General features: G+C 41.2%; 21 protein-coding genes and 2 long non-coding RNA genes across 84 annotated transcripts; 14 read left to right on the top strand and 9 right to left on the bottom strand.

Annotated features, from left to right (window-relative positions):
- Positions 1–1,659: 1,659 nt before the first annotated feature.
- On the top strand, positions 1,660–6,777 carry LOC122877295 (complement C1q tumor necrosis factor-related protein 7). 2 transcript variants are annotated; one of them, XM_044198652.1, is made up of 3 exons: positions 1,660–2,092; positions 4,237–4,473; positions 5,913–6,777. In XM_044198652.1, exons 1-3 carry the CDS (start codon positions 2,071–2,073, stop codon positions 6,539–6,541), a joined length of 888 nt encoding a protein of 295 aa, XP_044054587.1. In that variant the 5' UTR covers positions 1,660–2,070; the 3' UTR covers positions 6,542–6,777. The 2 variants fall into 2 exon arrangements, with proteins under 2 accessions (XP_044054587.1, XP_044054588.1); XM_044198653.1 differs by lacking the exon at positions 1,660–2,092 and adding an exon at positions 3,274–3,482.
- A 1,756-nt stretch (positions 6,778–8,533) lies between these two features.
- cc2d2a (coiled-coil and C2 domain containing 2A) lies at positions 8,534–24,804 on the top strand. Of its 4 annotated transcripts, XM_044198636.1 has the most exons (40): positions 8,534–8,813; positions 8,976–9,057; positions 9,295–9,348; positions 9,560–9,640; positions 9,765–9,912; positions 10,271–10,362; positions 10,516–10,617; positions 10,720–10,800; positions 10,890–11,105; positions 11,235–11,394; positions 11,526–11,662; positions 11,771–11,902; positions 13,583–13,792; positions 13,945–14,051; positions 14,150–14,290; positions 14,759–14,915; positions 15,147–15,409; positions 15,688–15,865; positions 16,015–16,168; positions 16,368–16,515; positions 17,544–17,682; positions 17,801–18,004; positions 18,127–18,219; positions 18,296–18,387; positions 19,052–19,066; positions 19,982–20,149; positions 20,289–20,346; positions 20,452–20,561; positions 20,995–21,091; positions 21,201–21,299; positions 21,398–21,574; positions 22,001–22,015; positions 22,144–22,347; positions 22,468–22,557; positions 22,648–22,761; positions 23,054–23,188; positions 23,317–23,439; positions 23,523–23,581; positions 23,669–23,846; positions 24,413–24,804. In XM_044198636.1, exons 3-40 carry the CDS (start codon positions 9,343–9,345, stop codon positions 24,596–24,598), a joined length of 4,869 nt encoding a protein of 1,622 aa, XP_044054571.1. In that variant the 5' UTR covers positions 8,534–8,813; positions 8,976–9,057; positions 9,295–9,342; the 3' UTR covers positions 24,599–24,804. The 4 variants fall into 4 exon arrangements, with proteins under 4 accessions (XP_044054571.1, XP_044054573.1, XP_044054572.1 ...); XM_044198638.1 differs by lacking the exon at positions 19,052–19,066 and having other exon boundaries at positions 8,535–8,813; XM_044198637.1 differs by lacking the exon at positions 22,001–22,015 and having other exon boundaries at positions 8,535–8,813.
- Positions 24,805–25,226: 422 nt separating this feature from the next.
- On the bottom strand, positions 25,227–33,336 carry fbxl5 (F-box and leucine-rich repeat protein 5). 2 transcript variants are annotated; one of them, XM_044198650.1, is made up of 11 exons: positions 33,180–33,336; positions 32,220–32,435; positions 31,238–31,333; positions 30,833–31,028; positions 29,688–29,873; positions 29,419–29,544; positions 28,599–28,753; positions 28,416–28,498; positions 27,537–28,271; positions 26,801–26,949; positions 25,227–26,355 (listed from the first exon to the last, which is right to left on the bottom strand). In XM_044198650.1, the coding sequence occupies exons 1-11, from the start codon at positions 33,261–33,263 to the stop codon at positions 26,279–26,281; spliced, it is 2,103 nt and encodes a 700-aa protein (XP_044054585.1). In that variant the 5' UTR covers positions 33,264–33,336; the 3' UTR covers positions 25,227–26,278. The 2 variants fall into 2 exon arrangements, with proteins under 2 accessions (XP_044054585.1, XP_044054586.1); XM_044198651.1 differs by lacking the exon at positions 33,180–33,336 and adding an exon at positions 32,992–33,126.
- Positions 33,337–34,001: 665 nt separating this feature from the next.
- nek1 (NIMA-related kinase 1) lies at positions 34,002–51,725 on the top strand. Of its 8 annotated transcripts, none has more exons than XM_044198643.1 (36): positions 34,002–34,135; positions 34,559–34,707; positions 34,813–34,909; positions 35,045–35,141; positions 35,357–35,440; positions 35,533–35,600; positions 35,706–35,792; positions 36,282–36,336; positions 36,654–36,854; positions 36,949–37,021; positions 38,979–39,130; positions 39,323–39,388; positions 39,709–39,768; positions 39,851–39,898; positions 40,109–40,189; positions 40,345–40,517; positions 40,598–40,717; positions 40,839–40,941; positions 42,016–42,102; positions 42,698–42,781; positions 42,879–42,956; positions 43,613–43,708; positions 43,825–44,034; positions 44,122–44,175; positions 44,294–44,534; positions 44,934–45,059; positions 45,273–45,449; positions 45,874–46,077; positions 46,182–46,287; positions 46,547–46,623; positions 46,727–46,944; positions 47,675–47,832; positions 48,104–48,459; positions 48,775–48,908; positions 49,001–49,133; positions 50,858–51,725. In XM_044198643.1, exons 4-36 carry the CDS (start codon positions 35,067–35,069, stop codon positions 50,869–50,871), a joined length of 3,999 nt encoding a protein of 1,332 aa, XP_044054578.1. In that variant the 5' UTR covers positions 34,002–34,135; positions 34,559–34,707; positions 34,813–34,909; positions 35,045–35,066; the 3' UTR covers positions 50,872–51,725. The 8 variants fall into 8 exon arrangements, with proteins under 8 accessions (XP_044054578.1, XP_044054576.1, XP_044054583.1 ...); XM_044198641.1 differs by having other exon boundaries at positions 39,323–39,424; XM_044198648.1 differs by having other exon boundaries at positions 34,813–34,916.
- Positions 51,726–58,024: 6,299 nt separating this feature from the next.
- sh3rf1 (SH3 domain containing ring finger 1) lies at positions 58,025–92,696 on the top strand. The gene is made up of 12 exons (XM_044199445.1): positions 58,025–58,352; positions 59,266–59,771; positions 78,273–78,548; positions 79,087–79,182; positions 80,637–80,942; positions 83,392–83,502; positions 86,244–86,371; positions 87,141–87,311; positions 88,199–88,482; positions 88,568–88,887; positions 89,403–89,752; positions 89,905–92,696. Exons 2-12 carry the CDS (start codon positions 59,391–59,393, stop codon positions 90,071–90,073), a joined length of 2,592 nt encoding a protein of 863 aa, XP_044055380.1. The 5' UTR covers positions 58,025–58,352; positions 59,266–59,390; the 3' UTR covers positions 90,074–92,696.
- Positions 92,697–95,118: 2,422 nt separating this feature from the next.
- cbr4 (carbonyl reductase 4) lies at positions 95,119–99,198 on the top strand. 2 transcript variants are annotated; one of them, XM_044199784.1, is made up of 6 exons: positions 95,119–95,262; positions 95,808–95,956; positions 96,457–96,577; positions 96,665–96,801; positions 97,182–97,316; positions 97,460–99,198. In XM_044199784.1, exons 2-6 carry the CDS (start codon positions 95,812–95,814, stop codon positions 97,636–97,638), a joined length of 717 nt encoding a protein of 238 aa, XP_044055719.1. In that variant the 5' UTR covers positions 95,119–95,262; positions 95,808–95,811; the 3' UTR covers positions 97,639–99,198. The 2 variants fall into 2 exon arrangements, with proteins under 2 accessions (XP_044055719.1, XP_044055718.1); XM_044199783.1 differs by having other exon boundaries at positions 96,635–96,801.
- palld (palladin, cytoskeletal associated protein) lies at positions 98,693–156,289 on the bottom strand. Of its 7 annotated transcripts, none has more exons than XM_044199752.1 (24): positions 156,140–156,289; positions 154,328–154,594; positions 151,469–152,467; positions 131,677–131,852; positions 131,183–131,249; positions 130,329–130,446; positions 130,119–130,181; positions 127,024–127,165; positions 126,857–126,880; positions 126,138–126,257; positions 124,105–124,585; positions 122,288–122,323; positions 109,040–109,744; positions 108,025–108,169; positions 107,565–107,666; positions 106,429–106,467; positions 105,287–105,508; positions 104,616–104,765; positions 104,142–104,230; positions 102,907–103,039; positions 101,146–101,353; positions 100,866–101,031; positions 100,567–100,700; positions 98,693–100,461 (listed from the first exon to the last, which is right to left on the bottom strand). In XM_044199752.1, exons 3-24 carry the CDS (start codon positions 152,464–152,466, stop codon positions 100,301–100,303), a joined length of 4,479 nt encoding a protein of 1,492 aa, XP_044055687.1. In that variant the 5' UTR covers position 152,467; positions 154,328–154,594; positions 156,140–156,289; the 3' UTR covers positions 98,693–100,300. The 7 variants fall into 7 exon arrangements, with proteins under 7 accessions (XP_044055687.1, XP_044055688.1, XP_044055689.1 ...); XM_044199753.1 differs by having other exon boundaries at positions 124,105–124,582; XM_044199754.1 differs by lacking the exon at positions 122,288–122,323.
- A 1,081-nt stretch (positions 156,290–157,370) lies between these two features.
- On the top strand, positions 157,371–164,253 carry anapc4 (anaphase promoting complex subunit 4). Of its 2 annotated transcripts, none has more exons than XM_044199760.1 (28): positions 157,371–157,527; positions 158,127–158,242; positions 158,340–158,445; positions 158,530–158,662; positions 158,748–158,822; positions 158,914–158,940; positions 159,035–159,079; positions 159,194–159,278; positions 159,751–159,858; positions 159,984–160,154; positions 160,233–160,297; positions 160,482–160,524; positions 160,648–160,724; positions 160,813–160,913; positions 160,995–161,046; positions 161,190–161,245; positions 161,396–161,442; positions 161,531–161,587; positions 161,689–161,745; positions 161,839–161,932; positions 162,097–162,194; positions 162,511–162,572; positions 162,676–162,714; positions 162,806–162,907; positions 162,994–163,071; positions 163,189–163,356; positions 163,519–163,642; positions 163,875–164,253. In XM_044199760.1, exons 2-28 carry the CDS (start codon positions 158,135–158,137, stop codon positions 164,112–164,114), a joined length of 2,418 nt encoding a protein of 805 aa, XP_044055695.1. In that variant the 5' UTR covers positions 157,371–157,527; positions 158,127–158,134; the 3' UTR covers positions 164,115–164,253. The 2 variants fall into 2 exon arrangements, with proteins under 2 accessions (XP_044055695.1, XP_044055696.1); XM_044199761.1 differs by having other exon boundaries at positions 157,377–157,675.
- A 352-nt stretch (positions 164,254–164,605) lies between these two features.
- Positions 164,606–180,208, top strand: slain2 (SLAIN motif family, member 2). Of its 12 annotated transcripts, none has more exons than XM_044199763.1 (10): positions 164,606–165,322; positions 167,914–168,056; positions 172,178–172,366; positions 172,459–172,632; positions 172,736–173,083; positions 173,194–173,340; positions 174,565–174,648; positions 177,671–177,709; positions 178,189–178,396; positions 178,502–180,208. In XM_044199763.1, exons 1-10 carry the CDS (start codon positions 164,838–164,840, stop codon positions 178,683–178,685), a joined length of 2,001 nt encoding a protein of 666 aa, XP_044055698.1. In that variant the 5' UTR covers positions 164,606–164,837; the 3' UTR covers positions 178,686–180,208. The 12 variants fall into 12 exon arrangements, with proteins under 12 accessions (XP_044055698.1, XP_044055697.1, XP_044055701.1 ...); XM_044199762.1 differs by having other exon boundaries at positions 164,607–165,322; positions 174,562–174,648; XM_044199764.1 differs by having other exon boundaries at positions 164,614–165,322; positions 172,199–172,366; positions 174,562–174,648.
- A 113-nt stretch (positions 180,209–180,321) lies between these two features.
- On the top strand, positions 180,322–184,931 carry slc10a4 (solute carrier family 10 member 4). The gene is made up of 3 exons (XM_044199776.1): positions 180,322–182,797; positions 183,071–183,281; positions 183,870–184,931. Exons 1-3 carry the CDS (start codon positions 182,268–182,270, stop codon positions 184,392–184,394), a joined length of 1,266 nt encoding a protein of 421 aa, XP_044055711.1. The 5' UTR covers positions 180,322–182,267; the 3' UTR covers positions 184,395–184,931.
- Positions 184,911–187,157, top strand: zar1 (zygote arrest 1). The gene is made up of 4 exons (XM_044199777.1): positions 184,911–185,780; positions 186,389–186,481; positions 186,705–186,779; positions 186,848–187,157. The coding sequence occupies exons 1-4, from the start codon at positions 185,082–185,084 to the stop codon at positions 186,989–186,991; spliced, it is 1,011 nt and encodes a 336-aa protein (XP_044055712.1). The 5' UTR covers positions 184,911–185,081; the 3' UTR covers positions 186,992–187,157.
- A 449-nt stretch (positions 187,158–187,606) lies between these two features.
- fryl (furry homolog, like) lies at positions 187,607–257,409 on the bottom strand. 18 transcript variants are annotated; one of them, XM_044199744.1, is made up of 65 exons: positions 257,208–257,409; positions 252,177–252,246; positions 243,556–243,603; positions 229,753–229,961; positions 229,199–229,252; positions 227,871–228,010; positions 227,619–227,715; positions 226,774–226,853; positions 226,335–226,415; positions 226,009–226,177; positions 224,530–224,622; positions 224,337–224,435; positions 223,767–223,868; positions 221,646–221,690; positions 219,012–219,115; positions 218,740–218,848; positions 218,547–218,633; positions 218,287–218,458; positions 218,065–218,197; positions 217,860–217,967; positions 217,504–217,741; positions 217,171–217,347; positions 215,611–215,697; positions 215,252–215,520; positions 214,772–214,979; positions 214,404–214,528; positions 214,250–214,307; positions 214,054–214,145; positions 213,773–213,945; positions 213,506–213,666; positions 213,294–213,404; positions 212,281–212,435; positions 212,080–212,179; positions 211,785–211,953; positions 210,683–210,951; positions 210,422–210,562; positions 210,150–210,318; positions 209,957–210,041; positions 209,279–209,391; positions 209,040–209,190; positions 208,851–208,954; positions 208,400–208,582; positions 207,902–208,103; positions 207,395–207,516; positions 207,105–207,292; positions 206,703–206,797; positions 205,993–206,588; positions 205,453–205,721; positions 205,226–205,366; positions 204,160–204,360; positions 203,881–204,042; positions 203,413–203,523; positions 203,069–203,245; positions 202,813–202,821; positions 202,252–202,452; positions 200,677–200,868; positions 198,423–198,835; positions 196,529–196,736; positions 196,217–196,366; positions 195,881–195,979; positions 193,804–193,872; positions 192,091–192,108; positions 191,140–191,250; positions 190,314–190,507; positions 187,607–189,506 (listed from the first exon to the last, which is right to left on the bottom strand). In XM_044199744.1, exons 4-65 carry the CDS (start codon positions 229,870–229,872, stop codon positions 189,266–189,268), a joined length of 9,300 nt encoding a protein of 3,099 aa, XP_044055679.1. In that variant the 5' UTR covers positions 229,873–229,961; positions 243,556–243,603; positions 252,177–252,246; positions 257,208–257,409; the 3' UTR covers positions 187,607–189,265. The 18 variants fall into 18 exon arrangements, with proteins under 18 accessions (XP_044055679.1, XP_044055678.1, XP_044055664.1 ...); XM_044199743.1 differs by lacking the exon at positions 243,556–243,603; XM_044199729.1 differs by lacking the exons at positions 252,177–252,246; positions 257,208–257,409 and adding an exon at positions 246,075–246,680.
- A 3,627-nt stretch (positions 257,410–261,036) lies between these two features.
- On the bottom strand, positions 261,037–264,614 carry LOC122877769. Its single transcript, XR_006378324.1, has 4 exons — positions 263,005–264,614; positions 262,835–262,909; positions 261,497–261,550; positions 261,037–261,056 (listed from the first exon to the last, which is right to left on the bottom strand). It is a non-coding gene; the product is annotated as an uncharacterized LOC122877769 (long non-coding RNA).
- A 92-nt stretch (positions 264,615–264,706) lies between these two features.
- Positions 264,707–271,221, top strand: dcun1d4 (DCN1, defective in cullin neddylation 1, domain containing 4 (S. cerevisiae)). 4 transcript variants are annotated; one of them, XM_044199779.1, is made up of 11 exons: positions 264,707–264,841; positions 266,159–266,229; positions 266,354–266,393; positions 266,623–266,710; positions 266,942–267,030; positions 267,194–267,264; positions 267,702–267,793; positions 267,964–268,072; positions 268,577–268,681; positions 268,854–268,956; positions 269,055–271,221. In XM_044199779.1, the coding sequence occupies exons 1-11, from the start codon at positions 264,823–264,825 to the stop codon at positions 269,108–269,110; spliced, it is 843 nt and encodes a 280-aa protein (XP_044055714.1). In that variant the 5' UTR covers positions 264,707–264,822; the 3' UTR covers positions 269,111–271,221. The 4 variants fall into 4 exon arrangements, with proteins under 4 accessions (XP_044055714.1, XP_044055715.1, XP_044055716.1 ...); XM_044199781.1 differs by lacking the exon at positions 264,707–264,841 and adding an exon at positions 265,694–265,835; XM_044199780.1 differs by lacking the exon at positions 266,159–266,229 and having other exon boundaries at positions 264,768–264,841.
- LOC122877756 (carboxypeptidase N subunit 2) lies at positions 269,765–283,608 on the bottom strand. 3 transcript variants are annotated; one of them, XM_044199749.1, is made up of 5 exons: positions 283,482–283,606; positions 282,901–283,341; positions 280,568–280,737; positions 280,000–280,333; positions 269,765–279,901 (listed from the first exon to the last, which is right to left on the bottom strand). In XM_044199749.1, the coding sequence occupies exons 2-5, from the start codon at positions 283,328–283,330 to the stop codon at positions 271,710–271,712; spliced, it is 9,126 nt and encodes a 3,041-aa protein (XP_044055684.1). In that variant the 5' UTR covers positions 283,331–283,341; positions 283,482–283,606; the 3' UTR covers positions 269,765–271,709. The 3 variants fall into 3 exon arrangements, with proteins under 3 accessions (XP_044055684.1, XP_044055685.1, XP_044055686.1); XM_044199750.1 differs by having other exon boundaries at positions 282,901–283,336; positions 283,482–283,585; XM_044199751.1 differs by having other exon boundaries at positions 279,714–280,333; positions 283,482–283,608.
- On the top strand, positions 280,745–281,503 carry LOC122877770. The gene is made up of 2 exons (XR_006378325.1): positions 280,745–281,090; positions 281,178–281,503. It is a non-coding gene; the product is annotated as an uncharacterized LOC122877770 (long non-coding RNA).
- Positions 283,609–283,865: 257 nt separating the features above from the next.
- sgcb (sarcoglycan, beta (dystrophin-associated glycoprotein)) lies at positions 283,866–287,419 on the bottom strand. Its single transcript, XM_044199778.1, has 6 exons — positions 287,272–287,419; positions 286,319–286,528; positions 286,000–286,185; positions 285,702–285,893; positions 285,238–285,369; positions 283,866–285,062 (listed from the first exon to the last, which is right to left on the bottom strand). The coding sequence occupies exons 1-6, from the start codon at positions 287,284–287,286 to the stop codon at positions 284,862–284,864; spliced, it is 936 nt and encodes a 311-aa protein (XP_044055713.1). The 5' UTR covers positions 287,287–287,419; the 3' UTR covers positions 283,866–284,861.
- A 770-nt stretch (positions 287,420–288,189) lies between these two features.
- spata18 (spermatogenesis associated 18) lies at positions 288,190–293,945 on the top strand. The gene is made up of 12 exons (XM_044199775.1): positions 288,190–288,636; positions 289,639–289,744; positions 289,856–289,971; positions 290,179–290,297; positions 290,516–290,611; positions 290,692–290,826; positions 290,951–291,182; positions 291,383–291,541; positions 291,648–291,823; positions 292,168–292,291; positions 292,410–292,478; positions 292,775–293,945. Exons 1-12 carry the CDS (start codon positions 288,550–288,552, stop codon positions 292,829–292,831), a joined length of 1,476 nt encoding a protein of 491 aa, XP_044055710.1. The 5' UTR covers positions 288,190–288,549; the 3' UTR covers positions 292,832–293,945.
- A 13,594-nt stretch (positions 293,946–307,539) lies between these two features.
- Positions 307,540–318,756, bottom strand: usp46 (ubiquitin specific peptidase 46). The gene is made up of 9 exons (XM_044200148.1): positions 318,358–318,756; positions 315,618–315,698; positions 315,046–315,259; positions 311,959–312,197; positions 311,369–311,445; positions 311,168–311,251; positions 310,894–311,091; positions 310,447–310,525; positions 307,540–310,326 (listed from the first exon to the last, which is right to left on the bottom strand). Exons 1-9 carry the CDS (start codon positions 318,391–318,393, stop codon positions 310,225–310,227), a joined length of 1,110 nt encoding a protein of 369 aa, XP_044056083.1. The 5' UTR covers positions 318,394–318,756; the 3' UTR covers positions 307,540–310,224.
- Positions 318,757–333,947: 15,191 nt separating this feature from the next.
- rasl11b (RAS-like, family 11, member B) lies at positions 333,948–336,332 on the top strand. Its single transcript, XM_044200220.1, has 4 exons — positions 333,948–334,272; positions 334,395–334,451; positions 334,566–334,642; positions 335,176–336,332. Exons 1-4 carry the CDS (start codon positions 334,158–334,160, stop codon positions 335,671–335,673), a joined length of 747 nt encoding a protein of 248 aa, XP_044056155.1. The 5' UTR covers positions 333,948–334,157; the 3' UTR covers positions 335,674–336,332.
- A 957-nt stretch (positions 336,333–337,289) lies between these two features.
- On the bottom strand, positions 337,290–423,198 carry scfd2 (sec1 family domain containing 2). 2 transcript variants are annotated; one of them, XM_044199060.1, is made up of 10 exons: positions 423,074–423,174; positions 422,255–423,005; positions 421,836–422,004; positions 413,142–413,269; positions 407,346–407,521; positions 384,524–384,815; positions 350,292–350,437; positions 345,136–345,270; positions 340,901–341,020; positions 337,290–337,646 (listed from the first exon to the last, which is right to left on the bottom strand). In XM_044199060.1, the coding sequence occupies exons 2-10, from the start codon at positions 422,982–422,984 to the stop codon at positions 337,554–337,556; spliced, it is 1,989 nt and encodes a 662-aa protein (XP_044054995.1). In that variant the 5' UTR covers positions 422,985–423,005; positions 423,074–423,174; the 3' UTR covers positions 337,290–337,553. The 2 variants fall into 2 exon arrangements, with proteins under 2 accessions (XP_044054995.1, XP_044054994.1); XM_044199059.1 differs by having other exon boundaries at positions 422,255–423,198.
- A 77-nt stretch (positions 423,199–423,275) lies between these two features.
- fip1l1a (FIP1 like 1a (S. cerevisiae)) lies at positions 423,276–445,746 on the top strand. 4 transcript variants are annotated; one of them, XM_044199063.1, is made up of 14 exons: positions 423,276–423,798; positions 424,007–424,070; positions 424,858–424,905; positions 425,674–425,732; positions 426,273–426,371; positions 426,507–426,566; positions 426,860–426,884; positions 429,124–429,223; positions 429,327–429,429; positions 433,228–433,282; positions 436,299–436,339; positions 436,975–437,167; positions 445,349–445,492; positions 445,578–445,746. In XM_044199063.1, exons 1-14 carry the CDS (start codon positions 423,735–423,737, stop codon positions 445,738–445,740), a joined length of 1,218 nt encoding a protein of 405 aa, XP_044054998.1. In that variant the 5' UTR covers positions 423,276–423,734; the 3' UTR covers positions 445,741–445,746. The 4 variants fall into 4 exon arrangements, with proteins under 4 accessions (XP_044054998.1, XP_044054996.1, XP_044054997.1 ...); XM_044199061.1 differs by having other exon boundaries at positions 426,507–426,622; positions 426,799–426,884; XM_044199062.1 differs by lacking the exon at positions 424,858–424,905 and having other exon boundaries at positions 426,507–426,622; positions 426,799–426,884.
- A 201-nt stretch (positions 445,747–445,947) lies between these two features.
- On the bottom strand, positions 445,948–478,807 carry lnx1 (ligand of numb-protein X 1). Of its 5 annotated transcripts, none has more exons than XM_044199056.1 (11): positions 478,519–478,807; positions 473,965–474,484; positions 457,875–458,122; positions 456,116–456,271; positions 453,825–454,033; positions 453,322–453,744; positions 451,682–451,816; positions 449,444–449,621; positions 448,052–448,298; positions 447,199–447,357; positions 445,948–446,984 (listed from the first exon to the last, which is right to left on the bottom strand). In XM_044199056.1, exons 2-11 carry the CDS (start codon positions 474,420–474,422, stop codon positions 446,849–446,851), a joined length of 2,349 nt encoding a protein of 782 aa, XP_044054991.1. In that variant the 5' UTR covers positions 474,423–474,484; positions 478,519–478,807; the 3' UTR covers positions 445,948–446,848. The 5 variants fall into 5 exon arrangements, with proteins under 5 accessions (XP_044054991.1, XP_044054989.1, XP_044054990.1 ...); XM_044199054.1 differs by having other exon boundaries at positions 457,869–458,122; positions 478,519–478,800; XM_044199055.1 differs by lacking the exon at positions 478,519–478,807 and adding an exon at positions 477,459–477,477 and having other exon boundaries at positions 457,869–458,122.
- Positions 478,808–485,006: the final 6,199 nt, after the last annotated feature.

The raw sequence follows: 485,006 nt of genomic DNA, 5'->3' as shown, positions 1-485,006 counted from the left end.
TTTTGTATATACATAAATCCTAAGAGCGTGTTAAAATGAAAAGTATCTCATTATCTTCACAAAATTGAGCTCAAGATTACCATATTGCTCATACTTCCTCTTCATCATCATCATCTGATCGATCCATACTTTTCACAAAAAGCAGTAAATGGTCCCCAAACCTTTTCAAACATATCTTGTTTCCCTTTTCATAAATACAGTATACGTCACTCTTTCTAAGGGAAAATTAGTATTTGTTGAACCCAATGTGTAACATTTGGTCTGTTAGTCTTTTTAGAAAACATTGTGATCGATCTTTTGGTATGCAGGAGATGCATATTTATCATTATTTGTTCACTTTTGAACTCATACATGTGGTCTTTTGGGTACAGCCCTAAAATAAAATAAAAGCCCAGGGTCCATTGGAATATATGCTTTTTTAACCTCCTACCAAAAAGATGGGTTAGGGTTAGGGGGTCCTTACTGGGTTTATCTTACTGCATTGCCAGACACAATGAAATAGTGTTCCTTTCTCAGATTTGTGATTTTGCTATTATACTGATTTAATTTAACTGGAGTGATATATGTTCTCATTACCCATTTATACTGTAACTGTAAGTGTGAGCCTTAGTACATAACAGATTCATATTTTTACTCAAGCTTCCCCATACCAAGAGGAAGATGTGGTTAGATCTTTTAGCATTTTAATAAATCAGTAGTGGAATGTAATTAAGTACATTTACTCAAGTACTGTACTTAGGAAAAATCTTGAGGTACTTGTACTTAAAATGGGTATTTCCATGTTCTGCTACTTTATACTTCTACTACGTTTTTCTACATTATATGACAGCTGTAGTTACCAGTTACTTTGCAGATTAAGATTTTACATAGACATGCTTATTAAATACACTGCATTGTTAAAGATTACACCAGCGGCTCCCAGCCTGACTTGTGACCCCTCACAAAAAAGCAGTTTCTATTTGAGTTGTGAGCATTTCCACCAAACAAGACATTTCCCTTCTGAACTTCTCAGATGGTTTCTGTTAAATAACTGTCTGAGGGCCAAAGTGGTCACATTATCTATTATTTAACATAACACTAGAGAAAGTAGTGTTAAGTATTAACAATCTAATAATGTCATATATATCACTCAAAAGGGGCATTTACTGCAGAATGAGTACATTTCCTGAAATAAGCTTAGGAAGAATGCAGGACTTTTACTTGTGATGGAGTATTTTTACACTGTGGTACTGCTACTTTCACTTAAGTAAAAGCTCTAAATACTTCTTCCACCACTGGCACACATTTACATAATAATCAAGAAAAACACATTTTCTTGGAGCCATTCTAATTATTTAATACCTTATGATACACATGAGAATGTATATCTACGTACCTGTACATTTGCAACCACTGTACAAAATACCTCTTGTTGTGTTATATGAAAAGTGTAAAGGTAAATCAACACCTCAATTAGCTGAAATAATAACTTCATTAAAATAACTAATCATGTAAATACATCATTTTGATGTTGGAGACATACTTTTCAGTTGGTGTCTACACACACCTCCACACATCACTTCTGGCCCCATCTAGGGGCGAGTGTCAGAAATACAAGTGAGATCAACACTGAGGTCAACAAGGCACAAATGACTTCTGCCATTTATCAATCTGCCTCTTCACAGAACACTAGCCTAATTCTACAGGATCCAAGCCACTGACTTCAACACTGGGTGTCTCATATTTAACGAGTCTTCATCCATGACATAATGGAGTTGATTCTGTATGCACAGACCGTGCTTGCCTGGATGATAGCTGTTTGCCTTGGGAAGTTTATGAGGCAGAGAGAAGGGAGTGGATAAGGGGAGGGGGGAAGTGAGTGCAGGCTGCTGCTGCTGCTGCTGCTGCAGCTGCAGCACTACAAGACGCTGTCAGCAACGGAGCAGCTGAGGTCTGCACGCAGATGTCTGAGAGCACAGCAGGAAAAAGACCAATAACATGTTAACCAAGGGGTCAAATCATCACAAAGACCGGAATCTGAGCAGATAGGACGAAGACACTCAACACTAAGAATTTTGATCAGCTTTGGGGATGAACAGCTGCCAACTGTGGGGTAAGAACAAACTCACATAACTGTCTGCACTCTTGACTATCACAGAACATCTTTCATCTTTGAAAATATTAACAAAGATGATAGAAACACTGTTGTCTTTTAAGAGTTTCAATAGAACTTGCCGAGCGAATACCTTGAATAACTTTGCAAATACCTGTCTGTGTGTGTCACTGTTTGTGTACAGTTGTATCCTCGTGTATGCGTGCATGGCTTCTAAGTGTGTGTAATTACATTTGTCCAAATATATATGCTAAATGATCTCCCTGAAAGAAGTTAGATTTCTAAAAATGTCTTACTTGTTCTTTTGAAACTTTTTCAACATGATGACCTGGAATTATAAACCAGCTGCTGCCTAAGGAATCATTGATAAACTTTATGTCTGACATCAATTACAAACACTCAGAGGCCATCATAGAGGCTGCCATTGCTTAAAGTGGACACAGACATTTTCAGTGATGGATAGCTAAACATGATCTTTTAATTTTATCTGTACAATCTGCCTTGCTCCACCTGTTCACTGGGAAAAGAATACAATGAGAACCTAAATATGTAACAGTTTTTTAGAGGAAATCCTGATGGAAGACAAACTATTTTATGTTGTCATTATCAACATCAAAAACAACCAGAAATGGCTTTATTTTGAAATTAGCGTTGACTTATTTCCCCTTTTTAAAGGTGTAGCTTATAATGTAATGACTTGCATGTGCGTATATAAATTTTCGCATGCATTTATGTCATCGTGCACACGTGCACGTGCATGTGTGTGTAAAAAGAGGCCAATTTCTTTAATAATAGCTGTTTTACTCATGCTGACATCATTGCTGCACAGTGGAACTGGCGGGCGGGGTTTCTCTCTCACAGGACCTCACACTGGCTCTGTGACCAGTTCATTACCCTCAAAATCAAAAACATGCTACACTAACGGCATGGAGGGGCCGTGTGTGTTTCGCAGAGCCGGCTCAGCTTGTTCATGTCATGAGTGTGCCAAAGTGTCTGTGGGTCCTTCTTGTTTATCTCTTCGAGTTTATTGTCCCGTAATACACACATCATTTGTCTGATGTGCTGGCATCTTGTACTGACAGACAAACCAAGTGTGTAATGCCAAGGAAAAACGTGTTGCAATAAAAAGACACACTTATTTTGAAAGACAGACAAGGGGTGGGGGGTGGTCCTTCTCTATAAACCTGACGCACATGTTCCGACGCCCCCACTGACCAGAGACAGCCGGCCAAAGAGCAGATGCAAAACTCACATTCCCACACCCACATGGGCAAACATGCAAAAAAACAAGCATGTGTACTGATAAAATCCACAAATCTTACTGTTAAGCTTTTCTGTGCATTTGGTCAAACTCCCTAAAGATTTTCTTGTAGAAGAACACATCTTGTTGGTAAGCTTCCTTAGAAGGATAGATTATTATGGAACGTTTGATGTTCAGCATCTGAAAGGTTGCCAGAGTGGATTTAAGTGTGTAGTCCCTCATTCACCACTGCAGGAGCTTCATCGGTGTTATTACTTTTGAACTTGTGTTAGTGAGATACATTTATACACGATGAGGTCGTGTCTCTGTCTTTCTCTCCGTGTAATGTAAATGTATACTGTTTCTGTCTGCTCAAGTGGCATTGCTTCATGATTAGGTTCCCCTGACAGAAATTGTGCTGGATGTTATGTCATAACTTGGGAATGTTTTGGGGAGAAAAAAAAGAAGACTTGGAACCAAGACAAAGGTTTCATTTGAGGTCTTTCACATGCAATTCTGTGGTGGATGAGAACATCAACATGTGAGACAGAGTCAAATGGCAATTGCTTCTCATTACAAGAGTCACATCTGGCCTCATGCTGTACTTGATCACAAATTAGATTCACTGATATGCTTTTGTTCTGTCTGTGCCCATGACAACAACACTGTGTGTTTTATAGCATTGTGAAAACTGATAACAGGTTCCTGTTTCTAGTCAGAACCTGTTTAAGAGTCTGGCACCACAACACTCCCATTCTGTCTTATGTTCACTTTTTATCTTTCCCCTTTGCTGCTATATATTGACCACTGAGCTTTGATAAATTCTACTTAACACATAAGAGATGTCCTAAAAGCACATTAGATGTTAGTGAAGTTCTCTAAAAAATGTTGTTTGCTTTTACAGATTTGAAGATGTGGGCGTTGATGGGAGTAGTCTGTCTATGCCACTGTGTCTTTGGACAGCTGCTTGAGACTAAACTGAAAGGAGCGCCACGACTGATCTGCAGTGTCCCCGGGTCACCGGGACTGCCTGGCAAACCTGGTCCCAGCGGGCCCCCAGGAGCAGATGGGAATGTGGGTATCCCAGGAAGAGATGGCAGAGATGGCAGGAAGGGTGAAAAGGGAGAAAAGGGAGAAACAGGTATAATATAAAACCTAAACAGATGTAGCATCAGTTTATGTGTGAAGATAAATAAATTACCTACCACTAAACTACCACTCTACTACCACCAGGGAAAAGCTGGCACAGAAAAGTTTCCATACTTGACAGCTGGCATGAGCAGGAGCTGGCACGGTGAAGATGAACTGATGAGTTCCATAGAAAAACGCATTACCATTAATAGCATGGTTATGAAATGAAGTGTCAGACAAACTATGCAGGAGTTGTTTAAAATAGCACCCACTGCAGGCTTAAAGATAAACGACAAATCTAAGTAATCAGGCCTCCGACTCCTAAGAACATGATGATCATGGACAGTACAAAGCAAATGGGTGCTGTATATATTTTCCTAAGAAGCAACAGAAAACAACAAAAAACATTCTAAACTCAAGGTTCACTCACTAGCTTCTTTTCTGGAGACCTCTGTAAGTGGGATGCTGTGGCTAAGATGCTGATTATGAACCAGCTCGGGACCTTTGTTGCATGTCATTCCCCATCTTTTTCTCACTCATTTCTTGTCACGTCTCTACTGTCCCTATCTAATAAAGGCATAAAAGGCCCCAATTAGTTTTTTTAAAACCTAGTAAGTGAAACTTGAATTTAGAATATTTGATCATTTTAACACAGATATGTGTTCCCAAAGTCAAGATTGATTGTCCATGCTCAATAAAGTAAAACCAGGCCAAATCTAAGTTTATAATTCTCAGCATTTACATATTACAGAAACACAAGCTAACAGGTGTATGCCTTTGTCAGACCTTTCCGTTTAAACTCAGCACTGAGTAGTTGTTCGTACAATACAAACAACTTTTCATGGTTGCTCACAGCTTGGTAAAGATTTCTTTTCTTTATTTAGATTATTCAGAAGATAGAAAATTCATGTAGGTAAAGCTGCCGTAAAAATGCAAAACTATTTGGAAGGACTGCAGAGCCACAGTATGATACCAGTAACCCACTGATATCATCTCTGCAGTCTGAACCGCAATACTGTTGATCTGTCTGTGATAAATAGACGTCATTCACCTGTGTTTTCCGTTATGTGTGGAAACAGGAATTCAGTCACACACCTTCATCTGAACATGAAACTACATATTCCGAATAGCCCACTGTTCTTGCACAAACATACAGTATGTGATTCAGTGTTGCCTAGCTCCAGGGTATTTACTGTGCAAATGCAGTCAACTGGATATAAGATCGTTTGGATGAATCAAGCCAAAAATGTGTTGTTCAAATGTCAAGGTGGCTGTGTTCCAAGGGTGACTTAATACATGACATTGGGTGGGGTTTTGTGTTTCCATTGACTATTTCTTTAATAGTCAGGTTCAACAAGTGCAGGACAGAAAATGATTCCTATAAATAAAATATCAACCGATCAGTAAGTGTGCAGAATAGATGATCCCAACATGATTCTTCTGTTTCAGGGTTAAAGGGCAGAGTTGGCCCAACAGGTAAGATTGGAGGCCGAGGCGATCGTGGTCCTGCGGGGAAACGAGGCCCTAGAGGAGAGAACGGAGATGGGGGCCCACTTGGTCCTCCAGGCCGTGTCGGAGAGAAAGGGGACAAGGGCGAAAGAGGGCCACGTGGAACTGCAGGAATCTGCAAGTGTGGCAGCCTGCTGCCTAAATCGGCCTTCTCTGTGGGAATCACCAGCAGCTACCCTACAGAGAACATCCCCATCAAGTTCAACAAGGTCCTGTTTAATGAGGGCGGACACTACAACCCACAGACGGGCAAGTTCATCTGTGCATACCCAGGCATTTATTATTTCTCCTATGACATTACACTGGCCAACAAACACCTGGCCATTGCTCTGATGCAGAATGGTCAGTATCGCATCAAAACCTTCGATGCCAACACAGGGAACCATGACGTAGCATCTGGGTCCACTGTGATGTACCTGAACCCAGAAGATGAGGTGTGGATGGAGATCTTCTACCACGACCAGAATGGTTTATTTGCAGACCCAGGCTGGGCTGACAGCTTGTTCTCTGGCTTCCTTCTCTATGCAGACACAAACTATTTTGACGCACTGGCAGAGGACTATGCATAGAACCTGGAAAACACAAAACAGAAACTGCTAGTCACTGTTGTTTTGATTTACACATATGGTATTGTCAAACTATATTTTTATACACATGTGTGTACGGCTTGTTATATTATTACTATAGAGACCTATCTACTGATTTGAAATTATATTATTTGATAAAGCTTGAATAAGTTTCTGATATATTTGTTTTGAGTGGAAGTTGGATCAAGAATAACTTAAATAAACATTGTTGACATGTAGAGCTTGGTTGAGGGTTCTCCTTTACAAAATGTGACACCATTTTTTTTGCAAAATATAATATGAAAAGCCAAAAAAATAAAAATATTGGCAATAGTGCCAAAAACAACAGTTGGATAGGAAAATACAGGGTTGGTATTGCGCATGTGTGGCTTCTCGGACTCCGTAATGGGAGGATCCGTTCCGCCAAGTTGTTTGATTGACAGTCCGTCGGACGAATGGAAATCCAAAACAGCTGAAAAAGGTTTTGGATGCATCGGAGCTTACTTTCAAGGTAGGTCGAGAAGAATAGGTGGAAGGTTATATATTTGGATCATGGATTTTCTATCAAACAGAACATTTCAAGTTAAAGTAGGATCAGAAATCTCAGATAGTTTTGTTATTGCTCGTTGAATCCAGTGAACTGCCTCTGCATCTGAGGAGAACTCAGTTACCACTAACATACTGGATAAGAATCCAGGGAGGAGCAGATGGAAATTTAGCATAAATTGTTCTGCAGAATTGTTGGGAATACACAACATTTTCTGGTAAAGGCTTTGGCTGGGACATTAACAAGAAGGTGAAACAGTACAAATTAGATACTATACAACACAGTCCAGCAGTTATCCATAGCAGCATTTCCCCATGGAAATTATGGATATTTCCACAACCCAAAGTAAATCTGCAAATATTAGAAAAGAGGAGAGAGTGGACAGAGTCAGGAATAATAATACTGGGCGCATGGTTCAAGAGTATTTGAAGAAAAGTTATCATAATTAATATTTTTACAGATGGATCAAAACTCAAATAACAAACATATAGGGGTGGGTATATACATCCCAGAATTTAACAAAGGAATTATTAAGAGAATCTCAAATCAGTATACACAGCAGAACTGACATCATCAGTCTTCAGTGGGTAGAGGAGGTTAAACCGATTAAAGTGGTGATATGTTCTGATTCTGCTGCTGCAATACAAAGGAAAAAATACAAATACAGTCAGGAGAAACAGTCCAAGAGGATCTTTTAATTGAGGTTTATGTGAGCCTACTGAATCCGCAGCAACTAGGAATAGATGTTAATTTCTGTTGGATACCAGTGCACATTGGAATAGAGGGAAATGAGATTGCAGATAAAGTTACTAAAAATGCACTAAACAAACATGATAATGACATTTCAGAAATTTGTTTTGAGAGATCAGAAGCAAAATCACTAACCCATCAGGGAATAATGACATCATGGCAGGAAACGTGGAATAATGACAGTAAGGGTAGAGAATACTATAAAATCCAAAAATCTGTCAGAAATCAGAAATAGAGTCAGAAATAATCGAGGTAAATGTAGGAAAGAAGATGTTATCTTTTCTAGGCTAAGACTAGGACATACAGGACTCAATGCTACCTTGTATACCATGAAACAGTCAGTGTCAGATAAATGTGAGACTTGTAGCTGTAAGGAATCTGCTGAACACGTGCTGATGGGATGTAAGAGGTTCAGTGTAGAAAGAGAGAGACTGAAGGGCAGAGTGGTAGAGATGGGCAGGGAGCGGAGCATCAAAGGTCTGTTAGACACCGGGGATAAACAGTTACAGGTTCAAAGGGCTTTATTCAGATATTTAAAAGAAACAGGTATAATATCTAGAATATACAATCTATAAAGTGTTCATTATTTTGTTTTGTTTTTTTCCCCGTTTGTTAGTTTTGGTTAAAGTCATGATGTTACACACTCCGATACAGTAGGTGGCGACATGCACCTTTAACGTTGGTTTGTAGCCCGTGAGTAAATCAAAGAAGAAGAAGGTCGGTCGCGAAGTAGTTTATCTCGTTACTAGGCAGCGATAACGGCGCTCGTTTGCTAACGTTAAGTGTTGAGAGGAACATTTCTCGCTCGGAAAATGACAAACTTGGGCACGAGCGATACGAGCACAGGGACACACACATTGTTGTGAGTTAGGTTAGCTGGTATAATACAGACTAGACCACAACAGTGGTCATAGTCAGGTCGTTTTGCTGCACTAATTAGTGTAAAGAAAACATAATCGCCACCCTGGCCTCCTCAAGGTAAATAGCTGTTCCCTTATTGGTTCCTGCCATTAACCGCTTTAATGTATCAAGTTAGCTAGCTTATATGCTTACGTTACGTCTCTGAAGTGCCACTTTTAGCTTTCTAAGCTAAAGTTAGCTCTATTTGTTTTAAAAGGACTGCTTCTATTTCTGTTCTAGTGACATTCGAGAAAAACTGCGAAAGAAACGACGTGTCTTGCAAGACACGTTGGTAAAAAACAAAAATGAGGACGACATTCAGGTAAAGTTTTAAAAGCTATATCCTAAATGAATGTTATTACGTTACAGATACAGATCTATTGTTTCTGTGGACTGGCAGTAGCCGTATAACGTTCGTACGAGTTCATCATCCAGCACAAACTGAACAAGAGCCCTCCTTGACAAGACTCGACATGACTTGGAGGAGGTGCTCAGAAACACACAATAACACAGATAAAAGAGACGCTAACGCTTTAGTAAATCTAATTATACTCGACAGGCTCTGGTTCCATCTACCACATTGAGTAAGGGGAAACTACAAACTACAATGAAGGTTGGTGTGTGTTTTGTAGCTGAGCCTGTAGGCTGCAGTTGCCATCCTGTGTGTGCTGCTAGTTGCTCAACACCAATCTCCTACTCTCTTCCCTCTGCCAATGAACCCGTGCTGTGTAGCTGTGCTACATAGCAGTGTGGACAGAAGTACAGTTTGCATATGCAGTCTTGCTGTTGCTGTTTGTCTTAATTGTATGCCTGTGTTACACCAGGAACCTCAAAGCAGTGAGGAAGACCCAGGAGAGACACTGAAACGCACGTTAAGGGCTCAGAGACAGAGGCGGAAGAAAAGGGTACATCTTCCTCTTGCACCCTCAGTTTTCATTTTTTTTATTCCATTAATAACTGTTTTATAGTAACTTAAAAGCTGTAATAGTAAATGTATACATAATTGTTCCACCTCTTGGCATATATTAGCTTCTTGAACAGTCTTCAGCCCAAGAGTCCCATGATGATGATGTGGAGGAGATCTCCACCATTCAGCAGCACAGTGAAGATGAGGGATCAGCTGAAACGCCAACTGACCCTGTGGTTTTGTCAAGACCTCCGACTGGTTCTCTGAGAGGTTAGTGTCCATGTTCTCTCTAAACTTTCCTCTCTACCTTTATGCTTTTTGACTGTTCCAGTACCAAAACAGCACTGTATGATCCTTTATTTTGCAGCATATAAGGATGTTTTAGTACATAAAACATTTTTTATAAAAAGAAAAGCCAAACAACACTTTTAGCCAAGTTCAATAACTATGAAAATAACAAAATTATGATTTAAATCTGGAAATATCTTATCAAAGAATAAGTAAACAAAACTGAGAGGCTGACCAAGCACTCTTTTCCAACATTTGTTATGAGATTGTCGGTGTCAGTAACAATACAATACTGAGTAATACATGTAATTATTGTTTCATGATGTGCTTTGTGTTCTAGGTTTCTCCTCGAGAATTCAACATACTCCCGGCTCTCAGCATTTAGACAGCTTGGTGACAAAGCGCTTGGAAGAGAAACTGAGAGCAGCCAGAGTAAACTCAACTTCTTTTTTTGCACAAGCTAGCTTGTGTTTGAATAAGATTATGAAAGATATCCCATTCCAAATCCACCTGTTTTGCAAAAATATATATTTACAAATCCTGGATGAAAGTATTGACGTATAAGTATGGCCTCTTATGTTCCAGTCTAAAGGTGAGAGCCTTCAGGAGCAGGAGGCCTCTCTCGAGCCAGCCAGTCGCCTACAGAGCCTCAGAGACAGAGACACTGTTACAAGGTTTGACCGAGAGGTGAGCGTCTACCTCAGCTGTGGCCGCACAGGGTCCTCTAGCCATGATTGTACCCATGTAATCCAATCCAGCAGTGGAGGTTTAACTCCTAGTGTTTTACAGGTTGATCCAGACAGAGCTGGAAGACATGATGTCCCTCTGGCCCTCAGCACCAGGGTGAAGTTCCGAGAAGCAGCAAGACGAGTAAGACTGGAAACAAGATTGCAATCGTTGTAAGAACAAATGATTTGTGTTGTAGTATTTATTTATTTATTTATTCTTTGCAAATACAGGTAGAAAAAGGCCTACCAACTGCTGAGGAGGCTTTCAATTTCTTTACATTCGACTTTGAGCCAGATCCACAAGATGGGACTGAGAAGATTAGCAGGAAAAGACAAAAACAGAAAAAAATAGCAGAGGAGGACAGAGATGAAGAAGGAGGAGAAGAATTTGAAGAGCAGGAAGATGCTGAAGTAGATGAAGATGATCAAGATGAAAATGAAGTGCAGGTAAGACACCAAAAATAATATTGCAAGAAATTATCTGTGTGTATCATGATTAGTTCCACGTGCTCTGTAGCTGCAGTTGCATAAGACCGAGTAGATTCCAAATGCCTCATATTCTTTGTCCCGCCCTAGAGTGAAGAAGCTCCTCTTGTGCGAGATGAAGAGGAGGATTTATTCGTCATTGAACAATCGTCCCAGGACTTCCTGGAAGTGAAGAAAGCAGAGTATGTTGGGTACAGAAAACTTGTTCAGCGAGAAAGTGAGCTCCTTTTCACGCCAAGTTTTCGAACAGGTATTCTGTAATGTACAAAACCATCACATCCACAGCTTTCAGATACTGTAATGTCATTTAATATTCTGTTCAGGACATTAACTATCATTAAAATTGTTAACTTTAACTGCCTTTACCTATCATTGTCACAGTCCCAACCTCCATTAAACTACCTGAAAACATGAAGCCTCGTTATCTGGAGGACGAGGGTCTGTATGTAGGGGAGAGGCCTCCTGTATCCCTGACCAATGAGAACATTCTGGAGAACCGCGTTTTGAAAATGGAGGAGGTAATCTGAACCAACAGCCAGACAGCTCAGCAGTGTCACTCTGACTCTGAACCTTTATCCAGGAATTCTTTAAAATATATCTTTCTTTTTTTAAAATAATTTATTAAGGGAAAGAAGTGGTTTGGAGATGATGGCAGGATTATGGCTCTGCCTGACCCCATAAAGGAATCATCCACTAGACCCCCTCTCTTCCACATGGAGGAGGACCTGGACCCCACACTGCACACTGTGTACAGGAAGGTCAGACACACGCCCACTGTGACTCTTACTTCGATCATTCCATTCATTTGCCACATCTAAAGCACTGTGCACATTCATACACTGAAAGTGTTGTGGCACCCTCAGACTTGAGTGTTCTCTAACCCCTTTGCCATTTTGAAAAAAGCAAAAGGGCAGTTTGGCATTTGGTACAAAGGAACAGGGAGGGGGGAGGTGTTTGTTATCAGGGAATAGAGCAGAGGTAGAGGCTGACACATCTGTGATATCATCTCTACAGACAATATACAGCTACATCAAAACTCCAACTGGGCATTGTGGGCTAAGAAATACAAACTATGAAGTTACCTTTTGAAGAAGAGCTGGAATTGAAATAGAATTTTAGCTTTTATAGGTATTTCCTTTTATCTTTTTATTATAGTAGGCAAGTCAGAAAAATGCCAACACAGTGCACTAAACCCACACTTGATGTGCACTTTTCCTAATACAGCTACAAAGCAGTGGTCAGAGCTAAGTGTATCCCACAATTCGCCACGGCCTACTGCGCCACACCAGTCCAGTTAATGGCATTAATGCGCCTATAGGCAGATTTTAGGACTGATATTAATCAGCAGACATGAAGAAGTTGAAGTTTTTGACAAGTTGGATTCAGCATTAATATTATTATTCATGTCATATTCATTCAAGTCATGGCAGAACCTCAACAGATGGTTGTCACTTATTATTAACAATCTCTTCTTCTTGATGGGACTGATAAGAATAATATTGCATATCTGACACTGTTAAGGATGTCGTCATTGAATAAGTGTGTCCCAGTGAGCTCTGATAAACTTCCACACGCTCGCAGTCTTTAATGGGCACTTGGACACTCTGGCAGTTACCGGAAATATGTCACAGAAGTAGAAATATGTCACAAAAGTAGGCACATGACTACTCCCAAATACCAAGAGTGTGGGTATTGGGACAGACCGCTTAAGTACAATATCTTTGGAAAAGCCCGAATCACATTGTTGAGTGCTGTTTTTGGATTATATGTTTTGCGTAAATGTTGGATAATGCATGTAAAATGTTTTATCTGTGTAGTGTGTAAAAGGAACGTACCTCATAAATGATGGTTAGTTGGGTGTTACAGATCGATGACAAATTATGTGATTGCATGGTCCATCTGCATCCTTATTGGAAGCAGCTACTTTTAGACTTTATTCACACTTCTAAATTCATTAATCTCAAAGTTTGCAATGCAGTGACTGATCATGGAGGCAAAATATGGCAAATATGTACACCCTGAAAAAACTGACAACGCAGGTTACACAGATCCAAAACAGTATTCAGATGTGGTTCACTGGTTGAGAGTGTCTGAGTGGGAAGCAAGTGTGTATCCAACCAGTATCATCAAAGAACTCTTGTCTTCACATGTATTTTTTTTATTCTGGAGACAGGTGCAGCTGCCATATGTGATCATCTAGAAATCAGAGCATTCATTGTAGTTCGGTTGGGTGTTTATGGTACATTGTTGTCATACATGATTTTCATTACAGCTCTCCCCAATGGTGCTATCAATCTTGTCAACTATATCGTGCTTCCTTTAATCTTTCACACATACTTAGATACATGCAAAAGCAAAGCACAAGCACCGAGTATATTTCATTGTGATTATTATTTTCCAGAACATTGCATGATGGATGATGTTGTTCTATCCCCCAGGCGCTGAAGTCTAAATATGCAAATTTGTATATCGCTGGTGCAGCAGACCCTGAGGGAGACTATCAGCTTGATGTTGATGTCTCTGGGCTCATCTTCTCCCATCACCCACTCTTCAGTCGCGAACATGTCCTTGGGGCCCGTCTAGCTCAGCTGTATGATCAGTACCTCACCAGGCAGCACAATAATCTTACAGGACACCTTACTGACAAGGTAAACTTCATCAGCCGACTGTCTGTGTGTCTTAACGCTGTCACGACTCTGTGAAACTTCAATACATTCCTGAATACATTTAGAAATTTCTTGTATTATTCAAATAAGCCACATACATATCTGGTGTGTTTTGTGTTTCCCGTGTGCTGTAGTTGAATGGATTAAGGAGTGCACTGCGAAATATGCTTGAGGTCCATGGCGGGCAGAGCCTCACTAAAGCCATGCAGCAGAGGATATCTGAGTACAGTCTGGAGGTTCGGTGAGTTCCCAAGATTGTGTTCCATCCAAGTCCTGTTAAGTCTTTAGAACAGTGACAAGCAATATTCCTGCTGTATGTTTTTCCCCTGAATATCATAGGAACACTCGGCAGTTGCGAGACAGTGAGCAGGAGAAAGACAGGACTCTGCTGAAGAACATAGTTAAAGTGTGGAAGGAGATCAAGGCCCTGAGAGACTTTCAGAAGTTTACCAACACACCCTATAAGCTCTACCTCAGGAGGTAAATCAAGTTGTGTAGTTAGACAGTTGGCCCATGTCTGTGATATTACATTTGCTGGTGCTGCTCCCTAGAACGTTAATAAAATACTATGTGCAGAGATGTGCTTTCAGTAGAAACTTATTTACAAATCTGTCCGAGAGTACACGGGGCGCCCTGCTGGCTCACCTGGTAGAGCATATACCATTAAGGCTGAGTCCTTACCGCAGCGACCCGGGGCCCTTTGCTGCATGTCATCCCACCTCGCTCTCCTGCCTTTCCTGTCCCTCTCTGCAGCTGTCACTGTCCAATAAAGGCAAAAATGCCCGAAAAAAAAAATCTTTAAAAAAAAATAATAATAAAAAAAAGTACACATTCACTACTACCCTTAACAAATGCTTGCTGGGTAATTTGTGTATTTTCTCGTTATAGTGTTCTTGTACCCTTGTCATTAATGTGCTGTGGGGGTTTTTTTTTCCAACCTTGCTCCAGAGAGAATGTGGACCGGACATCAGATGAGCGAGAGTACGAAGATGAAATCTTGGCAGAGGTTGTGGAATTGGAGGCAGAGAGCGAGGAGGACTACCAGAGAAAGCTGGCCGAGTACAAGAAACAGCTGGAGGAGTGGAAGCTCTGGAGAAGGAAACAGGTACCTATCTATTAGAGTTAAACTGATAAATCAGGGGCACCCTGGTAGCTCACCTGGTAGAGTGCTCGCCCCATGTACAAAGCTGAGTCCTTATCGCAGTGGCCTTTGCTATCTATAATGCTGAATATTAAATAAATGAAGTTCAAATTCTGGTTTGAACATAGTCTTGTACCTTGTGTGAATATACATATATATATTAATACACATACATCCTATGTTCACTGTTTTCAGAAAGCCAAAAAGAAAAAGAGAAAAAAGAAGAAAGGTCAGGAACAGGATGACACAGAAGATGAAGACCAGGAGGTGAGCGAATCAGAAGGCCCCATTGAAGAAGGTCCCCCAAAACCAGTGCCTCCAGAGAGGCATGACTTTGACTCTATAGAGCAGCGGGTCAGGGAGAAAGCCTCCAGGATACGCAGGAAACCAGGAGAGTCCATCCTGATCCCCGAGCTGTCTGCATCTGGAAACATTACCGCCAGTGAACTCTGCCCCAGGTAAGAGCAGATACACAGATAGAGTCTGGGTTTCTTAAAAAAAAGTAAGAAATGGCAAGTAAGGGGAAGAGATTTGAACTTCAATTCAGTTTTACTTTCTTTCAAGACTTTTTAGTACACATGTTGAAATATGTTGAAATCCACTCATCTCACCCACTGGCAGGTTTTTATATGATATGATAACCCTAAATCGGAAATGAAAGGACTTGAAGATGGACTACACTGTTATTGTGGTACTGTGGCCATTTTTTATCATGTGCGTTTACTCCTCATTGTAGGGCTGAAATTGCTCGAAGAGAGGATGTTGCAAGGCGCTCTCTTTTCACCAAGATCCTATACAATGACAAAGAAGTTTCCAGAACGGACAGTCGCTCCCTGAACACTGATTTCAGAGTCCACTTTGGCCAGATTTTCAATCTCAAGATAGTTAACTGTCCCCAAAGCATCAATTTGCAGGTAAAGTACAGAAACATTTAGCGTGCTGACACTTTGTCTAATCCATACATCTGCTTGATAGACTACTACATGAACTTTATTCTTTTCTTATTTCTGCTTGTGTGTGTGTGTGTGTGTGTGTGTGTGTGTGTGTATACATATATGGGTAGGTGTTTGAGGAGATTGGCTCATCATGCTCCCTCCTGGCTCAAGTGTTTGTTCCAGTGCCAGAACCCTCGGTTGTGACAGGCAGCGTCCCTCTTGAAGAATTTGAGTTTAGCAGCAACCAGAGAATGATGTTCGACCACGAGGGCGTAGGAAGTGGTAAGTCCCTTCTTGTGACTCTAGCTCCTAGAGTCTAGAAGTGAAACACTGTCACCCTTGAAATATATTCCCACGCAGAGGATAACATCTATAATTGAATGTGATTTGTAGCCCTCATATTTGTTGGACAGAGACTTGTCATTTTAGTTATCTCAGTCCCTGTCTTCCTGTCTCTCATCTTCTCTGTATGCCTCGTCAGACGTGCCCCTTTCCTTTGAGGCTGACGGCAGTAACAAACAGACCCTGTTGACCTCTGGGAAGCTGTCATGCTGTGTTTCTTGGGGGATTGGGGAGAATGACGTACCACTCGCCCCTCCTGTGTCTCAACAACCTGGCGGCATACACAGGTAATGTCACTTAAAGGATTGTACTGGAGGTTTTGCATCTTTTAGCCCATGAATTACATATCCTGTATGATTAACATCACTGCTGACCATTTTCCAAAGCATAACACAGCAGCCAGTGGCTTCAGTTTATGTCAGCATGATATAAACTTGGCAACTTGCTCAGACTTGAAACTTGTTTAATATAGGTAATCAAGCATGTTAAACTTTATGCTCATGGGAAATGCTGAACAGCAACATTAATCTCATATTCAAATTGCCATGCCACAAACATTCACATGTTTGCTTATTGTTTGTATTTTCTGATAACATAGCTCATAAATGAATCTCAAGGCTCATAATTTCTTTATGCAAATTACAAAACATGGATGTCAGAGCTTCCAACAAGAACCTGAATGCATGTTTGAAGGAAGGTTCAAGTCTCTGCAAGTTAATGGTCCAGTGTGTAGGATTTAGTGGCATCTAGCAGTGAAATTGCAGTTTGCAACCATATGAATACTGCTCGCATCACCCTCCCCTTCCAAGCGTGTAGGAGAAACTACGGTGGCCACGAAACTCTGAAAAAATCTAGAGCCAGAGTTTGGTTTGTCCGTTCTGGGCTACTGTAGAAATATAATGGTGCAACATGGCGACCTCCGTGGAAGGAGACCTGCTCCCTCTGTAGATAAAAATGGCTTATTCTAAGGTAATGAAAACACAATGATTCTTGTTTTCAGGTGATTATGCACTAATGAAAACATACTTATAAATATTATATTCCATTTCTGCCAATAGCTCCTCCTAAATTCCACACTGGAACTTTAAGTGTCATATCACATTAAAATAAGCTGCAGCCAGTGGCTGAAATGAGTCTAAAAACTTATAGCATGCTTAGGAAAATAGTCCTTAGTAATGTATTGTGTATAAGTTTGTAGTTTATGGGCTAAAACATGGCAAAACACTTGTGTAGTCCCTAAACTTGTCTATGTAACAAACTATCCAATGGTAATTGTTTTTTAGTAGTATTAATCATTTTCTGTGTGTGTTTTTAGTGGCTTGGGCCGTCTTGATGCTGTCACATATATTGGGGCATCTGGACTATATGACATGAAAAAAATTGGAGAATGGGCCACACAGTCACGACTGGACCCCAACGATCCAAAAAATGCCTCCATCATGCAGCTGCTAAAAGTGGGTATCAGAATACAGTACTGTGCATAAGCAAGAGGTCCCGACAATCCGGAGATTTGCAGTTTCTGATTTTTGCAATGAAAACGTGGATTTTTTCTTTGTACCTGTGGCTCGCCAGGTGGCCAGTAGTGGAGAGGTAACAGCTCCAGAATACTTCCGTCTAGAACAGCTGCAGGAGGAGTTTAACTTTGTGACTGATGAAGAGTTGGAGAGGTCCAAAAGATTTCGCCTGCTCAGGCTCAGGAACCAGGAAGTTGCAGAGTTTCGAAATTACAAGTGTGTTCCTGCTCTGGAGAGCGAGGTCACTGACAGGGTGTTCCAGGTCAGCCTTCCAAATATACTATAACTATATTATACAATAGTATGGACATGGCAGAATGAGGATGCATTAGCTCTGTATGAAGCAAATTCTCTTTTTTCTCCTTTTGGTTAAAATGATTTCAGGAATATGAGAAGAGACTGAAAGAAGGAGAGATAATTGACACTAAAGAACATCTGGATCCACACCGAGCCTTAGTAGCCAAATATCTTCAGAAGGTGAGTAGCCCATCTGATATAAACATGTTTGTATTACATGTTTACAAGTGTTGTATAATCTTGGCATTTCCCACAGATCCGCGAATCGGTCATCAACAGATTTCTTCTTGCCAAGCATCACTACCTTCTGTCTGACTTGGTGATAGAAGAGGAGATACCAAGCATTGGGTAAACACTCCCCCAGGCATTATTAGACTAAATAGTCTAACGTTTAACTCCCATCTTTCACAACTGACATTCTTTCATGTTTGTGTTATGCATGTTACCATAAAATATTTATTTCTTAGTAGTAATAGTAATTCAGGCATGTATACAGAGTGCTACTTTCCGTATTGTTTCTGTATATCCCGTGCTTGTTCCTCTTGTCAAAAAAGAATTGAAAAATTACAAAGAGTGCCTGAACTCCCTGCTCAATTTGTAAAGGAAAGGTTAGATAACTTGGATTACTTTGAACTGTGGGATCAACAACCAAATTAACCTATCAGAAAGACTGACAGGGCCTATATAAATCACAGGCTGATGTAAGTATGTTTCTTGGCCTGGTGCTGGTTCAGTCTATTTGATCTTGAACTCAACTCTACATTCCCCTGGCTGAGTAATACTCTCCTCTGGAACCATTCAAGAGGATTCAATAATGCAGGTTTCACAACATGTGGACATGATAACAGAAAATCTGTCTTTGATAGCATTTGTGCAGATACATAATAATGGACGTCAACACCAATCACACTGTTGGGTGTTACCTTGCACATTTATTTCATTATTGAAAGTGAATGTTATAATCTTTTCTGTTCAATTTTTCTGTTATTCTTCTGCTATGCATTTTTAACAGTGGTGCAGGTCCAGGGTATGTGCTTAGAGTTTCTTCTTTTTTCCCACCCTCTGTGTCTCTGTTTCTCCATTTAGTTTGAACCCAGAGTACCAGTACAGTCGTGACGTTAGACCTTGTGTAGTAGTCAGTCCTTTCAGGATTTTGCAAAGATTTCACCAAAACAGATTTTATTTTCTCAATATTTTAAATTAATTTAAGTTTGTTTTTTCATTTTTATTTTTTACTGTAAAATGGCAAGAATTGGTAAGTGTGTAAGTGATTAAATCTAAAAATGTGTTTCTGACATATTTTGCTAACCAATATTTTAATACAGTTATTAGTAAAATGTATTAATCTAGCTTTGCTTGCTATAATACTGAAAGACAGCTTACTGCAAAGTATAACAGTAGAGTGGATCTATTCCTCATGAAATAACACTTTTCACACAGTGAGGTGCTTATCCTGATTTTACTAATTTCAACAACACATGCTTAAACACTGTGTAAGGCACCATGGCACCTGCACACTTTTGCCTATAATATGCTGGTATATTTCTTTTGTTCAAACAAGTGAAGCAATCCTCTTCCTGGTAGCTCTCTGTGCCACAATTTAATGCTGCATGTTTCCGGTAGTAGTACACAGTAGATACATAATAAGCAACACAGTATAAACCACTTTTGGCCTTGGGCCCAAGCTGTTTTCAACAGCTCTTACTATGCCATAAAAGGTCACAAAAACGAAAATGTTGAATTAGTATTGTGATCATAAAATTGCAAATACCTGGAAGGACTAAGTACTGTTGGTGGTAATAATCCTATCCCACACTTTGAAAATATAAAAATGTTTTTGATCTCATAAAATGATTTGCATTAAGTATATCAGTTTAAGTGAACAATTTGCAGTCCCTTGTAGGTTGATGAAATAATAAATGCTGTTTGTTGTGACAATCAGGATTCTGGGAATAAACCTTTTCAAGCTGGCTGAACCCAAGCGGCCGCTGAAACCTCAGAGGATAGAAAGAAAGAAGGTGACAGCTCAGAATCTGTCCGATGGAGACATTAAGCTGCTGATCAACATCATCCGGGCCTACGATGTCCCCATCCGCAGGCCCCAGAGCAAGTGAGTGTCGGGTGTGCCCAGTTAAATTCAGAATAGTTTAAAAAAAGAGTAAAAGTCCTCATTTGGTCTCAGAAATAAGAATTAAGCAGGCTTTTAAAAAAAGACCTCACAGAACTTTGTCAATGGGTTTTTGTTTCAGTAAACCAGGACAGTCGTCACAGAGTGCCATCCAGGGCAGTGATTGGCTCCTTAGCCAGGTATAATATACCTTTGTACTGCTGTACTTTACAGCGGATTGGCAGCCAGATCTTCACTGGCATGTGATCTATATTATGTATGTGTTTGTTATTGGTGTGATGTAGGTACAAGTGAGGCCCTTTGTGGAGGTTTCCTTCCAGCGCACAGTGCTTCAAACAACCACAGCTGATGGACCGAACCCCTGCTGGAACGAGGAGCTGCAGCTACCATTTAGGTGACAACTGTGTATTTCATGGCTTGACTTTTATCTTTTATGGTAAATGTTTACTTTGCATGTGTTTCTACCTACCTGAGACAGCTTTAATCCTAAATATTGAATGAAGTCGACTTGTGAAATAGCTCCCAGCTCTTAACTGTAACTGCATCACAATTGCGCTTTGGAGACAACATTGGGGAAGTGTAAGCATGCTGTAAAATACTGGAAATGGCTCCAGACAAAAATTATTCGAAGGCTCTCCAGGCTATTCCAAAATTGCTGTTGGTGTTTTATGGTCACTGGGTGCTACTTGTGGCCAATTCCAAATCTGCTTTATCTACTTACATACCTTCAAAACATACAGCTCTTTCCGGATACTGTAGCTAAGTGCACTTAACACAGTTACACTAACAAATTAGCTGAAATGTAAAACTGTTCTTCTTCTCTAAAGTGCCCCAAATGGTGACTACAGCACTGCTACCTTGCAATCAGTCAAAGACGAAGTCTTCATCAACATATTTGATGAGGTGGTTTATGAAACTGGAGTGGTGAGTAAAACACTGTTCATTTTCTCTCACCTCACACTAATTATATCAGAACGTGTTGAATTGCATTATTTGTTCTTTGCTTGATAATTTACCACTTTTTGCTCCTCAGAATGACAAAGACAAAGGGAAATCAATACACACCTGGGTAGAGAAGCACTGGCTGGGCTCTGTCAAGATTCCTTTCAGCACCATTTATTCTCAGTCCAGGGTGAGAGTCTTTGTCGTTGTGTATTTATTAACAGGCGTTGTGACCTTACTAACAGAAAAGCACACTGATTGCCTTTTTTTTTTTATTCCATTGGATAGATTGATGGAACATTCAAGGTGAATACACCAGCAGTGTTGCTGGGGTACAGTAAGGAGCGGAGCCATGGCACTAATGGTGGTTATGATACTCTGCGGAGCCTGAGTGAGGGAGCATTTATCACACTGTTCATCACCATTGAACCTCAGCTGATGCCTGGAGAGTCTATTAGGGAAAGGGTAAGTCATGTTTGAAGTGCCAAAATCAAGGATGAATCCCGTCTGCTATGTAGTGCCCAGCCTGCATCACTGTGTGCTAGTTTGTCTTAGTTCATGTGTGTGTTCACATTCAGTTCATTTCATAAATGTTTGTATTGCCATATTGTACCAAAACAAGGGACAGTTCACATGAGACTGGACAATATGGATCATGTCTAGTCACAGAGGACAACAGGGTACATAGAGTGGTTTAATTAAGTGGTAAATTATGGAGTTAGTCACTAGACTATTCTGATAAACAAAATTGAAAGTTTAAACCTACTTCTACTCACCCTCATTAGTTGTCCATGCTCTTAAAAGTAGGTGGTTATGCATCAGTGTATTAATTTGTTCATGTTGTCATCATTTTGTGTCACTTATTTGCTTTTGCTCTGCTGCATGTGCTAGATAAAGGAAGTGAAGGTAACACTCTTCCTTTTTTATTCACCTAATTCACCCTTTTATGACCGCATCATTCTTAAAGCGTATTGATTCATCCACCAAGTGCTGACCTGTTTTCCTCTGCTGTAACCTTTGACCTTTTCATGCAGTTTGACAGCCAAGAGGATGAGAGTTTACTGCAGGCTTCAGAGAGATTTGAGAGGGATGCGGCACAGGGCTACCCGGACCGACCCTGCATTACCACCATCATAGACCTCAATGGGAAGACGGTCTTCATCACGCGTTATATTCGACCACTCAACCCCCCACAGGAGTTACTGGATGCATTCCCCAATACCCCCCAGGAGGCAACGGTCAGTTGCTTGATTGAAATGAATGTAGACAGAAGCTGCTCAATTACTCCCATCGTCTTGCTTGTATTTCTTATTTGATTGGATTTACTGTAGTGACACACTTACTCTATCCTCACACAGGCCCTGGTTGCTCGATTTGTCTCGCTTATCCCCTCTCTGCCAGACAGAGTTTCATTTTCTGGTGCCTGTGACCTGTGGAGCACCTGTGATGTGAGTGAACCCTCTCTGAGGTATTGTGATTGTGAGAGGAGGGAAATGCCCATCTTACAGTACCTTGTGTTTCCTCTTCTTGTTTTTTAGCAATTCCTCACCCTCCTAGCAGGAGATGAAGAAGAACATGCCGTACTGTTGTGCAACTACTTCCTGTCTATGGGCAAGAAAGCCTGGCTTATAATTGGCACTGCTATACCAGAGGTGTGTAACAATCATTTGTAAACCTGAGGAGATTTCAGATATATGATGATCTGTCACAACAATGCCCCTACATGGAGTAGAGTTTTAAAAGATATATATGTAAATAAAAAAAAGCTCCTGATTATGTGTGTGTGTATATATATATATATGTGTGTGTGTGTGTGTGTGTGTATATATATATATATATATATATATATATATATATATATATATATATATATATATATAAAAATTAGGAGCTTTTGAGTCTTTCTGCATCAGCGCTAAGATTTTTGATCTCTTTATTTCTCAGGGACCCACAGCATATGTCTTGACTTATGAGCAGAGCCGCTACCTGATCTGGAATCCCAGCAGTGGTCAGTACTATGGACAGTATGACACCTTCTGCCCACTGCAAACAGTTGGTTGCCTGGTCAACGCTGACAATGTGAGTAAGGAGAGAGCAACTACATGACATCACATTACCAGTTCGTGATGTGGTATTTAATTCTTCATTTTTAATAATTTTCCTTAGCTTGCAGCAAATAATTTAATTTTCTCTGAATTTTTATTTAGGTGTGGTTCAACATTCAAGAATATACGTCACCAATGACAGTGAGTTTTGACATCACAAAAGCCAACTTGTGGAAGCCGTTTTTCTCTCGATCCTTCTCTCACCCTGGGCTGTCAAGTGTACAAGTGAGTGTTTGACATTTCTGTATATATCTTGTCGTATGTTCAGTGGTCTTTTTATATTTTCTTCTAAATCTAATTTTCTTTAGCCAGAGGAGCTGGTATATCGGCGCACAAACAAAGCAGCTGCAGCAGAGCTTCAAGACAGGCAAGTTACTTCTAACACTGTCATGTTGATTTGTTAGGCTACAATTCCACACTAGACAAAACACATTTACCATGTCACTCTCCATAGAATTGAGAAGATCCTGAAGGAGAAGATCATGGAGTGGCACCCTCGTCACCCAACCCGCTGGAACCGCTTCTGCACCACCACCCTGAAACAGTTCCTGCCCAAACTGGAGCTGAGCGGGGGGCGGGACGTGGCTGAGGGGCACCGCCACGAGCTGCAGAGCCTGCTGGGAGACAACAGGGTAAGTCTGAAATGGGAGTGCCTGGAGAAAAGTTACTACACTGAGTCACTGAATGATGTCATCAGTCATCTATCATTTCAGTGATATAATATTCTCTGCTCTGAAAAAGAAAGCACATCCATCCATCCATCCATTTTCTACCGCTTGGTCCCCGTTGGGGGTCGCGGGTGACTGGAGCCTATCCCAGTGACTTTGGGCCTTAGGCAGGGCACACCCTGGACAGTGGCCAACTCGTCGCAGGGCGAACACAGACACAGACAAGGACAGACAACCATTCACTCACACATTCATTCAATACGGGCAATTTAGAGTTATCAATTAACCTACACATGCATGTCTTTGGACGGTGGGAGGAAGCCGGAGAACCCGGAGAGAACCCACGGTAACACGGGGAGGACATGCAGACTCCACCCAGAGAGATTGTGTGATGCTGGTCCGGTCCGGGAATCGAACCCACGAACCCACGATCTCCTTATTGGGAGGCAGGAGCTAGAAAGCACATGGTGTCACATTAATAAATTCCTATAATAAATTACCACTAAAAGACTTTTTTTCTTTCATTTAAGATTTCAGGATTCCCCCTGCATCTGCCATTCTCTGAGATTCGGCCCATCATAGAGGCAGTGTACAGCACTGGAGTTCACAATGTTCAGGCATCAAATGTGGAGTTTGCCCTGGCTGTGTATGTGCACCCCTACCCTAATAATGTCCTGTCTGTGTGGGTGTACCTGGCCTCACTCGTACGCACATGATAAAGAGACATTCATCTCACTGTGTATCACAGTGTGCGCTTTAGCTTTATTGAAGCTGATGATTTTATGTACTGACATTACTCTGTTTCCACACTATTGTATATCTAATGTATATCAGGGAAATCTTGATAATAGGCAGTTATTAGTTTGATATTTGTACAGCAAATGCAATAAACCTGCATTAAATCCCACCTTTCTGAACCTTATAATGTTCAGTTGTTCTCGACTCTGTCAGAGAATAGCCATTTTAGCAGTGTTCTGTTGCTGTTGTATTGGACTGTATTCAAATGTGTTTCCAGTATTTTGTTCATCTGCGTTGACATATAAAAATGTATATTAACACCTTATAGGATCACCACTACTAGAAACAGCCTAAAACCTACCATACAGTTAATAAACTACACCAACAAAAACATGATTACAATCTTCACAAAAATAGGATTTATTGCAGGGCTGTTGTGTTGGACAAATGTATGTAATTAACCGATAGCTCAGAGTACCGGGCACTATATCTAAGTATGTTTCCTACTGTTTTTTTAATGCGTTGAGACACTAAAATGTCACATTTGCAAGCTTTTCAATTTCTACTTCAATTGTGTTCACAAAATAATTAAAATGACCATTAACAGAGCTTTTAACCCCAAGATACTTTTATTGTTCTGTTTATGAATTTAACATTTCCAATACAACTCCTTATGCAAGACTTTTGAACAAGCAAATAAATCCTGCTGCAGAATGATTAAAGATGAAGTACACAATAGACTTCTCCCAATCTGAGGGTTATTATTCTTAATCCCCTTTCAGCTTCTCTAAAAGCTCTTCAGTGTCAGACATTAAAATCCCTCTTATATGAACATTGCTGCATTTCCTTGCCCACAATATTGGAGTGCATAAAGTAAAATAAAAGCAAAAAGCTTGTTTCGGTGACTATGAACACCCGGTATCACAAAGTTGGCCAAAGTGGTTAAGACTATACTGCAACATCATGTACCAGTTCCTATGTCTGTACATCATTTACTGGTGTCCCAGTAACTTCATGGTGGCTGTGCCAGCATCAACAGTTAACTGAACATCAAGGTAAGATAACACAGGAGTCAAATCGTCCTCCATGTACAGCGGGACTATATGTAGATCATTCTGACCCGTAACTGTCAGCGACATGACAGTCAGCTTCAATCTAAGGAGAGGCAGCGATTCATTCACTCCTTTTTCATTTTCCATGTCACCCACCAATACATTACAAAGCATGTTTAAGGTAAAAAAGTAACATCACTTTGATGCTACTGTCAGTCAGTGCTAATTACAAATGGACCAACTAAAGACAGCACAGGGACAACAAGACTTATGTAAATCAGTATAGTTTTAGTGACAAAAGAAATAGTTTAACTACAGAAAACAAAGTACTTGGTGTTTACACTTGTCTAGTTTTTTAATTTTTCAAAATCAAAAAAGGAACCAGAATGGTACATTTTCAGACACTCCAAATCCATTATCACCCCTTTATGTTTTCCTTTCTAAAAGATTGTTTCCATTTAATATAGATGGAAATGGAAATAACAGGAGCAAAATTAAGTTCCATCCAGAAACATTTTTAAGTGACACAAAGTACAGCAACATGTACTCCCAGGATAAAGTGCAATAAAAAGGAGATGTGACATTTTAGGAGAGCGTTGACGGGATTTACTCTCCAGAGCGACAGCAGACCCTGAAACCACACTGCAGATTCTGGCAGCCGCTGGCCGTGTCGGCATGAGGACCTGGAGAGAAACACCACAGAGGTCATCTGCTGAACTGCATGCCACAGGTAAGGCAAAGCTTACACATACCCTTACATAGACAATCTACACCAATACAAACAAATTATTACATTTTAAACAAATAAATCTAATGAAAATGAAAAAAGTGAAATCAAGTGAAAACTGAAGGCATAGTGGCCACTGTAATGCCTACTTACCTTCCACCTCAGTAGCATCTGTCTTACACTAGGACACATGCTATGCAGGTGGGGTTAGTAATGTTTGTTACAGTTGCCACACATCCAATAGATCTGCTCACAAAATCTTATACATTCATTATGACATATTCACATGCAGTTTAACATAACACAGCCTATTTCCAAAGCACTGTACTAGACCATGAGCATGTACAATTTTGTGTTACAGAGGAAAAAGGACCCCGAACAATTTCAATTGGAAGTGTTACCGTTGATGTTGTCGCAGTAATAGAAGTGCTCATCATTGAGGGAAGGACAGGCTGACACCAGCTCCTGCAGCCCCTTCTCAGTGATGAAGAGGCAGCCGGACAAGTTAAGATGCTCCAGGAAAGGAAGCCCTCCACGCTGCGACAGAGCCCTGAAACACACACAGTGCAACCTCATTACAGGCAAACCAGTAGTGAGGAAGTCTACATGAAAGTGATTATACAGTCTTAACCTAATAAAGGCAATACTGTTGACTATGGCAAATGTAATGTACAATGCCTTTCTCTAATAATCAGTATTTAGGTTATAACTGATGGAAACATAACTTAATGGGCACACCTGTATTACTACTTTTCCATTTTATTTAGCCAGATGAGAGGTTGCAAGTTTACTTGTGTTGTGTGTTAACGTGTGACAGTATGACAGCACCCACATGTTATTATACCATCTTCTGTTTTCAGCTAGCACTGAAAATAATTACACTTGCCACTTACCACTAAATGTTGTTTTGAAACTGCATCAATGCAACCTGACACAATGTTGTGGTATTTTTCAGCTGATCAAAGATGACTCATTCATCTCACTGCAGCACATCAGTTTCTGAAGATACTAACCTCTCAAATAAATCCATGTAAACCCAGGTTTGTATGTGAAATCATGCTCTTTCAAGTATAAAAAGGCTGGGTTTTGTTTTGTTTTTTTGTTTTTAGGTGAAAAACAGCAATGCATAATCTTTACCTTAAACCCAAATCTGTGACTTGATAACATCCAGAGAGACTGAGAAATCTCAGCGAGCGTTTTGCCACTGACTGGTCAGTCCTGTTTTCATGCTCCAGACACTGCAGGCCCCCAAATGAGGAGCATTTAGTCCGAAACTCTGCAGTGCTACTTCTGGTGGTGCCTGAGTCGCACTGAGGCCTAGTAAAAGTCCTGAGGGCCATGTCACTAGTGCAGCAGGTGGAGTGACCACAAAACATTTCCCCAGACATGGCATACTGCTGATGCAAATAGGAGGCATTTGAACCAGTCCTTTGCCCCCGCCTCCTGCTCCTCCTGCAACAGCACGAGCCTCCCACAAGCTGTGTCTCTACAAAGCTTTCTGCTTCAGGAAGAGACATCCCACCACGACGGCTCCACTCTGCAGCATCTTCAATATCAGCAAGGTCTGAGGGGTCCAGGACCCACACTTGCGTAGGGGTGCAGGCAGCGCCCCAACGGCCAGTCCCCTTCTTGAAAATAATGGCCTGCCGCTTCCGCCCCGCTGGATGTAGGTTTCTCTCTTCCATGAGCGTGATGGGCACTGGGGAACTTTTAAGAAGCTTGGCTCGTCGGTCCGAGCGTTTGTCAAAGCAGGTGGAAGATGTAAGGTCACCCAGCCCAACAGACAGTTTCTTCAGTGTGTGATCGGTAATCTTCTCACACCCCGACAAATCCAGGTGCTCCAGAGAGACACAGGCTCCGAGAGATGACCAGCTGAAAGAGAGAGGATAGCAAAAACATAGTGATGAGTACTGAGTTTCCTGTACATAAAATAGATATGATGAAATGATACCCCATGACCACTGTGCATAATCAGAAATGACTTAATGATATTTTAGTAAAGACTTTAATATTTACCTGTCAAATGCAAAATCTGTAACACCAGTCTGGGTCAGGTCCAGGTGAGTAATATTGGGGCAGAGACTGAGGATCTGGCGCACCTGAAAAGAGGACAAAAGTATGTCAGTTCAGACATGACACGATCTTCATTATCAGGTATTGTCCAATACAGTGTCAAAATAAAGTTTTTGCGCTGAATACCATTTTACTAGAGACTGTAGAACTGTATGCCAGAACAATGGACTTGACAGATGAACCCACAGCTGGCAGAAGGTTCTGGATAATCCCATTCAGAAGCCTCTTCTCTCGCTGAGCAGTGCTAATTGCCAGGGAGCCGCGAGTATGGCCCGACACATCTAAAAAGACAATGAACAAGAACAAGGAAGACACAATTTACTCAATTCAGATATAGAACTCATTTTTATCATCGCCTTCAAAGAATGGACTGCTAGGTACAGCCTATGGCTACGCTGCAGGCTGTTTACTACCTTCATGCCAGAGTGCAGCCTGAGATCGAGAAGGAGCACCTTTCTGACTTCAGTGAAAAAGGTAAATAAAGGTAACTGGTTTCACCACAAGAGCATGTGAGCAAATGTGGAGTGCCCTGCCTGAGGATCTTGGCCAAACACATTTAGATTTTATCACGCTATACTTTCATTACCCTATATCAACCATTCAAACTATTGTGTACTTTTTTTTTTAACTCAACTACCAAAACCAAATATTAGAAATGTCAATGCAGCCCATAATGCCTAATCTGCTCTTTTACAGCTGACCAGTAAAAACAAATACATGACTGTGTTACACTGCAGAGCATTACAAACAGTGGTCATTGTGTTTTTAAGGGCACACACTGGCAAGTTTTGCCAAAAGCAGGTTGAAGGGGTTTGAAACTAGCAATAGCATGTTCCCGTTTATACTTACTTTTTGTTAACTTCATTCTGAAATGATATACATACTGCAAGAGCTACTGTTTTCGTCACTAACTGAGGTATGCACTTCGCTTAAGACAAAACCTCACCAGACTCATCAACATCAGCATCCTCATCCCATTCCTGATAGGCCCGGCCCTCATTCTGGCGACTCTTCACCCACTCATCATTTGGCTCCTGGTCCAGATCCCCAGGGGGGCCATGATAATAATCACCTACATTAAAGACACACAAACATTTATCAGCAGTGCACTACATACTTAAATTAATGCAATAAAGTATTTTTTTCGCAGGGAAAATTAAGCTAAGTAAACAATATTTTGTTCCTTAAGGTAATCACCAACTATCAGCGGCCTACCTCTGGCCCAGCGTACAGGGTAGAGGTGCCTCCACAGAGAGCCGGTCTTGGCCAGCTCTGACCAAGAGCTGCACACTTGACTGCAGTGACACAGATCTTCAGGGCCCAAATAGTGGAACAGCCTCAGCATGATTTCTGTAGGAAGCTGGGAGATGTGGGTTGAATAATTCCTGTTCTTTTCCAGTTCTGAGGAAGAGAACAAAACAGCTTTGCTTGTAAGTGATTCAAATACCGAAATTATGAAATGCACCTTTTACAAATGCCATCCACTTTCCAAGACAATTGATCCTTTCATGAAGCAGTTGCAGATGGCACTGCTTACACATAAGCCTTTTTCACTGAAGACATTTTGACACGTCACGGTAGGAAAACCACAGGTGTAAATAACAAAATTAATGATGGCTGAATTCCCTTTAGCTGCCTGGTTTCAAGGTCCTGTTATTGTACATGCTGGCGCTGGCACTGCCACGACTTACTGGGACACTCGAATAGGACGAAGCCATAGTTAATGTTATTATTAACACCTGTGCTTTTCTATGACAAGTCAAAATTCTGCTGTGAAAAAAAGCCTATTGTACTGCAAGTGCTAGACAATACTGTTGAGCTTCAAATATTTTATATTTTTAATTAAACTTTTTTAATTAGTTGTTTGTTTTGCCCATCACAAATTACCAGAGCACAAAGTGATGTGCTTCAATTGTTTATTTTGACTGACCTCACTCAAAAAATTCAACAGTATTAAGAAAAACGCTAACACATCTTCACATTTTAGAAGCTGGCTGGGTATTTTCACTTGTTAAATGACACAATTAAGTATCAAATTTGTCCTTCATTTTTAGTGCCACAATACTGTTTGCATTAGTGTGACAACCTTTTGTATGTACCTACATTTGAAAGTGTACAGACTAGTGGCTTTCTTCTTCAGGGTCTGCTGTACAGACATACTGGGAGAACTAGTCATTCATGTACCGGCTGTGACCCCTTCATTGAATACATGAACTCAACTTGACACAGCAGTCCTAATGAACACTGGTGATAGTGCTTCCCTCGAGGCTTGCATATGCAAGAACCCCGCTTCAGGTATGAGAAACATTTCGTCAAATTACTTAAAAATAGTTTTAACATTTTGGTATATAGTCACTAACCATAATCTGTCTTCTCGTGATCTGCATATTTAAAGGCTTTTTGCAGCTCCTCTGCCTGGCTCCACAAACTGAAGCCCTTCAGCACCTCAGCAGCACAGTCCCATTGCTGTTGGCTGCAGTGTTGCGCTATCACCTCTTTCTTGATGTCCTTGAGCTCCTCATAGGTGAAGTACTGCATAAGCATAGGCTGAAACACCTGCAACGAATCTCCTTAGTTTATAAACAGCTGGCAACAGTGCAATTCCCTGCGGTATGAACAAACGTTTTTAAACATGTTTTCTTGGGTTTATTGTTTTATGTTTCTGTTGTTTATGAACATAATTTGGTCTTACCCATTCTTTGGGGGAATCAATTTATTAAAAGATATTTATATCAACAATAAAAAGAAATTTGAACATATTATACCTCTTCTTCTTCCTTCATGTGGGGCAGAAAATCTTGTGTGAAAGCTTCTAGTCTCTCCTTCAGCTGCTGGGCATAGTTAAGCTGTTCATATTCACTCTAAAAACACATAACAATTATTAATTCATGGAATCCCTTAAAAACATGGCAGTTGAGACTTTTTTTTTTTACACCTATTTTTTTCAATAGCTAGATTTTTAAACATTTATATCCTTCTCAGACCTAATATTCTGCACAGTCTCAAAAACAACTGAGGAAAATTCAAAATAAGGTCCTCCAACAATAAAAAAAAATCTCAGCACAGTACTATTAATCTCAGGAGAAACATCTTTCCTCTAAGACAGAGTGCAGGACCTCAGTCCAAAGAAGCAGAACGTTCCTTAATGTTTTACAAACTGACTGGGGCAGAGCGGAAGTTATCATTCTGGAAAGCCCATTTGTTTGGTTTGCCCCTGGCTTGAGAGAGAACAATAACTCTTCTCTCTTGTTACGCAGATCACAAAAACAACCCTGCCCTTTTTATATAATTCAGCCCACTTCTTTCTGCATCTGGCCCTTTTCTTAATAGATAAATTCTCAAGTTGTAATGGATACAACACATACAATAGTGACAAAAACGTGGTTTAAACTAATTTTATGAAAATGGATGCTACAATTTGTCAAAGGACTTTAATATAAATTATGCTACATTTAAAAGAGAATAATTTCCCATCTTTACAATTAACATGTATACATGAAAAACAATAATTCTGATGTTGTTGGTACTGCAACCTTTGTGTGGCTAACATAATAGTTATTCTAATGACAGAGTGTTACCCCATCATTGAGCATCGAATATTAGCTGAGTGCTGCAGAACTGAATGTATATTTTCCCTTTAAGTAAAGGCTAGGTTTTTTTCTGCTGAGCCAAAATAAAAAATAATAGTGCAATTTAGGGCCATGGCATGACAATAAACTACTTTTTAAAACATCAATGCATATTTACCTTAACGCTGTGCAACCCTTTTTCAAAGAGGGACAACATCTCTGAGAGTTTGTTGTCAGAGTGCACATTGTACACAGTGCAGCAGCGCTGTTGCAACAGGCCGATTATGTACTCATTCTCAATTTGTTCATGCATTTTGAACTCCTTGAAGGTGGCGCACAGTGACTGAAGAAATGAGCGGAAATCATTGTTGTTGGAGAAGTTGGTTTTTGACAGCTGTGGAAAAACAGACAAACTCATTATTATTAAATGTTACGTCATTTGAGTTTATACTGAGATACATTTAATCATTAACACTTCTGCTGGTACCATTTAGATCACAATAATTGGTATTTCCTATACGTAACCCAACACTGGGTACGGCAGAGAATGTCAACTCAGACAGCTAGCATTACAGCAGTAACGTTATACTTTATACGTAGTTAGCTTACGTTAGCAGCATACCCGCCGTAACGTTACATTAGCTAATGTCACTAACTGAGCTGATCTGACACGTGGCGAAATTTTAAAAGACAGACTGAAAATCTCAAATATTATACACAGTTTGTAGATATTGCGTCGTGATACTTAAAGCATGTTGTATAATAAGCTATCTTGCAAGTTAACGTTAATTAAGCTAGCTAAACCAGTTAGCAAGCCTGAAGAGGATGGCTTAACGTATTTAAAGTTTTTTAAGAGCAACCCACTACATGCTTCAAAGTACTGGTTAAGTAAACACCTCTATGCAACGCTAACTTCGCGTGCATAAGTCGAACAATGGAGCTAACGTTACCAAACAGTCCTAAAGTGGTCGTAAGACAATCATCCGATAGTTCATGTGCTTCGACTGAGTCAATCCTGAGTGCTATAGATACAAGCTAGCTGGTGTGCTAGCTGGCGTTCACTCGTCCGTTGGCCACACACCGTCATATATTCCTTTGTAAAACTCCAAATTAACGACGGACAATTATTTATACTAACCTTTTCGCAGTATAAGCCCACCAGCTGCTTCATTCGCCAGTGTGGGCCAGTAAAAACATCCACCTCGTCCGGAAAGGGAGCCATCTTCACACACTAAACCTCAGTGCGTCATCTGCGTACTGTCGGCGATACAATCAAAAGAGGAGGCGTGTGCGAGCGAGTCATGTGACCACAAGTTATTAATGTAGGCAAATTGTCAGCCAAGATCCAACAGTACAAGCACTGATCTGGGATCAATGTTTGAAAAAAGGTTTTATAAATTTCACTGTAACTCGAGGGGACATACGCTCCCAGATCAGCAAAAGTGTTTTGAAACGCTTCATAAAACGTTAGCTTTACTTTTGCGTTGTAAAATATACACATATTAGGAGCTATCTAGATTAAATATAGAATATTGAAAATACTGATAAGGCGCTTTGTGTATAGCTACAAGGCCATCTGCAGAAGCACTGCACTGACGTAAATGTACTTTTTTGTTTGTCATTTACTATATATACAGTATATTTCAAGAGACGTTTAACACTGACTATTGTTTTCATAAGATCACATTTGCCTATTTTTAGCCATTGGTCTGATACTCATTCAAGTAAAGTAAAGCTATGTTTGGGCAAATTAGTACCACAGCGTTGGCAGAAGAAGGTGCAAACCGCTATAAATTACGAATAAAGTGTATTTGGTTGGCCAAAAACATGGTGCAAAGGCTTCCATGTACTCTACACTCCACTGTTGGCTTGTGGTTGCTATGGAAAATGTCCACAGCAACTGTCCCATTGGGGGTGGAGATTAGGAACGTCATTCACCGTGATGATGGACAGCTGTATAAACCAATTCACGATCGAGAAATATGAAGGTAGCCAATGAAAATGCAGCAAAAAGAGAGCTGTAGTTAGATAGAGAGCGCGAGGGTAGTAGTACGTAACAGAGCCTCTGTGAGACAGCAGCGAAAAAGACTAATGGTAAGCAAAGTATCAGCCACCTAACAGCGTTTACATACCGCTACCTAGTGAGCTACGTTAATTATATTACTCAGTGGTGCGTGCAGTCACGGGGCATATATTTTATGTAGGGTGGTCTTGGTCTTCCATCTTCGTCTAGCTACTATGTAACGGTAACGTTAGCTATCTTGCTACCAGCTGTCTTGTCTCAGCATCACATCCAGTCTGAAGTAAGAAATCTTTTTCTGTCTGACAACACTCCTTGATGGAGCTAACATTATTGTATATTTAAAGGATGACACACAATCGTGATTACTGAAGTCAACAACAGTGGACCAAAGTATTGCCTTTTGCAAAACCACCGTCAATAAACCCTTAGCTTTATGATCAAAGCCTAATCAGCTCGAGCACAGCTTTGTAATATGTTCCTTGATCTCTTTGCAGCCCCAGCATGAGGAGCCAGTCATTCCACTAACATGGACAAGTACGAAAAGGTGAAGAAAATTGGGGAAGGTTCATTTGGAAAGGCCGTCCTTGTGAAATCCAAAGAGGATGGACACCAATATGTCATCAAGGAGATTGGCATATCTAGAGTACGGTCCTATGTATTATATTCCACAAGCTTTACATTTCATTGTTAATGTGAGCTCTATTTTACTACCTTGCTCTTTCACATTCTCTGTTTCTTATTTTGACAGATGTCAAGTAAAGAGAGGCAGGAATCTCGAAAAGAGGTTGCCGTTCTTGCCAACATGAGTCATCCAAACATTGTCCAGTATAAGGAGTCTTTTGAAGGTACACAGTCCAAAGATCTAGCCATTAGTTGAAAGAACCACAGAGTTAATCTCTTGCAGTTACAGTATATCCCGATGGACACAGTATAAGGTGTTTATTATGACTTTTCTGAATGCCATATAAAATTCTTTTTAGAGGGGGCTGCCTGTATATTGTGATGGACTACTGTGAGGGTGGGGACCTCTTCAAGAAGATCAACTCTCAGAAAGGAGTACTGTTCTCAGAAGAGCAAGTAAGCCACTAACTCTTTGAGACAGTCTTGCAATTTTAGGACATGCATTACCTGTTGACAGAGTGAAACAGTGTACAACATGTGGATTGAATTGATCATATATCTTTTAATGTTTGTTTTTTTTCCTTGGGTTGTTCAGCCATTGGAATTACAAATTATGTAAATAGGCTGTTGATACTGTATAATGTGAGTTTACCATCTTCTCCTTTTCCTAGATCTTGGATTGGTTCGTGCAGATTTGCCTGGCACTGAAGCATGTACATGATCGAAAAATCCTCCACAGGGATATAAAATCGCAGGTATTGCTTCACGCACCACAAGATCTTCCCTCAGTGATAATAAGTTGTTTATTTGCCATGTAGTGACATTTCTTTTCATAATGTCTGCATAGAACATATTTTTGACAAAAGATGGGACTGTACAGCTTGGAGACTTTGGAATTGCCAGGGTGCTGAACAGGTATGTAAAATGTAACCCCAAAAGATCTGTAGATCTCTATAAAGCCAAGATTTGGGAATAGTAAAGCATTATACAATTTGCTTTCCATTCTCTTCTCATTTTCAGCACTGTAGAACTGGCAAGAACATGTATAGGAACACCATATTACCTGTCACCAGAGATTTGCGAAAATAAACCCTACAACAACAAAAGGTACTAACCTGATGTTCTTGAATACCGTGATTTTAGTGTTTGTCTCATTTGTGGTGTCAATTAATATTTAATCATAATCCAGGGGACAAGTTTGGTCCCGCCAAATTGTGAGTCATGCAGGATTAATTGGTGGCTTCTGGGTGATGTGAAGGTATCATGTCTCCTCTTTATTGAGTGAACCTGCTTGTCTATAGCTACAGCAGGAAGCTAGTATTGATTTCCTCTTTTATTATTTTAAGTATGCATGTAATCTAATCCACTTTAGTTACAACCAATGAAGTAAATTTGGCAGTATCTTAATGTTCCATATGGAGTTTTCTCAGCAATGAAGTCCCTTTCTCTCTCCAGTTAATGATAAAGAAAGGAAAGGCTTTGCAAGTGACTGCTGATACCTTATTGAGTGAATGTAAAGCTACCCCAGAACTTATCCCTGCCTGTCCATTTGTATGCTCTCTCCTCTCACTTTCCCTACTTTCCCTCCCTCTGCAGTGATATTTGGGCCCTAGGGTGTGTCCTATATGAAATGTGCACTCTTAAGCATGCAGTAAGTATTCTGTGTACATTAGCTGTTCACTAATGTAGATTTAATGTATCTTATGCAGCATTGTGATGCTCTTTCACATATTGATTTTGATCTCTTCCCTGTATGTACTGTATGTATAATGGTTGACAAACTTAATTTTCAAAGAATGAGTCATTTTTCCGGAGAGTCTCTTTAATCAAATCTGTAACTCTTCATAGTCTCAACCACTCCCTTAATAACCCCTTCTTTACTCCATCATTGCTTATGATCCAGTATGACTGCCCTCAGTAATTTCTCTGTTGTGGTTATAAACATGTTCTACATGTATTTCTCCTCAGTTTGAGGCTGGCAACATGAAGAACCTAGTTCTGAAGATCATCCGTGGCTCATACCCTCCTGTGTCTGTTCACTATTCCCAAGAACTGCGATCTCTCTTGGCACAGCTGTTTAAACGCAACCCTCGAGAGAGGCCCTCAGTCAGCAGCGTACTGGACAAACCTTACCTGGCCTCTAGGATAGAGAGGTTCCTCACACCACAGGTAGAGCACACAGCTAGTTGTCTTTGATACAGACAAAATTTACATAAACCAAACTGTGTTCAGTTAAAACACATTTATTCTCTACTGATTCCAGATCATTGCTCAGGAATTCCACCATACTTTTCTTCACAAGCAGCCTAAACTGGGTGTGGTGCGGGGTCCACCAGGTAAGCCAATAGGAGTTTTCCATAGTAGGGGAGGTAGTCACGCTGAGCCATGCTGTGAACAGCTGCGCAGCACAGTAAGGTAAAGTTGTTCACCTTGATGACGTGTTGGAGGTGTACTAGTCGCAAACCACAGTAAGAGCCTGTTGCTTGTGGCCCTTTTCAGCTCACTGTGGCTGTTTCTGTTTGTACTATCCTTCCCTGCAATATTTCAAACTTATCTGCTGACGAAATAGCGCAGAATAGGTCTATATCTGGTTGATTAGACCAGTTTTTATTGAAGATTAGCACGCTAATGTTGCTCGGCTAACTTGGTGACAAACACATTGCATTTCCCGTAAGTTCTTCACAATAAAAGCATCCTGCCTTTTTGCCAGCGGAAAGCTTTTAATGTGAAGCAGCAACAGCAGGAAAGCTGCTACCAAGCAGGACCACAGCAGCTCGGCTCGGCGTGGCTATCCCCAGCTGTGAGGCAGTAGTGGAAATGTATGTCATCACGGGCTGGCTTGGCTTGGCACGGCGCGGCTAAAGCTTTGTGCAGTGCTGTCCACCACAGTTTCCATTTTAGTTACTACCACTAGGAGTCACCAAATCCAACATTTTTTAATCTTACACACAGGGGGGCTTTAACCCTCCTATTATGTTGAAAGAAAATTACATCCATTATGTTTTTAAATACACTCAAAAACAGGCAAAGAATCAGTTCAAATTAGTAAAACTTGATTATTTGATACATACACTGTATTAAAGTCCCAGTTAAACAGCAGTTAGCGCATCTTTAGCTTTCGTAACATGACATATTTCTGTGTAAAATGTAATGTGTGTATAAATGAGAGGGATTTGTTGAAATCGTTCAGATTTGATTAGATGTCTTAACAGCTTAGGCGTAGCACATATGGAGCGCTACAGAGCTGTAGATTGATTCAGAGCTGTAGAGGACTGTTTCGCCTCCACCCACTCCTCCCCTCACCTGCATTGTTAGATCAGGAGGTGGAAGATGAGGGAGAAATGAAGGAACCAGACCTAAACCACACTCTTTTGGAAATGTACCCAAACTAATATCCAAACATACTCGTCCTCCTATGATATCAATCTCCTAGCTGCTACGACCCACAAGCTAACAGTGTGGTTTTATATGATGGGCAGGGTTAGCTACATGCCCCAAATCACATTTGATTGGATACAGAGTGCAAATTGAGTCATCAAAAATATTTGAAAGTTTTACAGGCTGAGAAAAGAGAGGGATTTTGATAAAATGATTATTATATTTTTAAACATATATTTGGAGAGATAAGTAGACAATTAACACAGGGACACAGGAATAGAAATTGGAAAAATTATTTTTTATTTCTGTGTACCACTCCATGACATAGGGGATTTACATTTACAGTAGTGGTAGTGTTACTAAGGCCTAAAAACTGCCTCATTTGCTTCAATTGGTGCTCCTCAGAATCAGAATCAGCTTTATTCCCAATAGTTTTACACATACAAGGAGTTTGCTTTGGTATTTTGGTGCGAAAACAGTAAATGTAGTATAAATATAAAGAAAGATGAAGCAAGTACTGCAGGTCAAGAAACATAAATATAAAATTGACAATAAGATATTAAAGAATATTAAAAAATATTTATGAAAATAAGGAAGAATATGTACAATATGGCTGTTATCTAAATTACAATTTGTGCAATGTGCAAAACTAATTTAATGCTTTGTTGGTGTAATGCAGGTCAGGTTTGAAACATTAAGTGCATTTCTGTTATAGTGTGAATATCATTACCATATTGCACTTTCATGATAAAATTCCTTCGCTTATTATACTGTGGAGACCAGTGAGTAGACCCGCTAGATTATTATTTTTTTTTTACGTCATGTTTATTTGTTTGCATTGCACATTTACACATTGTCTTTGCTGTGAATACTGACTTGGATAAATGTTTTTATATTTTTTACTTGTGTGACTAGCCAAGCGTTCTGCCCCTGGCTCCATACCACTTGCCCCAGCCCAGAAAATTACCAAACCTGCCAGCAAATACGGAGTGCCTTTAACTGTGAGGAAGGTATCAGATGCAGCCAAAAAACCTGCAGAGAGGAAACCAGCTGTAAAGCATAAACCGGTTAGTAGATTGTATAAGTTGCTATGATTTATTTTTTTTTAGCTCAAAAAAAAAAAAAAAAAAAAAGCTCTATTTGATGATGAGCTCCTAGTCTGGCATGTCAGAGGCCTTTCCCATCTGTGTGTGTGAGTGTGTGTTTTTACATTATAGTGTGTTGGCAACCTCTGAACCCCAGTGTCATATGTTGCTCAGGCCCCTCTCTCAGCAGCCCCCCAGAGAAGAGTGAGTCAAGTGGAGGAAGAGAGGAAAAAACATGAGGTACAGCTGAGAGCCCCACATAACTTGAATTTAATAGTAGGTTTCCCTCCCTTTTCTCTCCCCATTTACTCACACATGAAGGTCCCTTCCTACCAGCATTTTTAGTTTTCCTCCCCCTCATTACACTTGATCCCTATATTCACCCATTTCCACTCCCGGCCCATTCGGAGTGTTGTGCCTGACTTAGCTTTCTCTGTTAACTAACTTTTCACTCCACACCTACCTGCCCAGTGACAGAGCAGTCCTGCTGCCTCTTGCCTCAAAGCGGGTTTCTTTAAGATGTCTGTTTTTGATTGAGATGCTTTTGCCTCATGCTGCAGGACGGCATTAGAAAGAAAAGGATGGAGCTAATTGAGAAAGAAAGGAAGCAGAGAGAGCAGGTGGGTGCATTGTTTAGTCCCTCTGTAAAGTTTCTGATAGTTGTTACACTTTCAGTAGTTTCCTGATCTGTGTTGCCTTCAGATGTTCCTGTTGAAAGCGGACCAAATGAAGAGATATGAAAAGGAAAAGGTGGGTGTTAAATTTGTTCCTTTTGGGTATAGTTATTTCTCTTCTTTTATGTATCAAGTTTTGTAGTAAGTGGGAAAAGCGTTAAAGGGAAAGGGTCAATGTACTGTATGTTTCCGTCTAAAACTGAAAAACATGTAATCTAGAGCGCCTTCATAGCTGAATGGTTACACCCCCCAAAAAAATAAATAACAAACCTGTAATCTATAACAGATCAATCGTATAAACCAAGCCAGAGAACAAGGCTGGAAGCATGTCTTGAGTTCAAGTGGCGGTAGCAGCCCAGAGAGGAAGGTACTGGATGCCAATTTTGTTTTTTATGATACAAAGTGTTACTAAGTATTTCCACATTTTATGATTGCATTGTTATAACATGACAAATCAGCCGTACTCCTTTTCATACAGCTCCTCCTTCTAACTCACAACCACCTTTTGTCCTCTTAACTCAGTGTTTTCTAGGTGGTGGAAAGATGGCAGTCTTAAGCTCTGTTCAGGGTCCTACTCCAGCCCCTGTCCCAAGTAAAAGCTCATATGAACCCCACCACGCTGCCCTGGACCAAATGGCTAAACCACAAGTCGTCAACAGGGAGAGATCCTCAGCAGAACCGGGCAGTCCCATTCGGTAAGTTCAGATGTCTCTGTATTTTATGTGATTTTGGTGTGTTAATTAATTGTTTTAATGGCACTGCCTCTGTGTGTAAGTGTACCGGCTGCTGCTGGCCCAGTGCTGCCCAACGGCCCTGCCCGAGTCCTAAACTCTGATGCAATCAAGAGAGAACTGCAGAGGCTGCAGCACGTTTCTAAACAAGCCCATTTTAGTAGGTCAGTCAAGCAGCATCTCCCTAATCATCAAGTGACACTACACATCTGGACTGAAACTCTCCATCCTTGCTCTTTTCACAGTGTGAAAAGTAGAGTATTAATTACCATATTCTGTTTACAGGCAGCGTGGTCAGATGGCTGGTGAACGCGCCTATCAGGTTGAGGAGTTTTTACAACGGAAGAGAGAAGCCATGCTCAACAAAGTTCGTGCTGAGGGACAGTTGGTACGTAGTATGACTTATGCTGCCATTTTAAGGGTAACCTATTGAGTATTTAGTCCTGTTACTGAAATACTGAACCTCTTCCATCATAGTGATTACGACCCCTCACATATTGGGTATTTCTATGCACAAAGTGACACTGATGTCTTTCTAGCAAATGTTATGAATTTAACGTTCCATTAAGCATTTATGACACTGAATCAAATTGCTCCATGTATTATGAAAGGATTGCTAGTACTGCCAAAGCCACTAAGCATCAACCGGCATTCAGCTCATTGTTTTAGTTTGCTGATTTGTAAGGTTAAGACCCAACTGCTCTCACTGCCAACCCCATGTAAAACCATGAACAGCCTGCTCTCACCATGAGCTCACATATTGCCTATTGTAAGCTACCTGCTTAGCACAAATATCACTGAGCCAAAGTAATGGAGTGGCTGGTGAAGAAAGTTGAACATATGAGAGGCCAAAAAGACTCCCATATGAAAGAAATAGGTTTTCCTCATGAGTTGGTGGACCAAACCAGAGCTAAAACATTAGTAAATAGTCGATTAGCTAGAGAGATGCAAGACTCAAATTTGATGCCCATTTGCTTTGGTTCTGCTGGATGTGTAAGTACGCAATTGTTTACTAAGCACATAAATCCATCAGTTAAGTCAGATAGAATTATAGTATATCAAAGCTGTGTTGCTGAGTTTTTCTGACCACTAGTGGTAAAATTGATGATGATTGAATTCAACTTTAAAACAATGTAGCTTAACACTTAACACTGATTTTCAGCCACACTAGGGGCAGAAGAACCCCAGAAGTCCAGGCCTGCTTTGGTCTTTACCAACTGGAATCAAATAATTAAAATAGGCTAAAATACTGTGTAGAGCTGCAGAGTTGGGTGAAAATTATTGGTGGGTTCATTATTATGAATGGCTACTTTCAATTTACATATAGTCATTTGATTCAATGTTAATATAAAAATATTGATCAATACAACTTTACTTCCTGGGCCCCGCTCATGACTGTTGTGGCAGTTAGATCTCAGGGGCTGCGTCCTTCTAAAATGTGGTTAAATTGAACGGTAAACAGGGTACTCGGCAAAACCTGGCTGAAATCTATGGAAGCCGGGCTGGCTCGGTTCGGTGCAGGAGACCCAAAGCCAACAAAGAGGAGGAGGTAGGAGCCCAGGCCTGAATGCCCAGCCTTACACTCCACCTCACTCATAGCACGTCTGGCTTGGCTCGTCTTCCTTCATATGTCTGCACAAAACTCCCTTTGACACACCCATAATTCAACCCAGCAGCTCAAACCCATGCCCACTCCTTGCACAATGTGTGGTGTTCCACTGTCCAGTGTGAGCTGTTCTTTATTTTGCGTCCCAATAATGGCTGTTGTTATTCACAACAATAAATACCATTGTTTTTTGTTTCTTTATTGTGCATATTGTCCCATGTCAAATAATGGCACCACCACAGTTTTGAGTTGTGTATTACAGCTTTTTTGCTTTGAATGAAATACATAAATATATACATCTATATTGCGCTGTTAACTGCAAAATGTGATTTTTATTCTGGCTGAATGGCTGATGTGTTAATGTACAGATGCTAACATCATACTGTGTTGTGAGTAAAACTTTGTGCTGCCTATGTATGCAATTTTTGTTTTGTATCATTGTGACCACAGGTACCAATGCTGTATTCTACTTTGTCTGTGTGTGTCTGTGCAGGTGTGTCTAGCATACAGTATGTAACATTTCTGTATTTGTTCTCAGGAGTACTTGTCAAGACTGAGGCAGATCCGCTTGCAGAACTTCAATGAGCGTCAGCAGATCAAAGCCCGACTCAGAGGAGAGAAGGTACAGTCCTCCACTCTCAGATTCTGAGAGCGCCTTTTTTAATGAGCGTTTTCAGTTTTCTGACATTTCATCTCCTGGCTGTTGGCGTGTGTTTCAGTATGACAGTGATGGTTCTGACAGCCAGGAGTCCAGTGAGGAGGCAGAGCTCAGGAAAAAGAAGATAGAGGCTTTAAAAGTGAGTCTGCCTGGAAAATTTAAGTATTACATTTTACAAAATGCAACATTTAGATGATAACAAGAACAACGTCGACTAAGATCACCCAAACCACTGACACAATGATTAAATTGAACAGATAATAAAATGACAGCAAAAGAGAATGATGATGTCAATCTAAGCCTGGATTTTGTAATGACCAACAGCTTCCTTCCAGACTACCTCAGCCTGTGACTTGTTCTCTTGGTGGTTTTAATGAGGATTTGAAGGTCAGAGGTGTAGCTAGATGCTCGGCCGGCATGAGCTCTGTAGGCGAGCAGTACAATCCTATAATCAATTATGCAATTACCTGGCAACCAGTGTAGAGAAAATGAAACAAGGCTATTGACACACCTCTAAAAGTTCAAAGCCTCGCTGTGCATTCTGCTCTAACTGCAGACAAAGTGTGAATTCTGAGTGAGACAGGAATAAAAACAGTCGTTATTTTAATGAGATGACATAATAGGATCTCATTAAGACAACTGAGATGCTATCTGCTATCCTTTGCTGACCTTTTTAGATGTCAACAAACTGTAAAATAGACTGGAATTGGATGGAATTAGAATTGTTGATCACCCAAAAAATGTTTGGCCATGTCCTCATTCTTCTTCATTGGTATGTATGTATGTACCTGCCAGGCCCAAGCAAATGCCCGTGCTGCTGTGCTGAAAGAGCAACTAGAGAAGAAGAGGAAAGAAGCATACGAGAGAGAAAAGAGAGTTTGGGAGGACCATGTAAGCTCTATCATTCTTTGCTCCACCCGATCATTCCTCAGTCAATACCATTACTTGGCCTTACTGCTGCATTAGTTTAAGTGAAGTCTAATCTTGGGTATTGTGTATTGTGGAAGCTTGCAGCTCGGGGGGTGAAGGTTGGCATGGCAGCAGGAAGCGTAGCGGCGGCAGCAGCAGTAGTAGCAGTATCATCTACCTCTGACAGTCCTCTTCCACAGCCCAGTTCTTCTCAGCCAGACCCAGCTGCCAAAGCTCCAGTCCTGCCTGAATCCAAACCCTCCACCCCAGCTATATCCATGACTGCTGCCCTGAAGAATGTTGGAGCAGTCAGTATACATTTACAAAGTCTATCACACCCTCATAGTATTATTTGGGTACGTATTCCTGAGCTATATCAATTTTGCATTTTGCAGACTACTCCACTAAAAGAAAGCTTGCTTGAGCCAGAGACTGCTACGAGCATCCAGGTGAGCGAATGAGATATCAGTAATCATTAATTAAAGTAACAGTGTGCTAAAATGGCAGGAATTCTGAATCTTTCCTGATTCAATATTTAGAAAGATAATACCGCTTTTCTCGTAACAGAGTGAGAAAAGGCAGATTCTGCACAGACTTAACCAGAACCTAAAAGCCCAGAGCCCAGTGGAGGAGTTGGAGGAGCTGCTTCCACCCGCTACAGAACCAAGTCCTGCATCCCAACATAACCAGTCTGACACAGAGAAACGTCCCTCTTCCAACGGAGACCGTAAGAAGTGGGATGCAGCAGAACTGCCTGTACTTCCCGTTGCTCAGCAAACCTTAGAGGAAACCTGTGCCACAATAACCGGTAAGTCGAGCCCTCGCAGGACAAAACTCTGGCCTATGTCTATGTATTAACAGAAGTTAAATTTACAAGATTATATTGTTACTATGTTGTGTGCTATACACATGCTGGTACACTTACAGTATCTTTATAGTGTAGTCTTTTGTAGTGTTTGTTGATTTAGAATTGAAGGAGCCACTTCGCAAATGATCTAGCTTGCCTTTTATATAGTAAGTAATAATAATAATAATAATAATAATAATAATAATAATAGCACATGCAAGTAGTTGTGCTGTGGAAATTTTGTGATCGCCTTAAATTTGCTTTGCAAAAAATGTATACACATTAGTGCTTCTATTTAAAGGTTTTGGAAGAAATTTTGCTCAGTGGGATGATTTTTTTTCCTCAACATTGTCTCACCAGCTGCCTCAGTGTCTCCAGAAGATCGACCAACTTCTGGTGCAGACAGGAAGAAGTGGGAGGAAGGAGTTCCACTTGTCCTCTCTGTAGCCCGACAAACTCTAGAGCAGACATGCATCACGACCATTGGTGAGTTACCTTCTCCCTGAGTGAGAACACATATGCAGATTTCCTGAAAATCACAAATCTATCTCTCTCTCTCTCTCTCTCTCTCTCTCTCTCTCTCTCTCTCTCTCTCTCTCTCTCTCTCTCTCTCTCTCTCTCTCTCTCTCTCTCTCTCTCTCTCTCTCTCTCTCTCTCTCTCTCTCTCTCTCTCTCTCCATGTCTCTCTCTATGTCTCAGAGCAAACAGCGGGTGAAGTTATACAGATGGGTGGACTACAGGAAGAAGCTCCTAGGAAGGTGTGGGGAGTGAGTCCAGACTCTCAGGTGCTGAGAGTACTGCAGGAAGCAGAGCTTCAGCCTCTCACCCAGCAGCTGGAGAATGTCACCATCTGTGAGGAAGAGTTTTCTAGCCCTGGTTAGTCTTCATCTTCTTACCCTCCAAATGAGGCCAAGTACAAGCAGTACTCAGACGTACAAATAGTGTAAACCATAAAGCATTATTAAACTATTTTCAACCTGGTCTTTGTTTTAAAGTTTGACATTATAATTCTAAGTATTTTGAGTTTTGTCACTGTTTTGCCATTCTTCTCTGCATTTGATGGACGATACTGTCAAAGTCAAACAAAATGTGATTAAAACATACCACATGTTTTGTGTAGCCCAACTTAGTTCATCAGTTGGTCACATTGGCTATCTTGAAGACATACAGACCTATGCCGTTATGTGGACATGTTCAGTGGTTTCATTTTTACTCTTAGCGTGTTGTTTCAGAGAATACATGGATGCTAGAATGTACTAGGAGTATATTCACTTACTGATGATGTCATATGTATCCCCAGATAAGCCTGAACAGACGGCAGCAGCTGAGATTGTGAAGACACCTAAAGAAGTGTTGTCCTGTAAGCCAACGCCGTCTGCTGTTGTTCAGAGCCCAGAGGTTCAGAAGGAGAGCGCAGACGCCACAGAGGCCTCACGTCTGGAAATGTATGTGGCCAGTGCAGTAGAAGGAGTGAAACTGCCACCCAAACTTTCTGAGATTCAGGGTTAGTATGACACTCAACCTGATATATTGATTGGATATTTCAGCTCCTCATTTTAAAGTATTTTTTCAGTATAATGCAATCCTATCTGGTCTGAATTCTTCCAGATCCAGCAGACGTGGAGTCAGTGGTTTTGGAAGAGACACCTAAACAGGCCTCATGTCCTCCAGTTGGTGTGCAGCAGGCATGGGAGCAGGAAGCCCCACAACTAATGTGACTATTCATCTTTATAACTATTTCTATTTAGAAAAGAAATTGACCCTTCCCACTTAAATGAAGTGTCTTTGTTTACTCACCCCTATATGAGTTAAAACTTGATGTCCCAAATGTATTTAAGTTAACAAGACTATTGTGTTACACCTCCAATAGAAGCATAGCATTGATATTTTGTTTTTCATTTTTTTAATTTCTGGAGTGAACAATTTCTTTAATACATTTAAAGACATCATACATATGTGTATTTTTCTTGTAGGCCACCAGAGGGTATCCCAAGACCAGCAGGCACTAAGGAGGATGATAAGATTGTAGAGAAACCAAGTGAATCTTCTGGTGAGGTTAATGTTTAGTGAGTCAAAGCCAAAGCCCCCCTTTTTTTTTTCTTTTTTTTTTCAGCATAATTATTATCTTAATTAAATCTGCCCCCCCTTCGCAGGTTTAGCAAAGTGCGAGGAGCCCCTGTTTATGAAGTTGTGTTCCCCCGCCCACCGACGCACTGCTGCCCTTGCAATCCTCTCAGCCCAGTCTTCCATGGATGAATCATCCTCCTCTCTTGCCTCTCGCTCACGCTCTGTCTCACCTCTGCGCTCCAAACACCATGACTCCCTCCTCATTGGTCTCTCTACGGGCATGTTTGACGCCAACAACCCCAAGGTGATTACTGGCTGGGCTTGAATTTAAAAAACACACTTTTTGCACTGGAAATGACATAGCATTATGAGGAAATGTCTAATGATAATTATTCACATGACAGTATGGGATCTAAGGCATTATTTGATGTGATCAGGTGATCGGGTGAACGGCTGTAGCAGGGGTTGAGGAAATTCACATTTGTTCTTGTGCCTGGTGTGATGTGGAGGCCTGTGTGGTATTTTTAGGTCAGTCTTCTTTATTAATGAGGGGGTCTGGAATAGAGTCAGAGCAATTAATCACATAGTCGAACCTGCAGTGGGTCTGACAAAAAGAGCATCCATCAACCTATATCTTTTATAACCTTCATCAGGGACACTGGGATCTGCAGAACCTAGCTCAACATTTTGTACACACAAAGAGCTATACAGAAAATGAATGCGGTACATTTTGTCACTGTGCTTTTTTTAGGGTTTGGTTGTTCCTGGCTTTTTCTGAAAGTTACTTGCTATAAAGATTTACTGCTAGTTAAATGTTCTAAATTTCTTGTATACCAGAGCCCATTTCATTGGCCTCTCCATTGCCGATGTGAATTTTCAGCTATTGGTAGTCACAAGAATTTCTGGACACAGCTGTGATGTATTATTGACGGGGGGTTTTTCTTGCAATTAATCACTGTGTTGTCAGTCAAGACTTCCTGTCAGAGCGGCATCAAAATATTGTACATGTCGCTCTGTTTGCATTGTACTGTCAGATGCTGCGGACATGCTCTCTACCAGACCTCAGTCGTCTCTTCAGCCCTCAGCAGGACTCTGCAGTGACTAGGGATGCTAATGTTGCCCCAGACAATAACCTGGAAATCGAGGACCTGGATGAGGCAGCTAAAGATGCCGACCAGTCAGAGACTGAAGAGTAAGACAAACACAGATGAAATCTCACAAGCAAAGATGAAAATGCTTGGGCCACATTGTATGATTTTGGCAAATCATAAACTGCTGCAGTCTAAAGATGACTGGTAATTTTAACAGTGACCAATATCTTGCCTTACCCTGATTCTGTCAATCATTTTCTAGGCATGAGAGACAACATTAGAAAATGGTGCAGGTTTTATTTAGCTAAGAAAGTCTAAATATAGCCAGTTGATGTCCTACTGTATGTCATAGCAATATTCCCTGTTCCATAGTGCATATGAGGATGAAGACCTGCGGGACATCCGGGCCTCCATGGAGAGACTGCTGCAAGAAGAGGTTGGTGCAGGAGACTTTAATGGAAACCCTCCAGAGGGTGAAGACCAAGAGCTTTTCAACAGGATTGCAGCTGAGATCGATCGGGACAACAATCGAATGGCTGTAGATGATGACAACGATGATGATGATGATGATGATGATGATGAAGAGGAAGAAGGCGATGCGGAGGACGAGGAGGAGGAATGCTCCAATGGTAGTGCTGGTGATGAGGAAGCAGGGGAGCTGCTTACCAATGGTGTGGGAGAGGAGAACCACAGTAATAACAGCCAGCTCAATGAAGAGTGGCATTCAGGTACGAGGAATGTCACGAGTTTGTGAAGTAATGTTTAAACTTCTTAAACTATTTTAATTCAGTTAGCATACTTTTTTTTTAATGTAAGAACAAAGATTAATTTACCACTTTTGCTGACATCCCATGGTTGTTAGTCTTGCTACACGATAGAGTGGAGAAAGTTTGAATTAATATTTTATGTCAGATGATTCATGCCTTTTAATAAGTGGCCGTGTAATAAATACATTATTTTTTTGCAAACTAAGCACCTTGAGAATGATCAAGATCCAAAGTCTAACAGTATTATGAGAACTGATAAATCCTGCTGCACCGTAGATGGCAGTGGAGAGGACCAGGGCGGAGAGGCTGTGCATCATGACAGCATCTTCAGTCGTCTGGAAGAACTTCGCTTCGACCTGGAGCAGCAGATGGGCTTTGAGAAGTTCATTGAGGCCTACAATAAGATTAAGGTATGAAATATTTCGAATCTCAGTAAATGTTAAGTGCATAAGACTGACTGAACAGATTGATTAAACAGATGTTTTGTTTTTTGGCATTTAAGGCCATACATGAAGATGAAGATGAGAATATTGACCTGGGCTCCAGTTTGGTCTTCAGCACTTTAGGAACTGAGCACCAGCATCTTTATCCCAACATCCTTCATCTAGTGATGGCAGATGGTGCATACCAAGAAGGTTAGTGACAGTAGTTAGTTCTTAGTTGATTGTAGATATTTTTATCTTTTCATCATTTCCACTGTCTCTGAAAAGCATGGAGCTTTTCTATTTAATTCAATTCACACCATAACAACCTCCTTCCTTTTATTCTATTATTCTCCATTTTCCACAATACTCTTTCCTCCAGAGTTTTTAGGTCACTTGTGTAAACCACAGAAATAGATGCGTATCTCTTTTGATAGTGCCGCCCAAGATAGACAGGAAAGGGGGGAAGAGAGAGGGGATGACATGCAGCAAAGGTGTAGGCCCCATGTGTAATTCTTTTAATTCTGGTCAGCAACAGTGTTGAATTGTCCTCAGTGGTTTTCCCACAGCACAGAGCTGTGTCAGAGTTCAGTGAGTGTTTAATGTAATCTGTAAAATCCTATCCTCTTTCCTCACATTGCTTCCAAGTCGTGAAAGGACTAAGTAGATGTTGAAACAGAACCGTAACACTGTCTTTCTGCTTTTTCTTGCTCTGCACCAAGTCAGTTGTCAGACTGGGGCCACAGCAGAAAGAGGTGGGGGGAAGTATTTCTTTTGTTTGACAGAAGAAATTTGACAGGTTTCCCTCAGGATGGGAGCAGTCTTCAGATAAATTCTCTCACTGAACATCTCTATTTGACAATTCTTTTGTTTTCTATTTTTACTGTCTTCAGTAGAAGACAGAGGATGCAAATGTCAAATATCTCCCTCGAGGACCTATCTCAAGATTTGTGAAAGATTTATCTTATGGCTCCCATCCATACAGCAATAACACTGTTAGATGCCTCAAATATATTTCAAAATATACCCAGAGAATAAACCCATGTACTGCAATAATGCAGTATTGGCTACGGTCACAAACAAATGATCTATCACATCCGAGCCCCAAGTTTGAGAATAATTTGCTATGGGTTTTAGGTCAGTTCTGATGCCTGTTGTTCCCATTAAATGTCGGGTTGCATTTATGTTTTGGGAAAGAAGCATCAAGAAGTAAGCAAAGTCAACTGAACAGATATGAATCCCATTTGCAATATAGACGGAAGCACTGTCATTGGTTTGCCAAATCTTAAGTTAAGCTATCCATAAGTTTAATACGACTAAGAGTCTACAGCCATGTGACTCTGTGAGGCTGTAGTTAGGCACAGCGGTTCTTTGAGCTAAATGCTAACGTCAGCATAGTTTAGCTTTTTTAGAATGCTAACATTCTGCTGATTACCACTAAACACAAAGTACTGCTGAGGCTGTGGGAATGTCATTAGTTTTGCAGGAATTTAGTAATAAACCAAAGTATTGGAAAAATTAAACATTTTACAATTCGTCCTCAGGGGGACATGAATGTGACAATCCACCCAAAAGCTGTTGAGATATTTAATTTTTTTTTAAATGTACACCTGATGGTGGCGCTAGAGGGAAAGTCATAAGGATACATCATCTGGGAACCATGAATGTCTATCAATTTTTGTGCCAATCTAGCAATGTTAAAATTGTATGTTAAATGTGGTTAAGTTAAAGGTTTGGTGTGACTGACACTACAACAACAGTGGGATTAAACATCATGTGTGCTTTTTGCCTGTTGAAGTCATCTACTTCTCTTCTGTCATTTCTTATTAAGAGACAAGGTCTAACCAATGACATCTGCCTCTCTAATGAAGTATCTGTCCCAACATGATTCTCACTCTCTCGCTCTCTCTCTCTCTATCTCTCTCTCTCTCTCTCAGATAATGATGAATAATGTTTCATGCAACGGAGCTGCTGGCAGCTATGACAATCTGCTAGCTATCTGATGTCTTCCCATGACGCACATCATTGGCAGAAGGATCTATGCATGAAGTGTTGCAGCCACATCTAACAGTGTTTCAGGCACACTTGCATGATGAATAACTAGTACACTCTAGGCTGTATTTCATAATTTTGACTATCAGCACCTGACACTACTTTCTCACCAGTGTTCATTCAAAAGTGCATTATCAAATACATGTTCTTATTAACCAAAGTTCTGTCAAATGTTTCTGAAAGTCTATGTCTGTAAATGAGTGAAACACATGTATTGTCACGTTGATTAATAACATAAACCCTGTTGTGTTTCAGTTTGTTGTTGGTTCAGTTGGAATCCGCAGTGGCATTTCATTTTGGTGGGCAAAGATCTGGTCCTCTCAGGGGCTGTCTTTCTAATTGTCACATACTCAACCATAGTTTCAAAACATAAACCAGGTCACCCTCAAAACAAATGTACCATGACTTACTCAGAACCAGTTGAACCTCCTTTTCTTAAAACTCTTTTCACCAAACAAGAAGTTAAATATTATCTAATACATTTTCCACATTTCTTACTGTTTCAGTTAACCCAAATTAAATTTTAAAAAATTCTGTGTGACTGCTGTATGTTGCCAAGGTACTGTAGCAAGACTGTGGCATTAGAGTGGTGGGTGTGATGTACTGTAGTGGGCCAGGTCAGACTGATGTTCTGTGCAGAGAGTTGTACCGATGATGTAAGCAATGGCACAGATGTTAACAATAATTCCTATTTGATTATAAATTAAATATTGTACATTTTTATATTAAATAAACACTTTTTTAAGAACCTGAGGACTTTTATTTTCCATTTCTTTCTACCTCACCACCATGTAGACTGTAAGGTATGACTAAGTGTGGACACACCAATGCTTGCAAATTAGCTCTTACATTATAAAATGTGTTTTATTAAAAGTCTTAGATTGAAAATGTGATTCTAAAGGATTATAAGAAAATCATTCTGCTTTTCACGGGTCATCAGACTGTGGTGCCACTGGTGAGTGCACAGACTATTTTCTTCAACAGACCACTCACCCTTCTGTCAGCTAGCAAAATGTATTTGCAGTTGCAATCCCTGTGGAACAATATAACAAGAGCCTCCAGTGTTCTCGCACCATGTCTGATTTAGTGTGACAGGAGAAGAGGGTGTGTTTCTTCTGAGTTGGAGCATAGCCAAGTAATTGACTGTAGCATTCTTCCAATAAGAATAAACAAACCAATTTGATAATGGAGCTTTGCAGCCATTTTATGACTTGAATGCTGTAGTAATGCTGTAGAATTTTATAATTGTTTCCCTCTATTCTATGAAAGTTCTGAACTGAATAATTTAGTCCAATTGAAATAAATTTCACGTGTGGTCATCATGTATGACAAAAATAAAATTGAATCATCATTTTTGTTTTTATTTCCATGTTTGTCTTCACTTTAACCGTTACATCAAGTACAAACTAGTCAGCTCTTCAGTCATCTACAGCTGTACGTTTTCATTAGAAAGCAATAATTGGAACCTAGAAATTATAATAATTACAACTGTTAGATAGTAACAGTGGCATTGGAGGTAATAGACGCAGGTGGAAAAAATCTGGTCTCCAAGTACATTACAATATTATGAAGGAGTTATGGTTTCACTATAATAATACTGTTAAGGATGCAAGAACACACTAATTTCTGCCCATCAACATAACCCTAGATTTTTATTTAAGACTGTCGATCAGTTGGTAAATCCAGCCCCCCAGCTTAAAGTGATCCTGATTGTAAATTTTTTATATCTTATTTTACTGATAAAGTGGAGTGAATTAGAGCCTCTATTACCCCAAATGCCACTTACTCTGGTGTCCTTCACCCACAACAAGACAGTTTTAACCAGTTTTATCCCATTACCTCGTCTGAACTTAGAAACAGTATCACATATGAGAGTGTCTTCCAACCCTCTTGATGTAATACCAACACAGTTTTTACTCAAAGTAATGCAATCTGTCAGGTCCTGTTTGCTTTCTGTTTTTAACAGTCCCTTGTGTACTGGTTGTGTCCCTGATTATTTTAAAACTGCTCCTGGGCTGGATCCCTCTCTCCCTCAAAACTATAGACCAATTTCCAAGTTACCTTTTTATATAAAAATTTTAGAAAAAATTGTGTCAAAACAGGGGTGCACGGTGGCAGAGCGGCTACAGCTCCTGCCTCCCAATAAGGAGATCGTGGGTTCGTGGGTTCGATTCCCGGACCGGACCAACATCACACAATCTCTCTGGGTGGAGTCTGCATGTCCTCCCCGTGTTACCGTGGGTTCTCTCCGGGTTCTCCGGCTTCCTCCCACCGTCCAAAGACATGCATGTGTAGGTTAATTGATAACTCTAAATTGCCCGTATTGAATGAATGTGTGAGTGAATGGTTGTCTGTCCTTGTCTGTGTCTGTGTTCGCCCTGCGACGAGTTGGCCACTGTCCAGGGTGTGCCCTGCCTAAGGCCCGAAGTCACTGGGATAGGCTCCAGTCACCCGCGACCCCCTAACGGGGACCAAGCGGTAGAAAATGGATGGATGGATGTGTCAAAACAATTTCTCTCTGCACTGGAAAATACTATTTTCAATCTGGTGTCCAGAAGTATCACAGTATTGAGACTGCCCTGCTCAAGGTCACTAAAGACCTTTTAATGGCTGCCTATGATGGCATGTGCTCAGTCCTTGTACTGCTGGACCTTAGTGCTGCCTTTGACAAGATCGACCCCTATCCTGTCAGGCAGACTGAGGCACGGGGGTGGGGGATATCTGGTACAGCTTTAGAATGGTTTTCATCGTACCTGTCGAATAGGAGGTTCTGTCTCTGTGAACAACTATGTCTCTTCATTTTCCTCCGTTAAGTATGGTGTCCCTCAGGGGTCAGTTTTGGGACCAATTGTATTTTCTTTGTACATGCTTCTCCTTGGGCACATTGTTCAGACATGGTTTCTCTTTTCATTTGTATGCTGATGATACGCAGATGGCTACCTGGCTGTTAGATCCACAGACCCTGGGATGCTGAGGTCACAACGACTGCCACTGTGATGTCAAAAACTGGATGTCAGCTGAACTCAAAACAGAGATCCTTGTCATCGGTTCCCAGAACATTGCAAAACAAATTCTGCTGGATGCCTGTTGGATCGCTAGCCTGTTGCAAGGAATCTTGGCGTCTGGTTTGATAATTTTTTAACCTTTGAGCAGCACACCACAAAGCGTGTGCAATCGTGTTTTTTTTTTTCATCATCTTAGAAATATTTCAAAAATATGATCGATCTTAACTTTTAAAGACACAGAAACCATTTTACACGCCTTCATCTCATCACACCTGGATTACTGCAGCAGCCTTTTTACTTGCCTGAACCAAAAATCTATTGATCAACTGCAGACTGCAGAACTCAGCTGCCAGGCTTTTAACCAGAACCAAGAAACGTGATCACATCACTCCCGTTTCAGCCTCTTTACACTGCCTAACCGGTATGTTTTAGAATAGATTTTACTGATTACTTTTAAGGCACTTCATGGCCTCTCTCCCTGCTATATCTCTTACCTTTTAGCCGGCACGTACCTTGAGATCCTCGGCCAGAGGTCTTTTGTCTGTTCCAGAGACCCAGCTGAAAACTATGGACCTGCCATCATTGACATTAAACTGTCAATTGGAAGATGCCCTTTGTCATGTGTGCTAAAGTTATGGCATATTTAAATTCAAATGTAAACGCATTTTCAAACTGAGGTTGCAAGTTGTATGCCATATTCAATATGCAAATACAAAGTCAATTTCACATTATATTTCAGTTTAACATGCCGGGGTTGTGTATTGGATTACATTCTAAATATATGTAAAATTTAAAGTTTGGTAGGAATGGTACATTTTCAATGTGGAATTTAATTTGAATTCGGATTTTTCCAATAAACACATATATGAGTTCTGGCTGGTTCAGGCCTTCTATACTATCCACTCTAACTTTATTTAAGCTGTTAGTCAAAGCCCAGAGAGGAACAGCACTTAAAGCTGTTACATGTCTACACAACAGAGCAATTCATTCAATATTTATGCTGCATGTGGCGTTGTGTTTGTTTGTTGTTCCATTTCAGATTTAGTAATTCTGTTTTATGTCCTGCTATGCGACTTGTATTATGCATGGGTGGTAGTTTCATACCAATAGTGATTTGCATTTTACTTTCGAGGCATATACAGTACATGAAGGTAGGCAAGTGTCTGTTCAAATACCATGATAAGAGCAGGAGGGGTTCTAACAAAAATCCTTATGGGTTTCTTTGAAGTATTTAATAAGGAGAGGATATTGTAGGCTCAGATTGGAGCACCACTGCTGGTTTTGTTCATGTCTGTTTCATTAGAATGTCCACTTTTTCACTTTTTAAATGACTGAAAGATTTGTTTTTGATTTGCCATAATATGTCTTCTCGGTTCTTGGGCTTAATGGTTTACTAGTTAAACACAAAAGAAAAACATAAATAGCAGTGCACTTAATTTCATCTTTATAAACAGAATGTAACAGACCTCTTCATTTCTTTGTTCATGAATTCTGTCAGATATGATTGCACTAAAATTAGACTGTTACTGCTATGAGGGAAAACAAAAAGACGCATCAGAATATGACTTGGGTACAGTCTCATACACTCTGCTCTCTGTTTGACATTATACTTGCGATGAAATTAATTTCATTCTTGGTTTGAACTTCCATAAGGCCTGTGTTTGGCTAGATCCCTCTCAAAGGGAAACATCCTACAGAGAAATATATGCACTCAACCGATATTAGGCAGCACTCACTGACATTCAGCTAATCTAATTTGAAAGCAGGTTGCCTCAGGCTGAGTTAGTAAGTTTGAAAGCCTTATCAAAGTAATACAAATGGAGATTGCTGGACGTGACTCTCCTGATCTTAATAGCTTATTAAGCCTTAGATATTTTGGTCTGGTTTCAGATGTAAGACATAATTGGTTTAAAAAGTGAATTATGTAGTAGCATATAGTCAACTTGTGAACAACACTATAAACAATAGCTCTGTAATCTGCACTTTGCTTTTTAAAAATGGCCTTCTGCTTTGGTATTAACTGCATTTCAATACTTTGTATCTGTGAACATCTATTTACAGTAATGAAATGGACAAGAGAGGGCAATATTTCTGTCAAGGTTTATCCGTTCATGGAAATTGGGACATATGTCTTGTCATGTCCTCTCCTGCTTTCCTTGTCCCCATTTATAGGGAGTAACACAGCTGTCACCTCCATCATATGAGGGGGTGTGTGTCTGTGTGTGTGTGTGTGTGTGTGCACATTATCTTGTTTTTGCCCTCAGGTGCAGTCATTATAAAAGATTATTGCCTTTCAAAGTCTACCAATCATTCCTGATGCCTTTCTGAATAACATTAAGTAATGTTGGCTGAAGCCTTTTCACAAAACAATTCTGAATGTGTGCAGAGTGTGAGTGTGTGGTAATACACAGGGGTCGAGCAGAAAAGGAGGGCAGGGGCCATTGTCTCAGCCGAGGTAGAGGGGCGGTTTCGCTGCCTCTTCACAGTAAGGAAATATGACCTGAGGGCTCCTGCCAGCCCCCATGGGATCACATGTGACAGAAGAGAGCCACCGCCATATAAATCTCCTTCTTTATTGCTCTTTTCTTCCTCTCCTTCATCTCTCCCTCTTGCTCAACGTGCAGTGTCCTCAGAATGAGATAAAAATAAATCACATGTTTATTGTCTGGCTGTGTCTCACTCGCTCTCGCCCTCAAGTAGTTTTGTGCTTGTGCCTTTGCTGTGAAGGTTATTAGGAGTCAAAGGTCTATTCCAAATGAATTTTTTGAAATAAAAGCAGTGCCTTTGGAAAAATGCTCCCCCTCTCCCTGTGGGCCTTTTGTCTATTTTTATATCAGCCAATGACAGGTCCATCAGTTTGCATTTGCCTCAGGAAAAGATACAGCATAGTATAATCCAAAGCAGGGTACTTGTTTGTTACAACTTACATATTAGAATAATCTTTTTTTTTTTTGCAATGTAAAGATCCCATTAAATGAGATAGGGACAGATGTAATTTAATAAAACACAGTTTATGCATAGCTGCCACAATAACATGACATTTTGTCAAACAGGACTGAAACTACTATAGCATCAACATCCTGTGTGTGTAACTTAAGCATTCATTTCTTGGCCCAGGACTGAAACGTAGCTATATTGTTAATAAAGAGAAAGTGAGAGGTAAAAATACTGGGAAATGTGACCACCAGGTGTCCCTATTCCCTCTCCGATACTCATTTAGCTACAAAATTTTGAGGAAATGCCTATACCTTAGAAAGTATAACTAGACCACTTATTGGTCACCATAAGTATAAATATATATTATGTCCACACGACAGAGCAGTACGTCCGCACATCTCTTTACTGCATCTGAGGGTTAGGAAACTAAGTGAACAGCGTATGCTGCTAACATGCTACAGGAAAAAATCCATATTTTGGAACTAATTTAAGTAGCTATGTCATTTAACTAGAGTTCCGCGAGTGCTGACTTTCAGCTAAGCGCATAACATGTTAATAGGGGTGACCAAGTAATGAAATGAAAAACAAGTTATTTTCCACTCCGCCTGGGAAAAGATGCTGCTTTTTGACACACCATTACATATCATTACGATTCAGTTCACGCCCGTTTGACGACGCAGACCGTGCCTTCTAGTGGGCCTCGGAAATTCCTACTTTCCACTATGGTAGTCCTAGTACGATTTGGCTTTCAAGTACTTTTGGTGGGAAACATGTTAACAATGACATAAAGTAACTGTTTGTAGAAGTTGTTGGTTTCCATTATGACGAAATGATGGCGAGTGACAGAGATGTCCAGTCCTGCTGTGTCAGAACACGGAGGACATACGTGCCGGTTAGGTAATGTAGCGTTATTTGATGCTTTATTAACCTGTCAAAGTGTTTTAATGTAATCAGTTATTGTATCAGTCACTAACATTATGCTTTGTATTTGCAAACATTACAGCTCAGATAATCTGTTGGCTCGTTCGTGTGTACCTACTACTTACCCCCAATGATTAACCCCTTTCCCGACAGCACTTGAAGCCCACATACTCCCTCCCCCTCTCTGCTTGTTTCCAGCAACACAGTCCAGCGGAACAGAAGTAGCGTACTAGCATGGCGATCGGTGCAATTGGAGTTCCGTTGTCTCGCTTGTGTGCTTTTCATGATGTTAGGTTTTACTCAAGTATCTGACAGAAGTATGGTTTTACTATACGTTGTACGCCTCTAAAGAAATCTTATCTTGGAAGAACAGTAGTATTTGTCTGGCGAATACTCCAGATAAGTGGCTAACGTTAGTATATTCCAGGCAGCTTGCTAACTAGTAAGTTAACGTTAGCAAGAAAGCATAAATTGGGAGATACGGGGCAACAAGAGGAGGAGTCCTGTTTTGGAAGAGGTAAGCTGAATAGTAGGCGAATGATTTTAAAGTGTTATAGATACATTGTTTTCGTCCGAGAAGTTATAGAAAGCATTTTTTTAAAAGTACGAATGCTGTAAAAACTTCTAATTGTTAGTTATTTAAAAGGTGGTGACATTTAAGTAGCCCCCTCGCTAGCGAGTTACCTTGGCTAGCAAACGTTCTTTAATTTGCACATTGATAGTTTGCATTTCTCGTATTAACTTACCGAGAAAACATTACTGCGCCGAGAACATAAAAAGTCATAAAAAGTAGACATATCAGTAACGTTACACTTTTTTCGTACTGTTGAATGTTACGTAATATTGACATTTTTTCCGGAGTAACGTTAACGTTACACGTTAGATTTTTGTCATTGAAATGTCTTCTTGTGATGTCATAAAATATGTTATATCAGGCTGATTGTATATTTTTATCTATCTAATCACCAGACAAAGTGAGTTGATGACATCCTTGATAAATTTCTCTCCATGTTTTCGTTTATAAAAGACAAATCACAGTCTTTCACTCCTGCATCGTGCAGGTTTCTCTTTTTGTCGCGGTCATGGCGTGTTGGCCGTACACGTTCCAGGGATCCAAGATCACAGTTGCCAGGTGTTGTTATCCGTTGTTAAGTACATTAGATTAACTTGGCCTTCAATGCGTTAATTTAATGACATACAATAGGACAGTAGCTTTGTGTTTTACCAGTGTTGTCAGCTCATCACTTAGCTACAATATTATATGTGACGTGAATGTGTCAGTTTTTCAGTGTGGCAGCTGAAATGTAACATTTCCCATGCTCAACAAATGAAGCAACACTACACCGTTTCAGCCATATGTGATGTCTGTTGTATGTGTACCATGACCTATTTCAGTTGATTAATTAGCATGTCTTGACCTTGTTTTATAGCTAATGCAGATGCCATGGCCACAGCCGAGGTATGGGAGTGACGTGACAGTACTGCACCTGCTTCCAAACAAAAACCTTATCAGCGTCATGTTTTTCTGCTGAAGTAGTGGCAGAACACACAGAGAATGGACGAGTCAGTATTGTTGGATTTGCTTGAGTGCCCTGTTTGTCTGGAGCGACTGGATGCCTCGGCAAAGGTTCTTCCCTGTCAGCACACCTTCTGCCGCAGATGCCTCCAAAGCATCCTAGGCTCACGGGGAGAGTTGCGCTGCCCAGAGTGCCGGACGTTGGTGGAGTGTGCCGTGGATGAACTCCCCAGCAACATCCTTCTTGTGCGCCTGTTGGATGGCATCAAGCAGAGGCCTCGAAGGGCTGGTCCTGGGGCAGGAGTCTGCACAAATGGTACGTCTGGAGCCGTGGCCAGAGGACACAGCAGTGGAACCAGGGACCAGGGCACCCCAGGAGCACAACCCCAGCGAGCTCAGGCTAAAAGCACCCTTGTACGGGTTAGTATACTCGCTGTGACTGACCATGGATCAGTAAGCACGAATCTGTGTTTCCCATTGTTAGGGTCAAGTTGAAACAAAACAGAGAAAATCTGTGTGGATTAAAAGCAGCATGTTGCATTACTGGCTCTCTAATCTTTGCTTCGGATTAACTATTATCATGGTGATCTGAAAGCCAGCCAGTTGACTAGCAGCCCAACATTACTAATGGCAGTGATTGAGAGCAGTTAATAGTTGAGCCAACAAATGTTTCTGCTCTCTGTGCCGACTGCAGCCAGACTTTTCCAGTAAGAAGGGTTCTCAGTTCTTTCTTAGTTGCTGACAATGCCATATGCCAAAGTCTTTCTTGCACTCGAGATCCCTGCTGTAGTGTTGCATGTGAATGTACGTGAGAAATGCAGGGTGCGACTACAGGGTGGTTGTTTTATCTACAGTACTGAGAGGAGTTGTAAAGTATAGTTAAAGAAGCAGAAGAAAATTGTGAAATTCTGGAAGCCTGTGTTTCCGCAGTTTTATTTAAACAGATGCGAGAGAGAGAGAGATAATAAACGCTGGGAAACAGGAAAATAATACCATAGATTTCTCTTTCTATAAGCCTCTGTAAGCCCAAGAAAACATGGGTTGATTTTCAGGTATTTTTGTCCTAATGGTTATATGGAAACACTTAGAAGATGAAAGCAGGTGCTGAGGCCAATGAATGTCATGGCATGTCCAGCTTTAATTTCTTGAACGTTTATCTCTAACAAAAACTGCTTTTTTTCTTTATTATTTACACTCCTCTCTGGGAAAGTAAATACCCAGTATATTATTGCTGCTCTGTGTTAGTTATAAAAGTCAAAATCACACTTGTGTGTGAATGTGCTATATTCTCTGAGCTGCCCAGACTATTTGGTGTGGAATTATAATATGGACACACACCAGAAAATATAAAATGTTAACATTAGAAAAAATTCAAGTAAATAATATTGTCCTTACTCTTGAATTATCAAGATTCTTAACATTTCGTGCTGTAAATATACCCAAAACACACTATTGCTTTAACTTTACTGCACTGCACGTTGAAACCGGACTCGTTGAAAATGTGAGAGAGCAAAACAATTTGCAAAACTCGTGGGCCCCTATTTGAGCAGCTCTGGTCTCCACGCAGGGAGGATAGTTGAGATGAAAAGATGTCAAGGTCCTGTGTAGAATCATTGGAATGTCAAAGCGCTGATTATGTATCTGCCTAGCCATGCAGGTACGAAGATCAGAGACCTTGCTGTAAATTGCTACTGGGGGACCCGCCTCATTTGCCATAGTATCACTTCAGAGGATTTGTGCTAATTTCAAAGCTGTTTGTGCATTGTGGAATTTCCCTCGATTCTGAAAAGCCTGTGCGTTGGAGATAAAGAGGTGGACACTTGAAACTACCACATTATTTCACCCCTCTATGTTTTTAAGATTGACAGTTGATTATAATCCTTCAGTGTAGGCATGGAGGGTACAATCCTCCCCCATGCACACAGTGTATGAAAGCGTTTTGTCTGAGTGTGTATAATTGTTACGTGCATTCAACAGCTGTTTCCTATTTTCCTTGCATTTCCAACTATTTTGTAGAATGTCATGGTTTTGACTAATAGCATCTCTCTAGTCTATTCTGCCATCATAAGACATTCTGCTGATGACAGAGAACAAGAAAAGACATGGCTGTGCAGGTGTAACATTTTTAGAACACAAAAGGTGGAGAAAGATCTTGCTGATTGCCCATTTTGATCTCTGGCCAGTGGTCCATGAGGACTGAGCGCTTCACTTCCCCTGGGTGACCCCCTGAGTCCCACCTCTTTATTGTTTGTCGTCTGTCTCCCGATTTTTGGGGTATCTCAAGGCTTGAAGCAGTTCCCCTGGTGCCATTCCCCTGTTCAAGCAGAGCTCCACCTCCAATTCTTATATAGCCAGAGAATGGCTGGGAGGGGAGGGCGGTGGGGACTGCCTGACAGATGCACAACAGGGTTTTGTTTCGGGTCCCCTCTGATCTTACAGACTGACCGACACGTGTAGAGTGGCCAAGAGAGATTGTGTGTGTGTGTGTGTGTGTGTGTGTGTGTGTGTGTGTGTGTGTGTGTATGGAAGACTACTAGTAACAGAAGCTGATGAGTGTTAAGTGAAGGCGTCGGGACCAAAAGGGTCAAATGTTTAGTGAGTAACCTTGCACAGTCAGCTTTCTGCCCCTCCTCTTACCATCTCCAGGGTTGCAGCAGTTGTTTGACACTCTGCCCTGGCATTTCTTTGATGAGGGGAATCAAAAGGCTCGTCTTGAATGTAGAGCTGTGGTTGTCTGGCTCTTCACAGTCGGGTTGATGACTCACCTCCATGGTGCTCCGTTACATGGATGTTTTGTCTTCCTCTTGCCCCTGTTGACTCAAATAACGCAGTATTTTGTTCACACAGATTGAGAACAGATAGCTCAGTGGTATTTTTGCGTCAGAGCGAGTAAAGCCATCGGAGCTGTCTGGAAGTCAAAGGTCAGGGTTCAGGAGTCATGGCAGTCAGGGGTCGGAGCCAACGAGGGAGAGGGGAGAAGAATTAGAGATAGATTTCTGTGGATGTCTTCAGTTATTATTATGGTCCTCTGGAGAGTTGAGCCAGCACTGACACATACTCAAAATAGAGCTTCTTTTATGATAATTTCTGTCTTTGTCATAAAAGCTTTAGTGTTCGTTTTTATTCATTGTTGTGCATTAGCCATGGTTAAGAGTTTAGTTTACATTTAGAACTCTAATATGTGCAAAATACTTATGTAATAAGGCTTTAAGTAACAATAATAATTCCACTCAACTACCTATTGGATGTGAGTATATTGGTATGTGTGTCTGTCTTTGTGTGTTTAGTTGATGGGAAATGAGACACTATTCTTTCCTAGGCTCTTGGGGATGTAATTAGGTCATTGTCTCTTCTTTGGTAATGAGAGCTTTATACAAGGAACGTTATTTTTCCTTTTATAGGACTCTTACATTAGATGGCCCCCTCTGCCTGCCATTATTTCTCCTTATCTTCAAAAATCCACTGAATTGATTCTGAACAATCAGGAAGCAAAACATAGCCTTTTAATTTGGTATTATTTGCTGCTGATTGAAGGAAGTTGTGTAATTTCTTGTTACCCACAAGACATTGCAAAGTTTTTTGTTTCCCAGTTATTTTTATAGTAAAGTTGTGGTGTGTTTTGTCCTCTCTCTTTTGTAGTTGATTTATTTCTTCAGAAAAAAAGAATGTTGTTTATGGGTTCCTTATGTAGAGGTATCTCATTAAAATTCCTGTGCACCTCCCTCGTCTGAGGTCGATGAGTCACACTGGCCCTCTTTGATGACATCATATTGTTGTTGAAGCCTTTCCTCTTGGCCGGCTATCTGACCTCTGCCTGCACGACAGAACCCCGTCATTACACCCTCACACTGCCCACATACTGGCAAACACATACTTACTGCTTTCCACTGGGAATTTTTCAAGAGGGCTTTGGTCTGTTCAGTGCTGCTCTCTCAACATAATCACACTTTTCTCTTGCCTCCTCTGTATTTCCCACAGAGGTCTACAAGTAGCCGTGACCTTCTGGACAGTGCATGTCCGGGATTTTGGAGCCACCTGTAATTTTCTCTTATGAGACACTGACACAAGCTGTATTTTTTTCCCATACTTCTGCCGTGTACCTCCTCCCTCCTTGCTGTCTAAATCCAGACTGGAGCCTGTTAAAGGTCTAATGAGATTAGAGTTTACTAGACAGTGAGCCGGCACTGCTCCCCGTTCTCCTCTTACTGCTGACTGGTGACTCTCATTCTGAGGAAACAAAACACTTGTTACTGTGTGTCTGCGTCTCTGGTTGCCACTATGTATCTTACACACTTATCTAATACACCTTAAGTCAGTTTGTTTCTTGTTGTGCAGTTTTTCAGTGGCACTTGATTATAAATTATATTTTTAAATGAATGGTTTCTGACTATGTTGTTACCCAACTTGTAAGTGGAACATAACGATTTGGAACTCAGAAGGTTGCAAATCCATCCATCTATCTATTTCCTATACTGCCCATCTTGTACAAGCTCACAGTGGAGTGGAGCCTATCCCATCATGCATTGGGCATAAAGAGGGGTACCTGGACAGGCACCTTAACAGGTCAGCAGTCTATCACACTGCTAACATACATAGACGAACACATTCTTCATCACTTTCACATCTATTTGCAATTTTCACAGTCCTTACCATTCTTACCACGTTATGAAAACATACAGTGAATGATCAAGTGGCCAGTTATGCTGTGGGAAATTACTGTCCTCCATGTATGGGTTTACGTAATTCCCAAGGAGAACCTCAAAAGACCTAATCATGTGATTTAAGGTGTAGCCATGGCCTCCTCATTATAGTGCAACACTGGTCCCCTGTCGAAGGGTGTGTGCCTGTCTTTGTCTTTTTGGGCTTTCAAGATTTTCCAGACACACAGAGGGAAGAGGTGACTTGTTTTGCTCTTTTCCCCAGACTGAGTAGGATGTTTTGTGTGTGTGTCTCTGAGGAATGTCATGAGTAGTTGCAGGTCACTGTTTCTCCTCTAAACATTGGGCTTGTCTAGTCTCGTCCCACTTGCCAGCTCATGTTCACCTTCTTCAGTAAACCTTCTTTGAGTGTCAACACGTATTTATGTGTACTTTCTGACTGTTTTTTGCTGTTAGATATGCAATGCTGTTCTTTGACTCACAAGTAAATGTGGTGACTTGAAAGGATGGTAGTGTCTGTCATATGCTTAAACTCTGTAGTTCTGTTGATAATCATGCATGCAGTGATGTGCTTCTGCACCTGAAAGCCCCAGGGCAGACTCAGCTGTAGCAGTTGTATCTTGTTGCAAGACATCTTTTCATATTCTTCCAAAGTGCTAGCCATCTGGCCATCATTTTCTGTACAGTTTTGATTGTCTAGCTCCCCATGTGAACTGATTGTGTAGACTTTGTTAACAAAGATGTGTTAATGTTTGTTTTTATTTCCAGGAGTTTTAAGACTAAATTCTGGGTGGTCCACCAACCAAAAGTGCTACATTTGCCAATGGCCCACGGCCCCGTTTCTTCCGTCCATATCTCATCTCCTGCCAAGTCTGTCTGCATGACAATAGTAAGGGAAGCAGCCATGACTTTCTTTACCACCATCCTGTCGCACCTGTGGGGGCAAATGAAAGGCTTTCTTCAGCATTCGTTTTATATGTGTGGTCCAGTGGCCAAGGTTCCTTGGGAAAATGTTTTGTGGACCAGCTCTTATCAGTAGTTTGTTTTACAGACCACTTTGAGCATGCTTGCAGTCATATAATAATGCAGTTTATTCCAGTAATTTTATGCCAACTAGACTTGGGTGTTATGTGTTGACACCAAATTGTTTAACAAATGTATTCAGTGGAATTTATTCTTTTGACTGTTTTGTCAGCTGTTTAAAAAAAGGTGTCCCATTGTGTCCCTCCTTTATTCCCAAGGTGCCCCTAATACCTGCCTGGCCTAAACAGAGCAGTTTGACCTCTCACCTTGTGTTGTGATTGTTGGGCCAGGATTGGTCATTCATGGGCCGTTTGGCTGCTGGCATGTTAAGTGTTCAGTTCCCATCCCTAAGGCAGAATCATGATTTGCTGGGAGTTTCATTTTCAGTTGTTTGACCTCTGACCCAAGAGCTATTACTGGCTCTTGATACATCTTCAAGCAGCAGCGGCTGCCTCTGGCTCACCTTGCTGCAGCATGAGAAATGTGTGGCCCCAGACCTCCTTCTGAGAAAGGGAAAAGAATGATTCTGTCAAATATTTAAAATGTTTTCCTCAGCTCTCTGGCCTTTCTTCTGTGCGTTTGCTGTTCGGCTATGTGCTGAAAAGGCCCAGAGGTGCAGTTAATCTGCGTTTGTAGCCTGAGAGACATCTTTGTCCCAGCTGTGAGAAGGCACTGGATAACTGGTACTGAATCCAGAGGATGAAGTGTTGCGTACTTTAATTCGAAGCAATTATGTATTTTTTTGGATATCTGCTGTAATAAGGAAAGTTTTAGCGCCACTGCCCAGCCACATCCTGTGCACCACAGGTTGCCATAACACATTTATGTCCTCTCAGAACAGTAGTCACAATCAAAAGAGACTTGGAAACTATAGGCTGCTCCCAAAACCATAGTTGAGGTTGTTTGTCATAAGTGATGTGGATGTAAACATGTTGTGACTACACTGATATGGGAAACGGAATTGCAGGATTCCGTATGTTTTGATGAAAATCATTTTATCAAGATCCCTTGTCCCAAAATCTTGTCAAGATTTCTTATCATTCCAGCCCTAAAAGCAATATCGGCTTCTGACACATATTTTGAATATGGATTAATCTGCCAATTATTTTCCTGATTAATCGATTAGTAGTGTAATCTGTAAAATGTCAGCGAAAAAGAAAAATGCCTGTCACAATTTTCTAAAGCCACAGGTGGCATCTTCAGATCATGTCTTTTTTTTTCTCCGACCAACAGTCTAAAACCCAAAGAGATTACAATTGAGGAGCTGGAATCATAGAGTATGGTAGAATAAACAACTTAAACAATTATTAAATTATCGAAATAGTTGCGGATTAATTTTCTGTTGATCAATTAATCGATGCATTTTTTTTAGATGTATCTTTTCCCATACAGATGCAGTCATGTTGCTAGGTACGTGTCCTGCGTCTCTGACGCATTAAAATCCAAAAGGACGCAGTAAACTCACTATTGACACACCCTATTTGATCCCCCCTGTGTTGAAATCGTATAAATAAACTAAAGAAACCTCACTTTCATAAAAGTTGGTGTAATTTATTATCAGGCTGCAGCCTCTTACCTGCTCTCTGTGTCAGGGTTGAGCACATGCACACAAACTCACACACACACGGAGCGCAGTCAACTATGCTCATTACTGTAAGTGCAATAAAACCTTTGTGAGTAAAAAGCCAATAATAAACATAAGCATAAACATGTGAACATGTAGAAAGCGATATTTCAATTTAATCTGCTCTGTCCACAGTCTGAATCACAGCCAGTGAATCACATCAGCAGCAGAGGGAGAAGGACAGACAACAGGAGGAAGGATTGATACTGATTGATGTCTGTGTTCTTCATTCTTTCTAAACTTCACCCAGTATTTTGATGTCAGAATATGATTTATTTTATTGACATTTTAGATTTGTTTTCAGTGAAATATTACTGAGTTTATATAGTGACTTTGTTGTTGCTGCTCTCGAAACAACATTTAGTTATATTTAAAATATTAAATTATAATCCTTTTCAGATTTTTTTATTTTTTTTTTTAAAGATTTTTTTTTTAAATCAATTATTTAATAATGAAAATAATGAAAAAGAACCGATAAGAGTAGCGATAAGAGTAGTAGTATCGATCCAAAATCCTAATGATACCCATCCTGAAACTCAAGTTTAACACCACAATTTGTCAAAAAACCCAAATTTTATGAGGGACCCACACAATTTTCCTGGGACCCACTCAAGTGACCACCTGTGGATCCCGGGGACTCACTTCGTTGAAAACGCTTCAACATTACTTCAGATGGTTAGCAAACGAATACTCTGTATTTTATTTTGGAAGAAAATGGCACAAATCTTGAAAACTTAGCTACTGAAAGCCTGTGTTCTCAGTTACTCCACATGTGTGGGGTCTCTCTTGCTGACAGCGTGTGATTAATTAAGTGGAATTTAATATGTTAGCGTGCTGACAAAGACTTGGGTTTAGGGCTGTCATCCATAATATGCTTGCTGCACAGACATCCCACCACAAGCACTGACTAGAGAATTACATTCACACTCCATCATAACTGGACTGATTATAGGCAAATATACTTTGAGCCCAGTTGTTTTACTCAAACCCAAACCTATCCCTCTGTGAGTTTGGCCTGACCAAGCCAGGGCAATGTTTGTTTAAATGAGTCACAGACTGATTTTAGATCTGTGAGGGCCCTTATACAGTGCACACCCACAAAAACACAGGTGTGCAGTCAGTACACAAACAGATCTGTGACAACACTATGTTGAAATGTCAGCGCAGGTTTGAACCAACCAGCCTGTATTTCTGTTCTCCATGGTAGAAAGATGTGATCTTCATGCTGATCATGTCAAGGACAGGCCCATTAGCTCCCATGTATATGGACATCCTGATTAGTTTTAGAGGCACCATCATCTGTCTCTTCTTTCTCCCCAGTGCTTAATGGTATTACTGTGGGCTGAGTAACCACAGCAACCTGGGATTTTTGTAATGTGAATGTGTGCCAGCAGAATTGTCTGCTTGTCAAATGTCTCTAGTGTTATGAGCCCTAACCATGTGTTTGCCTTTATGACCAGTCAACACCAAGATTGGCATGAAAAGCATAGATTCCTTACTAATACTTTCTTTAATACTCACAGTGCTGAATTTGTGCTGCATTTCTTACTGCAAAGTAAAAACTAAACTGCACTTGCAAAGCACAAGCCTGATGCCTCCATCAGAACAGGACTGACACAAACTAGTTAAATGGAGTAACTGCTGTAATAGTGTAGTCATGTTAAGGACTAACCACTGAACAACCCTTTGCAGAAGAACAAGAAACTAGTGAGGGCCCCAAACTCTGAGCTCCTCAGATTAACTTCTTGACACTAGCTTAAGTACGTGATGCCTCACTTAGCTTTCAGTAGAGATAAAGGAAAGCTAGCAGCTACATGTTACATCTGGGTTGTGTCAAGGGTGGAATGGACAAACACACTTTCTTAAGAAAGTGAAAAATGCTAAGTGCTGTGCTGCTTCTTGAGTCGGAGAACAGATGCAGTGTTTGTGCCTTGGCCCTTTGCCATTACTGAGTCAATATCCTGGATTTGTTTGTCCATTGTAGAGGCGTACAAATACCAGCCAGTGCAAGCAGATGTTGCCCACCAGTCTGACATGCAACACTGGACAATTGAAAATATATGCAGGCAAATGAGAAACAGTCAGACATTTAAAAAAGATAACTAGGAGACAACATAGCAGTGGCTATTGCAGGTTTTATTTAAGATTCATCAACCTAGAGAGTAGGTAGCTGTCCAGTTCCTTGTCAGATTTCCCCTCGACTTGCAACTCCCTGCATAAATCGAAGTCAGCCTAAGCAAAGCAGAGCAGGTGGCTCACCCTGAATGACTAAGAGGAACAAAAGGCCACAGACACTGCACGCTTTCACCAGCACAGTGGAGAGTAATGTGAGGAAATGCTTAGTATTCAGCTCATATTGACTGGTACTCAATACACAGATACTGTGACATTTGTGAACTAATCTCTCTGTAGCTTGGATACAAGCTAACCTCCTATGTGCTGCTCCTCTCTTAGTGGTACTCCAGGTTATTATATACCTGACAAATCAAGGTACCTCTGATCTTATGAGCTCTTTGACAATTTAAATAATGCTTTTTACCCAAATACTACCACTGGTAGTGCATGAAAACGTTTTCATTGCAATTGTGGAAGGCAACATTAACTTCAGTCCTGCGTATTTAAATAGTTCTACGATATAGTCAGAGGTTGTGTAATTCAAAGAGTGTTACAGATAAAAATGAATATCAGGTGGACAATGTCCTCTAACAAAGTCAAAGTTGTGAACTTCAGTTGTTGCCTGTCTCAATTGTTCTTGCTTTACTAGATAAGTTAGGGCTACTGACTCAATGTCTGCATGTCTGTGTCACAGAACCATATTATAGGTTCAGGATGGCAAGCCTTGTTTCCTTTCTTTTCAGTCTCAAACTGTTTCTCTCCCCTTTTTTTTCTAGTTTGCATCTAGCTTCCTCGCTCTCTGTCTGCTCTGAAATGTGAGTGGGTTCCTGTGAGAGCAGTTGTTAAGCCCAGTGTATGAACTGGCAGAGAGTTAAAGAGTTCTGTTCTTTCAGTTTTTAGTCAGGCATGCAGACTGGGTGATCCCACGGCCACCCAGAACCAGCCTTTACCTTTCATCTGAGGCCAGCCAGGTAAAGAAACCAGGCCATACACACAAGGCCTACACAAAGAGATGTGCTGCCAGTCCATGTATAAGTGGTTTTGTGCAATTGTATTTTCACAGTAGTGTGTAGTAGAGCCTACACATACACCCAAACACACTTCATGAAAACCGCATGTGTGACAGCTCTACAGTGTTTGTATACGCTCTCCCATAAATCCATACTCCCTTCCTGCTAAAATGCTTTTTTTCTGATAACTAATCTATAGCTTACTAAGTGCACTCAGCTCAGAAATGTCTTGATTGTATGTCCATGTGTTGAATGTTTTTATAGACCCCACCACCATCACCACCACCTTATGAAACAGAAATCTCAATGTAGTTCCTGGTTTTGCACATGGCAGCCTTATGGGACCTGTATGATCAAAGCCATACTATTTGGAGATGGGATAGTCTAGCAACAAGATTCCCATGAGCCCCCAGGCTATACCTACAAGGTCAGGAACTGGCATTAAAACTGTAGGTTGCTGGGGTCAGTGTGTGGTTACCCCTGAGATGTGTTTTGTAACTGGCACAAAGGGGAGCAGAGGGTATTGTGTCTCATAGTATATAAGTATTAGGCTAACTGAGAGATGCTACCTTACTGACCTAGGAACATGGAAGAACATGAGGAGGAACAGGAGGAGAGATTCGAGGGCTTTTGAAAACGTCCTGTCCTTCTCACATGTGATCCAAGCTTCCATCTGGCATCCAGACTGCTCGGAGTGTTTTCGTGCCTGTAGACTAATGTGTGGGACCTCATTTGCTATGTAGTGAGGGAAACAAACAAGCAGAGTGAGTTGTAATAGGGCAAAGCTCTTGGAAAGCTTGAATGGTTTATTGCCTCTTACCCTCCTTACAAAATGCAGTCAAGTAGATAAATGATTCCCACTACACTAGGGCTGAGTGTCGCTTATATTTTATTGATTCTGATTTCTGCTTATTGATTGTGTTCAGTGAATTCTGGTGCTGGCATAGTGGAGAGTGGTCCAACAAATACCCTGGCTCAACATTTAACCAAATGGAAATGTCTATTTTTTGCCAGTGAAATCAATACCTGGCAAATTAAGGTAATTTATCACATTGGTGAAATCCTGTAAATCCAATATTGCCATAACACAACAATAATTTCATTCATTTACAAAATTTCCCGCAATGGCTTAAATACAACCAGATGATTATTGGAAAAGCAGCCTCAAGTTGAATGTTCGCTGCTTGACACTTGTTTTTAGTTGAATTTGACACTTTAGCATTAGCTGATTCTTGGTTATTATGGCTTCGCTTGGGGACATAAAAAAATTATACATTCTATGCTAGGGCTGCACAATTAATCAAAATATTATCGAAATCACAATATGGCCAAGTGCAATATCCAAATTGCAGAAGCAGCAATTTTTTGATAGAGCTCAAATGTGTGACAAAACAGCATTATAATGACGTACTGTAGAGCTGCAGAAATGCCTTGGCCTACAAATCTTGTTCTCCAGATTAAAGAAAACATGTTAGGTTGGTACAGACCCTCACATCATTATGATTTGTCATGGATTTTTCAATGAAAATTGTGATGCAACAATGATCTTCCCACTAATCGTGAATCATATCGCAATCGTAATATCTGTCCAAATAATTGCACTATGATTTTTTAAAAAAAAATTTTTTTACACCATATCATGCAGCCCTGTTCTATACTATGCTGCAGTAAAGGTTTAGAAGGACTTCCTCCTTTTCATAAAATATTTTGTAGTGAATAGTGAGCTTTAGAGGTGCTGGTAGACAGATTGTGTTACCTTTGGACAGAGCCAGGCTAGCTCTTTCCCTGTTTCTAGTCTTTATGCTAAGCTAAGCTAACCAGCTGTTGGCTGTAGTCTAATATTTAGCGCACAGACGTGAGAGTGGTATTGATTTTCTCATCTAACTCTTGGCAAGAAAGCGTATAAGCGTATTTCCCAAAATGTGAAACTGTTACTTTGAGGTGATAGCCTATTAACTTCACCACCGCCCTGGGCCCCATCACTGCACTCTCCCAGAACTGGACACTGGATGGATTCCAAATTACTCGCTTTCATAAGATTGACTGCACTGTCAAGAGACCCATAAATAGCCAAAAAAGTGCTCCTGTGTGGAGTTTCCATAGAAACCACAGAATGGAAGTTTTTCTTTTGTCTCAGAGTGAGAGGGAGACAACAGCTCCAGATGAGTAAGCTGTGTCATGAGGTTGCTGTGACAAGAGCTGCTCATCTGAAGGTCCCTGTGTGAGAGCATTATTAGAATGTCAGTGAGTAAAAGTTTGGCATATCATATATTTATAACTTTTTTTTTTTCCTTGATTGAATCATTTTTGTTGATCCTCATGTTTATGATTTACTGGATACACCATATTTAGTTCTGAGGGGATGCTTTCAAAATCTGATCCAGAGATCCAAGAGGAAAACAGATGTTCAGCTCTCATTCACCACCATTGTTTTGTCTAACACTAAGGAAATGCCACCTAAATACAGATATTTCTCAGCAGAAATCAAGACCCATGTGTTTCAAAGTGCAGCCAAAATATGCCATAAATACAGAAATTTGTAGTATTAGTAACAAACCTATTCTCAATACATTGAGACAACCATATATCAATTAGACCTTGAAAAAGACAAACAGTTAATAGAGAAACAGACTATATATGGAAAAAATACAAATATAGGAAATTTAAAAATTGTTAGAAGGAAAACTACATCAAAACACATTCCTAAAAATACAACTACATGTACAATTTCAGCCTCTGCTCTGATTTTGTGTACGTGATCACTCACCTAATTGTGTGCTTGGTTAGTTTTGTTGAAGATATCTAAAACTCTGTCTCTATCTGACTACTGGCTTTCATGAGCTCAATATCACCGCCTTTTGTCTGCCGCTCTTTGTCTGTAGGCTAGTTCCTGCATTTTACACCAAGAAACCCTCAGGTTTTTAGACAGTGTGGTGCAGGCAGTGAAAGAAGCCTGCTCTACAGCGGACATTAAAAAGGCCATTAGGAATCAGTTTAAGCTAATGCAGCTCTAATGGAATCAAGATGGCCCATGCCTTCAGAATTCCTCACTCCCATCATGTGTCAATGTTTATGCCACAATGTTGGTGGCAAGATCTTCAGTAAACAGTGACTTAGTAATGAACAGCAAATGTCCTGTGACCACCTGGTCATTGTGGCAGATGCTGCTTGTGCTCCCTCTGGTAGAATGTCTGACATGTCTTGGTCTGGAAATGTTTCTAGAAGGGCAAACCAGACAGATTACCCCCACCCCACACACACTGTTTTGGCAGTAGTATCCCTGCTCATTCTCCACCCCCTGCAGAGCTCTTGGAGGTGTCCATATGGGAGTGGAGTCATGTCTGGCACTAACACAGAGGGGGTAAAGGTTTCTGTCTACTGTGGTTACACACAAACGTTGAACTGCTGACAGAGCAAAAGTTACCTGTAACATGGACGTATTAGCTGTAATGACAAACTCTAGTACAAGTGTTATGTTTGATGCATTGCAGGTTCATAATTCTTGTGATTTTGTTGAGCTGGTTGATTGTCTGAACCATGTTTATAACAGTTCAACAGTGTGTTGAAACTGCATCTGTAACAGACCTACAAGACGCCTATTTCTTTGTCTTTTATAATGTCTTTTGCAAACATATGGTGTAAAGGAAAGCTGTTAGTGTAATTATCTCCATTTGACCTAGCCTTCCCTCCCTAGCACTACATGCATGCACGTATTGTGTTTTTATGCCTGTCTGCTCACTGGTTGTTGACATTTGGCTGTGCTGTAGAGCCGAGCACTTGGGTAATTCAGTTATAATCCAGTGCTGTGGAAGAGAACGCTATAACAGCCAAATCCCTTTAGCACACAGGTCTAATTGCATTATCTACAGTACAGGAGTAATTGCACACACCAGCTGATGCTCTGCACAATGGGCCTAATCTCTCTCTCTCTTTCTCTATCTTTGTCTGTCTATCTGTCTGTCTCTCACGCATTCACACATAGGTAAGATGACAGCATTAGCACTCTCTACTGCAGGTAAAAATGTAATAAAGTAAGTGGAGGGTCTAATGTTTGAATACTGATTTCCACCCAGTCATTGTCCTGAACATAACCTAGTCATCTAGCCCCTAAAGGAAAATGAGTGCTAAAACTTTCTGACTTGTGTTTTCAGAGAATCCAAGTGTGCAAACTTTGGCTTCTTGTGTTTTGCTGGGACTTTTCTGTCCCCATTGAAGTTACTTAATGCCATGTAAGAGGAGGCACTGTTTTCACACAGGCTTGTTATGGTCTTGTCTTAAAAAAAAAAAAAAAAAAAAAAAAGACTAAAAAATATTAAGATCTGGCCCCAACTCACCTGTCTGAAGTCACTATGGCAACGGCTGGGCATGTAGATGCAGTGCTCAGTAGATCCTTCAGACTTGGTTACATTTTTTGTTTTTAATCTGTTTTCTGTTTTGTTTTTTCAGCTTTATTGCTGAAACACTATTGAATGATGTCTGATTGGATTTGATTTAAAGGGCTAAGCCAAAATTGTTAAAAGCGACTGGATCAAAAGATTTTGACTATGGCACCAGCTGCACATGTAGCTCCTTCAAACTCCGCTAGCTACATTCTTGTTTTTTTTTTTCTATGTTTTTTTTTTTTTAAATTTCCATTTTTCGGCTTGAAACACGTATTACCTCTGACGGTAACACATCATCGTTGTCATCGGAAAAGGAAGCCGGGGTTTGAATTAGAGAGCAGTGGACCTTGAGCCAGATCAACCGGACCAGGCAGGCAGCTGTGGACTTAAGGCTGCTCCTGGCTAATGTCCGGTCTCGACGAAATGGGACTCAGGCTGGCCAAGCAAAGGGAATCAGATACTGTTGTGCCCACATCTTTAGAGAGACCTGCTCAAGCACTCAACAAGCGGACCATGTTCCGAGCTCAAGACTCTGGCAAGATAAAAGGAGGACTCTGTGTTTACATCGATGATGCTTGGTGCTCAAACACAGGCTAAGTGTTTATGTGAAGATGGAAACCATATATATCAAAATTATCTCTATCTGCTGTTTACATTCCACCAGACGCAAATTCCAAAAATGCTGTATGTGTGAAGGCTATGTATATATGTATATAAATAACTGTATATTGTTTTATTTTATTTATATGTTACCCTATTTTAATATTAATTAAATTATCTGTTATGTTCTATTTGTGTAGCATGAAGGGATTACAAACTTTCATTTCATTATGCAACCTTGTGTTGTAAAATGATAAATAAATTACCTTCTATCTTGTACTTCCCTCCTCAGTGGATGGTTGCACATTGGTGGACCAAAGTTTCAGTCTGTTCCCTGTCATAATGTAATGCTGCAGCTGCAAATAAAGCTGTAAAGATGCGTATCATCTTTGATACCCAGGTTGTTGTTGTTGTTAAAAGGCAACACAAGTTTTCTTTGGTTTTCAGTTAAAAACAAATGACTCTTAGGTTCTCTTTTGACAGTTGCACTCCTTACCACTATTAACAGCTCAAATAGTGGTGTGAGAAGGTTGTGAAAGCAGCTGCCAGGTATAGCCCTCTAAATGAACTGTTGTATCTCATTCTGTTTATCCAGCTGATACGGGGTAAAGCCACATTAAATCCTCAAAACATTCATTTTAACTGGTGATATGCCTTACTGATCAGCATATTTATCATGCCAAGCAGTATGTGAACCAAAATATTTGTGTCACCAAATCACTTATCACTTATCGTAGTTCAGAGTGCACATGCTTTGAGAGCAGCCCAAGTTTGAGAAAGTTGGGCTGCTGGATGGTGGTATTGTATTTTTGAATATTATTCTTACTATAGGGATGAGAATAAATAAAAGTGCAGTACACGATTTTTACATTTACATTAATTTGTTTATATAATTGTAATAAATATGAATTATAATTAGGCCATGTTGGGGGCTTCAAAATAAAGAACCACAAGCTTCTTGTGGCACGCAGACTGCCTTTTGGTTACCTAGGGTCTAAGTGGGGTGTTGCTGCTGTGGGTAATCATGTACTTTTTAAATCTTTAAAGAGGCTAGAAGTCAGAAGTTTTACAAGTCTGATACAGCAACCCAACAGTGGCTTGTGCTGCTGTATAATTACTTCCATAAACTTTCACTGCAGATGTTGTAAACAATTGGAGAGGTGGAGTGAAGAAAAAAACTTGCTTGCCCCTCCTTAGACCAGAAAAATTCTATCTGAAGTTGATGTCATTTATCGTGGCTTTTTGGTGTTGGAGCCTGAACTCAGGACATGGCTTTTTCTGTGGCAGAGACTCATGCAGAGATGTACCTTAATGCAGTCTCACCCTGCCCCTGGGGAGGGTTTAAAAGCAATTAAGGCAAGGAGAATGTGTATGTTTGTGTTGTGAGCAGCCTGAGATGAGTTTTTTATTTATTTATTTATTTTTTATTGCATTTATGTGGTAGCAACTCTTATATATACATTCCTGTTAGAAGCAGTCTCCTCTCTTCTCCAGAGGGGATGTTTGGTGCTCTTTTATGCAGGTCCACTGCAGACACAACAGTACTGTCTCCATGGACGCAAACCGGATATTAACCCCCCCAGCCATCTTCCATCCCCAGTTTATCTCTGTGTTGCACACCCACACCACCTCTTACATCCAGTGGCCCCCATATACAACCTCTCTTGATTTTCTCTTTCCCTCTAACTGTGTTAAGTCGAGTGAAACATGGAAATGTACCTCTGCTGACAACCCCTTTTTTATGAGGCCAGGATAGGGAGATCAAAAACCAGCTGAGAAGTAGGCAGTAAGAGTGTGGGACCAAAACATAATACCCTGTCAGGAGTGAGTTTGTTCTGTGTTGTCCAGTACAGAATTCCATCAGGTAAAACCATAATTGCTAACCTAATTCAGTAGAAATCAGTAGGGAGACCTTGAATTCCCACCAGTCTCACCTAGCCATTCTAGCTAGTAGAAAGGACATATTTTTCTAATACAGTGTTTTGTACATGCAAGACTTTATTTACTAACACCTTTTATGAGCATTTTTTACCATGGCAAAAGCGATTCCATAACAATGCTGATTTTGGACACTGTGCTAGGTTTTATTAAGTCTTGGCCTTGGTGTACAAACAAGTGCTTACAAACGTCACAGTTTCAAGGGGACAAGCATTTCATATTTACCATGTAATTAGATCCTTTTGGCTTTGTGTAGCTTGAACCTGATCTGTCATTTGCAACAGAAATGGCATTTGCATTTTCATCACGAAACTCCCTGCCAGGCCTGGGTGGGCTCAAAAGCCCTGTTTTCCCCTGAAAGGAGGCCCAGTTCCACTGCAGTGTGCAGGGGGCTGCAGTACCCCTCCTCCCACTTCTCTCTCTCCCCACAGGCTGGACCAGCAGAGCCAGAGACTGATTGGCTCTGTGCTTTAGGCTGTGTGATTCTCTGCAGCAGGGTAATGTCACCCTGGCTCACCATCACGGCTCATACTGTACTTTTATTCTCTTCTGAGCCTTTAAACGATTCATTAGCCTTTAACAAGACTGCAGAGCCTGCTCCAAGCTCTGCTTTAACCCCTCTCTCTCTGGCTCACTTTCTCACTCTGCCAGTATCTGCCATCTGAGTTCTAGCCATTTTTCTTATCACTGTCTATATTCCTTGTCGACTCCACAGTTTCAGTTCCAGAGTTGAGATCCAGTCAGTTAGTAGTGTTTGTGATTCTGATCACTGCAAAAGATGTCTAACAGCAGTGGGATAAATTGTGGGGGGTTGGTTTGGACTGAAGCCTTCCTCATGGACACCCACCCTGAATGGAGTACATTGATGCTTCTCTATCCTGCTACTCCCCCCAACTCGCTGTCCCTCTTTCCCTGGATTGTCAACCATTGAATGGGCCTTTCAGGACTCTAGGCTAGCAGGCTGAGATACAAAACCTTCCTCTACGAGATAAAGGGACAGAGCCTTGGGCCTTCTGAAGGCGTTAGTCACAACCAGCCAGGCTCATCACACTTAAACTGTGAACACACAACATAGACTTTTTCACTATCAGGGAACAAACAGGACAGTTAACTGTCTCTGTTGAAACACACACTCACAGATTTCTTTACACTTCTTGTTTGTAGTGTCCAAAAAAACATACTAATGTCATTTCCCATAGGGCCTGGTTTCTAGTTGATTCAGGAGTAACAAGACTGACTGAACACTTTTGAAATATGGTGGCTTTTATATGGACTGTTGTCAAGCTTGTTACAGAGCCCCTTCGGGCCTTAGCTTGAATTTTTCCATTTCACTGTTCTCTATAGTACCTTTCTGAAAAAGGTGCTTTCAATTGGTGATTCATTATTTATTTATTTAATTATTTTTGCGATGATCATTTATTTTATTATTTTTATTCATTCTTGCATTATTTTTTGGTTCGTTTTTTCCTGGAGCTGTCTTTCCACCACTGCAATTTGTCCTGATTTTTAAAAAGCTGTGAACAACTCCTTCTCAACCCTCGCCCCATCTTACTCTCAATCTCTGTTTGTAGGGTGTACCCCAGCTTCCTTGTGCCAAGGCGCTCTACAACTATGATGGCAAGGAACCAGGAGACCTCAAGTTCAGCAAGGGTGACATTATCATCCTGCGTCGACAAGTGGACGAGAACTGGTACCACGGGGAGATGGGTGGAGTCCATGGCTTCTTCCCCACCAACTTTGTCCAGGTTATCAAACCGCTGCCACAACCACCACCTCAGTGCAAAGCTCTCTACGACTTTGAGCTCAAAGACAAGGAGGCAGACAAGGACTGTCTGCCCTTCTCCAAGGTGAGACACAGTAGAACTGCTACACCCACAGTTCTGCCGCGTGGTCACTGTAGTAAAACAAAAATACCTCTCATTACAGTGACACTGTCTCCTAAGCATTCATTTTTTCAAGTTATGAGTGTGTTAGAATGTAAGGGCTGTTAACTGAAACGGTTTAAATTTTGAGCCAGACTTCTTGATGAACAACTGTAATTAGGCTGGATAGAATGAAAGCCATACAGAGCAAGGCACAGCTTAACTACAGTAATTGAGTGATTATGTCTGTCCAGCTGTTTGGGCCATACTTTGATGTTTTTGTATTCTGTCATCAGTTGTTTATATGCCACATGGGCAAAAACAGAAACAAGCTTAGTAAGTAGTTTTCCAAACAGAATGCCATGCCGTACACTCTTGAGCATGTCCCTTTTAATAAAACATTGTCTCTACCTCATTATTTCTGTTCAGTGTTTGTTCCTCGAGGATAAGAAACACTCTTAGTTAGCATTATCCTTAATTAGTTTCTTCCTCATGCAGTGCCCCTATCTGTCTTGAATTTCAGGATGATATCCTGACTGTGATCCGCAGAGTGGATGAAAACTGGGCAGAGGGAATGCTGGGAGATAAAATTGGAATTTTTCCCATCTCATACGTTGAGGTAAGAAATCTTTAATCCTTCCTTCTGAGGTAAGGATTCTTTAATGTCAAATTTTCACCAATAATTAGTGGAGTAAGTGCCCCATGAAGATCAGCAAAGCGCTAAGATCCTTTTAACGTAGTCTTCTTTCCTTATACATCTTGCAAAATGTGTACGATACTTCTCTTCCTTTTGAAATGCTTATATGTTTCATAGAATCACTAAGCGTGTCTTCAGCCTCTCCCTCTCTGAGCTCCACAGGTCTCACTTAAAAGCTTTAGGAATAATCCAGACAGAATGAAGTAAATCTTGATGATGATCTAGATGATTTCATTTTTCATTTAAAAGCTGTCAGTGCCAGTGTGCACTCTATTGTTATGAATATTCTAAACAAGCTGAAAAAATATCATGTGGAAAAAACCTGTTTGGCACAATAAAAGAATCTCAGAATGGTGTTTCAGTCTTAAATAAGATACTAGATTGAAGCATTGCACAAGAGTGTTGAGGTTAGTCTAAAGAAGGGCTGACAGTTTTCTTTATTCCTTTCACATGTATTCTATCCTTTTTATATTCATATTTTTATACACTGAGTGAGCGTTTTGCAGAAACAGAATACAGACTAAAGCTATACATTGTTTTGTTTTTACACAGAAGGAGCCACTGTAGCAGAATAGAATATTTTGTTGTTGTCCTCTGAATAGATTGTTTTCACTCATGTTCAGGTTTTAAAAACAAAAGCAAATGCAAATGCAGTAGCATCACAAACATATATATATATATATATATATATATATATATATATATATATATATATATATATATATGTTATTTTGGTTGTGCACAACCACTGAAAATCTAGGTCATTGTTTTTTCATTGCCTTAGGAGCTTTTGATGCCTTTTCAGTTTTATATACAATAATCTACAATTGCTGTCTTAAATTGATTGAAGTTCAGGTTCCTCACCTGGTATTTTGTTCTTAATTCTGCATGTCTAATTTACTGTGCTGACATGTCAGTGATGAACCTGCACAGGCGCTCTCCTGGATCGGAGTGAAATGCTTAGCTTTTATGTCCTAAGTAGAGGGAGCTGCTTGGGGCAACATGTGACAGCAAGTGAGAGCACCCTGTGATTAACTGAAACCTTTTTAGTGTTCCTCCTTTTGATTTTTACCTTACAGTTGCACATTAGAGTGCCTGAAAGGTTCATAAAGCCTGCACTTTCAGAGCCGGCTTAGAACCATCAACTCCCCCAGACTAATATGTCCAGTGTCAAAACCTGGTAGATCGTTCTTCTGCTCACAATCTCTACTGACTAGATAAAGATAGAGGTCTTCAATGACAATTAACTTTATCATAGAGAGTGACAGTTTTCATGATTGTTTTAATACTCTCAGCTCCATCACTCCTTCCCCTCTATCTGTTATGTCCACCTTACTACTCTCTCTTCATTGCCCCTTGCCTCTCTTCCTCCCTAGTTCAATTCTGCAGCTCGGCAGCTTATAGACTTGGACAAGCCGTCAGACTCCAATGGAGACTCTGGTGAGGGGGCCTCCTCGGGGCCTCAGAGCAATGGTGCTCAGCGGGCAGGAGAGAAGAAGAACAGCAAGAAGCGACATTCCTTCACCTCTCTCACCATGTCCCACAAACCCATGCTTGCTCCCCCCCCCCAGCGCCACTCCATGGAGATCAGCGGGCCCGTCCTCATCAGCTCCAGCAACCCCACAGCAGCTGCCCGAATTGGAGAGATCAGTGGGGGGCTTTCCTGCAGTGCACCTTCACAGGTAAGATACTCCACAGGAAGGGAGAGGGTGAAGGAGAGCGGCTGCTGCATTGCAGGTCCCTTCCTAGAAGTTCCACAATGTGTTGACTAAAAACAGAGAGCTCATTCGCAGAAGCGTGCAGTATAACAAATAGGCTCAATTTTAGCCCTTTTATGGGTTTTTTTCTCACAATTTACAGCAGTATACTGAAGGATAAACACAAAATGGAGAAATGTGCAACACTTACAACATTATTATGTACCCTCACTATGTTGCCTATTGACCGTTTAGCATGCACTTCGTGGCATTCCTCAACCCAATGTACTGGATAAGATGACTCTCTTAACCAGCTGATTTGTCAGTGTCCTGTTCAGTGGAGTCCAGCATAAGCTCTTTTTGTTTTCACAAGATGTTTGTTGCTTTTCAAAGGCTCTACTCTCCTTCTGTCAGCAATTAGGCTGACTTCCCTTTTCCCCATCATACCAAACAGGCCATTGCTCCATCCAAGCGTTTGAAATCATGGATGCGTGACTCCACTCGTCCGCAAAAATGACTCCAGCTCAGCCCTCAAGGTTTTCCACGCCAATCCCGACATGACAGAAACTCACAGCTGCTTTATAGTTGCCAGCCGCTGGAGATTGGCTTTGACTTGATGCTAGACAGTCAGAACATGTAGATTTACAAGAGAAGTGTCCTGCTACAAGAGAACTGCTGATTTATCTTAGTCTGAGGCACTGTGTGACTTAAACTAATTCAATTTTATTTATTTATATAGCGCCACCTCATAACAGAAGTTATCTCATTGCACTAAAATAATAATACAACAGTGTATGAAATTCATCAAATAATCGTTATCCATTATATGGTGATATAGAACTGTTATGTTGTTATGGATTCATCATTCACCATTTGTTAATGATTCTGTAAGTGTTACCAGAACCAGAACAGCGTAAAGTCAAATCAGGTGAAGGTGATCTATCTCAGGATTTCAAATGTATTATCTTGCTCTTATTATCTTTAACGTTGGCTGCTATGTTCACACAATAGCTGGCTTTTTTCTTTGTTATCTAAACAATATAAAGACAGAATTTTTTATGGGTTAGTGGTTTGACAATATTTGGAGACAGATTTCATATTGTATGCACCAACATCCGCATTGTTGTCCCGCTTCGAGGTTCTGGGAGCTTGTAGCGAACTATGTTTTTCTGTTATTGTATGCTTTTTTTGTTTATTTTTTCTCTCGAGACTACTTTGTGTGTTGTCTGGATACTGCAGACTCTCTGAAATGCTATGTTCCAAAACTGTCTATTAAGCTCAATCATTAATCTTTCATCTACTGTGTTATGTGCTTCTTTGTAAGAGCGAGAGGAGAGCACTTGTCTACAGTAAAGTGGCTCTTGAGGATCTTCTGTCCTTTTTTCAAACCAAAACCTTTCATGTATATATGATTTATGTATCATCAAAGACTTCTATCCATGAGGAAGGTGTAATCATGTTTTTAATGACTTCAGACTTTTCCCACAAATCATTATCAGGATACCTTTAGAATAAAAGGAACTTGTATTTGCGCCTGTAAACTGATCCTCCCCAGTGACAACAGGGCCAACAATACGTTTGATTTACAGATCACTGTGTTTAATAAAAACATAATAGATACTCTCCAGGCACTGTATGCACAGCTTCTTTTCTCTCCTTGCTCCCCCTTCACCTCTACTCATCTTCTCTCCTTCCAACACCCAGACATAAAACAACAAAGGTAAGCCCCAGCTGCCTAGGGGGCTGAGTATTCAGTCTTGGAAATCAACACGCCTCCCATCCACCAAAGTACTAGACAAGACGAGGAAGAAATCGGGCTGCTGTTGATGGCATACTTCCTAAATTCTAAAGGAAATGTGTTTATTTAAATTAGCATAACATGCCTGTCCTGTCCTTTTGTGTTAGTTATTTGTTTCCAGGCAGCCATTTCACTAACAGTGCCATCTTTAAGCGCACTGTTACATTTGGCTTTCCCTTGGCACACCCAGTGCACAAAAGATAAGGAAGCAGTGAAGATTGAATCTGAGGTTGGTCTGCTTTCTGAAAGGTTCACCTTAAGAGGCGGCTCTGTCTGGAGCAGTCATGCATGGAGAGAGACCACAGGCTACAAGGAGATATTGTGTGTCCAACAGTATGGCCTTGTTACCAGGACACCACTATGACTCACGTGAATGTGGAGCCACCTCTCTTTACATGCCCTGCTGGGTGGTCAGCTGGTTTCCAATGGCCAATCAGATCATCAGACCACCATTGTGGTTACGGCTAAGTCACCAGGATACAATCCCACATGTGTGCATCATTGTTCTGTGAGAGTCATTTACATACAATGTGACAGCAGAGTGGGAGAATATTTTAAGCACATTTTTATTCTTCATGAGTGACATTGGCTTCATTATCGAATATTTGATGGTCCACGTTTCCCTTTTGTTGACAGGTACACATTTGCACAACTGGACTAATCGTGACCCCACCCCCTAGTAGTCCTGTTACTACAGCAACAGTCTTCACATTTCCCTCGGAGACGAGCTACACATCCATCCCTGTGGTAGGTGGAATCACCTACAGGTCTTACAAATCTTACAAACACTATGGCAAAGCGACAAAACAACAACAAAACAGTTAAACATTATTGGAGCAATGGATTCCAAGTTAGTATGTTGCTATTTTTGGAATACTAAACAGATAAAACATATGGCTTGTTACTATTACTCTTATTTGCAATTCAAGTTTTTTTTCTACAAACAGTTAAGACAAGTTTCACATTATTTTGTTTAGACAGTTGACCTCCCATTCAATACACTTATTTTAATCCAGCACAAAATTGCATAAAAATATAATGGTGGAAATATAAGGTTTTAACATGTTTGTATAAAATGGTACAAAAGTATACAATATAAAATTATCTGTACATGGGCTTAAATGAACCAATGCACATAGTAACAGTGACAGGTGGTCATTTGAGTGGGTCCCCAATAAAATTTGTGTTGTGTTTTTTGTTTTTTGTTTTTTTGACAAATTGTAGTGTTAAACTCGTTTTTGATGTTATATGGTTATAATTACGGTTATTAATGTGTGTTGAAAATGTATATGAAAATTAAACAAATAAAATCCCAAATCTTTAAATGCACTGCAGAAACACAGCAGCTGACAGAAAGAGGAGGTCATATTATACAGAGTAATATTAGCTTTTTATTTGGTGAATAAATGTTAAAAAGGAAAGCTAAAGGGCAACGAGAATGCTGAGCTTTCAAGTTTCATCAGGAGTCATAACACCATCAAGCACATCATGTTTAATTAGGAAAGTAGTTTAAAAATACGCACACAAAGGGCAACCATTTACTGCATACTGCCGTTAGAAAGAGAGTACAGTTAGCTGATAATTAGATGATCGTCAGTAATCAAAACAAATACACATTATTAGACTGTAAACCATTAATCAAACCAATAACTAACCACAGTCAACATTAGACAACATTATCATACTTAAGCAATTACAAAATATAGACTACATACAGTATTAGCAGTTTGAATTAAACTGAAGCTCCCTGCGCACTCCGGGGAAATTATTACACCAAACTCCCTTTAAGAAATATGATAGAACAATTCCTTACGTGTCCGCAAAAATACATAACTCTAGAAACACAAGATAAAAGGTGTCCTATGTCAACAGTCTTCTTGTCAATTTGGCATCAACATAATCCATAAAGATAGATGTGCACAGACGTTAAGAAACAGGTTCTTTGACAGCCAGGTTTGTTTTGTTTATTTCTATGATTTCAACACAAATTTGTTGTTCACAATGTAACATTATCAGGGAAAAAATATGGTGCGTCCCCTGGACAGTGAGTTTACTGCATCCTTTCAGATTTTAACACGTCAGAGACACAGGACGCGTACCTAGCAACATACTGTAGTAATTTTACCTTCAAAACTTTCCCCTGAAAAGATGAGTTTGTTTAGATAAGAACACCTGCTTCATGGCACTTGCCATCTGCTGCCAACAAGCAACATAGTTACATCATGCTGTGCAGATGTGAAACTGTGTTAATCTGTTAATCTGGATTCTATGTAGAATAAGATACACAATTTGTCAACAAACTCCATAAAGATAGCAACATGGAGGAATCCTTTAAGGCCAATTGAACTTCTTAACATGTTTCTGACACGTTCCTGCTGAGGGGGGGAAAAAATCATTACAACTAAAAATGTCTTCAGCCCACACAAAACAGCAGGCATACTTCCTGTCCGTCTATGTTTATGCTCTGGCATGTGGAGTTTCTGAATGAGCAGGAATGTGTACACAAAAGGTTGAGCTCTCCGCTTCACTTGGGAACTCTACATGATGTTTTTGTACAGATGATTTCTCTAGCCTGCAGACAACCTAATTATCTCAGCTCAAGCGTCAGCAGTGAACCGAAACGCACATCAACACTCACACATACACACAGGCCTATGCACATTCCACAGGGCCGTCTGAGTGCCACTCTCCTCCACCATTGTGTCATGGAAGCTATCACTCTGCTGCTCAGTGTTGAGATTGGGAAGACTCTTGCTCCTACGTATAGGAGTTGTCTTCACCATCATTATAACACACTGCACTCATTTCAGCTTTTAGTTTTTCACAATTTCTAAATGTGTGTAGTGTTATGTTGTTTTCACGTGCTCTATGTTGACATAGCAGGTTGGTGACTTAATTCTAATCCTGTAATCTGGTAGCACGCAAAAGATACAAAGAAAATGTTAGGGTTCTCCTAAAAGCATGCGATCATTTGCCTCTAGTCAAAAGCTTGAGTCTCTTTTGACATTACAGCCAATCAACAAGGGAAAATAAGCGAGTCAAGATGAATCCACTCATGCTTGGTTTGAGGGTTGCTCTGTAGTGTCTACAGACATGTTTTTCATTTCATATGGTCCCAATTAAATACTGCAATGGATTTAACATCCAGCTATGTGGTCTCCTAGCAACAAACAAACATGCTGAATAGGAGATTCTCAGTTGTAAGGGGAAGTCAGGGACAAGGCTATAATGACTGCCAAACCAGACTCTCCCCTAGTGTCGGCAAACCGGAGGGAATATCCCAGATGACAGATGATCTCTCATTCTCTTTCCCTCGCTGTTGCTCATAAACAAACTGGTTTCTCCACTTACGCAACATATTTTTTTTAGGCTTGTGTTACTTATTTTTGTCTTTCTGCTTCATACTGAGAGGAAATAAATTGCTGTGAAATTGTCATTAAATGTTGATCCTATAACTACTAATATGATTTTCTATTCTTCTTATACAGGATGTTCTCCCACCGCCCCCACCTCCTCCTCCACAGTCCTCCGTTGATGGAGCAGCATATTCATTGGCTGCCGGACAGAGACCCTCCCCCAGCATAAGCGACCAAAGTGGGAGACAAAGACCCACAGTGTGAGTTATAAAAACAGTCCCACACAAAAATATGCAGTCTTCTTAAATGTGCAGTGAAATGTCAGAAGCGGTTTGCACACCAGTGGCCCTCAATGCAATTGCTCAGTTCAGAGGGGGAAGTCTTCGCCTGTCTGTGATCCTCTCAGTTGTCAGTATGTGGCTGCAAAGTGTGAGCATGTGTACAGGTGAAGGGGTCAAAACCTGTGGATGACATGTCTCCTGGGTCCCATTGGAGATCCTCTCTGTCACCCCTGACTTTTGACCTCCTCACCTTTACACTCATTACTCCTCCAAGACACCACTCACCTGATAAAAATTAGATCCACTCATGCCTGCTCTCTTGCAGTCATCTGTGTCTGCCTGTGCGTGCATGTCAGACTCTGAGGCATTTATGTTCCCTCCCCCTGACAACATTGAAACTGAAAACATCCCAGCTGAGACTCCTATCTTCTTGGCTGCCGCTCCAGTCCTCTTCTTGCACTGCTGTAGAGAGATGTCCTGCAAATAGTTTTGTCCCCCAGTGCTGATTTTCCCTGGGTCAGAGGGCACAGTTTCTGCTGGAGGGTCTCAGAAGAGATGGTGACAGATGTACAGCTAGGCAGGGGGATAAATCCAGAACAAATGGCATGCTGTACAAAATATTAAACTGCTTTTATTTCCATAAGGGTGAAAATCCTCCATGTTGGTGCATTTTAGCTCCATGGGATTTGTGTGGGTGTGTGTATTTGTTAAATTCCTTATCTTTGTTTACTGTTTGTTCTGGATCTAGCTATGTGGCTATGTTCCCCTATACTCCCCGTAAGGAGGATGAGCTGGAACTAAGGAAGGGAGAGATGTTTCTGGTGCTGGAACGCTGTCAGGATGGCTGGTTCAAGGGCACCTCCATGCACACTGGCAAGATTGGAGTCTTCCCTGGGAACTACATGAGCCCAGTCAGCAGGTCAGTCATTTATTGTTGTCAACATACTGTACACTCAGTCACACATACACATGCCTGGTTTCGCATCCATTTGTCTGTGATGCATAGCATAGTAATTAGTAATTCCACCTGTTTGTCATTTTTAAGATAACTTGTATAAAAATGTATGTTTATTATGATTGATAAAGCAGTATTTGCTTGTGTACTTTTATTATTTATTACCTATCACGATCTAAACGGTGAAGCCCCTTAGTACATTTCCATACAGTAACTCTCTCAGGTCAACTAACCAGTGTCTACTAGATGTTCCCAGAGCTTGACTTTAAATGAAGAGAGACTGAGCATTAGCTGTCTTTGCCCCTAAACTTTGGAATAGTTTACTTCTTACTATTAGATCACCCAATTGAACAAACATTTAATATATAGTTCCTCGCTTTTCTTATTATTATTTCTGTTTTGTAAATTGTACTTTTTTGTACCTGTCTGTTACTATCCTGGCTGTTAACTTTTGAAGCTATTTAACCAAAGAAACAAATAATTCCCATTAAACATAGCTGTTGATTGCCATGCAGATTTCTCATAGTAACGTGTAACTATGTAATTTCTTTTCTTGATTTCAAATTTCAGTGTCTTTCACTGGGTTATGTTTAATACATATGTGTAATCCCTCACTGCTTCAACTGTTGTCAACCCTGGAACCTTGTGCCACAGCAACAGTTTTGGTAGAAGAGCACAAAAACTATTATAATTAGAAACAATTATAATACACATTAGAAGAGTCCCCTCATGTTTGTTTTGCATGAAAACCTAATACATTTTATGAGGTATAAAATCATCCTGTTGGTCTAATGTTCTCCTGTTACCTCAGACTGCTAGGTCTTACCTGTCTTTATGTCCTCTCCCATCAGGACAGCGTCAGGGAGCACCCAGCCCAAAGTGCCCATGAGTCTGTGCACTCAGGCTGGCAGAGGGGTCACCATCGTCAGCCCCTCTTCTGCTCCCATTGGGGCCATTGTTTCAGGTCCTGATTTCAACAAACTCCTGACCGCGTGCTCTAGCGCTGTACCTGCTAACTCCCAACCTGCAGCTGTGGTAACCGCAGCTCAAACAGCCACGGGTCAACAGCCAAAAGTCCCTCTGCATGTCAGCTCCCAGATGACTGTGAATCAGGCTCGCAATGCAGTCAGGACAGGTAAATTTACTGGTAGGAAATGTATATGGATTGTTGTATGAAAGGAGTTTTAAATGTGTAATATTGTTTTATATCCCATTTGCAGCTGCATGTCACAGTCAGGACCGGCCCACAGCAGCAGTGACACCCATCCAGACTGCAACACCTGTGACCTATCTCCCACACCTTGCAGTGTGCACGCAGTCTTCCACCAGTGCTGCCCAAGGCTGTACCCGGGCTGGGGTGGCAATGGGCTGTGCCGCTGCCTCTCTGACACCACCCAATGTCAGCGCTGCATCCTTGGAGGGTGATGCTTTGAGACCTGTACCTGCCCTCACTGTGCCTGTCGGCCCTGTGAACAGCTCTGCTCTCAATCCCACATCTAACAGCACAGCTCTCGCTTGCCGACTGGACAAGGATGTCAAGGTTGGATATGTCTAAATATTTCCAGAGCTTAATGAACATTATTTCTATCTAATTATCCATTGCTGTTACCATTTTCACTAGATATGTGCATGTTTTTTCATGGTGGAGAATTTGTCTTCAGTTCTATCATATTTTATCAACTTGCCAGATGATTGAAATGCCTTTTAGTGGTTGGGAGTGTCTGAGATTCCTGATGACATATTAGGATGCTAATCACACTGATAGGATTCACCAATAGTAATCAACAAGAAGAGGATATTATTATGCACTGTTTGTTTCTGTCTTTCTGTTGTTTGTTCTGTCTTTCACAGCAGACAGTGGCCATGATTTTTCACATGTCTAGCCTACAGTTTAAAACCTGTCTGTGCTAAAAATAGAAATTTCTCCTACCACATTTGTGTGTCAGTGGTAAAGAAACAGCCAGTTCCAGGCACTAGAATAATGAAAATGATTGTGCCTCAATGCCTCAGGAGTTGTTGCCATTCTCTAAAAATATGCTGTTGCTGTTGTTGCAGAGAGAAAAGAAAAGTCTTCTGAAGCTGTTGTCATCCAATAAGAAGAAGTCTCGCCCTTCACCACCCTCCTCTCCTACCCTTGAGGCGGAACAGGCTGCTGCTGGAGAGGTGCTACATGGCGCTGTGGGCCCTGACACATCCCCTCCATCCGGCTCTGTCAGCTGCCTCGAGCCTGAACCTGCTGCTGCTGTCGCTTCTGCCTCTTCATCCTCCTCCTCCTCAGCCCCAGAGTCCTCCCATCGGAAGAGCAGTCCCCTTGATGGATGTGCACCTATTGCTCCTCCTCCTCGGCAGCCATGCTCCTCTCTCTTATCTCAACAACATGACGCACGGCCCATCATATGTGAGAGGTACATTGACTTCTGTTACATAGCGTTTGTGATTGTGCTGCTTATTTGTCCCGTTCATACAAAGCGTAACACTATATTACAGGTATCATGATTCATCAGTTGTCATTGTTGCAGTGTGTATCAGTCACTGTGCCTCTGACTGTCCTCCCCAGGTACAGGGTGGTGGTATCATATCCTCCCCAGAGCGAGGCTGAGCTGGAACTTAAGGAGGGCGACATTGTGTTTGTTCACAGGAAGAGGGAAGACGGCTGGTTCAAAGGCACACTGCAGAGGAACGGCAGGACCGGACTGTTCCCTGGCAGCTTTGTAGACAGCATCTGACATACACACTACAGTGAACCACAGTCACCACCACCATGACCTAGCTGACCGCTGCCAGCCTCGCTACAGTGTGTCACCGTGCAAACAAAACGGATCAGCACTCGCAAGGTTGCCGGGACAGGACCATCATATTGATACTTTAACTCCTTAGAGCCCAATGTGGCTCTGGTCACTGAAAAAGATTGGTAGTGGCACCTGAGAGAGCTGCAGAGAAGAACAGAACATGTTGTCATTTAAAGCACAGTGGACAGAGTTAGAGGAGAGCACACTACTCATGAACTTTTCCTTTTTGTTGGTTATTTATATCTTTGTAACAATTCAGCTGTTAAATGTGTGCCTTGTACTGTTCCTCACTTTATTGTACATAAGGACACAAAGATGATAGTCCTAAAACGACCAGTATGAGCTGTTGATATAGATATATTACACATTTTAACTTATTTCATAGATTGGCCTTTTTGTAGTGCAACACATTAAGGGATTAAGCTGGCACATGCCTTATCCCATGTATACTTATACGTTTCTCCCTCTGACTGCTGATAAAAGTTTTACCATTATTTCAAACTCTCAGCAGATATGAGATATGAGTAGGTATATCAGATGCAGCAGACTAGAACAAATGAGCAGTGTCATCATCACTTGTGCTGCATAGTAGGAAAAAGGATACCTCCGCAGCTCTAAAGGCATTACCTAAACCTGTGGATCATAAGAGAGATCTGCCGTGTTGCACATTCGAGTACTCTAGCTACAATTCACAGCCATGTGAACATTGCACATCACGAAATATTTCGCTGGGCCATTCACAGGCCTCCAGTTTTGTCTTCTGATGTGGCTGAGGCTGAAGTGCTAAGGAATGTTACCTGTAGGGATTGAATATTTGCATGCGCTTAACAAAGCCTTCTGCAGGAGACAAAGTGGTGATAGATGCGTCGCAGGACTGTTTGGTTATTTAATATGCAGAAAACACACTCCAAGATAGTTTTTGTGGTCAAATATTCTTACTTTGTACCTTGTTTGTATTTACTGACCAGAGTAGCTTCTCTCCTAACCCCTCGGCAATAGCCAAACCCAGACGTAGCTCTACATCACAAGAGCGACATAACATTTCAGTAACAGTGCACAACAGATTCTATTTCAGTGTATATTTATGTTTTTTACAAATTCCACAGAGGCTGACATCTGCTGCTCTTAGAGAGTCTCTCTCTATAACTAACCTGGACACACAGTAAGGCACTCACCCTTTGGCAGGCAGTTTTTATACACTATAACTCATTCCTAATGTGACTTGTGGCAATAAAAATACAGCTAGCTAAAGCACAGAATGTTTGCCTAAAGTAACATATCATTGTATCACTCCACAGGGAGAGATGTGTAGTGTTGTAATTCAGTTGAATCTTGAAAGATAAGGTTTTATTGAAATCAATCACTTTGACCCCCTTGATTTTTTTTTTTTTTTTTTTTGGTGTTTAGGTTTTGTTGTACATTACATCTATACAAAGTTTTTAATGTTAAGTGTTGTATTGACTTGAATTACTGTAAGATTTCTTTGTGATTGGAGGGGATATGGTCGTAGTTTTGGTACTTGTTAAACATAAAACAAAGAATGGGCAGTTTTAGAATGAATACTTTGGAGAATGAAAACCAGTTTCTGTCATCAGATCAAATATCTTAACATTCTTCTTTTCCTAATGTATTCTCTAAAATACATTGGATAAATGAATGAAATTCTCCAAAGTAAAGGTATTGTTAGGTAACATTATAGACTGACCCCTCCTGCTTCAGTGGACCCAATGTTTAATGTAATGTGACTTATTCCTCTGATCTTCAGCAAGTCCTATGAGGTCTGAGGGGGTATTTAAACACTTTAAAGTTGAGCCAATCACTGAATTGTGCCAAATTTGGCTTTTAGAATGAATTAACTTACTGACTTGGACCCAGAGTTTCAAGTGTGTTTTTTTTTTTTGTCTTTTGTTGTTAATTGAGGGGGACCACTGTGTAACTGACTGCTGGAATATGTTGTTGTTCGTTTGAAATTTGGAGAGTGTGTGGAAAAGGATGGTACAAATCACTGTTAGGGCCCTTTTTTGTCTTTCTGAATTGGTACTTATGTAGAATTAATCTGATATGTTGCATTGTTGTCTTGGCAATCACCACACCAACCTCAGGCTATATGCTAAACTGTTACTCTGAGTGTCTTTTCATTTCACTGGTAAGCCTTTAATATACACATCAGACTTACTCCTTCACAGATGTACACATTTATGCACTATCATAACATTTCTAATCATACTGACTTCTCTTACATATTGTTCATGCATAGGCTGCACAGTTCTCAAAACATGAAGCATTTCTTACAACAGTTAATAAACTATATTTTCATTTATTGGAACACATGGCAACTTAAGTTTGCTTGATTCAACTTAACAGATTTTCCTCATGCCAAGGTGACTTACTTGATTTTTGTTTTTGTTTTCTTTGTATTTAGTCTGTATGTCTGAAAATGGTGAAACTGAAATCAACCTATTTGGCACAAGTCTATGTGAAAAAAACATTCTGAAGTATTTGAGGGAATAGCACATTTTGTAAAAATCTCTATAACAATAAAATCTAATGGTTTCCATAATTTCCTCAGGCTCAGTCATTGTTTCATGACAGTGATGTAGTGACTTGTGTTATTTTGGCTACTTGCAGCCAGGGCAGAACTGTCTAACCAGGAGCATTATTTTATTTTTATTTATTTATATAGCACCAATTCATAACAGAAGTTATCTCATTGTACTTTTCCTATAGAGCAGGTCTAGACTGTACTCTTTATAATATTTATTATCAAAGACATAGACCGCTGTTAACAGGACTGAGTACTCCTTGCCCCTTTTTCTCTTCTCTCTCTCCTTCTCACAAAGCTTGGATGGCCTAAGACGCACAGGTTCAGAGTTTGACTGAAAGTATACAAATTAAGAGTAAAAAGACAGTTGTTCCTAATTAAATGTGTTTGGGTTAAGTCACGGTACATGTGGTCATTAATGTCTCCAGGAATAAAAGGCTCTCGCAGTAGAAGAGCTTCTCCCGTGACTTTACAGCAGTGCAGAGCGTTGCAAAGAGAGGTGAGCCCTTCCCAGTGTGTTCAGCTGGGAGACACTGACAGGAACTGACAAGCACCCAGAGAGGTCATTGTGCTGCACACAGTTCCCTGCAGAGGATAGGTTACCATGGAAATAAGTTATTCCAATGTATGAGCATAAGACTACACTGAGCAGGAACAATAAAAACGAGTACATTTATTTTGCAAAAGAATATGTTTAGTTAAATCATTCTGTCTGAATTGATAACATTTGCTTCATATTCTTTGTCCACTTGGCTTGTTTTACTTTGGTAGATGAGTTACAAATGCTGGATTGGATGAAAGATCATCACTGTCCAGCAGAACTGTGAGTTGCGTGTGAATTAATACGAGTGTGGAAGGTGGATATTTGAATGACATGCATGTGAGTAAATGTAAGAAAAGCTACGTGTCAACACATTAGGTAAACGTCAATATTCATAGCTACAAGGGCTGTCAACAGTTCAGGAGGCTCAAGGTCAAGAATTTCTTGACAATGTTTAAGCTTAGGGTGTGTCAGCCGTTTCAGGTCAACCCAGTGAAAGGAGTGTCAGTCAAGTTCTCCTTGAACCCTTTACTGTACTAGATAACAGACTGGCTTCCTTGAATAGAGTTCAGTATGCATTGGTATTTCAGAGATTTCACAATAACTAATACATGTTCAGGAAAATGTCCCCACTTCATTACTAGAACCAAATTCAAAGACTCCAGTTATTGGGATTTTAGATGGCTCAGTTATAGTAATAATGAGTAAAAAAGGTGTACCTTCATAAAATTATGTCATGCAGGTCTGAACCAAGGCTCAGTATTGAATAGTAATATCTTGCGTGTATATGTGCATACCTGTGCGCACATTCATGTGTTTGTGCATGAGTAGTGCAAAATACGGTTCTGTTGGCAAGTATCATTAGATCACTAAGGTGTGAAAGGGAAATAATGTCTTGGTGTTCAGAAAGGTGATCTGAATATAAATCAAGTTCTATTGCTCTCTCTGACACACAGAAACAGTTTGTTAATGAGCATTGTGGTAAGGACTAATAACATTTTAAGCAATTTATACTGTTTGTGGTTGTATTTTTCTGCTGCAGCATGGAAATGATTCATACTGTAAGGCTCAGTGTCTCAGGTCCACTCCGGCGCAGGTTGTGAATGTGATTTAACCCCAGCAAATCAATCCTGCAGAATGTCTTGGTCTGATGGACCGTCCAGGTGTAGGCCAAGTAAGGCCACCCACTCTCAACATCACTCACTTTTTTTTTTTGCACACCAGTGACAGATTTGCTTTCCTGGTGAAATATGTTTCCATGGGGAACAACGATACATTAAGCAAAAGGACAGGAGAATGAATGACTGCAATTAGCAATCAATGAGTTATGTCATTGTGCGGCATAGAGCACTCTGCACAACCATGTGTCAGTATAAATAGCTCATCTTCTAAAAATGAACCCAGATAGAACTGTGAATTATTCCTGTGAAAGAAGAGTATTCTTACACAAATATCGCAGCCTCCATATTGAAAAGACATTGTAGGAAAATTATGATACTAATAAAGTACAGTAAGGACACTAAAGACTTGGGCAATGCACTCACTTCCAACAGCAGTAATGTAAAAACACATGCCCTTGACCTTTGCAGTTCCAGTAATGTGTTAGCTAGACTGTGCTTCCTTTTCCAAATTGTCAATTGCAGACACATATTCAAGGAAATACTGTGTAAAAATTTTACTGGCCTTTTAAATTTACTGGACTATTTATATGACTAGTGAACTGGTAACTTTCACTGAGACAATGTCAGGTTGTTGTGGTGTTTGGAGTCCACGTAGACAAATATTAACGTGTAGCCTACTTTGGCTGCTTAGAGGCTTTCACAAAAACTACACAAACCTTGACGAAGACGGGAAAACAGTGACAGTCCGAACCGGTCCTGTACTCCGCTGTGTGCTGTGTGTCCACTGCGCCATCTATCGACCAATGACAAGCAACGCAACAACACCGAATAGAAACATGGCGACGTCCATGAGCCCCTGTTGTTCAGTCTTTTTTCACTCAATAAAAGTTTTGTCAGACGGAAAATAACAGTCGAAAATAAGGTAAGTGACAGCCAGCTCTATAAACTTTACTATGCAATCATAGTTATCTAGCTGAAAAACTGTTAACATTACCAGACAGCAAAATGACCCTAAAATGTAAGCAGCTACCATCAGGAGCCGAGACTGTCCTCACTGAGCCGCTTCTGTTGACAAGCCTGTTGTTAGGCCTAAACATTGTTACCCACAGAGTTCCTACAGTCTAATATAGACTTCAAGGTAACATTAGGGCGCCTTCATTGCATATTATCCGTGTTTTATAGCGTGGTAGTCAGTAGTGTCGTTGTACTTTATAGTATTTATGCCTTATAGTTCCTTCTACAGTATGTGTGGTATATACATTTTTTTTTTTACATTTAGGCGTGTGTTAGCTGCACGTATTAGCTACATGTTAGTTTTGTTGCAGTTTTTGTCAACACACATTCATTATAATTCGTTTTTGAGTTGCAGGCATTGTACAGTACAGAATCATCAGAGATGCACCATATGGTTGTTCTAGTTGTAAACCCACTGGTGCCGTCCTGTGGTGATGTGTGTCTCTCCTGCAGTGTCATGTCCAGGCTGGCAGTGGTGTGCGGGGGCTCCAGGGGCATTGGGAAGGCTGTGTCCCGCCTGCTGGCAGAGAGGGGCTGCAGGTTGGCTGTTGTCTCCAGGAACGAAGATGCTGCCCGCTCCACTGTGGCATCACTACGTGGAGGTGATAGAGCTGCATATGCACACAAACATGGGCACACAAACATGCATATATGTATGTTTCAGTAGGCAAGATGTAAACCTCATGCAGTGAGCCGATACTGATCAGAAAGCCCAGTCACTCTTTTACTCTCTCTCTTTCCAGTCATGGACTGTACAAGCACTGTTGGTGTTTTTTTTTCTTTCTTCAACAATGCAGGCACCATGAAATTTGAGATATTAAAGAAAATGTCACAGTTACATTACCCCCCAAGTTGATCCCGCTACAAATGATTTTCTTTTAGAAGCCAGGTAAAATTAAATAAATGGTAACATTTTGAATGCAGTTACTACAAAAAGAAATGTGATGCTGACATGGATGGTGCAAACACACAGTACCTGATCTTGTGCTTTTGTGCTATAAAATATAAGAAATGTAGACCTACAATACCTGCTGCTGTTATGAACAGACTGCAGTCTTGTAAGCATTAACATACTCTACTACCTTCTTTATCTGCTCTCTAGCTGACCACGTGGCTCTCAGCTGTGATGTCTCTAAAGAGCAGGAGGTGCAGAAAACCTTTGAGACGATCCAGAACACCTGTGGAAACATCTCTTATCTTGTGAACGCAGCTGGCATCAACAGGTGAGCAGGCACTTGAGCGGGTATATATATATATAAATGGATATAATGTTGTCATAGACCACTGTGTGTGTGTGTTTGTTTGTTCAGGGATGCTCTGTTACTGAGGACCAAGCCGGAGGACATGTTGGCTCTGCTTCACACCAACCTGCTGGGCACCATGCTGACCTGCAGGGCAGCACTGCGCAGCATGCTGCACACCCAGGGAGCAGCCATTGTTAATATAGGTACTGATAGCTCTGAATCCAGTGGCCCCCATGATTAGTGTTTTCAGTTTCATCACTAGGTGGCAGTGTACATCATTTCTTCTTTCGGGTATATTTTACATTTACATACATTTTTGCATGTTTTAGCCCATTTACTACAAATATCTTATATGATGAATGGTGACAGGTTTGAAGATTTTTTAAAAATCACAGTTAACATGCTATTGATTGCTATGCTTTTGATTGGGACTCAATTTGTATTAATGTCTTGGTCTGATGGACCGGGCTCTTATCATCCTTTAAGCATAATGGCCTCAAATAATTGCTTCCTACCAGTGTTTTATTTTGAAACATTTCTGTCAGACTAAGTAGTCTTAATGGATTCTGTTTGTTGTTTGAAGGCTCTGTTGTGGGCCTGAAAGGGAACGCCGGCCAGTGTGTCTACAGTGCCAGTAAAGCCGGTCTAGAGGGCTTCACCCGATCTTTGGCTAAAGAAGTCGCTTCACGCAATGTCAGAGTTAACCTGCTGGCTCCAGGTACAGTACAGCTCCATCTTTCTTCTTACTTCACCTTTTCTCTCAGTACCTGCTCTGGCTTCTTTTTTTTCTGTCTCAGTTTCTGTGATCTTATTTGTCCTTTTTATAGTCTTTCTCATGTCCCTGCCCTCTCTTGCTTCCAGGTTTCATCCGCACCGACATGACCGCAGGGCTGAAGGAGGAAGACGGGTTGCGCTCTATCCCACTGGGGAGATTTGGTGTGCCGGAGGAGGTCGCCCAGGCTGTCCTCTTCCTTTTGGAGTCTTCCTACATTACAGGACAGGTGCTGGTGGTGGATGGAGGACTGCAGCTGGTCATGTAGGGAATGGGGCCTTCCTCTGGAATTATCTCACCACTCAAAACAATGGCAGTGAGACAGGTGAAAGCCTCACCCTGCCTTTTCTTGAAAATTGTATGTCTTGTTTAAGGCATAGAAGTTGGAGACGTGAACATTTACACTTAACAAGGTTTCGTGGCTGAAATGGAATGTTGCTGAGTGGGAGATTGGTGTATATATAATATTTATTATCTGCTGTTTCCTTGTCAAAATTCTTGCTGCAAAACACAAAGAGTAAACAGAATCTTTGAACAAGTTGCGAAAAGGCTGTTACAAATCCACATCTTTCAGAGGACCACTGTCCTGCTGCTCTGTCTTTCTGCTGAGTCACTTTGTCTGGCCACAGTAGGCGTGGCCTGATGGGTGTCATGACTAACACTGCTGACTCCAGTGTGTCTGGCCCAGTCCAGACCTCTATGCCCTCAGGTCCTAAATTTGATCAGTAGATTGAACGCTGTTGGTCTTTTTCCATGACTGTAAAGCGCCCGCTCATGTTTTGTTCCCCCACCTCCCACGGGAGACCCCCTCACAGCCAGCACACGTTGCCCCTCCACCAGCGGCCCCCTAAGCCCACCTCTGGAGGGGCCTGTCGAGGGGCCAGATGATGTTGGGTTGCAGCTGGAGGAAATTAGAGGTAGTGGTGGAGGTGGGGGGGTATTTTTAGCTCTGGGAATGTTTTGAGTGTCTGGTTACAGCTCTGGACCTGTAGTGTGGATGGATGGGGTTGGAGGTTGACCGTCATGCCAAGTGATGAGATTTGAAATGCTGCGTTGCTTGTTCCTTTCATTGAAACATGCTGTTACCATCCATAAGTGTCATGACCGTGACTTTAAATGAGCTTCGATTGTGCTCTCTCTCTTTTATGTGCACTTGTATCCTAAATGTTGTGTTTTCTATTAAAGGATTGGGTTAGATTATACTCTGATTAGCATTCTTAGCAAGAATGGTATTTCCAATGTGACTGATAATGTGTTTGTTTTGGCATTCTCGTATTGTTTTAGGAAGAGCCTGCCAGTCTGTAAAAACATCTCACGCTGTCTCTGAAGAGTTTGATTTTTATTAACTTTCATAACCTAAAATAATATCAGGAGAACAATCCATATACAGGCATTGATTGGCATAGAAATGTGCAAACACAGTAACTGTCAGCTGATGCAAGCTCTGAACAGACACAGAAAAAGATGTCCACTTTGTATAGTATTACAGAGGTGACAAAAATAGTAGATATAAATATACCTTGCCTTTCACTTTTCACCAGCTTAGAGTGTTTTCTACCCATGAATACTGGGAAAAAAGTTGTGTTTTTATACATCCTGGAAAAAGTTGTTTGGCACTTTACAAGTGTCCAAAAGTAACATGCAAAGAAATTGTGTTTGCATTAGCCTAAATGTGATTTGAGGCTGTAAATATATTTATAAAACTTCATGATACAGAAAAGATTGTTTTATCAGTGAACAAAAGGCTGCTGATATAATTTATGTCAAGATTGTTGGGAAAGTAAAGTCTTTTTTTGTTTCATACAAAAATAAAATGGACAATCTGTGATGTGTGTGACAAATACACTGAAACATTTCACAGCACCCTCTCTTGAGTGAGAACATTTCAATTCACACTTTTAAAATAAACCATCAAAGAAAAAAAAAAAATCACAAAAATGCCATCACCAAAGATACAACTGTCATCTTCACCACTGCCACAGTCAATCACATCCTTCTATCGAGTGTCAACTTACCACATTAAAGTTGATGTCCATCAAAAAAACCTGCTTTTTCCTGTCGCTGTCCCTTCCTTTGTCTGTAAGAGCCAACTTTCCTCAAGTTCTGCTGCACCCACAAACTAACAAATCTCATCCACATGTGAGCGTTCTTTTTCCCAAACCTCATTTCTTTTTGCAAAAAAAAACAACACTTAACATACTGTTTATAAGGCCCGGCCTTTTCCAATATCTGTAAGCAAACTGTATGATACTCCAACTATAATCAGATACTGTAGATATCAGCACTGTGCTACACAAGCCCACTTAATAAAAGTTTGTGATCTCCTTCGTCAAAGCTACCATGCTTTGAGTCATTTAGTCTTTTTAAGTCTTCTTCGGCATGTCCCACTTCTACACAAAATTGGTGGAGTGCTACATATAGATATAGTATTAGTCTGTGTATTTCAAATGGCACCACTTGAACATGCATAGTAATTCTATGTTTCATTTCATTTTTAAACCTTTTTTTTTTTTTTATCTTTACAGACATGAGAGGCACTTAAAAAGACAACCCTTTGCAAGACAGAGTCAACCGCACAGTTCATGAAACATGAGAGCGCATATCTATGAACAGTCTTTCCTCGTGGTAAACACAAACATTTTCCAGGTCCAGTTGATAAAATGAAGCTTGGGGAAACAACTTGATGAATTCTGTAATATAATGGGCTGTGTCATACTATAAAAACATAAGAAAACCACGGCTGCACCAGCTTACTCTGCCCACCGACCCTTTAGTTCTGTATTAATGATAGAGTCCCTCAGGTGGACAAGGTTATATTCTGCCCCTCGTCGCCGTCATAAAGTATTTGTCTCAGGAGTGTTGGGAGCAAGGCCAGCTTTCTGGGCATTTTTTTTGGGTGACGTCGTAATCCTCGTGCCTGCCTGTGGTCTCTACAGGTCGTCACTTTCCACCAGGCCACCAGGCTGCAGCGGGCTGGAGTCGGGGAAGAAGGCTGCCTTCACGTCCAGCCCTCTCTCTGTCAGTGCGGCGTAGCGGCTGGTGGAGGGCCGCACCTTCTTGGGCTTGGGGAAGTTAGGCTGCTGCCACTGAGCTGAGGACGGAGCAGAGGGGGTTTAATGATGTGAGGAGAGGGGGGGACCACACAAGAAATGCTTGATTCAACGAGCAGCGTGTGTGCTTTAGAGTCAGAACTTACTGTGGACGTCGAGGCGTGCAGTGCTGGATACAATGCCAGCGTCATTCTTGGCTGACACAGTGTACCAGCCAGCATCTTCTTTCATGGCTGGCTGAATGATCATACACAGGTAGCCACAGTTGTCCTGATGCATACTGGGAAAGAAAATTGACACAAATTTAAGGGAAGTGATTATTTACATATTCTATTGTTCATTTTTTGGGGGAAATGCCCTTAATTTGGTACAAATGCAGGATGAAGCAAGCTTCAAAAGATATTTAAAGTGCTATTTTGTTTGCTATTTTACGCCTTTCATTTACCTGATTCTGTCTGTGTTGTGAGTGAATGACTCATTCTCCCTTTTCCAGAAGATTTGTGGGTAGGGAACCCCTGTGACACGACACTCCAGTCGCACCGGATGACCCTCAGCCACAACTGTGTTTTGCAGCTTCTCGACAAATGAAGGGGCCTTGTGCATCTCTTTGGCTGTGGAAAGAGCGTGTTACTGAGATGTTTTCTTGGTCCAAATCATGCCAACATCCATCGATCTATCCATCTTCTGCACACATGTCAGCTACTGTTTTGTATGTTTCTGTTTACCTGCAACAATGAGCTCCAGGTTAAAGGAGTTCTGCCCGGCTCGGTTGCTGGCGATGCAGGTGTAGATGCCCGCGTCGCGGCTAGTCACGGGCTCGATGACCAATGAGTGCACACCATTTTCCCTCACCAGCATCTTATGGGCGGAGTCAGGGCGGATGGTCTGTCCGTTCAGCTGCCAGATGAGGTCAGGAGTGGGCAGGCCACTCACCTACAGGTGGTTAAAGAACACAGCAAACATTCAAATTCACTGAATGTTGTGTGAATGCTTGTTTGTAGTGCAGTGGGTGGTTGTTTTTGTTGGAGAAAATGAGTATATTAGCTGCATGTGTTGTGTGGGGGCAGCGTGTGTTTATTGGGAGTAGGAAAACAGTGTTTGATTAATCTGTCTGTGTTTTATTTGTCTGGAGGAGCCTGGTCGCCTGCACGCTTTGTAATGGGAATAAACTGCACTGAGAAAAGACCTGTCTCTCTTTGCAGAGAAACCCAACACCTACTCCACCCTGCCCACCTGGAAAATGTGCCACTGTGGATATGCATATGTTTGGTATTACAATGTGCAAATGAACGACAGTATTCACAGATATCACAAAGGAGAGTAGACTAAGCAGTGATAAGTATTTATGGAAGCGGCCAAATACACTTTTAGAAGTTGTGACATTTTAAGCATGGAAAGTTTGCAAAGCCACAAATGATCTGGAAATAAATATTTGCTATAAATATCCTTGACATTAAGGGCTCCGAAGAAATGGAGACAGTTTATTTCTGACAAGCATAAAAAGGCAGTCTTTTTATAGAGAGTTAATTGTGGGTCTGTTTTATTTTATTACATGTACCAGTTTTCAAAGAGTTTCTGCAGGCTGGAGGGAGGCAAGGTGATGACGAAGAAGATAAAATGAGCACCAGTGGTGTAAGCGGAAATAATTGTGGAAAACCTGATCCCACTTAATCCCTGAAAAATGACACCTCTGTATTCTCCCTGTCTGCTTTGAGCCATTCATAATGCAAGGAAGTGATGAAACACCTCATCTCCACTAGTTTTTATTCTCTAAAGAAACTGGAATGCACGGAAAGAGAAATGTTTCTTTGGCAGCGCAGACACGGAGCCTCCCTGAAAGCAATACAGACACTGAATTAAAGGGCGGATCTGAAATGGCTTTCTCTATTACTATGATTAACATATTCTCTTTGGTGCGGGCATTTTCCTTTCCAGTCATTTCTCAGTTATTTTAAACCATCTCTGTCTTTCCTTTATCAAAGAAGAGCAGCATGGATTGGATACCGTGTTCACCTACAGGATAGAAGCACAGGAGCTTAAAGCAGAAGTTGGCTGTTAGCTAAACCATTCCACTATTTTAGATCCCATTGGATTAAACTTACTGTAAGTAAACATGGAGAGGGTTAGTAAAAGCAAAAATGGCAGATTCTGACATAACTTGCGGTCATATATAAAAAGGTCTTCTTCACATTAAAGTTCATAGCTTGACATGCCATACCAGACCAAAACACTTAGTGTATAATTTGTCTTTTCTCCTTTTAAGTTTTAAAAATGTCCTTCAGTAAGCAGCACCGGTCTCAAAACACACTCCAACGACTTCTTATATGAAGCTTCTACCAGTGGAAGCCACATTGTGATAAATATAGCTAATCTTTCTCTCTAATTCAGATGCCACAGGGCGACACGTCGACCTTCCTTCCTCCGGTTTATCACACTGTACACCCATGTTGGCACAGGTTGCACAGGAGTGAGAGGTATCTATTTACCTTGCAGTCCATTCGGCACAGTCGACCCTCCTGAACAATGAGGTCACCGGGCGCCTGCAGGAAGTGGGGGCGGAAGTGACGCTCTTGGATGTTATCATTCTCATCACCGCTGTCTCTAGACCTGGACCTGGGCCTGATAGAGAGAGGGAAACGTACAGTATTTGGGATTAAAAATCAACTTCTAGATTTTGTTTTTGAAGCATTTTTGCAACTTAATTCATTTCTATTTCACAAAAGGTGGGATTTTAACATAAACATGTCTTAATTTTGTCAAAAAAGACATTTTGTTAGGAAATATCAACAAATTTGAAGTATTTCATTGGCCCACAACCATTCGTGTTGAATGTAAAACTCCCTTTGGAGCATGAATCTTGAAGCTCTGTAGGGAAGCACATATAATTTGTATAATTTGTATATAATGAAGCTTGTTTGGATTTTAATATTCAAGTCACAGAGTGCAATACTCAATACTCAAATACAAATACTTCTTTCCACATTCTTGCTCACTCATATACATCCCCCCTTTCATAGACATAATATGATCTTTCTGGGCCTTCTTATTTCCTACTCTGGCATCCTTCCACTTGCTCTTTCTTGTTCTATGAGAACAACCCTCCCTCAACCCTGTACAGCAGGTCATGACCCATAGGTGTTCCTGTGATTCTGCCCTACAACAACGACATCACCACTCACACTGCCTGCATGTCAACCAGGGAGGGAAAAGAAAAGAGAGTAGGAGACACTGATTGTTATCTCGATCTCTCTTGTCACTCACAACATCTCTGAGCTCAGGGAGTGTTCATCCAGATAACAGATTACAGGTGGGGTTTTTTATGTGCTCTTCTGTGATCTTCTGTGCTTTTTTTCTCTATCTGGGCTTGGATGAATGCGTACTGTATATACAAGGTCATTAGAGCAACGAAAAACAGAACAGAGCAAACAGGTGTTCCCTCTCATTAACACTGAACTTTTCTTTACTGAACAGACAGTTCAACAAAGGAAAAACTGTGATTCAGCTCACAGCAAACATTTGTGTAAATAGCAGCTTCTTGGAACACTTTACGTCAGCACAACGCACTTTTAAATCTGCACGGAAGCATGAGTGAGTACAGACGTCGTGCAGATGGTGAACAGCCTGCCGCACATGTGCCAGCCAGTAGCTCGAGGTTGTGAATAAACCACCGAGGTATTCTGTTTGTCTTTGCTCCCGCTCCTGTCAGTCAGTGAGGCCTCACCTGCGCATGTGTCCAGGTGTGGAGCGTTGGCTACGGCCTCGCTGGTTCACAGCCTGGACCATCATCCTGCCGGTGCAGCTCACCCTGCCCTGCGAGGGGAAGAGAGACACGGAGAGAGGGAGCTTATGAGGTGTTGACACTCCACTGCACCACAAGCAGCAGTCAGACCGGGCGGAGGAAATAAAGTGTGAGTGTTAGAGCTGGAAAAGGCTGTTAGAAAGTCTGTAGCATATGAACTTTGGGCCCTCATGAGGGCTTTAGTGATTTCCTGTCTCATTTAACGCCCTCTTCCTCTTCAGGCTGGAGACATTATCTTGACACTCATTATTTTCTCGCTAATGGACACTGACATCTCCAACGGGCAGCCAAACAGACGTGTGTGCTTTGTTTTTTTTTAAGATACGGTGTGCAGAATTTTGTAGAATATTTTATGTTTTTTTTGTTTTTTCCAGAGCTCTGCACCCGTCTGCTCACCTCAGGGTTGCCTGCCATGATGGTGTAGTTGCCGTCATCATCCAGTGAGGCTGCAGCAGTGTGCAGAGAGCAGGTTCCATCAGCGTCACGGCTGATCCTGTAATGCTCGCTCCTCTTAGAGATTTGCTTGCCATCTTTGAACCAGTAGACCTGTGACACAAGATAAGAAAGAACAGACGACAGCTATCAGACAAGTTATGACTTAACAGACTGACCTTGATACCAAAATCAGTGGATAACAGAAGAAAATGCTTGCTTTTACTGCCTAAACTGTGAATGGAGAAGACGAAATTACACATTTTCAATTTTAAACAAAAATGTATTCTCATCTTTAAACTGTTTTAATGCAGTGCTTTATCCCTCTTTCACCTCTATCTCTGAAGCCTGTCATCACCATGCCATTATTGTGGACAGAGCCAGGCAGCCAGCCCAGGCCAGTGTGTGTTTTTGCAAAGGGCCTCCCCTTATCACAACACAGAGCATATGTATGATATCTACACCCTCCATCATCAACATCACACATCAGCAACTCCCAAGCAAGGAAGTCAAGCCATCATAAATGCTTCAAAATGACCAAATATTTAATAATCGCCACAGGATCATCAACAACTATGTCTAATCATTCAGGGTGATGACATTCTTTCAGTAACATGAACAGTACAACCTCCCACCTTTGGTTTGGGGTCTCCGTTGACCTTGCAGGAGAAGGTGACTGGCATGCCCTCAAAGACTTTGTAGTGTTTAAGCTTCTGGCCGAAGGATGGTGCCACCCCCTGGCTGGCAGAGTCTTCATCGTGCTGCACGTCGTCGTCTGATTCCTCCACCGGAGAACGCTCCAGACGGAATTCAATCTCACTGATCAGGCGCTGCTCGAAGCTGGACACTTTGTATTCCTACGTGCCAGAGAGAGAGAGAGAGCGAAAAAGAGAAAATATTTAGAGAAAGACTGAGAGAGAAATACTACACTAGGTTTGTGTGATCGTGTAGCAAACTTAAGTGCGTGCAGAAAGCCCTATTCCAAATTTTTTACACACCCATTAACCTGTCTTCATTGTCACCCAAACTACCAACTTTCTCCCAATTCTCTAATTCTCTCTGCCCAGATGAGCCACTCATCCTTCCCACCATCTTCATCAATCTCTCATCACTGTAGTTCCGCTGAGGCAGAGGGAACATCTGCAAAGCAGTAAGGTCTGATGACACATCACACAGATAATGACAGGCCTCGGGCACAGCTGCAGAACCAGCATTTAGCCTCCTGAACTCACTCATAACGACAGCAATCACAGAAGTGGCCCATCCTGATCTACCGAGGTATTATCCTGTAATAGTACCGAGGCAGCTGCTGCAGCATGTTCCTTTCTACACTCTTACAAAGTAATATTCAATTATCCGTCCTTTCTAAAGATATAATTTAATTGCTACTTAAATGTCAAAAGCAGAGCATTACAGCATGCACTGCAGACAGAACAAGCTTGAACATGCTTAGTTATCTGAATCAATTCAAACTACCCATACTGAGCAACAACAAACTGTAAAAGGTGCAGAGACCAAGCACACATGCTCAATTAGTTCTATTCTGTTGTGTTTACCAGACACAACTGCCTGTGAATGGACTACACAGTCAATATGGAACCACAAGCTGGCTTTTGTTCCCTTATCAGCTAATTCCCAGGCCTGATCCTGTTCTGGTCAAAGTGAACGCATCCTAGCTTTTAGCGTGACTTTGTGTGCACATTTACACACAGTGACATGTTACACAGAGTGAATGAAAACTAAGAAGGTGACAGAGAGAAACAAAGGTTTCAAAAACCTTTAGAGGGAAAGATTCTCTGTCAGATGACTTGTATTCCTGTTGAGAGAAAAAAGTTTTGTCTGCGTGCTGTACTGTCACTGTGCATCACACAGGGTGAGAAACACATTATTCTGTGTGTGTTTCAGTGTGTGTGCATGTTCAATCTTACCTGCTCTCAAAACAGAAAATTCTAATTCATATGCTTAAGTATCAGAATACGATATCTCACGACGCATTGGCACTGATGCATTCCCAGCCACATTCCCAGGCTTATAGCTGTGCTCAGAGCCATGCAGTGCTGTAGTGCCACAACCAATCAGATCGCTCCTCATGCCAACAGGCTACATCACACTGGGATTGTGTTAACTCGATTTCATCTGACAACTTGTGTTCAAGTGATGTTAATGATATCTGCATTGTGACTTCACTTTATCAGTGTGTGCTTTCTGTTAACGGAGGATACTGTGTCATTCAGAGCCAGTTTCACCTCTGTCCACTGTCATTCTGCTGTATGTACAGTGATTGGACAGCTTAAAAGAACTTTACTCAATAAAACTGAAAACTTAAAAAAATAAGGCTTCATCTTTACTACTGTGGTGGATTATGTGGCCCAATTTTAAATGACCAGTTCATCTGTAAATGAACAACTAACACTGTGTGGAGGTGCTACACTCTGACACCTCCACAGAACTTTTTGGTGGCTCACAGTCAGACAAATGGCTACACAAGCCTTCAAACAGTGTTACTCCGCAGCATGTTTGCAACAACACTGGTTTCTACCAGTTTGCATAAACAGAGCTTTTTATGGCGGGCTCTGGAGGACTTTACAGTGTTTATACCCTGCTTTCATAACTGGCTCTTCAACAGTGTTTACAGGGACTGGGGGTGAGGGTATGCTCTGATTCAACAGAATATAAAGGAAAGCCAGTAGTCATACGATAGGAATGACACCAGTAAAGTATCAGTGTGGCAACAGAAAACAGAAAGGTGCTTGTGTTGTATACATGCAACAGTGGGATTTGTGATAAAAAAAGGTAAACACTGCTGGTGTAGACACGTTGGTCAAACGTTTCCATGCCTGTATGATTTCAGGTGAGTGTGTGTGTGTGATTTTCCCCTCCAGGTGTGTGGATCCTAATAAAGAACCACCGTACCTGTGTGACTGGCTCCTCCTCTGTGTCCTGTGTGTTTAAGACTGTGGCAGCGTTGTCAGCCCCCAGCAGTCTGCGAGCCATCTTCTCCTCATAGGTTAACCTCTGGAAGCAGGGATTAATGGGGTCAGCGGGGGTTAGTGTGTGAGTTGCAGAACACACACTTATACACACCATCAGCTAGCTACTGTATCTAAGCCTTGTGTTAATTAGGGATGTAATCATGTATGGAGAAAAAATTATGAATTTATTTGAGGGTGCATGGCACAAAAGCTTGTTAAGATACACTTTCATGGGTAGTAAAACTGTTTTCTTTCATTCACAGTTGTATGACTCGTTGGGACACTTGTTAATCTGTGTTAATGACGTGTTACTGAACACGCTCATTCTCTAACTGCCTGCAAACACACAGTTGTTTCAGTAATGGAAAAAGGCTACAACACACACTAACACACACACACACCTGTTGACCATTGCTTATGCGCTCCTCTTTAAAGCGCAATTTTCTCTCCAAGTCCTGGATGACGGCGTCCTTGGATCCTTGGATGTCCGAGTCAGAGGCGATGCGAGGCGTCCTGGTGACAGACGACTTCCTGGGGAACGCTTTGCTGAAGGAAGGACAAAACGGAAACATTAGTCAACATTAAAGTCGTGGCACTCTGCTCTGTGACGCACACACGTTATCTCAACGCGCCGCAACTCCTCTTTCTCTCTAGCTCCATTTGCTCCCCCTCTGGCTTGCTCACATCCACCCTTATCAGGACATGTCCAGCTATAGCATTCCACAATGTGTCTTCTTATCTCTCCCAACTGCAGCAGGAATGCCAGGGTGAGAGGGGGAGTGCAGGAGTGAGTGAGGGGCTGATGAAAAATGACTGGCAAAGAGTTGAAGGTGGAATGTCCTTGATGGAGGATAAAGAACTGAATTTCTTGCTCCAGGACAGCCATCAGAAGAGGATTGTCTACACAACAAGATATTGTTATCAGCTAACACAATATGCAGAGCCCAAAATCAAAATCAAGCAACCCTGCAGTCCATATGAGCTGGACAAAGAACTCTGTGAAGTGATAGATCTTGACAGCCAGTACACCGTATATGCAAACTTTAATACTGAAATCTGAGTGTTTATTTGATTTTGACACACCTTTCACTCTGAGGTCCTTGTGTATATTTTCTCGCATTATGGGGGCTAAAGCTCTTGCACCTTGAGAACACTTTTCTGTCTACGTGTGTGGGTTTGTGTGTGTTTAAAAAGGCTCCTTAGTTAGCGTCTTCCTGTAAACATGCTGTGTAAAAATGTAAACATGTCATCTTCCATCTAGCAGACATCCTGCCTCCAGCTGCCAGCAGGTTTACCTGATGGGGAGCTCAACTCGCCTGAGAGACTCTGTGTGTAAAGAACTTACAAAACTTACGTAGCTTGACAGACACTGTAAAGAAAGCTCTATCTGTAAAAGTGCATGTGAGGGATACTTACACAGTCCCGTTGCCTTTGGGAAGGCCCAGGGCATTGACTGTAGGACTGCCGGGTGAGGAAGGTGTGGAGGGCAACACTGAGGACAGGAAGCTGGAGGCTGGAGATGGAGGGACGGAGGAGAACGGCGAGGACATATCTGAGTAGGCTGGAGACAAGGAGACGGGCAGAGGGGGAGGAGGCGGAGGGGGAGGGGGAGGGGGAGGGAAGTCTTGGGCGGGGCCTAATGGAGAGGACAGGTTACTGGAGCTGAGAAAGGGTGGAGGTGGAGGCGGGAAGGAAGGAGAGCTCGGGGACTCCACGCTGCCGGCCTTGGTGAAGGGGGGCAAAGTGACCCTGCTGAAGGGCTTGTGTGAGGTGGGAGGAGACAGGGGGGAGGACAGGCTGGACCCTGAGGAACCAGAGGACTGGGTGACATAGCCCGCCCCGCCAGGGCTCTGAGCAGCAATGAACTGCTTGGGCCGGGCGTAGTTGAAGGTGCTGGCCTGCATGGCTGTGTTGCTCTCCAACTCCTGGAAGGAGGGAGGAGGGGGGAGAGGTGGAGATGGTGGAGCAAGTGGAGGCACTTCCTGAGGTGGTTGCTGAGGTGGAGGCGGGACTTCCTGGTGCTGCTGCTCCTGCTGCTGCTGCTGCTGCTGCTGCCAATTGACTGCTTCCTGCTGCTCCAATAGAATCTGGTCCTGCAGCTGCTTCAGCTGGGATGCGTTCCTGCGAAGCAGAAGCATGGTCATCAGTGACAGTTAACAGAAACTAAAGTCATCTTATGTTTTCTTAAGGAATTTACATTCTTTATGGGGGAGGGGGTCTCTGTAACAAAGTAACAGATTGTAAAAATGTTACAAAATCATGCAGCTGTTTTCAATTTATGCATGACACCATCGCCTGGTCTCTATCCAACTGTAGTCAGAACGCAACAGGCAGAGATGTTAGATTGCCAATCAAAGTGTTGGGACAGCCGAGTAAGGCAGAAACACGTCGGATTGTAAACATGTTAATTATTTAAAATAATTGGCTAAGAAGTATTTTGAGGATGACATCAGCACGTGGTCGTGAGTCCAAAGGTTTTCAACAGGAATTGAAGTGAACTGTTTTTCCTCTGGTCTGAGGGTGATAGCAAATTGTGTGTGTGTTAGTGTGTGTTCTGGAAAGGAAACCACTGCACCAGCAGCACGGACTGATAGGTTATCAGCCTCCAGCCTTTAACAAAGACTTGTGAAAAAGCCAGCCTGTTGACAATACATCAAGTATGGTAAAAGAATCAGGAGATAAGTGTAGTAGTGAGAAAAAAAGCTCTGTTTAACAGTGCAGCGGTTTACCCTAATGGACTGTAAACTGGTCCGGTGCAGAGGCAGAGCTCAGATATGATGTTTTTCTATCTGAGAAATAGGAAAAGTAAACCACGTGGTTGAGGTGTGGCTTTGAATGGCATTGTGATGAAAGTAAAACAAAAATGTAATGTTGCAGTGTCATTTTGCCAGGGTCCTGATGATGAAGCATTGTGTTTTTTCACAGAGGTGTGGTCCAGTCTCTCCCCCAGCTTGGTTGATTCACTGTGTTGTCATGTCATTGTGGGAGAGTGGGAGGTCAAATTTTTGTGGCGTCATCAGCTCAAAATCTGAAGTTTTTATTTTCTCATAGCATCACTGAAACAAGCTGCTACATGCACCAGGAGGGTTTTTAAAAAGGACTAACTTTGAAAACCACAAGACAGAAGTGAACTCTTAGAAGCTCTCCTTGAGGATCAGGAGGATGACATGGGTCTTTGGGAAAGGTTGAAGTTATAAACCTTCAGAGTGTACAGCTATGTGTATGTGAGACTGATGAGTTCTTCATAGGAAGCCTGTTCAGAATATACTGTACATCCCAGTGGTGCATGTTGTCAGGAGTCCACCAGGACCAAGTTCATGTGCCCAAATCTTTTCCAGATGTTTAACAGTCAGTGGAGTCTTTTGACTATTTTTCATCTGTGAGAATGCAGTGAAACCCGTTAGCCTCCCCCCGTATACATTTGCAAACAAAACCAGTGAATATTTCACAAAACTGACAGATGTAGCATAGTGTAACAAATCCACCACACAATCCAACAGCAACATGACTGATTAGTCTGTCCTAGCCAGTTATTTTGGTCATATGCACCCCTCCAGAGGAGACTTCACATGCCCAAATAAATAGTTGTTAATTCGAAAGCGTCCATTGCGATCATTCCAGCTCGTCGCAACCTGGTGCTCTCCTCAAAGAATTCTCTGACCGCAAGAGCACACAATCGATTCAATGTGTTCTCCTCTCTATATACATTTTTTTCCTTTACATTCTCCAAAGCTCTCCTGTTCAGGCCTCTACCAAAAGAGTGCTTTTACAGGAATAGTTTGGCAGCTCGAGAGGCTTGCAGCGCACTGCAGCGGTTTGATTCCTTTTTTGGCTGTGTTCTCGGAGTGTCAGGCAGGAGCACCCTGGCCGTCTGCTCCAGCAGAGAGGAAACACACTTAATTTCCTCACAGCCTCATCCCTCTCAAACCGACACACCGCTTTACTGCCTCAGCATGAAAGACCTCAAAGACCTTTACAGCGTTTACCTATGTTTTTGACATAGGTAAACGTATGTAAATGTATGAGCAGGAGACAGAGTGGATGTTATCCAGCTGTAACTGACATCACCCCTTTGCCTTAAAAGGCACTCTTTACTTTACTGCAACTATGGCTAAACAAGCACCTTCATTCATTACAAAGCCAAGCTGCTGTGGAACCCTTTTGCATTGTATCATAACATACTCTCTCTCTTAGTATGGTCAAAATATCCCTATTTCAGGAAGTATTAACAAGTTTGTGTTGATACACAATCAAGTCATCCATCCGCATTACAAGGCACTGACATATGACTTATCTAAATACAATTCAACAGAATAATAATTTTTATCAGATTAGATTTGCCACTTGTTTAGACATTTGGCAGGCTTCATATTTGACAGTGCATGAAAAGGTCAGCTTGTATAATTTGCAGCTGCATGAATAGTTTTATGGCCCACTTAAGGATTTACATCAAGCAAAGGACAGGAGTCATCCAGACTCTGTGACCCTGCAGCCTCCAGCTCTGATCGCCCAGACCGCTTTGACCACAAAGTGCCGGACAAGGCCGCAGTACGTACACTATGTACCTTGTCATCCCAGCTGTACTCTAAAACAGCACGACCCCTTCTAAAACCCAACCTGCGCCTTGTGTAAACCATTATAAAGTATCTACAAATGGCTTGAGAAGCAGAACAGACCTCCATCACGCTCTCTTATTCTTTGTCTCTGTGGCGGAGCGGGGCTGAATTAGGAGGGAAGTGTTCCTCTGTCGCCATGCCAACGGCCCTGTGTTTTGCTGTTCTGGTCGGAGCCAACTGGCCCACAGAGCGCCGTGCTTCGCTGAGAGAAAACGCTCCAACTCCTCTGTCTGTCATTCTGTAACACAGCATTACTCTTATGTCTCTCTCTCCCTCATTGCCCCGACTTTTGGTGGTATAAATAGGCAAAGCAGTAATGTCTTCCCATTTTCATCCTGAAAAATATTTTCTTTAGGCTGGATTCTGTCTGTAAATTCTTTAATGGGGCAAAAAAGAAAGAATGTATCAGTCAGTTAAACACTGAGATGTGCCAGACACAGAGGGTCTCTACCAGCAGCATCTTGCTTTAATAAATGAAGACCTCAACATCTTAAATAGCCATGTTTACTCGGTGCTGCTTGTTTGTGCTTCCTGAACAATAACAACCTGGGGTGCGTGAGAAACTCATCCACTGTTCCACCGCCTATCGGAGCAAGCTGGGAGCCATCCGCAGGTTTATCTGCCGCCCATCTCGTTAGCTCCGCAGCTGGCTGAAAAGACGGAGCCGCTTTATTAGACTCAGCCAGCAGATGACAGGAAGCACGCAAGGGGGAGAACAGGAAGTAGTTGAGTGTACATAGCCAGTAATGAGGGGTTTCCTTCTGTAAACAACAACATGAGGGGAACTAAGGACGTGCCTGTTCTCTTTAAGATTCTGTAGGTGTTTATAAACAGAAAAAGTGAGATTAGAAGCATAGGCATCGTCTAGGCTGTGCAGCAAGTGGAACAAGGAAAGGCTTTAGTGGGTATTCTGGCTACTTTCAGGCTATAGGCCCATTACACCACTGTATGTTTGTTTCCGCAAACACCTGTGGCTAAGTAACAGCATGACCTTGCCATTTGTAAAACTGATATCCAAATAGTCAAATTGAGCTCTGGTATCACACCAACAACACAAACACGGCCTTGGAAACCCTGCCTGAGATCTTCACACAGTGCTTGCACTAAACCGTGACTCAGACCAGGTGTTCACGAGAAATGCAAGACTAAATCACCAAAGCTGGAAGACTTACGCACCTTTCTAGTCACCAAAAACGAGGTGTGTGTTGTTTTGCTGCTCCTGCACACACCTGGTTCATGGTTTCCTCATTTGTATTCAGCACCGAGAATTGCATCATCGCTACAGTGCGTCAATATGAACTTGTCTGATGCCCCCAAGCAAGAATAGAACGTCAGTCTCAGACTGACAGAATATGAGTAATACTGGCTGTCTGTTTAAACTGCTGGATTTAGTTACTTCTGACTTAGGCCTGATCGATATGAAGAAATGGTTTTTGTGTCATCTGACTGGAAATGTGTCATGTTGGGAATTTCTAAACATTTACTGAGAAGTGTGAGACTTTTGTTGCGTCAGATTTGAACTATAATAAAGGTTACATAGAAAAGCCATACAAAACCATTCAAATTGTACAAATATAAAATCCTCATGCACTCTGGGTCTTTATTTGCTCCTCACTCTCTCACACTCACACATCATTCTCCTGGCTCACTCCCTCCCACCTCCTTTCTATGTCTGCCTCCCTCTACTCTCACAAGAGAAAAGCAGACTAGCAAAGGAGCCACTCCAAGTTTCCAAGAACATTTCAGTATAATCTCACAAGCTGTCTGACCCCTAAAAACCAGACTGCTGCTGCTGGGAACACACAATATTCAGTATTTTACTAATACGAAAAACTGTTTTATTATTCTCCTTCTGCAGCTTCCATTCATTCACTTCTTCCCTGTCAGCTGACATGTTCTCTCTCAGCCTTTGTCCTTAACTTATTTTCAACCCCTCTCCTCCCTGGGTACCCCAGCCCCCTTCCCCTCCCCTCCTCCCTGTTCTCTTTGGCTCTAATTGCACACACACCACATAAAACAGAACCATACTGTTTTCCTTTCCCCCCTCTCTTTAAAACGTAGCACAGAGCGTTTTTCTTATTCCAGCCACACTAACAGCTCACGGCTGCTCCGTTCACCCACTTTCTCCCTGCCCTACTTTCTTTCTTCTTCTATTATTTCCCCTGTTGCTCTCTATCGGGGCTCGTATTTCATATCCAAGTGTAGATGAAGAGGGCTCTCTTCAATCAGCGAGACCTCCTTCTCTCTATATATCTCCATCCCTCCCTCCCTCTTCTCCTTACTCCTCCGCCTTTCGCTCTTTCTGTCCAAGTGAGACGGGGAGTGTTTTTTCTTTCTCTATAGCAAGACAGCTGAAGACATTCTTCTCTGGATTGGAGTGGGAAAGACATTGCCATCAAATGGGATTAGCAGCAGGAGTGGAGGGAGAGGAGGAGGACGGGGAAGGAAGAGCCAGAAGGAGAAAGAGAGGCAGAAAGTGAAGAGTGGCAGAGACGAAATCAGTCAGTGAAAGAGTCAGAGCCAAGTAAGACACAAGCTTTCTACCCTAACAGACTCTATTGTGTTAACTAATCCATCTGACTCCACTGAGGAGCTCTGCAAACAAATGAACCTCGCCACATAAACACAGTCGGTCTGCATTACAGATGCAACGCTAGAAAGAAAACTACTGACTTATCTTTATTAAAGTCACTCACAGTGATGCCACTCTTCTTCGCATTCTCTCTAAAGCAATGAACTCACTACCTTTCCAGAGCCTCCAGCAAATGAATGGGTATCACACTCAGTCTGTCTGTGCTGCCAGAAAACCACACACCCATTCTGAAAACATATGATTTAAACATTAACATGCCGAGCTGGTAGTCCAGGAAAACATGAAAAAAATAGCCCTCACTTTACCTCACGTCTTCTCTTTGTTCCTTTACTCCCTAATTCAAATTTAATAACAAAGTTTTTGGCTCCAGTGCCTTTTGAATTAAAATCAATCAACTCAATAAATCAATAAAATCAATAAATAACCCAAAGAACCCTAAAGGCAATAATAACATTTTCAAAAAGTTTCCTCTCTGAGAGCTAAAAGGTTAAAAGTTGAAGAAAAGCATCATTAAGTTTATCTTTTATCCATTTCCTCATCATTCTATTAGTCCCGCTGAAGTTTGCTTAATTTAAATGAGTTGTCAGTCTACACAAAAAGAAAGGTTTACCTTCAGTGTCTTGGTGTGTTGCAGCTCTGATATTTCCCTGCAGGAGAGTGAACTACACTTGCAGTGCTGCCCTGCCAGGTATGAGGAGCATATATAGAGCGCTGAGCAGCCAGACAGTGACAGACGCAGACGCAGACGCAGTCACTCTCTCTCGCTCTCTCTGCATGAGTCAGTCCCGTCTGTGAGCTCCTACTCTTCAAGATAAAAGCTCCCAGCCTGCCTGAGACCAACCCCTTTCAGAATAAAAGCTCATTTTGTACTGCGGGCTCCTGACTGAGGAACTTCCCTTTGGGAGCCAGGAAACAAAAATAACAACAGCTTTCGGAGTCATAGATAAAGAAAACGTCCATAAGAAAAGCGAGAAATGAGAGAGACACCTATATCTAATTGCTTTTACTCGCCTTTTTGTGTCCAAATTTATATTGTTTCCTAAATGACTAAAGACTAGAGAGACAGGATGATTTAGGAGAGAGAATGGAAGATAGATTTAAGAAATTAATCATCGGAACAATTCTCTCAGTTTCAGGTGACACAATTTAAATGTGTCCATTGTAAGGTAACATTTGAAACAACGCCCTTTCTGGAAATTAAATCCATATTCTGTGTTCTCTTTATAGCCACGTAGAAACATTATCTACCTTTCACATGTAGACAGAGCACAGTGACTATTATCTACATGCCGAGCATATGGAACATAATAGTTTCATGTAACACGTACTGAATTGGACCTTTGGAACAATTTGAGTAATGGAGACAACTGTGTGTGCAAACACTCCCGTCACAACCACATAGATCTGGTTTCATTCACTGAAATATGTTCCCAAATATTCAGTTTCACAATAAAAGAATTTTCTCCTTCATTTCTGTGGGATGAAACAAAACCTTTTTGGGAATGTATCATTTCTATTTTTGTGTGTAATGCCTCTAATTTTAGAGTCGGTGTGCGTTTTCCAGGCTGCTGATGAGTCACAGCGTGTTGATGGAAGGCGGGAGGTCAGGGATCTGGTCCAGTGGGCTGTTGTGTGTAATGGTTAGTGTGTATGTAATTGTGTCTGTATATTGGGGAAAGGTCAGAGAGCCATTGGGACAGGGTCTTCCTCTCTCTAGAGGTGCGAGTCATTCCCTGTGTGTTGACTCATTGACACTTAGAGGCGAGTCAGAGTGAATCTTCTGTGCACTCAAAGTCGGTTCTTGGTGACAGCAGTGTCATGAGATTTGAGTATGTATACATTGTTACACCCTCTAATCAACGTCCACAAGTGGAAGTGGTGTGTTGGTCTGACTGGAAGTGTGTCTAAAGGGAGATCAAGTCTATACCACACACGCAGCCCCACACACCGCTTGCACCAACAGCCAGGGTCAGGATCTAATCAGAGGTTGATTGACCTCATCCGGAAACAATGTGATTCTCTGAGTGTGTGTGTGTATGGTAATGTGTATTTATCTGAGTGTTTCTCAGTGTTTAACATACCAGGGTGTTCTTTCTTGGGAAACACAGCCTGCTTTCTATGAGGGGATCACTGAGGCCTGTTAGTTTCCATGCTGTCAACTCCCAAGCACACAGCCTGGTCTCTTGCTCCCCTCTGTGTGTCTTTTCATCGCTCCCTTTTCCCTCTGCTCACCCCTCTTTCTTCCAGCCCTGTGTCTGTGTTGTGGAAGGTCAGCTCCGACAACTCTCTTCCTTATTAGGAAAGTTTCTCCATTCCATGCAGGTCATTCTAGCCCAACTGACCAATCCAGTGGTTAGTTGGTCTGGTGTCTCAGCCAATCCTGTGTCTCCCATGTCCTTTTAAGGACTGCCCATCTCTGACTCTGAGGGTTGATGTGAAATTATTTGCTTTTCCTGCTCTCTTGTGTCTCTGTTGACTTCATTTTGCTTTTTATTCTGTTGCACAAGCTCTTTCTCTCCCTGATGACAACTAACTTTTTGTTTCTGCCTTTTTTCCATTTGCTGGTAATCAAAAACCTCTTTGGACTGCATTCACTGAAGCGAAGGTATCCATTAGGGAACTGATCCACAGTCAGTGTTTTACTTCCATTTTTAATTAGACGTTTGATGATGATGAACCACAAGCAAAGTTCTCAGTGTGTAGCCAGTACCATATGTGGTTCTTTAACATGCATGTTTCCCACTTTTCATGAAAACCACAAGCAACACCTCGACAAGAAAGTGATTGTTAATACTTCATTAGAGAGTTCATGACTTGCACCTCGTAAACACAAACACACTGCTGAGAGGAAGCTCTGAGTCACAGCGCAGATATGCGACAAATCCTGGCAGCCAGAGCTCCTTGCTCAGCAATGCAACACAGAAAGAATATAGATCCTGCTTTAAATTTAACACCACAAGCCTGAAAAATCCTACTACTAGTCTGATATTAAGACAGACAGCAACAACCAATCACCTGCTGCGGCTTCACACTGTAAGCACAAGTTCCTTGTGTGTGACAGTGGGAGACTGATGAGGGCTGTTGGCAAAGAGCAGTTTGTTGCCTTCAGTTTGCATGTTGTTCCCCTGACAACAGCCTCACTGGGGTTAAAGAGGTTTGGAGTTACTGCAGAAATCATTTAATCTCAGTGGTATGGCAATTATGTCAGCAGACAGGGATTGAAAGATATAAAGTCAAGCTGTATGCAATACAGGCCACATTAAAGTGGATTAGGCCATTCCTCATCTTTATCATTGTAGCATGTAAGTATGCAGAGACTGGAAACATTAAAGTTTTAAATGATACACATGGTGTCAGTACACACTGTTGTTCTAAGCTCCTGTGTGTTTGGGACTCTGTGTTTGTGTGAGTTAAGGCTGTGCAATAATATAATGTTACGGCATGTAGACTTTTGGTGGAATTGTGTGATGATATGATCATATCATCACACAATTCACAAAAAGTTGAATATCATGAATTAATAATCCCAAGCAAATTGTACTAAAAACATGATTTTCATCTGATCTAATATATAACAGTGGAACACAGTTAATTGCATTGAACATCAATTAGATCATTTCATATTATATACTATGATACATATATCAATATCAGAAAAATTATTCTTATTAGTATCATAATAATGATTACAGCAATAACTTCCGGCACTTGTGTGTGTGGCAACACACACACACAAGTGCCGGAGTACTGTGTGTTGGGTCATGCTAATAAGGTCTGACAATATTTTTGCATATGACAGTAACCTCTGATCTATAACACTAGAAAGCTAATTGTTGCACACTGTCTGCTGTACAATTTCCACCTCCTCCCTTGACACAAGCAGATGTAGGTAGACCTCCACTCTCCTTCCCCAGGCTACCTTTGCTTTAGCTGCACTTAAAATATCAGTTCAAAACTCTTTATAATAAAGTGTAGGCACTGCTTACTGTATGTACAGTAAGTCTTTGGTTTGTTTAAATTCACATACACAACTCTCTCTCTCTCTCTCTCTCCTTTTTCACCATCTGGCTTTACGCTACCAACCTACGTCGATTACCCAGTCAATCAGTATTTATTACGGCATCTCTTTAACAAATGAACAGCAAAAAACTTTGAATCATTCTAGAGCATTTGCAAAAACATGAAATCAGTGTAGTGAGAAAAGGTTAAATTGAGGTCCTGTTGAGTGCTGATGTGTGCCTGTTTTTTATCATCTGTAATCTTGGCATACTGAGTAAAAATGAACATACTGTGGAGCTGCATAAAAAAAATAATCTACAGACACGTTGCTAGTAAGTGTTCAACTGACACATAAAAAGCGCTTTGTGGAATGAAATCCGTGCAAGAGAGCAATTTGGACTGTCAGAGTTGATTCCTGGTCTTATGAAAGAGAGATTAAACTGTGGAATGGTTTGAGGATAATTGTTGCCTCTGCTACTTGTGCTTGGTGTGTGACGCCCACACAGACATTATCCCAACCTATAATATAATGCTTTGCCCCTATTATCACGGTCAATATCATGGTGGTCACACCTTCAACATGTTGCACTGGTTTGACACTTTTATCTGTCTCCTCCTTTGTCTTGTGGTCTTGTTTCTCAGTCCTAGTGAAGTGGTTTATTGAAAGGGCTGCTCACTATCATGCCTTGCTGCATCATATGTGGACTTATCCAACAACCTGAAGGTATATAGGTGACTTAGCAACACAAGGAAAGCATTTATTCAACAGCAAAGCTACCATACAAAAATCTGGATATAAAAAATGTGAAAACACACAACCACATGCACGTGTTTTCCTCTTGCACTAGCAAGGAAGAAACGCAAAACGTTTTTGTGAAATGTCACACTAGGCAAACATGTACCTTTATCGATATAGAAAAGCTGACACTGGTCACCAGCAGCACTTACACCTCATCCATCAACACACACTCACAAACATGTGCATGCATGTGCATGAGTGCACACACACACAGACACAGATTTACAAGCTCCAGGTGTTATCAGTCTATCATGAAGTGGCTTTACAGACGGTCACGTGTGTACAGTTGAACCCTGGAGAGCCCTGAACGGAGGGAAGTTGTGTTGTTGAATCAGGAGAGACCATAACTCTGGCCAACATGGCAATGACCTTATGTTGAGATGCATAGTCTCATACAGCTAAATTATGGCTTGTCTCATAGTATCCTCTCATAATATGTTTTATAGCTATACAGTAGCCTTAAATCCTTTCAGGTCTTTATTAAGACTCTTCTGCAGGAAGCCCACTTTATCTTCCAGACCTTCTCACGCAATCAATTTGCAAGATAACTTTTAGTTGCCTTACATAACACATACATGCTTAAAGCAACTGGTAATTTTAGCAAAATATTTTTGCTTTTTATGCTTAATCCTTGGAGCAGTTTATGAGAGGGCAACAAAAACATGCCTTGTTAATTATATCCTGCTTACAGTAGCCTGAAAATAACACCCCCATCAAATTCACCAACTAAAGCAAGTAACCAAATATTATTTGTGTAGAATTATTTTACAAAATGCTGCTAAAATAAGATGAATTCCAGAGGAGAAAGTGCTGCCAATTTGCAATCTATCTATTCTTCACCATGTGGTAAAACTCGGCTTTCTCTCCAAACCTGGGGGTTGGTTCAGATCCAACTGGCCAATCTGAGCCTCTGCCCTGAGAATTTCCTTTGATTCTTATCCTGACGTCTGACATCAACGCCGGGCATCAAACCTACCAACCCTGCTCTCTCTTCCTTCAACACAGAAAAAACAGCAGGTCTGTTTTCACAGCTCAGGTCTCCTGCAGTCCCTCCTGCCTAACAAGTCACACAACGACTTCCTCCATCTCATCAGCTCCGTGTTATTGAAGCAAAAATCATCCCTTACACAGGCTCCCAGTATGTTATTCCTATGATTTAGAACTATTTATTCTAGATTTGTGAACATGAACACATCTCTCCAACACTGGTGTTACAATTGTAATGTTATTTAATGCAGCTGTCCCTTTATCAATAATAACGCATGCTGTGAAAACCCAGAATAACTTTTAGGGATATCTGCATATGAGTAACATTTACTTGTGAGTAAAAGCTTAAATGTTCAGAAATCCAGACAACTTTAGACTTTAGAAATAATTCTCATTAAGTATAGTCTAGACACTCATGTCTTAAGCTAGGTGAACTGCACACTCAGATAATAAAACTCTATCCATACTGATCCCCACTGCCTTTATGTAAATGAAGTAAAACAATTAGGATATTTCATGATATTGCCTTATTTTAAAAATACACAACATAAGGCTCATAGTTTCCACTCTGTCTATTGAATTTATAGCATTTCAACAAAGTGGTTTGTTAGAAAGTCATGGTGCTTATTAAAAAGAACTCCTGTAAAATGTAAAAAAAAAAAAAGCAATTAAAGTAACAAACCAGGAACATTTTCAATGGCTGCAGGCTTTGCTGTGCTCTGCTGATGTTTCATAGCAGCATGTGGCTCACAGAGAAGAAACAATATATCAGTCTGTACGGGATGTGCCACACGACAAACAGGATACAATGAAGTCAATGATAAGGTCTGGGGTTTTAGGGTGAGAGTGGTCAGTGTCTGTTCCTATATGTTACCTAAGGAAACAGAGTGCAGTCTGGCAGAAACGTGACCTTTGGTTAATGGCAGGGCTGCTGTTTTTACTGTGTAATTACATAATTTAAAGGGGAGAGGGCAGGAGGGGGATGGCTTATGGTTTCTAGTTGCTTCACAGTTGGGAGCTGATTGTTTTTAGCAGCGTTTCCGTGTTGTTATTGTGGATAAACTCTGAGAGAAGCAGCTTTACTGCCTTATTCATCAAGTATAGAAGTCTGATCTAGAGACAAACGTCCATTTATTTTCCAGTACAGTATCGCTAAGATCAATCTCATTAACTATATTTTTGCATGCCACAAAAGAAAACTTATTTATCAAAAATTGGTCATATCTTCCCATATGTAAGATTTGAAATGTAATATTACACTATTATTGTGACATTTTCAGTAGTACAATAAATAAAAAGTAAAATAGCAAAACTAAAATCTCAAAGGCTAATTGGCTCTATATAAAAACTGGATGACAGGAAATTACATTTCATGTAGGCAGTTCCTCTGTAATCACACCAGATCTGATCATCCAGGGTATGCACCAACATGCAAAATTAATGTATAGTATGTCAATTATAAATGATCAGCTGATTGCTCTCAGTTCTTGTCCAACTGCTGCCTCTGATTTATCATCCTACAGTGTAAAATGATTCAGAAATGGGATGTGCCTTAAAATCATTTCTGCAGTTGTGTCTGTGTTTGCTTCCATGATAGCTTGATTAATGAGGCTACATGTGGCGCCACTCAAATCACATACAGAGCATCACCCTCACAACCAAATATTTACCTGTAATTTTCTGTCTCCTCCTCTATATTCTCAGCTCTGGAAGCACAGAATTAACAAGTCATGACATTTATGTCAACATATATCGTAGCATCCATAAGCAGGAATCAAATCCAGTACACATGCAGTGGAAATTGACTGTGCAATGCAAGAACAAAGCTTTACTGTACTGTAACCAAACTCTAGTCGAAATGCAGCCTGTCATAACCCACTGCAACACTGTTAACCGTCTGCTTTTGATGGGCTATACTGCGCACATTGTTCAATACTGTGACAGTCAACATATTATAATCTTAGAAACCTCTAGGGAAAAAAATCCCTATTTAAGTAAGTTTTGCCAAACGATAAGGGAAAATATTAAGAGTGCAAAATAAAAGAAGAGCAAAAACAAGACTAAGAGGCTAGTGGCTCTGTGAGGTTGTACTTAGGCACAGTGGTGCTTTGAGCTAAATGCTAACATCAGCAATGCTAGCATCTTGATATTTAGCAGGTATAATGTATACCATTTTAGCTTAGCAGGTTAGCATGCTAATATTTGCTAATTAGCACCAAACACAACGTAAAGCTGAGGCTGACAGGAATGTCTTTAGTTAAGCAGAACTACTGACCTGATGATGGTACTAGATGAAAGGTCAGGGGATCAAAGCTTTTACAATACCTAATCTGGGGACTATGAATGTCTGCACCACATTTTATTGCAATCATGAAAATTCAGGGGATCACCTAAGTCATTAGGATTCATCATCTGGGAACAATGAATGTTTGTACAAAGATTGGTGCCAATCAATCAGTCCAATTTCGACCTGCTTGTCGCACTAGAGAAAATGTCAGGGGATCACCATAGTTATTACACTTCATCCATGGCAAACCAACTGATATTTTTTTAAGGTATTTTGCTCTTACCCACAAATGTCAACTTCATGGTGGCGCTAGAGGAAAAGTCAGGGGATCACCAAAGTAAGTAGGATTCATCCTGTGGGAATTATGAATGTCTGTACAAAATTTAATGACCATCCATCTAATTAAAGATATTTCTGTCTGGACCAAAATGGTGGACAGACCAATCAACCGACATTGTCATCTCAGAAGAAAAGAAATATCTCCAACCAACCAATAGAGTGCAGGAACACACTACAATTGTGTGTGGTCTGCAGTCAATTATCATCAGAAATGCATCAGTGAGGAATATGCTAACCATGTAATCACAATGTCCCTGATTCAAGTCTTTCTTTCTCTCTCCTTATTTCTTGTCAGCGCTCTCTGTATGCTTTATATTAAGGCAAAAAATGCTTTAATGAAAAAGAACTGCATCAGCAAGTGAGATAAAAATCCATGCGCAAGAGGCTTGTCCACGGCAGATATCTCAAAACACAGGACCATTTAATATAAAGCCATTCAATGCCCAACTCTCTTCTAATAACACTGACATCCTACCTGATCCCTATAGACCTCACAGAAAGGTGCTCAGGAAAAAAACACAACGGCTCTGTCCTGGGCTGGGCATGCAGTCCGAGGTCAGACATAAACAATAGGAGCCATCCAGCAAAGCCACACAGATCTGTTTACAGCCACAGACAGGCAGCAGCTGGCGGACTCACCCTGGCAAACATGATGCCACATTGACACCGACATAAAGGCAGGGGAATGCTTTTGTTCGAAAAAGGCCTGGGATTCCCCTTTAACCCTTTCACAAAGCTGAGACACTATCATTGCCACCAGACCTCAGACAGGCCTCCCAGTCTGTCTCCCTCCCACCAGCCCTCCCTGGTGACTAGCCTGCCCCCAGGGTACAGACACATGGGGATACAACAGGTACTCACAGCTTTGGTTTAGGCTTGGTAGGCAATGGAGGACCGTCCTTCCCAGGGGTTGGAGACAGCTTGCCTGGGGATGGAGGTGAGTCTGGTGCCACCTGGGCTGGACTTTGGGCCATGAAAGGGACAACTGTCATAGGGTCTGACTGTGGCAAAGGTGGAGGTGGAGGTGGGGGTGGTGGTGTGGTCGCTTTAGGTGGGCTTGGTGGGGATGGTGGATTTGGGGGTCGGCCATTCTGTATAGACCCCTTTCCCTTATCTTTGTCCTCCACCTCTGAGCCCATTTGTACTGGAGGCAGGGATGACACACTGGGCCAGATCTCAAGCTCCTTGATATGGAAAGCCTCAGTGCAGGGCTGAGGCAGCGTCCTGGGTGGCAGCTGTAGGAGGCTGATTTCTGTGGGTGGGGGAGGAGGGGGGAAGGCTGCCGCATCCTCAAACCCTGAGCTATCACCAGACATGCCATTACTGGATGAGTCCTCAGCTGCTGAAAGAAACAAACAAGAGAAAAGTGGAAAATGTTGGACTTTAATGTTTAGTTTTTCTTCTGGCCACCACATACCTCAGTAGATGCAGATTACACACACACACACACACACACACACACACACACAAGACTGTACAGTCACAGCTGATCTGATCTAAAGTAGCAGCTGCGTCCAGTCAGGCTGATGCAATTCCTGTTTATTCAGCCTTTCCTTTAACTGTGCGATGAGTCCTGTACTGTACTGTCTCTGAGGATACACACAGAAATATTTGTGTCCTGCTGTACTCACAAAGAGCTGCTCATCAACTCACACCTCTCACTCCTCTCCATACAGACCACACAATAATAAACACAACAAAAGATGGTCATTTTGTTGAGACATACAATGTAGCTTTTATAACTGATCCCAAACCACACAACCTCCAGGGAATTAATGGACTATCAGTGTAACCAAGCCCTGATTCATTTGCCAGATTACATTTGTTCTGAAAAAAAGATTTTGCAAATGAGAAAATCTGCATTTCCTTTTTGCTTAATTTTACAATTTGATATCCACCTTTTGAAAACAAGATCTGCTCTTACATTGGAAGCAATTTAGACAATATTCAGTAAGAGAGTAACAATTTAGACAATATTCATAATCAGTTTTGCTTAAAAATGGTGGGGATTGAACTTGAGACTCACCCTTTGATGCTACTGTTTATATACATTATAAATGACCATAAAGGTATACAGTTAAAAGTAAGTGATTCTGTGTGGAATAATGTTATTCTTGTTTGATGAAAGATCCTTTGAGCAGGGCTGTTCTGTTAAATGCCCCTAAACTGTAGAAAAGCAATAATGTATAGTCTGGGGCATCACCAATAGGTTGCTGAGTTGGTTTATGCTTGACATCATCAACTGTTATTGAAGCTTGAAAATTCAAATATTAGTTAACATGCCCCCAAAAGTCTTAATATCCTCTGAATTGAACAATAGTTTTCAAAACTGCCACACGAACACATATTAGTGTGTGAAATTAATTAGTGAGACCCTGAGTTATTGTGAATATTGACTGGCTTAAACATGTTTTGTTTATTTGGTGGCTCTGGCAGCATGCTAGTTAGCTTAACGGGGTGTTGTGATGTAGAGTGTATGATTTGTTGCTGTCTAAGGCGAGGTAGCTGAGGATGATTGTTTGGTCATTGCTTAGTGGGTTGAGCAACATGTTGCCGGTGACAGCACCATGCTAGTTAGCTTTACATGTTGTTAGCTGGTTGTTGTTGGCTCGCATGCTGTTAGCTGTTTGTTGTTGGCTTGCATGCTGTTAGCTGGTGATGTTTTAGACAAAAGTGAATATAACTTGCTATGGAGGGCTGTGCTGAGCCTGTGGGTGCAGGTAAAGAGGGGGGCCCAACTTAACAAAACACCAGTTAGGATAGACAGGAAGTGCATCTTATGGCACTCCCACATTGGCTTCAACATTCAACTGTGGTTCCTGCTGTTTGTTGATGCCCAGACGCTGCCTGGTGACAACATGTTGACCATCTCTTTCTGTCTGTGTCAGACGCACCTGCAGTGACAGTGAGTTGGGCTGTGCTGTTAATGGAGCCATACGGGTTAGACGCGGTGCAGCAGAAAAGACCACCATCCTCTGGAAAGGCCTCAGCTATCACCAGGGTGCAGATCTCCTCTGAAAAAAAAAAAAAGGACATGGATATGTTATCTAGTCTGGTGAGTCACTATTCATAGTCAGACACACAGAGAGCAGTGGGGAAAGACAAACAAGCATGGATGTAACTATTCATGAAGAACAGACAGACACACATACATAAACAATGAAGTGCAGATGTTCAGGGACGTCTGAGTGACTCACAGCCTGAAAGTAACACCTGAAATGACCTGAGTCACACAGGTGGGAAACACCCTGACATAAATTAGTGTGCGTGTCATTGTTTATCTGTGTTTTTTTGTGTGTGTTTATCTGTTGGAGTTTGCAGGTGGTGGGGTCACCCAGACTTGCCCAGGGACTCCCTCTGACTGAAGTAGATGTGATGATGAGTGTCCTGTGAGACACAGACTTATTAACTTCTATTATTATTTGCTGTAGTCATAACCGAGTGAAAGCCTGCAGCTGATAATAAAGCCATCAAACTAAATTTGAGTCTCCAGACACAGCTAATAATCCATTACTAATTTTAACCACTGACTGCATTTGAGAACATGAAAGCAGTGTTGTAACTGACATAGAGTCATATTTCTATAGACCTGGGAGGAATTGAGGTAACATACCTGGCTCAGCTGCAGATCGAGGCTCTGATTATATTATAGGTAGAAAGGAAGAGAAGACAAACAGAAATATTTAGGTTATTAGCATGTATCAGTTGTCGATTTAGTGCTAAAAATTAAAAATCACTCAGCTACAATGGGCTTTATGACCACTAAGAAGAATGTCTCACTTTTCTGGAGAATACGAAAATCGGGGGAGTCCAGGATCTCCTCTCCCTGGCGGTACCATCTGACCTGGAGAGGAGGGCTTCCACGGACCCTGCACTCCAAAACCACCACCTGGCCCTCAGATGCCTGGGCGTCCTGCAGCAGCTGCACAGAGGAGGGATAAAGTAAGAGGGAGGTAATGAGAAAAAGGAGTGAGTGAGGAAATGAGAAGAGCCTGAAACGGACAATGATAAGGATAAATCTGCTTCAGGATTACAGCATGGGATAGATGGAAACAGAGATCGCTGAAGATGACGCACTGTCATGAAACACCATTTGAGGAACTGAGAGGCCAGTGGACACTAACGTTTATAAACACTCACTCTGTTTCACTACAGTACACCAGGATGCTGTCCCACCGGTTAAATTCAGACAAAGACAACTAGAGCCAAGTTCTGCCTCTTTAGGTACAAAATACCAGATCCTGCCAGTGCTAAGCCCCAGAATCTGTGAAGATTAGTTAACCTCTCTATTATGTGACAGGCACTCATATGGTAGATGGCCATTCAAAATATTAAAAAAGTATTCCTCTTTTTCTACTCATCTACTCAAACCATCTTCCAACTTGCTCCACAATGAGCCGTCCACTCAAGAATGCATTTGAAAACAAAATTACAGTCAGTCACTCACTTTTTAGGCAATTTCTTACAGTCTCTCTTCAGGGCAATCACTTTTTGTTGTTTTTCCTTTGGCTAACATGATTTTTAAAAACAGGTACAATCATTTGTTAGTATGCAAAAATGCTTTCCTCCAAGAACCTGACATCCACTGGCATTTTAATGGATCTCTCTGGTCCATTAGTTTTGGGCATCAAGTAATCCAAAAATAGTCATAAATTTGACTGTTCACTCTGTCCATTTGTTTCAACTTTAGCCTGAAATGCGCATCTGTTCTGGTCCAAATAGCTGTCACCAAACGCTGACAGTTAAAAAAAAAAGTTCAAGTTCACTTTCTCAAAATATTGTATTTCAAGATCAATATTTGGAAAATAATGAACTGAAAGTGCAAGTTATATTAGATTAGATTAGTTATATGAGATTTTTAAATTCTGTAAAAGTGTGTGTATAATTATTTACTTAGTAAATAATTAAGTTTAAGCTAGCAGTTAGCTTTTAGTATAAGTAGGAAACTATTTGCCATTCTGTTTAGATAACCAAGATTAGACTCTGATATATGCTGATTATTATCACTTACACTCATATCTATTATATTTACAGAAAATTCACCTACAAATGTGTAAAAATTGCCACCCACCCCCTGTGGGTGCACTCAACCTCAAAATTGCAGGGCCTCCTCACAAATGCCAATTTAACTCCTGTGCAATCCATCATATGGCAGCTTAGAGTGTTGCAGAACTTAAAAAAACATCAACATAGGGGCTGATGGAGAAGCCACTGTCAATACTGTGTTGTCTCTTGCTAGTTAACAGGCCCAGAGTGACACAGACTGGTATCCATCAACAAGAGGCACTCAGTGTCAGTGTTAATAAATGTGCCTGTGAGCCTGAGCCTCTTTCTCTCTGTGACTGTGTCTTTGGCATTGGTATATTTTTGGGAAGACTAGGGGTGGAATATACATCATGGGTCTGACAGTGTGTGTATGTGTGTGGGTGTGTTGTAAGGGTGACATCACGGTGCTGACTTCACTAGAGGCGAACATCCTCTCACTGAGATTAAAGCCTTCAGCAGTTTTTTAAGGAGGTGGGTGGGGGTGAAGAAAAACAAATGTCTTTTTGAAATGAAGTGGAAAATGATTTAGGGCCTGACTGGCTGAATGAGAGTGAAAAAGACCTGACCTTTGTGGGTTTGGCAGGGCTGTTTGAAGCTCTGCCTCAGCCCGCCTCAGTCCCGCCATCACAAGACCCACAGCCTGAGGAAGAGGGAGTTGGGGGCTGTTGGGGGAGTGTTGAAGAGTCTGAGCTGGAGGAGGAGCTCTCGTCAAAGCTTATGTTTTATCTGACCCCCACTGCTGAAAGCCACAGCACCGCATACTGCTATTATGGGAAGACAAGCAGACTCAGGTTCTGCGTATGTACTGTATGCGTGTATGTATTGTATGCATGATGTACCGTATGTAAGTGTGTATGTATCTGCGGCTGTTTTTCATGGTTTGGGCTAAGTCCCTTAGTTCCAATTAATGTTACGGTCGTGACAGTTTGTCTGCATTCCCTAAGTGTTTCCAGTCTCTGTGGGCATGGCTGCTCCTCCCGTCTACCTCCACTGGCTCTCGACTCCAATACTCCCCCTCACCTGACGCCCATCCTCCAGTCACTCCACTCAGCCAACACACCTGCCTCCAATCAGCGCATCCTCTGCAGTATATCTACCCCGGCTTCTCATCGCCATATTGTTGTTTCAACCCTCATGGTAGTTATTAGTTGGCCAGCCATGCTCCTCTCAGCCACTCCATCTCCACCGCCATAACCTCCACTTCCTCGTTGTCTGCTTACAAGCCATGCTTCCCTCAGCCACGCCATTTCCACCGCCATTACCTCCACTGCCATTCTGCCTGCTCCAGATCCCAAACCCCAGCTAACTCCCTCACCCTTTTTGCCTTTATTCAATAAATCCTTTAATTACTTTCAACCTCTGAGTCGTGCGTGTGAGTCCAGCCCTGTTTGTAACGTAACAATTAAGGGATATCTTCATGCTACAGCATACAAAATATTTTAGACAATGGTATGCTAACAACCCTGTGGCAACAGCTTGGAGGAGGTCCCTTCACTTTCATGCCAATGCCTCTGTGTGTCTGCCAAAACAAATCCATAAAGAAATGGTTTTCCAAGAATGGTGTGAAAGACATTGACTGTCCTGCACAGAGCCCTGACATCAACCCCATCAGACCTTTAGGATGAATTCAAACACCAGTTGCTAGTCAGGTCTTATCGTCCAACAGCAGTGCGCGACCTCATTAATGCTTTTGAGGCTAAATGGCAGCAAATCCCTTCAGCCAGGTTACAAAATCTTCCAAGAAGAGTGGAGCCTGTTAGCATATTAATGACCATGGCTTTGGAATTACATATCCAACCATGTATAGTATATTGTTTACGCAGACTTACCTTGGTGAATATAGGAGGACCTGACACCTCACCACCATACAGTGATGACACTGGGCTCTGCATCTAGAAGACAATAAAAACATACTTTCTGAACAGGTGGAGTCCATTCAGAAAGGTGTCTGCTCATGTCATTTAAGAGAATTTTCCACATTTATGTCCACATGTATGAGCTTGTGTGGCTCTATTGTCCTGTGTGCTGTAGGTGCTTACCCGCTGTGGGGGCTGAGACAGGGCTTGGACCAGCGTGGAGCGATGAGGAAGGACCTCAGCAGTTTTGGGCGACGATGAGCGTATCGTCAGGGACATTGAAGTAGTTTTCTTCTGAACTCTAAAATGAAGAAAACATAAATCAGCATGCACACAAAAAAGGAAAGTAAATTGTGTGCTTTTAGTTAAAATATGATACTCAAAGAAAACTGTCTCCCCAGCAATTAAGATGATATCAATGATCTTGGCTTGAGTGTGTAAACAGAAAGGGAATCAGGAAGTAGTCCAGATGGAGGCAGATTTATACAACAGATAATTATCAAAAACATTTAGAGAACTAGAAAGCACTCCGTGGGTACTGTTAGATGGAGTGCACATTCCTCCAAAAGCATTATTTTAATAACAGAAAATGTTTAGAAATGTTGAATATGCATCTTGATCTGGAGCTACATGAAAATAAACATATGTATGCCAGATTTTTGTCAGTCAAGTTAGTGCTTAGTTGAAAAAAATAAAATGTTTTCATATTTTTCCTATGAAGCAGGAGAAAAAGATTTGAGAGAAAAGGAAGAAAACAAAAGAAGGGAGTGAAAGCAGGAAAAGGGTAAAACGTTTAACATTTGGAAATAAGTACAGGGGACAATCCTGACAGGGTGATTTTTTACCATATTAACCCTCTGCACCTCTCATTATTTAGAGTGGGGCCTGAATACTGGGTCAGGGTTACGGCTCTTTAAGGGCCTTTTAAAGGCCTAGTTAAAGGCAGCAGACCTGATTAGCTGCTGCAGGGCTCAGTTAACCTGTTCAAGGTTCATTGGTTCATTGGGTCACAAAGGGTCATGCTGAAACACACGTACTGAGGCATGGTTCCTGATCTGGACTTTGACAAAGCTCCTTCTCCTTCTGAGTCTGATGACGAAGCTCCTGCAATGGGACAAAAACAAAAGCAGTGATGGTTATTCCTATATTATACAGCCCAGCACTTCAACAGTAAAAAAACAGATTCCTAGGAAAATTGTTCTGCTGTTTTTTAATGTGCTAAATGTATGCCAAAATTATGACTATATTTCTCATAAATCCTGTACAAAAAGGACATTGCTTCCTGTCCTTTTAGCACATCAAATCTCAACCGAGAGCTCAGTTGTGCTAAAAGAATAGCAGCCCTGTTTGTGCCATAAAGCAATATTCCCTTTGTGCAGCAAAACATTACAGCAGATTTAGCCACTACGAAAGCCCACACTGAAATGTAGAGATCAGCAGAGGCTGCCTGTCTTCTCATTAGTACAGTATAACTATATAAAGCCTCAAAAGTAAAAAATATAAAAAATTTCCTGATGTGAAAACATCTGACCTTCGATGTAAACCTCAGCAGAGGTATTGTCTGCTCCGAGACTGTTGGAAGCCACGCAGGTGTAACGTCCTGTGTCGTCCTCAAAGGCTTCAGCAATCACCAGTGTGTGCAGGTCACCATCCCTCCAGATCTGTATGTCAGGAGAGTTGTGCAGCTCACGGCCTTCACAGAACCACCTGGTAGAGGAGGTGAATCACAACTTTAGTTACTTTAACATGTTATGCCAAATAGAACAACTGTGACACATTTTTAACTCATTTTTTAATATATATATATAGTATATATATATATATATATATATATATATATATATATATATATATATATATATATATATCTACTGCCTGTAAATACATATCTTCATTTTCTGTTGCTGGGGTTATTTTTGGAACTGTCACTGTGGTCAACTATGCATTCAAGTCATTGTGACTTTTAGCAGGACATAGTGTAGACAGTGCTTCAAAGACTGTTGTGACTTTTTTCCAAGCTGGGTAGTTTGGCCATCAATCCTACCAGATATAACACTCACCAACTTCATTGTTGAGATCAGGCAGCAACACTGGTAGCCACAACTTTTAATTTTTTTTAACAGAGTATAGAATTTATTGTTAACTTGTGGAGATCCAGAGCTTTACAGAGAAAGGGGTCTGCAATTTGAGTCATATTATTTCACCATTGTCTTCTCTTGGCTGAGTATTTATTTTACTTATTGCCAAAAGAAATTAATATTCTAGGAAAGGCAAAAACTTACATTATAGACCACAGGCAATAGGAATCATTTCTGAAATGTATGTCTCCTTTCAAAAAAGTCTTATCAGACAAGCAAGGGCCATTACTTTTCTTGACAAATACTTGAATTTAAATATACCTTTGCAAAATATGAGGGAGACCTGCCAACCTAACAAACCTAAATAACTACTCATTCACACACTCACACACACCCTCTGGGCCTGTCTGAGTTTCCATATCTGCCAAACATCAGCCACCCTGAGGCACTTACAAGACGCCGTGTTACGGGAAGAGATACACCCTTTCCCTCCTTCCAGTCAGAGGTCTGTGTGTCTGGGCAGACGCCTGGGCCCTGAACCACCTCCCTGGGGTCTGCTAACACCGGCTTTGTTCCCTGATCTGGGACCCAGGTGGGATGAGAGAGTGTACAACACAACCAGCTTCATCTGTCTCATCTCTCTCAACAGAGTTATGATTAAAGCAGACCCCCCAGCACCGTGTTACCACATCAAATACAGGATCAAACAACATGGGGTCACATGACCCATCTCCTACAAACACACACACATAAGTGTTGGCCTCAAATGTCATGGTTTGTGGGAATCTGTTGCTTTTATCAGTACTAATGTCCTATCTTCTTTTTAAAGTGTATTATGACACATCAAATCAAGATACTCACACTCCACTGACACACTACACACTGTACAGCCTATCAGCAACCTATTAAAAAAAAAGGGCATATATGTCTTGTTCACCTTCCGACCTCTGCATTGACAGGGGGAGGGGCAGGAATTCCCAAAATGCCGGAAGAACAGCTGCTCTGTCCGCCCAGAGCCCTGACTTAAGGACATTCCAGCTATCTTGGAGAGCTGTATAAAAAATTCCCAACATCCTGCTGCATGGCCATTGCTTGATTGTATATGGTGTGTCAGTCAAACAGCAGGCTAACTCCTGTTCTAGAGAGCAATCCATCAGCCAAAATATTCAGACAACACTTCATACTCGAGGAGTCACACCTGACAGAGTGGGGGTGGGAGCAAAGAGTCAGGGGAAAGTGAATGTGTGAATTGTAAGTACAGGAACAAGAGGTGAATGAGCATGAGTCAGGCCGGGTCAGACAGGAAAAATTCTGCACTCTGTCATTGTTGAGACGGATCACACTGAGCAATTCATCAGTAGCAGTGACAGGTGGAACAGTGCAGAGCCTTGTCACTTCTGCTCTCTCTGCTGTTGTTTAACACCAAACCTCCTGTACAATAGACTCCTCAGGGAAGTTCCTCTGTCTTATCACTTGATGAAGTTAAACATCGGAAACTTGGCTGGCTCTATCATGCAGCCAGACACCGGTGTTTTAAATGATAGGAAACAGATCGTGACATTGGACTAATGAAGAGTTGTTCATGGCACGAGCAGGGAGACCTTATCCACTGGTGTGTCTGCCCTCGAGGCAACGGAGGCCAAGAGTCATCTGCCACGCTTCAAACACCCCAGCAGCTATCTGTGCATCAAACACATTATCCAGACAGAGAAAGGCTGGGACAACACAACTGTGTAACAAGACTTTGTTATATGAGACAGGCCAAATTCTTTGGTACAAAACTGACAGCAGCTGTTGATTGGGAGTAAAAAGTTGATTGTTTGAACAAACCAATATGTCTGTGTGGTTTTGAAATCCATTTTTGCGGATTACAGCCAGGCGGAGAATAGGGGAAACATCTCATCTGGGTGACTGCCATGTCTGCTGGGGATTTGCTTGGGAAACTCAGGTTTCTTTTGTTGGTTAAACCTCACTGCTTTCTTTTAAGTCACTCGTTGTATTAATCAAAATGGTTCACCATGGATCTTGCAGCCATATGCTCTAAGTTTGATGTAGACCACACAACAAAAATCCCCTTCAGTATAGGGAAATTGTTTGGACATTTTTTGAGCACTGTTAAATCAGACATGTACAGAAAGGGGCTCATAGTAACACATGACATCATTAAACTAATGACTATTGTTTTTGTGATGGCGGATGTTAAAGCTGTTGGAGGTACTGTAAGTGTGTGTTTTGTGTGTGTGTGTGTGTGTGTGTGTGTGTGTAACTGTATTGAACAGAGGCCAGCAAACAACAGGGGGATATGTTTTCCACAGGGTGGCCTGAATCTGTCCAGATCCCAAGAAAAGAAAATATGGCATTTCCATGCAGCAACATATGTGAACTAAAATGCAAAAACAGAGTTGTAATTCAGGCATTCATCAGCAGTCTTATGAGTTTTTTTTAATTAAATTTCCTCAGTAGTTTTCCATTCTGGTTATGGCACAAAGGTCTACAAGGCTCTCCAAGCTGAATTTAAAACACAGACCATCTGCTCAGTAGGAGTAAAGGAATGGAAATGGAAATTTGTTTGGGCACAATTTGACAAAACCCAGAGCAGAGCTCAGGACTCATCAGCTTGTGCTCCTCTGAGGGTTGACTGAGCATAAACTAGGAAGCACAAACCATTCCCAACAAGCACAACAATAAAACCCCTTATTAATCAACCTTAATGATCTACCATTATGCATAATTACTGAGTAAACTCATTTAGAGACAGACTGTAATGTTTATTTAATCACCTCTCTATTTCTGTGGAATGTGCTGAACATGGTGCTAGGCCTAAACAGCATAGAAAGTTTTCTCCAGTGGGGGGGTGGGGGCTTTGTTGAGTCACATACAGACGAGCAGGCAAAGAAGGAACTTTATCATCAATAGCCTCATTTGGAGGGGAAGCAGGGTGTGTTAGAATAGCAGTAACTCAGTGCTTTGAGAAAACTGAGTGAAGGTACAAATTTCTTGGCAGAATGTAGCTTTACCACCCATTTCCTCTTAACACAATACCATTATAAAACACAACTATTCAGAACATGCATACAAAATAGCTGAAAGTAAATAGGCTTCTGAGTAACGCCTCACCTCTTCATTCATTTCCCACCCTAAGGCACCCAGCCAAGATGGTGACTAAACCGCCCACCATCACAATTAACCAGCCTTTCACCAGCTCTCTGAAAAAAGATGGCATGTGAGAAAGCAATTATACACATCTCAGTTAAGATAATTGATGCCAGATGATGCCTCAGATATCAACGGAAGGATGATCTCAGTTTCACGGTGCTCCTGACGCTAACCTACTCACATAAAGAAGAAGAGAGCATTCTGTGGGACAGGCCAAACCAGAGCCTGTTGCCCTGGCCTCCATAGTGCGTGCTGAGGACCACGCTCTCCTCATCTGACCCTGTTGTTATTTGCTGCTGTTGATGGAAAATTTTATGAAGCGAGGCTCAGTTTCACCACAAACCCAAACGAGTGGAGGCCAGAGCGCAGAGCGAAGAGAAAAAGAAAGGAGGAAAGTTCAATTACAAAAACGACCTTGACAGGATGCAGGAGTGACAAACTGGCAAAAACACACCCACAAGTCAATCAACAATCAACATGGGATATGAGTAGACTAGATGTTTACTTCCTGAGATATGATTGTCTTTGTTTTTACTCCCAAGTTTGCTCAGTGTTGAGTTTCTAGACTATGGACCACAAAAGTCAACTAAAGTGCAACTGGACAAGAAGAGCGGCATCAAGGCTGTCTTTATCCATAATTACAAACTACAATAGAGGTCAACTGAAACTACCCAAACTCTATAGCAAGAAATGTTGGTTTATTATCCACGACAGAGAATCTCTTAATTCATGCAAACACAAGATGGAAAGCATATTGGGTTTCCTCTTTCCCACGCATGCTGACTGAAACCAGCAATGAATGCAGCTCCACAAGGCTCAGTGAAAGGTCTAAAAGCACAACCTCACTAAAGCTGCAAAATATTTATTCCCACCACAGCCCTCCTTATTAGAGTAATTTTCCATAATACCACATAATGCATCATTTACCTGTCCTCCAGGTATGCAATGGTACCAATATTGGTACCACTGAATGCATCATTTACCTGCCTAACAAAATATTCCCATTATTAAACCTGGAACAACTTAACATGCCACAAATGAATGCAAAACATATATTTTATGTTGCAGTTCCTCTAACGCCCACTAGATGCTCATAACATGGGTCTAGGGATAGCAATGTTGGTCTAACGGTCTGTTTGTCAGTTGGTCCAGACTAAAATATCTCAACAAATGAATTGTAATCACTTTGGAGATTCCCTGACTTTTCATTAAGTGCCATCATTATTTCAAAATTACAATTTGCCTAATACTTTGGTTTATGACTAAATACCAGCAGAACTACTGACATACCCATCAGCCTCAGCTGTACTTTGTGTTTAGTGCCAAGTCACAAATGTTAGCATGCTAACATGAAAACTAAGATTGTGAACATGGTACCATTATTTAGACTACATGGAAGGCATCCCAGTTTCCCACAGCTCTACGGAGCATTTTAGCGTCTTTCAGCTCACTGTTTTGATTTTATGGCCTACAACTCTCTCTCATCAGCATCTTAAGTGAATTTGCTCTTATAAACTCACTGTACTATACCTGCCCAGCACCTAATAGCAGACCGATAAAGTTAGTTAGCTGGGAACTAGCTGGTGAACATAGTGGCACATATAGCAAGCTAAAGACCCAGTTATACATTCATCAAACTGCCAGAACAACTCCAAATTAATGCAAATGTTGTTCCAAATGTGCTGAATGTGTCAATATGCAACTTTTAAATTAACTGTTAAATTAAGTCCATAATATGTCAAACATTTGTGTGATGCTGAAACTGATTGGTGCTGCTTCAGTATAATTTTATATTGCCTGGTAAACATTGACAGTAGTAGTGTATCAGAAAGTTGTTAAAAGTTTAATATTTAGTATTGATCAATTTAGTAAAATGCAGTTTTGATGCTATGAAAAGGTGTTGGTACATTACTGTTTTGAGCTCTGTGGGGCTACATAATTTAAAATGACAATGGCACTAATTTCTGTTCAGAATGTTTATGATCTAGACAAAGCTACAATAGATATACAAATTCTACTAAATTGCATCTATTAGTTTGAGTGTTGTCATCTTGAGAAATGGAAATATTAGCATCCCAGATTTGAGACTGACCTTAGTGTTCTGCTACGTGCTTATAAATGCATGCCACCACAAATGTCTTGATTAAAGATGATACATGCAGGATTCCAGCTTAATAAAGCAGCTGAAGCCATTTTGATGATGGAGTTCTGTTAATTGGGGCACAGGATCAGAGGTCAGAGTTCACTGGAATATTCCGGACAGCAGACAGCTGCAGATGACAGTCAAAGCTCTGACCGGAAGCAACAAAGGATACTTTTCTCCAAGGAATTTTAACCAAGGGGGAGGGTAGTCTCCTTCATGTTGTCCAGACAGACATTGTCCAATGATGCATTACAGGAGAGCAGACCTTAGTGTTGGTGTGCCAAGAAGGCAAATAGTTCAGACTGAATCATCACAGACATGTAATGATAATAATGTAAAATGTGAAATTCATATTGTGGTTAGTAGGAATTTCGTAATAACTATACTAAATACTATATCTACTAATACTGTATGTACAGTTCTTGCAGTTTGAATCAACAAACTTAACTGTATCTGTCAGTGCAGGAATGAAGTGTGTGTGTGTGAGAGAGAGAGAGGGACAGAGACTAAACTGAAATAGTGACAGACATATGCAGCAGCTGAGTTACAAATGCACACACCCCGGCACTCATGGGGATGCCCCCACATGCACGCACACACACACACACACACACACACACACACACACACACATACAGTCAACTTAATTTCAGTCAGTTTTGTCAGAGGGCCGAAAGAAATCAGTAGATCTAAACGAGGTGAAAGGCAAACAGGGTTTTCTGTTAACAAAGAACAACATAACCTTCATTTATTCATCCAAATATAAATTACACAGCTGTTGTTTAATAGAGCAACATCGCATTTTTCCTAAGTAAAAAATAAAAGATAGCAATGTTCTCCTATAAGACCTAAATCCTCAGCCAGGTTCAATGAGATGTCAACCACATGACTGTACTCTCATTCAGGGCAAGTCTGCTAATCTCCCTTATAACAATTAATGTATGGCTAGACTGTGAAGATCAAATAAAAAGATTGACCACGTAAGGGTAACTTACCTGAGATGTCGTGCTGCTCCCAGTTAGTAAAACCAAAGTCACTAATGATTTCCTTGATCTTAGGCTACACACAGAGCTTCTCCTCCTGACAGCATGACACACACTGAGCCACTGATACTCTCACACCAGGACTGCCACTCTGAGCCACACACAGTCAGACATACACACAATGCTCGGACTGAGCAGAGGGTTGAGAGGGAGGGAGCAGCCCTGAACTGCCAAATTCCACACAAGTCAGAAGGGCAGAAAAAATACATTTAAGACTAATTTAAAAGACAAAACTGTTTCTGCTTCCCACACTGAATGCATTCATATAATTCCAGTGGTTGTTTGAATTGTCTCCATGTTTCTCTCTTCCTTACAACAAGGATAAATCCTACTGATGCTAGTCAAGCTCACTGCAAATCTAAACCCCTCATAGCTGGAAACAGGTAAACGTCCTTTAATGTGATACATTTTGTGGGCTACAAACATTTAAACAAGCAGACTCAAGGTCATGGACTTTCTAGCTGTTTCTTTGTGGAATCTGTCTCCCAAACAAATAACAAAACTTGCTTTTTCTGCTCCTATACAAGTCCAGGCCACAGTCTGCTGACCATCAAAAGCACCACAGCAAACTTTGGGCTCTAACCCTGTCACCATGGAAACCTCTGGGGCTCTCATCTGTCACTGCAGGAAGGGGGAATCGTGAAAATAAAAGATGACAGTGCTACAGTACGTACTACAGTGTGACACAAAAAAAGAGGGCACTAAATATACTGGCCCTTATTTAATAAATCCCACATGCCAGAACTAAGTGACCACTTAAAAAGCCCAGTTAGGCCTAAACAAAAATAGCTTGGATAAGTCCGGATCTAAATAGACCACTCTGAGTTGGCAGCACCTGACAAGTACAAGACAAACGGCTGTGGCTACTGTGACTGGTCATGCTTTGTACACACACACATACACACAAACTGAGACCATATAATAATCCCAAACATTTCAAACGCCAAATTCACCTAGGTCAGCAAATATAAATCTGGTATTTGTGGTTTTTTTAGAGCCAGAGGGTTGATGCCTGATGCACAGTCCACAGCAGAATGAAAGGGTGTGGTGTTTCTCAGTCTCTGCAGGGGCTCCATTCAGGCTTTAACACACGCAGAGCGAGGGATATTTTGGTCGCTGTCAATGAAGAGCATGAGAGCCTACCACTGGGACGTAGCAGATGGGATTATTTGTGGTGCTCATTACTAGGTCTGCTCTCTGTGTGTCTGTGTGTGAGATTATACAACATAAAAATCTATGACGAGAAGAACACACACCTAACAACGTCCTGTCCCAGTGGCACACACTGTAATCATGTGGTTCTTTTATTCAAATTCTTCGGGTTTGCGAAAAAACTCACTCCCATTTGTAGCGATAACAACATGAAAAGCACCGTACTTCCCCTAAGTGACTATAAAACATGGGTTAATCAGAGGGAGGGCTTTTACAGTCTCTGGATGTTCCCATTAATTACTGAATGACAGACAGCGGCCTTCTCAGAACAACTGCTTTGTCTGACCAGTCTCCTCCTGGAGAGAGAAGACAGAATACATAAAAAATAAAAATAAAAAGATAAAGAAATGGAAGCAGCTTTCCAAAATATGAGTCAACAAGAATAAAGAGATTCCTCCCTCCAAGCAACATGCTGGGTTTATTAACATCCAAACATACACAGGTGCACATGGACTCAGTACACCATTTACACACACACATACACACACACACTACACTCCATCCATCCATCCATCCATTTTCTACCGCTTGGTCCCGTTAGGGGTCGCGGGTGACTGGAGCCCTTAGGCAGGGTACACCCTGGACAGTGGCCAACTCGTCGCAGGGCTAACACAGACACAGACAAGGACAGACAACCATTCACTCTCACATTCATTCAATACGGGCAATTTAGAGTTATCAATTAACCTACACATGCATGTCTTTGGACGGTGGGAGGAAGCCGGAGAACCCGGAGAGAACCCACGGTAACACGGGGAGGACATGCAGACTCCACCCAGAGAGATTGTGTGATGTTGGTCTGGTCCGGGAATCGATCCCACGAACCCACGATCTCCTTATTGGGAGGCAGGAGCTTTTAGCCGCTCTGCCACCGTGCACCCCCACACTACACTCACAAATGCAAAATTATTTCTCAGTCACACCACAAACATTCATGCATATTCAGTCAGACACCCACTTCCACATAATATTTCGTTGTTTAAAAAGGTCTTTCAAGGGTCAGTTGACATCACAAAAAAATCGGGGGCATGTTGTCAGGGCAACTTCTGCTTTCACTCCAAGGAGACCAAATGACACAATCAAAAACAGAGACTATGTCCTCTCATGATGTCATACTGTGAGGACAATATATCCTCCCAACTGTCAAATAAGTCCAGCATGAAGACCAACAAAAGCAACATCAAGAAGAGCCCAAAATTAAACATATCAGCCATATAAAATAAACAAGCCCACATATTGCCTGCTGACTGCTGGCCAACAAGATCAGATGTCTCATCGCTCCACTGCTGTAGAGACCAACAGTGAGGTTACTTATGTTTCTGGCATTTTGTGAACTATTTGTAGAACTACCTGTGGGTATGAATGAGTATAATTCTGACTGGTGTGGGATGGAGGAATTTATCTTTTCATTTTTATGGAGGCGCCATGGGCCTAGTTAAACCAAAAACTTTTCTCAAACATCCAAGTTGCAGTAGGTTTCCACATATGTACTCACACCTAAACTGGAAGAGGATGTTTACATCAGATGTTGTGCTTCAAATTTCATCAATTTACAAATTTCTAACTTCTTCCACAACCACAATCATCGATCTTCCTGCCACTGAGTAATTACAGCTGGAGACAAACCACATAACAGTCTGTGTCAGCACTAATTTTAGGTATGTATCATAACGTTCTGGGAACAACAATTAGATGGAGTTAATGCAATAGCGGAACCACACAGCACCACGTAGATCTGTGGTCATGTGTACGGTTATGCTCTGAGTCACCTACTGTACACCTATTTCTTTCAAAGAGTAACTATCATAACGATATTTACTCTCTGTCTTGTCATAGTTGACATCCTGTTTATTGCACAGACCAGGTGCAATTTCTGAGTTTTTATACAGAGGAAGCAGCATACCTCTGGCCATCTGTAGGCCCAGACAAGTAAATACACCGTAAAAAACAAATGTGCATGATCCCTCCTTCCACCAGCCACCCACAGACTTGCCACAAACATGCAAATACACAAGCATACAAAAATATCTGCTTCCATGACAGCCAGACCACCTCTCCTGGTGTTGCACCTCAACATCGGTATCCTTGAATATATTTTTAGTCCTAAAGCCAAATCTTAGCCAGTCCGAGAGAGTCTTTAAGGGTGGACATAGTGAGCAACACACTGATAAGATACTGGATGCACGTTAGTCAGTAATGAACTCAGTGCACCCTGTAATTCTGCTGTGTTAAACGATTGAAAAAGACAAGAAATTACTGAAAAACTACTATCAACAGAATACTACCAGAGGAGATAAATGGCAACAGGCTTAAGTTGCTGTAGTCAGGGATTGAACTCTGCAACCTCTCCTCCACACTCTGAATTTATGGACTTAGATCTGAGCTCTGATCAGACACACATGAGCCAGACATGGAGCATCTTCCTCTCTTCCTAGTCCCCTTTCCCCCCATATGAAACCGAATCCTGCAGATCCCCCACTCCAACTGTCTCTCCCCATGATATCAGGAGCCTCAGCACTGAACTGAAAGGCAGGGATATATTTTATTCAAGTTATATGCAAAAGACAAACAAGGAGAGACTGAGGAACAAAGATGCATATCTTGAGTTTCTATGTCAGACAGTTTAACATTCGTACAGCTGTTATCCTGTCACATGTACATGGGAAGGAAGACTTGAGCTTGTTTTTATGAGTCCCATTTGACCTCTCGTCTGCTCGTAAAACAAGTACCCCTGCACAGACTCTGATTTGCGCACTACACGCAGCCAAGTGCACAACACATGTACACACATTTTACAGGTTTAAGCACCAAGAAAGACTGCTGCTATTTCTATACAGACGAAAACACTCACAGCACACACTAAATTCCACCACTTCAATATTGTCAAAGATACATAATTGAATTGGGCTCAACATCAAACACAGCTCTTTGGCAGCCACACAGGAATCCAACGTCCAGGAAAAATAACAGCCTAAAATATCTCATCAAAAGGCAGATTACTGTAAGCTGAATCTAATAGCCATGCCTTATCAAGCATGATGAACAGCAGAGAGTCATTTAACAGGTGAACAGAGGAATGTAACCCGGTGCTTACTGTTCACAGCCCAGCTGTGGAACAGACCCCGAGGCCCGGATGACTCAAATCTACAAACCTTAACTGAGTGCAGAACAGAGACAGACAGGACTTGAGTGTCTCAGAGGAAAACTGGAGTCTAGTGCTACTGTCAACAACACCCCTGGCAGATCTATGATGCCCTGCCCACGCTTAAACATATGCGTACCTGGCCAAAGTTTTCCGTGCCCTGTACTCAAAATAGTGGAGCTTTTGGTCCCATATTTTTTGTGTCACTGATCATGCAAGGCTTGATGGAGTTGATTAATGGTGATGGTGAAGTGTGTGCATGTTTACTGATAAGGTCAAGCAGGCATGCTGACACTCAGTGTGGAGGAGAGGCTTTAGTACAGAGTAAAGATTTATTGAGTGTCCTCTGCCCATCCTCCTGTTGAACTTGTCTTAGATTACCATCCTTCTGCCGTGCATGACTGCTGCTTTTGTCCGCAACAGACATGCTTCATATTAAATCTGGTATTCCACTTCTTCAACTGTCACTGATCCACTTATATAACTCTCTACAAATCTCATTTAGTCATACACTACTCCCTTTCTTATTTAATTCTTTCTCCCTTGATTGTTTAGTTTAGTAGTGATTTATTGACCCTATCTAGGTTGGCCATATGCTACAGGCAGAATAAAAACATTCCTTCTTTTATTGGGTCACCTACATAGTAAGTCCAAGTGTGACAAATCCTTTTTCATGGTGTACAAGACTCACCCACTAAGCACTAAATGTGATTTCAACATGGTGCTGTCAGTGAGCCCAGAATCCCTTTGGCTGTGTGTATGGTCCATGCACAAAGCTAACATTATTAGAGGTTTATTATCTTGATAAACAGCTGTAAATATAATACATTTACACTAAAGTCCATTTAGTATGTACAAGGTAATGCTTAATTTCTGTCAAATGCTGTACCCTTGAAAATAAAGACATATTTTAATTTGACTTTTAATTTAAAACCCTGTATAGCCTTGTTTTACCCTATGTGTCTATAATGTCTTTAATTGACTAAAAGGATTTATAGATAGAAAAATTAAAGAACAAAAGTACACATCACAATTTAAGCTAAGTGGCTAGAGCGATCTTGTATAATGTATGTCCATGGTGGAAGCAAGCGTGTGTAAAATAGCTAGTTTTACAAATAGGAGGATTGGATTAGTGTGAATTTTGGTACTGTATGTGATAAGGGGCCATGGTCAGGAGGCTTCTAGACTACGAGGCCAGAAGAGGAGCAGGAAAAGTCTCACCTCGTTGGGTGAAACTTCACACTCTGTCTCCAGGCCAGTCGAGGGCCAGGGGCCACCGCTGAGGCTTAGACAGGACAGCTCCATTCGTCACAACTGCCATTAACGTACCACTGAGGAATAGCACTGACGTGTGTCCATCTGGATGTTTTACTGCTGATATCTTGAAGTGCTCGCGTGTATAAACTGCAGTAGGCCAGATTTGGCAGTGACTGTGCTAATAGTGCAAAGGTGTATAGTCTGTTCAGTGGTGATATAGATTACATGAAAGTTGCTTTGTCTATTTATGGTTACCTCACGAAATTCTTTGGCAGCCTGCAGTGAACAAGCTCAAATGTACTCACGCCTTGAACACATCTTTGTACACGTATAACACACACAGCCATGGACACAGTTCAGTTATCAGCATGGTGAGAACTAAATAATACGTCAAACTGAATACCTCACATCAACTTGCAAAATCTCCATACAGTATCCGTAGTTAAAGTTACACCCTCTCAAATGTTTTCATGTTTCAGGAATGTTAAGCTTCTGTCAAATAGTCCCCATATAGTATTCATTTGTAAGTATGAGTGCACCCCTACAGTCACTCCAGGCTCTCTTGTTATTTTGAGCTTAAATATGAAATGACATCATCCTTGCAAAATAAAATAAAAAAGCAGGTATAAAAATACCAGTGCCTTTTCCTTTCCCCTCCTCCTGCAGAGATCAAATGAGTGCATGAGGGAGAATTTAAAATTATGGCCTTCCTGAAACAGGCCAAACAGTCAGCATTACAGTCAGGCTACGTCATGAGTCAGCAGTGGGTCACCTGCTATGACCTCATACCAAATCTGTTTCACACAGTGTACGAGGAAGGGCTATTCTAGCTGTTAGCTGGTACAGTAACTACTTCTGCAGGCTGGTACTGTATGCCAAAGTTGCATCTTTCCCTGATCTGTGTGCAAAAGTGTAGGAAGTCAATGTAGGTCCAAAAAGAAAGTCTGCAAGAAAGAGAGCAAAAACTGTGAAACCAGACCCATAAGATACAATAATAATTTTTTTCTCATGTGTTTGTACTTCCTTAACATAAATATGTTCCACTGACATGCAATGGTTACTCTCATTTTATGTTTTTTACACTTCACATAACAAAAAAAAACAAACATCTACAGTCATAAAATGACATTGCATTGGGACCAGAAAAAATAAAACATAAGACAAGATTACTTATTTGATTCTCTTCTTGCTACTATCTTCATGGCCCTTGATGTGTCTGTCCACTAAGTAGGCAAAATGTTAAAACAGGGTCAACATCTGTCAGAAAATACTAGAACTGTGATTATAAGGTACAGGATAGTAAGTGGTATAAGGTATGAGGTATAAGCTACATGATCCACAGAGAGAGAACCACAATCATGAGTTCATATTATAAAACCAGGACAACTGATTTTATCACAGCAACCGTTGCTTGCATCTCCATAGTTTATTGTTTCTATTTTTTTTTTTCAGATTTTCTTTTTTTTTCCAGACTTTTTGACCAAAAATTGATGGTGTCGTACAATATCCCATCAACTTGTAAGAAACCAAAATAGTAAAATGATTTTGGTAGCAATGATGATATATCATTGATACCCAACATGACAGGTTAATTACAAGTAACCAATAGCAAGGACTTCAAAGACCAGGTTGTATTTCCCTTGCAGGACTCCTATGACCATAGACCAAATATAAAAAAGATATAGAACTAGAATACAAACTATGGGGTATTTTTTGAAAGCAAGCAAATAACAGTAGGCAACACAAGGTATTTCCCGAATCCTCAGATTACAGTGATTTGGCCCTTCGGCTGTAGAGGGATGAATGACTCCACAGTTTGATCAAATCGTTTGGTTTCCAGCACTGAACCATGTCTGTTAGAGGGAGAAGCCTTCTGTATCCGTGGATTTGATCAGAGCATTTACCCAGGGGAATAAAATGGGACAATTCAGGAAATATAAAGACAAAGACAATGTGCAAAACAAATACTTGGATTACATGTTTGGTGTGTGTGTGTGTGTCCTTTTATGTCTGTGTACTTGCTGCCATCTATGATCCTGTTGGTCAATATTAGCTCAAACAGGGTACCATGTTTCAATTTAAACAAGGATCATACTGTATATTTGACAACAAATTCCATCAGTAACCTATGGTATGTTGTCTCCTCCTGATGTTGGAGACACCGCATTGTGTAGATTTCATAGCAAAATTCATCGGCATCCAGTCATCTTTCAAAAGCTTCCCCTGTGGTTTTGTGTATTCGGTTGAAACCGAGAAGCCGAGGCTGCTCTCTACTGTAACTGCCCAACTCTCTTCATTCAACTCCAAGTCAAGTTTTGAAATGCCTTGTTTGCACAGCAGGCAGTTAGGGTAATGACATGGAAGAGCATCAGACAAAATGCCTAAAATAGCACGCTGAGCGTGCTGCAGTTGGAGATGGATTTTCTCTGTCTGCTTTGCAATGCATGGAAATAGTGAAAAATCTGTCATCAGGCACCCGCAGCGTGTTTGGTGTTCTGCACAACACTGACTGCATACATTCCCTATTCTCTCATGCCAACATCTAGTCTTAACCCAAAACTAGGCCCTTGAAGAAGTAAAGAAAGGCCAAAATGACCTCAGACTGAAAAAATGCACAAAGTGGTTCCCACAAGGATAAAACACACACGCATCCCAATACCTGAGATGCATCATTATAAACAGAGCATTGCATAAAACATTGTGTGTGAGGAGCATGAGGACATACTGAAGAATACCAGGCGCTCAGCACCATAAGACTCTCCGGCCGAGACAAATTGTGGTTGACCACGGAAGACCGCGCCCAGCACTCAACCACCAGGAATGTCTCTTTCACTGGCCGTGCAAAATGCTGGCATCAGCTCAGCACCGACTCATAAGTCTGAGTGAACGAGGAGGTGAGGAGGTTTGTCACCTGCTTGGACTGGCAACTGCATCAAAGGTGCTGCCCATTTGGACATCAGGCATTTGAATTCAACCGCTGTAAAATTTTCCTTTAAAAAAAATAAAATAGAGAAAACACCCACGCACACACATCTGCATGCTTGCACACACACACATACACATAACAGAATGCAAACTTTCAAGGATAGATTGTTAGAAATTAGAAAAAAAAAAGGTGAACAGAAGCTAAACATATGCATTTGAAAATAGGTTTAACCACCGAGATGTACAAGAAAGATGAAGATGAGACACACACATGCAGTGTGTGGGTACAGTGGGTCATGCCTAGCTGACATACTGCTTTATTTTGCTGCATGTTGGTATTTAAGCAAGCAACTGTGCAGGTAAGAAATTCAGACATATGAGTGTGAGATGTATCAGTTCAATTAGAAAAATATTAAGATGGTTTGGGCATTTGTATTATATAGATGCAGATGATAAACCCTTTTTGCAACTGTACTTGTTAATATGTCACTCTGTGGATATCTTTTACACTTACAGAACAAGTTGTTTCCAGAAGATGCTCAGTTTTTGTTTTGAATAATATCATTTGCTGCCATCTAGTGTCCACAATCAATAGCCAACACAGGAAGTGAGGCCCTTTTTTTAATAGCGAACAGACAATAGCTGACACTGCAAACTGCCAAACACACAATCCATCAAACAACACAAATGGCTGCACAAGTCTGCACTCAGTTCAAAAATCCTTCAGTCTCATTCTGTAACAACAGCTGGATTCACTTTCAACAGCATAAAGGTCATAAACTTTTTTGAGACACTTGTAAACTATAAACACATTATGAAATTATCGAGGGAAAAGGCAAAGTACTTTATTTTTACTTTTCCACTTCACTTCTCTTAGCTTTCCATTAATTTTCTCTGTTATATAGCGTCAGTGTGGCCACAGTGTCTGGGCTCTCCTGTTTCCCCGTGGTTAAACATGCTACACACTACCTTCATATTCCCCAAGAAGGTGTGGGGAGATGAGGAGCCTGGTGACTGAAAACGCCTTACCATTGCATAGTCTGCATTCCTGTGCCTGGCTCCTGTTGGCCCAAAGACTATTTATACAGCCAGAGGCCCCTTGTAGCCTACTGGGGAGCTACACGTCCTGGGCCGCTGACTTTATAACTTCTGAATACACAAACACCTAAAAACACATCGCCTGCTCAAAACTTCATGAAAGTGAACATCTTTAAATCTATCGGACCCTTTGGAGGGTCCATTATTGTAACCTTAGACAAGACAAGGACTGGTTAATCCACATTAGTTAAAATTCTAGTTAAGATCACAAGGTCTCAAAAGATACCAAACATGTCACACTGAAGTATAGTGAAATGTGTATAAATTGATGGACAAGACATCCAAACTTTTCAATTGTATGTAATAGTGCAGTCTTTAATGGTATATTGATTTCTAATAATATAATGATTCAATGAAGTTCTGCAACAAGTAGATGCAAAATTTATATAAATTTATTCAGAGCAGAAATTCGAAGGAGCTATTCTGAATATTTAATCGTTTAAAAGTGATCAATACGGACAGTATGGTCCAGGATCACTGAAAGTCAGACAGAAAAGCTCAACTATCAGGAGGAACAGACACACACTGCCGAAGGACCATCCTTACAGCCCTGAACTCTCACATTAAAATAGATTGCAACTTTAATTAGTACAGGTATGTCTCTATAGTAAACAGCAAGCATGTTGACTGAGCTGTGAGGTTGACACATCTAGAAACAAGAGAGGAGTGTATTTTTAGTTTGAACTGGTGCAAATAACCAGGGGCAGTGGGTGCTGTCCTCTCAAATGGAATAACAGTTCATCCAGGCATAATTAGACAGTGTCCTTGCTTTAACTGGCACAGGTACCAACGGACAAATGTGCTTACACAGAGTGGAAGTCCCCCCCAAACCCGAAACCAGGTGCTCTGCTTGTCAACACATGGGTAACTCTCACCTCTTGGCCGCCTCCCATCTCGCTCACCTTATCTCTAATGGACAGGCCAGTGAGGCTGAATCCTGACGCTGTGCTACAAAGGTATGTTCATATACTGTAGGTCAGTGCATTCTTGGGTCATGCTCATTCAATATCTTGAAACTCTGAATGTTAGCACAGTCCACTAATGTTACCTGACATGTGTAGGACTTTATTTCAGCAGGTTACATTTTTAACTTCTTCCTAAAAAAACAACAAAGGCTAACTTCACTTAAATTACAAAAAGAACCCTAGAGGTATTTAGCCATGCAGGCGGTTTAGGTTTTATTTGCCCAGGTTTTGAGATATCCATCTCTGAGATCTCTACCTCCACCTGAATACAATGCAGGTGAATGGAATTTCGTCTGTGGCGCTTACAGCACTGAAAAATAAAAAATAATTAATTAATAAAAAATTCAGGAGCAACATGTCTTTCCAAAAACAATGTCTCGGTTACTCTGGATAATACACAAAGTTCACTGTCAACAGTTTTCATTGGAACTACTTACAACCGAAGAAATAGTCCCAATGAAAATGATTGTTCTGTGGATTATACCGTATAATCACAGTAACAGAAGTGCTGTTTCTGGAAAGATATGTTGCTGTACATTTATCATAATGCTGTGAGCAACACAAATTAAGTTCCAGTCACCTCCACTGTATTGGGGAGAGACAGATATCTCAAAGCCTTAGACAAATACAACCTAAACAATCTGCTTGGCTAGATACCACTATGAGTGAGTGAGAATTTTTTTGTTTTGGTAATTTGGGTGGACTGTCCCTTTAATACTGCTGCGCAATGTACTCTTTTCCGTTTAAAATTCCCTATTTATTGATATTTATTCATACTTCTATTACTGCTGTGCAATATCCACCGTCTCATAATCATCTTAATAAGCTACACTTAACTTGACAGTTCATGCACTATTACTTATTACTTATATTATTACATTGTATTATTATACCGTACGTACTTATCATCAACCGGTAAATCCACTTTGTACTTTACACTTATTTTAATTTTATACTTATATCCACTTGGTACTTAATTTATCTTGCCTGTATTATAGTGCATTATATTTTGATTTGCTTAGTACTTCTACTCCTGTGTGCACTGACGGGATAGTGAGCAGCTGTAACAAAAGAGTTTCCCCTCGGGGATCAATAAAGTATTTCTGATTCTGATTAATCAAGATTTGAGAATTACGTGGCTTACCAATGTCAAAACCAACTTCTTTATAGTGGTCAACTTAAATAGTGTTTATGCTTTTCAGTACCAGAGAGGACTCACATCACAGATTTACTTCTGGACAATACAGCTACTTTTCTCAACAGTGGCATCAAGCCTATAAATAAATGGTGTTCACCGTTAAACTGAAAACAAGATAAGGCTAAGGGAATATGTAGACAATTCTCTTGTATACTCATTGTGCTCTATAACGAGAAATCTCTCAATCATTAATCAGCAAATGGGGGATATATGGGGGTTGAGTTGGCCACTCAGTAAAAGTAATTACTTAATGAATCAATGGTTTGATAAGTCAATTGAAAAGTCAGTAATCATTTAATGAATCAACTGAGAAATATGCAAAGTGATGGATGAAGAGATAAAAGAGGTAACAACAGAGGTAGATCATCAAAAAATAACAAATAAATAAAACAAAATAGATGAATCAATTAGGAGAAGAATACCAGCAAATTAAACAAATGATGACTAAAATAATCAAATTTAACTATATGTTTCAGTAAAGTAATTGATAATTATATTTTTGATTTGTTACTCTCTTTCACTATTTTCATTTGTATTTTCCATTTCCCCCACTGTCAATAATTTTTCCTGACCCAGATAATTCTTCATACATTTGATGGATACGCACGCTGAAACTCTAAATGTCTGAATTAGGTAAGGAAAGCATTACCCATAGTAACGGTAAAAAGTTCCTTTTATTTTATTTCTTTCATAGTTTATGGAATAAGAAGGAACAGAATAATAAAAACAATAATATCACAGTGTAATATTCATAATATTGGGATATTTTAAAATCTGTTTGGTCTGCATCACAGAATATGAAATGTGTCATATGAATTAAATCTCCACAAAAACCCAGTATGTTATAATATCAAAACAGCAGCTACATGTCAAATCCAACCCCCACAATAAAGCCATATGTTTCAGGTCAAACCTTAAACCTTTAAGCCAACATGGACAAGAAGTCCTTAAAGTGCTCAGGAAAATGGAAATTTAACATCTTCAGTTCCATGACAACTTGGCAAACACCATCTGCTGAGGAAGCTCGTGTGATACCATGGAAAGCTCCAGAACAGCTACATGGATGTTGTGGTGAGATTGTTACCTAAACCAAGATCAAACCTTACCTGACAAGCGGCAGGGGGTTTCCTCTGACTCTGCATTCCAGACGAATGGGGCGTCCTTCTGCCACCTCCTGACTCTTCAGCTTCTGGAGGAAGCAAGGAGGAGACAGCGGTCCATGTGTGGTTGGAGCTCCAGAGTGTTGGTACCTCGCAGAAGCTGTCACTCCCGTCGAGCCTCCACGCTGAGGCTCCAGGCTCATGGCTGGCAGGCTGTACTGTGTCTGCTCTTGCTGACCGGGAGGCAGAGAGGGAACAGAGACTGAGCCCTGAGGGACTGGTCGCTGACTCCTTGGAGTCAGATAGCCACTATCAGGGGAGGAGGAGTCCTCCTCCACCTGCTGCTCCAAATGAGCAGAACCTTTAAAGATGGATGACAGCTCCTCGATGAATGTGGCAGCTCGGCTACAGAACTCTGTGGCTGAAGCTGCCCGATCATTCAGCTCCAGGCCTTCATGAACCAGCCTGGGTTTATCCTGCTTATAAACTGGCTGAATGGGTTTGTGGCGGACTACCTTCTCAGCAGGGGACGGGGCCTCACTGAACACCTGTACGGGTTTGATGAGGGGGGCGTTCTGGCTGGAAGAGACTTCAACTGTTGCATTGTCATCTGGGCAGGGGGCTTTGGTCTGGTGCTGCAGGTTTGGGCTTGTGGTGAGGTTTTCAGTAGTCTGGGGGGGCACAGGAAGGGAGGGTACACGTTGGAGAGCCTGCTCCTGGGATGTAGGATCAGAGAGGCCTGGATCTCCAGATTCAAATGTGTCACCAAAGGCCTCCCGGGCCAGGTCCAGGCTAAGATTAATCTCTTCTGCACTCAAGAAGGCAGTGAGATCTGCAAAGTCCCCATCTCCAGAATCCAGCTCTGTCACTGAGTCCAGGTAGAGTTCCCCATCAGAGGATGCCTCAGAAAACACACCGCCATCGCCCTCCAAAGTCCTGCCTCCTGCCGGGTCCTTCAGCAGCACAGAGATGGGGAGTGGTTGATTCCAACTCCCTTCCTGCATCCTGAAATAGACATCAACTGTCATTAACCAGCAAATTACACACATTGACACTGTAGACAGCACAGTTTGTACTGTACATGACTATCAGTAGCAAAGGAAATGACAAACAAGAGGAGTCAAGCTTAAAATACAGACTTTACAATACTGGATCATTTGGTCTTGCAGCCATAGCTGGCAGGATGACTCAGGCCAGTGTTGTTTGGACACAGTTGGTGGGTATTAGCAAAGGCCTTTACTGAGGTCATAGTGAACATGACAGGCATTTCTTACTCACTCTGTTTCTGTCAGGACATTTTACCCCATCACTCTGCTCTTTGTTGTACTTACCTCACATGTGTTTTTATTAATGGACAGTTACGGCTGACAATAACAATTATTTTAATTAGTGATTGATCCAATGGTTGTTGTTTTTGTTTTTTTTGAGTAATCAATTAATCATTTTGTCTATAAAATGGCAAAACAATTGATAAAATGAATGCCCATGGTATAAGTTCTTATTTTGTCTGACCAACAGTTAGAAAATCTAAAGGTTATTTCTTTTAGAATGATATGTGGAGGAAAGCTGAAATTAAATGAAAATGTTTGACATGTTTGGCTTTTTTCCCCATATAATTAATCATCTATCAAAACAGTCACTGATTAATTTTCTGTCAATCGATGAATCAGTTAATTGACTGATCCTTTCAGCTTGGATGTAAATACTGATACTGTAGGTAGAGTCGGGCTACAGTTGCATCAACCAAGGGATGTTATCGCAAAAGGCCATACCCAACAATACAGAGAATATATAACTATATATTTTAAGTATAAAACCACCTATAAATTCTGAATGTCCATATGTTCATACCATAAATGTATAACATTTTCCCAAACTGAGGCTGTGACATTTTGTGAACAAGTGATGGAGAGTCTTTGTACAGAGGCCAAGGGCATCTTAAACCATAATACAAAATAAATGTGCACAAGACCACGCACTGTATGTACTGTACATTTATGTCATGTGATGCCTCCTTACATGCAAGTTTACACATAATGTACTAGTCTCACTTTTTGACTCGGATGTAAAATAAGGTCACATGCAGTTTAAAATGGGCGTGTTTCTTCAGCTCTGATCTCTCGAGACGTTGACTCTAGACGTATAGTATGTTGTGAAGCTGTTGGTGCAGATACATGCATGACACAGTGTGACACTCGGTGCCTCATGGCATCCTGAAGACCAGCTGTTGTTATTTTTAATCTCCTGGGCTATGTTTCACGGCAGCAGCAGCACAAACTCATCCACCCTGAGCTTAGGAGAGAGGTCCTTGAAACTTGGTCGCTACCTTTAAACACACACAGGTACAACTGGACACTGACAGTCGCTGGGTTAAAGCATGAAACGGACAAGCCAAGACTATGTCTCTCAAGCGTTCTGTTCTTTGAAGAGCACAATAACAACAGTGCAGTGCTTATTAAATATTAATGTGGAAAATATTAAACAGTGAGACTGACAGAATGTTAATAACTGTCAGTGCTGTCAAAGTTTCCACTAACTCTTATTCTTTCCAGGATTTCTTAAGTCTTACTTATTAAGTTAAGTTAAATATTTACTGTATCTTATGTATGTATTTTCACTGTATTTGTTTTTAATACAAATAAATAGTTTAAAATGAGAAGGAATGTCCTTAAAAGAACATGACAGAGAAAGTACTGTATATGCTGTATATGTTTGAATTTGATTGACACTGTACTGATACAGCCACTACATTTAAAACAGCTACACTGTTACATTAAATAATTTAAGTCATACTCTAGACAAACAATTAACAACCAAACCACAAACTGCTGTTGAGAGTATCAGCAAAAACAGAGCTAAACTTACCTTAAAGTGGGCTATTTGTCCAAACGCTTTCTCCTGGTTTTGTGGTTCCAGGTTTGTCTTGTTTATTAAGTAAGAATGAGCCAAAAAGAGGCTTCTCTTTCCAGAAGAGCAGCCTTATTGGTCAGACAGTCGGCAGGCTCTCTCAGGTTCAGGGTCCAATTGCGTGCTGCCTCTGCAGTGGCCTGCTGTCCCATCTGTCCCGGTCTCTAACTGCTCACTGTGTGGGGGCTATATTTGGTCCCTGGCTCAGGTTTCACAGCCAGAAAACTGGGAGGAAGAGAGAGTGATATGGTAGTCCAGGGGAACAGAAGGTAGTGGTGACATTTTTACAGAACCAGCATTTGTTAATCAAACACAGTAGTGTTGTTAATCAACAGTGCAGCATGTTGGAATATCTGACACCACACACCCACAATATGCCCTAATAAGCCAGTGAAATTGGGTTCATGCAACATTCAGAAGCTCTCAGTGTGCATTGGACACTGTTAAAACCACAGGTTTAGATAATGAAGATATAATACATTAATGTTATTGGCTGGGTTATGGTTTGTCTAGTGAAGAGGTCTAACGTGACACAGTGAAGTGACAGCAGCTTGTCAGTGTTGCCACTGTGTCCAGCTGAGTTGATCCCATGCCCCCAGACCACCCACTTATCTGTCTTACCTATGGGTACGTTGTGTTAAAATGGGCCTGGGTGGATTTAGCAAAGACTAGTACTGAGATAAAGGATCAGCACTGGGTTTGGTCAAGGTCAATGCTGCTGAAGATTCAAATAAGGCACAGATCTGTAGCATTGTAAACTATCTGCCCAGCCAACAAATGAAAGACAGAATTGTCTTATTGGGTACACCAGAGAAAGATGGCTCAGACTAATGACAAAACAGTGGGTTAGAAGGATATCAGACAGTCGAGGACCATGCAGCCTCACTCGGTCTATTTCTAGGCCACTATCACATTTGGTGCTCTCAGAGCTATTCTGGTTCTTCATCAATCTACTGATTACAGTTAAGTGCCAGTGATAAGTTTGGAAGGAATTTCCACTGTAATAACTATCTACTGTGCGCCCACGCGCACACACAGACACACACACACACCTGCTAATCAGTAATCTTCTAAAATTCCACTTGCTCGTCACCATACCCCAATTACTAATAATTGATACTAAGGTATCATTTAAAAATAACTGCATTATTTAGTGGTGACTTCTATAACCTACAGACTTGTATCTGTGCTGTGAGCTATGTAAGAATAGTACTGGAACGCTTCCAGTACTCTTTTATACTGTATGTGCCCACCACAGCACTATTTCTTGCATCACAGATTATGTTTACATGTCGCCTACAGTGTTGGGTGCCTCAGAGACTTTCTTCTCATTTTAGGCCTTTGTTGCTAGCATGGTCAGGCATAAGCATCGTCTTCTTGACACACATAAAATACTTCATACCAATAAGCCTTTGCTGTACTTTCAAGAAATGTTATTATCATTGTGTTTTACCCAGTGTCTGTTTTTAGCCTTGACACAAGAATATGTTAGTATGTCATGTCAAAGAGTCATTACTGTTATGTACAAGGTTTTGGATTAAAAGACTTACTGCACAAAAAGACAAATGTCACAAAAGACAAACAAAAAATAACAAACACACTTGCAAACACACTACTCACAAAAAACTCATTACCTATTAGGCATAACTGCTAGCAATATTTTTAAAGTTAGCTAAATAAATAAAGCTAGTCTCCAACTATGTATTGTAGACTTTACAAAACTCTAAAAGTACCAAGAACTAGATGTGGCACCACAAACTGATATCTTACCCCATGTTACGACTACTCAACATAGACATTTCAAAGAATAAAATATGGCGACAAGATGTATTCTTCTTCTTCTGCTTCTGTTGAGTTTTATGGCGGTTGGCATCCATAACTGTGCATTGCAGCAAGATGTATCAATGTCTTGCTATGTTTTAAAGTTTTATTCTGAATGTCTCCACCGGAAGCATTAGTATGCGTTTATGTCTGTCTTGATCTTGATGCTCGTCGATTTAATGACTATCAAGAGTGTGTAAACATGAATGTTCATTTCCCTCACAGTGGTCACAGTGCGTAACTACATCACTGTCTATCAGGTATAGAATAACATAAACAAGTGACTAATGACAATGTTATTCTGAAGGTTTGGGAAATTAGCCCAATTACTTCAGTCATAAAATATTTTGATTTCACGTTGATGCCTTATTGATACCAGTAAATAACGTTAATAATCAGCATACAAATATCGGCATTGTTCCCGCTTCAAAATATGATCATTTTATCATAATTCCTGTTTGTGCCAGTTTTACCATTTTATTTTGTAAATATTTAGCGGAAAAGACAGTATGCTGCAATCATCGCAGGCTTGATACATTTATGTGCTGCACTTACCCACTGTGACCACTGGAGGGCAGTGAGCACGTACGATTTTAAACACACTCAGGTCAACTGTCATCGCCATCAAGCCTTTAGCACAAGAAAAATTAAACGAAATATGAATACAGAAAACTAAAAGGACTTCTCCAATAATTTTGTTTAAAAATAACGTTTAAGAAACACTGTTGGCAGAAGAGTCGCGGCATGCATGAGAATGAATTACATTATAACATATCTGAATATATTTCTCGCGTTTTCCCTGATGGTCTTAATGAATCGCCAAGTTGGGAGCACTGACCGGAAGTACGCTGTCATGTCTGTATTTACGTTAGCGTTAACGAATTGACGTGTTGTAGTTCCTCACTTTGACCACTAGAGGGCAGTGATCATCCAAGTTCACAGTCATCTCCAGCACCAAATCAAGATTACTATTTAGCCTATAAGCTAACTCCACTAGCATCAATGAATGCAGACAGATGCAGACACAATACCATTGTGATCTGTGATACTTCTATCAACATTTAAAAAATAATACGTTTAGAAGTGTAGTTAGACGTTATAGACACATGCAATGACAGACGCTCTCAAATAGACGGTTGAAGTGTAATCAGCCATTTACGAATTGCGTTTTTCATATGAACCAATTTGCCTCATCACGGCTTCCGTTGCGCCACAATGATTGGTCATAGGGAAAATATGGCGCTGTCCGCGTAATTGTGAAAACATCATGAAGAAAACTTAAATGTAGTGTTTCGCAGGGCAGAGCAGAGAGTTCGATACTTTCATATTTCATAACGGTATGTTGCAGTTATTATGTTGTAATGTCAAGCACGGTGAAATTAGCCATGGGGTTTTCTCTACATTAGCTTCGTCGGCTTGCTAACAAACCTGCTAGCATAATATGCAACGTTGGAACAGGAGGTTCTGATCTTACAAATCTTAACGGTACGGGTCCGGTGTTAACTTTGTCAGTTTAGCTCTCTGACACTGTGCTGTTTAGGTCGTGGCTAGCGCTAGCGTTACCCACATGCTGCACACGTTTTTCCATTTACACGTCAGTTGCATTTCCCAGGTCTTCAAATGTCTTGTTTTGTACAACGCAGACCAAAACCCAAAAATAGTCAATTTACAATCATACAAAACAAAGAAAACCAGAAAATGTATGTCATTTTAGCTTGAAAATTGCTCAAACGATTAATAAATTGTTAAAATTGTTGCTGATTAATTTTCTACACAAGCACAAATATACACGTAACAACAAAGGCTCATCTGTCTTGTCTTCCTCAAGCACCAATAACAGGATTTCGTTATCAGGTTAGATAGTTTCCCAAATGTTTTAAGCTGTCCAAATTGATGTCTGTTATTTAATATTTTTCAAACGTTTAACATTTTCCAGCCCCCAACATGCCTGCCTTCAGGCAAGTGGGAGAGAAGCAGCTCCCTAACCCTGTACTGTGTATGGCATGGTCTCCCAAAAGGGATCTTATTGCTCTGGCCAACACAACTGGAGAGGTAGGCTTAAAAATCTTTTTTTTGTTGTTGTTGTTCCTGAAACATGTCTTGGTATATTTTATGGTTTTGTAATTTTATGGTTCACGTTTGTCCATAGTTGCTGCTACATCGCTTGGCTAGTTTCCAGCGTGTTTGGAGCTTACCACCCAGTGAGTATACTGGGAAGGAGATCACTGCACTTGCCTGGCGACCTGATGGCAAAAGTAAGGAATGACATGTGTACATCTTTCTGCTTATAGTCGTCTGCTTGTTGATGGAAACATGAAGCTGTTACTCTGTCTCCCCAGTACTGGCCTTCAGCCTCGGAGACACCAAGCAGGTGGTTCTGTGTGGTGTTGAGAAAGCAGAGATCCTCCACGTGTTTCTAATGCAGAACCCTGTGACCTGCATGCACTGGATGGAGGTGATGGAGGAGAGCAGGTAGGCATGAGGCGCAGGGATCGAACAAGTGGCACAAAGGACGTCTGCTTTTGTAGAATAATGTGAATGTTTTGATGTGTTTCAGTGCCCTCAGCTCCTTCTACAACTCAGAGGATGAATCCAAACTTTTTCTTCCCAAATTACCAACACTCCCCAAGAGGTAACACTAGCTTTCATTACATATCCTATTATTAGGAAGCAGCCACTGGGTTGATTGAATAACATTTGTCCAAACTTTTGTTTTCCCCCAGCTATAGCACAACTTCAAAGATCTTCAGGTGGGACAGTATTTTAATACATAACTCATTTGTCCGATATAAGTTTGTTTTGCTTGTGATAGCAGTCATATGTATTTATCCATCTGTGTTACAGTGAGGAAAAGTCTGATGAGATAATGAATCTCCTGGGAGAAGTCAGGTAAATTAAGCCTGACGTTTAAGAAACACACAGTAAAACAATGTCTGAGTCTTTTTAATGCCATGTTCTTTTGGACTGGAAATTATTTCATTACCCCGTTTTGTTTCCATGCAGGCTGAACGTACTTGTTCTCGGAGGAGACTCTGGCTTTGTGGAGCTTTTTGCCTACGGGATGTACAAGATTGCCACTCTAGCAGGGGTAAGGCTCTTTCGTTCATTCGTAAAGGGTTGTCTGTTACATCCAAAATAATTCATTGATCAAGTTTACATTGACAAACTGGTCTCTGATAAAATATTAGCCTGGGGGAACTTTGATCTGAAGTGCAGAATTGTCATTAAAACAGCAAAACCAAAAGTCTAACTTAAGTTGGAATGCACTGTAAAAACATCTAACAATAAAATGCACTTCAACAGCCTCAACAATTACTGTAGAGTTGAACCATCACTTCTCTAACAAAGTCTCAACAAAATTTAAACAAAACAAAATTGCATGCTTTTAGACAATTCTGAAGTAAACACCAAAAGTTGTACCTACGGCACAAACATGATAACATTTGAAGATCTTGAATATTGACAAAAATAATCCAATATTAAACATCTAAAACTGATATCTGAAGAATACAACAATACATTTAGTGATTTAACTCTTTTAATTTAATGACACTCTACAGGTGTCAGGAACCTGTCGCAGCCTGAGTCTGTCCAGTGATCTCAAATCTTTGTCTGTCATCTCAGAAGTCAGGTCTGCTGACAACAACCCAGAGATCTGCTACATTCAGGTGAGGTGGATGATTTGGTTTCCTTTTCCAGTTCTTCTAAACATGCTTTTTCCTCATGTCCTTCCTCACTCTGCTCTAACTTGCATTTTTATGTGCTTATTTCAACGGTTATCTTTGTCTTCCAGCTTGACACAGGGTTGTTGTCAGACTGTCTGCCTGAGATGACCAGGATGGCACGCAAGTTCACCCACATCTCTACCCTGCTGCAGTACCTGCACCTCTCACTTACATGTATGTGTGAAGCCTGGGAGGACATCCTCATGCAGATGGACCTTCGACTCACTAAGTTTGTTCAGGTCAGTAGTCGTGGTTTGTAGTCTAAATTGGCCAAAATGAGAGAACACAACAAATGTCTTATTTCCCCCTCTTTGTAGGAAAAGAACACAAGCACTCAGGTTCAAGATGAGTTTCTGGAGCTTTTGCTGTGGGGACAATCAAGGTGAGAAAAGAGGCCATTTTTATTGTTAGTATTTGCTGATTATCATGTTGCAATGTTTGGAGTGTCCTGTAGATGGTGGCAAAACATCTTGGGCTAACTAATCTGCTTTTTATTTTGTGGAAGCATGTGTGATCGCAGGGATGATTTTAATTGTTTTTACCATTGGCTCTCTGCTTTCATGTAGCCCTGAACTACAGGCTCTTCTCATGAACCAGCTGACCGTCAAGGTGAGAGTAAGAGGTGGTGCAAATGCTCCTCTTACTGTTCAAACTTGAATTTATATGCAGGTCAGATAAGATTTCCTGTAACTGGACGACACATCTTGTTTGTGTATTCTATTTTCATCATAGGGCCTGAAGAAACTCGGCCAGTCCATTGAGTCCTCTTACTCCAGCATCCAGAAGCTGGTGATCAGCCACCTGCAGAGGTATTTTCAGCCTTTCACTTCTGCTCGATGCTGCCTGCTACCTGAGATTTCTTAGTTAAAATCTCTCCCTCCTTTTTGCTCGCCGCAGCGGCTCTGAGGCTCTGTTGTATCACCTCAGTGAGGTGAAGGGCATGTCCCTGTGGAAGCAGAAGTTCGAGCCCCTCGGTCTGGATTCAGCAGCTATTGAAGGTACCGTGTCCCTAACCTGCATGATTAGTAGAAATTCAGCTTTTTAATCATTAACAACCACGTGTGTTTTTATGTTTTCAGGCGCTATCACAGCTGTGGGCTCATTTTCTCTGAAAGCCAACGAACTTCTGCAGTGAGTTGAATTATTTTTGAATCAATTAGCCTCTTGTACCATTAGAAATGCTCGCATTATTTTTTGTGAAAATTGCATATCTGCTGCTGTTTTCCATATGTCACTGCTCTGCATAGAATCACTGCTTTTATTTTGTCATTTAGGGTGATTGACAAGAGTATGAAGAACTTTAAAGCCTTTTTTCGGTGGTTGTATGTAGGTAAGAATAACATTTACAAATTACATCCATGCAATTTGTACAGTAGCTGACAAGGGCAAACACACTGCAACTTAAGAAAACACATGCAAATAGACAAAACACAAGCAAATTTTAAAAAACATTGTTTTTGTCTGTTTTGTTTCCCCACAGCTATGCTAAGAATGTGTGAGGAGCATGTGCCACCAGAACTCAACAAGGTGAGTTATCAAAGCTGCTGAGAGAGAGATTTGTGAATTGTGTTCCTGAAGTGTTTTTATAATTTTAACATGTTGGTTAATCCCTTAGATGACTCAGAAGGACATTGCCTTTGTTGCTGACTTCCTGTCTGAGCACTTCAGTGAGGTGAGATCAGCATAATGACACTGTAATGACTGTTAAATACATTTGTTCAACATATTTATAGCTTTTTACAAACTGAGTTTAATTGCTCTCTGGTATAACAGAATGAGGAACTCTTTGATCGTAAAGGGAAGTACTTCAACGTAGAACGAGTCGGTCAGGTAAGTGGTGTTGTGTCGCATAGCTTCAAGTGTTTTTGAATTGAGCTGCTGTCTTACAACATTCTGGTTTCTCTTTCACATGGACATTTCCAGTACCTGAAGGATGAGGATGAGGACCTCGTGTCTCCGCCCAACACAAAGGGAAACCAGTGGCTGACGTTTTTACAGGAGAGCTCACACCTGAAGGGTGAACTATGATCTTGACTTTAGAAATGCAGAAAATGTGTTATTAATAATTGCTAGTTTAATAACGAATTTGTCTGTTTTGGAATGTGGTTAAATAGTTTCTCAGTTTTACTTAAACTACCATAATGCCATAACTAAGATAAAATCTTTGACTGGTTTATCTAGAGAGCCCTTTGCTGTTTCCTTCATATCCCCAAAAGTCTTTGCACTTCGTCAAGAGGATGATGGAGAATGTGATTGAGCAGTGTCTACAGAAGCCTGCTGTGAGTTTTGTGTGCCGTCCATCTTCCTCTTTTTCACCAGTACGATTAACCATTTAATAACAAATGTCACACGGAGTCTGGAATTAAACACTCAAGATAGGCCTTAGACAATATTGCCCATTCTGTGTGTAGATCAAAAGCCTTCCTCCAGCATTTTACACATACAGTAGCCACTATACAGCCTTATGGTGAAGGCAAATATAATAAAAGATAACTGAACATGCTTTTTAAACTTTTTAACTTCAGATGTATTTCAAAGAAATTCATTTTTTCATTTTACATGTTGCTCATTTATTTTTTGTTTGTTTGGCTGCAGGAAGTGATTGGGAAGTCTGTAAAACAGGCCCTATTTTTGCCCCTGTATACCGTGCCAGAGAGGTATGATCTTATGTTTCTGTTAATAATCTCTATTATTTGAAATATGACTAAATTCATGTGATTTGAAGTTGTATATGTCTGTCCATGTCCATTGTCTTTCCAGCTCTGAAAACACTCCACGGCTCTTTGAACTTCCATCTTTGTACGTAAAACACAAACATCCTAGAATTTCCTAATGGTCTGTGCAGTCAGATGGGGGTTTGTATTAATGATATTTCTTGGTTGTCCCACAGATGGAATGACAAGAAAGCCAAAATGCACTATGTGTTGTTCTGCATGCCAGAGATTTCACCCTGCAAGCTTTACCTATTACGCAAAGGAACAGACCCAAACAGGTACATTTGTGTGATTGTGGGTGGTTGTGTGAGTTTCTTTGTGTATTTAATCTATGTTTATAACCATATTTGTTTTTCTCGCACAGACATATCCCCAACAGTGTCATGTCCATCGACCTCAGCCACCATCTTGACAATGCCGATGATGATGATGCTGCAGCTCAGTTAGTGCCTCTCATGTCATTCCTACCTATTAGTGTGTTAAACAGACATAGATGCAAAGTAATTCCTCAGCGAGCGAAGGTGTTGCTACCATGACTTACCACGATTTTCTTTTTCAGGCCTAATTATGTATACAGCTGCCTGGATGCTCGTTTCTACGACGATGAAATGCTAACTGTGGTCTTGCAAGGATCAGAAGAAGAGAACAGAAGGCGTGTCCTGGCTCAGCTTCCTCTTGCTTCCACCCTGAGCTGTGATACTGAATTCAAGTGGGACCCTAACCTGAGGTGTGTGCGTGTGCATGTGTGTGCACATTATTAGGAATATCTCGCTTTCATAACAAAAATTCTCACCAGTCTGAACTTGCAGTTAGTTTCACAATCAGGATAAAGAAGCTAAATGTTAGAATTGAGTGAGTTTAAAATTCTTTAAAAATGTCGTATTGTCAGGTTGGACCAGCAGAGCAGAGCCATCCCGTGCCAAGGTCTGGTGTTGGGGAACCAGTGGCGTGAACTGGAGAGCATGAAGGCTCAGTTTGTAGCTGTCAATGGAATCCGCAAAGTGGCCTGTGTGGTATGTTAACTTTATATCTAGGACTTCCCATTATATTTAGTGTATGGGGATTTTAGTTTGGGATATTGTGTGTATGAATGAACTGTACTGCAATATTTCTATATTTGTTCCAGGTATCAGTAAGGTCAGATGATCCGTTTTCTGCGTTCTCACATTTCTCTGCCAGCGGGAGCATGCCAGTGAATGAATGGAATGGACTGTTTCCTAACATTTACTTTTTCTTTCCTGGCAGCTAAGTGCCAATCTGAGGCACATTCGTGTTTTTGAGATGGATGTGGAAGATGAAGATGATGAGGGAGCCGAGTCGCAGAACGCCAGCGCTGACCAGGATGGACTGGAAACTACTATGACCAGCCAGGGGCAGGGAGAGGAGAGTGTGGAGGCTGAAAATGAAGCTGGAGAGCGAGGAGGAGGTGTGGTTCAAAAACCTGAGGAGCATCTGGAGTCAGAGGAAGCCCTGGAACTCTCTTAAGACTGAGACACAGAAACAAGCTACACAAATATAAGACTTGGCTCCATCTTTTGCTTGTTGTGAAAGATTTTTTTTTTTTTTTTTTACATTCTGAAATGTGTAATGTTTGTATATGAAAATAAACAGGCTTGTGCCCATATTTGTTTAGTTGTTTATTTATTTTTTGTTGTGTAAATTTTGAGTGATTGATCATTTATGTCACCATGCCATTCACTTTATATTTTCCTGTAGAGACGAACTGGACCAGCAGTGTATTCCTGTGGGTTAATAAATAAATTGATAATTGGAAAAATAAATAGATGAACAGTCAGGTAAATTAATAGATAATAAAATAATTCGTTGATACATTGATGCATGTGTAAATACGACCTCTCTGCAGCAAAATAAACGCGTTTGTACAAGAGAAGTTATCTGTGCACGTGCAAATAGGTGTTGGTTACGCGCTCGCTCCCGATGCTGAACGCAGTGACGTGTGTTTTCCGCCGCCTGTTGGTCTTTCACAGTTGGTGACGAGTATTATGAAAATGGCCTCGACCCTGCCCGTGAGCACGGTTAACTGGAGAAGATGACGATGTTGAGCTTTTTAAGTCAGTTGCACACCGAGGTGTCCTCTTTGAACACGTAGATAGTAGTGAAGTAAACAAAAACAAAGAGACTGTCAGCAGAGAAGCGACTAAAAATATCACAGACCACTGCATATTTTCGTAGGACTGAGGAGCCACTATGGAGGATATCAACTCAAATATCAACGCGGACTTGGAGGTGCGGAAGCTCCAGGACTTGGTTAAGAAACTCGAACAGCAAAATGAACAGCTTCGGAGTCGGTCTACGATGTTGTCCTCGTCCGGAGCGATGTCAGGGAACCACAGACCCCTCAGCGAAGGATACGACTCGTCGTCCCTGTCAGCGGGGATGGCAGCCGGTCTGGCCGGCTTCCCTGGGGTGGGGTTCGTCGGAACGGGCGGCTACGGTGGGCTGTTGGAGAATAACCGCTGTTTGAGCCCCAGACTGTCTTATGACGGAATCAGTTTCAGGAGGGCGTATGAATATGAGGGGGCATCGGGTGCCGCCTCTGTGTCGAGTATGAACTCACTTTATTCAGACACCACTGGGGCTTTTACAGATGAAGGAGAAACATCAATCCTAGACGAAGTGGAAATCTTAGATCTCGAAGACATGGATTGTCTACACGAAGACGAGGACAGCTGGTGAGTGTCTTGGGAGGGATCTTGCTTTACAGCCGCTGTGTCTTCAGTGCTGGGCGACAGCTTTAATTGCCTGGGCACTGCTGCTCTACACATTAGCTAACGTTACCACGACAAACGTCTGGCATAAACAATCTTAGTCATCCGTGCTGTAGGAGTCTCGTTGTGGATCACTGACTGACGGTTGTTTGGCAAGTCATGTGGGCGATGCCAAGCCCCTTCTCGGACTGTATGATCCTAATAGACATACTTTGTCACAAAATCAGTGCCGAATCACTATCCATTATCTAATACCTTGCCCACAGTTTGCGCATTTGTTCCCGAGACTGACCAGTAGGCCTCTGAGGCTCGGGCTCTCAGCTGTCAGGACCCTGAAGTCCCCGATCATCTGTTGAACCGTTTTGGTGTTGTGATGTGGCAGATTGCTTGGCTTGTCGTGGCAGTGGTGGCAGGAGATCAGTGTGTGCAGTAAAAATGAAAGTTGTTTTCCTGCCCAACGGCCATGTGGGAGAGGTAGCCATGGTTATATCCCTCCTCTGAATTCCCTTTAGCACACCAGTTGGCAAACAGCCACAAGTTGCTCCGCAGCACCAAGTGAGAAAGGCAAGAGATGTGAAATAGGACTGTCTAGTCATGTAGGAATAAATGCTATGTCGAAAAACGCTGATCACAAGCATTGCTGTTTACAGGGATTACAAACAATGGCTATCAATAACATAAAAGGGTCATGTGGACAAGGATGACCATTTGGCATCATGTTGGTCTGCTTGTTGTTAGAATTATCCTGACAGCCCACATGTTCATCCATACTGTCCTTAATCCTCACCCACAACACATTGTGTTTGTATTATGTCCTCCAGCCCTAAGCATTTATGGTTTTTATGGTTAAGTGGCTTTGCATAGATGAAACTCCAGAGTATGATTGTTGCTATCTAAATCTTGCCTCTCATCCCAACTCATGGAGATCCCTTGAAGAGGCAGAGTTAAACACAGAGATGATGTCAGACATGTAGACTTGGTAGGTGGGTTTACAGACTGTCTGTTAGGATAGAAATCAGCTACTGACTAGACATGAATGTAATGAGGGGCCATCCTCAGGAGATGGTCCTTGTTATCTGTCCTGTTAGGAAGGGTTTGTTTGATTGGCGTCTTCTATGATAATGACACAATAATAAGCAACATTAAGGCGTAGCTCCTGATGCGACTTAATGACTGATACTAAAAGTACTACAAAGGGAGCTCATATTTGGTTGAAAGCCAGCTCACAGCAGAGTCTTCCCTCTGTTGCTTGCAGCAGTGAGCCTGTGCCAGCCACTGAGCCTTTGACATCAGACTACTTTCAGACATTGCTCACTCATGCTCAACAGACCAAGTCTCATTGTGCCCTGGCTGTTTGTCTGCCCTCTGGATCAGATTGATATCTGGGATTACCATGTAGTGCCATCTCCTGTCATAGACTCCTGTAATCCTTGAATTAGCATCAAACTGGATTTAAAATGCTGCGTTCCTCCTGCTCTGCCTATCAGTCGATGCTTGTCACACTCCTGCTACTGCATGTGGACATGACGCATATCATTGTTTCAGTGCTGGGAGTTCATGTATGAAGTGTTAGCGGTAGATTTACTATGTGCTGTAGGAAATGTGAATGACGGTCATTGTGTTGATAAACATTGAAAATGTGCAGTCTCAGAATTCAGGCTTGTATTTCTCTGCATTAGCTCGCCTCTGCCTGTAATGTTTCTGCTTTCATCATGAAAAGCTTTCTCTATGGCTGCAACAGAGCTGACAGCTGCTGCTGACTCAGATTTCTCTTCTGAGTGGAAACTCTCCTCTCCTCCTCTTGTCTCTTCTCATAGGTTAAGGATATACACACATTTGTATTATTTGTGTAACTGACAAACATAAAGTAGTAGCCAATTCAGTTAGTTTGTAGCCTTATTTTATACCTTTATGTGTTCCCATCAGTATTAAGAAGGTTTGACAGTTCAATCAATACAGCCGACTAAGCACTGAACCCAAGGACTTTTTCAAACGATTTGGACAAGTGACAGTGGTTCATTCTTAATGTTCGCTGCATCTGGAGCTGAAAGTTGCATTGTCCTCATTGCTAAGGGACACCCCAGAGACAGAGAAAACTGGTTTGTGCTAAACGAACATGTGAACTGTAAGAGTCAAGATTATGTTGATACGTCTAAAAGATATCTGAAAGTCACCTCTACCAAAGTTTTCAACTGGTTGTTTTTTTTAGGAATGTCTTGATTAATTAATGAACCCCAAGATTTCCAGATATTTAAGTATGAAATACATCTGAATTAAAACAAATAGTAATTTTCAGTGTCAACGAACACAGTCACATAAATGCCTTTTTTGCCATTGCAGCATTCTGTGATAAAACACTGTGCAAACACTTGTTATCCCCCTTAACCTCGTTTCCTCTGAGAGCTGTTGGGTCACATCACATATGAGGTGTGAGCTGTCATAGTCTGTCACCATTAGAGAGATGACACTTTATGTTTGTGTAATGATTGCTTGTATCGCTTTTATGAACATGCAATATACCATGGTAACTGTGTATGCTGTTCATGTTTGTGCAGGTTATATGAGGCGAAACTGAACAGTCCCCTGCAGAAAACCTTGAGTCCTATTGTGTGGTGCCGCAAAGCTCTTGACAACCCCAGTCCTGAGATGGAATCAGCCAAGCGCTCCCTCATTCACAGACTGGACCTCACCCTGTCAGGTAAACAACGCCAGTGAACATGAAACCTGTAGTCTCAACTTAGCATCAGCAGTAGTAGTAGAACATCTATAACAACATCAAAGATGCACTTAATTAATCCCTCTTTTGGTATGTTAGAGGTTAGCTACAAAATAGTACCACTGGAGTTAGGAGGGATTCACTGTCTTGCTAATGACACGTAAGCAGGACAAAATCATCACTGAGGCAAAGACTTTTGAAGTTTTGTTCTCCCTGCGTCTGTCCGTCTCTTGCTGTCAGTTTGTATATCTATCCATTTTTCTAAATCCATAACATTAGTCACTTGTCTACTTGTAGTTAGATAAGAGTCTGACTACAATTAAACAATGTAGTTCTTAATCCTGACTAGCACAAAGTGTTAAGTGTAGAACAGTGTACATGTACTTGTGCAGTCTCTTCTTCGGATATGGTATGGAATGTGCGCAAATGATTGTCATACACTCAAAGCTAAACATCACCAGCTTTTGGAGTGTTGTTACTTCTTCGCAGCAATGTGTGAAAAATAATGCTTAATTTATACTTCACCATGGGGTATGCAAAATATTTATTGTTTTGTGCCATTCGATTGCAGGTGCTTAGAGCATGTACAGTATTTATTTATTAATGTATACATCTGTCAAACATTTTACTCTTTCTAGTGCATCACTTTCTCCTCAAAAATCCAAGGTACATTTATCTGAATGGCAGACCCACTCAGTAGAGGAGCTGTGTCATGCTGCCGTTCAAGTTTAAAATAGTGTTACCAGATTTTAATTCATTTTCTTTGTCCTTTCTTTACACTCTACACTAAGAATTCAAAATGGTTTGAAATTTATTACAGTATAAATCATACCTAAACATTATTATAGTTAGTCATGTACAGTATATCACCCAGGTCTACCTTATTTGTAGTCCTTTATGCTTGGTCTATGTCTGTTATCTGAGCCTTTGACTGCCACTAATTATAGTTAGTCCCTTAGTGCGGAGGACCGGCCTCAAATCCGCGCAGCTAAACTGAGAGGGGTCGTTTCCATTTTGACAGTGGTATGCACATGTGATAGTTAGATCATGTTGAGCAATAGGCCGCTGAGGGTTGTTCACTGGGGTAGATGTGATCTTCTCAGCTCTGTTGTGCAAGAAGCTGGACAGCACCTGGACACACAGCCAGTTCGTCATCCAAGGATTTGTTAATAGTGGCTGCTAAATTTAATGACTGCAGGCAGCCCTTTTGTGAATCCAAATGGCACAGCTTTTTTTTCCCTCACACGTTTCAGATGCATCAGATATGCTTATGAGCATGTAAACGGGAAAAGCACGTGGATTCTGGTATGAGAGTTGTTTTGGGCTACCTTCTTAACTGATGATAAATGTCATTGAAATCAGGAATCTGTGGATATGTCTGAGGCAAATAATAATAATAAAAACTCAAAATTTAACCAAGATCTGTGTGTAAATGTAGCCTTAGAGGACCCTTAGTGAACAAAGCACGCTATCTATCTAGCAGATGACTAATACTACAAATAATTAGCCTCTTGAGTGGGGTTTATGGAAGTGTGATAGTGGTGATATCATCACTGTAGGTGTGCAAGGAGGATAACGTCATTCCGAACAGAACAACAAAGATTTTCTGTGCAGTCTTGTGATTCACTGGACGTGGTTAAAACATTTAAATCCAATAAATTAAACATCAAAGTCGGGGCATTACTAAAGATATTTGCAAAAAATGAGATCCTTTTTCTGCACACAAAAAGACTTCAGCAGATCTTAAGCACCACATTCTGAGAACCTATGTGTCGGTGAGTGAAAAAGAGACTCACCACAGACACACCCTCATGGCTCCTGGCTACTCTCCTTCACACCCGTTCTCTAACAGGAGCATGGAAACCCTGTTGCCATGGTGTTGTTTGAGTTTGTGTCAAAGGAATTACAAAGAAAAAACAGTCTTAACTTCACTTGCGATAACATCCTTATTTCTCAAAACGTTTGTATCTGTCTAAATATTACGTCTGTGCCAGCTTATGCAGCAAGTTCACACTCATACAAGGCATTTGCATATTGTAAACATGAACTTAAGTTTTAGTGTGTCAATAGTGACCAAACTTTTTGTCTGTGCACACCCTGTTAAAATCATATCCCCAGATGAAGCGCCTCGGTTATATAACTAACAACAGGGAGGAGACGGCTGTGAGTTGACTGTACTAGTCAGGCAGCACTACTTTATTCATGTCAGACAATCCTGATAAACAGTCACAACATGTGTTGTTTTTCCATAGTGCTGCTTCGACAGCTGTCCTGCACTGTTGATTCAGTGCACATACAAGCCCCTAGAGGTCCCAACCACAGTCACATAGCTGACCTGCCCTACTCCAGCTCATAAAAGCTTTAACTTTTCTTAAACCTCATGATGTACAGTTAGTTCACCTCCTTCTTGTGTGTCTCATGCCAGTTTTATCCCTTTTCTCCTCCGTTGTGGTATTCATCTCTCTCATTTACAAAAGCTTCTCTGTTTGCTCTTCTCTTGTGATATGCTCGAAGCTCCGTTTTAAACCATTCCTTTTTTTCTTTTGGGGGGGGGGGGGGGTTGCCTGTGGAAACTGCCCTGAAGTTTCCACAGCTGAAAAGCCAACACAGAAAATCCTCTTGTACAATTTCATATCACAGTGAATCAAAATGGCACCATTGACAGTGGGTAGAAACAGCAGTTATTCTCTCTTCTTCTCTGACTTCTTTTCTTGTCGTAGGACACAAGGATTTTAGGACACTCTATTTTGGTTGGTCCCTGTGCTGCAGATCCCTTTAGATTGGTCTGGGTTTCTTTCTAGTGACAATGTGCTGCTAGTTGCTGTAATAGGGCACGCTGTCATCTAACCACCTCCAAATTGTTTAACACAGAACCCCTAGCTGGGTTCATATGGGCTGCAGCCCCCCTCACAACTTTATAGCTTAGACCCAGCCAGTATAGAGTATTTTATGTTTCCTAATCATAGCTAGTGTATCATAGATCATAGATTCCTCTGCCTCATAGTACACAAGAGATGATTCATGTTTGTCTGCACTCTCAGAAATGTCATTGTGTTTGTCAGTGGCGTGTCGATGTATATTTTTTAGCAACAAGTTAAAGTTAGTGGAGCTGGACAGATACAGTATGTATCTGACTACTTTGTTTTCAATTTAATCTTGATTCTGATGTTGGAGGTTAGTTTCACCAGGTGAACAGTTTTTAATCTGTTGATTTGACTCTTCTTAAATGGAAAACAAAGCATCTATTGTTTTAAAAGTACACAGCGTTACAGACCTACACGTTGCAGTGTTGTTGACATTCCTCAGTAGCTGATCCGTGCGGATGGCAGCAGAGTGGACAGAGTGGATGGTATTTCCTAAATAATGCAGGAGGACAGAGCGCAGAGCACGAGAAGAGGGGGAAAGTGAAAGGAGGAGGTAGCTGATCTTAAAAGGCTCCTTTCCAGTCACCACCCAGCTGTGTAAACACATCCCGTTAGAGAGGGAAAGAAAGAAACCGAGGCATGGGTAAACGAGTGGACTCTGAGACATTAACCATCCAAACCACCAAACTATCCCAGTGACCAGCAGCCTGTCCAGAGTCTGATCTCATGCCTGAGACAAGGGACTCTGTGGACCAGAGCCTTTGACTGCTACTTCGCTGGGTTTCACACAGGATGGCATTGTGCTCTGTGCGTATGGACTGAATGGCATGTATTGTTAAGTGTTTCTCCCAGCTGATGATGTAGGAACTCTCTATCAGGCCCACACTCAGCATACGGTTTAAGAGACTCGACCAGACTGCCAGCACACTGTAGAGCTTTCAGTAAGGCTATGAGCAGACTTACTTACTTACTTAGCTTGTATTAGTCGTCTTTTAACTCTCTTTGTACAAAAGTGTGGTTGTGGATCATCAGACTATATAACGGTCTTTTGTATATTCTATTGCAGAATAATGTCAAAGAGTGATTAAGAATTTGCATTGCAGGCCCCAAAACTGTAAAATAACCTGCCTGAGAACAAGAACTTTGCTCTCTTTTAAGGCGTAAAAAACTTGCTTTTATTACCACATCTGTAGTGCTTTTGATCTTTCCTAATATAGTGTGGACTGACTGATATTTTAGTTCTGTTCTGTGATTCTACAGCCAACAAGCGCAGGAGCCTGTATGGAAGCCCCTACAACCAGCAGGCTTATGGAAGTCCGTATAGCACAAACGCAGCCAACAGTCCTTACAGCAGTGGCTTCAACTCCCCCTCCTCAACCCCCAGCAGAGTGCCCATTGTCAGACAGCAACTAATGCCTGGGAATGCAGGTATGGGTCTCTATAGTTCACTAACAATTACAAAATATCTGTTGTTATTGAATATGTGTCACTAAAGTGATCACAAATTATTTCCTTGCCAGTTCACCAGCGAAACGCAGCAGCAGAGAGGAATCCTCCAGCAGTGAGCCCACAGTCATCAGTGGACAGCGAGCTGAGCACCTCAGAGATGGATGAGGACTCAGTGGGCTCCTCAACTACCTACAAACTCAATGATGTCACTGATGTCCAGATACTGGCACGCATGCAGGAAGAGAGTATGTACCTGTACCAGTCATCTCCAGTAGTATAGTTCAGTGTTCTGTGACCACAGCTTTTTTTATAGTGTGTTGTAACTGTGAGTGTGTCCATGTTTGTCAGGTTTGAGACAAGATTATGCTGCAACAGCATCCAGGCGGAGCTCAGGTTCGTCCTGCCACTCATTGCGGCGCAGCACCTTCAGCGACCAGGAGTTAGATGCACACAGTCTGGAGGACGAAGAGGAGGCGCTGCACCCGGCCTTCCACCTGCCCTCCAACCGCTTCAGCCCCTCCCCTCGGCACTCTCCCCGCGCCTCCCCCAGGAATTCGCCCCGCTCTCGCTCCCCTGCCCGCTCTATTGACTACAGCCGCGGCTCGCCTCAGCCCGTCATCAGCCGCCTGCAACAGCCTCGCCACTCGCTGCAGGGCCACGGGCACGACCTGCAGACCAACGTGGTGAAGAACGAAGGTAAACAGAGCTAGCAGTGATTGAGGACATGTTGGAAATCAGTGGTTTATCGTGTGGTTCTGGACACTGTCATTTTGCCTGAGCTAACTCTACTATTGTTGTTGTTGTAGAAAAGCTGCGTCGTAGTCTTCCCAACCTCACACGCTCTTCGGCGGCGGCGGCCCAGGGCCCAGAGCCCGTCAAGAACAGCCGCAGCTGCGAGTCCAACCTGCAAGTGCCAAATGGTGGCTCTCCTCGACATCAGAACCAGTCTGCTAGTGAGTATTGTGACAGACCCATACACAAACATGTCATATTTTATTTTAATCCATTTTACTGCAAAACACACAAACCCTCCAAAGTTGTAAATGAATCTTTACACTGCAGTAGCTACCAGACTCAGATTGTCAGATTCATTATTGAAATCACTGTGTTGTCAGCTGACATTATATTAATATTTGTTTTGCTTTCCAAGTATACTCAACATTCAGAAACACGACAGGCTTTGTAATCTCTTGTTAGTCATTGTGCGAGTGGGAATACTGTTAATCCTTCTGGCTGCACCTTCAGCACAAGGACTGTGCTGCTTTGTAGTGCTATGGCTTTGGTGTTTGGGGATCCTCTTTGTCTTTGATCATTTTCAGTTGTAATATCTTTTATTCACACGCATCCTTCCTCTTATCGCCTTGGTTTAACTTGCACTTCAAAGAAACACACTCATCCTGCAGAATTAGAGCATGGCACCAGCAACACTAAGAATCCAGAGTGACTCCTGGAATCAGTGACGCTAACATTGTTTTACGTTTTTTGTCCAAGGGTTTTATGTTCTTTAAGTTTAGAATCCCATCTCTGTGGGTTAAGAGTTTCCATTTGATGTAATCCTGTAATGGGAGTTAAAGGTAATGGTGTTGTCCTTAATCCAGAAACATTAATCTCTCTCTGGTAGTAGAGGCAGAGAGGACAGGGATGAAAGGGCGGGTTTCAGTTGGTTAAACGTGTACTGAATGCCTTTACCCTGTCATAACCAGCCCTCTGAGGGGCAGGCTGTTCATGTGGCCTGAGCCTTTGGACCTTTTATACATTACAGCAGATATTTGCTATTTTTTGCGGAATCGTTATAGATTTTTTTAGGTTTACTCTCCTGATAGTTGTATGTGTTTTTCTATCTGAGTTTTGGCTGAGACACCTACATTTCTGCCTCTCTCACTGACTTCACTTCACTGAAAAGCATGTGTAACCAAAACCAGCCTCCATTTCTCTGCCTGTACTGAGGCTGGTATATTGGCTCTTAAACCTGGCCGTGGCACTGACACTTTTCCTGCACCTGAAAGAAGCTGCCTATGGATGTTTGGCTGTAGAGCCCCCTAGTGGCTTCAAACTGCACTTCAGGCTTCTATGGCCTGCATTGCCTTCAACAGCCCCATTTCTTCTCCGGTAATGCTGTGAAACTCGGGCAGAATGAAGTCTGACTCCCATGCTGCAATGTCCCTGTTTTCCAGCAGCAGCTCAGCTCCCGAGATACTCGACCCCTTCTCGCTCCTCCCCGAAACCCAAACAGCACCTCCAAAGTCCAACTGCGCTGCGAGGTAACAGCCTGCTCCTAAACCAGCTGGAGGCTGTGAGATTGATCTCACACACAGACATATGCACAGTTTATGACTCACTAAAGCCAGCTGCCTGTGCACTGAAGGTATAGAATACTGATGCACATAGAGTGTAAATTATGAAATGGCTATATTGTATGGATCTGAGGAAGGTGCACTAATGCACTAGTTGCCAGCTTATCACCTCAAACTCTTGAGACTGTGAGGTAACTCCGAGTGCAGTTTTAGCCTGTTTTTGTTGCTTTCTTTGTGAGAAAAAAAGGACAGAAAGAGGTGGAGCAGGGTGGTTGTTGGCAGAGATGAGCTTGAGTTTATAACTCCCACAGGTATGCTACCATACTGAAAGGATTTAACGTTCACAATTTAAAGGGAGAGCTGATTCACATGAGGATTGTGTCAAACTGTTTCTGTAAAAGTATAAAATCAGAAAGCTCAGATGTCAAAACAGTGATAATTGTGGTGTTGCTGGTCCATGGTTGACAATCAGAATCACATGCACTCAGATCTGTCTGGCTACATAAAAACAAAAGTGTCATTCATCTGTTCATCCCTGACAGCCATCTTAACTTGGATTCAGTGACAGTTTTTTATTCTTCCTAGGTTCCATTAGAAAATAGCATACCCTTATACGTTCATATTGTCTTCATTACATATCTGTGTACATTAGTACAAATTCAGCTCTTCCTTGTCTTTGTACATGTTATTTCTAGCCAACTGAGAATTTTCATTATGTTTTCACAGAAATGAGCATTAAGTTGAGATTCTTCAAACGTGGAAACTGCTTTGCATTGTCAGTCATTTGGTCAGCCATGTCACGTAGTGATATGAGGCGCCTATTTGCCTGGCAAGGAAAGAAGCTGGCAACCTTTATCAACAACATTTTCCTCTAAACAATCTGTAATCTTAGGCAAATGAATTAGTTCAGTGTGACAGTCCTAGCATTCACACTGCAGAGGAGTCAGCACAGTTAACATTATATACTGTAGGGGCAGCATATATGAAATATTTAATTCTAAAATTAGATGTCCCTCATTTGAAAAAAGAAACAGCATTTCAAAAAGTGATTGACATAATTTTTTTTCATTAATATTTTTGTTGTGCCCCATTTTTTGTCTATATAAAAATATATAAAAAGTTCATATTATATACACTCAGGGGCGAATTCACAAAAGGATTGCGTGGCTTTTGCGGCTGCTAAACCTGCATAATTACGACAAAAAGAAACCACGTAATTCTCAAAGCACTCGCAAAGGGTGAACTGCACCCCTAACTCCGCTGCCAAGCAAATAGCGTCTCGGTGCGCCGGTGCTATTTGCAGGTATGTAAATAAGGTAATATGTATACATTTGGCGCAAAATTGGCCCCTTTCTATGCAAATGAGTCTCATTGCAAAAAAATTCAAATTCACAAACACCAGCACTAATAGCCTAACATGCAGTTAAAGTGAAATTATTAGCTTCTTCAGAGAGTTGGTGGTAACTGAAGTACATTTACAAAGGGTGTCACGCCCAGACTTTCCAGTGATCATTGCAGCGGTGATTATAGCCAGGTGAAGCAAAACCGCATCACAGTACGTCACAGGCGCACAGGTGGCACAGAGACAGTACAATACCTGATATTCACCATGAGGGAATGAAACTCTAAAACAACAAAAAAAACCTGCTGCTGTGAGAAACAGAGACGGTGGTTACGCACTGTAACAGTCCAGCAGAGAGCGGAGTAGGAGAAAAAAACGCTCAGTTAAAGCACCCCTAATAACAATCACTCCAAACAGAGTGAGTCATAGAAAAATAAGAGACATCCCGCAGATAGAAACGAATGAAAGAGCAGGGGGAGTTTTTAGATCATTAGAATAGTTATAGTGTAGTTATTAGAGTTAGAATAAGTTCTCTTTCAAATCAAACATCTCTTTCCAGGAGTGGAAAGTAGGCTATTGTTCTTGCAACTGCATTTATAACATTTTTTTTTACTCAAAGGTTGCTTAACCATGTTATGTGATCTGCTACTTCAGTACACCATAGGAACAAATATTCATGGGACCACTACAGAGAATTGCAGATGAACATTTAACAGACAATGGCAAATTGCATTCAGCTGCAAAACTTTATAGGCATGTTTGTGCTGTAATGTCATTAGCGCAATCTTTTGTGAATCGGACCTTGAGACGGCACAGATAGCGGTTGCAAATGATACTCAATTCATGGTGCTATCGGCGGCAGCAATTTGTTCTTTGTGAATTCGCCCCTCAGTTGCAAGTTTATTAGGTACCCAGATAACTAATGCAGTCTAATACAACAGTTATAATGTTCAGTTTTTGTTGAAACTGTTTTAAAGAGCTGTTGATTTAACTTCATGATCATTTTGGAGGATGTCGTTTGTGCTGTCCAATTGTATTGTGTTATACTCACAGGCGTTTCTATTATTTTGTCCAACCTATTTTTATCAATGAGGGTAGGCTAAATAACACAAACCCCTCTCTGTATACTGCAATACAGTTCAACAGCACCACAAACTACACAATCAACACCTCTAAAACAGCTTAAAACAAAAATAATTGCAGGACTGTTGTATTAGTTGCATTAGAGTATATTTATATATAAGAATATGGGTTTTGAAATGGTGCCTGATGAATTCCAGGTAGCAGCACAAAATTGGTTGCAGTGACACCCTTTATACCTTGTGTGATTTAGCAGTACCTCTGCTGTCTAATGTGCTAAACCTGTAGAAGTGTCACAGAGTTACAAAAGGCTACATTACATTTGTAACACTGTTGAGTCGCTTGCTGTCCCATCACTATCCACTGCTACACTTGCAGGGCTCTACACACAACCTCAAGAGGTCACTTGCCGCATGGCAAGTAGGATTGTTGCTCTTATTGCTCAAGGGCCATGTAACATCACAGTTTGTTAAGTAAACAAACAGGCAGTAGGAGGCACCCCATCCTCAGCACCTTCCTCCCAGCTCTGAATTAAGGCCTGTCTCTGTTGTCTTCGTCTTTGTCTAGTCCCACTCTCCTGTTGCTTTGGAGAAGAAAGTGATTTCAGTGAGTATTCACTGAGGGTTTCCATCTTTTTGAATATTGTGATTGTGGTTCCACGCCGTGGTTGTATTGATGTCGTGCTATGAGATGTGCTTCTGGTTTTCACTAGTATATGCCGTATGTGTGTGTGTCACCTCATTCTGTCAACACATCAAGAATCATAGTAGGCAGCTGAGTTAATTAGCCTTTTCCTGTTCATTTTTTAATAAAGTTTATTTTGTAGTGTTTAAACTTGCATCATAACAGGTTTGACTTCATTTGTGATGGATGTGATTAAGAAAGACCTACATGTTTCCATTTTGATAGATGTTTTGTGTTAGACAGTATGTGAATTGTGAATCTATCTGACCATTGTGCTCTTGATCATTACTTCATTGTTTACTTATGACAGACTGAAACCTATGAAAGCAAATTATCTGTCTAAAAGCTGTCTAACATAATGCAGTTATACCTGACTGTTTTCCTGCTCTGCCTGTCTTCAGTCCCCTCTCCCAGTAAGCTGCGAACTCCAGCCACCCCGTCCCCACTGGCCTTGAGGCAGCCGGTAAAGGCCACATCCAACCCCAGTTCTGCCACCTCCACGCCCACCCGCTCCCTGGCTCCTCCACGCAGCGGTCTGCCCCGCCCCAGTGCTTCTTCAGGAGGGGGGATCCCTCTGCCTCGCAGCAAACTGGCTCAACCTGTGCGCAGGTATGTACACCACAGACACAATGGCCTTATCTTGCACTTCTGTAAGCGATTAACAGGTCGATATTGCTGTAGACAAAATTTAACCGCCATTTAACCCTGAATTAGTTTTGTCCTCATCTTCTTCTCAGATCTCTTCCTGCTCCTCGGACCTACAGCGGCGCAGGTGACAACTGGAGGGAAGGTTGTTACTGAAATGGGTCAGCAGGGGGCTCTCCAATCAAACTATCAACACAAGGAGGCAGACATTACAACAATGGCACTTTATCTACCTAGATACCTTTTACAGTGAAGAGAGAGAAAGAGACTATGTCCCAAAAATATATAGAATTTAAAAGGAGAGGATAGTGTCCACATCGCATCAAAGAGGACCTCCCATCATGTTTCTCTGTGGGGTCTGGCTCTGGAGGGGTCAGGCATGTAGTGCAGACAGCCCGGAAAATGCCAAAGAAACCAGCCCGACTCCAGCTCCGCCAACAGAGGACACATCACCTGCCTTGGTTTGACTGCAGTCATCTGTCAGACAGTCCATCACTTCATTGCCCAGCTTTCCTCCCACTCCTCTCCCCTGTTCTTTTTTCACCTCCCTCAGGTTGAAATGTTTCCACACATTTCTCTCTTTATGCTCTGTGTTTAACAGATGTTGGTGAGCGATCTCTATGATGATGCTGTGCAGGTGAAATGTCCCGTAATGTTAGAGAATTGTCTTGCAACAGTGGAAGCACCTCTGTGTGGGTATGACATTTAAGAATCTTTCCTCTTGTAAAATCAGCCAGAATGTATGCACAAGTTTGTTTTGGAAATTATTTATTCAAATTATTTAAGAAATGTATGTCCAAACATCCATATCAGTATTTTGTTTTTAAGATTTCAATAGTTTAAAATGTACATTTTGAACCTCAACTGCAAGCTAACTCTCCAAAGCCTTTTTTTGTTTGTGTCAAATCAGGACTTGTGAGAAACCCGGGTGATTAATGACCCCTCGGCCAAAGCCTCAGTTCTGATTTGTACTACAGTTTGCCAAGATTATACTTTTCCATTTAAGTGCTGAGATTGGACAGTTTAAGAACAGCTTGACATTAGGTTTGAGTTATATCTGATGTCTGAAACAAACTATCTATTAAGAAAGAAACTCCCAAAGCTCAAAACCAGATTTTGTCCCCATTCAGCCAATGAAACCAAGAAAACATTGCTGTGGTTCATTTAATTCCCATAACTTCTGTCAGTGTATATCATTCATGCCATGAAAAAAAATGGAAAAATGTCTTGAATATGATGACAAGACGTATAAGTTTTGCTGGCTTTTACCTCTTGTGCTATGAAAATGAACTGAAAGGTGTGCCAGTGTTAGGGAAGCTGTTCTGGTAATTGGTGTGGTGGGTGTTATGAAACTAGTGCCTATAATTTAAAGTTTCACTTGAGTTTGAACATCATGTTTTGTTTGTTCGTTTATCATTTTGTGCCAATTCTGGTTTTGCCAATATCATTTGCAATTTTGCATCTCTGCTTGCTTGATTTGCTTGCCTGTTTTTTTTTGTAATTAAATCAAATACATTTATAATTGCTTTTAAAAACATGTTTAAAATGCGCCTTCATATTTATAACTAATTACTCCTTCTGTAAATGAAACTATTTATTAAAGAGAGAGGTGCCTCTGTTAAAGCTGATTCAGTGGGAAGCTAGAACAATGTTGCAAAAAGACATGCCACACCTTTTGTGTGAAAGTTTTTGTTAATGAACTTTTTTTTATATCCACAAACATGACATTCAGTTTCCCTGTGTAAATTCACATTTCAAATAAAAGCTGAAAACATGTTCTCTGTTTTTGCACGTTTTGGATCATTTGCATAAGGTTTGGATTACTTTCAGACAACGAAAGCCATCAGAACATACCACAGAACATAAAACAAAAAATGTGAGTGACTGCAAAGTAAATTCAAGCTGCAATCATTCTGCAGGTCAAGATTTTTGTGCAAATTGTGTGTGCAAAATCCTGATTTCATGTACACGGGGCTCAAACTATGTCATAAGTTTTTTCTTGGCAGAATCTAAGCACTTGAAAACATGAAAAGGGCACACCCAAATGTTAGGGTCAATTATTTTTCAGTTATATCTGTGGATAAATGACAACGCAAGGAAACAACCAGGCGCTAGTTAAAAGCCGATGACACTTTACTTCTAGGCCAAATCCAAAGTATTTTACTCTTTCAGTTGGAGTTGCATGCAAAGGATACAAACTGCCAAAATTGAGAGTGCACAACATCGAAGACCGCAGAGGAAGCTCTGGTCACTCATACGTGACATCATTTGTGTTGTGGAGTTAGACTCACGATTCTACCCTTTCAACACTTGTTCTGAAGGCTCTCTAAAATTCACTTTCAGGATTGCTTTGCGCTCACTCAATAACTTGTTTTTAATGGAGACAGGGTCAGAGTCCCATATGTGGGCCGAATGGCTTCAGACTGAAGCAGATACTTTGTACGCATGATATACACATGAAAGGACAATATGTATTTTTCGTGCTGGGACCTTCAAGCTGTTATTTTTTATTTTAGTAATGAAGTGCATGTTAAACAGAATTACCAACTACAGTTTATTTAAAGTGCAGCATCACCCAAAAGGTGATGCTGAAACACTTCACAGCTTTTTAAGCGGAAGTTGACACATTATGTATTCTGTACACAGACAGCTATTGCATTAAGTACCTGGAGTCACCCGGTGGTAAATGGGGGACACTGTGTGTCTCCGGGAAGGGGAGGAGACAGATGAAAGCCTGAGTCACGGAATGGTGCAAACCGTCCCGTCCCACTCCACCGTCAGTGCCCTGAAGACGTGACATCTCTGGAAGCTCTGCTGCCTCTGTGTGTGGCACCACGGCTTGATGTTCTGTGGGCTGAAGATACACAGACACAGTAGATATGGTCAAGTCAAACCCCAAACAACAAGGTTCCTTAAAGCAGCCGAGGTGATGCTGTGCTGAATCTGATGCATTATTGTGGGGAGCCAACTGTCACAGCAACAGACCACAATATTTTACAAATATGTTGCCTGACCTCCACAGGGTAGAATCACAGGATATTTATAGTGGGATGTTGTGTTAATTAACGGATGGACTGACTCAGCAAGTTTAAAACAGATTGTTAAATAGAAACTGTAACAATATAAAGCATCAATAATATAAGAGCTATAATACCTCACATTGATAACCATCTATTAAAATCAATCATAAAGTCTGAGATGAGGGCTTGCGTAATGCGCACACTTCATGAAAGAAACGGCAGCGCCAAACAAAAGAAACCGGCAGGCAGATTTTCACAGTTTGCTGCACTAATATAAAGATCAGCACCATTTTCATTCATGTAGGCTGTGCTTACTCAACCTCGACAAACAGCTGTCTTCACTACAGCTTAATTTTCCATATGTCTAAATGATGGCCTTTATAATTCTACAGAAAATATGAGACAGGATAGCCTCTGTTGGCCTGGGTGTAATTTCCCACATGGAAAACTGTCAATATGTAATAATAATAATTAGATTGATATTTTGGGGACCGTTCTCCTCATACGGAGCGGAGCGCGGTATAAAAGGGCAGCCTGGGCGTTATTGATTGGCCCATCCACTCTCGCTGAAGCTTAAGATCGTGTGCAGACTCCCCTCCAGCTATGTGCGTCTATCGGGGAGCCAATCCGTGGCACCAGTGTGACTCAGTGAGTCGCTTCAAGACTATCAATGCCACGGCACCATCTCATCCTCCGACCACTGGATCCTGCGCAGTTTCTTATTAGTGACAGTGCGCCACTAGGGGAATCATTTTACGCACGAGCTCCGACAGGCACAAACCGACTGTGCCGAGCCTCTGTCCTCCTGTTGCGCCATGGAGAACTCCAGCCTGTTGGGTGGCGATGCACAAAATGCTGGCTTGATAGACTTTCTTATATCGGACACTTTGAAGCAAGTTGTGGATTTTCCAGAGGACACTGCCATGGCTGGATTGGTGGTCAGTAGTGCCGTCTTCCTTGAAGGCAGCCCTTTCAGGATTGCCGATGGAGCTGAGTTTATGGCCACTCCGCCGACGGAATCCCCTCACCTGATGCCTGCCTTTTGGGACTCCCCGCTCAATCACGGTATCAATGTATTTGTGGGACTGGTTCTTTGCTTTACTATGCTGGGACTGGGATGCACGGTGGAGGTTAGCCAGCTTGGAGAACATATCCGCAGACCCATCGGGGTGCTGCTGGCACTGGTGTGTCAGTTTGTTATCATGCCCTTGGTGGCCTTTCTGTTGGCTTTAGCCTTCTCTCTGGAGGATGTGGCAGCGATGGCTGTTCTCCTCTGTGGCTGCTGCCCGGGAGGAAACTTATCAAATATCATGTCTCTGCTGGTGCACGGGGAGATGAATCTAAGGTAAAAAAAAATACTGTACTCACCTAGAAAAACAGCATGTAGTGAGTTATCAAGTGAACCTGTTAAAAGATTTCAAAGTTTAACTATGTTTTGCGTATTATTCGACAAATTACGCACTGAAATAATGGGGGCTTTGGTAAGCTTTACGCATAACTCTAAAGTTCTAAATGCTTCACTAAAGTCAATGAGACATTTTTGTCAAACTTAACTAAAATGATCCAACACTGTGACCAACGAACGGCATTCATAACGGTGCGTCTCTCCTCTCCCCAGCATCATCATGACCATATCTTCCACTCTGCTGGCGCTCGTGCTGATGCCGCTGTGTCTGTGGATCTACAGCCGGGCCTGGATCAACACACCTGTGGTCAACCTCATGCCCTTCGGGGCCATCATCCTGACCCTGTGCAGCACTCTCATCCCCATTGGCTTAGGAGTTATGTTGAGGTACCGCTACACGCGTGTAGCCGACATTGTTTTAAAGGTAATTTAAGAGCAATTTCTCAAAGTTACTTTTCCACTTAATGTTGTGTCAAGTTAAGTTGAATCAGTCAAATAATTCAATTTTGTGTCATTTAGACCCTGAGTACTTTAGGTTAAGGAGCGCCTTTGCGCAAAAGCGCACTGCGTAATTTTCCTTGCCTGCCCTAAGTAGAGGGGGATGCTGACCGCAGGAACAGTGACATCAGAGGGACTTTGTCAGGAAGAGCTCCTCCCTCCCATTTATGGTAACAGCCACAGAGGGAGGGCAACATCAGTCACAATAGACAGTAAAGTGAGGCAGCAGAGATGCCTTGATGCAGATTCCAGCCCTGTGTTTAAAAAGTCCATTTTAATTATAGCTCAAAATACCTAGTTTTCCTCAGAAAGTGCAGTCTTGACAACATATGACACCCTTTATTCTTATAGACCCTCAGTTCACATGAGGAAAACGAAACACAAAACCCCTTTAACAGGAGGAGAAGGATTCCTCTTCCAGGATGGCAGACATGCAAAAAGTGCCCTACAGTAGAAAAAAAGCTGCCATATGTACAGAACGTCGCCCTCATCCTGATATATTGTGTCTTTCCAGGCATCTCTGTGGTCTCTGCTGGTCACCCTTGTGATGCTGTTCATCCTCACTGGAACGATGCTGGGGCCGGAGCTCCTGTCCACCATCCCACCCTCTGTCTACGCGGTGGCTGTCCTGATGCCCCTGTGTGGCTACGCTGCAGGTTACGGCCTGGCCATGCTCTTTGACCTGCCGCCCAACTGTCGCAGGTCAGTCTCTCTGGAGACAGGATGCCAGAACGTGCAGCTGTGCACTGCCATCCTGAAGCTGGCCTTCCCCCCTAAGCTGATGGGAGGGATGTACATGTTCCCTCTGCTGTACGCCCTGTTCCAAGCAGCCGAGGCTGGCGTTTTCATCCTGGCCTACAGGATGTACAGGAAGAAGGTCCTGCACAAAGCAGACCCCATGGGGGACAGCGAGGACACGGATATAACTTATCAACGATTTCAGGACGAGGATATTGATTCATCTTATGGTGCCATGACAGTGAGTGACCCAAACACCATCATGTTGGACCCCTGTCCTCCTGATCCAACTCCTGTTTAATGTGCAAAATTTTAAAATCAGTTCCCCACTACAGATGTAGGAGAGCAGAATAAGACCTGCAAGTGGATTCATCATTTATAAAGGAAACCCTGGGAAACAGGGAGACTATGCAGGGAAATCCAAATGTTTATCACTGACCTGGCTGCTGAAAAAAGGTGTTTAATGTCATAAGCTTCATTCAAATTGACAATGCCCATTTCATGTCTAATATGGGATGAAAAAACACGTTTTAAAACATTGCTGTGTAACCTGTAAAGCAATTTTCATCATCAAAGCTTAACTTCAATCTGGGAAAGTGACATTAATCAGTAAATCACACCATCAAAGCAAGACAGCATTTAATTTCACAAGTGAAGTGTTTTTAAACTCTGTGTGTGTGTGTGTGTGTGTGTGTGTGTGTGTGTGTGCATGTAAGAGAGGGAAACGAAAAAGACACGAGACAAACATATCAGTTATTAATTACAGTGCCATTCCAGTGTCTGTGTATATTATAAACAACTGTATCAAGAAAATAAAATGTGTATAGAAACAAAACTACAACTTGTATACCTTCATCACGTGTCTGCTGTTTTTGGGGAGAGAAAGGAAACCAGTCCCACACCTGACCATAATTAGGCCTAATGGAGAGCTCGTGTTGGCCAATCTATTTAAATAGCTACACCTACCAGCCGTGCTTGGTTGAACAAAATGGCAACATATGGTGACGACGAGCCAGTCGACAGCTATTTCTATTCATACAACCCTTACATGGGCAGATACCCCAGGCCTAAAGACGCAGGGTGGAAATATAAAAGTTACCTGTCCCACTATGGCGACACTTCGGATGCTTTCAACAACCACCAGCGAGCCCAGCTGAAGTCCATCTTATCGCAAATCAATCCGAAGCTCACCCCGAGGCTCAGGAAGGCAAACACTAAAGATGTGGCGGTGCAGGTCAACCCGAAGAGAGACGCCTCGGTGCAGTGCTCCATCGGCCCGCGGACCCTCCTGGCCATGAAGCGGGACTTCAGGCGCAAAAGGCGGCAGGAGCCTACGACGCCCGGCAGCAGTGGCAGCCCCAAGGCAGCGGGCGGTGTGCGTTACCCCCGCACCCTCGCGGTGTATTCACCTATAGCCTACAGAAGCGTCACCTCCTTTCTGGTCGATGACAACAACAACAATAAGGAAGCCTCCTGTGGTGAGGTGCAGAGCAGAGAGCCGCCTGGTGACCCGCCCGAGTACGCGGGGAAAAGCGACGAGAAGAGCGAAGATAACAAAGCTGGTGAGGATGGGAAGACCGCAAAGCTCCCAGACCAGCGCTCAAAACCCAAATCCAAACAAGTGAAGAGTGAGGATGCGCAGCCTGCTGCGGAGGGGGCAAACAGCAGGGCGCGTGTGCGGTTCCAGGTGAGATGAATCACGCGCTCACGGGGGTCGTTTACTTCAAGCTGGAGGAACCCCTTTGCTGCTGATTTACACACCCTATTTATTTGTCATTAGTTTTAATCAGTTATATTTGCGTTAAGTTAAAAGAATAAATAAGCTAAATAAAAAGAATTAAACAAGTCTCAAGATAAAACGAAAGCAAAAAAATACATATAAATGAAGTCTCCCAGAAAGTAAGCTACTCAGATGGGTTATTTTCAACTATTAAGTAACTTCCTGTTTCAAAACTTATGTTCTAACAGTAATAAGCAAATCATGTAGGGTAAAAATTCAAAAGTATACTTTATCCTAAAATTGAGTTAATGTTGTTCCTACAGTATTGTATGGTAATTTAGAAGTCAGGATAACAAAGCTAGGCTACATCTCATGATAATGTTGACCATCAGCCAAATGGCCAACTTCTAGCTATTATTGCAAGCTGACAGTAAAGAGAAACCAAGCTGAAATGTATAAATGAAGACAGTAAATATGAACTGCGCTTAATTGTGTAACAGATTAGTCCACTAATATTGAGGGGTTAGGCTGCGGAGGGAGTGAACACACTCACTGACTTGCCTTTTGTCCATCAGTTTCTGGAACAGAAGTATGGATATTATCACTGCAGAGAATGCAGTCTGCGATGGGAGAGTGCCTATGTTTGGTGTGTTCAGGGCACCAACAAGGTGAGCACTTTATTTTCTCATGAAAGGTAACAAAATTCAGCCTAGTAATTTGTCAATAGTTGCAATATGAAGAGTAACTTCCGATTTCGTCTGAAACCTGGAGTGCATTTTACAGCAATGAGTCTTCATCTTTAGAGGAAACTAGTGTCCTCTTTTGTACTTAATCATCTTTTCAGATGGGGTCCTGCTGTAAAATTACCTTTAACTTTTTTTTTTTTTCCAGGTTTACTTCAAACAGTACTGTAGGAAATGCCAAAAGGAGTTCAACCCATACCGTGTTGAGGACATCACATGCCACGTGAGCCCTTCTCTTTGCTCTGTAAATTTAAATATCCCATGTGCAATAACTAAATCCAACCCCCCCAGACTTGCAACAAAGCGCGCTGCTCCTGTGCAATAACACAACGCCACGTTGACCCCAAACGGCCCCACAGACAGGACTTGTGTGGCAGATGCAAAGGCAAGCGGCTCTCCTGTGACAGCACTTTCAGCTTCAAATACATCATCTAGGAAGCATCTCAACTGAACTTTGCATCTCTGCATCAATTTGGCATCTTGGTTGCAAAACATATTTGATGTTTCAAAACTTAATTTCAGGCTATTTTGTGTTGATGAAATTAATGGGTAAGCACCTAACACTTTACAATGTAATAAATTAGCTACTGTGCACACTGTACTGAAGAGTTCTTTTTACTCAAACCACTGTCTGAGGCCTCGTCACTAGTGGAAATGGAGGAAAGGCAACTACAATGTTAGTGCTTTAAGTCTACATCAACCTGTGTAAGATGTTACCTCAAGTTAGGCTTAATGTAGCCCCGTGAACCTCTGCCTCATGCAACAAATAGCAGATGAAAAAGCTCAAATATAAGATTACTGGGGGCCAAGTGGATCACGGAGATTAACAGAATTCATGTTTCTACTGGGCTAAACACTAGCACTCAATTATCTAGACTTTGAATTTAAGTCATTTTATTGGAATTCCATTAGATACTTTCCTCTGGGGGGGCATGAGCCAGCTCCAGGTTAGTATGCATCAGGAAGTCTAGCAGTCATAATACTATTTTACTCTAAACTTTAGGAAAGTCATGTTTCCACTAGTTTAATAACTTAAGACCAAGCTTGTACTGAATGATTAGGTTTTTATTTATCCATTGAGAAGGCTGGTATGTGAGTGAACAAGAAAAATGTATAATGCACCTCTACATTAAAACATTTCCAGGTAAATATTCATTAAGAACAGCATTCAAATGTACCAGACAAGCAGGGGGGAAAAGCTGAGGAATGAGTACAGTGACTATTACAATGTGCCATGACAAGATTTCCAGAAAGCATTCAGATAATGTCCTGCAGTCACAGCAGCAAGAAGGGCCATTCTGAAGGCATAGCGCAGCTTCAAAAATAAAGCCATTTTCCCTTGGAAAATGGGATCAAAACGTAGCGGCGGATGAGCGCTGCTTTGCGACATGATCAACCTACATAGACAAACGAACCTTAGTCTCCCCTTCATGAGGCTTACAGCAGAGCCTGGGGCGACACGCTAACAAAGATCACAGTGGAGAGAAGGAATGCATATGACTTAGCTGGATCAGCGTGGTCCAATAGGCGATGGAGGCTACATTAGATCTCCCATGCCATCACCATCACAAAGGCAGACAGGTGGCTAGTCCCAAATGAGCCCTGACCCCCTTTGCAAGACCACAACCAACAACCAAGGCAGCCTTTGGGAAAAATTGTAATTGGATGACAAAGGTAGAGCGGATCATTAATGACTCAAATCTGGTCTTGGCTTTCTCTCATCACATTAGCTTTATACATACATCCCTTTCGGATGAACAGTGCATTACACAAAAGTACAAGGGAAAAATACTGGTTTTACACTATACATTTTCTAAAATATATACAGAGTAAAATAAGTTATGTTTCCATAATGAGTTGTAGCCAGTCTGCACTTGTGTGCAAGTATATGCATTTGTGTGTGAGCGTATACCAGAATATCCAATATATATCACACAGTCAAGAGTCTCTAAAGGCAGCTACTTATTTGGTTAAAGAGTGAGTTTTGCGTGAAGACCTGTTGAAGGGGACTCTCCTCTCAGAGCAGATCAATAAACAGATATATTTCTCTTTTTACACTCCCTGAAGGCAAACATTTCCCACAGGGTTACAATTACATGTTAAATATCCTAACATTTACAACCTAGGATGTTAGCTCTAATAAAAAATACATTTCTCAAAAAAATATTCTTGCAGTGCTCTTCTCTTTCAAGCATGCTTTTGAAAACTTTTTTTTTTAAACAAGATTTTTCAGTTTGCTTATGAATCTTGACAGTGTGTCCTCACACATACGACACCTCCTCTGGACTGTCTTACATGCTTCAATACCATCTTCCAGCCCAGGCACCGAGGAGCCCACCGGTAGGTACGATAGGCCCATCAGGTCAGACCCAGCAAAAAGAAAAAAATAAAGGAAAACAACAAAAGAGAAAAAAGTTATCATCCCACTGCGTCCTCTCTTATTCTCTCCCAGGCACACCACCACATGACTTATTGCAACTGAATTTTGCAAGTTGGCTTAGTCTGGGAAAAGGTGTTAGCTTTAAGCATTCATACATGTAATAATATATATTAAGAGTCACAGTTATTCCCACACATCCTTTAGCCCTTTATAGGTGGAGTCTCTGAAGCCCCTCTCTGTCTACCCTCTCTCTACAGCTGAGGTGAGGTCTGAGTAGAGCAGGGGGGGTATTTTTGTCCAGTCTAGTCCAGGCCTGCAGCACCACAGGTTCACAGTCCAGTGCTGACCATGGTGGTGTGGGGCTGGCAGGCCTGCGCCTGACTCAGAGCCTCACGGATCTGCAGGTTGAGCTCCATGAGGCGGGTGCTAGCCTGAGACAAGTCCCTGCTGGGACCCACCACCGCCAAGCAGCCCGTCTGGCCCAACGTCTGGTGACGGAAGTAGATGTGCAGAAGGGTCTGGACTGCATTGTCTGTCTCGTTACCAAAGATGTCGTTAGGCCACAGAGACCTGTAGATGAAAGAGGGTGGGGGTGAGTACATGCAGAGAAGATTTTGAACAGAAGTTGTAATCATACAGAACACGTTTCAAGCAGTCGGATGAACATTTTTCTAATTGTTTTCATTGTGTTTGATGTATTTTTGTTCTGTTTGTGCACACCAGGTGCCTTGTTTTATATAGTTTTTGGTGAATACCCCATTTTAAACATGTTCAGGTCTGAGCAGAAATACACCTACTTCATTTCCGCTTTTAGATCTCAAGGAAAACTGAGGAAAAAAGTTGGTGGTGGTTGTACCTTTCCAGTGAATTTTACCAATCAATAAACTGCATCAGACTTAAGAGTATTGTGACTGAAATGGATAGGTTTCTGTTTTTCTGTTCTTTAGTTACGCTAGCTATAGTAGGTGATTGACAGCAGCTGATGATGATGGAGTTGCCTAGTGAAATCAAAAGGATGCTGCCAGCTCTTCTGCTTGTGAAGACTTCACTAACACTGTTTTCAACTCTACAAGGCAAAACATAGCACTGCATTTTATTGTTGCAACTAATGATTATTTTCATGATCAATAAGTCTAACATTTAATTGTTTAAGATATTAAAAACCCAAACATATTCAAATTGCAATGAGAACAAACATTTAAAAAAAAGTTGTAAACAGCAACTTTCTAGAGCCATGACTTGAAACATGATTACTCCTTATTTATTAAATTGTCTTTGATTAAGTTTTTTTGGTCAGTTGGCTCAATCAATTTGTCGACCTGTCGTATTTGCACAAAAAGTTGTGTCTGTGCTCTGGAATTATAATGTTCATCTTACCTAAAGACTTTGACCTGTGTGATGGCAGAGTTGAAGTCTCTGGCTCTGAGAGTTTCAATCAGTGACTGGATGGCCGTCTCTGTGTTGTTCTGAGCAGTGTCTGACATACACACATCCTCCTGACTATCATTTCCTGTTTCTGCCTCCTTCAAACAGCTCTCTAGGATAGTGAGCTCTTCAGACATGTTGGTCACCTTAGAAACAGAGACATAAAAACATTAATATCATATCACAGCATATATGTGCAAAATTAACCTCTTGACTAAACATTAACTGGAATAGCTGACCCCATCACTCCGTATGAGAATTTTTAAAATTTCATTACTTAAATCTAATTAAAGCTCCAGCAAGATGCAGCACAGACAGGGATCGACTGCAGTCCACATTCAGCAATGATTGCTTTAGCTATTCTGTAGTTAAAAGAACCACCAATGCCCTGTATTTTACAATAGAACGTACTGATAATTTATGTACAGTATAATTTTAATTTAAAATAAAATTTAAAGAAATAAACTAAATAAACAAAACATTTTATGACAAACAACTACAGAAAAAGAGACAGCAATCTGTGGAACAGTGCTCTTACAATATGATGTAATATAATGCAATTTGTCTGTTCTTGATTCTCTGACAAAGGAGATGGGAAAGATGTAACCTTCCACAGTGTCTTTCTGAGGGAAAGATAAACTCCAACTAAATGTAAAATGCATTTCAGGCATGTTTTATCATTTCAATGTATGTCGGAGACCTAAACAACAATGTATCCATGCAAAGTCATCTTATTCTGAAGCAGTCAACAACAAATCCAGGATGGTTTTAGTCTCACCTCTGCCTCTCTCTTGATGGTGTCCACCCTGCTGATGAGCTTACAGTAGGCCTGGAAGAGCAGCAGCAACTGAAAGTGCAACTTATAAAGCCTGCGACATAACTCCAGCTCCTACAGAGACAGAAACATTAACAGAGTCACGTGCCTGCATAATGGTCTAACCTGCACTGAAATTACTCTGATGATCATATGATTAGACAGATGGGTATCCTGGGTTAGAGACGTGGGAGTAGATGAAAGGGTTAACATGGCCGAGAGCAGAGTGCCATCCGGTTTGGGCCATGGAGCAAGAGGTAAGTCTACCACTAGTAGAATTAGTCATGAGATTTCAATTAGAAAACTATCTATCACCACCTCCTGTGATGCTCCCTATGGGCCACTGTGACCAGTATGGCCGACTAGATGAATAAAACAAAAAAAGTGGGTAATTATTAAAAGTTAAGACCCTAATCCAGGAAAACATGGAGGGAGAAAAAAATGGCAATTTGAACAGATATAGAAATGGAACAATACACATGCAAAATGAAAGTAATCTTATCCTGACAACAATATGATCGCTCCACCCGTCCTCTACCAACACAGGCACCCCTCTGAAATCATCAGTAACTCTACAATGAATACATGTTTAGACATCTTCATCTATCTGCAGACAGAATCAGTATGCAGTACAAAACGGTTAAGACACTGATTATCCAGGCTGGATGTAACGACAGAAAAAAGAAGAAGCATATATTGCAATACAGGATAACTTATGATTGGGTAGATGGGAGAGTTGAGCTGGGTTACATGACCGATCAAGGCAGAGACAGATATACAGAGGTGGGTTAGGGTGGTGGCAGAGAACAGTCTGTGGTTGTCAACAGCACCAGTATGTACAGAGAGGGATGAGATGATCAGTGTTTTGTTCAGATGTCATGATTATTAAGAGTCCATAATATGAGAACCACTTACTGCTAGATTTTCCATTTGCTAAGCAAGAAGGTGAGCAGGTCACACAAAAAAACCAACAACAAACAAAACAGAAGGAGAGAAAGACCAAGAATTAGTGAGCTTTAACATGGCAGATGAGACACAGTGACCTGATGGGCAAGGAGCGGTGGTTTATCATCTTCCCTTGACACAGGTCAAGGAGGGCTCAGTGACAAAACACATATGAGCTCACTTCAGCAGACAGAAACCTTTATTCTGAGAGGCTGAATAACAGCATGTATGATGAGGGAGAGGAAAGATATGGTAGAGGCTACAGAAGGAAGGAGAGTGGAGTAAAGGACCTCTGAATAGGTCACCGTTGTGACTGAAAACAGCACATCAGTTTTAACCTAAGACAGCATTTAGCTGTGAGCATGAAGTCCACAGATCTGTGCAAGACACTCAAGCTACGTCAAAATGTCAACAATTCTAGGATGTGAAGTGAGAGACCATGCAAAGACGCAAGTGAGGACAATTGAGTTAAAAATTGAAAACCTGTATGTCTGTCTTAAAATTCTCATCTTTCTTCATTCTTTAACTTAATTATCTCCTAATATATACAAACACACACAGTATATACATATTATGCTAATTAATATGGTATGAATGAAACAAATGAGTTGTATAAGACTCGCTGTATAAGAAAGACAAAAAAAATACTATCACATTTAAAAAAATAATCATATTTAGTCAAAGTAATGTCAACGTGTTTTTAAAATTTATTGTTAATATTTTTTCATTATCAAAAAGAAAGAAAAAACGGGTCTTTGGGAAAATATCAGAAAAACTAATGTTCCTGTCAGTGGCTGGAGGGGAATGTTGGGATCTGTGTTTGTTTGACAGCAGCTGGCAGGCTGAGCCCCGGCAGGGGAGAGTAAGCTAACCTGTGCTGTAGCCTACATGTCATGGGCCTGTTAGTGGTAGTGAAGAGTAAGGACCACACCAGCATCTAACTGGACCGAAGTGACATTTGCAGGTACGTTTACATGCTGTTAAATGTGCTGCAGCTGAGCAGCTAATTAGCTATGTAAAATTATGTTAGCAGTGCACTTTTCCACTGTGAATGTTTGTTTGGTCGCTTGTTCAACAAGCTAAGGTGCAGGACAGGACTTGTGTTCATGTTTGTAAGTTAGATAGGAGGAGACTATCAGGAAAGCTAATGTGGGTTGTTGTTCAAAGTCTGTGTCTCTTGTGTTGTGTAACATTAGCAGGCAGCTGTCTGGCTCAGTGTGACCTTCTGCCTATGACAGAACGCTGACATTACTGCTTTATGCAAATACGGTTTAAAATGAAGCCATTTGGCTGTATAGAAACAAGTTCTCCATCTACGTAGACGGAGAACTAACGGTATTCTGACGAACAAATGCAAAACTAGGGGGCGTCATCAGAAAAAAAAAAAAATTAAATACAAATTTTTCCCTTTCAGTTTCTGATATTTCTCAAAGGAGAATGCAGGACGTGATTTACACAGCAGTTACTGTATGTATGCTGTAGCAGACAAAAAACATGCCTTAATTTCAGCTGTACCTTAAGCCTTAATGAAGAGAGAGAGAGACCTCACTGGTTACAAAATTCATCCATTCGTCATTTAGTTGCAGTCTAACAATTTTCCTACCAGATCCTAAAAGTCATACTGATCAACATAAATTACAAATAACATTCCCAGCCATCAAACAAGTAAGTGTTCATTCCTACCTGTGCATGAGTATTGGGTCGTTGGCTGCTGTCTTTATCCCCAAATGTTTTCCTGCAGTTCTCCAGCCACTACAGGGTTGGGAGGACAGGAATAGGTGAGAATCAAGACAGGAGAAAAAACAACAACAACAACAACAAGGATTAGGGGAGGGATTGGAAGATTGGTAACAGAGGCAATACAAGAGCTTTTTTCCTCCCTTGGACGTCTGCATCTACATTTGTGTGCGTATATAATAAAAGGTTGGTCAGGGAGGAGATTTAATAAGTGTGCTGTACTTAGCGAATTAAAGAAGGCCTGTTCCAGAGCACGAGATAGTATCTAGCCCTCCAGGGACCATTGACGTCTCATTCAATTAGCGCCCCTGCATCCCAGAACCCTCTGCAATCTCATCTCTTCTTTTCGTTCCCCTCCCCCTTCGTTCCTCCTCCCACCACTCACAGCTTCTCCTGCCTGGCCTTCTATAACTGATTTAGGAGCACTGAGGGTTATTTTTATCCCCTCAGCAGGGGATGTCACTAGTGATGCAGAAACTAACGGCAGCTAAATTACTCATACCACACACTGATTCAGTGTCTGCCAGATGAGACAGACTGGAACTTATCTTGTGCAGCACTAGCTATTTGTCTCAGGCTCATTTTAAAACGAAAACGATCTCCGTACACATGAGCGTTTAGCACCGTTTCAGAAATAATCTCGGTCCATACTAACATGTATATTCACATACACTGGGTATGCATGCGCCAGTGTAAACAGGAAGCAGATTGTCTACTACTGTCTATACTTAAGAACTAAGATCTACCTGTATCTTTCTCACACACACACTCAGGCGAATTTAATGGGGTGAAAAAAACTAATTTTTCAAACACAGTTACAAAAAAGTGGTTTTATTTATAGTAGCCACCAACTAAGATACTCCAATACTACTAGGCTGCTACTAGGTTACTATAGCCTATATACTACATACATTACGGGGTCAAGAAATTTGGTCAGCACACGTTTCCCCTCGGTCACATTAATAGCTCTGCTGGGTGGCTTTTAGTCCCTGTCGTACTGGAGAGCAGCATTTATGCTTAGTTTGTTTAGTTTCTTTGAACTTCACAATAGTTGTGCAGAACAAAACAAGCACAGACAACAAAAGGAAGGTCCTCCATGTTTATGTCCATCGCCCTCCTCAAAGCAAACTGTGCCTTCAAATGTCCAAATGAACCCCAAAGTGATAGCCCATAGTTCTGCTCCTGTAGGTTCAGGGGATAAGCTGGATCATCCAGAAGAAACACAGCGACAGCATCTTCACCCTCCACCAATTCTTTAGGGCAGGAGGGAATTGTCCCATCTTTAAGGTCGAATAATAGCTTGCCTCCTGCGCATGTAGGCAGCAGTAGCATTATAAAATGCAGAATTTAACTGCACAACAGCTGCTAGCATAGACAACAAGGCCAGCAATGCCTGTAATTCGTTATCCATGTTGGTAGTCATGCTGGTAGTCAAGGCTGATGTTTGTTTTCTTCCGGAAAAGGGTCATGTGATAGGGTCATGACGAATCAGGGAAGGACACATTGTGACGAATCAGGAAGCGAACATGGGTGTCTGCGTCATCGTTTTCAAAAGTCTCCAATTTCCGCCCGTCCAGCTTAAAATGCAATCCTGGAGTTTTCAAACTAAAACGGGGTCAGCAGCGTTTTCAAAAGTCTCTGTGTTAAGGGTTTGAAAACGCCGGAGTAGTGTGGACCTAGGCGTAAACGTAGCAAAAGTTATGAGTTTTAAAATGGAAACGTATTAGGTGTGGATGTAGCCTCAATGTCCTCTTGGCCTTCCATGGTGCAATGGCAAAGGGATAAAGGGCAATATACACATGCTTCCTAAGACCATCTCTGTTGAGATGAGAGGCTATTATGAGACAGTTCCTTAGAGTCACACACACACAGACACACACATATCCTAACACAGCAACTTAAACTGCAGTTGTGGCAGTCTTAAGAATCACAGAGGATGTGAGGCAACGTGTCCTGAGGGAAAAAGGTTAAAAGAGAATGGGAAAGCACATATGGTGAGTGTGGAAGATACGTGGTGACTTACAAGTTCTGCTGCTTCTCTCTTGGCGTTGTAGGTGTCCAGGTGTTCCTGTAACTCCAGCACACTAAACTTCAGAGTCTCCAACAGTCCACAAGAGACCAGCTACAACAGCAAGACAGGACAACACATACATTAACCCACAACACCACCCAATACATACACAGTACATGACACAAAAATATCTACAGCAGGACACATGTACACATTAAGGAATGTGCATAACATGCAGCACTATTTTTGCAAAATAATAGGGAACATGTTTGTGCAACCACATTATTTTATTTTAGCCCTATCAGTTTTTTTAAAATTATTGCAGACAACCATGCAGAACAGCCTCACCGTCTCTGCATCCAGCAGCACAGTGGGGCATTGTGAGCGAGATGTCATGACTTCCAGGGAACTGAGGAACTGATTACCCATTCGCTGGAGCCTTTCCCCGAGAAAGCGAACAGATGAATGTGTAATGGAGCCAAATTTCCTCTGAATGCTCTGTATTAAACAAGGATGTGGAATAAAAAAGGAAAGAAAAAAATCTTGAGAATGCTCACTAGTAAAGATTGTAGATGCAACAGATGCAGTGTAGTACTGCCACCCAAAAAACCCCGCAAAAATAACCCCCCCCCCAAAAAATAACATTTAGAAGGCATTTACCTGAAAGAGTCGGGAGAACACGTGGAACGTGTAAACAGCAGAGGAACCATCTGTATCTGACAACATCTGGTTGACATGGCAACGCCAAGCATCTTCCTCATTGTCATAGGCAACAGGCTGGAATGCTGCCAGGATGGCAGAGAGGAACGGCGAAGGGGGCGGAGAGGCCTGAATCTCTGGGAAGCAGTCTGCGTCACCTTCATCTTGACTGAAACACACACGGGGGCCAATAAGCTACAATCCGACACTCCCCTCAGTCTTTACTGAAGGACAAATGTAAACACACACACATGCTCATCCTTGCTCGCTGCAAGTAAACAACCTCACATTGCTGTATCTCTGCCTCCCCCACTGCAGATTTTGCTGCAGTATATTGAGCGCTCTAATCTACTGCAGTGCTCTAGCATAATAACAACATGTGAGTTATTAGCATTTTAGCATCATGCAAACTCTCTCTCCCCCACACACGCACACGTACAGATACTCACAGGCCTGTAGGACCAAACAGCCTGAAGAAGCAGACTGAATATAAGTATCTAAAGCCTGCGCTGCCAAGCGCTGTAGCGGACACAGTCTCTGTCCTCATCCTCACCCCAACTATCGCTTCCTTTTTCTCTTTCCCTTACTCTCTCCCCTTGTCTGCAGCTCGACTGTGCTGCAACTGCTAACAGCACTAGCGCACTGCACTCCCATCCCACACAGGACTGCAGAGAGCTCTGTACGAGCTGGGCATCTACACACACACACACACACACTTCTGCAAAACAGAGCTAGCTCCCATCCTCAGACGTACAACATTGCCGAGTTGTTTTTATCTTGCTCTCTCCCACTCACATAAATCCTCATACACAGAAAAACACTAAACTGGTTAGTGACCCACTATTTTCAGACAATCACTCAGAGTACACCCCACTCACACACTTGCCTATCAATCATACATGGCTTAGCTAAGTGAAAGACCTTGAGTACAGTGATGCATGCAAGTACAAGGCTAAGTGAGTGACTGTGTGTGTGTCTTCATGTTTGTTCAACTTTGCTTCTTCATATTGCTTCAGTGTAGTTTAAAACTGTGACTTAACAACTGTCCTCCAGCCAGAATTGGCCCACCTTGAAGAGGGAATGTTTAAATGTGGATTGGAGCCAGCCTACCCTGGCCCGCCTTCATAGTTTTGGCCCACATGGGAGCCATGCCAGAGAAGAAATTACCCATCATACCATCGTAAAAACATTGGAAATTATCATGTCACTTGTAGTTTCAACAAAAAATTAACAAATGTAAGCTGTAGAGTGAGTGTAGAGTGAGCTGAGTGTAGACATTGCTTTCTTAAATGGACAGTTCCAATCAGGGTTTCACCCAGAAAATTGGTTAGCAGAGGGGGTAAAGAAAGTGTTGCCTTGTAAAAGTTGCAACGTGCTGCTCTGATTAATAACTACAAAGCAAACATACAATGTGATCAATCACAATCAATTAAGAACTTGCTGAGCTGAACTAACAGATCTTGATGTATCTCATCGTGCTTCCAAGTTAGTAGATGGCAGTTAAAACAACAGCCTCACTCATTAACTATTTGGCCTTTGCTGTGTGATTTAGCAGTCCTGCTTGTTTTTCCTGATTCTTAATAAGCCTAATATTATATTTCATAAAAATGGAACATTCTTCTGATGTTAGTGAAGTCATTAGTGTGATAAGACGTCTCATTTTCAGCATTCCGTTTTACATCACTGTACATGTTTTCTAGTATCTGTAGTATGTTCTGAGATCTTTTCCCCCGCATCTGAATTGTTTACAAAGTAAATCTTTTGAAATTAACATTAACGGTGGTGCATATATCTAGCTTTTCAGATTCTCTGTAAAACTTTGTGTAGTGGTCTTGATCCAAAACAATCCACTTACCTGGACATGCTAGAAAAGTCCGCTTCCTCCTCCTCACAACGCTCATCCAGCTCCTTCAGGGCCTGTGTCACATCTTCCTCCCACACAGAGCCACAGGTGCTGTCTGGGTCTGGATCTAGATTCGTCTCTGGTGGCATGGGCAGGGGCAGAGATAGAGGCAGCTCTGTTTGGGATTCCTCCTCACAGAGGGACCCCGGTGGGGTGTCTATGGCCGGCGGGGGAGGGGGGGCTGGATCCAGGTCTTCCTGAGGATCCTGGGTCTCCTGGGGTTCCTGAGCATCCTGAGGGTCCTGCGAGTCTGGGAGGTCACACAGCTCCTGTGGATCAGACGGCAGAGGGGGGGCACTGCAAAACCCTGTGTCTTCACTCACACTGCTACTCAGCTCGTCTGCTGCTGTCATGCTTACAGCATCCTGTAACACAAGTCAGAAGGGGGCGCTCAGGTGCAGTTTGGCAGCAGAGGATACCACATAAAAACACATTGTACATTAAAGTTATCTTTTATTCAACAGTTCGATTGCCTGGTTGTCATGATAACGGCGGTTCTTAATATCAATTAGAGAACACAGATTCACTGCTGAACCTCTATTATAGGTTGAATTAAGACTGCCATAGCCTATACTTAAGAATACATATTAGTTTCAATTATGCAAGAGTAACTTTTAAGTCAGAGTTGTTGTTTTTTTACAATGTTCACTTCCTTGGATATTGCTCTTTATGTTGCTCTGTACGCTAACGTCACTCATGAGAAATTAAAGAAAGTCTATCACTGAAATGTCATTAAACACTCATCGCTAATAAAACTGTAGCATTATGGTGAAACGACAGGGAGCAAGAGGTAACAGGACAGCAGATGAATGAGTACTGTATATGCTCTGACGCGTGTTACATCTGGATGGACTGATTTATGACCTGCACTCCATAACTACACATAAACAATGGAGTGTATTAGTGACATAACAAATTTACCAAACGGCAGTAATCAACAGTGGGCACACGCTAAGTGAGGCTACAGTTTTATAAACCACAACTAAATATATTTATATCTAATTAAATTAGCACAAGAGACACAGTTACATTGTCTGAGTCGGACACAGGAAAGTCCACATAAATTCCATATGTAAAGTAACCATGTTGATGTAAAGCACGTACATGGAGGGGGGATATGTTGGGAGATGGCACAGGGAAGGGGTTCTAATTAAGAGCACTTGGTTTTTTCTAGTCTAATGCATTGGGAAGCCTGAGTGTGGCAGGCAGCCAGTACATCACAGAGACAGCAGCTATATTACAGAAAGCTTTTAGAAGTGGTCATGGCCATCCTGGAGGGAATGAGTAAGAGTATTGATGGTTTTATCTAGGGCTCATTACACTAAGAGCTGGGGCTGTGATAGGGAAGAAGTCCTTGGGATGACATTGAGACCATTGGCTAGATCGAGTTCCTACAAAGTTACATTCAGTTCTGTGTATAGAGCACCGTCACTAGGGGGTAAGAACACCTACTTAAAATAAATATGTATGAGCTAAGACTATTTCTATATGCCTATATTTGAAGGTAAAAGATTGGGCCATCTGACTTAAATTCTGCAAAATTCCCACACTGTATGTACAAATGCAAATAACATAATGTACTCAGCATTGTTAGTATAAGTGATAAATGTCAGTAGCAGTAGAGGGCAAAGCTGTTCATCACAAGAAAGGCTATGGCTCATTTTTAAAGTGAACACACCACTTGTAATGGACTTATACTCACACATGCTTCTGCTGAAGATAAAGGAGCTGGTGTCCATTTCACAAGTGTTTAATGGAGGATTTAGTTGGAATGGTCAGTTGCTGTGTTATTGGAGGTGAGCAGTAACAGCTAACCTGAGGTGAGCTTTTGTTTTCATCTCTCCCCAAATCACACAAGCAAGCAAGCCCCCACCACATAACTATTAACCACATATACCATTAAAAAGGAGCAAGGGCGAGCCTTCAGCGCCCACACCCAGAGCAAAGCAACAAAGCAAGCGCTGGTAGAGGGAGTCAGAAGAAGCAAAAGCAGCACACAATGTCTTCACCCGACAGCAGGCAGACACAGCTATAGAACCAGCACTTTCATCCCATCCAAAACTCCCTGAAGGTAGCTGATCCTCTGTCTCAATGACAGACAAGCCAAGAAGTACAGCGAAAGCAGATAAAGGCTGAACAGAAAGAAAAAGGCAAGCTAGAAAGCACCCGAGCACCACAGTTTATTGCTGCTCCCGATTGATCGCACCTCAGGCAGCTGGCTGCTGGTGCTGTCTGAGTGGGCCATCTCTGAAATGGGGCTATCCAGTCGAGGAAGGGAGGGTAGAGAGGGAAGGACAGATGCCTCCTCTGTCAGGGCACTGCTGGACGATTCTTGAGACTGCTGCAAAGAGTCCACATGGTTGGATGCTGTATCGTCGGTAGCAGAGTCACTGTTAAGCTGATGAAGAAAAACATAAGGACTGGTTAGCTTCTCTGTTGAGACACCATCTGGTTTGATCCGAACCTTTATTAAAAATACATTAAAGGGCTAAGGCTGTTACTATGTCAACACAGAGACTGAACAAAACTTACTTAAGAATTTTTTTTAAATTGTTGATATGGAATTTTTTTTAAAGCATTCTGCTGCCATTCCAAATAGATCCTTTACTAAACCTTAATGCACTGATACATATTGCTGACACTCCATGTGACCTTACTGTGGGGTACAACATACTTTGATGATGTGCTGGGTTTGATATGTTAATATTCAATGAGCTCTTATTAACTATACTAGAGTTGATGATTAATTTAGAATCAATTTGCCACTTGTTCATTATATGCTTGTTATCTTGCAGAGTTACTGTAATATTGCATTCAATTTTACATCACTAAGTTTTACACTATTTACAGGTTCAAAGGGTTTTAACAGTAACAATTTGTGTTGCTTATTATTTACAGCTGAACAAAACATTACACATGTTTTTGTATCAAGCAGAGCATGTTTAGTCATTTTAGTCCTCCATTCAATTGATTCAGCACTTTAAAATTGCTTCAGGAAAAAGTAAGATCATGCCAACATCAATAATATTAATTATATTACACTAAACTCAAAATTCTGTTTAAAAACACAAGTGCTGCATGCTCATTTTTCTAGTGGCACAGAGTAATACTGGATAACTAAAAGAATTTGGGGGCAAATATCCACTACAGGCAAAAGCTCATTCTCTCACCGTGCACTACCAAGATCAAGAAGAGCAGAAGAAGAGAGAAAGAAAACATCCACCATTAGACTGAGGTAAAGCATTTATATTAATGGCATTATTTTTGGCAGAGTTGGCTAGGACCTTGCTTGCAAAGCAAAACAAAGCAAATAAGAGTTAGAGACAAGCAGCCAAACTGTTAAAAAATGCAAAGGAACATGCTGTTATTCTGAATTCTAACACTTGTCATATTTTATACATGAATTACATTCAAAGAATTTTATTAAATTGTAAATTTTCTCTTCTCCTTTTGTTATACAACTATTAATTATCAATGATTTACCTTGAGGCAATGTGAATTGAACCAATTTTCCTAAACTGTACTTAGCTATCGAAAAAATAAAAACAAATATGAGAAAGGACAACAGCATTAATCTAGCAGTCAGAGGAAGAGCGACTGGGCTGAGGCTTGAAGGGGGCATCTACCACCAGCGAAGAAGCAAGCATCTAGCCCCTGTCCACACTGGCAGCAGGTCCAGCTCAGTACGCACACACACAGATGCACACACCATGCCAGCGGGCTGGAGGGAAGCATGGTGGGTTGGAGGGGGCGGGGGGACCCTGATTAGAGTGAGACTTACAAGGCCAGAGCGGGTGAGAATCTGGCTAGCGCTCAGTACCTCCTCCTCAGACGATTCATCTGTGTCCTCGTGGTTGGTGAGGTTAAGGCTCGGCGTGCTGCCTGCATACTGGCACTCCTGCAAAGACGGTGTGTCCCCTTTGTCCATGCTCTCCAGGGAGCGACGACGTACCCCCCAGTTGAAGTTGTCCATGCTCTCCCCCTGCAGGACAACCAAGACAACAGCAGTGAGACACAGTGCACATAATAGAAGGGTCTGGGGCAGATTTTACAAAACAAGGAAACAAAGCACAAGACAAACACATAATGTATATTATTCATTCCACAACTTAGAAAAAAACCCCAAAAACAAATAATACATGAATGAGTGGGTGAGATGATTTTTCTCAGCTTGGGATGGTAAATGGTGCAATGTTCTAAAACTATAAAAGTAAAGGGTTCACAACCACAGTAGCCACAATTTCAAACCAAAGATGGCACTGTATTTGGTGACAACACATAGAGACACCAGGTCACTGCATAGAATGGCATCTCTAAAAATCTTTCTGGCCCACAGACTTACCTGCAACTCCTTGTGGCAAGAGAAGAGAAGGAATAAGTATGTTAGTAGACTTAAGACAGTTACAAAACACAGAAGTGTTTCTACTACAGCAGTCAGGACAAATAAGACGCAAGTTGGACAAACAAGACATTAATGTTGTTAATTAAACTAATACAGTATGGTCAAAAGTAGTGATGAAAAGTAACTGAATTTCAAATTCACATTTTAATTAAAATTTAAATTAAAAAAAAAATTCAAAATTACTGTAATTTCTCACCTCGGCATCCTCCAACTCTACATCTAAGAAGTCAAAGTCCTTGAAGACACCAAACTGCTGCTCACTGCCCGTATCATCTCCCTGCACCTCCTCTTCTCTGACCACCTCCTCCACTGTGGGTATAAGACTGGTCTGCTGGTCTGTAGAGTCCAGATCCTCAGTGGATGAGAATACCACCTACATAGAAAGGAAGGAATAAGACTCTTTGTTGTCAAATAGTAAAATACAATTGTTGTGTGTCCATAAAAAACTATTCAACAAAAATAAAATCAATCAACATTAACGACGACAAAAATACAATATAGTAACAACCGCAGTATTCCTAACAGTGAATTTACAGAGACCTTGTCTGAGGCTTTAGAGTAGGAGAGGAGTCTTACAGATGGATTTTTGGGAATGCCAGACTCTGGGCCACATAAAGACAGGACATTCATCAGCCTCTCCCTGGTTCTTCTCTGTAACAAGAATACATAAACGTGATGAAAAATCCTGAGTGTTTTACTATCTGTACAACATATGACACCCAAAGAGCGAAATAAAGACAATTATTTATTATTACTTAACCATTTGGTGCATTTATGGTTTTTGTTTACACCCTGGACTAAATAAATTGTAAATGTCACTTAAACAATTGCCAATTACAGAGTACAATCCAAGATATTCTAGATGGAAGTAGCAAACATTTTGATTTATATTCCTGTTAGTGTGATGCGTTTCAAAAAATTTGGTTAAACATCTGGATGGAAACTCGGCTACTGCTACCTGGTTTGAATTAGTACAAGGTGTTTTCATGTGTCTGTTTGAGTGGGTACCTGAGAGAGCTGAGGCCTCTTCCAGCTTACTGGAACCAAACCATTGGAGTTGGAGCCAGATGATGTGGAGGAGGTACTCCTAGTTACAGCAATCACCTGCGGCTTTCCATTCCGGCCTGCTGCAGTACGCTGGTCACCATATTTATGCCCTATGATTGGTGTCTATAGAGTCAAATAATGGCAGTTAGCAATAAAATACTATAGAGCATATGCTTAAAGTGAAAACGCTGAAATATGTATGCTGAGGAAAAACTGGAGTTTCTGGGGAAGGACACTGACCTCTGAGATGTCAAAATGGAAGTCTAGAGTTTTGCCAGGCAGCTCCTTCGAAGAGTTGTTGAATATGCGTGTAAAGGCAATTTCTGGAGAGCCGCATGATTCTGTGCTATAAGAGCGCTGCACATCATCTGGAACAACAAGGCTGGCTGAGCGAGACACCACCAACTTCAGAATGTTTTGGGCCTCCTTCCAATGTGGGCTCTGTAAAAAACAAACAGAAATATAAGGGCTCCATTGTGAGACATCAGGCTGTGTAGGTGTTTCTGGAGAATGCATGAATGTGAAGGGACACATTCTCCCTCAGAAGGCCAAACCATCCCTTACCCACAGCAGCTATAGACTCAATCTCTGAAGCCATTTGTATTTTGTACCATTTTCTACAGTATATGGCCTGTGTTAATGTCAGGGAACCTTAAAAGGATGCCAAACAAATATAACTCATAGTGCACACCAGTGCACACGCAGGCGGATACTGTATACGCACAAACTCAATGCATTCTACAAAAGGCAACACTGGTAGAAACCCAGTACAAAATCGGCCTAAGGCAATAATGTTATAACAGCTGTCAGATGCAATTGTGAGTGAGAAGGATATATTGCCCTGGGTCAGGGCTGGTAAAAGGCTTCCATAAAGAGCTGTAGCTGCATCAAAAAGATAAGATATTCACTCTTATTCTCAATTGTGCTACTATTTATAGACCCGATCATCCCAGTATTCACATACACGAGGCTGTATGTAAAAATAGGCGGTGCCCAATGAAAACATACAACTATTATTAAACATATGGCAAACTGCACCCATGTGGTGCATGGGTCAAGTTCTCACCCACCACTGCAGAGACAGAGGATTCGTTTCCTGGCACTGCTACTTGCAGAAAGTAATGTAATAAGTAATGTAAGAAGAAATATGTTTGTATTTTTGTATGTTTGTTAATACGTTTTCTTTGCCTATTAAGTCACTGAGTAATTAAGTAATAAGAATTACTGATAACATAAAACGAATAACTTGCACAGCAATGATTGTGATATTTGATAAAACCTACACCGAAGTGTGGTGAAAGCTCACCTGAACATATTTGCCAATGATCTTCATGATCTCCAGGTTGAACTGTTTGACGGGGGCTGCTGAGAGGTCAATATGACTCAGCAGGCTGTAGATGATCTGCAGCAAGGACTGCTGCATGCTGGGAAGGCCCTTCTCCAGCAACTGAGAGAGACACAGATGGACACATTACTGGTTTAATCCTACCATATGTGACTAAAAGCAACAAGTTTGATCTTCATCTTGCGTACCTCAGCCAAGTAAGTGACCAGGTTCAAAGTTATCTCAGCAAAGGCATCGTGGAGATAGCGACAGACCACGTTAATCCAGTTGGCGCAGTCGCGGGAATAGCTGTGTGTGCTGTACAGGCTCATCATGTGAGCCAGGTTGGAGAGTGTGGCCGACTTCTCATCTGCGCACACCTTGGCTATCTTATCAGCCGTCTCCTTACAGAAAGGAGTGGGGCTGTCAAAGTGCTGGATGAGATGTGGTAGGAGGCACAGGATATTCAAAGGAAAACCTGCAGACGTGTCCCAGGAAGACAGTGAACATCAAGAGTCACATAATTAGCAAAGACTTCTATAGCAATTACTGACATCAATACAACTGAAATATTAGCATTGAACTGAGCCTTTTCAGCCAACAAATTACAATAAACAAAACTACTTATCAGCACTTGAAGTTTTTGTTAGTAAACATGTTTCAAATTATGGAAACAAATCTATTAAAAACAACCCAAAAAAAAAATCTAATCCATGATCAAGCAACAGTAGGCATATTCTCGGGCCTACCTGCCACTTGTGAAGGGTCTACCAGTGTATGTCTGGAGACACTGATGAGCTTGCTAAGCAGATGGATGGTGAGCTCCTGAGTAGAAGCAGAGGTGAAGCCCTTCAGGAAGAGCTGCAGCAGGCCAGGGAAGCTGTACCACTTCAGCTTGGCCTGGACCTTCTCCAGACGTTCTCTGCTGTCTGTACGATCCAGGGGCAGCTGGCCCAGCAGCTTGTTAAGTAGCCGCAGAGCCAGCAGATACTCAAACTCATAGTCCGACTCGAGCAACGAGGCGGCGATCCAGAACACAGTGGCCATCAGATTCGAAGGGTCCACGGGGGGTATGGCGTCCCCTCCTGGACCCCCTCCCCCACCTAGTGATGATAAGCTCCGTGTGCGTGCCAGGTTTCCATGACTACCACCAAGTCGGTCAGCAATGTCTAGGGTGTTACTCCTACGTCTGTCAAGTTTTTGCTCACCCATCAGGCTGGCACGAAGAGAGTTGCTGCGAGTATGGGCATAATGGAACGGACCACCACTGTTCAGGTTCAGTTGGCCTGTGCTTTTCCTTTTGGCAGCAAACTTAGGCCCCAGTGAGGGATCTCTGGTAGAGGTTCTGTAAATAAAATGTTATAAAATAACCTTTGTAATACGTAAGTCACGCAGTATGTGACTGAAAGTAAGGATGAGTCAGACATAGTGAAATAAAGAGGTTATCAGTAGGACTTACTGTGCTAAGGCAGTAAGGAGGTCATAATTTTTGACTGTGTCTGCTAGCGTGTCAATGCCTGACTCCAGTGTCAAGAGTAGTTCAATGACAAAGCCCTAAGGAGAAAAAACATGATTAAATCTCCAAAGCAACCAACCACCAATAAATGTATCTGTCAGAAAATATCTAGCTATCTAATAAAGCTCTAAATACATTTGTTACTAATTTTTCAACAGGTTGAGCAATACTGAAGGGATTAAAGTAGAAAAAAATGAAATGAATGAACTTTCAGTCTTTGTTCAAAAGTCATCCCTAGCTAAATCAATGTTGAGAACATTCAGCATTTCAGTGACCAATAGTGTTGTGTTATTAGACCAGTGCAGAGCAGGACCACGTAACTTTATGTAATGTTTATGTTCTGACCTGAGCTTCCTCTCCTGGGTCTCCTACAGTCTCTACCAGCCGGGAGAGAATGTCAGACAGTAAGGCAGGAGTCAGTGGTTGCTTGAGTGCCCTGAAAATCTGGAATGAGCGACCAGCGTAGTGGCGAGAAGAGCAAGACAGAGCTGTTTGTAGGGCTACTTCACTCAGCAATGAGTCGAGCTGGAAACCTGAAGGGATGCACATACAGATAAATATGATAAATCTATCCAAACCACACCTGTATCCCAAGCTGAAATCAGTAACATTAGGCAGTTATGAACCATACAGACCTGACTGAGAATGTTTGAAGACAGTCACAACATGTCTGACAAAAACACTCAGCTGGTCAGCGCTCTTAATGTTGGGGTTCTTGGGCGACACATCCTCATGGTTCCAGAGCGGGCCCCGCTTTCTACAAGGCAACAGCAAACACACATCAGGCAATGTGACTTGTTAAAGCTATGAAATTACACCACAACTCAAAACATCAGTTGATGTTATCACACCAGGCAAAAGGAGCCAATATGACTCCAACCCCAAAATCAAACCCATGCAATGTAAAAATACCCAGTCCTTTCAGACACCGCTGGAAGCATGAAAGCAAATGGTTGAACAGAATGAGTAACATGGTGCAAGTGTGTTGATACATCATATGAGTCAAACTGATACATACTACGCATGTGAGATTATACATTAGGCCAAGTTAGTTAGTCAGAAGTAGTACAAGTAGCGGCTGGAAAGAATGGAAATGTATTCTTCTGGGAAATACTTATGTTAATGAAACAGGGTCTTCTCACCTTGAGGTGATGAACTCAATGAGAGCTTTGACCTTCTCGTCCTGTTCAGCAGTGACATCTACCTCACTAAGGAGCGTGGGGGAGAGGTGGGACAGAGCAGTTCCCCCTGCCCCAAGACTTATACTGGATGACGTGGAGCTGGAGCTAAGGCCGGAGTCTGTCATAGGTGATGGCTGACAATCTGGCAAAAACTCCTGCACTCCTATAGGAACAATTGACATACACATTGTACACATTGAGCTGCATGGCGTGCTTTGAAGTCATCTCAAGGAACACTCCTTCATAATATTTTGATTGTTGCTGCCACCCAGTGATCTGCTGTGGCAATACAAATGAGTATGTGCAATACTTCTGTTACTTTCGCTTCATTTACAATAACAAAGATTTAATCTTACAGCTGGTATGAGGATCAGTTCAAATTCCTTCAGGTAAATGATAGTTCTCCTACTCTTTATTGTCCTTTTCTCTTCTAATCCTGAGCTCCACAGCAGAACTGACCTGTGAGGTTGAACTCTGGAGTTACTGGCTTCACAGTCAGGACTCTCGGATCATTGTAGTCTCTGTTGCGTAAAAGCACCATAGCCACAGATTGAATGCTGCTATTTGCTCCCTGGACAACGAGCAGGTGAAGCAGCAGACGTTTGCAGTGCTCATAGACCTCTGGGTGCTGGTGATCAAACCCTGGAAGAAGACACAGAAGAGGGAGAGATATTAGATCACGTGACTTTAGCAAGTAGAGGTGTAATGAAGTATTGGGGGTCAGTTAAACTTACTCCTCCACTAGGTACTTTTCTATGTACTTTTTAAACACTGTACTTTTGAATTTTCTTATTTGCAACGAGATATCAGGTTATTCGGGCACAGGACCTGAGAGGCTGCAAAAGAAGACAACTTCTTGTTCTTGGCAGATAAAGGCATCCAAAATATTAACAATTAGGAAGTGAGTTACCTATAAAAATTGCATGTAGCAAGAGGTGCAGGTAGGCACTCCACTCCACTTTGACCCCATGATCCACAATGAGGTCTGTTAGTAGGATGATTGCAATGTTACATCTGAAAAATGGAACATATGGGTTGACTTAGGCAAAGAACACAATAGTATAAGATAGAGGGAAAATAAAGGTGATGTATGGTGTACCTGTGGAGTGGTACACCAGGGGCATTTGTCTCTGGCAGGTAGTCCACAAGAGGAGACCAACAGCCTCCTGTAGGAGGAAAGGGGAGAGGCTCTGGCCGGTTGTGATCCATCACTTTCAAACGCCAGTTAGCATAAAGTGGCATTGAGTCACCTGGAGAAGGGAGAAGATTACCAGAAATGTTGGTGGGAAAGAATTCTGAGTAGTGTTTAGTTTAGTGGTGCAAAGAGTTTGCTCATACTCTTCTCTTCTTCATAGGAGCCTCCAGAGCTACTGCTGTAACGAGATTCCAGACGGTGATGCTGACGGTTCAGGTTACTGTTCAGACCACTGTAGATATCCAGGTGGGTGTAACTGCAGAACAGACACACTTGATTTAAAAGGATAGTGCTAGCATTTCACTTTTTTCCCCACCCATGGCCAACAACTTTAATCTAATACATTGCATCAGCAAAAAAACTCAATTAAAAGTATCTCACTTCATAGCTTGCAGTGTCTCTAAAATGTTTCTAAAATTAACTTGAGTGTTTCATCTGAATTAATTCAATTAAATAATCAAATAGCCATTCGAATTTTTACTTTTTCCACAAGAGGAGTTATATCACACATACAAACAGGAGATTTGAGTCTTAGACTTTTTTAACTGTTTTCCAGAACAAGATAGCCAATAAGCAAGACCACATGAATTTCCACTACAATAAGCACATTTATGTGTCTCTAGTGTGAAATATAACTCTTGAGATCAGATGTTTTTTGTTTTTTTTAATCAATTGTAGTCTTCTGTAATTCTAGTAAACCTGACAGAGATCTGTCAGTGATATTGCAGTTCTTATTGGTGGCCACATACTGTACATTGTTCAGGTACATATGCCCTGCTCCTCCCATTACACACATCACAGTGCTGTATTTCATCTTGTACCTGTCCTCCATGTTAGAGTCTTTGATCTTGCTGTCATGATGACCATCGTTTCCTGGCACCATGGTATTGCTGCTGGAGGTTGTTCCTGAGAGAGCAAACATGAAACATTGACCATCTAGCATTGACAACACATTATTTAGCATTGGAAACATGGCCTAAGCTCTGAACTAGTGCATGCACACTGCTCATTAACCTGAGGTGACTGAGGGGATCTTGTAACTGGAGGTGATGCGGTAATAGGGGGGGTTGTCCATGTGAGTGACCGCTGAGCTAACAGGGTCTGTCAACTCAAGCTCACACATCAACTCCTCCAGCAGCTGCATAGTCTTATCTCTGCCCAAGTAAACCACGACTCGTTTCACCTGAGGACACACATGTAACAGTCAGACACGAGGAGTAAGTGGTGTACACTGCACATGGGGATACGACAGATACAGTGCATAATGTAAATATCCTGTGACTTACATAGGGCAAGAGGCTGGGGTCACTGTTGACTCCTGACATACTGATGAGGAAGTGTAGAATGATTTTGAGGTTCTTTGGCCAGCTGTCTGCTAATGTGGTCCATACATTCTCTATCTCTGACCAAGCAAACTCATCCCCATACTGTAAAAATACAATCATTTCATCAATTAATTCTTCTTAATCAACATTTTGTAAATCTCACATTAATCATCACGTAAGTCTGAATATGACGGAGTGCAGACGATCCATTAGCTGTCTCACCTTAGCGGTCATGAACATGAGATTGTTTAGCACCATGGTTGTTGCACGAGGGGAGCCCCAGCCCTCTCCACGGAGCCATCGTCGGCTGTTGACCATCATGATCTCCCGCTCGTGCACATCCTCGTCATCCTCACCACTGCCACAATCTTCTGGTCGCCGTGCAGTTGGTTTGAAATCCACCAGCTCTACATTGTTCATCCAAGGCAGGAGGTAGTGCAACATGACTTGACGACCACCAGGATGTGCTGTCTGGATACGCTGGCTCACCTCTGGAGCGAGGACAGTAAGAGGGTAGTTGTAAGTTGAAGCCGATTCCTAGAATGCTTTGCCACTTTTTAACCAAATTTCCATATTTTAGTCACAACAGTATCATAACAGCCACAAGTCCATGTTCTCTGTATTGCTATAGCAAGGTGAAATAACCTAGTTCGTTAAGTCCTTTAGAAAGTAAGTGACACAGCGATCCCACAGTAATACCCCCCAGAATATTACTGTACAAGATGCCTCTTTTTCATCCTGTCTCTATAACGGTTAGTCATTCATAACATGCGGCCAATTTGTATTTCTTCGTGACTTCTTTGTAACACCAGAGAACATAAATACACACATTAGAAGCATTAATGTGCAGCATGACCTGCTGTTAGTCAGTGGAATTTGATTTCTCCACGAGGGTCCTGACGATGCAGGATGACAGTTACCTGTCAGTTGGTATGACTTCATGTTTACTTCTCTTGGTTCGTTGGTAAAGGTGTGAACATGAACTGGAGCAAAACTAAAATTAATAATTTACTAATTTTTTCCTTGGTCTGGACAAAAACCAGACCAAACTATGTCTGAAAATTTCTCAACATTATAAAAGGTTGTTTATGAAATTCATTGATTTCATGGACCACAAACAAAAAGGCTGCTGTGAGGCTGAAAATCCATGTGATCATGGCCAGCTAGGCTTACATGTGCTATATTGGGCCTTAGGTGTTTTGCTCACACAGACAAAGGGCAGATCCCTGCTGTCTTAGGCAAATAAAACTTAATGGCATAATTCCACACATTACAACACCCTGCTACCCCAACAGCAGCTGTAACAAATTGTAATGTAGCAAACCTGAGAAGATGGGCAGAGTGAGCTCTGGGTAAGTCCTTGCAAGCTCCTCAGACAGCTGGTAGTAAGACACAGAGTAGAGGTGCGGCAGCGGTGAGGGATGGGTCAAGATACCATCTGTTCGCAGGATCTCCAATTTGTGGGCGTAACGGAAGAGCTTGGGTTCGAGGATCTATTAGTTTCACACATACAAACAATCACAATAAACTGTATTTAATTAATGATAAAAGTAAAATATAGCAGTGTTATGATTAGATGTGTAAAAGTGAACTTTTTGAAGAAAAAGAAAAATTCTGACCTGTAACAGCTGCATGGCCACCTCATAGATGTTCCTGGAAGAATCAGCCGCCTTGAACAGAATCAGGTTCAGCAGCACCACAGTGTCAAATTGGTAATCCCTAAGAGAAAATATAAAACCCAAGCAGTATTTACGTCGCAATTCGCTGGCTCCAGAAAAACCACAAAATGTGTTCAAGTTGAAGCTGGGAATGTGTAGTACCTGTTGTGAAAGACATTTGCGATGGCCCTGAAGCAACCGGCAGCCATGCGACGAGAGCCGGTGTAGCAGCGGTCCACAGCCCAAAACATGAGGTTGCTTTGGTCTGGATTCAGCTCCAGCAGCAGCATCACAGCCTCACAACCCAGCTGGTGAACCTAGAGGAGACCACACAGCAACTGTTAGAAACATGGGTTAACTTCTTCCAATAGTCACTATGTAATCCTGCTCATTTTAACCCATTGATTTCTCAATATTCAATATTAGTATTCACTATTAACATTAGCACAAAAATATGCTGTAAAGCTGTATATTTTAAAACACAAGCCTGTCATAAGCACTACTAATATGGACGATGCAATGACAAAAACATTTTGCAGATGCTAAATATGGATCACCACATATAGAATCTTACATGTTGTTTAAAGAATCACTCAAAACAAGGGAGTAATATCTTCAAAAAAACTGAAAAAGTTGCCTGTATTTGAATGAAACAGTTCGACCTCTTGCAGTACTTCTGAACACCTCTGTGTGGTGCTAGTGTCATGGTATGTGAACCTGTACTGCATAGCTTTGACCTCATGAAGTCAGTACAGTACAGCCAGACCAAACCAATCACTGTTGATGTTTAGTCTAGTTATATCACTAGATACATTATAATTATATACTTGTCTTGTGCTGATTGCCACTGTTATATTCATCCCTTGAGATTACCTGGTATGGGATATATGTCATGACCTTGTAACAGGTTTTATATGATTTGATTAGGACTGACGGGTTGAAACATGGAAGAGTTGCCTTTGCGTGTAAGCGAATATATCCCAGTGAAAAGTGAGTACTTTGTCATTTCGGTTTTAACTTTGGACATGCTACCTTCCTCTTCTGCACTCTGAATATTTGGTGTTCAAGACTTTTCTTTGGCGATGCACACTCCTACCTCAACCTAATATCCAGTACTCATCCACATGCCCTGGCCCGAATATTAAAGTAGGCTGAAATGGTAACATTTCTCTTACCTTCTTGTCCTGAGAATCCAGGATGTTGTCTAGCCACTTGTAGAGGTAGCCATCAGAGGAAAGGCCAACATTGTCAGCTACAGGTCCACAACACAACACTGCAGACATGGCCTGGAACATTAAAAAAGCTGTTAGTTATCAGTGAGTATGGATTATATTGTATGCAGACAACAGATTTCAACATTCATATCTTTATGTGTGTTTGGGTGTACCTTCAGTGCACAGTACTGATGGCGATTGATCTGCATATTTCTGTCACTGTAGCGGTCCAGAGGAGTGAACATGATGCTGAAGGGTCCAGCCCAGTGACTGAACAGCATGAACAGACTGTGTCTCAGCGACTGCTGGGGGAAGATGGTCCTTCTCTGGTGTACTGAACACAAGTAACAAAATTAAGACACTAACTTTAGACAGGCATTCAGTTCAAATAATCTGTTTTTAACTGACGGAATCAGTGAGCAAGTGAGCAAGAGATATACCTGGGACATTCTGAATGATATTGGCCACAAGTGCACTGAAGTGACAGCGAATGTCCTTCAGTGTGTCGGAGTCCTTGTCATTTTCAGCCTCAAGCAACTGCCTGGTCAGATCAACATACTCAAGCAGCGTACTGTTCAGAGAGTGGCTCTCTCCATCTAACCCTCCACTGGCTCTGTAAAAAGAAAAGTAACAAAGAAAAGATTATTATTCAGAAACCAGATATATCAAAGTGCAAATTCATTCCTAATCATATTGTCCAAATTTGTTGTGTTTTACATACATCTGACTGATGACACCAGCATCAGCCAACAGCTCAAATATCCGGACCAGCTGGACCCTGAGGATGTCACGACGCCTGCGTCGCTTCATGTTCTGCAGAGCAAACACAGTGTGGCATTTTAACTCAGTAAATTGTCTTTTGCTAAACACAGAACTGTGACACAAGGGTTTCAGAGTTATCAACTAACTGCACTTACTTCAGGTCTTCTCTCTAGAGCTTCTTTTATGATAGGATTTAGCTCCTCTATCAACTCTCTGAAGGATAGGAAAGTTACATGTAAATAAACAAAAAAAGTATAGAAAAAGGTATACCAAGGTTTATATATATGGAACGTGTTGAGTGTTGTGTACCTGAAGGCCACGGGGTTGGTCCTGCCAAGCCCCAACACAAGAGACTCTGTGATGTCCATGCTCTCAGAGCGCATCATTGGAACAATGTGTTTGAACAGGGAGGAGGGGGACGGAGTGCCAACAATCTATTAACAGACACAGAAAGAGCAATGTCATGGCTGAAATGTTAAAATAAATCAAGTATTCTAACTAGTCATCATTAGTTGCTTATTTACTATGTTATGGTCCAATATCTTATTGCAGTTTTCCTCGCTTTCTGCACTACTTCCAAACATTTTGAGACCTGGAAATCAGCAAAACATTTTTTGTATATTCACGGCCTTGTAAATGTGTGTGCATAGAGTGTTGTCTGTGCAGGTGCTCCTGACCTTTGAATCATAACTGTAGCCGCTGTCCGGCGTGGACGCCAGCGTCTCAGGCGGGGAGCAGCGGACGGAGCCAGAGGTGGAGGATGAGGAACACATGGAGGGGGAGGAGGAGGCGGAGCTGCAGCAGAGAATCAGGTAGTTCCTCCAAAGACCAATGTAGGAGTCACTGCTGTTCAGACTGTTCACTTTCTTGGCATTGATGGGGCTACTGCAAGTGGACACACAGGAAAGGTCAGAGAATAATGACATAACATCAAAAGGGCGAAACAACACTGAACTGTGGGCCCAGAGAATGAAGTAGCTGCCTTCTGCCCTTCAATCCTAGCACATGATGTCACCAAGACATCATCACCTGGCCCTCTCAAAGTCAGTCTATAATAAAAACACCCACAATGACAGAAAAACACACCCAATTACATACATTACATTGATGTACAAACAGACAGAATAAAAAAAACAGAGAGGCTTGAGGGAACATACTTGATGTCAACTTGTGGAGACAGCAGCTGCAGGCGGGTGTAGGCAAACATCCAGGCATAGTTGAGGGCAGTGGGGCAATGTTTGGGCAGGTGCTCTTGCCGCAGGTAGCTGGAGAAGCTGATGACCCAGGGGTCCTGGCCCTGAGTAACGTGGGCAAACACCCAGATGTGCGAGGGGCTTACCACATCAAATTGGTGGCTGATGGGAGATGAGCTCCACTCTGCTAGCGTCTGAAGATCAATCCCACTGGGACAGTACAACAAGTTGGTCTACAGAGAAAAACAGAGGGAGACGAGTTTGAGTCTCAGAGTATTTGTACTAAGTTTTATGATTCTGTAAATAAGAAAAGGCATTTATACCTGGTCAGCTCCTGTGAGATGAATGAAGCTCTCCAACACTGATGCACTTAATCTATCCATTACATCAATGGCCAATTCCTCATCCCCCTGAAAGATTGAGGGAGATAGAACAAATGTCAGAAAACAGTACTTGTAACAAAAAATGTCTTTGCAGACTCATACACATTTGACCAGTGGTGGGTGGAGTACTGAAAATCTTTACTCAAGTAAAAGTACAATTACTCCCATAAAAATTGCTAAAGTAAGTAAAAATTACCATTTGACAAACTAAGTAAACTACTTTTAAGTATAAAAGTAGTCAAAGTACAAGTTACTTTGTGTTTTAATACTTTTAAGTGTGTGCAGGCCCGAGATCTTCATGAGTCATTTTATGCAAGTCCAAGTCTTTGGTCAAGAGTCTGAGTCAAGTCTCTTTTTGGAATAATAAGCGTTACATCCGCTATGCATGAGGTTAGAAACAGCTGCAACATGGTTATTTCTAGGGAATGCACAATCTCTAATTTAGCTATTTCTGTTCTGTACAATTATTTTACTTTTCTCTTTTTTGTGTTTTTACCTACATGAAGGTATCGGTGAGATCACTTTAAAATATTATGCTCTATCATGCTCACTTGCTTTAATATAAAGGGTGCTGCATATGATTCACCTTCTCCAATAGCACAGGCACCCAAATACAATATGATTATTTCTAAAGCATCTATGAACATAATCTTTACAACGTAAAGAATTATTGTAGCAATAACACGGGAAACAGCCCATTGTAGAATAAAGTAGGGTAGGTATTGAGGGAGACCTGTGCGTCACGCATAAGGCCAAACAGGACTGTTTTATCCACCCATACTTGCTCTCTCCCTATGCTTCTCAAAAATGATGTTTCCTGAATAAATAACTGGTAGCCTACTGAGTGAAAGCCAAGATCAGTTTCACTGGCGATATTCTATTTAATGAATTCACCATCGGCCATCGCTATAAAACAAATAGTAACCAATGCAAATTAGAGAAAAAAAAACAACAAAAACCCTGCTTATTTCCATCAAAAGAAAGCAATGCTCTGCGAGGATTCTGTAAATATATCAGAATCAATTCAGTGATCATCTGACTTATATGTTTATACAGTGTGTAGCCTACATTTCTTCTGCATAGACTAAATACGCTTTTAATACACAATTAATGGAAAGTGGCTTGTGAAAGGGCGATGCAGGCTGCTTTCCAACACGGCCACCAGCGGCATAGTGTGCAGTTACTGGATTTGAGTTACATTAGTAGAACTACCAAACTTTATATTAAAAGGGTATTTGCCTGATTTTCAAAATATTTGCATTTGCTCAGCTCATTAATATCTGGCACAAGTGCATGTCTATTTGTACCGCAAGAGAAACCAGTTAAAGCTCAGTGCAATTTTAAAAACAAACGTGAAAACGTTACCGTTCCTATAAAAAACAAAAAAACTTTTTTTTTTAAAACTCATTTGTGTTGTTTGTAACGAGTTACTACCCACCCCGGCATTTGACTGTTATTTTTCAGTCACAACAAAATGCACTGTGAGTCTTAAGTAACTACCTTGCCAATGCCCAGTGCAGTGTGCAGCGCACGGACCTCCTTGAGGACATTAACAGCCAACCTGCGTGTGGCAGGGCGGCAGCTACACAGCACCACCAGCGCTAAACCCTCCACCACATGCAGCACACCTAATGGAGGAGTACGTTCCAGGGACAGAGAATGGCCGCTGCTTGAGCCCTGTTTAAAAGAACATGTAATTAAAATCACTCTGAACTTTTGATGCACATTTGTCACTTAACAAATCATAAGCCATGAACACCAAGTACACTAATGCACATAACACACAAAAATCACTGGAATTCACTGAATACGGCGGAGACTTCCTTGACCAACCTGTGCATCATGGCTCTTATTGCTGCTCTGCACTGCTTGCCTCCATTGGATGATGAGCTGTAGTAGCATCTTGACAGCATTGTCCAACAGTGTGGGGTGCACATCAGTCACCTCTCTGACAATGAAGTAGACAAAGCCTGAGAGAACATCCTCCCGCCACTCTGGGAAATCCACCATTAGGGCCTGAAGGGTAGTGAAGGCAAGGCCACGTAGCTCCTCATCCATGTGGATGGTCAGTCTAGAAGAAGAGGGAGCCAACAGGGAGAAAGTCATTAAAAGAATTATGGAAGGCCTCCTGCACGACAGTAGATTGTGTAATGATGCGTCTGCAGTAGGGTTAGAGGAGGGTGAATTACTTGGCTAGAAGCTCTATTAGGTCTTGTCTGCTCATTCCATCTGGTATCAGTCTTGGGATGGCAGCCACACACGTGCGGAACAGATCAATCTTTGGCTTCCTCTCTCCCCTGTGGCACAAACAGATTATGAGAACCTGCTACTGGTCAGAAGTATACGGACAGTAGCACAAAAGTAAATGTGGGAATGCAGGTTGTGGTTACATACGTAATCATGTCCTCAGGCTCCTTGTTGGACATCTGTACATTGGTCATGCTCATGGAGCGTCCCACTTCCTTGTCCAGGTGTCGCAGGATGTTATCTAAGGCCTTTCTTACTTGTGGGTAGTACAGTGACATGCCTGGAAACACCCAGCAGAGTCATTACACAGTTCCTAAAAATCTCCTCTTGACATTTTTCCAAAAGTAAAGTTTCAAGAATCCAACCTACCTATGACCTTGGCTTCTTCATCAGTGAGGGTGGTGTTGAGGAAGATCTTTTTGACACGCAGGGTGTTGCCAGAGGGCATGATGATCCCCGTCGTAGGCATAGGAGGCTCCCCATCCTTCTGCTGTAGGCTGTCAGCAATCACCAAGAAGGCTCGCAAACCGATATTCATCCTCTGGTAGAGCGGACAGAGGGAGAGGATGAGAGGTATGAAATGGAAGAGAGAATCCACCAACAACAAGAACTTGAATTCTCTACTTTACCTCTGGATTGATGGCAAAGGTTTTGTGAGATTTGCCCACACACAGGAGGTCATAGATAATCTCCTTCATAGCAAAGTCCAGTCTTTCCTGTAACAACCAACAGACCAGCAATCACTTACATGCAGCTACTAAATGGTGTATCCCTAGGTTTAGCTGTGAAATCCTTGTATTTCAATTCATGCTCCAAGCTTACCTGAGCTATGAACTGAATGATCTTGACAAAGATGTTGAGGGGCGTGTCCCTAGGCACCACACTCCGGGAACCTTTGGGAAAAAGTGCTGAAACGATGCCGAGTAGTCGACTAGTGGGGAAAATGGGGGATATTTTAAGCTCAATTAGTGCTTTTACTTAATAACCGTCGATTGCAAAGGGGTTGATTGTGTGTGTGTGTGTGTGTGTGTGTGTGTGTGTGTGTGTGTGTGTGTGTGTGTGAGGGTCAACTTGCAGGTGGCCCTGGAACTGACCTCTGTGTGACAGTATTACTCTCACACTTGATCCTGATAATGTAGACCCATAGCAGTCTGTAGAGCGACTCCAGCGCCACACGGGACATTTTTGGATCTTTGTTCTGTGAATGTAAAAAGAATAATATGAGTCACTCAATCTTAATTATGGCAATATAATTTACCCACCTGTGAAACTTGTGAGATCAGGTTGTTGTTCAGATCAGAAACTCAGATCACACACAAAACTGGGCAACCGTATGTAGAAACTAATGATATTGTCGTTTTTCAGTCCCTGTACATAATTTCTAATGAGTCACTGACTGACGTCCGAACAGTTAAAAGTCCACATGGTCTGATGATCGCTGAGCTTCAGGCTTACAGAATTTGGAACATGCAGTCATCAGTAAAACTAGTAAAATACAAAGCTATTTTATGGGCTTTAGAAAGAAGTATGGGTATGGAGACAGTCATTGTAAACCAGAGGAAAACGTCCACCAAGTCATTGCAACCATTTTAACGCTAAATTTAATTAATCAACAATTGGAACAGAAAACATCCAGTCGATATTTCAGTATTTTGTTTTGGACTGACAAACCAAGTTACCTGTTATGAGGAATACCCATATTGTTGAGATGCATGCACAGGGCCATACGGTTAGCAACCATGCTCAGAGCATGTGATGCGGTGCAAGGATTGCCAAAGAACAGCTTTACCTTATTGGCATGATGGAGGTTTGTTGTCACTGTTGCTGCTTCTCCTTTTACCATTCCTCTATGTTAATATTTAAAACAGATTAAACCAACAAAACCATATTTTGATGTGGAACAAATTTGAAAATCAACAAGCAGTTTTAAAAACCGCACTGTCAATCTGATTGTTCACGGTGGAGACACAGCTTAAAGACAGCGATCATCACAGCCTGGCCCTGGCCCCAGATTAGCACAGATATCCCTTACTGTGAGGGCACAGTGGAAATGTTTATGAGTACAGCACGCCATGGCTTGGCTTAGGCATGCTATACAGTAAAACAGATGGCAGGTGGCAGATATGTCAGAGGCAGGTCTCTCGAAACTGGGAAAAATAAAACCAAATTAAATGTTTTTTGTGATTTGGGTAAATTGACATTTTAAGATAAAGTGCTATGTTGGATTGCAAACCACAGTCCAGCTGTCGCTTTTGTACCGCAACCATATGTCTAATGTTTCTGTCTGCAATTCAACATATCACAGTCGCACAGAACAACAGATCACTGAGCACAAACAAAAGTAGCATCCAATGTCAGCTAGGGCTGCTCGAGGTCAGCACCCTTTACATCATAATTTTGTTTTAAATCACATACATTATCGTGATGTAAGATTTAATAATCTGAGAATGGCTTGGTAAATAAGAAGGTAAATTAATAATTGAAAACAGGTCTATAACTTTCTCAATTTATGTTAATTCATAATATAATGGGATTATTTTTTTCCATCCACGACTAAGCCTTACATGCGGTGCTGAACAACAAATCATGATGACACAAGGATTGTGTTTTCATGCATTTATTTAACCTGATTAGTTTGGTCTGTAGTAATCTAAATTCTCAAACATCATGTAAATGTGTTAATTGCAGTAGGGGATTGAGAGACCACACTGCATAACAGAGCTAGATTTTTGCTGAAAAACCTGGGGGGTGGGGATCCACCTCCCACCTCAGTGCTGTGCACATTAAGGATGTCTGTCACAGTCGATTAACAATTTAATAAAAACAATACTCAGCCCTAATGTCAACAGCAAATGTGGCAGGCACTGCATTGTGCAACAAGAAAACTGAGAGCACAGTGTGGCTGCTGCCAGCCAGCCAGCCTATTACCAACTCCAACAGAAAACAAAATGTAGCACTGACAGAAGACAGTGCAAAAACACCTAATTCCACGATAGCCAAATTAATTTAACTTTTCATGCTTCAATGACCTTCTCTGACCCTTTGGTAATAAAAACTAGGGATGCACAATATTGAATTTTTTAATAAATACTGCATTGATAGTTATTATTTATTTTTGGCCAATAACATTTTGCATTTCATTACAATACCATCACATGTCTAGTTTTGCTGTTACTGTTTTGCTTCATGTAGATGCAGGTGACTAAAAATAGACCCCTTTTAGACATCCAATCTGTGACATTGCAGGGTTCATGTAGTAACGCTCTTGTAATAACAGCTGACTCATCTGTATCAAATATGCCTGAAATCACGGAGATCATTTTGCCATCAGTCCTCATACAGATAAACAACATATTTTAAAGCAATTATTGCCCAATACCAATAAGTTGACTAATGTATCATGCATCCCTATTAACATAAACATGTATCTACAGTAAACATCTAAATATGTAACTGGAAATCAGACAAAAGTCACCACCACTGCCCAAAAACACAAACCAGCTCAACAACAAAGCCTAAGGCAACATCACAAGTTACAAGTAGCTCACATGTTCCTCTTCTGTACTTTAATAGAGTAACACTTCAGTGTCACTGTCACTACAGAGAACGACTCACTACCCCATTAGCCAAGCAGGCAGCAGAACTGTACTACCCTACATCCTGGTCAGGACCTGGATCGTTAAAAGGAATGGGAGCACCAGGCAGGTCACTGACGCCAGATAACTCACCTGCAGCGTCTCAATCTGCTTTCGGATGCTGTTGTTAGACGGCATCTGGAGCAAGTCAATATGAAAAAAGATCAAATGACAGGAGACAAAGAATGTAGGATTTGGGGAGGGACACATGCACGTTATAGGCAAAAACAAAAACATAACCTAAACAAATATGACAAGAGCAGTCCAAAGTATCTTTACTCTTGTCAGTGTGACATTACATAAATCGACACAAATTTACTGAAATCAAACACAATGAACTGTTTAACATGCCACTAGTGGAATTATTAGCGGCATGCTAGATATAAAAAGTAACAGTCCATTTGTATTTGATGTGGTATTACATATTTCAACACAGAGTGAGCAAAATCTTAATTTAAAAGTGCAAAACAAAGCAAAATAACGTGTGCTGTGGCCTGGCAATCAGACAGAGGGACAGTGAAAATACACACACAGTAAATAGAGTAGATATAAGGGGAACACAGAAGGATGAGGAAAAGGACATTTAAAGAAGTGAATGGAAAATGGTTAAAAAAAAAAAAAAGCCAACAAATCCGACAAGCAGGGACACCCAAGTCAGCAGTCCATTCAAATCCATGTCAAGCACACTAAAAATGCAAACTGTTGTATTTTAACCCTGTGGGAATCATACTTTAAAGTAGGGCTGCCCAATTATGGCATAAATTATATTCTCCATTAGTTGGTAAAATACTGTTATCACCAATACTGATCAGGTTTCAGGAAACACAATTATTATGTGCATTTTTCACTCTTCACAGTGCAATATTCCTAAAAGTAGTGATCTATTTGTCCCTCATCCTACTGTAGTTCATGTTTAAGTCAAATAAATAAATAAATATAAACAATGTATCTGAGAACATACATGCATGACATATTGCATGCAAATAGCATTAAGTGTCACAAAAGACTTTATAACAGCTAGTTTAAGTAATTTATTGGTCATCGACCATTTTTAAGAGCAGCCACAGGGTTGAAATCACTGGTTGGACAAGAAGCCCTAAATCACTGAAATCATCACTACACTCGAGCCATCACACAAACCCGTAGACATGATCTCAAATCAAAGAATCGGGATCACCACTCAGAAGACTGACTGAGTACGATTTTCAAATCAAGGAAATCTAATGACAATTACAATGGTGAAAGAGAATGCTGGAATGAAATCACTGAGAAGAAAGACGGCCATTCAAAACCATCGGAAATCACCATCACAAAGACGCAAACAGAAGTCTATCCACCACAAGATCATACAATCTCCACAGAGGGCAATCAGTGTAGGATGGAAAAGTCATAGAATCAGTCCGTCAGTCAGTAATTTCTTCAATGAGCTTCTGGGTTGAATTGGCTCCATGATAGTCAGGGACAGGAGGAAAGTAGGTTTGATCTGTTTGTAATTGGTTTACAGGGAGTCATTAACAGACCTGAGATAAAACAGCACTTGAGATAAATATAATATGCAAGGTGCATTAGCCAACATGTAGGTCATTTTGGAAGGTGAGTTTAAAGATGCTACACATTTAATTCACACTGTGAAATTAGTTGTGGTTACACTAGTAATTATTAGTGACACCTAATAATCTCTTATTTCATGTTTGTATTTTGTCCATTTTGAGCATACTTCTAAAACAAACTTTATTATTACCATATCAAATCAAGTGCTATTCCTGTACAGATCTGGATGTTGATAATGGAGGGGAAAGTACATTATGATCTTTAGAGAGAACCACAGAGCACACCCTTCATAACCATTAATATGACAACTTCTACAAATCGGTGGTATTACAGCATGTACATTGCAGAAATAGAGTATCATAATACCAATAATTAATTTCCTTTTAGCTCTAATAAATGTTGACGCCTTCACATTATAATCAATATCATGAAAAAAGCGGACTAATGTCACTTTATACAGCCACCAAGAACAAAATTTTTATTTTAGGTTTCATAACGCGAGTCATAAGACCTCTGAGGTTTAAGCTGAATTAGGCATTTTCAAGCCAAGTATGGTGCCCTAAAAATACTCTCTGAAGAATACAGTCATTGTACTACTCTTTACAGCACAAGAGTACAAACTTTCTGAAATGGATTGGGGGTAAAGGCTCAGGCTGGCAGTACCTTCAGGTGCGAGAGGCAGTTCTGGAGGAAGATGTGCCAGTTGTTGAGGAAGAACTGCTTCTGACTAACACACAGCAAGCATGTCACCAGGGGATACAGAGCCTGGGGAGATAGATAGAACAGTGTCAGCATAAAAAAGCAAAGGGATAAGTAGTTTGATGCGCACACGAGCCTTGCACACAACAGACAGGCCAAGAGCAACAACAGTCTCTCAAGCTCAGACCGGAGCAGCACAATTGCAAGATCTCTTTCATGACATCAGGATCCCAGCTATATTACTAAAAATGCTGGAAGCATACAAAAAGAACTCAATAGATTAGAAAAAACTGTTCTGAAGACAATTTTGGAGTTGGTCAGTAAACATAATGGACTAACAGTGAGGTTGTGTTTATTTTCAAAGTTAAACATTTCTGGATGATAATAGCAGAATGGGTGTGCTGGAGCCAATAGAAATTTTGACAAAATACAGGAAGAGTGAAACACAATAGGAGAAGGAAGTAGTAAAGATGCAGAGAGTGATAGGGTTGGGGAGGAAGAGAGAAAAAAAAAATAGGATGGTATAATTATTACCAAAGAGTGCTTCTTTCTGGAACTAAAGTCAAATGTCGTCTGGTACAGCATCTCCACAAAGTTCTTCAGGCATGGCACATTGACTTCATTTTTCACCGCCTGAAGGTCATTACCATGGACAATTGACAAAATTACATCCAGAGATTCATTAATGTAGAGTAAAACAGTGAAAATTGTTTTCAATGTTACTCACAGCTGCGACAGGGATGAGGATCTCGACAAAAAGGCCTGCTAGAGCATGCTTTATGTCCTTATCCTTGACTTCCAGGAAATACTGGGCACACTCCTAGGAAAGGACACCCAAGGCATACATGTATGAAGAATACACAGAGGATACATACATAGAGACAAACTGGCAGGAGATGGTACAGTTCGACAAACTTACAAAAATTAAGACAATAATATTGTCAACCCTAACCCAGGTTTAAGTTATGAACTCCAACTGGGATTTGTATCTCCATTCCTGTATATCTCTTTTGGCACTGTTCTCTTCAGAATCAAAAATACTTTATTGATCCCCGAGGGGAAACTCTTTTGTTCCAGCTGCTCACTATCACGTCAGTGCACACAGGAATAGAAGTACTAAGCAAAAAATATAATACACTATAATACAGGTAAGGTAAATTAAGTACCAAGTGGATATAAGTATAAAATTAAAATAAGTGTGAAGTACAAGTGGGTTTACCGGTTGATGACAATAATACGGTATAAAGTAATAGTGCATGAACTGCCAAGTTAAGTGTAGCTATTAAGATCATAATGAGACGGAGGATATTGCACAGCAGTAATAGAGGTATGAATAAATATCAATATCAAGTGGGAGACACTGTCCAAGATGGCATGTAGTTTGGCCAGCATCCTCGTCTCTGTCACCACCGCCAGAGAGTCCAGCTCCACCCCCACAATGTCACTGGCCTTACGGATCAGTTTGTTGAGCCTGTTAGCGTCCGCTACCCTCAACCTGTGGCCCCAGCATGCAACAGCATACAGGATAGCACTGGCCACCACAGACTCATAAAACATCTTCAGCATCTTCTTTGCATAATCTGCGAAGCACTTTGTAACTGTACTGTTTTTATAAATGTACTGCAGAAAACAAACCATGCCTATGTTTCTGAACCAGCCAAATATCTGTAAAAGCTAGCATCTTAACACTAACTTTTTTGACACTAACTGATGCAGAACCAACCTGCTCACAAGACAAGAAAACCATATTTTAATTATATTATGGAGAAAAACTTTATTGTAATGGATTTAGTTTATTAAATAACAATAGAAAATGTAACTATCCTATATTGACCAGCCTCTAAAAGATATGGGTAGAAACCACGATATGTACTGAAACAGAATAGTGTACATAAACCATGGTATGTTCCATTAACACATTAGGCAATCATGGTAATGTTAAGAGAGACAGAGATACAGAGATTAATGAAAAGGCTACTGCTCCATTCACAGCTCTTAAAGTCTGAAACACACATACACTCATTTCTTGGCAAACCTCACCTTTGATCGTTACTCATCTAGCTTTATTGCTACGGAGAGCTGCTGAGTTTGAACAAAGGGGCAGCAGTAAAAAAAAATGTCTGGTGCAATTTAACAAACACACATATCAACCGCACTTACTGTAGGTACACTGGCAAATATACATAAATAAACAACTATAATTTACCTGCATGAACTGAAAAGAAGCCTCAAAATCCTCCACAGGATACATTTTAACCCGGAAGAACTTCATGCCCATGATGAGACTGATGATGCTCTGGACTACATAGGGACTCTGCTCTTTTTGCCTGAGCTCCTTCAGTTCTGTGATGAACTTCTTCCTCACTGCCTGAAACCTGAGCGCGCGCGCGCACACACACACACAAAGATATATATACACTTACAAAAAAAATTCCCAAAGAGATGAGAGAAGTAAGGGGTGACTGAGAATGTGATAAGTTGTAAACAATTTAGCCGGTATTCAGCTAACTAAGCAGAATTAAGCTTGCTTACTTTGACTGTGTAAGGACTCCAATGACCTCAGCATACAGGTCTGCAATGATGTGAACATTGCCAGTATTGGGGCCACAGTACCTGTCAATTGAAGCATATGTGTAAGTCTCAAACAAATAGACATCTTTTTGTGGAAGACATTGTGCTGTATGACTGACATCAAAACAACAATGCATAACAGAAGTACTTTGCAAGTGTGCTTACTTGAGGCTGACTCAAGTTGCTCAAGGAGAGCTGATTGTGTCATTAATGATGCAGACAGTTTATAAAGTGACACAATGACTGTAGAGTCAGTCTATTCAAACAGATATAAATAAATAACTATGGCAAAGCTGCTCAAACCCAAAAGTGAGAGAACGACAGTAAAATGTGTATCAGGACTTTTTATTTATGTGTTATTCATCTGTGTCACTGGTTTATCATGTTGATGCTTACTCACCCCTCTTTGTGTTTAAAGTGCTTGAATGCCAAGTTTAGAACTTCATGTACTAAAACATCTGGCACTGGATGAAGAGGAATCTGTGACGTAAACATGGAATCATTGGTCTTATTAGAAGCATTGATAGTCTTCATTCTTTCTCTTTGCTACCATTCATTGCCCTCCCTACAGGAGCAAAGCCAAGGACAACTTAGCTCTGGCTCTGGTCTCCGGGGATCGGCTTTTAGTTCAGAATGTTGCTTAGATTTGGACAGTCTGCTTTAGAAACACACTCAGTTGAGAGTTGGTCTGTTGCCATTGTGTTTATTTACTGTGTTCTCCTGTGGGGAAAAACCTACCTAAAAACATTGCAGTTCATTTCTGTACCACAGAAGTAAATAAAGTACAAACCTATGAAACAATACTTTTATCCTTCTTAGTCTGCAAATCACTACTGAGACAATCCAAAAAAGCTAAGTAATGCCAACTCTCTTATCAGTGGTGAATGCTGCACTGGCAGTTAACTGGGTTTCTGATCATTTGAATGATTAGTAGCAAATAATAACAGATATCACATCAGCAGTAACACAGACCCAGAACTCCAATTCTGTCTAGAGGAAGGTGCAGTAGAAATATAAGACATATATAGTATATATACACAGTAATACCATAGCAGAATTAATCACACTCAAAACCACTTGCTAGGTGCTTGGATAAGATAATGTCAATGTCAGGTCAAACAGGTATGATGCTTTTCTCCTATATATAAACATCCGGTAGTCACATGACCCCAGCAACCCAATTGGCAAATACTTTTTATAGGCGCTGTAAATCAGTATACAAAAGCAGTGTGTCAGAAAGCTCACCTGTTTTAGAACTTCCACTGAAACTAAACAAAAAATGAAATCTATGGCTAAGTCCCTCCGTTCCAGAAGGTAATCTTTGTCCCGGTGCTGTTCATCTCTACAAAGAGGGAGAGAGGGAAATAATTGTAAATAAGGAGGTTTTGAGCAAAGTACATCTTAAAACTGACAAAAATTGTTATCACTTATAAATGATTTGTTCATTAGGGAGAAGAAGACAGGTGAGTATGAAGAAAACGAAGATGAGCATCTCACCCTTTAGACTTAGTACTAGAGCGAGGCCTGTACTCATAAGACTCGTCTTCAGTGCCACTCTGCCGCCGGTACCAGTCGAACAGTGTGCGCAGTAGAGAGGGCAAACAGTGTTCTGCTATTGAGCTCATAGAGCTTATTAACTGGAAAACGATAACATACAAACATTAGATTCACTCATTATTACTAGTTAACCTTGCCTCCATATACATATTTTGCATTTTTTAATGCGCATATTAAATACTTATACCTGTTAAATGCTAATAAAATGATTACATTGTGTAGCAAATGCTGTCCCACAAGCAATGATTAAAAGTATTTAATTCAATATTCAATAACTGAGTAGCACATAGGGTGAGTATAGACCAGAAGTTTTCTCAACTAGTGGGTGACATACTTTAGCTATTGCAATATGCTATATGCAATTGGGAGTGTGGTGTTGGATGACGTGTTGAGCACATCACTGTGCTGCTACACTATTGAGCAGCTCCACTGTATATATGGCTCTGTGGTGCTCATATGCAAGACCACAGAAATAATAAGCTGTCCTCCAAACACCTCATCAGCACTTTAAATGCATCAATAATGACACCACTGCATTAAGAGGCTTGACAAATCCACTGTTAGAGATGATCTAAAATGATTTGTATGTTGCTGTATAGTAACAGCAGTATTCTAATGAGAAAGCAGTAAATCTTCTTACTAAAGAGTAAATACAGAAAACAAGATCAGCACTTTAGCAACTCAAGATTATAGTGAATATTTACAGACAATACATAAAACATGAGATGAGGTGGTCAGTATGCATAAACTATTCAAGTGTATGTGTGTGTGTGTGTGTGTGTGTGTGTGTGAGAATGTGTATGTGTATTTAAGGCCTGATTCAGCGTGATGACGGAGGTGGATGATGGATGCTAGACACGAGAGTTATGCAACTGCTCCCTCTGCCCTTATGGCACCGGGCAGATACACTCCAGCACCCAATACTGATTTAGTGCTGAGGATGACACAGCGATTCTACACTCTCACTTTTGCACTCTCTATACCCATTTTCTCTCCCTCACTCACAATGGGGACAGCTGGATCTATAGCACCATATCCTCGTTGGCTTTGTGTTGTGCTGAACAAAGCATTCTGCAGCAGGCAGGCCCATTGTATAGAGTTCTGCACCAGCTACAGATGAGGGACAAACGGACCATTGAGTGGGTGGAGCTGCGCACATATACAGAGGTAGGAGAGGACTGTTGTTGGTCCTGGGAAATGAGAATGTCATATTCATACACCCACATGTGATACAGTTTTTACCTCCTTCTCATAACGGCTGTACTGACCTGGTCAAATTGTGCATCTTCCCCTCTCTGGAGGGATCGGGACAGGGGTTTCTCCTGTGAGAAAGAAAGAGATTAAGAACAAATGTGTTACTAACCCAGCAGAGGCATTGTTGATTCTTGCACAATAGCAGATTGCTGTCAGTCAAGCAGCAGGCCTGATGAGTAACCAAGTGAGAGACAAGACCACTGACATTTTACTGTGGTGCATAAGCTGAATGAGAGTGACGTAAGATTTCTATCAGCCTGAGGTTATTAGCCTGGCAGGACACCCCATGCAAAGGAAAGGAACTGAGCTAAATGAATGGAAGAACAGGCCGGTCAGTTAAGTCTGTTAATAAAAAACTATTTTATCATTCATGTAGCTCATGTACATAAAGATTATATGCCTCTCCTGCCATTTTCCTCACACATCTTTCTGTTTTTCCTGAGGCTAAAGGCATGACAGTTAGTTGCAAAAGAGAAGAATCTCAGCAGTGTGTGCCACATCATGTGTTGTGTATTGAATTTCATTTCCTGCGTTTCTTGACACCGGCTCTCACCCCATATGGACTCACCAGTGGTTCAGCCATCACCATCTCGATCTTCTTCTCAGCCAGCACAGCAAACTCAGCAAATAGACTCTTGATGACAAACTCCCCGGGCTTGAGCTCGGGGTCGATGGTGATGCTCGACATGGCGGCAATGTTGTGTTTCTCCCACGAGAGGGGAGTTACAGAGGTGGGGGCACGGCGTCTACTCACGCTGCTGCTGACTGGTGCAGAAGCTGCAAAAATGGACAGAGGGTAAAGGTCAGGAAATAATACAGTGGGACTCGAAGCAGCACGGTCAAACTAAGAACAACACTCTGGTAAAGTATGCAATGTCATGCTCTAGTTCTAATCCAAACAGGAGCACAGACATTTCCTAAAGAGGCAAATTGACTGAATTGATGAGAGCAAGAGAGATATTCCGGTGCTGACTAGAGCTAACAACTTCCATTTGATTCCAAGCACCCTAATTATAAAATAATTTTCTAAACTCATATTGCCCATAATAGGCTCAAATCACCTTAAAAACAAATGTAAGGATAATCATAACTCCTATTAGAGCTATGTCATTAGTTATCAAAATCTTTCTTAAAAATCATAATATTTGTGTTTATGTCTAAATCTAGATTAAGTAAATATTACAACCAGCTCTTTCAACAATGTTGGTTTGAAAGAACTATACTGTTTTTCTTGCAACTCAAGCAGACACAATAGTTTAAGGAATAGTTTGACATTTTCTGTATGCTAAATATGAAGTTAGCAGCTGGTTAGCTTAGTTAGCATAAAGACTGGAAACAGCGGGAAACAGCTAGCCTGGCTCTGTCCAACAGTAACAAAATCAGCACCTCTAATTAACCTGTTATATCTCATTTGCTTTATCTAAACAAAAACCTAAGTATAAAAACAATACTCTGTCTGGGGGGTTATGTGCCAGACTATTTCTTATAGCTTTGGACAAAGACAGATATTGAAACAATTACAGCAAACGCTGAAAAAACAATTGATCACTTACAGCTAATAACATGAAGTTGTTTCTTATTCTTGATGTAAATCTCTAAGATACTTCAATACAAAAGACAATTCTAATATGCATGATGGTGTTGAAAATTGTTGTAAAATGGCCATTTCAGGTATGGCTTCCTTTATCAAAAAAAAAAAAAAATCCAGAAAGGCCTTTCTGATTTTAACTGTCATCTTAGGTGATCAAACTTCTGGTGAGCCCTTACTGAGAATGCAGAAGCTCACAATCTGGACAGGGTGTTAAAAATGTTGCAGGTTTTTTTTTTTTGCATTACTTCTGCATTGAGAGATCAACCTAGTTGTGCCAGATGTTGTGTTTTTTCCTTTTTAGTCTTCAGGCCTATCAGCAATTTTTTTTTATCTGGTATTAAATAAATTGAATAAAAAACACTTTTTTGAAGCTTTGTTATTGTTTATACTTGTTTTTAATCTGTCAGAAAAAAAGCCGGGTACTATATTGAACTGTCATTATACATTACTGAGCTGTAAGTAACCAACAAAGTAAAAAACCCAGTGCTTAATGTGTGTTACAGATTGTTATATTCCTACTGCATTTATATTTCATATTAGCACATTTGCAAGATTAAGCATCAAGCAGAACATTAAAACTAACTTTTACAACTCTCAGGAAATTAGGGGCAGCAGTCATCTACATATTAACTGATAGTAAAGAAACATTTTATTACAAAAACTCACAACACTCAAAAGTATGAATCTATATTACTTGGGACAATTAAGGGATATTAAGGGATATTATAGTGACCAATGAAATATCACAATATAAACATGTCCTTGGTTCAACTCTTATGCAAACAAAAAGTCAATCAAGGTTTAATACGGCCAGCTGTTAAGTATCATGGTGTTTAAAAGATGACTTTGTTGTTTATCTGGATTTCTCAGCCTTTTACACTTTTACACACGCAAAAAGGACTGAAGGAAGTTCACGGGGGAGGAAAGTAAAACACTGTAAAACTGAATGACCACAGAGCTCCTTCAGCAGTATTTAGACTTGCTTCCTGAAACAAGTCATCTAGAGTCACTAAGAGAACCCAGATCTTTCTCTACATTTGCATGTGGCACAGATCATTTGGTCATCCTAACCAAATAATATAAGCAAATCTTCTAAGGTCTAAGTTAAGGTGTTCAGGTAGATGGCAGAGAAGCTAGAGCCCACAGCTTTGGAAATAGATGTTAAACAATCACATATGGGAGTAATCTTCAGGTGTCTTCCTATTTTGCTTGGGTAGATATATACCTTTGACCATGAAGAGTATATACTAAATACAATCCTAATGTACAAGGCTAGAAATTAAATAAACATAAAACTCAAATTGCCATTAATCGTTAATAATCTCACAGCAGCACAGGTTTGCTTTTCTTAACCTAATAAAAATATATAGATACAACTTGTAATACAGGTGGGAAAAAAAAGTATCTACAGTGTCTAAAGATAACTGAAGTTTATTATACGTCATTCACTCACACTCACTCTTAACTGTTTAATCATCTGGGTTTCTAATAGGAGAGTCAGGTAAGCGCACACGCACAAACAATAAATTACCTTGAAAAGCACTTACGTACCAGCTCCGTATGAGTTGCTATTTACCAATAAAATGTAATGAAATGCATAAAAACTGCATTACCATCATGAAATGCATGTCTAGGTACATACTTAGACAGCCAGGTTGCTATCTAATGCACAAGACTTCATAATATTCAATAGTGCTCTCGAAATTTATGCTACAGCTGGGACACAACTTCCAGTCTAGTCCACAATGGTTCTAGTCCAGCCAAGTGGACAGCCAATAGTAAACTGACCCTTTACCTCATTCCCTCCCAGGAAAAGCCTTGTTCTGTTTCTTCCTGGTTGTCACAGAAACACTCATGCATTCTTAATAGTCTGAATAGCACTGAGGAGCAGAAGTGCTAAGGAAAAAACATTCATACCTCGCATATGAAGCTTTAGTGTATGACAAAAAGTTGTGACATACTATGTGCACTGATCAAGAAGCTAAGCCTCTATAGGCTGGCTCACTAGGAAAAATACAGATTGTCTGGTATTAAGACTACTCAGATTCTCCAAACCAACTCTGGTAACCAAAACATCAGAGATAAGGTTTCGGTTATCAAGCAATGTGATGTAGTACACTGTTGCATTAAACAGACTAACTGTAGTAACATTTACATTCAACAAGACCTGCAAGTGTTTGGAAACAAATGTTTTGTTGGTCAGTTTACCAGTGAATACACTTGATCTGATACACCACAACAGGTACTCCATACAGTATACCGTAAATGTCAATAATATATGCATTTGTTATTATAAATAAGTAATTGTGTAAACCTACCTGGGCTGCAATTAGCATTTACATTTTTAATCATATTATAATCATTATTTCTTCAATTAAACTGACCAAGAATTATAAATCTATAAAATGTTGAAATATAATGATCAATGCGCATCACAAGTTATCATAGGACAAATCAGCATTTGAAATTACTTATACAAATGGAAAAAGCAAACTATCGACCATTTTTATTACTTTTACTTAAATAAAATGTAGAATAAGTTATTAAAATAAAATGTAAAACAATTTAAATAATATATGTCCCATTACAAATTCAAGACCATATCTAAAGCATGCCTTAGGCCACCATTTGTTCCAACATCTCAACAAAAATGACCCTTCCTCCCCCACCCAACTACCCCCCTACAAAAAGAAAACAAAATAAAGCAAAACAACATGGAAAAATAAAGCTTACTGTAATTTAATTGTTATGATGAAATTAATTATAAATGCTATTTTTTTTTTATAGCAAATGAAAGTGGGGAGGAGGCAGGGGCAGCGTAGTAGCAAGAGTTAGTAGTGCTGTGGTCATGTTGTCCAGCAGCACAGAGAGCCTTTCAAGCATTCCCCTCTTTGTTTACTGTGCTTCACTAACACCCCCAATGATGTCACATAGCCAGCTCCTAATATCCAATCAGTGTTGGGTGCTCTACCCCCTCCGTCCTTCTTTTTCTCTCCCACCCTGGGCCAGCCGGATTGTTGACTGGTTCACACAAATGAATACCCAAACACTGTACTTTTCCAGTTAATGACACAACGAGGGGAAAAAAGGCATCCTTTTCTGGGCTAAGTCTTGCATTGCCTCTCCCTCGCTCTCTTTCTCCCCAAGACATGCAAGTCATTTGTGGCATGCCAAACTATGATTCCGTTCCATGCTGACCCCATTGCACAAATCTTTGTAAATGTTAAAAAAAAACAAAAAAAAAACTGCAGGGTGGATTACAAACTTCTCACTGTTTTAAGCCAGGAACTGTATTGAAACTCTAGTGACTCACTTATGACCCTAAGGTCGTGTTCCTTTTCCCATTCAAATCTAAATGCAAAAGTTCAAACATGCTTTGCTAATAATATGTAAAAAAGAAAGTTTGCCCCATGGGTTGTATTTCAAATAAATGTTATTTTGTGGCTGAATCTACTGTCGGATGTTTTCAGTGCTGTATTCACAATATTCAAAATGAAAACCGTGTTTAAATAACTGAAACATACCTTTGGCTGAGAGACAATTAACCTTTAACTGGTTTCTGATTTACCAATTGTTCAGCATTGTGTTTGCATATATGCATATATCTCCCAAAATATAGTTTCTGTGGTCTGTCTTTGCCTGGAAAATTTGAGATCTGCTGCACAAGAGAACACTGGTATCTAGGGAAATAACAACATCTTACCCTAAAAGATGGACAGTACTGCAACTACAGTTCTGACAGGAAGAACTGACAAGCTGCTACTAAAGTGATGTATAAGAAAATGCTAATGTTTTGTTATGAGAGGCCTATAAGCCCCACGCTGCCAGAGTTCCACGGTTGTGCTTGAGCACCCCTCAGGATTGCACAACTATCAGAGCAGTGACTCCACCTTGTCACAGTTAGAATAGAGCCCTCCCAAATGCCTGCTCACTTCCCCTGTCAGGACAACCAGAAACAACAGCACAAACATGCACGTACAGTTGGAATGTAGGGACGTGAGTGCGTCCATTTTTTTGAGAGAGAGACAAAGGAATCACTGCCAATGTTTATGTGGTGTGGCGGTTCCAATTCTGCTATTGTGTCTCAACATGCTCAGGCTCCAACGAGTTACTACTAGTTTACTCTTCATCAATACTACTTCCAAATAAAAAAGAATCTAAAAGATACAGGGCAAAATTAATTTGTTACCAGAAGCTGACAAGACATCAATATATCACAGGGACAGATTGAGAAACCAATATGCATGCTCCATCACAAATCAAAAACTGATTTAACAGTAAAGGGCTAAACTGTGACCATATGTATTAATTGTTGAAACTGGGTGTACTAACCAAATGTGTCTAACATCTCTGTACCTTAGAACAAAGTAAACAACAAAGTGGATGGAAGTTGTAGCAGGACAGGGGAGAGAGGGGTGAGGAGGGGTGGTAATTAGAAAGAGGGGCAAATGGAAGAAAGCAGTTTACTTAACAGGTGGATGATTTACTGCTAAGCTAACCAAAAACTATGTAAAGATATGTGCTCCCACTTATTTAAAACGTATACAAATATTTTTATCAATTTCTATTCTATTTAAGTTATTTATTACCTTGAGGGAGAGAAACTTCTTACAATATGTTCAAGAATGCCTGCTGTTCCTCCATGATTTCTTATTTGGGGTATGTCTTTTTACAAGTATCATAATTATCATATCATAATTAAATCACAGTAACAGCATCTTTTATATACACTATATAGTCTGTTCATGGTCATGGGGGTTAGAGCCTATTCCAGCACACACTAGGCGAGAAGCAGGGTAAATCCTAGCTAAGTCACCAGTCTATCATAGGGCAAAATATAGAAAAATATGTTGTAACTCACATTCATGCCTATGGGCAATTAAGAGGTTCTTATTTGCATAACTGCATATCTTTGGACTGTGTGAGGAAACCAGAGCAGCTGGAGCAAACGGGCGCAGAGACAAGGAGAACATGCAAACTCTACACAGAAAAGCTCCTGTTTGATGTGTGGTGACAGTCCTAGCCACTGAGCTATTTTTCTGCTCTACTGTGTCCATAGTACACTACTTTTTGATAAACAGCCCACACTGCAATGCTTTACATTTGATATGTGTTAATGAGAGTTATGCAACATTGTACCTATAAGTGGCACAAAATGATGAGGATTCATCTGTGTCTCAAAATCTTAATTTTCTGCTCACTATAGAGTAAACTACTGAGCGTTTATAATGTAGAGAATTTCAGCCCCATCACATCACTGAGACTGCTCTAAGGTTTTATTCTATACATTTAAATGTTGACATTGGCATAATTTCAGCTACTAGACCTGAGTGCTGCATTCAACACTGATGACCACAGTCCACTACTAAACATTACACAACTGGGTTAACTTTCTTTTACAGTCCTGAATTGGTTCAATTCTTACTAACAAGGTTGAGACTATTCTTGTGATCACAACAAACAAAAATAAAGTGGAGGTCCCAAAGATCAGTCCAAACACTATATGCTCCCATTAGATCAAATTATGCAAAACAACACAATTTCATGTTATGCTGATGGCACTTTAATTTCTCTCCTATTAGTGATGGTCCAAACAGTCTACTCACTCCTTAAATATATGGCCTATATAGTGCCTCTGCTGGTTTCCCCTGCCGCTTAATATATTTCATAGAAGTGTAACAATGTCATCTGACCCCAGTGGAAACGCTTTTCTTCATTTTAGGCAGCCTCCCTCTGCTATAATATACTGCGGGAAACCAACAAATCTATCGTGTTATTATATATGTTGTTGTAAGTTGTAGGAACCAATTATTTGGGCAATAACAGATTTCGTTGCGTATGAAAAACAACATTTAGAAAAACTATGTATATAAATCAATAAATGGTTTAGGACCAGGCTAAATCTCTGATCTAATCTTCTCTGATCAGCTTTGGTCTGACGACCATTCCGAGATTAAAATCCAAACAAGTCACTTTTAGTTACCATGCCGCATATATCTAGAACAAACTTCCATATCTAGAACAAACTTGTACGACACGTTCCCAATCGCTATCAGCATGTGTGTGTGAGAGAGCAAGAGCCAGAGAAACAGAAGGAAAGCTGACGTGAAGCTCTCCATAAACATTTATAATACAAAAGAAGTCTTGATCAGCCAGTCTGATTTGTACTCAACCTTTCCCTTGCTTGGCCCTAGAGTTGATGATATCACTTTCATATCTCTGGGTGTATTAAGCCATTGTGAGTAATGCTATAAGTGCTGTTAGCATCAATGTGATGAAGTATCTTGATTTGTCGGGTATTTAATTTGACAAAAGTCAGGTTCAGTTCAGTTTCTCAATTGATTTTCCAGAAAATTCACGGTATTATGATATATATCGATATTGCGACAGAAAATTATATACACACCATGATAGAGGATTGTGTGCAATCGGGAGACAGGGATTAATGCTTTCTAGTCGGCAATCGTGAAAAATGATCTCTCCAATATGGCGACCGAGCAGACACAGAGCCGACAAACAGCAGGCTCCTTCCAATCAAGATGGCGGCGAAGCTAACGAAAATGGCGAATTATTCATCTTGTATCGTTTCTAACTTTAGTGGATCATAACATATCGAATATGAAATTAATCTGCAGATGCTCCAGTTCAAGTTGAGAACCATACGTTTCTATGGATGTCAGTTTTTCAGCCACAAGAAAGGCCAAAATGTGGTCTACAATAGACTAGGTAACGTAAACCATGTTTTTAGCCAAGCAGTTGTTGATCGCTTGCAGCCAGTTGGGAGGAGTGAGGAGTCAGTAGTTGGTATAAAACAGAGAAGTCAAAAGCCATTCGTAATAACAGATCAATTTCCAGCCATGCTGGAATTAAATCTACAATTCCCTGGCATATTTAGTGTTTGGTAACAGGCTCATCAAGGCAAGGAAGAAAGGAGAGGGAGAGCCGGTGACGAGTCAGAATAAAAAAAGAAAAAACTGAGCGATTTCTGAATCTGAGCAATTTGACTTAATGAACAAAACATTGGTCAAACTATAAGACAGTGTTATGTGGTTCATTTGAATTTCAAGGACATTTAAGCACTGTGTTAAAAAATAGGCTATTTTCAAAGTATTTCAGTACTTTTTTTTTTCCTTTTTTTTTAAAATATAAATACTGCTATACCAAAAAACGATCGATATCAGCCGTGTATCGGCCAATATGGCTCAAAGACAATTGGCAATCTGTGGCAAAAAACACGATTGGGGCATCCCTAAAAGGAACAAATCCCCAATATAAATTTTCTTTTTAATTCTAATATAAGTAGACCATACATTCCTTTTTCGGACAGGAGGAATGTTTGGTCAAAGTTTGTCTGGCTCTGGTTCTGCAATCACAGCAAAGCTATGTGTTGTAGGCTATGTGCTGTTCACTGTGTGCTCAAACAGTTGTGTGGAGAGCTAGGTTTATCAAATTAAGCACAAGCATAGCCTCACTACTGAAAACAGCAACTGAAAACCATTTCAAATGTCAGCCATTATTTTTCAGGCAAAAGTGCGTAATTTCAAGTTGGAGGTAAAACTGGAATGATGAATCAGCACCAGCAGACAGCTGTTTGCCGTCCACATTTGTACATCACTACATTTCAATAAGACTGAAGAGGCGGCACCTTTTTTATGGGAAGCTAATAATAGGAGAGAACCAGAAAAAAGATCAATAGTAGGGAAACATTAGCTGCCCCAAAGGGAAGAAAGAGAGGGTTATAAAAGTAGGAGGGAAAAAAAGAGGGATCAAGATTGTGTTGAGTGCTGCTAGACTAAGAGTCTAAGACTAAGAGAGACTAAAAAGAGATTTAAATGTTAAAATTTAAAAACATTTACAAAAATGGAAAGAGTAAGGGTAAGGTGGGAGCAGCCAGTGCCATCAGAGGACTTAAAGTCCACCTGTGTTTTGTATCAGCAGATGCTCATCAATAGAAACATTATCTATGGGACAATCATGAGCCAGTAGAATGATGATGAGCAAGGGGAAGAGGGTAGACTCTGCTGAAGGAAGAGGTTAATTGCTGCAACCTGCATACACATCAAACAAGCCTGGCTAAACCTGGACTAAACATAATCAGTCATCCTGACAAATCCATTAATAACCACTTTTCTTATACAGGGAGGAGATAGGAAATCTCAAAGCATGGATTGGATTGCATGCAAGCACAGTGCTGCACAGTGTCTGCTGGCTGTATGTGGTAGATAAGTCTGGTGGCCAAGTGAGGTATGTAAACATGAGTGCAAGCTTGGCAAGGTACTCACAGCTGCTACTCCAAGACTTGAGCAGAGATTTGATGCTGATCTCAAAGAAGACAGAATCCTGCAGGCTCAGCATCGCGGCTCTCAAAAGTTAGGCTTCGTCCGAAGGCACAAATTTTACAAGGCTCCTGTCACTTTCATTACACAAAACCCAAACATTCCACTCTTCTCGAAAATACACACCTCTCATACGCCTTCAAAAACCTCTCACATTTGCTCCTCTCCCCTGACTGGAGCTGAATACTACCCTCCACAGGTGCTAGTTAAAGGCATCATCCTGAATGACAGCGTGAGCAGCTGCTAACGAAAGAGACCCAAGAAGTGCTACCAGTTTGTTTCCTCTGCCACCTAGGTCACTGAAGAGTGAAACGGCGCTGGGAGAAGAGGAGAGAGAGCATAGCCTGGCTAGTTAGAGAAGTATTCCACCCCAGTGCCTGCTGCCCTCTTGCCAATCCACATAGTCCCTCATCCCCATTGCAGCACAGAAAAATCCAGAAAGGCGAAGGACAAAACTGCGTGAGAACTTTTGCTTTTGATAGGAGAGAAACAGCAGAACAGTACACGATAGAAGTCTTAACAATGCACGGCAATATTCCCTCTCCTCTTCTCTTCCTCTGTGTGAGTGTGTGCCAGTCCTAGCCCACTAGCACTGTCAGCCACCCTCCGCCTCCCCCAGAAGCTCTCTCCCTCTCCATTCGCTCCCGAGCAGCCCCTCCTCTTCTGAGCTAGCTCTTGTTCTTTTACTGATGCCTGCTCTTTCTCTCCAAGTGAGAGAGAGCTTGTTTCAACAGCAAACACAGGGAGGCGGGAGCAGAGTGTGGGTGATGTCATCAAAATGCTGCGAGTGTTCCCTGGCTGTGGTTCAGCAATGCATACGCATGTCAGAGCTGCTACTGTGCTGCCTCTCCACTGGCCTATCAAAACGGCACTTCCTGTAAGCTCCACAGCAATACTGATGCGTCATCCCTGACTGCAGTAGCAGGAGGGAAAGGAAAGAATGGGAGGATGGAAGAGAAAGAAAAAAAAAGGGAGGATAAATTAAACATGGGGGTGTACACACCATAACTAGTAGTCCTACTCCTATTCAGATCTCTGCCCTAAAATATATCCCCATCTTCAAAACAAAGTAAACTGTACTCAAGATATATTTCACCAGACCAAACCATGGGACTTGGGTATCATAGCATGATAGTGATCACAGCTAATCCATTTGTTAAACTAACTGTTCACACCCAGTGGAGTCATAGGCATTACATCATTGCTCTGTCCAAAATCTACCAGGCATAGTAATAGTAACACACAGAATGATACACAAACTACACCTCTGCATTAGTGAGAAAACAGGCCATTGTGTTTTTGTGAATGTGAGAGAGATACAGACACACAGACGCACACCTGATTCAGTTTATCCTGCTCGCAGAGACTTAAAAACAGATCCACATGATATCAAGCAATTTGTAGTTAAGCGCAGGATTAAGTTTGTTAACAAAATATTCTGATGGAACAACACTGGGAAGGCTGCAAAAGACAAATGCTCTTTGTCTTCTTTTAGTTTAGTCTTCATTTCTCTCTCACCCTCAAGTCTCTCCCTCTGTCACATGTCCTCCACTACACAAGTTATGCAAAATGAGGCAGAGCTCATTGCAAACAAACAACACAAGCAGATGCTTTGTCAAGCCCTTGCTGGTGCTACCCTGATGCATGCTTCCACTGCGAAACTCGGCCTTGTAATAAACAAGCACAGATTCTTTAGAGTCCCATTACACATTTGCAGCTTTGCGTTATTTCATTTGATGTCATCATCAAGTGCAGTGGGTCATGACAAAGCGGCCGGATAGTTGAATACAACTTTAGGTTTGGGTCAGGTTTGGTTATTTTCAAATGTAACTAACTTGGTCTGGAATGATGTGAGATTAGAAACTGGTAGAAAGAACCAGTACAACAATGTCAGGTACCCAAGTCCCATGGTTTGGTCTGGTGAAATATCTTAACATACCTCATATTCTTTCTGAGCGCACCTCGAGTACAGTTTACTTTGTTTTGAAGATGCGGATATATGGCACATATAATTTAGGAACATATTATTATTATTTCCCCTATATCAAGTCTTCTTCAATACAGCATAATGTCCATTTTGTAAATTAAAGGTCCAATTTAGAATAAAATAGACGATAAAGCAGGGTGTGCTTTAGAGCGTGGCTACTTTGTGATTGACAAGTCGCTACCGCGGCAACCCTGTAGAGGCGATGTGTATCCACTGCACATGTGTACATTTAACTAGCCGTAATTTGTTTTTGGGTGCTGACTATCGGTGTTTTCATCTAAGAACTTTGACGCTTTCAGAGTGTATTTTCAGTTCATGAAAGTTAATTGTAACATTTTGGTCATCTTCAGTGTTCGGTCGTACTAAAAGAAACTCTAAGCAGTCAGCTGTTTATTTTTTCCGGTAAGTACATTTTGTTTTAAGCCTGTTTTTCGCTATCCAAAATTAGCACCCCAATTAATATCACAGTTAACGTGAATTACGGACACACCTTGCTAACCAAGATAGCTAGCTCCACCCTCTCGTCCAAATATGGTAACTTCTGGCTGCAAAAAACCAAGATGGCAATGGCCAAAATGCCAAACTCAAGGCTTCAAAACAGTAGTCCACAAACCAATGGGTGACGTCACGGTGGCTATGTCCACTTCTTTTATGGAGTCTATGCTTATACAGTCTCATGGAGTACTCTGCAACTGGCTCTAGCTTAAGGCTTCAGTATACCTAAAACAAGCTAAAAAACAAGCTTTTAGGTACACTGAAGCCTTTAGCTCACGCTCCGGGGCAGTGAGAGAAAGGCAATAATTTGGCAGAAGCCTAATGTGTACACATTATGTTTAAAAACAGAATCAGAGTTCATATTATCATCCTTATCAGCAAACCAGATAATATACAAACATGCAGAGACATCTGCAGGCACTGTTTTCTGTAAACCAGCTTTATTGTTTAAGGAATGCAGTGGAATAACCGACAACATCATCTCTCTGGGAACATTAGAGCTAAGAGCTACTGTCCACCAGAGCTGACGTAAGTTGAGGACTTAAAATAATCATCGTAACTGACTTCCTGGAAAGAAGAGCTCACTGATTAAATGATCTCAACTAAATGCACAACCAAGACAAGTTATAGTAGCTCCATTCACAAAGTGGGAGCACTGATTGACAGCTAGCCATCCTGACTGCAGACAGTATAGGGGAGCTGTTCCTCCCAGGAGCCCACAGGGTGGAGGATGCATTTCCTGTCCTGGTCTCTCTGAAGGTCAGTAGTGGGAACAATAATCGATGGGAGCTGTAATTCAATACCTGACCTCCGCAGCGGTGCCTGGGCTGCAGAGGACACGCCATTTAGATCCATCACACCAGTCTGGGTATGCAGCACAAATCTGCAACTTCTAGCTCCTCATTTCCACACTCTCCCCTGAGTCAGGAACCAGCTATTTCATACTTCCTAATGATTATCAAGACACAAACTGCACATTTACACTAAGTTTCAAACCTTTTTATACACATACTGATTAGGTCAACTTCCACGGTATAATGCTCTGTAGCTGTATGACTGAATAATCAAAAACATCTTTATAAATAGCTTCTTGCACAAACCATAGACACACTCAAACCCACTGACAGAACCGTTCTCCTCTGCTCAAGCTGAGAATGAACAAACTAATTTCTCAGATTTGCCAAGCAAATTAAGAGAGGCAACTCATTTCAGCAAAGAGTCATTCTTAGGTCAGAAGCATATCATCTCTATGGAATGACAGAGTAGAACACCAGGCAAATCTGATTAAAACTCTTCTTAACACTGGTACAAAAAGGTCAGCTCATTACTTATGAGCTGTCTTCAAGTTGTTCGCTATGGAGGAGCATTTAATGGGAGAGCTGGTTTGAGAAAGAGCACTAACAATGATTCATGGCATTTGTCTTCCCAGCTATGACACCATATTCCCACTAAGTGCAGACTCTGCACTGAGCTGCACCATTATGGGGGTTTGTTGCACTGCAGTTTGCTAATAACTATTCAAGAAACTCTATGAATATGTTTGTCAGGGCTGTCTGGATACACACCCTATGGACTGATTAGAATTAGAGAAGTACAACCCACCAGTGAACACTCATGTTCAGTCACATGCTCCAAACACTCCCAAATAAACAGGAAACCTGCTGCACCCATTAACCAAATACTGCCCCAAACAAACCCTTCCCAAAAACTTAGCTGTGCATCAAGCAACTGGGTGATGTCACTGTGTGTGAAGAAAGACAAATGACAAAAAGAAAAGAGTAGCACCACCTTAAAAGCCAACTCAGGCTATGCCAGTTCTGCAACAAGGGAGTGGCACTCAGCTCTGATTTAAACACAGGGCAAATTATCCTGAGGTATGAATACACCAGACTACCATCTCTAGATATCCCCTTACCTCAACTACTGTAGTAATCACAGCACTTCTTTTATTATATAACTCACCATCGTGACCCCTGCCACCACCAGCAAGATGAAAAAAGGAGATTTTTCCTAGTGAAAAAAAAAAGGAAAGATTTGAAAACAATTTGCCCAATTCAGTCTGTAAAAAAGTCATCCAAGTGTCTTTTAATATGAATATCAATATATTACCAGCAGTCTGAGCTGAACACAAACACATTTACCTGAGTCAAGCTATAAAAAACAACAACTTTACTTGCTCCAAACCAAAGTGTGGACAAATAAAACTCAGCTTATCATTGTTATTATGGGTTAGTTTAGATAGCTGTCTTGTCTTGTCCTATTCTTAGAGGGTAAGAGGCTAGGTGAGTAGAGCAGAAGGGAGAGCTCAGTTGTGCTTTAGCCATGAGCAAACCGGGAGCAAGCGTGCTCCGACAGGTAGCACAGCAAAAAAGCCATACTGAGAGAGACTGATGACAAGTCACCACCCTACTGCTGATGCAAACTGGCTGGCCTGCACGCACACATAATTCGTATGTGTACACACATCTACTAAACCTTTAACTACTGTATCCATAGACACAATAGTAGACCTACTTCAGAGGATTAACATTGTCAACACAACTCACACTTTAGCACCTCAACTCTCAAACCTTAGCTACGAACTCTATAGTAGGCAGGTCCCAATACTAGTCCTCTAATACTACATTTTAATTCTATTTTCTTTATTTTTTCCTACTTAATGCAGCTGTACAGGGCATTTAGACAGTGGAATAGCTCAGAATTATATAACCTGCATGGCAGCTTTCCATTGATGGTTTCCCATGATGCTTTATATCGCAACATCACTAACCCAATAGCAACAAGTATAGTCTCATCGGCCAGCATGACGCAAGACCACATCAATTCAACAGTGCAGAGATGCACACTGTAGTCATGACAGTGGTCTTCCAATGTTACAGGGCATGTATGTCATGTTTGTATTAAAAAAAAACAAAACAGCAAAACATCACTGGTTGCTATTCGTTAATATTACAAGAATCACAAGCCTCTTTATATTTCGGATGATTATATAAAAAAAAAAAAAAAAACTTTTAAAAAACAGACCAGAACTGCCAACAGGTTTCTTGATGCTGAGTTAAAGGTGCATACATTTATTTTTTTAGCTACTTGAGGCAGACAGACTCCAAAAAACAAACTAACAGGCAAACACACAGCCCTGACATTGTCACCATATAAAGTTATTAACGTGTTAGCAAACAATTGCCTATTCACAGCAACCTAACACCTGTAAATCCAAAATTCAGTGTCATTTTAACTGTCTTTAGTCTTTAGTTTGCTAGCTGTTCGCTAACTTTGTCTGCTGTTTGTTGCTGAGCAGGTGGCGTAAAGTAAGTTTAGCAGAGCTTGTTTGCTGAAAATGGCTGCCTGCTGTTGCTGGCAACTGGAATCATACAGTAAAATTGAGGGCTGTGAAACCAAAGCAATGCTCTAAAAGAGCTGGAGAGCTACAGATTGTGGTAATAAGTCTTTGTGGGTTCATCAATGCAAGCAATGCCATTCACACCACAGGTAGTCGTTGTTAGTCAATGGTTCAAATTAAAAATATAGATTAGTGTGTGTTAGTGTTGTGCCAACTGACGATCATATCAACTATTGACAAAAAAAAAGATAACCGTTCATTTCTGATGCCCCTGCCGTTTTAAATACTTTTTGTATTTAAAGATTTTTTTGTTTTAACAGTCTGTGGTAATCCATTTAAGTCTCGAACAAAAATTCAATGAGGCTATAATGTAGCCTAAACTCTGCTTCCTCCAGCCAGTGCAGTGTGTCGGGACTTTCACACATCTGACAGATGCGCACCAGCTGCCACTCAGTTCTGTCTGGTTGCTACTGTTAAAATACTGCTGTGAGGTCACATTTTGCGGAGGGGGGTTGGCTAACTAGCCTGAAAAACATAATAAACACGATGTGTGTCCATGTGAGCCAATCCACTATATGAACTGATACAAACAGACTTTGTTCTTTCTCCTGACAAAAGCAACACTGCACTGTAAGGGAAGTTAATGCTCAAAATATTAATCATCTACTGTAGATAAAGTAACTCTTAAATTAGACTCTGCATCAGTTTAGTCCAACTGACACTGTTCTGCAGGCTGCATTATAGTCATTCTCCACTGCTCTGCATCTTATCCATTCATGTACTTGCATTTATGAGCATAGCGCAGCACAGATGTGTCTCTCTGACATATTGACACTTGAGCTTTGGTAGTGCGTAGGTTAGCCCCCCTACTACCCAATGTAAAAATATAGGCGATTGCCCAACCTTAGCATATACAGTATACTGTATCTTTACAGTGTATGGATTTGGATGTTAACACGTGTGCAGGTGGATGGAGGTGGGGGGCAACTTTTAGTAACATGTTAACATAGCTTAAAATACACTGAACCAAGAATGTAAATTAGAATAAGCACCTATGAAGTGACCTAGTTAAATTAGCAGAGATGAACATAAAATCAATTCAGATAACTACTGCATCAACTTGCAGTTGAGTTAGTTGTACCTTTGAGGCGGGTTCGGTTCACGCGGGCCGTCCTGGAAGAGACAATCGCCGGATCTACCTCAATCATCTGATCTACCGGATCCTCCTCAATGGTCTGTCCCATGACTAGCAGGCCCAGTCGTTTCATGCGAAGAAGCCGTGGCCCTGTCTCCCTGGGCAAGGCTCCCCCATGTTCAATGGGCCCCTCTCCTGAGATGACAGCCGGAACCAAGCTCTTCAGAAACTCCATGTTCGACAAGACTTTTTCTGTCTTTCACTCTGGTGCGTAGTCCAATAGCCTGTGCCATGCCATTCTCCCATTCAAACTACCTGTCTGCCTCATCTGCCCCATTTACAGACAAGCAATTAGACAGAGTACGGTCCCCGTCTCCAGCTGCTACCTACATGCAGCAGCTACACATTCACTCACTGTCAAGGCCTGAATGTGTGGGCCCTGAGATCTGCCCTTTCAGAACAGAAGAGAAACTACCTGTCAGGCTTTCTTAAGTTGTTTGTCTGGACTAACTAGTAGAGGAGAAGCTGTTCACTGTAGCTAGCCAACATGAGAGAAACTTCTTTCGCTGCAACATTACCTGTCTGCTCACAGTGAACAGTGAAAGCAAACAGACATGGCACTTTTCATGGGTCGTGATGTAATTATGAGTGGGCAGGGCTATGTTTGAGTGCCAGGCACTATCTGGGGTGGGACTAGAACATGTTCCAAAGGAGATAACAAGCCTGGGCCACCAGCCAATCACAACAGAGACGACACAAGCCACACCCTGCTGGTCTGTGTTGTTCACCAGTGAAAGAGCCCAAGAGAGGAGGAAGAAGATTGACAGACACTATAAGAAGTAGGAAAGCTCCATGGAGTTGGCTACACTCGCCTGCCTGCATTTACTGATAGCCCTTATCATTGTCGGAATGGTTTTACTTGTTAGCATTTATACACAAACTTGTTTGCTTTCTTGCTAACTTACTCAAATAACAAGAGTAACCCCACCCCTTGCTTTCACTTCTGCTTGACTGTGCTGAGCCATTATGAAGAGAAGCAGAAGAGCAAAGTGATGGGGTATGTGAAACAGGGTGATGACAGACTGCTGGGCTCTGCTTGGCTGCACAGCTTGTACCTGCGGCAAACTCAAACCCTTCCAAATATCCCTAGCTGAGGAGCGAGAGGGACTATACTGTGCTGACTCTTATAAAAGCTTGCTGCCTTAAGAAATCATCAATTTGCTGTTCTCTGGCATGGAGTGCAAAATTAATAAGCCATCTAGCACCAACAAAGCAACAATCCTGAATAGCAATACAGAGCTGTAACACTCCACAAAAATTAAAGATGCCCGTAGCACCAGTGAGCAGCAAACTGTTAGAACACCTTTAAGATAAGCCTTTTCTGCCAATTCATCATTAACTATGCACCACAATAAAGCAATTGGGCAATACAAAACAGCACAATATGTATTTTATCTTCCTCTAATTAAGACTCCATTAAGCATTTTGTTAATATTGAATTAAGCAACTCAGCCCAAAGGGAATTCAAACTCAGCTTTGAGGCTTTTAACACTCTTTAATTTCATCATTTTTGGTTCTGTGGCCACACATAGACCCTATTGTTGGGTTTCACCAACCCACTTCCATACGACACTAGCCGTTCGCTTCCTGCAGGACAAGGTGGGTGTACGCTACCTGTATTGCACAAAACAGCAGTGAGCCAAAGTAAACAGTCTCTAGCAAATTTAAAAGTACTACATAGCCACAGGGGGAGGTGGACAAAATCTGAGGTAAATAATAAATACATGGACTTACATTTTTCAGGTGGCAAGAACTGGATGCCAGTGTGTCTGGATGTCTAAGTAGGCGATTGTTTTGGTTAGCCATTACAACATGAGAATCAAATAGTTTCATGACTGCGTTTCTATTGGTTGGTTGTTTTTGGACTCTTTTTGCTGCACATGGTCAAAAATAATAATGCACGCAGTCAACACATTGCCTAGAAGCGGCGTGTGAACACTGCAGTGAGATGATGTAATTGTTACAAACTATATCAAGAGCCTGAGAGGGGAAGTAAAAAAATAAAAAAATAAATAAAAGTTTATTCATTTCAACTATGCTTTTTTATTACATGTATCCAGCATCAATCTTGCCTGCAGAGTAAGCACAAAGTGGAAGAATGCAATGATAAATGCAGTGCAGCAGTTTTGCAAAACCTCTGCCCTCTAGCGGCCAGCTGGCAGAAAGCACACCAAGCAGTACAAACTAATTGTTGAAATCTACTGACAAGCCCCAAATGCTGGGAAAACAAGAAAACGCTCAGCAAGATTTGATGGCAAACCACCAGAAAGCTTTTTAGAGCTGGACTCTGGCTCATCAAAAAAAACCTCCAAAGCTATCCAAATTTTGATGAATGGAATGCTTTTTCTCCTCATAAAATTACATTTATTTATTGTTAAATTAATTTTAAACCTTCACAATCCACAGAGAATGTAGTGTAATACATAGGAAATAACATTTTAGGCCTACTTATAAAAGCACAGGGCTCTAAGGATGGCAGTCTCAGTTTAATAGCAAACTATTTCTGTCCCATTGGGTATAGTGAGCAGGAGAACTCTTCAGTCGCTGCTGGAGAACATAGATGCCTATACAATAGGAACTGATTTGTGGTTCAGTGTTGGATTTATCCTTTTGAATATCTAAGCATTTCAATAACTGTACTGCAAATGGATGTGTTGTCCATTAACATTATGTACACCAAATCACTCAGAACTTGTGATTGTCTGACTCATGTTATTGCCTAACTGTTCTGGACAAAAAAAATAATCTAATGTATAAGGCACTAGAGAAAAAGCTAAAATTTGGTTCAAGTTGCATGGACGGACATTTGTTGGGATAGTGCAAGACTGAGGTCTACATAAAGATGTAGAGAGGCTGTGGCAGCAGATTCTGGTAAGAATCTCAGACAGAGACAGAGAGAGGGATGACTGATGAGTCAAAGATAGCCATCACTCGGCCTGAGCACCACAATGGTCAGTGGAGGCAGCTGTGGTTTGCTGGGGCCAGGTCTGCGGTGCTGTTGAGTTAGAACAATACTCCTGCACAGGAGGCCCAGATCCCAATCAGCCCAGGAATGTGGAAGAGGAAGCTCTGGGAACAATGTGCAGCGTTCCTATGCCATTCTGGGTCCCACCCGCCTCTGCCTTGTTCTGCTTTCAAGCCGGAGAAAACAGGAAAACTAGTGGGCTGGGGCCCAGAAGTCAGAGTCCGTTTTGCAGTCAGCTGGAGGGAGGCTGGTCAGTACACTGTCAGCGCAACCCTACTACAGTCATGTTGTTCGCGCCGGGTATTCATATATCTGAACTGCTACGCCACCACTTTATGTCAGTAAACAGTCCATGTCAGGTAAGCTGAATATCAAAACAATGTTGCACTGCCCTCTAATGGTGCAAACAGCCACCACATAATCGAGGCTACAATCCTCACCTTGCTGTGCAGGGCTCTCAAGTGTAACCTGAAATTATGAAGCCATAAAATTTAATTTTTGCTCGTGAGTATGTCACTGCCTTGGTGCAACATTTTATGAATAATGTAGAGTTAACATGGGAATACCAACTTAATTTTGTCTACTTTAAATAACATTTTAAGATTCAATTCAATTCCCTTACTCTCCTAAGTTACAGTGTTGTGTATAAACTATAGCTATTCAGTTGATAATACCTACTGTATATATTCCATTATGGAAAGCCAAATGAAAATGTTTCCAAACAGTGTGCATGTGTGTACACCAGTATGTACTACAACAAACACATCACTTGAAAGATATGCATGCATCTGTCCAGTATTCAACATGGAAACAGTGCCACTCCGACTGTTGCACTATGCTACTAACAGTTCTCTACAGTTAGAGTAATGTATCCTGTCAGTTTCAGAGATTTGTTTGCTTGCTTACATATACATCATTGTTGACATCAATAAGGTTTAGGTCAGATCAAAATGGGCTGTCAAGGAACAAAATCTCACTCTCTAACAACTACAGTCAGTGTTCAGTCATGGTTCATTCAGAGCCCCGCTGTATGAGGACCCATTTTTCCTTTCTGTTCTCGCTACAATATACCTTCTGTTTCTCCCAGCCTCAGTTTGATTACTGCTCATTGCTACTTTGTCCATCTAATTTTCAGGTCTGGAAACCTACAAGTTAATTTTTGTAGGCAGAATCTTTCATCTGCAAACAGGAACAAGAAATGCAATGTTCAACATTCAGACACTTAAAGATAAAGAGATCAAGCTGGTTCTGCCCAGTCCTGATTGACAGTTGTGAGGAAACCCAGAGAACTTGGTTGTCACTGCTGAAGAATGTGACCCTGCATCAAAAGTATCCTCTTTTCTGTCCTGACCAATTACCAGGTGACGCTTGTCTCCCAGAAGCCGCAATAATATGCAAAAACAGTATTTAGAGGAACACCCCAGTGCAGTTCAACCTCACAACCTTTACAGTTCCTTGCTCAAGCAACATGACTTAACCAAACTTTTTACCCTTTTTGTTTTGAGGATGTTGACCAGCACTAGAGCTGCAACTAAGGGTTACATTCATAGCAGAATAACAGATTGGTTATTTTCTGATTAATGATTATTTTACTGATTTCTTAGTCTAAAAATGATACTGCCAAAATTGAAACATACAAACAGGTTAACAGTATAGTAAGCACAATGCTACACAGTACAAAATATTCCATCTGTCCGCTTGTACGTATTGCATCAACCAATGCAGTATGTTACTGGATGCCGCTGTCGTAAAACCTGACAGCGAAGCAGAAGTGCTTAACTCACTTATGTCTGTTGAAAGTTTGAAATTCACCTGAAGAGCAATAAGGGCCCAATTCACCTTAGGTGGCCCCAACTTATCAGTTATCTATATAGTACTTGATGAGATGACTTGCACACCCAAAACAAGTGTATGACATAAGACATTGAACTTGGGCTCACCCTGTGTTGGACCATTCAACCAGACTACTGTTGTGCTATCATGTTCAGGCCGCAGTGGTAATCCACTAATCATTTCTTAATATTGTATTTTACATTTAGAACTAAACTATAATATAAAATAGTATAATAATAAGCTCTACTCCGTCTATGTATAATCTGTACGTCAATACATACGCTGATTTGACAGGTTACCCAAGCACGTTGCTACTTTTACATTTTGAATTTTACAGTGAAGAAGGACAGCTAACTAGCTGACTAACTCCCTCATTCGTCCAGGAGTGTTCCATCGTAGAAAAGGTTTCAGTCGTAGTCATCTGGACACTGTTTTCACTGTTTGAGTCATTCTCAATTGACTCATTTGAGAATGACTTCCGGATGGGAGCCGAAACGTCTTGATTCTGAAAACAGTGTCCAGATGACGACGACTGAAACCTTTTCTACGATTATAATGTGATGTTAATAAACATGAAGCATTCTGCTATTTGACCTGATATAAACAAACCATTTCTTCCTTCTGACAAAAGCTTTGCTCTGTGCACTGTGATGAAGTTAACTACAAATCGTTGGTGCATCGGATGTTAATTTTATCATCTGATTTTCACACAGAATTTTTGGATTAATGGTTTTCTTATTCATTTGTTTGTTTAATATAATAATGAGTCATAATGTTGACCCATTCACATGATGCAAACACGTGTGTACAAATACGGTTGTTACTTTGCTGTGACAAGGGTATGAGCCGAACCAGCAGCCTCTGCCTACCCATGTTAACAATCTATGCCATATTGTAGGTCTGATAAATATACATTATGCACACAAGTAGTACCGGTACATGGAAACATTTTTTAAAACTGTTGGCCTATACAGATACTGTATAACTGCAGACATAATAGAATGAAGCATTCTTCACCTAATGACTGCAGCATGGACAACGTTTATTGACAGAATACAGTTATTCAAGCAGAGGGAGAAAACTAAATGCCATCTAGAAAAGACTGAAAATTCTACTATGCCACATTCAGAATTCAGCAAAACAGATTAATCCAACACCCTATTCATTCCCAAGCTACTAGCTTGCCATTTCTGCAAAACCTAAACCGCACCACACAGTGAAACACTACCCACTTAACCCATGTGACGTACCTTAAGGCCATAGAGCAGGGGCTAGAACTGGAAAGAGAAAGGAGGGTCCACAAGTCCACTGCACAAGAATCTGAAACAGAGAGCAGAGAAATCACATCTTTAAAAACAAAGCAGCACACTGACAAGAAAACAGACACAAACCAACTCGATCATTCACTGCTAAGTACAAAATATCCACTTTTAACCAGAAATTTAAGGTAGATTCAATTAACCTTTGACTGGTCACAAAACATTAACACATTAACATTAATATAATCAGCAGCCATAACAGTACATCTTTGAATACTTGTGTCTTGGAACTGTTGACATAGGAAATAATGTTTTTGAATAGCAGTCTGTGTGTCATACTTCAGTCACCTCAACATTCCAGAGATTTGATTCTACATCATTTAAATTTTGTTCAGTAATGGTTTGCTATGATACAGAACAACATCCTGTATAACGATAGGCCTGTACAGGCGAGTGCTATTGGATAGTCCAGTCTTGGTCACAGCAAAGTGAAAGGTCAAGCTAATGTTGACTTCAGCCTGGTTTGCTCTGTGCTGGGACAGGATTAAAACCTCCTCCTGAGCAGAGTAATAATCTGAAGATTACACACCACATCCAAGAGGTAGTTACATAAGCGATCAGAGCCTCCAAAACTGTACCTTCCATCCAGTTTATCATCATAGTGGCTGAAAAGGGCTCCTTTTATAGTCAGGTAATCTCATATGCAGTCATACAATCATTGTTACTGTCTGTTTCAGTACAATGTAGCATATTCACAACTTTTTTTTTTTTTTTAAAGTAAAAAAGGGTAGGTTACAATGGAAACATAATCCAGTGACATTAGACTGACATAAATAAAAACAGTAAGTACATGAGGCTAGAAACTTAAACCATTATCAAACAAAGGAAGGAAGAACGAGTCACTGAGTCACAGCAGCCAGACAGAGAAGTTGAGGTGTGAGAACTTCCACTCTAGCACTGTGGACAGATGTGAGAACAGGTCAGTGTAGATATCAAGTCAAAACGAAATAAAACCCTTGATTACCCAAAAGTCATGCCACAACGACATAGCATCGCACATACCTTATCCCACCCACCACAAACACAGCAAAAAAAAAAAAAAAAAAAAAAAAAAAAAAAATTCTCAAGACGCAATCACTCACTTCTCACGGTGACAGACCTGTGAATAACACATCTGACTTCCTGTTCCAACTCAGCGACTCCAAAAAACAAAAAAGTGTGACCACAGAAAAAGGGTAAGCCAAACCCTGAGCACATCTTGAATGCTGTTGCAAATACAGCCACAGACTAAGCTCCTGCTCTATATTTAAGCTCTCAAACACACGTATTTCTCTGGTAGTGCCAAAACATATCTCATATCTCAACATAGCTTCTAATTCTTGTAACAAATAAGTGCATTTACAGATCTGTGTAAAGTTAAGGAGTTTAAACATTGTACATTTTGGTGTTACTGCAACTTGTGGGCTACAGGTCAGCGGACCAGAACTGATCCGATCAATGGTTAACTTGACTTCATGTAATATTGACCGGCAATGTTCTGAGTGCAGCACACAGTAAAGATGCTGCAAATAGGAGGCTGATAGTCCATCCAGGAAATAAAAGGTAACCCTGACCAAGGCAAGATTGTCCCATCTCATTTCATAGTGTTCCCTTCAGCTTTCTGCCACATATCAACTTCCAGCAGAATGGAACAGTTCTGTGGTTTCCTTCAAGTTCACCTTATAAGTGAACCACAGCTGCATAACCACCATCAAATTTTAGAAAATAAACTCATGAATGTCTAATGCGATGTATTTGCTGTGCTTGTCTTGAAGAATTTGGGCTAGCTCATATTCAGAAACAGGCAGTGTGCTATAGTAAACTGGACAAATGACTAGCCTAAATCTGGCTCCTTACAACACTAAATGACAGGCCTGTCCCTGTCGTAATCACTACCTCTTGAGCTGAAACATTACTGGCTTCTTCCGACTGGGAAGAGAAGTGCATAAACGAACACCTTTTTGCATGTTTCAACAGATATTCTACTTATCTTTATCTGGCTCTGGATGACATGTATAGACAGAAAATATGAAGCACTCATTTACCGTCAGTGGATCTAAACAAAGCAGAAACACTGGCAACTCAGCTGAGGCCGTCTTGAGGGCAAAGACAGGGTGGTTTCTTTGGCGAAGGCAGACCCAAACATCAATTATGCTCCAAACCCTCTCTCCCAAAGCCAAGGATAATCTTCCTCAGCAGGGCTCAATTATAGGTTATTTCTAGCTAGACTCAGTCCTTATTGTGTGCTACATTACGCCAAGTCTTTCAATGCCATCAATGAAAAGAATGCCTAACCCATGTAAATCAGCGTAAGTAATGTTGTGCTCTAAAGTACAATGCAAGAGGAAAAGGGGGAGACTTTTGAAAGTTAGCTTTATGAAGGTGAGAGAGATGGTGACCGACTACTGATTTCCAAAACACTACAGAACCATCATTCATTACCTATAAACACAGAAACACAAATATCAGTGTGAAAACAAATCAGTTTGTTAACCTGACTTATGTAGGCTACTATGCATTACAAAGCAACACAATAAAAAAAAATGTTTTATCAACCATGTTGGAACATCACCACTTTCAATCATTTACCAACTCATGAATATTCTTATCTTCACTGTTTCACAGGAAGCCTTCATTGTAGTGTGTGAATTTCCCACAAACAGAATGAAAGGGCAGAGCGACGCCGTTCAATCTTAAGTGCTCTAGAGATACAGTTTGCGTTGGGTTCAATGCTCAGTGCAGGGCAATGTGACCATAAAGATGGGTGCTAGCATACAGAGGAATTGGTTGGGGACAATATTTAATTGAATAGCAAGGTTTCCAGCCAAATGTATGTGCAATTGTGTGTGCAAGTATTATTTGTTCAGTTGTCCAGTTAATAATTTAGCCATGTGCACATACACACACACACACACCTGGATCAAACTGGTCAGTCTAGGTTTAGATAAGAGGTCATCTACTTCAATCTGGCCAAATAAGTGAAAGCTGCTATTATATAACAGAGACCTCAAACAGTTTTGGAGAAGGCCAATCAGGATTTCCAATAGAAGCTGTCTAAATAGAACCAGGTTAAGAGGTCAGGGGGCATAGAAGCAGGTGCTGAACAATCCATTGGCAAGTTTCAAGCCCATTTAAAAGAAGGACACTATGTTTGCTTTCTCCAGATGACGACATGGAAGTCAGTAGAACCAAGGTATAGGTTAGGTAAAATCAAATGACAAAATAAGTTGGAGGGGAAAAAAGCTAGTATGCAAACCGCTGGTATGACAAAACAACCAACTTTTTTGATTAGCAGGATTGTTAGATGAAAAATGCAAATTAAGACATTGAGTTACATAATATTTTTGTAGTCGCCACTGAAATGCTGAGTTAAACAGTTAATCCTTGCAGGGGTCAGCTTAGTGAGGGGCCACTGTGGGGATGTTACAGAGCTTGGTTTTTCATCCCCATACTCTTCAATGCCATTAATGTCTTACCAGATTAAACCAAACACACTAATTCACTGGAATTATGTCCCAGATAATCACAGATAGATGGCTATCTGCAATCTAGGGGGATTCCCTCTAGTTTGTGCTTGTCCAAGAGGATACACTACACATCTGTACTGCCATCAGAAGCTTATCCTGGCATGGACGAAGGTGGCTCAGCCAGTTGCGAAGACCAATGATCTAGTAGGCCGAGGCTAGCACAACATTGCAAAGTCTTGTGTGTAAAATGCTTAAACTATGTAGGCCACTTCAAAGCAGCGCCACTGCAGTAGCTATCTGACGTGGTACACTACAGCAAAGTCAAACAGATTAACAAAAATTTAATTTTGTTTCGCCGCCTTCTGATAACCTAGCTTTTAAATGCAAATATGCACAACAAAGTTCTCATTACATTGAGCACAGTCTACCCACATGTGGGCCCATGAGTGAACACAAAATGACTCTTCTTCTGTCACTGTGCCTTCACTCTGAAATAGTTTGGCCATCTCCACTTTCAGTCATACACAGCAGATTGACCAGATTCTTCTCTGTCTGTATCCAAGTACCACTGCTTGGGTCTCCACAGAAAATGAACAAATGCTTCATTGTATGTCTGATGCACTCTGGACAAGAAGAATGAAGTCCTCAGAGGAATGTTAGATGCAAAGCTGACAGTTCTCTCACTGTTGTGCCAATGCATAAGAACCATCATGCTTGGGCATGTTAAGGCTTAAAGCTAGTCCCTTCAAACACACCATCTTTTAAAGTGTGACCTCACACAAATAAAAGTGTTCTTTTAGATATAAGCAATATAACGCAGCAATATTTAAGTGTTTTGTGTCCCAGATAAATCTAGTGCATTAAAAAACACTAGCTTCACTGAGTGGACTGTGTGTGCGTGGTTATTTAGATACTGCGGATAAACATACCAAACAATTTCGTTGATGGTTTTGTTGTCTGACACAAATAGTTTTTACAGCCAAGACAAAACTATGACTAAAAAGAGAATTAGCACAGCTACGTTAAAATTGGCTACCGTATAGTAAGGTAACGCTCATAGTAGCTTTCAGTTAGCAACTAGCCTGATGTTGATACTGTATTGAGCAAACTGCTAATGTTGAGCAGGAGGCTAGCTAGCAGCAGCAGCAACTTGATTTAGCTGACCAGCCAGTTGTCATCTATAAGTTAACGTTCAGCATGCTAGTATGATAACAATGTTAACAGCCCAGCTAGCTATTTGGCAGCAATAAAACTAACGACAACAGGAATTGTGAACGGTGCTTACGATTAAACTTGTAATGTAGCTAATTAGGCGATTAACTCAGACTAGCAGAGGAGCCAAACTCCTTCTTTAGCATGCTACGACAGCCAATTTTGGTTCCACAGTTGGAAAGCTAACGATAACCTCAACGGCAAAGTTAATCACGGAACTTGACGTAAGCCAACGTTAACTACATTAGATAGCAACCGCTGTGTCCTCAATTGCTTCAATATTCGTTAAACTAACGTTACTCACAACTTTTGTTTCCTCTCCCTTTAGTTGAGCTAGGTAGCTAGCTTGCAGACGTCCTTCTCATTTGCCGAACAAGCTTCAACGTCCTGGCCCTCCTCCATTGGAAGGATTTGCGTAGTGGTGTGATTTTTTTTTTTTTTCAGTCTGTTTCGGTGTTGGGAGAGCTCCACTGTCAGAACAGTCGGTAGCCTGTTTGTCCCGCCTTCTTGATCAGGATTGGCTGTGATCGTGTACGCCTACATAAAATACAGCTTTCTATTTAACCAAATACGTGGCAGTCCTGAGAAAACGACCTGTTGATTGGATGACGTCTTGAGGGTGACGTTCACATGGGTCAATTTTGTATTTCAATCGGCGTACACCGAAACTTGCACGGGTAGGCGGGCACGAGTTGAGCTGCAGTCAGTGACAGGTATGGGCCAAAGCTACGTTTGGAGGAAGGTACACCAATATGTTTTTTGGGTACACGACACATGGCTCAAATAAGGACTTCTATTTAAGTAAAAACTATGAGCGCCACTTACAAACACTAAATTGTTAAAAATGCTAAAATGTGGTGAAAAACAAAACTCTTGAGTTAGAAAGAATTCACATCTACAATTTAGAACTTGTGGCAACACTTTTTATCCCCCTATTTATAAGTAGTAAATAAGAATAAATAAATGGCCTATAAAGCACTATAATGTAGTTTTTAGGTTTATTTATGTATTTGTTATGACCTAAATATGATTACAGCTATGTTATACTGCATTATCAATCATTTACTAACGGTTTATACACAGTTATGGATGCTTCATAGAAGTTATAATTGTTGACAAATACATTAATAAACACTGTAAAATGACCATATGGCTGCATACAACCCCATTGTAGTGTGTTAAAAACAGTATATTAAGTGATTTTATATTTCTTATACATGCTAAATATTGGGGTTTAAAGTAGCAGTTATTTTTGTCATCACTGACACAATGCATGTGTCTTATTCACCACTGTAGGCAAGCTGAACTCTCCCTTGCTTCATTTTAACTTAATTCAGAAGATTAGACAATTAAAATAGTTCACAATGACATTCTTTCATTACTTTAACTATGGAACCCTGCAGAGAACTTATATCTAAAATAATCAAACTGCCTACAAGATATTATAAGATTTTATATAATTTTAATTGCATTGGCATCAGATTTACTGCAGATAGTCAACAGGTCTAGTCTATCAGGTGAATTTAAAAACTGCAGTTATTAAGTCTCTTTTTAAAAACAGCAATCTAGATGCCTTAGTAATTAACAATTATTTTTACAAACCAATACAAACCTACTGTTTTTAAGTGTAATTATTTAAAAACTGTTTTCTAACAACTCAGTTCTCTGCTGGCATCAAATAGCAGTTCTGATAGTGTGTGGTCTCAATTTTAACCAGACTGCAGCACTGAAACTGCTCTTGTCAAGATTTTAAAATACAGTGATTTAAATATAGACTTTGGCAGAATCTGAGGTGCAGTGTTATTTGTTGTTTCTGCTGCCTTCAACACAGTCACCTATATTATATTACTAAACAGGCTGGTAAACTGGGTTGGATTTTCTGCCACAGTCCGAAATTTGCCCAGTCCTATTAACAAGATATTGATAATAACATATTTGAGAGAGTTCCCCGACCTCTGTTCAATCTTTACACACCCCCAGTAGCTGAAAATATACAAAGCAACATCTCTTACCATAGTTATGTGGATGACACACAGCTGTATGAGAATGACTATGGTCCCATGGGATTGCTAAGCAAGTACATTGAGCAAATGAATAATGAGCCATAATTTGCAAAAATGCTTTTGCCAAATAAAGATTGAAGGTCAGTGCTTACTAAAAAACAAGTTAGAAATCTTAGAGTAGAACTACATTTAAAACAACTATCTTATTATAAACTATCACATATTATTTTCACCTTCAAATACATTGGAATGAAGGGATTTAGACCTAGAAAACCCTGTCACCCGCTACTGTAATGGCGTCTCTACGGGACTCTCCAAAAAAATAAGTCAAGACAGCTGCAGCCCATTCAGAGCGCTGCTGCTTGAGTTCTTACTGAGACAAAAAAGTTGAGCACATAACTCCAGTTCTCTAATCACAGCCCTGGTTACCTGTTTGTCAAAGGACTGATTTTAGTTAATAGTAAGACATTCTATATATATAACGTCTTACTATTATCATTACTTGTACTTACACCTGCACTTTACAGTATATTTTATACTTATACCTGCACTGCCTACTGTAGCTACTGCACATGTTCATACTGTATATATTTTAGCATATTCATTACACACTATTCATACTGTATTTATTTTAGTGTATTCATATCTATCCCTTACTTCTTTTTTATATACAGTATATACGTCTATACATATGTACATTACTTTGTATTCCACTGCTTTTTGCACCTCTGCTTAGATGCTAAACTGCATTTCATTGTATCAGTACCTGTACTCACCTGTGTGCAATGACAATAAAGTCAAATCTAATCCAATGTAATCTAATTACACTTACTTTTACCTGTTATAAAGCGCAAAGGGCCAAAATACATCTCTGATCTGCTTCTGTGCTATGAACTCTCCAAACTGTCACTAGCTTACTGTTCAAAAAGTGTAAACAAAAACATGGTGAACCAGCTTTTAGTGTCTTTATGTCTTATCTGTATGTATATCTTGACGTTTGTCCTAGATATGTCGTACATACAGTATCTGAAGTAACATGTGGTATTGTAAATAGCTTATACAGTATGGCAATGTAAACTAATTGCCTGTCCATCCCACATTAAAAGATATCACTAGGAAGGCCACAGAAGACTACCATAACCAAGTATATAGTATTTAAAGAAACGTGTTTAGATATTTCTCTGTTGTGTCATTATTTAGGGCTAATGAAGATTCTTAATTTTTGTTAGTTGGATGAAAAATGAGATTTGTGTCAAATATGCTGTTGATTTTATTCTTTAGTCAAGATAAGTAAATATGACGATACGTGGAACTGTTGTTAATTTTTTTTCAATTTTATTGAGTGTCTGTTTGCTGATTCCGTAAAATGGCCTGAATTTCTAATTGTAACATTTTAAGTAATACAGATTATTTGTTTCATATTTTAGGCAATATTTTTATCTGTTTTGTTGTTTTGCAAAAGTATATAGCAGCTGATAATTAAACCAAATGTCTTGTGCTTTATCCTTTTGTTGCACTCCCTAAGAGAGGTTGTACTACTCCTGGAGGGAAGGATCTATGACTGAAAGGATAGTAGCTCCCCCTAGTGGCAATTCTGTACATGGTTTCTCCTGAATGAATATGAGGTACAGTAAAACAGATCAAAAGATACTTTAGACAAATTATACGCAGCATTTGTGACATTTAAGAAACAGAAAAGCTGCAACTGATAGATCCACGCTGACAGTCAATCCTTCAGTGTTTCCGATGAGGCTGAAAAATATATGGAATACATAAACAGCGCATTCAGGTTATTTTAACATGAGTGTATCAATGTACAAAGCTCTACAATAGCTGGAAATAGGGACCAGCACTCATAAATGTACCACAAATTTTTGTTATTGGGCAGATTTGCAATTTCTTTATGATTTGCTATTTTACATGTTTGTGAGTACTTGTGAGTAGTAGTAGTAGTTTTTATTAGTTACCACCTAGCTAACTTATCTAGACTGTGCACTAATCTGTTTTTTAATAGCTTCAGAGTTCTGCGCACTATATATGTTTCTAGTAGCTCTGTCAACATGTGATCCATTTACCTCTAGCTTGTCACTTGTTCTGCCGGTACAGCTGGGGCTTTTTTCTTACATTCTTCACACACATGGTGGCAGGATCTGTTGGGATAACAGATTATTTAAGCAGAAGTGTTGCAGCACAAAGATGGCAGATTATACTGTTTGAATGGCTTGTGGTGTAATACTGGTGGTCAGTAAAAGGTACAGTAGGGAAAAATGTTTTTGGTTTTAATTAAAAGCCATTTATCTTGTCAAATGTCAACAAAAAAAGGAAGATGTACAAAGAATGTTATGTTAAAGTCATATCTTCAGATTACCCCCCCCCCGCTCCGCACAGAATTTGTGCACATTAGTAACTCTTATTACTTTAACAAAGCATCACATGTCTAGAAGATGAGCTTCTGCGATGACAAAATGATAATAAGAAGCAGGATTTTCTAAGGATCTTGATCCCGAACACAAAACGAGACTCCCAAATAGGATGATTACAAAAATGATTGCTTTACATGTGTCATTATGGTGGCTTATTATGGCTTTACCATTGTAGATGAGACCCCCAGTGACAGCCATGCTACCCAGAGAGAAGGGAAGAGCTAAATAAAGAAATAAAACAAAGTCAAATAAGACAATGGTCTGGAGCTGATCAAAGTAAGAGACATTTAGAGATATACTGTAGAAGAATCAGAATAAAGTTTGAATTATTACATAATATATGCAACTTTCCCTGCAAACCTAGAGGTGGACACACAAAGGTAATTAAAAACGTTTATTTTTGACTAATTAAACACTACAATTTGCTCCCCGGGCAAGACTCATTCACTTCCTGTCATGGACTAATCCCGCCTTGCTTGGCATGAGTTTAATCTGAGTGAACTTTGTCCTGTGAACGAGTAACACTGAGCAATTTGTCCACCTAATTTGAGAGAAAGGACGGGACTGACTTTCAGGAAGTACTGACTGTTGCATGATTTCATTATATATCTGCATGGTGAGAAAACACAAGCAGCAGCTGCATGGCTGGCAGTGAGTGGAGGGACGGGGATCGAGGCTAAAGACAATACAGTGTTGACACATAAAACATGGATCATTTTCAGTTTGTGTAATCTTAATCGTAGCTAGTCAGCCAAGCTAGCGCCAGCAGCTTATGCTTACAACCCTGGCCATGATATTTTCTGGCCTGTGTGCTGTTCACTGCAGTGTGTGAGTAACTTTTACCTTGCTACAGTAATTCTGGTCTGACAGTGGCATTAGAGCTGTGTTGGTGTGCATAACAAGCAGGTCTCTTTTTTTTAAAGATTCAGTTAGATATATAGATTTGAGTGACCTCAGGACACTCCCTGCCTAGCTCCACCCAACCTTAACTTGAAACAAGGTCTAATCTGGCCTTTAATTTAGAGTAATGTTATAGCCTTAGTTTTTAACTTGTAATCATAGGTTTTCACATTACTTTTATCCCTGGTGTTTATTTTATTTGTATTTATTGACTTTTATTTATTGATTTTTAATATTTGATTGTTTTATTGTTGTAATTTTTAGTCTCGCAAAATTATATTTATTGCTGTTTATTTTATTTATTTATTTTTGTCTGTGTTGTTTTAATTTTACTATGTGAAGTACTTTGGGCTCACTGAATTCACTACAAAACAAACACAGAAAATAAGTAAATAAACATACTATAAGCATTAACTATAATTATAGTGGTGTAATTGTATCATGGCAATAGGAATATAGGAAGAGGAAGAATATTCCCAAGCCAGCCATGCAGTGTGGTCTAACACCTTGAGTCATTTGACAGATTTGTTTGCTTCTCTGTTTGCTACAATGATAGAATTAGTAAGAAGTATGTGTGTGTCAAGTGAATGTCAAGAAGAGATTACCTCTATACCAGATGCTTTCCTCTTGGCACTCTTTCCTAACCTTTCTCACATCATGTCTATGGATATGACGGGGCACTGTAAGACACACGGACAGGTGAGGTATCATATCTGGCCCACGATGGCCCATGACAGCCCACATCGTCCAGTACGAATCATTTGGTGCCTCTCACCTTCCACTTCCCTTTCACTGCAGCTGGACCAGTAGCAGCAGCTGCTGCTTCCTCTGTCTTCACTGTTATAGTTTGTCCAGTTGTTTCAGAACTCATGATGCAGGAGCTTCCAGCAATCTTTTTTGGACCCGTACTGCATATCTTTCTCGGGCTAGTATACTTCCCCTCTCTCAGTGCCTCATATCTAACTGGTTGTAATTGCTCCTATGACTATGTTTATAACTCCTCCCCACTTGAAAAAAACATACTAGAGGCCCTGTCCATTAAAGGCTGTTAGCTCAAAACGAAACAAATAAGGCATTGGCTTAAAACAACTTTTAAGATATAGAATTGTGCAGGAAAAATAAAACCAGATGTTTTTTTTAAAGAATAGTCAAAAACTGTTTCATACAAAACTGTTTTTCCATTCCACACACATTATGTTCCAGTTTAGGCTCACCTCTGTACACCTATCTGGACCTTCAAGTAAGATACACCTTTATTTAGATTGTAGTCGTTGTTTCTTTTATGCCATTGTTTAGCAGAAACAAGTATGGGTAGAGGTAAACTGTTATTACCCATTTACATGTGCCAATGAACATGTTGGTCTATCAGTCGGAAAACGTTAACATTAGGCTGACATTGAATAGAAGCAATCAGTCTTTCTGGTAGAAATGGTTTCATAATAACCCTCTAGTAGTCATGGTTTGTGCAGGTTTTGTGAAATATGTCTTATAATGTACGACACACAGGCCGTGTATATACATGTAAGGTTACTCTAAAATCCAGTCATGGGGGGTGACTGCACTCTGTAATCCTACCAAGTTAACATACCATTTACCAGGAGTGACTCAAACCCAAGACAGTTTTTCTACTAACACATATTTCCTTACTTTAACATTAATCTTAAAACATAACATAAAACGTTGACAGACACGGCTGTGGTCTGAACAGCCAATGAAGTGGTCTACCCAGCAGGCAGCTTGCGCAGCTCCACCTAGGGTAATGTGAATTTACTGAAAATGGTGGCATTCAGGGGGCTGGTCAACTTATGTTACCTATCCTGAGTCAAATATTCATTACAGTTTACTAGCTAACTAGTTGACCAATTATACAGAGTCATATAATTCATCTCAATGTTACTGATATTACAAAACAAATTGGGGGCCAACAACGTAGCTGTAGCTTTGAATGCATCCGTTCGTTTTGATTGATAACTAGGATGACCGGTCACCTGGTTGACAAGCAGTGCTCACGACTGCTAAACTTTGATCAGTAACTGAAGTATTCTTTGGGACAGGACCGCTGTTCACATGCCCGACTTCTGCCGACCTCTAACAACCGATGACAACGCGGGGATAGAGAAGCTAAGCTCTGCCGGATTCGGTATTCCCATCATAAAATGAGACATAACTCACATTACCAAACGTACCGCCATCAACCTCCGCCCGGCTGAGCTGACAGTAAACGAACCCAAACCGCGGCTTTACTGGGAGGTCAACTTATGACTAAATTGACCAATCAGATTCCATCGTGGGCTGGGTTCAGCTTGCACGAGGAAAATCTGGTGATTGACGTGCTCCTAAAAATCGCTAGACCAATGAATCACAGAGATAGCGCAGCCTGTTTGGGAACTCTAACCAATCACATTTGTGCATGGGAGGGGTCTATTTCCTTTTCCGCCTTCTCGTGACATAACACATTAAATAGCCAATCGACAGCGAACGTAGGCGGAGACCAAACAGGCTCAGAGTCAATCAGCGTCCACGGGCGTGGTTTACGTTGACAAGGCCCGCCTATTGGCCGGTCTGCGGACAGACAGTTGTATGTTTCATAAAAATGCACTCTGATGCGGCAAGTAAGTAGTAATGTTATAGAGGCTTTTCTGCATCAAATTACGACTCTTCACGGATGCTGCAGAGTTTGCTGTAGAGAAGCAAATAGACGTTTTGTGTTTCATCATCTACGTTTAGCCCGTGGTTCTGTAGGGTTTGATGAGAACGAATGAATTCCGTGCTATTTGCTGGTCTCTTTGTATTTGCCAGTGCTGTCTTGGGCGACAACAAAGGAAGGATAGCTAATGTAATTTCAGTTCTTTTGGACATGCAGGAGGTCACATTTGACACGGCAGTTTTCCTGAAGTTAATTTTTTGTGTAGCGTTAGCAGTGCTCAGCTGAATGCAGCCGACGTTAGTTAAATTCAGAAGCTTTTCGGTGGTAATCGGTGCGTTGTGATCTTTATATTCATCATTACGGAGGATGCCCTATGCGTTTCAACTCAAACTTGGGATCAACGTAATGCCATTGTAAATAGGTCAATTTTATGGTCAACTGCGGACTATTACAGAGAATGAAAATTGTGACGCAGTTGTGTAAAACATCTTTCATTGACTGCTGCAGCAGCGCTGTCTGGCTTTGCGGCACGTACATCAGCTGCTGCAAAACGTCTGCGCAATGCTTATGTGCCAATAAGCAAACGATGTTAGATTTTTTTTTAAACAATCTAAAATGCATTCAATCAGTTGGGGTAAATGTTGGGGGGCAGAGGGGTTTGAAAGAAATAGTTGTTTTGTTAAGGCTTGGGAATTGTAGTTTAGAATCCCAACCAGAGCTGAAGTTCCAATGGACTCTTTGAAGGAAATGGACTACAAGACCCATGCGCCCAACTCTCTAGATACTTTGTAAACTCTGTGCAAGTTGCGCGTCTGCACTGCTATTTTAGGTATGCAGCTAGTGCTATCTGTTCGGCAGTGTGTTTTTTGTCTGCTTTTGGCCTCTAGAAATAAAGTAAAAGCATCGGTAGTTGATAACAGCTTTTGAACGGCAATGCATAGATGACATTTGACGACAAGGTAGAATGCACGCTCAAATATTTTCGAGTTTTCATGTCTTTCGAGGAATGCAGAGAGTCACTCCCTCATTCGTGTGAGATGTCTGTCGTTTTCTGAAACGTAAACCATTTAAGTAGAAATCAGACGAAAGTAATTTGAGCACTGTAGAGTCTGTATTCATTACTGACAAAAAAATAAAATCATAGGTTCTTGGTGCTATGATGATGTCACCTTCTCGTACCCTTGTATTTGCACCAAGCTTTTAAGTTTGCTTAAGAGGAGAGGGTTGTGTGTTATGCTTTAGGTTGAATTTTTGATGTTATGTTTATTTTTTGTGGAAATAGATTTTCAGCTGAATTCCCACTTGACTACACTGGCCAGCATCCATAAGATCCACCACACCTTGCACAGGCTGGTAAATACATATTGGCAGCTTGTGTATTTTATATATGTTAGTTGTGTGTGTGTGTGTGTGTGTGCAGTGTTTATGTGTGTCCTGCTCAGAAGCATGTGGCATTTTTATGTATCTGTTTTGATAGAACCTGACAGAAGACGTTGGACAGGATAGCCACCCCTCAGGTAATAATTCAGCTGGTCCTTATGTGTTTCGTAGTCAACGTAAAATGCTGTCACCACTGTCATTACTAAAACATTCAGACATTAAACTATTGCCAAAACGGTGTGTCCTTCTGAATTGGACTGCCTGCTCTTTGAGAGTACATGCATGTTTAGCAAGAGAAAATATGCATCATCTATGTACTGCTTATAAGCAGCCCCCTTTCATTCTGTCTTCCACTTCCTTCCCTAGCTTGTTGCTCTAGAGCCATGCCTCCTAGGAAAAAGAGGAGACCCTCTACTGGAGATGACATGTCAGCCAAGAAAAGTCGCCAGGACAGGTGTGACATCCCTTTTGTTAAAGATTAAAAAAGTAGTAGCATGGCTATAACTCCGTGTCTGTCTCAGTTATGCAGGAGCCCTTGATTATTGTGGAATACGTGCATAAAGTCTGTATTTTGTAATTAGGAAATAATAGGAAAAGCCTTTTTAAATCACATTGACTGCTATTCTGCACTTTGGTTGCAGTATTGCCGCTGAGCTTGTGACTAAAACTTTCTTATCATCTGAAGCGTTTTCAGAAAACACGAAACAACACAAATCCGTGAGGAGGAGACATTTTCCAGTAAAAGATGCTTGGAGTGGTTCTATGAATATGCAGGTGAAGTATTATATTTTAAAGTACTGCACCAGCAATCACTCCACTCACATCATCATATGTTCTTGATTTAATCACATTTAACCACTGGTCAGTGCTGTAGGTTTTTAGCTCCACATGTGAAACTGATACTATATGAGGCATCACACTTGTCTGTCTAAAATAGGTTGTGATGATGTGGTGGGTCCAGAGGGCATGGAGAAGTTCTGTGAGGACATTGGAGTGGAGCCAGAGAATGTAAGCAGATTTTTTGCTTTTTGGTTATTTAGACAAGTCTTGCAGTTTGGTTTCACCTGTATGGTCTCAGTTTGCTCGCTTTTTGCTGTTTTTCTCTCTCTGGCTGCCAGTCAAATTAAGCAAGTAACTTTGACACCCTTTTGGCTGTGGTAACATGTATTGTATAAGCATTTCTGATGTTTTATAAAAATCTACAGTTGGCATAATCAAAACATCAACAATTAGTTATTCACAAAAATGTGCAGGCCTGGTTTCACTTCAAGGTTGCTACTTATTTACACTCATTCTCTGTTTCAAGGGTTATTGAGGTCAGTTATTTTCTGTGTTTGACATGTAATAGACTTGTCATTTCAGTTGATCGATTGATTGATAATATGGATTGACATATCTTCTATTTGAGGATATCTGTAGCTATAAAGGTTCTTGTTTGTGCCCAGGTGGTGATGCTGGTTCTTGCTTGGAAGCTGGATGCCCAGAGTATGGGATATTTCACTCTCCAGGAGTGGCTGAGAGGCATGGGCTCACTGCAGTATGTCAGTTACCTACTTTTTGTCTTTTTGCATGCTGTTTTCAAGACTGTTTGTTGCCTTGCTGTGTTTTCTCTGTCTTCAGTCATGTCTTTCTAGAGTGCCCATGGTACTTAGTAGAGCAGGTGTTGAAGTGTAGATTTTGTCTAAGGCATTTTTCTGCTGTTGTTAGGTGTGACTCCACAGAGAGGCTGAGGAACTCGCTGGATTACCTGAGATCTGTCCTAAATGACAGCACCAGTTTTAAGCTCATTTATAGATATGCCTTTGATTTTGCTCGGGTGAGTCAAGCAAAGTCTTTTCTGCAAAGATGCTCACATACACAAATTTAATTCAGTTCATTTAAATAGTAAAATCCCTAAGTGCTAAATTCCCCTGACTGAAATTCTTGTAAGGTCTTATCCAATGTTCAGGCCTCATCTTGATGTTTTGAGTGGGTCAAGATAATTTTCCAGTGTGACTTGGAGTGGGAAAGCACTTATCAAGTGTGTTGCCTATTTACATAGCCCAACTTTCCATCATGGAGACACTGAACCATGATTTAAAGAAAGCAACTCACTCTGATATAGTGAATGAAAATACAAATAGTGAATGAAAACATGACACAGTGACTGTTATAAAAGTATTACATTTTTCTTTAAATGTAACAGCAACGGGTCAGTGGATTTGTTTTGTGTATTGTGCTAATGTTGATGATAATGATGTTACGAGACTGCCCGCCTGTTTAAAATGTGGTTGACATTTTGCATGGATTTCATGAAGCTTTGGGTGTTTCAATTGGACAGGAAAAGGATCAGAGGAGTTTGGACTTGAACACGGCCAAGTGTATGCTGGGGCTTCTTCTGGGAAAGACGTGGCCTCTGTTTCCTGTGTTTAATCAGTTTCTAGAGGTATGTGTCATATTCACAAATTTCCTCTACAACATTTTACCAAATCAAAGATGTTCCATACAGTAATTGTATATGAGATTGTTTGAATTTCTGTTTGACCTTGATTGGGATTGTTGAAACTAAAATGTTTTTGTGCTGTATTAATGTAAGGCATTTATTTACTATTCCTCAGCAATCCAAGTACAAAGTCATCAACAAAGACCAATGGTGCAATGTTTTAGAGTTCAGCAGGACAATCAACCTGGACCTCAGTAACTATGATGAGGATGGTGCCTGTGAGTGTACAAACATCTACACATAAATGTGACAACAGAGCTTCATGTGAGTGTTGTACAAATCTAATCTCTTAAACTCTGTCTTATCCTTTTATCAGGGCCAGTTTTGTTGGACGAGTTTGTGGAATGGTACAAGGAAAGACAGATGTCATAGGTGCAGAGCAAAAATGGAAAATGGAAAAAATACAACTGTGACAACGACGACTATGAGAATCAACAACCAATAAGTAAATAATACAAAAATGGTAAAGCAGTGAAAGTGGGTGCTTCCTGGTAGAGGAGGGATTCGGGCTGTGGGTGGGCTAGGGTGGGGGCACTGGGTTTGCAGCCTGGGTGCATGCTGCCCAGAGCGCCGAGGTGGAGGGCTGCCATTGTGGAGTAATGTTCCCTACCGAAGTTGCATAGTGGGCAAGCTTAAAGCAATCCTCAGTGGCATTGCTCTCTCTCACTGTGATATGTCATATTGCTGTCTGTGTTAGGATAACATGGTATCATATGTGGATGATGGAAGCAAAATGGTATTGTGTGGGAGGACCACTCCTCACCCCTTGTCTTCAGCACAGAGAAACCAACAGAAGTGAACATTCATGCATTGTGTCTGAGTCTTAAACAGGGTCACTTTGACCTGGGCACATTTAAATATATATCTGTGCAATGAACTTGAACTTGAGCTTTTCTGGACAGATGGCACTAACTATTGTTTGTCATATTTTGAGTTAGATAGGAGTTCGTCAAGAAGCACACTGTGTCAAATGGTTGATCGCAGGTCTCTGATGCCTGTGCTGTTTACTATTGATTTGTGCCAGTGATTTTCTTTTTTTCCCCTCCAGTTTTTGTTCCCTCCTGCTGTTTTGCTCCAGCTAATGCTAACAGTTTGCTAACTCCCCCCCTGCAAAGGCTTCAGACCTCATAACACCAAACAAATCAGCATTGCTGCTTACTAACTCTTATTACAGTACAGCGGTGAGCCACTAGTGCTCTGATCAGCATTAATTGGTCTGAAGACCAATTTATGTATCTACGTTGTGTAGATAAGAGTATTATTGTGCCTCAAAACATGGAAGTCACTTTGTGTGTCCCACAGACATACCAACAAACCCAAATGTATATACACGTGTGAGAACACATAAAACAGACACATACACATGTTCATGCACACACAGACACACTGAGTGGTCAGGGATTATTTCAGGATGAATTCAGACTGTTTGGGCTGTGTTATAAGTTGACATAGAGCTGGTTGGTGTCCATTTTGTCTTGATATGTGGCATCTGTTTTGTCCTCCTTAGTCCACTGATAGTTTCAGGTCTCCTCTTACTAGTAGCATCTCTCCCAACACTGACAGTGTTAATATAACTACAGTGGAAGACCAGTGACCCTCTCAGGACGAGGTCCTTAAGGCTTGAATAAAAAGGTAGGTTTGCTGAAAGCATTGCTTCGTACCACCTGTAGGATCTAATCAAATCAATGGACACTGACAGTTTGGAACTGTGTGATGATGCTATGCTGTTCTTTTCGCCTAGTATAATGTTCTTGTAACACATGTATAAATTTTTGTCTTTGGCTGTGGTGTGATGCTGAATCGTCAGATTTAATATTTGCATGCATGCTCCTACAGAGCCTTTGTGAATGGATGAGATTTTTTGAAAACATTTTCCAAATGCGTTTTTGTTTTGTACAGGAATTTGTGCAAGTGTTTTGTGCTTAATTTGATATTCACGATCATGTTATCTTAATTCTGATGAACAACATGATTGTGTCTATTAAGACCTGGAACACACCTGTAACCTCATGGTGGAACAGGAGTTCCCTCCTGCATTTACTCCATCTGACACATTCTTACACATGCTGCAAAGCTCTAGGTAGCTGCAGCCAGTATACAGGATCTAATTTTATTTATTGAAAGTGCATAACTTGTTTTGCAACTTTTGGATCACACTGTCATGATACACATAAAATACACATTGGAATTTGTTGTGAAGGTAATCAGCTCTTGTGTCATTGAAATCCACTGCAGCTGAAACTATATGAAAGCATCTATTGTCGTTACAATGCATCAACATAACATCTAAGATTGAAGTAGTTGTTGGATTGCTTACCAAATACTGTGTAGAGATCAATGTTTTAGTATTCTCCCATCCAATGCAGGAGGATGAACACCCTTGTCCCAACTGTATATATGTATGTAAACTATGTAAGTGTCTATATGTCAGTTTTCACTATAACCTATGACTATATACATAAATAAAAGGGTTTATTAACTTACTGGCTTATATTTGGTCTCTTTAGTTAATAGTTTGTTCATAACAAAAAACATTAAGTACTGTCAGTAATACTGTCGTCATTATTTAGATGTACTTATTGCTACAAATGAAAGCTCTGCATTATATAATTCAGAGATATGGTTTTATTAATATCTCTTAATAAGTATACTAATAATGCATGACCATTAAGATGATATGGATTCTTGTAAAATCCATTACAGGAAGACATCTTTGTGATGGGTGATTTTTTAAAAATGATTTACAGAAATATGGCAAATCTGAAAGATAAACATGGTATCCTCTACTACACTCTACAACAGTTCCACACAATACATTATTAGTATTTACATTTAATTTCAAGCTTAATACTTAATTAGATAAAATAGAATATAATTCACAATAGTTGTCATTCACTGGCCAATTTAAGATCAAACATTGCCATTGCTCATTTGCTTGTTTTGTCAGTGTTTAGGAAAAGTGACTTCTTTATCAAACATCACTAATGTTCATGTTTGAGGAGTCAAAATAGACTGCCAAGTTTTGTGACGTAAGTGAAGAAGGGTCAGATTCCTCTGTGTTTCTGCTCTGTTGCAGATAGGATCTGGTGCCTTCCAATGCTTGTTTCTTATTGCTCTGTGGAGACCTCCATGTAAGCCCTACTGCCTCATCTGGTGGTGGTGTTGCTGGAATAGGAGGTGGAGCCTCCTGCAGTGGTTCAATATGTTCAATGTCATGCATCCTGTAGCGGGGAATGTCATACAACAAATCTGTAGCTCTTATCTCATCTGCTGAAGTATACGAAAGAAATTTTGTTAGTGGTTGTTTGGCCAGGGACTTGATGTACTCCTCAGACCTGCAATAGTTAAAACTGGTGTCACCTTGTGAACCATGGTCATCAAATAGAGGAGATGCACCCTTATCTAAATTTTCATCTTCTGTGTCCCACTTTCGTCTCTCTGATGACATGACTTTTAGGGCACTGAGGCCTTTCCTTTCCATCTTGTCCTCAGATACAGCCCTCAAAATCTCATTTGTGCTGCTGGGTGAGTTGTCAAACTTTTCAAGAGCTCTGCTGGATGCAAGAGAAACACTATTGGTGCTAAGAGATGAGTATTTATGCACTAGTGTCACATCGGCTTTCCCTCTGTCTTGTTTTATTTTATCATCACTTTTACTACTGGAGGAGTTGAAGGAGTCAGGTGGGGGAAGTTCTGGCTCTGCAGGTGGAGCCTGCTGTGGAGACGATAAGCCTACATCCTGATGTCTCCTCTGACTGGAGATAGAAAGGTCAGACAGCGGAAGACCAACACCAGTCCACCTTATCTTGGGTGGCAGATCCGCATTTGTGGTGATGTTCATACTGGGAACTCTCCTTGGGACAAGAGATGCATTTCTGTCTCCCACACTATGGGATGGACCTTGTGCAACAGTTACTGTTTCAGCCCTTGTATGTCTTTGGTTTGTTTGGTGTATAGTTTGGCCACTGGGGGAGGAAGAATTACTCGGTGGTGATAAAGTTTTGATAATTAAACGCTTATAAGTGATTAGAGAGTCATTATCTGACATATTTGCCACCTCATTTTCGCTCTCGCTGCAGGAAGATGGGGAATTACTTGATTCTGGTAATGGTGCCTTGACATTCAGACACCTCTTAACATGTGGGACACCAAGATTCAGGTCAGGAACACTATGGTCTATCGTCTCATTCTCACTGTTGCTGCTGGAGGATGCTTCCCTTTGTAACGGTGCTCTGATATCCAAAGCCCTTCTGATATGGGGGATAGTGGTGAGTCTCAGATGAGGCTGCACTGAGTCAGACTCCTCTCCGACTTTTGTTTGGCTTTTGCGCTCGCCCCCAGCCTTCCTCTCCACCTCCTCAGTCTGACTCTGGGACTGATCCAGTTTGATATTGACAGCTTGGCCCACATACAGAGAGGTATGATTCTGGGATGCTTCCTTGTCAGTGACAACAGGCAGCTGAGATCTTCCCCTCCATCCTTTACCTGCATGGTGTGTTGATACATCTTTATTCTCACTACTGGAGGTGGAACGTAATGGTGGTGTAGCAGGAGCCTTTTCACTGACCTTGATATCCAGGTACCTCCTAAAATGTGGAGTACCAAAACCAGTCAGCATAGTATCTGGGTTTGACTTTTCTTCAGTTGTGGGGAGGCTATAGTCTTTTCTTAATCTCTCTTTGACCTCTACTGAGTTGCCAGAGTTGTCATCTTGACCCTTCAAACTGAGAGCATTCACTGGTTTGTTTGTTTGTTTTAGAGATGATTCTGTGTGTATGATTCCTGGCATTCCAACTCCCCTTCTCTTTCGTCTTGTTCTGCTGCTTTTACTCCCAGTCTCATTGCTGGAAGAGGAGGGGGAGTCAGGTGGCGGTGATGAGGGCAGATTTGGTGGTTCATGTGTATGCGATGTGATTTCAAGACGCTTTCTGAAGCGGGAGATACCAAGATTCATCGTGGCCCACCTTGACTCAAGTTCTGGGTTTATCTCTGGTGTTGTGCCGATGTTGTCTCTTGTTTTGTCCCCCACATCTGTAATAACTGTATACTTTTCTAATTTGATATTGTGGTCTGTCTTTGGACTGCGAGAAATGTTTATCACTCGGGTCTTTGGAGACCTAATGTGGTTTGTTGTTTCATCCTCACTGTCACTACTAGAAAATGAATCAGAGTCAGCTGATGGTGCTTTGATATCCAAATGCCTCTTGATGCGCGTAGTATGCTGAAGATCTAGGGCAGGCCACAGTGTTTCTGGATCATGACTTCCTGCATGAGATTCTTGAAATGGAAGTCTTGAAACATGTACCTCCCCTTGTTCACGTTTCTTTATTTGGGCAATTTTTTCTTCCACTATCTCACTATTCGAAGCTGAATCAGGAGGTGGTGATGGTGCTTTGATATCAAGACGTCTTTTAATGCGAGGAATATGCTCAAGGTCGAGGGCAGGCCACTGTGTTTGTGGGTCATGACTTACAGTTTGAGATGCTTTAATTGGAAGCCTTGCCATGTGTGTCTGCCCTTTCTCCTGTTTCTTTATGGGATTTGTTGTTTCATCCTCATTGTCACTACTTGAAGATGAATCAGGAGGTGGTGATGGTGCTTTGATGTCTAGACGCCTCTTGATGCGAGGAATATGCTCAAGATCAAGGGCAGGCCACCTTGTGTCTGGATCATGACTTTCTGTTTGAGATTCTTGAAATGGAAGTCCTGCAATGTCCACCTTCCCTGGCCTCTGCTTCTCTATGTGGCCTGTTGTTTCATCCTCACTGTCACTACTAGAAAATGAATCAGAGTCAGCTGATGGTGCTTTGATATCCAAACGCCTCTTGATGCGCATAGTATGGTGAAGATCTAGGGCAGGCCACCGTGTTTCTGGATCATGACTTCCTGCTTGAGATTCTTGAAATGGAAGTCTTGAAACATGTACCTCCCCTTGTTCACGTTTCTTTATTTGGGCAATTTTTTCTTCCACTATCTCACTATTCGAAGCTGAATCAGGAGGTGGTGATGGTGCTTTGATATCAAGACGTCTTTTAATGCGAGGAATATGCTCAAGGTCGAGGGCAGGCCACTGTGTTTGTGGGTCATGACTTACAGTTTGAGATGCTTTAATTGGAAGCCTTGCCATGTGTGTCTGCCCTTTCTCCTGTTTCTTTATGGGATTTGTTGTTTCATCCTCATTGTCACTACTTGAAGATGAATCAGGAGGTGGTGATGGTGCTTTGATGTCTAGACGCCTCTTGATGCGAGGAATATGCTCAAGATCAAGGGCAGGCCACCTTGTACCTGGATCATGACTTTCTGTTTGAGATTCTTGAAATGGAAGTCCTGCAATGTCCACCTTCCCTGGCCTCTGCTTCTCTATGTGGCCTGTTGTTTCATCCTCACTGTCACTACTAGAAAATGAATCAGAGTCAGCTGATGGTGCTTTGATATCCAAACGCCTCTTGATGCGCATAGTATGGTGAAGATCTAGGGCAGGCCACCGTGTTTCTGGATCATGACTTCCTGCTTGAGATTCTTGAAATGGAAGTCTTGAAACATGTACCTCCCCTTGTTCACGTTTCTTTATTTGGGCAATTTTTTCTTCCACTATCTCACTATTCGAAGCTGAATCAGAAGGTGGTGATGGTGCTTTGATATCAAGACGTCTTTTAATGTGAGGAATATGCTCAAGGTCGAGGGCAGGCCACTGTGTTTGTGGGTCATGACTTACAGTTTGAGATGCTTTAATTGGAAGCCTTGCCATGTGTGTCTGCCCTTTCTCCTGTTTCTTTATGGGATTTGTTGTTTCATCCTCATTGTCACTACTTGAAGATGAATCAGGAGGTGGTGATGGTGCTTTGATGTCTAGACGCCTCTTGATGCGAGGAATATGCTCAAGATCAAGGGCAGGCCACCTTGTGTCTGGATCATGACTTTCTGTTTGAGATTCTTGAAATGGAAGTCCTGCAATGTCCACCTTCCCTGGCCTCTGCTTCTCTATGTGGCCTGTTGTTTCATCCTCACTGTCACTACTAGAAAATGAATCAGAGTCAGCTGATGGTGCTTTGATATCCAAACGCCTCTTGATGCGCATAGTATGGTGAAGATCTAGGGCAGGCCACCGTGTTTCTGGTTCATGACTTCCTGCTTGAGATTCTTGAAATGGAAGTCTTGAAACATGTACCTCCCCTTGTTCACGTTTCTTTATTTGGGCAATTTGTTCTTCCACTATCTCACTATTCGAAGCTGAATCAGAAGGTGGTGATGGTGCTTTGATATCAAGACGTCTTTTAATGCGAGGAATATGCTCAAGGTCGAGGGCAGGCCACTGTGTTTGTGGGTCATGACTTACAGTTTGAGATGCTTTAATTGGAAGCCTTGCCATGTGTGTCTGCCCTTTCTCCTGTTTCTTTATGGGATTTGTTGTTTCATCCTCATTGTCACTACTTGAAGATGAATCAGGAGGTGGTGATGGTGCTTTGATGTCTAGACGCCTCTTGATGCGAGGAATATGCTCAAGATCAAGGGCAGGCCACCTTGTACCTGGATCATGACTTTCTGTTTGAGATTCTTGAAATGGAAGTCCTGCAATGTCCACCTTCCCTGGCCTCTGCTTCTCTATGTGGCCTGTTGTTTCATCCTCACTGTCACTACTAGAAAATGAATCAGAGTCAGCTGATGGTGCTTTGATATCCAAACGCCTCTTGATGCGCATAGTATGGTGAAGATCTAGGGCAGGCCACCGTGTTTCTGGATCATGACTTCCTGCTTGAGATTCTTGAAATGGAAGTCTTGAAACATGTACCTCCCCTTGTTCACGTTTCTTTATTTGGGCAATTTTTTCTTCCACTATCTCACTATTCGAAGCTGAATCAGGAGGTGGTGATGGTGCTTTGATATCGAGACGTCTTTTAATGTGAGGAATATGCTCAAGGTCGAGGGCAGGCCACTGTGTTTGTGGGTCATGACTTACAGTTTGAGATTTTTGAAATGCAAGCTCTACAATGTCCACCTTACCTGGCCTCTCTGTGTGGTTTGTTGTTTCATCCTCACTATCACTACTAGAAGATGAATCAGACTCAGGTGGTGGTGCTTTGATATCTAGACGCCTCTTGATACGTGTAGTATGCTCAAGATAAAGGGCAGGCCGCTGTGTTTTTGGGTCATGACTTACAGTTTGAGAAACTTTAATTGGAAGCCTTGCAATGTGTGTCTGCCCTTTCTTCTGTTTCTTTATGTGGCTTGTTGTTTCATCCTCACTGTCACTACTAGAAAATGAATCAGAGTCAGCTGATGGTGCTTTGATATCCAAACGCCTCTTGATGCGCATAGTATGGTGAAGATCTAGGGCAGGCCACCGTGTTTCTGGATCATGACTTCCTGCTTGAGATTCTTGAAATGGAAGTCTTGAAACATGTACCTCCCCTTGTTCACGTTTCTTTATTTGGGCAATTTTTTCTTCCACTATCTCACTATTCGAAGCTGAATCAGGAGGTGGTGATGGTGCTTTGATATCGAGACGTCTTTTAATGTGAGGAATATGCTCAAGGTCGAGGGCAGGCCACTGTGTTTGTGGGTCATGACTTACAGTTTGAGATTTTTGAAATGCAAGCTCTACAATGTCCACCTTACCTGGCCTCTCTGTGTGGTTTGTTGTTTCATCCTCACTATCACTACTAGAAGATGAATCAGACTCAGGTGGTGGTGCTTTGATATCTAGACGCCTCTTGATACGTGTAGTATGCTCAAGATAAAGGGCAGGCCACTGTGTTTTTGGGTCATGACTTACAGTTTGAGAAACTTTAATTGGAAGCCTTGCAATGTGTGTCTGCCCTTTCTTCTGTTTCTTTATGTGGCTTGTTGTTTCATCCTCACTGTCACTACTAGAAAATAAATCAGGAGGTGGTGATGGTGCTTTGATATCCAAACGCCTCTTGATGCGAGGAATATGCTCAAGATCTAGGGAAGGCCACCGTGTTTCGGGATCATGACTTCCTGCTTGAGATTCTTGAAATGGAAGTCTTGAAACATGTACCTCCCCTTGTTCATGTTTCTTTATTTGGGCTATTTTTTCTTCCACTATCTCACTAGTTGAAGATGAATCAGAGTCAGCTGATGGTGCTTTGATATCCAAACGCCTCTTGATACGCATAGTATGCTGAAGATCTAGAGCAGGCCACTGTGTGTCTGAATCATGATTTACTGTTTGAGATTCTTGAAACTGAAGCCTTGTCACATGCATCTCTCCTTGCTTCTCTATGTGGTCCATTGTTTCATCTGCACTCTCACCACTAGAAGATGAATCAGTAGGTGGTGATGGGGCTCTGATATCCAAACGCCTCTTGATTTGGGGGATACATTGGCGATTTAGGTCAGTTGACAGTGTTTCTGGCTCATTGATTTTGATCCCCTCATTCACTCTACCTGTATTGTGTTCCACTTTTAGGTCTGTGATTTCTGCTTCACTTTCACTGCTTGAAGAGGATGAATAAGCTGCAGGTGGCGAAGGTGCTCCGGTATCCAGACTTTTACTGTGACTGGTAACACCCAAACTGGTTACACGCCACTTTGTCCGTGGCATGGGTTTAACTTTCTCCCTGGTATCCCACTCTCCTGTAACTATCCTACTGCTTGGCTTTTCAGATACACAAATGGACTTGTCCTTCCCATCTCCTTTATGTGGTTCTTGTTTGATTGTGTAGTCCTCCCCATCACTGTCACTGGAATGAGAGGAAAAGGACTGCTCTGGTCTCACTGCAGGCCTTGGTGTGTCATATCTGTACTCACCCTTATTAAATCCCACTAAAGGCCTGACAGAGTCTACACCATGAATATGCTGTTCAATACTAGCATCCTGTTTAAGGCACGCATTAGTGACCTCAGGTTTATTGTGGTTCCTTTCTATATCCTCCTCCTCCTCTTGGTCTGAATTCACAGTGTATTGTGTAGGCTCATCCCCACTGACATATGAGCTGGAGCTGGACATATCCTCCCTCTTCTGTTTATCTGAAGTGGGTGCCACGATCAGTTTTGAATCATTAAAAGAACCAGAAACACTGCTGGACCTTGCAGACGTGCTTCGAACAGAATCGCTAAATTCAAATTGTTCTCCATTCTCCTGCCACAGATCAGGGTCTTCTAGGTTGGTGTCATTTATATGTGGTGACCAATCTGCAAAGGGCTCAGAAGAAACTACAGGAATTCCACTACTGCCCTCTATGGAAATTTGTGGCACCTCTACTTTTCTAACTGTCGAGAAATCCGCTCTCTGCTGAACAGAGTCGTCTGCCAGCTGTGGAGACTTGGGTGTTGTGCAGTCTCGCTGGGTCATTTGATCCTCATTAAATACTTTGTCCGATAATAAAGAATCTGAGCATGAAGACAAGCTTCTCCTCTCCTCCAGCTCAACAGGGTCTGTGATGTGTTCAAACTCTATGTTGTGTGTGCGGCCTGCATCACTGACGCCTGAGAGGTCTCTGCCATCTTTCTGGTTATCCTCTGGACTACTCTGTTGTAAGCTGTTTTCACTTCCCGAATCTCCAGCTGTATGTGTATCGCTCTCAGCCTCAGCTGCTTCACATTCAATCACTGCATCATTATTAATGCTTTCCTGATCGCCACTGGCTACGGTATCATAATATTGTACATTGCTGTCTTCTCTATAGTCTACAGTGCTAAATGTGACTCTCCTTTCCCTGTGAGTTCCTATCTCTGGTTCCTCACCATTGGAGTAGGCCTCATTGTCATATTGTCTTTGTTCTACAGATGAGACAGAGTTGGTTGCAGAGGAACTTTTCCTGTTGGTGACCCTTCTCCAAAGATCATCTATACAAGGTCTTGCTAGGACTCCTAGGATAAAGGCTATCAGAAACGTGATTAAAACAGACAGACACACAGCCAGAGTCAAGTTAGACTGGGTAGCTCTCTGATTCCTTTCTTGACCTATCCTATTTGGGGTGCCTTGTGGGATTATTTGTCGGCTGGTTCTGGGTAAACTTCTAGTTTTTCTTCTTGCACCTCCTATTTTACTGATTTGGAGGTTAAAAACAGACACAACTTCGTGTTCTTCAGACATACACACATATAGTCCTGTGTCTCTCTCTGTGATGTCACTGATGAGCAGACCAGCCTGAGGTTGGCTCACAGATGCTTGACCACTGGGTGTCCACCACATTGAATCTACAAAAAAAAGACCACATGGCATGCAGTTGGACTGACCTACATTGTTATATACAGTATGTATTAAGTTACATTTGACACTTTTTTGACTGTGTTACCTTGTGTAGAGCAAGACAGCAGTATCTGAGAGCCACTATAGACCGTCACATCTTGGTGGAGCTCTGGCCTGTTTTCAGTACTAAAACAGTTAAGGTCATCCTCCCCCAACTGTAGCAGGTCTCTGCCTGAGAGGATGGAGGGGGAAGCACACACCACGCTCCAGGCCTTCAGGCCTCTGCTGCTGTCATAGGCCATCCGCCTTCTTAGACTGCGCATACTGCAATTGCACTGCCACCTGTTCCCACTCAGCCTAACATCCACCCCAATGTTACGCAGAGAAAGGTACATCAAAGGATGGAGGCTGGTCAGCATGTTGAAACTCAGATCAAGGACCTTTCAGGTGGACACAATATGGACATACAACAGATGTGTATGAGACATGTAATTTGATTTCAAAAATAATGTAATTCAATATTCTCTAATTAAAAGCTTTTTAAAATGATCTTTTAATTAGAGAGCACTTTTCTGAAAATGAACAATGAATGTGTGGCATCACTGAGTTTATTGTTAGAATACTGGATATTCTGTGCATGCTTTCAATAAGTTTTATTAAAAAATCAGTGTTACCCGAAGCTGGGCTAAATCCTGGAACATCTGTGGATGGAGACTTGTGATGAGGTTATGTTGTAAGTGTAGCTCTTTTAGCTGTCGAAGGTGGCTAAGGTCTCCTGGTTGTAGAGTTGAGATCTTGTTGAAGGAGAGCTGCAGAACCTGTAAGGACTCACTACCTTCCAGCCCTAGATGACAGAAAAGAGCTGTAGTTAGAATTCAACAATAACCATGATGGAGTGGTTCCTAAAGGGAGCAAGGAATGTACTTCATGTTACAGGTTTTCAATGATAATAACAGAGGTCAGTCTCTTGTCTTCTCAGAGCTGTACTGCTTTACCTTCTTCACTGTGATTTGCAAGGTGAAAAACCGTTTATTTTCAGTTATGAAGTTGATTGTTTGCAGTACTGCAATGTTTTCAATGCTGAGATTAAATAATAAATAAACTACAGGCCTCTCTCTCTCTCTCTCTCTCGCTCTCTCTCTGGAATATGAATCCAAATTCTTCTGGCATTCACTGTGAACACCCACACAATAATGAGTGAGTACTCATACAATATGACTAATTAGGGGCTAAGAATTTTTCTGTGGTGCTCATTCTGCCCTGCTGTCTCCCCCTTTTCACTAGCCAGAGACAATCTCCCTGAGACTGCTGGGCTTAAGTAAGGTACTGTGGGCCTGTGCTTCATTAATGAGGCACTGAGGGTTCTGTGAGCTGAATACCAAACAGGAAAGAAGTCTATGACTGTCAACACAGCTCTTGCTAAGTAAATGGGCTGTCCACACATGCCTTATAAAAGAACCATGGTGAATGCATTTCTTTGAAACACACATGTTCAACCAAGCAGAAGCAATTCTATGAAATAATATGATGCGGGGGAAAATGTAAAAGTTGTACTGCATGTTTACACCTTTCTTTGAGCCACTGGAATGTCAATAAAAACTGTGACTGGCTGAAGGGTGTACAGTGTCATTATCTTGGGAGGTTTAATCATTTCCGAGTAGAGCAAAGTACTAAAGATAAAGAATATCACTGAGAGGGTTTGTTTATATGTGAGAGTCAAATGAAAGGTCAGTAAGAGCAATGCACACTCATGCATGCTCATTGATTCACCTCAGACCACCTTTTTAGGCAGAATGTGGCAAACAATATGCCTATGAGGCGGACCAATCTTTCAGGTCTGACTCATGGACATTTCTCAACAACACTCCAGAGGGCAATTAAAGGTGTGCATTGTGTAGACTGCGCAACTTCGCTATCAGATGCATAATCTTTAGTCACCCACCCACCCACACACAGAAAGAAAGAAATTAAATAAAAGGGACCTTCATGTGTAATTTATGTGATCAAATTGTCTAGGCCAGTGATTCCCAACCTGAGAGTTCAGACAAATCTAGTGGGTCACAAGATAAATCAGAGGGGACAGGAACACCACAAAATTAAAGTCATCATCTTATTCCTAATCTTTGCTTTGTTCGTGAAACACTGGATAGTTTTACTTGTCAGGTCTGGAACTTTTGTTGACACAATCTGAAAAGTTTAGAGGCAAAAAACTTTTACCCATAGAATTCTGACATCTGTGACAAGGGGTCACAAGTAGACAATGCTTTATTTGAAGGGGTCAAAAGCCAAAAAGGTTGGGAGCCATTGGTATAGTGAAAAAGAGAAAAACAAGGATAGCAGCACACAGTAGTGACATACAGTATGTAAAGAAGAGATCCTAAAACCAGTCACATTGCACTTAACATAACACAACACTTCTTAAAATGCACACACAGAGAACATTCTCCAATCATTTTTGCAGTGATGGTTCAGCTCCATCAAGGTTGAAATTAATTAAGTGTGTATGTCATTGTGTCTACCTGTTTATACACCTTAGAGATATTACAGTATAGGTATATTGTGTTATCCAATAATATAGCACTAACAGAGGCAATTCTGCCTATTTTGAAGGTGAGACCTTTACTTGTAATGAAGTATTTTTATACTGTGTTCTAGCTGCTTTAACTTAATCTGAATGGTACAGTATATAAGAGCAGCCCAAGTTTGATCTAATGAAAATTCATCATAGATCAAAATGCTTCAATAAAAGATGATTATTGAGTTTAGGAATAGATGGTCTACTTTCATGCACTGAAAAGACAACAACAGCTGATATGGAAGTGTTTGAGAGTGCTATGTCCTTTTATGTGACCGTGTGAAAATACTACAATACCAGATTGTGCACCTTTGCAAGACATCTATCCCACCTTGCAACAGTGGCACGAGAGTAAATACATTTAATACACACTTTTCGTGTGCTGTGACAGTGTTTTATATATGGGTTTATGAGCATATTACACTGACTCACCCTCTGGGAGTTGCTCTAGCTGATTCCACTCAACAGATAGCAGGTGCAGGGTGGGGGCCCAAGATACGCATCCCTGTCTGCCCCAAGGTCTCAAGCGATGTCTACCTCTGACATAATGGTTTCCCAGGTTTCTCTCTATGCAGAGAGACAAGTGTGTGATACTGTTGTTTCCCAGCCATACATTCCTGAGGTTTTGATGTGGTCGGTTGAGTTTTACAGAGTCAAGGAGGTTATGAGACAAGTCTAGCTCAGTGACAGAGTCTTGGATGTGTTGCGGCACCAAGGAAAGGCCAGAGGAGGAACAGTTCAACAGGGGAGCTCCCTGACAGGTGCAGGACTCTGGACAGGCAGGTAGGGGAGAGGAGCAATGGAGCCCCAAGGAGACAAGAAGCAGCACAGCAGCCAAGAATGGCCCATGTGCCACTGCCATCACAACCTGTCCTGAGGGTACAGATAGATCATGAACGACAGCTAGGAGACTCACTCGAAAAGAAAAAATAAGATCTATTTTTAGTAATTCATGAAAGGAAATCCATTAAAAATATTACAAACAGCAAATTAATTAAAAACATCAAACTCACCTGTGTATCCACTCTTTGCTGACAGGAAAACTTGTGACTGTCTTTACACACCCAGAGTGCCTCCAGTGTGTTAAGTGTCTCCTGCAGTTCTGATCAAAGTCTGAAGAGTATTTTGCTGTGTCTAGCTTAACATGCACCTACCCAAAGATGCCATTCTGCAATTCATTAAATCATTTACATGTCTAGTTAATGTCTTACTGTCATCGTTTTCCTCTTTATGTATGATAGATAACTACGATCCTGAAAGTTTATGGCAAGGAGAACCATGCCCCTGCTGCACATTCTATTGGATAATAAAACAACATAAGGAGGCACAGTCATCTTTTATGATTTTAAATGACCATGTAAACACTTGAGATATTTACTGAAACCAATGATAAGAAGTTTCACATAGGAACATGTTTCTTTATTGAAACAAACATAGCAATGAGATGTTGGACAACTTTTCAAATAAGGCTGATTGCCCTTTTTCCTGTTTTTTCATTTAGTTGATCAAAAACACTCAGCTCTCTCGCAACATGCTTCATGATACTTCAAATCTTTTATACTATATTGCACAAAATTCAGACCACTCAATATAGGCTTCAAACCAAGCTACTGATGATTTAAACTTTCCTGACATTCATGAACATCAACATTTAACGAGATTTGGATTAATCTGTAGCATAATCTTAGTGCACACACTCTCGTTCTGTTTTTCAATATTGTATTATTTCGATGTAAAAAAGGTTTTGCAACAAAATTAGAATATTACATATATATTCTACATCATCCCTTGTAAATCCATTGGCACGTGCATGATAGACAGTCCAAGATGTGCAGAAAGAGACCTACTCTGCTTTAGCATTACCGGATGGCTTAAAATGTATCTTGTGTTTTACAGTTCATCCCAAATTTAATATTACATAAATCATTATAATTATATAGTGTCTCACACTTGTCAGTGAATATAATAAAGAAAATATTATACACAGCTGCCAGAAACAATGAACAGCAAATAAAATCTTATACAACCCCTCTGCATGGTTTGTATATTAGTAATACTGGACGGTAAGGCAAAAAGGAAATACTGTACCTTCTAATTGTTATCAATGGACAGTAAACCACAGTGTAATGTTAAATATGGGAGTGTTATGCACAGATATGGCATTATACATTTTAAATAAAGTTGGCAAACCTGCAGAACAATAAAAATACTTCAGCGCTTACAAGTATGTTAATATCTTTGGCCAAGTGGCAATGATCTGTAACACAATTCCTGTTTGGCAAACAAAATGAGGAATACAGAATTTGTTAGGTGAACTGCAGAGGTATTATGTGCAAATCATGATGAATGTTCTATATATACGCAAATTTGTAATCTGACTTCAGTCACGTCTCCTAGTGAGCTTTTCTACATGGGTTATCTGAAGTCTGGCAGCCCATGTTGGGATATTTCACCTGCACACGGAACAGAGTCCCATCTGCACACATGCAGAGCTTGTACCTCTCCAGACCTTCATCGAAATACACATCTCCTGCGGAGTTAGGGATGCGTGTAGCATTGAACATGACTGATCCATTGAGGACAATGCTGTTCTCCTGCAAAGAGAAAATCCATAATACATCAATCCACACATATTCATCTGTATCAGCTTTAAACTGTATTCATGTAAGAGTTTGCAAAACCTTTATTTTAAAAGACAAAATTTGGGGGATTTTGTACCAAAGTGGGAAAACATGCACTCCTCAAACCCCATGTCACTCCAATACTTACAGCCCTGAGCTCGATGCCTCCGCCCATTTTGAACTCTACAGTCCGGCCCATGATGTTGACGCCCTCGTTTCCACGAATGATGGCCTTGCTGTCCCCCTTAATGTTCAGGTCAGATGCTGCACTACTGGTGATCTAAAATCAAAGAGACAAAACACAAGATTTGTGAACAATATAAACAGGCTTTGGAAAGTATTTAGACTTTATTATCTTTTCCACGTGTGTGTTATAAACGTAATATAAAACTATATTTTTGCCATCAATTTGCCATCACACAGAATACAACATAATTAAGGCGTGAAAGCAAGTTTTGAAAATTACTTTTCCACATTTAGTAAAGATGCAAAGCTAAAACATGTTATCTATATTCATATTCAGGCCTTTATTTTGTACCATTGTAAAAACAACTATGTTAGCAAATACAGCTTTGAGTTTTTTGAATCAGATGTCATTAGCATTATACACACCCTTTCTGTGGAAGCCTTTTTAACACTGAGAACTTTGACTCCTTTAGGTAAATGGAACTCATGGTTTTCAAAGTCTGTGCTGAAGAACGTGGTCTGTGTGCGAGGGTCTGTGAAGGATATGCCAACATCACTGACGACTGAGGTCTTGTCCTTCTCTACACTCAGCTTAGTAGTGCCTTGCTGGAACACAACCTGGAACAACATACATAAAATAAAAGAGAAGTGTGCACACAATGTGTCATTTTCTATGTTTTTAAAATGTTCAGTGTTCACTGTAAATGTACTCTGTGTTTCTCACCGGATTATTGTTGCCGACAAGGACTAAGTCCTGGTCCTTACGGCCTCCTACTGTGCTCTTGTGCAGTGGGTGAACGATGCCCATGTCCGCCTTCTGTTTGAAGCGCAGCAGGCCAGTCTCATGGAACTCCATACTGTCGCACCCATTCGGACCAATGCGGATCACTGTCCAAATTACCAGAGTTATCTGAGGGACAGCAGAGTTGTTTAAGATTTTAAAATCAATGCAACAACACATAATGTGTCACCATCATTTTTGGGAAAGTGTAATTAAGAGAATCCATTAGAAGGAGAAGTTAATTTAGGCTTGTAGTACTCACAATGAGGTTAATTAAGGCGAGGAGGAAGAGGAGGACAACAATGCAAACAGCCATGTTTCCCTTGCGTCCTCTCAGCCCTGTCTTATGAAGACGTTCTTCTTCTATGGGTACATAGCCTGCTTTGAAGTTACTGTTGTGTTCCTTGTTAATCGTACGTCTTTCTATAGCCTTCTCTCGCATGGACTTCTTCACAGGCCCATTGGAACTCTCCTGGAAGGCAAAACAGTCTCTGAGGCATGACTTATGGAGTACTTTAAGAAATCAGTAATTCATTTCAAGTCATGATATTACACATCAAAAATAACTATTTCCCGATATATTCAGTTTTATAGGAAAATAACATCCTCTAGACAGACTGGAGTTGACCTTTTAAAGTCAAATTTCCCCTCCATACTTAAGATACTCTCTTTCATGCTTTTCTCGCTCAGATTCGTAAAACATGGCTTTCTCTGTGTATGAAATTCTCCACAAATCTACATTTACTGTCCATAGCCCTATCAAACTTCAGGTTTTAGTTCCTACTTATTTTCAGCGTCTCTTGTGCTCTGCGTTGGAATGCATCTCAGTTAAATGCCCCGCGACTGCCCGTCTGTGGCCATAACTAAAAATAAACTGCACTCATTTTAGCAGCAAAATAGAAATATTGTATACTCGATTGTCTCATTATCAAACAGCTTCTACGCTCTTTATATTAGCAAAATGATTTTGCTGTCAAACAGCAGATCTGCTACAATAATAACATTTTGATTTCCAAATAACGCTACCTATAATAACGAAGCGGCGGACAGTATTTATTACACTGATATTATCGTAGGACCGACCACAAAGCCCAGTACAGTTATATTTATTACACCAGGTTACTCGGGATTATATATCATTATCCTCTTAGCAAGCACCTGAGCAAAAAACTGAGTAAAATGCGAGAATAACAACAAATATCGAACATAACGGACCTGTTCAGACGCCATGTTGACCCTCCCTCTCCTGCTTGCCGAGTGACGCGGGGCATACCACTTTTCACAGTCGAAGGCGAAAAACCTGGTTACGTTGTAAGTTATTGACTGGACGCTACTTATTTATGAATAAAAATGCCGTGGTAATACGGACGAGAGCAAACCTAGGGCATTTTTTTTTTGCACTGAGCGTGATAAAAAAGGGACGTTTTCATGATAAGAAAAGATGGTCCATTCCAAGTTCAACCAGCCAATGACAGAAGGATCCTAAAATAGAAAAATATGTCCATTCATACTTTCCATAGGTAAACTGCCAAGCGGGCCATAACACTCTCATAATCTAAGCATTATTTGGTAAAAAAGTAAAAAACACAGTATTGAACAGGAATGGTTTCAGAGTTAGCTCAAAGTGTAGACAGAACATCTGTCTCTTGACTTTATTAAAGCACTCTGCTGCAAAGCCAAAGGTGTTTTATTAGAAACTAATGTCTAACAAAAGGCAATGAGTTCAGTGTTACTGTTTAACACCAAAACGTGTGTGAAATTCTCAGTGATAAAGCACACACAGATAGCAGATCAGAACTGGACAGTTGCTTAACTTTTCAAGCCTATTATGATTTGGGTCTTATCCTTTGTAAAATGTAAAATATTATTATATATGATAATTCATGCTCACTAATGATTAATCATTATTGTGTTGTTGTACCTATATTAAATATAAATATATAGGGAAATGGGCATCAGCAGGCCTATTGTATAGCTATAATAGGCTACTACATAGTCTTGTTATGTTACACTACTTGTTATGGTTTTAAATGTGCGAATGATCTGACAACACTCCCTGCACATGTAATTCAATTTAGTATGGCCTAATGTATTATAATCGGATTTGATCCAACACAGCCACTTGGGCGGAAACATCAGCATATCTGTGTTACTGAGCCACAGGGTTTAGTCGCCTACTCTGCGGGCCTTTGGTGTCGTTTGACAGTATGACATTACAATCGTATTTACATCACGGGAGAACAGAACCTGCACAGGACTGAATGGGAGAGCTCGTAGTTTATCCGTCACGATTTATTTAAAACACTGTGTGGTTTGGTTGTCGGCTCGTCTCCTCACTTGGTTGCCACAACTCTGAGGCGGTGCTTGGAATCTGCGTCGTAGGTGGAGAAAGCTGCTAGGACAGGATTTTTTTTTTGACTGCACTCCCCATAGAGATTACTACACCCCCGGCTGTTGTCTTAAACCTCCGAGTATTAGTTATTGTTTACGGACATGGCCGACACTTTAAGGAGACTGACCAATACATCTTCCTTCAGCGTCTTACAGGACAAGCTTGAGAGCTGGCACAAAGAATACCATGTAAGTTCATCAATAAGAAATGACCGACCTAAATCTGACCAAAGCACTTCCTCGGTGCCCTCGGCCAGCCTAGCTCTCTGTTCCACGATGGTTGAGCATGGACTATATTAGTGGCTAAAAGTTACATTTGCCTACAGTAGAGATTAAGTTTTAGTCAAAGACAAGATAACATGTGCCTCCTCCTCTAGAAATGATAAATTGCCTTTCTACCGTAACATAGAGATTTTATTTTTATTATTTTTCTACCCATTATTACTTTACTGTGGCTAATTGAAGCACAGTGGTTTGAAAATGCATGGAATAATTTAAAACATTACAGTAAAGGAATGCACTTGTTTAGATTACATTGATTTCCCGGTAGAGTTTGGTTGCTATGGACGCCAGTCGCCATGGCTACGGTTGGACTATTCCAAAGATGTTTTACTTCACTGTTAAGATGGTTCACGTCCAATCACTTCCTGTAGAAATCCGCTGGGTGGCTACACCGGAACAGCGTTTAGCACAGGGACCGGAAGTGATTTGTCTAAACTTAAAATATAGTTGTTACTTGCAGGTTACACTATAAATGCACATAACAGTCAATGTATGGCATTGAACATTTTGTAGTGTCTTGGTAGCTAGCAACAGGGACGCCTGCTAGGGTCTATGTGTGGGAAATCTGCCCTGAACTGTCTGTTAAAAACAAGTCTTTCTTAGTCTGTCTTCTCTAAAACAAGTTTAAAAAATAAATTATTTTTAACAATCATAATAAACAATTCCACTATAACAACATTATATATTTAGCTATAAGAGAAAATATATAGAGAGCACAATAGAAAAGAGCAAGCCTGTAGGATACAGCCTGTAACATTTTACGATTTCAAATTCTTGAATGCTTGACTGACTGAGTGATTACAGTCATATCCCTGTCACCTTATGTCTGGAATTAACTTGGCTTTGGCTGCACACAGCAAATGTTTGTCTTGTTCATCAGCCTATCTTTTGTCATATTTACCCTCCCAGGTTATTTCCTGTGACCAGAATCTAAATAGATGTTGTGAGCTGATTGAACTAACCGCCAAGATCCAGGGTCAACTGTTCGCCATCCTCAACCTCGCAGCTGCTGAAGGTAAGCTTTACATTTGCAGTAAAGGACTTTGTTTACATTTACAAAGCATTAACCAGGTTACAATCACTCATGAACTATTCGACACACACTCCCTGTTTTCACATGAACCAGGTGGACACTATGCTGGAGTGGACACTCTCAAAACGCGCCTGCTGCCGTGGCTTGGAACCTGTTTCTCAATGGCGAGGCCCTCGGTCACTGATGACACCAGTCTACAGCTCATCCAGGTGACATCATCTGTTGCTAGGCTTCATAACACACAATGTCTCATTTATAAATACATCAAAATGGATTTCATCCATTGTAACGCTACGGCATAGACAGAAAATACATCAAAAAGTTCAACCAATTCGAATCATTTTCCATTATTGTGGCCATCTGGCATTGTGGTTACTGTGTATCATTTGTACAGTATCATCATTTGTTGTCATCAGGATTCAGTGGAAAAGGACAGGAGGATCAGGGAACTCTCTGTATCCCATGATAGTGACATGCAGAAGATGGAGACTCAGCTGTGCTCGACTCGCCTGCAGTTGGACTCCGTCAGAGAAGAGTGAGTCTAAGAGATATAAGACAGCAGAAGTAGAGCAACGGACTCTAGACTTCGGGTTTCCTATCACAACTTGCATGGGCCGTGTTTAGATGTACTTTGGATAACTGAAAAGTCCATGGACAAGGGGATGTATATAAATGCTTGCACATTTTACTTCCATTTATACCCTCTCACATTCTCAACATACTATTACATTTTCTGATTTTTTGTTTTAACAGACTGATCGATGCTCAGAAGGAACTGGATGAGACAAAGAGCAAATCAGCAACCACTCTGCTTGCCACTGAAGATGAAATATTACAACTGAAAGCAGAGTGGGTGATAAAATCAAATACTGTAAATGCAATATACAGTATGTACTCCTCTGTTGACGTTAAGTGTGTCTGTGTTTCAGTTTGCGATCTGCACATGAGCAGGTGGAGATTTATAAGAGGAAGCTGGATTCTCTTGATGACTATGAGCGGCAGATTCGCTTGCTGAGAGATGAAGTGTCCTACCTGAGCACAGAGAAGGCCATGCTGCAGGAGAGGTACACCTGCACCCAGCACACACATGCAAATACTGCTTATACACAGATAGACATCATTACTACACAGAACAATGTCTCAAATGTTGATGCAGTTTTTACGTGTTTCTCTTGCCGTCTGTCTCAGGTTGGTGAGAAGTCGTTCTCCGAGCCCCTTGCCTAGGCTCAGTCGCTCTTCCAGCCCCATGAGGAGTGAATCGCCCACCAGAGCTCAGCTCACTAACTCCTCCCGCCACGCACGCCTCGTATCGCGCCTCAGTGACCTGTATGCTGTGGAGCGTCTGGAGGCCCAGACCCTGCTTCGACGCTACATTGCTGACTTAGAGATGGTCCAGAAAATCATCTTCATTGCTGTCGTGGTATGACTGTAATTATTGTAGAGCCACTTGTAAAGATGGGCAGATCAGAAGTGTATGTAGAGAAAATGAGTGCCAAATCTGTTTACTTGGACTACCTAGTTGCTTGATTTAAGCAGGGTTGTATATGATTGGCTGGTATATGGAGCAAGTGACTTTAAAATGTCTGTTATACTTTTTTTCCCTTCATGTTATCATGTCAGGAATCCTTTAAGACAGCAAAACTGGCTTACCGTCAGTTCAAGCTGCGCGTGAGAAAGACGTTGTCCCCATCCCACTTTGGGCCAGAAAGTCTAGAGGATGCAGCTGTGGACTACATCGTCAGAAACCTGGACCTCTATGATGTTCAGGCCAGCGTCAATGTAGGACTAAATACTTTCTCTCATGTGTTCTCTGCAGCATTTATGAACAAATGAATGTAGTGTGATACTTAGGCAGTGTATCTGACTGTGTATTTCATCTTCCCAGGATGTGATCAATGCCATGAATGTGAACCCTCGGATCTCTTTCCCGCCAGAGGTGGACTTTGTCCTCATTAGCACCTTGATCAGGGAGACATGCAGGGTGGCCTTTGCCATGCAGACACTGGACCCCCCGCTTGACTTGGCCTTTGCCAGTGATGGAGAACTTTACAATGACAGCAAGTCAGTGCTTTGTGTCAAAATTCTGTATCAGGGCTGCCCAAAGTTTGTTATTTTACAGGAATTTGGCTCTCATGAGAGGTTTCAGAGAGTAAAGCTGTGGTGTTTATTTGGTCAATTTAAACGCATTGTAATTAAAGAGAGTTTAAATTAATGTATCATGCTACATTTCCAGACAATCATTGTAAAACATGATCCTATGAACTGCAGCCTATCACTTATCACTACCACTGTTATTTGCTGTCTCTACCAGTAGATGTCACCCTTAACACTTAGATGGCACTCACACATTCAGTAAATACTCACAGCTCTCCCTCACTATTTTCCCCCACCTCTCTGTCTGACAGGTATCGCCGTAGCTATGACTCCGAGTTCACTGCTCCTCTGGTGATGTACCATGTGTGGCCAGCCTTGGTAGAAGGAGATGCTGTGGTAGTGAAGGGCGAGGCTGTGACTAGAAGGGGTGCTCTGGTACTGACTGTACAATACTTCAAAAATATTCAAATTAATTGCTCTAGAGAATAATGTAAGAGCATGAGAGTACATGGAAAGGCTCATGTGTTTCCTGGTGATGTGTCTGTTTTTGCAGTGGAGTAGAAGCCGGAGCAGGAGTGCCAGCCCCGTGCGCTCTCGCTCTCTCAGCCCAACTCGCAGTCTTGTAAGTCTCTATAATATTTGACAGTGCAGCCAAACACACAAAAAGAGAGGCACCATTTGGCTAATGTTTGTGAGTGTATTGTGTCCTTTTGTTGGGTTTAACATTGCTTAGCTACTCATAAAATTCTGATAAACTTCAAACTCAGATGTATGACTCTTTCCACTTAACAACATGCATGCACACCCATGGCTCTAAGGGTATGTACTTCATAATCTAAGCTTTATTTCTTTGGATTAGTTTTATTAAAATTTTACTCCAAAGTTGTAAATATAATCAACATCATTACCTGTTTTTAGGCATTTAACAGCAAAAGAAGCCTGTCTCCTGAACGTCTCACAGCTAGCCGCCTGTGAACTCCGGCCTCTGTCAAGGCGACACCTGTACTTCACGTCAGTGAAATAAAGTTTGAGGTATTTTCAATTCTGATTTCATCTTTATGGTTACACTTATGCTTCCACCAAATAAAGCAATGAAATCCTTAGATACTGTTCCACCCAAAGGCTGCTCAGAGTTTACATTGTTGGAGGGCAGTTTAATGGGACATTGATTGAGTAACTAGAGGTCAGTACATTATAGATGAAGCAAAATAGTCTGGCAGCTAACTGGACAGTTGTCTTAGTTCACTATATTTACTCTGTAAATATAGTTTTTATGTATATATAATATATGTTTTTGATAGATAATACTAACAGTATTTTAGTGATCATCAGAAACTTAAAGGTACATTTTTCAGGGGAAAACTCGACCTGCACAGTAGCTCTTTCTTAGACAGTTAACTAAAGGAAACATATTCAACTACTCTTTACTTTTTACCAAAACTCAACTATGTATCAGATTTCTTTGGGTGTGTTGTAGGACATACAGTGTGGTGCTAATGATCAGTGCTAACTCCTCCAGTACTTGAGTGACTGATATTGGTCATTGTGATTTTTAGTGTTAGTGGTTGCTGTGTTTTTTTTTTTTTTAAATGTCTTATTTTTATTTTTTGGTGCTGTTATTTTGTATTCTGAAAACTACTTTGAGATAAAGTAAGACATAGTGAGGTTTAAGAAAATTTAAAGTAATGGAACATGATATGTTAATGGAATGTATAACTGGAGATAGTTTTACTTTTGAAGTCTAAAAAATATTTTTTTAAATCAGACTTTTCCAAATAATAGTGTTAGTTATTGTGTACAAGAATAGGACCAGTAGTTATTTTGCAGAAATGTCTCTATGCATTCAGTGTGACAATTCTATTTATTTTTTTCTCATTTACAACTTGTGTACTGTATATCACCACTTCATATCCAATACTACTGTACTTAATTTGCCCGTGAATGGCTTGAATTTCCAAAATATGGTCAATACTGTAGGATGCTGATTTCACTCTGATTTGATTTGTGTTGTGTGATGAATATATTCTTTGACTGTGCCTTTTATGATTGCTTTTTTAAAGAATAAATGACAAACTTTAGTTTCCTGCAACTCCAAGTTGTTTTCAATTTAATAGCAAACCCTTTTAAATATAATGAATGCTGTTCTCTCCTGTATTTTGGGCTCTCAAAGGATTCCACTGTAGTTATTTTTGCACAACAGGCTCAATAATTCCCCCAATTTACATTTTATGACATCACAGTATTACTACTACTCTGCTTTAACAATAGATGGTGCTGCTACTCCATCATTAAAGTGAGTCCAAGAGTTAAACACACTGAAGTGGTACCAGGACAAAGTCTCTGCAACTTAAGTTTCTGAAAAGTTAGTTTTTATTTCACAGTCATATCAAACATTTGGCCCATCCTACATGATATTACAAGATGCCGCTACCTATGAAACATCAAAAATATAACAAGACATTTTACAGTAATACATGTCCAAAAACAAAAGAAAAGCATCTGTTATAACACTATGTACTTCTGTACACTTTCAAATAACATATATTTATGTTTTAAATAAATCATACCCTGAAAACGATTTTACAAGCCTAAAATTTATCTCGATAGATAACTTTTTTCAATATGTGAAGAGCCGTCCTAGTCATTGTGCATCATCCGTGTGTGCGAGTGCACCAGTATGTTTACATTTGAATGAAATCCTTGAGGGAATCTCAGCAGCAACACCCCAGTTGTGATGCCTTCATAAATTGTTTTAGTGTTCTCAGCCATCTAATTCGGTCTCCCTATCTCCAGGGCTCGCCCAGTCCTGCACCCGTCTGCCTCACCAGGCAAACCAATTATTCTGCTGGCTCTTCAAACCATATCTAACATCTAAAACCGGTCATTTGCTCTGCAGAGCAGAAACTGAGCTCTAGCAGGCCTCCATGACCTCTGAGTCCTTAAGAACAGTCTTAACAGGTTCACTCACTGACCACTTCTGTAGTCTGTAAATGAGGTATGGTGGTGTTTCTTGTTAATTTACTGCTATCCAGGATTATTGAGTAGAAAAGAAGTTAATTTGTTTAGTGGATTAGATGAAATCTACTAGTGTGAATGCTCAGTTGAACAGTATTTGTCTGTGCTGATAGTGATTAAAGATTACATGGTGGGTTTGTAGTTGCAGTGATTAGCATCCCACATCAGAGAATGCGGCATGGACGGTGATTCTGTGTCAAGAACAAAATATCATGAATACTAAGAATGACACAGCTAACATAATATCATTTTATGCTTTTACCCACAGAGTGGGCAAACATATGTGTTGAGATTTCAGTGTCATTCCAGTGTAAACATAAACCCCACACTAACATATATGCCATTTCTCCAGAGGCAGACATCCAAATTCAAGTGTATCCTCAAAAATCCTTTGTTTTCCCTTGCATTAGCAATACTGAGAGACTTGGAGAATATATTCGGAAAAGAGACGTGTAGAATATGCAGAAACCCATGTCATGGAAACTTCCGCCATGCCTCCTCATCACATTCCCACACAATGAGCTTCTTGTCTGATCTGCAGAGGTTCAAAGAGGTCCTGGCTCCTGGGACACAGGCCAGGTCCTTCTACCATGATATAACTGGGAGGGAGCCTGTAGACTCTGTCTCAGCTCAGTTGTCCATGTGAGCCTGGTGGGGGGGTTATTTACTTAGGTGTGCTATGGTCAACTGTAATCATGGTGAGCACAGCCTGTGGATGGATGGAGATGAGAGAGAAGATGGGATATGGGACAGTAATGCAATAAAGCACAAGTCCTGCTGGACTCACCACAGACAAAGCATTTTCATTTGACAGAGAGAGAGCATTAAGCTTCTACATCCAGATTTAGTTGTCTTCTGGTAGCAAAATGATGAAACCACCATTTCCTCTGTGACCAGAATGACAAGGTTTCAGCAGATGCTTGAAGTGAAATCTTAATCCCTGGCCCAAACCGGAGGGACAGTAGTAGCTGGAGCTCACCCTAAACAGACTCAGAGCTGCAAATCCAGCTAAAGTTTCCAGTTTGGTGGAAGAAGCCTGACTCGAAGCTGCTGGACCGTGTGATGTTTCCTCTGGACGTCCTTAATGTGCTCAATACTGGCAAGAGTTGAGATTCTGGAGCTTGAGCGTGATGAGTACCCGCCCTGATCCCACAGCCGGACCAGAGGGGGAATATTAATGGGGCTGTATATCACAGCACATGAAGACACGGTTATGGGTGACCAGACTGCAGTGCGTAAATCAACAGTAATATAAAAATAGAGAGTAGAGGGAATGTAGAAAGTCAAGGCAGAGGACACAAAAACACAGATGGGGGCAAGTGAGAATGTACAAAACAACAACTAAACGTGAATACTTGTTACTGGTCATCCTATCGTGGAGCTTGTCTTTGATGGAATCTCCCTTCAACAGAGGAGTCAATGAGCCACTGCAGGTCAACAAGGCATCTGTATCTGCAAGAGAGGCAGTGCTGTCTGTGGCCCAGACAGGCCGTTAAACACATCTGGAACGGAGCTGGATGCAAGTTGTGCACAGGAGGACCTCACAATTTATGACAGGAGGGACAAAACAGTGGTAGAGAGAAAGACTCGTGACTGTGGCTTCGTACTGTACATCAGTGCAATGTTGTGTGTGAATAATTGCAAGTGCACCACATGGACAACCCCAACCCCACCCTCTTTATTCCCATTCTCAGCTGTGCTGGAACACCCAAGGGCAATTTCCTTGGCACTAATGAGTATGTGAGGTCACAGCGAGGGCTGGCTGCAGGCATCGGCCCAATGGGTGCTGAGGAGCAAACAGGCGTGACTGCTGATCTTCTTCTCAGTTCCAGTGAGATCAGACATCAAGTGACCAAATCCTCTGCCAGAGATACCACGGATAAATACTTCCTTCCTTTCTCTATGACGACTATCATATCAAATAAAGAAAAACGACTTTGAATTTGGACTCTCTTTTTCCCAATGCAGACATTTGTCCAGGCTGTTTCCTCTTCCTGCTCTGTCATCCGTTGCACATCTGGGCTATCACAAGCAACGGTCGATTAAGATTATTTGTAAGTCAAATGATTTGATGCGCTCTCTTCAGATTACTCATTTTCTTACAAAGGTTGGCGCCTGTGTTAATGAACTTTTGATGTCCTGACAGCAGCAGGCTTTGGGGGCAGATTAAATGTCTCAATGATCAGTTAAAGTGCACAAAACATCTAGCTCTGTTCAAACTAATATTTTCCTCATGGAATCAGCATAGATGGTTTCTAACGAGCAGTCCAGACCTGGCCTGGTAATCATGTGCCCTGCCTTTCATGAACTTGAAAGAGCAGCGACACAAAAGCAGAGCTGCAGAGTGAGGTGATTTGGTTCATGATTTTCCACAGAATTGTTTTTAATGCGTCATAAAAGCCTCAGAAGCTGTCATGACCTTTTCTCTTTCTCAAGGAAGGGGGAGATCAACTAGATGTCCATTGGTTTTTTAAGGGTTTGCACTGCTTGGCAAAGAGAAACCTATTTTCATTTCAGATGGACAAATCTCTCAGCTGCGAAGTAGAGATATCAATCTGTGCTGTGATTACATGGTTTGCTTTGTCAGGAGGTGCACTGTGGTGAACTTAACCAGCCTCCTGTCCTCAAAAGGGACTGGATGCTGGAACGCTCCATGTAAAAACACATCTGGATGATGTGATTAATGTGAATAACAGCCGTCCATTTACATTACAGAGGAGCACTGGCAGGGTAGAGTGCCGTGATGCAGGTGTGAGTTTCGAAGGTTACTGCACCGCTGGGCATTATTACACTTAGCTTAGATTTGATACTCTCACGGAAACAGGCGATCAAACCAGGCGCCAATCTCGTGTCTGACTGGCGTGAGCACCCCCGCCCTCAACAGGGATGGAGGAAAGGAACATTAGAGGGAGAGAGAAAGAAAAAAGAAAGAAAAAAGAAAGAAATAAAGAAAGTTCTGCTGGATTTGAGAGCTAGAATAACAACGGCCTCACAGAGAACATGCACAACTATTAAATATATGGAAACTTTCTTGTGGCTGTGGTTTGACCTCAGGGGGCGCTGAGTGGTTACAGCTTCACTTACACTGACTGAACATACTGCCATGTCTTTGGATGTGTCTGTCTTTTGTTTATTTCTGTCTCTCATGAACAGTGAGGAGGTGAAACTGTCACTGGGGGAAAGCAGAGAGAAATGAAAACTGTTTTCAAAGAGATTTAAAATGTGACAGAACAATTAGAACATTACAATGAGACGTCAATAAGACAACATTGTGATTGATTAATAATTTTATTTGTTTGTTTTTGATCAAATGTGAGAAGGAATTTGGTTTGGATCTGACTTTTCAACCTCAGGACTTGCAGAAATGTGTCTAGTAACACAACTGTTCTTATCAACTGTAATGTAATTTCACCACTAGATGGCAGTTCAACACTTCAATTTACTTCAGTGTATCCCAGTTTCTTACACAGCAAAATGCACAGTGGTGGAAGAAATGACCCCTTTCAGAGTGATATGATATCATATATCATACATATTACTGGATTAATCTTATGGATCATGCATTAACATGATGTAACCATGTAGGCATTTTAATGGTGAGCTGATTTTAAATACTTTATGTAATGTAACTACTATAAATGTAGTGCAGTAAAAAGTACAATATCTGCATCTGAGATGTAATGGAGTCGACGTAGAGTAAAACTGAAATAGTCAGTCAGTATAAATGCCTTAAAATTATTCTTAAGCACAGTACTTGAGTAAATGGACTTCCCACCACTGGAAATACTGTGCTAATAGTGAGCACCACTCCATGAATTAGCATGCCTTCTTACGTATGGTGAACCTCTCAGTTAACATGAACTTGCTAATTGTACTAGTGGGACAAATATTTTCCAGCTGATCTCCTGTGATATATGCATGCCTGTCTGCCCAGGGCCCCTGAACCAACACAGGGCTGTGTGGGGACGTTCACTACTTCTTTCCTACCAGATGCGCCTCTGTGCTGCCCAACAGTCAATCCCCAAAAAGGGGTAGAAAGATAAATATTTTTTTTCTAGGTCAGAGATGTAAAAAATAGAGGCGATGGGGAGAGTATTTTTGTAGGAGGGCTGTGGTAGCTCATCCTGAACAAAACAAAGGTCATCGTCACTGATGACTCTGGTCATCAGCAGTCTCTGACTAAGAGCCAAAGCTGATTTGGTGGTGTAGAAAAAGTAATAGGAAATGTCCTAAGGAAGATAATGTGGTTAGAAATGCTTGAGGGAAATCCACTCTTCCTGTGTGCAATGAAGAAAATAAACATAGTAAAGTATTACTTTTAAGAGGAGGCAATAAAAGGTCAGTTGATTCCCATGTATTGTCTTTATGTCTAAAAGGCAAGTGCTTGAGAAGTAAGAGAATATTCCAGGATCAGGGAAACTGATTTGCTTAGCTGCAAACATAATCTTCTCTCTGTGTACCAGTCTGTTGCCAACATTTGCTGGTCTTAGTTTTCAGCTGTAAAACATGTTTTCAGACATTATGACCATACATAATGTCATTTTTGGCAGATTTTTTAAGGACCATAAATGGGCAGTGGTGGCCTAAAGGTTAGAGAAGTAAGCTTGTGACCAGAAGGTCGTCAGTTCAATCCATTTCATATCTGGGCACTGACACATGTCAGTACAAAACACATTATGCCAATCAGACAAAATGCAACAATAAATGGCATCAGGTCAATTACACAACTCTATTGTAATATATTAGTAAAATAAAACAGATTTTCTGCAAAATATTCTCTTGGTCTTGGTGATATTTCTCTACTTATTATTTTTATTAAAAGCCTTTTCCTGAGCAGTAACCTTTCCGGTCTGAGATATAACTCTTTCAATGCCTCAGCTTGTCAGCAGTTGGTCTTAGAGATGTAAGGTTCAGATCATTCAATACCTTCAATATGGCTACAGCTTGTATGATTTGAATACATCTGTAAAACCTTAGCATAAAAGGAGATTTTAGATGATGGTTTCACCCCTTAACAGACTAAGTAGCTGTCAGCTCTGGAAAATATAACTTTATCTAACCAGGGGAAGTGCCTTACTGAGATTAAAATCTCTTTTACAGGGGTGTCCTAGCCAAAACAGCAGCAGCACATAGAACATAGAGGTTGCAAAAAACATAGGCCACAAACTAATATTAAAATAGATTAAATATGAAGAGAATAACCAAACAGATATGATCAGAAGGGTAATGTAAAACTGATAAAATAACAGCGGTCAATACACCATTTCAAGGGCTATAGACTCAGATATGCAATAGATTAAAATTCCTAAAAATAAATAGAAGATGGATAGTAACATCATAAAACAAATAACACTGATGATCACATTTAAACATTTTTTGACTAAATACAATAGACTAGAAACACTCAGCTAGATCGACTTGTCTCCATATCAGAGAGAATAGTTTTAAGCGTACACAGAGATAGGTTCCTGAAGTTTAAGGTCCGACTAAAGCATGTTGCAGTGTGAGGGAGCAGCAAACCTGAAAGCCCTTGTTCTTTGCTCAGTGTGCAACTTAGGCACCAAAAGAAGATACAGATTCCAAGGAACAGTAGTTCCCAGTATTATTTGGAACAACACAATTGCATAAATAAGGAGGCAAAATATCAAGAATTACTTTATATAATATGTAAGATGAGTTCTGAGAGTTCTGAAAGAAAAGCCTTAGAAACTTGTTTGCCTTAACTTTTTTCCACCAATTGTGTGATATGAGGTTTGAAAAAAGAGAGCTATCGATTACAAATCCCAGATATTTGCACTCAGAAACAGACTCTGTCTCTGCACCCTGAAAGGTGGTAACAGTTGGAACATCAGTCTTTTTCTTAGAATTTGTGAACAACATTAATCTAGTTTTTTGCAGCATTTAGGACCAGTTTCAGATCATTCAGTCTTGTGTTGAATAACATTTAAAATCAGACTGTAAATGGTGCAAGGCTTCTTCCTGAGATGGTGCAGAGCAGTAAATAACAGTGCATAGAGGAACATCTAGACCAAGACTGTTGTTATGAATAGTACAAAGAAGTGGTCCCAGAACTGAACCCAGGGGGACACCCTTGTTAACATTTACAGATTTAAGCCCTGTAACTGAGGGAGTGTGAACACAATGTCTTTAGAGAGAAGACGCAGCACAAACCATGAGTTGAACTGGCTGGCTGGCTCACATTTACTCACAATATGGACACATGAAGAAACAGAAGCTCACCTGCAAGGCAGCTGGGTCCCAGCATGATACAGTGACCACTCATTCATTCAGTCATTCATTCATTGTACTTGAAGTTTAATGGAATTCAACCTTCTAGTCTATAACTTACTCATATTGACACAGCTACAGTAAAGAATAAAAGTACTAATGTTGCTGTTCTAAAAATCAACAAATACTAAATGCTAAATACTAAATAATAAAGTTACTGTAAGACCATATTTCCCACAAGACCATGTTACTTTTGGCCTGCAAAAAGTCAAGAGCTATTTCTGCCAAACAGCGTCCCTTGATTACATTACCTGCAAGTCTGACTCATTGGCATAACATACTGTGAAACAAGAGAGAGTCAGAGTTTTCAGGAAGGCCTTGCATGTTTACAGCCTTTTTGGTTTTTTACAATTCTCTAATTATTGTATAAAGTATGATTATCAAATGATTTATTGATGATTGTTCAGCTCTTAACGCTGTGGATTCTCTTTGATGGAAACTCAGATTTCGTAAACGAACCTTGTGCATTGCTCTGAGTGATTCGAGTATGTATGTTGAGGCAGAGTTGCTTGAATAAAAAGAGAACATTTGTCCCTGACACTTTGTGTAACATATTCTTCTTATCCAACTCAGTTCACATTTTCTCTGGGGAAACAGAGAAAAGGAGACAGGTTGATTGTCAATCTGCGGCATGGCACACTTACACAAGGAGGTATCAGTTAGAATACTAGATCAAGGAACAACAGAGACAAGTGTTTATTAGTGAACGACTAGGTGGGGAGGGCATCTGGCACTTATCGCAGGCTTGTGTAAATGCCCCAGTTTGGACTGCATGAAGTCAGATATCTGCAGTTCACAACTTAAACTGTAATAAAGATATTAGTTTTATTATTAAACATTTGATGCACATTGAAGTTTTGTGGTGATGTTTGTCTGAAACTAAAGACTGAGTCTGTTATTGCTAGTCACTCTGCTTGGTTTAACGTGAGTACTAATGTCATGAAATGTCTTTTGTGAGGTTTCCAAGAGACTGTGGACAGAAAAGGGGCTCACAGTGACACCAGTACAAGCTGGTTGTCTACTTGGCAGATGGAAGTCCAGAGGGACTTACTGGAAGTTACTGGGCCCTCCTCTCTCTGGGGAGGAATTTACATCATCATCTTTTTTTAGAGCACTGCTCCAATAATTAGTGAGAAACAGTGGATTTATTTTGGTCTTTTCCAAAGCTAACCATGACTTACGACTCCAGATAGTGTTGCAGGGTTTTAAATGGTATAACATGATGACAGCAGAATGTTTTGTATATGCTCTTCATTTCCTTAGAACTGAGGTATAAATAAGGGGTGATACTCTAATCTATTTAAACTGAATATCCTCGTTCTTCTTCAGAACACTTCTTGTCCTCTAGGAAAGCACAATGATAAAGAGGCTGCACTGATTTGAAAGTCTGCTTGTTACTTTGTTTTCCAGAAATGACCTTGTACACAAACAGAACTGATGCTTTACAAAATAACACATTGTCTCAGTTCTGATGGATTTCTGTTCTGCTTCACATCACTGACACATATCACACGCCTTAGTTTCTGGGAAGAAGCTGAAGGTCTCCCAAAATGTGCTGATAACCAGGACACTGTCATTGTTTTGCTACAAATTGTGTGTGTGTGTGTGTGTGTGTTGATCCTTCTGTACAGCTCTCTGTAGGAGAGGAAGTGTTTCTGAGAAGTGCCTGGGATCTTTTCATAGAAACACAATGAGAGGTCAGTATCATGTCCAAGACCACCTGGTTTTCACTGTGGCTTCATTTCTAAATCTTGTAACAAATTACCGGAAAGGACAAACGCCCTCAGTCACCTCTCGCCTTGTTGTGCCTCAAATCACCGGAAAAACCCTGTGATCAACACAGTCCCACTCAAGCCACAGGTGTCTTCATTGTTTTTAATACTGAATTATGATTGCCACTGAAGCCACACAGGCAAGATCTGGGAGGCGTAAATATACTTTACCCCTAGTATCAATGTACAGCAGCAGCCTATATTATCATTATCTTAAAATCATTTACATTGATATACTTAACTTCTCCCACTAATACACAGCATCCCAAATGTGCATTTAAGGGCATATGGTGTTGAATTCACATTTTAGAAAACAATTAGGAATACATCTAAAAAATGAATCCCTGGGATCACAATTACTCTTCAACAAAATTACATTCATATGAATATGTTTAGGGTTTTTTGGATACTCTCAAACTTACAAACTCACCCCTTGGCTCTCTGAATTCTGGCAGAATTTCTTTTCAGGAAGTTTTTTCAAGTAAAGTAGGCATGTGCCACATGCACTGCTGTGCCTCTCTTTGTCCTCCATTCACTGAAATCTGCACCTTTGCTCTTTGTCATGTGTTTTGTTTTGAGTGAGTAGGTGTGCATTAATGGGCAAAACTGCCCAAGGCCATTAGCTAGTTGTTTGTCTGTATGAGTGGGTTAGTCTTAGAGACATAAAACTGGCAGAAGGGTTTGGTAAGTCTTTGCTAATGGACTTCAGTCAAGGTGACCTGTGGTTGGAGATGTTCAAAGCTGGATCCATGGCATCCATGCGTAAAATTACGCACAAAACAGCTGGAGACTGCAGATGACACGCACACATTCCTGTTACTGATGGCAACAGGTGTTTAACTGAAGAACTTTATACATTCTTACAACAGGTGTGAGTGTTGTATTGTTGTATTATAGGCCTACCAATGTGATTGTGGCAAAAAGGGTGTTTCTTTCGACTTTGGAGAGGCTTAGGGGTTAGGGACTATGTACCTCAGCCAACAAGTTATGGAAATTTCTTCCAAGGTAGTAAGAGCAAACGAAAGCACTGGTGAACATAATCTACTGACAACATGAAGGGCACGTTTGCCTCCACAATTATAATGTATTACTACGTCGAGCCACTTTAGCCACTATATGTCCCTGCTAGCGTTGTATAATGAGGGCGTTGGAGACATGGCTGTGCGCATTACTGACCCACAGGCAAAATCTTATCAGGCTTCACATTATTTATTATAGATGAGCAGTTCATGTAATTTATCAGTTAATCTAACATGCTGTAGGCTTTTACCCAGTCAGCATACCGGTAGACATGAGTGTTCCGTTGATGTGGGTGAGCTAATGATGCAGATGATTATTTTAATTATGCGTAATTAAAATAATTTGTGATTCAAAGGTGTCCTTTGAAGCTCTGCAAAGTAGAGATGATGACGTACATACAACATGGTGAGAACAATAGCTGAGGCATGGTTTCCTTTGCATGGTGTTACCTTGGGCAAGATGAAGCAGTACTGATGCGCTCCAGCGGGTGTTAACTACAGAGTATAAACTACATGGAATGCAGGACTGTGTGGATGAGTACAGACAAGCTTGATTAACACCTTCTGACTCCCTGTTTTGTTAATTCTGTTATGGTGGTACAAACGCTAATCTTTATGAACTATACTCCCAGGACAACTCCCCCCAACTCCAACGGAGAAGAAATCTGTTTAAACTGAAGCTTCTGAGGGAAAGAGACTACAGGGATTTTGTTCCAGACAACACAGTTTTAAACCTTAAACCACAGCTATACTAATGATAAAGCAACAGCCACTTTTTCCTGATAGGACGAACCACTAAAGCACATTATGAACTTCAATGATAAAAGCCTTATAAGGCGACAGCAGGATTATTACCTAATGTTGAGCTCCTGTCTTAATAATATTCTTTTATTACAGACTAGTTAATACACCATTCAGATCTTTTTGGTGCTTTATGTGCTTTACAGAGGTGAACAACCATGTTCCTCAAACACACTGTGGCCTCTCTCCTACCAGTCCATTTAAAGGGTCAGTTCACCCAAATTACTTTAAAAAAGTATTTTCTCTCTTACCTCTGGTGGTATCTATCCATGCAGAAAGTTTGGTTTTATTTATCCTTTGAACGAGTAAAAACAACGTACGTGTGTGATATGGGATATCAGTGTGTGATATGTGATATATGATATATTCATTCCTCCATCAAGGCACATAGAAAGATATATTTGTCAGTTAATTGCAAGTTGCATCAAGGTGTGTGGTTTATGACTCCACACGTCAATGCTCAAATTGTCTCCTGTGTTTCCTCAATGGATGCAGCCTCAGTGAGAGCAGGCAGAGAGCTGAAGAAGAAAACAAGGGGAAAGAGGAGGGAAAAGGTGGAAGTATCAATACAGAGTAAAGACTGTGCCAGGCTCCTGGAAGCTGCTGTATTTTTTCTCCTGGGGGATTAGCTGAGGTTTCAGGGTGACTGAGAGGACACTAAGCTGATAGCTTTGAAGATGGACATGTTGTCTAATTTTCAGTGAAAACCAAAGCAAACAGGAAATTTCTTTTAGACTAAGATATGTTTCGGACAGACTTGGATGGTGTAGAAATGACAGGAATGTTTTTCTCTCTTCTTTCTGAGAAAACTGTGCTAAAACATTATGAGGATGTTCTCCAGGGAACATCTTTGTTTTTCAAAGAAGTTTTCAGGATGCTCTCATTCAGGATGAACACATAGTGACAAGACTAAAACTGTCCCAATTCCATACAAAATACTACTTCTTAGGAGGCTTTGAGTATAGTGTGTTCACTCTGACAAAATAAAGTATAGTCAAAAAAGTCAGTATACATTCTAAAAAACACTTCATTTTTGAGTGTGCTGTTGATGGACATATTCTCCCACAATGCAAAGCACAATGGAAAAGGAGGTGGAAAAATTAAAACTAATTGTGGATGGTTGATGATGGTCTGATGATCATCAGAGGAAAAAAAAAACTACTAAATCTCAAAAACATTTTGATGTCTGTTTGTGAAGTTTAATTGTCAGCAGTGGTGGATGAAGTCTTGAGATATTTTACTTAAGTAAAAGTATCAGTATTCAGTATTCACTCTCCTCCTTTAGTTGTGTTTTATTGTCTCTACCAACTCCTGAGGGAAATATCTGGCTCTTAAGCCTCTAAATGCTCCACTATGTTCACCAGCTAGTCGCTAACTATGTCTGTCTGCTGTTTGGTGCTGAGCAGGTAGTGTACAGTGGGTTTTTAGCTGCCTGCTGAAATGACACTATGAGAGCGGTGAGATTGAACGAAAACAGTAATTTTACAGACCGGTCAGATAAACAATGAGATGAAACTCACTATAAAGCTCTTTAAAGCTGAGTAGAGCTGCAGATTCAGGTGATGATTTTCTGTGGTTTCATCACTATGAGTAACCTCTTTCACATTGTAACATTGTTTTCATTGTCATTTGATACATTGTTAGTGTAAAATATTGGTTATAGCAGCTTTAAGTAGAATTAATGCATCCCAACTTTTTGAATGAATGAAATGAATTGTTGTCATATGTTTGGAATGTAAAATCTTGATCTGCAACGTAACTAGTAACTAAAGCTTAATGAGTCAAAAGTACAATATTTGCCTCTGAACTGTGGTGGAGTAGAAGTAGAAAGTAGGATCAAATTGAAAAATTCAAGCTACCTTAAAGTTGTACTTAAGTACAGTACTCCAGTAAATATACTTTGTTACATTCCACCACTGTTTTCCAGCGATCCTCCAAAGTTGCAATTTCATTGCTATGCATTAGTGCAGGTATTGTATAATTTCCTGTTAGTATATAAAGGTTAAGCATGTTGTTTTCTGTATACTAAAAAACAAGCATATATAACACAATTAGAATTGTACTGTCCCAAATCCATACTACATACTAATTCTATAGCCTACTACATAATAGTAGTTTTAGCAGTTAGTCCACAAAAATATCAACATACATTTTATACTACCAAGAAATTCTACCATAAGTGTAACGTAGGCTGTCAATTGAAGTGTGACTTTGGAATGTCACTGCCAATTAAACTTAATAAACATCAAAATGTTTTTCCTATATGATTTTATTCTTTTTTGTTTTCAAAGATTTGTTGGAGCTGTTTTACCATCACCCACAATTTATTTAAATTTTTTCCATCTGTGAGCAGCTCCTCAATGTACTTTGTGCATTGCATTGGGGGAGAATAGTGTGCATCAACAGCACACAAACATTTACCGAATTTAGTCTGCATTCTGCCTGCTTTGAGTACACTTGATTATGTCACTTTTCTATCGCGATCACACTACATACTAAAAACCTGCCTAGAATCAGTATGTAGTATGGAATCAGGACACATTGCTAGCAGCTCTGTGAGGCTGTACTTAGGCACAGCAGTGCTTTGAGCTAAATGCTGAAGTCAGCATGCTAACATGCTAATGCTAATCAGGTAAAATGTTTACCATCCTCACCATCTTAGTTTAGCATGCTATCATTTGCTAACTAGCACCTAACACAAAGTACAGCTGAGGCTGATGGGAATGCCATTAGTTTTGCAGGTATAACAGGAAGCAGCAGGGGGAATAAACACAAAGACTCCAGCAAGTTAAGTTGATAGTCATTTTATTGAACAGAAGAAAAGAAAACTCAAAATGAGTGTGTTAAACGGTGGTTCTTCATGTGAAAGCATTGAAGCTCATCACTAATAAAGTGCACTTTCAGTTTACAGCCAAATGGAGACTCCCTCCCACAAGCTCAATCAGATCCCACCTGGTGCAGGACTCTCTGCACCTGAGCTCACCCTATCACAGTAAGACATATAAGACCAAGTGCAACGACTGAGCATCTCAGTGAGGGCGAGTGCATAAGTGTTAATGGAAGATCGGCGTTAAAAGTCTCTTTCCTGTTACCCGGGTCTAAAATGCCTCAGACCATTCCTGCTACTGTTTTCTATCCTGGCTCAGTTCAACCCAGTAGAAGCAATAAAATGACAGCTGGTGACTTCTGCACAAATATGATTGATTATGTAACTGAGTGATTGTAAAATAACAGTATTTCTTAACAGGGTTTCATTAATGGTCAGTGTTAAGCTAAAATCTTTGCCACAAGTGTTTACATTTTAAGATTTCACTTTAAAAAAATATTTTCCTATTTCCAGAAGTGTTTTCTACATAATATATATGTACAGTTGTATCTTTACAAAGAAAAATAATGTTCTGTTAAAGACTGCCGCAAGGTCAGTATCGACTCCAGTTTGGCACGTATTCCTCATGACTTCACCCAGTAACAGACTTAATGGAAGAGACAGCAGAAAAAAAAGTGCATTCAAAACCCAGAGTTTCACTGTTTTCACTTTGAATTCTGCCTCTCCTGGATAGACACAGACACTAAGCTAAAGATGATGACATTTGGAGATGGTAATTCCTCTGATGTGCAGCAAATAGGAATGGCATTCACATGAAAACAAGTTTTCTGATGTTGCACTATTCTACAGGTAATGGCCACAAACCCTGGGGAATGGGCCAAAGAGAAAAACATCTACTGTACCAGGGAGATGAATTAACATTGAAGCTTGAATTTTAAGCCTATGGGATTTGGGATTCCAATGTGCTACACATGACACACACAATTTACGTCATCAAAGTCAGAGACAAAGAAAGAGAAAACTACTAAGCTGTACTTCAGCTTGGGAATGAAAAAAAGAGACAATATCATGTTAGGTTACAAAAAAGATGGATGAAAGAACATTGTAGCTAACTTCCCAGCAGGTAGTGTGCATTGCATGTGGTGAGGGGGGCATTTACTTTGATATCACAAGCACACAAACACACAGCACTGGGAAAAGATCAGCTGCTAAGAAACACATCTACTACTAACATTTAAATATACTTTATATTAGTCTCACTGGGAAATTCCACATTGGATAACTACACCTCTTATTGCACCATTTTCACCTTTTCATGTCAATGAAAAGATTAGGCAGTTCTGGGTTGTGTCTCACTTGCATCATGTTATTCTATCTTATCTTTTATTTAACATGCAAACTACAAAATGAAACTGATAAAACCAATATTGTTTTAACTGTTGTATCAAGTTGTGTATTACATACACCATGTCCTCCCCACTGAGAGATTAGACAAGGGTTTTAACGTACAAAGCTCTCAAAAGAGCCATAGACCTTCATTATCTACAAGTGCATTACAAATAACAGTAATAAATATGTTAAGTTCAATAAATAAGGGGCTTTCTATCAGAATAACAAATTATAAAGATTCAGCTGATTTGAATGGAGATCCATCTGAGAGAAAACAGCAGGATTTCCTTTCATGTGTAGTGTTAGAGCATATGGCTCAGTTGGATTAAGTGTTAAAGTATTCATCATATCTGGTTAGACTAACATGAGTTGTCACAGCAGACAGACAGCAGATCACAGAGTGTTTCTCTATGGGACAAAATAACCTCTATACTCTCAACAGTTACAGTTTAAGTTTAGGTAGTTTTCAGTTTCTGAGTTCTCTCTAATTAATGCTCAGATATTGCTTCAAAACCACTGGAAATGCATGAAATCTCTCTATGTGTATTATACAGTGTTTGTCTCCAACTTCATTCACTTCTCATGCATCCACCAGGGACATGAACATATTAAAGGACTGGACAGTGACAGGGACAATAGCCCTAATGAAAGGAATTATGAGAGGGTGACACATCACGGAAGTAGACCATATATACATATAAGTGATATAGTACAGTTTCTGACAACAGTGTGTATGTGCACCAGACCCTTCACCCCATCATGTTCCTGGAAGAGAATCACCTCTACAGGCTACTCAGACTAGTCTACACCAAGCGTGTGGGGCTCGATGTGAATGTAGACTCCTTTTTGTTTCTGTCAGGCTGTTTTGAGCATTTTTGCTTTTGTTTTAAAGTGCAGACCAGATGCAGGTGACTAAAACAGCAAGAACCAAATTACAGAGAGAGAGAGAGAGAGAGAGAGAGAGAGAGAGAGAGAGAGAGAGAGAGAGAGAGAGAGAGAGAGAGAGAGAGAGAGAGAGAGAGAGAGAGAGAGAGAGAGAGAGAGAGAGAGAGAGAGAGAGAGAGAGATGAAGCATGGGTAAACCAGTGGTTGGGATTGGAACAGAGGATTGGCACATATGTCAGAGAGATCTGACTTGGAGAATGGGAGCAGGATGGGATGGAGATGGCAGGAGTCTAGGTCTGTTAGGCTGAAGGTAAAAAAAAATACAGGTCTCATCCTATTCAGTCTTCTCCTGTGTCACTGATCCACCTCCAATCACTCCCTGGACTGGTAGAAGAGAATGTATCCCGACTCAGAGTTCTTCGAGATGTCTGAGGTAAGCCCATAAAACTCCTCGATGGCCTGGGCGTCAATTTTCTGCACAACACAAGTAAGATGCTGTTTACTCACTTGTCAACAAACAATAGCAACTGGACAAACAAGTTAGTCAAGGAACATCGAGCAGAGCAGAAAAGGCTGAGACTCAGAGTGACACACCTCCACAATGTCATCATCAAACAGCAGCCAGAAGCCATGACTCTTCACTATGGTGATGTAATGACCTCGATTTGGGCCACTGAGGAAACAGAGACAAACAGTGACTCTCTATTGTACAGACATTGCAATCTCAAAACTCCCACATTGTACTACATCTGTCTTAGCTTCCTGTAGGAGCTGCTGAAGTCATCCGTACAACACAGATGCAGAGCACAGTTTGCCACACAAATATTCACTGTCATTATGTTAGGATTTCAAAATCAGAGCTCAACAAATGTAAAGTCTGATCAGCCTGCAGAAGCTTGAGGGAATGAGCTTTGTCGTGTTTTAGTGTCTTGAAACCTGACACTACGATATATCTTTACATGTCTAGTTGGTATCAAGTGTGACTGCACCCTAGCTCATATTGAGGTCTTTTAGTCAGGGCTGGTAATCAGTATACTGTACCTGCCACAGTGAACCACCACAGCCACTAGATCGTACATGCGATCCAGGTTAACTGCATCCCCAGATGTGTTGAACAGACGGAGTTCAAGCGGAAAAACCACTCGATAAGAGAGCTTGGTGTAGCGGTGCAGCTGCTCCATGTACTTAAACCTCTTCAGGTGCAGTGCCAGGATCATGGGAAGCTTCTTTACACGCATCCTGCAGAGAAGCATACATTATCAGAGAAGTGTGTTTGTGCACATCACAGCGGTATTAAGCTCTGTGCTTTACTGACCGCTTCTGTGCTTCCTGCTTGCTGCAGCATGTCTCGCAGTAGTATTTGTATTCACTGCACAAAGTCTCTGTGTTACTGAAGTCCCTGGAGGGGAGAGCATGCCACAGGAGGATTGGTTATTCAATCTCGCTCAGACCAAAGGGAATATGGTCCACTGTCAGCCTTTTAGCTGTGACTGAATGTATAATAAATCCATACTACCTGAGACAGTGTGTTATTGATGTGTTCTGCTCCACATCCACAGAAAGATCCAGAAAATCTTCATCTTTGCTGCTCACCTGTCAAAAAGAGACAGAGGTAACCAAACTCTCATTTTCTTTGACTGAGTCAGTGAGGATACGCCTGCTGTGCTGTGACAGAACACCCGCCCGCCCACACCTACACACACACACACACACACACACACACACACACACACACACACACACAGCCAGTCTTTGAAATGCTTATTATACTGAGTAGCTTTTGTCTCTGCACGGTGAAGCGCCTTGGTGTTTGCAGGGGTTGTGCAGGGCAACACGTTCCACTCCGCGCCTTCAAAATTATGAGGACAAAGCCTCTGCCAGCCCTGACGTAAAGTGGGTGGCCGGAGCCCACCGGGTGTGCTCACTGAATCTTTTTTTTTTTTTTTGCATCTCTCAGCATCTCTGCAAAAGGCTAATCCCTTTTTCAGACTTATTCAGGAGAGATCTCTTATTCAGGGTGACACAGGGACAGGCAGAGCCGTGGACACATAAAATATACTACCCCTCTGATAGAACTCAATAGGCAAATAAAGCAGAGCCACACACCGTTTCACAATTGAGGCAGCGTGTCTCATTGGTCAGTGTGCCTTGGAAGATATCGTGAACCCATGTTGGCTCAGTCTTGTTCTCCGTCTCGGTCTCAGTGGTCACGGCGGTGCCGTTGTTCTTGAGGCGTCCGTTCTGCTTTTCCTGCTTCTTCTCCTCTTGCAGGATGTCGGCCACTGTGTTCAGCAGGTAGTTGAGGAATTCGTGGGCATCCTGTTGCATGTAGTTGTCGAACAGATCTGGAAGGAGATGCAAAGATAAAGTAAAGGGTGATAATTCATAGAGGGGAAATGATGGGATGTTCCAGTCAAGTTTTTTGGCCATTGATCTTGATTCCAGCCATTTAATATCTGCCCATACTGAATACAATATTTATATTTTGTACATAATAATTCTGCACCAAGCACACTTAGCCTAAGCAGGCCTATATTAAAATCAGTACAGAAATGTATTCATGTTAGACAGCTGAACAGCTTCGTGTTCAAAATATATGGCCTGAATCACGGCTTTCCATTAAAGAGAAAGTTCGGCATTTTGGGAAATGCACTTATTCGCTTTCTGGCGGAGAGTTAGAAGTTAGACGAGTCAGAAGATCGACACCACTCTCATAGCATAAAAACTAGAAACAGGAGGAAACAGCTAGCTTGTCTCTGTCAAAAGGTAACAGAATCCACGTACCAGCACCTCTAAAACTCACTAATTAACACGTTAGATCTCTCTGGGATCGGTAGCATCTTGCAGTCTCCGCTGGTCGCCTAGCAACTACTTGCAGTCTGGCACGTTTTTACACATTGGTTATTGTACAGGTTCAACAAACCAGATACAATGTGTTAATTATTGCGCTTTAGAGGTGCTGGTAGGCAGATTTTGTTCAGACAGAGCTAGGCTAGCTTTCCCCCGCTGGCTATATAGCACATATGATACAAACTGATATACTGATATATATATATATATATATATATATATATATATATATATATATATATATATATATATATATATATATATATATATATATATATATATATATATATATATATATATATATATATATATATATATATCACACCAGACAAGACCCAAGGTGTAGGCTGTGCAAAGAGGCCCCTGAGACAATCCAGCACATAACTGCAGGGTGTAAGATGCTGGCAGGAAAAGCATACATGGAGCGCCATAACCAAGTAGCTGGCATAGTGTACAGGAACATCTGCACCGAGTATGGACTGGAAACCCCGAGGTCAAAGTGGGAAACACCTCCAAAGGTGGTAGAGAATGACCGAGCCAAGATCCTGTGGGACTTCCAGATCCAGACTGACAGAATGGTAATGGCGAACCAGCCTGACATCGTGGTGGTGGACAAACAGCAGAGGAAAGCTGTTGTGGTTGACGTGGCAATACCAAGTGATGGCAACATCAGGAAAAAGGAACATGAGAAACTAGAGAAATACCAAGGGCTCAGAGAAGAGCTGGAGAAGGCCTGGAAGGTGAAGGCAACAGTGGTACCCGTGGTCATCGGAGCACTCGGGGCAGTGACCCCCAAACTGGAGGAGTGGCTACAGCAGATCCCTGGAAGAACACCAGACATCTCAGTCCAGAAGAGTGCAGTACTAGGAACAGCAAAGATACTGCGCAGAACCCTCAAGCTCCCAGGCCTCTGGTAGAGGACCCGAGCTCGAAGGACGAGACCACCCGCGGAGGGTGAAGGACAAAGTTTTATATATATATATATATATATATATATATATATATATATATATATAGATAGATATACACACACACATACATACAGGCATCATTACTGTGATTAGTTACACCTGTGCTTTTCCTGCTATGAGAAATTTCTACTGAGAAATTCTGTCTTGAGAAATGTCTACTGTACATCATGTAAATAAAATCAATAGGCTACACCGATAACACCAACATCCATACACACTTCTGTTTTGACAGATCTGTATGTGAAAGGTGAAATCTGAGAAGTGGGGAATAGAGGGGACGAGAAAGAGAGAGCAGAGGGGGGAAAAAAAAAGTCCAGAGAGGAGGCAGCTGACCAAAGCTGGGTCTCAACAGAGACTGCATTGTTCATTCACATAAAGAGCTTCCTCAATATGGACAGCAGAGAACAGTCAGGCTCTCTGTCAGTTCTACTGAATGACCTTACCTCCAACATGCACCTGCCCTTCACCTCTAATATTCAGACTACATTAAAGCAAACACTGCTACAGACAAACAACACAAAAGCACAAATCTCCACTCTCTTAATTGTTTATGAACATGTATGTAGAGAAGAGCACTCAATGGCTTTGGCAAAAAGAATACAAAATAGAAACGGCTACTATAGAAAACATGTAGTGTTCACGGACATTTTGATTTGAGCCCCTCTTCAGCATGCTCAGTGTCAGAGTACACACAGGGGGACAGCAGTGTCTAGACCTTTTTCGTGGGATACAATTTAAGTTGTAATAGCAAGAAAAGCAGAGGTGTAACTAATAATTAATTAACAATGACTCTGTTCCATTCACGTCAATCTAAATGGAATGCACACATCGTTACTGTTTTTTAATTACACCTGTGCTTCTCCTGCTATGACATGTCAAAATGTCTGCTGTGAAAACTGTCCATTGTAGTGATTTAGTGAGCGTTATATCAAGTGATATCCTCTTTTAAATCCCTCCTTTAAACAAAATTTTATCTTATGGCTTTATCTTAACTGATGGTAATTTGTTGGAATTATCATTTTATCTTTTACATTATACTGTTACTATCTAAATAGTTTTATGTTATATGTTATCACGCATGTTTTAAATTTTGGTGATACTGTTAACTTTTTCATAATGTTGTTGCTGTGTGCTGCACCAGGTGTATCTTTTAAATGAATTAATCTAATGCTTATTTATTGCTGCCACCTGAGTGCAGGTTGGTGTCGCTGAAAAGGCTTGGCCCAAAACATCTATCCACATTTAAAGTTTTCCATACAAAGTCAAGGTGTACAGACTTTTCAGTTGTTCTGATAAACAAAGTATTTTATCTTAAGACAAGATTTACTATTAATCTATTCCGGCTTTTACTGCATCAGGTATGGGCTCTCACCGTTCTCTTTCCGTAGCCGGGAGATGAACTTCTTGGGCGGGATGACGCCCACTTTCTTCTTCTGTGTGGCAATGGAGTGGAAGAGGTCAGCCAGGCATGTGAGCAGGTTCTCCTTCTTCTTCTGCTGGGCTTTGTAAGCCAGCACGTTCTCCCGGAAAGGCCGGCAGAAGTAGAGAGCCTGGAGCACTGAGTTACAGTAACATGTGTTTCCAAACTGAGGAAGGAAGGGACAGGGGCACACAAACAAAGATGAGGACAAAAAGGGGTTTCAGTCCATTTTTCTTTTAAGATTTTCTGTTGAATTAGCTGGTGGAAAAATACAGATGTGCTCTATTGTTTTTATCCATTTGGATGGACACTGCATCTAGGGTGTTTAGAAACTGGGGTGTTTATGTAAATGCCATATTATGGAAACAGAACATCCCTATATTGGCCAACAGACTCACAAACAACACTGTCACCTTCAATACTAACTGTCCAGTAGAGGACATGACAGTTTGTTTTGAAAAATGACACCAGTGTTTTTTGGCAATGACCTTTGTTAATGTATGAGAGGATTTAGTGATACTCACGTTAACCAATCCAAAGTAGTGTTCATTGATTGGGAATTGCTCCGGGCCGATGTCTTTCTCCAGAGCAGAGGCATTGGTGCCCTGAAAGATCAGAGACAAAACATGAAAATGTTTACTCAGTGTACTCACATTCATTATGGACAATCACAATGCTAAAATGAAAGCCTAATTTGTTTAGTCTAGTCTATGTATGTATAGCCAAATTAATATGGAAACGCTGTATAGTCAAGCGGCACCAACATGCTACTGAGGGTTTAAGAGATAAACCTAAATTAGAGGCCTCTCTTTCATACACTGTAATTGATAAAAATGTATCCTTTCTGCCAATTTTCAATGTATCAGTTTCCCACAGAATGTTGTAGGTCGTCTCTATGCTTTTTCTTGCCAGAAAAAACCCCCCAAACTTCCTGTCAAAAGTAGAAAAAGGATATGGTCTAAATAGGTAGACCCATGTCAAAAGTCAGGGTTATTTTGTGCCTGATTGCTGAGAGAGACCACTTATCTCTTGTCAGAGCTCAAAGCTTTTCCAAATGAACGACAGCTTTGTTGAGCGAACAGAGAAGACAATCTAGTTTGGGGAAGGCTTTGGCTTTTAATGACTGTCATTTCTCTGTCAAAGCAGACAGTGAATACCTCTTTGTCTGATTTACCGCTTCCAGTCTGAGATGCAGCAGCACATACGCCGGCACAAGTCCATGTACTGTACACATACAAACTCAGCTTTCCTTGACGGATATCTTATAATGCAAATATTTGGCCTTTATTCTACAAAACCGGAGAGAGAATATTGGGCAAATTCAGTGATGTAATGTACCACTAGTGGACCTGAAAGTCCATTAAAATCTACACAAAACATTTGTGTGAGAAAGTTGGAACATCCACGCAACCCCTACTGACACCTGATGGCACATTTTGACATTTGAGCCCCTCATTATAAACAGCAGGCAGTGGCATAATTTATTTAGAAGGAGGAAAAAAGACTTTATCCTTGATTGTCTCAAAGAAAGCAATGTATGTTAGGAGAACCTGAACTGTGTCGTCACTTGCTTTCTTTTATTATTACAGTCTGCCGTTTTTGTATAAAGTTTATTTATTATCTATGTGCTTTTAAATGTCCTTGATCAACATATTGCAAATAACAAATGCTACCTTAGTATCCATTCAATAACAACTTGCTAGTTTTTACTTGAGATATATCTCGTACAATTCGGGGAAATCAATGTAACGTTGAAACTTTCCTCAGTCTAAACTCGGGCTTAATTTGTCTGCAAGCACAACCTTTGAGCTTAACTACCTTTAAGGTCATGCAGTGTATTAAAGCATTTATCTAATTTATTCTTTGCTCCTGACAACATGCATGTATCAGTTTTTGGGCCTGAATTTCAACTGAAAGCTAACAAAATCAGTTTGATTATATTTCTAATGTCATTTTGCATTCATTTGCCATATTGTGATATGTCGATTTTGGAAACAGATAGATTTGAAACGATTAATCGATTAGTTGATTTTAATAAATGATTGATCATTATCATTTTTTAAAACACAAAATTCACTGGTTCCAGCTTAAATGTGAATATTTAGTGTTTTTTTCTGTTTTCTAAGATAGTAAGCTGAATATCTTTGGGTTTTGCACTGTTGGTTGGGCAAAACAATCCTTTTGAAGATGTCATCTTGGGCTCGGGGAAGCTGTAATAAGCATTTTCTGAGCAAAAAAAGCCAAACATTTGCTGGTTGCAGCTTCTCAAATCTCAAGATTTGATGCTTTTCTTTGTCATATATGATAGTAAACTGAATATAAATAAAATAATAACTAAACAAGCTATCTAAATACATCACAAATTATAACAGGCATTTTTTTCACTATTTCCTGACATTTTATAAACAATGCAATTGATCGTTTAATCAAGAAAGAATCGGCAGATTAACCAAAAAATAATTGTAAGGTACAGCCCTAATTGGAAAAATATTCATATCAACGTTGTGATTCCGGAGAAGCTTACTGATTGTAAAACAAGACACTGGCTGTCACAGGGGATAAAAGCTGTGTCCTTCCTGTTACAGGCCTGCTTATATTAACTGTTAAAGACACCCTACCACCTAATGACAACTAATGTCCACCCAAGCTGAGTGCATTCGAACTTGTCTTTAGCAGTGCTGTAACTCTTGTTTAGGAGATCAACCTTCACCAGTATGTCTGTAAAACTCACAATATACACATATATAACGTGTTCTGCATGGGATACAGTGTAATAATAACTCAGTGTCATTACTGCAGGCCAGCAGCACTCAGAGGAGACTGCAGGCTTTTGACATTAGTATCCAGTCTAAATAAAGGGAAGACCAATGGCTCTCTGCTACCAGGATGCAACCAGCCCTCTGCAGCAGCACCACATTATGCGATCACAACAAGCTGTCACAGGCAGCGCGCTGCTTCATTCACCTGTCAATCATCGGTGACAGCTATACAAATTGCACATTGTGTCGTCTCGCCAGGCTGCAACACACAACATGAACGCTACTAATAAGATGCAGTGTGTAAATGCAGGCCTGACTGACACCTGATAAAGTGGATATCCTATAAGTAGTGACCACCGCTACGTTCACTGTGCATCCTTGTTATAAAGAGCCTTCCCCCTGCACAGTGTGTGTGGGTGCACCCGTGTACATCATTACACACCAGGTCCAACACAGTGCCTGCAGGCAAATCGATAGCAACACACATAACCAGCACGATACTCACCATATTACAAATGGAGGCGATGTTTCTGACAGTCATTTAGTTCACAGTGTCCCCCTCACCGCCATCTTTATAAAATAAACATGATTTCAGAGCAAGGCGACGCTGAGAAATGAGTTAATTCGCAGCCGCGGCTGGAGGCCAGACTGCAAAACCCCAAGCGTCAGAAAGCAGGCAGAGAAACACGGAGCACCATGCAGCCAGCACGGAGCTGAGAGTCAAACTGCACTCAGCGTCGACACGGCTTCATCCTCGCGCACATCTCAAAAACACTACAGCTGGAAACCGTCATGCATGAGTGAACTGGGGACAGACGAAGTTGCAGGCAAGCAAGTTGTTAGCAACGACCAGGAAACAAGCGTGATGTGTGAGGAAGCACAGTGGCTCCACCCACATGAGATGAACTCCAGAGCCGATTGGTTCAAAATTACTTTGTTTGATTGACAGGATTGCGAAGCCAAATACAGACCTGGATGATGAAGCTTAGGTGAGCTGCAACAGCAAGTGTTTGACACAATGGCGTGAGGGAGTTGTAGTTCATATTTGGCATCCCATGACTTTGTGGGCTCGATGTAAAGCTATGTTGTAATGCAAGATTCACCAAAGATGCGCCGTATAGCTATAAATTAATTGAAAATAACATTATTTTTTATTAATTGATGAATTTAGTCTATACAATTGATTAGCCTATAAATTAACTGAATAATTTAGTCTATAAAACGTAAGAAAAAGTCCACTCTTTTGTGGTTTGAGCACAAAGTGTGGTCTTCAAATCCAACCAAATGTCCAAAATCCAAATATATTCAATTCACAATGATACAATAAAACAGCAGATCCTACTATTTGGAACCAGCAGCATTTTTACTTGATGAATAGCTTAAATGATTAATCAGCAATTAAAGTTGTCGACAATTAACCTGTTTTTCTGTCTGTTGTCAGCAGTAATGCACAGCTAAAACAACTAATAGTCAATTAACTGATTTGCTCATAAGAAAACAATTAATTTGTTCAATTAATGGGGCACTTCAGCAATTTAGTATTGCAATTGTATAAAGATAGGGGATTCAAGTTTTTAAAAAGAATGAGCTAAATTGATGCAGCAGAGGCAGAAATATCCAGACTTTTAATGCCTATTATGGGTCAAGCTCTAAAAAGCACTGGATCCTACACACCCATAATGCAACTCTGTAGCATCTTTCATCAAATAAAAATAATAAAGTAGTTCTTCTTCTTCTTCTTCTTCTTCTTCTTCTTCTTCTTCTTCTTCAATAGACCTTCCCTGCCTGATTAACACTCATGTCTTTTAAACTCCATGTTACCAGTTCGCAATTCAGGTTTTCTGTCTGTCTCCAAGCCCAAACTGAGATACTGAGTATAGTGTTGGGCACTTGTCATCATTCTTGACATTTTGTAGACTAAATAACTAATCATTTAATTTACAGGCATTTTGCACTCAAACCACCAATTAGCGGACCATAAGGAAGAGAGGGAGGGCATTAAAAGGTAAATGTCCTCTCTGTAGGGCTCTGCAGGAGTCCCGGGCCCTCAGGACACTCTCATTCACCACCGGCTTTGTTTGTGCTTTCACAACAAAATCCCGGCAATTATCTCCTTAGCAATTTACATGTGAACAAAAAGAAAGGAAAACAACAAATAATTATGATTGTTCTTGACTTCAAATGGAATAGGAAAGGAGAGAGGAATAAAAGTATTCGCAGAAAACAAAAACAGAATAACAGGGTTGCCAGTTTGAGCTGTAGAGGATGGGAGAGTTTCATTGTTGATCAGACGTTTGGTATGCACCACGAGTTTATTGAGAAATGTGTTTATTGTTCTCATAGATTTATTTATGAATACTTGTGATTGACAGGGGAAACAATTTCATGTGGTGGTAGCTTGTGGGCTCTCGATACAAAATGTTCCCAGACTCACTTTCTATTTCAGTCCAGTCTGTATTAGGATTGAGAGGCACTGTGGGTGCAGCTGCCCTTTTTCTGACTCATGCTGCTTTTATTGTCATTATTGCTGGTCTTCGTGTGCTTACTGATGGATATGGATAATGTAAAAAAAAAACATTGCATACACATTTATTGACATGTACATCTGATGATCTATTCCCAGCCTTGTTGACGAGATAAAATCTGTTTTATCTTTCTTTTCAGGCTGTGCAGGTCAGCTTATGTGTTGACACAAGGCTTTAGTCTTTCTTTGGCATTTTAATCTCTCTCATCCAGTATGTGGTTGCCTCCTCATGTTTGGATGGAGCTGACAAGACTTTTGTATCGACAAAAAGTTTTTTCACCAGCCAGCAGGTGAACCTCAGAGGACCTTCTCTGCTCGCCTCGGTTGAGATCAGAAGCGGGGCTGAATGTTGGGATTTTCATGCGGGTGCACGTGCACTACACATAGACAGACACACAGAGAAAAAAAAAAACCCTCAGAAAATATTTCCAGTAAATGAGGCTGACTGCACTACTAAAGCACTGATAACCTTCCTGTCGTTCAGCTGCTACAAAAAGAAGCAAAATGAATAATGCATCATTTCCGTACCGCCAAGAAAATAATGCTCCAGTTTAGAATCTGTGAGTCACTGCAGCCTGCTGACATTTGGCTCAGGCGTCTGAAACATCAAGGTTAGGAACAGTCTATTAAGATTGTTTTATAGAGCTTTTCTTTTTCTACTGTATCAGAGCTGGTATGTATTCCAGGGAATCTGTGTATTGTGATGGCTGCAAATACAAAATGAGTCACAGCCTAAATCTTAACAAGTTTGACCTTTTTTAATGATTAAGCATTCAGTCTCTTTTTTAAGTTGCATTATTTGAAGTGAAAAATTACTGCTCCATTTATTCACTTTTGTTTAATCTCATTTTCAAAACTGTATAATACAAAAGTCATATGCTTTTCACTTAAAACTATGTTCTTGTGTGGGTACAGAAATAACATAGTGACAGTACCAGTAGCAGCCCATAGCTGCTGCACTGACAGATGCTGATGGTTAAACTGGTAATCTGATACTTTTGCCAGCGGTTCAGTTGATTTGACACAGGCTTTACCACATAATCCACTGTGAGTACTTTATGTTTTTTCAGTTATTGGTTGCTTTTATAAAAATGAAGCAAAGCAGTGCCTTTTTTTTCTGCAGGGCATTTCAAAGGGAGAGGCAGGTTTGTGTGTGTGTGTGTACCTGATTCATGAATTGCACATCTTGTATCAATAGCATGAAGAAGCCTTTGTCTAATTTATTATCTAGTGAGGTTTCTTAGCACAAAGGTGCCATAGCTGGCAAACAGGAAGAGGATGTATTGGGTGAGCTGAAACATTGTCAAAGTCTTATGGTAGAAATATAATAACACTCTGGGGAAAATGATATTGTATTAAAAAAACATGCACGTAGTCATTAAAGCAGATTTGTTGAATGTAGAACACTTTCTCTTTCAAGAGACGGTGTAGTCCCTCATTCGTCCAGGAGTGTTCTATCGTAGAAAAGGTTTCAGTTGTAGTCATCTGGACACTGTTTTTAGAATCAAGACGTCTTTCAAGAGCTTTCAGTCTGTTCATGAATGCTCTACATAATTAAACTTTATAGGTATCTTGACCTCCACTCATGATTAACTTGTCCAATCATATGAGACCTCATGTTAGAGTTACTATCCTGGTCAAGTTACATTCCTCATACTGCACTCAATGGGGCTTCCCGAACACTAAAACCTAACAGAATAAACATTGCCTGTGTTATATATCAAGGGAAGTGAAAGACAATAAGAACTTGGCATGAACAGAGTGAACAGCAAAGATAAGCGGGAGAGTGAATTATTAGTTGCACACACATATGCTTATTGACTTCTGGTACACACTGTTCCAAACAGACTCATCTGAACTCTAGCTTACACGTACGGTACTGCTTCTGTAAACAGAGGAACAGGGTATGTTGGGTACTGGCACTCAGTGCTCTGTGGATGCACAACAGGCTCACTGCTGTGTTGACACATTGGCATGCTGGACGTCTGTTTTCTGTCATGAGCACGGAACACAGAGAATTAATACAAGGAAAGGCATCTAATGTCCTAAATGACACAAGTAAAGACACAGAAACTAATACTAATAATTATTATTGATTATTCTGTAATTTTTCAGATTAGTCGATTAATTGTTTGGTGTGTAAAAAGGTCAGAAAATATAGAGCCTATAAAAAGTATTCACCCCCCCTTGGAAGTTTTCATGTTTTATTGTCTTACAACATTCAGTCAAAGTAGATTTAACGTGACTTTTTGACACAGACCAGCAGGAAAATACCCTTTAATGTCAAAGTGAAAATGGATCCCTAGAAAGTGATCTATTTTAATTACAAATGTAAAATACAAACTACTTGTTGGCAGTAGTAGTAGTAAAAGTATTCACCCCCTTCAAGTCAGTATTTAGTAGATGTACCTTTGGCAGCAGTTACAGCCTTGTCAGCTTTGCACATCTGGACACTACAATTCTTCCCCCATTCTTCTTTGCAAACCTGTTCAAGCTGCATGGGGATTGTGCAACCTGACACAGTCTTTAAATTTATTTTGATCCAATGTTATAAAACATGAAAACTTCTAAAATGCATATTATTTATAGGCACTGTAGTGAAAAATGCAAAGTACAATTTCCTAGAGCCCAAACTGATGTTTTTAAAGTTCTTGTTTTGTCCAACCACCTGTCAAAAACCATAAGGTTTTTAGTTTACAATGATATAAACCATAAGGTTTTTAGTTTACAATGATATAAAACAGAGAAAAACAGAAAATCCTCACCTAACAAGTTGGAACCAGTTAATGTTTGACATTTTGGCTTGATAAATGACTTAATCAATTATCAAAATTGTTGATTAAATCACATACTCTACTCAAGATGGCACAGTAGATGGCTGCATCTGCAAATGTAATGTTGCAGACTGTACACTGGACAAAGACATGTTCTTTCTTGCATTGAAGATGTGATCTGACTGCATATACTGTACACAATCCACTGTATGCACATAAAGTAATTATTATTATTATTACAGTACCCATACAATATTCATTCCAGAACTACAACATTACACTATACCATACCATTGCACTACTATCACCCCATATACACAGTTTACAGTGACAGCTTGACGTGTATATATAATTTTTGTATTTTTTTTGTCACCTACTTGCCTGCCCTTAATAGATATAGGTTTATGTCTGCTTATCTCTGTTAGCTTGCTGTCCTTCTTTTAGCTGTATGTGTATCTTCCTGTACATTTGTATGTAAATACACTGAGAGTCACAGAGAACCAGTCAAAATCCTTGTGTCTAAACATACTTGGCAAATAAAGCTGATTGTGATTCATGTCAGAAGAGAAACTCAAGCTAAAACATTTTTCAATGAGAAAATCCTAAAAATGCACATATCTAAAAGTGTTCATTCAGGTGACGACCCCATCCACAGCCTCCTCCATGGTCCGCCTCAACCACCCCAAAATACACCTGTGCTGATCCACAACCACTTTCAGTCGGTGAGACAGCGACAACGACACAATAGCCGCGTTGTTCTCATTACACAAAGCAGGGAGTAGTAGAGTTCGCTGTGACCATCCAATACAGGCAGCCCTGGAAACTGTTTCTGTATGTGTGCTTGTATAGATGTGTGCATTTGAGTGAGTGCACATTATCATGTGGCGGACTCATAATGCAATCAAATTGATGTATAGCAACCAATTGGAAAGGGTCACAAATGATGTTTATGTACCATTCACTCAGTTTATTTAAATTTAATTTATGAAAGGAGGTCAGTGGTTAATAGTGGCCGGCTATATAAAGCACTGGTCTATGGAATTTCACACAATTCACACAAAGACAGTGACATTGGGATTGTAAAATACCATATAGAAAAAGCACCTATGGGCAGTCAGCCTTTTCCTATCGAGCAGCACATACCTGAAACACTATACCCACAGAACTAAGGAACATCACAACTCTCAACCCCTTCTCCAAATATATGAAACAAATATATATGGTTACTGTACAATCAAACATGCAGCCGTAATCTGGGGTAGTGGTTATGTCATTGTTTTATTATTTGTCTGTGCTCATGTGCTTTTGTATGTTTTCTTTTAATGTTTTTTATATGCCATCAATCTGCCAGGGACTACAGATGAAAATTAGCCCGTATGGCTAAATCTGGCACATTTACATGATGAACCCAAGTGCTCATGATAATTAATGTGCATTGTCCCTTCTTAATTAAAATAAACGGAAACAGATTTTGTTTTGCTATCAGGTCATAGGTGATTCTGGGTGCCCAAAGAATATCTGTAACTGTTTTTCATTTGGATTTGGATGTCTCTCTAAATGGCCTAAAATAGGTAGTTGTATATCAGAAATCTGCATGTCATTTGGAAGACAACCCCCAACCAACCACACACACAGACATACACACACACACACACATAGTCACACACACATACGTATGCACACATGCTCATATACCATATCCCCTGCATATTTTTCTCATCTCTATGGCAGCTCCAGATTCCTGGGCTGCCCTTCTTCGCCTCTACAGGCTCAGCAGCATCTTGTCCTGATTACGGTCAATAACAATAGATCTGTTTGTATAACTGGATGTCTACAGTGAGCTGAGATTGCTGCGGAAAGCACTGGAGCTTGGCCCAATTTCCAGTCCTGTGAACCGTATTAACTCACTCTGCCAGGTGCTTGGGAGACTGGAGGTCTGCTAAGTGAACGTATTTAAGCCCTTATCTGCCTTTACACAGCACAGGCTTAAACTTGAGATTTTGATGTAACAAGGTAAACCTTGACACAGTTTTAGAGTTTCAATGGATACAGTAGGCCTACTTCCTGATTTTGTTACAGCACCCAACAACAGTTTTAGTCAAATTACATGAAAAAATGTAATCAATTACTCATTACATATTACTCATAGAAAATAAATTACATTACTAATTACTCAAAAGCAAAAGTAATCACTTTACTCTTCACTTGACTTTCATTACTTAGCCCAACTCTGTCAAATGTGCCTTTAAACAACTCTAAATCCACACTCTATGTCATCTGAATTCATGTAGAAATAGAAAACGAGACACTAGAGCATTCCATCCAACTGTTTCTATGCAGATTTTCAATTTATGCATAAAAAATCTTGGTGGAAACGCAGAAAAGTCGAAATATTACAAAAACGTTTTCAATAAAAGCAAAATGTGACAAAGTGCAGGCAGACTTAGTAGAATGAAGAATGTGACTTAAATAACATTTAGGAGGAGCTATTGGCAGAAATGGAATATAATATTTATAAGTATGTTTTCATTAGTGTATAATCGCCAGAAAATAAGAATTGTTGTGTTCTCGTTACCTTAGAATGAGCAGTTTTTATCTACAGAGGGAGCGGGTCTCCTTCCACAGAGGTCGCCATGTTGCACTGCCACGTTTCTACAGTAGCCCAGAACGGACAAACCAATCACTGGCTCTTGACTGGGCTGTTCGCGTTTTCCGTGAGTTTTGCCACCATAGTTTCTCTTACACGCTTAGAAGGGGAGGGTGATGTGAGTGGTATTCATATGGTTGCAAACTGCAATTTCACTGCTAGATGCCACTAAATCTGGACACATTGGACCTTTAAACCACCACTGAAGCTGAAATCACAGCAGATGAAAACATCAGATCTGTGTGGACTGATGAGGAGAATGTAACGTTCCTCAAATGAATACATGAAACAAACAGAAATGCCATGTTTTCCACATCGTTTTCGTTCTTTTGAGGTTTGACTGGCACTCTTTCAATTATGTGATGTTGTTGCGCCCTCTTCTTCGGCAATGATTTAATGGCACCCGACTGGACAATGTGTGCCACCAACTGTTTATTTCAACTCCTAATATTTGCAAAACACTAGTGGATGGAAACACACATTAATTTCCATTTTGTTTTGCCAATTTTCTGGAAATTTGGTTAAAAATAAATTAAATTTGGATGGAAACTTGACTATTGTAGTTATATATATATAGATATTTACTGACCATCAACAGCTAGCTTAACGTTACAGCTAGCATAAGGAGGGTGTTTGGATGGGGTCCACCTCTGAACAAAGCCAGTTGATTTCTGAATGTAGGCTCACCAGTGAGTAACATTAGCAAGCTGGCTAAGAACACTCAACTTATAAATACGACAACTTTGGAGTTAATGGGAGTTGCATTTCTCCTCTTTTGGTAGAGGCTAGCCGCCTCCCCACACCTCCAGCCCTTGCGCCAAGCTAACACATACAGGAGTCTGTCATCTGAATGCAGAAAGACCAAACTGGTATCAACTCTCTCACTTCTGATACGATAGCAAACAAGGCCCCAAATTGTCAAAGTAGTGTTACTGGAAGTAATTATGCTGAATTACAAATTGTAATCCCTTATAGTACGTTACTGAAAAAAACATAACTGTAGGGCATTGCTAAGTAATGCAGAAACTCACCTAGGAATTATGAAGTTTAACATCAGTGAGCCAGGAGGAAATTTGGGCATTTGGGGGCGCTTTAATATATCTGGGAGTGTATCTTTAAACATATACATACATTGTAGTGAACACATTCCTTCTCTGACGTCTGCAGTGACCAAAACATTTTTTAAATGTACTGATACAATATATTTTTTTAATGCAAAATTATTGCGCATGGAATCATCTTTTCTACAAGATGTTGAGTTCTGCTGCATAGAAAATATTATGTGCAAGTGTTTTTTTTCTTCTATCTGCTAGAAGTGAAAACATTCCTCAGAAAATAATCACCACACTCACCTTAACTTTCTGTTGTGCATCAAACCAATGGAATATCTACCACAAAGAAGAAGACTAGCTGCACTGAAAATATCTATGCAGGCAATATATCCTTCAGGCTATTCAACATATAAAGTGCATGCAAGAATTCTCAAGTTTTCTCAGTTTTTGTCCCAGTCTGTGTTGTGTAAAGCATTAGGAAGTGACAGCTCTTTCTGTATGTCTCCAGTGGTTTAATGAAGGGGGGTCAAGTGGCACATGATGCTGTAGTACTCCCTCCTTCAGGACGTATGACGCATGTCTTTTTCGTTTTTCATTGTACTCGGTGCCAATTTTCACATCAAGTACAGTGTGTACCCTTCAAGAACACTGACACGTATCCTCCATTATTGCCCGGAGCAGTTTGGCCTGTTTTCTTTTTCTCACTCTGTGGAAACCTAATGGTCCAGCTACACTACAACTCGTCACTGCAGCAGACATAATGTGTTTCTGAAACCAAGGCTGGGGGGGGGGGGGGCTTAACCAGCATCCATCTGTGGTGGGACTGAAGAGAAGCAGAGGCATGAACCCTCAAGGTTAGCTGCAGTCAGCTCTTTGCAGAGTCGACTGTGTGTGCTTCAACACACCACTTAAATATGCAGGATTACTTACAATATGAATGTCAACAGTGTCTGCATAATCATGAAAACACTCAAGTACTGTACTTAAGTACAAATGTGAGGTACTTGTAGTAGAGTCTTTTCTTTTCATGCCACTTTCTACTTCTATTCCATTACATTTCAGAGGGAAAGGTACTTTTTAATCCACTACAGCTTTAGTTACTAGTTACTTTACAAATTAAGATTTAGAGCTTGTAAAAAATGATGTTTTGTTATGAATTAAACTACCCAAAAGTATACACAAGTACAGCTGAAACGATTAGTCGAAAATTTATTGGCAACTATTTTGATAATCGTTTGTTATTTTTCATGCAAAAACATTTCATGGTTCCAGCTTCACAAATGTGAGAATTGGCTGCTTTTCCTTTTAGTTATAATAGATCTGATAGTTATTTTAATTTTAATTTTAATTTATTTGTAATGATGTTGAGATTTGGACTATTGGTTGGACGAAACAAGCATTGTGAAGGTGACACTTTGGGCTCTGTGTAATTGTGATGGCTTTTCTCACTATTTTCTGAATTTTTACAAATCAATCTATTAATGAATCGAGAACACAATCGGTAGATTAACCCATAATGAATATAATCATTCGTTGCAGTCCTGTAAAAAATAGTTCAAAATTTGCTCCACCTCAACCAGCTACAACAGTATCTATTCTAATCTAATGATATACTAAATAATAGTTTAACAGTCACAGGGGACATTTTTCTGCATTGGGTACTTTTAATAACTTAACTTTAACTTTTAATACTTTAACTACATTTCCCTGATTATACTTACATACTTTTACTTAAGTAACATTTTCAAGGCAGGACATTTACTTGTAACAGAGTATTTTTACAGTATGCTTTGGAACTTTTACTTAAGTAAAAATCTGAATACTTCCTCCACCACTGGTTTTCAGTTACGTCTTTCAGCTTAGCAATTTACTGTATACAGCTGAGTTGACAAAATGTGGCGAGATTTTCATTTTCTACTTCCAGCTACCATTACACTTTGCACTTCTGAAAACGCACACACCTGGCATCTGTTTTGTCTGTCTCACATACTCTCTTCCTGTTAAGTGCCGTCATAAAGGACCGACGCTGTAGAGAGAGGGGTGACCTTGAGAATCTAGAGGGAGCTTCGTCTCAGTCTGCCTCTGATTCAGGTCTACACATATTCATGCGGAAACGTTTAAATTCTTTGTGCAATGTCTATGAGCGTGCTGCATAATTACTGAGATTACGCCAAAGCATGGGAGTCTGTGTGGGTGTGTTTGTGCATATGAATGAATGTGGGGCACATAAGAATGAGTGTATATTGTCATAATGAACGTGTTGGAGGATCTCTTTGCAACAGTCCACTGTTCCTGAGTCTGTCTGCATATGTGGGGACCGAAGAGTTTGGAGGACAATTCTAGTAGTTTTAATAGGAAGGAAAGAAGAATAACTCATGGTAAACTATCCTGTATATTTTTACCATGAACAAACACCATGATCTGAGTGCAGATGTCATGCCTACATTAAAACAAAAACAAACTTTGGTCATTGAGTGACTGACTACGTAGAACAGCGTCAGTGATTGAGTGTGAATCTCAGGAACAAGGTGAAGACACTGTGTGTTTTCTATTTGTTTAGGCGTGCCTATTTATGCCATCAGATTTGTGTTCACAGGTGCCTAATGCACCTGCATTGAGGTTCATTCTTCCTGTGAGAGGTAGTGACAGGACTGAGCCTGTCTGTCAGTTTGCACACAAAACCTCGAGGATGACAAAAGATGACAGATACATGGGTAAACTGTGAAAATAACAATGTCATCAAGGGTATCGACGTAAGAGCAACAGCAGCATCTTTATCCCTATTCATCACTGGGTTCTTGTTACTTGTGAGCTGACGAGCTGAACAGGTCACTGTGTACCGCTGAGTTATGTGAAGAGGCCAGAGAAGAATTGTTAACAGTCACATCAGAGCTGGCATAGAGCCAGAATTATATCTGAATCACACATTTCATTTTCCCCTTTGTTGCACACAAAGACCAAAGATTCCACTCCATACTCACGGTACACACAATACTACTATGTATAAACCTTTACATACTGGCAGTTTGTATAACTGCCAGTATGTGAAGCAGGGCTTGGCAGTGGCTTAATTTTGGCCACTCAGTAACCACTTCCATAGATCAGAGCTCCAGCCCTGGCCCAGAATCAGCCCCCAAGGAGATTGTCTGTCTATATTAATCCACCAGAGAGGCCCTACTCTGAACCTCGCTCTGCCTCCAGCATGGGCTCCAGCTCCGTTCAGTCTGGGCAGTAAAGCAGGTTAGATGGACAGACAGGCCCCGGGGGGTGGGGTGGGGTGAAAGTCTGAATTACTGACAGGGGCCCAAAACCATAAATCTCAACCACTGAACCCTGTGTCCTAACACGATCTGTCCAGAGCAAATTGTTCCTGTCCGTCTGTGTGCCTCTGTCATTCTGATGATGACTTAATCTCATTACAACCCGGCTCCCAAGGTTTTTTGTGTGTGCGTTGGTTTCTATGGATGCCTGAACAATAATGATTCATAAAAAATGAGACTGAAGCTGAAATGGTTAGTCTCAAAGATATCTGGAGATCCATCTATCCATTTCTCCTTTAAAAATCAAACAGTCATGTTTTAATACAAATTGATAACTTTCTATTCTCTAGCTCAATACTGTGTTCCCCCACCCCCTTTTTTTGGTGTCTAATGGGTGTACCACAGGGGTCAATCCTGGGCTCATTACCGTTTCGCCTACAAATGTGGGCTGATGGCACCATTATTTACTGTATACACATGGAAGAGGTGCAGAGGGTGTTGCAACAATATTAATAACTGTTATGGAGAAGGCAGCAGCCTGGGTTAATTATCTCTGACTTCTCCATCAGACATCAGCATTACCACCATTGCAGAAACATCTCTAAATATAATTTGGTATAAGATTATTCCTCCATCAAAACAACAAAAATGCCCTTCTTCCCCTTTCACAAACAAACACATATGCACTGATCAAGTGTAGTTTTACAAGTTTTTCACTTAGAGGTTTTGCACATGAGAAGAAAACAACAACTTTTCAGTTTTCAGTGAAAACAGGATAATCCCAGAGTTTAAAGTCTTACCTTAAATACATGTTTCTGGTCACATGTACGCCAGACGAAAACATCCCTATCCTCTGTTATTGCTGCAACACCTAGTGCTTTTCGTCTGTCTGTCTCTTGTACATGCACACATTTGCGCAGCCATACGTGTTGGCACACACAGTTTGGAGACTGACACGTGCACGTCAATCCCCAGAAATTAGAGTGGAAAGCAATTATCCAATGTTACGCCAGATATCAGCTGTGGAATGTAAACAGGAGAAGGGGCAAATGAATGAGAGATGGAGAATCAAGACTTAAATATTTTCCATCATGATTCTTAAGAAGTTGGCTATGACCAACTTGCTTTCTATGAGTGGTAGGAGGAGGTGGTGTGTGTGTGTGGCGGGGGGGGGGGGGACTATTGTCATTCAGTGCTACACACAACCCCTAAAACCACCATTGCTATGCCCTTACTACTGTTGACATTCAGTATGCAAATGGTTGAACATGTTGGGAGGTTTACATTTCAATAAGAAAAAACAACCCCTCTTCCTTTATGTGGGTGAAGAGTTGCGTGTGCCGGCAGGCCAATACAATTTCCATTGGTCATTGGAAATGCAAATGTCGCTGTAGGTATAAACAAATAAGTGAAGAGATCTATGAAAAGATGTGTGAATAGATGCTGCTTTTCAGAGTTACCCTTGTTTTTGTGCATTTGCAGAAAAGTCCTGCAGAAAAGTAGAAAACGTGAACAACAACTGTCCATTGCATTAAATTATTTCTGAAATTATGAAACCCCTACTTGTCTGTTGGTAGAGTCCAAATTTGGAGTATTAAGCACGTTTTTTTAGCTACAAGATTATTAAATCTAAGACCAGGACTCAGTGTGAAATAATTGGCTCCTAATAATCACTTTTGCAGACAATGATTAAAGGCAATGACAATGATAAGCATCTAAAGTGGTACTGATAATCATATGACCGTGATTCATGAGGTTTAGCCCCCAGGGCAGCTCCAAACTGCCCCAATTTCTCTGATATCCCAAATGACAGCCCTTTGTGGGATCAGGCCTGGGGGCAAGTGACGGCCGAATGCCTCATCTCAGCTGCACTGTAAAGGCGAGGCCACCTCGGGAAATCAGTCCTCACTTATGTGTCAACAAGGACATCCTTCTGAGAACGCCTCCTCCTCCTGATTTCACCTGCCCCTAGTACCCTCCGCCAGCCCCCAATTAACTCGACATTCCTCTGCAGTGAATACCCCGAATTCTCCCTGACAATTGTCCACACCCCGGCTAAAAGATTACCCCACATTTTACCCTCTCTAACCATCTATTGTCACCTCCATGTGAGTGACACTCTGATCCCCAAGTCAGGCCTTATTGTGCTCTGTTGTTGTCTACCTTGACTCAAAGGTATTTTAATTTACCTCCAGCACTCCTTCGGGGAAAGTGAAGGCAACATCGGCCTATAGGCACGACTACAAAAATAGTGGCGTGGAGTTTAGTGGAGTTACTGCACTGCAGCGTGAAATGTATTATTACCATATGAGCATTATTTTTCACATATAAAACAAATGATGTTGCACTCCATCTGACATAATCAGTTTAAAGTCACTATGTTGACACTGCTACTTGGACTTTTGGTGTGAGTCACTCACCATTTCTGGGTCTCTTGTGTATCAAATGAGTGAATCCCAGCCCTTCATCAGGATAACAAGCTAAAAACACCTCCACAGCATTCTCCCATTATTTGTCATCATTAGCCTTCTTGCCTGGTTGCTAGAGGAGGAAACAACCGTGATGCCTTTTATCTTTCTGTGCCACAAATGTGCTGCATTGTGGGCTTAGATTACAAAATCATTAATTTAAAAAAGGCAGGAGCTTATTTTGTACCCAGACACTCAGAGAATCCAGTTCACATTAAATGCAAGTATGTACAGTATTTACTCACTATTAGCAAGAAAACAGGCTCACCCTTCCCATAATGCTGCTGGGGTGGAGTTCACTGTGCCAGCTGTGATGTGGTTAGAGGGATAGTTCTGTGTGTGCATGTGTACACACCTAGCAACCATGTCTGCTCACGAATCCTGGGCACTAATTTCATATTTCAGCGCAGCCGCCTGTCATCAGCACTCTTATCAAAAATACATACCAGACCATAATCACAGAAGGACTGGATGCCAAAATACCTCAGAGCACATGAGCACAAATGAAAGATGGGAGAGGGAGGCCTGTGGGGGATGTGACAGAGAAGGCAGAAGAAAATGGGACAAAGAGGTACAGGTTAAGTCAGAGCAGAGAGCAGCCGCTGAAATATCAACAAATGTTTTATTATGTTGCAGTACTCTCCTAAAAATACCTATTTTACTGCTGTGTAGCCATTCTTTGATAACTGGCTGAAATATTGTGTCATTACTGGATGTTGAGAGCCGGTAGCATTCACATCCACGGCATGAATGCTTGCATGAGTTCTTGTAAGGTATGTGTCTGCGCATGTGTGTGTGTGTGTGTGTGTGTGTGCGTGTGTTTGTGTGTGTGTGTGGGGTGTATTTGTACAACATCAGCAGCCATTAACCCCCTGTGTGGATGATTCACAAGTGTAGGGGCATGTCTGAACTGGTTAAGGGGTACAACACAATACTGGGAGGTTGAGCAGGATCCTTTAGCATCCTATAATTCTGCACAAAACTGTGCTGTTATAGCTGAGACACAAAACATGCATAACAAAAAAAAAAAAGAAGTTGACTAAGTTGGATGTGACTAATTCTCAAATAAACAAACTATTTGTAGTTTACTTATGGGGAAACTATCATTTTGATGTTTCACTATAAAATAAGATTCTTATTTGTGACATTTCTAATAATATATCATTCTATGACAACAGTCAAGTCTTTCTAAATGAAAGGGTGTTTTGTCAGGACACCCAGCTAGAGGTCCCACCTGTTGCAGGCGGTTTTCTTGCTTGTGTATAGCCTGCATATCCACGTGTAGGCGGGGGCGCACGAGGGAGTGGGGATCAGCAGCGCCCAATCAGATGTGACCGCCACTCGTGGGCTATAAAAGCCGCGTGCGCTTCTCCCCAGCAGCATTCACTCGGTGCATTGCTTCGTCTTTGTCCGTCCCCCACTAGTGTTGCCTTTACTTCTACTGAACCACTTCGGGAATGATATAGGATTAATTCCATCCATTTTATCTGAAGTCTTTGACCAGCGTTGAAAGAGTTTGGACAAGAAAATAGTTTTGTCGCCATTTTGATTTCTCGGACGGAACTGATAAACGGAAGAAAATGCGTCTTATCCATAACATGACGACCATTGCGGAGTGTCCAGCAGCTGAATACTCGGCCCCCAACCGGGTCATTAAAATGGCTGTGATAGGAGGCAGCGGAGTTGGGAAAACAGGTAAGAAAATTAATCAAATCCTTGCGCTGTACTCTACTCATAGCGTGGTCGTAGAGTAATTTTATTTAGTCTCGCATTGTGTCATGTAATTGTCTAACACATATCGCTTTTCTTTATTTCAGCGCTCGTGGTGAGATTCCTAACGAGGCGCTTCATCGGAGACTATGAGAGAAATGCTGGTGAGTAACTGAGCAGTATAATTACTGAGGATGAAATGGGCTAAATTGGCTCCCTAGGATGGTAAAACTATTGGTGTTAAAATTCGTTTTGTTTTCTTCTGTGTGTGTGTTCAGGTAATCTCTACTCCAGAGAAGTTCAGGTGGATGGAGAGCAAGTGACCATCCAGGTTCAAGACACTCCTGGTGTGGAGGTAAGACCCCCAGCTCTCCTCTCCTCAGACAGATTAGTTTATTTTCCCTGCCTGACTGCAAGGTAAATGGGCTGACAGGGTTCAACACATGAAAATTGGTTTGAGTTGAGGATAATCCAATCCAAAAGTAGGCCTAATGTAATCTAATTCACTGTCTGGCTCTTAAAATCATCTAAGCCTCTCTTGACTGGGCACTAGTCCAAAACCAAAGATGCGTGTGTATGTATATTTTGTCCTGAAATAGAGCCCTTCAGTCTGGCTGTCTAATCTCCCATTTTAAACTAATGGATGTCTGAGGCCAGAGTAAATGATACCCTGATCCAGACTCCTCCAATCACCCACACCTCACTGCTATGGAGGAGTAACCCTATAGCTCTCTGCCTCAGTCAGCATTCCAGTCATGACTAAAGATCAGTTACATAAAGTCAAAGAGCATTTAATCTGGTCTGAAGTCCGTTTCATTTAGTCAAGTACAGAAAATGTTTCTAAGTATGCTGGGTTGTGTTTTTAATCCCTTTTCCTTCCCTTCCCAGCTGACTGATAATGGCATCAGTCTACCCGACCATGTGACCTGCTCCATCCAGTGGGCTGATGCAGTGGTGCTGGTGTACTCTGTGACAGACCGCCGCAGCTTTGATTTGATTGATCAGTTGCACCAGCTGGTTGTTCGTGCTGGCGGCGCCAATATGCCTCCCGTAATTCTTCTGGCCAATAAGGCGGACCTGCTGCACCTGAGGCGGGTCGACTCCCAGCAGGGCCCTTTGCTAGCGGGAACACTGGGCTGCTCTTTCTACGAAGTATCTGCCAGCGAGGACTACAGCCAGGTGCACAAGGCTTTCCACAGGCTGTGCTGCCAGCTAGCCAAGCAGCCGCCTCCTGCCTCCAACTCGTCACACAACTCTGCCAGCGCTGCCACGGAGAAGAGGCGCTCGCCCCTCATCCCCAGACCAAAGTCTCCCAATATGCAAGACCTGAAGAGGCGCTTCAAGCAAGCCCTGTCTGCAAAAGTCAGGACTGTCACCTCTGTGTGAGGGCACACAAAGAAAGGAACCATTGAGAAATGAGGACAGAAGATTTGTGCTTCTCCACTGAAGTCCTGTACCAGTCTGTCTGAAGAAGACAAGTGTGAAATGAACAGTGGTAGGTTCTAAATAGCTGGAGGCTGAATCTTTAACAGAGGTAATGACCTCTGTAAAAGTGGGCAGGTGTCTGTCCTGTCAGACACATGTGTGAGGAGAAGCAGTGAGGAGGTTCATCTCTTCAGGAGAAGAAATGACACCTCAGGACACAGAAGCAGCCGTGTGAGGCTGTCTGAACCACAGACTGCATATAAAATTAAACTGTAAATCAAGCTCTCCTGGCAACAGCAGCTCTGAAGGACTCGACAGCATATTTTTAGCTGTGCTACCTATTGTGGCGGTTGTTCATTCAGACTATCACTACATGGCACACTTTGTGCAGCTGTGTGTGTGTACTCAGTCTCTTGTATGTCAATACCTGCAGCATCCAGAACCATCATTGTGCATGACAGAATGATGATGTGGAGGTTGGGTGGGGCAGCAGACAGTGTGTGGCATGTGGCGGTTATTATCACTGATGCACTTTATAAAAAGGAATAATCCAAAGGGCCGTTGTTATTTATTTGTTACAAACTCACATTTTGCTCACAATAAAATGATGATGAATTTGACTCTGTGGTTTTTCATTTATCAGTTTGCATATGTGCATTTGACAGCAAAAACAAGAACATATCCAGTTGGTACACATCAAAACTTTCATTTTGAGTCTGTGACGTCGTTGGCTCCATGAGAAATGTCTGCTGCTGGGAAGAGGATTGACTCTCACAGAAACAGGTAGTCTAACGTATCAATTGACACTTTGATAACTGCATTAATGAATAGCACTGAAGATGACAGAAGCATGACTGCACAGCTGTATAGCAGCAGCTCTCGATCTATCTACAGCTTAAAAATCCAGTGTGGCCCCCTGACCCCAGGAAAACAAATTAAACAAAAAAGCTGTTGAAATATCCTGAGCTGACAGCGCAGGAAGAGTTTGTGTTTTTATTAGGAACTCTTCTGAGAATTGCAAGCTCCCAGAAGACAAGGAGAAAATGATACCAAGCACTTATCCAATAAAACCTGAGTGTGTGTTATGTTCAGCGATCTGTTTATTTACAATCCAGAACCTAATTAGTTAATCCTGAATATCTTGTTCCAATCTGTCAGAGCCTCAAAACACAGGATTTGCTGGATTACTACATTCCCTGTCTCCCTGTTTGACAAAACGTGGGAGACTCTTTTATTCACAATTGATTCAGGTGTGTAGGTGGCTGAAATTTCTGAGCTCCAGCTGAGGTGATTCATGTTGAGAGAATAAAGAGAAGGGGGGGGGAGGCAGGAAGGTGTAGGCGAGCTCTAGAGGTGAGCAAATTATCAGCTTCAGAAGACAGTGTGAAATGACTTGTTAATTATCCCGCTCTTACTTGACACCATATGATGTGGTGAACAGAGTGTGTATTCTCTCCATCACAACAGCACGCCTTCCTCGAGTTCACACACACATGGCCTGCTTTTAACGCAGCCTGGTCAAAACGGCTAACAACTGAGCCACATGTATACGAAAACAAAAGACAGCATCACATGACTGTGTTTGGAAAATAACTGATTTTATTGTATTAACATTCGATGCAAGCACAGAGTACAGAAGAGCGATACTGACACACAGAAATGTACATTTTCTTTACTGTCTCCAAGAAAAATAAACCCAATACCTACTTTTATATCACTTGCAGCTTTTAACAGTGAATATCATTAACTCAAGCTCGACTCACACCTGACGAGGTGTTGAGACAGTGGCGGCGCATGTGTCCGTCCACGTGTGCATGCGTGCGTTTCCACGTGACAGCCTTTTAGACACCGATATCAGGCAGCAGCCTTTGGGTGGTGAAGAGCAGCTCGGCGATATCCGTTGGCCTCAGTAATCTGGTGGACAAAACCAGCACCTGGAGCAGAGCACAACACACTCATTAAGGTTAAAACAGGTCACAGTGTGTAACTCGACACTTATAAATGAAGCAGACATTAATGTCAGGGTGAGTAATGTGCATTGGTAATCAACAAGGTGCATGAATCAGGTGCCACACATCACTTCCGCCAAGTAGGTTATGCTGTGGGCCCTGTTTGTTTTCATTGCTTGACTGCTTTTTAGGTGGCATGTTATCTCAAAGAATACTTTTTGGTAGGTGAATGATACTCCAACCACAATCTATTTGTCTATCGAGTGGGAAGCTTGTGGTCATGTGTCAAGAATGAGGAAGAAGTTGTGTATTTACCCAATTTTGCGGACTGTTTTAAACAACTGTGAGAAACTGGCCGCTCTTAATTGCTTTTCAAACATGGAATAAAAGTTCATGGGTACTTATATTGAAAACAAACAATAAAACAACGAGAAAGTGACTTGGGTGGTTATTCAGACATGAGACCAACATGTAAGATTGCCATTACATTTACCTAATGAGGTGTATGTCTGAAAAGGGCTTTAGAATACATTTGTAACCTCTGGGAATTCAAGCTGTGAAGTCTTTTTTTTCTATGCAAACTACCAGCACAGACTTTCACCTGTCAAGTCTGCAGGGGGTGAGGTTTTGGCACTGAAAAAAGATAGATTTTAGGTAACTTGAAAAATCTCAATGAAAATAGGTGGGAAGTTCTGAAATGGTCCAAGGAATGAGTGATTGAATTTGGTGTGGATCCAGGATTTTTTTTAAATAAACAATGCAACATTGAACAATTTTTCTGATTAACTACTGCACTTGAATGAATAAACTCTATATACTGTACATATATAGCCCATGATTTTCTATCATTATGTATATTTTGATGCAGATGAAAAAACTTTTAGTTTAGTTGAAGTTTGCCCTCTTTGAGTGCTTTCTAGTTCGAATGAGAACCCCAGTCCTCTTGTGTTGTATAACAGAGAAGCTCTGTTTCTCTGCAGCACTGTTGCTTTAACTCTGGGTCAGCACCTAAAATTGGCAATGGGCCTGTTTGTAGTGGCAGTCAGTATGTATTAGAGGAACTTTGTCCAAGTGCAAGACCAAGTTTGCAGTTTGTTTTTTGTGTAACTATTCATCAACGTCTGGTCCACAGACATCCGCAATCATGCGTACACACACTTGTATGCAGTATGATGCGCATGTATGTGCTAGCGCGTGTGTGTGTGTGTGTGCTGAGGTCAGTATGTGTGTGGGCCAGCAGGTTATTGTATAAGCTCGTCTTTATTCAGTTTTCCTGATTACAGATAGAAGGCTTTGATCCTCGCCAGGCCTTTAATTGCCTCTGGCCTCCTTCTCAAAGCCTTTTATTAAGACAAACCCACATTACCCAGCCTGATCTCCCTCTCCTCCTTCCTCGCACTCCTCTCACACAAGAGAAAACGCATTCATCTGCATGTTTTGCATGTCAGTGAAGACTGAACATGTAATCAGCACCCAAACACACACGCAGACCAACACAACATGTCATGGATGCAATTACGCTCTTAATACGCGTGACGATCAGATGACACTCTCACCTCTACACCTGATCGGAGCCACCTGTGTATGTAGGTCAGTGTTTATGTTTGTTCACGCTGTCAGATTCTTTGCCAGGGGCGGTGTGAAATCTGTCTGAAGGTGGTCAGTTTGTAAACCTGCCCTCTGTGGGCCACCTAAAGAGTCTCTCCTCATCTTTATCACTCCTTATTTCAATTCAATGTCAGTTAAATTCAGTAGACTCCATTTTCATTTATCTTATTTTGAAGTTGTATTTCAATGATTACTTTACAGGGTTTAGCTTTTAACAGTTTTGCATTTCTAAAGGAACATGAGTGCTTTTGGAGTAACGTTTAATGAGTCATCAGCAACAACATATATCTTCCTACACACTGCTCGTGATAGAATAACAAAGGTTTATGAAGTGGATATTGATGATTCATCCACGCATAATCTGTATCTGCAATGTTTTCAATTGATAGATCAATAATATATCCATCTGCAAGGTAATTTATCATAGAACAGAGATGCCTGTTTGGGTTGCCCCTCTACTGGTTGACTGAACCAAAACTCTATCAGCGACATGTTTCACAGTATATTTGTATTTTCATTTGTCTGAATTTTTAAATCACTGGAATCAAAGCCTAAAGCACATTTTCAAAGTTCTGCAATGGCTGTTTCTAATAAACAACAATAAATAACTTCTAAGCATAGAAAAACATAAAAGTATAGAATTATAACTATCATCAGCAAAATGTACTCAAACTATTAAAAGTAAAAGTACTAATTATGCAGGCAGAATGCCCCCTCTCAGTTATATAATACTGTATTATTATTACTGCTTCATTAACATACATGCAGCATTTTAATGTTGTAGCTGGTCAAGGTGGTGCTGATATTAACCATTTTTCATACTTTATTTGATCATATGTTGATCATATGTTGTATGTATGTATATGTACGTAAAATCTAAATCTATAAATGAACTATAGCTGTCAAATAAATGTAGTGGAGTAGAAGTAGCATACAATGGAATACAAATACTGATAAAGTACAAGTACCTCAAAATCGTGATTAAATACAGTACTGGGATAAATGCACTTAGTTACATTCCACCACTGCCTTTCGCTTAAACTCAACACATGCAGGGCTAAGCAATATCAAAGTTTCAGTTTATATCTTAACGCACTAAGCAGCATTACAACTTAATGTAAAAGAAAGTAACATTTCACATATAAGTTGTATCAAGATTACTTCGTATTTATATATTTTCAGCATTATTTTAATATATGATTCTGTTAAAAAGACAACAGCAATACTACTTTTAGTGCTCATCTCTGAGCTGAGTACATGCTATTGTCTTGTTTATGTGGAGTTTAATCCTTAATGATCCATTAACTGCTTTCAGAGGGACCTAAAACATGAAAGCAGTTAAGTCTTAAACAGATTCAGTAAAATTGTTCCTGGTTTCTTCCATTACATCAACCCCACAGGTTTTTAACTACGTGCAGTTAGCATTATCCATGAAGAGATCTGATAGACTTCACGTCACAGTGTTTTTACTTTTATTTACTTGTATTGGAGGAGTGAGAGAATATACAAAGGAAACTTAAACAGAGCTGAAAAGAAAAAAAGAAGTGAATAGGACTCAAACTTTCAAAGTAACAAAGTAGGAAACACCGCCATGATTATGCAGAAATGTACATGTACTCTTGCCTACTCACCTGGGTCCCTGGTTTATGTGTGGTAACAATCTCTTTGATGAGACGAAGCTCTGAGGGCGTGACTCCACCAACCAGGAAGAGGAAGAGCAGAGGGTTGTCGCTGGGATGTGGACGACTCACCTGGAGTTAAGATGAGACATTGTGATTGGTCAGTGTATTTTTAGGCCATCTGAGGTGTTGATTCTGTTCCCTTTTATAGAGCAGTCTATGATAAACAACCCTCTTTGCCCAAGGAACACTTAATCATTTCCTCTTCATATTATCATGTGTGGTTCTCTCTGTGTCTTGATGCTGAGTCACTGCTCAGCTGGACACTTGTGATATTGTGGTGATGCTGATCTGAGTGGACTCTAGCGGGACACCGGTCGCTACAACTCCAAACACAGCTCAGTTCTCACCCTGGCTGACACGTGGACATGTAAGCAGGCGTACACACACACACACACACACACACACACACACACACACACACACACACACACACTCTCTCTCTCTCTCTCTCTCTCTCTCATACAACACATGCAGACACACAAACAACATGTCCAACATCACCAGTGTCAGGAAGCTCTCACAGACTCAAACATTTGCTGGTACAGCAAAAAGCTGTATTAACTGCCACTAAAAGATTTTAACAGCAGGGTAAAGTGTTTCTGCTGAGCATGATTGGCTGTTGGGTAATAATGGCTTTGTGCTATTGGCTGTCGAGCTGCAGTCAGGACACGTCTGCCGCCTGTGAATGCTAACCAAGCAACCAGAGCTGCAGGGGGGCGGACCCGAGGCGAGAGTGGCTGTACACGTGAAGCACCAGCAGGCTGGTGTGAAGCGTGTCGAGGATGATTCATGTGTTTTGTGAAAAGATGTGAAAACAAATGTTTTTCAGTGCATTCTGCTCATGTTATATGTTGTCTTTCGAGATGAATTCCGTGGCTCTTGCATGCACACATGCATGTTTGCTGAATCCAAAGACACACGGCTGCTTCATGTGTCTGAACCATGTGTACTGCCATGCGATGGATAGGGAGGAAGGGGCTTATGGAAGTGTGTAGAGATGAGGCGTGAAAGTGGAAGTGAGGTGAAGAAAACGTTATTCTATTTCCTGATGATAAAATACAACCACGGGCTCACACAGTTTTCTTGATGTAAATTCTTTAATATATCAAGCTGCTGGCTGTGAGCTGCCTTAGTCTTAGGTGAGACATCCACTATATAAGTGGTTCTTAACTGGTGTAGCCTCAGGGTCCAGATTTTCTCTTAGACATCAGGTCACACTGCACACATAGATCATCTTAAAATTTTCCCTTCCAAACATTCTGCCTGTCAGTGGATTCAAAGCCAGGTCCTTCTTGCCATGAGGAGTCAACAAACAAATAAAACCCACTTTGAAATATAGTGAATTTCCGGAGTACTGTTTCCCACCTCCAGGTGAGTATCAGTGCTACAACATGCAACTTTACAGTACAAGTGACAGGTAGCCTATTGACCCGGGCTATGTCGGTCATGTGACCCTCGCCTTGTTCGTCCGCTGACTGTAGAAGCTTTCGAAGCACAATAAAATATGAAGCATTGCAGCAAGAGAATGCAATTGGGGCTTAAAACCAACATTTTAAAAAACATTAATGCAACTGAATAAACCTGAATTAGTTGTAACTGCTTATAGTTACATAGATAGGCTACTACTACTGTTAAGCTATGTGTTGTAGCACCGCTACTCACTAGGAGGTGGTACATTTCAAAGTAATTTTTTTATTTTTTGGACCCACATGCTCGCAACCAAGAGCAGATTGGTGGGTCAAATAGCAAATTGTGCTCCATAAATGTGAGATATCCTGTCACCTTAGGACTAAACACTTAAAACTGGTTGCTAGTGTTAGTCAGACGGAGCAGGAACCAGATCTTCTGGACCAGACTCACACATACACCATTTGGTTACAGACCAATACAGTTTAAGATGACAGTTTAAGCAACAGTGCACAAGCTCTTACTGTCACAATCCAGACTGCAGGGTCCAGTGTGTTTAATGATACAGACTGCAGAACACACAGTAGGCTCTATGGTTAAAAATAGAAGTTTTACTGGGTTGTTTTATGGCATAGAGGGTGTGCAATGCACTCCTATAGAATGCTCCAACTTCAGGTTTATAGGTTTAGTCTGTCTGAGTTGGTGGTTCGTGGACCAAGTTTCTTAATTTGTGTAAAACCAGGCCACGGTTATGCAACCAGTCTAATTCCTCCCCCCGGGTAATCATCAGTTTAAGCAGGCCCAGATGTGGCATAATCAGACCCTGGATAGTCATCTGCTCTGCGGTAGATATACATTACCCACAAGCCCAAAACTACGTGTCTGTTGGAGAAAAACATTTGGCCAAAATATTAACATAACCCAAACATTCAGGTCTTTGTGTCTCCCTCTGATGCTTTTAAAACTTAGAAAAACAAAGCTGTAAAAGAATGAATGAATAACTAAATAAGTCAATTGATAATCAGTCAAGCAGCCTATTAACAACAAATTGTGTGTAATTACTGACAACAATTTTCCATTCTGCATTGTTTTAAAAAGGTGACATTTGGGTTAAAATGGATTAATAAGGAATTATGGTGTTTCTTGTTGTTAATATACTGTTACACTGACAGTATGTGTTTCTCCTCCAGTGTTCCTGTTCCTGTTCAGCTTGTGCTCCTCTGGTGTCATCTGAGGATTACATTTTACCTTAAAAATAAATGTGACTCTTTGAAGCAGTGACCTGGTGATATTTAAATGCATTTGATTATTGTTAAGCATTGTTAAATGCATTTGATTATTGTTAAGCAATTGATTATTGGTTTATGCATTTGATTATTGTTAAGCAAATCAGTGCGATTACAATTTGTATAGCGATTACACTTTTGTGAGTGCTGATCCCTGTTTTTGAAAACATTCTGACCCCACACCCAGGCTCAAGCTTGAGGCTATTGCTGCTTCACAGTTTCAGATTAACTAATGATCTATAAGTTTAGTTGTTGCACTGAAGGTGCAAAAGCACATCTATTGGCAAGTAGCCACTGTTACAAAACATCCATAAAATATATAGGCCACAGCCATTTGGTCCTGGGAAATAATGTCCTCCATTTTGAATAAAAAACAAACACCCTTTTTACTCCGTATCCTACATATTTCATCCAATCCTCACCAAATTTGGTACACATCATATTTCGAAAATCATTGCATGAATTTGTTTTTCAATATAATCGGTTACCGAAGTCCTGGAGTAATGGCCCATTGATAAACTTAGCCTTATCTATGAAACGCAACATGCGATTGCAACAACATTTGGCGGACATGTGCAGATATGGACCCCGAACAAGTCTGTAAAATATCATGGCATTTCACCCATAGGTGGCGCTATAATAAAAAGCTTCATACTTGGTACAGAGGTATCCCCTGGGCATCTGCGCGACATATTGAAACAGCGCCACCATATGGCCATTTATAAAACACATTTTTGCTGGTAACTTATGAACCATGAGTTGCAGAAGGAAAATTATTTTTTCTCTGGATTCGTCGGGTCAAGACGAGCCTCTTCAAACAAGTCACATTTTTGCCACTGCTCTATAGGCTCCCACTAGTTGGTTGGCATGAAGCGCAAAGTGTGGGGAGTGGGGGTGTTGGCCATTTAGTGAAGCAAACTGTGCTTTGTAAATGTGAAATGAAAAGAAGCAGCTGGTAACTCCATGTGGAGACACGAGGCTGTTTGACCTATAAAGTGTGATCCAGGGTCCAAATGGTCCCTGTTTTGTGTTTTCTCTTTCAGCTCCTGACTGCAGAATCAGTAACTGTATTACTCGCCAATTTTTGCAATTATGTGTGCAGTGATGATTATAAAACCGACCGACAGAAATGTTAAGGCTTTTGATCTGTTATCTCATATTACTGTAAGAAGTGCTGTACACCAAAATCAAACATCTCTGTGTGTGTAAGGGTAGAATTGTGGTTAAGGAGAATTAAAAGTGGTGGGTAAATACAAGTTACATAGTGCTGCTATTGATGGTTTAACTGGCCTGTATGGTAGACACTGTAAACTGTATGTGCAGACATGAGAAGCTTACTCAGCAAACTGACAAATCAGGTCAGGTTCAAGCAGTTGGAAGAAGGCACTTTATTGTCCATAGCGTATAGTTGGTAAAGGTAGGTTTAAGAGGATTTGACAGCGCTGACCCCATTACATACAAACACGTGTGTGATTGCGAGCAATGTCTGACCTTCATGAACATGCTGAAGCCGGTCTTGAGCAGGTCTGTGAGGCCTCCAGACATGTGCTCGATGTCGGGACATTCAAGTCTGTCAGGGTGGAAGACTTCCTCCAGGATCTGCCGCAGGAAAGGACGATAGGTCGCCTGCAAAACACAAACAACACACTTGAACACGATAGTTAACACCCAAAAATACCTGCACTGACAACACTTTTATTTTTATATATAGATGTATCAAGTGTGATATTCTGCAGTAAACAATCTGTGTATGAATGTGATTGAAGAGCTGTTGGTGTGTTTTCCAGAGTGCCCTTCTTTCAGCCTCCGCATGTTTGGGTGAATGGCCGTGTGTGTGAGAAACAGTGGAGTTATAAACAACTCTGGTCGATCAAACAGGCCACTGACTTATGAGTCACTTCAGGAAGAGGAGCTTGATCACTGCTGCAATCAGGACGAAAAAATCCTGCACTGTTGGATGTGGCTAAAAACAGCACTTTGGTCTATTGTGAGCGAGTCTTAAAGGGGATAAATTAAATCAAGAATCAACACCTGCCAGTCCTGTCAGAAATTCTGAAAACATCTTTCTCTCAATGGTACCAACAAAACTATCCAAGCTACCATTATGTTATAATTGTGATAGTACATGATACCCAGAAATTCAAATATAATTCTAGACAATGTCAATACAAAAAATTAAAAAAAACTTTTCATCAACTTGTATTCATTGTTTTTAGCCATGCTAGTGGCATGGCTCTAGGGACAGCAATGTCTGTCGATTGGTCGCTCAGTCAGTCTGGACTCTTTCTTCAGTACAAAGTAGTTCCAATGAAAAAAAGTTAAAAGGACATTGGATCATCATCATCTGGAAAGAGATGTTGCTGGTGAATATTTAGCCATGCTAGCGCCGTGGATCTAGGGATGGCAATGTCGATCAGTCGGTCCACCACTTAGGTCCAAACTGAAATATCTCTTCAACTATTAGATGAATTCCCATGACAGTTTGTACAAATATCCATGGTTCCATGATAATGTATCCTTCTGACTTTTCCCCTAGCGTCCATGCTTTATCTGTGTTTTTATTTGCACACTAAGCTACGAGTAAATGCTGCACACCCCTTATGTGTATAGTCTTGAATGACAATAAAGTTTACCTTATAACTGTACTGTGTACTTGTTTTGTGCTAATTAGCAAATGTCAGCATGCTAACACGCTAAACTGAAGTGGTGAACATGGCAACCATTATACCTGCTAAACATAAGCATGTTAGCATGTTGATGTTAGTATTTAGCTCAGTACACAGAGCAACTAGCATGGCTGTAGATTCTTGTTTTCTTAGCAATAGAAGACAGTAAGACCGTATTAACATTTGGGAAAAACACATTTGACTGCTGAAGGTCAGCCATATTTGAGATTAGTTTTGATTAAGCTGAGTGTGTATATGTTGCTGAAAAACATTGTTTTCCTATTAACATAAACATATTCACATCATCATGTGACATAACCTGCTTCTCCAAAACTGTCAACAGCACCTGGCTCACTTTTCCACAGTTATGAGCAGTCTAGCTTTCACAAGCACAATATTTCATTACTATTCTTGGTCGTTTTGACAGTGAAAAGCAGGAATTTGAAAAATGTTGATGTCCTTGAAGGAGCTCAACCTCAACTAAAGCCTCATAAATGCCTTCTAATATTCTTAAAAGGTGGCGCATGAAAAACAAAACAAAACTAAACTGTTTAACAGTAACAGGGACTCAGCTTTTTCTGCCCAGCTACCCAGGACATAATGTACCATTTATAGACCTCAAAGCTTGCGGATCAAGAGTTCAAGACAGATTTTTTTTTTCATGGGAGTGAAGTTTGCTGTCTCAGAGAACAATAAAGACCCAGATAAGGTTTGGCAGAGCTTTATATGAGTACTCTGAATAGCAGAAGTCTTAAAATAGGCAGGCTGAATATCTTCCAGTACTGGAACACTGGATAACTTTCCTCATTTTACGTGAGGCCAGAGTTAGTGACACATTATGGCTTTATGCCAAAATGTGAGCGAAGTAAGGAGCATAACTTTTCCTCTGGATGTTGTCAAAGGAACATCTGAACACTCAGCAAAGACTCCATCTACCAAACTGTTGATTCAAGTATTAAATACACACACACACACACACACACACACATACACACAAGGTTGTCCAAATGCTAATGCATCCAGGTGTTTCTGCCCACAGGCATCGTATCACGTCAATATGGAGTATCATTCTTAACTGACACTTTAAAGCCTCCCACTCCTCTAGTCCCTGAGGAGCAGCCAAATTAGGCCTGGGGAAATCCTGCTGTCCAGGTTGTATAAATCATGATTTATATAAACGAACATTTATCTCTACCAACATGACTTTGCTGCATGGGTCAGCCTGCACAAACTAAGCTGGGAGTAAACACATTAGTGATTCACCTCCGGCTAAATAACACGCTCGCGCACGCAGATACACAACCAACAGCATTGCGGGCATAAACAACAAATCCAACCCTCAGTCACGCACGCATTTTCATCTGCTGTCCAAAAATCTAAAAGCAATCCCATTAAATCACCACCACAAACACCTACATGATGAAAACAATACTAGAATTAGTCATATGATAATGTCAGTGCTTTAATATTCGTCTGTACATACAAACATGTGCGCACGCGTACAAAAACACACACACACACACACCCACGCACACACACACCCACATGTGAGTATCAGTTTCCCCACAGGTTTTCTTGGCACACGTAGCGAGCAGAGAACAGAACAGACCAGAATATCTTAGGAATAATGTGCGCAAAATTCTAATGAAGATGTACTATGCATCTCATTTACAACACAGTGCTAAATTTTAATCAGCACTTGCACTGTACTGTGCTCTTTTCAAAAAGAGTAAAGCATGTTCTCTAAATCTCACAAATTGGTTCTGGTTTGTTCAATCCGTACAAAGACCGAAGTGTATAAACGACAAATTGTGGATTGACGGGAGGTTATGGGCTGGACAATTTCTTGGCATGGCACGGTGACTTCCTGAAGTCTCCGCTGGTTGTCTGGCATCCTCACAGTGACGACACGGCTCCAGGGAAGTCACCAGCTCAGAAAAAAATGTTGAATTTTTCCTTTAAAAGGACTGAAAGAAACTGCACTGTACAACTTGTTCTTTGTAATTTGTGTGAACTGACCCTTTAGTTTTGCTTCACAGTATCTGCAGTTCAGCTGAGTTGGTAATGGTCGCTGCCAGAAGCCATGTTGATGTATTATATGTATGAAATTATCACAGCAATAAAATTGCCATCATTAAGTGCTTCTCAGACAAGCAAGAACTCAAGCCCCTCCCCTCTGGTGAGGTCAAAAGATAGCATTAGACTCCAGCTGTTACAGTCTCAGTCACTCAGACTTCATTGATGTATTTTTCACAGGAAATTCTACAGCGTTCAGTTACTCAGAGCATAACATGTGCTCAGGATTGCTGCTGTCTGATTAATTATAACTTGAATAAACAGAGCGTGATTGGAGCCATCTGAGAAACTGTGATCATTTATATTACTAAATCCATTTGCTATTGTCACTATAATCCTCCACTTAAATGAACACAATGAAAGTATTTTTTACTGAAGCTAACAGCAATCAGTGCTCAGTGGTACTCATACAAACACACTGGGATGAAACCCTTTGAACTCACTGCAGTGTTCCTCCAGACTTTGCGAGAAATAAAATCAGAAACTTACACGACTTACACAGAAAAGGCGGCAAGAGCGAGAGGTTCTGACCCATGTCAAAACCTCACTTATGTGTGAACCCCGGGGAGGAGGAAGACATCTTGACAGACAGGTACTGGCTTCACTGGTGGAGGGGATGTGTGCTGAGAGAGTCTGAAGGGTTTCCGATGTTTCTTAAGAGTAGCCAGTAGCTGTCAGATGTCATGCTGTTCTCCTTTTAAATGAAATCCTTTTTATATCAGCAGGAACGGGGACAGACAGTTCTGTCCTAACATAAAACACAGTGCTGCTCACATGCATGCACACACACCCATACAGTCCAAGACAAAGATAGACACATTTTGACAAAGATGCACTCAGATGGGGTAGGTAAATTCAGCATTGAAACCTTTTCAGGATTAGAGAAATACCCCTCAGGTTTGGCTTTTGCGTCTAAGGCTGAACAGGAAATAATTTAACTCAAACTTAAAAAAGCTAATAAACCTATTTCCCAAAATGTCAAACCTTTCCTTTCCTAAAATATTTGAAAAAGCATAAAACTGGATGAAATACTCCTACAACTTAATACATTTCAAACATTTTTAGTTTTACTATCCTGCTGAACACAAGAGAACCAACTCCTCCAGTGATAATAAGGCTTTGTACCTCATGGCTTTATGTTTGGATGAATGACTTATGTAAGAATTGGAAAAATAAAAGCCTCAATCAACACATTTTAAAGGAGATTCAAGAGACACAAGCAATAAAAGGCAAAAAGAGAAGGACATAAAAGTCCCTGCTGTTGTAAAGCTTTTGTTCAAGTTCAACCTACTTCCAAGAATATTTTTTTCACTCTACTGTCCATGTCCATGTATTTGGCTACGAAAATACTTACGACCTCTAAAGAAAAAAAACAGTGTCTTGAACTTTCATCGACTAACCTTTATGCTCCTGACCTATAATTCTCTGAAAAAGCTACCCAATCAGAGTGAAGATGCACTGTTGACTGTCCATAAGAAAAGGTAAGAGCCTGTCATGAGGACAGAGCTTTCAGATGCACGCAGAGGCCCTTCTGAATTGCATAAGCTCCAAGAAACAGACAGTTTATGAAGAGGCTCTCACAGTGAACTCCTTCTCTGTGCTGTAATGCCTGTGTGACGCAAGCTGGAGAGGGACAAAAGCAATGAAGGCCAGAGGGTCCGCTGCTAAATCTGTGCCTGTCTTACTGCCACAGCAAAGAGTACAAAAAATAGGTAAATAAAGCATGAAGGAAACCAGCTGTGTGTAATGAACAATTTTAACTAAATATTCTGCCTTTCTTAGGTGTGCCGGGGAATATAGATATGTTGTTGGAGCAGTGATGGTGGATTGGTTGAAGAATAGACATGTTGGATTTGTCCACTAAAAGGGAATGATGTTGACAATCTGCGTTTGTGTGTCTTAGACCTGGTGAACTCCATCGCTGGCAGTGTAGACGGAGCGCAGCTGCTTCAGGTGGTCTCTGCTGCGGCTCAAACCTCGGAGGGTCTCGAACATCTCCTCCACAGCAGAATGGGCTCGCTCTGTGGTCAGGTCCTTGGGGTTTGCACAACCTAACGGCACAAAGACATACACACACACTCTTACTAAAGTTATAGAATCATATATAAATGCCAAGAGTGTGACATAACAGAGGAAAATTTATAAGCAATTGTTAGCATTTGTGAAAATGCATCACTGTAGTGTGACAGTTTGTACACCAGATTCACATAAAATCAGAAACACCCCACGTTCTGTCAAAACTGAGAAGAAAGCTAAATGTGCAAGAAAACATTTGCATCTCCAAAAAAAAAAAAAAATAAAGGCCCGTAAGATGTAACATGTTGCTTTTCATTAATTTTCTCAGCTGGATGTGCACTGAAACCAATTATCAAGGTAAACGCATGGCAGCGAGAGGACAAGAGCTCCTTTATTCGAGCAGAAAACACTGCTGTCTAATCAAAAGCTAACGTTCCCCCCTTTCTAAAGAAGTGCGTAGGGAAGCAGAGCAAAAGATAAAAGGAGAGAAACAGAGAGGCTGTGACAGAAAGAGAGTGGGGGGTTGCAGGAAAAAGAGCATAAGAATGTGAAAGCGAAGTAAACAGACAGAAAGTGAGAGGACGGAGAGACCGTGAAGGAAGTTAGAGGATGGTAGCCAAGCAGGCAGTTCACAGCGCTGTTGGTAAAGTAGGTCGACTGGCACCTGCACTTCCCCCTCGCACTGCTCAGGAATGTAGCTGCCCTCTGTTAACAAGAAGGCCAGCTGTGTAATAAAAGATATAAAAGCAAACCTGAAAACTGTATCAGCACAGCTAACTCTGAGAGGCTCATAACGAACAAGAACATTGATGACTCCACCATCAGTGCTGCAAATCAGCAAATTTACATAAGATGGTGTTTTTTTATACATTAATGTAGCAGACATGTATTTAAAAAAGAAAATCCACATTCTCAGCCTATGACAGACTTTCATTGACTAGAACTTTAAGCTCCCACTTCCTCCCAGTCAGAAGCTGCGAACTGGGTGCGGGGATAATAAGATTAAACTACAGCAGCCACTTCATGTCTTCTTCCACTCAGGGCTCTGTTGGTCCACTCTGTGATATAACAAGTATATAATACCTCATATGTTTATATATTTGTAAGGGACGGTGCACAATATTAAACATGAATGCTACATTTGATGAATTGTATCAGAATTATCTGAGAGGAAATTCTCATCTGCAGTTCCCTGGAAAGCCACATAAAAGGACGTAAAACAATAAAACATGATATAGGTCATGCACAATATCAAACAACTTACAGTATAACATATAAACATGATAATAAAGCCTAAGAGTCTACAGCCTTGCTAGCCGTTCTTGTCCTGACGCTTTACTTAGGCACAGCACTGCTTTGAGTTAAATGCTAATGTCAGCAAGCTAACATCCTCACAATGACAATGCTGATGTTTGTCAGGTATCATTTTTACAATGTTACCCATTAATTTTGCATGTTAGCATGCTAACATATGCTAATTAGCACTAAAACGCAAAGTACAGCTGAGGTTGAAATGTTAGTATATGTATATTAGTTTTGCAGGTATTTGGTTATAAACCAAAGTATTAGACAAACTTTTGACCTGATGGTGCTGTATGGAAAGTTATGTTCTCACTTAAAGATATTACAATTCATCCTGAGGGGGGACATTAATCTCTGTACCAAATTTCACAGCAATCCATCCAATAGTTGTTGAGACATTTCATTCTGACCGAGCAACAGACTGACATTGCCATCCCTACAGCTCCTAGCATGGCTAAAAACAGCAATAGTGCAAAAACATTGTAAAAGGCAGACTCGTTAATTATAGAGCTCAGTTGCCTTCCATCCATTTTCAAAAAAATAGCTTTAAAGCAAAATGATAAAAAACAAAATGCAGGAATACATTGGAATATATTGTGGAACATAGAATATACTAACAAACTGGGACATCTCCGTCGCTCAGTAACACAGAATACTGTATGCCTTGCTCTCAGTAAAAAAGGTAGCTACAATTGCCAGGCACTCCAACTTTGATTTGACTAATTAAGCCAGACTCAAAAGGTTATGCATGACTTCTGCCATGCAGGGTTATCATCAAACACAGGGAGCTCATTTAAAGCGCTTACCTCAAGATTATATAACAATGTATGAGCTCATATATTATACAGCCCTACTTTGGAATAAAAGCAAAGACAGACACACATGTGTGAGTAATATGTGAGTGTTGAAGATAAGATCTAACATTCACAGGACATGTAAAAATCTCCCTTTATGAACACTGATACATGGACTGTTACTGCCTGTAACATGCTGTAGATTGATGTAAGTGAAGCTATGTCACTCCTAACTCCTCCCCCACTGACAATATATAACTTTCTCAAGGCTGAAAATTGACCTGCATAAATACTTTGCTTCATTTTACTTGGCACATTATATATGTTGAGGGATACATCTATGTCACAGTTACATAATGTACACTGAACAGCTTCACTTTGTCAGGCTTTAATCTCTGTTAGTTCCCCTTTCTTCCCATATAGACAATATCAAATTTAGCACGGCGAGTCTTTGTTTTGAGTTGCTGTCTTGAGGAATGTAAATTGTCTGGGCCGGCGGTTTGCTCTTCTGCGCTGCCCTTGCAGAGAGGTAAACTCTTAGGGAAAACAGCAGGGCTATTTGACGGAGCTGAGCGTGAAGACTTAGATGAGGGTCTTATCTCTCCAGACACCCGCAGAAGGAGAAAGGCCTCCAACAAAACAAACTATGATGTTTGTCTGTGAGCATTTATACAGTAAAAGAACCCTGCGATACAAGAAAATGGTAAAATACAACATGCAAATATGCATGTTACATGATCTGACAGTAACTATCTGTTGAAACCTACTGCTTAGGCTGTGTGCATATTTCATGTGTTTGTGGCAGGAGGGCACTGGATACATTATAAGGGCTAGGTAGAAGGATGTGTGTAAATCTGTTCGAGTGCTTGCGTGTCTGCCGTGAGAGCGCTGGTTGACTTGTTGCCAAAGCATACAGTGCAGGCCCAGGGCTAGGTCTGGGGCTGTGGTTTAGATGTTGATCGTGGCACCGCAGATCCTGAGCAGGAGCAGGACCAGGTGCTGATCCGGGAACATCCAGCTTGGCTGTGAGGCCGAACACCTGTGTCTGAATTCATCTCACGCGACGCCGCCACGCTACCCACCTTAACGGCACCACATTCACAACACCACACACGTAAGATGTCTCTCACGCAAATATGTGAGCTGAATTCCAGTTTGTTCAAATCAAGTGCATAATAGATGCTTATTTAACAGCCACCTGACTGTCCTCTAGTATCATTTCTTATTTTTATATGATTATACCTTTTGTAAAACTGATTCGAAATGACGAGTAAGCACGTCATTTGAAAAGCTCTGCATACGTCTGAGTCAAAATGCCACTTACATCTATACACATTTACTTCCCGAAATGACTCTAACAGTCAACAACTTCTTTATAAAATTACAAAGTTATTTCTAAGCCTGACTCATCACTGCACCGCTAAGAGAGAGATCAGGGACAGAGAGAAAGCGGAGAGAGAATGTAGTTTGGTCTTGATACGGACACCAATATGAGTCCTGGCCGGAAATGGTTGATTGAGGGTTTTCTTAATTAGATCTAAAAGAGCCGGAGGTGAGCAATGGTTACTAAGTGGGGTGTGAGTGTAAGCTGTGATGCTCAAAAGGTGTAACCTACAGCCAGAGAAGCACAGAGGAATGGATCACTAATGAAAGGAGCTGGATGGGGATTAAAATAAATAACAAAATAAAGAACCACAGAGAGAGAAGTGATGCAATCAAAGACAAAGCTGAAGACTTAATGTTGTCATTTAATAACCTGTGACAGTAACAACCTACATGTTCATCCTTGAAGTAATATTACTGTCAGACTGACATCACTGGTGTCAGTGATTTGCCATAAAAAAAAGGTCCAGCTTGCTTCTGCTCTCACTTTTGACCCATGAAACAAGCCTTTACGGTGTGTGTGGGACTGACTGAAAATACACTGCAGAGCTAACGCTCGCGGTAAAGAAGGAACATGTCACTCAGTGCAATGTGCAATGATGTGGCTCACTGAAGTGTCTTTAATAGGTACACTAGTAACAGTGAAGCTATATGCTATATCAGGCTTTGGCAACACAGGAAATACTTGTAAGTTTGTTCAATTCATTAATTATTTTGGTATTTTTGTGAGATTTGTTGATATTAAGAAAAATACAGAATGTTGCCACCAGTATCTTTTAATGCTAAAACTGAGGTCAGTTTTTTTTCACTTTAGCACATGTAATCAGGTGAAAAAATAAATCAAAGAAATGTGGAAGTAAGAAGGCATTTGTGTCCATTACCAGTGCCACACTGTTCTGCTTACAGGAAATATGGCCTCTGCTAAAGAACATAGGGGACATTAAATTAGAAAAACACAGTCTGTTTCCTCAACAACCCTCAAAACACTGCAACAACTCACCATCTATGCCTGACACCACAATCAAAACTAATCGCTCTGTACTTATCGGTGGAATGTAGACAATGAGACTACTTATAAATATCCCAGCTTATTTTGAAACCTGGTCAAAAATTCTATTCTGGTCTGAGAAAAGAATGAGAGTACGTGATTTTGAGAGGGAGAGAGATAGAGAGACAGAGAGAGCACTGATTTTTACAAAGAGTTTCTATCAGATGTGGTGATCCTGTGTGGAATGCTGGGAAGGAAAATCTCTTTGCTACTGTATCTCAGGATGAAAGAAGAGAGACAGATGTGGTGGATTTTCAGAGCTACATGCTTGTCATTCCCCTTTTCCCTTACATGATGCTAGCTGTCACCATGGCAACCATGTTATTTCTAGGTCAGGAGGAAGTCACTTCAGCGTGGTGCTATCATGACACTGACAGTAAGTAAAGCACAGCTGTACTGAGGAAATATGTACATATAGGGTCATAAGAAGCTACAGTGCATAAGAAGCTGACATTTTTTGGGAATCCTGTGGGATTATTTTTTAACTGGGATGGGACAGGAGTGAAAATCCACTCCCGTGTCACCCTCTACAATGCATTTACTTTTAGGTATTCTACTTTACCTTGAGAGCCAAATCAAACAAGGAATAGGAAAAATTAAAAACAAACATATGTGTTGCAATGTCAGACTTTAGCCTCAGATGGATTTGGAAAATAATGCAGGAAAATCAACCATAGTAGGGCTCCAGACTAACGGTCTTCACTGGTAGCTAAAGGTTTTTCTGTGCCGTGTGCATCTGACAAACAGAAAAACATTCTGTAGTGGATGGACGTCAGGAAGCTTCACAATCTCTTCATAGCAGATTTGAATTTGCTGTTTTAACTTGTTTAAAGCACCGACTTTCAACATGTTCCATTGACCAAAAAGCCACGGATAAGGGCCAAATAGTGTGAAAAGTGCCGGACACTCACTACAGGCAAACGGCAGCCAACGGTTAGCTCAAGTTGGGTCCACAGTTGTCTTAATTCCGGTGTTAAGCGTTAATCCTCTCCAGAGCGGCCTGCTTGAGAGAAAACACAAGACCTGTTAATCTGGGCTGCTTCACAAACTCTTTGGGAAGTGCAGAACAATGCCCCTCATACTGATTTACACGCTCTCTCTCACACACACATACGTTTGTTTCACTATCCCAGTGGGGGACAGTCATTGACATAATGCTTTCCCTAGCCCCTTCCCCTAACCTTAACCATCACAACTAAATGCCTAACCTTAACCCTTAGCCTAACCTAATTGTAACCCTTTATCCTAAAACTAAGTCTTAACCCTCAAAAAGCAGTCTCTACCCATGAGGTCCTCAGTTTTTGTCCCCATGGGTTAGTGTGCATTCAGGTTAAAGTCCCTACTGGGATATAAGAACATGAAAGACACACACACACACATACACCTAATAGTCACATTAAAATCAAACCTCCTTCACTGAGCATTGCAGTGAACACAATGGGGCTGAGTGTGGATGTGTGTTTCATCAGAGAATGAAGACAGAAGCGAGAAGTGCACACACAGTAGTCACAGCATGCCAGCATCCCAAGCTTTCCCTGCTGCAGGAAGCATGTGTATTCACAGTGGATGTGATTAATCATATGCTGATGAGGGTGCGGTCACAGCCCCACCACTTTTCATGGTTAGAGCAGGCCACAGGCAGGGTGACTGTGGAGAACAGAGGGATCTGCATGTAAAACACTGTTTCCTGAGTGCTTTCATGTCAGCTGGGTGGTTATGTTAGTGGATGGGCATGTGGGCAGCACAGTGGCTTGGCAACAAGGCCCTCAGATGCTGTGCTGTCTGCTAACAGGCGTGAGGAGATCAAACAGCAGGCATGTAGGACTCACCCACTGAGGGGGGGGGGGACACCTCGTCGCCGCCAAAGGGTGTTTCTGCCTGTGTGCGTGGGTATAATAAATGACAAGAATGAGGGTACACATATGTATTCCTATAAGTGGATCAGAGAGTTCTACATGTGTTTCAACGTGTGTATGTGTGTGTGTGTATAAGAGAGATGAGGGTGGGGACAGTGGCTTAAATCACAGGGTAATGATCTGCTCAATTAGAGTGGCAGCTGCTAATTTCCCCCATCTGACTTAAAGTCTTTTAAGCAGATTAGGTGGTGGGCTCACACACACACACACGCACACACACACACACACACACACTCATTTGAGTGAACAAAGCTGCACATAAACAAAATCAAAGTCTTAGCAAATCTTGACACTTCTGCACACTAGAGACAAACTAACCTTAATCTACTTTACCATGGCAACAATGCTCTCACATACTTTGTAAAAGGCATAATATGGCTTCTCATATTAAAGTTATTACTCACTAAGGACTCACATTTTTTCCCTTTTTCATTTCAAATACCTAGATTCTCCCAGACAACGGCTGATTCATGGCCGCAGTATTAACGGCAGAAATGAAAACTTCCCCGCTTTGATATTGTTCCTCATGATTTGTGTTTCACCTCGCTGTCGTCTACTATTAGCCGGACTATCAGACTCCCCGAATTTCACTTTGATCCTCTGTAATTACAGTGCTGTGTGTGTGAATGAGGGAGTGTATCATAATCACGGTGGTTACAGTGTTTCAAGCATGGTTTCGAGGTAAATCAGTGAAATCTGGCAAGGCGAAGAGAATGCCACCGACTCCAGACAGACAAAATTACAACTCTGCACGCAACGCAACACGAGTCCCCTCCTTCACATGGAGATGACAAGAGGGAGCAGGAGAGAGGAGTGTGTGTGTGTGTGTGTGTGTGTGTGTGTGTTTGTAACAGTGTGTATACATGGTGGGATGTTAAACAAACCCCTTTTCCACATCAGTCCTACTGTGGCTGTCTGGCTGACTGGATATACAGTATGTTAGTTCTCCTGTCTCATAAATTTCCCAGCAGTTATATAACTACATCTCCGTGGAACACCAGGTGCTTATCCACATGTCTACTGCAAAATGTTCTTCCGCGAATGGACTGGATACACAAACACAAGGCATGCATACTAATGTCGTATTAGTACTGTGTGTGTGCATATTAACAAATGTGATGGTCTGAATGTCATCACCGTGGAGATGCTTGGGCTAGTTATGTGAGTAAAAGCACGGCTCTTCTCAGAGTCCCTGTGTGTGATGGTGCTATCAATGAAAAACAAGACTGAGTCTACAGCCACGCTAGCGGCTCGGTGAGGCTGTACTTAGGTAAACATCTGCGCTTTGAGCTAAATGCTAAACGTCAGCATGCTAACCACATTCATCATGCTACCATGCTCACAAGGACAATGCTAACATGCTGATTCTATGCAGCTACAATCTATAAAATGATCACCATCTTAGTTCAGCGTGTTAGCATGCGCCAACATATTTTGTATAGTGTATATTAAACCTGCAGTGAGGAACTTTTGTCTCCCCCTTCTGGCAGTGCGAGTAATTACACAAACACTGTCGACGCGTGCTTATGAGATATAGGCTCCGCAATACTCCTAGTTGCTGTAGCCTACTCCGTCACTACGGTTGCTCCACCATTCAGCTCTGGCAAACCAATCATTGCTGGTCGACTTAAAATGAATCATTACTGGTGCTCCAGTGCGGGAATGTCGCCACAGACACCAAATTTAAAACTCTGGGATACTGCGAACATAGTCATTTACCTGGCGGTGATAGGTTTAATCAGCATTGTGTGAACTCATTTGGCAAGGGCTCGAATGTAACAGACATTCATTTAGATGTAAAAGTCCCACACTCCAGCTTTAAAATTACATTACATCCTCCATTCAGCATTGTATTTTAGAAGCAGAATCGTGGTGCTAGAGGATTATGATGGTGCAGCCCTATTGCTTCATGCTTTGAACCTGCATTAATTGATTTTTTGGCCACATGGGGGCAGTGGAAACAAGCTGTAAACACAACACTGACATATCACCTTATAAAGATGTTATGGCAAATGTGTTAGCAAACACTTGCCTATTTATACATCTAGCAGATATGGAACAACATTAACATTCTTTTGGAGTAGTGTCTCTGTCCACCTGGCGTATGGTAAGTCCTGCTTTCACTGTCCTTTTAGTTCCGTTTTTGGTCGACAGTAACTCTTAAGGGAAATATCTGGCTCTTGAAAGCTGAAAACAGCTGCCTAATGAGGCCCAAAACGACTCTATGAAAGCGGTGCAACTGAACCAAACCAGTAAAGTTGCTGAAAGATGCTGTAAAGCTCTGTAGAGCTGAGACAAAAAGCAAAGCTGGGTGATAATTCTCTGAGGGTTCGTCACCAAGAGTGACAATTTTAACGTTACAGTCATTTCATCCACTGTTAATATAAAAATATCGATTTAAAGCAGCTATAAAGGATGCTACTATTGGTTTTTCATGTTATAGCCCATTCACTACAAATTGCATATACCTATCCTCAACACATCATAGGTAACCATTTTGCAAACCATACTGTTTTATTTTAGAAATGTTTCTGTTTTTTCATTAACTTCTGTACAGTGTAAAAATATGATTTTGTCAAAGCTACTAAATGCAGCAACTAAAATGTAATGTAAATAATCTAATGGTAGGAAAGACTCTGCACTGAAACAGAAACTGTACAGCATGCACTCCATCATGCTCATCAAAGTGTATAGAACACGTTTTGTTAGTTAAGGAGCTAAAACACATTGATAAAGTCCTTTAAGCAAAGCTCTGAAAAGTATATATGCTCTTGTGTACTTAAGGTGTCTGAGTTCATATAGTGTGTCACAAGGTGCTTATCAGGCCAGTCTGCAGGATTTATGTTTCTGTGGGTGAGAGCGTAGTTGACATGGCAACCCAATACCTTCACACAGGCTGAAAAAGCTGCTTGCACTGAATAAGCACAGCATAGCTCATAAAATCTCAGGGTTTCTCTCTTTGTGTGTCTGTGTGCATTAAAATATGTCAGTATGTGGGGTACTTGCGCATGTGTGTATGAGCATCTGTTGTGCATTACCAGCAGTGGCTATTCCTGCTATGTGAAATAAGAAAGCTTTAATTAACAGTGGACATTCAGGGAGATTTGATTACATTTTAGGAGCCAAAGGCATTTTATCATGCAATTGGCTGGTGATGAAAATGTTATGTAACGAAGAAAAAAAACAACCCAAAAATCTAACACCTCTTTATACAGCAACTCTTACATAAGTATGAAAGAATTAGGTGACGCCACTGAATGTGGCCTTGTCTGCAAAAAGTGAAAATTCAGATTCTAGAGATTTTTAAGAATATGTTAGACCTCCACCTACTTTTTTTCCCCACTTGAGAAATGTATTGTATAAGTGCAAAAGTGTCAGTTCCTTGACCTATAACATTACAGCCACAAAGCCACAGCGTTGTGAGCACGTCAGAGAAAACTGCCAGAGACAAAAGCTTTTTCAGTATACTTATTCATTTTATTCTACAGATAACCGCAAATAATATAACTCATTCTTGTATTCATACATGTTGTAAATATCCACCAACCATGCAAATAACCTTGCATTCAGCTAAAACCTCTCTCTCCAATAGGTCAGCTGCTGAACCCAGCCGCAGAGCGTTGCTCCCCAATCATACCTGTGTGTATGTGAAAGAATGTCATTAGCACTGTGATGACTGAATGTGTGTATGTGCCAAGCCAGGACAGAGAGTGTTTTTTAATTTGGTAAAATATGCTGAGGTTGTGTGCACACACATGATTAAGCTATGTGCACACTCCAACACAAGTGTGAATTTGTGTGTGTGTGTGTGTGTGTGTGTGTGTGTGTGTCTGTGTGCGTCCTAACTGGTAAGGGACAGTTTTCATCACTCCTCAATTCAAGATCATTCCTGAGGCCCGGGCATTAGCGGCTGCAGACATCAGGCCATTCCACAGAAACAGTGCTCACAGTGAGATAATCATGCTGAGCTGACCAGCTCCCTCTGCTTCTCAAAGACACATGGTGGGCCATTCAAACTTAGGTAGAGACACACTATGAGCCAAAGTAGGGTTATTCTGCCCCCTGAAGGACAACAGTGACAGTGCAGAACTATCTGCAGCATACTTAGGATATATTAAATGGCAGCTTGTTTTGCAGCCAGAATACAGTTGAATGAATAGTGTGTAGTATAGCTGCAGTTCCTTCAACAGTCTAAACAGTATAAAACTTTATTACAGTGTAGATGTTATAGGCAAACCTTTATTAGGGTTTCGGGTATTCCTATGAGACTAGTCAATTTTTTTTTTCCATTGACAGAGAGCCCTCTGTTGGTCAAAGCTAGACCAGCACATAGCAAAGGCTCTGTCTAATGGACAATTTAATGTGTGTGTCGGGCAACTGCAGCTCAGGTTGAAGAGCTGCAGAGCTATTATTCCTAAAGTTAGTGGTTTGATCCACAGCTTCTTCTGTCCACGTCGGCCTGTCCTTGAGCAAGAAACCCAGAGTGCTGGGGAAAAAAGTAAGCTTTGGACAAAAGCATGTGCCAAACTAATGTAGTGTGGTGTTGATGTAATGAGGACTTTTCAAGTAAGTTCCTCATGAGTTGGTACAGTGACTCACATTCACCCAGAGTTTAAATCAGTGTAAATCAATGTATGCTGACAGAATCAACAGCACAAGAAGCAACATCATTTTAATTATCTGTCACTGTTGGTGAAAGCAACGACATGCAGAAAGTTACAGATTCCATCTTTAACAATCAGTAACATTTTAATACTACCATTGCACGATGAGACCAAATGCTAGTTTGAGAGAAAATGAGCAGAACTTATTTGTGTGAGTGATATAATTATTTTACTGCACATTTATGAAAATACTCTAGTTAGTCACATAGCTTTTAGCTATATTTAGCAAAATACTTTTAAGGTCTCTTATATTTAACATGATTTTCATGTGAATACACATCTATTCTTTATCCTACATTATGTAATCATTAAAAAAAAAGGTGCTGAAACACCTGCGTCGATATCATAATGCTGTGTTTCTCTACTGAAAATGTTATTCTTGGTTTTCTTTTCCGACGTCATCTTGAGGTATGAACATGTAGTCATTTATTACAAATATGCCAGTAACTGTTTTTCCAATGTTTCGATCTGTATCAGCGTGTATATGATATCAAAATCAACATAGTGGTAACTGGTTGATTGTCTCAACAGTGTCTGAACCAATGCGACTTCAATAGCAAAATGTCTATGGGGTCAAAAAACCTACAAAAAAGGGAGGTCAGAAACAAGGTTAAATATGAGTAAACAAGGACTTCCTCCCTGAGGGTAAAATCTGCACCTGGACTTCTCATTACTGCTGCGCTCTGAGCCTGCTCAGCACTAAAGAGCACATGTGGCCCAGAGGAAACAAGCTCATAGCACTGCTAGTCTCCAACATCGCATCAAACACACACACACAAACACATATACACAGACAGAGAGTTCTGGGAAAATGTCAATAGGGGTTCAATGTACCACTTCCCCAGTTTTCATGAATTACCATAGTGGCATTCTGTTAAAGTATTGAGGGTGCTAACAAAAATCCACACACACACACACACACACACACACACACACACACACACACACACACACACACACACACACACACACACACACACACACACACACACACTTAGAGTTGTATGGTGTGTTCCTGATGCTCACAGAGCTGTCTTACAGTGCTGTTAGAAACAGTGTAATATAATATCCACTCCATCTATCCACAGCGAGGGACCAGGATTTATTTATGACTCACTGACACTTTGATCCTCTTCCATTTCACAGCTCAAACTGCTTGTTTGCTTCCCCTCTGCTCTGACTCTGTCACATTCATCCCCTACTAATTGGCACAGATACAAATGACTTGTCTTTTCTGTGGCAATGTGCTTTCATTTCATGTCTTATGTTCATATCGCGCTTTTATGTGCAAGACTGATGCATGTGTCAAGTTAAAATAACCCATGTTATCATCATTATAAAGCCAAAAGACAAATGTTTGACCTATAACATGCAAAAAAAGAAAATGGGCAAGCACTCTTTCTTCATGTGTTTCTCTTCTCTTCCTCCATTCCTGTCTCCCTAAGGTCTTCACCTGGGGCCCTGCAAGGCCCTGTGGAGCTCTGTCATACACTGTGGGGAGCAAGACATTATTCAAAGGTGGAGCAGAAGGAGGAGGGCAGGAGGAGGAGAGGGTGGCGGGGGGTCCTGCTCTCCTACCATATTTTCTCCAATTCCTCCCTCCCTTTTCAGGATTTTAAATCTCTCACAGTCTTGAGGAATCATCACCCTCAGAGCCCCGCCCCTGTGCATAATGGATGGCCCAGACGCATGTACAAACATACATAAAAACAGAATATGGACGAAACTCACACGTAAACCTAATATATCCAAATGCAGGTAAAACAAACATCCTGCAAAACATTTTTAAGAGAGCGCAAGTAGTGATCTGCCTGTGAATAAGAGAGTCACTGTTGGAGGAGAGGTCCAAAGGGGGCAGCTCTTATTTTGACAGTCCCTCTGTCCTGGAGAAAATGCCCTCTGTTCTGTTTGTTTTCCCAAAAAGAAACATCTGAACATCTGCGCTGTTCCTCGGAGCAACACGCTGGGCTAGAGTTACAAGCTGCACCGGTGCACAAGAACGCATAAACACATGTGCAGAGTAATAAAGATGCACACACACACACACATAAGGGGGGAAACATATACAAATTTCAGGACAATGTTAATCTGAAGATGATGTACTGTATCTCTGCTGAATCATAATAATTGCTATTATTCTTAAGTAATGTAAAATCCGTATGTTTTATTATCAGATGACATGGAAATACCACAAAACTTCAAAGGCAGCCTGAGGAATGTCGCCTGATGCTGGGCCCGCTGGGGCCACTGTGAACGTGTATGTAAATATGTATGGCAGATATGAGGTGGTCTCCAGTCTACAGCAATAAATGGATGGACAACTTCATTGTCTTCTGGCTGTGACTGCAGTTTGTGTTGTATTACTACGTATTGAACCAAGAAATCCAAGGCTCAAAAACAACTCTTAAGCAAATATTGTGTAAGCGCTAACATATTTCACTTGGCAAGAACATCTGGCCTTTGTCACAGGCCTCCTTTTTCAATAAAATAAAAGTAGGCTTGAGGCCCTTTTTGCTATGAGAAGTGATAACAGCAATGATGGCGCTCCAAGAACGTCACCACAGCCATGGAGGCAAATGTGTTCTCAGAGAAATACTTTGATCACAGACAGGAGATCTGAGCTCATCTGCAGTCTATTCAGTTTCACACAACCTCCGCTGATGCACTGCTTAACATGGTCACTAGGGTGCACTGTTACACTGCTCACTGAACTCTAGCACACACACAGGTACAGACACACACACACACACACACCCATCCATCCATCAGCCCCACTCCTAAACACACTGCTGCCAGGACTGAGCTGTTTTCTCTTGTTCTCCTGAGGGAGATCAGCGTCTTTTTATTTTTTTTATTTTTTTTTTTACTGTGTCCAACTTCTCCATCTCAGATAATACAGCGAGGTTGTGGCCCAGATGTGAGGCGCTAAAAAAACACAGTCACTTTCCATCCTCCTCTGATCGGACTGTGTTTTCGTGTCCATTTTTAACTTCTACTACTTCTCCTGACTGTTTGGTGCAGTTTAAAAAAAATGCCGTCCCCCCCCACACACACATTATGCATATAAGTATAAAAAACTGTGATATAAGTTGAAATGGAGAAAACAAATAACAGTCAAGCTGAAGCAACAATCATATCATTTCAGTGTTTGTTTTGTTCAGTAACAGAAGATGGCCAGAAAGTATTTCAGTTTAAGTTTGAGAGCAGTGACACTGCCCCAAAATGTGGGCAATGATGGCTTCAACCTCCTGAATCTTCTCTTTTATTATATCAGACTTTTGCATATTCTCTTTCAAAACCACTACTTGAGGGACAATTTACACTGGTCCAGTACTTGGGTGTGACATGTAGGATCTTTTAAAGTACAGCATTTTTCAAACCACATCTGGGAGGTGCTATGTCTTACACAGAAATTGTGACCTGTAAACTGGCAATGATGGCTGAAAATAGAGGCTTGTTCTGCTTTTCAATAGTATATACAATACTAATGGACTATCATACTGTACACAGGTTGACATTTTAGAGGCATAACAGTGGACCCAGCCCTTTGAAATAAAGACAAGGTAAAGGAATTCTGAGAAAACATAACATGTAGGATCAAAGCCAAATGCCACGCTGTTATACAGATTCAAAATGTGAATCTAAATGTTTCAACTTATTGGATGTTTTATAGTTTGTTTCCACTAAGAGACTGAGATTAATCAAATTTAAACAGCTACAGTAACAACAGATTTTCTGTCCACATTTTAGCAAAATACTGCTGCTTGCCAACAACTCTCCAATGGTCATCAAAATTAGTGAATTAAATATGTCAAGTTATCAGTATCAGTATACATATCCATGCAGACAGTGAGCATGCTGTCTGATATCTCTATGTGACAGCGCTGTCAAGCAATGTTTTTATGAGTGAGTCCCTGTATGGTTTGTGTTGTGCATGGGCTAGATGAGAAGATTAATAACACTCTTTGTGGATGTCTGTACCATAAATATGTAGCTAAAGCCTGCAGCCAATTAGTTTAACTTAGCATGAAGGCTGGAAACAGAGGTAAATAACTAGCCTTGGCTGCCAGTCTCCAGGCAACCAGCTGAGAAAGTTATTTGTCCCAGCCAAGAAATAGTCCTCTGCAAAACAACAAATTGCCGTTTTTACATTTTGGTTCTTGTACGAATTAAAGAAACAAGATATAAGGTGCTAATTAGTGGAGGCCGGCTGCTTTTGTTGCCTTTGGACAGAGCCAGTCTAGCTGTTTAACTCTGTTAACAGCTTTGTGTTTGTGCTAAGCTAAGCTAACTGGATGCTAGCTAGAGCTTCAGATTTACCGTATAGACCTGAGAGTGGAATTAATCTTCTCATCTCATTCTCGGCAAGAAACCGAATAAGCATATTTCCTAAAATGTTGAACTTCTTTAAGCATCTTCCGTGTTTGGAAATGGCAAAATCAACTCCAAGTCTCGGTAAGTGTCCTCCAAATCTGCACGATGATCCACCCCTATTTAATCACACATGTACTATCAAGAGAGATAATTAAAACATTGCTGCAAAATCTACTAATCAAACATATGGCTGAGCTGCAGGAGCTGTTGGTAGGTTACAGAAAGCACACATCATTTTAAATAGAGAAAATGAGCAGCCATCCACAGGGAGTAGGATTGGTAGCCTCCTCTGGGAGGATTAAATGGGGGAAAATAGAATTACTAGGTTCTATATATAGTTTCTTAGATATAGTATATATAGTTTATTAGAATTGAGTTAGTTACATACATATACTCTATAAGGGTCTATTAATGTCTGTTTGGTGTCATTTTTTAAAGAAATATTTGTGACAGTTACTAAAAGAAGCAACCCTTCACCATTTAACTCACTGGATTCTGAACACTTACAAAGTCAGTATTCTGTAAGATATATAAAATAAAACTTGTACACAGTAAACTAACCGACCCATTGTGGCCAACTGACAAGGTCTGACCCTACAGTATATATTTTACTCTACAACATACTGTTTGCTGTTGTTCTTAGCTGTTTGCTTGATAAATCTGTCATTTTAAACACTGCAAATACTCCAGTGAATTGGGGAAACTGTTTGAACGTCCAACCAGACATACCATAACACATCCAACATACCTGACTCAAACAGATTTATATACATGCTGTTTGATTTACGAAACACTGCGATCATGTAGGTTCCAAAGTCACCAAAAGCACTACAAGTTTGTGTCAGATCAGTGGGTGAAAGTGCTTAGAAGCCTGATGGCAAATGTTCAATCCCACACACTAGGAAGCATGATAATGCGATAATGTGCATGGCAGCCCAGACTGCCCTGAGTGTAGCTGGCTGCTCCAAGCCCACACCACCATGCTAACGAAAAGAGCTGGAGGAGAGGCACGGCTCCAGGCCAACCTCACCGCCGGGTTTATCATTAATGAACTACGGAGCAGGGGTGTTTTGAAATATGGCAGAATATAATGTCCTCTGCCAAGGCTGCTTGATAACCTCCATGCAACAGATGACTGCGGATGTAAGTCCTTGTGGTTTGTGTCTGACATATGAAACAGACAATCAGTCAAGTATAATAATATCTGAGCACAAGATGCCAATGATAACAAAAATAAGAAAGAGTGAAGCAAATCTGGGATAATCAAGTTAATAAATTAATCGCTAAGCTCAAATTCAATTTTTAATACATTAAAATAAAATCTTGATAATTGTAAAACACTCTTGATAAATTCATACATAGCGAGAATGAAATTGTTAATATGCTTGCATATTCTCAACTCCTTCCCAAATAATGCATTATTTATTTTGTATTTGTTTTACAGGCACGCTGCCTGAAGGGCTGATCTGGAGACTCGCTCACAGAGGAATATTTCTAAATATTAACTCATGAATTGAGATAATTATGATGTTTGAAAATTATTGTCATGAGAGATGTGCAGAAAGGCAACGCACGAGCAAAAATCAAGAATGCCTGACTCATATTCACACCGTGATTTAAGAACAGGAGGAGTTTTCAAGGGTCACTGGTCAGGCTGCAGGATAACATCATTTTCAACAAGAGAAAACCACGTCTTTTACTGTCACATACTTAAAGCATATGGGGCTTGAATATCAGACATTGGTTTTGAACGCTGCAGTTCTTCACAGCCATTTTGTGCCTCTGACCTATTTCAAAAATCTCCATTTGAGAGTGCAGAAGAGGGTTTTCTGTAAATGTACACCTCCAGAATGAATAAGCACTTCCTGCTTCAGTCAGGGTTGGGGTTCACGCAGGGGGGTTAGACTCTGAAATGTCCCATTCTCTCCCTTGCTCTCTTTCTCAACTCTAAGAAAAAAAAAAACTACTCAAACAGTCAAGAGCAGGATTTTCAGTTCACTTGCAGACTCTTAAACATGCAGCTAAAATCTCACATACTTATCAAATTATAGAAAGGCTCTATTACACAGACTTTATTGGAGCGTATATCAAATTAATAGGCAATTTTACAACGACAACAGAAACACTTGGTTCCCATTAAACCAGCTAATGTAAACAGAGAAATTTAGTTTTGTAGGAAAAACAACAACCAGGAGATTGAGACAGAGAGAGAGAAGAAAACAATGGAAAAGGAGGACAGGACTGTTTATTTACCGTGTGCAAGCATAAAAGCGCTTCCAAAGTGTCCACTAGTGAGGACAGAAATGCTGCCACAACCGCAGACAAACGTCTACTCGCACACACGACCTCACACTCACACACACACATAAACACGACCATTAGACAGGAGGAGGACAGATAGAGGAGAGGGTGGTGCAACTGATGAAAAGACATGATTAACCTTTGATCTTCACTCCGTATCGTGTGTGCGTGTGTGTGTGCGTGCACGCAGACAGGCATGTCTTGGAGAATATGAGCAAGTGTGTGTGAAGAGAGAAGAAAGGGAGAGAATGTGTGTGTGTGTCTGCTGAATGATAACTGTGCTATGTGCTCGGCTGCTCCCATGGGAGACAGAGATAGATAATGTTGACGCTGTTCAGATCCTTTGATAATGGCTGCAGGGATGAAGCGGGGAGGAGGAGGTTGGTTGTGGCGGTGTATGTTTGCGTAAGTGTGTGTGCGCGTGTATGCGTTTGATGGCCGGGTGACATGTTGGTTGGGGTGGTTGTGTAGCCTCTACCCTCTGGTGGTCCCTGGGTGCTGCTGGTCTGAATTACGCGCTTAGGGGACAGGAGAATTTGTGTTTGACCTCTGAAAGCAAGCTGACCTGGGACAAAGCATGGGAACGCAGTAGCCTTGTACATGTACGTATGTAGTGTGTACGTCAAAGGTGTGAGAGCGAGAGAAAAAGTGGGCAGTGATGGGGAAAAAACGTGAGTGTGTGTCTGTGGGAAGGCAGAAAAGAGAGATTAGTTTCTATACGTGCTGGACAATGAGTTGTGTATTTGTGTGAACAAGTTCATGCATGACTGTTTATTGACTCTTCAAAGCCATTACTGCTCGGTCAGACTGAGGAAATACACATGTGATTGTGAGAGAGAGTTGCGGGTTTCACTTGATACCTGAAAGCCAAATAAACAACTCAGGGCTGCCAGATCTGAACCCAGAGCAATAAACTCCACTGATATCTGAGACGCTGGGTCTGTTTACTGGCTCATCAGTCAACACACCACAAGGGCATACACACACGGACACATCTTAACCTGGATGCTCTTACAGTAATCTTACCTATAGAACCACTGTTGCATAAGATCTGATTCTTTTGCTGTAGAGATATTTAGAGCCAAGACGGTCTCAAAAAAAAGCGAGGGCAAATTCGCAAATGTAAAATCCAGTTTGAAATGACTTGTTTTCTACCACGAAGACGTCTTCAATGGTCACAAGTCTCTGTGAAGGGTAAAAGAGGGGTGGGACGCAACAGAAAACAGAGATTGAAGCCACATGTTGAGGCGCAGCACACACAGATTGATTGATTAATATGGAATGTTTTTTCTTTTCCCTCTAAAAGCACAAATTTCCACAGCAAAGCCAGAGCAGATGACAATGTACTGCTCATATACTGTAGCACATTTAATCTCTTTCTTTCTTGTACACTCATACAACTTTACTGTGACTCACACTCATAGTGTGTGTCTACTCAATCAGACACACACTATTATGCTGTGGGATGACTCACATCTTCTCCACACAGGAGAGTGATGAGGTGTTGTGCTCACAAACAGAGTCTTCATCTCTAAGTCTAACTTCTACAAGAGCACTGTAGTGTGCCACACAGAAAATCGCATGATCTCAAAACTTACAGCTGCTTTTAAAAGTGGAACAACTTTCTGATGTTTCTCTATAGGGACCGTAGAGCATAGCAGGAGGGACGGGTTGTAACAGTGTGTAATCCCATAGTGAGGAGGAGGATGAGGCTGCAGAGGGATGAGTCGAGTTTTACTGAGAAGCAAAGGGGCAAAGTGAAAGATCTTACAGGTTGTGAGGGGCATCATGGGAACTAAAAACACAGCGGCATACCAAGTTACACTTGCGAAAACATAAAAACTACCACAGCATACACTGTGAACAGTTTTTATAGTTCCTATTTCTTTGGCAGAATGAAGTTCCAGTTAAAACACTGAAACACAGAAAGGTTTGTGGATTTTCCAGAGTAACTAGGACATTGATTCTGGAAAGAGAGGGCCTTTCACTTCTCATTTCACTTCATCTTTTCAAACATATCACAGGTCATAAGGGGCATCATGGGATCTAAAAACAGGGAAGTAAAAACACTATGGCAAACTCAGCTGCGCTTGTGAAAATATAAAAACTGCCACAAAAAACACTGAGAACAGGGACACTGTCCTCAGTAAAATGTAGTTCCAATGAAAAATATTCTGTGGTTTTTCCAGAGCAATGGGGAGCTACAGTCAGCTTTCTGCAGTTCCCAATTTCTTAAACATTATGGATACTAAAGCACAAACTATACAATACAAAGTTTCTGGGGTAGGGGATTAGAGGAATCTGACTTATGCCGCAAGATTTCTCCTGGAGAAAGCGGATTTCTTGGCCATGAATATGTGTAACCAGGTTTCTAATAGGCTTTTTACTGTACATGTATTCATGTGCAGGGCAAAGACTTCAGACCAATAAGGTATTGCAGTGACAGCAGAGTGGCAGGAGGAAATTACAGATCAGCCTCAAAAACAAAATAATTCAGACGCAAAGTTAACACAAAGCAGTGTCTAGAAGTCTAAAGAAAGTCAGTTTCCACAGCTAAACATTTGAGTATTTGTAAAATTCAGACACACTCGCAGCGTATTGTATCACTACTTATAATAATTAATGCTTCCAAAATAAGGTTGGGGGTGGGGTAGAAATCTGATTACTGAGTTGTCCCGTATTTTTGAACTGCTAAAAGTTTGCAATCACTCTCCACATCTTTATTGTCTGCACTCGTCAATGTAGAACTTTTTATCAGATTTCTGTGGTGTACCTCCTCTAGCAGCAGCATCATTTCTTCCCTGCTTGTAGTGTGGTTTTCATTTTGTTTCGATTTTCTAATATTTTCTTTTTATATATCATAATATATTAGCAAGTTGTTGACTTCACAACAATCTAATAGAGATATTAAGGATTTCACACAAATAAAATTTACTTGTAAATTTTTTGTAATAAATTAGATATGTTTTTGCAGAATAAAATAAATATCATGGAGAAAGAATGAACATTATGGCAGACCTAGGGTAAATCATTTTCTTTGACTGGCTATTCCAGCTTAGAGCAAACGTGATTAATCATGTGATCCCTTGAGAGCTGCTCTTAAAGGTTGCTTTATAAATGTGTTATTCTTCACACACAGTGAAGACCTTTTCACTCCTGGGTTGACTCTTAAGAGCATTATTTAGCATTTTTAAAGGTCAGTGTTCAATGTTGTGAGCACCACAAACTAAAAAAAAAAAAATTCTCAATTTTTCTCCAAAAATTCTCCATTGTAATTGGAGGTGGACTGAGAAAAAAATTGAGAATTTTTTTTTTTGTAATTCATGTGAAATGACCCTTTAACCTGGAAATACATATGACAGCATAAACAGCTGGTATGTCTGGGCAACAGCAAATGAGAGAGGCGCGGACTGGAAGAGAAGGTAGTCATTGCCAGATAGAGAGAGAGGGTGAGATAAGGTGTTGAGTCCCACAGACACAGAGGAAGCCTCCTATCACAGGAAGCTCCTCTTGCAAATGTCAGATCCTCCTAATCGCAGCTCTACTTCCTGTTTCAGTCCCCCGAGCTGGACATCACACGAGCACTCACAACCGAACGGGATCGTACATATACTTACCCATCCAGGCAGACATCCTACACAAACTTCACATCCTGGAAGGGTTGAGGTCCACATCAAAGTGGATTATAGGGTGGATGAAGCCGGCGCTGCAGTGACCGCTAGCAGACATACCACTTATTATTTCTGACCTTGATATGTTGACGCCACCCATGGCTAAGGGAATGTCTCAAAACTGTCCACACACACAAATACGTGATCTATTAAATGGTTGAATCACAACTTTCCACTGTCTTAATAATGTTGACATGGCTTTTAATTTATGAATGTGTGTTTGTGTGTGTGTGTGTGTGTGTGTGTGTGTGTGTGTGTGTGTGTGCGCACATCATATTCCTGCTTACAAAAATGGGATAGCATAACACAAATAACACACTGCACGCCTAATAACACACACTCTTCACATACACTGGCCCTATAGAAACACACAAACTTCATAGTCCTGTCATTCAAAATACACAACAGGCTAATCCGCTCCCACACATCGCAACAGAGGGCTGTCACGAATGGGTCAGGAACCGCAGCACAGTGTATCACAACTGAAAACATTTGGACTACAAAGCTTGCTGGTTTTAGAAGTTCAAGTGAAAGTGTGAGGCATGTGTGTGCGTGTGTGCGTGCTCAGCCTCTTGACTGGTGCAGTGATGCAAGGAGGCCTACCAGAGGGCGGCTGCTCCCACCTGAGAGACAGATGTTAGTGTTATGTGTGCATGTGTGTGTGTGAGTCTGTGTGTCTACACAGGCAGACAGTAGAGGGCTAGACCTGCCACAGCAATATAGCTATAAAATGTACATTTGTGTGTCTAATAGCACTTCAGTAAGAAATAACACTCTATAGGCACTCATATATTCAGATTATACGATTATTTAAAAAGAATCCACAATTCATCAGGTTACTTAATTCTAAGTATGTGTAACACACTGTATGATCCATTTCCAAGATGTGAATCAGACATCACAGCACTAACATCATTTTGTCAACACTTGGTGATAAATAAGTGAGTGTTTCATTAAAGGAGAGAGGCTGTGTATAACTGTGAAACTCCGAAGCAATGTTACTAAGGAACTGTGAACACTTCCAGCGGCAATATGTGAGGAGAGTCTAAAAGGGGACGGGAGGCGTGGAGGAGAGAACAGGAAAAGGAGAAAATTAAAACCATACATCCCATCCTGGAAATAACACATCCCCTACAGTGGATTTTCTTAGGATTTGCTATAGCTACAGTACAGAGGGGGAAATTAAAGCATGGCCAAAAATAGTGAGTGTTTTCAATGTGGAGACTTTAGTTTGTGTGTTCAGGGTCAGGGACGATAGAGAAGAAGCTGGTATACTGGGGGAGTATACAATAAGGGGGGGTGCCCTGGCCTTAGGGCAAGGGGCGACAGTTGTGCATATGTGTGTGTTCTAATGTGTTTATTTTCAGGGGGGCTGAGTTTACACTGGCCTCACTGCAGCAATCCTCGCTGCAGACAGTCATTATCACGGTATATACACCCACGTTGTGTGGATGGCAGTGATAATGGCTGCTGACGGCCCTCTTTGCCAAAATGTGTCTCACCATCTGCGAGACTGCAGAGGAAATGTTACAACAGCCAGTTCATTCATCCCTCCATCTCTGCCCATCAGAGAGAGCCATTTACCTGGACTGAGAGTGGGCTGAGTCGGATGTGATAGTGCTGAGCTCACAGACACAGTGCAGACGGCAAGCAGCTGTCAGCATCAAAGAACAGTCCAGTGTGTGTGTGTGAATGAGAGAGAGTGTGTGAGAGGCAGCCTGAGAGGACCAAGAAGCAGACAGAACTAAGAGAAGATAAGATGATAGAGAGGCACAAAATGTTATGGAGTTTCTATTGATAGTAGGATTTCAATGATAGTGACCATCTTCCCCAACAGTCTGTGCTTTATCAGACTGAGTCAGCTCAGCACAGCTAGAACACTCATCTACCAGGGGGTGGACAGGAACACTTTACATTTAGGGCTGGGTATCCAACCTCAATACTTTCCTCAGTGTTTTTAAATTTTCTTTTAACCAAAACTCTTATTGGCACTGGCATCGACAAATGCTTGTCCTAAATCTGACAATGGTCCATACAAGTATGACAGGACGATCGTTAGCTTTACGACAGTTAGTGGAACAGATGACATCTATTGAAACATTGTTTTTAAAAACAAATACATTTTGTGGCTTGGAGTCCGTGTGCACTCATTACTTTTTTCATAGGAGGTTTGCATTGACATTTTCAGAATTGATTACCTAGAAATGAGAGATTACAGACTTAAAATTCCGTCTTTTTAAATAATAATAATGTTTGTCCATTGTGAATGATGAGAAATACAAAAACCCAGACATATGGATTGCTTATCAGTGTGTTTATAGAAAGCCCCCAGGAATGGCGCTTGCTGTAAAGTGATTTTGGAGTATGGCTGCACTGAATATTGCAACTTCCAGGATCATCACGCGACAAACACTGGCCCAAAAGCTTTTTTCCCCATACACAATCATTGGAAAAGGAGCGGTTGTAAAATACTGAATAACAATATATTAACCAGCTCAGCTGGAGGAGGACTCTAGTGCGCCTGCTCTATGGGTCAGAAAACGCAGAAGTATGCTTTTTCGGCGTATGTGCCCAGTGAGAAACTTTTACAGGAATAAAGGGGGCGCCATTTTTGAATGCATGAATAATGCGTTCCAAGATGACCGGTGAGATCAATTTTGTCTCCAGAGCAATGACACCTGAGGCCTGAAATCATGGGTGCTGAGAAGGTGCTAGCAGTGCTTTCCCTGCTGCTTGCTTGCTCATCGCTTCTGAGTTCTGTTGTTTTTCTGCTGTTTCAATAATGAAAACTGGCACTTTTATTGGCAGATTTATTTGGCTAAAAGGTTTATTTGAAGAATTAACCATTAGGTTCTGGTAGAACCATTGTTTCTTAGGGTTGTGACCTCTATTAGAGGAGAAAGAAATGTTCTCTAAAAACAGCAATAGTTTGAAAATGAAATCACAAATCTGATAATACAGCAACAGTGAAATCCAAAAACTGATGGAATATTGTGTTTTCATGCCAAGTATGAGTCCGAGTCTCATAATTGGAGTGTTTTTCACACTTTGCTTAACTGAATTTTCTCTAACTAAATTAGGTTTTTATGCATCAACCCACAACTAGGATACATGAGCTACATACGCACTTCAAAACCTCCCAGCATGTAAATGACCCCACAGAAAAACCACAGCTGGGGCAACGTTTCACCATTGAACACTGGAGATGAGGCACGTAGACCATTAAGTGACTAAGAAAGACATAGCAGGAGAACTCGGGCCAAACATTCCCTCTGACTGCCCCCCTCAGTTTGTATGCCTATGTCTGGTCAGTGTGGAGGTCAGCTGAGTAGGAGGAGCAAGGAGATAAGCCTATCTCCGACCATGTCCATCACACTACAGGAGACATTAACACACAACAGAAAGTGACCAGACACCAGAACGCAAGTAAAGAAAGATTCCTTTCTCCTCATTCCTTACTATCTCCTTCTATCTATTGGCTGGACCTGCAGTTCTCCATAGGGACACTTTGATAACACAGACTATTACCTCCTCATGATTTACGACCACCTAAAGACACTCAGAGTGGAGTATGACATGTACTAAACAAAGCAGGGATATGGTATGGAAGACAAAAGACCAGAAACTAAAGGGGGAAATGGGGGAGGAGAGAAAAACATGTATTTCTTAGCCTCTCTGCTAGATGAGGGGGTGTAAGAAGAGAGGGGTTGTAAAAAAAAAAAAAAAAAAAAAGGGGAGGAGGAGGTAGGGGGAGTGGGGGGCGTTCCCGCTGGCTCAGGCCTTGATTAACACCAGGCCTCCTGACAGGAAATGACCCGGCCAGCTCATAGCGCCAGGAGAGCTTCCATCTGGTGTCGAGGCCGTGGTGGAATTCTCCACCCAGGAGGACTCAAAACTGAGCAGAAGAACTTCGAACTGAATGAACACGTTTCATTTCCAGGAGTGCTAGATTAGTCCCACTGCTTGTACGGGACACTAACACAGAAAGCATCCTTCTTTTCCTGTTGTTGTTTGAGGGCGTAGTCGCCGAAAGCAGTGCTGAGCTGCAGCCTTTTACTCTAGGCCTAAAAAATCATGACCACATCACAAGATTTTATTGACAGATGATACCGCCAAGTTTATTCCATTGAGTATGAGGTGAAAGTAGGTTATAGAGTTCCTCAGATTCAGAAAATGGAGGAAGTTGCACGGGTTGGGGGTGGGAGGGGCTGGAGAGAGAGCGAGGGGACAGTTTGGGGTGGAAAGCGGGTAAATTAGGACAGGTCATCTTTCACTGCTGACTGGAATCCTAAACGTAAACAAGTTCTTCCGCACCAACAGATAAAGCGCAGATATACTGTAAAACGGTGGCTCTGGTAAAAAACAGATTCACATGCACATACATTCGACCAAACTCATACACTTATTTATGAATGTTGTTCGAGCCAAGATATTTGTTTCTATGGCCATCAGACTAGAAAAAGCACACACAGCGACCCATACATACACAAACATTCACAAAGACCTTCTTCAAATTCTTTGTCTCCCAGTCTAAGTGCTGCACAGAAAGTGAGGCAGAAACTTATGTATGAAGATAAAAAGGGATGTCTTCCCAGAGGAGCCAAGAAGGGTCCCTGAAGAAGATGAGAGAGACGAGTGGGTAGAGCGTGTTGGCTGGACTCCTCCACTGACCCTCTGACAGAGGGTCACAGACTGACCCCAGCCTGCACTGACGCGTGTGCAGGGGCCAGGGGCCGCTGTCTCAGTTAGAGTCCCTCTGGAGCCTGCCTGTAGTTGTGTCTGGTATGTATTTTTGCCTTTGCTTTGTTGAGCGAGTGCGTGCGTATCTATTTGCAAGTCTGTGTGGGATCGTGATAGTGTCCTTTTTCATTCTACAAGCCCAATTCCCAGCAGAGATATAAGTGCTTACAAGTCTTTTATGATGTGCATTTCCTGTCATAAATAAGAAGCAGAGGAATTCTCCGCTGAGCGCTAACACACTCCATAAAACAAACAGAGGTGTAAACTACACTCTGGGCCAGCTCTGTGAAATCTACCCAACAAACTATGGCTACTACTCACTGCACTACATCGACAGTTGAAGGCTTCCTTCTGAGTGATAATACTACAGGTATCATTTTTTGTCACTGCACTGCATACACTACATTGTACAACAGTCTCAGGACAAACATGTCTTTAAAACTATGAAAGCAAATGTATCCCTTAAAGGCTCCTTTGTCTGATACTATTTCACTGACAAGTCAAAATGAAATGATCCACTGGACTGAAGTTGTAGAGTTGATGTTTGATTGCTTGAGAGATGACTTCTGTTTCAGTTTTATTTGACTTGACATTGTACTCCCTGGATGAAAAAGATGAACCCACACAGTTTTTGAGTGAGTTTGATAACTGTCCTACACTTGGTGATTTATGGGAGTTTTAAGATGTGGGTGATAAACATGTAGTGGTTTCTGATCGCTGTAAAACATTATCTAGGGATTTAGTGGAATCAACTAATCTTTCATCATTAACGTCATGTAAATAAATACTGTAAGTTTTATTAATTTCAAGTTAAGTCAACTTAAAATTTTGAGTTGAATAAATGTACTACTGAGAGTTCACTCAACTCATTAAATTAAGTTTCTAAAGAACATGATCAGCATGTTAGCAGACTTCCCAGCATGCATTGTTTGAGGGTAAAAACTCTTTAGTCTCATCTTTCTTGTAGTTTGAAGAAAACAAACATGATGGGAACTTGCTGTGTGTCTTCAATATATATAAATATAAGTTGCGGTTGTTTCCTCTGATTGGCAATATCAGACTTTCAAAGCTCACCAATTGCTTTTAAAAGAAAAGAATTGTTTGCACAATACAAATACTTTCTCAGTCAGAGATTGCAGAAAATAACAGCCAATGATCCTTGACAGGAATTTTATACTGCTTCAACTCTATTAAGACACATACTACCATGATTACAGGAGGGGTAGAATACATCCACTTGCATGCAATTCTTATGTAGCATAAATTCAAGGTACATAGATGTGGGATAAGAAGTTTTAAGATGTGCTTCCCATAGAAAAAAGCATATTCTACTTGTTAATGACATCTTTAAAAATGTTCCCTTTTTTTATGCTAAGCAGTGAAATAGTCTTCAGTCTCCAAGCCAATTATAACATAAAACAAAAGAAAAATCATGCTTTAGTTAAAGTATTCATCACTCTTCAGTGAGCACATCTGTGATGGAAGGTCCCAATTACAGTAGGTGTCTCTTAATTTTAAGGGGTGACAAGCCAAAAAAGGTTAAGAACAACTGGAGCAGTTGAAAGCTGGTTGTTATTGGGCAAATTTTCCAACACCTGTCTGTCATATTGAGTCCTGCACAGTCTCCCTTTGCCCTCATCAGAAGGCACTTTTCCAAATGCAATTGCCAGTTCATCTATATTGCCATTTTGCTATTCTACTTTAGAGTTGGATCCCTTTGTTTCCTTGCATCCCTGTTACCTGCGACAAAACTGTCACACCGTCCCCTTTGGGTCTAATTCAGTATAACCCAGAGGAGAAGAAAGAAGAACGTAGGATGGATACAAGAAAACAAGAGACCCAGTATGGAGACTCACAGTGCTGACTTGGGAGCAGACTTAGTGGGGTGTGAGTCTGGGGGTCTGATTGTGACTTTGTGTGTGGCCCTGCCTGTGAACCAGGCCTGTCTGGCCCGGCAGTGAGGAGCTGATGAGCCTCTGTTAATTAAAGCCTGAGCTCCATGTCATCAGCTTATCTGATGAAGTGAGCTAGAGAGAACAACGCCACTGGCTGCTTTGTTCACCCTGGGGTCTACGGTTTTCACCTCATACATGTATGTGTGTGTTTGTGTGTTTGTGTAACAGAGAAGGAAGTAAAGAAAGACCACCAATTAAAAATAATTGGAGCTAATTTCATAAACACAGCGCAACAGGGGAAATATATTTAATCAGGCGCGATCATTAGACTAACTTATGCTCCACTTCCCCCTGCAACCAGCCTGGTGCTTTAGGGCCTCACAGAGAGGGAGGGAGGAAGAAAAAAGCAAGAAAGCGGGAGAAAGCGAGAGAAATGGAAAAGGACATAAAAAAAATAAAGAGAAGAAAAGTTTAAGAGGTAGGCAGACGGAGAGTTGGTGGCCAGAGTTATGTGTGATCCCTTTCATGTCCCTTGACTGGCCCGTGTTGCCGTGCCAACCCAAACAGCGGCGTTGGGGAGGTCCAACTCTCCCACTGCTCCCCTCTTTCTTGCCCCGTGCACACCCCACTGACAGGATGAATAACAAACCCAATGTGTGTCTGAGGCAGAGAGAGAGAGGAACATGATATGAAACCACCACATTTTCAGTTAAAATTCACGTCTTGCTCTAAAAGTTATTTTGCAACCTTCTTCCCTTCTTCTGTCACTGCTGCCAGTAAATCACTATCATCACCATCTGGGGACTGGGATTTCACATTCTCACTACTGGAACTGTACACCCACACACTGACATAAATGCAGACAAACTATGATCCATCATCCTGAGCTAGCTAGATGTCCTAATGTGAAGAATTAGGGACATTTGGGTTGCTCTCTTTCTTGGCCCATGCACTGCAATGCTGAGAGAAGAGAAGAAAAAATTCGAAAGGAGAAGGAGGAGGTTTGATTCTGCACCAAAGAAAAACAAGATTCACCAAGGCTGACAGGAAACAAATCCATAAAGAAGTCTGAGGAAGACTCATTTTCGCTCTCTTACCAGCATCAATGTAATTTTTGCCACAACTGAACGGGGGATTAACAGTAACTGCTTGGAGCTATTTACAACCTGCACACATCACACACACCACCCATGTACACCACAGACTGTCTGGCAGCAGCCAATCAGACTCCAGGTTTCAGGAGATGCAGTTGGTTCCTTATCCAATCACAGTTTTTGTTCTCCATTTGCGGCTTTACACATGACCAATCCAGCTCTTTCCACATGTGGTGCTGTGCAGCGTTAGGTTTAAGAGCTCATTTCCCAGGCTGCAATAAGTGGAAGCATTTTCTTGGATAAATACTGTTCAACTCTTTAATCAAAGCCATACCCTATGACAACAATGCAGAAATGCTGTACTGTACTGTATAGTATGAATGTTCATTTCACATGCACATACACGTACAGCGATGAGAAATACACAATTGCAAACATACCGACATAGCAAAACTTCTTGAAAACCCCAAACTTGCGTTAACACTTCATATTAGGGCATTTCGAGGAGTCTGCTCTACTGTCCTCCCTCTGGTGTGAGGCTGCAAGACGAAGCACTGTGGTGAGATGCATTATTTAAAGGGTAAATCTGTGATATTCTATATTTTTCTTATTGTCAACAAATCCCATGAAAACATCGAAACAAACAATGAATTGATCATACTAACAAGTATTGCCTGTATAGCCAAAGCCTGATTTAGCCATTCCACATAGCTCCATTGTTGTCCAAAAACTATACTTCTTTCCTTTCAGCTCTTCCCTTTCAGGGGTTGCCACAGTGAATCATGTGCAAAAACTATACATTAAACAATTTAATAAGCCACACTGTTGTATAGAGTAACATGTTCCACGAGCATGGGCACTGTAGTTTATTTTGAGTCAATCCCATATACACCGTCCTGCTGCCCTAAATCTTCACTAGTGCAATGAAAATAGTCCCCAACAAGTACACTATTTACTACTGTTTGAGTAGTTTTTGCTAAAAACTACAGTGCCCAGCTGTTTCAAAAAATTATTTTTATTTTTTAAAATAAATGTATACATTTGTGACCCGTTTTTCAAGATTGACTTTTTCAGTAGGAACCAATCGGCTTTGAGCTCAGTGTCAGAGACAAGGTAGAGAAATCAGAGACAGACTAACACATTATTGGTTTGGGTATTTCATGGGATTTGTTGAGAATAACAAAAATATAGAATATCACTGGGCATACCAGAAAGTGGCAGTGAAATTAATCTGCACAACTTTGCAAAATATTTGTTTCAAGAAGCTTGGTAAAGTAGTGACTATTCGCTGGCTAGTTGGTGAGCTGCTGTACCTGGCAAGCTATCTGCTAACACGCTATCCAGCGGGGCACAATACAGTAGCTCTCCAAGCTTCTCTCTATTTTCTCTATGTTGTGCTGTTTACTGTACTCCTCCATGATATTTTCTTCACTATTGTACACCATTTTGTTCAATAAAAAGTTATTGAAGAGGGAAAATTAAACTCTCTGAGCTAGCAAACTTGATCATGGTCAGTTAGCAAGCTCGATAGCTCTGCTTGGTTACTAATGGAACTATACAGTAAGTTCACACTGTTTATTCAAAAGACACGTTTTTACCATTGACTCCTGTCTCATAACTGTCTGCAAACCATTGCTCTTTTGAGGAACCGTTTATTCTCTGACAGAAGAGGTTATATAGAAATAAATAATCTACGATAGATTCCTCCATTTTGGACTCTCCAGCTCTCTGTTCCCTCAAATATCAGCATTGTCAAGATGGCTTGCTATTGGTCATTATTGCAAATTGGCAGGTCAAAATTCACCAAAGTCGACATCACCGGAAAAATGTGTGCAGATTTACTTTTCCCCCAATGAGCAAATCCACTGAGTAGACTGCGGCAATTCCACTGGAATTACATTTAAAATACTTAAATGCTGGTGTGACCAGGCCATTATCCTTTAGTTAGTCTGTATGACCCTAGGTCACTAAACTGGACATTGATCATTACATCTCTGCCATACTTGAATAATTGTGCAATATTCTGTGTATTACTCCCGTGCAATATTTAGTTTCCTATGTTAGTTTTTCCTATTTATTGATATTGATATTATATACCTCCATTACTGCTGTGCAATATCTTAATAATCTCAATAAGCTACACTTAACTCGACAGTACATGCACCACTACTTATTCCTTATATTATTACATTGTATTATTATACTGTATTATCATCATCAACCGGTAAACCCACTTGGTACTTCACACTTATTTTATTTTATACTTATACCCACCTGGTACTTAATTTATTTTCTGACCTGTTTTTATAGTGTTTTTTATAGTGTATTGTATTATATTTTTTGTTAGTACTCCTGTGTGCACTGACGTAAAGGCGAGCTGCTGTAACAAAGAGTTTCCCTTCGGGGATCAATAAAGTGTTTCTGATTCTGATTAAAGTGGTCATATTATGCTCATTTTCAGTTTCATAATTTTATTTTGGGTTTGTACCAGAATAGGTTTATTATAGGTAATTTAAAAAAAACACCATATTTTTGCTCATACTGCACGTTGCTGCAGCACATCTTTTCACCCTGTGTCTTGAACACTCCATTTTAGCTACTGAACGAGGCATCTCACTTCTATTCAATCTTTGTTGGGAGTTGCACATGTGCAGTACCGAGGTAAGGACTACTAGCCAATCAGAAGCAGAGTAGGGCGGGTCCTGACAAGCAAGGTAGTGTGATCCAAAACAAAGCCGCTTCAGCCGGTAACTATGGCTTTGGTTCAGACATACATGTTTGATCCGTACTGTCTGATACTGAAACACAGGCAGAACAACCCGAACCAACCAAGTTATTAATTTGTAACTAATTTATACATAATCATACATAATGTTTTAACTGTGCACTGTCTCTACATCACAGTAACAACTTTATGCCCATTGATTGCCTGGAGGGTATCTAACGCTATTTTTTAGGTGTACTTGTGGAAACTGCTCAATTCGGGCATTATGAATCGTGTTACATAGTGACGTAGATACGTTATGGAAGTAAAGGCTGGACTACAATCGAGCTGTTTTCAGGCAGTTCAGGAGCAGTGTTTTCTGAGGGAGAGGGTAACTCCCTTTGGGGTGGACTTTTTCCTTTTTCACTGCTAACTTATTACATGCACAAAAAAGATATAACACAATAAAGGCAAAAAGCATAATATGACCACTTTAAATACCCTTATAAATGAAGGTAAATGTCTACATGATGGATTATGCAACACACCATCGCTTGCTGCTCACAAATACACATTATTGGGAAAACAACATCTTTAACCCTCTCACTGGCAGTCTGAAAAAAAACTATGTGTTCATGAAAGTTTGATGCTGCTGCACAGAAAACTCAGGTCCATCAGGGCTGACAGGAAACATGGAATAGACAACAAATCTACAGTGTACAGTAGTCTGAGGAACACCATTTCCTGAAGATGCTCTTTAATTAAGTTCCCAGAAGGAGGTAGTTAGTGGGGTCGGGGTGTGTTGCATTAGCCTGTCCTGCGTACAGTCCTAAACTCACTTGTCCTTATTTCTTCTGTGTATATTGTTCTTGAGTTTCTGCACCCTGTTTCTACATGCATTGTAGCCAAAGGGAACAAAATAAAATAATTTGTAAAAACATTGTTTTCATGGCGACCAGGTTTCATTCAACGTCTGGTATCCATTTGAGTCCTTTAATTGGGGAGAATGTCACAATCGGTGTTTTGCTCTGGATGCAGAGAGAGACAACCTCCCGCCTCATGTTACCCTAGCCAAGCACTTCATCAACTGCCATAAAAACTCTCACACAGACCTTCGTGCATGTGCATACACACTCTCAAATCTAAAAGCAGACTGCTGAATTCCTCTGAATAGGCAAGACATGCGCGTGTGTGCACACACATACATAGTTTTTTTTTTTTTTTGTTTAAAACACACCTGGCACACTATGACAGGGTAATTTCCAATGAAGTGTTTATAACAGAGAGTCAGGTTTTTAGCATGAGCCACATCTCTGAGCCTGTGCCTGCCAAGAGGCCCCTCAATTCCAAGCAGCACTTAGCCAAGTAGAACAGGAAGAGAGAGAGACAGAGTATGAGAAGGAAAAGAGTGAAAAAGAGCAAGAGGGATCAACAATCTTTATTAGTACTTTTCATAGATTTACCAACCCTATATATACTATATGAGCCTATGTGTGATATGAGACGAAAACCCAGTGTATTATTTCAGGGTGTGTGCTAAGGTATGGAGCGGGTTAAAACTAAAAGCAGCTCTAATTATGAACTATGTGGCAGGGGAGGAGATCGTGTGTGTACAGGCTCAAGGTTAAAGACGCTATTACTCTGGGAGGTACAGCTGGTTGTGGTGTGGAGGTAGACTGTTAATTCATCTTAAGGGCTGGCCTTGATCTGCTCTACCACACAGTTACCAGCTCAGCTAAACCAGCACAGAGGAAGCAAAGAAACCAGTAGGCACACACACATAGTGGTGCCAATTTGCAAATTTGAACCACAAATAAAAGGTTTTCCTACATCTGTATGCTGCACAGGTAAATGTAACTGTCACTGCACAGAGGCTGTAGATGTTAAAGTGAAGAGAAATTTCTCTCTCACACTTATCCACATGCACAAAGTTCAGATTTTCCCACACTCGACTATTTGTGTGGCTGCTTGCCAAACTGACCAGAAAGTGTGTGTGTAGGTGTGTGTGTGTGTGTATAAAATAGTGTGACGCAAGGACAGAAGGAGAGGGATGGGGTGTGAAGACTTTGATAAAAATTTTCCCATTAACAGGAGGCAGACAGAAGAAATAAACAATCAGCTGTTCCCACTCTCCTACTCCAATTTCTCTCCTCTTTAGACCATCAGCAAATTTGGCAAACTGAGCATGCTCCTGGAAGTAATCATGAAATTGTGATCACATTAACTCTCTCTCACCAGTTAGTTTCTGGAGCAAGGGGCTGAGTTCGGTCTCTTGGGTGATGACCAGGGTGAGCACTCCTATCAGCTCCCTCTCAAGCTTCTCCAGCTCCTCCTCATTATCCTGGTCTGCGGGCTGCGCCTCGTCAGCCAGGGAGTACAGGTAAACCAGCAGGAGGATCAGCTCATCAGGCCCGCATTCATCCTCCTTGGACCTCGACCTCGAGGCCGTGCTGTCCCCGCCTCCACGGGGCTTCATCAAGGGCAGAAGCTGCCTCAGCACAGCAGGGAAGTCAGAGTCTCCGAGAGCCTGTGACACACGCACACAACACACAGACGAAGACATACATGGAAAACAGACGGTTAGTCAGAAGACAGCAAATTTTGCTCTTTCTAGAGACACATACAGGTGCCACATGTTAGATTTTTACTGCCCACAGTATAAAACGACCAGGGGCCTGATATGGATGTTGATTAAGGGGGGACTCCAACGATTTTACACATCAAAGTCTGTTTACAGGTCTTGGCAAGTACTACTAAATATATGAAAAAAAGTTGTATAAAGCCCTTTGTGCCCCATATGCCCCAAATTGCTCCCGAGGGATGTGCCTTTGGTGTGTGAATGTGTGTGAATGCTTAGTTACTTTGATGAGCAGTTCTGCCATCGCTGTATGAATGTGTGTGAATGGGGTGAATGAGATATGTAGTTGATGCGCTTTGTACAGTCCATTTACCATTAATTAGCTGTGTCCCCCTGTTCAGTATATTGCATTATGATGCAAATAGTATTTACATAATTTGATATTACCTATTCATTAGTCTACATTCTTATTAGTTGGCATCATTGTGTCTGTTGTAAAAATACTGGAAGTGTTTAAATTAAGAGCACAGTGTGAGTGAGCTCATCGTTCCATTCGCTAATTTTATAGCTCTGTGAGTGGTTGAGGTAACGCTTAGTTTTGTTTCATTCTCTTGTTGGATTTGCATGGGCACTGAACGGTTTTCTCTCTCTCTATTACACACACACACACACACACACACACACACACACACACACACACACACACACACACACACACACACACACACACACACACACACACACACACACACACACACACACACACCAATCCAACATTTGGGGCAATGTTTAGGTGCAGTGACCTGTTTTTGGGAGCCTGTCTGAGCAGGTCTGAATAGTCCCTCACGACGGTTGTGCTCTAGTCCGACATGCTGTAGATCACCAGACCATTTACAGAACACTGGCCACTCTCACAACAAAGCTGAGCTCACAGACCTATAAAACAAGGGTGTGGAGCTAATCTGTCTGATGAACAGAGTGAACACTGAATGAAAAATAGAGCTCAAAGGGGGGAAACGTAGGCAACGGGGTCACAGAGTGGAGGGAGACTGTGAAAAATAAAGTGGGGAAGAAAACGAGCTGAGAAAGACACCAGATATTACAAGAGAAATTAAGCTTCAGATGATAGTATAAAGAGAATGATTGTTGATAGAGGGCCGTATGTTTGTGTCGGATAGAGCTACAAATGCCCCTGTGGATATATTTCATTTTAACGAGGGATTCCTCTGTGAAGAACTTTGTGTTCCTCTCACCAAGACAAACAGGCTCTGAGAACGAGGGGCTTTGGACCTTGTAATGGGCCCACTGGGGGGGGATCCAGTGTCTGACCCAGTAGAACTCTGCACTGAGCCAAATACTCAATACAATCAGACCCAGAGATGGTGAGCCACAGAACTGACTGACTTTCCCCCATGAAGTACGGCTGAGGAGAGGCCTTTTTGGAAAACGTCCCTCGAGGAGAGTGCTCACAACACAAGGTCTACCTCAGTGACTCTCAGTCACATCCTCCCAACATCCAACACAATCTCCTGCAAGTCTGTTCACTCCAACAACTCCTCCCTGCCTCAGACCCCAGCCAACCACTCGCCCCTCTGGAGTGTTCAAACACAATCTCACCACACATTTTTTTCTTCTTAAACATTGTGAAATCAAATACCTCTCCAAGTTGCACTCATTCGAACTGCCGAACAATGTTTGGGATCTTTCCCTTGCTTGTTTTGCTGGTGGGCGGCAGTGAGGAGAGAAAGACGAAAGACATTAACGGTTTCTTGTTGAAATGCAAACGGCTAAGCACTTTCTCTTTCAGCTCTCACTTTAGAACTATTGAACGCCTACACATCTGTCTGTACATGTCCAGGAGGACATTCTTATGATCCTCAGGGCTCTCAAAGAAGCGTGCCACTGTCAACAAATTACATTTTCATTTTAACCAGAGCTGGCCTTAGAAGTACCTGCTGCCATCTTACTTTGGCATCAGAAGCTCTTAGTATGGGTCAGTGGAGAGAGGAGGAGCTGAAAGAGGAGCTCTGGAGGGACTCTGGGGCCCCACATCAAGTATATCACTCAAACCTGAACTAGTGTTACAGTACCTCCTGGGCCTCTCATGTTCTCAGTTGTAGGCATCCAATTTTTTGTGTATTGTTCTTCAACATGTGGTCTTAACTACTGTTTGACAGGTTGCAGGTTGGTCAGCATAGTTGCCAGATAGTAAAAAGGTTGTTGGTTTGATCAAAGTTACCATTATGCAGTTTTATCTTGCTGCTACCATGCATACAAGTATTGATTAAAAGCAGAAACATGCCTGTAATCATTTATAATCATCACGGTCATTGAGATATTTGAATGATTAGAAGATGCTTGTTAGAATATCCCTTAATGTATTACCACTACAATACACTACACTACAAAGAGATATGAGAGAGTATTTTTTTTTTCCAAACAGTGGATCCATATCGTCTTGGCTGGTGATCGCTTCAAATGAAGCAATGTCCACTTGTGATGGCTCATCACATGTTACAGCCATAGTGCCGGCATTAGTTGTGAGCGTTTCAAGTAAAGGGTGAGTTTTCCTTTCTTGACTGTTTCATTTGAGGAATTTTTAGAGGGATGAAGAGGTGCAAGTGTCCAAGATTTCACAAGAAAAAGCAAAAAAAGTCAGAAAAAATAAACAAAATTTGACCCCTCAAATTAGGACAACTGAATCGGATTTAGGAAAATTCAATTTTAATTCATAGCCAAAAGTAAATATTGGAATTTATTCCACCTACCAAATTTATTTTTGAATGAACTTGCAACTCAAGTACAATTCCTGCAATCACTAATCTTTTTTCCTATATTTGCACCATAGTACCTTAACCATGTGTGTAAACTGTGTACTGTGCAGTATGTGTATATGTTTTTACGTGGAAGCATGCACTGTAACTGGGTCCCTTCAGGAGATCTATAAAAGCTGCTGTCAGCTGCATGCCATGGAGCCAGAGCAGGAAATGGAGGTCTTTGGTATAGAACTGAGTGAAACTAAGTGGGAAGACTGACTAAAGCTCTTTCCAGCACTGAAGCTAAACTCAACAATGCCCGACTCACAGCGTTGGCACACAGGCTCACTGGAAAGGTAGTGTACTGTACACCTTTGGGAACAGAATGGAGCAGAATACAGCATGCTTTCCACGGCATTTAGGGTAACACAATCAGAGTATAGCACTCAGATATTATGAGTTTTATTTCATTTGATTCATTTTGAAGAAGCTTACTTCACATTTTTCCCCAGGAAACCCAATAAAAATACTCTCAATGATAGACTAAAAGAATGCTGCTTAATTCATGTGGCGTTTAAGGTCCACTGTGCAGATTTTGGGGCAGTGCTCATGGCCTGAACTACAGAATTACTGCAGTAATAACAGGAAGCTAACGTTATTATTACACACCATTACTGAATGCACTGGTCTTGCTGCCATGCTCTAATGTGACTATTACACACAATTTTAGAATAACAATGGCATTGCTCTATCAAAACAACGCAAATTTTTGGGCTTGCAATTACTCATATAAAGCCATTACTTTAAATTACTTGAGAGTTTCTTATCATGACAACATTTCCCAAAGAAAATCTGTCTTTGGATAAAAATATAGAACATAACACTTCTTTGTCCTCCAAATAGGCTCAGCAGATTGGCTGTTGCTAAATTTGCCGCTGGATTATTGGTATACGACTGAAACAGAAACATTGCTGGCTTCTTGCTCATGCCTTTGCACAAATCATAAGCTCTCTTTTGCATTATGCTCTGGTTTGAATCGGTATGCCAGTGATTGACAGATTACTGTTTGGCAGTTCCAACCATCCTGGGGTCCATAAAGGCTCAATCTCACCCAATCACAGAGCCAGGCCAAACTCCGCCCCTGCCCATCGCAGCCTGAACAGGAAACCAGCTCCAGATGCAAACCCTGGAGGAAGGTGAGTGTTTCAGACGCAGCACAGTGCGCTAAACAGAACCAGGCCTTGCTTGCCTCGCTCCCTGCCTGCACAATGAACCTTTTTCTGGGCCCGAGGGCAGGGGGAGGGGCGGGTATAGGAGGTGGGGGTCCTTGTGGGAGCATGAACAAAGTTGGCTATAGGTCAGTTGTTCTAGTCAACCAAAGACACCCTGGATAGGAGTCACCTTACATGGTTGTCAGACATTTCATCATTACCATAGCAACTAGAAAAAAGTAATTTGCATTCTTTTGGAAATACACACATGTGCTTCATTTGCAGATGTGTAATCACATCCAATTTGCATTCACAAATAACAACACGCAAAGCTGGAAAGGGAAACAAGCAAACTTCTAAAAACAAAACACATAAATCTTGAAGTTAGAAGACGGCAACTAAACTTTGACTCTAAATTATGTACAGCAAGCTTACCATTGATTTGTAGTGGAACAGCTGGAAAACAAACAACTATGTCTTCACCCTCAGAGAGACTGGCAGGATTTTCAACATGTAAACAACACCAAAACTCAGAGCAAACTCACAAATGCTTTGCCAGACATTTTGTAGATGAGTGTGCCTTATCTGAGCCTGCCAACGCACTTGCACACAGAGCATCTCAGCAGGGACATATGCTCATTGTAACCTGTGGTGATGACAGTGATGAATCCGAGAATGGGTTCACCGGAAAATTTCTGTTTATCAAAAGACGGAAATTTGCCTTAAGTTGAGTGGGAATGGAAACATAAAGTTTATCTCTGGCTCTCATTTTACAACCATTATACTGTCTTGTGTGAAAGGTGTGCACAATGGATCAGGTCTTTAACAAGGAGAGCGGAAACGTGACTCTAAACACAAAGAGAAGCAAGTCCGCACACAGGATCATACATACACTGAACAGTGGACGATTACCAATTCATCAAAACACTCAACTTTGTGCAACACTATTTTGAATTTCATCCATTTATATCCACATTTATTTCTGTCTCCCACATCTTTTCTGTTGTTAACCAGCTAAAACAACAAAATCACATTCTGATTTGTTAATAGTGTTAATATCATTTTTGCTGTGATTGTGACGGTTGTGACTTTTCTGAGGCTCAAATATGAGGTGAGAGACTGGAACTACAACATCTGGAAAATGTCAGTGGATATCTGCCCTCTTTTTTATCATGTGGTGTGTTCTCAGCTTTAAAGTTATAATCCTTAAGATTTTGTTGAAATTAAACCCCATTTGTGATACTATTCATGACATGTATTTTTTCTGCAATAGTCTTTAAATTACATACTGTAATTACATTTTTATATATTATTTTTTTATTGTTAGTGGCGAAGTCCGCCATTCCTGTGCTGGACTGAAATATCAGGATCAGAAATACTTTATTTATTAGTTTCCCTTCGGGGATCAATAAAGGATTTCTGATTCTGATCCTAAATACGTATGAGGGATTCACAGGAAACAATGCATGCATGTAATCCAGGGGTACTGATTTTAATTGTATTATTATTATTAGCCTCACTGTTACTGCTAATGCAAGCCAAACATTATATACCACTTCTGCTTCACATTAAAAGCATTCAACTGGCGAAACACAGGGTGGCTTTTATTATGAAGCAGTCACACAAAATGCAAATGTTTCAAAGAGTAACAATAAGAGGGAGCAGCCACAGTGAGCTGTTAGATGAAGAGCTACAGGCGACAGACTGCACACCTCCAACTCCTCTGCAAAGGAACCAACTTTACTATGTTCTGCTGTTGTGTGGAAAACTACTCACCCTATGTATAGCATGAAATCAGATCGTGTTTGCAATAATTTTTGACTGCAAGTAGCTGCTCAAGGAGTGTTTGTGTAGTATTAAACCACACTTGCTGTTACCAGCAGTAACCGCGGATAGTGCCAAAAAAACACAGGGCTGAAATCTTAAAGATTACAACTTTAATGTCTGTCACTACTCTCTTTTACAGAATGATCATCATCCACATGATCTGATGACTAAGCAAAACACTGCTTGAATGCAAAAGGTAAACAGACCAGGATTTTCTTCAGTAAATTATGGAATGTACTCTACAGCCTGTCCACTACTCTGTGGCTTGCCCATCAGTCGGTTAACTCTTGCATGTCTCAGCTCATAAAAAACATACACAAAAATAGCAGAGGAGGCAAGTTAGAAGAAAAAGAAATTGCGAAAGATAAAACCATTTGATTGACTGATTAGACAGATGAATGTAAAGTAAGAGATGGAACGATAGATGGTGCAGTGGATGGAAAAGCTCTTAAAAAGGTAAGGTGACCCCTGGTCTGGCTCCATCAGCCTGATGCCTGTTATGTTTGTGGGAACACCGAGACATAAATCTTTGGCTTTAAATGAGGCCTGAATTACCACACAGAGTGTGAGGTGGGTCTGTTTTGTTTCTGCCCAGCCGAGCCGTCTGGTCACTGATCTGCACGCTGGACTGTTAGGAGAGAAATCAATGGACTCCTGCACACGGAGACACACAGCCTCTCTGTTAATACAGGCAAAAGCTCTCAATAGGTTTTACATCAGTCCTTCTCCCTTTCACCTTTTATCCTCTTTAAGCCACTGTCTCCACATGCATCTCTGTTTTTTATCTGCATTTTTTTCTCTTTTGCTTTGTGTGTCAAAGGTTGGCTTGGCTCAGAGCTTGAGGGCTATAATTTAGAGGAGACGAGGGACCCAATCACAGACACAAACACACAGTCCCTGCACACCGCCAGTCAGCCACATGCTGGTCACTGCGGCTGGACTCTGTCTGCCCGGCACATGACACCCTGCCTGCTTATCACACTCAGGCTAAGACCTGCAGTTCCTTTGGTACTAGTAGGAAAAATGAGCGAGATAGCAATCGTACATAGCTTTTAATGTAAAAAAAGTGTATTAAGGCAGTACACTCCAAGTGTTTAGAAACATAAGGGAATTAATGAGGCTTCATTTTTGCCACATAGGCTGCAACAGATTATGGCGTAATTTACCAGATGAGAGTTGCTCTGCAGCCACAAACCCCAGGGCCATGTTAAACCTCCTGCACTTTTCTCACACTGCGAGAAACTGAATCATACGCATTCACGAGTAGACACACGCACGCACACACACACGCATACGCACACGTACACATATCCTTAATACTGCCAAGGATAGTACATTACATCCACTACTAATTGACTCAGGAGGCTCCAGGAGGGAGAAAACATCCAGAGGTAAACAGACGGTTTCTAGACGAGGCAGAATGAAAGAACCACAATTTATTCGATGGGATTCAAAGCAAAACAACTGGCTTTGACATTTTGCAGTTGCTCAGTTTAATTTTTCACTGCAGCCAATCAGAAACAAGATACAAGAGATCACTTTTCTTCTCTTGTATCTTTTAATTATTTTTTTTAATGAAGAAACATGTAGTGTGAAAGATTAAAGCAGCCCATCTGATTCCAGTTTCAGTCTCACACATGGAGAGGAGGGCACAGAGGTGGGGGGGGGGTGAATAAGTTTAACCAGCACTAAAGGAGACTATTTCAAAATAAGAGTTTGGCTTGACTGGCTGGGAATAGGCTGATTAAAAAAATTATAAATGTGTTCAGTTATGTGAAGGAAAACACATTTTTAAGTTTATATGAGCATGTTTGCATAAGAGGAAGATCATTTTTTTGCACATGAGAGATGATGTTCTTTAATTCAGTTCCAAGAGTTGTAGAGACTTTAAAACATTAGAGGGCACTGTTGAACCACGCCGAGACAAGGAACGCTTGATCACAGCCTGCACGGATTGCACCGCGTCTGCCAATCTCTTTCCCTCCAAAACTCCATCCCTCCGTCTTGGAGAAGTCTTCAATAGACAGGAAATGGACTGGAGTCGACGTGTTGGATATTTTTAAAGTATTAGCTGTATGTTAGGTGGATCACGACTGTATTCTGCATTGCTGACCTCAGCTCTATTCATGCCGTAATTTCTAACTTGGCAGGGTGTCATCAGAGGCTGCTGTAGTGGATGGAGTGCTCTGTCATGGGTAGGTTTCTGTGGTGAAGTTTGAATAAAACATAGAATTAATCATGAATAAGTCGAGAGCTGTGTCACTGACTAGCGTACTGTGATGTGAGTCATTACTCTGAGGTATAGCTGGCACGCTCTCTGTCTCTCAGAGGAGGAGGGTTATGTATGTGTGTGTCGGTGAGTGTGCCACATATGGGAAGAGGCAGGGCTTCTTTCCTGAACCCCACATTAACACAGAGGTCACAGAAGTAACCGTATTTATGGGCAAATGAAAAAAGGCAAAAAGGTGCACATCTGTTTTAAAGGAAAGGGGTGCTAAGCCTTTGCAAGGGAGGACTGTGTATTTAGATGTACATGCCTGAGTGTTTGTGTGTGTATTCTTTCTGTAAATACGGTCTACATCATAAGCTGGACTGTCCCGCCAACCTGTGCGTATCTCTATCATAGACACTGACAAACACGCCTACACACGGCTGCTCTTTCCTAAACATTTATAGAACACTCATTACAGACACGGGAAATGGAAAACAACTAATCTCCCTCCATTTCCCTGCAAATGCGCACTCGTGCACACACCTGGGTGCATACAGAGATGAATTATGCTCAAAATAAGTACTGGAACATTTTATAAACAAACAAAAAATAAATAAATCCTAGACAAGACAAACAAGAAGAAGAAAGAAAAAGATAAGATAAGAGAAAATATGGAGAGAGGAAAGACGGGAATAAAGTTTGGGATGATGGGAAGGAAAAGTTGTAAGACCACCACTGAGAGATCTTATCGGTGCAGTGACGGTAGTGTGAGTGTGCTAGGTCACATGGCGCTCCCCGATGAGCACACTTATGATGTGAGTCAGACCTCTATTTACCAGTCAATTATGATCAACGCGATTATTTACTGTGTGGCTAACATGAGAGGTATGTCAACAGACATACAAAAAGGATTAAATATGGATGCACACGCACACACACACACACACACACACACACACACACACACACACAATGAACTAAAGGCATTATTGGGTAAAGGCCGCATAATAAACAGTTACAGACATATTCTCCCATCCATTTTTTACTGGAAACCCCTTTTCACACACAAAAAAAGAGACAGAAAATAGAATTAGGAAATAGGAGCCACAGTAAGGGGTAGTTGTGGTAAGGGGAGAAAACTTTCAAAATAAAAGTACAGAGGAGATAATAACTATTCTCCTTTTTCCATAAAGTTTTATTTATAACAGATGAGACCTGAACCCTTTCAAAAATTTTCCTCACAAATGCTCACAGAGAAAGCCTTGCTGTAAGATTAAATATATTATTTTAATACAATGACTCATCCCTCAGTGTATCAGAGCAGTGGACCATGAAGAAAACGTTCTGTGAGTAATCTAAGACCTGAGACAGGGTGGCATTCTGCACACACAGCAGTCCTCTGTTACACATAACGTGCCACCGCTAACACAAGTTGTATGAAAGCACACTCGTCCCCACCAAAACACTAAGAACCCAGTCTGACTGGCACACACACACACACACACACGCAGACATACAGGCAACAGAAGGTATATGTGTTACGCTTGTGTTTACTGAAGTGTCATGGGGAGGGCTGGACACAACACACAGGCTAGAATGAAAGAGAGCACAGACTTACAGCGATCCTTCTGCAGACTACATGTCTGCACACTAACACCCAGCGCCCTGCTTGAATTCCATCTGTTATAACACTTTGAATATCAGCAGGGTTTACCAGGATCTCTTTATAGCAATTAATTTGAGCATTGACCCGCATTTCATGAAAGGGGCGAAGACCAATAGGTGCAAACAAGGACGGGGCAGAAGGAGAGTTAGGAGTTGGGGTCAGGATGGAGACAGACGGAGTGATGGCCGATTTCTCTTTGTATGTATGTATGTGTGTGTGTGTGTGTGTGTGTGTGTGTGTGTGTGTGTGTGTGAAAACAAAACACAGCCCCAGTCTGCTGACACTGGTTCGACACACAGGCTGAAATAGAACAATACAAACAATATCACCCAGGGTTTCTACTGCACAAACATTCCCAGAGCCTTAAGCCCACAGCTCAGCTAAAAAACACTACCAGGAGGGGCAACGAGACAAGCTCAAACCATTTATACAGCCTAACACCTCTTTTTTTATTTACTTTTGTCTAGGATTAAATACATCATTCTCTCCATTATTGTCTCCCTTTTTCACAGATTTCTTCACCCATTCCCCAGTGCATCCCTCTCTCTTCCTCTCATTGCCTTGCTTGTGAAAGCATAACCCTGCTCTGGCCAAATCACATAGACTCTTAAACTCTTCTGACATGATAAAAATCCCCCCAAGACTATCATAACTTTGAGAAATCACAACATATATCTTTGACAGAATCAAAACTGCTAGAACTCAGAAGTACGATAACACAAATCAAATCAAATAACGGCTCCACTGAGGTTTTGCGAGAAAGTCTTGTATGGCTGGGGGCTGAGATAGTGTTGGAGAAGGAGTGGAGGCATGGATGGATTACTACACCAAACTCTAGGCTAGAGTAAACTCCATTTCTCTACCCTATTCCGTCCCACGTCAATCCTTACCTTATCTCCCCTGGGTCTAATCGATCACCTTCACTTCCCAGAATTCTTGGGTCACAAACTGTGTTCCCCTCACACATTAAGCATCCTCCTCAACAACTGAAAGCAGCAGCTTGAGGATGTTTCTCGCATGTTTCTGACTGTTTGCATGGATAATTTCTCTACGAGTGTGCCTAATGTGAGGAGGTGAAATTCTCTGGATGTTATATTTTCAGTGGGGGGGTGTGTCTAAATGTTGGCAGCTGTTTCCAATGTGATTATCTCCCTGATAAAGAAGACAGCATCAGTGACAATCCCTGGCCTGTCTTCCGACTTAAGGATGACAGTGTGCCACAGAGGGTACACCGATGTTTGACTGGCCTCTCTGATAAATAATGGTTAATGTCTGGTAGTAAATCATCAGATGCCCCCGACCCCTTGCCTTCGTACACCATGAAAATGTCTCTCTTCCTCATCCTCTCCCATCAGGTCTGTCCTTCCTGAACAGATGGTAAACACATCACTAATGCCTTGTCTGTCTGTTTGCCTATGCTGTGATGCAGCGCAGAGTCTAGCTGCTAAACAGGGACAAAACACATCACACTGGCAAAGAGGCATCCCTTCTCCAAACACCACGAAGGCCGTGAGAATTACAATGTCACTGTGTGCTTGATGGTGTAAGTGCTCAAGTATCCAAAGTATACCACTTAGCTAATATTACCCATTTATTTTTCACCTTGACCACTGGTTGTTTAAGACTTACAGTAATTTCCCCACAACTACTGTATACACTAGTCTGTAGTAGTCTCACACTGACAGCAGTAGTGGAAAGCAACTAAATACATTTACTCAAGTACTGTACTTAAGTACAATTTTCATGTAATTGTATTTCCTTTTCAGGACACTTTATACTTCTACTCCACAATTTCAGAGGGAAATACTGCACTTTTTACTCCACTACATTTATCTGACAGCTATAGTTACTAGTTACTTCACAAATACATTTTTTTACACACAAAACATATAAAGAACTTTTAAATTATGTAAAAAAGTTAACTACCCAACAGTAGATACAATTTGAGTTTAAACGATTAGTTGATTAATCGATTAGCTGATTAGTCAATTACCAAGAAATTAGTCAGTGACTGTTTCGATAACTGATTAATCATTTAAATAATTTTTCATGCAACAAATGCTTTTCCTTGTCTTAAATTACAGTAAACTGAATATTTTTGAGGTTTTGACTGTTGGTTGGACAAAAAAAGACATGTGAAGATGTCACTTTAAGCTCTGGGTAATTATGATGGGAATTTCTCACTATTACATTTTACAAACCACAACTAATGGATTGATAAAAAAAAGAAGATCAGATTAATCCATAATGATTCACTGCAGCCCTATATATAATAATCAAAAACTCCACCTCAACCAACAAGAAGAGTTAAATGCTGCTTAAATATTGTTGCATGAGTAATAATCTAACGATATATAATAGTATAACACTCACAGGGGACATTTCTCTGCATTGATTACTTTTACTTTTGATACTTTAAGTAAATTTTCCTGATAGTACTTACATACCTTTGCTTAAGTAAAATTCGGAATGCAGGACTTATAAGGGAGTATTTTTATAGTGTGGTAATAGTACTTTTACTTAAGTAAAGTATCTGAATACTTCTTCCACCACTGGCTGACAGAGACTAAGGCTATTTAAAAAATAGACAGAAAATGTGTTACAAACAAGGCAACATTTGTGAAATATATATATATTTTTTTTAATCATACTGTAGTTAAATGACATGTTAATGGTTTTGATTGTCACATGATTTAAACATAAGGATTTATTGACTTTTATAAAAAGTCAACTGAAAATGATATGGCATGGTGAGCAAAAATTCTATACTAAACTAGGTTTGTAATAGTTCGACCGCCTCCACTGACATTAATGTTAGTGGACAAAATATTGCAAACAACTTTCAATATAATTGAATGCAGTGCAACATCACCACGCACTACAGCCTCCAAAATGACCAAAGAGCTGACTTAGCACCTCTTTGACACAGTCTCAACACAAACTGAATATGATGAGCTTTATTAATGTAAGATTTATTGCAGGGCGTCTGTTTTCTGTTATTGGATAACATTAGATTTACTTGGGTGTATCTAACTGGTAACATAGTGTGGTTTAAGGAATTTGTGTTAATTATAAATCGGTCATTTTTTTATTTTGTAACATTTGACATATTTGAACAGATGCTTTTAGGGTTTTGTCTAAGGTTTTGTCTATTATAAGAAACTAAGTATGAGCAGAGTCAGCCAACTGCAGACTGTAGTAATGCAAACTTGCAAAAATAAAAATTTGATTCTGCAGTTCAACCTCTGTATTGTTATGTTTTAGACAGGATGTGGAGTAGTGGTTAGCGCAGTGTGAATGAGGACATCTGAACTTGTGATCCTCACAGCCAGATGTACAGTATGTGTTTAATGTCATTTGAGTCAATACTTCATTTTCTCTACAATGAACTCCTAATAACCACAATAAGCAGCTGTAAATTAGTTGAAAGCTTATGACAATTTCAACACAAACATGACCACCAAAAGTGAACACACATTCATCAAATTATACCCGGTATAATTTATTATGCCTCTCACACACACAATACAATACAAAGCATGTAAAAGGCCATAAACCTTGTCGCCGTCAATAGGGCCCTTCATGCCTGGAGTTATGAGAGGAGAAGAACAGATATCTCCGCTGTGATGTTTGGACACACAACGCTCACAACACAGAGACATCACAACTGCAGACATGAAAGAGAGAACACACAGCATCTTAAATAACTCAGAACAGAAGAAAAAAAAACAATGGGGTAGAGAAGATGGAGAGTTAAGGAGCAGGAGATTGGGAGAAGGGGGTGAAGGGGTGAGGGGGCACATGGCGGGCGTATGAGAAACCAGTCTCCTCCTCCTCCAACCCCTCCATCCCTCCTCCCGCTCATAATTAGCGGTTCAGCGTCGCTGCTCGTTTTGGGTTACTTTCATTCCTTTTCCCATTTCCATGAAAACAGCAGTGGGACAAACAGGCCCACATGTGTCTCCAAGTACACCAAGCTTAGAACAATAGAAGAAGAAAAGTGGGGCATGTGAGTTCACTCCAGATGAAAGCTAGAGTGGGAAAACACAGGAATTAGTGAGGTTTTCCCTCACGTTTTCAAATCAAGATTTCCTATTGGATAAAACGTAGCGTGGAAGGATGGAACAGCTTAGTTTTGGCTTCAACTGGTATACACCATGACAGGCAGTGGAAACTTTTCAACAAAACTCTGTAGGCCTATTAAAATGAGCTGTTGTACAATAGCTCATATGTTCTAGTTATTTTAACACATACTATGCAGTTATATCATGTGTAGCTCATTGAAAAAAACATCTTTCTGTGTGCCCTATCTAGCAAACATGTGGGCAAGCGGTCTCTATTTGTCATAATTGCACTAAACATATCCAGTATTTTGGCAACTGTTCTGAGGCATTTCTAACAAGTCCATTTACAAATATTTGGTTGATGCGTACATGTTCACATCGGCCGCTCTGGTTTCAGTCTCTTACAGGATGTTTCAGCATGTGGCTAGATACACCCTTCTGCCCCAAATAAAGGCTACACAGATATAATGAGACACATTTCTACGAACCAACACAAAACAAATCACATTAGTAATGAAAGATAAATGGGTCAGGGGAGGAGAAAGACAGACACTTTCTTACAAGAAAACCAAGACTCAAAATACTAATAATATGGAATGAGAGGATGACAGAAGGATACTTAACTACCTCCAGACCCCAGCAGAGAGCCTGGGGGGCATCTCCCTATTCTCTGCACCCTGATGTCAATCAAGTTAAGTTAGTGGAATGGTACGCTCTAAAAATCCCTCCACAGATGAGTTTCATTTCTAGCTCATACAAGATGATTCCAAGAACAACAAAAGGCAACCTTGCCAAACACAAAAAAGAAGGCAAGCTGTATGCAGTGTTTTCATCCACATAGCTCCTAACAAATGCAAATACCAGCTCAAGTTGAAAGCTGAGCTCAAAACCAGATATAGCTAATGTTGTCACAACCTATAAACATTGAAACATTTAAAGTTAAAGCAGACTGAGGTCTGTACGCTCTGGCTGCTCAAATCAAACACTGAGATGCCGTTGGACTACCATGAACCTTTCAAACATTTAATCAAATAAAGCCTTCCTTTAGAGTCAAAGGTCCCTGTAACACCCCACAGATCATAGGATAGATTTGAGTTGTTATCATGACATGTGCATTTGACACACCATTATCCAAATACTGTCAGAGGTGTTACACTCACTTAACTGGTAATAAAGACAACAGTGACCCTGTCACAGATACACATATGAAACAATGTGTGCTCCACCTGATCATAAATGTAAACCACTTGGATCCAGCCTGTTGAGCTATGTGGTTACACGTGGAGTATTGCCCTAGGGAACTATGGGTAATTAATGACAGAGCAAGGGTGGCAAGAGTCTGTCCCTGATTGACCTGGTTTGACCCTTACTGCTTAGTTACCATAGTGATCGGTCAGCCTCGTTCCCTTCGGGTGACTGGGTGAATCCCTGGGGCAACAAGGTGGTCTGCAGGGTGGGCATGAGTGAACAGAGGGGTGGGGGTAGAGAAGAGAAAGAGGTGCGGACTGGGGTTTCAGATGGGTACAATTACACGCTATAGCAAAGAGGAGTCCTTGTCCCACCTTTGCACCACGACCTAAGGGGGTCACTCCTCCTTCCCCCAACCTTATCCCATTCATCTCTGTTTACAGAATGCAAGTCTTTGCCCATCCATGGCAGTAGGGGGCACTGCCAATCTACTGTGTCCCAAAATGTGTAGGCCAGCAGGAAACTGGCCAAGCAAGTTCTGAGAGATTACTGTCCACTGACTCACAAGGCTGAGCATTCATCCTCAGTCAACCAAGCATAGAGAAAGTGGGCCGTCGTGTGCATCTGCAGTGTTAAAAACATGCTAATTTTGCGAGGGCTAGTTGTAGAGTTTCTCTTTTGTTACTGGTCACTAATATACTCTTCACCCTTAAATGATCAATCACAATGAAATCTTCAACCTGGTTTAGTCAATCTTAAATCTGGCTCTAAGGGGTCAATCACTATCTAAAGAAGACACTCAAAGGTCCTGGAATGTTTCTCTGTCTCCATTTCAGATCAGACATAAAGACACAAAGACACATGTCCTGTGGGCCATGACCTTCCCTGGCCTGTGCTCAGCAGGTAGTGACAAATGACCTGATAGTTAATCTGTCCTGAGGTGGAGCTTTTCTACAGGGAAAAGAGAGCCTGTTTGTGACAACAGGAAGTTGAGATACTGTTACCAGAATAAGCACATTGAAGGATGAACATGCATGAATGCATGCATGCACACATGGCCGCACACTTACTTGCACATAAATATAGCCACATCTGGCTATAGTTTCAGATGCAGTTAATCATGGAAAAAATGGAATATAAGAAGTGAGCAGTGACATGTTAAAATGAAGGAAGGGGTCGTGTGCCAGTCAGAGGAATATAAAGGTATGAAGTGGTTCGTTGGCCAGCTCGGTCTGGGACACTGGGTCATTGTTGGGTCTCTAGCAACCCCCGACATCTTCCCTAATGGTCATCTTTTTCTACGGCCTTCCTTGTTAACAATCCAAGGGTGAATGCTGGGCATTGTGGGATTTTCCCCAGTCTGTGGTGTCTTGTTGGAGCATGCTCAAATGAAGTCTGACGCCAGGAGGCCAAGTCAGCAGACCACACTGACCTGATTCACCAGGGATGGAGAGTGTTAGTGGGAGCTCCAAGAGCCCCCTCTGATCATGTTTCCTAGACCACCTCACCCAAACACTGTAAGATGACAATGTAGCTCAGTACAACAGAGTTCTGAAATACCAAAAGTGTGCTTAAGTGGCGAGAGCAGTATGGATGATCTCCAAGAAAGATCAACCATTTCATTCTGCAAGTTTGGTCTGAGCAAGGGTGAGAAAAACCTTTGGCCGAGGCAGTGAAAAAACATTCAGTTTAAATCCTGCAGAACCCTCAAAAACACACATTTGTGAGGGAAAAAAACTCCAGGCCACATGATAAAATCCTCCTGACATGAAGGGTTTTCACTCCACAGTTAAACAGCCACAGTGAACAATAGAGACCAGTACAAAAAATATCCACAGATGCACATATGCAGCGAATGCAACTGGACTTGATACAGAACAAAAGAAAAAGGCCGCTTTAAGTAAAAGACAGTGCCCATAAAAGCCCATCTAACTTCCTCAGCTTTAACATTCACAGAGTTGTAGCTCTATAATTCTACAGCTATTAACACCAAAGCAATTCCTATAAATTTCCAGTTCAGTGGGCTGAGATATAGATTTAGTAAAAAGATGCTTAGTAGAACATTTAAAATGCAGCACATGCAAATTACTATTGAGCTGAGAAGTGGAGCCACTGAGGTTTAATATGAGGCAACATGACTGAGCCAACTTGTGTTCCTCGATTTTCCAGGGGAAACAGATTGAGCACAATCATAGCCAGCAGGATGGCCAGGTGACTGGGGATAAGTAATGCAGAAAGCGGAGCGAGCCAAGCACCTATCTGTCTGAGAGAAGAGAGGTAATGATAACAGGAAGTGAGATGAGTTGGTCTTGCCCTCTGGCTTACCAGCCCATCACCTCTATTAAAGAGGGTCCCTCTGTATAAACAGGCCTCTCTCTGCCTATTAAACAGATAGTACATTAGGCCTGTGCTGTGCAGAACAATGTAAACACAGCCGTCTCAGGGTACCGGCGCTAAGAGGGGGAAGGGAGAGGAAGAGAGCTTGAGATGGGGGCTATTCCTGGGTCTTCCTTGGAGTGAACTCCATCACTGCTCTTCTCTCCCACTGTAATCCTCTCCAGCTAAACACAGGAAGGAAGAGATAGGTAAACTCACTCTTCTGATAAACCCAACTTTCTTCCAGCTCTGCATTTTCCTCCAGTTTTAGAAGGCTTGTTATGTTACAAAATACAGTGGCGTGTACTTTAGTGGAGCACAGGAGTTCATGTTGTACATGTGTGTGTATGTTACAGTGAGACCTATGTTTGGAGAACACATAACAGAGATACAGGGTAAACATGACATATTTAAAGAGAAGTGCATGATAAAGTGTGGTTTGGAGAAAAGGGATGAACAGAAGACGATAGGAGAGAGCCACAGAGGCCACTTTGTCAAGAGAGAGACAGGAGTTGATCCTGAACCTCCTGCGGCTCATTCTGTGAGCGGATCTGTGGTGCTCCAGGGTTGAGGGGGCTACAGAGGATACACAGGGGCTGAATGAGGGAGAATACGGTACTGAATGTGGATGGATAGGGAGACGGTCAGTCCAGATGTGAGGCTGTTAAACAGTGGGGAACTGGAGAAGGTCAGTGCTGGACATCTCAGGGCAGTGCCCGGAGTCATTCACACCCCTTTGTTACAATCACCAGCAAAACAGAGTAAAGCCCCCCCCGTGGGGGCAGCACGGACACAGCAGAGATGGAGAATAAGGGGAATGTCTGGGATGTGGGGACAGTCTCCATACCCTGGGGAAAGGCCAATTACAGGCTTAAAGCCCTCTGTCTGTCTGTGGCATGCAGCTCAGATAAGATGAAAGTTACTTGGGACCAATATCTACATTTTTCCTTCTGTCGCCATAAGAAATGATATGATCCAGATGTTCCAGATATAACTGCATGTTAAGTATTCTTGGGATTGCCGTGCCTTCGTACGGCTTTACATAACAGGAAAATGACACAGTTTTTATTGTCGGGCTACTGACATACTACAGACCTGCAGGTTTGAGCATCTATAGATCAGTGTACGTACAGGAGGGGTCAAGGGATAGAGCTGAAGGGTCATGCACACACTGACACAGTACTGGGGGGTTAATGGAGTATGTGGGTCACCAGGCTCCATACTGGCTATATACTCATTGACAACAACAGACACACACACACAGCAACAGAGCAAAACAACAGTCTGAAAAAAAAAAAAGACTTTGGAATCATCTTGAATTAAATATGACACAGCAGCATAAACTGTAGGTTTGCAGAGTTTCTTGTATAATTCTTTGCAGATGAAGGTGGAAGAGGTTCTCACAGGTCCAACATTTTGAACTTGATCAGAAATCGATCCATGGAAAACCTACTCAAACCTGATGATTTTATTTTTTTTTTTTAAAGAGGCAGATCCAAAAGGGACCCTAAGACAGAGAGAACACCAACACTGGCAGCAGCATGATGTTCCACCACTTAAGGAGTAGCAGCGGTTGAAAAGAGTGGCAGTATGTTATTATTTTATCTCCTGTCAAAAAATACATTTATCTCCTGTCATGACTAAGCACACATGATGAGAGCTGATATTCCACAATCAGCCAGGCCGATATATCGACTGATATTAACTTATTGCAGATATATCCGTATACCCTTTAAAATCTAGTACCTCTAGTAACCCAAGACCTGCAGCAATACAATGGGACCCAAACCAACCCAATTAGCAGTGGTGGAAGATGTACTCAGTTCTTTTACTAAAGTAAAAGTAGTAATACCACAGTGTAGAAATACTTTGTTACAGGTAAAAGTCCTGCATTCAAAATTGTACTTAAGTAAAAAAGTATTGGCATCAAAATACTCATCAGTACTCATTATGCAGAATGGTCCATTTCAGAATAATGTGTATTGTGAGTAATGTGAGTAAATGTACTTGGTTACTTTCCACCACTGCCAATTAGTAATCTGGATACGGGTCGTCTCAGATCTGTTGTCGCTTCTCGGTTACTAAGAAACCAATGTAGCCATGAAGATTCGAAGAATTGGTTGCCCTGATAAACTAGTTTTTTTCATATTCCCGTAGATGCTGACGTCTTCAGAATGACTAGTGTTTATCTTAAATCGTTAAATAATGAGGACAAATGACCAGTTTTCCTTGTATATACACAGTATTTTTCTCCTATGGAGTTCAACTTGTGTAAATTAATGTCAAGGGCATTGGGTTTGCGTTCATAGCTGGATTTTAACTTATATATATATATATATATATATATACATACAGTATTTGAGACTAACACACAAACAGAGAGAGCGATAAGGTCCAGGCAGGCAGTTTGAGTGACTCATGGGAGAACGGGACATACAGCCTAGTGCTGCTTTCTGTCTGAGCAGTGCTGTGACCAGTAATAACTCGGAGCTTGAATGTTTGCAGAGGCATGCCCTGGTAATCCCAGCAGAATAAAGCAACAGGCCGGGTGAGAGAGGTTAGCTCCTCTCTACTGCACTGCTGTCATCACTACCATGTTCAGTGATGTGACAAACTAATCAACAGTAGACTGCACAGCACACTCAAAGACATTACTAGCCTTAAAAAGTCTGTCATTACAAAAAAAACTGAAACTTGTCCCAAGTCAGCTCTCTCTGAGAGGGGTGTACAGTAGTAGTGTACATGTTTAGTTTGGTGAGGTAGAGGCTCTGACTGGGCTGTTGATGGGAAGGTAATGTGACTGTGATGTTCTGGGAAGTGGTGAAAGAGTGAGTCTGTTGAGTTTTGCCTTGGCTGCATCGCCCCTGTCCAGCACTGAACCCGTCTAGCATACACATTCTGTAACTGCGGGCTGGAGCTGGACCAAGCCTGCTCAATCTGAGCCATTCAGAGCAAAACCCACTTACATGCCAGACAGCCAGGGCCCAGGGCAGCAGGGGGGGTATAGGTGCAGGCAGGGTGGCAGTGCCAGCTAAGAAGATATCTGGCCGTCTCACACAAATATAAATACTATATTAAGGAGGTAATAAATCCAGCAGTCTCCGTAAAGGCAGTATAAACAGTAAGTATCACACTAACCACATTTATATCAAAGTCCAACTAACATTTCAACCTCCATAACTACATCTGTGCCCCAATCTTATTAACCTCCCGGCTGCAAGACCCTCAGAGGTATATTGCCTTTCAAGTAAAGGCTGCCATTGAAAAACTTGCAAAAGCACAGTTAATTTCCTAAGAGCTTTTTATGTGTTACAGCATATTTAAGCATTACCTCATGAGCAAAACAGCACGCTGTTGCGCAGGAAAAGTTGTCTAGGTCACAAAGTAGCTATTACACAGTATTTTATGCAGACAAAGTGTGTGTGTGCAACTTTTGGGAAAGGCATGAACTAGGCTAGGCCGCAAACTCAATGGCCCTTTGCCTCAGTACAGCTACTGCCCACTCCAAGGCCCCAGTGCACCACGGAGGAGTTGGCCTGAATGAACTCACACTGTCCACCAGCGATGGAGTGTCTAGCTCTGCCCAGTCGTACCCACAGAAGCCTTCACACACTCAGGCAGAGCAAACACAGCTCAACCGCCAGGCAGAGCTGAAAGGCATTTCACCCCACCATTTTGTAATGTAATTAACTTCCCCCTGTCCATGTAGAGCCAAAGCAAAAGCCTCACATGGAAATTAAATAAACAGAGGGGGCACAGAGGACACACAACTCATTTCCCTTAATACCTCAATAAAACTCAGGCCCGTTTTGATTGCAAACACCAACTCTCACATCATGCTCAAGGCTTGATTGTGAGATTTGATTCTTGAAGAATGTCATTTTGAACCCGGGCCAAGAGCTATATATACTTTCATGATGCTAAATACAACAACAGTCTGTTATTAACGTAGTCATCATCAGTTTAATGAGGCTCAGTTCCACCTGTGGACACAGTCAAAAGTCTGGTAGTTATGAGACCGAACCTAAAAAAAAAGTGGTGAGAAAGTTGTACTTTGAATTATCCAGGTATAGTAGACAACCATGGGGGAGTGGATCAAAGTGGAGTCATGAAGTAAATGCATACTGGAACTATAAGCCCTAAAGTCTTCCTTTATTTAATAAACCAACGATGGCCCCAGCTGAGGACGAAGGTTTATGAGGTTGTTTTCAAATTCCAATTTGGCATGGGGCGCTGCTGCGAGCTTGTTTTATTTTTCCGTGATTTAGTTTAATAAGTTCCTAAATACTCTGCTGTCCTACTACTTGCTTTACAGCTTCAGGAATATAAAGAGACTCAATGAAAATAGCAAGGTAAGAGAAGGAGGGAATGGCTTTAGCTCACAGTGCAGAGTACGGCACCATTCAGCTCGGTGAACTGAAAACATCAGTTGATCACTGCTAAAGAGCTGAAGTGAACAAGTGACGACTGGCTGGTCTGGCTTCTGATGTGTTCTTCTATTCACTCTCCCCTGTGTCTCTGTCTCTCCATCAGACGTGCCCTCTGACCTTTCCACAGTCAAACACACGTGTACATCCGCCTCTGTCCGCCCCCGTAAACTAGACCTCTTCCTCCTCTGAACTAAAAACCCTATAAACAACATGATGGAAATCTGGCATTTTTGCAGTGTTTACTGGATCCGAATGTTTTCCCTACAAACACAACTGACCTTGTTTATGAAGGAGAGGAATCTGCGTTTTTTCCTGTCTCTGTCAGTTTAACACAACATTCTGGCCACCATCTAGTGAACCACAAGCACCCACTTACCTGCTGAGCATCGGTAATAAAATATTTACCCGAAGGCAAAGATGTGAAAGAATAATTACCAAGTTAATTACAAATTGCTAGTGAACGTGCTGTTTTTCTACTTTATTCTATCAGTGTAACACTGTTTAGGATATAATTTAAAAACAACATGCTTGCATTCTTTAAGTTACTTGATCCACATTCCTTAATATTAAAAAAGAGAATTGCTTACATCTGAAATATTTTTTTGTTGTCAAAAGGCTCAAAAATGTCATAGCTGGTGTCACATTTTTCAAGGGGTGGTTATCCCATTTTGAAAAAAAAAAAAGACTTTTCAGTTTTCATCGCCTCTAACGCATATGGATATATAGGTGTGTGTAAGATGAGTACGGACCTGCAGCAGCAGCCTCTCGAAGGCCAGGCAGGCATCCCAGCGGGGCAGGCTGGGGTGGCGGAGTGTCTGGGCCGTGGCCAGGCCCAGCTGGAGCACCCCGCAGTGACTCTCTAGCGCCCCCCAACTGCTCCGGAACAGCTGCATGTAGGAGCACAGCTGCTCAGGGGTCACACGGCCTGAAAGGAGGGAAGAAGATACTGTTATTATCTGGGGAGAAATTGGAGCAATCATAAATTCATCAATCAATATTGGTCGAAACACATCATACAGTATATAGTATAATCCACAACTGTACTCTGACTGTTGGCCTAATGGTTTTTTGTGTGCCATCTGTTACAAACATACACACACACAGTTATTCCTCCTGATGGGAAGAGCAGAGCGTGGAAATAGAATAAATAGACAACCTTTTTCCAAGCATAACAGCCTTTTTAATAACTATCATACACTCAGCTTAGGGCAGAGGGGAATGACTGATACCAAAACAGACCATAATATTATCTTAATGAGCAAAAACTCCACAGGCTGGGAGAAAGCGAGAGCCCACGCAGGAGTGTGTATGTGTGTGTGGCTGTGCCAGTCAGGGAGCAATATTCTTTATATGTGCAAGCTTCGGCTGGAGAGTTACTGTCAGAGTTTTCAGTGACATGTTTACATGAGTCACAGTATGTGACTAAACAACAATGAGTATGTCTGTGCGCTTGAGCATGTCTGCATATAGTGGAGGTGCAGAAACACTGATAAGAGCTCCTGAGAGCCCGTCTTGTGTGTGACTAATAAGTGTAAATCAGAGGTTTTCTCCGAACAGGCGGCAGAGAGAGACCAGCCTGCTCACAATGTTTAGGACCCCCCCCCCCCACATCTCCCGCGAAGATTCACAGAGACACAGGAAGAGCGGTGTAAAGGGTGTAAGGGCTGGGGGGTGTGCAGGGTGGCCTGGAGGTATGGGGCTTTGTCAGGGGTAGGGATAGAGAGGGGGCACACATTAACTCCCCATAAAGCCTACTTCTTCATGTTGATGTTCTGAACCAGCACCAGATGTGGGAGTATTTCCTGTTGAACTACATGGCCAATGTTTTCTTTAGCGGGGCCAAACACATGACTAGAAGAGAAACAGACAAGCGCGATAAAAAAATGGAGCAGAAAGCTCCAGAATACCAGACATAATATGTAGTCATGACACTTAACAAATGTAAAGGCAACACATTTTTTTTAAACTTTGTTAAAGTGGATGAAAAAAAATCTACAGATGTCAAATATTTTCAGAAAAAAAAAATTGTAGGGAATCATCCATGGAAGCTAGTAACAAAAAAATAATTTTCAGAGCAGCTGATAAGTAAACCTGACAGCAAAATAGATTCCTGCAAGTCCGCCTGTTGGGAAACACACTTTCCAAGCTGAAGTGAAAGAGTCAGTGTGTTGTGTGGCAGTTACTGTATGGGCAATACGGAAAAACAAAAGGGAATTTAGTTTCTTGCTGAAATTAAAGTATTTTTTGAAGAATAAGCTTCACTCAAAATTCTGAAAAGCTCTATTGTGAACATATTCAGCCATAAAATCCTGGCAGTATAACCAAGGTTCGCCAAGCTTGATGTGCCAACCAAAATTCAGCACAGAACCAGGAAATACGTCCAAGACAAGGGCCAAGCATAATTTCACCGGAGAATAGGCAACCAAAGAACAGTACACTGTAGGCCAAATATAATCAGACTTTACAGCTTGGGTAGATCATAAGAGACTGAGTGAGAAAATGTAAGACATTGGAAAAAAACAGAAAAAAGAACTTAAGACAAGAAAGCCACACAAAAGCCTGTTCTCTATTTACACAATCAAACAGCCCTGGCCGAGCCTTAGCGCTTATCTATGTCACTAAACTTCCCTCAAAACAGTTCTGTGATTCCTCAAGCATCTTGTTGCCAGATGCAAAATGAATCTCAGGGACATGATCTGTCAGCTGAGCTTTGGTTTCAAGCTAGGGTGTTTCTGCAGTAATAGTAGAAGTGGAAAGGCTCTAATTTTCAGCCTCTAATAAATACGACTGTACTTGAATTGACTTTTCCATGTCAGCTTTATCATTTGTTTAACTACTAACTGTTTTCATTGGGCAAATCATACATTGTATGCCTATTGTGCTTCAGTTAATTTCAATGTATTGAAAGACACACCATTAACTTCTGGTTGATGACATGTTTCTAATATAGTGTGGAGTCAATTAGATAATGTGTGCATGAAATATGGAGTTATTTCAATTAAATGTAACTCCACTCATGGCATCAGCATGTCTGTTTTGCTCACCAGCGCCCTACTGTATGCCCAAAGGTTTTAAGGTATATACAATACTGCAGTTTGTGTCACTCTTTAGTTATTACCTAGGATGGTAGAAGAAACCTGAACTTTTTGGCCATGTTAAAGTTCTGCTGGGTGCATTTATTGCAGGAGGAGCCATAAAACAAATCACATTTTCAGCCCCACGCTATAAACAGTTTGAGCTGCTGTCCATTTTAGCCTGATGTGCAGAAGTGGCAATTGAGGCTCGTCCATGATCAAAGTCCTGAACAATGCAAAAAAGGGCAGGGGCCAACAATGATTTAGTCCTGTTACTGGAAGATGACTTGATTTCTAGGTGCACAGGGTTAGTCAGAGGGTAAGTGATGTCTGATGTCCGCTTGGAGCTGAGTGGTGGCAGGCCTCAGCAGCTGGACAGCCTCGTAAGTAATTCTACATGGATGGGGGACACAGGAAGGCTGAGAGAGTTTTATTTATGCACACCAAGAGGAGGAAAGTCCTGGAGCTTATATTTGTGGATGCATGTTGGGGCCCCTTTCAAGAATCTACTGTATAGGAGTGGAGAGCACAGGCTACAACAGGGCATACACCGCCACATTACTCAGACCTTCTTTAGTGTCTGTGTCATAGAAAAGTTTTTATCTGTGGTTCCTCCTCAGTTCGAAATGTAAGCGAGGGAATTAGGATCGAAATATCTATTGGGAAAAATATATACATCATCTGTACAGTATGTATGAGGCATGTGGTGGAGAAACAATTCAAAATAGTACTTTTTCTCCAGTCACTGAACTGAGTTTTGATCATCACAAACAAAATATCTTATCTTATTATTAGGGGCATGTTCCAAAGTTACTACAGTTCATTCTGAGGGGAACATGAATATGTGTACCACATTTTATAGCAATCCATCCAATAGTTGTTGAGACCTTTCAGTCAAAACAACAAATGTAAACCTCAAGGTGGCGCTACAGGAACAGTCTGGAGATCACCAAAGTCATTAGGATGGGGACCGTGGCCATCATATAGTTGTTAAGATATTTCAGTCTGGACCAAAGTGGTAGCCCAACCAACTAGGGACAGACCGGCATTGCTATCCCTAGAGCCATGATGCTAGCATGGCTAAAAGTCATACATCATCTTTATGTACAGTATGAGGCATATGCTGGTGACACAATAGCACATCCAATAGTTTGAGTTTTGATTTTCACAAATAATGTCTGATCTGATTAGGGACTTGTTCTTGTATTTATACAGTTTTTGGTGTAATATGCTTAAAAAACAATTTAAAAAACCCACTTGAGGTTCAACAATGTGTGTGACACGTTTTGGAATGGCTGGAAGTGGCATATTGTAACTGAGGCCCTTCAAGTTGTTACATGATCCAACTAAAATGCATTTGATAATGTTGTCATTGTTGGTTGACTGATTGCTATTACTGTAAATATTGTTGGTTTTCCACTGAAATAAATGGCCATACATGGTGATCTGTGATGATATTTTCATTTCATTTGCTTGTACAGTTGAGATAAAACCTTTTACGCCCAAAATATGCATCCATTTAACAAATTGTGATTGTCATTTAAATTAAGGAGCCTAAAAAAGGGGAGATACTATAAAATATGAATACTTATTTGAATCCGTTGTGATATTACACTCTCCCTAATCTCACTGCTTGAAATGATGGATGCACCACAGGAAGAAATGCTCTGTCAACACATCTCATTTACACTTCAGTATCAGGGCACACAGTATATACACAAACTGTATAACCTTGTGACGCAAACATTATGCATGCACACACGCACACACACGCACACACACAGATGAACAGTTAAACGCACATTTAATGGACGATGAAACCAAAGCTGTCTCACTAATTCCCCGCTATGAGCAAAAACACCCAAGATAAACACTGGACTCTGCACAACCACATACATATCCTCTCTCTCTCTCTCTCTCTCTCACACTCACACACACACACACACACACACACACACACACACACACACACACAGCGAGGGAATTTCATCATCCCATTGTGCTATGAGAAACCTGACGGGTCATACTCAGGCTCTGAGAAATTGATTATTTTCTCTGTCTCTCCCAGGATGATCTTATCCTGTTGAGATGAAAAGAAGCCAAGTTGGGCCATATGTGAGAATGCAGGGCCTGTAGTATCATGATACAGTATTTTCTCCACTGATCTGCATAAACCTAGCAGAGTGAGAATGTGTTGGGGTGCAAGTGGAAAATTCTACTCTCCTGGCGAGTGAGTGGGCACTGAGAGAGCAGATAGGTATTAATGCTAAACGTTTTGTGTTACTGGGTTTAGCTTGGTCTCATATGAACAGAGCATGATGGATTGAGAACTCTACTGGTGGTGCTGATGGGCAGGATGGGAACTGTGTGGGGGTGTGTTTGAAGCTCAGGGGGCTTCATGGAATCTGGTCCTCTGCCAGTGGGGTATAAAGGTTCAGTGTGTGAGGAGTCTGACAGTGCCCCCTTCTCTCCCCGCTTTTCTCTTATTCTCTCTCTCTCTCTCTCTCTCTCTCTCTCTCTCTCTCTCTCAGGAAAGACATTAAGTAAACAGACTGTCAGTCAACAGGCAGGAGCAGCTTAAATGTTTCTTCATACTTTCTTGCTTTTACTCTCTCTCCCAATCTCTTTGTTCCTTTTATTTCTGCAGCTCGGTCTCTTGTTGTTGTGCATTTGTCTAAATAAATCCACAATGTAGCAGCCATCCAGGATTAGAAGGTCTGCTGTTTAGTACAAATGTGTGAAAGGAAACCACCATGTGTACGCAGATGCTTGGCAGAGTGTGTAGAGTGTGTGTGCATTTGTGTGTGTGACCTCCAAGATATTACAACCTGCTTGTTACGAGAGACGAGACCTTCTTTACCTCATAGATTATAGGAGCTGAGGGACCACATTACCCCTCCCTTTTAACCCCCCCTTTCTGCCAGATGCTAACCTGCATATTAGCACAGTGTATGTGTGTTTGTTGGAGTGGAGTACATCCATTACCTATGTGAGTCAGGGGGTAGCATAAAGGTGAAAATGCACGAGAGCACTGTATACTTGTGCATGTAATGACTTTATTTTTGCGTGCCTACACATATTTTTATCCCTTGCTTCAGCCCCCTTTGGTTCATTAACAAACAACAAAACGCTTTCAAAAGCAGCGTGTGTGCGAGGGATCGTGTGTGTGTGTGTGTGTGTGTGTGTGCGCGTGTGTGTCATAGAGCCAACATGTGGTTCAGATTTCCTCTGTGGCCACATGGGCAAATACACGGCAAGGCAGAGAAGTAGGATCTCAGTAGGAGGCGCTATGGTTCTGCTCCAAAAACACTACAATACTAACACACACTTCTTTCTAATATTTATTTTTACTCATGACACTTTCACTTGTTTGAATGCTCATGTTTATTCATTTTTATTTTCTCTATTTTGTGTGAATTTGTGTTTTACTGAAGGGGAAACAAGATGTGTACTTGGCGTTCTGCTTCTTACCCATGCTCATCTTGATTGGCAGCTTCTCCTTGCTGGCTGTTTCCACCAGTTGCCGACGGACCTCCATCACCCCCTCTTTATGTTTATTGGTCAGCATGGCGTCCCATAGTGACTGTGCTGCAGGTGACCTGGTAGGTAAAACAATCAAACAGGACATTTAGTCCAAAAAACAAACAAACTGTGTAGTAGAGGTTTACAGTGATTTTCAGCACTAACAAGCTGAGCAACTGTTGCTGCTCCTGCTGTTTGTTCAGAGCATGCAGGACTCCGAGTATAAACACAAAAGGACATCGTGGACGTGATTGAGTGCTCGTCTCAGTGATAGAGAGCCTGCTGGTTGGGGAGTGGCGACTCCCCTATGGGACCCCTCACAGGAAAAAGCTGAAATTAGCGAAGGGAACATCAGGAATGTTCTCAATCCACCTTAAACGTCTGTATGCCAACATTCCTCTGGACCGATCAGTGCTGTCCTTACATCTGTGGCAAAGCAACAGAGTCTGGAGACCAAGGCTCCTCTTGATACCATCACAGTCCCTCGTCTCATTATCTGCTAGGTTATGAAACACACTGACTCCACATCTCTAATGGGAGACTGAGGACAAAGCATGTGTGTAAGACTACTACCATCTGCCATGAGCAGTGGAAACAGCGTTACGTCTTTCCATGAAAGAATCAAAGATTGTCACTAAGGAGCTTCATCATCAATAGCTTCATAGAAAGTTACACTTATTCTTATAAAATGGCTCCTATATCTGAATTAAACATATTCTAGATTTCTGTCTCCATTGGTTTCCTCTCAGATTTCATGCCCTGTTAAAAAGGCACTGACACTTTGTTGGCTGGAAAAAAGGGAATCAACAGCCTACATCTCATCGTCATTGACAGCTAGAGAGACAAGCGGACATGATCTTCTCCGTACACTCAGGAGTGAGCAGAAACTGAAGAGAGAAAGAGACAAAGAGAGAAAAGGGGCAAGAGAGAAGGAAGGTAGTACGGAGCTCGTTGACAAATCCACTGTTTTTCTTTTCTTTTTTCTTGACTTTTTTCTTCTCTCGCCTTTTCTCCTTTCTAACTGCTGCCATGTGTTTAATATCAGATGTAATCTGTTCCAGACCTTGGTCTGGGGCTAGATGGGGAGGAGAGGGGCTCACACTGGGACGCCCGCCATCTTCACACTAGAACCAGACACAAAGACCGGCAAACACGACTCAGCCCAGGACAAGAGTAATGTAAAAACTGATAGTCAATTTTTATTTTTATTTTTTTTACAAGAAACAAGAAAATTAATGAGGTATTTCATGACGATCTCTTGGTTTGCTTAAGTTGTGATTAAGACATGAATACGAAGTAGTGCATTGTAGCTATTGGTCAAGAGCTACGACATGGTGTAATTTTTGGAAAACACTTCTTGTAATCCTTCCGAAAAACACCTCCCATGCACTTGACGAAGTATTAGAACTGCTACGATTACGCAAACCGTGAAGTCCCACATACTTGTCATGGTTGAAATACCAATAGTATGACTTGACCAGGCCATATATGAGCAGCCATGTGTGTGTTTGTGTGTCTGAGAGTGTGTACACATGCATCTGTATACGTTTGCACGCAACCCTGTGCATCCGTGTGTGTTCTTGGAAGACGGAGGGCCTCGGTAGGGTGTGGATGAAATATGGTTCTAATTTGGCTCTTTGCCCACCCAGCCCCCCACCCCCGGTGGCCCACTCCCCTGATGCTTTCCCTGGGCCATTTGGTCGAACGAAGGCGGGGGTTCGAGCTGGTGGTGAGGTTTATACTGGCAGGGTGTGAGACAGGCTCCATAACCAGCCAGGAACCTTGTTGAGTAGCTACTCTACTATAGGGGGTAGGGGGACCTGCGAATGTGGTCGCGTGTCATTGGCCATCTGTGAGAGTTGAGTGCAGTGTGGCTCTGTCTGTTAAAAAGGCTCCTCAGATACAGACTGAAGGGGGCACTCTTGCACTTGACTTGTGTACACCATGGGGTATGTCCTCTCTGGCTTGCTTAGACAGGCTGAGTGGGTGTGTTTGGAGAGTGTGGGCGTTTGTGTCCAAACTAAATTCCACTACATGTGTAATGAATGTTGTACCATTAAAAGGCAGGTGAGCATCAAATACTGTAACTTAAAGAAAGATGTGCGTACCGTGTAACAGAATGAACACGTATGTGCCCATTAAAGTGATGAAATACCTCTGACCGTGTCCAAGTCATTAATGACTGTGGGGGTGAGGTGGGGGATAGTATTCCTGGAAGTGTATGATGCAGCAGAAAAGAATGGCTCTAACCGTTCTGACTTAAATTTACTCCCCATCCTGTGGGCCCCCTCATCACTTGGTCGAACATGCATGTGTACACACACATTTCTTTACTCTGACTCCCACTCACACATGACGAGCAAGCGTGTACCTCAAAATTCAGTATTCATGACATGATTCAGAAGAAGTGAGTCATTCTACATACATACGATTGATGAAGCCTCCTGGATGAGTGGCAAAATGTCTTAAAGGGTCAGTTCACACACATAACAAAAAACACATGGTCTCACTTACCTCTAGATGCATCTAGCTTTATTATTTTATTTGACCATTTTTTGAGGTATGTGTGAGGTATTGGGATTTCTGCAGCACACTACAACACAATAGAAGTACATGGAATCTTGTTTGTGGTGCTCAAAGCGTTGAAAAACAACATTCTGCAGCAACACCTCTTTCCAGAAAGTGTCCCATCACTCTGTATAACCCACTTAGGATTCTGTCAACAGCTTTCATGCTCAAACTGTTATGTCTGTGAATTTTATGGAAGTAAGCAGAATTGTTTTATGGTTTCTGTAAAGGCAAATTGCTGTTTTTCAAGTAATTTTTGAATGTTCTGAGCACCACAAATTAAATTGAAGTCAATTGTATTGCAGTGGTGGCAGAAATCTTGGAGAAATTTCTCTTATATCAAAACCGTCCGCATGGCTAGATACCCCTAGAGGTAAGTGAGAACATGTGAAACAGCAAATCCGGTTGCCTTTAACTTAGTAGTTCTACACAGCCTATCACTTGGACAGCGGAGAAACTTCATACTACGGATCACAGCTCATAAATATTCAACACAACTTCTTGGTGTTGTGAGCATCTGTGCAACAAGTCACATCAACAAACTACAGTACTGTCCAGTGCATATTAATGTAACTATCCTTAATGTGATCAAGAGTATCAAAATGTCACACTCAGCAGACTGCAAAAGCAGACTGTAATATATTTCCCAGTGCAGATGATTCAGATCTGTGTACTTTCCAAAAGGTCTACATGTAACAGATGCAGCATAACAGAATTGTGCAAGGTCAGCCTCATTCCTCAGTCAGTTAATTTATGGAGTGTTTTTAATGGGGCAAAACACACTCTCTGTTTCCTGTAAACATCCCTATGTACATGAGTGCATGAGAGAGAGAGAGAGAGAGAGAGAGAGAGAGAGGTGGACCAAAACCAGACCTGGCCTTGAGTGTCTGTGTGTCCTGGCAAGAGGGACAAATGACCCAGCGAATTTATAGAGAGAAAAAGAGGGAGAGGAGTTCCGCAGGAAGTGAGGATAGGAGGGGAGATACACACTAAAGAATTAAACCCACCAATGCAGAAATACAAGGAGCTCTTATTAGCCAATTTCATTCAGTGACGACTCCATATACAGTACAAAATGTTAGAAACATTCTTTTTTTGCAGTGTAGACAGAATGGTAAAATGTGGGAGAAGGTAAGAAATCAAAGGATGTACGTGGGAGATACGGGAGTCTCTTCCTCCCCTCATGTGTCTTGGCTAGTTTACCATTTCAAATGAATGCCAGCAGTAGGGGCTCTTTGAAGAAGTGGGGCTGGAGGATGTAAAGCGCCATCTTTGGGGTTGTTTTATCATCTTACTGAATAAATGCTTGCACACTCTTTCCCAAATAAAAAGTGTGTTGTGTAGTGTAGTGAAAAATCAAATGACGGCATACAAGACTGAATAGGTTTTGTTATCTCCGTCTTGATGGGAACACGGAGTACAAGTTGTTCAGGTGAAAGTAATCTACTTGATTGATGTACTGTGGGTTTCAGGATGAGATACCTTCTACACTGGAGGGGAAAACAGAATTAAGCAGCGGAAGAAACAGAGACACAACATCTGAAATGGACCAGGGGACATGTCAGCTCACTGAATCCTAAGATATGGCTAAATCCCTGCATCTCCTACTGTATATATTACTACCAAAATCGACCGATACAAACTCTATTTTGCAAACAATTACAGTTATCATTGACCTTCAGGGTAGTCTTGATAAAATCAGTGTGATAAATGATTAGATGAAAGCAACCAAACTGCGTTGCTCTTGCACAGATGCATATGGCTTAGAGGGAGAATTGGTTCTCTTGTGGTGGTGGGAGAAGGCTTCAAAATATTAAATTGTGACTTTTTAAAGTTTGATCATCACTCTATATTGCAATAATGAAAAACAACAAGTACTTTTCTGTGGGCATGGCTACCTCTACTTCCTATCCTAATCCAAAAAACATACTCAATAGGCAGGTCTGTATGGGAACTCATACTATACTGTAAGTAATGAAGCAGCAGAGTTAATGTTTAGCCTATAAATTACTTGAAAGACTTAACTTTAAGTATAAGTAAGTAAGTATAGAATAGCAAAACAATCTCTACCCTATAAGGAACCACAATAGAATGAATGTGGCCAGTTTTCATTCCCCTTCTTTATTCTTGGTGGAGTAAAAACAGGGTTAGCTGTCCTCAGCTGTCTGTCATTTGCTCTCTCCTCTCCACACTCTACTATCTCTGCTTTTTTGTTGTTACTTTTCCCATACAGCCTGAACTCAAATAAGTATGCATGGATTTTTATTCATGCTCATATTTCCCAGTTGGGACAGAAATAGGTGTTTTCCCTCCTTCCTGGTGGTACACACGCAAGATCTGCAGGGCAGATTTCAGGAGATGGCAGCCTCGCAGTGTTTTCTCGTGGCAGGGTGCGGTCGGTTACTCTGCCTGGCTCAAGCTCAGCAGCTCCTCAGGCAGGCCCAGAGCACCTTGGCCACCCATACTCGGGTTCTGCCCACATGCACACACTCCCACCACAGGATCAAGGTCGAAGGCGGCCAGATGACGGGGGTGCAGGGTTCAGTCTGAGACTGAGGGAAACTTGGTGCCCTCCGCCAATGGGGTTCATATGTCCTACTCAGGATCACAAGGGCTGTGCAGTCAAGCACAGCAAATTACACAGACTGGGCTGGAAGGTACCTGACCACAAACACACATACACAGGCACACAAAACAACACTTCCACTGCCACTTTCACTCAACATCCTTCTATATACAGCAAATGGTGCATCCTGGCACCATTTAATGGCTAAAAAAGAATGCCATAGTACAACAGCACAGGCAAAGTTTGTGTGTGTGTGTGTGTGTGTGTGCTTACACACCGACAGAAAGTATACTTTCTCTTTGGCATAATTACTAGAACCACAGAGTGAAAGTCAGGTTGCAGGATAAGGAAAATTCCCACCAGGTTATGAAAGACAATACGACAGTAATTGCAAAGTAAGTGTGGGGTCTTGCCAGGAGAGCTAGAATCAACAACCACCCACAAAATGTTTAAGACACAGTAATCTATAAAAATATCCTGGAATTACTGAAGGAAATATCATACAAAAAGGTCCAAATTAGGTCCGCACCTAATATTTAAAGGCTTGAGCTGGTCTACATGGCAAAACCAATCAAAACACACTGTGGTCTGAGCTAAAAATAGCTCAACAAATCATAGGTGTATAAACATACAGTAGGAGGGAACTTATTATATAGACAATCAAACCACACAGAGCCAGTAGGGTCTAGTGCTTTGCACAGTTCACATCATGCAAAGAAAACAATCCAATTTAGAAATGTGTGCTTTTGTATCTTTTGTAGAATTAGGAGAGATTCATTCTTAGGAGAAGTACACCTCAAAAAACATGCATTTGCAGAGCCCTGTCTTGAACATATTAAAGTGATTGACATAAACTCTGCCCGTGGAGAGCTGTGCACTTGAAGGCAGTTAAATAAAGTGAGAACTCTAGGCTTCTTTCTTGCTGTGCCTCAGCAGCACTTCAATCTCCTAAACATCTGTGATAAGGCTCAACTGGGCCATCTGCTCAGAGATAGCACAGGCAATAACACTCCTGCTGATCCCGCTGGCCCCGATCAGACACGTACTCCATACAAACACATCCCCTGCAGCATCACTTATTACTTTCAGCTACATTTTGTCTGTTTGTGTCCGAGCACCTGCTAGAACTTGTATACAATATCTGAATCGGTCATCTAAATGTTGTGAGATAAGGTGTTTGGCTGAGGTCATATTAGGTGAAAAGATCTGGAACAATGATTGTAAACATTGCCGCTGGGACCTCAACCCCTGCACAGCCACCAATCCTTCTTTGGGGTGCTTTGTCTAAAATGTAACCCAACCTCTTATCCCTCGTCATACACTTGTGTACACACACAGACAATGTGAGAGGGTAAGCTTGTTGCTGCAGCATCGAGCATACGATATCAAACATTTAACTCGTCTACGGAGACTTCTCAGCTGTGTTTGTGCAACCGAGATATTCAGAACAGTGACTTGATACACGCTATTGTGGGTGTATTGTAGGTATCTGGTTGATGCGCCCCAGACTTAAGCCCTGCATCCGAGGGTCAGCGCAACCTGCCCCTGCTGTGCTCATATTATCTGCTACAGTACACACTGTCTAAACAGCACTGACTAGAAAGATCTAAGACTGGTTCCATTACAACAGAACCTCCCACCTAGCTCGGAATGGTCCCTGCTGCATTCAGTGTATGTGTAAGCCTGTTCATGAACGCGGTCAGACATACTGCATGACAGCTCCAGCCACAAAACTCTTCTTCTCAGTCAAAGCCTTTTCCTCCTGCAACCACATGAAGGGGCAAAGCGGGAGTGGAACACATGATGTAGGACTAATCCCTGCCATGTACAACAGCCCCACCGCAGGCGCCTAACACGTGCATCTGCACAGCCAAGACTCGAGGCAAGCTTCACTGAACCACTGGCACCTAATGCTGGTCATATGCCACTCAACTTGCTCAGCGGGGGCTGGCTCTGGCTGGTGAGTGTGTGTTCGGGCATATGTGTGTTTGGCCAGGTGGGAAAAGTATGTAAAAATGTATGTATATTGTGGTTGAGTCAGTGGTAGGGATCGGTTCCAACAGCCAGTTCCAACAATATGTATTTTCTTAGCTAAGATGTCTTCATTCTCCACCAAACAAACTACCTAAAAAGATTTGATAAGGGATTCGAAAGGATTTGGATTTGATAAGCCGATTTGGAACTGGATTCAGATCTGACGAAATGCTATCGAACCCCATCCCTAGTCAGTGGACAAGAATTAACCCTATTGGGATAGGATAAATATTCCATGGGAATGTGAGTAACAAAATATAATAATAATACTCCTCGGTAACTAAAGTCATTATTCTGGACAGCATTTTAACCAGAACACATAGAGACAGACGACATCTGTAAAGTGATGTTTTCCACTACACATGAAATCAGCCATAGTCACTAGCCAGACAGAATGATTACCTGTAGCTGACACTACATCACATTTGATGAGCTATCCTAATGGGAAGCACAGTTCTTTGATTGCAAGAGTGAAACATGCACTTTTAAAAAACAAGTTATATCTCTGGAGGAAATTATGGAAGGATTAATGAATGTGCTGAAAAACAAGACGTAATTGTGACTGTAATTATCGATTAATCTGCTAATTATTTTCTCGATTAATCGTTTGGTCCAAAAAACGAGTGAAAAATGTTCATCACAATTTCTTTCCATAATGTTGTCAGACACTTAGAATAACAATTTGGCTGTCAGTGGCAAAAACATGTGGACGTACTTTGATGGGCGCATTTTCGCGGCTGCCTTTTCACATCTAACTTGGTGAATTAAGGATTTCTTTCAATCAAACCAGAGTTGGTGATTGTTGGAAAGTCTAACAAAGACGGTTTTGGTGAATTTTATTTTGTTTCTGTCCAGGTTGAATGAAGTGTTTTACAATGATCTGCGAGGTAAAATTACTGTTTTTCTCAATGGTGTCTGGTGGGCGTAGCGCCCATTTGTTTTGGTCCGAGATGCTGGTGCTCTAGTGTGACATTTAGTGGCAGTGAATGTCGCATACAGCTCCTTTAAGCATTTTAGGTGAAATAGGTAGATATAGGTACAGCACGTACACTGTAATATCTATCCAGCAAAAAACTTGAACATTTGTTGGCAACCCAGTACCTCCTGATTTACCTACTAAATGTATGTTTTTCTTTCTTTCTTTCTTTCTTTCTTTCTTTCTTTCTTTCTTTCTTTCTATCTTTTTTCTGTTCCTTACTTCTCTTATTTACCTCCCTCATGGATGATGTACACTCATATTTTCTTGATAGTCACTTGCCTTCTTTGTTTAATGGATCATGTTTAAAATGAAAATGAAAATGTTTCAAATAATGGCTGAAAGGGACGCAATAAATGATCATTACTATCATTTCAATCCAAGTCTCTCAAGTAGGTGATAATAACAGTTGTGTGTGTATATATAACACCAATTAACAAGAAAATGACTATTGCTATAAATGAACTATGGTCAAAACTATCATCAGAGATGCGCTCACTGGGTTTGTGCGAGACAGCCGGGGGCCAGGGTGGTCTGGGAGTGAGGGGTTCGCTGCAGACTTGTGAGCTCCAGCATGTCCACCTGTACGTCTGTCACATGACCAGGTAAGGGTTGGAGCACAGTCAGAATCTTCTCCACCAGGTTGTCGCCATGGTGACCAACAGCTCCTGAGAATCAAGAAATGGAGAATTAAAACTGACCAAATATCTATTCAGTAAGTAGTAACACTTTTCAGCGACATATCAACATCGATATGTGCATTTTTGTACTCGATACTGGTCACATAACACTCTTTTTGCAGTTTAAGCTATGAATTCTATAAAGAATATCACAGGGTCATGGTTATGATGTAATTAGGGTTCTGCACTATGGAGAATGATTTGAAGCAATATGGTTCACAAAGCAGGGAGATTTCACCTGTAAGATCCATTGTTCGGTCCACAAAAATGATTGATGCTTTATTAGGGGCTGTTTTCCTTCGGTTTTTTGCTTGAGGGTGACTGGCCAGTTCCCCTGCTATGATGCGGCTCATGGGACCAACAGCAAAACTCTCCTCCCTGGTGCCTGTAGCTTCAAACACTGAATTTAATGCTGAAGTCAAGGATTTGATTTCAAGCTGCAGTTCAACAGGGAGAGAATGCATGTCTATGTCGGCCAGGCTTCCAAATCTCTTCTTCTCTCGTCGTTTTGCATTTATTGACTCCAGATCAGGTGAGAGCAGGGGAAACAGGTGAGCAAACATGGGTGTGAGGAGTAGCTGCTGTGATACAGGGGCAAACACCACTGGAACATGCAGGACTTCAGCCGTGTAGTTCATGTTTCCCATCCAGTCGCACAGCTTTTCTTCAAACTGCTCAAATACAGGGTTCCCTTCCATTTCTGTGGTGACATTGTTGGCGAGCAGGTGCACGGAGTGAGCAACGGTGGTGAAGACAACACAATACTGGAAGTGACTTAGGGATATGATGTCTTTAATGATGTTAATTGTTCTGCCCTTCAACAAAGTGCTCACCACAAATACGGCTTTCGGTTCATTCACACCACAGGCTTCGAAGCTTGAAAACTCCTTTAAATTTCTGGCTCCAGCCTCCAATAACATGGCAGCACCTCCGCTCCAGTGGAGAGCCTCTGCACACTTGTCATCCATAAAAACAACAGCTTTCTTTACCTTCGACAGCACCTTCTCCCACATCTGGAGCGGAAAGTGCGTAAAATCCTCCACCGTCAGCATTTTACCTGTCATCAGTGTTAGCTAAATGCAACGAAATTAACGACAAACATAAGAAGTGTCAGCTAGGGTAGCTCCAACAAAACAAACACACGAGTCTCTTAAAGGTGACGTGGCAATCACGCGTCGCAGCACAAAAACGTCACGCAAGCTTTGACTCGTTGCTATGGCAATAAGCGGCATCCAGAGACAATTTACGAGGGGTGCTGATGAAGTGTTAATGTTACAGAGTTATCTATGAATTTGCGGAATTGAACTAATATTATTAGCTTTTTATGTACAGTCTATGATTATTACCGAGTCTTTAGGATGCGCTCCCATTATTAGAAACAACATTTAAAAGGCTGAAAAGGAAAAAAAATTAATCCAAAGCGTAGGCTAAATTCTTAAAAACATGTTAAAAAATATCTTTGATATCAGCGGTTAAGCTAAGCTAATTGCGGTTGGTCAACCCAGCTCGAGACGGTTTCTGCCCAATGACAATTCATGCGACGTGAGCTGTCACTTCTTGTCTCCATAGAAACGCCTTGAACTGTCAGTTTTACTGCCACTGACCACAGGACCACACTATCAAATTATCCGAAATTCCCGTTTTCCACGACGCTTATAACTAGCTAAATTTTTGAGTTCTGTTGTGTATTTGTTTAAAACTACATTTTCTATATTAAAATGTCTTCACCTGAGTCGGACTCCAAAGTTGTAGAAGATGAAGACGAGGAAAAAATGTATCAATGTAAGTTTTAACAGACCAACCGCTTAGCTATTGTTTGTTCTCTCCATTTTCGACACAAATAATATTATGATTAACTAGAGAAATCATAGCTGAAAGCCGTTATAGTTGGCACAGGTGTCCCAGTGAATGTAACACACTATACTGAATACTGAATTAACGTTAGGCCATTAACGTTGACTTAAGTTTATCGTGTGTACGTATGTTTCAGTGATTTATGACATGAACGCCATAGATGACAAGGAGGAAAAGGAGAAGGGTCAAATACCATCCAGGTATGTATACTGTGTGTCATACTTAGGCATATGACCCCACTGTATTTGTTACCATGGTAGTAAACCTTTCACTTTTAATATAAATACCTTTTAAAAGTAATGTTATAACCATAACGATACATTTGAATAAAAACACTATTTGGCTTCCCATAACCATGAGAAAATGATGATGTGATACAGCATATGAGACTGTTATTACAGTTATTTTACCTTGCTCACTTAATTCTCCAGTACCTCTCCAAGTTCAAAACACACAGGTTAGACAGGCCATTAGTGCCAGTGAGCGGTGAACATTCAGAGTGAACTGGGCTGGCATGCTCATTTCCAATTAGAACCGACTGCATTACAGTAATGAAGCATTCAGATATAATACACTTTTCACAGTACAATAATAACAGTGATCATTATAGTTGCACAATACGTGTGTGATGGCACCGTGTGTGCTTCCTAAAATGTGCAGCCAGTCATGTGGAACATTAAGAAGTATTTTGATGCTCATTAAATCTGCTGCCAGGCGGGCAGTGTTTATTTGTGAGCTGGGAAATGTGGAAGTAAGCAATCACACAACTGGAGAACTGACGATGTCTGAGGTCTGCATTCTCCAGCCTCTTTGCCTCAGAGTAAATGTAGCAGAACCTGCCAATTACAGTAAGTTAGTGTAACATACACCAAAGCTTCGGCAACAGTCTTGTTTTTTTGGTTGTGAGTTTAGTCTTTTTTGCATTTGTGACTTAAATTGAACGTGTAAACTATTCAAAGGATAACAGTCATGTGTCTTTGTTTTCAGTTCACTTCAGATTGACCCACCTCAAGAATCCGAACAAAGCTTGAACAGGTGTTTGAAAAGCTAAGATTAAATTTATTTGTGATTGGTGTTTTCTAACTAAACATAAGTCATCTCTTTCCAGATGGCTTTATCATGTTTGCCTTTGTACCATGCAGTAACTGGCTGTGGAATTGATATTTTTTTATAATAACGTAATATCATTCTCTAAAGAATCTGTGAATATGGGCACTTGATTGGTCTTGACAAGAGTAGGCTGAGTGAAGCACACTCATCCAGTTATTATGGATTATCAATTATAATCTACTATGTACATTATTTTGTCTTTTTGTCACAGCACCTGCCAAATAAACTTGTGTGTTTTAACATGCAAGTGGATATTATTATTACTATCATGTATTTCTTTAGTTTTAGGGGGCAATTGGAAAGCTGTCCAAGATGATGCAGACAGTGACAATGACAGTGCTGATGAATATAATGATTTTTGTGTAACCATGCAGCCATGCATATGAGAGTGTAACTGTTTACTATCCATCTTCTGACAAAATAATGTTGAATTTTTCAGACTTTTATTGTGTTTGTTTGCCTGTTGGGCATAATATTAATGTACATTATTTGTCAAGAACCCACTTCTGTCAAAATGTAGCTTTGAGATATTTTCATTCTTTTTTTGTGTGAAATATTAGTCTTGTATATGGAGGTGCCATTTGAAATTAGGTTATCAGCACTCAACCCAGACAGCAGTAATTCTCAGTGTTCAAGTTAATGTCATGATGATGGAGATAACTGATAATGTACATGCCTCTTGTTTTCTTGCAGCTCTGGGCACACACCTGTGCATCTGAAAATTAATGCTGAAAGGAGGACACATGCAGTTGGTAAGTAGGTGCTCAGGCACATCTTTTATTTATGGCTCAGAAAACAAGACATCACATAACACAACATGAGCACAAAAACAGAAAGACCAGGAACGTCTTCATATTTTTTTTGTAAGTCATTAAACAAAAAACTGATAAGCATTCAGCCTCCAAAAATGCAGTTCATGCTTTTCCTACTGTTAAAAAAAGCCAAGAAACATACTTTACATACTTCATAATACATTCTAATTGCAATGTAGATCTTTCATGAAATAGCAAGTTAACTGTTCAGATGACCCAGGGAATATTTGACCTTAAAAAGTGGACTTTAACGCATTCCTAACACCTTCATCATTAGTTGACCTCTTCACTGAGAGTATTGGCTTCATTACTGCACATCAGCTCAGTTTAATGATGTATTTATGCTAAAAAGAATATCCCAAGGCCTTATTAAAAATGAATAAATGACAGTCTTCTACATTAAAGTCCCTGGCAAATATGCCTGTCACGATTGTGAGGTTTCTGTTTCAGACACCTTGAATTCAGTCAAATGTTTTACAGTTGGTAATACAAAGGGACTAGACATGGATGCATTGGACAATATCCCGGGAATCCCAGTAGTGAAGGCGAATGCAGCGGAAAAGCCATGGAGGAAAGCTGGTAAGTAGTGGTCTTTGAGCCTGTAGACGTAGGTGATTCTCTCCATGGTGATTCTCTCTATGTGAACTCATTCAGTGCAACTGTGTATCAGTAATTATATGCAGACTTCATTACTATGTTGTGTTTTGCTTTTAGGTGCTGACATCTCAGATTACTTTAACTATGGTTTTGATGAAGAAAGCTGGATCACCTACTGTAAGAAACAGTCAAAACGCCGTGCAGCTAATAGAAAACTATACACTAAAATCATGGTAAGACAAGCTATTTCTGATGTGATTGCATCAACAGTCTGCTTTTTTGAACTCAAAAGGGAGAACATAATCTGAAAACATGAATCATAACAGATACTATTGCTCTTGGTTTAATTTGAACTAGAAATTAATAATGAATAGATTGAATAGTGTGAAATTGTTGTTATTCCATTCAGGTCCAGAAGGAGCATGCTAGACATGAAGAAAAAGAGTCTTGTTCTGCTTATCCTTCCTTAGGCAACTCATCTATACTAGCTTCCAGGTTGGTAACATGTCTTCTCTACCTACTGTCATTGTCTATGTCCTCAGTGCTCCACCCCTTATCCCATTCCTTGCTGTAACTCCGAGCTCAGAGCCTGGAGAAGCTGGCAGCTGGTTGTTTCTGTTTGTTTGTGACACAACAGCTATCAGGCTGGTGCCATCTGTTTTCTGTGATCCTAAGATGGGCTCAGCATATTAGGGTTGTACTGGCAAGGGATCCCAAAGTGTTGAGGTAAACAGAGACTAATGATCATCTGTTTAAGACTGAAGTGAAATTTCATAGAAGGTATGTAGACACTCACAGAGTACTATGATGTGATTTGTCCAAATAATTACCAATTACCAAATAATTACTTTCCACCACTTTGCACTCAGTGGTAAATAAGTACATTTACTCAAGTACTTAAGTACACTTATGACATACTTGTACTTTACTTGAGTATCTACATTTAATGCTACTTTATACTTCTACTCTACTACATTACAGAGGAAAATATTGCACTTTTTAGTCCACTACAATTATTAGCATTAGTTACTAGTTATAATCAGCTACATAATATGATTAGAATTAATATCACCATGACCAGCTGCAACATGAAAATACTGCTCACATGTATACAATATAACACTTCTGTATACTTCTGTACTTCTTCTTCTGTACTTCTTCGAAGTAAACAATCTGAATGCAGAACTTTTACTTGAAAGTGAGTATTTCTACATTATTGCATTGCTACTTGTTCTTAATTAAAAGATCCTAATGCTTCCTCAGTGCAACTAGCGGATTAAATTCATTTACACACATTGGAATAATCACACAATGTTTTAATGTGTATCAGAAAAATAAGAGTAATATGGTAATAGAAAAAAAACTTGTCTAAATTAAATGGGTCAGCTTTGTGTTGTGAAATTGCTCTGTTCCTTCGGTGCCGTGCGCACTGTCCTCTTCACATTAATGTGAAGCTTTTAAGGGGAAGTTTTGAGCTCCAGAGCTGGCTGAAGCCTATGGGAGACAAGGCTGTAAGACTGGGCTTACAGCCCAGTGACAGTCTCCCATCATTTATGTATATACTCATGAGCAGCAGATGCTTGTCATGTTAGTAAATAGCATCCAGTCACAGCATGCATTTTGCTTCTATTTATAGACCAGGTGCTGTATGCCTTTGAGTGCTTTTTCCCTTACACAACGTCATCTTTTCCCTAACTCCCTCCCATTTAGTTCAATGGTTGTAAAGCATGCTGACTGGCAGGACTGGCCACTTAATTAAAGATTTGTCTCCTGATGATGTTCCCCTCCGTTGGCAAGGTTGCCCCTCAGGGGAGGTCATGTGGATCTGAGCTCTGTGTGGCGTCATGCATCTCTCTGTTTCTCAGTGACAGAGCTGGACCAGAGAGGAACCAGGAAGTCAAACTGTAGCATGTCAGAGTCAAATACACACACTTTGTTATGTAGTGGATGATGTGTTCAATGAGGCTTTGATACAGCAGCCGTCTGAAAATGTGATGCTTTCTTAAGGAAGCACTTGCTGTATTTGTTGATCTGTGTGTGATGTTCTCCACTGGTGCTGTCTACCATGCAGTATAGCTGTCCTCTGGGACGTGAAGTGAGATTCAGTCACAATTGTCCCCCTATTTAAAATGTTAAATTAATGTTTCAGAATGTAAAAGAAATTGTGTTTTCTCTTTCTACAAATCTTAAAAAATGTATTTGGTGTGTATTTCAAAGCTGAAGCAAGCAGAAGGGACATTAGGGAGCTACAAGAACTTCCCTATTGAGTTGCCATTAGATGTAGTTGTTATTCCTTTTTTCTGTATGTTTTTCTCTACTGTTGATTAAGTCCTAGTGACGGAAAGAGGTTAGTGTCCCATCTGTGTGTGTGTGTGTGTGCATGCTCGATGGGGGTGGGGGTGGGGGGTTTAGGACTGTAAAGGGCTGTTTTGTGAAGAAGGCGAGATGACCCAGATAAGGAGGTTTAATGCGTTAATGGACCTGCAGGGGGTTGTAGTAGGGACATGGCGAGTGAGATTAGGATAAAGTAATGTCCTGTTTTTAAAATTGTTATATAAGTGCACATCAAAACCACATGTAGGCATTGTTTAAGGTGAACGTGAAAAATGACTTAAAATTACTTAAAAATGACTTATGAAAGGCTCACCTGCCATTTTTTGGCACTGTATCAAAATATTACATGGATGTGATGTGATGTAGCTGTAGACTGTTTTTCATATGACCTGATCAACAGACAGTCAAGTGTTACCATTGATGTGACTGGAGGACAACCTGGATCCAGCGGCGGAGTGGAAGGGCGCCAGTGTCTCAGTGATGAAGGAAACAATACTCAGGTGGTGTGTGCGTATGTGTGTATGTGTGTGTGTGTGTGAGAGAGAGAGAGACAAAGCTACAGTTACTGAAGCTATTAATACTTACTGTATGTTTACATTGCAGGTGGTTACTGAGATGTCCCCTGAGAAGGATAGAATTACTTCTTATCATCTGCCCCCTCCATCCATCAACATCAGTTCTCTCTTTGCATTTACCCCTCCACCACGTAAGTCACCCTGCCACTGGAAAAAAGCAACACACTTATTTATATACATGCTCATTCACAATATCCATAGACTCAATAGGCAAATATCCTTGCATATTGCCCTTTTTCATCCAGTGCTATGATTATGAACAGATGAGTTGTCTTTTAAGAAGATGGGGGAGTAGATTTAAGTGGTATATGGGGATTTCAAATGGAAAGGGCCCCATTAGAACCCCGGTGGGCCACATCACACATCATGCAGCTGCACAAATGACTAATGGCAATCTGACCATGTGTGTGTTTGTGAAGCTGCAACACGTGTCATAATAAATAATCCTGTGGAGTTGAAGGACAGAGCTGAACACTGGTGAGTGTGTGTGTGTGTGTGTGTGTGTGTGTGAACACATGCGTTTTAAGACATTGTGTGGATATATGTCTTCCCGCAGGCAGGTGTTTGTAGTGCCATCCAGGTGTTGTCAGTCTTTAGACTTCCTCTTGGTCTTTGTAGTGAATCAGATAGAAATCCAGGAAGGCTCCCTGGCCTAAGCACACAGCTGAGCACATGCCATATCTTCATCTTCAAAGGTTCCAAAATAGATGCGCCGGTTTAGGCCCCCTTCTTACCCCTCACACACCCCCTGTGAGCCCCGTACTGCCTGGTGAACCCCTGCCAGAGCTGCTAATACAACCAGAATCTCAAACATCCTGCCGACTGCAGCTTTGAACAGTCAACACCAGCTTTGAAGTGTATTTGTGTAGCCTTTATCTAGGCCACTCCCCTTTCTTTAAGTTATAGCCCTTACCTCCTTTTGTGATGCAAATGTGTAACATGATAAAAATAGCCCCTGGTAAAAAGTGCTGGGCCAGCAATTTGTGGCATGAGAAATGTGCTGAACAGACCGACCGTAGGGAATAGGGCAGAGGGAAAGAAGTGGTTGGTTTGTTTTTCTTAAATTTTTTTGTTGTTTTTCATTCAGGTCACATTGGATGCCAAGTGTGTTTGATAGGTGCAGATTTTGGAGTGGAACTGTGTCATTGCAGGGTTGCTCTTGTGTCATTTGTCAGTGCAACACAGTGCACAGCCAAGGTGAGGCTGTCTGCTGCTCTGCGCTGCAGCTAATGCTTTCTACAGCCGGTTAGTGGGTCACTACTGTCAGTGTAGCAACACAGCTTGTATGTGAGTGTCCTTCCATTTGGCACTGACACACTGACTAATGATCATAGCTGAGCAGATGTGCAGTTTTTTCTGAACTGACCATACCATTACCGGATGCCCTCAGATCAGGGTTATTGATGAGAACTACTGACCTCTATAGCTCTTATCATTGAAGAGATCATTTGAATCGAAACGAGGAATATCAGCAGTTATGTAACATGTTATGTTAAAATACCAATAAGATTTAGAACACAATTTAAAAAAACAATTGCGTTTAAGTTCCTGGCTTTGTAATCATTTCCAAGAAAACAAAAGTGCAGCAATTCCTTTTTTTTTGATTGATTACATCAAGAGTCCCACCCAGTATTCATTTTGAGGTTTAGAGTTGAGAAAGGCAGCTTTTTTTTAAGGAAACGTTTTACCAGCAACTAATGGCTATGCCCTTTAATGACAGGACACTGTCATTGCAAGAGGAATTGTGCACATCTGTCCATGCAGATTGCTGTGTCTGAGAGTGCGGGAGACCGTAGCCTTTACCTAAGCAAAGAAAACTCAGACCTCTGCTGTAGTGCAGACGGCAGCATGTGGTTCAATGTGAAATATCAACTCCCATCTAAAACCCTCCAGCCTGTAGCTCTGTGAAACATTAGCATGAGAGAGAAAGCCACGCAAGCACAATCGGCGGCAATTAGCCCTCAGCCATTAGCTCTCTCATATGCTGCCAAGCATGGAACTCCAGCCCTCATCAAACACTCACTTGAGATCCCCACAGGTAGAAACAATTACTCACTCACGCTAACATTGATGGCATGTGTGTGGACGAGCTGGTGTTTACTGTGAGAGCATGTGTGTCTGTTTGTGTATGCAATACGCACAACACAGCATTTCTTGAGCATAATTGTCCATGATCCAGTTTTAATCATTTATTTAATACATACTTCTAGTATTTTCTACACAGTAATTGATTTTATAAACTCTTGTGTGTGTTGTCTCATGCAATGACTTAATCTGTTTGTTGTAATGAATCCTTATCTCGGGTATTTGTTTGCATGCAGGACACTCCATGTTTCTGATGAATCACACCATTGAGTTTTGGTTCGTTTGTCTGAAGTCGTCCCTCAGCACTACACTCCAGGCCTTTCTTTCTCAGACTGTTCGAAGTTTATGTGTGTATGCGTGTGTGTCTTCCCTTGGGTGTCCAGGTGTCTGAGGTATCAAAGGCCTTGCTGGGTCTGTCTCCCATAGTGAGCAGTTCAGGCCCTCTCAACTGTGTGGGACTTCTATTTGAAAAGGAAGGAAGATGTTCTACATTTCACTTACAAAGCAGGGGAGCCCTGTGCTCTTTTTTCCAATTCAAGCTTGAACTTCTAACAGCTCTTATTATTCTTCCTCTTGTTTCAACCATTTTTTGTGTTCTTTATGTTGTTAAAAACTGCTCTGAGCCACTCTCACGTTAGGGGTCTTTATGGAAGACAGAAAGGGATGGTATCCAGATGTGAATGTGTATTTTTGCCTTGGTTCTTCAAAGGAATCTCTATATGTGTGTGTATGTGTGTGCACGCATGTGAATGTGTACTCAGGGCAGCCCAAGTGTGTGATTTAGAACTGATTGTGTTGCTTGCTCACGTAAACTTTGAGCATTATAACAAGTAGGACCATTAACTGTGCACCCACGCGTTTATTGATGGAGGAAAAGGCAAGCAGGACTTGCCACATTTTGTTGCTGTGACATTTTGAGCCTGATCTATTTTCTCTACTTTAAAAGGAGTAGCACCATAAATTATTATGTTATGTTGTTGGTAATGGGGGATGTTTTTGAATTTGTGGTTTGTGTTCCTGTTTTCCACTTTTTAATGCTGACACATTACTCTTCCCACACGCAACATGCCTTCCAAATATATCCACAAACATCCAACTGAAATATTTGCTCTGTGTTGGACTTTTGCTAGTCGTGGCTACTAGTAGTAGTTTGCTGTAGTGGCTTTTATCTGTTATGTCTCATGTTAATTGTGTTTTACTCTAATGGCTGTCATTCCGAAATGCATTTAGTTTGGACGTTTTAGGTCCTCACAAAGTTTAAGTGAAAGGCAAATGATTAAAACCTTAGTGTTTTGAAACCTTTTGCATTTAGGAGTATGCAACATATTTTCTAAATGCGTAAGGCCAGGTTGGAATTGGACATTCCAAATTGGGGAGAAAACCAGGGGAAAAACATTGCAATGAGGTATACATTGCATTATTGTACTTTCATTGTAGTACTAGCAAACTTAAAAAGGGTGTTTACTCTGGCGACGTGTCTCAGAGCATGCCCAACACAGACAACAGAGCTTGACCCTGCTAAGGCAAAGTAGAGAATCTGGCTATAGCTGTCACAACAGCTTGTCCATCCCATAACACTCCTGGTGTTTACATAGTAGTTGTCTGACAATTTCTCTAAAACAAGATTAAAAAAAGATTGAAGACACAAATTCATCTGGATTAATGGTCTCTTTTTGAAGAGCATGAAGTGGTTATCTCAGCTCTTTCATCACATTTCCATTTTTTTTTAAGGTTGTAGTCACATTATTTGAAATTATAGATATTTCATATAAAATCAAATGTAAACCTGGTCACTGCCAAGAGCTTGACTCAATAGTCATGGCCTTGTCTTCTCTTCCACGCAGCTTTCCTTTACCGACCAGGACCCCCTCCTCTCTCCTCCCTTGCTACTTTGGACAGGTGAGTCCATGAATTTGTCATTGTGTGTGTGTGTGTGTGTGTGTGTGTGTGTGTGTGTGTGTGTGTGTGTGTGTGTGTGTCTGTGGTACCACAGAGATATGTAGTGGCTGCAGTGTAGCAGCAGGAGAAACCGCAGCTGGGATGGAGATAGTGTCAGGGAAACAGTACACTGATCTCTGTTCAGGGAGGTTTGACTCAGGTGCAGGCACAGGTAAGTAACAAATTCAGCAAAAATGTGGGAAGAAGAGAAGAAAAACATTACTCACAGACTGGACAAGAGCTCATTATGAAAAGGTGTATTAGTGCTGATAATTTAAAACAAAATAATTGCTGTTGGAAGCAGTTTCCTAATTTCTGAGGCAGACCTAGTGGCTCTTTTTTGACACCAAAGGACAACCCATATGAGTTGGAACAGTTTTATCACTGTACACTGTGCTCTGTTGCTGATCTTACAGCTGAACTAATGGCCAAATAAGGTAGAAAGCAAGACAGCAACCTTGTTTGTGCCTGTTTATCAGTATCCAAGGCATCCCCCACTCCCCTCTTCCGATCTATGTCACAACCTGTCTGCAAACTCCCACATTTCAGCTATATTTTACACTACTTAGATCACAAGTGGGCCACGTTGTACCCCAGGCTCTCCTGCATTTTCTTACAGGGCCCTAAATGTAGCTCCACTCCAGTTTTGTTTGCTACTGAGATTGTTTCCCTTGGATGTTGTCTGTATCCAGCCTGTCTCATTCCATCTCTCTGTTTGTCTGTCTCTCTAGCTTCCTGTCCCTTCATCTTTTTTCTCTTTTCTCAATCCTACTTTTTCCCATTCTCCTAATTTGCTATGTCTACGTGTGCCTGAATTCACTCTGTACTCTGTCCTAAAAGATGGTTTTTCTCACATCTCAGTCCATCTGCCAAATCCTCACATCCTTCAGGGACTTAATGTTCCTATGAACTCTGCCAGCCATCTCCCGTATGCTTTATGAACCATTTCCTTTTTAACTTTTCTCCAACACACACATCACAACAGACACGCCGCGTCTACACAGATAGTCCTTGCCTCACTGTTGGTGCTCAGCCTTTCCCTTGTGGATATTAGGAACAGCAGGTATTTCTGGCATGATCTGGGCCCTGGCTTCCCATGCAGTGTGGAGGGCCAAGGGCCCATAGGGCTCCCAATGTCCATATTTAGTTTATTTAACTTTTATTTAGTTTAATATTTAATTTCCCAATGATATGCGTTTATAGGGAGATTAGTAGTATCATGCCACTGCTGAACATTCATGGTTTTCAGTCTTTCTCACATTCAGTCTAAATCTAAATCTAATGTATTTATTGAATGAAAAAACTGAGCACAATCATCACTGGGAAAGGTACTGCTGAACAAGTCCAACCAGATAAAATACTAGATGTTAGCATGCTGTTTAATCAAAACCCAACATTTGGAACAGTTAACCACTTTTTGTGATGGATTAGTTTTACACAATGTAACTGGTTAGGTGACAAGCTCCAGACACATAAGAGGAGGATGGATCAGTTATCATACAACTATTGAAAAGTGGCTTAATCTGGATGCTAACAACATACAAGCTAATAGTAAGCCTCTCATATGTTTAAAGTCAAACATGTCTTTGCAGAAAAAAATAGCAGAATAACTAAAACAATGCCAAAACACACATTCACTCAACAATCTAATATTGCAATACAATGTTGGAAACAACGACAAACCTGAAACATATTGAAATTCAGCTTGAGCTGATTTTAATAACTCTCTTCCAGCTACGTGATTTGATTTATTTGGTTGTGTTCTTTGTTTTAAATCTTATGGTTTTATTGCTTTTGCAGGGTTATATTTGCTTGAAATGGTCCAAATTAAGTATATGGAAGCCAATTATATATTTTTCAGTAACATAGCCTTATAAAATAGAGAGTAGTAACATCTAGATCAATAGAACAATATGGATAATGATACTGCCTAAAAAAACGTTACATGTTAGCCACACCCTTGATTTTGCATCTCATATCTATACTTTTTTTCTCCTGTGATGCATCATCAGGGCAACCATAAGATATATCATTGACCATTAAAGGAACTCGTGTTGCTTTTTAGATGACGTTAAAATCATCAGTGTTTATGTTGATTAAACACAGAGGCCACAAAGTGAGAGGTGCAGAGTGCTTTGATGAACCATTACGCATACAGTTATTATCCCCCTGTTAGGGCCCTGCCAGCAGCCACATGCTCACTCTGCCAGACTCACTCTTCCATTCACTCATTCTGTCTCCATTCACAAACAAGCCTCTCTATGTCTCTGCTACACCAGAATAAAAATTTCAGAGAGAGAAAACTGGCCAGGGCAGTGCTGATGTAGCACAGGGAATGATGGACCTGCTTACTACGGGATTTATAGTGCAGTGTGTTTGGACTCACACCTGGTGGGAAGCAGTTCCATTGGATGAGCTTCATACATACCTTCAGCACATTCGGAAGTTTTCAATTGGAAGCGGGTGTGGGTCCAGGCCACGCGGACGGGCAGAAGATCCAGATAGTAGCAGTAATATGCCCTCCATCCGTTCCTCATGGGTTGGCGAGCACACATTGCGCCTTGACAATGAGCCAGTCACTTCAAACACTTGGAAAACACAGCTGTGCATTTAGAAAAGTGCTTTGATCATGTTTCAGGCCTGTCCACTTGTTTTTTTTCTTCATTTATTGATTCATCTGTGAATTTGTTTGCTCACTCTTTCGCTTCTTTTTGCAATTTTAGAATGAATTACCTTAAGTATTATATCAACTTGAATGATATCTAACAATACAAGTCTGCCAGGAATAGATGTAGCAAGGAGCTTAAAAAATACTATCAAATATTCAAATATTGACTTCAGATGTCACCACAAATAGAACAGACAGCTCTCAAACATTTTTTCAACAAAACTTGTATGTTACAAACTAGGGTGTGAAGTTATGTAGAGATTTTATGTGTGACTTGACAATATGTTCACTTTTTCTTTTCATTTTCAGTGGACACTTTAAAGGCTTAGATGACCCCTCAACTTCATCAGGTACATCTCTACTTCTGTAAAAGTATAGAATGCATAATATTTCATGACTTCAGTACTGCACACATTATGCCATGATGATTTTACGTACAACCTATCAACCAAGATCAAAGATGAGTGTTGCTTCTCTTCTTCACTTCATGCTCTCAACTGTTTTTGAATACTGAGATATTTCTATCAGGACAATGACAATACGTGATTTGGCCCTGGAAACCTACAGGTCTTTTATACAGATTAATGTACATTTACAGCCTTTTGAAGGTTTGCTCTGATTGTTTTCAGCACATCGTTTTATGTACTTTCTTTGGTTTTCAATAGAAAACACTTTTAGTACCTGCCCTATATATTCTGTTTCAACTTGTAGTAAGTGTATGTCCTAAATATGCTTTTTCAAAGAATGTTACTGTTGTAAGTGTTGCCTTTAGCAGTTACATTAATCATACATAAGAATTGTTTTTGAGGAACATCAACAGAAAATGACATACTGTAAAGGAGTGACAGGTGCTGCTCTAAATACAGCGACTTGGTAAATGCTTAGTTTATAAAATGAGTAAATGAATACTACTGCAGTTGCCAGCTGCTGCTGTTTATGGTCCTCTCCAGTCAGCTGTCTGGCTTGGTTCTGTTCTTTCTCTTAGGTGTGTCATCCTTAATCCCAAGGAGTATAGCCTCCAGCGCTGGAGTGATTGACACTGCCAAAGCCTGGGAATGCTACATATGGCAGGAAAAGTGTGTCAAGGACAGAGACAGATCCAGAGAGCATGGGCATGGTAAAGACAGTCAAAGAGGCAGAGAAAGGGACAGGGAGAGCTGTTCCTCTTCACACAACAGGTGACTTGAAGTTATAAATATTCATAATCAAATTATCCTAGATTACTTTAATATATGTCTGTTTCCCTTTTGTGTATCATGTTGATCACACACAAGACACAGTGCACCCTCTGTAGTGGATAAATGCAAATGTCTGCTGAGCAGCTGTGGCCTTCTGGATTGGGCAACACAGTATATTGGTTCTGGTCCAGATATCCAGTCTGTTTTGGGCTCCTTCAAAATGTGTGCGTTCGCAGTCTCTCTCTCTCTCTCTGACAAAAACAGAACAAAGAACGAGGACGAGTGTAGTTCTGTGAAGCAGTCTGTTTGCCAGGTGACACAGGAGATGAATGCAGACTATGGTGTTGGCATCAGTGTTGGGTAGAATTTCAGCATGACTATATAGTAGCATGTGATGGCAGTTTCTGTAGGAGCCTGTGTTACACTGAGTGCCTCAAGTGGCAGAGAACCAAAGCTCTGAAGACGTGGACAGGGAAAAATGTTGGCTTTTGTGTTGCGTTGTACTAATTGTATAGTTCCCAGAGTGACTTTTAACTTGGTCTGTAGCTTAATATGTAGCCCCATGTTGGTTTTGTGAGGCACTGTAAAGTCAGAGTATATTTTTAGTGTCCATTGTTGCAGAGGGGGGAAAGTTGCAGCTGGGATTGTGCTCTGAGTTAGTTCCTCTCTCATATCTCCAGCTGATAGCTATAATATAACCAGCTATGACTGTTGTGAGAAAATGCACAGCTATTGTGAAGAAATGCACACTATTGCAAAAGACTATTGTGACAGAAATCAAGACTATTGCAAGGCCAGGAGAAATTATTGCCAGCATATGCAGAACTAGGTTTTTAAAAAAATGTTTGTTCTGGTGCAGTGTGATGGGCCAGGGTGCAGTCTAGATGAGGGAATAACTCTGTATTTGCCAGCTACTGCCAGGAAATAATTGAGTGTTCACTCCTCTGCATGGAGCTTGAGTCCTCCCTCCCTGTGGCTCCCGGATGATAAGAGCCAATCTGATTTCCACTTCAAATTTCACATAGTGCCCCACTACCCTACAGTCTGACAGCCTGAGTGTTGCCGTATGTACTCAAACACTCATGCTCACATGCATGCGTGAGCCAAATCCTGCCCTACATTTTCTCTGCACACTCAGTGTTGACCCGTAGCCAGATGTCTATTTAATTATAATCAACTCAGGCAGCTGCCAACTGTAATACACACAGGCACATCTTCCCTCTTTCTCACATACTCCTCAGCTGACCTAAGGCTGATACTGTATGAAAGGATGAGTGTGACATTTCGCTGTGACAGAGCATTCCTCGCTAAAACATGTACATGTTCGGTATCAAGGATACTCCTGCCATTGGTCTTGATTGAGACACTGGCCTCAGATCTGGAGTTGGGACTCAGGCATTAGACTATGACTACAAATACATGCAGTACAACTGAAATTTGACTGTGTCTGTGGTTGCAAAAGCTGTAATGCTGTTGATAACAATGAGTTCCTGTGTCAGCAAGTGTTGGAGCTTCACTGTTAATGAACTTGCATGGAAATAAGTGCAAAATAACCAAAATGACAAACTGAAGTATCTCATACTGTACTGTGCTCTCTTTAAAAATCCTCATATGCTATTCTGCTTTTCAGCACTTCTTAAAGTGGTGAGCTTTTGCTGGAGTGTTTCTGTGCGTTAGATGACTGGATGCAGGTTTATATATAAAGCTCAGAACAATCTTGTGGGTCAAATGAGGGAAGTGGGACATGGGGACATTTGGGAAGCTGTAGGCTAACTGCAGAAGATAGAAAGTACGTGAATCACATGTGGGTGACAGACACACAGGGAATGCACATGAGATTTGGGGAATCACACGAGAGATTTGTTCTAATGTCACAGTTACAAAGGCCCAGAGTTAAATGTGTGCTGCTCACAACCTCTTGGCTCTGTTGATGTGTTTGATGTTGCCCTACATTCTGGTCACATGATCTAGCTTCACACTGCGCGTGTCACACACACGCTTATATGTACAGGTTATGTGTTTTCTGCTACATTGATTTATGACTGTGCTCTAAGCTATTTTTAGACTGGAACCAGAGGGATTCATTGTTAGTGTGTGTGCGGGTAGTGTGTGTGTGTGTGTGTGTGTGTGTGTGTGTGTGTGTGTGTGTGTGTGAAAGAGAGAGAAACAGATGGAGCCTTCCACAGCTTTGTTTGTGAGCCACCCTTATTGTTCATTGGTGAGGTCAGTGTGAGTGCTACATTGTGCATTTGGGCTGCTGATGCAGGAGCTGTGCTCGGTAGCCCACATGTCCTGTGCTGAGTCACACACAGGCAGTGTGGCAGGGCAGCCCTCTAGGCATCAGCTACTGGTTATCAGCTGTGGTTGTGACCGCATGCCTCTGATTTACCACCACCACTAATAGTTTCCATGAGCTTAACACTCACATTTTCACCCATGCATTTATCCAGTGAGTGATATACTGTGTGTGTCTGTCTTTTGCCCTTCCTCAGACACCCTATACCTTTTACAAATAGGTGCAGACTGAGGAGCTGATTGGCCATTTGGTCAGCACTGACTGCAAATCACATCTCTGGATGATAAATGTAGCGCTCGTCTTTCCAGCTGGCACTGCTTCAGACCATGTCATCATCTCTTTCATGTGCACATATGCACACAGTTGCACAAGACGATGGCAACATGCAATATCCACTTTTTGTCTTGGTCCAAGACACATGGCATCGGTTCACACGTTCAAAGAAACGTAAATTTAATTTAAATACCCTCAGCTAGTTTGATAATTGGTTGACAGAAAAGATTGCACACGTAAGGCATTAAGTTCACTGGATAATAATTGTGTGGAGAAGTCCCAGTGTGATGAGGAAATTTAAATTGTCTCCCTGATTTAAATTGTACTAAAAGCTTTATTAGGAAATGCTGTAAGGCTACTTTTAGTGTTAACAAAGGGTTTAGCTGACTCCGAATATGGAACAGGAACTGATAATTGAAAAAAGGCAGCTGTAATACAATGCATTGAAACCAAATTAGAGCATTGCTAATTCAGAACAGCAAAAGCATGGCAATAACATTTTACAGCCTTAAAACAAATATACACCTGTCAACAATAACAACCTCATTCAGTTTGCATCAGGGCACAATAGAGTGATTTCCTTCGTTAGCTGAAAACATTTGTAGAGTTATATTTTCATAAGTTTCATAAGTAAGTTGCCTGTAGTTTTGAAAAAGGAATCATCAGTGCTACTTTGATGGCAGCCTAGTGATTTGGGGGAACAGCTCTGTCTACCTTCCAGGTTTTGTTTTAGATTTAGTAGGCATAGCAAGATTCAAATTGCCACTTTCCTTCTACTGTAGACAGAGAGGGGTCTTTTCCTCAGCTGCTTTTGTGCCTGATGCCACTTTTATCCTGGCTTCAGGGTCTGTCTTGGGGCATGTATATTCTTCCACCTACATCTGTTTTTATTTGCCCCCTACCCAACTTATTTAGCCCTTAATGTGACATGCTTTCTGTCTTTCTGACTCAACTTCATGCATGAAACTCATTTCTTTCCAGAGCCAATCGCGGGGTCTGTACCTAATCAATTTTAATGTTCCTTCTACAGTGCATGCTTTCCCTTGCATTAAGTGCTACTGTCTGTCTTCATTTATTATATATTTAATTCAATTCAGTTTTGTTTATATAGCGCCACTTCATAACAGAAGTTATCTCATTGCATATAGAGCAGGTCTATACCGTACTCTTTATAATATATACAGCATCACTTCCTGTCTTAGCTTTACATACATTGCTGCCATACATTCCTCTGCATTTGCTTCTTCTTTTCCTTGCCACTAACAGCCAGCAAGACTCGCTTGCTTTGTATGGGTTAAAGCTCTCTTCCCAAAGGCAGTGCGCACTGGTTATCTTTTACAAAACATGTTTGTTTCTCACACACTCAGCTGCAGTTTCCACTTCTTTTTTTGTGGGTTTAAATTGACCTTAGCCCCCAATTTTGTTTGATTTTACACTCACCCTCCTACGGAAACATTGGCTTCTAAATAGTATCTTTGTTCTGTCTGGAGCAAACTGATTGGCACTGGTGTCTTTACACAACCACGATTCCCTCAATAACCTAATTCAATGGTGGTCCATTTGGCCAAATCAAACAATCTGCTAAGAAAACAAGGAAAATGCTGTATTAGAACAGAGTAGGGGTAGAAAATACAGTTCTCCTTAACCAGCAGTGTTCTTCCTTACAAACCCAGGCGGCTGTAACAAGGAATACAACAAAATTAAATTATTTATATAAATATTTGGATCCATTTTGAATTATTTTATGATCACTCACTTGGTTTTCATGGTGACACCACACTTGTTAGTTGCAGGCTGATAATTAATTTGCTTTTTCAAGGGCCTGTACCACAAAGCGAGATTAGTGGGTTAGCCAGCTATCTTTAGGTTTTTATCTTTGGGTTTTTTCCAGTATCACGAAGATGGCTCACTTTAACCGGGGTAGATCACCATGGTAACTTATGCTGTACAACTTCAAAGGATCAGATCAAAACCTGCCAACAGCTCGACCACTGACCAATCAGCTCACTGGAAAAAATATTCCTTCAGGATCCTGACATTCCACTCTGGTTTTAAAACAGAGCTTCTAACAAACGGAGGGATGGTTCACGACACTATAAATAGATAATGACGATTATAGCTGCATTTTAATTGAGCAAAGTTTCTTTCATTCTGACAAGATTCCCGACAGTGTCGATGCTTTTACACTTTACTTCACTCCAGCTCAGAATAACATAAGATGACTGTGATGATTATTGGAAATAAAAGGCATTAACTACTTCTCTCCTCTCCTCTACTCTCCTCTCTGCTATGGCAGCAGAAACAGTCTGACATTCATTTTAACTCTTTTATGTGCATCACATATTCATAATAGTATATATATATATATATATATCCTTAGCCTTACTTTTAATTTTGGAAATTATTTGTAGGGTTTCTACAGCTTCATATTCTATTCTAGTTATGTGATTATATTGTATACATTTCACCTTGTTGAATATCACTTTTTGCTGACGCTTTAAACTAAGTTTTCTCATGCATATCAGTGTTTCATCTCAATTCATATTAAGTACTTAATTCATGGTTGTGATGATGCTGCTTATAATGAACAACTCTGCCTCTTTCACACAAACGTGCTCATAGCTGCTTAAGTTAACAGTTAACTGAGCCAGCTGATAACCAGCCTCATTATACTCGTTATCCAGGATCACAAAAGTTAGGCTCGGTGAATCCAGGTAACCCAAAGAGAGCCAGACTAAGTTGAACTTGCTTCATGGTACAGGCTGACTGCTACTGTGGGTTTGCACATGTCTTCAAAAGTAGTAAATAATGATAAATCCTTAGATTTTACATACATTTGGAGTCTGATCCACACTTAGAGAAAAACAAATAAGGCGAGTGCCTGAAATGTTTTCTTAGTGGGATTAACACATAGCACCATGGGATGTGTCAGAGTTACCAAATAAGGTTACATTAGTAGAATTTATTAATTGGCTATAATATGTAAATATCCAGCATGATCATCACAGAATAGAATAGAACATAGAAACAGGAGAGAAGAGAGGGAGAGACAGTGAAATCAAAACAGGTTGCATGGGTTACATTTTTGTCTTAAAAAAGGTTATTATATCATCTTTGAGAGAAGAAACACTTGCCTTTTCAGAAAAGCTGGCTTATTGCTGACCCCAACTTACTGCCACACTGGCACAGTTGCGTTTCTTTTGGCGACCAAAGACTCCACCATAATGTTGCTGAAATAACAACATCTCCTGCTCCATGAGTCATTAGACGTCACATTCTATCCCCTCACTCGCAGCTGCTATTTATTTTTGTGGATATTACTTTCATGTTAATTATGTCAATCATAAATTGTGTTTCATATCCGCAGTGTGGCTCACTGAATCATCTGGGTTTCTCAGTTAAATGACTGCAGGGATGGAGTGGACAAAATTACATCGCGGCAGGCTCAGGCATCTTATGAAATCTGTGATACTGCCTGCCCTGACAGGCCTGGGCACTAGTAACGAATAAAAACATAAAATGTGAAAACAAATCCTTAGGCTTCCAAGCTATAATTTACTCTTTCTAACACTGTCTCCTTGGGAACCATTTGACTGTGTTCTTGGTGTTATGTGAGGTGGTTGTTTCTGTGTTAAAGCTAATGGCTTTGAGCAAGAACAAATGTGGGCCTTGGGTCCTAATCCCAGCTGCTAACAGAAGAGCTGTCTCCAAATATTGAATATATTTAGCTTTGTACTTGCAACAACTCTGCCCCTAAAGGCTCTCTCTCTTTTCTGTGTTGAGCAAGTGAATGGTAATAATTACTACAGCCATGTGTGAGCAGTGCTGTATCTGTACTTTTCCTACAGCCTTTTTTGAGCAAGATCTATAGTGGCAGAGAGAAATGCCTTCAGTGTGATGATTCTTAAAGGTCAGGTTGATTATTTTAAAACTGCCAGCTGCAAGCTATGCCAAGGTGTCTTGTGTTGAGGTGAAGGAGTGTGTGTGAGAGAGAGAAACATTTATACACACACTACAGATTTCCCTTTGGCAGACGGTATGGTTTTCTCTTTAATCTACAATATCTGTATTCAGTGTATTCTGAATGGGCCATGAAGACTCCTCTTCTATAACTGGAGCCCCTTCCACTTTTTATGACCATCCAATCTGAATCAGCATTACCTCCCCCAAAGCTGTGTGTGCTGTGTAGTACTGTATATTGACAAGCAGCATAGGAAAGACCATTAACGGCTCAAATTGCCTTGGATAAAACAAGGTCAAGAACAAGAACTAGCACTGGTGTTGCTCTTGAAAAGGAAACATTTCTCCTGAATAAGTAAGCACAATTGACATGATGTAACATTATCTAGATTATGGTTTTGAGGAAACCAGTTGTACTAGCTACTGTAGATAGCTATAATCCCCATTATGTAGAAGCAGGCAGAGTGGAGCCGACAATGCCACCGTCACTGAGCTTTTTGTTTTGTTCTAACTGTGGAAAATTTTACACAACTGATTAACTAAAACATAATGAAGTGAGTCTAGTAGTGGTAACGTGTAATTATGTTATGGTGAATCTCATTTCGGAAGGAGACAGTGTTGCAGCCAATCAGCCTCTGATTACTAGAGACACCCTCTGAAGGTTACACTGTAATAGACTGCATCCTTTAAAGGAGGCAGCTACTGAAATGGGACACTATGCCAGTGGTTCCCAAACTTTTTTTGATTCATGGCACCCCCATGTGCCACTTACACTAAAAGTAAATAAAAAATGAAGTGTGCTAATAGGTAAAAATGTTTTTTTTTTTTTTTGTCCTGTTCAAAAGTAAAATTAGTTTACATTTGAGTTTTTTCAAGATGCCTCTTGATCTTACTTGGCAACACTGCTGCATTTAGCAGTTTTTCCCAGCAGATGAGGCATTCCGGAGCTGTTGTCACCAGTCTTAGCTATGGCATACATGCAAATTTAACATGGTAATTTCAGTGTTTGTTACTTACTTATGTTTGAAGATGTAATATAAAATGTAGTTAATGTCGTTTATGTGGTGAAACATTATTATAAATGTACTGTAACAATCTTGGGGCACCCTTGGGCTGTCCTTAAGGCACTCCCTCCTCTGTGGTTAAAGGTGCAGGTGTAGTGAAATCAGCATATTCCACTGTAACCGTGCCCCTTTGCATGAACACGTTTTTTCATGTGTGTGTTTTTAGAGGTCATATGAGGGGAGAGAAGGTGTGAAGTATTGACTGATCAATCATATGGTCTCACAGGACTGCAGGTCCTACAGTGAATAATAGATTTTTTTAGCTTAGAGGATACTGCAGCATGGCTGCTTGGCTTTAATGTAAAGGGCATGCTGTGACACTGGTGTTGGGCTCTTTGTTACTCAAAGTCTAGGCCAGGGGGGAGGCTACAAAAGCTCAGGCAGGCAAACAGCAGGCGCTGTGGTTAAGGTTTTGGTCCCTTGAGTTCTGACTTATCTCTCTCCCAGTGGAGAAGAGGAAAAAAGGCCAGCAGTCTCATTCCTGTGGGCCATGAGCTCATTTTCCCTTTCTATTATTTCCCAAAGAAACGGCCTCCAGTTTCATCAATAGCAAATGGAAAAAATACACTGCACTATGGTATTTTTCAGTGGGGAGGAGCGAATGAGGCACAGGGACACTACGGAGCGAGGGCACAAACGCCACAGTTTTGAAAGATTCAGTGGAGAAAAAGAACGGCACCAAGAGAGGAGGCATAGAGACAAAAGCGAAGGATGGCAAAAATCATCATGCAGGTCTAACAGACACACACACACTCACATACTGAAAGAATGAAAGACGACAGAATTATTATGTGACTGTCATCTATGTCCTCAACAGCAGTGGCAGGAGCAGCAGCAGCAGCAGGAGTAGGGGGGACGGTGGTGAGGACAGAGACAGTCAGAGTAGACACAAACACAAAAAGGCCAAAAGAAATAGGAAGGACAAGGAGACCAACAAGATGTCCTCTGCTCACCAAGAGAGGAAATTAAAATCTGACTGACTTTCAGTCTCCTGATCTGTTTAATGAGAAAATCTGCCCTGTGGCATCTTACTGTATGTTTCATGAGAAAATGTGAGTTTAATTTGACTAGAGAAACTACAGATCAATCTATGTATATATTGTATACAAAATGTTTATGTTCTCAACTTTTAGTGTTTTTGTTAGGGTTTTGTTGAGTTGAAGTAAGGCTGTAACTAAGTAAGTAACTCTCTTTTTCAAATGACTTTATTGATCATTTAACAAAATGTACCATCAGATATACTACACAGGCCGAAGCGTGACAGACAGAACCACAGTAGATGGACCCCAGACCATCCACTGATACACAGAAACCAAGTCAGTTTTTTTTCTTAAAAGTAAGAAAATTAGTAAGGCCTCCACAATGTCACCTAATTAAATGTTATTTTTTAACATGTTTTGAACACACTGTTCCTTTATTTTTTTAAATATATTTTTATTGCCAGTGGTTTGTTCATTTAGCCATAGCTTCTGAAATAAAAGAAAAAAACCTCAACACAGACTACTACTTGGCAACGTGTCCTCAGGTCAACGGATGAAGATGACAACCACTGTCAGTACAAACAGAATGGAGCCTATATTTAAAGGCCATACCACAAACAAAACAAAAGAAACGTATTACAAGTGCTTGGATCAGAACTTTTTTAGACACCCAACATTTACAGTAAAGAAATGTGAGTCCAACTTAACGCATATCCTAATATATAACTACTGGAATTGGCAACATGTTGTGTCTCCTCTCGATCCACCCACTCTGCTCACTTGGTGCTGTGCCAGAGAATGACCATGTCCTCTAAACAGATAACGCCCAACATCCGAGTTAGAAGAGGCTCAGTCCTGGATCCTCCCTGTTCAGTGTTCTTGGAGGGGCAAGTTAACCTCTGGTAACAATCCAGTCTCATGTTTGTCCCTCTCCAAACTCCTGGCAAAATCTCAGCTGTCCATCAGAAGCGAGATATCCATTCAGCTACAGCACTATTCTAAGCTTCTCCCACACAGCAAGCTTAGGGTGGTCAGCCAGTCTAAAGCTCTGCCTTCCACATTCCTTGGTCAGTGCCACTGAAGCAGCGCTGGATGGCTTGAAGCACCGCTACAGCAGGCTGCCCGGCCAGGAGACGATGGTCAGGGTGATTCTGCCCCGAAGCTCCTTCAGAAGGCGCACCAACGCTGTGTGAGTCATCCCCCATGTGCTCTTCCCATTCACCTCGAGCAAGATGTCCCCACACCTACACAGAGCGAGACGGCCATTGAAAAAGCATGCTTAACCTAGGATTATGTAGGGGTAAGACATAGAGTACCAAGAAATTATTCGATAAACTAAAAAAATGGTAACTGTCTACTAAAATAGTACCGTCTTTTTGCATATACAGGTTGTGTTGAAGTTGGTCTAAAATATTTTATTCATGGGCAATTATTAAGTGATATACATAGGCAGAATACCTTATCCTGCCATCGTTGTAGGCTGGCGTCCCCTCCACGATAGAGCGGATAAAAAAGGATTGATTGCAGTTGACCTCCTCCTGACCTCCCACAATACTGAAGCCCAGGCTGCCCGAAGTGCTCCGCCGCAGGACAATGTCTTTGCAGCAGTAGAGATGCCTGCATGAGCCAAGAGAGAGATTAAAAACACTAATCTCTCAACTGTATCTTTAATTTATATATACTGTATATCCATACTGAGTATGTGTGCAGTAGCTAGATTGCTGAAACCAGCCTCGCTCAGAAGACAAAGGCCTGGCTGCTCTTTGAATGAAGGTGTGACTTTTCCTCCCAGGAGATGTGAAACAATGAGAATAGTTGGACTTCTATATCAGTCTCATAAAAATAGCCCAGGGCTGAGTGAAAATTATATTCAAATCCTTGTAGTTGCACCACTGGTCTAGACTACATTCCCATGGTACTTCACTCCTAATCAATTCACTGTTTGAGGGCAAAAACATTTATATTTTACTTTAACCAGCAACAGCAGTTGTTTATTGCTGTCGGCGCACTGCTGTCTTCCTGACAACGCATTGTAGTAAGATAAATTCACATCTTACAATCCGAGGGAAAGTTTTTCATTCTCAGAAGTTCCACTGATATAATAGTGCCGAATATTTAAATTGAAAAGTTAGTTTGAAAGTATAATGAGCATTCTCTCCCCAGCTGGCTCTGTCAAAATTTTAGTTGGCACCAGCTGGCAGAGGTCACAAGGATCAGTGTGGGGGCTGTAAATTATACTGGGCTCAGAAAAAAAGTAGTGGAGAAAGTAGAAATATATGGAGTGGAAACAGAGACATCAAGGGGTGCTCACCTGGGTAGCTGCAGCCATGACACCCACATTGGGGAGTGATCGTCATTGGGCACTGGGCTCTTGGTGCTATCTGTTGGTGAGGGTGTGAGACAGGGCGGCAATGTGCACTCCTGCAGGCTTTCTTCTGGAGGACGCATCTCCAAGACCTTGAGCACAACGGGAGAGGAGGTGTTCTTCAAGTTGGCCACGGCTTCACCTCGCGTCACCCCCGTCAAGTCCATCCCATTCACGTTTAACAAGATGTCACCTGCGGGGGAGGAAGTGGACAGCACAGCTCATCCTCTGCCCACGGTTGCTCCCCTGATAAATGCTTTTCAAAAGACCTCACAGCACCGGGACTCATCATCTGCCTATTTAATATTCAACAACCTTCCTGCTACAAAACAAAGGGATGGAAACCAAGTGCCACCTGTGCTTTAAAAAGCCTCCTAGTGATGAAAGTGGTGCAAAGATAAACAGACGGTCCAGCTTGCTAGTAAGCAACTCAAAGGACATGTTTGCCCTGCGCAGATATGCAAATGAATGGTCTATTACAATACACAAACATGTTTCATAACCACACAAACAGAGACAGCTGCTGCTGCTATGTCCCATATGAATACAGTAATATGCACCTTGAACCATGCACAGGACAAACAGACTCAATTTACTTGTGTTTTTATGAAATCTTTATGCTACTGTTATGCTCCATCACAGCATTTTTCTCTTTCCTCTCATAAACAGAGCCTCAGACAGGGGGGATTGAGTGTAATGACATGCTTAATGTGGTTATGTTTTAAGATGGATATGCTGGAATCAGCATTTGGGGCACAAATCTCTCACTCCCCTGCCTTCAACTGCATTATAGGATATTAAGATTGCTGCTATTACATCTAGATATTTGTGTGCCGCACCATGTTTTGTTCTATTTCAGAGCTGACTGATTTCATATAACAAAATAATGAAGTATTCCACAAATTCTCCTCTGGAACACAATAAGTCCTTAGTACTGCTACGCTAATGTTTGTGTTTTTGTTTAAGTGTGTTAGAACCAATTTGCGGAGCACTGAACCACAGCAGCACCACTGAGTTCTTCTGCTGGATGAATGAACTTCATAATGAAACATGAGTCTTAAGTTTTCATCAATCACCCCGCCTGTTATACACGTATTCATCATCAAAGCCAAATCCATGACAGTCTGGCTGCCATAATGTGAGCTCCAGTGCTTTGCACAACAGTAGACGACAACCTCACAAAACAAATACTCCATCCACTAAATGAGTAATTATTTGCACAAAAGCGCTGAACATGACAATCCTTAATAAAAAAATATGCGGAATATTCTGATAATTATTTGAGTGTGCAGGTAAGTGGAAAGAGATATCAAGGGGTTCATTTGTAGTTCATTTTACCTTTGCGGATGGAGCCCTCCTGTCCCACCACTCCATCAGGGTCCACATTTGTGACATAAATGGGGAGGTCCCACCCTCGGCTCGACATGCCGCCCGCCACCGTCATACCCAGGGAGTCATACGGCTCCTTAGTCAGAGTAACTGTCTTCTCATAGCATGCAGGCTTCTGACAAGAGTCCTTCACAGGGGACAGAAGACAGGGAGAGAGTTGTTGCAGTGCAGGGTCAATTAATAATGGAAAAGCAACAGGGCTGTTTTTCCCCCCAGTACCATGTACTATTTTATGTTCCACTGCCAGGGTAGTAGAAAAACATGCAGGACATTCATAATTGACGTTGTCACAGTGGCGTCTTGGGTGTCTTTCTTTGTGTATCCATATTCTTATAAACACAATAACTCAAGACCAAACATGATATTAACTTAATTGATACACCAAGGGCACCTTCTATAGACTACATAATCTAATTAGATTTTGGAGACGCACATTTGCATATTAATAAGTACTGTTCTCTCTGGGACTTGCGATAGCCCCTTAATGGTAGGAGAATTCATGTGAATACCATGCATGCTTTACTATGGGAACAAGAGGCCAATGACATAGACGTAGTTGCTAATTAATGAGCATTAGCATAACTGGTAATGTGTGTAATATATGGTGGTTATTAGGATAGGACATCGGGAAGCTCAAGTGCCTCTTCCTTTTGTGTCCATGTTGGATATGGAGAAATTGATTTATGCATAGACAGATGTGTGATTTGGTTTGGTGAACGAGGCTGTGTGTGGGATAAAGTGAGTGAGTGTGTGTCAAATGGGGGAGAGCGAGGGAGAGTAGAGTAGTAATGAATAACACATGGACACATTGAGGTTGATGGGATGTAGCTTGTGCTGCTTCGCTAATGTGCTGCATTCACACATTTCTGCTGCGCTCACAGGAGGAGATCACTTGTGGTCACATGACTGACCCTAGGGCACGGCCCTGGCTATAGCTGTGTGAACACTGTACACACTTGCTGCCTACCTACACAATACGCTGTAGGTTGTGTACTGTACACTACTGCGTTCGGTACTATGTGTGTAAATATACATACATGATACACCTTCATGAAGAGTATACAGAAAAGAGGTTTTTGCACATTTACCAAAATGGGGACTTTCAATAGTGGTAGAGACTCTTTTCTTTTCTCACATGGCATCCTTCCTACAAAAAAGTAACTAAGTCAGTCGTAACCAACTATATATTATATGCTTATTTTCTTTCTTGTTGAGAGTTAGATACCACTACAGTAAATATAGAGCTACGGACTGCAGCCCATTAACTTAGCTTAGCATAAAAAACTGGAAGTAGGGGGAAACAGCTAGCCTGCCTCTGTCCGAAGGTAACTACTAGCACCTCTAAAGGTCACAAATGATCTGTTTATTGCATAAAAACCAAAGTGTAAACAACAAGTTGCGTTTTTTGGGGGGGGGGGTTGTGTGCTATTTCTTGGCCATGCACAGTGACTTTTAATTAACGTGTTATTTATTGATTTTTAGAGGTGCTGGTAGGATTTCATTACCTTTGGATAGAGCCAAGCTAGCTGTTTACCCCAGTCTCTAGTCTTTTTGCTGAGCTAAGCTAACCGGCTGCAGCATCATATTTACTGTACAGACATGAGAGAGGTATCAATCTTCTAAGCTAACTTTCGGCAAGAAATCGAATACATGTGTTTCCCAAAAATGTCAAACTATTTCTTTTGCAGGATATTTAGCCCAAAATGTATGTCGTTTGAAAGGAGGTAAAATGCATTTTTAAGGATAGTGATCTACAGAAGCTTACTTCTCTGGCTGCTTTTAAACCAAATTTGAATCATACATTTTCTGCTAAAGAAATGTGCTCTGCAAATCAAAAAATAAGGCAGAGCTGTCAAATGGATCATTATTGGAATAAGAGAAATCACCGAGTTCAGTAAGGAACTGGGATCAAATCTTTCAGGGAAGGATGGTGGAAAATACTCTAAATCCTGTGGCTGTTTTTTTGTGCGGTGAAAAAAAAGATGGCTGATGTGCATGCAACAATTCTCTGAGAGGACTGCCCGCTGTACTGCTTGAATGACATGCTCAGCTTTGATGGGAGAATAATACCTCCATGGATCATTTGCACCTAAAAGGGAATATTTATCATGGGAAGGGGAGACGGAGAAACAAAGCTCCTCTCTGTGTATTGGTACTGTTGTGTATGTGTCTTTATGTGCTGCTCACCAGTAGTGTTTGCTCTATATCCACAGGGGAATATGGTGGGGGACCGTCCATGCCCCAAGGAGCTTCTTGTAAGATGTCTGGGGTAGGCAGGCAGATCTGACGAGACACTATGAAGTGGACACCCTCCTCGCTTGCCTGGAGAACATTAAGACAACAGAAAGTTCAGACATGAGTTGCAAATGATACAGAGTCAACAGACATTTTTTAAAGTAAGATTGACCGTTAAATTTAAGGCTACAGCCAACAGCAACAGTTAGCTTAGCCTTGCACAAAGACTGGAAACAGGTGGAAACAGCAATCCTGGATTTATCAAATGGAAACAAAATTCGGCACCTCTAATTAGCACATTATAACTTGTTTGTTTAATCCCTCCAAAACCTAAGTGTAAAAACAACAATGAGCAAGATGTCAGGCAACCTGTAGAGACTCTAGGAAGGTACTGGTCACAGCCAGGAAATCACCTTGTTTTTACACTTTGTGTTTTGTATGGAATAAAGAAACAAGATATGTGTTCATTAGTGCGCTTTAGAGGTGCTGGTAGGTGGATTTTGTTACCTTCAGACAGAGCCAGGCTAGCTGTTTCTCCCTGCTTCCAGTCTTTATGCTAAGCTAACCGGCTGCTGGCTGTGGCTTAATATTTAACCAACAGGTATGAATATGAGAGTGGTATCAACCTTCTCATCTAACTCTCTGACAGAAAACAAATAAGCATATTTCCCAAACTTTTGAACCATTCCTTTAAAATGGTCATAAAATGATTGTTGGTTCACTCATATTACAAAGTGGAATTTCATGTGTGATGCTCACGGCATTGAAATATTACATTTGAAAAATCCCATTTAAAATGTAATTTTTCAGTGCTGTGAGCATCACAGATGGAATTTCATTCACCTCTATAGTACTGGGTGGAGGGAATATATATATATATATAGTTGAAATTCACTGCGACCAAGTAGTTTCCTCTCTCTGTGACTCAATCTCCTACTACTGAACTGCCAGTCCAGCTACACTCATTCACACATTCATGTACAAGTGGTCCAATAGACACACAGACTGGCTGGCTGCTTCCCTCTCCTCATTCCTCTGAGAGTTCCCCTGGTCTCTGTAGCACAGAGCCGACTCCTGAATTAGCCAGTCCAGCCCATTATTGCCTTAAATGGACTAATTTAATTTCTTAATCTCTGACAGAAAGTGTCTGCTCTGAGAAGCCATGTTGGCTCCACAGAGACCCAGAAGAGCCAGTCAGACTGCTCAGACAGGAACTCCGGGCCCAGAGACCCTGAATAGTCAGCCGCAAACACACTGCAATTAACCACGATTAACCAAACACACCACCATTGACTGGCATCAACCAGGAACCAGAGGCAGCCACATGGCCCGCTCCATCAGGGAATCACCACAATTAAATATTATTAACTGCAGTGAGTGCAGACACAACAGCGCAGCACAACACAATTAGCCTGAATCACCACAATTATCTTTAATACCTCAGGGACCCGAAGTAAGAACAGAAAACAGTTGTTTATGGTCTGCAACCACGTGTGGACTCATTTGACTGTCACAACTATGAACTCTATAAAATGCTAAGACCTGCTATCTTAGTTAAATCGATACGTTTAAAGAAAGACCTGCTGACTGACCTGGATAAGCAGAGCAGCATGTTCTGGTGCTCCATAACGTAGATCGTGCCCGTTGATGGCCAGCACGCGGTCGCCAACACACAACTGTCCGTCACGTGCTGCCAGCCCTCCCTCCAGCAGGTGAAAGATATAGACTCCGTGCTCCTCCGGCCGCCTCACTAGCTTAATGCCCAGCTGCTCCTCTGGAGTGGTTTTATTCAGGACCACATGGATGCTATCATCCCTCAAGGGATGGTGGGGTAGGCCGTGAGACGGGTGGCCCCCGGCGACATCATAGCCGTGGCCATGTGGGTGGCTGTGCGAGTGTGAGCGGTAGCGATGGCGCTGTTCTCTGAGCACGGTTAGCCGGAGGAGTTGGCAGGGCTGTTTGAGGGTTGCCACGGCGTAGCAGTGGGGTACGTTGCTGATGTCAATGCCATTTACCTGGCAAGAGATGCAGTTTAAAATGGGACTTACTTTGATTGTTTCTTACTGATTTGTGAAACACATTTTTACTGTGATACCTTCAGGATCATGTCCCCAGGCAGCAAGCGTCCATCCCGAGCAATGACACCTTCTCTGTAGATATCCTGGATGAGGATGCGAACCAAGGGGGTTTCATTGCCGCCGACAATGCTGATGGCCAGCGGGTCTGAGGGATCCACCCGCGTGATCTTAATACTGGTAAGTTCACCATCTGGGATCAAGTGATGCAGCTGAGGAAGAGCCAGCACTAAGGGCAGAAGGTGCGGAGAAGGAAAAAGCTGAGTTTAGTTCTGAATTTTACTGTACAACGACAAGAAAAACCAAATTTGACAAACAGCCAAATAAAACTGGAGGAAGTGGGGGAAAGAGAGACACATCGAGGGAGAAAGAGTGGTAGACTGTGGTGGAGAGGTTCAGCAGTGGAACCAGCTGTCTCTACTCCCTCAGGTTACTAAAACAAACTTGTACAAGCCAAGAGGGAAAATTCACTTGGCTGATAATCCTGCTCAATGTTTGTTTCATTAGTCACATACATCTGTAGCAAGTATGCTTGGGAAAACCCTCAATTTCAAATTTCCACAAAGTTGTTACTTGGGCGGGGATGCAAGTAGTTATAATACGCACAAACTTTGCACATATTCCACAGTGAAAATGTTCAGTCGTTACAGGCATATATCTTCTAGTTTTTCTTGAAAGAAGTAAAAGAAATCTGGCCTCACTGGGTGTCACAAAAGTATGAGAACTTTTCACTTGTTTTCACCTCAAGACTCAGTCAACTCAACCAATATGCAGGATTCTGCCATAACAATAAATGCAGAATACTTATACGATTTCTATGAATCTATAAACCTTAACATTTCTGAGAAATATGTACTGGTCTGTTAGTTTTAACTCATTCAATTGTGCAAGCTCCCCTCCACTCATGCCCAGTGGTAAATTACACTTAACATCAGAATGACACATCCTGGACTGGACCATGTGGAGGTGGGTGGGTCTTTTGTGACTATATTTTGGCCAACAGCCTTGGCCAAAGATGTATTCCTCGTCTTATTTCTTTCTTTGGTTATGAAAAATGTCTCTCTCTCCCCTTAACCCTCAGCGGGCTGTCTCCCTCTGTGTCTCCAGCTCTGTAGCCTCAGTCGTTCGTTCTACTCACGCTGCACTTTCTCCATTCCAAAGTCAATATTTTGTCGTTATCGCAGCAGATTGCTTCCAGGGTGGAGACATTAACACAGAGGCCTGCAGCTATTATGAAACCCTTCCTTCTCTCCATCACACACCCTTTCAACCTCTGTCTTTCTTCATCCTGTTTCTCTTTTGTTTTTTCATCCACTCCCCCGTCCACGGGGACATTACTATGGCTTTATTTGTTTCCTTATCTCTGTTAGCTTTTTCTGTATCTCCTCTTCCCTCCATTTGTTCTGTATGGACTTATCTCTACTTCACTCTTCCATCCTCTCCGTCTATCTTTGTCTCTCCAGCGGCAGGCAATGAATATTTAATCTATTCTCTCAGCCTCCTCAGTGATGGCCTCGGAGAATAATCTAGTACCAGGTTATTCGTCATCCTTCATTCTTACGCAATACCACATTCATTCTCCTCTTGCCATCATGCTGCAGTTCTACTTCAACATTATGCTCTCTTATGGTTGACTATATTTCCTCCATTTTACTATCACAAGGGTGGATATTACATTTAATATCTCTGGAGCACATTTTCTTTACTACATAACATCTTATGGTTCTGCCATGTCAAGAACACTGCTCTCCCTGGGGACTACTTCATCAAGTTGGTGAAAACCTGTTGACCCTGGCTGTTTTTGAGGGAGAAGGAGAGGAGGAGGGAATACAGGGAGACGGAGAAGTAGATGAAGAAGGAGAAGACTGGGAGCAAGAGAGTGAGATAGAGGAGGAGAACTGGAGGTGGAGAAGAGAGAAAGGACGTCATCAGCATCGTCTCCAATGACCTCCTGTATTCCATCCCTGTCCAAAGTGCCTGAGGCTACCACTTTCCCGCCTGATCCCTCTCTAGTGATGCACCAGTGGCCTTATGCAATCTGCAGCTGAATTATTAAAGAAACATATGCTACTGTTACACTGTGGGCTCCCAGCCGTGTCACCCTCCTCGTACAGCTGAGGGAACATCACAAATACACACATTTGGAAACACACGCACACGTCTCTGGAACCCTCTTCAGGGAATCATGAAGTGCAAATGCAGCAGTGACATCATACAACCAAGACACAAAACAAAAAGCACAATACAAGCACAAAAATATACAGTACGCATTAAAGGAACACAGACAAGATATGCAGGCCCTGATCCATACCTTCCTGTGGCACATTGGAATTCCTGGCATTGTCTCTCTCCTCAGACGTCTCATTGCTCACTGCGTTGCCACTCTTGGTCCTCCGCAGGACACTGAATGCCCGGTTCAACCTCTTGAAGGAACGGCTCCTCACTGAAGAACGGTCAAAATTTCTGACTGCAAAGAAGACAGGGGAGAAAGAGAGGCACTTTATAGATTACCTCACTCTCAACATGCCCGGACATGTCTGAATCTGCCTCCTCACAGCCAATCAAATGCCTCCTCGTGGCTCAGTGACTGTTTGAGTTCTGTGTTGGTGTGTTGCCATAGGTACTGGTGAGAAGGTGAAATACCTTTATGATCCCGCAGGTACCGATCCAGTGTATTGGATCAGTGCATCCCTAGTAAACATGAATGTAAACAATGCAGGATTTAAAATATTCAGATGTTGCAAACATTTTATGAGGAAGGAAATGCATTTGTTATACACACAGTGCGTTTCGATGGGCAGCACTGGATGTAAACTTTGTTTACAAGAAAACACAGTTTAAGGTAGAAGTTGAACCAGGTTCAGCTTTTTTACCAAACAACCCTGTGTTTTTTTCTGGAGTGGTCTCACTGAAAGGCATGGGGAGAATGTGTTTGGTTTTTTTTTGCCTCTAGTCCATCCTTTTCTTCCGAGGTTTATTTGTTGAGCTACTTTCAACAAGCTCAAAAAATCTTTTTGTGGATGGAGGAGCTGCTTTTAACCAGTGGCTCGTTAATAATTAATAAACCCAATCTGTGCTGAGTATAGTTACATAGTTGCGTAACTACAGCAGTGATGTAACTCACCGTGGACTCTAGTGACCACATCCAAAAGAGACCCTCCCAGAGAGACTGTTGTCACTTTGCTTTTCTTAGAAAAAGACAGACAGGCTACAGGAGGCTGCAGTGGAGAGACAGCAGCCCCAGCCTGGCTGCACCGAGCACGGGGCAGCAAGCCTCTGCAGCGCCCCTCCCTCCCTCTGCGGGCTCGGGGAGATGCAAGGGCTTCTGACAGCCACATTATTCTTTAAAAGCGCCAGCCGCTTCTGGAGCTGACAGCTTGTTCAGCAGTAGAGGCGCTTGTGGTGGTGGTGGGCACTCAGCCGGCCGGGCTTAAAGTGCTGGTGCAGCATCAGTTGGTGTCCCCACTGCCTGTACACTCACGTTAAGGGGTAGGGAGAGGGATGGAGGGGCAGAGAGGAACACTCGTGACTGCTTCCTGGTTTCACAGGTAGGGGAAATGGAGGAAGAGGGGTGTTCACGTCATTGGGCATTAACACACACTTGCATCAGCTATATTTAACCTGCCTCTCCTTCCATTTCTCCTTGACTGCATAATGTACCTGCCCTCTCAGTGACTTTCTCTCTGTTTCTCGACTGTTTTCCACAAAGAGAGATTTTATGGATTGGTGAAAAAAACAAGGCAGTAGAGCTAATTGGCTAATAGGATTTCTATCAGAGACCATTAGGGAGAACAAAGACTGTATTTGAGGCTGAACGAGTGCCTTCGTTATACGTTGTAAGTCTGCAGGAGTAAATGTATGTTTGAACAGAGATCACTGGCATCTGGTTTTGACTGGGAGACTATGTAACTGTGACTAGAAAGCTCTGTAGTCTCTATTGATTTTCAATCTGTCATTCTGGCAAACACACTCCCTGTAGCTCTCTCTCTCTCGTCAGGTAACTTCAGGGTAACGTCATGCAGGACTGAACATGACCACACACAAACATCCATTCGCCCACTCACACTCACTCTTCTTGCTACTGCTGCGAGCGGCCAGGCTGGTCGTGCTGCCTGACTGACTGTTGTCCTCCATGCTGGGGTCGAAGGCGGGGTTGACCAGACCAGGCTCGTCTGACAGGAGGGCCACGGCAGCGGAGGTGGGACCGTCGTTGGGGAGCGTGGCGATGGTGAGTTCTGATGTGCTGTCGGTGCATTCGCCCTCTTGCGAGCGCCGCTTCCTGTCCGCTGAGAGCCCATAGTGAGAGGCCCCTTTACACCTGCACACAGGGGTCAAAAGGTCAGTCTCACATTCAGACTCCACAGTCAGCATGGTGCAATTAATACTGGACATGTTGATGAAATCATGACATTGATGATCTGACAAAGGATGCTCAACTTCTGTAATGAACTGATGTTGAAATGTTGAAGCAGATATGGCAGCTATAAACAGCATCACTTAACACAGTAGAGTGAAAGTCAACAAATTCATGTTAACATCTAATGAAAAGGTCACATTCTCAAGTCTAATGTGAGCATCTCCTCCAGCATGAGGCTCTCTGCATGCTGCCCTCTATCTTCTGCTTTGGGACTGCCTCACACAAAGACTGCTTATCTGACCTTAACACTCAAACAGTATCCCTCTAAGATACCACACAGCCTGTACAATAAGCCACAACAACAAATGTTAGGGCAGAATATATTTCCTGGTGCTCTCACTCAGAATTTATGCGGCACCTCTCTCAGAATGTGCAAGAAATGTCAGATTTGTTCTCATAAAGAAAACAAAAACAATTTCTGTTGCTTGCACACAGTCTTTGCGACAGTATCTGTAATCACATGTAGGATGGGTTTTCTCTGTGGCTGTGAGTGTGAGCATCCCTGACAGATGATTGAATACAAATGTAAGAAAAGACCTGTAAGAGAGGAGAGAGGGTGGGTAACTGACACAGCATTTGAATATAAAACAGAGATTGCCTGAATGTTGTTTTTCTCAAAAACAAATCTAATTCCTAAGTTCCAGATGTCTCCTCCCTGTCAACAGCACCACAACCACAACACATTTACAGTCTCTCTCTTTCTCATACACACATATACACACACACACACAGAGATACATACCCGTGTACACACCATGAAAGGCTTTTCACACTGACATTATTAAATTGGGAGTGTTTGTGTGTGAATTAAAGATATCCCTACAGAGTAGGGTGTTGTATTGTTGGAGAATTTCCCTCCATCTGTAAGCCATAAAGGCTTTGAGCTGACGCTTCATCAGAGGCAGGAATAACACTGGCTTGTCTCTCCGGCTGTCTCTGCGGAGCCATCAGCACAAACATTAACTGGGTTTTAATGAGCTGGATCAAACCAAGGCCCCACTTCAACAGTAGCCCAGAAAAACAAGAGGAGCATCCATTCTCCTGTGCTGTAAGATGGGCTGGGCACCACTGGATCTTACATGGAGGATATTGAGCCAAAAAGGAGGGGTTAAGTAAAAGCAAGGTAAAATGGTGGCCATCATTGCGGAGTCACAAAAGAAACAAGATTACATGCTGGTGAGCTGTTTGAGCCCAGGGGGGCCATTGCCCCCCTTGGGGCACCACATCACTAGAAGCAGCATTTTTGTCTCAATAACAGAGCTGTCAGAGTGGCACTCTGTCCATATTTCACAGGGAAAATCATTTCATCCTGAAGTGGGTTCTATATCTCACTTGTAGCCATTGAGACTCACAGTTAGATAAAGCATTACACAAAGCTGAAGTACCTATTGATCTCACTCTGACCTCTGTGACATAACACTGCGATACAGTGCATGTGTCTCTGTGTGTGTGTGTGTGTGTGTGTGTGTATCTCTGTACCTGTGTGGGCAGTGCCATCATGAGTTATTCTTGTTCATTCAGTTAGTAAATTGAATGCTATCAAGCATGTCCGTGCAGCAACATACCACTTAATTGAGTGAAGTGGTTGAATAGAGCAATATTTCAATCAACAGCAGAGGAGAGAGCAAAAGCTTTCCCCGTGTCACTCACTATCAATTAGAAGAATTAAAGTGGTATGCAGCTTGAAAACACTACTGCTACTCACATAACTGTCTTCAAGCAAAGAATTTGTTGAAAAGAGCAGGCGCTCCCCACACAAATACCTGTGTTCAAAAGTATACACAGACAAATGTGTACATGTATGCAGGCTCATATACACTTGGTGCAATGTGCAACTTTCCACATGTTTTAACTACAGTAAAGATGACAGAGCATCTAGTGTTGCACTTCCTAAGTTGTTTTAGCTTTTTGTCATTCTTAACCAGTGAAAATATCACAGAACAACCCGCTAACATGAACATAAAATATTATTTACTTAAGTGAAGATTTTAGATGACACTGCCATTGTCAACTGACCAAATAAACTGATTAATATTTCAAAGTGCTATTTTTTATTGGCCACGCTAGCGGCATGACTGCAGGGATGGCAATGTAGGGCTGTCGGCCGATTGGTGGACTTTGAGACAAACAGCAACAGTCAATCACGAGAAAGGCGGTAAGAGGCAGAAGGTGTTTTCCATAAACGCATTAGCTAGCTGGGTGTGGTCACTCAACATAGTAGGTTGGCTGGTGACTTTTCCTCTAGTGTCACCATGAGGCTGACATTTTTTGTTTTGAGTAAAATATCTTGACAACTGTCGGATGAATTGCCATGACGATTGCTACAGAGAATGAAGTTCCCTAGAGGACAAATCCTAATGACTGGTGATTCTCTGACGTTTCATCTAATGCCATCAAGTCAAAATTTCAGTTTGTCCAAGTCTTAGTTTTATGGCCAAATATCTTCTACTTTGTGTTTAGTGCTAATTAGCAAACGTTAGCATGTTAACGTGCTAAACTAAGATGTGAACATGGTAAATATTATACACCCTGAACATCACTTTATTAGCATTGTCATTGTGAGCATGTTAGCATGCTGATGTTAGCACTGAGCTAAAACCATCGTTGTGCCCAAGTACAGCCTCACAGAATCGCTAGCATGACTCTTAATCTTGTGAATATTTCACCACACTTCAATTTGCAGATCAATACAATAACAATCTCTGTTGAAAAAACCTTACAGATTCCAGCTTTAATTGTCCTTACTGTTACACAGCTGCTGTGACCATTCCTGTGTAACAATGTCCTTGTTAACTTTAATTCCTGCCAGCTGGTGTAAATATCTTCATCTATATATAGATTCACTACATGCACTCACACAGACACACCCACACACACACCTTTGATAGGCTTGCTTGTGTAGGACTTCTGGTCCAAGCTGACTATATGGAATTGAAGACTTAGACAACATTCCCCTGTTTTAGCACGGGTAGTGGAAAATGGAAAACCACAGTCAGTCAGTGGAGATGGGCAAATACCGTTGAATACAGGTTCATTCAGTTACACAAATCTTACAGACCACCCAAATCTTAGCAAAATGTCTGTCCAAGTATTAATGAATGCACAATACACACAGAATTTGAGTAAGGAAGATCTTAAGGGGTTCATTTCTAGTACATGTGCTATTCTAGGGCTCAGACACAGAGGATAAAAAACAAAGAAAAATATATTTAGAGCTGTCACAGGGAACAACAGATACAAGTTGTAGTTTTTGATAGGGGCCATCACGACTCAGAGTCTCTGAGACAGCAGCACACAGCCATTGTTTAGTGTGCGACCGGTTTATTAAAGGCTTTGTCTCCTGTTAATTAAAATCTCCTTCCTTCGGGGGATAACAGTTGCCTTAAATCCGTAGCTATATCTCAGCTGCTTAGAGTTTTAATGTCTGAGTTTTAATGTTAAGGCCACAGCCTGTGCTGTCTGAGGTTAAAGGCAGGGAAACATGACAGAAACTCTTTGTCTCCCTCACCAGGGTGGTCCTGGAGTTTTAGAGCCAAGGTAAGCGAGCCAATTAAGTCTGCACACTGGAGAGGTGCAGAGCACCGCGGGAGGTACGCTTGCCAAGACATCCACATACATTATATACACTTTCCCTCCTTGTTTTCGTCTTTTCTTTCTCTCGTAAACAGACATCCTTTATGTGTATAATAATGGAACTTTGAGTGCTCACGCAAAGCTACCCTTTTCTCATAAAGCATCATTTTTCAGGGGATGATCACTGAGCTTAGAGGATGCTCATTAGTGCCGCAGTATCCGTGTCTTGGTCAGCACAGCCTTGGTTATGACATCATCTCTCTAAACCCTGGGATCTGTGGCCAGATAAGGAGCGAAAACACCAAATTATCCTCCTCTTCCTCCTACTCCCTTTTTCTTCCACTCTCTCCAGCACATTAACAATTACCCGTGATGCCTTCGGTGACATGGTGATCGTGCTGAAGCGCCCTGGCTGTGACACAAACAGCCCTGTTCTTGTGATGTGAAATAAATACCAGCTCACAACTCATCAAAGCCTGTGAGATTCTCCAATCCTCTTTAGGGGTGAGTGGATTATCCTTCCTAACCCAAATACTCTCTCCGCTCCCTGACTGCCACGGACAATCGTGTTGGACCACACTCCGCATACAGTGCAAATTACCCCGGCTGAGACGACAATTCCAGGTCAGGCAGTCAGATACAGAAACTGGGCTGAGGTCGTGTAATCATGCAAATGGTTTGGAATCTAAATCATTGTAAGAAAATTCACATCTGTGGGGGTACAGGCAGCTGACCTGTGTATAACCCACAAGTTTGACTAACTTTGCTTAGCTGAGCTCTTCCTACTTCCTTATTAATCTGAAAGCAGCAGCAGGCAGTTGTCCCTGACGAGCTCTGACTTCGGCAGCCAACTTTGTGATGCTCTTGAAAATACACCAGCGACACCTGACATGTAAGAACCCGAGAGAAAAGAGAAGAATCTCTGGTTGCACTGTGAGCCCGGAGGTAGCCTGCAGGCTCACAGAAGAATGTGTGGAATACAACAAGTGTGTGCATGTGTGACATATGGGAGGTTTTCTTGTGTGACAGAGAATGTGAGAGCCGCTTAAAAGTGACAGCATGTGTGCGTTGAATTTATTCTTGGAGCACTAATGAATTTGGGAGTGCACATACACTGTTGGCGCAATATTCAGAGACTTCTTAGTCCCACTGATCTACAGTTTAGAGCACAGAAACATCACTGTCTCGGCCAGATTGTGAGCTAAAAAAGACCATTTTTATTTTCTTTAACCAACTGCCTGCTGACAAAGAACAAACAACATGTACCAAAAAAATTCAAAAGCCAGGGAGGCACGGTATCCCCTGATCTACTCTTGTAATAAAGGCAAACAGTGCTAGGAAAACAATCTTTAAAATCCAGAAATGTTTTAAGGATTTATGTTATAAGGATTTATGCCTTACTCAACATCTACTCCAGCTCATTCAGGGATGGAACTCCAGAGAAAATCGTCTGTCCATACCAGCTTTTGGCGAAGACACATCAAGGAGTAAGTCGCTTTAGACCAGACTGAGTAGGGGAGAAAAACACACAGCACTCTGGAGAAGCACCTATGGCTGTAACACACACACACACACACACACACACACACACACACACACACACACACACACACACACACACACACACACACACACACACACACACACACATATACATACATACACAAAGTACAAGAATGCTGGTGCAATATGGGGAAGGGTGGTGGTCATTGATTGAATTTATGTTGATAAAGGCTTGAATTGAACATTTTTGCTTGATTAGATTAGTATATCAATTACTCCTTTATCACACACTTGGGCCACATGCCAAACACATAAAGTAAAGTTTGACTGGGAGGGAACAGACAGAATGATAGATAGATATGTAGCGAGAGAGAGAGAGAGAGAGAGAGAGAGAGGAAAGAGCGACATAAAGACAGACAGAGTAATCCAGTTAATGATGAACTAGAGGAGCGTTAATCAGAGGATGCGCTGGTGTGTTGATTGGATCCGCCTGCTGTGAGGGGTAATCCCATCTGCTGCGCGGGGAGGGGGCGAGGCCGCAGCTAGAGGGGACAGTCTCTGCTGTGGGAGTAGATTTTGGCTAAGCTTGTTTCCAAAGACAGATCCACTAAATTGAAGTAGGAGGTGAGGTTTAGTTGGGTGTGACTTCTTACAGCCTTTGAAGATGAATTAATTCAGAAACCAATGTTTACAACAGCCCACACAGCACATAAAACTTCGTCTTTGTGTTGGAACTTTCCATTGTGCGCCTGTGCAGCGAGCAGTGGCTCGGCAGTTTTGGCATGCTTATAGCATTGCATTTGTGGGTTTACGAGTGCAGAGGCCTGCCAGCCGGGGCCGTGTCAGTCGAGTCAGCCTGTTAGAAACAGCCCAAACTCTGAGTCATGGTTTTTCAGCCAATCAATATGTACGATCATCAGTCGAGCCCTGACCCCATGATTAGGCTGGAAGGACATTTATGCAACGTTTATTGTTAGTATCTGGTTTCAACCAAGAGGTCAGTCTCACTCTTTTGGTCAACAGAGAAGAAGAGCACAGGAAGTACTTGAACTGATTTATTCTCTGCTCTCTGGTTGTGCTGGATCTCAGCTTACTTATACACCTCACATATGTCCACCCCAACAATGGCTGTTTTCCAGCCCTGCAGTGAAATACTACGTATACATTTCTCTCACTGAACTGAACTCTAACTGTAATTCCCTCTACACTACAGTATATGATCACAGAGAATCCCCACTAGGCTGCTGTCCCACATTGCTCTTGGCACCTTTTAGCCCATATTTCTCACACTATGCCACACTAGCCCTTGGCAGTGTCCTGTTTTTACCTCCACGTGCCATGGTACAACTGCCTGAAACACAGCCAGCACTGATCGGCCCAACCCAAAGCCCTGGCACTCAGTGGGGCACTGTTCACGTGAGAGATTAACTCTACACTGCTCTCCTGTCTGCTGTCAGTTACACTTCTCCACAGGCCACTCATATGGAACCCTTCACACAGATTAGTCTGCCGCAGACAGGAGACTGTAGAAAATATTCCATGTTAAACATGTCAAGCCTCAAAAACCCTAAACACCAGCCAGACTGAGCCAGCCAGAGGCAAAGGTTAACAGACACCTATTTTCACAATACACACATCTTCAGTGATATCGCTGAGAAAGTAGGGCACTTGATGTAAATGATTCAGCACAGATATGAAAGTGCACTGCATTGCGGAAACAAATAGCAATCATTTAAGTTTAGCAAAATGCTTTTCTTATACCAAACTCAATCCCATTTTTAAACCCTCACCGCATGCTGACACTAATACCCGCTCACCATGCTGGTGCGCTGTATTCCTGCTTGAACAGAGACACAGCTGACAAGAAGGCTCTGCTAAAGTAAACACGTTGACCTGCTACTCACTTCTGTTCATGAATAAATTAATACATACATAATTCATTTGTTCTTTTGTGACTGTGTATTTACACATGCATTGTGTACACTTCAATTATACATAGCCGAATGTGTGTTTTGGTGTGTGTATCTTCACGCATATTCGTTTTATGTGAAGTGTAATATGTCACATTAGATTCATGCATTTGTCTGTTTGTTTGTGAACAACTTCAGTGTGTCCTCTAAAAGTGTCCTTGCCCCATGTTTCATGTTTGATTGTGTGTGCAGTGCACGCTGCTTAAGACTAGTAGCTAGTAGACTTTGTCTACCCATGCATATAAATGCTCCCATGACAGATTCACTGTGTGTGCTGCTCCTGGTTAAATCCTATGCAAAGAAATAATTAAGCTGATTTAATATTATCTCCCTTTAGTGGGCTGTGAAAGTTGTTCAGGAGGGTAGGAAGTGGGCTGTTAGTATGATTTTTATCTCTCAGCCCCCGGCCTTCCCTGTATTTCTGGCCTGCTAGATACAATGAGACAGGGAGAGCTGCCTCACTACAGAACACGGATTAATATTTAATCCAAACAAAAGTCTAATTAGTGAAGCCTGCCCCACACTTGAAGGCTGAAAAAGGGCATGGCATGGAGCGCTGCCTTTGACTCGAGATGGACCTGCCATAAACAAATGACTGGTATTGTTCAGATCCAGCGAGTGCGTGGCGGCCGGGTGGCTAATCCTGTTAGAAAGCGTCCATGCTGAAGATGTCCGGAGCACTGGGAGTGCGCACAGCTCTTGGTGATCAAACACCTCCTAGATGAGGGCTGAAAGGACGGAAGCTAAGCTAATCATAGTGTTTAAGACATCTCAGCACAGGCCCAGAAATGAACATAGATTAATCATTAATGTTCTACAGCACAGCACTGCGATTATCAGGGGAGGCCATGTGGGCTGGGGGAGGGAATAAGCAAGGTCTAATTGTGTGCGTGCGTGTGTGTGTGTGTGTGTGTGTGTGTGTGTTAGGAAGTAAAAAAATCACAATCTCAGTGCTCTCCTGTGTGTGCCAGTGCTGCTTTGTTATTGGCTGGTGCTGACAGTGTGAAACGGCAGTAACCATATTAAGCATTTCATCACGGAGAAACATTTACTCTCCCCCTGCATTGTAGTTCCATCTACACCCTGCGTATAGCCAATATAGTCTGTATACAAACCCTGTGTACGCACATTTATGTGTGAGTAAGACAGATTGCAGCCACTCTCGTTTTTCCCACGCAAGATAAACTCAGTGTGGTAATCACGTAAATTGAAAGAAAGAAAGTGGGGAGGGAGAAAGATGAGTGGAGAAAGGGAGCAGGAAAAATAGTAGGCAGGCAGAGACAGTGGTCACACAGGGGGGAGCTGGTGGCTGCTCCTGTCAACAGTATGGATAAAGACAAATGGTGTGCCACTGCTCTCTAGCCAGGCAGAAAAACACCACGTCCGCATTTGTCTGCTCCTGGTTTCTTTCTCTGTCATGTCATAATCAGCAAAAACCTCACTGTCACAAGCACAGACACACACACCACACACACACACACACACACACACACACACACACACACACACACTCTGTCTGTGACTGTCAATGTTGGGCAAGGAGAGTCAGACAGAAATCTGATAATTTTATTTACAAACAGCCCCTCGTTGAAATGACCTGCATGCTGGGTGTGCTGGATGCCATCACCATGGCAGCCGTTCGTATGGCCAGATGGAAGGCAGGCACAGGACGTGACCTTATACCTCCTGTCTCCTCTCATCTCCCTTCTCCTCTCTGCTGTACCTCCCTGAACCTGTCATCCACTTCATTTCCATTCTCATTACATCCTTCTCCTCCTCCCATTCTTTCCTGTATATAATCAAATGTAAGGATTTCATCTCTTCTTCCAACCTATTCAGTCCATTTGCCTACATTGCCCTTCTTTCCCTTTCTCTCCTCTCCTCTTTGGCATCCATTGCTGTCCAAAATGTGCTCTTGGTGTCTGCAGCCGCTAAAGCCCCACTCAGTGAAGAGAGTATACAATGAAATGAGGGGATTTGCGAGGCGCTCCATTGTTCCATGTATTCATGCAGTATAATGGGACATTTCCGACAGACTGGAGAGAGGAGCGGTAGCCCAGCTCGGGGATCAGAGAGCCCCGGCTTCACATGGAGCTGCTGAATATAGTCAACATTAACTCCCACACAAAGAGCGTCTGAGGGCCAATACAGAGCAGAAAACACAGTTCAGAAGAAGAGGAGCCAAGATCAGAGACAGTGTGACGTATAGTGTAGTGTAATATTTTGTCTGCTGTGTTGTTGACGTCTGCTGAAATGATCAGTCAATTATTCAATAATTTGACAACAATTTGGATAATCAGTTATTTATTAAATCAATTTTCAAGCAAAAATGCCAATCATTCCCTGGTTCAAGCTTCTAAAATGTGAGAATGTGCCACTTTTCTCTGCTTCATATCATTGTAAACTGAATATATTTGGGTTCTAGACTGTTGGTTGGACAAAACAAGCAATATAAAGATGTCGCCCTGAGCTCTGTGAAATTGTGTTTGCACATTTCTCACTATTTTCGGCATCTTTTAAACTCAACGATTAATTATTGATTGCAAAAATAGTCTACAGATCAGTCGATAATGAAAATAATCCTTAGTTGCAGCCCTAATGTTGACACACCTGATGAGAGGTTTCCATAGTGTCAAAATTCAACAACACCCAACGTGCTGTCCATCTGTGTGTTTATGTTGATATGACTATTGATGAAATATTAATTAAAAGGAAAGACTGTGAAAATGTGCACCAACAGGTGTGTTTTCGTTATCGGTTATTTTATGCACAGATGGTGATTTTGGTTTATATTTAGAACAGATGCCATGCGAGAGTAGCCAGCTATGAATTTTTAATGCCGAGGTGAAAGTCTATTCCACAAACAAACACACCGTACTTACAACCGCCCAAATGCTTAGCGGGACTCGCGCACGCACAGTGTATAAAGCCTACAACCATGAGCAAACGCGTGCTGACATTTTGCTCAAATCCATACTGTAGTCACAGACACACTCACACATGCCACTGAAGAGAGAGAGAGAGAGAGAGAGAGAGCGATAGAGAGAGAGAGAGATGCCATGCTGCAGTGGTGTAGCATCCAAACTCTCCTGGACAGCATAAAGCCCTACCTGCTGGCTCTACTGCGTCCCAGTGGCACAGCAACCAATGATTAGGAAGCAATTCTATGATGATTTCCACACCACAAATTAACTCTTGAAGCCATGATAAAAATGTAAACTTTAGAAGTTACAAACACACAAATGGCTGATAAAAGTGACAGACATGCACAATAACAGTAACAGCTGCATGGACTCTTGATGGCGGGGAGAGATGGGGTGATGTTGGTGAAAGGATGCAGGAGGAGGCTGAGTGTTGTACTCACAGCTCAGAATAGAGGATGTGCAGGTTGCCCAAATTGTCTGTGTAGTTGGCCGGGCTGAGCCAGGGCAGGACCAGCAGCAACAGAGCCTTCATGGTCAGTGCTCGGCTCTTTTTCCTCTCTTTTTCCCTCTTTCTCTCTTCTCTGCACTGAAGCTCTCTCCTCTCCTATTCCCCCCTTCCTCGCCCTCGCCCTCCTCCACCTCCAATTCTCCGAACCTGGCCGTGCTGACCCCCCTCCTCGCCCGCCTTCCTTCTCCAGAGGCGCTCTCAGATGAGAATGAATCCTTCACTTCCTACCTTTTCAGCCTCTTTCTTTCCCTCTGCTATCCCCCTCTCTCTACCTCTGTGTCTGTGTGAGCTTGGCAGTTTCTTCCTCTGCCTCAGGCTGGCTGCCTGGTCATCTCAGCTGCAGAGGCAAACGGGCCAGTTGCCAGAGGTTGAAGACGGAGCGGAGGAGGAAGAAGCAGCAGAAGCAGGTGCAGAGGAGAAGTCCCGTTGTGGCACAGGAGGAAGAGGAGAAAGTGCAAGAAGAAGAGGAAGGAGACCCATGCAAAGGTGGCACATTTGGAATACAATTTGAGATGTGCAGCCCCTTAATCTGCTCTGGGCACTGGCGAGTTGTAAGAGGATTTGCGCTCGAATGCGTGTGTGTGCATGTCTGTCTCCCTCGCTGTGTGTGTGCGTGCGTGCGTGTGTGGATGTCAGAGAGAACAGCGCAGGCTGTGACTTATACTGCAGCAGAAACCACTGAGGGGGGAGATGGAGCAGACCAAACAAAGACAGGAGGGGGGGGGAGGTACCTGATGCTACTCTGATTGGCTCTGCCCTCTTCACACACGTACACACACGTACACATTCAGACATACACACACACGTACAACCTCTGCATTCACCTCCCCGTCTGCACATATGTTGGTCCGAGAAGAGGAAGATAGAGAGGAGGGAGAGAATATAATGCCTCCAAACCCTCACCCCTCCTCTCCAAGGATGGACTGCTCCCTGTGCAGCAGATTGGTCTGATCGCCTACATGTGTGGAAAAAAAATAATAGACAGAGCATGACCAAAACACACCAGCAAATCAATATTCTTTGCAGTGATGGAAGCTTGTTGTTCTGAGTGACGTAAAAGAAAAGACGAGCAGGAAAAAAGAAGATTTGGATAAAATCTTTAGAGAACCACTATCCAAGTGCACATTTCATTCATTCAGTCATTCATTCATACAATCATTCAATTTTAGAATATACAAAGAAAGATAAATGGGGATAGCAGGTAATACACAATAACAAAGGTTAACCCTGTCTGTCATCACTTCCTGTTCTAACAGGCTGTGCAGGGATCCTGAGAGGCACTTACAGCTGGGAAGTGACTGGGGGAGAGGTGTGTGTTCATGGACTGTGTTACGTGTTGGTGGCAGCGACCGGCACTCACTTGAAGGTGTTGGATACAGAGGCAAGACACTTGTAAAGGCTGTCTGAGGTGTGTATTTCTTTCCTCTATTATCACTTTCTGTTTCTTTCATGTCTCCTCTGTTCTCACCCCCATCCCTCTCTGTCTTCTTCTGTAGTAAACACAAAGCAAGAGGGAGAGACGATGGCATTAGAATTTTGAATGTGAAATATTGCAGCAGTTCTAATCTATTTTTATCCCATCCTGTCAATTATCTCACCCTCAATCCATTTCCAGTGTAATTTATCTGGCTATTTTATTCTAATTAGAGTCATGTAAGCAATTTTATTTATAAAGCCGAAAAGTTACTCAGCATCATACAACGTTCTCCTTTTCCTGACGTTTATCTTCATCTTTTCCTTTCCTTTCCCTTCCTTGTTGTCACTTTTCTTACATTTTTCCACTGTTATCCAATTTTCATAGCGCTGAGCTGTCTGCTACCCTCAAGAAAGACACTTAACGGGAGTAAATACCCTGTCTGAATGAATATTTCATGGATGGAGGTAGCGTGGTTACAGGCTGAATTTGTCTCTGTGTGTGCGCGTCTGTTTGTGTGTGTTAATGCATGCATGCGTGCATACTGAGGCACAAGTTATCCTGCGGTATTTGAACAGTACGCACAGCAACAAGACCACAGGGCACGCAGGAAATGGAAATGTAATTGGATTGTGACAGGATGCAGTTTGTGAACAGAAACCAGTCTGCCCCACAGGAGTCGTTTCATACACTTGCACATTAACTCACACTCACAAAAACACCATCATAACATACACATATACACATACTCTCCCCCCATTATTTCTTTTCATTTTCCACTCACACCAGCCAATTCCTCATACTGATGTGAAGTCAAAAGTGGTTATTAACAATATAGTTTAGTCTCTAATATATTTTGGCTTTGGAATTTTGCCTTACAAAGTAAACCTAGCAAGACATTATAAGTATAAACCAAGGGACATGTAATATTGAGTAAAGAAGAGGGGTTATTGATGCTGTGGAAATGACCCGATGGCATTAGAAAAAAGGTCACATACAAAAGTAACCGGCACATTTAAATGTACAGAACAAAATTATAGTAGCTGGCAGGAATTCTCATTTGTTTTCCAAATATTCACACAAGCTTTGAAGAATTCCTCTGTGGGCTTTGAAAGTGCACTTGAAAACAAGTACATTTTCAAAAAAAAGAAGAAGAAAAAAAAAACGAAACACCATCATGCTCAAGGCAGAACATCAGTAAAACATACACACGGAACTCTGGGTAAATTAAATTGACTAATAAGAAAAATATGAGAACGAGAGATATTCAGAGCAGTGAAAACCTGTTGAAAGGATTACCGGCTGTGCATTCACATGTAGCCACAGGTAATTGGATAAAAATAAGAAAATACCTGAGCGGATACGGAGGCCCTTTCTGGCAGAATACTGTGCAAGCCCTTACAGGTCAAAGTAACAAAACCAACAAGAATTACCATCGATCAAATGATTAAGATTTTGTTCTTGATTGCACTGGTTGTGTCTAGAATGACAATTTCTCCAACCAAAGGCCAATAAAGGTCATGAATGATTAGATGAGTATGAAATCAGCTCTGACCAGATGGCACGGCTGTCTCAGTCATTACGACTCCTGACCCACTGCCAGATTCTGGGATGTGGCCAGAGACAGTGTATTCTGACATCATGGCCAAAATATCCGCAGAAAGATATGGTCAGGGAAGAAAGGTGTCACTTGCATATAACACAGGTCTTGAAACATGTCTCTATGTCTACATACAGAGGAGATGTATTTTGTTCTTATTGACCTTATTCCTTTATTCCTATGATACCCGTTTTGATCTACATACACCGTAGAAAGCATTGTAGAATTGTATGCATATATGAGCTCACATTTTCAGTCCATTGACGTTAACATACTAGAGACTGTACAAACAGGTGACAAACTAAAGGAAAATCAAGAATAAATGAGGGGAGAAACATAATGCAGGTGCTTCCACACATGACACAAGGGGTCATTGAATGGTTCAATATGTTATGGCCTTCACAGTCACCCAACAAGTCCTCCAAATTAAATGACAAAACACATTGTTTGTAACTCCCCTCCAGAATGAAACATAACATTTTTTTAATCTGATGCCCCTGTCTGTGCCTCCTCAAATTGTCACAAATCCCTGAAAAAATAAAATCAATGTCTGATCTGACACTACTATAGTCAAGGTTTGGTCAGGTTTAGGCACAAAAATTAGATTGGTTAGGCTTAGGGAAAGATCATGTTTTGGGTTAAAATTACTATTCTGTTATGGTTAGTCGAGACCTTTGGGGTCATGACTGAAATAATAATCACTTGGTTTTGGGAGATGTTTGTGGCCATGGTTAAAAGAAACCAACATTGACTTTCTGTGGGAAGCGATTACTAGTCTCCTGTGTTAAAGTCCGACGTTTGGTTGACCCATCCAACCACCCCGACCTCCTCCCTCTGCGGAAAGCGAACGACACACTACATCCTCCTTTGCTCCAGACAGACAAGAGTCCTGATTACTACGGCTGCTAAAGGGCTTTGTCACTTGAACATAAACATACGCTGTTTTTGGCCACTTGCTGAAATGACTGATGCTGTCGTTCTACAGTCTCTAGTCACCAAGTGAATACCAGTGGGAGACTTTTGGGGCGATGTGTTAGACAGCCACTACCATCATCAACTATCATCATCACCCTCATTTGGTGATGATGATAGTTGATTATCTTTTGGAAGAACTGTGTTTCTTCCTTCTAGTAGAGTGCGAAGTTTAACTCGTGTGACTTGTAGAGTTTAATCCAAGGCGCATTGAAGCTCTTTTGGTGACTCGTGGAGGCCAAACCAACACCTTATTAAGACACTGCATGTTGGTTTTTCGTTGAGTTTCTCACCCATCTGCACATGTTAAAACTCAATAAATACTAGGCCAACAATAATAACCAGCTTTCGTAAGCAAAAACAGCTCAGCGAAAGACACATTTAATCCACTGTATAAACAGTAGCCACAATCACTGGCTCATAGTAAAATACGTGAACAGAATAGAAATGCTGAAATGTGTGTTTCACTGAAACTTTTTCACATCCTCGCACACGGTGTGTAAAGTCGGCCCTCTGGACGTGGCCTCTCACCTCCACAGATAACACCTTCTAACTATGGGAGAGCAGCTGAATCCTTCAGGGAGTCGGCCTCAGAGCTCCACACTTCATTATGACATTCACAGTACATGAAGGAAAAGATGGAAATGGAGCAATGTGGAGAAAAAGATGGAGGGAAGGATGGAGTAGAAAAGAGGTGGTAAATAAGACAGAAGGGGCAGAAAAAAGGACACAACTTTTTGAGAGTTTATAGAGTTTTATGCAACTTGAGGTTTTCTAAAGTGCAAATGAATAGGAAACACTCTGCTGCTTGTGTGTTATGTGCGGCGAGATGCACTAATTATCCCAGGGGCCTTTGGGCTAGGGGAGTGTTAATGAGCATTAATGAAAACAGACCCTGACTGAGAGAAACCAAAGCACTGTCTCTTAATGATATATAAACAGAGGAGCTGGATCCAGTTTAGATGAAAGCCTGGTTGGAGGAAGAACTCTCCATTTTGGAAATGGAGCTGTGGGTTAATGACAATGGGCAGAGCGGGGGGTGGGGAACCTAGAGTGAGTGTTTACTGCAGGCCATTGTAGTTTTTACCACATAGCAAGGGTAAACAGGAGAGAACTAAAAAAAAAAGAAGCTCAAGTGCTTGTCTTTAATAAGAGCACTGATTATATCTTAGTTTATTTAATGGAAAATACACAGTTATAGGCCTGCAAATGCTTCGAGGTACAGACTGCTTTTACAATGTGAGTGTTGGGATGAGCTAAACTGCTCCTTCCATCCTACCTGTTCTTGATGTGGTTTTCCAGTTCACCACGGGGCAGCGTTTCAGTGCAATGGTCAGTGAAGGGGCAAGCCACAGTCAGCTTGTCCAGCAGCTTGTGCACCAGCAGGCTGGGCTTCCTGCAGCTCTGCAGCATGAGCGGCGTGCGGCACACAGGGCAGAAGTCGCTCTCCAGCAGGAAGCTGGTGAGACACTCCTGGCAGTAGGTATGTCCGCAGGGCGTGTCCAGGGGCCTGATGAGCGCCTGCAGACAGATGTGACAGACGAGGTCGTCGTCCACCTCGTCTTTGTAAAGGTACTCATGGTTCTCCTCCAGCTGGTGACTGTGGCCACATAAAGCGCACAGGTCAGGAGGCGGAGACAACAGTTCATAGTCCATAGAGGGGGAAAGAGGTGGAGCTGATGCTTCGGCCATCGCCGTGGCAACTTCAGGCTGTATACTCTCCTCTTGGATACTCATTTGGAGGGCAGGATTTGGGATGTCTTGTTTAAACTGGTGAGGAGCTCATTAGCAGCAGAGATCTGCGGGGAACAATGGGAAGAAAAGGAATATAGTGTAAGGCAGTAGTGGAATAAGTACTCAGTTCCTTTACTTAAGTAAAAGTACCAATACAACAGTGTAAAAATACCCCATTATAAGCAAAAAGGGCTGGGAGCCACTGGTTTAATATTTAACAGTGTGTTGAATAATTACATGTTTTGTATGTAAAATATGAATGTAAAAAGTAACCAATAACTACGCAGATAAATGTAGTAGAGTAAAAAGTACAATATTTGCCTCTGAAATGTAATGAAGAAGTATAAAGTAGCATCAAACGGATATACTCAAGTAAACCTCAAAATTGTACCTAAGTAAAGTACTTAGTTACTTTCCACCACTGAAGAAAGGGAGACAGCTATCATGTCAAGCAAATAGGGTGTGAAAATATTCATAAGCTGTGAAGCCAGCAGGAACGCCGGCATTCTCTTGTTCACTTTCACACACACATGCTGCAACAGCAGTACTACAAACTACAAACTGTCCTTTCCTCAGTTTGTTTGATTTCCTCCGCTGGCACTGCAATGTTTTATCGAAATACTAGGATTTCTTCTCTGGATGCGGGAACATCAATACCACTCATCTCAGCAGCAAGTGTAGAGACAGATGGACACAGATAAGTCTCCAGCACTGACTCGCTGTACTGCATGACACACATCGCTGTTAATCCACTGTGGGATGTGACATGATTTCTAACTGTTTTTTTACAGCTACACATTTTACATTGTGCTCGACATTGTGAGTGTGCCAATGTACACGTCATATCCAAAACAGGCAGGCTCCTCGAGCACATGGACACGAACAGATGGGCTCAGTCAGACACACGTCACCTTGGCAACAGCCGTCTAGTTGGCGCTCCACAAGCTTTGTTTCTGGACCCACTGTTGGGTCTTGGCTGCTTAATGAGACACTAGATCTTGTTAAAAAAAAAAAAAAACAGCAACAACAACAGCAACAAAACTTGTGTTTGGAGTCTACAAAAAACGATTTTATCCAAGTGCTAGTTCTATTTTAATTGGACACATTCCCAAGCTCTTGTGCTAAATAGTTAAACAAATCACAACAATAGACTTGTTGTTGTTTATCCCATTATGCTAATGCAGACAAATATGACCACGCACGTACAAGTACATAAAATCCGCCCAGTAAGCACCGAGTCATACTGCTTTAAATAAGCAGTATGAAGATGGTGCATGGCGAGTTGTGACAGCCATGAAAGCTCAGTGTCTTTGGTGTGTCTGTCCACTTGTGATCAGATCATCCCAAGACGCATGTTAATGCCAGGTGTAAACAGGGCCTGGGAGGGGAAGGCTAATAAGAAGAGGCTGAGCAGTCTTAACAAAGATGAACTTTCCCACTGTGAGCTTGCGGTAACATGGCTGATTCATCACACAATGTGGCACCTGCTGTGCCTGAGGTCTGGCTTGATCTATGGAGCAGAGCACTTTCATCACTACACAGGAAAAGCGAGAGACAGAGAGGGATAGAGAGAGAGAGAGGGATAGAGAGAGAGAGAGAGAGAGAAAGAGAGAGAGAGAGAGAGCAAATATCTGCCAGCAGGAGCTGAAAATGAAAAGAAAAAGTGATTTAAAATTAAAGACAATGAAAAATGAAAGTGGTTTGATTTTTTTCTCCAAGTCCTGATCTGAACAGGATAACATAATCTCCTAAAGTTTGTTGTTGTTTTCTCTCCTGGGAAACTTGTGTGTGGTGTTAAACGATAACTACACACTAACAATAAGAATATAGCAAAGGGATCAGAATGTACGCCTGTTTAGTCTTGAAACAAAATGGATGACATCTCCAGCACCCAGATACTTACAGCCTGACTGGAGCCCATTAGCCATAATAATCTGTGTTTGGAACGGAGATCACTCAAGAACAACACTTACAATACACAAATACATGTAGCAACATGTAGAGATGAGCATTTGGACACACACACACACACACACACACACACGTATGCATGCCTCTACACACCCACTCATACATACAGGCACATTCAGAGGACACGCCCGTGCCTGAGGAGCATCAGCTCTCTCTGGCTCATTTCTAATCCCTGTGACAAGATGACACCAAGTGACAAGACGAAACCTCCACAGCAGCCCTGTTGGAACGCTGCTCTTTGCTCTAGAGAGAAAATATCAGAGAGCTGATAAGCTGGACTACATATTCCTGATGTTTTATTAGTAACTACACCTGCAATCAAACATCCAAACAAGCTTGCTGCATTCTGTCCACATTTCCATTTCACTTTTGATCTCAAACTGAAAGAAAAAGCAGTGTTTAGACTGTATATCCAACGCTGAGGTAAAAGTGTTTTCTTTGTCTTTAAGCCAAATTCATGTCAAGCTTTGTTTGTTTAAGATAGCCTATGCCTTCTTCCACACATATTGAACATTTTATGTACACAGAGCTGTTGATTCACTCTCAGGTCACTCTCCTGTGATCTGAGATGACTTGACGAGGTAATAATGATACAAGGCTGTGCCAAGTCAGCTCCTTTTTCCTAACGACGGAGCTTGAAAAACAACCCAATGACAAGGTAACTGTGTCTGCGTCAGCACTCTCACTGTCCACACTGAACTGGCATGTTGCTATGTACACATCCACTCCTCATATTCAACCCGAAGAAATCAAATCATATCTGTATCAGTCAAACAAACACACCCTTGCAGCAAAAGGCAGAGTCAGGCCAAATCAGACAAAGTGGAGCACTTGCATGTGAACATAGCACAGCCTTCTTTTGCATAACTAGCTCATTAATCATTGCAGATTTTATGTTATGTGCTAAAACGTACTGATATGTCCGCACTGTGCTGAAATTCACTTGTATTTTAACTGAAAAAGAGTTCACCTAGTAATTGTAGCAGGTGTGGTCTGACCATTAACTGCTCTGTGATTCGTGTAAAAAAAAAAAAAAAAAAGAAACACAAGCACAGGGCCCACACTCACCAACACAATGCTGAACAAGAGGTTGCTCATGAACATATCAGTTCATACTCCAATAAAATAAAAAAATGATCAGGATAGCCTGCTGATACTAGATCAGCACTGCTGTTCCAGGCGGCTCAATAAACATGGACCCTGAGCACAAATGAAGATGAGGCAGACACACACAGACTCCAACACAGTCTGCTGATGTGTTCAGACATGTCCCTGAAACATTGAAAATTCCAGCAAGCCACATTCTGCAGACATCTGTTCCATAATCACACACAAAAAAAAAAACAACCTTGAAATTAACAGAAACATCAAGCAGTATTTCTACAGTATATAACAGGAAGAAATTAAGAACCGAAACTTCTCTATATTGATAATTAAGACTTAAAATTACAGTGTTTATCAGTGTTAGACAATACACACCCTATCAAGAAGATCCTCATGAGTCATTTCATTTAGAAATCTCAGGCTTTAGCCACACAGACAATATTACATAACACACTATAATTTTATATTTTTCAAATCTAGCACATCTCGTTCCATTTAGAATCAGCATATGGGATGTGGAGCACCAGAGTAATGTAATTCCTGCCCTTTCAGTAACCTCTACATAAAGCTCTTGTGTGTGTATGTTTGTGTATGCCGGCCCCTCTCTGAGTTCACAGCAATCTCCACGGTGAGTCTGAGCCAGACCTGACACCTCAGTCTGGGAGAACAGCTGCAGGCAGATGTGAAGCTCTGTGAAGTGTCTCTAATATCAGAATGGCTCACTGGATCAGCACAAACTGTTCTGAACACTAACTGAGACGCGGAGATTAGCAGTCACACACGTAGGTAACAGTAAATCTACACAGACAACATGATTATAGGCACCCTATATATCTTACACGCATGTAAAGTGGAGGTGAAAACACACTCGCACAGGGATTCAGTGCAAATAACACAGCATAGCAAAAGGCACCGGAACAATGTTTTGTAACTGCTGACAAAGTCAAAGTTTTACCATTAGAGTATTTGAGACAAGTACACTTCTAATAAAAAAATCAACTTTGAGTGGGGAAAGTGTACTTACATGACTTCATGAGCGACGTTTTCAGTAGCGCAGTTCACCTGGACAGGTAAAGCCTTGCAGAGGGTGTAACATTAAACCATTCAGAGAGGAGTTGGAGGGGAAGCAAAGGAGAGTTAAATGACTCAGTAAAGAGGACTTTGTCCCAGCCACGGAGTCTGCCGATTGGCTGCCGGTCCTCAAGTAGAGAAATGTTATCCGACTGCTGGTCTTGGGGGAATTCTACAACCCAAAGTGGTGAAGACTGCTCCTGTGTCAGCTCAGAACCTGCTCACCTCTAACAGGCCAAGGTGATCAGGAAGTGGCAGGGCAGGGGGGCGGAGCCAGAGAAAAGGTAAACAAGAGAACTGCCCAAACCTGCTCTGGGAGTTTGGGAAAAGCTGGAATTTCTTATAAAGTGGAGTGGACATGGGAAACGGAAGAATGGAGGGTTATAAAAAGCAGTTGAGACATTTTTCTAAAGTGCACCAGTACCAATGACAAACAAAACCATTTTCTTTGTAATTAAATATTGAAATGTCTTGCAAAAGGGCACCAGCAGCTTGATCTACAAGTTCTGACAGGACATCTTCTATAACACAATGAAAATTTAATAACCCACAAAACATTTTATGTACCTACATGATTGATTTCCTGCAGACCATTTGCGTAAACAGAATGACTGTGTTCTGTTCTTTAAGCAGAAAGCTTATAATCTGAGTAAATGACAACGTGTCTCAGGCTTAGATAATGCTACCATGTACTGCAAGTGCTTTAACCTGTGTACAATACAGACACTATAATGCTTGTTGCTTGTATAGGGCCTACTTTTTTTGTTGTGGTTTTGCTTCTCTATGACAATAGCTGCTATTGTAAAGCCGTGCGTGTGACTCTCGGCTTTGTACAAAAACAGTTGTTATCCTCTTTTTCAGATGTGGTTTCCCTCTCGGCTTTTCCTACCTCACACTGTTCTTTAAACCCTCGAGACTGTGAGCCACAGGTGCTCCAGACAAACACAACTGCAGACACAAAATGACGGCTTTTCGTGAGTCACTCTGTGACGCAAGCAGAGCTGAATCATTAGTTATACAATATGTGGAGAATATTCTCAAAGCATTCACGGTTGTGCCCACCTTTCTAGTCACATCCACATGATCATACATTATGACGTACACTAGTTTTTTCTTTCTTTTTTGTCATCATCTGTAATTGGGCAGAGTATATACAGACTGTATATGAGTTACTCTGCCACAGAATATCAGTGACTCAAGTGTTGCTTTACAAGTACACTGAGGAAAAATTTGTAATTTGTATAGATATTCATGTTCCGCTCGGGATGAATTGTAATAACTTTAGTGGTACTATACTATGGTTTTGGTTTTAGTTAAATAATACAAAAATAATGACATTCCCATCAGCCTCAGCTGTACTTTGTGTTTAGTGCTAATTAGCAAATGTTAGCATGCTAACACACTAAACTAAGATGGTGAACATGGTAAACATACCTAAAAAAAAAGTCAGCATGTTAGCACTGTCATTGTGAACATGTCAGCATGCTACTGTCCACCACTGTGCCTAAGTACAGCCTCACAGACCTGCTAGCATGGCTGTAGACTGAAGCCCCATTAAAAGAGAACAACAAGCAACTCTTCCTAAAAAAAAAGCCATGTTAAAATACAAGGACGCTGGGGGGTGTTCACTGTGCTCCCCTGTAATTTAACTAATCGTTCCAGACGGCATTTTAACCATGGTGAAATTACAGGAAATAGGCCTATTTGCTGGTGTTTACATGTTTCGACTTCCTCCATTTTTACACAAAAGTCATATTTCACACTGATTCAAAATTTAAAAAAGCAGAACAAGCAACTCCTCCCAAAAAAACCACAACATGACGCTGGGGGGTAGAAACCAGCGTGTTTGCCAAAAAACAGTAGGTAATTGTGGCTGTGATTATTACTGGGCTGGGGGTAAAAAGATTACTCACATATGTGCTCTGGACAGGATTAAAATCATTGACCAGCACAGGTAATGTTAAAATCATCCTACCAACTGTAAAGAAAGATATCCAGCCCGAATAGGGCTTTTTGTTTAAATGACAAATTCTGAGGTAATCAAAATGAACAGGAGATGTATTTTTAAAAAGTGGGCAAACCTGTCAAGTAACATGATAAATTCAAAGGCAATTTGTTTTATTTGCTTGTGATTTAAAATTTTCCTGACATTCATCACTCATAACACATGCAGCATCAAGGTGGTGTTTTGTTTAGTGCATTTTCATTTCTTGGTAAATTTTATTTCCGTTTCAGTTCATATATCACTAACAGCCTTCCTGCAACAAGTGTGTTGTTTACAGGAACAGAAACTCTTGACGAAGAGTTAAAGGTATTTGTCGTATATCTTCACGCTCACTGAACAATCAGGCTGAGAATAGTCTCTTCACTGGATGAGTGAGGGTTGATGAAGAAGAAACGGTAGAGCAGTTCCTTGTGACCTTTACAGCTGTCATATCACTCCCACTTCCTTTCCACATGACCACTCTTCTCCTCTCTTCTCTTCTTGACTCTGATGAACAGCATAATATAGCAGGATGAGCTAACTGCTAGCTGACTGAAATGTCCATGAAATAGTTATTTTGCTCAATTATATGGCGTGTTTTACTACAGTGATTCAAAGGTTTTGGATTTCTTGAACTCTTAAGTTCTCTTTGAAGTGCAGAGTTGAACCTGCATCCTGTTTCATTTCTGCTGAGTCCTCAGCTCCCTGCTGCTGGAGTTTATCTAAACACTGTGGTGCAGGTGAAACCAATCTCTCCCTGTCTCTCTAGGATATTCTCTCTTTTCTCTTATTTCTTTCTCTCTCACACACACTCACATACGCCAAACACACTTTCCTGCTCCCTCTTTCTCTTCCCAGCTTAGCTGTGCTTCACATTCCTCTGACACACTTTCCTCTAAGTCCCCGGCAGTGATTTGAATTCAGATGGCAGATGAGAACGTAAAAGAACCGGCTGATACAAAGACAGGGAATGTTTCCCTTTTAAGTCAAATTTTGAAATACCCTTCATCGGTTTCTCTTTCTATCCATTCTCATGTGGCAGTGAAAGGTCGGCCGTCTCTCTTCCTTCCACACAGCATCCATATTTCATGGTACCAATGCAAATGCTCTTCGTAGCATGAATACAGAAGAGGGAAACGGAAGGTCATCAAATAGAAACAACCAAACCGGCTCCGCAGTCACCACGGAGATGGCCTCCTTCTTGTCTTGTTCTAATCTTCAATCATTCAACACAAACTGTGTGTGGATGCAGGTGTGAGTCTATGCAGATGCATGTGCTTGGGTGTTGTGAGCGTACATTTGGGGGTCAATACAAGATAAAAGCAAGGTTTGTCAAACACAAAAGAAAATCATGCTCAGCCTTTGTCTGTTTAAAAAGGGCAATGATTTAGCCTCAGCCGGCCCTCACCAACTGTATTTAGATAAAACGCTACCTTGAGTCTTTTCTGTACTTAGTAATCATATTGAACTATGCTACCGTATAATGTAGCCACTACATTTATAATATATTTATACTCCTCTACCTCCACTAAGCCTGATGCTTGCTGTATTTTAGTAATTAATATTAATTCTGCACTGCAGATTTGTTGTAAGTATGACAATGACTTATAATTCTGAGTTAATCTGAATTTACAATATCAAGAAAAGGCTGCAAGGAGTGCACACTCCAGAATCTTCACTGGATGAGTGAGGGTTGATGAAGAAAGATTCCAGTATCTGTCAACCTGGGTGTTATTCGATTTTTGATCACTATGACTACTGATAACAATTTATTCACCACCTTTGTTGTAGAGATTTGGGAAATGCAGATGGCAGTAAGAACAGCAATGGCACGGAACGTTAGCCTTTCTTAAAAAAAAACAACAACCTCTAGTGTGATAGGAATTATCACACTAAATTTTGCTTGTGTGTATGTTAGAGAAGCTGTAGCAAACATGAAAAGATGGTTGAAATTCCACAATGTGCAGTTTTTAGCCATGCTGTCCACCACTTTGGTCCAAACTGAAATAGCTCAACAACTATTGGATGGATTACCATGAAATTTGAATGAATCCTAATGACTTTAGTGATCCCCTTACTTTTCCTCTAGGGCCACCATCGGGTCAAAATTGTAATTTGTCCAATACTTTGATTTATGACATTCCCATCAGCCTCAGCTGTACTTTGCGTTTAGTGCCAATTAGCTACTGTTAGCATGCTAACATGCTAAACTAAGATGGTGAATATAGTAAACATTATATCTGCATCACATCAGCATGTCTGCATAGTCATTGTGAGCATATTAGCATGCTGATCAATGAGTAAGTGTTTTCCAAGTCTTTACACTGGAAATGTTATCATGACCAATATTTGATAGTAATTAGTTATAGTAATTTGATTAGACAAGACTTCTACGATGGCACTGACTGTACAGGTAAAACTTGCTTCATTAATGAATCATCTTGTTGAGTTCATACTTCCTTTATCTATGTGACAAGATATGGCTATTTTTAGATTTAGTTTGTTGGGGAGGTTTACCCCAACTGGGTTGGTACAATAGGCAAACAAAGGTAATGCTTTTAGACTTGGTCCCTATGTAATTATTCAGCAGCCTGAATGAAAAACACTCAGCACTTCACCCTCTTTGCACTGCAGGCAAATGACGCACATTCATACATGGCTGAAAAAAGAAACAGTCCTCTTTCCTGCAATCTCACTTTGCCATCTAACTGAGTCAAACACTTTCAATATCTGTTGGTAATCTTCAGCTACCTAATTCAAGGTGGAATCTGAAATACACAAGTGCTCCTGTCTCATGTTGTTTCCCTCGCCCTTTCACTCTCTACAGTAATAGAATGTGGCTTTCCATCACTCCCAGAGCCACACATACAAACATATGCAATTCACTTTCACCTATATGCGCACACAAAAAACACCACATGTCATCCATTAGTGTCTGTCTTGACACCCTGCCACCTACCCAAACCCCACCCTCCTCTAATGCACTTCAGTCTGGAGCCACACACTGAGACAAGACATCAGAAAGGGTGAGTTTTGGGGCATTTTCATCATGTTGGCACTTCTCATTTACCACTGCTAGTCTCATTTGCACAAAAAGGCAGGCATAGTGATAAAGTAGGGCAGTCGATTTTAATTTCCCCAGCTCTGACAAAATAATATGGGGAAATAATGATGTATTCAATAAGACATTAGTCTAGGGGAAAGTGCCTCATAGGGGTGCAAAACATGCATGCCTGTGTGCTTGTGCAGATCTGACAGCTGCTTTATATTCTCAATAGTAGTTATCACTGGTGTGAACATCATCATTCAAAGTGCATGGGATGGATAGTGTTATTTGTTATAATGCTATTTGTCAAATGTCAAAGTGACACCAAGCCAGATTGTAACAAAAGGGGCAGACATTTGTACATGTGGGACAAGAGGGACAGATGCTGAGCAGAATGCAGAACAAGAAGTGAGGAAGAGACAAATGAAAGAGGGCAGAGAGAGAGAAACAGAGAGAGAGAGAGAGAGAGAGAGAGAGAGAGAGAGAGAGAGAGAAAGAGAGAGAGAGAGAGAGAGATATGAAGCGAGTGGAACTGGTGGTCTGAGTCTCAGGAGGGAAGCAGAGCGTTGCTGTTCCAGCAGGTAACACAGCTAACGCCAGCCAGCAAATGAAGATGAATGCACTTAATCTCTCTCCTGCCAAAACTACACCTTAGCATTGAGACACACACTCACACGCAGACACCTAAAGGCCTTCATACACACAAAATAGCCATCAATCTAACATAGGCTTCACTGCTAAAATGTTTACATTTTACATTCATTTCAATGATTCTGCCACTAAGTGAACAATAGTTTTTTTGTGACTGCTTATAAAAGCCCGGTAGTGTGTGTGTGTGTGTGTATTTGTATGTGGGAACGAAGTGTGTGTCGAAGGAAAACTAGAGCAGGGCCACAGATGCTTGACAGCGGGACAGTCTCATTATCCTGGTCCAATGTGAGAGGCTACCAGCGACCTCTGCCAACCCCGTATGTCACTCAGAAGTTGCCTTTGGCAACAGCACATTAGCCTGATTGGCTGTGGGTACTGTGACAGGAGAAGGCTGATTAAAATGTCTTACAGTGTGAGAAATAACATTGAGAATATGTGCAAAAAAGTTTGGATTTTATCTAGAACCAACAATGTTCAGTTGACCTATTATATGTGGGTGAACATGGAGCATTCAATACTCCCTTTGATCGTTCCGGGATTTTTAACAACTGCATGTAAACTGCAAAGATCAGTCACTCTGTTGAATCCCCCTTAACCCCGCTCATATCCCAGACCCTGACAAGCCCTCGATCTCCCACTCGATCTCCCAGCAGGACCTTGCCTCTGAAGATTTGTGAAAACACACTCAGTCCATTGAGAATAGATGGCAAGTGGAGAGCGGCCATGGTCTAATTTCCCATGACATTTACATTAGGATCTG

Source organism: Siniperca chuatsi, linkage group LG6 (genome assembly GCF_020085105.1).
Source record: "Siniperca chuatsi isolate FFG_IHB_CAS linkage group LG6, ASM2008510v1, whole genome shotgun sequence".
NCBI lineage: Eukaryota > Metazoa > Chordata > Actinopteri > Centrarchiformes > Sinipercidae > Siniperca > Siniperca chuatsi.
Note: the sequence above shows the minus strand (reverse complement) of the source record. Positions and strands in the feature narration are given on the sequence as shown.

What these genes read in the sequence shown, in the direction of transcription:
- LOC122877295 (XM_044198652.1), top strand. Translation starts at nt 2,071, where the DNA reads ATGAACAGCTGCCAACTGTGGG. An exon ending in GAACAGCTGCCAACTGTGGG is followed by an intron (nt 2,093 to 4,236) that starts GTAAGAACAAAC and finishes TTGCTTTTACAG; the next exon opens with ATTTGAAGATGTGGGCGTTG. An exon ending in GGGAGAAAAGGGAGAAACAG is followed by an intron (nt 4,474 to 5,912) that starts GTATAATATAAA and finishes CTTCTGTTTCAG; the next exon opens with GGTTAAAGGGCAGAGTTGGC.
- cc2d2a (XM_044198636.1), top strand. An exon ending in CAGGACACCTTACTGACAAG is followed by an intron (nt 13,793 to 13,944) that starts GTAAACTTCATC and finishes CGTGTGCTGTAG; the next exon opens with TTGAATGGATTAAGGAGTGC. An exon ending in TCACTGACAGGGTGTTCCAG is followed by an intron (nt 18,005 to 18,126) that starts GTCAGCCTTCCA and finishes AAATGATTTCAG; the next exon opens with GAATATGAGAAGAGACTGAA.
- fbxl5 (XM_044198650.1), bottom strand. Translation starts at nt 33,263, where the DNA reads ATGGCTCCCTTTCCGGACGAGGTGGATGTTTTTACTGGCCCACACTGG. An exon ending in TGGGCTTATACTGCGAAAAG is followed by an intron (nt 32,436 to 33,179) that starts GTTAGTATAAAT and finishes GTTTTTCCACAG; the next exon opens with CTGTCAAAAACCAACTTCTC. An exon ending in TTACTGCGACAACATCAACG is followed by an intron (nt 26,356 to 26,800) that starts GTAACACTTCCA and finishes GTTTCTCTCCAG; the next exon opens with GTCCTCATGCCGACACGGCC.
- nek1 (XM_044198648.1), top strand. Translation starts at nt 34,591, where the DNA reads ATGGACAAGTACGAAAAGGTGAAGAAAATTGGGGAAGGTTCATTTGGA. An exon ending in CCCGACTCAGAGGAGAGAAG is followed by an intron (nt 42,782 to 42,878) that starts GTACAGTCCTCC and finishes CGTGTGTTTCAG; the next exon opens with TATGACAGTGATGGTTCTGA. An exon ending in AGACTGCTACGAGCATCCAG is followed by an intron (nt 44,176 to 44,293) that starts GTGAGCGAATGA and finishes TTCTCGTAACAG; the next exon opens with AGTGAGAAAAGGCAGATTCT.
- sh3rf1 (XM_044199445.1), top strand. Translation starts at nt 59,391, where the DNA reads ATGGACGAGTCAGTATTGTTGGATTTGCTTGAGTGCCCTGTTTGTCTG. An exon ending in CTAAAAGCACCCTTGTACGG is followed by an intron (nt 59,772 to 78,272) that starts GTTAGTATACTC and finishes CTCTGTTTGTAG; the next exon opens with GGTGTACCCCAGCTTCCTTG. An exon ending in CGGCCCATCATATGTGAGAG is followed by an intron (nt 89,753 to 89,904) that starts GTACATTGACTT and finishes TGTCCTCCCCAG; the next exon opens with GTACAGGGTGGTGGTATCAT.
- cbr4 (XM_044199783.1), top strand. Translation starts at nt 95,812, where the DNA reads ATGTCCAGGCTGGCAGTGGTGTGCGGGGGCTCCAGGGGCATTGGGAAG. An exon ending in AACGCAGCTGGCATCAACAG is followed by an intron (nt 96,578 to 96,634) that starts GTGAGCAGGCAC and finishes ATGTTGTCATAG; the next exon opens with ACCACTGTGTGTGTGTGTTT. An exon ending in AGCAGCCATTGTTAATATAG is followed by an intron (nt 96,802 to 97,181) that starts GTACTGATAGCT and finishes TGTTGTTTGAAG; the next exon opens with GCTCTGTTGTGGGCCTGAAA.
- palld (XM_044199752.1), bottom strand. Translation starts at nt 152,466, where the DNA reads ATGCAGGAAGGGAGTTGGAATCAACCACTCCCCATCTCTGTGCTGCTG. An exon ending in GAGGAGACAGAAAATTACAG is followed by an intron (nt 109,745 to 122,287) that starts GTAAATATTTGG and finishes TCTGCTTCGCAG; the next exon opens with GAACGCATCCCAGCTGAAGC. An exon ending in CCTGGAGCTCATTGTTGCAG is followed by an intron (nt 101,032 to 101,145) that starts GTAAACAGAAAC and finishes CTCTTTCCACAG; the next exon opens with CCAAAGAGATGCACAAGGCC.
- anapc4 (XM_044199760.1), top strand. Translation starts at nt 158,135, where the DNA reads ATGCCTGCCTTCAGGCAAGTGGGAGAGAAGCAGCTCCCTAACCCTGTA. An exon ending in TGTCTGAGCACTTCAGTGAG is followed by an intron (nt 161,588 to 161,688) that starts GTGAGATCAGCA and finishes CTGGTATAACAG; the next exon opens with AATGAGGAACTCTTTGATCG. An exon ending in TCCGCAAAGTGGCCTGTGTG is followed by an intron (nt 163,643 to 163,874) that starts GTATGTTAACTT and finishes CTTTCCTGGCAG; the next exon opens with CTAAGTGCCAATCTGAGGCA.
- slain2 (XM_044199762.1), top strand. Translation starts at nt 164,838, where the DNA reads ATGGAGGATATCAACTCAAATATCAACGCGGACTTGGAGGTGCGGAAG. An exon ending in ACTAATGCCTGGGAATGCAG is followed by an intron (nt 172,367 to 172,458) that starts GTATGGGTCTCT and finishes TTTCCTTGCCAG; the next exon opens with TTCACCAGCGAAACGCAGCA. An exon ending in CAACGTGGTGAAGAACGAAG is followed by an intron (nt 173,084 to 173,193) that starts GTAAACAGAGCT and finishes TTGTTGTTGTAG; the next exon opens with AAAAGCTGCGTCGTAGTCTT.
- slc10a4 (XM_044199776.1), top strand. Translation starts at nt 182,268, where the DNA reads ATGGAGAACTCCAGCCTGTTGGGTGGCGATGCACAAAATGCTGGCTTG. An exon ending in CACGGGGAGATGAATCTAAG is followed by an intron (nt 182,798 to 183,070) that starts GTAAAAAAAAAT and finishes TCCTCTCCCCAG; the next exon opens with CATCATCATGACCATATCTT. An exon ending in TAGCCGACATTGTTTTAAAG is followed by an intron (nt 183,282 to 183,869) that starts GTAATTTAAGAG and finishes GTGTCTTTCCAG; the next exon opens with GCATCTCTGTGGTCTCTGCT.
- zar1 (XM_044199777.1), top strand. Translation starts at nt 185,082, where the DNA reads ATGGCAACATATGGTGACGACGAGCCAGTCGACAGCTATTTCTATTCA. An exon ending in GGGCGCGTGTGCGGTTCCAG is followed by an intron (nt 185,781 to 186,388) that starts GTGAGATGAATC and finishes TTTGTCCATCAG; the next exon opens with TTTCTGGAACAGAAGTATGG. An exon ending in GTGTTCAGGGCACCAACAAG is followed by an intron (nt 186,482 to 186,704) that starts GTGAGCACTTTA and finishes TTTTTTTTCCAG; the next exon opens with GTTTACTTCAAACAGTACTG.
- fryl (XM_044199729.1), bottom strand. Translation starts at nt 246,303, where the DNA reads ATGGAGTTTCTGAAGAGCTTGGTTCCGGCTGTCATCTCAGGAGAGGGG. An exon ending in TCTAGTACTAAGTCTAAAGG is followed by an intron (nt 227,716 to 227,870) that starts GTGAGATGCTCA and finishes CCCTCTTTGTAG; the next exon opens with AGATGAACAGCACCGGGACA. An exon ending in GCTACATGCAATTTTTATAG is followed by an intron (nt 208,583 to 208,850) that starts GTAACTCACTTC and finishes GTCTTCTTCCAG; the next exon opens with GGTTTGATCACCAGCACCCA.
- dcun1d4 (XM_044199779.1), top strand. An exon ending in GTGGTTCTATGAATATGCAG is followed by an intron (nt 267,031 to 267,193) that starts GTGAAGTATTAT and finishes TGTCTAAAATAG; the next exon opens with GTTGTGATGATGTGGTGGGT. An exon ending in CTATGATGAGGATGGTGCCT is followed by an intron (nt 268,957 to 269,054) that starts GTGAGTGTACAA and finishes TCCTTTTATCAG; the next exon opens with GGCCAGTTTTGTTGGACGAG.
- LOC122877756 (XM_044199749.1), bottom strand. Translation starts at nt 283,330, where the DNA reads ATGGCAGTGGCACATGGGCCATTCTTGGCTGCTGTGCTGCTTCTTGTC. An exon ending in AGGATTTAGCCCAGCTTCGG is followed by an intron (nt 280,334 to 280,567) that starts GTAACACTGATT and finishes TCCACCTGAAAG; the next exon opens with GTCCTTGATCTGAGTTTCAA. An exon ending in GCTGTCTTGCTCTACACAAG is followed by an intron (nt 279,902 to 279,999) that starts GTAACACAGTCA and finishes TTTTTTTTGTAG; the next exon opens with ATTCAATGTGGTGGACACCC.
- sgcb (XM_044199778.1), bottom strand. An exon ending in TCGCCTTAATTAACCTCATT is followed by an intron (nt 286,186 to 286,318) that starts GTGAGTACTACA and finishes GCTGTCCCTCAG; the next exon opens with ATAACTCTGGTAATTTGGAC. An exon ending in GAGGCATCGAGCTCAGGGCT is followed by an intron (nt 285,063 to 285,237) that starts GTAAGTATTGGA and finishes TTCTCTTTGCAG; the next exon opens with GAGAACAGCATTGTCCTCAA.
- spata18 (XM_044199775.1), top strand. Translation starts at nt 288,550, where the DNA reads ATGGCCGACACTTTAAGGAGACTGACCAATACATCTTCCTTCAGCGTC. An exon ending in TTGGACTCCGTCAGAGAAGA is followed by an intron (nt 290,298 to 290,515) that starts GTGAGTCTAAGA and finishes TTGTTTTAACAG; the next exon opens with ACTGATCGATGCTCAGAAGG. An exon ending in TGACTAGAAGGGGTGCTCTG is followed by an intron (nt 292,292 to 292,409) that starts GTACTGACTGTA and finishes CTGTTTTTGCAG; the next exon opens with TGGAGTAGAAGCCGGAGCAG.
- usp46 (XM_044200148.1), bottom strand. Translation starts at nt 318,393, where the DNA reads ATGACTGTCAGAAACATCGCCTCCATTTGTAATATG. An exon ending in AAGCAGGAAGCACAGAAGCG is followed by an intron (nt 311,092 to 311,167) that starts GTCAGTAAAGCA and finishes GCTTCTCTGCAG; the next exon opens with GATGCGTGTAAAGAAGCTTC. An exon ending in TTGATGATGACATTGTGGAG is followed by an intron (nt 310,327 to 310,446) that starts GTGTGTCACTCT and finishes TGTGTTGTGCAG; the next exon opens with AAAATTGACGCCCAGGCCAT.
- rasl11b (XM_044200220.1), top strand. Translation starts at nt 334,158, where the DNA reads ATGCGTCTTATCCATAACATGACGACCATTGCGGAGTGTCCAGCAGCT. An exon ending in CAGCGGAGTTGGGAAAACAG is followed by an intron (nt 334,273 to 334,394) that starts GTAAGAAAATTA and finishes TCTTTATTTCAG; the next exon opens with CGCTCGTGGTGAGATTCCTA. An exon ending in AGACTATGAGAGAAATGCTG is followed by an intron (nt 334,452 to 334,565) that starts GTGAGTAACTGA and finishes GTGTGTGTTCAG; the next exon opens with GTAATCTCTACTCCAGAGAA.
- scfd2 (XM_044199059.1), bottom strand. Translation starts at nt 423,080, where the DNA reads ATGACAGGTAAAATGCTGACGGTGGAGGATTTTACGCACTTTCCGCTC. An exon ending in GCCAATCAAGATGAGCATGG is followed by an intron (nt 407,522 to 413,141) that starts GTAAGAAGCAGA and finishes CCCTCCTTTCAG; the next exon opens with GCCGTGTGACCCCTGAGCAG. An exon ending in CCAGCGATGGAGTTCACCAG is followed by an intron (nt 345,271 to 350,291) that starts GTCTAAGACACA and finishes TGTGTTTTGCAG; the next exon opens with GCGACCTATCGTCCTTTCCT.
- fip1l1a (XM_044199061.1), top strand. Translation starts at nt 423,735, where the DNA reads ATGTCTTCACCTGAGTCGGACTCCAAAGTTGTAGAAGATGAAGACGAG. An exon ending in AACTATACACTAAAATCATG is followed by an intron (nt 426,623 to 426,798) that starts GTAAGACAAGCT and finishes TATTCCATTCAG; the next exon opens with GTCCAGAAGGAGCATGCTAG. An exon ending in TGCATTTACCCCTCCACCAC is followed by an intron (nt 429,430 to 433,227) that starts GTAAGTCACCCT and finishes TCTTCCACGCAG; the next exon opens with CTTTCCTTTACCGACCAGGA.
- lnx1 (XM_044199054.1), bottom strand. Translation starts at nt 474,422, where the DNA reads ATGAGTATCCAAGAGGAGAGTATACAGCCTGAAGTTGCCACGGCGATG. An exon ending in CAGTAGCAAGAAGAGTGAGT is followed by an intron (nt 456,272 to 457,868) that starts GTGAGTGGGCGA and finishes TCTTCTTTGCAG; the next exon opens with TCAGAAATTTTGACCGTTCT. An exon ending in ATATAGAGCAAACACTACTG is followed by an intron (nt 449,622 to 451,681) that starts GTGAGCAGCACA and finishes TCCCCTGTGAAG; the next exon opens with GACTCTTGTCAGAAGCCTGC.